We start from the raw sequence: 487,587 nt of genomic DNA, 5'->3' as shown, positions 1-487,587 counted from the left end.
TATTTCGAATTTATCCTATATATAGTTTGTACCCTCCCCGTTGTTTGCGTGTCTTTTACCTTTTTTGTATCCTTAGTGCTTAGCACGGAGCTGGCACGTAGTAGTTATTTAATTGATTATTGATTAACAGCAACTTTTAACCAAAAAAATAACTGGAATATTTTCTTCCTTGAATAAGGTTGAGTTGCCTTAAACTTTCCTCACCACCCTGGTCTAATGTGAAGTGCTCTTCTAGGTAACGTAGGAAATCATAAGGTAAAAATGTGTGACAACTGTAACATATTTATTAAGTACTTTTAAGGGAAAAAGGATTATTAATAAGTTAACACTAAAAATTTTGTGAATGTAATTTGGAATTTCAAGAGCTGGATTCTTATATAGCCCATATTTCTTTTAGGTGAGGAAATATAAAAAATAATATTATATATTACACATCTAAACTCATGTAGTTTCAGCAAGTTATAGTAAAATAATAATTTACATGTTATAACGTAATAGAATTTTACACTATTGAAAACTTCATATTTGGAAATGTTCTGGATGTTTTCACCAAGCATTGCACATCATAAAAATATCTGTTCATAAGCAATAATTTATCAGTGAGTTACTAAACAGCTTAATCATTCTTACTAATTTCTATGACTGATAGGCCTAAAAACCCTACAAAGTATGACAGTAATTATGAAAAATTAGTGCAATCACTTAAGTGATACTGTAACTAAAAGGCACTAAAATATAAATACCTGAATCTGTAAACAAAACTGTGGTTCTTCATACAGACCAACTGTAATAGGAAAAAAAAACTGTATTTGACAAACTCCACAAAATTGCACTATAGAAGTCTTTTCAATAGTTTTCCATAATTAACCATTTTTCCATGCTGATAAATGCATATTTACTATGATTCAGTGGAATAAATATTATGTATTAATTTTTATCATATAAATAAAATCTGTAGCTGCGATAAAAAAGAAACATGTTCAAAAGGGATCCTACGATGATCACCACAAGCTTCTGACATCTCTCAGCACTTAGTCAAAATGCTTTTATCATTCCTTTGGTTTAAGAGCAGATGGAACAATATGTTGGGATTTTAGCTTTGATAATCGTAAGGCTGCCCTGTTGGTAGAAAAGATTTAGCATCATTAGTAATACTGTAGTACTAAGTGGGATAGATCAATTCTATATAGAATACTTTTCTAAGACTAAACAGAATTTATCAAAAGCTTATTTGAAAATGAAAATAAGAATTTTTAAAAAATACGTGTAGTATTAGCAATCAACTCTGACATAAGTGTCAAACAGTGTGAACAACAAATCTTATCAAAGTAAGTTGTTCTTTCAGTGTTTACTCTTGAAAACTTGGAATTATGGTAAGTGAGAGAAGACCTACAGAACACTTAGTATTAATCAGGATGGCCTTCCCAAATGAAGTCTGGAGCTACCTAAGATTGTTGTGTCTGCCTCTTCAAGACCCCATGGACTGTAGAATGACAATACTGTCCTGGGGCTTTCTTGGTAAAAATATTGGAGCAGTTTGCCATTTCCTTCTCCAATTATAGAAGGTTAGGACAGTCCAAAGAAAAGTCATAAAAAAAAAAGATATAGAAGAAAACAGCAGAGAGAACTGAAATAATACCTATCTTCAAGTATGATGTGAGTCAGAAGTCTCTGTGTATCTATACCATAGCATATGGCAGAGAGATATATATATATATATATATATACATATATATTTAACATGTTAAAAAAAACTTAAGATACCTAAGAGAGAAAAATGGATTAAAATCACTTTTCTTAATCTTCAAAGATTCATGATTCCAATAATGAGGATGCCCTTCCACAAATACTGATCACAACTAACCCCTCATGAATGTTCTCTTTGAATGTTTGTGATATAAAAAAAAAAAAAATCTGGTGTCCAATCTTTTGGAGATGAGTTTTTTGTTTTTGTTTTTTTTTTTTTGGTAAACCTTTCCAACTTAACAGGACCTGCTAAAAACCTGCAATACACTGGCACAGCTTTCAAGAATTTAAGGTTATGTCCATATTACATTGAGGCAGTAAGTTAAATCTAACAAATTCTTTTATAACTATTTTTTAAGGCAAAAAAAGGGTAATCATATTCTTAACTGACTTCTGAAGGCAACCCAAACTGACCAATTCTCTAAGTAATTTTCAAAGACAGCACCCAACACTTCTGATACAGAGTTTCCAACCTTCTCAATGAAATCTCATTTAGGGGGAAGAAAAATGAAAGAACATGTACATTTATCTTATAAGTCTTAGAAATAGTGATAGAGAATAGATAAAATTCATTTCTTCATTCTGTACTATTATAGGCATAGCTATATGCTCTAGGGGATAGAAAACAAAATTTAAAGTCACCCCCTCAACGAATTTGTACTTGAGAAGAATCAAAAAGGACAAGAAAGCAAAGTATTTAATAATTAAGCTGTTCTATCACCCTAATATTAGCAAAGTGGATAGAGTTGGCCTTTAACTCACAAAGACACAGGTTCAAGGCCCACATCTACGATCTGTATGACCCAGCAAAGTTACTTAACCTTGAAGAGGTTTAGGAAGCTTTCAAAGGTTAGAAGTAGCAGAAAAGATGCCTACATGGATGAGTAGAGGTCCTGGAATAACACAATACCCCAAGAAAGCTACAAGAGAATCAGGCCAGATTTTCACACACAAAACCCAGCCCTAATATCAAGTCTGAAGTCAGGAAGCATGCTGGAAGAAGGGATAAACAAAAAACTGTATCATAATGAACTATTATGACGCCAAGGATACTTAAGACACAAATGCAGAAAAAGTGCCTCCAAAACATGTACAAGCAATGCCTCCATGAAGCATTAAGAAATATTTAAATAGTCAAAAGGCTTAAAAAAAAAAAAAAAAAAAAAAAAAGGAACAACTGACCCATAAAACTGATAAGGAGAAAAATTAATAATCACTGGACTATCAATGCTATGACCAAAAAGAGTCTATATAGCCTATTTCCAGAAATTTTAGATTTCTTAGAACCAGAGAACACAAAGTAGAAATAGAATCCACCAGTCATGCCTAGAAGAAACCCCTAAATAAAAATTCTTAGGAACTTCATAACCAAAACCCAGAATTCTGCAAGCAGCAAGAATTCAAGTAGTAAGCCAGTCAGGAGAACCCATGATTTAGCAGCCACCACTAGGAAGAAGTGAACAATGTGAAACATAATATTCTAGAAGGTAAAGGATATGAGCTTTACAGTCAAGAATAACTTAAATTATTATAAGGGTGAAGAGGAAAAAGAAGACCTTTAATGAAATGGAGAGCATTCCTAATAAAAAAAAAAAAAAAGACCAAAATTTTGGAGAAACTTTGAAGCTCAAACACAGGAATGAAGCAAAATATATAAAGGCAAACATAAATAAACAATGACAAAAGACTAAACAAGGATTAAAAACTGCTTACATTTAAAAATGGGGAGATGATACCTGTGTCCTCTCTGTATCCCCATCATTGGAAATCAGAGATCTCCAATTAGACAAGGCTGGGGAGTGGTTATGTCTTGATGATATTAGGAACCCCCACACAGAGTTAGGTATAGAAATATATTTCACTCAATAGGGAAATCAGAAGTAAAGGGAAATTACAAGGACAGCAAATTATAAGGGGGATTAGTCTAAGCAAAACAAAAGCTAAGTATGGACAAACACATTTACAAGTTCTTTTTGAGGTGGCAAAGAACAGAAATTTGAGGGGCTGCTTATAAATTGGGAAATGGATGAACAAGGTATGATACAGAAATGTGGTAGAATACTATTGTATTGAACTCTTATCAGCATAATGGAAAACCAGGATTCCAAAGGACTAATGATGCTACCTACATTCTGATAGAGAAATGAAAAATTCAGAAAAAGACAAAATTTTTTGGACACAGATGTGGAAGTTTGCTTTGACTAATATACCTATTCATAAGTTTCATTTTTTTTTTATTCTCAATGGAGGGGAAGGGAATGAGGTAGGAGATTGAGAAGGTGAGTCTTGAATGATTAAAAAAAATTTAAGTGAGGAAAAATACTTAAGCTCACAGTTACTTCCAAATAAGTGAAAAGAAGAATAACTTTTTACTCACACTTCCACCATGTTGCTCTAGCTTTTGTAAAGCAGTAGTGATTGGCTCTTTGAATTTCTTATCCATTAGTCTCTTGGAAAGCTTAAAAAACAATGACAACATATATTCATCCACTAAACAACATATTATGAACAAGACAGCAGGTGACACGAAGATAAAAATGAAACTAAAAAACTCAATCATAACCGTATGACAACTTTCCAAATTTCACTAATATACCTCCCTTAAAAATAGGCTAATTGGGGAAAAATACCAATGAGATTTTAGAGTACCTGGGCACTCAATTTCTTTTAGAGTAATTTTAAGTCTTCTCTTGAGAATTAACTTTAATAGAAATCTGAAATACACTAGTATAATATTAAAAGGTACAGGTTAGAATCTAAAATTAAACGACCTGGCACAGCTAGCCTCAAATACAGAAAACTTGGGATCTCTGATACTGGATGTGCGGCCCTAAGGCAAATTCATTTATCTTCTCAGCGCCCCAGGCAATTGTGGTAGAGGCAAATAAAAATTTGCACTGTCAAATAGAATTTCCTAAGTGCAAATTAAGCAATCAAATTACTACTGAAATAACAAGTCCAGTCCAAAAATTAAGAAGAAAAGCTAAAAACATAGGGGCACAGCACATGAAAGGGATACAATTACAACCCAATATTTTTGATACTTACACTTGTAAGCAAATGCTTCAAATGATCATTTAGAGAAGGCCCAACAACACCACTCAGCTGTACTACAGCATTCAATCCCCTTCCAAACACTTCACCATCCGAATGGGTCTTTTGGGGGAGAAGGAAAGAGAAGAAGGATAATGATTAAATAAAATTCATCTATAACTATAGGATAATTATCAACCAAACATACAAGTTTAAAGTTATAATCTTTTACCGCAAAATCCAGAACAAGTGCAAATGCTCAACTGCATTAAAAGCATTGAATGTATTTTCCAATGAAAATATTAGTGTTATTTGAATGCAAATACAAAATTAACTTAAAAGTACTGTTACCCTCTGGTACCTCCCCTAAAGGTATCTGCCCTTCAAAAGCAGATTCTAATTCTGAGAGTACCAAGTAGATACCAAGCTCAAAGGTAAATCAAGTCTTTCTTGCATAGATTAATGACTTAAAACACAATTTAAAAAGAACCAACTATGCTAAATTATTAAAAAAATAATTCCTGCTGGGATTTTTGATTTTACACTAAGTCTTTGAAATAAAAAAAAAGAAGGGAAATAAAAAACATACCAGAGCTGCCTTCAAGACAGGAATCAGTCTAGGTAGCAAGGGCACGGTTTTCTGAGTAGCACCTTCAACCAAAAGTAATTCTTTAAAACCCTCTTTTGATACAAATGTATATGGATGTTTAGTCTCTCTTAGACCCTATTAAACACATAAAAATGTGATTTAATTTTAAGTTTGGTCATACTAAGAAAAAAATAAAAAAACATCTTAATAACAGAGATCAGAGTATGTTTATTATTATGTCTTCCTAGCCAGGAAGTACAATTTCAGTAACAACCAGTACAACTACAATTAAAACTGGGATCAAAAGGAAAAATAGGAACCAACTGCCACTCTGACCTGCTAAATAAAACACGGTGACTTCTTTGATACTTTTATTTTCATCCTAAATGTTACACTTTCTTGCAAAGTAAAAAGAATGCTAACAAATAGTTGTATACACCCATGCCAAAGGCTGTGCAACATCCCATTTTCAAGTCTTTAAGGACACCTCCACAAAATCCAAGATTAGCTGGATTTAAATTCCACTGTTTTCAAAGTTACTGCAATTTTTTTTTCTTAAGGGAAAAACCAACTAATTGATTGTTATCATGGTCCTCACTTTTCATAACAATTTTCTGAAAGATGACTTTGCATTTCTGAGTTTTAAAAAAGGCAATACCATGTAGTGGAGATAGTACTTCTTGACAGAGGACTTGACTCTGAGTCCCACCTGTTGTGACCATGGACTGAACTTTTACCTATGACAGTTTCCTCCTCCTTAAAATAGGAATAACTAATACTTAATTTACCAACTCATAGGATTGTTGTGAGGAAAGTGTTTTTGTACATATAAAGCACTATAAGATATTACAAATCACTAGAAAATACTATACTACAATCATATACTAAAACTTTTAATATCAAATATTCTGCTCTAGTTTATGTGAAAAAAGAGATCCCATAAAGTTGTTGGTGAGAGGAGAAAATACTGAAGGCTGCTACACATGTTTATGGGAAACACAAATCCCTCAGAAACTTAAAAGGAGAAACCAGTATCTTAGATCATCAGTATAATGATGAAATACTTATTATCTTTACAAACTACATAAGATAAGAAGGCATTTTTCCAGAGTCTATTTTCCTTCACAGCATGGCAAAGGATAGAGCTCATCTGGGAATCCAGAGCCCAGGCTGTGTGAACCTGGGCAAGTTCCTCAACCTTTCAGTGCTGCGGACAACTCTATAAGACTGAGAGAGTTTCTTCATTTGGTAGAGCATATTTCTCAGCAGGAATCAATCACAGATCTAATTTAAAAAAAAAATCCCCCCTCAAACTTTTCCATTTGTTTCCATTACTACAATAATAGAAATGAAAGATTTTTTTTAATTGGAAAAGAAACGCTCCTATTTTAATTTATTTATAAGACTAATAACTGTGTGCTCTTCTTTATATTATCTATTTATATTAATGTCTTGAAAGCAGAAACCCTAATAAATTTGCTGAACAAGAAGTATTAAAATGTAAAAAGGAATTCACATTCACTTCCTATAGTTTGCAAAATGCTTTACTCAGAAATAATCCTCAAAATTAAATAGGTGGCCTATTACTTTTCTCATTTAAAAAAAAAACAGCAAAAAGGTGCGTGGAAGTGACGTGACTTCTCCAAGGTGACACAAAATTAGTGTGACAGAGATGGGACTCACATTCAGGTGTTCTGATTCTAAGTCAATCAACTCGAAAGCCCTTATTCAATCCTCTCTACATAAAAGGCACTGTACTAAACTTCGAGATATACAAAAAAAGGCAAAAACACTGACCTGATTCTAACCCTAAATGGGCTCTCAAGAAGTTCACATTCTAGTGGAGGACACAACATATAAATAATGAGGTACTTTTTACAAAGCATATGTAACAATGTATGGAGTAGAAGGGAAGTAAATAATCTGTGAAGGGAAGGCACCAGCAGCTGGGGGAGTCAGGAAAGGCCTCTTGCCTTTGTTGGGCTCGAGATGAGACTGGACTAAGGACAAAAAGCAAAGAATTCCAGGCATGGAGGACAGCCAAATGGAAAGCTGAAAAATTGGGAGAAATTTTGTTGGACAAAGAACAAGCCAGGGTAATTTTTACAGTGCCATTTGCCTTTCATAAACAGCAAATGCCTAATAGATTAAATAGATTTCCTAGCAAAGCAAACCTGTTTCTAAATTATGAGAGTAATTCTTCCTCTACAGAAGGCACTATCAGAAGACACTATAGTTCCCTTTGGTGTTTCTTATGCTACCAACTTTTTTGTGATACAAATTTTAGCTAAAATGCAATTACTGTCCCCATCCTCTCCAAAAAAGTTTACAAAAACAATGTATTTCAATATTATGAAAAATGTCGATAAAGTAGTTATGAATATTTATATTTAATTAAAAAGATGTCAGTTTCTTATAAGACACATTATGACAAAAATATTAAATGTGATTTTTAAACACATCAAGTACTTGTATGTGTCTCCTTCCATTTAAAGTTCTCATAGTATAGATACACGAAGCATTTTTCGTCTATATAAAAAATCACATATTTGGATTTTCAAACATCTAAATTTTTTAATTTAAAAATTGTTTTTCTTCATCTATAACAAATTCCGGTCTATGCAGAAAATGAGCTTCTTACAGTTTACAGAGTAGTTTATAATTAATTTTTCAGCAAAGAGTCAAAGGTAGTAAGTATTCCAACTTCATTATTTTTTATTTATATACCAAAAATATTAAATGAGCTCTAGGAAATTCTCTATTTCATTACCTAACAATTAATATGGCTTTAGAAAGTTTGATGATAACTGGAGAGAAAGCAAGTCTGATTTACCTCTGCTAAAGTAATAAGAAGAGGATCAAATGGAAGAGTTTCAGGAAGACAGTCCCATTGTAATTTGTGTTTTACTGAACCATGTACCAACCTGAGAAATAAAAGACAGTGAATTAGGCAAGTATGAAATGGTATTATCTGTAAATATTCTTAATAATACACAATAAACTTTTATCAGTCTCTATGAAGTGCAATTATTTTGTCATTTCCTAGTACAAAGCAATGCTATCACCTGATAAAGAGCTTATTAAAAACATCTTCCAGTGTAGCTTTTAGTTCTAGAAAAATTCTCCCTTAATAAAGTTCTGGTATGGATTCATGATAAAGTTATATTGATTTAATAAAGGAGGTACCACGTTGTAGTACAAAGAACACTGGATTCAAGGTAAGAGATTTGAATAACTTTAGGCAGGTAATTTAAACTCATCTGTAAAAGGAAGGGGTTGAACCTGGTGACCTTTAAGGTCTATCCAAGCTCTAAATCTGTAATCCTATGAAGTCTTTTTAAATACAACTAAATTTGATTCCTTCAGGGGATGTTAAGACATGCCGTTGTGGAACTCCAGTCAGTTATTAACTGGAAGGGCCTTAATGTATGCCTTAACCTTAATATATGGTTTTATCATTAATATTTAAATCATTGTTACAACTACAATAGCAAAGCAGCAACATATGCTAAACATTTTATGTTAAGGTTACCAAAAAAAAAAAAAAGTTAATTTGAATAAAATCTTAAGGTTTAAAAAAAATGTTTCCAATAAAACCAACTTTCTTAGGTATTGGGAAAGGTTTACAGAGGGCCTTAATATTAAGAGCCTTTTACATGAAGGCCCAGACCACAGGAGAAGAAAATTTATTGATCGTGAACGAGGACAACAGGACCTAGATGCTGAACTTGAGGAAGAGCATCTACATGAACTGAACTTCTGCCCAGCTACAAGGGCAATAGCTGTGCTAACGTAGTATAATAGTGGCAATAAAAAAATTAGCCAACTACTGCAAAAGGTGATTTATTACTCCCTCAAAAAAATGTTATGACTGAGTAACTTTTAGGGAGGGGTGATGCAGTAGTTAGGAAAGATGTGACCACAAAATTTCTAGCGTTGAGAAGCTGGAATCAGGCTGCATTAGAACTAGGAAATGATCCCCAGAGTTTATGGAATCAATACATAATCCCGTTAGGTTTTTCTACATCTACAATGAGCAACGACAGGGACAAGTACCAGGGCCAGCAACAGCCAGGGATGGCATCTAACATGTCCCTCTCCTGGGTCTTCTCAGCTCTAGAATAAACAACACCAGTTCTTTCCACTGAACCTCCCATATGGCTCTTGGATGCCCTTCTCTGCAAACTTTCCAGCTAATAATTACACTAATAATAATTGACATGTACATGGTGCCTTTCAAGTTTGCAAAGAACTTTTTCATATAATACTAATAACAATGCTGTGATGTGGGTACCACAGACATTCCCATTTACAAATGAAGAAGCTGAGGATCAGAGAAGGTTAGGTGTCTTGTCCATGGTCACACAACTATGAAATACTCAAGGCAAGATTTAATCTAGCACCGTATTCACTACCCCCCTTCTTACAATGCAGTGCACAGAACTAAGTAATATTTCTATTATGGTCTGACCGGGGCAGAAGACAGTTGGATTATAGCCTCTCCAGTTCTGGAAACTAAACCTTTCTTAAGACAGACCACGACTACATTTGCTTTTCTGTTGCCATATCACAATGTCAACAGTTGTCAAAAACTTGCAATCCACTAAAATCCACAGATCACTTCTAACCATACGTCCCAAAGGTGAAATTCATCTTTTTAAATTCAAGTATAAGACACTACCTTTACTCCTGGCTAAACTTCATTTTATTAGATATAGCTCAAAGTCTAGCACATCCTGTTCCTTTTTTGGATTCTGAATATGTCACCTAGCAAGCATAAGATCTGCAAACTGGATAAAAATGAAACAAAGGTCAAAGTCACTGGAAAAAATAGTTAAATAGTAGAGGGTAAAGCACAGGTAACTAAGATATTCCAATAGAGAACTCTTTCTAAGATGACATTAAGTCCCAAATGCAACTGATATTCTTAACATACTTAACCTGCAAAAAACCCATTTAATTTGGTTAAAATCATTTCAGGAATATGGTCTATTACACTGCTAACTGATTTTACCTGCAAGGAATACCTCCTTTGGAGTAAATGGCAGCAAAAGCAGAAGAGGCCCGTGGCTGATCACTAAACTGAAATGGAATTAAGAAAAAATATAAATTTTTTTGTGCTTATCAAGATTTTGCATATAAGCATCACATTACTGCACCTTCATAATACATAGGGAAGGCCTGACCTTTAAGGTATAAGAGACTACATATAAAGCCAGGGAAAAGAGATCAGACTTTGGATGTATAATGCTGGTTAAAAAAAATGTGCACATGTACACACCCACACACAGAATCCTTATTGGTTTTATATTTGTCAAAGAAATTTAAAATATAGTCTTCCATCACTTCAATAGTGTTATGAATTAGTGAGAAGTCTATACTTCAGGTGAACTAGATGTGATGCAGTTTAAAAACACATGCTTATAAAAACTCATCACTAAGTCACACAAGTAAATAAATGAAGTTTTCTGGTCACCCAGAGGGTGGAAAAAAGATACATTTTAATTTTCTAAACACGAGAGAGTTTCAGAGAATTCACATAAACATAATTTTTCTTTTTTATACAGTGCCAGGAACAGAGCATATCTGCTTTCTGAGAATCAGCTTAAGTATAGAGAGGCTCATCAGCTGGGGGTAGGTCACTTGATACCAAATTCTTTAGCAACACTTAAAGTAAAGAAAAATGCAAAGAACTGCTCAGTCCTTATGGCTTCCTACTATGTTTGACATTTTGGTACAGTGGAGGCACAGTGATAATAATTATAGCTTATAGAATACCTGCAAATACTTTTTGAAAATGTGAGATTCATGGTTGTGAACAAAAAATAAACACAACTGGAAAAAATTATTACTGGTCCTGACATTGTAGAAGTTATAAGCTAAATGGAAGGATGACTCACAGGTTCTCTTTGGAGGAATAAAAAAAGGAACTGGAATTGTTTTCATTATACATCAGAGGGGAAAAAAAATAAATATTTACTTCATAAGATACAAACATTTTGTATCATAACACACATAAGTCTGTCTATGAAAACAATGAAAATAATTGCAGCTTACATACCAACATCTCCTGCAGAGGAAGGCATAGAGAAATGCTTGCTAAAGACTCTCCAAATTAAATCAAGATTTATTTTGAGACCTTGTGAAAATTAAGGCAAAGCTGGAGAAAATTACACACACATGAAAATATGATTCAGAACTAGGAATAAGAAAGGTCAAAAGCCTATATATTACAGAGAAACTTCATGGCTACAGATCATAAACATTTTCTTAGAAAAGAGATTCAGGAGCTATTGGACATGAACACCAACGATATAAATGATTAAAATTATATTTTAACAAATGAGAATTATTTATTATGTGAGAGACATTTCAGAATAAGTTGCATATAGTCCAACCATCAAATTATCAGAACAAAAATCAAATCAAAATCAAACCAAAAATAAAATAAAAATAAAATTATCACCTGACTGATTTAAATAGTACCCAGCAATAAAAATGAAAAGTGAGTAAAGAAACCACTTAAATATCATTATTTCTTGAGAAATTTAACTAATATAAGCTAATTACCAAAACAAAAATACCAAAAGAACTACATTCCATTAAACAAAAAAAACAACTTACTTTAGCCAACAAACAACATAATCTTCAGGAAGCAAAGCAGAATATTGGTTTAGAGAGAAGTCTGGGAGGCTCTAGGTAATGCTTTGAGAGTAACAAAATGAGTTTAGTTTTGGATGTTGAAAACAAAATCTAAGACTATACCCAAAGGGCTATAAAATTGTGCATACTCTGACTCAGCAATACCACTTCTAGATCTGTATTCAAAAATATTTATAACAGCTGTTTTTGTGGTGGCAAAGAATTGGAAATTCTTGGGGGATGGCTGAACAAGTTGTGGTATGTAAATACAATGCAATACTACTGTGGTATAAGAATGATAAGCAGGTAGACTTCAGAAAACCCTTGAAGGACTTATATGAACTGCTGCTGAGTGAAATGAGCAGAACCAGGAGAACATGGTACACAGCAACAGCTACACTGTATGATGACTGACTTTGACAGACTTAGCTCTTCTCAGCAATGCAAGGATCTAAGACAATTCCAAGATTCATGATGGAAAATGCTATCCACATTCAGGGAAAGAACTTTGGAGTCTTAACGTAGAGCGAAGCATGCTATTTGCTTTCCCTTTCTTTAGTTGTTTTGTTTCTTCTTTCTTGTGCTTCCTCCCATTAGTTCTAACTCTTCTTTACATTATGGCCAATGTGAAAATGAAAGTTTCTGTCATCAGCACATCTGTATATGCACAATAAACACTGTATTGTCAGTCCAAGGGAGGGATAAAAAAAATTAAAATCCAAGTCATGTGCCTGCTTTCCCATATCTAATCTCATCAAAATTATAAAATATTTTGGCAAGATATAACCATGGATGCATTTTTCTGTATGACTGATTACTATGCCAGTCAAACAAAGGGGATACATATGCTTGCCACTGGCAGGGAGGCTGCTCAGCAGAATTGAAACAGGTGGTGGTAAGGTCCATCAGATGCTACCATTTGCAACTGATACTTACTTATGCTGATTTCATCAAGCTCTAAAATGCTATACAGCTACCAAAATTATACCCAAAATTTCTCAAGAAACTGGCCTTGCTCAATCATTATGTAAAGTGATAATGAAATCAATGAAGAACTAAATATGAAACTGACGTGTAAACTGCTGAACTTCTAATGACTTTAAATTTCAGTCTAAAACAAAGATTTACACCTCAAATATCTATCTTCTTGTGATGTTTAACAGCTATGAATAACGAAATACTATAATTTCAAGGAATAACCAAAGGGCAATGAAGAAGTACACATTTGCCGCATATGCAAAACATTACCCATTCATTACCAAATGAGATTTGCAAGACAGAAATGGCATTAAAAATGTCATCAGGTAGATTTGTGACCAGAAAAAAAGTGGGCTAGTTACATGGCAAGAGTAATTTGTATCCTCCCAAAACTGTGGTGATTCCAAGACTTACAGTAACAACATTACTAAGAAGTTAAAGGGAGGTAAACTTCTACTGAATATAAAGAAGAACTTTCAAATGATTAAAACTGTTCAAGCTAGGGCTTGGATGACAACTGATAACAGATGTTATAGGAAAGATTCATGCACCTGGTCAGGGACTGAAATAGATGATTTATAAAGCATATAATCAATAAACTGTTGAGATGTATTTACTTTTAGTAGTCTTAGCTCTTCCTCTTTACTACTACAGTTATTCATTGTATTTTATTTAAAATGGGGGTGGAAAAGTGAACATCATGTTAATTTTAAAATATTCTTTTTACTTACTGGGTCGATAGTTTTAGGATTAAGTTTATCACTTGGTCGAGGATGAGGTTTCTTTACAAAATCTGGAGAACTGTTGGAGGACAATGATTTGTTTTGGTGTACTACAGATCTATGTTTTATTTTGGAACCTGATGATGTTCTTTGTTCATAAGTCCCTATATGTTGAAAAAAAAAAACAACAGTAAAATAAGGTTCACCTTCTGCACCCTTCTGTATCTATACCATTAGAAAATATACCAAATTATTTGACTATCTCTTCAGGGTGATACAAAGAATGTACCGGTCACTCTGCTTCTCATCTGTAGGCTTCCATGACTCTCAGATTTCTGCATTCTTCCTTTCTTAGTAGTTGCTCCTGAAATTAAGAAAAAAAATATTTTAGACACTAAAAAAAAAAAAAATCTATAAAAAGTCGTAAGACACCAAAGTAGCAGAGCCATGAGAAATGAGAAAGGAATACATATATATTTTGCACCTATTATGTGCCAGGAACTGTGCTAAGTACTTCTACAATTCTTTCATTTGATTCTCCTTACATCCAGGGAGGCAAGGTGCTATTATTATCTATATTTTACCGTTGAAGAAACTAAGGCAAACAGAGATTAAATGGCTCCCCAGGATCAAAGTGTCTGACCAGATTTTAACTCAAGTTCTCAAGTACCCTGCCTAGGTGGCAACAATACACTTTTCTTAGGCAATTTAAAAAAGAAATTAGAATTAGAAGAGAATAATGTATGGTGCACACAGCTGAAATAATTGGCAAAACAGAAAAACTTATTTTTTGATGAAAGCCAAGCTTCATCAAAGAAACAAAGGAGACAAGCATTTGGAATGCAAATACAAAGAAGTAAAGGAAAATCTAGAAGAGAAGCAAAACCAATAACACTAACAGAAAATATGCTCTCTAAGCAAAACACAGAAGAAACAACACCTTAGACACAAGCTAATAATATGCTTCCCAGAAAAACAAGAGAACTCAAAAAACCTAAACACCAAACGTAATAATACAAATAATGCAAGAAAACTGTCCTAAATTTCTGAACACAGAAATTGAAAGAATTCATAGGTTGCCTCCAAAAAAAAAAAAATCAAGGCTACAAACTCTAGGAAAAATAGTGACTATCTTTAGCAACTTAATTCAGAAACAAATTCTGCAAGTAACCAGGAGAAAGCTCTTCAAACACTAAGGTAGGGAAATCTGAGCGAGACAAGGTTATGCTGTATCCACCATAAGACACAAGAAACAATGGAAAGGATTCCCCAAAGCAACGGAGCTCAGGATGCAGCCCGGGGTGGCTCACTCTGCCAATCTGAGCTTAGCCGTAAATGAAAAAAAGGTAGATGTTCCATAATAAAGGGGTATTTGAAACTGTCTTAGACAGAAAATCAGGCCTGAGGAGATTATTCGCTTCCGCAAACTTCAGGACCCGCACGCCTCGGAGAGGCGGCCCCGGCAGACGGCGGATCCGGATCCGCAGGGGGTCTCGCGGCACGCCAGGCCTTCTCAAAGCACAGGCCGCGGAGTCAGGAGACTGGGCGTCCTTTCTCGGGCCTCAGTTTCCCGCTCCGTAAAGCGAGGGGGTCGGCCTTCCCGCCGGCTCTGGGGCACCGCAGCTCTGCCAACACGAGCGTGCCAGGCCTCAGCGCGGGTCCGGCTGGGAGGGGGTCAGGCGACACCTGGAGACTAAGGGGAGAGGGGGAGCGGGAGCTTTTCGCCACCGTCCAGGCGCCCGGGCCCCCCAAGGCGCCATAGCAACGCCCGCCGTGGGGGACAAACAGGAAAAGCCTCGGAGTCACCTGATCTCCAGGAGCGCAGGCCTCCGCCGCAGCCGTCCTCACCACATAGCTGCTGGCCCCGAGCCCCTAAGTGCCCTCCAACAGGCCGTGATCGGCACAGACGCCCGGCCTGGGGCCCTCGGACCCGGTAACCCTCGAGGCAGCCCAGGCTGCGGCGGGTAGGGCGCAGCGGAAGAGACGACAGCTCCGAAAGCGCGTCATCTGTTTCGACGCAGCGTCGCCGAGGTGACGTCAGACGCGCTTAACGCGCCCCCTCCTCTCCCGCGGAATCGAGGGCTCGGGGGCGGGGCGTTCACAGCGCCTGCGCGCTGGGCATGCTCTGAAACCTGGTGGAATCCGCCTAGACACCTCCCCCACCCTGCCCTCCACGCGGTGGCGGGTCGCACGTGCTGCTGGAAAGCGAAAAGAAAGGCAGAAAAATGAGAAGACTCCGGGAGGTCGTTGTAATTTTGAACTAGTTAGTGGCGCCGTGGGTGCAGTATTGGCCCCGGAGTCGGAAGACCCAAGTTCAGATCCAGCCCCAGACTCGCCCCGCACAAGTCACTTGTTTCTGCCTCGATTTCCTCATCTGTAAAATGAGGATGATGATAAAAACACGTGCCTCGCAGGACTGTTGCGAGACCCAAAGGAGGCATTTGTGACGCACCATGTAAATAAGGATTAGCTGTTATCAAGAGACGTATTTTGCGGTTATGAAGCTAAACTGAAGGTCTGCCATGGATAGAGAACTGTCCTGGAAGTGAGACACTTAGCAGCACACAGGAGGTGCTTAATAAATGCTGTTTCCTTTTCTGCCCAGAAATTAGGAGGCCGTCTTTCATGTTCTGCCCCTGACACAGACGGTCGTACGGCCCTGGCAAGTCGCTTTACCTCTTCAGGGCTCCAGGTCAGAAGTATGAGATAACACCCGGGACCCCCCAAAAATCCCCGTAGTGCAGCCTGAAGCAGATTAAAATGTAACTGAAAATACTTAACGAGATAAAAATACAATTAAACGTAGATAACACTACCAGCAAGAACCTTATTATAGCTCGGTGGCCCTCAGTTTTTATTTGAATTTAACATCGCTGATCTAGGCAACTTTCTAAGAATTTACATTTCACAAAACATGCTGACCTTCCTTGTTAGAGGGAGTTTCCTCATTCAGAAAGTCTCCTATACCAGTGAATTCTCATTTTATCTAAAAATGCTAAATATACATCGTGAAAAATCCACCTAAAGGATCACTTGCAGTGTGGCATCATGTCTGTAGGACATGTAGGTGGTGACCTAGAGTCAGAAAGATCCTCTTCCTGAGTTTAAATCTGGCCTCAGATACTTAATAACTATGTGACTTTCTAGGCAAGTCATTTAACCATGTTTGCCTCAGTTCCCTCATCTGTAAAATGACTTGGAGAAGGAAATGGCAAACTGCTACAGTATCTTTGCCAAGAAAGCCCCAAATGGGGTCATGAAGGGACATGACTGAACTGGAATGGCTAAGTCAGTTTCACTTACTGGCAGGCGTCCTTCTAGGTAATTTTTACAAACATTTTTGTCTTGTTTAAAAGCCAGAAGGAAATTGTTTCTGATTTATTGCTGTGTATCTTGGGAAAACTTGGAGACTGAATTTTCCCAAGATCAGAGAAGTAAGGTGGGGATCCGGGGCTGGGGGAGTGCTTAAGGATCCCAAGCATCCATTTCATTCTTATACAGAATACCTGAAATGGGGTAATGTGGGAAAATAAAAGACTGAAAAGTAGGAGCCAGAATGAGGGGGGAGGAAGGAGGAGGCACTTTAAATGCTAGGATGAGAAGTTTGTATTTTATCCTACAGGAAACAGAGATCCATTAAAGATTGTTGAATAGTGTGATGACATGGCAGATCTAAGTTTTAAGACCATCAGCTTAGCTTGGAAATGTCTTAGCTCTACTCACATAAACTGTAGTCTGGCTCAGACCCTCATTACCTCATACCTAGGCAACTGGGGGAACCAGATAAAGGGAAACCAGACATGAATGTTTGGGCCAAGTTAGAGTTTATATGAGGAGAGCTGATCTGGTAAATGAGGAGTAGGTGGGACAAAATCCAACAACTGAGTAGCTGTAGGAATTACGGGAGAAAGAAGAACAATAGGTATTTCCAAGTTTGTCATTGTGTTCCTTAGAAGATAGTAGAGTCATTAAAAGAAATGTGGAATTTTGGAAGAGGGATGGGTTTGAGGGAAAGTATGAGTCTTGTGCCTCTAGGACAAAGAAAAAAGAGTGCTCTGCCTACTTAGTTGTAGAATGGTTCCTCCACACAGGTGGAGTGAAGATTAGTTTCTACTTTTCCATGCAGCTGACAGCAATATCTGTTTGCTGAAATGGAAAACAAGAGAACTGCCAGCTGTATTGGACTTAAGTGCAGAAAAGGAAGAAACTCTTGGTATTAGCATCCAGGAATTGGTTTGATTATTAAGATCAGTATACTCAAAATGCCTTGTACTGCTCTGTAGTTTGTGTATTGGGGTGCTGCATACTCCAAACTTTAAAATAGTTGTAGAGTACTTTTATATGGACATATTTGAGAAACTACTCAGTGTGCATAGAAACTCTACTGCACCCTATATGAGGTTTGTGACCAGTGATAGATGAACCTTTTATCTAGAGAGAACTTGATCACAAATCAAAAATACCATATTTGATTATTCCTGCTTTAATTGTTTTCTGAAAATATTATCCCTTCTAGTCAGGGCCTTCAAAAACCATGAGTTTTGTCCATTTTTAAATACTTTATTTTAGGATCAAGGATTTTATGATACCAAAAAGTAGGAGTTCATGATGAATGTTTTCAAATAGTTTATCCATATGTGGCATAAGAAAGTATCAGGTTCAAGAACATGTTTTGCATTTCTAAGTTTGGTCTAAAACCTTTCTGAATTTTGTAATTTCTTGTCAGAAATACTTGACTCTTGGTAAAAAGTAGACTGTCACATAATAAGAGAAGTATATTATTGTACATGCTAACTATGGAATGCCTGGAACCACTGGGAACCTTCTCCAGTTAATTATAGGGTTATGCAAACCCAGTTGGTGGAAAGGAAGCAAAATATATACCATATAATCCAAGTCCTCTTGATATGCCATGAAACACATATTAAACATGGCACTCATCTTACAAACTTAGGAAATAATTGAATTGAATAATTGAAAGAAATGAAGATTAGAAAAAGATGGTATTGTAAAGAATAAAACAGGCCTTTTTTTTTTTTTTTACAGTTTCTGAAAGCTCCTGTAGGTATTAGCCATTCAAAGGTAGTCTTTAAGCTAAGTCAAAAGAGAGTTTAAAAGAACAAGTCCAAATACACAAGGTAATTCAGTAGGACATACATAGTGGTATCTTTTCTGAAAATACAATAGTTATTATGGACTTCCTCTTAATGTTAAGCGTTAACTGTCATTAACATTAACAATATCGTAGATATTACAAATGTAAGTTTAATTATAATTAACATTTAAAATATAAACAATAATAATGGTGTTTTTACTCTTGCATTAATCATTAACCATTTTTTGCACATGAACTAAAATGTCATTTTTTCATTAAAGCATACCAAGCATATTTCCTTTCATTCAGAATTTGTTAAAAATGCTTACCACCATTTTGGGATTGACCTATGTAGTCCTATAAGTGAGAAACAAAAATGGTTTGATGAAATGTAGATAAACCTAGTTGGTATCTTGTATTGTAGTTGGATCCATAATGTGTGGTCTGAATAGGTCCTTCCTCCACTAGTGCTTATACAACTCTTCTATGCCATTTCATTCTGTGTAATTCTGCATTTTTCCCATAAATCCTGAATAGAAGATCTACTCTACAAGGTAGATACATTCCCCTTTATCTTTTGACATTTGAGGCAAACCAGTTCTTGCCACATGACTTGCTCATCTCTTTCTCTTCTTACACATTCTTTTTCATTACTTTTTTGTGTCACTGGTAACATGATCCAATACGTTTACGCCCACCATGCCTCTTTATTATATTTATTATTTTAAACCTGTGATTGTTACATTTCATGATTCACAGCCATGTAAACATAGGAGTTAACAATCACCTGCTGCTTTTTGAGTTTTTACTGGAACAAGTAATTTGTTATCCTTTAAAAGATTATATTTCGTATATGATGCAGCTTAATCTCAGTTCATTGACTATGACTTACCTGCCCTCCCATTCTAGAATACCCCTCGGTGCCAGAGCACTTTTATTCCATACTATTGTATGGAATATACTACCTTTGCCATGCTGGCCCCCTTGTCCAACTGGTGAACTCCTCTTGGGGCTTCCATTTTGGGGATAGGCCTAAACCAGATCAGCTACTCTTTATTTTCTTCTTTACTGTCCTTCTGCTCTACAGATTTTGCCATCATACCCCTCTCCCTTCCAGCTCCATTTTATTTGTATAGCACAGTTCTTGGCACATTGTAAGCACTTAATGAATGTTTGTTGCCTGCCTGATATGTGTGACTCTTGTCATAAATATATACACATGTACATATGAACTAATTTGAGGGAATGCTCATTTTGCTGCATGGTATAGCATGGTTAATATATATTTTTTCATCCACTTTGTCTTTTCCTTGTAGAACATTAGACCAATATGTGTAATTGTTAATGAAATGACTTTTCCATATTCCAAACTCAGTGTATAATGCAGTATAATGCAGACTAGGGAGAGGAACATTCAGGGAGAAGGAATTGTTTTGTTTAGACTTTGAGCAAGATGTTTTCTGACACATGTAGGTCAATGTGTACCCTTCCATTTGGCATCTTGCTAATGACAACAGTCAGCATGTAAAACTAAAGCGATTAAACAACAAGTAAAGAAAAATGGGAATGAAAATGTCACAAAGTCAAGCTTATACTAAAACTATATGAAGTTTTACAAATTCACTTATTTACAAGATAATAAAAAGGAATTCCTTCTCGGTAGGCTTTACAGAACTGGAACGCATTTCATTCAGTTTTTTGTTTAGTTGATGAGTATCAAGGAAGTGTGGAAGAAAAGAAATTATAAATGATTCCTGTCAGCATATGAAAAAGTACGATGACTCTTGAGTCATCGTACTTTTTCATATTCTGATAAGAATTTTTAAGTTTGAAAAAGATCATGAATTTCCAATCATCCTAATGTTTTATGTTCATAGGACAAATATAACATTTTTAGCTACTTCACATACATCATCTCATCTGATACTAAGCCCGAGAGAGGCAGGGCAGACATCATTCTAACTGTTCTTCATCAGTAAAATGGGTATGTAACTTGTAAAATATATAAGTAAATGGGAGATCCTGAACTAGACCCCAGATTGTTCTGATTCCAGGTACAGCATATTTTTCATGATACTATCCTACCTGAAACATGAATTATCCCCATTTTTTGTGTTATGTGCAAGGGTGTGCTGGGGCCAGTTGGTACTGGCTTGCAAGAGCTGATGCTAAATTTTCATTGTGAGCATTTATACCAAATCTGGGCTTGATTTATTGTTCATTTTGATTGCTAGACTTAAGAAGGGCAGCTAGGTGGCATAGTAGATAGGAAGTCAAACCTGGAGTCAAGGAAGACTTATGTTCTTGAATTCAAATGTCACCTCAGATACTTACTGTGTGACCCCGTGCAAGTCATTTAGCCCTGTTTGCCTCAGTTTCCTCAACTGTAAAATGAGTTGGAGAAGGAAATGGCAAACCATTCTGTATTTTACCGAGAAAACCTCAAATGGGGTCATGAAAAGTCAGACATTACTGAAAATGACTGAAGAACAAAAAGACTTAAGAAAAGGGTGGAAAAATGGTAACAAAGATTAAGCTTAAAAGTGTGTCATGAGCACATATACACATATACATATACCTATAGACGTACGTGTGTGTGTGTGTGTGTGTGTGTGTGTGTATGTTTGTACAGGTCAGTTAAACTTTTACTTGGTTATATGTTAAAAATCTTGAACCTCAAATTGAGTTTCACCTGTTATGCGACATAATTTCAAACTGCCATTTCTATTAGTGGTTATAAACTAAGAAAATGGAAACAACTTCTCAGTGCCTCCAGATAACTCTCTAAGACTAAACATTGCAGAAAAGTTGTAGATCTGTATTGGTCAGGAAAGTTTTCTTATTGAGAATTCCTCACATCAATAAAATCTCATAGTCAAGATCAAAAGAAAAATCCATATCATTACATCCATTATAATTATCTTCATCAGTATCATTATTATCACCGTGACCATGAGGAATTCATTTAGTTCCTAGTATTTGTCCCCATAAAACTCTACTTTTTTGTTAATTCTACTTAATTCCATGGATAAGCAATAAGCCACTGATAGCACATAAACCCCTTAAGGGTAAGTAATCTGTTATTTTTCCTTTGTGTCCTCAGTGTACCTTACATAGAGCAATTCTTTAATAATCTTTTTTAAATGTTATTAAATTCCCCTCAAAAAGAGTATAAGGAGAGGACCATTATATATAATCCATATATTCTAATTTGTTCATTAGTATCTAAATTCCCCGAGCAGAGATCAGTTCATTTTTGTCTTGGTAGCCCCAGTGCCTAGAACAAAATACAAAGTAGAAGTGTAATCAGTGTTTGTTGATTGATTGACATACAGGAAGATATAGAAATGCATTGCCCAAGGTGATAAAAGGTTTCAGAGTTAAGACTTGTATCACTAGAAAAAGCACTCACATCAGTCAGATCCCAGATGCATCAGTGTGTCTATTCTGATCATCAGTGATGATAGAGCCAATAACATGAGGAAGTAGAAATGACATGTAGCAAGATGAGGTTTAGAAAAAGAAGTCAAATCAAATGAAATACACACAGAAAAAATTTGTGTTGGAACCAATATAATTTTGAAAGCCTTGAGATCAATTTTCAAGATTCCTCAAAGAGTGAGTAGATATCAAATGACTGGGGAAAACATCACGTACAATATTAGCCCTCAAAAGACACAAAGAGGCATGAGGTATAGTCCTTTGCACACTTCTTACCTGAATATTCAAGGATATTTACAATCTAGCTCCAAACTTCATTTCTTTCCTCCAGGAAAATTGTATTACTCAATAGAATTGCAAAATCTTAAATTAGAAGAGACCTCAGAGATCATCTGGTCCATGACCAGTAAACTTATCTAATATTTTCCCCAGGTCATATGTTTCTTCTGTTCCCTTCTTGGATTGCAGTGGCTGTACTGGGAAGAGCTGTAGTGACCAGTACCCTTCCCTACCAAACATCATCCTTTCCCACCAAGAATTCCCAGTCTTAGAAGCATCTCTACTGGAGTCTACAAGGAAGAAATTGCATGGAATGATGAAACATGTTTCTTCATGGATGAAAAAAGGAAACTGGGATTTTAAGGTCTGTATGCCATTACTGTCCCTGGTATTTTACTGATCTCTTTCTCCATCATCACTTCTGTATGGAGGAGGAGCCATTAGAAATACCCTATTATGTATGTGTATATCTTGTTTCTCAAATTATACTGTAAACCCTCTGAGAGTAAGGATCCTGTTTTGTGTCTCTATACCCAGATGGCCAGTACATAATGTTGACTGATAAAGATGATGATGGTAGTGGTAAAGGTGATGATGGAATATTGTGTAAAGTTCATGTAAACATCTCAACTTAAAGCACTGAGAATTCTTTCTGAAAATATATTAATATCCATCATAAACTACTTGAATATGGAAGTGTAAACATGAACGTCATTTAATTCAGTAACATTTGTTAGCAGAATCTAGGTCACCCGAAAATTATTTCAGGGGTCTCCAACATTCTTATTCAAAATTCTACAAAGCACAATGATAAAATGTGTGAATTTGAGAGCGAAAAAAATTATTCCAGTAGGGGATAGTGTAGGAGTACTGAACTGGGTGTCAGGAAATCTGTGTTTCAGATTCTGATTTAACCTAAATTTTTGTGACTTGAGTCAAACCCCTTCATGTTTTGGGGGTCTGTATTTCCTTGTCTATAAAATGACAAGATTGTAATTGCTAAGGTCTCATGCAGCGTTCATTTATAGTATACCTCATTTGTGTTTCACTATATAAATGATAGATAGCCAAGTCTATGTACACTCTTTGACCACAGGCAGATTATCTTAGCACATACTGGCACCCTGAATCCCTGCATCAATCTCAGATAAACACAAGAAATAGGCATGTTACCTGAATATCTGATCCAGCTAACTGGCTACCTAGGAAAGTACAGAAAAACCCAACTATAGAGAAACCCAGACTACCCAAGAGATAGTGACCACTATTATAGACTGCAATGAAACTTGTTCCCCTGTGTCTCATTCTCAACTCTCTTAGAACTGCCCTTTGCTGATACAGAAGGAGTGGAGTTGGTTTCTTGATCATTGGTGATCTTTTGCTGCTGGTTGCCTTATTATATAGCTTGAAATAGAATTGTCTGCAGGTGTGTCTACAACTGTCCAACACTGTGTGGTGAGGCACTAAACCTACACTGTGCTGACTTGCTACCCTATGTCACTACCTATGTATTATATTTAATATTATGATCTTTGAGGAAAGAAACAAACACATAGGTGAACCAATATATTTGCCTTGAACTTTACCCTCCATTCTCCACATCTTCTATGTTATCAGTCAACCTCAGCATTCAAAGTTTCCTACTCCCTCCACTTCCCCTCCCTAAGGTTTTCTGTTCCAGTAAGCTTTCTTTTGTTGGTATGTGATTTCTTGTTATCCACTCAGTGGCCAGCTACTCTGCCCTACTGGTCACACTATGAACACTTGTTCTTGTACCAAACTCATTCTAGTACCAAGCATGAACCAGAGATGGAGGAAAAATTGACTTGGTTTTGACTGAAACAAGTGATTGCCTGAATGCCAAACCTCATTATTTCATTTGTATATTTCTGTATAAATTTTATTCATTTGGTCATTAACTTCATTTATTGATTAACCTCTCAGATTAAGTTTGGATTTTAGACAAATAGAGCTCTCAGACCTTAAAAATGGGTTCGTTTGGTTATTCTGGAATGTTTCACATTCTTTTTCCTATTTTGTTTAGTTCAGAAACCCCAAAGAAGCCTTCTATGAAATAACTAGGTAGCTACATTTCCTGTCACTTTTCACCTGGATGCATTATGGAAAGCCCTCCATTAAAGGGTATAAGCATACCTGGTACTGAGACTTTATGGGAAATCACACACTTAAAAATAAAGTGTTACAAATCTTATTTCAAACTTAGGGGTCAGTTAACTACTTTTGTCATTTAAATTCTGTCAAAGAAGGGTACCATACCATTCTCCCTCTCCTATATTGAGATCTTGATTATGTAGTCTTACTGAAAGTAGTTTTTATGTAGCCTTTACTGAAAGTGGAATGTCTCTTCCTAAATCCTCAAATCCTAAAACCTATTCTTTTTTTAATGTTTATTTATTTATTTTTAGTTTTTAACATTCATTTCCACAAAATTTTGAGTTCTGAATTTTCACCCTATCTCTCCCTTTCCCCTACCCTAAAATGCTGTGCATTCTGATTACTCTTTCCTCCAATCTGCCCTCCCTTCTATCACACCCCTCTCTTCCCTTATCCTCATCTTCTCTCTTTTCCTGTAGGGCAAGAAAGATTTCTATACCCTGTTATCCGTATTTCTTATTTCCCAGTTGCATGCAAAAACTATTCTCAACATTCGTTCCTAAAACTTTGAGTTCCAACTTCTCTCCCCTCCTCCTTCCCCACCCATCCCCAGTGAGAAGGCAAGTAATTCAATATAGGCCACACATGTATAGTTTTGCAAAAGACTTCCATGATAGTCATGTTGTATAAGACAACTGTATTTCCCTCCATCCTACCCTGACCCCATTTATTCTATTCTCTTTTTTGATCTTGTCCCTCCCCAAAAGTGTTTACCTCTAATTACTCCCTCCTCCCATTTGCCCTCCCTTCTATCATCCTCTACACCCCACTTATCCCCTTCTCCCCTACTTTCCTGAAGTGTAAGATAGATTTTCATATCAAATTGAGTGTACATGTTATTCCCTCCTTAAGCCAATTGTGATGAGAGTGAGCTTCACATTTTCTCTCACCTCCCCCCTTTTCCCCTCCATTGAAAAAGCTTTTTCTTGCCTCTTTTATAAGAGATAATTTTCCCCATTTCATTTCTCCCTTTCTCCTCCCAATATATTCCTCTCTCACCCTTTAATTTTATTGTTTTTGGATATCATCGCTTCCTATTCAATTCACCCTGTGCTCTCTTTCTATGTATGTGTGTGTGTGCGCGCATGTGTGTGTGTATAAACCCTCCAACTACCCAAATACTGAGAAAAGTTTTAAGAATGATAAATATTGTCTTTCCATGTAGGAATGTAAACAATTCAACTTTAGTAAGTCCCTTATGATTTCTCTTTCCTGTTTACTTTTTCATATTTCTCTTGACTCTTGTGTTTGAAAGTGAGATTTTTCTATTCAGCTCTGGTATTTTCATCAAGAATGCTTGAAAGTCCTCTGTTTTTTTGAATGACCATTTTTCCCCTGAAGTATTATACTCAGTTTTGCTGGGAAGGTGATCCTTGATTTTAGTCCTAATTCTTTTAACTTCTGGAATATCATATTCCAAGCTCTTCAATCTCTCAATGTAGAAACTGCTAGATCTTATGTTATCCTGATTGTATTTCCACCATTCTCGAATTGTTTCTTTCTAGCTGCTTGCAATATTTTCTCCTTGACCTGGGAACTCTGAAATTTGGCTATAATATTCCAAGGAGTTTCTCTTTTGGGATCTCTTTCAGGAGGTGATCAGTGGATTCTTTCAATATTTATTTTACCCTCTGGTTCTAGAATATCAGGGCAGTTTTCCTTGATAATATCATGAAAGATAACATTTAGGCTCTTTTTTTGATTATGCCTTTCAGGTCGCCCCATAATTTTTAAATTGTCTCTCCTGGATCTGTTTTCCAGGTCATTTGTTTTTCCAATGAGATATTTCACATTATCTTCTATTTTTTCATTCTTTCGCAATGTTTTGCAATTTCTTGGTTTCTCATAAAGTCATTAGCTTCCATCTGCCCCATTCTAATTTTTAAAGAACTATTTTCTTCAGAGAGCTTTTGAACCTTCTTTTCCATTTGGCTAATTCTGCTTTTTAAAGACTTCTTCTCCTCATTGGCTTTTTGGACCTCTTTTGCCAATTGAGTTAGCTTATTTTTAAAGATATTATTTTCTTCAGCATTTTTTTTTTGTCTCCTTTACCAAGCTGTTGACTCTCTTTTCATGATTTTCTTGCATTGCTCTCATTTCTCTTTTCAATTTTTCTACTGCCTCTCTTACTTGATTTTCAAAATCCTTTCTGAGCTCTTCCATGGCTTGAGACCATTGCATATTTATTTTGGAGGTTTTGGATGCAGAAGCCTTGACTTTCATGTCTTCCTCTGCTGGTAAGCATTGTTCTTTCTCATCCAAAAGGATGAAAGAAAATACCTGTTCTCCAAGAAAGTAGCCTTCTACAGTCTTATTTTTTTTTCCCCTTTTTTGGGCATTTTCCCAGCCAGTTACTTGACTTTTGAGTCCTGTTAAGATGAGGGTATACTCTGGGGACCTGTAAGTTCTCAGTTCCTCCAAGGTGGCCCTATTAAGGGAGAGGAGTTTACTCCTCTCCTGGCCTGTGCTCTGGTCTGGGAGATACCGCAAGCTTTTCTGCCCAGGATCTTTGAAGCTGTCTTTGGCATTTGTGGGTTGAGCAATCTGGCAACCGCATCTGCCACTACAGGGCAGTCTGCCCTTGAGGCCTGCTTATGCTGCACGGCCAAGGCTGGGCTGAGCTCAGCTCCAAGACCAGTGAGACAGAGCTTTTCTGCCTAGAATCGGCGAGTGGGGTTTCCTCTCCACTATCGCCTCCAGTTCCACCATGCCAGCACACTCCTCCTGACCCCAGGACCACTGCTCAGGGCTGAGATCCAGATCAACTGTGTGATTCCCCCAGGGGCTTTAGGCAGAGGGTTAAAACCTATTCTAATGAGTATTAATATATACCCAGTCCTGTCCAATCATTTCACTCCACTGAGTGAGCTTTAGAGCTCACTACATCATGGAATTTTTGAATTAACTTTTCTTACTCTTTCTAGATGTAACTGAAAAAACAAAGAAAATGAGAAAGCTCATATCCCTTGTAATGATTTCTTTTAGGATTTTTCTACCTTCTTTCACTTTTGCAGGGGCAGGAATAGAGGTTCTCTACTACCATTTCTACACCATTCTTTTGTTACAGGGTTGTCAGATTCAGATAGAAACTTGCATATTGACTTAGAGAGCCACAAATGAACATTATTTATATTATATTGCATTCTTATTTATTTTCTTAAACATTTCCCAATTACATTTAATCTGGGTTAGCCACACTGAAGAGTTTTTCAGGCCTACGCAATCACTCTAATACCTCTTCTCTATAGCCTTCCCTTAAGACTTTCTCATTTATTTACACTGTACTCTCCTTGTTGTTGCTGTACTCCTAAACTAATCTCTGACTCATTTTTCCAACCTTACTATTATTTGTGTTGGCATTTGACTCATCGTCTTTATTTCCACTCCCTCATTGACTTTATTATTCATGTTGACAACTTCTCTGTCATCCTGATCTTATGATTCTTTAAACCTCTGCAACTACAATATCCTCTACTTATCCTATTTTAACTATTCACCAGCATGAACAAACCTTAAGCTTTATCATCTTCTTTAAGATCCAGAACTTTTCAAATAGAGACTCCTATTCTTTAGAATTTCCTACTCTCTCATTCTCTTTAAAACAAAGTTAGGATGGGAGGAGGACAAAAAGAAATAAATGTAGGTGCAAGGTCATTGCCTCCAGCTGTCTATTTGAGTTTTCTGTGCTATTTTATACTAGTAATCAATCACATGGCCAATGAAATTGAGAAATTGTGCAATTCTATGAGTTTGGGAGTTCATCCCTGAAGGGCAATGCTGGCCAACCAGAGTGGTGACATAAGCTAATCATAATTTCTGATATGTTTCAAATAATACCTTCTTAGTTGCCATTGAACCCAATGAGAGAGAATAAACAGGAAACAAATTTGGAGAGGGGAAGGCATGGGGGAGAGGTGTTGTGTTCTGGTTTCCAAGTGTACCTTTAGCTTTGTAGAATTGCATCTAGCATAGACTCTGCAAAAACATGCTACTGCTATTACATTTGATCCTTTAATCCTATCTAGCTTTTATCTTCCCTTTTCACCTCATTGCTAAATTTCTTTAAAAAGTTTGTCTTCTACTCCTTTACTATGCAGTGTCTTCTCATCCCCTTGTAATCTTGCTTCTGCCCCCACCATTCTGGAAAAACCGAGCTCTCTAAAGTTGGAATTGTAGTTGGGAATTGCTTCCGTTACAGTGTTCGTAAGTCCTTTGAAGTTGTTTGCTTTTACCATGTTATTGTTATTGTATAAGTTATTTTTGTTCTGCTCGCTTCACTTTGTGTCACTTCATATAAGTGTTCCCAAGTTTCTCTGAAACTGTCCATTTCATTATTTCTTAAAACACAGTAGGTTTCCCTAATATTTATAAACCATAAACTTATTCAGTGATTCCGTAGTATTCATCCCCTTAGGTTCCTTCTTTGCTATAACAAAAAGGGAAGCTATTATGAAGATGTTTGTACATATCAATCCTTTTTTTGTTTTCTTTGATTGCTTTGAGATATAGGTCTAGTAATGGAATTGCTTAGTCAAAGATCATTCATAGTCCAAATTTCTTTCCAGAAGTTTTGGATCAATGCCAATAGTGTCCATTTCCCAACATTACTTCCAATAATTGTCGTTTTCTTTTTGGTCAGCTTCACCAATCTTATGGGTGTGAGGTAAAATCTCAGAATTGTTTTGATTTACATTTCTCTTGTTATTATTTACAATAGTTTTTAAAATGTTGCTATCTATCAATAGCTTGAATTTCCTTCTTTGAAAACTTTTTATTCATATCTCTTCTGGGCTGGGTCTGACTCAGTCTCTTCCCCTGGTAGTTCAGGCTGGCACAGAATAAGTCACTTGCATTCAATAGTTTTGTAAAAAACAGATTTATTAGGCATAATATGTATATGTGTGTGTGTGTGTGTGTGTGTGTGTGTGTGTGTGTATTCAGCAAGGAGAAACAATAAGAAAATTTTGAGTTAATTCAACTGAGTCAACTCCTTTTCCTGAGTTAACTATCATGATCTACCAACCAATGATCAGAGCAGTCCTGGAACTCCTTGTGACCACTTTGAACCCTGACTATGGGAAAGCAACCTTTTTCGTGAGTCAACTAAGTCCCGAGGAAGCCTCAAATCTTGTAAGGGAGAATTAATTTAACTCACACAGGGCAAGGAGTTAGATTATTGTTCCTACCACGATATCCTTTGATTACTTATCTCTTGAGCAATGGTTTATCTTCTAATATATTTGAATCAGTCTAACAATAGCAACAATGACAACAATTAGCATTTTTGTAGTGCTTTAAAATGCACAAAATGCTTTATAAACATCTCATTTTATCCTTATAAAAGCCTTGGGAGGTACTTGTTATTATTATTCCCACCTTACAGACAAGGAAATAAAGTATACAGCCATAAAATGACTTAATCAGGGTCACGTGGCAAGACAGTGTCTAAGCCAAAACAGAACTCAGGGTCTTCTTGACTCCAAGTTCAGCTCTCTAGCCTAGATACTTCTTGATCTTGGAAATTTGACTTTTGTTAGAGAAACTGACTGCAGAGATTGCTTTTTTTTCACTTCACTGTTACTTCTTTCATTTCAATTGCATTAATTTTGTTTTTACAAAACATTTTCAATTTCATATAATTAAAAGTACATATTTTATTGTCTGTCATCTTCTCCCTTATTTGGTTACAACCTTTTCCCATCTCTGTAATCACAATGTTTCTATCTTTGTTCTTTTAATTTTTCTTATAATGTGACCTTTTATATCTCAAACTTAGAATTCATCTTGGTATATGGTGTCTGATGTTGATCTAAATCCTTTTTTCCTGCCAGACTTCTTTCTGTTTTTTCCAACAATTCTTGTTGAGTAATGAATTCTTAATTAAGTGCCCCAGAACTTAGGGGCTTTTACTAAACTGCTATGTTTATTTCTGTTTGTTTGTATACCAAATCTGATTACTGCTTTGTAAAATAGTTTGAGATCTTATACTGCTAGACCCCCTTCCTTTTTATTTATTTTTTATTATTTTTACTTGAGATTCTTGATCTTTTGTTCCTCCAGAGGAATTTTATTATTTTTTCCTACTCTGTAATGTTTTCTCTTGGTAGTTTGATTGGTATGGTATTGGATTAGTAAATTAACTTAGGTAGTATCATCATTTTTATTGTATTGGTCCATAAGCAATTAATATTTCTCCAGTTATTCAAGTCTGCTTTTATTTCTGTCAAGAATGTTTTGTAGTTGTATTCAGATAGATTGTGTGTGCGTCTGACTGTGCTGACTTCCCTAAAGTTTATACATTTAGTAGTTATTTTGAATGAGGTTTTTCTTTCGAACAGCCAATACCTAGCATTTATATATCACTTTAAAATTTTCAAAGCACTGTACATCTTACCTCCTTTGATCCTGGAAATAGCTCTGACAGACAAATGCTATTATTATCCTCATTTTACAGATGAGGCAACTGAAATTGAGACTTAAGTGACTTGCTCAGGATCACACAAATAGTAAATGTCTTGTCAAGTTCTTCTTGACTTTAAATCCTTTCCATTTAGTTTTTTTGGAAATATACAGAAAAGCTGTTGATTTGTATGGTTTTATTTTATAGTCTACTACTTTGCTGAACTTACTGTTTAAATTTAATTGACTCTCTAGAGTTCTTTAAACAAATCATCATAACATCTGAAAAATCATCATCTGTCTATGCTTATTCTTATAATTTCTTTCCTTTTTTTCTTATTTGTTGTAAACTATTATTTCTAACACTATGCCAAATAATACTGCTGATAACTTGTCTTGTATTCTTAATGTGAATGTTTCCATAGGTTTGTTACCCATGTCTATTTTCTCCTGTTCTGTTCTTCTGAGAAATCTATAATCCTTGGGTTGTCTCTAGGCATCCTGTCTTTGATATCAGTATGTTTTGCTTGCAACATGAGCTTATTTTCTTTGAATGTTATTGTTTTCTTCTCTTTTTCTAGGTTTTCTTTTACTTATGTGAATTTGTATTCCCAATATATTGTTCTCTTTGGTGGGGCTTACCATTGTAGATTCAAGGTTTTCTATGCTGCTTATTTTTTTTTTCTGTTCAAGATATACATTTTGTTCTCATAATTCTCATTTCTCTTTTAGACCACTGAGGAACAGTGTGTTATAGTTCCACATTTTCCTGAAATCCCACAGGGTTCTCTGTCTCGTGAAATGTTAGATCAATTTCTTTTATTTTGCAGTATTTATTCATAGTTGACTGAACTCGTTTACTAGATTTGGAAGTCATATTTTCTTCTCTTGTTACTATTTTCCTGTTGATTTATCTGTTTGTGTTCATGTCCTTTGAGTTTTTCTTTTTCTTCCTGAAATTTTTGGTACTTTCAGTCTTCTCTCCTCCACCATATTTTCCTTATCACTCACTTCCTGATTCCTTCCCCTCTAATTGTTGTTTTCCTTGGGGATTGGGTCTCCAAGCATTTCAGCATGCTCCTACCTTCAGCCATCCATAGTTCATCAGGCCAGGTCTTTGCCCCTAGTGACTTTCGAGTGGTCAGCACTGGTCCTAGCTGAGTGCCATGATCTTTTCCTCAGGTTTGTCAGAGTGCTACACAGCTTCATCCACCCCCACCCCTCTCATATGGTGTTCTGCCCTCATGACCAATCGCATTCCTTCTGTTCCTTAGTTCTCTGTCCTGGCACTGGCAAGTCAGTCTGTTTTTCCCAACAGTTCAGAGCTTTGCATCTCTGGAGCTTCTGGTTTGCAGTCCGTGGCAGGCTTTTGCTCCTAAAGGACTGTGGTCAAGCTGATTGTTAGGCCCAAGCAAATGTCTGGACCTAGAGCCTGGGCCTCCACATCACTAGAAAGAGCAAGGGAGGATCAAGGTATAAGGGTCGATTTTGATGTCAGTCTGTGTTGTGTCCTTGTGTCTTCTAATACAGCCTGTGGCATGGGATAAGGGGGAGGAGTGTTGAGTAAGTTCAAGGTCAGTGAGTATCAGTTCCTGAGTTTTTGTTTTGTTTTATCTTCCTTTGGACTCTGGGTGTTCTAGACTCTGGAGAGAGCTAAAGCTGCTTTATTTTTGCTACATAATTTCTATTTTGGAGATGTTTGAGAGGTCATGGGAATCAGAGAAAATGTCCAGCCTGCCATCTTGTTGCTCACGTGACCTGGTACTTTCTCTCCTTTAGGAATTTTGTGCAGTGCCATAACTTCAAATAACACCTCTATGCAGATGATTTGTAAATTATTATCTTTAGCCCTGAATTCTTTTGTGATGTTTGTATCTTCAAGGGACATTGGACGTCTCTAACTCATTGTCCCACCAGCAGCACAAATTTTCCATGTCCAAACCTTAGCTACTGTCTTTCCCCTACACTTGCTCTTTCTGAATTCACTAGTTCTGTCTGTGATTTCCCAAGTTCTTTGGCACTACCATTCATTTACCTAGTCTCTCATATTTAAAGCCATGATGTCATTTTTGACTTCTTTCTTTTCTTTTCCCTCATTTCTCAAATCACTCTCAAGGTGTTATATATTCTCTTCAGGAAAATGACTCAAATTTCACATTTCACAATGGTGACCTTTCTTCACCTTATTTTGCTTCTACCCAAGTCCAACAGGACATTTCTGGACATTTCTATATCATATTGCTACGAGCATACCCTCCCTGACTCCAGACCTGGCTCTCTATGCACCGCACCACTTAGGTGTTCACTTGGTACATAATAAGCACTTAATAAATGATTTTTTTTTTCCTTTTCCCCTTCATTTCTTTCTATTTCCATCCTTTTCTCCCTTCCTTCCATTTAGCTCCTCTATTGTCATTTTTATTTCTGTTGACCCTCATTACTATTCATCTTGACTAATGCAGTAGCTTAGCAACTGATTTTCCCCCATTTACTCTTTCCCTTCTCCAACCTGTCTCATATTTTTGCCAAAATAATCTTCCATCTACGTGCCACTTCCCTTCTCAAAACTCTCAAATACCTTTCTATTGATTCCCAAGTAAAGTTTAGATTCCTTTGTCTAACATTAAAAGTCCTGCACAATCTACCTTTCTAGCCTTATCTCATATTTCTCTGCTCCGTGTGGTCTGTATTCCAGGCAAAAATGGACTATTCTCCGCTCCCTGGATATGGCCTAGGCTTTTCCACTTTCATTCCTTTGCTCATGCTATTCTCTATGCCAGGAATAACTTCCCTCTCCTTTATTTTCTATGGATTCCTATCTATCCTTCAAAGCCTAATTCCAGTGTTACATCTCCACGAAGAAACCTGCTTTGATATTTTTTCCTTTCCCTGTCTTCCTTACAACTTACATCCTACCTTGTATTGTACTTTGCTACTTTACTTATCATGAAATCATAGTTATTAGAGTAAGCATATTATCTACGTTATTATACTTAGGAGCTTCATCATAGCAGGAACTATGTCTAATCTAAAATTTATATATCTCCTTTTTCCCCTGAATAACTATTTGGTGAATAAACAAAAGTTGCACCTTGGATAGCAAAACTTCAGTCACATCCTTAACTCCTAACCGAAGACCACACAAATACTTTTTAAAAATTTATGTTCCAAGTTGTCTGTCTTTTACTGCTATGAAACATTCTTAAAATTGGTTTGTTTAGAATGAAGTTAAGGAGGTAGAGGGGAATAAGCAATTACCTGACCTTATAGATTTGATCAGTGAAGATAGTCGATCTGTCTAATTCTGGCCAAGAAAAAATCCCAATGACTTCCAAACAAGATAAAAAGGCAACAACAAATTATCTTGATTGACTTCACTGTCTTTACTGATCAAATTTCTTAGTTGACTGCCAAATTGGCCCTTAGTAAATTGAAAAGAAACATGTTTATTTCTAAAATATTTGTTCAGAGGCTAAAGTGGACTTAGGTTCTATGGACATATTAGTTATTAAAAACCTCATTAAAGCAAAAGGAAAGAAGAAACAATTATGAGAAGGTATGAAAACGCACACAACAAGCTTTTCTCTCGTAGGTTATTGGAAAACAAGGAAGGCCAAGAGCTGCTGAGAAATCATCACTTGTAGCCACTTGGTGGTGCTGAGTCACTGTCTTTTCAAAGCTTGGCTACCCTAGTCACCCTGGTGCTTCTTCCACTGTCACAGTCTGGAAAATTAGAAATGGAAAGAATGAAGTCTATTTACTGATGATCCTGGCAAAACAGAAATTTTTTTGAACACAGACTTGAAGACTTTTTTTAATTTGATTGCTAAGGAAATGTTTTCTTCATTGTCAAATATTTACACCAGTAAGAGCCGGAAACAAAATAAGCACAGAAACAAATGGAAAAAAAAATGTGTTTTAAGTTAAACTCAACTGGTCTTTGTTGGAACAGCTATTAGGTTCACATATTAGGTGCAAAAGAACAGCTATGTCAGAACACACCTGCCTGCTAAGACTGTTATTGACCATAAGTGATACTCATTTTTGTCCATTAATGGAAGCAAATACTACCTTAGCTGGCAAGGGGGTCATTAGAGGGCTGCTGCGCATCTGCTTATTTTGAATTTAGTATAAAGGCAGGATGGTCTTTCTCACATAGTTGCTCTGGGGCTTAGAGTTTAAATTATACCACTGTCTATCCTCTCTAAATTGATTTAGATTGAATGAATACTTTTCTAGGACCAAGAAACCATATGGTATATATATGTAATCAAGGCCTCGGGGTTTTTAGATGGGGATTCACATGTGAAATGGATAACAGTATACTACCGTTTTGGAAAAGAAGATGGCTTTACTATTTTCAGAGATTTGAGGTTAACTCACAGCAGCATCTTTAGTGAGAAGAGTGGAGAGGGTCTTAGCTAGCAATGATGGTAATAGCTCAGGCTAATGTATATAATGGCTAGCATTTACAGAGGTTTACAAAGCACCACAGATACATTATCTCATGTAATATATGATACTCACTGGTCCTGTGGCTTTGTTGATAGAGAGAAATCCTAAATGAGAGAACTTCTTCTACCAATGCGGTTTGGCACCTTCTCTGTAACTTTCAGTCTTTCAGAGTTGCCTAAAGCACTGAGACACTTGACCAGGGTCATCAAAATCAGTATGTCAGAGGCAGGACTTAAGCCCAGGTCTTCCCAGCTCTCAGCCCAACTCTCTGTCCACATGACATGCTCCCTTTCTACATTATATACCATCCTAAAAATCTGTTCTGAAATTTAAAATTTAAATTTGGGATTTAAAAACAAAACTGACTGTGTGCAAATGTTGACCAAGATATGTCATAGGTGTGAAAATGAGCTAAGTAGGTGAAGAGAAAGGTTCATAAGAAAAAAATATCTAATAATTAGAAAACCATTTCAACAGTCCAGGGTAGAGACCATGTAGGTGAGGAGAGGGATGGATGCGAGAGATGTTATGGAAGTAGAACTGACAAGGCATGGCATTGAATAAGGCTAGGGTGAGGCAAGATTTGAGGATAACTCCAAGCTAATAAACCTGGGCAACCAGAAGCCTGGTGATATCCTTGAAAAGAATAGAGGGGGTTAGGAAATGAGGTAGGTTGTAGAGGAGATATGAATTCATTTCATACAGTAAATACATGGTCTTCCATCATTAGAATATAAGTTCTTTGAAGGTAGTGACTCTCGTGAAATGTCTTCACCTATCGCATTGTTTGGTTCATAGAAGATACTTTAAAAATGCTTGTTATAGTGAAATAAATTGAACTGAATTGATTTACAATTATGCATAGCATAGTGGATAGAGTCGTGAAGCCTTGGGTTTCAGTTCTGTCTCTGACAAATGCTAGCTGAGTGATTATGGATAAATCCCTTAGCCTTTCTACACAGCTGATACTACTGCTCTCTACACTGAAGAAATTAGAAGACACTAGAAATGTCAAGCAGCAAAACCCTTTTGCATAATCAGATTAACATGTAATTGGGAAATGTTAAATGAAATCGTTACAAATACAATACTACATAGATAATGTTAATTTGTGGTTTTTTAAATCATTATGTGTCTGCAGGGATCTGTTGCTATTTGACCTTGCTATTTCCCCCAAACATCCCAAGGTTTATAAAGTGCTTTGTAAACTTCATTTTATTTGATGAGTTAGAATACTTTTTAAACAAGTGAGGAGGCAAACTAAGGAATAAAACTTAATGCAACTTCAGTTATATATTTATTAATTATTTAGGGGAAAAGAACATGAGGATAGTCATAGGTAATAACCCAAGAATTACCAATTCCTAGTCCTCCTCCCTTAAGTGATTATGTGGATGGGGGAATAGCGTGGTCACCCACGGACTCAAAGAATGGGATGTGCAGAAGGAGTAGAAGGGAGAAATTCTCCCAGTACAGAAATCTACAGTTAAACATCATGCATCCTTCTTCCTCACAGGGATGAATTAGAGTCAATAACCTTATGAAGTAAAAAAGGGGGAATTAAGAGGATATTCATTGAACTCTTTTCCCCACTACTAAATCACCAACCAGGAAGCACTTAGGAAAATGCCTTAAAGCACTATAATTTACTAAATAATGTCATAGTTTCTTAAGAAACTAACATCCCACTGAGGAGCTATTCGAACATGGGGACAATTTAGTTCATTATATTTATAAATGACACCTAAGTTGTGGGGAAGGAGTAAGCAAAATTTTAGGAAACAGAAATAAAATTCTGTTTGTCTTCATAAATTAGAGAGAAATTATCCATTAAAAACCAGATGATGTTCAATAAGGAGATATGGAAAGGAGTTATGAGGGAAGGTTCATTTGATCCTCATTTTTAAAAGCATTTACTAAGTTTATACCTTATAAGTAGAGTTTTGAGTACCGTCCTGTGGTTTGTTCCCAAAGGTTAGGTCAGAGAGGTTAGCAGGGCTTGTTAGGGGTGCCCTGGGTTCAGGACCATGTTCTCAGCCAGATGTTCAGGATGATCTGATTTTTATTGGACCTTCAGCCTGATGGTAACAATACTTCCAAGGGGGTAGGAAGAGCCATCATTCATCCTCAACAGAACAAGCACCTGCCAACATCAATGGACAGGTTTAGTATTCCATCTCCAGAGTACACTAGGGCAATATAAAGAGGTGAACCCCTAACGAGATAAGCACATGAAGATTTATTGTGGTGCCTAGTTGCTGGCCAAGTGCATTGGAAAAACTTGAGAACTTTCCCTGACTGAGGTAGAATGACACCGAGTTCAGGGTTTAGGGTCCTTCACAAACTGAACTCTAATTACTCTGCGGAGTTTATTCTGCATTTACATTGCAAACTCTTGCACTCCAAGTGATGTATTTGCAGTTGCCCAGCTAAGAGGAATAAGTAATACAGATTGACTCAGAGAGGCAGTATAGGATAGAGTGTTGAACTTGCCTAAGAACCTTGGTTAAAATCCTCCCTCTTACATTTATTTGGTGTATGACCATGAGCAAGTCACCCTCACTGAGCCTTAGTATTCTCATATGCAAAATGGAGATAATAATAGCCAAAATACCCACTCAAGAGGATTGGTGGTAAAGATCAAATAATGTGTAATATAAGTAAAGCAGAATTCACAGTGCTGTTTAAATATCTATTATTGTTGTTGGTTCAGACTTATAATGGCGTTGGTATAAGGAACACCTGGTGAGGAAATCTACCAATACAGATAAGCAACTGTTGAAACCTATTCTTGTGGTTTGACAGTACAGAGTTTCTGATTGTCAGAGGTGGGAAGCCACTTCAAAGCCAACTATCCATCCACTACACCATGTGGTGTCTCTAACAAGACTGATTTTAAAAAGGTGAAGATTGGTCCTCTGAGATAAGTCCAGGACAATATCTCAATAATTCACCCTTTAGCCACAACAGTAAAGTCAGAGACAGAAAAGTATAGACTCTAGCCATAGCTTTCTGTGCTATAGACTGTAGACAAGTCATTGACTGTAGCCATATGCCATAGCTTTCTCAACTTTTGCTCCCTCAGTTGTTCCCTAGTGAGGATGCTATTTTATGTCTCTAAAGCTAGGCCTAGTGTCCATGGAGATTTAGAAAGTTTGCCCTTCTTATGCCCTACAGGTCTTCCTCCTGCTGGTTAGGAAAATGGAAAAAAAATTATCAGTCTTTGATAATTTTTAGGCATTGACCTTGGAAATGAGGGGTTTTCCCAGATGATTTCTAAAAGCAAGTTTTGATTTTGTGTATTTGTGCTTTCATCTTCTATAATGCTAAAATATCTTGGTGAGAATAGAAGAAAAACATGGTCAAAATATAGTTAAGCATTACCAAGCATCCAGATGTTTCTCAAGAGTTAGCTATTTGGTACTGTGTCGACACATTGTCTGTATGATTGGCTAAAACTTTGGGCTTTATCTGGATATTCTAGTATGATACAGACATAGCCTAGGATTAAAAGTAAGATTTTTAAGAATGGTATGTGAAAGCATATGAGAAACATTCAAGAGAGGTATGCCTATTTTATCAAATCATCTTTGATAATAAGAATATAATAAATAGTTTAAAAATAATTGAAATACAATGATTAAAAATGAAATAAATCATTTGCATGTTTGTACTTTGATTGCCAAATAAAGAACTAGGTGGTTACTTCTTGGACCTTTATTATCAGATTCCTTTGCAAAATGACTGAAAAAAAATCAACTTCTTGAATTGTTGTAATTCTGATGAATTCCAGTTTAGATCAACGTCCTCTTCCACTCCTCCATTGGCTCTAACAAGTTTACTTTCTCCTCTTAGCTGCCAAAATAATGAATGAACATTTTGATGCTGGGACATGGGTCTGGCTGTCCCTCATGTTTGAAACACTCTCCTTCTTTAATTCTGCCTATTAACTTCCCTGGTTTCCTCTGAGCCACAACTAAAACCTTATCTTTTAGAGGAAACCTTTCTCAATGCCTATTAATTATTATACCTTCCCTCCATTAATTATTTCCTATTTATCCTATATATAGCTTGTTCATAATACTTGTATGCTTGTTGTCATTCCCCATTAAATAGTGAGCTCCTCAAGGTCAGGGACTATTTTTTACCTCCTTTTGTATCCCCTGAGCTGGTACATAATAGGCACTCAATAAATGTTTACTGATTAATATTCTTATCAGCTGTAGTGTATACTTGTTAGGTTACAGTAGTAATGTAATACAATTAAAATACTAGTTGAAATAATTCCAGTCAAGACATTTTCCAGGACAATTCCCAAGCCTAATAATTACTTCGTCCCTTTTTCTATAAATACATCCTACCTTTTATTGAACACCTCTATTCATTGAGTGTTATTGATGTTCAATTTATAATGGTACATTATTAATCAAATGATTAAAGTTAGCCATGTAAGGATATTGACTTAAAGCACATGCTTTTGCTCCTCAAATATCAATTGTTTCAAAGCACAGTGCATTGTGTCCTAGGGTAATGTCTGTCTCTGCAAGACCTTCACCTTTGTTAAATCTCTTAAATCAAAGGAAGGTGTTACATGAGTACTAATTATTAATAAGGAAAACTTGAAATTCATGAACTACTTTTAGAATAAAATAGTAATAAGCAGAGGCAATGTAGTAAAATGAAATCAGGAGATCTGAGTAGGACTCTGGAGTTGGGTTTAGGAGATCTGAGTTCAGATTCTCAAGGATACTTTCTAGGTGAGTGATGACCACATGCACACTTTTTTAAAAACCAGTTTAACACTCAGTTTCCATATTGCAAAATAGGGGTAAAAGTAACAATAATAATAGTAATAGTGATAATAATTCACAGACCTTAGAGGATATCTAGTCCAACCCCTTCAGATGAGGAAACTAAAACTCAGAAATTAAATGACTTGCTCAAAGTTACCCAGGTAAAACAAAGATGGTGTTTGTAGCCAAGTCTTCTGATTCTTTCCATGGTTTCAGAGCTACTGTGAGGAAAATGCTTACTAAGGTGCAAAACACTAGATAAATATAAGTTCTTATCGTATAGATACATACTTTCATTTATTTGTTCAACAAACATTTGTTAAACACCTACTGAATATAAAGTATTGATAGGTCTAGGGGATGGAAAGATAAAACCAGTGACTGCACCTGGCCCAGCAGGCTTCCATTGTGTTAGAGGGAGGCACATAGTACATATGCTTCTTATTACTCCCAGTAGAATGTACATTCTGTAAGGGCAAGGACTACTTATCATTTTGTCTTTGAATTCCCAGTGCCTACAACACTTTCTGCAACATAGTAGGCACTTAATAAATGCACAATTTATCTACAAAGAAATTCTCTTGCATTTGGACTTTCTATAAGATAGACTGCATGGCAGGAGTAACCAGATTTGATGAGCATACATCTCTCTCGCTTGATATTGATAATCAGAGATTCATTTAACAAAATTATCTGTAGTTGTATTTGTCATTAAATTTTAAACAATTTTAACATATTCAAAGAGGGAGGAGCTCTTTAAGAAAAACTTTAGAGCTATATTCTGGACTATGGAATGAAGTGCTTTTTCTGTAAACAACAAATAAATTTATAGTAACAAGTTTAGGACTCATGAAGTTAAGTTTATAAGAAAAGAGATCTCTACACCTTTCAGTTATTGGGTGATGGTAAATATGCAGAAAAAATCCTCCCTGTGCCTTTTTCCTAATGTATGCAGGATAAAATCAACACATGTTGTCATCCCACAGTTATAAGCATTATAAAATAGATACATCAGTGAATAGTTGATGATTAACCGTTGATAGCTTCAATGTTAAACATGATTTTTTAAAAAAATCATTTGGTATCTCTATGATATCTTGAAAATCAGCCCCTTAGTTTTTTTTTTCAAATTGTTATGCCTACTATGTAAATATCTTCTGTATGTACCTGTTCTAGCTCAGCTGCTCTTCCCAACTCTATCTTTTTTTAAAATTCATACACTTGTCTCTGTTTTAAGTCTTTATCAATATATAATTATGAGCTCTTTGTGCTTTAAGCATTTATTTTATAGTGGAAGAAATAAATAGTTGTCCTATATCTGTTCTAAATTGAATAACCTTTTGGGGAGGGCCCAGACATGAACCAAACTTAAAACTATAAGTAGTTTGCCCTAAGGATCTGTAGTGGGAATAGAAAGATCCAGGGAAAAATGATAAAGAGCATGACTCTTCCTTTTAGAGGTTTGGCTCCCCTCAGAACTGAACCTAAGTATCCCCTTACTGGGAGAGGCTGTATTCACAGGCACCCTGGGTAACACTGGTTTGTTGTTACACTAATCTATGTCATTTGTATCTTATCCTATGGGACAGGAGTTCTTAACACCCCCACGCCCCCAGTTTTGGACTCCTTTAACAATCTGGTAAAGCCTATAGACCCCTTCTTAGAATAATGTTTTTAAATGCATAAAGTAAAATACATGGCATTACAAAAGAAACCAATCACGATGAAATGCTGTTGTCAAAATATAAAAAAAGAAGTTCATGTACCCCAGATTAAAAATCCCTGCTATATTCAATTAGTGGGGGGAGAAAGGGATAATTTAAAACTGAAAATTTTATATTTATTTATATTTGAAGGGAATATAAAGCAATTTATAATTGAGGGGAAAATAAAATATTAAATAATTTTAAAACAAGTACAACAATAAAAAATTCCTGTTTTAGGCCACTGTGCTATGTTCTTGGAAAGATAAGAAAGCTCCAGACCCTGAAGGAGCTCAGCACTCTAATAGGAGATAAAACATACGCTGGAGAAAGAAATGACGAACCACTCCAGTATCTTTGCCAAAAAAAAAACCCATGGACTTCCATGGGGTCATGTAGGGTAGGCACGACTGAACAACAACAACAAAGATGAAATATAGTAGGAAAAAAAACAAAAACAACAGAAAATACACATTTGAAAAGTAAGTGCATAAAAGACATATAAATTGCTTGGAAATCAGGTTAAAGAAAGATTCACTTACGGGACTAAAATTCCTTCCTGTCCAAATACAGTGCTTTTTAATGGGGTTGAGAAAAATTGAGTGTCATATATGGTCACTTCCAGTTGGGTTCAGTTTACCTCATGATTATCTCAGCCTCCTGACTAGTGTTAGACAAGTAGTCATACAATAAAACTCCCACAAAATCTGTTCACACTATTTGAATGGGACCAGAACAGCCCTGTAACTCAGTAGCTAGAAGGGTTTAAAGAAGGTTTTAATTCATGCTTCCTTACCTTTCAGAACAGCTGAAATGGAGGTGAGAGTTCCTATTAAGATAGCAACCACAAAGCTTGACATGGTTATAAGATCAAAAAACAAAACAAAACAGAACAGAGTTAAATGAATTAAGAATAAGGCAGACAGGACCAAGGCAGTTTGATGATGCTATCCAGGTGGGATAAAAGGTTAATTCTCAAGGGAAAGTGTTTTCCTGTTGCTAAGCTGACTAGCAGTGGTGACTCAGTTGTTTATCTTTAAAAAAAAAACACACACCTATATCTTTTTTCCTTGACAGCTACAATATAATCTGTCTGGGAGTTGTTCATCATTTAAAAAAAAAAAAAACACCTCTCCCTGAAAGTGTTCAGATGCATGAGCCAAAATGATGATAACATCATGAGAGACATCATATTTTATCTGGAACATGTAAATCACCAGGGGCCCCCTCTGTGCTTTCTGGCTAGAATGATGAATGACTCTGTACGCTGGAAGAGTAACCCTAAGGAATTCACCAGCAAATCTTTGACAGGGAAAACTGCCTCCCAGGTTCTTCTACTTGGGGGAAAAGCAGCAGCTCAACAAACTTGAAAATACAGAGATTTAACCACTTATCAAAAAGTTTAGTTTAAAGATATAGCCTTCTAGGCAAACTCAGTGCTGGAGTTGAACAGTTTTTCCAGAAATATGATCAATGTAAAGTTGACCTCATTATCTGAGAGACATCAAAATTCTTTTCTTCAGGAGAACTTTTTTTTGACCTCGCAAATTAATTCACCTCTACATTTATGAAACACTTATTATGTGCAGAGTGCAATATGACTTGGCACTGCTATTACAGATTGAAAAAAAAAAAACAGTCCTTCCCCTCAAGAAGCTTACATAGGAGAGAGGGAAGGGAAAAGGGGAATGTATTGTGTACACAAATATGCAAATAAAAAGTATAATGGGGGCCCTTCCCCACTCCTTCACTTTTTATCTAATTGTTCATCTGGATTTCATTTTTGTCCCCAAAAACTAATTTTCCTTCAAGATTAAGTCAACCAAGAAATTCATACCTCTTCAGTACCCTCTATCCCCAGGGTCCCTCCCTCTCTTTGAACCTCTGATTGAGAGGATAGAAAGGTAGAAATTGGAGAGCGCCTCCGAATCCTCTATTTAAAAGGAGGTCCAGACATACCTCATCATTTCCCAACTGGCTATAGGACCTCAACATGCCAGCCTTCTCCTCCCCTATCTTCCTGCCCATTAATAGGCCTCAAGTACCTTTTGTTAATTTTCTAAGGAGGCACTGGTTCTCCACAGCTGTGATGCTTCTGGTTCTGAAAAGTGTATAATTATTCTGAGGTAAGGTTTTACTTTGGAGCTTACTCATTGGAAGTGTTTCTTTGGCCAGATGAGACTCTGGGGAGCCTCTAAGGAGCCCCCTAGCTTTGAAAACCCAGAAGTTGGTGCTTCTCTCTCTGGTAACTCTGTATGTATGGTCAGACGGTCATCTGTCTGTTGATCTGTGGTGTATGTATTGCTCATGGTCAGACAGCATCTGTTGATTATTATTTCTTTGTAATTTCTCTGAAGTTCAGGGTGCTGACTTTTTCCCCTGAACTAAGTGAATAATATATGTGCTTGATTAAAGTGATTGCTGACTCCTCAAAGTTGTCTTACCTTTTAGAAATGCAGATCTAAGAACCTGTGATAGCAGGCCCTGCTGTGTATGTTGGGGTCCTTGCTTTTACACCTACCACTCCCTAACTCTTCTCAGATTCTTTCAGGTGTTGTCTTGCCCCATTAGATTGTAAGCTTCTTGAGGACAGAGGCTGGATTTTACCTTTTCTTTGTAACCTCAGTTATTAGCACAGGGTCTGGCCCATAGTAGGCCTTAATAAATGTTTGTTGACTGATTCACTCCCAGCCCCACAGCATACTCAGTTACCATACTCTTGGTTCCAAGAAACCATGTGGAGGTTTAGGGGTGGGTCCTTTTTCCAGTCACGTATGTGTGTTCGTCCTTCCTTACCGATGAAGACCTTGCCATCAGAGAAATGATGACATGACTAGCACTTGACTTTGTGTTTTTGAGTGAGGGGGGGCTGTGCAGGTCACCACCCTCACTTCTCCTCCAGAGCCATCTGAATCCAGGGACCAGATATTCATCAGGATGAATGGAGATGACCCAGGATGAGGCAATTGGGGTTAAGTGACTTGCCCAAGGTCACACAGCTAGTGAGTGTCAAGTGTCTGAGGTGAGATTTAAACTCAGGTCCTCCTGACTCCTGCACTGGTGCTCTATCCACTGCACCACTTAGCTGCCCCATCCAGTCATGTATGATGAATTGTTAAAGAGCTTGCAGTGAGAGATATCTTAGAGACCCCCAAATGATCAAAGAGAAAGGAGTAAATATTCTGTGTGTGTGTGTTTTAAAGAGGAGGGGGAATCAGATGGCATGATCAAAGTGTGTAATGATTAAAATGTGCCTAGAAAATCCCAGAATGGTGAGTAGTGCCAATTGGACAGAAACCTGGGATTTGTATATAGAGTAAAAGAGTGGGAAATGAACCTGCTGGGGTCTCTTGGATGCAACTTTCCAGGTGACATCATGTGATTCCAGTGAGACAAACAGAAGTGTGGTTCTTCTCGGCTTTGATATCCTGGTGCTTCTCATATGAAGTGTGGACTCAACTTGACTGGCTTGCATCAGAGACCCCTGGCTGTCTTTTCCTGTTTTGTGTTTTGGGGCAGCAAGGTAGTACAGTATATAACAGGTACAGAGTACCAGACTTGGAGTCAGCAATATCTGAGTTTAATGTTGACCTCAAATAATTCTAGCTGTGCAACCCTGGGCAAGTAACTAAACCTGCTCTCTTCAGTTTTCTTATCTGTAAAATAGAGCTAATAGTAGCACCTTCCTTCCAGAGTTGTGAAGATCAAATAACAATAGTAATCGTAAAGCACTTAGCACAGTGCCTAGCGTACAGTAAGTACTGCATAAATACTTATTATTGGCTGTTTTAGGTGAGCTAGTGTCCAAAAGTAGACTGCCATCTTGTGAATTCAGGAAAGTTGGAAGGTGCTAGGCAACCTGCCAGGTGGTGGCTGTGCTGTCTCCAGGAGCAATAGGGTAAACTTCTGCATTGGAGAGATCAATCATGGGAATGAAAACTAACTCAAGCTGTGCAGTTTGATTAGATAGTGCCCAGCCCAGGGGAAATGTAAAAAACCTAATTAGCAGTATAGCAAAACTGCTTAATGTTATGATGTGGCTTAAATATTAGCCTCCCTATTGACCGTAACCAGAGTTATAAGTTGTTACTGAATCCTGTTAAATTTGTTAGTACTTAATGCGATTTTTCCAAGATTAACATTTCTTTCTGTGTAGAAATAAATTACATATCCCAAACCTTATTCATATTATATATTGAACACTTCTTTTACTCCCTCCTTTAGGGAACCTCAGCCTCTGGAGTTATAATTATTACTATAATTAACATCTTCCCTGGTGATTTAATGAACCAACGACTGTGAGATAGTCTCTGTGAGATAGACTATGGATAGACTGATCTGCCTAATTAGGGGTCAGACTTCTTCAGGACTGAACCTAGTCCAAAAACTACATGACTTTCTACAGATCAAACTGAACTATGATTTTTACATGTGTGTGTATGTGTGTGTGTGTGTGTGCATGCATGTGTGTAGCTATGTAACACCAGCCATTCTGGCCCCTATTGCCTGAAAGGCCAGGTAGGTCAGGTTTCATCTCTCCTCTTTAAGGTTGCCTGGTATACTTAAGAAGATTTGGGGGATTCTATGACTACCATCAGCCTCTGTCCTCACAATGGTTTTCCCTCAAGTACAGTGGGGGTCCCCTGCACCCCATTTGGCTACTGACAGATTAGCTTTTACAAAGAAATATTTACTTCAAAAGATAAAATCACAAATATACAAATTTCCCCCCAAGGTTTGGGAGGCATTATCCCTCTCCCTTCTTTGTGCCATCATATTCTTTGAGGAAGGGAAGGGGGTGAGATTCATAGCTTGACTTAATTCCTATATAGCACAATCCCAGTTTGAGTGTGCATGTGTGTGTATGTGTGTATGTACCTATATGGTGTATACAATCTGTGATTTCATTGATACAGGGAACTCTCAGTAAGGAAGTCCCCTATGCCTTTCCCTCTTTACCTCCTGCAAATGATTTCTTTCAATTCTAGCTATAACCCCACTTTCTTCACGGAGCTTTTTCTGGTCATCTATAGAGTTAGTGTTTTTCTTTTGAGATTGTCTCTAGGTAGGTAGGTAGGTAGGTAGGTAGATAGATAGGTAGATAGATAGATAGACAGACAGACAGACAGACAGACAGACAGACAGACAGACAGACATAAATGTAGATAGAGATACAGCTAGGTGGCGCCATAGTGTACAGAGTACTGGGCCTGGAATAAAAAAGAATCATCTTCCTGAGTTCAAATCTGACCTCAGACACTTAGGAGCTGTGAGGCCCTGGGCAAGTCACTTAACCCTGTGTTCCTCAGTTTTCTCATCTGTAAAATGAGCTGGAGAAGGAAATGGTGTACACTCCAGTATCTTTGCCAAGAAAACCCCAAATGAGATCACAAAGAGTTGGACTTAACTAAAACAACTGAATAGTAGAATAATTGAATATATACACATACATACATATAGACATATAGACATATGCTTTGCCTTTCTTTGTATCTCTGACACTTAGCACAGAGCTTGGCACATAGTCAATGTGTTATAAATTCTAGCTTTGTCTAGAATCACACTGCCAATGTGTGTAATAGGCAACACTTGAACTTGTTTTTCTGACCCCAAGTCTGACTTTCACAGGATATACAAATTAATTTTTTATCATGAGAGAGTGCTAACAGCTTGGTGAGAGAAGGGGAAGTGGACATCAGGAAAAACTTTATAGGAGATGGCACCTGAGCTGTGCTTGGAAGGAAAGAGAGGATCCTATAACATGGTAGGGAGGAAGAAATGTCTTCTCCACTGGAAAGCCCAGAGGCAGGAGGTAGTTGGACACCAGGTGGCCTCGAACAGAGGGTAGAAAAAGGGTAGGAAGGATGAAATAGTACTATAAAGATTTTAGGTGAGGATCAGATTGTGTAAGCCTTTAAATGCCAGGCCAGCCAAATAATCATCTCAGGTTTCCCTTTCTTTGATGGTGAAGCCTGTTCCCAGAAGAGAAGTTTCTGGTTTTTAGGAGGCATTTTCTGAGTTACCCAGCTGTCCTGACCTACCCTACACCTACCCCATTTTTGGTAGCATGAAACTGATTGAGAGGGGAGTGAAAGTTCAATAGGTAATAATTAGTAGAAGTTTCACTCCATTGTATTAGTGATGTGATCCTAAGAAGAGCTAAGAAAAGACACTGGCATTAAAGGTTTGAAAGTGGGACTTGACTATGAAAAAACAGCAGCAATGTACTACAGAATGAATAATTTTCTGGTATTAATGTTTATTTATTAAAGTGTCCCTCTTTGTGCTTGATAGATATCATACCTAACATTCAGGGATTTTTTCCATATTCTGACCCCAGCCTACCTTTTGAACATTGTTACTCACTACTTTTCAATATACCACTACCACTACTTCTCTTACTACTACCACCATCACTACTACTGCCCTTACTACTACTAATGGCACTTTACAAATATTATCTCCCACTGCTTCTCAATACAGTGTCTATCCTGAAACAGTCAGTGGCTGGAAAGGTGAACCTGCATATCTTCTGGATGGAGTAGGTCCATCAGTGATTGTAGTAGCTCCTCATCAGACTCAACTTCTGCTGAACTAGACCAGACAGGTTGCTCAACCACTGTGCTTTTCTCAGGGCAGGGTGCGTCTGCCTAACAGGTCAGTCTCTGTTGATTTCCAGTGCTTTCTCTTAGAATGACAGCTGTACCCCTACACTCAGGTATTCACTTGGGTGGGGTCGTGCTGGTGGGGTTTTCTGTACTCTTTTCACCTGCTAGGGAGATGTGACCTTTAGCTTGTTAACCTGTTTTTCCTCCTCAAAAGTACCTTTTCTCCATAAACCATTTTACATAGCCTTAGGGTGGTTGGTTATTTTTACCTCTCATGTTATCCAATTGTTTTCTTCATAAGTAATTAGAATAGTTATGCCTCCCAGCCTTTCTGTGGTAGGGGAAGTCTATTTTCCACCTGAAGACTTTCCTCTTTGCCTTTACATTTATGTCTCTATCTTATAACTTCTATGTTGTACCTTTCTTTTGCTGAAGTCTCATTGGGGCACCCTACCCTATACAAGTCATAGAATCCCTTTGGACCTCAGTTTTCTCATCTGTAAAATGAGGAAGGTTGGATTAGATTAGTTATAATGTTCTTTCCAGCACTGTCTATATTTTCATGATCCTATAATCATTTCCCAATTCCTTCTGTAGGTTCAGTTTGGGGGCTGAATTTTCCAAACTCTCCTTTCTTCCAGCCACAGGGAGGGCCTGTGAACTTCGCTGTCCTTTCATTGACCATGTTGTTGGAAAAAAATAAAGGAAATTTGTGGTCTTTGCCTTCCAGTAACATCATGGAGTTGATTTCACTGGGTTTGGCAGAGAGAGAGAGTTTTTGGCATCTCCACAGTGTCCAATTACTTGTGGCCCTAATTGCGGCATATCCAAAATGGAGGACACATATTACGTGGCAAAGAAAATGCAACCTGTCCCAAAACATCAAGTTCCTTTGGAAGCATAGGGCCTCTGCTATTGATGGCATAGCTCAGAGAGAGACAATTTGAGTTCAATATTTAAAAAAATAATAAAACCATCGCCTGTTCTCTCATGCCCTAGGTCATTTGTGTCACACACACGTGGCCTTCAGGGCCCCCAGAGGAACATAAAACCAGCAAGTCTGTCTTTGATCTCCCACCTTCTTTGGAATGTTTTAATCAATTAACCATGAAACTCCTCAGCTTCTCCTCTTCAACCTCATATAAAATGACTTTGGTCTGGCTGACACTTTACTATGTCTTGAGATCAAAGATTGTAGCAAATGCCAAATTCAACCAGGATAATTATGAGATCGTTTTTTGTCCAAAACTCTTAGGAATATCTTTGTCCCAAGGACAGAGAAGAGAAGAGCTTTTCAATGTAGACTGAAACAAAAAGCTTCATGAGTATTTAAGGCAGGAGCTGATCTATGCACAAAGAGATGGTTATAGCCTTATGGGAAGGCCCAGGATTAACTCAGCCTGATCAAAGTCTGCTTTAAAAGTTAATAATGTACATGACAGAAGAAAATGAAAAATGTTTCTTGGGAGAATTTTAAAACTGGTCTCCCATTTAGGAAGCCACTTTTCAAATCAGTCCAGGGCAGAATGTGAGAACAATTAGGAACATGGAAAGACGAGAGTAATCCCACAGGCCCAGCAATTAGAGCTTAATCAAATCAACTGCTATTATGTATAGCAGTCCATTGAAGGAGCCATCATTCCCGGAAATATAACTGTTTCTCCCATGTATGCAATGACATGGCTCTAGCACTGGTGAAGGATATATTCATACTTAGAATACCCCACCACCCAGTTTAGTTTGGGACTATCAGTCCTTGTGTGTGAAGGCCCAGTAAAGCTTTAATATATCCTATATTTTACATTAATAAAAATATTAGTAACTCATTAAGTTTATTGTCCCCTAAGTATTGTTCCATATTGAAAATATTTTCAAAAACTTTCTCATAAAAAGAAAGGGAGCATTAGGAAATGCTTTCCCATAACTGACTCTGTTGAAACCAGAAAAAGGTGGTTAACAGGGAAGTCAAAGAGGAAGGAAAAACAATCAGACATGTGAAGGGCAAGAAGAGTCAGGAAGCAAGAAGAATCCAGAGACCAGGGAAGGTGGGGAGCACTTAGCCATAATCACAGAGTAGGGCAAAGTGGAAACTTTTGAGATGAGATTTGGAAGGAAGAAATAAACCATTCCATGGCCTGAGAGGAGAATGAATTCCAGAGGGATGGGTAGCAAGAGAACAAGTGGAAATAGGAAAATCAAAGAGAGTATGTGGTAGGGGCCGTGACTGGAAGTATTCAGTGAAGGGGGGGAAGAGATGGTGCTTGGTTTTCACACGTGGTCTGGGATAAGACTCAATTGACCCAGGTTTTGCAAACCACAACGATGGGTTCAATTTGGAATTAAAGACGAAGCCAAGGAAAAACCTAATATCCCAGGACAGAAAGTATATATTTTAGGATTTGTCAGTTTACCATCAGAGGAAACACGTTATCTAACAGAGAATAAAAATGGCTCACAATCAATGAAAATTTTACACATGTGGTATAAAATCACTACAGAATCATGAAATCTGAGAACTGAAACCTAAACTAATCCAATTCTTGCTTGAACCAAAATCTTCTCTCTAACATTTTGGACAAATGATGAACTCATTATCCCCTTGAAGATTTTCACATTTGGAGAACCCATGAGGGCAATAACGGGAGGGATAAGTAAGGCTTTCCTCCTTGATAGTGAATTTAGAGTGTATTGACAGTATTTGTAGCACTTCCTCAATGTAGAAACAACAGAGCCCAGTGCCCAGAGTATTTTGTGATAGTGCTGAGCACCACTCTTCTCTGTCCTTTCTCTCTGGGTTGTCTCACTCACCCTGCCTGCGCTCATTTTGACAGAAGTTTCCACAGGGGATGGCTGCAACTTAATCTGAGTCTTACAGGTAGCCCTGGTGAAGAGGAACACATTCTCACAAGAACAGTAGTACCTGAGCCACCATCAATGTGCTTCCTATTTAACAAATAAGTCAAGTAACATCATTAATTGTTGATCAGAAATGTTTATTAAACACAAGGCAAAGTAAGAATAATAAAAATATAACCCTTTATTCACAAACTGGGACATACTCTTCCACCAGTGCGCTAGTGCCTGGGTGGCAGATTAGGCACAAACTTAGCATGGAGGCACATTAACAGGGGACATGTGCCCAGGGAAACTAATAACTCTGGGGTAAGTCACTGACAGGTAGAATCACTCCTGTGCTGGATCTTTTCTACCTCTCTGACAGGCCTGTTTCTGTGTATCCAACCCACTATCCTCTGGGCGGTTGAGGAGATATCAAACTTTTAGGAAGACATAGAGCCTAAACTTGAGATTTGTAAAGCATTTCCCAGCCGGGTCCCTTGGCTGGGCTTTGAAGGCTTGTCACTTCTTAAGCCAAAATACAATACAAGAAAAGGTAAAGCTAGAACCGTTCATCTCCAATTTGCTCTTCCAAGAAGTGATTTTTGGGGGGTTTTTCTTCCTTCTAATCAACACTTCAAAGCAGCAAGATGAGTGCATATATTGTTAGGTCTTCTTGAGGACTCTTCCCAGAACCACTCAAAGGTCTGATCTTGAACAATCCTGTTGCTCCAAAGCAGACTTTTTTTGTGAAATGATTTATTTCTATCTTATGGTAGGAAACCAAAATTCACATTTCTGTCAGCCAAGCCACTGAGCCACAAATAGGCAATATGCAATTGTTCCTTAGCCACCAAATATTTCTATGTATCAACATGTCCTAGCTTTCAATCATAAGGTCCAATCATATTAGTTATACATAAGTCAGATTCTGAAAAGATGACATTTTGACACTTTGATCAACTTTACTCTGTGCGAATATGTTTTATTAGTAGGAAAGGGAAGGGAATAAGCTTTAATAGAGTGCCTGCTGTGTATCAGGCACTGTGCGAAGCACTTCATAAATATTATTTCATTTGATCCTTGCAGCTGTGGGGGATAGGTGCTGTTGTTATGCCCATCTTGCAGTTGAGTAAACTGAAGCAAGCAGAAGTTAAGTGACTTGCTCAAGGTCACACAGCTACTGTGTGTCTGAGTTTGAATTTGAAATCAGATTTTCCTGACTTCAGGCCCAGCACTCTGTCAACTTCATGACCTAGCTATTTCCCTTTTCAGTATTTTTCAAACAGTCATCTTTTTTTTCTCCCTTTCAATCAATAAAATTGTCTCGGTCGGAGATTGGTACCATCTTACATTAAAATGGAAAGCTATCATGTAGCATATGGGGATAACTTTTTCTGCTGCCCAATATGCCTCTCTCAGCAGCCTCCCTAATGACATCTTCACATTGTGTTCCATGATTTTTTTCTCCAGCCTGCCCCAACTGAGGATACAGCTTAAGCTGCTTGCACCACCCACAAAAAGCTATGGCTCTGGAACTTACTGTCCCCAGAGGCAGCTCATTACTTTTTGACCCCTAAATGTTAGGAAATTTTCCTTACAATGAACTAAGATCTTCCTTTCAGCAACTTCCACATTCCTAGTTCTGCCTATATGTGGTTAATATGAACAAGTTTAATTCCTTTTACACAATGGTCCTCCAAATACCTAAGGATGGTTATTGCTGACAACCCTCACCCCACTGGATTTTCTCTTCTCTAGGATAAAATTTGCTAATTGATCTTCACATGGCTTGATTTTCAGTCTTTTTGACATTGTGATCTTGCTCTTTTGAATGCTTTCCAGCCTTTCTATGTTCTTCTTGAAGTGTGGTGTTAAGGACTAAACATGATATCTATAATGTGCTGTGATCAGGATAGAATATAGTGGCATTGTCAACTAAATCTTTCTGAATATAATGCCCCTCTCAATACGACTAAAGATTACATGAGCTTTTTTGTTGGGCATGCCACACTGCGGCTTTGCATTGAGTCAATGAAACTAGCAAAATATCCAAACATCACTACATCATGGCATTTTCTTTAATATAATGGGAATAAAAACACTTCTTAGTTATACAGTAAATATATGTTCTTAACATGTAATTTGAGAAAACTGCTCTCAAATTTCTTGTTTATGTATTTTAGTAGAGGCCCCAGTGGATCATAAAATCAGTAGAGCTGGAACGAACCTTAGTGGTCATCTGGTTTAACATTTTCATTTTACAGATGAGACAAATAAGGTCACAGGAGATGAGGTGGTATACCACAGGTTGAACAGGAAGTAGTAAGTGCCAGATATGGGTTTTTCATCCTAGTCCAGATACAGTAGAAAGAACAATGAATTTAGAGGCAAAGGCTCAGGGTTTAAATCTTACCATCGTTGCCATTTGTAAATTGTAAAACCTTTGGCAAGCTGCTCACTCTTTCCAGTCTCCCATGAACTTCTCCAAGTACTATTAATTAGGGAATAGGCTAGCTCCCCATTTCTAGCATGTAGTACCCTTTCCTCCCTAGTGTGAAAGCAAAATATGGAATCTCAGCTAAATCAAAACTATATAAGGCATATGGCTTAAGAAGAATTTAGAACTCTATTACTTGGCCTCTAAATTTATAGGCTATTAGTTGATAATGACAAAAAAGTAGCTTTTGTGTAAATTCTAGCATACACTAAAAGATATCAGAAGATACTAACATTTTATGTATATGATAAAATGAATTTAACTTGTCCTCATAAAACTACTACTGTTTAAATCTGTTTTGTAATCTTTTACTTTTATATCAAATATAACTTTGATTTATTTTTCTTTCCTATGTAATAAATGTAATAAATTCCTAAGTTTAACTTTAATACAAAACCTCACAGTATTTAGAACTTTCTGATACTTTCCATGATAAGTTTCACTAGGGTCTAATAGAGTCAGACTATTTGTGTCAAACTGAGACACATAGTTGATAGGAATCTTTTAAGCAATCATTCTCCAAAGAGTTGCTTGGATATTTTCTAATAAAAATGTTGTTTTTAATAAATTTAATTACTGAACACAGTGACTTAGGTAGTAAGGTGGCATGTCTGCAGAGTCAGTGAACCCCTATTTATGGCAACTGAATGGCACTTTGACAGTAGTATCCCTAATGATGAAGGCCTTCAGGTGGTAGAATACAGGGAATGTTTATTTTCACATATTCACTGCTGAATGTTGTGGATATGTTCCCTTACCTTGGTAGTATATTTTCTAGGGATATCCACGTTGATAATAAAGTTGACACATGCATTGCCAGAGCTAGCTCAGTGCTTGGGAAGCTCCAAAGGAAAGTATGGGAGAGAAGAGGCTGACTACCAAACTGAAGGTCTATAGAATCATTGTGTTGTCCTCATTGTTATATGCCTGGGAAACTTGGACAGTCCACCAGTGCCATGCCAGGAAACTGAATCTCTTCCATTTGAATTGTCTTAGATTCTGAAGATCACCTGGCAGGATATGATAACCAGACATTGAGGTCCTTTCTGGAACCAAACTGTCACACATTCAAATGCTACTGCAGAGATCACAACAATGATGGACTGGCCATGTTTTTTGAATGCCAAACATACACTTGCCTAAAATACTATATTATGGAGAATTCATGCAGGACAAGTATTCACATGGTAGTCAGAAGAAGCGATACAAGGATACTCTCAAGTACTTTGGAGCTGATTGTGTGACATGGGAGACACTGGAACAGGAACATCCAGCATGATGTGTTCTCATCAGAGAAAAGGCTGTGCTCTATGAGCAAAGCGGAATTGAAATAGCTCAGAAGAAGTGTGAGATGAGCAAATTTAGAGAGCCAGTCCAAATGTGCACATTGACTATTTATGCCCGACCTACAGTAGAGCATTCTGAGCTTATATTGGTCTGATTAGCCACAGTTGGATGCATTATAACTTGACTCTAACATAGTGGTGTCATTTTGATCCTTTTCAAGAATAAAGCACAACAACCAACCAATCAACTAGCTGAGTCTCACAGTATTCAAGTAGTGCCTCTGGACACACTTTGGCCATAGGATTAGACCACAGGATTCTCATTTTGCTCTCCTCCTCCAACAGGGGCCCAACATTTCCTTTCCCTTTTAGAGTATTGTCACTTTTGCTCAGACTGTATACAATGTAATTCCATTACACTAAACAAGTAGTGCATATCATTTAAATTCTTGGATAAGTTCCAAATTTAATTTATATAATTATATAATTTGTGTATAAATGTGAATATAATAAATATAACCTAATATAATAGCAAAATACAATCTCATCATATTTTGGTGGATCCTTGATTTCTTTTCTTTCTTTTTTTTTTTTTGCATACTCTACCTCCCAACTCTACACTTTGCACTGTCTGTCTCCCATGCCTGGAATGGTTTCCCTTTTTACTTCTATCTCCTAGTTTCCCTTGCTTTTTTTAAGACAACTCAAATCTTACCTTCTACCTTTTGCAAGTAGCTTTTCTATGTCTCTCTGGATGCTAATGCCTTCTATTTTCAGATTCTCTTCCATCTCATTTAAATGTTGTGTTCCACATGTGAATCAGTCAAGCATCCCATCCCAGCAGGTCAGGGACTTTTTTGTCCTTATTTCTTACCCCTAAGAACTTAGTACAATGCCTAATGCATAGTAAATGTTTAATAAATCCTTGTTGACTCACTGACCTCTAAAGCACAAGCCATTTCAGTAACATGCTGCAACCAATTTATGCTCACCATTTATCTTCCATTATCCACTGGATTATTGGTCCTTTTAATTTAGTGTTAATATAAATTATGGTGTTTTGATTCATGCAGATATTCTCAGTCTATTAAAAAAGTGGTCAATTAACATCCAGAAAGGGAAGAGGTTATCATGACAGCATGCTTTCATCAAAAACAGTTCATTTCAGGCTATTCTTATTTCCTTCCTTAATAAGGATACTAAACTGTTAGATCAGGGGAATGCTGTGGTCAACTTAAATGCGATATTAGCAAGGAATTTAATGAAGTATTTCATGATATTCTTGTGGAAAAGATGGAGATGTGTAGGTGAGACAATAGTATAATTAGATGTATTTAGTAATTCACAGGTCAATTCCAAGTTGGAAAGAGGTTTTGAATGAAATGTTCCAGGGATCTGTGCTTGACCCTGTACTAGTTCACATTTTTGTCAATGATTTTGCTTGTTATATATGATCTTATCAATTTTTGCCTTTATCATCCAATCAATTTTAAATATGTCTAATATGTTTAATTTTACTTTCATCTCATCCACTTTTCTCCACTTGGACATAGTCCTGGGTGGGGGAAGTGGCTCTAATCCTAGGTTGTGGTCTCCACCAACTAGCTTTGCTTTCTCTTGAAATCTTGGCCAAAGTGGTATGCTGTGCACCTGGAGAAAGAATTAGAACTCCTACCTTTAGACTGGAAGGCGTCTTGGTTCCCGAGTTTTTCTTTCCCTGAAGAGAATACCAAGTCTGGGCACCAGGTTGATTTTTGATTCCTTTCAGACATGTCTCTCCAATTGACTTTGCAGCTAGATTCTATATATGCTTATGCTTATATTTAAATATGACATACGCTTGTACTTTAAGAAGCCATTGATGGTCTGTTTCTTCCCTTATTATACCCCTTATAGGGGAAAAGGTGAAGACTTAAGTCAACAGCTGAATCCTTTCAGAGTTGACTGGCTAGATTTGCTCTGCTAGGTTCAGATCAGGGTCAAATTCCCTGTTTTTTGTTTTTGATCCCCCCACCCACCCCAGGCTATCCTTGCCAAGAGAAGTCCAAGATCTCAGCCAGTCTTCATTTTGACTCTTTCGTATGCAAATCATATATAAAGTCTGAAAGGAGTCCATCCTTACATCATCTTACCTCTTATCAAGTAATTTCATCAAGCAGTTCAGGAAACTTATTTAGTGAAAAGGACTCTCATCAACTCCACCGCTATTCCCTTACACGTATTCATAGTTTTTGTCTTTTTTTTGTGCATAATTTCCCATCATACATTGGGAAATGACTTGTAGGGAAATGACTTGAAGCTTCTGCCTATCACCTATAGTGAGCCTAAGGCCATTTCTTCTAGTTAGCTTTTGTATTTTTTTATCTCTTTCTGGCTAATTTCCCTTGATTTTTGACCCTGGAAAAAGTCAAGGCCATTAGTGGGAAGGATAGTGAGTGAATGTAGAGCTGAGCATTTTTCTGTATTTCTAGGTCTTCTGTGTGGGACCATGAGAATAAGTACATAAATACAGTCAGAATTCAAATCAAATTCTTTGATTTTCTGCTGTTTTGTTTCTCTGTTCCAAAAGGCAAGAGAATTGAGTTTCCAGCTCTTACCCAACCTTTTATCTGTTCACCTGCTAGCAAGATGCTGAAAATATAGTTTTATTACTGTCATTATTGGAATGACCCAACTTCAAAACATATTGTCAAGCACTTATGTGGGCATAGGACCCTTGTAGTGTAAAGGCAAAGGATTATTTGGACAGCTGTAGAAAGGCAACTCAATAAAATGTCAAATACTCTACCATACATACATGATACATTTGTAACTCAGTCTTTGGAACGCTCTGAAGGAAAGTGTGTGAGAAAAGAGGTATTAGACTGCCTATCAAACTAAAGGTCTACAGAGTCATTGTGCTGGCTTCATTGTTGTATGCTGTAAAACCTGAACATGCATGTTCGCATCCATTTGAATTATCTTAGGAAAATTCTGAAGATCACCTGGCATGGAAAGGTACCAGAAACTGAGGTACCTTCTTGAGCTGAACTGCCAAGCATTCAAAATTAACTGCAAAAGAATGCTACTCTGATGGGTTGGCTGCGTTGTTTGAATCCTAGAAGTTTGCTGAAAAGATTATTTTATGAAGAACACACACAAGGCAAGCCCTCACATGGAGGTCAGAAGAAGCAATACAAGGACACTCTCAGGGTCTCTCTGAAGAATTTTGAAATCTGTTTTGAGGCGCCAAAGATGTTAGCACAGGGCCACCCAACAGGGCATGCCTGTATCAAAGAAGGTGCTGCATTCTATGAGAAAAGCAGATTTGCAGTAGCTCAAAGGAAAAGTGAGATGACAAATTCAGAGATATTTCCAATTCAAATGTTCCTATGAATTATTTGTGCCTGACTTGTGGCAGAGCCTTCTTAGTTCATATTAGTCTAATTACTACAGTTGAACACATTGCTGTGCCTTGACCCCAACACAGAGATGTCATTTTTGTCCTCTTTGAGAATGAAGGAAAACCAACATACATATGTACATAAGTAACTGTTCAAATTCATAAAATTCTACTTAACAATGCTTTATTAAGCACATATGTACAAAGCAAAAAAAAAAAGCCATTTTTTTTTTTCCTGCAAGAAGTTGACATTATTTTAGAGGGACGTACAAAAAAATGGATGACATCTTCAGTGTCATTACAAAGAAAACTTTAATATTATGAAAACCAAGAAAACTCCATTTACTGACAATATTTTATTATTTCACATATTTGATTATTTTATGGTTGGAAATGACTCTATCCCCTACTTCTCTTTAATTGGATAATTTATGAGTTTGTATGTTTTCATTAATTTTCATGTGTAAATATAGTTTACTGTTAATTTAATATTATTTTAATTTGTAAATGTACTATCATAAATGACTATTTTAATAAATTACAAATATATTTTAATCAGTTTATAAAACTATCCAGTCATCAATTAGGAAATTATCAGAAAACATCACATTCAGATTTCCCCAGTGTCCTGGAATGCCCCAGCTCCACTGCTCTTGGCTCTATGGTTCACCTAGAGTAGTATTGGCATTACGCAGGAGGCATGCAGATCAGCTTCATTTCATAGTGCAGACATGAGGAATATGGCATGACTTCAGACCATCCAACAAAGGAAGAAAGAGAAAAAGCAATAGGCTGCATGTCCCCAAATTGGTTATTCAGTTCCTGGCTAATTGGAGTCTGCCTGCATTTTTTTTCCTTAATCATTTTATAAGAAAACAATTCTGGGCCAAAGAAAACTTACAAATTTGAGAGAAAGAGGAATTTTAGTTCCCAGTCTTTACAAACAACAAAATAAATTGAAGTCCCTAAATAAAATCTAGTGGACTTTATTGGATTGAGGATAAAGCTTCTTTTTATGAGCACAGGAATTAGCACACAGTAGGGAGTCCCTTGAGGCCCAAACTTCAAAGGGTGGTCTCCCTTTGTGCATACTTAATTTTTCAACCACAAAAACTTGCCATCACAAAAGCTGCTCACACAACCAATCATGGTCACCACTAGTTAATTGAGGTACAATTTCCCTCTAATTAGAGGTTGCCAGTAGCTCATTGAACCCCAGTCAATGTGGGCACAGTTAGTTATGCATATGATTTTACTGAGGGCTATTTCTTGGGGAATGGGTGGGGGAACAATATGGCAAGTAATGGCTCTGGGGATGAAATCATCTCATGGATGTTTGATGTAGGTGAATCTTTCTTCAGTTGTCTGTCTATCCAAAGCCCCACTTACTGGGATAGGAAGGTGGAGGGGAAGAAGAAAGCAGAGAGAATGAGAGAGGGGAGTAAGAGACAGGGTAAAAGAGACAGAAACAGAGAAGAAGAAGGAGGAGAAGGAGAAGAAAAAAAGGAGGAAGAAAAAAGAAAGGAAGAAAGGAAAGATGAAAGAAAGTGAGAAACATGCTCATTTGGCGGGAATGGGGCGGGGGGGAGTTGGAACACTTGATGTTAAAGCCAGGAAAGCTTTTAATTTTTAACGTGAGGTTGCCTGCCCTGGTGTTCTACAAAGAGACACAGCCCTGGTGGTGAAGCTTGGCCACGAAGTCCCTCCCTCTTTTCCCATTGGTTGGTACTCAAAGGTACACAACTTTCTGATCTCCCTTGTTCATATGAACCTCTGTAACATGTTCCCCCTTCCCTTGCATACATTGTATGTACATTCAAATTAAGGCTTTGCTGGAGGGGGAAGAATATTCATAAGATCATTAAGCATGTGGTCTGCCTTTTAGCTATAACTTTTGACCCACCTGGAGATGTCCTAAACCTAGAACCAGTTCTAGCTGGTTTCTGTTAATTTGGGGCTTGTGACTTTCTTAGAAAACAATACCCCATTCCCCCATTTCCTATCTGGTTCTGGGAATTCTTTTAGAAAATGCCCCTTCCCCTCTTTGCACTCTCTTGTGAAAACAATACTTCTTCCTCTGTTCCTTACAAAAGAAAGGAGGGAAGGAAGGAAGAAAGAAAAAAAGAAAGAAAAGAAGGAGGAAAAAGAAAGAGGAGTAGAAATACAAGAAGAAAAGGTGGAGAGGAGGAGGAGAGAAGAAAGAGAAAAGAAGACAGAAAGGAAAGATATCTAGATGAGGGTTGGTGGGTGATGCTAGTAAGAAAGGAAGCAGATGGTGTGGTATTCCTATTCAGTGGCCACTAAGAGGGGAATTGAGAAATGTTCCCAGGAATTTACAACTATAGGCTGTTCAGGCTTCCACCAGGCTCTCAGCCCAATCCCAAGGAGGCCTTCTCTAAGTCACATCGTCTGCTCCACTTCTACCCCCATTTCTTTCTGGGATCCTTTGCTCATGTCAAGGAAATTGTGAGGGCTTTGTTCCAGGGAGCAGATTTCAGGTCAACCATTGTAGCTCCTGGCTTCATTTCATCACAAGATACTCATGAAACCACCTCTGGGCTTTAAGCCCAGTTTCCCTTCAAGATAGCATTGCCTTTGTGGGGTCTTCTTTCACATCCAAGTCTTTTATTAGTATGTAGTGTTGATATTTCAAATTGTAATTTTGAATTTTTTTCATAATGATATTGCTACCCATACTGTACTTGGGAGCACATGATAGCTCAAACAGACGTTTGTGGGCCAAAGATGAAAAACAATGCACTCCTTGCCCTCAAGGAACTTGTAATTCACCAAGCTGGAATATGAAATAATATATATAAATAAATATAAATTGAAATTGAGTGTTATAGAACAAAGAAGAGACCAAGTACTCTAGGAAAACTTAAGGAGCAAGAGAATATTTTCAACTTGCCCTCAATAAGGAATTGGTCAACGATGGTGTCCTTTGGTTGCTTGGTTGGTTGTTGTTCTTCATCTTTGAAGAGGACCAAAATGACATCACCATTGTAAAGTGAAGTCCGACTGTGACTGATCAGACCAATGAGAGCTTGGAATGCTCTACCACAGGTTGGGCACAGATAGTCCGTATGAATATTTGGGGTGGATATCCCAAATTTGCACATCCTGCATTTACTTTGTGCTGTTTCAATTTTGCTTTGCTCAAAGAGCACAGTACCTTTTCTTATGTGGGCACTCCATGCTGAGTAGTCCTCTGTGAGTGTCTTCCATGTTGCACAGTCAAATGTAAAGTTCTTGAGAAAGACCTTGATAGTGTCCTTGGATCGTTTCTTCCGGCCACCATGTGATCACCTGCCCCATGCAAGTTTTCCATAAAATAGTCTTTTGGCAAGCATACATTTTGCACTTGAACAACATGGCCAGCTCGTTGGAGTTGCGTTCTCTGAAGCATAGTTTGAATACTTGGCAGTTCAGCTCGAACAAGGACTTCAGCATCTGGTACCTCATCCTGCCAGGTCCTCAGATTCTTCCTAAGACAGTTCAAATGGAAGTGGTTCAGTTTCCTGGCATGGCGCTGGTAGACTGTCCATGCTTCACAAGTATATAACAATGAGGTCAGCAGAACAGCTCTGTAGACCTTCAGTTTGGTCGTCAGTCTAATACTTCTTCCAGTCTGTCAATAAACATTTATAGAGCACGTTCTATTAAGGGCTGGGGCATAAACAAAAACAAAAGCAAAACAAACAAAGACAGTTTCTGCCCTCAGGAGTTTATAATCTAAATGGGGCAAGAAAACATGCAAAAGAAAAGGGTGATGGAAGGTGGTGAGCAAGAAGTTATCCATACAGAAAGATCCCTGGGCAGGAGCATGGAGGAGAAGTCAGAGAAATCCAGAGTCCTGCAGCCATGTGGGAAATGTGGAAATGGCTGTGCTGGGCCCCCTCCTTTAATGGACATTTTGGAGTTCATGCCTCTGTCTCCCAATAAGAGAGGCAGAATGACTACCAAGGCTGATTACATTTTGCAGAATCATGAGATTCCCAGGGCATGGTAGAGAATTTAGAAAGAGAAGTAAGCCCCAGAATAAGATACAAAGTCATAAAGGAAGAGTCATTATCCTTTCAGTTCAGGGAACTTTTTTGATCAAAGTTGAATTTGGTCCATGAACATAAAATTTTAAAAAATCTCATAGAACTAGTGTGACAGAGAGATACAGAAAGAGAGAGTGAGGGAAAGAAAGGAAACAGTTGAGAAAGAGGGGAGGGGAAAAGAAGGAGAGAGAGAGAGAGAGACAGAGACAGAGAGAGAGAAACAGAGACAGAGAGAGAGGAAGAGAGAGAACAAATAGTGAGAGCTGAGACAATTATATTGAAAATATGATAGCATTCATCTTACTAACTGTAATGCAGGTTATAACCAGGACTATACACATGATAAAGGAGGGTACCAGCCCTCTGGTATACATAAGATTTGGAGGACATAAATCCCTAGGCTGTTAGAATGTCAGACTTTGTGGGAACTAGGGAATACTAGTGACTAATAAACACTGCCATGAAAGTAGCTAGAGCACAAAGGTTTCTTTGATTCAAGAATAATGAAAGACTTTGCACTAGTGAAAGGGCACCTGAAAGGTCCACAGACATATAAAAGCATGAAAGAGGCTCTTTGCCTTCTCAGATCTGGTAGGTTCTTCATTCCCATAGGGACTACCCCAGTCAACATTATGGGCATATCTCCGTGGACAAAAAACGGGCTACCATGGACAGATCAGCAAAGGTCAGGACTTTCAGCATATATCTTTGATCTGGGTGGACAATTGTAGTTTTGTAAGCTAGGTAAATATAATTTTATATGCATTAGTTTTAGCAAATCAATCATTTAGATTGCTCTGAAACCTAGATTTAGAATAGCTTTCTTAACTTCCTACAATACTAACTCATCTTGAAACAGGTTAAATCTTTTTCTTCCTCCTTCCTCTCTTCCTTTCCTTCCTTCTTTCCTTCCCTCCTTCCTTCCTTCTTTTTTTCCTTTCCTCCTTCCCTTCCTTCCATGGAAAAAATGAGGCACAGAGTGATTAAATAATTTGCCCAATAGCACACAATCCAGATCCTCTGACTCCAGCCAAGGTAATGCAATATGGCTTTCAAAGGAAATTGATAAGCAAGATCTTTGAGCAACCTTACGAACAATGAAATTGGAGATATATGTTTCTCAAGTAGAGCTACTTTGGTCCCTGAAAAACTTCCCCTGTTCTAATAAGTCCGCATCTGTCTTTTCTAATTGATGGCAGTAGATGGCTAAAGATGGTAAACACATCCTTCCAGAAGTTTAGGCTGGAACGATGCAGTTGACTGTCGTTCGGGTTACTTGGCCATCACTGACCTTTGTTGTGATCAGTTAGGCCTTGACTAGGGGGCACTACTGTACAGCCATCAAATCCTGTAGTTAGAGCAATGCTTGAACATGTTGTAATCCAGTTTTTTTTTTTTTTCAGCTTACACAGCCACAATCTAAGAATTATTAACAAGATACAAAGCACTTTTTCCAAAAAGAAAGACACAGAAATATCTAGCAAAGGAGCTTCTCTGGGAATGAGCATGTCTGGTGATTCCCCTTATCCACAATCTCCTAAATTGATATTCTAAAGAAAAGAGGAAAGATGTAAATCTTTGAATCTAACCAGTCCTTCAGGCACCTGGCTCTCCTCACAATATTACTATTCAATAGCTTCAATCACCAGTCCTTACCTTCAATTACAACTTGATATTGATTTTTTTCCTGCCCATTATTTCTGCTTTAGCTACAATAGTTCTCTCCTGATGCTTGTCAACTCCATTTTAGGAGCTGTTAAATGAGAAGGAACACATCTGTGAATGACACACACAATACACTGCTTGATTAGGAAATAAATCTCTTAGCGTTTGGGGAGAAGTGAGGTGGTCTCAAGGTTCAGACAATGAATGAGGTGGCAATCTTGATTTCTATAGCTCCTTCTCCCCACAACCCTTTTACTTTTTGTCGATTAGATTTTTCCAGCCTGAATGAGGCCCATTGAGAAAGTATCTGCCAGATAAAGGTAAGTGTACAGAGACATGTGTGTCCTGTTTGAAATAGCCAACCTCACATCTAGCCCAACTTGCACACAGAAGCCAAGATTCTTTGCGAGGTGCTACCATGGAAAATGTTTTAGAAGTGCAGCAGCTGTGCTATGACCCCATCTGAGCTGAGCAAAATGTGTCCTGCAGCAACATTTCACATTGAAATTAATTGATTTCAGTCAGGACAGATTAAGTCTGATTCCATAACTCTGGCCATCTTGGATCAATATCCACTGGTTATTCATTCCAGTTATTGAGGGGAAAATTGCCTTTGGAAAACTTATCTCCAGTCAAATAAATATGGAAGTTTCATGTCATTGTGACATTTAAAAAGGTTCAAGAGACATAGTTGCTAAGTAAAGTCATTTTTATTAATAAGGCCTGCAGGTTATTAATAATTATTAATAATTAATAATGGTCAATTAGCATTTCCTTTAGATCAAAGACAATCATGACAGTGACTCAGAGTTTATATCCTTCAAAACAGTAGGTGGTCCACCAAGTAGCAATCAAATCTAATTGGTTAATGTGGACTATATTAAAATGAAGAGCTGAGACTCTCTGGGTTAGGAAAGTATCTCTCTACCAGAACACTCATAGCTTTAGGCTATCAATTCAAAGAATGTCTACCCCACCAAAGCCTGAGCAGAACCGCTTAGATCAAATTCCTTGGTCTGATCTATATTGAGGAGAGTTAATGCAATCTCATTGTCAGTAATGTCCTACAGAAACTTGAACTTAAAGTGAGGGCTTTGGAAGAAGAGGGGGGATCTGTGAATCTCCCCAAGGGGTTGGTTATCAACAGTCATTTCTCACATCATTTATCGGCTAGGTATCTACGAGGTACTTATGTGACAAACATTGTGATAGAGAATGAGAATACCTCAAAGGATTTATATTCTATTGAGAAAACAATATGTACAAAATCACTGGCTTTGGAGTCAGAAAACCGGGGTTCAGATTCTACCTCCAACATGAATGCTTCTATGAACTTGGACAAATCATTTAACTTCCTTTAAGACCTTACTGAACACATTTCTAAAATAAAATAAAATATTAAATAAATATATATTTTATAATTTTTATATTATTTTATTTTATATTTTATAAAATATCAAAAGTTGTCTTATGCCAACCTGCCAGTTCTAGATCTATAATCTTACGTTCCTAAGTGACTTTAGATTTAAATGATTGTTGTACTTGCCTTGGAAACAAAGTCTCTGGATAAAAGAAGTATTTATTTACTTTTTAGTCATTTTTCAGTTGTGTCCGACTCTTCTTGACCCCTTTTAGGTGTTTCTAGGTAAAGATACTGGAGTGGTTTTCTCTTTCCTGCTCCAACTCATGTTACAGATGAGGAAACTGAGGCAAGCAGGGTTAAGTGACTTGCTAAGGGTCACACAGCTAGTAAATGTCTGAAGTCAAATTTGAATTCAGGAAGAGGAGTCTTCCTGACTCTAGGCCTGGCAGTCTATCCACTGTACCATCTATCTTCCCCTAGAAGAAATATACCCCTAGTTTTGGGAAGTATTATATAGCTTCCAGAGTCATTGGAAATCAGTCTTTATCTTTTCCCAATCATCATATTTACCACCGGTTTATACCTACAAAACTCTGCAGGCTACTTCTCTCAAATGGAGAACAATTCATTTCAATTCAATAAGTATTTAGTCACTCAATTAATAAAATATTTAATGGGGATGTACCATAAAAAAGTCTAGTCAAAAAAAATGTGAAAAAGAATGGTGTGCTTAGCATACTTGACACTGGAAGCAGATAATTAATATCTCTCTTTTCTATGTAACAAAATTATTTTCAATAATAATTACAAAATGAGTAATAATGCCCAGAAAAGAAACACAGTGAAAATATTCTTTTGTTCTTTTATTGATGTTCTTTGTGTATGTGATCATGTCAGCAAGTTGTTTTTTTTAATATAGTATAGAAAAAGAAAACCATAATATAGTAATGCTTTTAAATTACACTGATGTGATACTCCAGGGTTGTTTTCTCCAAAAAACAAGCCTCCCTTAAACTGTGGGGAGCTGCCTATTATCAGGTCCCTGAAATTCTGTTGCCCCTACCTTCCTCCCAGTTTAAAGAGACAAACTCTATACCAGCCCCCCAGGGCAGAGGCACACTACTTCCCCATCTAATACCCTGGAGCTGCACCTGTCCTAATCTCAGCTATTCATTCTGCATCTTTCAGTCCATGATTCCTACAGTGAGAACCAGTCCTTGTCTGGAGACTCTCCACTTTCCTCTGGGCTGTCCTTCCTAATGCACTCCCTTATTGCTTGCACCTGGGGCAAACTGCCTAACTACTTCAGCCTTAATACCACCACTGGTGAAAGGTAGACATGCTCTTCTGTTCCTTTTCAAATAAGCTAAACTCAGTTTCTTTATAACATGTCACACACACATACACACACACATACACACACACAAACCAAACTCACTTCCCACTAATAATGTGCACTTCATTGTTAGTACATCCCAAGAGACTTGTGATACTGCTGACCAGATTTCACTCTCACTTCAGTCTGATTGTTAGGGCAGCAATTTGAGGTCCATCTTTTCTGGCCAGTCAGGTGTGCATGACTCATCCTCTTGGCAGTGGTCGCCTCCTCTGAGAAGAGTGCAGTTGTAGGGAATCACATTCTCCTGCCATTCAGCACCCAGAATTCCCTAACTCCTTGGACTCATGTGATTCTCACCAAGGCTTGAAACACGCATGTCTCCGAATTGCTCTTTGGTCCCCTCTGCTTAGGGAAAGAAACACAAAGCAGAGGAGGCAGTAAAGGATTTCAGATCTAGTCCTAGGAGAGTCCTTGCTCACCTAGGAAAGCACATGTTCTCCCTGCCATGTCCTAACAACTGCCATGCTTGTTCTAGGGAGTAAGCGGGGAGAAAAATCTCCTAAGTCCTTCACCTCTCCTGCATCTGACTGAAAAATCTAAGAGGGCTGTTATTAGCTGTATCCTAAGAAACAGGTTAACTCCAAAGGAGGAAGTTTTTCTTTTCATTCTCTTATTTAATCTAGCAATACTTTCTGGCTCAGCCACCAATCATCGTCATACACCCTCACAAATTGTAGGGACCAATAAAAGAATTGCTCTGTCACCCCAAAGCACAAGTCCAGGGGGACAACTAAAGTTGCTGCTTCATCTCAAAGTACAAGTTCTTCAGCAAAGGGTCAGAACACATATGGTCCACCAGAAAAGTCTAGATTGTAGACCCATCACTTCATATACTCTGTGAGATGACCCATTGCCACACAGATATCCAAGTGGGGACATGATCCCAGATTTCATTCTCTTGTATCTTCCTTCCTTCCTTCCTCTTCCTTCCTTGCTTCCTTGCTTCCTTGCTTCCTTGCTTCCTTCCTTGTTTCCTTGCTTCCTTCCTTCCTTTCTTCCTTCCTTCCTTCCTTCCTTCCTTCCTTCCTTCCTTCCTTCCTTCCTTCCTTCCTTCCTTCCTTCCTTCCTTCCTTTCTTCTGCGTCTCCCTCCTGCCCATTGTTTTTCCCTCCTAGTAGCCTATAATTCTTTGCATAGAAGCCAAGAAACTGACCTTTGCTTATAGCTGTGGCATCACAAGGAAATTGCCCAAAGAACTGCCCAAGGAAATGGGAACAAGGAAAGCAGCATACTTATTCTAAAACTGCTATATATATTTTCATGAGAGACAATATAGACTAGTCCACAGGGCCAGCAACTTGAAGGTGATAGACATTTATTGAGTGGCACATAACTTAAGCTAGGTAGTATAGTGGTGGACTTGGAGTCAGGAAGACCTGACTTCAAACCCTGTCTCAGGTACTTACTAGCTGGGTGACCATGGACAAATCACTTAACTGCTATGTGCCTCAGTTTCCTTATCTGTAAAGTGAGGGGATTGGACTCAACAACCTCTGGTCCTTTCCAGCTGTAAATTTATTATCCTATGATTCCTAATAAAAAAAGTGAAGTTGGTCTTTGATGATGTTACATTTTCTGTATCAAAATGTTCCTTCTCTTTTCTAGTGATTGATATATCTCTCTGCTACCTTCCCCCATGCCCAGACATTTGTTCAGTGTCTAGTTATTATCCACTGTTGGCTATTAACTGAGTGGGTAGCCTGGTGATAGGAAGGAAAAATAAAGAAGGATATTAAAGCAAATTTCAGAAGAACTCTTAGTTCTTCTGGCTTCCTTCATAATTCATGTCAGATCACACTTTCTGAAGGAAGCCTTTCTAACTACACCCAAATTAGCAATGTCTTCCCTTCTGAGATTGTCTTCCATTTATTCCGTACAGATCTTGTATGTACATACTTGTCCTTCCTTGCTTGATTAGACTACGAACTCCCTGAAGGCAGGAGACTGGTTTTGCCTTTCTTTGCATCTCCAGCGCTTAGCTCAGTGCTAGACACTTAATTAGATGCTTGATGACTGACGTATTTTTGAAATTTTGATTCATTAATTAGCTGTGTGACCATGGTCAATTTCTTTAACCTCTTTGGGACTCATTGATATTGTATATAAAGACGTTAGACTAGATGACTTCTTATTTTAAATAAGTGTTTTATTGTTGTCTTTTGTTTTTTACATCATCATAGCTTTCCCCAGTATCTTCCTCTCTCCCTATCATTTCATATAACAGTCATTTCATATAACAAATAGTACTTTTTAAAGAAAAAAGAAAAAGAAGGGAAAAATCTTCACAACTTGCCAATTTATTGGAAAAGTCCCAAGCCATGTGCAGTATGCAACATCAGCAGATTGAACTTTTTAAGATTTCCAAGTTCCCTTCCACATCTCATTTTATGGTTCTAGAATTTTAATCCCTCCTCAAATGTTATTCTGCAGCAACTCAAAGTTGTATTTGTGTCTGTGTGTGTTCGTCCTTTGTTGCCGAAGAAGACCATGCCATCAGAGAAATAATGACATGACTTACACTTGACTTTGTTTTGAGTGAGGGAGTGCAGGTCACCAGCCTCACTTCTCCTCCAGAGCCATCTGAATGTGGTGACCAGATATTCATCAGAATGACTGGAGATGACCCAGGATGAGGTAGTTGGGGTTAAGCGACTTGCCCAAGGTCACACAGCTAGTAAGTGTCAAGTGTCTGAGGTGAAATTTGAACTCAGGTCCTCCTGACTCCTACACTAGTGCTCTATCCTCTGCACCACCTAGCTGCCCATTTGTGTCTGAAAGGATAATTTTAAAGCCTGCAAAGCTCCCTGCCCTCCTCCATCATTCACATCTAGGAAGAGTGATCATCCCTTCTGAACCACAGAGAGAATGAATGGTTTACTACTTCTGAAAGTTTGCTGTTGGTCTAGAGCAAGAGTTGCAAACTCTGACCTCAGAGCCAGTGGTTTTATGTGGAATTAAGAATGATTCTTATGTTTGTAAATACAATAAAATTTATTTAAAAATGTAAAAAAACACCCCAACACATTCTTGACTCACTGGCCGTCCAGGAACATGTGGTCAGTCAGATTTGGTCCACTATCAGTAATTTGCTTACCCACAGAGAGAGCACTAGGAGACCTGTGTGTGACTCTGCCACCAACCAGCCTTTGTAATTATACCCTAGAGGCTCTCTAAACCTCAGTTTCCATATCTGTTAATCCAAGAGATTCATCCCTACTCAGCCTTTTATATCTAAACAAAGGACCTATGTCATAGGACTGTGGTCAGGATCAAATGACCCAATATCTATGGGAGAACTTTGAAAAGTCTATCTAAGTTTCAATTATCACATCCTCTTGGCATGGCTACCTTATCTCCTATTCAATTCAGTATTTATTAAACAGATTCTTGATATTTTGGCTGTACTCCATGTAGTATTCTAGGTCCTAGGGATAAAGAGACAAAAATGAAATTCCCTGACCTCAAGAAGTTTACATTCTACTATTAACACATATGTCTTCTTTCTAAAACTATATTTCAAGTCCCTGGTGGATAGGCTTCCTATCTGTCATACTGCTTTGTATCCTTAAGGTCTAGTGTACTTTTTACAGGTCAACTGACAGTATTTTGACATATTAACTATTAGGTGAGAAAATAAGACTGATAAGATAAGAAAGCAAATCTGTATGGTTGCCAAAGAGAAGTAGAGCTAATTTCTGTAATGGGTTCTTTTCTAATGACAATATGTATACCTAATATTCTCGACTTGAAAAGGAATTCATAAATATATAGTTGGTCAATATCAATTTAGACAATATTGTCTCAAACAAAACCTTGCTGAGACCTACGTAGTTCTTGATAAGGCATTCAGAATAGCTTGCTTGGTGATTTCATTAAGTCCATTGGGTTCAATTATTATCCCTATGCAGATGAGTCCCATAATTATTTATGCACTAGCCACTCTCCTGACTTTCAGGCTTACCGCGTCAACTTCCTCTTAGACATTTTGAACTGGAAATCCCATAGACATCTCACACTCAACATGTCTAAGACTAAGATCATTATCTCCTTCCTCAACCTCCCCCCCAAATTCCCCTTTCCCCAACTTTCCTACTATTGTTAAGGACACCACCATTCTCCAGTCACCTAGGCTCCCAATGTTGGTATTATCCTCAAATCCTCATCACTCACAGTCACCCCTCCTCCATATCCAATATCTTGTAAAGTCTTATTGTTTATCCTTTCCTAATATCTCTTGTATGTAGTTCCTGTGTCCATTCACACAGTCACTACATTGGTTCAGACTTTTATCACCTCATGTTTGAACTATTACAATAGGCTTCTGGTTGGTCCTCCTGCCTCAAGTGTCCCCCTATTTCAATCCATCCTCCACTCAGGTGATTTTCTATAGTACCCTCTTCCCCACTTAAACTCCAGTGACTCCCTATTTATTCTAGAATAAAATATGCAATGCTCTTATTGGCAATTAAAGCATTTCATAACCTGGCATTTCATTCCTTTCCAGTCTTATACTTTACTCTTCTCCATATACACCATGAACCTGGCCCTTTTGCTGCTCCTCATTCATGACATTAAGTCTCCTGACTTTTCACTGGCTGTCCCCTATACTTCCCTCCAAATCTCACTTCCTGGTTCTTTTGGCTTCCTTTAAGATTCAGCTAAATCCAGCTTTTTGCATGAAGTCTTTCCAGGTCTCTCCTAACCTCCCACCCAACAATCTTCAGTACTATTGCTTTCCCTTCTATGTACATTGTATATGCACTGTATATATCATGCATATACATAGTTGTTTGCATAGTCTCCCCCTTTAGAATATGAGCTGCTTGAGGGCAAGTACCAGGTTTTTTACTTTCTTTGCATTCCTTGTGCATAGTACAGTATTTTGCACATAATAAATAATAAATGTTTGTTGAGCAACTGGTTCACTTTATGGGATATTTCAGGTTCTTTTAAACACATTAAACATCTAGAGTCTTTAACGTTGCTGTATTTCATGAGGTCATATTACTGAAATAACAGGAAAAATATACAGATTTTGTTTTTATGTTGTATAGACTTGTCTCACTAATACATAATTAAGAAGAGTTTCTTAGATTGCCACAATACTATTAATGGGTTGAGGCATTCTATTGATGTGTGAATTCTTCTTATGATAAAGTTCTCTATAGACTGTCATTCAGATCTGAAAGTAAAGCTCCTGAGGAGTAAAAATTGTTTTTGCCTTTCTTTGTGTCCTTAGCTCTTTTTTTTTTTATTTTTTATTTTTTATTTTTTTTAATGTTTAACAATCACTGCCATACAATTGCGATTTTATCCCTCCCCACCCACCCCCCACTACCTCCCTCCCTCCCCACGACTGCATACAATTCTGTATAGATTCTACATATACTTTCCTATTGAGTATATTTTCACTATCGTCATGCTATGTAGTCAGACTAAGATAAATGAAAGAATCCGTATAACAAATCAGAACATGATACACAAACAGATACACATACACAAACATGATCTGCTACATTATGTGAGTGACTTCCATATTTCTCTCTCTGAGTGTGGAAGGCATTTTGCCTTGAGGTCCACCATTGGGATTTTTTTTTTTTTTCAGAAGTTCTTGTGTTATTACAAAAATCTAAGTCTACCAGAAAAAACTCTCACACACTGTGGTTGTTGCTGTGCATAAAGTTCTCCTGGTTCTGCTCCTTTCACTCAGCATCAGGTCATATAAGTCCTTCCAGGCCTCTCTGAAGTCTTCTTGTTCATCATTTCTTATGGCACAATAGTACTCCATTACATTCATATACCATAATTTATTCAGCCATTCCCCAATTGATGGACATCCCCCTGACTTCCAGTTTTTGGCAACTACATAGAGTGCTGCTATAAATATTTTTGTACATGTGGGACCCTTTCCCATTTTTATGATCTCTTGGGGATATAGTCCTAGTAGCGATATTGCTGGGTCAAAGGGTATGCACATTTTTGTAGCCCTTTGGGCATAGTTCCAAATTGCTCTCCAGAATGGTTGGATGCGCTCACAGCTCCACCAACAATGAATTAGTGTTCCAACTCTCCCACATCCTCTCCAGCATTTATCATTTTCTTGTTCTGTCATGTTTGCCAATCTTATAGGTGTGATGTGGTACCTCAGAGTTGTTTTGATTTGCATCTCTCTAACCAATAGTGATTTAGAGCATTTTTTCATATGATTATAGATAGCTTTAATTTCTTCCTCTGAAAATTGCCTGTTCATATCCTTTGACCATTTATCAATTGGGGAATGACTTGTATGATTATACATTTGGGTCAGTTCTCTATATATTCTAGAAATGAGGCCTTTATCCCCGAGCTTAGCTGTAAAAATTTTTTCCCAATTTACTACATCCCTCCGGATTTTGGTTGCATTGGGTTTGGTTGTGCAAAAACTTCTCAGTTTAATGTAATCAAAGTTATCCATTTTGCATTTCATAATGCATTCTATCTCTCCTTTAGTAAAAAATTCTTCCCTTCTCCATAGATCTGATAAATACACTATTCCTTGCTTCTCCAGTTTATTCATGGTATCAATCTTTATACCTAAATCATGTACCCATTTGGACTTTATTCTTGTGTACGGTGTCAGGTATGGGTCTATGCCTAATTTCCGCCACACTGTTATCCAGTTTTCCCAGCAATTTTTATCAAACAATGAGTTCTTATCCCAGAAGCTGGGGTCCTTGGGTTTATCAAACAGAAGGTTGCTATATTCCTTGCCTACTGCATCTTGAGTGCCAAGTCTATTCCACTTGTCTACCTCTCTGTTTCTTAGCCAATACCAAGTGGTTTTGATAATTGCTGCTTTATAGTACAGTTTAAGGTCTGGTAGCGCTAGGCCACCTTCCCAGTCTTTGTGTCCTTAGCTCTTAACATAAAGCATTGCACGCAGTAAGAACTTAACACATGCTGACTGATTGATTGATTGAAATAAGGTTCCTTTAAATATGGAATTTCCTCTGTGAAATTTAAATAATCCCATTTATGCATGAATTTCTGTTATACTTCTATTATATAAAGCTAGAGAGAAAGAGAAGTTGAGTGGATAGAAGGATTGCCTTGGAGTCATGAAGACTTGGATCTAAGCACTGCCTTTAAAAACGCATTAGCTGTGTGGCCTTGAACAAGATTCCTAATCTGCCTCTCACTGTCCCAGGTCACTGTCCAAGATTCATTTATAGAGGATCTACTGAGAGTCATTGGTGGAAGAAATTCCCACAGCTGGGAGTTCCCTCTCCTGGAAAAATTACAGATGAGCAACGAAACAATACAAAAGCACACCTTTATAGCTGAGATAATGTTATTAATCTCTGAAAACCTATGGAGAGAATGAACTCTAACACATACCAGAAATAATGCTCTGATTTTCAAAAAGGGCGAGGCGGCAGATTCTTCACACTATAGTACAAAATTTGACTAGCTTGATTTCAATTCATGGCAAAACTTTGTAATATATTATTTAAATGGTTAGTGTTTGAGTCCTTTAGGAAATAGTGATTGCTGAGAGTCATCATGGGTTTAGGAAGAACAGATTATTCTAGACTAAATTAAATAACATAAAATAAATTGACATTTAAGAAGAATTCCATGTATACATTATACTTGGATTTCAGAAAAACACTAGACAAAATATCTCTTGGTAGCTACTGTTTTCCTATCCTGCTTCTCCAGGGGCTATTTTATTTTTGTCTTTGCATCCTAGACACCTAGTTCCTTAGGTTTTTACTAAAGGTCTTTTAGTTGAATTGTATATAAGGTGAAGAAATTTGTGTTAGCTAAATGATTTAATTGTTAGAGTTATTCAGAAGTAGTTCAATGATTTGCCCCTAAAGCTAGTGATTAATGCATTTTAATATCAATTTGGCATAATAAGATTCAGTGCTAGATAGCATTTGAGAATTCATTTTATCCAACATCCAACATTTGATAAGGAAATTGAGGCCCAAAGAGGTAAAGTTACCTGCCCAAGGTCAAACAGGGAGTAAACTGCAGTGACAGGACTCAAACTCAAGTGCTCTCATTCCAAATGCATGGGTATGAACCCAAACTGACTGCTAGTGATCACCATTCCCCCAAATGTTCACACACTAACCATTTAAAAATTTCAGAATTTTGTCAGGAATTCAAATTGAGTTATTCAAGATTCAAAATATAGTTTGAAGATTCCACCCTCACCCTCCCACTCTTTGAAAATCATAACATCATCTGTTTCTAGCCTTATGGCATAGATAGACTTCTCAATATGCCTTAGCTGTTTCAGAGAGGTTTCTAGTGTAGAAAGGTCGGGGATCTGTCCTTGATTCTATTGCATTCAGTGTTTTAGTGTTGTTTTTCAATGACTTCCACGAAGGCATAGATGGCATATGTTTATCAGATTTGGAGACAATACAGAGGAGTATTGAACAAAAAATGGGCACATAAAATATTAATACCTAATCATAGATTTAATTGGAGGTGAGATCTAAAGGTGATAGATGTAAAGTCTCATACTAGAGTTCAAAAAAAATCAATGGCAAAAATATAGGATAAAAAGATGAGGGACTTGTGACTAGAGGACTGTTTCCATGAAATTGACCTGAGCATTAGCATGGATTATAAGCTCAACAGAACTGAATGTAGCATGGTGGCCAACATGAGTAATGTGATCTTAGGATAGAATAATTAAAGATGAATTGTGTTCGGGTGAAGGTAACAAAAATATTAGAAATTTGGAGACAGTGACACATGAGAATAAATGAAAGGGACTGTAGATGTTTGGTTTAAAGAAGAGCCTTATGGGAGACCTGATTAATAGCTGTCTTCAAGTACCTGAAAGTCTGTCCTATGGAAGGACATTTACTTGAACCCAGAAGACAGATCTAGAAAAATGGGGCAGATTTCGTTTCTTCAGAAAGCAATGCATCTTATCCATTAGGACTGTCCAAAAATGAAGTGACTGAAGTAGTGAGTTCTGAGTTGCTCGAGTGGATTCTTATTTGTCTGTTGTAGAGATTTTTTCTGGACCATTATTGTGTGGGCAGAAAAGCTGCTAAGAAATATGTCCTTAGCTGAAATGGGAGTAAAATGTTGAGTGTAAAGGCCTCTGATACTTTTTTTTAAAGTACTAAAATCTTACCTGGTACACAGTTTTACATATGTTCAACCAGTCCTTTTGATCATAGAACCAATGATAATGAAGAAGAGATAATATTCCCTTTTATTGAGCATCAAAGCTTATACTGTGAGTGAAATATGGACCCCATTAAATATAGTAGGAAAACCAGAGAAGAGATAGAGTTAATTATCAAAATCAAATTCGTTGTGAAGACAATTTTTGGTTGTCAAATTATTTCTTGTATTTGTAAGTCATGGGTAAGCAGAAGGTCTAGGTGTCTACAGACTATACCTTGGAACAATCTTTTTTTTTCACCCATTTCTAATGAGTGTATATGAAAGCCCTATGTAGGAATTGATGGTAGCTCTTTAGAAAAGTACAATAATGATAAGAAATTGAGTGAAATATTTAAATACTAAAAAATAAGTAGGTGTGTGTGTATGTGTGTGTAGATGGTCAGGAAGGAAAAGGAACAGCTATTAGGTGGGTTAGAAAGGAAAAAGATGTTTAATAACTTTCACGTGGGGTTGGGAAACTGGGGTCCAAGGCTCATACAGTGAGTTTAAAGTAACATAGCTTCTTATCAGTATGCCAATGGAATTTGGACATGGCTTACTGGGCAACACTCAGTGGCAACAGGAAGACCACAAAGTCACTGTCATTGATTTCCGAAGTTCCTTAAGGAGCTCCTATCTCTCCAAGCATTCATGATTTTTCATTTTACCAGTTTAAAACAAGATTCAAGTTAGCCACTAAAAGTAGTCCATTTCCCAAATGCCCAAAGAAAGTCTACCCTGTGGGAACAAGCCCAAATGTTTTGATGTTGTCTAGGAGGGATAAATCACCTTTTCTAAGGTACAAAACACTCCTGGAAATGTCAAGCTTAAAATGTTCCACAGATTCATGTTATTATCATTCACTAATGTGGAATTCAAGAAGTTTCTTAAGGTCCTAAATTACTTTTTAAGAACTTAATTAACATTGGATGTATGAGGCGTATTAAAAATATTCTTGTTGATTACAAGCTTAACTCACTTTACACAATAGAAATGTTCCTCAAAGTATTTTAGCTGCTTTCTTTTTTGGGGGGAGAAGGTATATCTGATTATATTTGAAATTCAATATTAGTATGGTCAATTTAGAGAGATTCTGTGAGTAAACTTCATACAGTAAAGAATACTCTACAAAATGAATAATCACCTCTTAATTTATCCGTTTGGTAAGGTCAAAGTTTTGCAGATAGTTTTCCTGAAGTGAGGTCTACTTGTCCCAAGGAGCTTGTGTCTAAGCAAATAATGCTCTGTGAACCATTTAATCAATTCCAAGTTCAACAGTGGCTGCATTTTTTGTTTATTTTGCACATTCAGCAGCAAGGAGGATAAAAATACAATCTGAAAACTACTCAGACTCCACTTTGGGTTCAAAGTCGGCATTTTTCTTAAACAAGAAATATCTGTAACAGTGAGTGAACTCCTGGTGGTATCCCAGAGGAATGCCTTTGTAGTAATACCACTTAGCATATGCCACATTTTCATTTTGATCAATAGGAAAGGTTTTACATTGTACCAAAATCACAGTCCTTTTGCCCTGTCTTGTGTTTCATCTTCACTGGTCCTTAAGGTAAACACTGTTCACATTAATATATTCAAAGGAAATAAACTGGGTCCAAGAAAAATAGCAAACATAAATGTAAAGTAAATATTGCTTTACCTTCACAAACATTTTGGTTCAATAATAAACATCACTCAACATTGCACCCAAGAGACAAGACTTCAATGACTACAAAGTAAATGAATGAACAAATAAGTAATGAAGGTACAACCAAGACTGCCTGGGAGGGTGAGGATTACCCATTGGAACCAGCCTATTCCTCTCTGTCCTAAATGGCATGCCCCAAGAGTATAAGTAAAAAGTAAAATCATTTTTAAATCATAGGTCAGACACTAAGATTTAGGGTTGGAAGGGCCTTTAGAAATAATCTAGTCTAATGGTTCCTTTTTAATGAATCTCAAACTCTATTGGGATTCCTAATAGTGGTCCAAGAGGTTCACACTAAAAACATTCTTCACTGGTACCTTAAGCAGCAACTTGCTTATGAATAGCACATTAAATTATCCTAGGCATTCACAGCACATGTTGTTGTTGTAGAAAGGAGCTTATATAATCATTAAAAGATACCCAACAACATTGGGACCACCGATTTAATCTAAATCCTTTATATTATTGTGGCCGAGAAAAGTTAAGTGACTTCCCAAGGTCACACAGGATGTGCATGTTCTTAGCTAGTATTCAAATCCAGCTAATGTAATACAGTGCTCTTTCCACTTTCCAATGTTTGCTTCTCCTGCCTAGTTCTAATTGTGAGTGGGATCGCAGAGAAACATATTTGGCTCATATTTCACCTGAAAATACCCCATGGAATAATTTCACATTAGAATGTTTACAAAAAGCACCGTCTTCGTATTTAACACTGTTTTCCTATGGCCATTCCCAGGTCTATGATGCAATGTCATGTTAAGCATGCAATAAAAAGGCACATGTTTTCTTCTACCCCTCCTCCCACCATGACAACTTTGAATAACAGCTAATTAATTAGGGAAAGGTCCCCTAAAGATCTCCGAATTTCTAAAAATGCCACCAAGCTGTTAATGAAGTAAATATCTGTTTAATTTACAAACATCAGTAGCATTACTGATATTAGTCCAGATAAGACAAAGCACGCTGCATTATACATGTACATCTAATTTTCTTGGTTTAAAAAAATGGAAAGAAACATCTGCATTTTTACAGAGTACCCTGGGATTTTAAAGAAAGAAAGAGCACAACCCACTATAAATCATTACCAATTCTACGTTGTCATTTAGCAGCAAACATGTTAACATAGGGAACAGGGTAATAAAGTAGTTTTATTATTTGGAAAAAAAAGTCACAGTTCTTGATATTACAGTTTTTAAGGGTAAAGAACTCTGAAGAAATATTAATTTGTAAAAAGGTCTATTTTCTATTGTGATTTTTCTTTACACCATCTTATTTGGGAAATGTATATGTTGAACTGGGAATCCTCCCTTCTCTACAACTGCCGTCTAACACGATGAAATTTTCCTCTCATACTTTATAGGTTCTTGGTAAGTGTCCTGAATATTGACAACAGTTATAACCAAAGGTCAAATGGTCACTTTTGGTTTTAGGTTCTTTTAGTGACACCAGAGGGCAGATACTAAGAAAAACAACCAGACCAAAATATTTACCCCAACACAACAGGCTATGTTAGTCCTATTGCAAAAATAAAAATAATAATAATAAATCCTGATTTTAATTCTTAAAAAATCCAAAATACAAAAATATCAGGACAAATATAAATTAATATATATTAAACCATTGAAAAACAGTAAAAGGGATGGCCTAAAAAATGTTAAGTACAAAGTACTTTGATACAATAAATATTTCTCAGTGAAACTGAATACTGTATAGGGCTGTTTAAACTCATAGAAACAAAAAAATCATATTACTAATTTATCCATCAATAATCTATTGGTTCTGTGTCCCCTTTAACATTTATATTACAAAAAATTAATACTGGAAAAAGGTAGATGAACACTTTTGTGTGCTTCTTTTGCTAACATGCTTGACATGAAGAATATATTTTGAGAATATTTTAAGAGATCTCATTCCTCTCATGTTTTAAACCAAATCCTTTTTTTCCATTACTGGAACCCATCTCTTCAGGATATTTTCCAATTATACCCCAGATATTCTTCTCATCTGTACACTCTGGATTCCTATTCACCCAACTTGCATCCTCATTCATATGTGTGTGCGTGTATTTTTTGTGTGTGTATGTATGTGTGTGTGTGTGTGTGCACTTGGTATGCTCTAATGGAACAGTGATATGTGCTGATATGAATGAGTGCACCTATAATAGGCCTTCTGTTCAGGTCAATCTTTCATCAATGCTCTGTAGGATGAATGTCCCTTGGGTACTGCATCCATTTGTCTTCAGCATGTTATAAAGAAGAATCCGCGTGAAAAGCACTCATGCTTCTTTCTTTCACTGCTGTAACGCTCTTTGTATTGTCTTTCTTCAAGCTCCTCTGGCCTAGGAGAAGTCTTAGTTCAAGCACTTCAATCTTTTGCAAATGCAGAAAAAAGTCTTTATTCTCATAATAAAAATAAGTCTGTTCTGTATTTTACAATATATTTCAAATATTTCCACTATGAAGCATTAATTAGTCCGACATGGTCAATAAGTATACAACATTTTCAAAGACAAAGGTGCTGGGGACATGTTTAGGAGGGGCACCTCGTACAGCCACATTTCACCACTTTCTCAACCTCATCCACAAAGGACGACCCATCAGTGCATTCGAAAGAGTATTTCCGTCTCTTGCTCCTCAGAGGTCCACAGCACTGGCCATTTGAGCAGCTGCCTTTACATTCTAGTCGTGATACCTTTTTGGTTGTTTGGCAGGCAGCATAGCCCTGCTGCTTCTGATAGTAATCTCGGATGCGTTCCCCTCGACAAGAGACTTCTAGGAAAGAACGAAAAACAGCAGTAGGTCATGTGCACTGTAAGAAGAGGATCCCAAATTCAATCCAGGAGATGCCATTTTAAAAGGTGAATGCTATTTTTAGTACTGGGATCCAGTAGGTATGTCTTATTAGCTGGTGCCACAGCTCTATGTTGTTTAAAAAAAAACAAACACCCCCAAAACAAAAAAAAAAGTTCTTTGTGTTCTCTTATTCTCAGCAAAGCAAATGTTATATATACGGACTATAAATACAGTATTATTGCAGTGACAAGAAAATTGAATTCTTAAATCTCTTCCTTTATTACAAAAATACACATCTTTAGTTTTTTACATAGCTAACAGCTGGATTTGTTTACCAGAGGGAACTGTTTCAGAGCATACAATTTAATTTATTAGACTTGGAGTTTAATATTATTCAATCTGTTACTTAATACAAGTTACATTCCACTAACTTCATAAATTATCCAAGTATAAACCAGCTCAAAAGGAGACATCTGCTAAAAGCTTCCATGGGCACGTTCCTTAAATCTGGTCACACTGATACACAAAACATAATAAATAAATGCCAGCTGCAGTGGAAAAGGAGGGCAAGTTTTGATAGACAAAGGAAAAGGGAGAAAGGTGAGTCTAAAAAGAGTCAGGCCATTTTCATCCATCTCACCTGCATAATTTGCTGTGATAAATCAGTTGGACCTAAAAGGTCAAAAGCAGAGTTTGTGACAAAACTAGAAGCAAGGGTATAAGATCTGGCTTCTCAGCTGAAGAAAGTAGAGAAACAATAAATACTGAAAGGTACAGAAGGTAAATGCGATAGTTGAGCAGAATAAAAAAAATGCTTCTGCGTAAAGAAAAAAACTAAATGTTTTTGCAGCAGAACAAATGGCAGGAGAATAATTCCATATCTCTACTTAATGTTGGTTCAGGGGCTTGAAGTCTTTCTCACCCAGGACCTTTACCAAGTCATTTGAAAGGAAAAAAATAGTAAAAGTCCCTGTTGGTGGTGAAAAATTGGTGTCTTGGTTCTTTTTTCTTCCATTTTGAAAAAAAAGAAATACTCTCATTCCTTGAGGCTCCATCACAGCCCTGACTGATATGAACAAAGCAGCTTTATTTACCTCTGTCACAGCTTTCCCCAGTGTATCCACTGTTGCATTCACAATAGGCCTGTCTGAGCCCCGAAAGTCGGCATTTTCCATGTTTACATCTAATGGACTGGCAGGGGTTAAACAGCTCTTCCTCCTCATCACATAAGACACCTCCATGGCCTTCCAGACACTTGCAGCTGTAGGAAAATGCATTGATTGGCAAGCAGGTTCCATGCAAGCATCTAGAGGGGAAGAAAAAGAAACCTAAGAGAATGGAAATACATTAAAGAGGATACGTGGGGGAGAGGGATATGCATTTTGATGAACGAATGGCTATGAGTGATATAACAGGAACAGCTTGAGAGTTCCCTGTTTGACTCTGTAGTTCCCTGCTCCCCCTAACATTCAATACAAGTTACCATTAGGACATACTTATTTCCAAGACAGGGATCATTGGTCCGCTGGTCACACAGTGGTCCCATCCATCCTTCTTCACAATCACAGGTGAAACCTGATTGGCTTGATGCTTGGCACGTCCCATGGGCACACACCTTTTTATGGCATGGCTCACAACCAGGCAGAATGCCTGTCTGCATAGGCACCTTCCTGAAGTCTTGAAGTTCACTGTTGATGTACAAGTGGCGAATGCACCCATGAAAACTAGTGCCATTCTGTCCTGGGGCTTGGCGCAGAGCTGCAACGTTGTTTTTTCCAGGCATTCCTTGGGGAAAAGCACACCACCATTAGAGGGCAGTTCCCTTTCCTGGACCACAACCATGCTAAGATCTTATGAATGAATGTAGACCCAACTTGTATTCTACTACCTGTGGAGAAGTAGCTATCAGGCTGATCATTTGGGCTCATGTCAATGGGCCCCTGTGATTTTTAGACTCTGATCTGTCAAAGGCAATACTGCATGGGATATGGTCGGAGCTCAGTGGAATGGTTAACTTTGGAAAGAAAGAACTAACCACTGTGGAAGAGTGTGTGTTCATTCATCTCCTTTTCAGTCACTAATTGAGAGGGAGTCTTCCAACTCCAAGACATTAATAACTAAAAATGGGATTACTTGGCAAACAATTTACAACCACAGAAGAAAATATAAAGAATGTATGTGTGTTTGTGTATACATACCACAAGTGACAGTCATCTAGTAATCCCTATATTGGCAGAATGAAACAATTTTTCCAAAAGTCTAAGCCAGGCTTTGGGGGAAAAAATATCCCTAGATGGGTTGCTGATGCAGCAGTCAACCAGTTCACCTCAGGGTCAAGAGAAAGTCTGGATGAATCTGTGCAAGCACATTCCTTTCTCTTCCCTTATACACACATCTCTCTCTCTAGCTAAAGAAGGACTACATAATCTACTCAGGGTGCCTTGTATTCTGATCTAAGTAGTGTAAATTGCCAGCATAGAGCAAAAGAGTGGGTTTTTAGGTTCTGAATTCTGGCAGATCTCATTTCATTCCAATGAATCTGAGAGATACAGCTTTTATCAGTAACACTCCTAATAGAGTTCCCTAATTTTGAAGTCCTCTCAGGCCCATAAAACTCCATTAGCAGTCTATTAAACTGTGTATGATCAGTGATCCACAATACTGCTCTGAGGGCCATACCCCAAGAAGATCAAAGAAAGAAGGAAAGGATGTACACGCACAGAAGTATTTCTAGCAGCTCTTTCCGTGGTGGCAAAAAATTGGAAACTGAGGGGATAGCTTTCAATTGGGGAATGATTGAACAAGTTGTGGTATATGGATGTGATGGAATACTGTTGTTTTCTAAGAAATGATGAAGGAGATGGCTTCACAAAAATCTGAGATTTATATGAACTAAGACAAATGGCAGTAAGCAGAACCAGGAGAATAATCTACACAGTAACAGCAATATTGTACAGATAGCCTACTACAAAACAGTACACCATGCAACCACATTTCCTAAGGTCTTATGATGAAATGTACTATTCTTCACCTTGAGACTGAGAACTCATGGACTCAGAGTGCAGATTGTAACATGTTTTTTTCTTTTTAAAAAAGTTAGAATAGGCTAATGTAGAATGCATTTTACATGACTGCATATTTGTAGTAGATTTTGTTTTTCTTGAATCCTCATTGGTTGGGGTCGGGGAGAGGGAGGGAAAAATTAGGAACTGAAAAAAGAATAAAAACCTCTGTGTTTTAAAAAATAAAACTTCATTTATTTACAGACAATTTGAAAAAAAATGATCAAAAGCTATTCAGTCATGATTATTTCAAAGTGAATTTTCTATTTAAGGTTATACCTCCTGTGTTACTGTTCATCTCTTCACTCTCCCCTCCCAAAGCAGTTCAAAAGACTTGACAAAACAGTTTTTAATGAAAACTTAACAAAATCAAGATCAAGGGAAAGTACGTAATAATCATCTCATAATTAAGTGATGCAAAGCATTTTCTTTATGGCAACCCTGATGAGAAGGGAATGCAGGTATGATTAGCCTCATTTTGCAAATGAGGAAACTGAGGTTCCGAGTGGATGGTTAACTTTGTTCTAGGGCACAAGGCTAAGAAGGGACTGCAATTTGAAACTAGATTTATTGACACCAGGAACAGAGATCCTTATATTATGCCATGCTGTAACTGAATCAGGAGAGCCCTGATTCATCCCTTGTGCTAAGCCCATAAAGACAGCTTGGTGAGACAACTCTCCCACTCCTACTTGGTGTGAAATCTGCTATGAGGGTTAAAGTTTTTAAAGTAAGCCAAGGCAAATTTCCTTTTGAAATTTATCCTGACAAAATATGAACATTCTTTCTGAGGCCTCTCAGCTAGGACCACAGAACCTACAGTTGTTTTTACTTTTTCATACATTATAACCAGATTGCTTAGTTCCTCCTGCTCATAAAAATGACCTTTTTTTTTTCTCTCCTAAAATTCAACAACAGCTTTTGCCATGTCTATCTAGGCCATAGATGTGAATTAGAGGTGGGGAGAAAGCAAGATTTACAGAATGACTCTTCTTTTGTTGTTGGTACACCCTGCCTGTTGGTGCTCATGGTCACCAAACTAGTAGTAAGTGTCTAAGGCAGGAATTGAACCAAGGTCTTTCTGACTCTAAGTCCAAGGTTCTATCTACTGAACCATCTAGCTGCCTAGGACCAAGAGAGGAATGGATTGGATTTGTGAAAGTACAGTGCTTTTAATGATCCTAAATCTTTTCCTGAAACAAAACTCTACTTTTGGACACTCAATCTGTTGGTGCCATGTGACTATAACTCATGGAATACCTCAATTTTTAAACAATGGAAATTGAGGTTTACTCAAAAGTGAGTAGTCACCATGTTCCTTTGTTAGCACATTGATTCTCTACTCTTGCTACATGTCTTCCCTTACCTAGAACACCTTTTGATGTTTACTGTCTCCATTTATAGGTCAGGGACTAATGGGGGCAAATGAGCAACTAGTGTAACCAAAGGTTAGTAAAAGAGTTCCAATATAGTTCTGTAGCTGTATGTTTATCCAAGCTTGGCAATTTTTCCCCAAACTGCAAGGTGCATGTGTGCTTAAATAAGAGGCTTATTTTTTAAATAACACAAATCCACTACCAATTTATGATACTGAATATTTCTTGGATAAGCAATGCAGACAGACAATGGGATGGACCCAAAATGGACTGAAGAGGAGCAGGTTTTATAACTTCTGGAAAATCGCCTAACTGCTTCCTGCTACAAAAGCCTCTATTTTTAATACCAGTATTTTCCCAGTAATACTATATGGCTGTGAATCATAGAACATCTCTATTTCAGAGATATGTAAATCTCAAAATGAATGCAAGGCAATGGAAAAATGTATGCAACAGCAAGGTGATACTAAGAAGCTTGCAACATACTGATCCGACTATCAAAAGCTAATATTTACTTAACATTTATAAAATTATCTCATGTGAAGGTCACAAAAAACTTTGAGATAGCTGCTGTTATTTTCATGCCCAATTTACAGATGAGGAAGCTGAGGCTCCAAAAGTTTAACCAACATGCCTAGGGTCACATGGCTTGGAATATCTGATAGTTCTGAGGGCAGCACTCAACCCACTAGACCGCCTGACTAGAATGTGACCAATGATGACTTGGCAAGGACATCACAAATGGCGTACTAGAATCAGAGGTTGTCTGATCTCACAGTGGAAGGAAAGCAGATGAAAAGCCCCCATGTGACACTGATGCTAATATGTCTTGGACAAATGCTGCAGAAGGACAATGATCGGGGTCTAAAGCTAAATAGGAGGAAGAGGAGATTGGGCTGGATTGAAGTAGGGAAATCATGCTGCACAGCAGATATCAGTAAGCTTCCTCATTGAAAGATTAAATAAGACAGGGGATGCACTCTAGTGCATTCAGTGAATACTTTACAATAGATTTACAGAGAGATATCGACAAAATTCAGAATTTCATAGTTTCAAGGGACCTCAGCAATCATCTAGTCCTACCCCAAAAAGAAGCCCAACTGCAGTACTCTTGAGAAATGCTCATCCAGTCTTTGTGTGGAGCCCTTTTATGGAGGAGTGGGGTCTCATAGGATGAGAACAGATGATTCACCATCTTCACTCAAGGAGAATGTACTAACATTTATTAGACTATAGGCATCTTGTAGTAATGAAACAATCTCCAGTATCAAACTCTTTTCCTGAAGTTTGGGGCTAAGACATACACCCCGATATTTACATGGTTTTTGATGGGGTTTTTTTGGCAGTGTATGAGGTATGACCATAAAGAAATGAAACTCTGAAATCACATATGAGAATCTGCCCAATTGCTGCCTATTTACTCTTTGTGTAATTATTTTATTTGCATTTGTTTGTGTCCATTGTTGTAAGACACAACAGGCTAGTTTTTCAAAAAAGCATATAAGCAACCATTTCCAAAAGGACCAGCATAACTCATATTTTAGAAATAATCAGTTTCATAGAATTTAGAAAGAGACTATGAATGTGTATTGATTGGGATAAAAGGAGAAGCTTTTATTGGTACTTGAAATGAGAACTCCTGTCTGCTTTTTTTTCCAAATCCTCTGAAATGTCTTTCAACCTCATCACCCAACTGAGACTGCTGACTCCAAAGTTATTGATGATATCTTAATTGCCAAAACTTATGTCCCCTTTTAAACCTTTTCCTTCTTGAACTTTTTGCAACCTTTGATAGAGTTTAACATGTCCACTAACTGTCTCTCTGTCTATATTTCTATCTATTGCTATCTCCCAAGGCTCTGTCCTGGATCCTCTTTCCTTCTTTTTCTACTGTACCTTAATTGGATCTCATCAACTCTCATGGGACCAATTATCACTCTTATGAAGATGATTCCTAGATCTATTTATGTAACTTTAACCTTGCTCCATATGTCCAGGCTTACATTACCAAACTCCTCTTGGATGTGTTGGACTGGATGTCCCATGGGCATCTGAAATTCAGCATATCCAAAGTAGAAATTATCTCTTCTCTTAAATTCTTTCCTTTTCTGAACTTCTCTATGATTGTTGTGGTTCCCCAGTCATTCAGACTCACAATCTCAGTGTTATTCTTAACTCCTCACAGTCATCCCATATATCAAATTTTGTCAAATCTTATTGTTTCTCTTTTCACAGTATCTTTCATATATGCTCCTTTTTTTCAACTCACAGAACTGGTCCCCCTGGTTTAAGCCTTCATCACCTCACTTGTAGACTCCCCTAATAGGTGTCAAGTTAATTTCCTTGCCTCAAAATTTCCCCCATTTGTATCTGACTTTCTCTAAGCTACCAAAGAAATCTTTCTAAAGGACAGGTGTAACTAATTAACTCCAGTATTTCCCTGCCACTTCCAGAATAAAATATTTTGTCTTGTTTGGCTTTTAAAACCCTGCACAATTTTGCCCCCTTATAGCATTCTAGTCTTCTTGTACCATACTGCTCCCTTCTTACACCCTGCAGTGACATTGGCCTCCTTGCTTCGCCTCACACATTACCCCTTATTTCCTAGTACCACGAATTTTCCTTAGCTGCCTCCCCCCACCTCCATGCCTAAAATGTTCTCTCTCTTTACTTCTGCCTCCTGACTTCCCTGGATTCCATCAAGACTTAGCTCTCCGCACACCCCTACAAAAGGCCTTTCCCAGTTCATTCTCCCCAGCCCCCTGCTAGGGTCTTTCTTCCAAAATTACCTTCAATTTATGCTGCCTATTGTATGTACAGTTTTTACATGTTTTCCCCAATGGAAGGTGAGCTCAATTAGGCCAGGGAATATATTTTGATTTTCCTTCTTTAACATTTAGTACAGGGCATGGACCATAGTAAGCATTTTAAAGTGTTTGTTAACTGACTGCCCTTAGTAGGCACCATTGTCATATTTGGCATTAGTATCCAATGCCAGAACACACTACTCAGTTTCAATAAATTAACAAGCATTTATTAAGCAATACAATATTCCAGTCACTATATTAGACACATCAGAGGTGCTCTGATTGTAACTTATAAAAGTGAAGTGGTTTTTCTTTCACCATTGAGCACTGGGAACATAATGGGTTTATAAAGTGCTTTCACAATCAGTCAGTGTATGAAAGAAGAATAAGCAAATGCTGTGGTTGTCAATGCTATCAAAACCAAGTAAAAGTGCTATGTTTATAATATAATGCTAATCTTCATGTACAGGCTAGATTATCACATCTCTCAAGGATAAAAAACATCTCCTGTCTATAAAAATTTTTTTCTTCATTTATAATTTAGTTCAGAGTAGTAATATTTGAAAATTCTAATTATGAATCACAAGGAAAAAAGATGCCCAGTATAAACATACTCAAGGTCAGAAGAGGCCTATTTCACACTAAGGAGAATTAATAACCAAATTTTAGACTTAAAAGATCCAATTCCCTTATTTTACAGCTTAGGAAGATAGAACTTGGAAGTGCTCATGGTCGTAAGACTTGTCAGTTGGGGCCCCAGTCTAAATCCTTGTCTTAGCTCCCAGAGCAGTCCTCCTATTTCCATTAATTATCTATTTCACTGGCTTGTCTTTCTCTTTATTCATCAGTCAGTACCAATCCACGACTCTGTAAGAATCTTGCTTAACATTATTTTAATAGGAGTGGCTCTGCTTGGGTTTGGACAGTTCCTTACCTCCTACATAAAGTGGGGAGTCGAAGCTCAGAGTGGATTGCTTTGATAAGTTGGTAATGGTTTTGGGGCTTCCACCATCTATGGATAGTGACAGACTCTGACCCATTGCAATCAGTTCCACTATGTGAAAGTTTCCATCATTAATTGTCTCCACACTGCAATATAAAAAAACAGCATTTGTTTTAGGTAGTTGATTTTGATTTTGAACTTCTTTGATTATTTTTGTTTTTAAAATGTAAAAGGATTTTATAATAAGACTCCAATAAACAGTCTCTTTCAAAGAGAAAAACAACTAGTTAATAAAGACATCTCTGACATATAATAAATTAGCATTCTACTTCTCAATATGGATAAATTCATGTTTTCTTCCCACTGGAAAAGAGTAGAAATGAGTAAGTTTTATCATAGTTTTGCTGGATTTTCTTAAACCTATAAAAGAATAAATTACGTGTTTGCTTTTAAAGATTTTGCTGGAATCTCACTTAGTAAATTACTGTTTCATTTGTACTAAATAGTATTCTCTAGATAGTGGCTAATATAAAAAGGGAAGAATTTGTTTGATAAATGTCCACTTTTGATATATGCAAAGGAATCTCTGAACTACCATTTCTCAAACGTTTTCCACTGATAATTCTTTCATAGGACTGTTACTTAAGACTTTTGTTTTCAGAATATTTTCCAAATGATGATGAGAATGATGAAAATAGCCTTTTAAAGTTTATAAAGTGCTTTCCTCACAACAATTCTATGAGCTAAGAAGTACAAATCCATGACTGCAAAGGGAACATTATTCAATGGAGAAAGTAAAGCAAACATAGGCTAAAATACCTAAATATAAAATATTCTAATTATAATATTCTTACCCACTGTAATGATCATTATTTATGATTCTGCTTCAGAAAAGCAGTAAGATAAGGTAAGTTTCTTTTTTGTTCTAAGTTCAAGTAGTGAAATTATTCAAGAATACATTCATCTTTGATAACAGAAAATGAGAGTGTACAAAGAGCATGAACTAATAGGATTTTAGAATAAAGAGAACAAATAGTTTCTCTTTGTAAAACAGAAATATAATTAAATGTTAAAAGTAGTGTGGTATAGTGAAAAGAATAATGACTTTGAAATCATAGGGCCTGAATTCAGATTCTACCTCATTTGCTACTATTTGGGTTACCTTGGAAAAAATCACTAAACTTATATATTGCTTAGTTTCTTATCTATAAAATGAGGGGGCTCAACTAAATAGTCTCCTAGTTTTCTTCCAGCTCTTAATCCTAGGTTCTAATAATAATAGATAAGAATTTGGAAGAAATGTATGAAGGAAAAAAAAGCTGGATACTACTGTCTAGAAGGAGTTGACTCTCATTGTATCTCCACTGTTATCAAAACAGCACTCAGCCTAAAAGAGAAGACTGACAAGTCTGCAAACTACTTATAACTTTGGTGAAATAGTTTATTCACCATCCATATTTGTGTTACTGTTCTAAAATATCACTTTTTTTTACATGCAACCTATTTTTTGTGAAGCTCATAGCTTGTCAATTCACAATAGAAATTTATCTTGTTATTGGCTCAAAAAGTAGAAAATGTGAGACACAAAATAAGAAATGTATTTCTGAAAAAAAAATTGCTTCAGTAAGGTTTTTAGGATCTCCCAAAGACTGATTTCTCATTTGGTAAATGGTTGTTGCAGAGACAAAAAATAATAATCCTTAAAGTTTAGAAAAACAAAGACAAATGGTGCTAAAATTTCAATAGGGTTCTTAATCCTTGGTATCATCCGGTGTTTGTGACACTTAGTTGTTTTTTAATTGGGGAGCAAGTAGTGTATGATTTGAGAAGCATATGTACTCATCTGTAAACTTCTGCACACTCAAGAAGACAGCTAAGTTAGTTAGTTAGGCAATTCAACCTCCCTTCTTGCACAGATTCCTTTATACTCTTTCTTGCTTGATGACAATTAAAAAATAATTACTGGAATTACTCATGGATGTTTTACTTTTACAAATGTAATTACTGCAACACTTAACACTACTTAAAACACAGTAGGGGAAAATATAACAGACAGGGTTGAGGACTGTTTTCTAAATTAAATTGTAATAGTAGTCATTAGCGGCCCCAAGCAATACTGAGCAGACAAATATTAATGTAAAGTGTTATTGTTAGGTGAATTAAACATTTTAAATCTTTAATATTTTAAATTTAATCAATCTTAATTTTCATTAATAATTAATTTTTTACTATTAAATAGTATTCTTTGGATATTTATTATTATTATAATTCACATTTCTTAGTTTATTAAAGTCTTATGAGGTAAGCGATGCCTTATTGTCATCCCTTTATATAAAATGAAGCAAGTGAGGCTTAGAGGGAAGAAGAAATCTGCCTCATCAATAAAAAATAATTTATTAGGCACTTTATATGCCTGGTGTACAAGGTCCCTGCCCGCAAGGAACTTACACTATAATGGAGGAGACACCATGTACTTAACTAGGTTCATACAAAATATATGTAGAGTAGAAGAAAGGTAATCTCTGAAGGGAAAATGCTAGTAGCTGAAGGGACTGAGAAAAGCTTCCTACAGAAATGATTTGAGCTGAGATGCAGAAGAAACCAGGGAAACAGTGTTAGAGGTAAGGAGGGACAACATTGCTGGCATGGGGAACAGTCTGTGCAAGACCACTGAGAAGTGGTCCTGTGTAAGTATTGCAAACAGGCCAATGGAGTTGATTGGCTGCTGAACCAGAACTGAGAATACATACAGAAATAACAAATGGATGAAAGCTTTCTCTCTCTTTCAGGTGAGAGAGAAGAGATTCTGTAACCCTCCAGGTAAGAAAGCCCTTTCCTGATCACCTGTGAATGAATGCCACTTTTTATTTCTTCTGTTTCTGTTATATTTCTTATTTTTTATCTTAGGTTAATAAGTATTAAAGATGGAGTGGACAAGTCAGTGATCTTAGGAGTTTCAAAAGGTCCAATGACAAGACTCATAGCGGAGTCTGCTAGCAGTCCAAGTAGCTGAATTCTGGGCAGAACCCAACCCTAAGGAGTGACCTGCTTGATTCAGTCCAGTAGGGAATTGATCAGGCTACCAAGACACCTTGTTGTGAAAGCAAGGAAGTGACTCATCTATTGGTGCTTCTCTAGAAGAGAACTGGATGGGAAGAATATATATATTTTTTGCAACCACTTTCAGAGAACCCACTGTACCTGGGCAGTAAGGTGGTAGAGGTGGTCATGCTCTTGATTTGGCAGGTTTGTGTATGTTAGGTCTTCCTATATTGTCTCAGTAAATATCCCTTTGTTAAAAACTGATTAAGTGAGGTTAACTGATAATTGAGGAGATGTCAATTGGTTATCAATAATATTGAAGATAACTGGTCAAACTGATTTTGGGGAGACATTAATTGGTGATTGATATTGGAGGGGCAGCTAGGTGCCACAGTGGATAGATTGCCAGGGCTTAAGTCAGGAAGACCTATCTTTGTGAGTTCAAATCTGGCCTCATACACTTACTAGCTGTGTGACTCTGGGCAAGTCACTTAACTTTGCCTTAACTTTCTCATCTGTAAAATGATCTGGAAAAGAAAATGTCAAACCACTCCAGTATCTTTTCCAAGAAAATCCCAAAATAGTGTCATGAAGAGTTGGATATGACTGAAATGACTAAACAACAAACAACAATTGAAGAGACTTCTGAAAAATAGCATTAAAAAACTTCACAATACCCTCAGGGTTACCCTTAGAGTTCTGAGTGATAGGAGAAGTAGTCTTGCTCTATAGATTTACTTGCTGGTTTATATGTGGGAAAGTTACTCTGGAGCCTGTATGTACCACACAGAGTTAGCTCCTGAACTTAATGGTGCTGATTACATGGTTGGGACTCAACACTGGTGGGTTAAGTGATTTATTGTCTGTGTTTAATGCTTACTCAATAATGATAATGGAGAATGGTCACTTCTTGGAGTAAAGTTTCATACAGAAAAGATCCGTGAATACTGTGCAGTGTATTCCAAAAAGGATATTATAAAACTGGCTATGGGAAACTACCATGTCACCTCATAGCTCTTTGTAACAGGCTACTATAGCAAATACTAGGGAGACAGTAGAGGATGATGGAAATAATATTGGTCAGAGAGCCTGGAAATCCTAGCTCTACTGCTAGTTTCAGAAACTGGGAAACATTGCCTGTACCTATTTTCTGTCTATAAAGTGAGGATGACACCTGACTTACCTCCCTCAAAAGTTGTTGTGAGAATCAAAGAAAACAATGTATATAAAAGTATTTTGAAAAGTAACAGTTGCTATTATAATCACTACTAAAGCTATTCAGTATTCCTTTTAAAAAATCAATCATTCAGTAAGTATTTATTTAAAACGCACAGCAGTGAGGTTCTAATAAAAATAACCTGTCACTAACCAAGACATTGTCTGAAACCTACATATACCCACATGGAGTACTGCCTTAATTTGTAAACTGGTGTTGATTTTCTTCTTGTAGGAGAGAGCAAACCCCAGAATAATTGCAAAGTTGTCAAAGCTAAGTTGAATGAATCTGCAGATCTTTCACACAGAAAACCTTTAAAGTTCAAGTCTACATATTTTAGAATTTCATGAAAAGCACTGCCCCACAAGTGTGCTAGACTGGAAGATGGGAGGCCTTGGTTTAAGGCCACATGATATCACTAAACTACTGTGTGACCTTGAGCTAGTCACTCTCCCACTCTGCGTCTCAGTGGCCCCATCCAGAACACAAAGGGCTTGGATTAGGGGATCGTTTAAGTTCTATTCCTTAATAAAGTCTCAAGAGTCCATAAAAAATGAGAAGATAAAAAAATTTTAAAGACATTTTTTGGGCAATGCTACAAAGAACTTCTCAGGGTTTAAATAAAAGAAAAGGGGGAGGGTAATTAAGAATATGTGTCTGACCTGGGCTACTTGACAAATAGTGAAATATCTGCAGTGAAATATATTGTTCTCCTTTATATTTTAAGACAATGCCATGACTAATGTGGGTGGCTGTAGCTTAAAAGAACAAGTCAGAACCAAGATTCCTTTCCATGCTGGGCATTTTGCAGGGGTTTCTTTCTTTCTTCCTTTTTTTTTTTTTTTAAACAAAAACATGAGAGGCACTGGACAGTGTCCATCAGTCATTTGCATATGCAGCCTTGAAAATGAAAACTGTTAATTAAGAGTGTTACTGCTACTCAGTGAAGGATGGCCTGGGGTAAATCAGCAAGGTGGCCCCCTATCCCATCTTTATATACCCACCAGCAATACAATGAAATCCTTTCAGATCATGATAGGAATTGACAGGTCTTCTTTTATTACTCCCTTGGGAATGATATGTTTGATGACTCACAAGAGTCTTGAGTGAACGAAGCATTTTGTGCTGAGCCTTTATGCTGAAAGCATAAATTGCGTTTATAACCATTATTATGTAATTTAACTTTACTGCACCTATCTATTACCTGAAACTTTATGTCTTCTATTTCTGGGCTATGTAATGGATGTATGAAAGCAAAGCAATTACTAAGCTATGCCTTGAGGGTTTGTTATTAGAAGAAGAGGGTTTTTGTTGTTAAAAAAAATCAAGTCTTAAAAAAAAGAGAGAACAAGATCTTAACTTGAAAATATCTGGGTTTCTTTTTCTGCTGCACTTATGCCAGGATCCATTATAATAAGGAAATCTTATATTTATTTTAATTGGAAATCTGAAGACTTACAAATAGTTTAAGAAATAGAAGGAGTTTATTAGGCTTGGCTTTATGAGAAATCAGGATTTTCTATTTAATTTTAAAAAATATGAGAGAACAGTCTAATTTGAAAAGGTTTTGCTGTGGGAATCAGAAAAAAATTAAGTTGGACATGCCACTTTTCCTTTCTAGACTTAGTTTTGCTCATCTTTGTTCAAACACTTAAGTGGATCTGCAGTCTCCACTATCTCTCCAGTGATGCGGGCATGCCTCTCACATGCCTGCCTACCCTGTGTGACTTTTGTTCACATTCTCCCAAAAGTTCCCTTCAAAGAGTTGACTCAATGGGCTGCAGCCTGTTCTGCTTTCTTCCCATATCATAAGGCTATCAATAGAGCACATCATTTCCCTTCCACATCTCCATTGCCTATATGTTAAAGGGCTAGGAAGCCAAATGAAATTGTAGATGTGTTTAGCTATGTGCCTTTCAGAAATAAATTTTTTTAAAAAATAAATTAAATATTAACTTTCTCTTTTAAGATCAGGTTTTTAATAGCATATCAATAAAAGATTATACATCCCAGAAAGAAATAAATAAAAAGTTAAAATAGGACTGTTGGATTTGAAGAGGTACAATGTCACACCTAAAGGACAATTTATACCATTTAAGTTATTGGTACTTCAGTGTGATGGGGCAGGGCCTGAGGATAAATAGAATCTTTTCTGAACTGTGTACCAGTAACTCACAAAGTTAAAGCATATCTTCAGAGCTAGCTCCTAAGAATCTTCAGAACTCAGTTAATTCCTATGACTTTGATCTTCAGACATCATATAACACTTTGTTTTCCACTTCTCTAGTTAATTAAAAAGTGCATTATTGTATTTCTGTTAATATCCTACTAGACTGAGACCTCCATGAAAACAGGGGTAATGTCTTTAATAAATTTTGTATCTATCCCAGGATTTATTTCAAGGCTCTGCATACTGTAGACACTTGATAAATATATTCGGTCTCTATCTAGAGCTCATTCCAGATACTAAGAAATGAAAATATTTTACAAGGACTACTGCTCATTTCCAGGTGATAAAAAAATTTGTGTTCTTTACCAACTAGTCAATAAATATTCATTAAGTGGCTATGAGCTAGGCACTGTGCAGTGGTAGGGTTACAAGTGCAAAAAAAATTTAAAAAAGGACAATTGTAAGTTCCTCAAAGGAACTTACAATCTAATGACTTCTCTTCAGAAATTTAATTGAGCTCAGAACTCTTATCTATTTTACTCTTGAAATGATAGGATGTCATGTCAAGGACTATCCCTAGTTATGTGGATGGACTATCTTCTGCTGTCTTGTTGAAAAAAATGATTAAATGCATATACCAACCAAGTGCCCCCTCCCCCGCAACTGATTAAAGAATAACACTAAAGAATACTGATATCTTAGGTTGGGGATTCTTAACCTGGGACTTGTGGACTTGTTTTTATTTTGTAAATAATTTGATAACTATTTCAGTATAACTGATTTTCTTTGTAATTCGTTTGTATTTCATCTCATAACATTTAAAAGATTTTGAGAAAGGGGTTGGTTCATAGGCTTCACCAGACTGCCAGATGGGTCCATATACAAAAAAAGGTTAAGAACTCCTGCCCTGGGTTCTCTCCCATGAATATGAGTGACTTAGACAGCTAACTTAATTCAGTTTAGTAAATATTCATTAAAACACGTATGTATATGCTTTAAGAAGTGAGGCCAAATCAGGTGAGAGGATGAAGAGAACTTTGTAAAACAAAGGCAAAATTTACTTTTGACATCTTACCACTTACCATCTTTTCTTCCTAGGGTGTTTGCCTACAGCTTGCTCTGCCAGGTCTAGAATGTATAGTATTCTTAAAGGCCTGGTTCTTAGCTAGAGATCAATTGATTTCAACTAATGTGTTATTGAGAATTGTACTACCTATTCAAAGGATATGAGTTTTGCTAGGGAATTCTTGAAAACAGAAAATAAAAGGCTTTGTGACCCAAAGGAATTTGTCTCTAATGGTGGGATTTTAGGTATAAGGAGAAAATTTATGGAAACAAAAGTTGTGGGTCTAAGGTTATGCCAAGTGACTTTTAAATTATACCATATACCGTAAAGGAGCATCATGGGAGGGCGTGTAATTTTGAGTGAGGAAAATCTGGGCTCCAGTTCCACCTCAGACGCTAACTAGTTGTGCAAACCTGGACAAGTTACTTAATCTCTGTGCCTTAGTTTCTTCATCTGTAAAATGAGAGGGTATTGAACTAGGTGGCCTCTAAAGTCCTCTAAATCTTTAGGCCTATGATCTTTATTGACTGAACTATATAAATAGCCACCAATGCTATCAAGAGCAAGAGACTGGTATAGAATAAAAAAGCTAAACAAATGATTATTTTTATGTAGAAGTACATTTTAATGCACATATGATGTACTATCTTACTGACTTCATCAACATCTGTTATGTTACTTTTCCAATATTTAATTGTGTATTATGTGGGGACACTGTTGTTCAGTCATTTACTCACGTCTGACTCCTTATGACCCAATGGATCATAGCACAGTCAGGCCTTTCTGTCCTCAACTATCTTTTGAAATCTGTCTAAATTCATGTTCATTGTTTGCATAATATGATCTATCATATTATCTGTTGACCCCTTTTCCTTTTGCCTTCAATCTTTCCCAACTCAGGATTTTTTTCAGTGAGTCCTATCTTTTCATTATATGGCCAAAATATTTAAACTTCAGCTTCAGTATTTGACCTTCCAGTGAATAGCCTGAATTAATTTCTTTAATTATTGGCTGATTTGATCTTGCCCTCCGGGGGACTCTAAAAATCTTCTCCAGCATGATATTAGGATCGGTTTTTTAAATGTATTTCAGCTGGTAATCATAAAATGTAAGTAAAATTGAATGTATTATTGCACAAAACTTACTATTGATAGTGAGTTTCTCTAAATGCACATATTTAAAGACCCCAAAATAAATGCTCCAAACCTATATAGTTTTAGAAAAATTCAAAGGTCTAACCATCCAAAGTAGAAAAACAAAGTGGACAGAACTGTACATTGTCTAGATTATGACATAACAAATAGTTTGCAGGACTAGTCCATTAATGTTTGAATCTTGGACAAGTTACAAAAATGCCTAAACTAAGCATAATGGAAAATATTAGGTAAAATTACACATGGGAAACTGTAGCATATTTAATGATTTCAAATTGCTTGCTGCTGCTAAAATTAATCTCTTTAATACAAGTATTCTCCTGGTAATACTACACTGTTATAAATCACAAAATATCATGAAGTCAGAAGAGTTAAAAGGGCAAAGTGGCCATAAGAAGGATGGACCATGTTACCCAAACATAATAGGTAGTATGAAAACCCACCACATTTTTGAGACTACACAACCAAAAAACAAGGTAGGCCAGTCATTTATCAATCATGAGGGGCAATAGATGGACAATCCAAATGGGACACTGGGATTACCATTGTACTAAAAGAGCAAGACGAATGCCCCTGGAATTTAGAATAGGTTCTTCTTTGGAGAATTTATGGGAAAATGTAGACAAAATGAAAAAATGGCTGCATTGAGACCTACCTTAGCAGAAAAAAGCCCGTATTACTAAGAAGATCATAGGCTCACTGATATATAATAGTTGGGAGTTATTGGTTTATTAAAACATTAATTCTTGAAGAATTGATATTCTTCTATCTTCTAAGAATGCACAGTACACATATACATTTATGTGTGTAGTCTTTTTTTCCTTTAAAATTCTGAAAAAGTGATATCTGTTGGGTTTACTAGGCAAAGTACCTCTCTGAATGGAAGGGACCATGCCTCATGCTTTATCTCTCTCTCCTCTAAAGCTATTCCACAGTCATTAAGACTATCTCTGAATGGCATGGAGGGGTTGTAGTCTATATTTGTGGAATGGAACAGCCATTTCAAGATCATGGAGCTATCTATGCACCAAAGCAGATACTTCATGATCATGGTACCTCCTTTCCCAGAGCTCATAGCACAATATATTGCACTATGGCAAAGAAATGAAATAAAAACAGGAACTTCCTAATAAATTTTAATATATATGTGTGTGTGTGTATATGTATATATATATATATATATATATATATATATATATATATATATATATATATATATATATATATATACATCTATATCTATCTATCTATATGTAGAGAGTTCACAATATCGCAAGATAAAGCTTATATTTTCCAGGTAGCAAAAATAAACATAGGGCTATATTATCATTTACCTCTGAAAACTGTCTGCTACTTCAGAGTAAATCTCTTTTGCAAAATATATCTGAATTAAAAAAACAACTGATGTCATAAGTCAGGTGATAGTCAACTAGGTTTAGGAGTCTGGATCACTGTATTCAGATACTTTCAGGAAGGCCAGATGCTGCTCCTATGGCAGAACACTCATAACTGAATGAATATTATTTTAATCAATATTGCAATTTCATTGGAGCATGCTGAAGAATCAGAGTATTAAAGTCAAAAATATATATGTGAAAATTCTTAATAAAATTGGGTCAAAAACTTGAAGTCCTTAGCTATAGAATCAAGTTCAACCTGATTAGAATATGCTAGAACTACCCTAGACACAAAGACTGACTGGTTGTTTGGATGTCTTTAACTTGAAGCACCTCCACCCCATCTTTGAGGCTATATGTCATTGATTTGAATACAAATGAATCTTTGACTTGTTTTCTTTCCATGTTACAGAAATTCTACTCTTGATTTGAGACTTTAATGTAAAATGTGTAATTACAGGTGACAGAATTACTGGAAGTTCTTTAGAATGATAGAATAACTTTCAGATTCTTCCCTTTCAAGTGAGGATCCTTAACTGGTAAAAGAGAATCCATACCAATCAATAATTCTCCTAGCAATATGCCTGATATTTAATACATATGTATTTCTAATACATTTATCTGGACTTATAGACAATTTGAAGCGACTTCATTTCATTTATCTCAACAATGCTTCATATAAATTTTTTAAATTTAACTTCTTTAGGTATGGGGGTATTCTCATTTATCATTGCTTGTTTGTTATTTGAATTAAAGAATAGCTAGAGTAACAAAATGATGACTTTGGTAGGGTTGGTTTGCAATGAATACAAAAGGTGGGTAATGCTATAGTCTTATTTGTTCACTGATACATTAAAAAAAAAGCCAGCCCACATAGATGAAATAACAGATGTACAAGTGGTAGAAAGTCTTAGTCTGCCCCAAAATGGCAGTGTGCATGTAAAATGCATGTTAAAGGAGTTCTCAATTAAATTTCATATCCTGACATAATCATCTGTTATCTATAAGCCAAGTCTGGAAATAGTCTGGGGCTTATTTCAATATGGATCCATATTTAGATATGGCTTGTTTGTTGTCTGAAGGGCAGCCTGACTAAGATCAGTGAAATTTATGCCCTGGTTGATCATAAGTTGATGAACTTAATTTTTCTCATCTAGAGAACCCTCAAAAAACAAATTTTTAGACAGTTACAATCTGGCTGGTGTGCCTACAGCAAAATCATGAATCCTTGACATATTGAAGCAATAGGCACTATCAAACTTTGTTTTTAATATGCTGTCATTAGCAATGGTGATCATATTTTCCCAGTCTTCTGCTGTTCTTTGGATAAGAAAAGATGTGTTAATCTAAAATAGATTAAGGGATTTATATACATTAGATAATATGATTTGACAGTACTACCTTGAAAACTGGAATATTAGAAGCAATATCTCTCTTTTTGGAGGTACATTAACTCTTTGCGTATGTTATTTATATTCAATTTAGCATCTGCTTGAATCTTACTCACTGGGTACAAATGACAACCATTTGCCATTGAGACGATATGAGATACTAGTCAAGTCTCTGAAATACAGCCTTAGAGAAACACAAGGCATGAATGTTATTAATTTGAGTATCTGGACTTAATTCCTTTAGATCAAATGAGATTGCTTTATTTGGAAACTGATTTAGAGAAATTAAGTAACTTGCACAAAACAATTAGCAGAACTGGTGTTTTAGTTATGTGGGAACTCAAATAAGTTATCCTAACTCCTCATCTTATTCAAAGAACCCAAATTCATATTTAATTTTAAAACTATATCTAGTAGAATATAGGACATATATTCCACTAATATTATAACTCCTACACGTTGAATTTCCCGTATCAAACTTCCACATTCAACTACTAGCTTCAGTTGTGTTATTATATAACATTAAGCAAGAATTTTAATCAAATTATTCCTTTCTCACCCATTAGAGATGACTACACGGGAAGCTAAATATTTTAATAAACATTTTTTCATCTCCACTACTACTGTTTTATGGGCCTTCACCTGTAAATGGCAGATGCCGGATAAGATCCTGTGTCGTAGCTGGCCCGCACACGCCCACGATACAGCTCCACTGCTATATGATCTTTGTCACCTTTATACAGAAGAATTCCACTGTCCTCATCTGTGGCAATCTAATGAGAAAGTAATCACTGAATTATAAGGAAAGAAAGTAGTCATACTATAACAATGTTTCATTCCAAACACAGTGGGAAGACTATGTCAATTCAAAGTCTGTTTTCTTCAAGTAATGGGGAAATATGAATGCATGCCATAACTACCAACTGTAATAGGAAAATAAATTTTAGCCTCTGTGGTATAGTGAAGTGAGGAAATAGTAAGCAAGTAGATAAAGTGGTAATGGGAGAGGCATGAGTTCTATTAGTCAAACAATGATAAAAATTTTCCAGGCTAACTAGTTCATGTTTTTTTTTTTAAATGAATGTTTGCTTTTGGATGCTTTTGGACCTTTGTAACCCTAGATAAATTACTTAACTTTCCTAGGCCTCAGTTTCCTCATCTGTGGTCTTGCGTCAAATTACTCCTGAGGGTCTTCCTAGCTATAGCTATGATCCTATATTTTATATTTCATTTTCAATCTATAACAGCTATTATTACAAAATGACGAGATCGGTTTTAATAAATTACCCTTATATAAAATGAATCTCATTACTTTAGAATCACATCATGTAAGTGACAACTTAAAAAAAATATCTTTGTTCTTTCATTCTCTTTGGGTCTTAGAAAGGACACTGAAGCCACTTTTGGGTGTGAGCCCTGTGGCCTTATGAGTTTTTCCATTGTGAGCCAACCTAAGAAATGTTGGGCAATGGCAGAAAAGTTATGGACTATTCACCGTAACTGGATCCACTGACTCCATCCTTGGGTTCATTGTAGTCCACTGTCAACAACTATTCCTTCTTTCACCATCTCAAAAGCTATGTACTCACTCTCTCTCTCTGTGTCTCTGTGTCTCTCTGTCTCTCTCTCTGTCTCTCTCTGTTTCTCTCTCTCTCTGTCTCTCTCTGTCTGTCTCTCTCTCTCACACACACACACACACACACACACACACACACACACACACAGACAACCAGGGTATATGTGAAGAACATAGCCAATATCTCCCACATAGCCAAGCTATACTGCATTACAAGGATAGTCCAAAGTGGGTATTTCTTTTTCTTTCTCTCAATCTAGAATGACACATAAGGAAATATTATGATCCACATTTATATGTTTAAAATTGATAAAGGTCAAATAATATTGTTGACAAGTTGGTGTGACCATGAAACATAAAATAAAAAAAATGTTTCTCATTTTCTGGTATCTTCAGAAGTTTATCAGTGACAACTATTTGTTGAATGAATAAATGAACAAATGAATTTGAACACTGCTTACTACTTTTCTTCACATGAAAAGAACTGGGATCATTATTGCAAATTACTCTTTTTTGAAATATAAAAGTGGCAACAAATGGGGTGGAATTATACACATTTTTTAATGAAAATTACTCTATGGCTAGCAGAATACTTGCAACCTCTTAGCGTTCAATTTCCCTGATGCAATATTTTTTATTAAGTAACTGCTAATGTGCTATGTGCTGTGGTGGGCCTGAATAGAATGACTGCAAATATTTACTGGGCACCTTCTACGTGCAAAGCAATCTGCTAATGCTGGAAGAAACTGAAGCTGGAGAAGAGACATGGGCTCTACCCTCAACAAGCTTATCGTTTAGTACAAATGATTATGTGCAGATTATTGTTCCAGGGACTATCCATATGACAATAATGAAAGTGATTTTCACTTTCTACGGATAGTGACAGAACATGTGAGTGATATGGTCTGTAAAATGAGAAGTAAATACAAAGTGATTTGCAAAGTGACAGAGCATTAACAGGTTGGTTGGGGTTCTTAACCGTCTTTGTCATGGACCCTTTTACAATCTGGTAAAGCATATAGACCTGTTCTTAGAAATATGCTTTTAAATGCATAAAATAAAATACATAGTATTATACAGAAAAACAATTGTATTAAAATAAGGATGTAAATTGAATTAGTGAGGTCTGGAATGGCTTCAAGTAGTATGTGACACTTCAGCTGAGACTTTGGAAAGGTCCAGGAATTCTGAGAAATAGAGGTCAAGAGGGAGTGTAAGGGACCCTCCAGGTTGGAAGAACCTTTGAGTTTTTTATTTTGATAATATTATAATATATAATAGATAATATTATTACATGTTGTATAATATATGTAGTTATATACAATATGGTAATATTATATATAAAATATATTTATATATAATGAATATATAATATATAACATATATGTAAGTATATAATAATAGTCAAAAGTTTGAAATTATATGACTTCTTCATATATGACTAAGTCTATAATAATAAAACCAAGAAAATTTCCAAGAAAACAGAACTAAAAAAAAAAATCACCTTTTTCCTTCTGCATTTTATCATTGTCAGTTAGTTAATAGAATTACATAATTTCTGTTTAATTTTAAATACATATGTTTTGGGAAGGAAAATTATTGAAGCTTTTTCCACCTGAATCTTGTCTTAACTTTCTCCCATTTCTTCAAGGTTCTGTAGAGCCAAGCACTCCTCGTTGGCACTTTCTATCATCTTCTTTCTTTTTCAGAAAAGTATAATCTAGAACTATTTCCAATGTCTGCCTTTCCAAACAGAAAACAAAACAGAACAAAACAAAAGAAGCTTTGACTTGAGATCAGGCATCTTACCTGTAGAGTGATGTTTGTCTGAGGTTGAACCTTGGCTGAAGGTATTTGAAGATAAGATTCCTTGTTGACAAAATTGACACTGACCAACTTTTCACACTTTTCACCCTGGTAGCCAGACAAACACTGACATATCGGCTCATTTATCTTTATGATGCACTGGGCTCCGTTTTGACACTCAAAGTTATCACAAGGGCTGGTGCGTGGTAGAACCATTGGTGGAGAAAACTCACAAAATAAGCCACTACATTTCAAACAAAGAAAATGTTATTTTACTTCCTTGCTCATCTGGAATGAATGAAAAAGAGATTAAATTAAAAAACTCATTTCCATCTTTTTCTTACCTGTAACCTTCGGGGCAGATGCAAGTATAGCCATTCACTGCATCTGTACAATGGGCTCCATTCTTACACTTGTTATCCTGGCAGTCATCGTAGTCGATATCACAGTGCTCACCTACATATCCAGGGGTGCAATCACATCTGTTTTGATAAACAAATAAGTGGAATGAATCTTTATTGAGCTCAAACCAATTAATGTAAAAATGAGATGGCACCGTCTTTAATTAATTGATTACAGTAGTCTTGAAAAGAGACCCTCCCTAATCCCACCTCCAAAGACTTACCTGCAAAAAAATCATACTTCCTCTGGAATAGAATGTAAACTCTTTGAGGAAAGGGCCTATTTAATTTTTTTTCTCTTTTATCTCCAGTCCCTCCCAATACCTGGAATGCTGGGAGTGCTTCGTAAATGTTTGTTGATTTGCCTTATTGCTTATTTACCGTCTTGGATTCCACACAGCTTAAATTTATGTAGCGCTTTCCTCATAACTAAAGTCAATAACACAAAGTATTGTTCCTGTTGAGTTGTTTCAGTCATGTCTGACTTTCTATGATTCAATTTGCGGTTTTCTTGGAGCAGATACTGGAGTGGTTTGCCATTTCCTTCTTCAGCTCATTTTACAGATGAGAAAACTGGGGCAATTACGGTAAATGAATTGCCCAGGGTCACCTGGCTAGTAAGTGTCTGAGACTAGATTTAAACTCAGGTCCTCCCGACTCCAGGGCTGCGACTCTATCCACTGAACCACCTAGTTACCTAACAGCACAAGAAATATTATCCATATTTTATAGAAAAGGAAACTGACACTTAGAAAATCAAGGAAATCTGCTCAAGGGATATATAATAAGTAACGAAGGCAGGGTTCAAAGTGAGATCTTCTAAATCCCAATCTATCAGTCTTCCTAAGCAGGGACAGTCTTACTTTTCTATTTGTATCCCCAGCATTTAATATAGTACTTTGCACAGAGTAAGCACTTAATAAATGCTTTATTCATTCATTCCTTTCTCCTAATATATCATGCTGGCTCTCCTACTTACTAATGCCAGTGTGATATTGACTTAGCTAATGACAATAAGTATCAACAATTTAAGCAAAATGACCCATCAAAAGTATCATGATTTATCTTTTTTTACTTTTATTTGATTTTTTTCTTATGTTAGAAGCATGTTTTTTTCAGGCTTTGCTGCTTTTCCTTGAGTTCTGTATATATATGGTTGTTATAAATTAAATTCCTAATTTCCAATATTAGATATATATTTTTAAAATTTGCTTACTATGTTTTATTTCCCTGGATAGGCTGGAGATACTTGTAAATGCTGTAAAGTTAAGATTGGACTTAAATATATTAACTTTGAAAGAAATTAATTTATAATTCACTCCATGTTTAAATGTTGATGAAGATGATGCTCTGGGTTAGCCAGTCCCTCTGGGGTCATTCTAGTCCATTAATCTATAATTAGGATTATTATTATCTGTCATTCTAGTACCTAGTAGTTTGTACTCCAAATGAGGCTTTGACATATCACACACTTGTGGAATACATCTTAATGATTATCATGATTCCTGTTTTAAATTCATACCCCTTTCAATGCTTCAGCGTCCTTGCCTACTTTCAAATGAGGCAGCCTGGTACAGTTCAGAGAATGCTGGCTTTGGAGTCTATTTTCAAGTCTCAGCCCTGCTACTTAACTTCTTGTGTACCCTAGAACAAGTTACTTATCTGCTTTATCTTAAAATGAGAAGTTATACTAGATGGTATTTAAAGGCTCTTCTCACTCCAAATTTATCATCCTATCAGTGAATTAGACTATTATCTTAATCACAAAGCTTCAACTCAGAATTCAAATTTTAGATTAAGAAAATACCTGAAAGATGATGGAGTAATGGCAGAGACTTGCCTGATCTCTTCCAGCTTCCCCTCCAAACATTAAAATAATACCTCAAAGTAAATTCTGGAGTAGCAGAACCAATAAAGGAACTATGGAAAACAATTTCCCAGCCCAAGACCACTTAAAAGTTTGGCAAGAAAGTCTGTCTCACTCAGGTGAGACTGGAGTGAAGTCTAGAAAAGAAAGCTCCCAGTTAAGCCAGTAGCAGGCCTTGGGAGAGGTGTCAGCCCACAAACAGTTAGGGGATTTAGACAACTGGTCAAAAGAAGATTATAAGGGACCATTTACTGGAACTGGATGCAAGACTCTGTTACATTTCTTATAGTCAGTTTCTGGTTGCAATCCCAGGGTAAGAAGGAGCATGAGCACATCAGAGTCTGCAGCTGGCCATAGGGGATTGGGGCCCTGGTCACATTTCCCAGGTGAAGAAGAATGCTTATGTTCTCTCATAGACAAGAGCACAGGCTAGGATAACAGTAACCACACCTCTCCTTAGATCATGCCATCTTGTAAGGACTGAAAACTTACAGATTCCCAGAACTGATTCTGAAAACAGCAAAACAAAAAACCTGAACAGAACCTAACTTTAACATAAAATTAACAGTCAATGAGCTGGAAAAAATGAACAAAAACAAGCAACAGCAACAAAATGGACCATAGAAAGTTACTATGGTGACAGGGAAGGTCAAAACATAAACTCAGAAGACAAGTCAAAACAGCTACATCCAAAATCTCAAAGAAAAATGTGAATTGGTCTCAGGTCATGAAAGAATTCCTGGAAGAGCTCAAAAAGGATTTTTAAAAACCAAATAAGAAATGGGAGGGAAGATGAGGAAAAGAAATGAGAGTGATGGAAGATAACTGTGAAAGCTTGGTATAGGATGCACAGATAAAACACTGAAGAAAATAACACCTTAAAAAGAGGTACAAAAATCCAGTGACGAGAAGGACTCATTAAACAAAAGAATAGGCCAAATGGAAAAGGAAGTACAAAATCTCACTGAAGAAAAGCATTCCTTAAAAATTAGAATTGGGCAAGTGGAGCCTAATTACTCAATGAGACATCAAGAAACAATGAAAATCAAAAGAATGAAAATATAGAAGAAAATATGAAATATCTTATTGAAAAAACAACTGACCTAGAAAACAGATAGAGCAGAAATAACTTAAGAATATTGGACTGCCTGAAAAACATGATAAAAAAATGAGCCAACCTGGATATCATATTTCATGAAAGTATCAAGGAAAACTGCACCAGAAGGTAAAATAGAAACTGAAACAATCCACCAATCACCTCCTAAAAAATATCCAAAAAGCAAAACTCCCTGGAATATTAATAGCCAAATTACAGAGCCCCCAAGTCAAAGAGAAAATATTGTAAGGAGCAAGAAATAAAGAATTCAAATATCATGGAGTCCAGCTCAGGATAACACAAGATTTAGCAGCTTCTACATTAAAGGATCAGAATGCTTGGAATATGATATTCTGGAGGGCAAAGGAGCTAGGATTACAGCCATGAATAATCTACCAGCAAAACTGAATATAATCCTTCAGGGAAAAATGCATATTTAATGAGATAGAAGACTTTCAAGCATTCCTGTGAAAGAGACCAGAATTGAATAGAAATACAAAGACTTAAGAGAAGCACAAAAAGGTGAACAGAAAAGAGAAATTATAAGGGATTCAATAAGGTTAAATTGTTTATATTCCTACATAAGAAGATGATCCTTTTAACTTCTAAGAATTTTCTCATTATTATGGCAGTTAGAAGGAGTATATACACAGACAGAGGCCATGGATAGGAGGTCATTATAAGGGGATGATATCTAAAAAAGAGAAAATTCCCCAATCAACAAATGGTCAAATGATATCAACAGGAAGTTTTCAGACAAAGAAACTAAAGTTATCTATAGTCATATAAAAATGTTCTAAATCACTATTGATTAGAGAAATGTAAATTAAAACAACTCTAAGTACCACTTCACAACTGTTATATTAGTTAATAAGACAATAATGGAAAATGACAAATGTTGGAGGGCATGTGGGAAAATTTGGAAACTAAAGCAAAATTGGTAGAATTGTGAACTGATCCAACCATTCTAGAGAGCAACTCAGAATTCTGTTTAGAGGGCTATAAAACTGTGCATACCTTTTGATCTAGTGATACCATCACTAGGTCTGTATGCCAAAGAGATTTTTAAAAAAGGAAAAGGTCCTATGTGTACAAAAAATCTATAGCAACTCTTTTTTTAATGTTTTTTTTTAAATTAATTTATTTGTTTTCAGTTTTCAACAATCACTTCCATATGTTTTAAATTTTCTCCCCCTTTCCTCCCCAAAATGGCATCCAACCTTATATGGGTTCTACACATATATTCTTATTAAACATATTTTCATGTTAGTCACGATATAGCAACTCTTTTTGCAATGGCAAAGAATTGGCAATTGAAATGATGCTCACTGATTTGGGAATGGCTGAACAAGTTGTGGTATATGAATGTGTGCAATGCAGTTATACTACAAGGAATGATAGGCAGGATGCTTTCACAAAACATGGTAAGACTTACATGAACTGATGCAAGGTAAAGTGAGAAGAACCAGGAGAACCCTGTACATAGCAGCAGTAATAATGTATAATGAACTATTGTTAATGGCAGCTATTTTCAGCAATACAATGATAACCAGATAATTTTGAAGGACTTAGGATGAAATACGCTATCCAATTCCAGAGAAAGAACTGATTGAGACTGATTGCATGTTGAAGTACACTTTTTTAAAGCTTCATTTTTCTTGGTTTTTGTTTTTTGAGGGGGGTCTGTATTTTCCTTCAAAACATGATGAACATGCAAGAAATATGTTTTGTATGATAGCACATGTGTAATCTATATCAAATTGCTTGCCTTCTCAGTGAAGGGGGAGAGGAGAAAAGGAAGGAAGGAGGGACTTGGGAACTCAAAGCAAAAAAATGTTAAAGGTTGTTTTTTACATGTAACTGAAAAAAATTTAATTAAAAAAAGTAAATAGTTGAAAGTCAATGAATACAAACAATGATGGGGCATGTAATTGAAAGCAGTCAGATGTAAAGCAACTGACTTTCAGCTTTGAATACCATAAAAAGCAAATCATTTGGCTAAGAGTGATGGCATTATGGCAAGTTTTTGTCTCTTTATGAGTATGTGTGTGTGTGTGTGTGTGTGTGTGCGTGCGCACGTGTGAATCATCACAAAACCTAAGTAAACAATTTGATTGAAGTAAGATGGTCACTTAAGTGCCACTATCCATTCTCAACCAGATGGGCAGGCATGAGTCAGAGATCTTCTATCAGTGTTAATGGGAGAAGTGTAGCTGAAGCCGCTAAGCATTAAGATGAAGAAAAACTTTGAATTATTTATCTGGAAAAAAAAATTCAAAGAGATACGAGAACCACATGTACAGTGCAGAAGCTAAGAGCTGATTTTGTATTCTCTTCTATATAATTTTTTTCAAAGTCCATTATAACTTGAAATCATTTTGAGAGGACCAATATCTCTGAAAACCTTTTACTCACTAAAATGGATTTTACAACACAATGTATAAATTTAAATAAAAGACTCCTAATGCTAGGAATGTCAAAATATATATATATATATCATATGCTCTCAAGTCACTTCTGTGACAAAGAATGATGGCTAAGAAAAGAAAACCCAAAATATAAACATCACGATTAAGAAACTAAAAAGCTGACTAAGTGAGATGCATGCTTCAAAGTACTGTGGATGGCACTCTGGTATAAACATATCAAAGAGCAATATAAAAGATTTATGAGACAGATAATAAAGCAAGAAGGGTAAAAATCAGCTGTATTGGTATAGTGCAGTTAAAGATGAACTACAGCTACAGCTCAGAACTACAGAACATAAAACCTGAGGCTTAGGGTTCCTCTGATGGAACTCTCTCCATATGAGGATGAGCAAAGGGAGCCTCAGGAAGGTGAACCAACTTACCCAAGGTCATACATCTAGTTAGCTAGCTAATAGCTCATTAGGCAGCTGATAGAACAATAGTCATAGATTACCAGAGCTGGGAGTGAATTTGGAGGCCATTGAGTTCAATCAACTTCCTCAATTTATAGCTGAGAAAATTGAGGCTGAGAGAAAGGGAAGTGATATGCCCCAATTCAAACAGAGTAAGTGTCAGAGATGAGAATCAAATCCGCCTCCCCACCCCTAGTTCATTGCTTTTTCCACCACACCATGCTGCATTAAAACGAGAGTCAGCATCCTAATTAACAGAGACAGTAGAAACAGGAACTGGGATCTAAGGGTGGGTCAAACATGTGTCAGAAAGACTATCTTTAGCAACTTCAGATCTGTTTTGTTGTAGTCCTTTGACTTCTATTTCCTTTATCTCTTCCCAAAGAACATATGTCTCTGACATATGCAAGGAGGCTAGCGAAAGCCAACACTTCGCCTTATTAACTTGTTTTTAGCCAAACTAGCTACAGAAATAAAACCAGTGTTCCCACATTACCGATAGAAATAGCAGGTTTTTCCAAATCTGTTAATTCATGGCTTAGTAATAACTACTTTGTAACTTATGCATCTTAATTGATGGTAATAAGGGAGTTATTTAATTGTGGATTAGTCTTTCAGAAGATGAACTCCTTTATTTTCGAATGATTTCCAATGAGTCTTACTAATAACCTATCTTGTAATTACAGCTTAAAAAGCACTGCAGTAATCCTGCTCTAATGTTAATTGCAGTGAAGTCTGTAGAAGAAGCAACCTGTGTTTGAAGACCACCTGCTTCCAGGGCTTACTCTTCTGATAAATGATTATATTCTTTATATGTATGACACAATCTGAGGCCAGACTTTAATTATCACCTGTGGTATACAGCTATGGAGTTCACAAAGGCTCTAGGGGAAAAAATGATCCCCTGAGGAAGGAATTTCATGAAAATGTAGTGCAAATTTTTTTTAAATTCAGAAATAAAACCATTAATAAGCTTGTTTACTCTTAAGCAGAGATGTCATCTGAACCCCAAAGATAAATCAAAATACATAATGAAGCACACCCTAAATTATTTTGTCACAACAAAAAAAAACTAAAAACATCTGCAGAAATGTCATGCACCAGAAAAGAATCCATATGTTTTCTAAAATGACTAAACTGGTACTTACAATGTGTTTCAGACACAAACTTGATGGACCCAAAACTTTATTTACTAAAGGCAATATAGTCTAGGGGAAAAGCATTGTCTTTGAAATTAGAGGATCTACCATTTACTAGCTGTGTGACTCTGGGGAAAGCCTCCATTCCCTCATCTGGTGTATTAAGAAGTTGGAAAAGTTCAAGGGTTCTTTACCTCTTTACCTTTTTTTTTTCTTAAATAAGTGCTTAATAAATACTTACTGACTTGACTTTTTTGTGTCATGAACATCTTTGCAAGTCTAGTGAAACTGATGGACCCCTTCTCAGGGTAATATTTTTAAGTGAATAAAATAAAATATGTAGGATTGAAAGGAAATCAATTCCATTGAAATGAAATGGTCACAATATTAAAAGGGGTGCTTCAGTTGAGGTCTGATTCATGGACACAAGGCTGCGAATAAAGCCCCTTTTCTAGATGACATCTCTGGTGTCTTCTAACTCTAACATTCTTTAATTCCTTATTCCTATGAAAGAGAGAGAGAGCAGCTTTTCCCTCCCCTGAAATACCTTCCTTTCCAATTATTCACCAACCAAATGCTACATTTTTTTGCAAAGCCCAACTCAAGTATTATATTCCCCATAACGTCTTTCATGATAACCCTTACCCAACCATCCTATAACATTTATAAGGTATACCCCATAAGCTAGAAAAGTGTGTGAAAAACTCTGAAGTGGTTTATCAATATAAGGAAATGTGATATGTACTCACTGCCTTTTTTTTTTTTTAATTTTACATCATTGTGCAGTAGATACAGAATGGAATCAGGAGACAGGTTAGAATCCCATCTTTGGCCCTTATCAGCAGCGTTAACTTAGCAAGTCATAAAATGTCTCAGAGGCTCAGTTTTTTAATCTAGAAAATGCAAATATCCATACACATATTTTATCTGAGAGGGATCTTATGAAGAAAGTACTTTCTGAAGATCTCTATAGTTATGAACCATTATTTTTTTCTAGGTGGTTCACGTGTGACATATCATGCTTCACTAAGGAGAGTGTAAGCTACTTGAAGAGAGGCTGTGTTATTTTCTTTGTATTTCCAGATCATTTAGTATGCAGTAAGAGCTACTCAAAAGACATTAGGGACTGGTGGAAAAATCAGTCAATTGTGGGTCATAAGAGCTAGTTCTAGATGTGCCAATCATTCAGTTAGATTTAGTTCCACAAACACTGAAGTCTCTATTGTGTTCAGGACACTGTGCTAGGAGAAGGGAATACAAAAGATAAACATGTCACATACCCTGTTCTCAGGCATCTTAAAGTCCCCTGGGAGTTGTAGGGAGGGGATAGATGCAAAAATAAGCATGATAAAGGAGAAGGTGATAGCAACACAAAGGAGATAGGGTCTAAGTATTATTCTATGAGAAATGTAAGATGATGGAAATTATTTGCACCTAAATGGGGAGAAAAATCAAGGGAAAACTACATGAAGGAGATAGTACTTGAATTGAGTCTTGAAACAAGGGGAAAACATCAATAAATGGAGCTCAGAGGAGGGGAGTTCATTCAGGTATGGGGACAGTATGAACAAAGGCATTGAATGGTAAAGTAAGGACAGGAATAGAGGGTAATCCAATTTAACTGGAGTTGGAGTTTGATTTTAGAAGCCCTTAAATGTTGGGATACTGGTAGGCAACATGCAGCCACTGAAAGCTTTTGAGTGAGCGGTATATTAGAAAGACTATTCATGGGACATTTTGAAGGATGATTTAGAGAAGGAATGGAATGGAAGGAGAAATACCAGTTAGTGCTATGTGTCTTAGACAAGGCACTTAATTTTCCCGGGTCTCAGTTTCTTCAAATTTAAAGAGACTGGACTAAATGGTCTCTATGGAGACTTTATAACCGTTCCCCCCCACCCCATAATATGCAACGTCCAAAAGGCCTTCACAGAGATTGCTGCTATCGGAACTCTTCTTTTATTACTGTTCTGCTTCAGTGCTAAGAAATAGTTGTGTTGTCCAATGTCGCGTATGCTATTAAGAATGCCTTTGAGACCGGTGAGCAAAGGTCTTATTTATTATCAGTGAAAGGGGCTGAAGAGACTCCTTTAAGGAAGAAAATCTGTAGAGGCTACAAGATCGTCTAGAAGTGAAATATGAAAATGTTTCCACGTACTTGTATCCCTTTGGTGTCAGGATGCATTTTGAGTCATGCTGGCAGGGGTTAAGGTCCTGGGCACAAAAATCGAGTTTCTCCTCACACAACTCACCTGCAAACAGCAAATAGCATTAGTTCAGTGGGGAAGTTGCTATGAAAAGGAAATGAAGCTTCAATAGCTTCCCTCTGGCAGCAAAATAATTCAAGTTGGCCAAAAGGTGACCTTTTTATAACTAACTCAGATGGAATTAGAAGGACATCTGTTATTTTCTGTCTTTTAAACTTTTTTTTTCACTAGAAAAGAGTGACTCAGAATTACATCACACTTTCATAGGTCTCCTCAGGTGACGAGATAAATTACTGGCTAAGAGCATTCTGACAATATAATAGTTTCAGAATCATGTCAAAAATTCTAAACAGTGATGTTTCCAACTCACTCATCCAAATCAACAGCAATTGAATGTGCAAAATGAGGGGCAAATTAGATAAAAGTCATGCATTATCATATAGGTTCCAAGAAACTCATGAACAAACATACAATTTAATAAATGCAAGCATTTGATATCATTTGGTAGCTCAGATATGCACATTCACCTGGACTATTTCTATTTACTGCCACATTTATGCATCTCTTAGAAAGATCCCTAAAGTATAAGTAATAACATGAGTTTATTTTCTTGATCTAAGACTACTTAGCACAATTCTGACTTTTTGTAATATCATTTTCATGGAAAGTGGGACTTTTCAGTGTCTTCTATACTGGAAAGGTACAAACAACCTTAGTATCATCTTGTTCTGCCTCATTTCTTGACCATGTGTGGACTTCAGAGCATGCACAAGTATTCTGTGATTGTTTCTTGGTCCACTTACCATATGGTGAGGAAAGGTTTTTTCAGGTGATCAACAGAGATATCACCTCTATAGCACTTCACAAACCATAAAATGCTAGCTATTATTAGGTCTAAATTAATTTTTGATTTTTTAATGTAATGAATGAACCCCAAAATGGCTTACTCAGGTAAACCATTGGTAATTTCCAAAGAGTGACATGGGCTTTCATTTGCTACAAGAACTGGGGACTGAACATCATTAATTACATCAATAATTAACTATACTCAGTGCTTTAAATGGAATTTCTTTGTAAGAAATGTATACTTAAAAAATAAACGTGTTAGTGGGGAGATATAGTTCCACTGGTTCTCTATTATGCATCAGATCAAGTCTGAACAGTTTAGAATGGCATTCAATGCTCATCCCAATTTACTGAGAATCAGCATGGCAAAAGGGATCAAGCCCTGGCCTCAAAGCCTCGATGGTCTAGGTTCAAGTCCCAATTCTCATACACCTTGTCTGTCTCACCCTGGACAAGTCATCTATCTTGGTGACCTAAGCAACTCTTGAAGACTATCTAAGGTGCCAGTGATGGAAACAGCTTCCTTACCTGGGAATTTCCTACCAATGACACACAGGTACAATCCCTATCCTCTACTTTTGCAGTATTTATGTCACATTACTTCTCACTATATGCTTCATGTTACAGTGAAACTGAACTAGCCACTACTCCTATAGAAATGTCATGCTTTCTTGTCTCTGTACATTTAAAAATATACCACCTAGGATATTCTCCCCCTCCCCTAATTTATTTTTCATGATTTGACTCAACTGGCATCTTTTCCATAAATCTTCCATGACCTCATTTTGCATATTGTTTATACTTTTACCTTCTTTATTTCATAATGGTTCATTGCATCTTATTCTTTTGCTATTCAATTAAGAGAACGTCTTGTTGATTTATGTATTCCCCTCACCCAATCCCTGGAACATTGCTGTGTAGAAAGTAGATATTTTATGCTGTTTGTCCTTTGTTCTCAAAGAGCATCAAGACGTCAAGAAGGTGATGCCATGACTTGCAAATTAATTCGATTTAAATGAGGGAGGGCTGTGCAAAGTCACCAGCCTCACTTTCTCCTCCAGATCCATGTGGGTTCAGTAGCCAGATATGAATCTGGCAGACAGATAAACTGCAGCAGCAGTTTAGCTTGATGCAATTTCTCACAATGGACTCACTTTAGAGCATGCATAGGTCTTCTGCAAATGTTTCCTGTCCACTTATCACATGGTGAAGAAAGACTTTTTGACTGGTTTCTGAGTCAGTATTGAGCATGCACATAAAAAGCCCCAGTGACAAACTTGTCCTTCTTGTTGTCCAGCTGTGTTCCAATAAGCAGGAAATAACTACTGTAAAGCCTCCAGGTAGGGAAAGCACCACTGGCCTATTCATCTCATCCAAGTTCAGATAAAGTCATCAACACAGCCTACCTTAACTATTCCTTCCTGACTTAGGTGAAAGAGTACTGGAGACAGAATAGACTAAGCTGTAACCTAGTAAACTTCAAAAGGCCAGGAGAAGATCTGGAAACCAAAGCTTGTGGATCTTCTGCATGCATGTTCATGTTGGTTTGGAAGCCAACAGAAAGAAGCTTTTGCAACCACCTCGTAAGGGGATTGGAAACAGGCACAGAAAGCCCAGGTTTGCCACAAAGTTCATCGGTGGAATTACTTTGTTTTGAGCATGCTGTCCACTCACAGGGCCTGGGCTCTCATTGACCTTCCTTCTTTCTGTTTTAAATTGTATTAGAAAAAAAATTCTGAAAGGATACTTTAGAAGTCAGTTCTTAAGATCTCTTTTGTTAAAGCATTCTCTATCTAAGGAAATCTATAGAAGTTACACATTGATGGGAAGTAATTTTTCTTACTAACGGAAGTTATCATTGTATGTGAATATCAGTTTTCTTGCAGTTAAGGAAGTCAAAGCACTAATAAAAAAAAAGAGATGCTTCACTCCTTTTCTCTAGAGTGAAATGGGCAGGAAAATCTATGATTGAGGATGGGCCTATATAAACTCTTCAGATCTCTACTAGTTTAAATCTGTGATCTAATGAAGTAGATTTCATAGTACAGGCAAGGAAATGCAGCCATGTGGTGTGCTTATTCGCTTTCCCTATTTCTATAAAATAGAATGAAGGGCATGAAAGCTGAGATAAGAAAGCAGCAGGGAGGAAACACACTAGTTTCCAGAGGAAAGGGCTGTGAAAATAGAGAATGCTGGGCAGTGACTCAGCAAAAAAGCCTCTGGTAGTCTAGTAAGCTCATAATACATCAATATTAATACGCCATGTAGATATTTAATATTAATTGTAGATTTTATTGACATCTTACATAAACATACATATAGAAGTTAAAATAGTTATAAATGTATACCTCCATATATGTATGCATGTAGATACATGTGAGCATATGTGTATACATCTATATACACATATATATCAGCTAACAGTTGAGACAAAAGCTAATCTTTTAAAAAAATCTGGTCTAAAGTATCTTAATTAATTCTTTGGCCTCCATCTGAAATGTTGGTATGAACCTGTGATTTGATCATACAGGGGTTATTTAATATATGCTGATTACCTTTAGCACATTTATTGCCACTAAATTTTCTAACTTTGTTATTGATGAAATAACAAACTTACATTAAACATTTTTTATATACTTGGCATTGTACTAGGTACTGAGATACATGTTGAAAATTAGGCAGTCCTTGCTCCCCATTCGGCCATTTCCGTCTCTAGCTCATTTTACAGATGAGGAAAACTGAGGAGAACAGGGTGAAGTGATTTGCCCAGGGTCACAAAGCTAGTATCTTAGGCTAGATTTGAACTCAAGAAGATGAGTCTTTCTGATGCCAGACCTGGTGCTCTATGCACTATGGCGCCACCTAGATGCCTGTAACAAAATATATACAAATTAACTTTTGGGGGAGTGAGGGTGGGGAGGGCACAAGTAACTTTGGATATCCATACAGACTTCCATTGTAAATAACACTTTGGGGGAGCGTTCTTTTCCCCCAAATCAGCTTCTGCTTTTTAATTTCCCTAATACTGCTGATCATATCATAATCTCTCACTTTAATGAGACATCATCCTTAGGGTTTACCAGGATGCATAGTTCCTGACCTTGTGGCTTCTAGATTAATCTTCCATAGGATCTCAGACACTGAGAAAGAGGGGGTAAGTGATTTGCTCAGGGTCACATGGCTAGTAAGTAAGTGCCTGATACAGGATCTGAACTCACTTAAAGGCTAGAACACTATTAGCTGCCCCACCAGCTACTCTCACTCTCTCTCTCTCTTCTCTCTCTCTCTCTCTCTCTCTCTCTCTCTCTCTCTCTCTCTCTCTCTCTCTCTCTCTCTCTCTCTCTCTCTCTCTCTATCTCTCTATCTCTCTCTCTCTCTGTCTCTGCCTCTCACCTGAAGGAGATTTTAGAGGTCAGGTTCAACCCCCTCGTTTTACAGATAAGGAAACTGAAACAAACAAGTGAAATGTCTTGCCTGAGGTCACACAGGCAGCAAGTACTAGAATCATTTGGTTTTTGGATTGACTGAATGGTGCTAATACTCCAGTGAAAATTGTTCAGTGACTCCCCACTGAATAAAATCTAATGCTTTCCGTCTGGCCTTCAAGACTCACCACAATATAGCTGCAATTCATTTTTTTTACCTTTTCATCTTTCATATTCCAAGGCTTCCATAGAAATACTCTACATTCAAGTCAAACTGCACCACTGTTCCATGATCTTGCTCTAAACTCGCTCCTTCCTGTTCAGATATTTCCTCTGCTGGCAATGGCCTACCATGGTCTGTCAAATCCTAACCATCATTCAATCCCCTTTCAAATCCCATATCCTTCACAAGCCTTCCCTGATTTCTCCAAATGAATTTGCCTAAGTTTTTTCTTTTTACCTCTCTTTTCTGAGCCCCACAGACTTTGTTTTTACCCCTGCTATGAGGTTTTTCACATCTTATTTTTTTTCAAGCTTTAGTTATGTGTTTCCTTGTCATTCATTTTTGTATAACACATCATAGGGCCTCAGTAAACTTTAGCTAAGCTTAATTATGGAAATCAAAGTGACCTTAATTGGATTTTATAAAAAGGGACTGACCAGAGACCCAACACACAAAGATGCCTTTCTCTGATGTGATAATGATAATATGTAGGTGATACAGACATCCAACAGTACTACTCTATTCTGTCATGGTAATTACTTTATCAATTATGTTTCAAATAGATCTTTCCATTTGAAAGGTAAAGTCCCAAGTGAATTTTTTGCAACCTTTTTTTTAAAAAAGTTTTAAGTCCTATATTAAAAAAAATGGAATCTCTAATAGAACAGCCTTCTCTGGAATCTGGCATCTAAATCAAAAACAAAAGTATAGCTTTTAGCTCTCAACACTCTTTGGTTGATACCTTAGGAACTTAATTCCTGCCCACCCCAACCCTATTGGTTTCTATCTCCTACCCAATAAATTGCCCAATTTAAATAATGACATGAAGGACTTTATGACTCACTGACTGATGACTTTCCTACCTGAATTGCTACTTAATAAATGTTTGCTACGTTGAATTGTCTTCACTTTTACTTCACCTTTTAAGGCATTTATTCTATTTCCTTGACTTCTGATTTGTCTGAATTTGTTGATAAGAATTTTATTATTTTTATTTTTTGAAGGGAAAAGGTTAGAGTGAACTTATGTAGCTTTTAAAGAAAAATTCTGATTATACATGGGTCAAATAAAATCATAGCTTTCAGTTTGTTATGTTTCATTTTTCAGTTATTAACAACCTCAACCACATGTCATCTGTAAATTTCATATTATATATACATATATATGTATATACACATATACATATACTTACACATATGTGTATATGTAATACATACATACCATTTACTCTCTTAAAAAACTCAAACTACCTCATACCCAACACATTGGTAAAAATTAATAAAAATTAAAATTTATATTCTGGTTGTGCTTTGTAGAAACTACTATACTTCTTTCTATATTTTTGGTAGAATTGTAAATGGATAGGATCTTTTTGGGAAGCAAATTGGAAGTACCATATGAGAATCATAAAAATAATCATCCTACTCTTGGGAAGATATCTAAAGAAGCTTATTAAAAATAGGATATTCAAATATATAGAAGAATTATTTGTAAGTGGAAAAAAGAAAAAAAAACACAAATAATATCTCCAACAAATACAAAATGGCCAAATTGCTAATACACATCAATATAATTAAATACTGCAGTGCAACTAGGAATGACAAACATTAGAAATATAAAGGAATGTAGAAACAATTGAAATATACACAGATGGTTATACAAAGGGAAAATACTGTAGCACATGTGATATAGAGTAAGAGTAACATAAAATATTGTTATCGGCATGTTAAAGGTGAGTCACTTTAAAAATTTAAACAGTTGAAAATGTTAATTTAATGAGCTTTATTATTGTTTAAAGACAAGTTCATAATAGTATTTTAATAATATAATTAGTAAGTTCATGATATATAAATTTGAGTTACATTGTTCTAATTTTCAATTTTATTTCTCTTAGCATACTAAGTCTTTAGATTAGACCCAAATCAGATCATTCTCCAGCAATCCTCCATCTCCCACAAGGCATCCTGTTTTCTTTCCTAGTTTCTTAAATACATTTGAACTTCGGAGAGCTCACAAGATTTCTGCCTAAAGCAATTTAGTTTAAGACTAAAGTAGTGCAACACTGGGGAGTTCAGAGACTAATCTCAAACAATAGTTCTTCAAAGAGCACTACATTGAGATGTTTTCAAGCACTGGCCTGAGACTGTACCTCAGTGAGGTTCTAAAGATTCCTCTTCTCACCCTTCTAAAGCATCTGCAGTCTGAAAGGAAAGTAGCTTGTCGTCAATTTATTCCCCTCTCTCCCTACCCCCAAGGCCTCTTACCACCTAATACCGAGGTAGCCCCTTTACTTATATCAACTGAATTAGTAAGGTAGTTCCTTAATCAATAGGGAGCTGAGTTTTTGACTATGGAAATCTCTTTCAAACCATTTATCATGTTTAGGCCCAGTCAAAAAGAATATTGAAAGCAAGTCACACCAATTGACTGCTTTGTAATGCATCCCATATAACTTCAACAGTAACAGTAAGAGACACCCTGGAGGTGAGGGCTACTGAAAGCTGTATTCCAAGATAAAGGCTGACACTATGATTTCAGACACGGGCTCATCAAGTAAAGATGAAATTAGGGTCATTGTATGGAAGGTGGATGCTGTGGATTTCATTCATTGATTATTCAGAAATCCCTCTATGGGTCAAAGGAAAGAATGGAATTTCAGGAAGACCTTCATTCCTGTCATTCCCTTGCCCTCCTCTATCCCTGCCTACCCCATCATGAGTTAATGAGTGATCCAGGAAATGAAGCACACCGGGTATATCATACCGGAAATATGGTAGAAAAAATGTTCAGAACAAATCTAAATATTTTAAGTGGTAGAATTTTTCTGCACCAGAGGTATACTTAGTTTTTGTTATAAAATTTGTCTTGATTGGACCAACAAATTCAGTGGAAAGAAAACGTGACTTCAGGAAAATCAAATTATATATTGGTTCTCCCACTTAGTGGCAGGCAATCTTGGCCTCTTGGGCAAATGACTTTGGCCCTCTGAGCTTCACTTTCCTCATTTGTAAAATGGGGAATAACGGTATAATGTGTTGCTCAGGACTGGTATAAATACATGTATCTGTAACATATTGTATATATGTATATTACATATAATAAAAATGAAAGTGAAAGCACTTTGAAAATTGTAAAGTAGTAGATTAATCAGTTAAAATTGTTATTTTTAGCAATAAATAGTCATTCTCTATAGTCAGGTTAGATTGTCATGCAGAGAATAATAATAGCCAGCATTCATATAGCACTTAACTGTTTGCAATACACTTTGCATACATTATCTCATTTGATCTTCACAATAATCCTGGATCATAGGTGCTGTTATTTTCTCCATTTTATAGATGAAGAAACTAAGGCAAGAAAAGTTAAGTGACTTGCCCAGGGTCATACAGCTTGTGTCTGAGGCAGGAGGATTCAAACTCAGATATTCTTGACTCCAAGTCCATCATTCTATCCACCTTGCCCTCAACTGCCTCCAAAAACAGTTTATATTTAACAAAATACTTTGAAAATATCACCACCTCCCCAATATGATATAGCTTGCAGATTCTAGCTTCAGTGCCCTCTGAAGTGGCAGAGTTGTGGCAAAAGGGACTATATTTAAAGATATTTAGAAATTAATAGTATAAGTGTTATATTTTCCACAGTTATATCAGAGAATTGTCATAGAGAGTCTGAGCAAATATGCAGCCATAATGAAGAGTTAATATTGGTGCATCTAGATGGTGCAGTCTATAGAGCACTGAGCTTGGAATCAAGAAAATTCATCTTTATGAATTCAAATCAGACCTCACATGCTAGCAGTGTTACCCTAGGAAAGTCACTTAAACCTGCTTGCCTCAGTTTCCTCATCTGCAAAATGAAGTGGAGAAGGAAATGATAAGTCACTTCAGAATCTTTGCCAAGAAAACTTCAAATGGGGTCACAAAATGTCATATTCAACTAACACAACTCAACAACAACATTTAAGAGCTAATCGTCAAAAGGAAATAATATATCTGTCCTCTGTTGGTCTCAGTTTATTGATCTGCAAAATGATGGTGTTGGGATGATATTTGGTGTCTATCCTAGTGCTAACATTCTTGTTTGTCCTTCATTGCAAAGAGGATCAATGACATCACAAGATGCATGAATTGGATTTAAGTGAGGCAGAGTTGCATAAAGTCATCAGCCTCACTCTCCCGGAGTAATCAAAGTCCAGTGGCAAGAGCAAAGTCAAGACACTGGTGATGGCCTGGGATGCAGTGCATGAACTTGGTGACTTTGATATCTGAAGAAACTCTAAGAGCTGCTGCATGATTCTGCTACCTTCATGGCTTTTGGAACAAATTGTTCTTCACTCATTCTGCAGGGGGATGTCTTCATCCACTGATAAGTTTTGAGGCTTAACATTTGATCTCAAACAGTCTGTGATTTCGTTGATTTCTCAAACATCTATTATGCAAAAGCTTGGTAAAACATAACTCACTATATAAATACTGGTTATAATTTCTTAATGGGAAGCTGCAAATTACAGTATCCCTGCAGTAATCCCTATGAGCTGTCCATAACTACATAGGTGTCATCTTAACCTGAAATAAGGTGATGCTGGTTTGTTGGAGTTGGAGGCGGAGGACCCAAATTCAGATCTCAGCTCTGCTACTTGCTACCCGTGTGACCATGGGACAACTTTAACTTTGAGCCTATTTACTCATCTTTAAAATGAAGATGGAGGATATCACCTCTAAGGTTCCTTCGAATTCCAAATCTATGCTCATATGCTCTGTAATTGCTGAAATAATTCAGAAATATGAAATGAAAGGAAAGAACAAAAGGAACTCTTCATCTATTGTAAAGTCAAAGCAACTTTAAAAGATTTTATAATTTTAATAAACGCAATGACAAACCACTGGCCTACAGAGAGGTGATGGACTCCAAATCCTCAATGAAACATATAATTCTGGATATCACCAATGTGAGAATTTGCTGTGGTTGACAAAACATTTTTCTTTTTTTTTGTTCAATTCAGAGGGCAGGGGGAATGGCAGGTGTGGGAGAGGAAATAAATGCTTGTTAATTGAAAAAAAAATAAAGTGACATCAATGTAGTAAATCACAATTAAATATCAGGAGACACTGCAGCAAAATGTAAGCTCCTTGAGGACAGGGAATGTTTGCACCATTTTTTTTGGTCTTCATATCCCAAAATAATACCTGAATGCCTGGTACACAGCAATGGCTTAATAAATGCCTACTGAATTAGATAGAAATTTAAAAATAACTAATGCTTGAAGATGCTCTCAGAAAAACTTAGAAAGACTTACATGAGCTGATGCAAAGTGAAATGTACTGTGTCCAAAGCAATAGCAACATTGTAAGATGATCCGCTGTGAAGGATTTAGCTATTCTTGGCAATACAATGATCCAAGACAACTCTGAAGGACTTATGATGAAAAATCCTATCCATCCTCAGAGAAAGAACTGATGTTGTCTAAATACAGATTGAAACATACTTTTTAAACTTCATTTTCTTGAGTTTTTTTGGGGGAATCAATGTTTTCTTTCACAACATGACTAATCTGGAAATGTTTTGCATGACTACACATGTATAACTCTGTATCGAATTGCTTGCCTTCTCAATGATGGAGGTGGGAAGGAAGGAAGAAAATCTGGAATTCAAAGCTTTAAAAATACATGTTAAAATTGATTTTTACATGTAATTGGGGAAAACCAAAATAGAAGATTTAAAAAAATAGCCCAAATTAATACAATTAAAAATAATTAATGCTTGAAGAAAGCAAGAAAAGACAAAACTTGATTTCCATTGGTTTCAGTCTCCTTTTCAAAATGAATCAAGAAAATCTGTAATTATTTGAATATGAGGACTGAAGGTATATATTAAAGTAAAGCCTTTTTGCTGATAAATTATTTGCTCTGTGCTTTAAAAGATTATTGATGGAAAATTCTCTGAATATCATTACAGGTGGAAAGACTTACATTTTACCCAGAGGTGACATTTTCATTATTTTGCATTTAAACTTAGGTCAAATAGCAATGTCATATACTAGGTTTATGTATGTAGTTATTGAATACTATGCCATTTTCTCACAAAGAATTTAAGTGCTTTCTTTGGGGAGACCCAAAGACAAAATGAAGAGCAGTTCCTGTCTCTAAGGCACTTACATTCTATGGACATGGGACTTTTTGGGGTGGGGAAGGGGTTTATGCAGGGGTGGAGGGTGGGGGCGGTGGAATAAAGGTAACCAATTAGGCGCCATAAAGAAAATGATCATTAATTTATAGACATGTGTGATTCTCAAGGCTTTCAAAAGAATGTGTCTGATCACATGATTAATAACAGTTTATGGCAGGTCAACAATTAAGAAGTACATTTCAATATTTGGTCATCTTAGATGCATAGGTTTGAGGGATGAAAGATACATCTATTTAATGTGTCATTTATTATTTAAGAATAATTAAAGGACACTAACAAGATGCCAGCAGAATTAAACACAGATTCATTATAGATATGAAAAGGAAAGCAATCATGTTGGAAAACGTGATTAAAGCACAATATAATGATTAATATGAATAAACAATAGCCATGTGAATTTTTGAAAAGTAAAAAAAGATGTTCAGGAAGTCAACAAAATGATAGATGAACAAAAATAATCAACTGGAAGGTATTGATATATAACATTTAATAAACTTTTCATAAAACCTTGCTAAAATATATTATTGAATTTTAAACAGAAAGTCTACTTAGTCTGATAGGGAAAATGTAAATGTGGATTAAGGTATTATCCTTCTGTTCACATTACATTAGAGCAATATCACTATTCATTTCAATTCAACTAATATTTATTAGGTGCCTAAAAGTATATTAAGTTCATCCTAAAATGAACCAGGTAGAAAAAGATCATTATTAGGCTCTGGCTCAAATAAATATATATGAACAGACATCCAAATGAATCTTTGCTAACAATTTAACAGAATTATCATTTTCAAAAAACCTTTACTGTTATTTTTAGAATTATCCTCTAATTGCCTTTATTGATATATTTTAGAATTTTTCAGCAAATAAATTCAAATGCAGCATGGCGAGGAGGAAGCAACACTGGATTAGAAGGCTAGACATCTCAGATTTTCCTTCTGGATTTTTGGAGTAAATGGCTGTGTGATTTTGGGAATCTCCAAAATATAAAAAAATGATGAAGTTGACCTATATCATCTCTATAATCTCCCCCAGCTTTAAAAATTCCATGATTTTAAATCAGATTCCAACATTGTCATGTGATACATAACAGTTATTGGAAATCTAGAATGACAAAACGACTTTTAAAATATATTTATGTTGTACTGCCAACTCTCATTTTTTTCTCTTCTGCTCCTTTCCTAATATGTAACTTGTAATCCCCTTCTCTCTTCAAACTAACTTTGAAAGGTTTCTTCAATTACATAAAAATTACATAAAAAGGTTGTGTTTATTATGCTATTAACTATCTGTATTAAGCTATTTTACCTCTTCTGGACTCTATTTCCTTATCTGCTAAATTGTGGGTGGGGGAAGAGAGTGTGTGAGATTATTTTTTTTCTAAGTTCCTTTTCAGCTGTACACTCTATAAAGGACTTAGTAAGTAACAGAGAATTAGGACTGGGTTTAATTTTGCTTTCATTACTGATTCATTTTGAAAAAAACCCAACAAATCAAATAAATAACCCTCTACTTTACAGCTTCCTCCACCCTTGTTCTACAGAGATGAAAGCTTGTCTCATAAATATTTTTGTTTATGCCTCATCTCCTTCAAGATAATACCAGCTTAACTCATTTCACTGGGCTCTGCTGGTAATAATTGAGTATTTTGGGGGATATTTCTGATCCACTGTACTCTAATTCTGACGGTTAGATGCCTCTTTTTCTCCCCCTTCCTGGGCTTCTACCTGGGTTCCTGGATCTTAAGTCACTTCCCTGGTTCCTTGGGTCTTGTGGGACTAAAGACCTTCTTTGTTCTCACCAGTCCTCTCAGGGAACATTTCCTTAATGCCCATCCTTCAACTTAGATGTTGTCAAACTTCCTAAAAAATAAATATTTGCTTGCTTGGGTTTTTCCAGGTCTGTTCTTCAAGGAAAGTTTAGAGGCTTTTTTGGAGGCTTGGAGCAAGAGATGCTGGGAAGGCTCCCTAAAACTTCTCTTTCACCATCTGTTAAATGTGAGAGTTGGATCATTTGGTTTCTGTGGTCCCTTCTGTCTTTAAACCTATGATTCTATGACTCCATATCTTCAGGAGGTCTATATACTCCTAAGAAACTGTTAAGAATTAAAATGATGATCATGATCACTCTCATTATTATATCAAAATTTAAATAACATTATACAGGACAAAAGAATTTCATCATTTTAACCTATTAGAAAATCCTAACTGGTTTTACTTATAAAGTAACATTTTAAAATCAGTCATGGGCATTTATTAATGTATTTCCCCTCCCAAAGTAACTTCAACAACATGTATAGACATATTCTCTTCCTAGAGGATCTTTAGCAGAAGATTGTCAAATGCTCACTAGAAGATGATTTAAAAATGTTCCCAACTATCATTATGTTTATTGTACATATAAGCCAAATGGGACAGGATAACATGGCTGAGTTTCAGCTATTTTTCCAAAGGAATCTTTTTAGATTCAAGATATGTCTATAAAAGACAGATAAATCCTCTAGGAGGCTGAGCCTCCAGTGAAGGGTGGAGTTGAATGGAGCACTATATTTCCTAAATCTCTTCTTATGCCAGAGGATGCTTTCTCCCTATATACTTAAAACATGCATCAGTAAAGCAAAACAAAACAAACAACCCCTCCCCATACACTAGTTTTAGGGGTACTCTGGGAGAGAAGGAAATGGAGCAGTAAGAAAGGGAAACAATGAAACACAATATTCTTTGTTTAGCTACAACGGCGATTATCCTTCTTAAGTCACTGCTGCTTGACACTGGGCAAGTCTCTCAATCCCTCTCTCATCTGTCAAAGAAGAAGGTTGAACTAGTAAATCTCTGGAGCTTCTTTCAGCTCTAACAATCTTTGGGTCCACGGACACCATTTTTCCTATTCAAAAATGCCTGAGGCATAGCTTAGTTTCTTTTTCAAACAGAAAGGAAAATTCATATTGATAACTAAAGGGAAGTTACTTAATATGACAGTGTGAACCAGAATGCCCTCACTGAACTTTATTATATGTGACATTTTAAAATACAATTTCAAGAGAGGCATGAAAGTTTGGTTGGTTTCCAGAATCCCCAGGGTACAATATAGATTTTGGAGACTTGAGCACATTGCTCTTCCAGTGTTTTTATCCTTAGCTACCCCTTAAGTCCAGAAGAAAACAATATACCAAAATTAATTAGAATGTGCTATTGCCTTACTGTGTATATTGACATGGAAAGAGGTTATGTAGCAATTTGGGAACTGAGGATAAAATTTATTTGCTTAGTAGTCAAGGACAGTCCTTGTTCTACTACTTCATGTAAGAGACTACTTAATAAATGCTTTTGATGATAGTAACACAAACCAATTCTAACTACTAGATGACAAAAACAAAACAAAACAAAAAACAAGAAATCTTTTCATCCACAAAGGGGCTGGAGTCTATTTTAGGAAAACAACTGAAATAGGAGAGGCTTACAGGTGAGATCTGTGCCTTAAAATCATGACCTGGGGAACGGGATGAGCAATTGCTATTATATAACATTAGTCAGAGAATAGAATCTTAAATTTTATTTCCACATATTTCTTCATACATAGAAAGGGCAAGGTGGGCTCAGAAATTGAGGAAGTGCATGCTTAGAGACTGGGTAGGGAAAACACTGACATATTACATGAAGCGATTCCTCATTCCTCCCAGTTTTTAGTGCCTTCTTCTTTCTGAACTTATTTCACATTACTTTACATCAACTGTATACTTACTGATTTGTATCTTCATATCTCCTGATTATTTACTAACTTGTCTAGGTTGTTTCCTGCTAGGAAAATATAGGCTCCTTGAAGGTTAAAAGAAATCCTTTTGTCTTTGTATCCCAGAGCCTAGAATAACTCCTTGCACATAGTAGGTCATTACAATGTTTGTTTAATTGAGGTTTAAGAAATTTTTAAATAAAGGAAATCTAAGAATCCCCAAAACAACATTTTCCCAATTTCTGTTGGCCTAGATTATTCATGTCTCTTATCCTATCTGTTCAAAGCTAAATAAAAAGTCATTAGAATTTAGGTACACTCCAAGATAAGACTCTGGAAATTCACTATAAGTAGTGAATTATTAGTAATAGTTAATGAAGTCACTTGGACCTGCGAATAAGCTAATTTTGGGGTTTTATGTGTTCCCTTTTTTCAGAATGGAATTTTAGATGATATTTAATAATAACTCACATTTTCACAATATTTTATAACTTTTACAAAGAGCTTTCATTTTCTCATAAAAACTTTCTGAGGTAGGTAATATATGGGGTTTTGTCCCCATTTTACAGATGAGGAAACTGACACTTTAAAAGGGAAGTGACACATTTATGGTGACTTAGCTAAACAGTGATAGAACCATGATTTAAAAAGTCTCTTGATTCCAAGTTCAGTGCTATTTTTATTATGCCATGCAGCCTACATCAGTTTAATAAATCGATGTTGCTTTAATTTGTACCTAGTGCTCTGAAATGCATCCTATTACTCTGAAATAATTAATTCACTGTCAAGATATAAGTAATAAATTCCCCAGAAATAATTTATTCCCTAGCAGGACAAAACTCATTATCATTAAAACCCCTTAAACCTAACTTAAGCACAATCCTTTGATCCACTCCATTATAAGTGAATTTTTGGTGGTGGCCTTCTGTGGATTAAATAAGATGATGCTCAATTTCCCCTTAATTTTAACAGTGTATAAATCTTCCTCCCTGAGAGTTTGTGGGATGAAAGAATTATAAACACTCATAAAATATTACTATAGTCTAGCTCGTGACACTTATGTCCCATAATAGGGAAGTAAATTTACTCATTATTCAGACTATCAAGAACATAGAAAAAAGGAACTGATAAAGATTATTCTGAAAGTTGTAATTAAAAATAAAATTATATTGTCAAATATTGCTCTCTCTATTGTTTTCTTTTAAAAATGTTTAGATGAATCCATGATTTCTGTGGATTCTAAATATGTACATTGCAAACCACTTATGATTGTCTATCCTGTCCTTGTCTTGTAAGTTCACCATAACAGGGCAATCTAACATGCAGGGGACTTGCTTTATTTTGTCTTTATATTTACAAATGGCAGTGGAACATAAGGGCTGTCTTGGGTTTATCCCCTGCACTTCCACACAGGAAAAGAGATGTGGGGTTGGCAGAGAACTCAGAAGCGATGTAGCCCAAAACTTCCATTTTACAGATGATGAAACTAAGACCCAAGGAGATTAAATGACTTTCCCAAAGTCATTCAAGTTGCATCACAGACAGTATTTGAATCTACATCATTTGATTCTATGGATAGTCTTCTTTCTACTATGCCATCCTGTTGCCCCAGCCCATCTTTGTCATTCTATACATTTATTTTTGATGATATCTTCTATTTATTTATTCCTCCGTGATGATTTTACTCTGCTATCTCATTTTGGTACAGAAGAGATCCTAGGTCCTAAAAGCCTGTGTTGTTAGAGGGCAAGTTCTCATACTTCTCACCAAGTTGGAAAAATTTGTGTCACTGGCTCAGCAGCTGTCTCTCATCTGAAGACCAGCCTAATTAAGATATAAAAGGCTTATCATCAGAAGTGTGACAACCAGGGATGATTTCTTAGAGTCACAGTAATTCCTGATATTATCTTCTGATAAGTGAAGGATTTGTGGAAAGACACACAAATGAAGAATCACAGCAAGAGAAATTTATGGCTGGAAAAGACCCTAGCAATGACCTAGGCTGACCTGCTCATTTTATGGGAAAGAAAATGACAGGAAATTAGGACTTTTGCCCTAATGACTTGTCCACTGAAGAAAACAGACAACATGGTACGATGAAAATGCTGGATGTGGAGTCAGAGAATCTGAATTAGAATGCTGACTTTCTACTCACTCACTACCTGGGGGACTAGGGACAAGTGACTTAGCCTCTCCACACTTCAGGTCATCTGTGAAATGAAAGGGTTGGGTAGATCAATAGTGCTGAACTCAAACAGAAACAGCAGCCACTAAACCATATATAAGAATCCTTGCAGGTTTCATATTGATTTAGAAAACTATAAATTAACATGATCTGTGTTTTATTGTCTTTTTATTTATTTTGCTAATATTTTCCAATTTCATTTTAATCTGGTTCAGGTGGTAGTCAGGAGTGTTGTGGGCCCCATGCAGCCTATGGGCTGTATGTTTATCACCTTTGGGCTAACAGACTGTGATATTCCTTCCAGTTACAGAACTATGATCCTTTGGTCATAGATTTGAAGTAACTAATTTATTATCAAACTCTAAGGAACAAAAACCAATTACATGTTATATATAAAATATACCTTTAAAATAGCATAGCTTTTGTTTGCTGGATGAATTTAAAGTCTGTCTAATAATTCTTCAGTGACATAAGGCTTATTCCTACTGCTTTGGTGTAGAAATCTTTCATTTCAGGGATTCTTAACATTTATTGGTGTTTCATAGAAGCTCATGGTTCCTTTGTCAGAATAACATTTTTAAATGCTTAAAGATACATAGCATTATGAAAAAAACAATTATATTGAAATTTGTTGTTCAGTTGTTTTTCAGTTTGTGACTCCATTTGGGGTTTTCTTGGCAAAGATACTGTAGTGGTTTGCTATTTCCTTCTCTGACTCATTTTTACAGAGGAGGAAATTGAGGTAAACAAGGTTAAGTGACTTGCCCAGGGTCACACAGCTAGTAAGTGCTGAGGCCAGATCTGAATGCAGAATGATGTGTCTTTCTGACTGTAGGCCATTACTCTATCCACTGCCCCACCAGTCATTAAATATAGTTGTTAAAATATTTTTAACAAGTATCTCAAGCCCCAAGAAGCTCTGCTCTATTTCTTTAAACAAAATTTCATGAGATAGTTACATAAATATTAATCCTTGCAGTAGCTTTTAGTCCTAGAAAGATACTTTTTTTATTTTAACATTTTTTAATATGTAGAAATGAAAATTAAGTAAGGTATGTAGCAGGTCCCAAAAGTCCTAGGGCAGTTTAAGCATAAGCTCTAAAAAGCTTAAAGCATGTTTTGAAAAAAGTTACAAAAATTTAGTTATCCTATAGGATGTCCCAAACACCTTAGTGCAGATTGAGATTTGAGATGTTTAGATCAATAATGGTAAGGGAAAGGATGGCACCAAGTACTCTAAACCATTTTAATTGTGGCAGTTGCTCTGATAACTTATATAAAGAATGAAAAAAAAATGTTACTAAGAACAACCAAGATGATGATGTCATACTAGCAAAAAGCTCTGATATCACATCATAACAGTGGCAAAGCTGTTCGGTCGTTTTTCAGTCCTTGTCCAACTCACTGTGACCTTGTTTGGGGTTTTCTTGGCAGAGATACGGGAGTGCCTTGCCATTTCCTTCTTCAGCTCATTTTATAGATGAGAAAACTAAGGAATGGGGTAAAATGACTAGTCCAGGGTCACATACTTTGTATGTGTGTGAGGCATAATTTGAACTCGGGATGATGAGTCTTTCTGACACCAAGCACGGTGTTCTATCACCACCTCACCTAGCAATCACACCTGGCAATCACCTGGCAACACACACAATTAACTAAATGTTTAGAATTGAGTTTACTAACTTTGAAAATATTTTCAAAATAGTTTTTTTCATCTTAAAATGACATTGTGCTGGTTTTTCTCCAATTCTGTCACAACTCCACTGGCCACTGAAAGCAGCAAAGAGAATGGACTTTTTAGAGATTATTTTGACTCCTCTGTCATTATGTCAAGAATGCATGAGGGTTGGAAGTTCCCCAAAGAACAGATCTCAAAGTCTTAGAAACAGCCTAAAGAGGTTAAGTGACTTGACCATCATCACACAGCTGCAAAAGGTCAAAGGCTCAGGTTGAACACCAAGTCTCCTTAACATGAGGTACTTAATTCAGTATGCCAAACTGCCACTCTAAATAAAATGGAATAAAACTCCAGTTACCAAGTTCTAAGATGAAAGACAAAAAAAGTGAAGGATGAGGGAAAGTTTTTTCTGTACATTATTATACTAAATTTTAATTTCCTTTTTGCCCCCTGTGAATGCACCATGATTGGTATTTGGATTTTATGAATTATTTGGATATGGAGATTGTTTAACATCAAAGGACAAGAAATATGATTCACACTTCACTCACATTTGTTGGGAAAGTAGCATGGTATAGATTTATAGTTCTAATACATGAGTTTTGCCTCTTACTAGCCATGTGACCTTGGGTCATTCCTTAACCTTTCTGAGTCAGTTTCCACATTTGCAGAATGGCCATAATGTTACTAGTACTTCTTGCGTCACAGCAGTGTAGTGAGAATCAAAGGGAAGATGTATTTTTTAAAACATTAAAGTGCTATGGAAACATAAGCCACAATTTCTGTTGTTGCACCTTGTTTATGAAAGCTGAACACTCAGAATTCCTTAGGAGCCTTACAGTTTGTCAAGGGATCCATAATTTGCCGCATGGTGCAGCTAATAAGAGTATTTTCTTCTAAGCTGCCCTAATCTAATTTCCTCTAATCACAGAACTCCTTTTGCAAAGTGGAATTCTGACACTAATATAGAACTATTTTATATATGGTAAAGAAACAAAGATTCTTTACCCACTTAAAAAGCATTGTTTTTTCCCCAAGTTTAAGTCAATTTTAAAATTATTCCAAAGAAAAGATAGCGTTGGATCTTTAATGAGAAAATTCAGTTAGTAAGGCAACCAGGGGAAAGAAACTAGATCTTCCAAAAGCATGAAGACTGAACTATTTCAGTGATTTAAAATAGCAAATCCCTGCTCTATGTTTTTAGAAGAGGAAGGAGGAAAGGTTTGATTCCATTTAGGGAACTCAACAGCACTCTCAACGAGCCCAAGTTCTTCCCCATGATTGAAGCCCATCTTTCTAATATCCACATGCTCCTGCTGATGTTAAATGGCTGTGGATTATAAAACACAAAGAGCTCAGAAGGATCGAACTAGTGGGTTACACAAAGGACAATGGAAAGGCGGATAGCAGGCACACACACAGTAACGTGGCCCTCAGTGATTTGTATGTGATGTGACAGGAAAGACATCTTCAGTGACCTTAGTGGCTGGTCAGGTAGTGAGAGTGAAATATAACAGATGAACCATTCCAGTGGTAAAATACTGAAAGGACAAGAGGAAGGGCTACAGATTTTCTATTGAGAATTTCTAGGACATAAAAAAAAAAATTTCACATGACAAGAAGCTTTGGGTAGGTGTGAAAATCACAGATCCATTAAAGTGCAAATAACTATTCATATACTATCTAATTTGATCCTTACAAAAACCCAATGAAGTAAGTATTATGATTATCCCAGATTTATAGATGAAAAAATGGAGGCTTAAAAGGTCATATAATTAATAAATAAATATAGCTGGCAGCATTTGAATCCAGGCCTTATCTGATCCCAAGTGCGTTGCTCTTTCTACCGTAGCATGTTGGCTCTCATCATATACTAAGATAAAATAAAATGCATTAATAGCTTTTGTATGTGCTAAAAGAATGAATATTTGTTCAAACAAGATGTAACTGTTGCATTAACTTCCTAGGAATTAGACAAAGAACCTAAATCTACATCTTTATAGATAATACAGATGTTTTCAATTATCTTCATTCAAATAAATAATACAAGTTGGCAGCTAAACCACTGCCAAAACAATAGAGAGCAACCTTAGTTTTCATTATAAGAATAAAAGTAAAACCTTCTAAATACTCTATTTCTTTATTCATTCCACAATCCTACTTTATATGTCTAAGATCATTTGTTTACCTTGATAAGTATGTGCTGAAGTCTAAATGGAGTTTTAACCCTTTGTTTCTTTCAGACTTAACTCTTTTGATTTCAGCTTGAACATGGATATAGTACTTAAAAACAGGACAACTAGGTGGCACCATGGGTAGAGTGCTGGGCCTAAAGTCAGGAAGACTTACCTTTCTAAGTTCAAATCACGCCTCAGACACCTACTAGCTGTGTGGGCTTGGACAAGCCACTTAAACCTGCTTGCCTCAGTTTCCTCACATGTAAAGTGAGCTAGAGAAGTAAATGGCAAGTCAGTCCAGTATCTTTGACTAGAAAACCCCAAACTGGGATACAGAGTCAGACACAACTGAAGAAAAATGTCTGAACAGCAGCAAAACCTAAAAATAGCCTGTGAACTAGTGAGAAAATGAAGATCTAATCATTTAATAATTACAGAGCAGCATACATTAGGATCTATGTTGCAAGATTAAATTCTCAGCTCTAGTCAAAATTCTGCATTTTTTTAACATGAATACCTCCCCCTTCTCCCTTCCTTTTTAATTATGCTTATTATTGTGATGACTGTCTATACTAATTTTTTTGGGGGGGAGGAGGGTCTATTACTTAATACCATGTAGTATATACCATTTTCATGTCACCACAAACCTGTAGGGTGAGTTTTGCAACATTTATTTTATGGAATATACCAAGCAGTATTGTATCTATAAAACTTGTTCCCCAATTTGCATGCACTTGAAATAGATCTGTGATTTCATCGGTGTTGGGAATTCTCAGGGGAGGAAACTTCTACCAATTCAAGGAATCACTGCCTCAACTTAAGGGTTGTAAAGACCAGTAAGAGCTTAAGTGACTTGCCCATAATCACATGGTCAGTAAGCATCAGAGTTGTGACTTGAACCCGGGTCTCCTTAACTTTGAAGTCAGTTATTCATTACATCATTCTGCCTCTGTTTCCCCAATTTATAACAAAATTATTAGACATTTTTAAAGTAGCAGGGTTTACTCTACCCCTATTAACATAACCATAATTTCAGAATGTTTGCCATATTGGAACAGGTTTCTTGTTGGTATTTTGCAATAATTTTAAATGTGGATAGGTATTTCTAATTATATATACATACATATATACAAACACAAACATATATATCCCCACAAGACAAAAAGGATATAAATGTCTGATATGACATCTTGATTTTGGGTTTTTAGATCACTTCTTTTATGATGCTCAAACAATAGAATCCATGCATTTTTTTAAGGGAAAGAAAAGCAAGACAAGGAAAAATAGGCTGAAAACACAACTAACCTTTTTCCACCTCATTCAGATTAGCAGCTGCAGCAACAAAGACAGAAGAGACAAGAGACCTTTTTACATTCTAATACAACAGCACAGCACAGTAAGCCAATGCACAACGATAGCAGCAGAGATGCCAGGTTGACATAGCAAAATAAAGCAAGTTTAATTTTTAAAAGCCTATAGCAGGGCAAAAACAAACAAACAAACAAGCAACCCCCCACACAAACACAGAGAAACAAAGTTAAAAAGTATGTGTTATACTGGCAGTGAAAGATATCAACCACTAGCTCAGGACGGCCAAGACTGAACAGCTGATGGTATCGTGCAAAAGAAATGACTGATTGATTTGGAAGATGTACTGTTACTGGCAAATGTTTAATTAAGCACTATAATTTTCTTTTAAAAAATTGAATGTAAGGTAATACAGATAAAGATTAAAGCATACGTAATATAATATAGCTACAAATTTTGTTTTAGTGTTTTGTGATTTCTGATTTACATCTCTTCTTACATCTTTTTATTGCTAAATTCTATGGCAGTGTTGGATCACATGATGTTTGTGGCATCCTTGTACATGGCACTGAGATTCTAGTGTTAATTAGGAAGCATAATCTTGAGACTGTAGATCCAGCATTCTGTCTGTTAGAAAATATGGAAAACCACATTTTTTCAATTCAACACCTAATTTAATACCAGCTGTTAGGAAAAGGTGTCAGTTTTCAAAACATCATGGTGGGGTGGGGGGGGTGAAATGTGGGGGTGCACACCCCACATTTCATTTTTTTCTTGTTTCTAGCTCATCTTGTCTAAGGAATGCTTTGACAGTTTACCTCCAAGAGATGTCTTGGTTGTTGGGAATTAATTTGAGATTGATTCCAACAATCTTATCAAGTTAGAATTAAATCCAAAAGTATCTGATTTAAGTATCATTTTGACAGTTTCAAGATCATATCCTCCCTGGTAACTGATTCTGTCCCTGAGAATAGAGATTTTAACTCTGGATTGTAAAGAATCATTATTTTCAATGCACTATATAATTATGAGAACAGTTAATGGCTCAGACTGGATGGATAGAAAGATAGGGAACAGCTCTGATGGGGAGAGTGAAAAAATTATTACATACATATGTAAAATTATCTAATCTACATTCATCCATCTATCTATATCTGTCTATCTGCCTGCCTGCCTGTCTGTCTATCTGTGTGTGTGTGTCTATCTGTCTGTCTGTCTGTCTATCTATCTATCTATCTATCTCTTTATGACTCATTCTGTCACTTCCTGGGAAGGGAAAGAAAAACATTTTGTTCTATAAAAAATCCATTACTATACAATGTGTTGTTTTAGCCACATGAAGCTTTTGGAAATAATAATTTGAACCTAAAGATTAATGAAAATCATCCTTACTAGTATTTCATTTTGTTGTGAATATGTCCACTGTTTTCTTTTATGTAGTAATGGTTTCCCTGTCAGTTGGCTTTTCATTCTCTGTTATTTAAAAATTTTGTCTTACTAATTATATTAAGATCTTCCCTTGCACTCTTAAAATACCTAAGTAATTGCTTTTGCAATATGAATCTACAAGATTTTCCAAGCTGTTTTATTTGCTCCTCCTTAATGGAGTTCACTTATCTCTCGCTGTAAGGCTTTGAGGTACATTGGAAAAAAAATGCGAAACCTTCAAAGAAAAAGCAATTTGTGACTTGAGTGATTTTTAAACAAAGGCAACATTATTTTATTCCCTGAACAAAACAGTGTTTCTGTTCCCAGGTCTTATGCTCGTTAATCAGCATTCCAAAGTTAAATTTAAAACAATACAGCCACATTAAAAAAAAACCTCCCTAACTGCAGGCTTGGATGAAGCAGGATATGGAAACCCTCGGGCCCAATTTATACTTTCCTATAATTAAATGTGCATCTATGTGCCACTGATTTCAGTCTTTGCAGATGGCTGTTTGATATTTTGTAAATGAGCTCATTTCACATATGGACAAGAACACCATAGACGTTTCAACTCATATTCAGAAAACTTCCATACATGTTGCAACTCATATTCAGAAGCTTGTTTGCTCTGTAGTGGCTAACTACCTGGGGAAGGGCAAGGCAGACCCAGTCTAAATCAAAAAGGGTAAAAAGAAATCGTCTTTGTACGTATTCTGAGTACTTCTAAAGAGTTGTCATTTTGTTTATTTTTTATTTCTTTGAAAAAAAATCTGATACTTGTAATCTACCAAATATTACTCAGTGTGCTAATACTAATTGAAACTGAGTTTAGAATAACTTTAAGAGTTCTTATATGTATGTGCTGAACTATGTAGATATATGAAATAGTCAATGGCAAATGTGAATGGCAAATGGACAGGTTTCCATATTTTGTTTCCCTTATGTTTTTGGAGAAACCTATGCTGTTATTTGTTCAGAAAATGATTTGGCAGTGTTCTGTATATTTAAGAAACAGGTTGGAAACAGTTACTGTCAGTAAAAGCCAGGTGACTGATAATGTTTCCTAGCAGAAACTAGAGGAATTGGTAAACAGTTCCCACTGTGTCATCAAGAATCCTTAAAGCAGTTCTGAATACAACAGATGGTAAGAGGAGCTGACAGGAGTCTGTCAGGAAGATAGCTTGGAGAATATAGGTGTACACATAGGAAAAAGTCTCAAAATAAAGGAATTAGTGATGAAAAACCAGCAAGAAATGACTGCTAAAGACAAAAAAAAGTTAGGTTTAAAAAAAGAATAGAATCCAACTCCCTATACAATATCTTATGTAAGTTACCATACAAATGGAAACTTGAAAATCGAAGTGTGCCAAGTCATTATTTCTGCTTGTTCAGGAAAGACATGCACACACACACACACACACACACACACACACACACACACACATACACACACACACAAGATTTCTAACAGCCCTAGTTGCAAGGCATATATTAACATGCTTCCAATTTGTACAATTACAGAAATGAATCTTGATTTCTTGAGGTTGTCATTTTGCTAACCAAAATATTTAATCATATATTAATTGTTATTCAAGTAAATATTCTTGAAAAATTCCCGTGTAATGGGGAATCATGTATATAATAAAGTCCATTGTAACCTATTATTCCAAATTTTTTCTTTAAAAATTATGTGCAACCTTAGCCTTTGCTTATAAATACCAACATCTCTACATATTGGATTAGTTATTAAGGAATAAGGTTATTAAAATTTAATGCTCATTTTGGGGAAAGGAGATGACTGTTCATGTTAATTACCAAGAAAGTAATTTATAAGTCAACGAGGATGGTTAATGCTACCATGACAGGGTACATCATAAACCTGATGTTTACTTTATGGCAAACTAGTTTTTTTTTCCAGGACAAAAGTATGGACATGTCCAATAAAACTGCGTTAAGACAAAGATGTTGAGCAGTATGGAGAGTCCTAGGTAAACTAATACTTCCTGTTCTATTTTGGTGGCATTTTCCCCTTCTTATTGGGACCATCAGAGAATACTTTATGAAGCTATTGTGGTAGCAAACACTTAAATGAAGAAACATGTATAGACATGTGTAAGCTCTTTCAGTGTCACTATGTTTTGACTGGGTAAACAAAACTTCCCATTGTTGTATGTATATGAGTGACCTGGTCTGCACTGGGGGACTGCTTTGTCTGCTAATACCATTCATCTGTGGGAATCAAAGCTCTGAATAGTGCATACAGGCACACTGGCACATGTCTATGCTCGTGGTCCCTTTCTTATTCAGTTCGCCAGGTCTTTTTGTGCTTGGCCTCACACCAGCCATAAGGCATTTCTTTATTTGCATTATTTTGGACTTCTGAGAATAACTCCACAGTAGATTTTACTCAACACATCCTGTCTAGTCTCACTGAAGCTTTAAACAGACACCCTGCTTTGTAACTGCAGTATTGTTAGTGAGTGCGAGGACATCCTACCTGTGTACTCAGGTGGGCAAAGGCATGTGTAGTTGTTAATTCCATCAACACAGGTGGAATTATTTTCACAGTCATTGTCTTCACAGTCATCAACATTCACTTCGCAATTTACTCCTTCAAATCCATCGGCACAAGTACACCTGCAAGCCAGAAAGGAGGGAAGAACAAACATTTTCCTTTATATTTCTGAATGTTCTGAGTTCACGTACTGAAAATTACAGATTCACCAATTACAGAGCCTTTAAATGTGTAGAAATTGAGTTTTAAATGACTTTAAATGACATGTTGCAAGTACCAATTTAAAATAATGCCCTGAAAACCACAAACTAAAAAGCCTCTTTGGAAAAGGAAAAATCATGCTTGTTTTTATGATGGCAAATGGTTCTATGTCCTTGAAAGTCAAAAGTCTGGGTATATTTGCAAGTCAGAAACACAAGCAAAGTGTATTCTAATGTTCCAGATGTTTTCAAATACTTAGTTGGGCTCCTGTGACATAATTTGTGATTCTGTTGTAAGGTTGCTCATGACCGATAAACAGCTGGTTTGGATTTTAAGAAGAAATCTATTACCCTTTCCTTTGATGCCCTTTACCTGGGGATGGGGGAGACAGAAAAAGTTTGTTTTTCGTGGGCTGACAAACTATGTCTATGAACCTTCAAGTCCTAATTAAAATTCAACTTTGATGTGGTATAAAATGTTTACAATTTAATCCTGATTAAGTAGCCAAATAATCTTTGGGTACAGTCTAGATGGAAAATATAGGGATAATTTCTTAATGAATTGCAGGAATGAAGAATGTTTCTTTTAAGAGTGGCATTTCTAACAAGCTTGAGCAGTAGATTAGCATTCTTATGTGAAATTATTAGAGTCCTTTAATAAAGAACTGTATTTCATAATTCATGAAGTACATCTGGAGTAATTGTACTGTATGATTAAATAACTCCAGATTAAAAATGCTCACAGCATGTTTATCTACTGGCATAGTAGCTTGGAAATGAATCATTAATTTTCTGTTTCAGTGGGATTTACATCTTATCATTTACATGCTGTCTGTTAAAGCAATACACAAAACAACAGCTGAATATGAGACTTTCAGCAGGGGGCTAGCCAGCTATTAATTAGCATAATGGAACCAATACTATGCCATCCCCCGATCTGCCTTGACTAATCATAATGTGTTGTTATTTTGTAATTCTCATTTTAAAAAGCACACTGAGATTTCTGAGGACACTGTAGCTTCTTAACATTTCAATGCCATGAAGAAGGGCCAAAGTGACAGTATCCTTATCAAAAAATTCTCAAGGTTCTCTCCCTGTTAATATCTGGGAGTGTGAAGGTAAAAACAATTTTTTATTAGGTTTTCCTCTTGCAGTGTTTCAGTTTCAAAAGGTTGTTTACACATGATACCAGCTTACCAGAATCCATCCTTTTCTCCTTCTTTCAAGTGACAAGTTCCACCGTGTTTGCATGGGTTACTGATGCAGGAGTGGATTGGAACATCACAATCCTGGCCCTGAAAACCAAGAAATGAAAGAAAGCAAAAGATGATCATCAACAAAGCAGTACTTACAGTACACAGAATCACGAGGGAAAAATGTTTTCTGTTACCTCCCAACCCGTCTTTGTCTCTATCTCTGTCCCACACACACTTATATATGATGCTCGCTCTCTCTCGCTCTCTCTCTCTCTCTCTTTCTTTCTTACACACACACACACACACAAACACACACTTCATTTAGATTGTTTTTATTCCTGAGGCTTTCCTCCACTTACCTTGAAGCCATATGGGCAAGTGCATCGATAAAAGTCGACAGGATCGTTGTTACAGGTGCCATCATTTTTACAAGGATTCGATAAGCATGGACTACATTTAGCAAGTATGTTAACATCCACAGGACCTAAAAATAATTTGGCATCATCAGAACCTATATTACCTAGACCTTCTTTTATTGCTACAAATTTCCACCATTCTTTAAAGAGTGAGTGAATTATTTTCATTGTATATTTTAGTGAAGTCTCAAGATATATTGAAAGTCTTTCTTTATGCTATAAGCTGGGAAACTATTTTATCATTATTAAACTTTGTTGATAAGATGATTCGTTTCATAGTATCACAGAAACATTTACCGTTTGGGGGATTACATTCTATCAAATAAAACAGTCACAAACAAGTAATAATGCTTTCTATTTTCATAGAACTTTTAAAAATAGTGCTCTTGAATCTATGAGTTATTTTTATTATAGATTGATAGATTTAGATCTGGAAGAGACCTTGGAAATCCTCTAATCCTACCCTATCATTTTACAGGGCAGGAAACCAAGGCATAGAGAAATGAAATAATTTGCCCAAGGTCACATAAGTAGCAAGTAGTAGAATTGGGATCCAATCGACGTTCTCTGACACTAGATTCAGTGCACCATTTTGCTGCACTCTACTTTTAGTAATTCTGTGCCACATAAAGAGTTAAAGTGATTACCCAAGTTCATAAAATTAGCTAGTGATGAAATAAGGACAAGAACTCTAGTTTCCTGGTTTCCAGTTAATCCTTTCTCCCCCAGAAAGAGGTACCTCTGATAAAGAAATACTTAAAAAGGTGTTCTTTCCTGCTATTTTCATTACTTGTGAAGTAGGGGCCTGGGAGTAAAGGATTGAGGGAAGAAAACAACAAAGGAAATAACTATTCTGCTGGGTAGCTTCCTTATGGGAACAACTGTAGGGAGTTTTGATGTCAAAGTAAGACTCAGTGTTGTTAGTTTAGTTGGTTGATGCCTGGTGCTAATGGGGCCAAGGTCACAGGTTCAATCCCCTTAAGAGCCCATTTGCTTTTGTGGCTGTGTTCCATGACCACAGACTGCACCCTTAACCCTGGCCAGCTGTCTTGGAAATATATGCCATTGGTCCCAAGGGAGGCCTGGGTAAGGGGCTGAAGGACAGGATGGAGATTGGATGAATAAGTGCAAATTCATCACCCCCACTGGGAAAACAACTTGTAAAACATGCTAATTGTGAGAGCAGATAAGCAGAATCATCTTTGCTTAGGAAACACAGACAGTGTCATTGTCTAATGTGAGGGTAGTAAAGGGCAAAACTGTGAAACTGTTACCTGTTTTACTTTCTGCCTTCCTTCCTTCAAACAGGTGATAAGCAGGCTTATCCAAAGGGCTTTGGATACTTAAGTTCTTAGAAGTGAAACATACAAGTAATGATGAGGTTTTGTACTTACTTTTCTAAGAAAAGCTTCATTGCAAATCAAAGATGTTTTTATTTGATCTTGTAGGAAGCACTTCTAAATGTATTAAGGATATATGTTTTATTTCCTTTTTAGGAGAATATATATGTATATATGTGTATATACACATATATGTATATAAATAAATCATATATATACCCATACACTTCAATATAAAGAGTACCCACCCCAATGAGATTTCTCATATATATGTATATATACACACATACATATAATATGATATGCATATACACATACAAGAAATATTCATATCTATTTAACTAAATTGTTAATATATTTAAATTTATAATATAACATATTTATGCATGAATATATTAATTTAATTATATGTCTGTGTATGTGTGAAATCTCACTGGGTTGGGTACTCTCTCCATGAAGTAAATGGCCACCTCTCTGTGCATTCATACATGGCCTCTGTGTGTTCTTGTGTTCAGAAACATTATCACTTGGTGGCCTGATCCTTGAATGCAGAACCTCTCCAAAGTCAGCTAGGCTTCTTCTTGGAACACAGAAAGGCAGCCACTTACTTGATCCCTACTTGAAGCCTTTTCAGGTTAGTAGCACCTACCAGAACTTGAACACGACTGGCATTGCCTTCAAGGACCTTCTCAGGTCCCCTCTGAGGCTAGATTGGGCTCTGAAATAGGACTTTATGGTAAGAGGCACTAATACATCATGCAAAAATATAAAAGTATTGGCTAAGTGTAGAGGTATCTTATAGCTTCCTCTCCCTGGCAGCACATACTATAGTTAAAAAAAGTTCTACTGGTGTATGAAACTGTATTGCTTGTCACAGAATAATGGACCGTTAATGCTACTACTACTACTCTCTCTTAGAAGTCAGCAACTAGGTGGCACTGTGGATAGAGTGCTGGACCTGAAGTCAGGAAGATTCATCTTCATGAGTTCAAATCTGGCTTCAGACACTTACTTGCTATGTGACCCTGGGCAAATCACTTAACCCTGTCTATCTCAGTTCCTTGTCCATAAAATGAGCTGGAGGAGAAAATGGCAAGCTACCCCAGTATCTTTGTCAAGAAAGCACCAAATGGGGTCATGACTGAAACAACTAAGAATTCATTTTGGGAACTATAGCTAAAAGAGTAGTATGATAACAAGGAAAGCATGCCTATATTAGTTTAATAGCATTGGTATTTGCTATCCCTTTACTGATATAAATCTACCTTTCTATCCTTATCTCATACTGCTCTCCTCTATGTGCATTAGGCCCCATTCAAGATGGAATATTTGATACCCCTTTAAAAGTACCAGGATTTTACATCCTCTGTTCCTTTGCTACACCTGTTCCCTTTATCTGGTTCTTTACCCTATCTCTATATCCTTATCCACAGCCTATCTGATTCTATATCCCTGTCTCTTCCCCTCTATCTTTTGAAATCCTACCCATTCCTCAATGTCCAGTTCAAATGTCACTTTCTTAATGAGGTCTTCCATGATTCTGTATGGCTTCTGCCTTAAGGAATGATGTTTCCATCTTCAGACCACACTGTATCATTCTTATGTTTTCATGTTGGTTTCTTCCACATTATAATTACTGGGTAGCATTGCATAGTTGTGTATATATTGTATCTTTCCTTGCTAGATTATAAATTCCATGAGGGCAAGGGATATGTGTCAGTTATCTGTGTATCTCATCCTATACATACCATAATGCTTTGTACTTAATAGACCCTCGACAATCCCCAAGAGATCATAAAAATGGGAAAGGGTCCCACATGTACAAAAATATTTATAGCAGCACTCTATGTAGTTGCCAAAAACTGGAAGTCAAGGGGATGTCCATCAATTGGGGAATGGCTGAATAAATTATGGTATATGAATGTAATGGAGTACTATTGTGCCATAAGAAATGATGAACAAGAAGACTTCAGAGAGGCCTGGAAGGACTTATATGACCTGATGCTGAGTGAAAGGAGCAGAACCAGGAGAACTTTATGCACAGCAACAACCACAGTGTGTGAGAGTTTTTTCTGGTAGACTTAGATTTTTGTAATAACACAAGAACTTCTGAAAAAAAAAAATCCCAATGGTGGACCTCAAGGCAAAATGCCTTCCACACTCAGAGAGAGAAATATGGAAGTCACTCACATAATGTAGCAGATCATGTTTGTGTATGTGTATCTGTTTGTGTATCATGTTCTGATTTGTTATACGGATTCTTTCATTTATCTTAGTCTGACTACATAGCATGACTATAGTGAAAATATACTCAATAGGAAAGTATATGTAGAATCTATACAGAATTGTATGCAGTCGTGGGGAGGGAGGGAGGTAGTGGGGGGGTGGGTGGGGAGGGATAAAATCGCAATTGTATGGCAGTGATTGTTAAACATTAAAAAAATAAAAAATAAAAAAAAAAGGACAAAAAAAAATAGACCCTCGATAAATGACAAAGAAAGATCCATACATACTTTTTGTTGTTGTTTTTGAGATTGTTTCTCCTTATTTTGACAGGGCTGGAAGTATATTAGATAGTCATAAGCTGATCTTAACAATACCCAATGATTGGTAACCAGATCAATTTTTCTGACTTTGACTACTTCACCCCTCTCTAAGCAGCCTGGTAACCTTACGATCCCTGAGGGTTTGCCATATTAGTGTCTGTCATGGTATGAACAAACCATGAGCCTTAGCCCTACTGTTTCTCAGAACCTTAAATTAAGCATTTCATTAAATGCTTAGACTTTTAAGACATTTCTTAGACTTGCTAGTAGCAGGGAATATAGATTTGTGCAACCTTTTCTAGTGGTTAGGAAGATAAAAAGGGGGAAGTAGGAAAAGAGGTAGAAATAGGTGATTAAGGAAGCTTCTGTATAGCTCAACATATATTGAGCAATGCTTAGGAAGTTTGTGCGCTTTAACTCCATGCTGTTTGGAATTCTACAGCCAGGTGGTCATTCTCACCATCATTATGACTTACAGGCTATTTGTATTCACACTTTCAGAAGGCTTATGTGTATGAAAACACTTGGTCTATGGATAGAAACTCAGTTATAATTGAAAATCTGAATCAGTTTTTCTCTGCATAGAAGTAACATATGTTTAGTGGTCTCTTTGCCCTGACAAATGTCAGGAAACCATCTAGTGATACTTTTAGTAAGGCACAATCCAACAAGTTGTAGGAAGGAATTTAGTTCTATCCTCCTAAATACACACACACACACACACACACACACACACATATATTACACACATCCTTATTTTCCTTCTAAGTACCTGGAAATAACTGGTAGGACTAGGGACAGTGGAACAGAGAAAAATGGATGCCTGTCCTGCCTTGTCTGTTACTAGTCCCTTTTCTGCACATTATTTTCCTATCATACTTAATTACTCCTTGTTTCCCATTCTCCTATCATTATATCTTATGTTTATATACTTGTCCAACATCAATATTGGAATGGGCCCTCTCCCTAATCTCTGTCTATTAAAATTCCCCTTTTCTTTCTCTGACGGCACTTCCTTTCCAAAGCCATCCTGGACTTTACTCATGAAAATGATTCTTCCCCCTCCAGATTTCTCGGGTCATTTTGGCTGAAGCTCTTTGTACTTTTTTGCATAATTATTTGTATTTCTTGTTATTTATGCCCAGTTATTTATGGACTTATCTTTCTTCTCCAAACCCCCATTAGATATTTAACAATTCCTTGACAGAAGGCCTTTATTGCATCTTTCTTATTAGCCCTAGCACCTAGTCCATTGTTTCTCACATAATAAACATTTAATAAACATCATTTTAATATGGGCAACAAGTCCTATCACTCCTTAATTCAAACTGCATGGTGAAATGAACTCAAAAGAAGAAAGAAGGATTTGGTGGTTAGTATTATTACCACTTATCCCCATTCCTTACTGTATAACAAGGGAAACTAATGTGTTTCATGCATCATATTATGGCTAAGAGACTGCCACCATTCATTGAGACAATCCTCAAAGAAATCTAAGTTCTTTTTCAATAATCTACATTAAATACTCAGCAATCCCAAGGAGAATTAAAGCTCTCACTGAGTCAAAATATATAACTACTCAATTCATTGCTGTAATATATTTCTAAGTAGCCAGGCTTTTGAAGACAATGTTAGAAATGCAAATATGAAACTGTCTTAGGTCAGGATCATTTAATTTGACTAGGGAAGAGAACAGTCCTGACTTGGAACAGAAGTATAGGGTGAAGCCATTAAAAATATATAATGGAGAAACATTCTTTAGAAGGAAGGGAATCAGCAAATTCTAGGAATGTGAGGACGTTTATGTTATTTTCTTCAGGATTTTTTGAAACAATTGGCTTTCTCTTTCTGTGCCTTCAAGTAATAAAATTATTTTGATCTGCAGGGACAAAAAAATTACACGAATGACAGTAAAACAGCATCTGATCAGGCCAACAGTAAACAGAACTGGGTACAATGAGCCTTTTGTTAAGCATGTACACAGTGAATGATCTTTATGATTTTAAGTTCCACCAGTTCTGATTTGGGTGTGCAGACTATAAGAAATAACTATTTGTGGTCAACTTCATCTTCCCCACCCTCACTGCTATGGAAAGCATTCAGATTTCTCTTACTGATATATTTTTATACAATTTACCTTCCTTCCTACTTAATAGAGTGCAACAAATTTAAGACACATTAAAACAGCAGTGTACCATAGACCAGCATATCCATATGGTAACATACACAGAAAAGAAAGGAAAACTCCACTGGAAGACATAGATTGTTTCCATTGCTCTTGAAATGAAAGCACCCAGTCTATACAAACTGCTCTGATTTAATAGCTTTAAGAAAGCCTGACAGCATAAGTTCTCTCATTGTCCACAGACAGGGATGGGTTTGGCTTAATAATTCAAAGGGCACAAAGTTTTGATGAACAATTTGTCTTTGCCATTTCTTTTTATCTTTAATGGAAGTCCTGTCAGGCCTTAAAAACCATTATGGCTTATATGCTGGCTTGCTTATTTGACTCAAATGACTAGCTATGCACCTGATACCAATATTGCCATCCACAGAGAATAGGATCTCATTTTGATTTATTACCAAAAGCTCCAGCCAAATTTTTCTAACTGTAACCTGGAGTCTGTCCTCACTCAAGCATCCCTCAGAAACATGAATCAAATAATAAAATATTTTATCACTGTCCTTGTATAGAAGTCAGAGCTGTATCAAAGACAACTCAGGAAATACTCTGAAAGAATTTTATGTTAAGACATAATTACTTAAAAGGAGGTTTCCACTTGAAAGCAATGACTTTAAGCTCCACATGTTTGTGAAACCACTTTTGATGATAAGCCTATCAGGAACTTTGACATCACAATTAAGTTTCAGTCAAAACACAATAAATTTCCTTTATATAAAGTCACGATGGAAAGACTAGGGATTTTTACAAGACTGTACTTTTTTCAATAAAAAAAAATCTGTTCTAGATTTTACATGTGATTTTGCACTCTCTCTAAATACATATATACGTACAGGTATACACACACACACACACACACACACACACACACACACACACACACACACACACACACAATTGAAAGTTGACCAGGCTTTACAGAGATGTTGCTCTTGGCTACTAATAATGGATATGCCTAAATATCTTCATTAGTTACGTCTTCTAAACTAACTCTCTTGGCATAAATCCTGATTGTCTCATAGTTTGATTTGTGTACCAAAGATGATAAGCCTCAAATGTTAGAATTTTTGGCTAAGAAACCAAACATTTGCCAGCTTATTGTTTCTAAGTTGGACTAAATAGCTTGGGAGGTTAAAGAATCTCTAATGAGTTTTTAATTATTTCTAATTTAAGCCAACTGATTTAACTACAGTTGAATTTTCACTATAAAATTCAAACTTAATAAGAGAAAGCATAAATATTCCAGTCTATTGCAAAATAATTGAGAATTAAAGTTACTGTCATTGTTAGTCAAGACTGTGGTATCATAAATTTAATCCCAAGTGATTTAGAATTTTTAACACAAATTCCAGGAATCAGAGACCTTTCAATGACTAAATCTCAAACACTAGATTCACCATTTTTGGCTAAAGGCTGACTCTTTAATAATTTTGCAAAATACTAATAGTTAAATCAAAAGGAGAAAGACCACATGCTATTACGTAAAGAGTGCTGAACTGATTGTGCTGCAGCACCAGGACTGTCATAAACTAGCTCTATGACCTTGGGCCAGTTACTGGATATTTCTGGGCCTTGTCTCCCATTTTTAAAATAAGATGGTTAAGTTCTATGTTCTCCAAGTTCTCTTTCCCCTCTAACAGCCTATGAATCTATTATGATGCTGTAAGCTAACTTTTTTTCATGACTCAACAAAGTATTTAGAGTCCTATTGTCACTGGAGCCATCAAGGCCTGGATTAGAAGGAAGAACGTTTTATGCTGGCACAGGATCTTGGCTTTGGATCCCCCACTGTCATGATGAGCCCTTTCTTCTTCTGACCTACTTCCATTATGTATATTCTCTGCACATAGCCTCAAGACTTTCATAGAAAGTTCTGGAAGATATTATTTGTTTTAGTATGTCATACTCTTCATTTCAAACTTTGTTATTCACTATATGCTTATGTTTTGCTAATCCACTGTCAATGAGTGGACTGTACGTAGAACAACGGTGCACATTCTATTTTTTTCCCATTAATTTCCTTATGAGAATCTTTTCTATGGTTGAGACCTGTAGCCTAAGCTCTTCATAGGTTGCCTGATTACATAAATTTTTTTTATATTTTTGTTGTTTTGGACACTGACAAAGGAGCTGTTGCAAAGCTCAACCATGATCTGCACAGGAAATCGCTAATGAAATTTCTAATAATGAATTACATTTTTACAAAATTGAATTTACCTAATCCCTAACTTCAAAATTCCACTAAAAACAAAAAGAAATAAAACAAATACTCCTCTGCAAAGACATGAAAAGTATCAGTTGATCAAAGGAATAACAAACTTTTTATTTAGCAGAACAGATGTCTAAAATTTGACTTAAATATAGCAGTTTGTCTTCAAATATATTTTTTTCACTGTAAGTGTACATGAAAAATGATATCAGCAGAAATTCTACATTTGTCTACTAAAATTTTAGAATTACAAAAATCTCAGGGGTAGAAGAGATTTCAGAGGGCATCTAGTTCAACCTCTAAGCACCTATCTTCTTTCTGATATAGAAAAGAGGTCAATCAACCTCTGATGGGAGATCTTCACTGATGAAACCCATCACTAATTCAAGCAGTTTATTCCACTTTTGAACAACTGTAATTATTAAGAAGCTTTTTTATTTTTAAAGAATAGGTAAAGATGATTCTTCTACAACTTCTACCCATTGCTCCAAATTCTATGTGGGTGAAGGAGAAAAAGTGTGCCAGATGATATCCCTTCAAAAAGCTGAAGACAATTATCATACCTTCCCCAACTCCCTCCCAAATAATCCCTTTTCCAGGCTAAACATTCCCACTTATTTGAAATGATCTGGAAGTGGCCAAAACATATAAACAGGCAGTTTTCAGAAGAAGAAATGAAAACTATGAAGAGTTACAAAAAAATGCTCTAAATCACTATTGATTAGAGAAATACAAATTAAAATAATTCTTGATTTACTATCTCACACTTTAAATTGGCTTCAGTGTGGTGTTTAGAATTTAATGCAGCGGTTGGAGAAAGGTGAAATACAGTGTAACTATTACCAACATGGTACTGGATACTATTCTTTTCCTAATCCCCCCGGGTGCTAGTGACTTCCCCCGTAGAATGTTAAGCCATGGAATCTTACTTATTTTTCTGCTGAACTTTGAAAAAAATTGTCTTCTCTCCAAATCTAGGATGCACATCAGTCTATGTTTATGGAATGTTCATTTCTTCCCAAGTCTATCATTTTTAATTCAGCAACCAGTTCCTTTTTATTAATCATTGTGAGGTCCAGAACAACAGTTTTTCTCATTCCTTTTAAAAATGAAATTAACATTTATGCAAATTGAAAATATGTCAGCTGTTCAACTTTTTGCTGAAAAAGAGCTTCTGCAGAAGTCCAAATAATGGAAGCCCTAATCACTTTGGACACTGCAAACCCAAGCCAGGTTTGTATACAGCCTCTCAAACTTATTTTTCTTTCTTTCTGGCCAGGTAACTTGTTGCTGACTCCTACCATCACATCACTTCTGTTTCTCTTTCCATGGATTCTTATCCAAGTGCTCGTCACTGTTTTTCCCTGCTTTGCTTTCCTGCATTTCTTTGCATAAATAAATCTTTCAAATATACAGTACCACTCCACTGCCTGATTTATCTACTGTGTTCCATCTGAATAAGGTATATATTTTTTAAAAAACTATATTCCATAGTCATGAATTGCATCCCACCATGTCTCAATGATATTCAGGATGTTTAATTTATTTCCTTTTATTAAGATCTCTTGTTTTTGACCTATATTTTGTTCATTTTAATATGGGTATCTATGGCCATGTGATCTTTTTTTTTATATCATCTCCTGTGAACTCTCAGGCTTGTCTAATAATTGCCTTCTTGCTGTATTGTTACACTCTATTGTTTCAGGGTTTCTCGTTTCATCAGTCAACAGTCAGTTTAATGCCAGAATCTGTACTAAGTGCTGGGGATACATAGAAGGGCAGAAAGAGTCCCTGCCCTCAAGGAGCTCCCATTCGAATACATCTGCTTGGCAAACATTTGTGGGCAGTATCTTCTTTCCATTTTAAGTTTAAAGGCTTCATTATTACATTCAACATTTCTAAACATATGTTCTTTTACAAGCCCTCTTTATGTAGACGCCACCCCTGGCAGTGATTTAGTCCTTCTTTGATCTTTAGCTGGGGTCTAGAAATCCAGATCCTATTCTTAGACACCATCTTCTAAACCAGAGCATTCATTTGATCCTCACAACAACCCTATGAAATAAATATCTGCTATTATTTTCAACTCTATATTACAGATGAAACTGGGGTTGAGAGAGTTTAAATGGCTTGCCTAGGTCACATAGCTAGTGAGGATGTGAGGTAATATTCACATTGAGTTCTTTCTGACTGCAATATAAATCCAGTGCACTGGCAGCCAAGCCAAACATGAAGACAGAGATCAACTAAAAAGCACTGGGGAGAGGGGGAAGGAGATGAGGGTGGAAGGAAAAGAAGATGAGGAGGAGGGAGGGGGAGAGGGAGAAACGGAGAGAGAGACAGAAAGAGTCAGAGACAGAGACAGACAGAGAGAGAGAAAAGGAACTAATGGAAAAAATAATTTGTCTAAATAGTTTATAAGTAAATGATTCTTCAAAATGTCTGAAGTGGATAAAAGTTTCTTTTCAAAGTAGCTTAAATGCTGTTTTTAGCAACCTTGTTTAGATTATTCATTTGCTTGAACAACCTTTCCTCACAGGTGCTACAAAACTTAACTTGGGCCCTATTCCTGTTGGAATAATCTAAAATTTTAGGTCAATGGAGCTTGAATTAGGAGATTTCACTGTACTTAATTGCAAGTTTTTGAAAAATACTAAGAAAATGACCTATAAAGGAGTTCCTAAGGGCATAATAATTTCCCTTGTCTCACATGCAGAGGAAGTTATTAGTTGGAGACATTTCCTCATCTGTAAAATGAGGAGGCTGGACTAGGTGACCTCTGAAGTTCCATGGAGCTCTGGATCCTAAGATTTTCAGATGATCTTTAAGGATCTTTGCAGCTCTAATATTCTATAACTCTAAAGAAGGCACTAAGGGATTAAAATCTGGTTAGAAAAAAAAGCCCCATCAAAATAGGTTATTTTTTTTTTTTTAGTATCAATGTGGCTTCACATTTTATCAAAAGAAGATATTAAATTGATCTGCTGTGTAGATTTGTTGGCTGATTGCTACCTACTATTTGTTATCATTCAAGACAAATGAAGGCAGCTGGGTGAGTGTAGTGGATAGAGTACTGCTGGTCTTGGAGACAGGAAGACTCATCTTCCTGAGTTCAAATCTGGCTCCTGACATTTACTAGCTGTATGACTCTGGACAAGTCACTTAACTGTTTGCCTCAGCTTCCTCTTCTGTAAAATGAGGTAGAGAAGGAAATGGCAAACTACTCTAACGTCTCTGCCAAGTAAACCCCAAATGGAGTCACAGAGTTGGACACAACTGAAAAAATGACTGAAGATCAAGACAAATGAAAATCAATGATTTGCTAGTGTATAAGATTACCAGAATCAAATTTAAACTGATTTGTCTTGGGATATTATTCTTCTTCCTTTTAAAGTGGGCACTGTTCTTCAGGCATTTAAGGCCCTGTACGATCTGGTCCCAATCCACTTTTCCCATCTTTACTCTCCTACAGAAGCCCTGCCCTCAAGTCCTAATTATTCTTCACTCATGTCTCAGATATTTTCTGTTTTTCTCTCTGTGCATTTTCTTACAATATTTCACCCACTGGAAATGTCTTTCTCCTCTTCCTGTTTTCTCCTACAACACTCGGCTTAAACACTACCAGACATTTCAAACTGGATGGGCTGTAGCTATTTCAAACATACCATATCCAAAAGACAATTCATTATTTCTCCCTCTAACTCCACCCCCTTTGGAACATCCCTATTTCTGTCAAAAGCATAATCATCCTTCTGGTCACCCAACTTCACAATCTCAGTATCAATCTCAACTTTTCATTCTCACTCAGTCCATATAAATAATCACTTGCTAAACCTCAACATTCCTATTACCACAACATCTCTTTCTCTTCCATGGGTGTTTTCTCCACTTACAACTACCAATCTGTTTTAAGCTCATCACCTTTGGCCTGAGTAACTGCAATAACTTCCTATTTACTCTCTCTGCCTCAAATCTCTTTCCAAGCCAATCTGCCTTCCACATAGCTGACAAAGTGATTTTCCAAAACTATAGATAAGACGCCCCTGCTCAATAAATCCTACTTTCTCCCTATTATCTCCATGGCCAAAGAGAAACTCCATTCACAGCTTGGATCTTCTTAACTCTTCAAAGCTTCTCACATATTATTTCTTTTCATGCACTCAGTAATTCAGAGGTACCAATCTATTTGCTGCTCCTCACACAGAACAATATGCCTCCTGTCTCCTTAACCTTTGTCCTGGCTGACTCCCCTGCCTGAGCTGTTTTCCCTTCTCACCTTTGCTTCTTAGAATTCCTGGTGTCTCTCAAAACTCAGAAGTCTAACCAACTAACAAATATTTATTAAGTCCCTACTGTGTGCCAGGCACTGTGCCAATCACTTGTTACAAGTCTTTTCTGATCCCCTCTTTCAAAATACCTTGTATTCATTTTGTTTATACTCTGTATACCTGTATACAGAGTGTCTCAAAAACTGTGAAAGGTTGAAGTTGCACTAAGATTTTGGGGACACTGTAGAGATACATTTTATTTCACTCATTAGAATGTGAGTTCCTTGAGGACGGGGACTATTTTACCTTTGTCTCTGTGTTCCTCATACTTACCTAGCATATAGTCATTGATAAATAAATCTTTGCTGGCTTATTGATTGATTGACTGAAGGTCTGTAGCAATAACTGCTTTTCATTTAGCATTAATCATTTAATGTTAAAGAATCTAGTCATTCATTTTGTACTGCTATCTTGAACTCACTTTCAATTTTTATCACTATTTACCTTTATTTATATCTTGTTTACAAAGCACAGAGGAGTGTAAAGGGCATACTACTTTGTACTGGAGAACTTAATTTCATATTCTAGCTTCCCTACTTACTACCTGTGTACCCTTGAGGCAGTCTCTAAGCATCGATTTCATTAACTGTAAAATGAAGAACTTCAGTCAGATGATTTCCAAGGTTCCTTCCAGTTCCAAATTCTATTTTTTTCATAAGATTCATAGAATTTTAGGGCTACAAGGCCCTTTAAGGCCATGTAACAAAACTCCTTCCCTTTAAAGAAGAGTAAAGAAAAATCTAGAGAGATAAATTTATGTATTGAAGGTCAAGTAACCAATTAGCAGCAGGGCTGACCCTCCAACTCAGGCCTCTAGAATCTATGTCCTGAGGTCTTCGTATTCTCCCATCTACTACTTGCAAGCTCCTGGAGGCCAGGGATTGTGCTTTATATCTCGTCCTATTCCCTACAGTGACCAGTCTACTGCTTTTGACAACAAGGTTTTCCATTAATATTTAATGATTGCCTTTTTCTAGTGTCCAGGAGTTATCATGCACATCAGAAGTTTTCTTTCAAACAATTATTGACTCTTCTGTAACACAGAAAAAATAAGTACTGACAAGTACCCAGAATTCACAAAAACATATACCAGAGGGAGAGAAGAGGCTGAAAATGGAAAGTATGGGTTACATTAGGGAAGTCAGAAGGTTCAATTTCAACACATAAGAGTATCCATTTATTACCTTACCTGGTATCAGAAAATGACAGGGCCCTGGAATCTCTAGAAACAGGGCATAAATAGTGGAAGGGTGAAAGTAGAATAGTAAGAGTTTATTAGAGGTCACATGAAAGAAGAAATTATTTTTGGTCAGGGAAATGTTTTATGTTAAAAAAAGAAACCAGAATAGTTTTGTAGGTTCCCTTCCCCTTCCTCAATTTTAAAAGCTGGCTTAGTACTTGCCAAAGAATAATGGGATCTTTTCTTTAATTAAAATGAATCATATTTGAATAACTTAGTTTTTTCTTACAAAATAAGATCCCAGGAGACAGTTGCTATGGTTATTGAAAAGGCCAGACTTTGGGACCAGTTAAGCATGGAAGAAATTATTATCCGCAATGTATCAGCCTGCCAGGTTATACAAATTTTATCACAGAATCCTTATATCTTGTTGTGTAATAATCTTTTCTAAATTTCTGTATAATCAGCAATCAATAAAAGTATACCTTGGCATGTAAATTTTTTGGATGGTGTCGTGAGTAGTAGTTTGTCTGCCATTTCCCCAGGGCCTGCACATCGAGCAATTCCAGGTTCTTTGTACTCTGATTTGACCCAGTCTGATAACCACTGCATATTACAGTCACAGTAGAGAGGGTTTGCACCAATGGCTCTGAGAAAGACCACAGAAACAACAAGAACAAGACAAAATAAGTTGGCCTTGGTTTTTTCATTACAATAAGTCAATCAAAGTGATAACTTAGAACATCTCCATGGTTTAAGACATTCAACACTCAATAATAGCTTACATTTCTATGAACACAATAATAACATTTCTATAAGACTAATATTTGCAAAGTACTTTGTGGAGGTAGTAGAAGCACTATTATTGATATTTCCTAGGTGGTAAAGCTAATTAAATTCTATAACAAAAAGATAGAAATTACTGAGATATTAACTTCTAAGAGGCTAAGTAACTTGCCCACCATTAAGTGTCAGAGTGAGATATTCTTGTAAATCTCAACTCCAACTCTAGCCTTCTAACTTGGAAGAAAATTAAATATTCATATATATTTCTTATAGGCACAAATAATAGACTAGTGAGTTCATTACTAGAAGGAACTCCCATGTTAGGGAATGCTTTCCATCAATGCAGGTTGGTTCCTTCTCTACAAATTAAGAGTCTTAAAAGAGTTTCCAAGAGCACTGTTAGGTGAAATTTTCCTTTTAATCAGACAAGATGATGGTTTTTTTCTATAGATTTCAAGCGAGAATTTGAATTCAGGTCTTCCTAGCTCCAAAGTTAACTCTCTATCTGCCATGCCACACTACCTTGTGCAGGTAGTAAATACTTGAATTCTTTGCATATGATGTTTAGAGACTTAGTCTTAATATGCATTTGGATCTTTTTGACTAATGTGGCTGACATTAAACAATATAAAAGAGAGGCAGCTAGGCATTAGTGAAAAATGGAATTGTTACACAAGAAATATTAGTAATAATTCAGGATTATTCATTGATTATCTGACTGGGATCAAATCGTTTCACTATTCTGGAACACGATTTATCTCTACAGAATAAGGAAAACCAGACTTGAGAGTCTCTCCTGTCCCTCCTAACTTTATTCAATGATTCTCAAAAGCCAGGTTATAATTAGGTGTAAAAATATATTAAGCAAATACTAATTTCTAGGTATCTCTGTGGTTATAGTTCAGACCAATGGGTTAATAAGAGAACCAAGAAAATAAGAAATCTGAATCTGCTTACTTCTCATGACATGGAAATGAATGACTTTCAGAACTTATTTAACTAAAATTTTTTTCTGTCTTTCAGTTTTGTAGACACCTAGAAAAATTACACATCAAGACTTTCAACTAGCTCAGAAAAAGATGTATAGTTGCTTTATAATTCAATAAACTTATAATTTTCATAGATATCTCTATAGAAAATCTAAAGTTTTGGGATTACTATAAGGCATATCTCATATAAGCCAGCTTTAACCTCAAGAATTAAAAATATGTTAGGTAACCTAAGTGTGAGTTGTTGAGCTCTCAAAGTGGTGGCCAAGGCTGCACTGAATCTTAGTTAGAAGGGAGAACAGACTAGTTCAGTTCATATCTGAACAAAAATTTCCTTTACAACATACCCAAGAGGTAGAACTTAGTACTTTCTGAGGCAGCCTCTTCTTCTTTTGGAGAACTTTAACTATTGAGCAGTTTTTCCTTATATCAAGCTTGAATTTTTTTTCCTTTTTGCAATTTCTACTATATACTCCTACCTCTATTTGTTGATTTGAAGCCAAATGAGTCTAATGTCATTCCCGATGTGAGAGCTCTTTAAATACTTGAAGATAATATCCTGTTTCCCCTAATATCTTCTCTCCTTCAGATTAAACATATACAGTTCCTTCAACCACTCCTCATATGGTCTAATCTGAACCCCCATTATTATGATGGTTGATCTCTTCTGGACACCCTCTAGTTTATCAATGTCTTTCCTAAATGTGGAACCCAGAACTGAACACAACCCTTCAGATGTAGGATGATGTGCAAAGCCTTTCTTATTGCTTATTCATTTTTCACATAGCTGCCACTAAACAAACAAACAACCTTCCGACTGTGCCTTCTGCATAGCCTGTGGGCTCCTATTGAATTTTTAGCTTCCCATTTGGAAACTGAGACCACAGGGAGGTTGATTCTGGTATTCAGAGGATTTGTGCTGTATCATAATGAAACATGGTAAATCAAAATAGGAATATTTTAAACAACCTTTTTCTTCATATTTGGAGCAATATTCTTAGGTTTATGGAAGAGAAAAAAAGTTCATTTTTACTTAATATGAGGTAATGTATACATAATTTTCTCATGCATTTTAATTTGTAGTGATCTGCTTAATCCTGATAGTTTCTCTTACATGATTAATTAATCAACCTTGGGTTCACTTGTGATTGGCAGACTGAAAAATGTATTTTATTCTTAAATAGCCAGACATCTTTTCAAGTCATTTGACAGCTTTACATTTTTTGAGAACGCTCAATGTACTGGGTTTTAGGCAGACAAGTTATGTTTATTTCAAATACAAATGAGAGACTTTAATGAACTTAAATAGACATTAACACTCACAGATGTGATAAGGAGGAAAGATCACTGAAAGCTCCTTCAGGTACAACAGAAATGTCATTTCCATGTAAAGACCTAAAGATAAGAAATAGCCAAATGAAGTTTTCTGTGCTTTTTTGGAAAAGTAGCTTATGGCATCATTAAAACAAATTTATTTTGTGTATGATGCCTAATCCAACAAAATGAATCTATAACTGACCGAAGCAGAATTTCTTATACTATGGCATGCTAATACATTAATTTCCCCCCTACCCCCTCCAGAGGTAAATTAACCTTGTTTTTCTAACCCCTAATTAATCAAGAAAGGAATGAATAAGACAGATTACTAGGGGTATTATTATTATTAAAATGGGCTGTTTGTATGACATTTTATTAAATGAAAGATTCTTACAGTAAACGAAGAGTCTTCAACCCATCAAAGGTGCGAGCAGGTATACATCGGAGACGGTTGTAACTAAGAATTCTGAAAATATATATGTTAGGGTTTTTTTTCATGGTAACAAAATAAAGTGAAACAGAAAATAACCAAATGCAGTTCATGTATCCAGTTAGGAAAATAGATATTTTCCAGGTTTCTAAACCAAATAAGATTTTGATATTTTCTCCTACTACTTGTCTACTAGACATCAATTTTATTCAGCATGATTTGTACATTTTTGATACTCAGTGTTACAAGTTTAAACTTACAAGGTCAGTAGCTGTGTCATGTTGCTGAAGCTCTGATTAGAAAGTGTGCTGATTCGGTTGTTACTTAGATCTCTACAAAAAAATGCAGAAACTTAGTCATTTGGAACAAGGCAAAAATCTGAAAATGTTAGAAATAGTTGGAAAAAATATTGTTTCTGTTAGTAGGAATAGTCACATTAGTACTCCAGACTATCTGAAAATTAAAAAAAATGCCTAAATTGGATAAACGAAAGTATATTCAATTTAACAAAGGGGTCATTTGCACTGATTTATTTATTACCTTAAAACATAATTGTAAGGCATATGGTATCTAAATTTATAATCATGTCCAAAATAAAGACATTGATATAAATTTTGATTTTTCTTATGTCCTCCCAATGAAACTTGCATCTAAGGGAGAGTAGTATCTAACACACACACACACACACACACACACACATACACACACACAAACACAATTCTAGGTTCTAACTGAAATATGAAATCTAGATGTTCTTTATATTTGTTGGCCTTGATATTATTCTTCTAAAAGCAAATAAGTCTCTGACATGTACCATAGGGCTCAAAGGAAGAAGTCGTTGAACTTATCTAGTGCAGCTCCTTATTTTTAAAGATGAAGAAGCCAAACCTCAAAAAAGTGAATAGATTTGCTTAAGGTCATGAGATTAAATGCCAGACTCATAACTTGAGCCTAGATCTTATGTCAAATTTGATAGGACAGATAGACTCCATCTAATCAATTCATATTATTTTCTATATGTTCCACAAACTATTCATCTTTGAAAATCTTCAATTTTCTCTTACTCAATCATAATTATATTTTCCCCCATTCAAACAAATCTGCTTATATTTCTTCAAAATGTTATTTTCAATAACAGAATTATTGGTTCTCAGATTCAAAAGATACCTCAGATAGGATCTAATTCCACCAAAAGTCAAACAGGAATCCCTTATATAACATCCATTACCAAAGCTCGTTTAGCTTCTCTGTGAAGAACTCTTGGAATGGGGGGTCTGCTCTCCATATCCTTTAGCAGCCTAGCTTATATGTAAAGAATTCCTGGAATGGAGAAGTCTTCTCTCCCTCCCATGGGAGCCCATTCTCATTTTGGAGGACTCTAATTGTTAGGAAGTTTTCCCTGAATAAAACTGACATCTGTCTTTGCAACTTCTATTTTGTCTTCGTTCTGCCTTTTAGGACCAAGTCTGAAAAGTCCAATTCTTCTTTCACATAGGAACGCTTAAGTTATTTAAGGATGACTCTCAACTGGTGCAACCTGGTAAATGATTTCAACACATCGACTGATCCACAATAATTTCACCAAATTCGTCCTGAAGAGTGAATTTTTATTTAGCTATGAAACATATTTCCTGTTACCTAGCCATCTGGCATGTACTTTCATATAAACATGCTGACCCATCATAAATCTCTCAAATCCTTGCAGAATTCTATAGAAGTAAATTAAAATGAAAAACTGTTACCAGATTGGTGCGTTAACATTTATCATGCTAATTACTCTAAAGTTATGGAGATCATAATGGTGAAAATATATTTGCTCTTTAAATATTATACATGTAATTAGCTGAATTTTTATGTTTAGATACTTCATTTTAAAGTATAAATAATAAAAGATACAAATACCAAATAGGGTAAAATATTTATGTGGCTTTATTTAATAATATGACCTAAAAGATTATATTGTCTAGTATTAAACTAGAGAGAATGTATGTCAGCAGGACATTACCACAACAGGAGAATATTTTTGGAACTCACGATATAATTGTGATAAGTTTATTTGAAGACTAGACTTTAAAGAAGAATTTGTAACACTGAGTTCCTTTAACTTATATGACAGAAATGTCTTAAAAGTTAAAATCTAATAAATCACATCAATAATAGACTCAGCAGACACAATCAGCCTTGCCGAGGGAGTGTTACTTGTGGCGTGACTGTGGAAAAGTCAATTAGCTTTTGTGAGTATTGATTTCATCATCTGTAAAATATCGGCAGTAATGTGTGCAGTGGGGGCAATGATACTCATAAAATTGCTGTGAATATTATAGGAGCTATTCTATGCAAAAATGTTTTATAACTGAAAATATTATATCACAGGCTCATAGCTTTAGAGGTGAAAAGGATCTTTGAGGGCATTTAGTTACACCCCTCAAACTTAGGCTTAGAGAATTGAAATAACTTGCCTAAAGTCATTTAGATAGTATGGGACAGAGACAGGATTTTAACCTTTTTCTGTGGCTCCAAAGTCAATGTTCTTTTTACCGATTTCCTAATGGTCATTATTTTTCATTATGAAAGGTCTTTTTCTTCTTCAATGTATGACATGAGATCAAGAATAAAGTTTCTTTACGTTCTTGGTTTTACTTTTTAAATGAGAGTTCACAAAATAGACTCAATTCTTTACCAGTGGAAGTTTCACATTTTCATTAACATTTATATGATTCTGTGTTTAGCCAGACATCACTGTTTGTGTTTCCCCAAGAACTGAAGGAGAAACCCTGCTCTAGGACTCTATCATATTCTGATATATATTACGTTTCAAGATGTAGCTTATGATCCAGAACTTAAATGAGAGAAGCTGGAGGCATCTGTCTGTGAAGAAATGATATAATCTGAAAGGTTCACGACATTTTCTACAATTTCCTCCCTGTCTCACTTCCACCCACCACCCCACCCCATTTCATTCAATGGGACAGAAAGTCTAAAGAAGAAAAATATTGGGAAAAAGGTACTCACATAAGTGTTAAGTGTTTGTAGTTAGAAAGTTCCTTGGGAACCAGGGTAAACTGGTTCCCATCCAAATACCTAAATACAAAGAAAAATACATTATTCATGTTAAAATAACAGCAGTGTCAAAATATACTAGCTTAATGATATTTCATTCTTAATTGAGGCCAGGGATTACACAATTTAACATCATGACAATATGCGCTTCAGTGGGAATCCATTACTTAAGGGTGAACAAAAGATTACATCTGTTGATCAGGTTGATTTTGAGAGAGAGAGAGAGAGAGATAGAGAGAGAGAGAGAGAGAGAGAGAGAGAGAGAGAGAGTGTGTGTGTGTGTGTGTGTGTGTGTGTGTGTGTGTGTGTGTGTGTGTGTGAAACTTAGGTCAAATTCATCCAGCTGTGGACAGATTAGTTGGTTCATTTCCCCATGGTTAACATAATAGAGTCAAGTACCTATGTGTTTACATGACAGTAAGATAGTCCCAGTGAATTTAGGCAACCAAATGTTTTGCTCATCATTCCTATTGCCTGTGATCACATAGTCTGATTCCAAGGGCACAGTAAGTATTAATAGAAGCTTACCAATGAAGAAGAGATTTATTATACTATTCTTGTGTGCATATACACTGATAATCTCAGGGACCGAGACACTGTGACTTATATCAGAGAAGATCTCATTTAGAGATGGCTAGATGTAAATAGAAAGCTTCTAAGATTCCTGTCATCCCTCATCTTAAAGATAAGAAAATGAGCTTTTAGAGTGTGAGTGGCTTGTCCAATGTCATAGAGAGAGTAAATAGTACATCTAGGATTCTGGCTCTAAACCAGTGCTCTTTCAACTCTTCCACAGCTCAGATAGATTTAGCTTTACTTTAATGTAATAAGGCTTCATTTTGTTCAGAATGTAAAATTTTACAGATACCTGCTTAATTATTAGTTATTTTAATAGGAGATGGCAAATGTAACCTGAAACTTGTCAAATATACAAAGCCTTCACATGGGAAAAAATAGTCACAAAAGGAGTACATTTGTAATGAGCCATGTCCTATTAGAGTCAAACAAAATCAAAAGAAATATTGATGGAATTTTAGCCTAATCTTCATCCAGGCAGTCCCAATGCCAATGAAATAACTAGTTTAGAAAAAAATGAAGAAAAGATAAAATTCCTGTACAAAGAAATTCATTTCTACATTTTGGTCCAAAGGCCACATCTTCTCCCACAATCTGTTCTTTCTTGGAATATGGAAACTGAATGATACAGATATCTTTGAACAACACACACCATCTGGCTGTGAATGTGTCTACAAACAGTTTTGGCATGCTGGACATGTCACAACTCCTACTTCTCTGTTGTGGAAAAGCTGCAGAGTGAAAGCTGAGGCTGGTATTTTTTTTTAAATATATGGAGGAGTAACTGTGCAAAGATTCTCAAGATAAAAATTTGATCCCAGGACTTAAAAAGTGAAAACTGTTATAAAAACATATAAGATGTTGAAACCTCTAATAGATATTTGTATAGAAATGAGACATCAGTCATGATTTCTCCTTAGCCCCACTCATATTTTCTGCTCTCTGCCCATTATTTCTCTGGCATTTTTTTCCCTTTTCTTTCTTCTGTTCTTTCCCCATCCCTTCATGGGTTAAAGCCACTAGAGGGAGACAGGACCACATGTACTTGAGAAAGAGAGAAGTATTTTGAGTCCAATAAAGAAACTTACTGGAATGTAAGAAATTCAGTATGTGGTATTAGTATTTAGATGTTAAATAACGTTAAGGGGAAATTGTATGATCACAATTAAAAATAACAGAAACCATTTCCCAAACTTGTTCAAAAATATCTATTTATATTTGTGCCAAATTATGTAACAATTTAATATTATTTATACTTATATGCCACTCACTTAAAGAAGCCTGTCCGTGGGGTTTGATTCTGCTATAGGAATAAGTTGCCTGCGTATAAAAACTCATATCAACATAAATGACTCCATATTTCCATTACATGTGCAAAATATTCTAATAGGAAATCATGTTTATTTTGTGCAGAAACATTATTAGTGTATATGACAATCAAAAGAAGTACATGGTGAATAGATATAAATCATCTATGATTTCCCATATATACATTCAATAAATATTTGCTGAATGAATGAATGAGTTAACGTGTCTAAAGCTGATGCCTATACCCTTCTGAGGAAGTCAAGTAAAAGGACAGGGACCATCTGTTACAGAGGGATGGTGCAGTGAGGGGCCCACTGAAGCCCTAGTTATAATAGGTCATTCTTTATAGACATTCAATTCTGTCACTTAAGCGCTAAAGTTCAGGAAGATACATTTGAGAAGAAAGGCATGTGCATTGTAGCTATCAAATGGCTACTTGGGAGGGTAGGAAGATATTTTAAAACATAAATATTTAGGCAATTATTCATTGTTGCAATTGGTAAAAAGGAAAGATGTAGGGAAAACTTTAAAGAAATGGAAATGAAAGACAGTTAAGGGATTTCCACAAACTATTTTATGATTAGGCAAAATTCATTGCAGTGCAGAGAGTGTAGTGCTCTAGAGTCAGAAAACCTGGTTCCGAAGCCCACTTTTGATGATTCCTGCCTGTGTGACCTTGGAAAATGACTTCAGTTTCTTGGACCTCTGTTTCTTAATCTCTAAAATGAGGGGTTTGGACTTTCCCTCTTCGTATCTATGATGCCAGAAAACTAGAAAGGATAGGTCAAATGCAAATCTGTAGAATTATAAATGAAACAAAATGGAATCCAATAATTAAGTGACTCTCTTGGATCACTATATTTTATCTTAAGTGACTTAAGTCAAACATGGTTTTATGAATGAAAAAAATAGGAGCTATAAGTGGAAAGGCTGTTCTTATAGAATGGGATGACAACTTTGAGAGCTGGAAGGAACTTGAAGGATTATCTTTAGTCTGACTCCCTCATTTTCTTTTATTTTTCGCTTGCCTTATGTTTTCACTGGGAGTTTTTGAGAAAACTTCCTCTACCAATGGAGATTTGCAACTATGTTGAAACTGATCATCTTACAGGGAATATGGGAAGTAGGGTCACACAAACAATGAATGTCAGAGATAAGACTTGAACCCTGGCTGTTTGGATTCTGAGGCTAGCTCTCTAGCTACTACGTGAAGCTTACTCTTTCATCATATTTTATTTTGCAGTTAGTTTCCTGGTACCTTTTGCTTTTCTTATAATATTAATTTATTTCCTAATACACACCACTTTTCCTCTATCCAGCGAGTTGTCTTCCCTTGTAACAAGGATTAAAAGACAAAACAGTTCAGCAAAACCCACCACATACTGACCACATATGACAACATGTGGAACTTCCCACATGTATTGTCCTTCACCTCTTCAAAGAAAGAAGACAGAGGAAGCTGGGATCATTCACAGCCTATTTCCAAGCTCGATCATTATGATTACACAATATTTGATTCAGTTTTCTTGTTCTTTCCATTTCCATTTTTGTACTTATTGTGTGTACACTGTGTATACTTAAATTCCTCCATTTTACAGAGAAGAAAACAGAGAAACAGATAACGAAAGAGACTTGCTTTATATCCTTGCTAAAACAGAAGCCAGAACTGACTAGAGTGTAGTCTTGAAGGGGTTGGGTATGGACAGAGGGTACAGAGGTATTATCTATTCTTTTTCAGGAAAGCACTATCTTCCTCAATAAAGCCTGACTCCATTAGCTTTCTTGCTTACCATTATGAACCCACATTGAACTCCTTCAGTCCATGAACCAGATCTTTTTCAGATAAACCACTGTCCAGCCATGCCTCCTCTGTCTTGTTCTTGCAAAGCTGATTTTGTGAATTAAACGTGATACTACATTAATGCTGACTAAATTTGATTTGATTTGATTTTTGACCCAATATGCTGAACTGTCAAGATCTTTTTGAATTCTGACTCTGTCATTCAGTGTGTTAGCTACTGCTCCTAGCCTTGAATCACCTGCAAATGTGATAGGCATGCCACTTGTGCTTTCATCTAAATCCCTGATAAAAGTTTTAAACAGCACAGAGCCAACTGCAGATCACAGGAGCAATCCCCTGGAGCCCTTCCAACTGACACCAATTGATTAAGGACTCTTGGTTTAGCACTTCAACAGGTTCTGAATTTACCCAACAGTACTCTTAGTCAGTTCACATCTCTTCATCTTTTCCACAAGACTGGCATGAGAGACTTATCAAATGCTTTGCTAACATCTTGGAAAACCATCTACACAGCATTTCCCCAATTTACTCAACTGACACAATTACTTCTGTTTCTACCTCCATTCTGGTTCCAAGATATTCATCCTTACTTGAATACCGGGGTGGCAGTGGATAGGAAACCTTTGATTTTATTGGTGTAAGGAAATCTCAGTGAGGAAAATCCCTTTACCAAGGCACATTTGGAACTGCTCTGCAAAATACAGACCCAGAGAGTGGGCTATGAGCACACACAAACATACATACATACACACACACACACACACACACACACACACACATACACAAAATCATGTTCTGGTCATCTATCTTATACCACTCAATGAAACCTATGTTCTCAGATTGGCCTCTTTTTATTAGGATCTCTATTTCTCTCCCTCATATTTAAATATCACATGTCTTAGGTCTAAAACTCTAAGGGTTCTTGTAAGCTACTTAGGTTGACACCTTCATTTTAAAGACGAGGAAACTGAAGCCTAGAACGGTGAAATAATGGGCCCAAAGCAGGCAGCTAGGTAGTCTAGTGGATAAAGTTAGACCTGGAGTCAAGGACTTATCTTCCCAAGATCAAATTTGGCCTCTGACAATTACTATCTATGTGACCCAGAAAGTCACTTAACCATTGTTTGCCTTAATCCACTGGAGAAGAAATGGCAAGCTACTCCAGTATCTTTGCTAAGAAAACCCCAAATGGGGTCATAAGGAGTTGGACACAACTGAACAACCATTAAACAAGTTAGTAATGCTAGTTCCTTCTCTCTTGTTTATCTCTAAATCACTCTGCATATAACTTGCGAGGACGTTGTCTGCACGTTGTCTCTCCCATTATATTGAGAAAACAATATTCTTGAGAATAGAGGCTGTCTTTTGCCTTTTTTTTTTTTGTATCCCAGCACTTAGCACAGTGCCTACTCTAAGAGCTGCTTAAAAAAATTCCTGTTGACTAACTGAACTTTAAGGTCTAGGATTTAAATCTATGTCCTCTAACTCTAAATAAATTCCTCTGGTTAATCATATTTTGTGCAGCTCGTTGTAGGAATTTGAGGCCATGTGCTCTATTACTGGGTCCTGTTGTTTTGTGGGCTCCTTTATACAGCTAGCCTTCTTTCTACACTATTGCTACTTCACACCATGTAGCTTTGTCGCTGTAATTAGGAAGTTTCCTTCTTCCCTCTTTCTTTTCAGTTTAAGGACCTTCTGATAACATTTTTAAGTCCTTAGGCAAATGCATTCTTACCATCCCTATCCAGGAAACTTCCCTTCCAAATTCCATTCTCAGACACAATTTTCCTAACCAGCTGCTCATTTCCCATTTTAAATACAATGCATAGAACATCTGAACAGGAATAATCTTGGAAATCATCCTCTTTATTTTTTTACAATTGAGGAAAGAAGCTAAGTTACTTTATTATTGTCACAGAATTAGTATATGGTACAACTAAGACTTAAAACTTGTCACCTTACTAAACTTGTATTTCCATTATAGGGCAGTTAGGTGGTGCCATAGTGCACAAAGCACCAAGCCTGGAGTCAGGAAGACTCATCTTTCTGTGTTCAAATCTGGCCTCAGACACTTAGTAGTTGTGAGACTCTAGATAAGTCATTTAATGCTGTTTGCCTCAGTTTCCTCATCTGTAAAATGAGCTGAAGAAGGAAATGGAAGACCATTCCAGTATCTGCCAAGAAAACTCTAAATGGGGACATGAAGAGTCAGACTCTGAAACTGAAAAACTGAATATTAACAATTTTCCATTATACCATGTCATGTACAGTAATACATACTGACTATTCTAATACAAAGATGACATGAGGTTGACAGTGTGGGTTTTTTTCTGTCCCTATGTTCATTCACTATATCTCCAGGTAGAACCAAGAAATTTCATTTGATTTGTACATGAACCCTCTTTGGTTGTATTCAACTCAAAGTGCTACAAAAACCTGAGAGAAAATATGACCTTGGAAATTAAGGAAAAGAAACTTACTCTCTTATTTACAGTAAGAAAGGGGTTTACTTACAGTTCAGTGACATCTTTTGGGATTCCTTTTGGCAAGGCTTTCAGGCCCTTGTTACTGCATCGGACCACAGTATCAAGACAAGTACATTCTGCTGGGCAGCGGGACAGTGGAGAACAACTGTTGTCATCATTTCCTGATTTGTCAGAGGAAACACAAATATGACCAGTTTTATATCTTCAAAAATGACTGCAGCCAGCGGGGACTTAATCTGCTTAATTCTATTTAACAAACACTACTGTTTTACACCGCAGGATCTCTTAAGGCAGAGAACATTTACGCTATCACTGAACACTAATGTTATTTATATACATTACATTTCAAAAGACACCAGTAATTTTACATAATCCTTTCCTTATTGCCTTTTAAAGCAGAATTCCAAACAGACCAAAAATGTCCATGGCACCTTCTAATGTGATATCTTTGTTTAGCTACTTATAAGAATTAAACATGGATTTATAGAAAACTATACAAACTAAAGTAAAATCAGGAAAGGAGACAGCACAACTAGGTTCCAATTAGTGAAGATAAATGAATCCCCTGAAATGGCTGCAAATATTCAAATTTAAACTATTCCAAATTAAAATTATGTAAAATATGGAAGTTATTTCTAGCCCAATGAAATTTCAGTGTGAATTCAAACAATCCAACCATTTCATGGGATTCATTATTCACATTAATCCAGACCTGAATGTAACATATCATCAACTATTTTCTGTATTTGTTTTACCCTACGCTGACTTAAAAAAAAAAAAAAGATGAAAGAATCAACAACTTGTGTTTAATTTGTCAAAAATGACAATATTACTACTACTGATAATCTTCCACTTATGCTACATTTTATAGCCTGTAACATATTGTCACATATGTTATATCTCATTTTGTCTTCATCACAACTGAGTAAGGTGAGTAGGACAAGTTTATTTACCTTTATTTTGCAAGCGACACAATAATGTTAAGAGTTTAATTAGCTTTTCTAAGGTCACATAGTGATAGAACTGAGATCAGAACCATGGATTTCTGAGTCTTACTTAGCTCTTAGAATCATTGTTATTATTTATACTGTTAATTTTTGATATATAAATACAACATATTATGAGATTAATCATCATTTTTATTTTTAAAAAGCCCTTTGATGGAGAAGCTGCAGTAACAGTTATAGTGGCTCACATGAAGATTTACAAAGTGGTTTCTTCACAGTAGCCTTATGAAGTAGGTAATTCAATTATCATTATCGTTCCTACATTACAAATGTAAGCTGACTTGCTGAAGGTGCCACAAACGGATAACTCAAAGAATAATTTCAAAGCATTGGGACAATAAAGCAATTTTGAAGCTACACTAGTTATGTAGATATCACCATTGTAAAATAGTAGAATCTGAGAGCTGGAAGGGAGTTGAGGCATCCTATCTCATTTTCACATAAAGAAACCTAAAGTTTAGAAGATGAGATGTCCTGGATGTACTGCCATCTTGATGAAATTAACCATATTCATGGGATTGTGGACCCATTGAAATTTACAAACATAACAGTAGAAACTGAGGCCTAGAAACCTGTTTATGCTGACAGGTATAGTGGCAGAAAGCTGGGGCCAGGTCTTAGATCTGAATCTGTATTTTTAAGAATTCTAGGACACACAGCAGTATAAATAAATATTAGAAAACTGTCTTTTAAATATTCAGAAACAAAATTACATATAAAAGTACAATTCATAGAATTTTAAAAGCACCAACAATTCTGGGTATATACTTAGCTGCTTAGGTATGTGATTTTGTTATAGGAAGGAAATATTTCCTCAGTCAAATATATTGGATAATTTTGTAAGCATAAAAACAAAGAAACCAGCTGTGTGAAAGTTTTATTGACCAAATATGTGATACGGAGTCATGTATATAGGAGACTCTTAAAAATACTATATGAATTAATTCCTTTCAATTAACATTTCTAATCACCTGTCATATTCAGCACACTGTAGTAAGGACTAGGCTTTAGAGAAATAGTTCAGATAAGACATTGTTTCTGCTCTCACAGAGTTTCAGTTTAGTACAGGAGAGAACATATGAGCAAATAATTATGATATAAAACCGCACATAAGTGAATACACAAGAGCATAGAATGAATGAATAAAAATATATGAATGAACATCTGTATTTCTTACCATCATCACAAGTAAAATCCTGAATTGCAACATCCTGGATTGGAATCTCTTTTAGGAAGTAAGGTTTCTGACATCGAGGATTTCCTGTTACAATGCGTCTCTTCCTAAGCCAATCTCCCAACCAAGCCAAGTAGCAGTTACAGTTAAAAGGATTGGCCAAGAGGTTTCTAAGAACCATACATAAACAAGGTAAAGTTTAGTTAGGACAACTTTATTTTTTCACAAAGCACAGTACATTAATATAAAGAGCGAAGGGAAGCCTTTCCTGGAGCCTACTAGTTCAGCTACTGTGAAGGGAAGATTGTAGAAAGCAGGGAAGAGAGAGTTGGGGGATAAATCTTTTGAATTGCTTTTCTCTATTTCAATATTCTTCCTATCTCTCATTTATACACAGGTATATACCACATACTAGATGTATTTTCCCTGGCTCAAACATTCCATTTATACTTGGGGGAGAAAAAAATCCCAGAAGAAAATCCTTCAAGTGATTTTACACAAAAAATAAAGTTGAAGGCAGCAATTTTGGATTTATGCAGTGTATCTTGATATATCTCATTTAGAAGTAATTTAAACTTGTCTGAGATCTGACTTGCTGTCAAACTATCCTGCACTGATAATGCGGTAATTCAATATAAAGATGAAGGCTGATTACTTTATATTATTGGGTTTAACCTGACAACAGCTATTTCATTAATTTGTCATCCCAAGATTTCCATCTCTTATTTGCTCCAGAGAATAGGTTTCCCATCTAAAGTGACAGCTGAGTTGATTACATGCCAGTTATAAAAATGAATTTACTTCTACAAATCCCAATACTTTTGGCATCTCACCACTTGAACACAAACCTATTGACAATTCCATTATTTATAAACATGCCATCTTTAATATGCACAAATTAGTCACTAGGTGTAAAATGTCACATTTTATGTGGAAAGAGGATTAAGTGCTTTACTGATGGATGCTTCCCTCAGAAATAATTTTGTTAGTGACGAGCTACGTGAAACAAGTCTTTTTCTTTTCTATCCTCTCTAGTAACCTTTATTTCCTACCCATTAAATTATAAAATACATATTTAGATGCAAACCACTGCTTAGAAATTAATCATTTCTAACACTACTGCTATGCACTATACAAGGTATGAATTAAGTTGTAGGCACACTATACACAAATATTCTCTAAGCATCAGTAGCACATTCATCCCCAATTCTTTTTTTCTGAGATTATGGAAAAATTTTTCTTCACCAACGTAGGAAATGTTTCACTAATGATTTGCTTTCAAGCCTGCTAAGAGATAGTTTAGAACCCTAGATTGTGGAGCTGGGAGGGACCTTTACGGGTATCTAGTCCCACCTTTTCGTTTTAAGAGTGAGGTACCTGACGGTCAGGGAAGAGGAGTAACAGTTTCTAGGTTATACAGTTGGTCAGTATCAGAGCTGGGATTAAGACCCAGATCTTCTAACCCTAAATCCAACATGGTTTCCACTGCCCCCCACTAGATTCTATTTTTAGTATAGTAACTCTACACTGAAAATTACTATTATAACCCACTTTACCAACCTTATTTACATTGCAAATAATCAAATCAATGTAAGATTATTAGGGTAGGTAATATACTAATAACTTTACTATTTCACTGATAACATGTTATAAGATGTAGAAATGGTTAGACTAAATTGTCCATCTACATTGTCATATTTCTACTTGATTAAAAGAAATGATGTATATTCTTGCAATCAATGTAGTTTTAGAATTAAAATAATCAAAATTCATCAGTTTGCCACTTGCTAAGAAAATGCATGAACTCTTGAGCAGCAGTGGTAACTTGCACACTTAATTTTTAGTAATTCTTTTGTTATTATCTTTATTTGTTATTATTTTTGTTATTATCTATGCCTAATGAGGATGTCATATTGCAACTGAGATGTTTTGAAAATATGTAACTAAATCGTTAATTGGCTAATTCAATCAATAAATAAGTTACCATCAATACTCACAATGTGGATAAGGAATGAAGTGTATCAAACGCTCCTGGAGCAATTGTTGTGATTTGATTGTCATACAAAGAAAGCAAACGTACAGAACTGAGTCCTATGAAACTATCGTTTCCTACACAGGTTATGCGATTACTTCTCAACATTCTGAAAAAGAAACAAGATGTTGTTACAGAATTGTATCTAGCAGAAATCTAGAACAAGCCCATCCTATAGCATTTCATTATTATTTTCTGTATAATTTATTAATAAGAAGTATATTTATAAACCACAAGCATAGCGCTTATTACTGAAACACTGCAAAAAATAGTATTATGCCTGAGTTTAATATAGTCATAACCACACTCTTATTTCTAGTGCTACTGTCATAAAAAGAATTATACTTGATTATAAGAATTTCATTATTAGGATTCCAATGTTTATTACCATATATTATTGTTACTATGCTACTGCAATCATGATTTCTTATAATGAGCTTTTTATAACATTGCAACCAAAGTGATTCTGCCCATAAAGCAGCTAAGTTGTTAATCTCTTGACTGAGAAATCCTTTTAGAGGTAAAATTCTGTCTGATTGTGATATTCTTCATATATTCGTGCATCATTTAAAAAACCAATTTTCCTGTTCATCCCACTAAATAAATGATATAATATACTAAAATATGAAAACAAGTACATGATTGCACTTCTCCAAGATGCATTTAAAAACATTCCTATATACAGAGCATGCATCTCAATTATTGAAAGGACGTGGTATCCTAACTTCATGGGTACTGATAGAAAATATTATATCATTATATAATACATAAGAGATATGTGCTTTTCTCAGCGCAAGTCCTATGTATTTTAATAAGTAAGTCCTGGGAGGATGCCTGAGGCACCTGGAATTTGAATGATTTGTCTAGAGCCACATAGTCAGAGGTGGTATTTGAAACTCTTCTTCCAGATTCAAAGCTTAGGGATTTATTCACTCTGCCATTTTGACTGTATTATTAAAAGCAAGTGATAGGGTATAGTGCATAGTTTGGCTGTCTCTCCTTTCTCAAAAAAGTGGGGGAGACATAGATTAAAAATTTATTTTAAAAAAATGCCTCATCATTTATCTTCAATCTTCAGATCGAGAATCAAAGTATTTCAGGGTTGGAAAGGATTTCAGAAGCCATCTAGCTGAAACTACCAGAGAAGGAATTCTGTTGTTCAAGTTTCTTTTTTATTTTGGTCATATACAACTATTCCTGACTCCATTTGGGATTTTCTTGCTCATTTTACAGATGAGGGAACTGAAGCAAACAGGATAAAGTGACTTGCTTAGGGCCACACAGCTAGTAAGTGTCTAAGGCTGGATTTGAACTCAGGTCTTCCTGACTACAGGCAAGTGCTCAATCCACTGCACCACCCACAGTTTAACAGTGTTTTTATTCAGCTGCAGAAAAATATAGTTGCTTGGCTCTAGCAACCATAAATGTTGAAAGGCAGAACAAGAATGAACCAGGGTCTTGAAAGGATTATGGCCTGGGTTCTAGCATGATCTGGTTATTTCCTCTCTCTTGAACATTTTGAAATCAGAATTATAGCATTCTAGATACAGGGTTGCAAGGGTCAATTCCAAAGCTGATTTTCATAAGTGATTTATACACCCTCATTCAATTACTAGGCCTAGGAGAAGCAACAGATGTCTGAGACAATAAGAATTATAATGGGAAAGATGGGGAAAAGTTTGAGATAGCAAATGGCTTCATCATCTTGTAGTTACATGGATAATTACAAAGGAAGAGGTGGGAGGATCATGGAAGAAATCCCAATAAGCAAGAATGTTTTCTACAGTGTAGAAAAAAAATACAAACATATATATGTACATATATGTGTGTGTATATATATATATATATCCACCTTACAAATAGGTTGTATTCTAAAAGTTCATTTGCAATTAATAATCAAGGCTAGCATTTATAGGATACTTTAAATTTTGCAAAGTACTTTACAGAAATTATTTCATTTTGGGTTTACAACAACTGTCAGAGGTAGGTACAATAATTACCTCTAATTTGCAGATGAAGAAACTGAGGCAGAAAGAGGTGGTTACTTGCCACTAAGTGACAATTCAGATCTGAACTCAGACTTCTTGACTCCAGGTCCAGCGCACTATCCACTGCACCACCTAGGCCTTCTAGTTTGCCTTTGCTTGATGCTTAGAAAGAGCTTTCCCTGTATTCATTGCTCTACATGGTGGTTAGATTCTGGTCCAGTCTCTGGAAGCATAATGTACCTGAGGCACACTGGCACATCATCGTATAATTTAAGATGTGTGCAAGGCTCCTTAAGGGAGAAAGTTCTTTAGCTCAGTCCCAGCATATACATGGGTTAGTGAGAAAGATGACTCCTCAAAGAAGTAAGCATACAGATTGTGCTCATTCTTCATTGCTGAAGAAAACCATGCCATCAAAGAAATGATGACATGACTTGCACTTGACTTTGTTTTCAGTGAGGGAGGGCTGTGCAAGGTCACCAGCCTCACTTCTCCACCAGAGCCATCTGAATCTAGCGAACTGATATTTCTCAGGATGACTGGAGATGACTCAGGATGCACTGGGAGACCTTAGGTCAAGGTCTATGCAGTTGCTCATTTAGGATGAGGTAGCAGCCATTCATTGAATAGGCCTGTTTAAGAAGTAGCTGGGGCAGGACCCCTCTAATGAGGCAAAGAAAAGAAAGACCTCAGGCTGGGAGGGAAACAGCAACAGTTTCTACTGATAATCACTCTGAAGTCAGAGGGTCCAGAAGAGAGCCTTTAGGCATGGGGCAGGGGTGGTGTCTGAGCTTCACAGTGTAGTAAGCTCAAGGTTCAGGGAAAGGAAGGGAAGAGAAAGGATGGGAAGGGAAGGGAAAGGAAAAAGAAGGGAAAGGAGACTAGCCACTAAAACCCAAGTCAACCGGGCATTTTTTGACCATCCAAATTTACCCTCCTTTGGACAGGAGAAGGAAGGGGAGGAGAAGACAGACAGGAAAGGAGGAGCTGAGTCTATTCACAGGGTTGTGTTTGTCCTTTGTTCCCCAAGAAGACCATGCCATCAGAGAAATGATGACATGACTTGCACTTGCCTAAAGGGGCCAAGGTCTCCCAGTGCATCCTGAGTCATCTCCAGTCATCCTGATGAATATTTGGTCACTGTATTCAGATGGTTCTGGAGGAGAAGTGAGGCTGGTGACCTACATAGCCCTCCCTCACTCAAAACAAAGTCAAGTGCAAGTCATGTCATCATTTCTCTGATGGCATGGTCTTTGGCAACAAAGGACAAACACAAGCATACAGATATTACAGAAATGGATGATCATGTCTCTGGTAAGATTAACTGGAATAATTTGGAAGATTTTCCCCAGTCAACATAGGTATGAAAGTTTAGGCTAGTCTTATTTATGAAGCATCCATCATCATCATCACAACTACTTGCCCTTGCTTAAAGTAGACAAGAACCAGAAACTTGGGAATTTCATGATATTTAAAACAAAAAGCAAAGACACAGGTGAACCAGTTTTAGGCTGGATGCCTCAAGCCTTAGGATGATCTGTGTTCTCTTTGACACCATTTTCTTTCTCCAGATATTATGTGGACTAGAGTTTCATTTTGATTTAATACACTGTCTCAGTCCTTAAGTTGGGTGGGGGAATCTTCAAAAAACTATGCAGGTTGGAAAGGAGAGAGGGAATTGAGAAAGGAGCAGCTATCTAGTTCTAGTTTCCATGCCTCATGGACAGGTACCACCTATGGAAAATGAATTGTACTTAGCATTGAACAGGAGGAGAGCAGTGGCATAGACTGCATTTGGGAAACTGAAGCTCCTAATACCAACAAAACCAAGGGTCTGGTTAAAAAAATGCAGATCAAAGCTACTAGCCTTGATAAATGGTCTTCCATGATTTCTGTGGCTGAAAAATGAATCTTAAAGTTAACTTTAGGATAAGCCTTTCTGAATTTAGCCATATTGATCCCTATCCTGCCAGGAAACAGACTGTCAATTCACTTCCTGGCCATCTCTACACCATAACACCCATCTATATTTCACTTCTTTCCATCTTCCTTTTTAGGTGTTGTTTCTACATGTAGATTCCTTTAAGTCAGGGACTATCTTTCCTGGTTATATTTGCATACCCAGTACTATTTAATCATAGTATCTAGAATATTCTAAGTACTTAATAAGAGGTCTGTTTTTTAAAGAGACATATAATTCATCAGCAGACATATATTTAAAACCTTTTGCATTTGGTATGACTACAGTAAGTTGCAATCCACTGGCATAGATGTTAATGATGCACTATTATCTCCACACAATCATGTAACATAGCAATTCAGCAAGGAAATGTTTTATTTTCCTATTAAATTATAAGCTCATTGAAAACAGGTATCACATTAATTTCCATCTTTTACTCTCTGGTACCTAACATGTTGCTTTGCTAGATATCACATGATTAATAAATTCTTGTTGAACTGCACATGTTTTTTGTATCTCTTCCAGCAAGGGGTTATGCACATAGTAGGTGTGTAACAAATGACTGCTGAATGAATAAGTTTGTCCATTTTAAATCACTTCCAAGCATGAGAAAAACAATTATTCACAAAAAGTTACAATGAAAACAAGGATGCTTACAGAGTTTTCAAGCTTTCTAATCCCTTGAACATCTTATGACGAACATTTTCCAATCGGTTACTAGTGAGAAGAATTTCATTTACACCAGAGGCTCCTTCAAATGCTCCTTCTTCAATATCTGTGATTTTATTGTTGCTGAAGTTTCTAAATGAAAATCAATGTGAGAAAGAGAAACAGTTGGGGATTTCTTCATGATTATTAATAGACATCAAAAATAACATATTGAAGAAGAATTGTATACTATATTTATCTATATCTCTATTTCTTAATCTCTCTCTCTCTCTCTCTCTCTCTCTCTCTCTCTCTCTCTCTCTCTCTCTCTCTCTCTCATCTATCTACCTATATTTTCCTTTCAGGGAAGAAATGTGACAAAAGATTTTATAATTTCCCTGTCACACCCTCCAAACTCTGAATAAATTGCCAAAGTCTGGGCCTCCAAGAGCTACTGTTATCCTACATGAGAAAAGACAAGAGGAAAAATGGCAATTACAAAAATATCAAAAAATCTTGATAATACTTTGTTTCCAAGTGTATATGAGGTATGTAAGACAGTCCTTGTTCAAAGACAAGGCCCATATTAGATACCTTTATAATCTCCACAGGAAAATTGGTAAATGATCAGGAAATCTTTGATGAATAAAAAATATTCAGGGTGAGAAATAACAGCTGACAGTCATATAGCTTTTTAAGGTTTGCAAATTTTATATATATATGTATATATATAAAATGTATGTGTAAATGTATATATGTGTATATATGTATATATACATATACACATACATACATACACATATACATCTATATGTGTGTATAAATTATATATTTCTATGTAATATATTCCTCTGTTAATATATTTTATGTATGTGTATATGTACATGTATGTATATATATATATATATATATATATATATATATATATATATATATATATATATATATATATATATATATATACAAGCACATGAAAAATTAAACTTAAGAACCTCAGAAGCTAGTTATCCTTCATTTCCCTCCTGGCTCCTGTTCTGACTCTCCAATACTTGCCCCCATGCCTCAGTTGCCTTTTCACTCCAAAGGGTCCCTCTATCTTTCTGATCCCTTTCTTCATTGGTGACTTCTTCCTAGAACGTCCATTCCAAGGAAGGCCTCAGGCCAGCCATCCTCCATTCCTCAGTTGGCTCAGCATCTAGCTCTGGACTTTGCCCCCAGGTGGTACCTTCTCACCCTCCTCCCTCCGCTTTTCAGTTCCCTTTTCTGTGTTATATTCCTCCTTTAGAATATAAACTCTTCGAGGGCAGGGATTGACTCAATTTGTATGGCTTAGCATAGAATTCAAACCTATACTTCTCTGGATTCTAAACTCAATACTCTTTTCATTATACTATGTTGTCTCTCTTAATCCCTCTTCCTGCGACCTTTATTTTCCCTATAGTCCTTCAGGAACTTGTCTTTCTGTTTTCCCTTATTTCAGACTGGACAAAGAATTAAGCCCTTCCTTATCTCCTTGAAAGGTACTTCTCACTTATTAATCTCTATGAGAGAGATGCCCATATCTATTGCTTTCTCTTCAACTCTACTTGCTTTTGTCCCCACCACTCTACTGAGATCGTCCTCACAAAGATCTATCTCCCTTTTTGTCTGCTCACACAGCCATAATTCCAGTTCAGACTCCCATCACAACTTTCCTGAACTACAGCCATGGTCTTCCATATGGTCTTTCTTCTTTAAGTTTCTCCCCATTCCAAGTCTTTTTCTTCTCACTTGTCAAACTGATTTTTCTAAATTATGGGTCATGTCCTATGCAAAGTACTGTTTCAGTGATCTCTAGTTACTTTCTATTCCTTATAGGACCAAACAAACTTCTCTGCTTGGCAGAGAAACTCTAGATTTTCTTTGTTTCTTTAATGCTTAACATAGTTCCTGGTACACAGTAAGCAATTAATAAATCTTTGCTAATTGACTATTACAATAACTCTTTAGCAGGTCTTCTTGAATCCTCTCTCCAATCTATCCTATGATTTTTTTCTCTCCCCTCCTATTCTCTCTTGGTAATCTCATCATTTCCCATGATAGCAATTCAGCAAGGAAATGTTTTATTTTCCTACTAAATTATGACCTCATTGATGCCACCTCTAAGATGACTTTTAAATCTCTGTATCTTGTCTTAGCACTATAAGCCTGAGTACAATACGTCTAAAAGTGAATTCATCATATTCTGTCTTAGCCCTGCCAAATCTTCAGACTTCTGTTTCTACTACCATCCCACCAATTGTTTAAGCTCAAAACCTCAGCATCATCTTCCATACTTTTTCTCCTGGCACACATACAATTCTTTGCCAATTTCTCCCAGTATAATGTAAGCCCTTCAGGGGAAGGGGGTATTTCCTTTTTGTCTTTACATTTCCAATGCTAGAAACTTAGATACTTTGTGTATAGTAGGTGCTTAACAACAATTTATTGAATTGAATTAGTAAATGTTTATTGAATCCACACTACTGCCACAACAAATTTCTGTCCACACAGATATGTCTGTGTCAAACCTTTGGTAAAAAAAATTTCAATGTTTAGCTTTTTCCTATTAAAAAGCATATGTCTTTATCTGATATCCAAGTTTCTACGTAATTTAGCATCACTTTGTCATTCACAATTCCCTCATGTCACTTTCATTTGTATACTCTGCTCCAATCATACTAGAGAGCATTACTGGTCCTGAAACATACCATGAATTCTTCTGCCCCCACAGGTTTGCTCATCTTCTTCCCTATATTCTCTTCTCTTTTTTCCTACTAATACTTATCCATCCAATTTAAATGATACTTCTACTAGCCTACTTCGATGTCCCAAGTCAAAAATAAAATTCATATTTCATATAAATATCAAGTACCCTATACTAAACATCATTGGATAGTATAACTATCTGTGATTAGGTCTTAACATATTATTATGATGTAATCTTCATAAGGATGATCTTTTCTAAACTTGGCACCTTTTCTACTCTTTCAGAGAGTGATTTAAACAGTAGGCCCTTGGCACCTTTTTGGTTGAGTATGAATAAATGAGTGAATTCATTCATTCATTCAACACCTCCTCTATAATGCCTTTCTTCCAACTCCCTACTCCATTTTCCCAAGTGAAAGAGAATAGAGATGTCTCTTAATTTCATTAATTCACAATAATTAACAACATAATTAAATCATGAAACAAACAATTGTGTTATATTAAAAACTTAAGATCTCTTTAACTTAGAATTAATGTATAGTTATGACACGAGAAATACATTAATATTTAATGTATTTCCAAGAAAAGAATATGTTCATTTTTTTCCCCATCTAATGAATATATCAGTTCTTCACTAAGCATTTAGGCTAAGGCTAAGGCGATTTTTTTTTTAATCTGGAAACCGCTGAGTTGGTAAACTTATTTTACAATATGAATTGTGGACATGAAGCGACATAGATGAACTAAAAAGTCAGATTTCTAATCATTTGGTTTTGATTATTTTCTGATGAAAGTTTAATGAAGTAAAAATGTCAAATGCTTTTCTTGAATTTGCTAAAAGAGGCATTAACAGTATGGTTTGGGGAATAGTAAAGGATGTTACAAAACATTACTAGGAGCATTTCTGATAAGCATAGATCGTGACATTCTTGCTGTGTCTTCCTAACCAACCAGTTGTCTAAGTCTAAAAGAAGATGCCCCAAAATGCCATGATAAGTCTTGCTTTTGCTTGTGTCTAGACTTAGAAACAAGAGCAGTCAGCTCTGACCTCCATTCATTAAGCTAACCCATGCAAGAGCTAGCTCATAGGGGATGGATTATCTGCTGGGCTGGTACTTTTCACATTTCATAATTTTCAAAGATGCTGAGGGGAAATGCACACATGTGGAAAGAAGATGAAGAAAATACGCTTACATTTTACGTAGCTGAGGGAGCTTCTTAAAGATTCCTGTAGCTTCCAATACTGTGAATTCATTGTTATTGAGACGGCTAGAAAAAAACAAACAAACAAACAAAACGTTAAAAAGTCAAGAGAACTCCTATCTATCATTACTGATTAGCAAGGGATTTACAGCCAGAGAACCTGAATTCAAATACCACCTCTGCCTCTTATTACCTGTATGACTGGGCAAATCTCTTCACCTACATGGGTCCCAATTTCCTCATGTTTAACACAGTTAACAAGTACCTGTGTACAAAGTGTCATGCTTGGAACCATGAGAGAGTCAAAGAAATATAAGTTCTTGCCTTCAAAGATTATAGTCTTGTTTGAAAGATAAAGCTTACATATAAAGAGATAATACAAGGCAACAGATGATAAAATACCCAATAAGTGGCATAGATGACAAGTGGTAGAGGAGTCTAGGAATAGGACAAGACACTGTCTTTTTAGAAGATCAACACTAAATATCAGTATGCAATATGATGTAAATTTTTTAAAAATAGTAGAAATAATAAATTAAAAATCCATAAAAGACAGCAGAATTTAATTTAAAAAGTGAGTTGCCCTGTTCCCAGTTTTCTTAGCTATATATATATATTGTACTTATATATAAAGACCAGTTTTTTGTCTGCCCTGAAATATCCCACTGTTTGGATATTCCTGTGGTCTAGTGAAAACTGCCATTTAGAGTTCAGTGTTTCCTATTCACACAATGCCTTTTATCTCTTGAACTCAAAGCAAGAGTTAGTTAAAAAAAAATCATATTAGCCTCCCCTAATTAAACTCTCATAATTAATAGAAATTTCCAAATAGTGTCTCCCATTAGCACTGTGAGTGCTAACTGCACAATGAGCTGAAAACTGATTTCTTGAGTTCTCCCCAGGGGCAGAGAGATGAACTGAGATACTCTCTAAAATACTAATTTACATAGAACAATGATTATAACAAAGTGTATCAATTTGAAGAAATTTTAATTATTGAGAATGCAACAAGAACATTGTAATTTCCTTTGAATTAATTCCTTCATCTGGAGTCAGAAGATGCTGGTTCATGGTTTGGCTCTGACAATTGCTAGCTGTGTAACCTGGGCAAGGCATTTCAACATTCTTGGTCTCGGTTTCCCATAAAGGGAGAGAGTTGGACTGTGAGTATCTTTAGAGTGATTTCTAGCTTTAAATATGGTTTTATGATTTCATTCATCTCCTACCTTTTGATATTCCCAACATATGGAAAAATGCATATGAAAAGTCCATTGTAAATGATATAGCTCTATGAAAATATAGAGAGACATTATTTGGGGGCCGGTGTATATGATAAGATGAACTCACAGTTCTGCAGTGTACTGAGGAATGTGTTCTGGAATCTTGTTGAGTTTTTGATTGGAGCAATCTACTGTAGTTCCTTCACAGCGACACTTTTCGGGGCAAGCCAAATCTGCAAAGCAGTCTCCACTTAATTTTGATCGATAATCTTCTGTGCCTATTGAGGAGTCAAACCAAGACAAAGAGACTGAGCATAAAGTTTAGGATACTTATTTTTTTTGAAGGAAGGAAAAAAAATAAAGACATCTCCAATTCAACAGCAAGTGTATAGCTTGGGCAATATTTGGTCAGTACTGTGATACGGCACAGACACAAGGGTGTCAGGAGAGGGTTAATGCAAGGGCTTGAAATTCACTAGGGGGAAAAATGTGACCAGATTCACATGATAGGATAACATTAATAAGTTGAGCTTTTCACAGCTGTAGTTCCTGCTGATCCTGTTATGAGCCAATCTAGCCTGCTTCGCAGCTAATCACACAATTATTGCTCTTTATTCTCCCAGAGTTTATTATTCCTCTGAGTAAAGATTTTAACTGACATCAGTGTATCTTTGTATGTCATCTTTTGTTTAGGGCTTTTTAATGCCCCCTTCTATGTTGACTGGACTTTATTCAGTCTTCAAGATTCATTTATGACTCCCTACCTTTCACATAATCTCAAAAATACACCAAGCCCTCTTTTTAAAAAATTTTGTTTTAAAAATGTATATTCCTGATTTAAGCCTCAGCAGCTTGTCATGCTGTAGAAAGCTGCGTGACGTTCCATGGTGCTTGACAGAACCATGTTTTACTCATACCTCACAACCACATGGTTAGATCAAGCACAACAGAAAATCTCGCCACATAATCATTACGGCATCCACTAGGCCAAGGATCAGACCAAGAGGAAAGACAAAGGAATTAGGGGGAAAGCAACAGACACTGGCAGTGGGATACCATGAAGAGGAAGGTCATGCATTCTCCTTGCAGACTGTTTACCGCCAGAGTTGTGTTATTATTGTTTCTTTATGGGAAGGATAAGGAAAGGGCTACACTGAAAAGTCCTCTCGCCATTTTTCACAATCTACAGAATGGAAGCAACACCTTTGCCTTTTTCAGAATACATCCAGGAAGAAATTGAGGGTTTGTTCCAGGGAGAACAGAGAGAAGCTCAAGACACCTTTGGCTTTTCAAACAAAGGTGTAAAGACTAAAACTAATAGTAGGAGGTGCATCAGGATTGGGAAAGGCCACCATGATTTAGTTCAGATACTGCACTTTTTACTTACAGCCAAAATGGTGAACTCCTGCAAAAGTAAAGATAACCAAAAAGGAAAGAGTAATCCTATTTGCAATCAAGACATGCAACTTAACTTTCTTCCCCCCTCTCATTTATATGGGAACAATGTGTTATGCACTATAGGGTATCTCAGATGGAATAATTATTATCTTTTCTGGGGGATGACAGCTTTACCTAAAATGAGACCACACATTCTATGGTCTTTTAATTTATCACTCCTATACTGGCAGTGAAGGAGAGTGTTCTGAAATCAGAACTGAAACCACAGAATCATGAATTCTGGCACCTCTTCTGAGTACTGGCAACTAACATATGTTGACTGTCCCCATTAAAAAGTTAAGCTCCTTGAGGGTTGGAACAATTCTCATTTGTATCTTTGTATCCTGAACACCTGGCACAGTACCTGGCACCTCCGAGGTAGCTATTAAATGCTCACATAATTTTTTAAATGGAGAATGGCATAACATGTACATTATATATTTATTTTCTAGTATACCTTTTTATTTTGAAATTTGATTGGTCTGTAAGTTTTCAGAATGGAAAGTCCCTCTGCTGATACAAATAAGCCATTCTGTAATTTACAATCGCAGGGAAAGGTCAGAGCGCTAACTGAATGAGGAATTTGTCCAGCATTACATGAACAAAGAACTTAGACCCGTGCTTCCCAGCGTCCAAGGTTGGGCTTCTATTAACTCCGCTGTGCTGTCTCTTCTTGAACTTTTTACAAAATAAATTTGTCAGTGTAAAATCTTAAATGACATAGGGTTGCTATAGCAAGTGAATATTTAAACAATTTTTTTAAAGAGTCCGATAGACATCCATGGACTATAACCAGTGCTTTTCAATTAAACTTTCAGACTTGGCCTAACAGGTGATTATTTTCTAATTTCCAAATATGATTCACTGGAATGACACATGTGCTGCTTAGACACTGCAGGAGAGAATAACTATTTTATCAGTTTTATGAATAAATAGAGCTGAATGATATGTTTCAGTGATAGACTAGTCCTTAGTTTCTAAACATAGCCACAAAAGACTGTTATGAACATAGTTTAAATGGTAGATTTCTCAGATATATGATGTGTGCATTCAGTCTATTGACAGTGATGGTTCTAATGATGATAATCAAGGTTCAATGTGTAAGAAATAGCTTAAATATAATGGGGACCTGATATATCTTTATGGAATCTATCTCTGATGAATCAGGTCTCCTAATGGTTCAAATGAGTAGAGGTGGGACTATATCTAAGTCATGATCTTTGACATTTCCTTTGAACACTTTTTATGTTTCAGTTATTGGCAGGAAAAGAGTACATACACATAAACCATAGTTCAAATTTTAAGTGAACACTTTGAATTTCTTCTCTCCCCCAAATGAAAAGGCACCATACTTTGTTTTATTTCCTCTGTTATCAAAGAATGACAAAAGTAAGTAAAACTAAGCAATCTGAACAACTTGGTACTGATTAGACAGACAGTGAAGAAATATTACCATCTGAGGATGCAAGTCATAGTGACTATTTTATAGGCTTTCCAATGACAAGAATACAGCTGTTCTTATTAATCTCAAGTGGTCAGCTACTTGGAGTAAGCACGAGATATCCAAACACCTTCCAATTTATTTTCTTCTTAAAATAATGAGTTTTTACAACTGCCAAAGATGGCGAATCATGTGCCTCTTCCATTGCAAATTTTCCCATATTCAGTCAATATATGAATGTGAGAACACAGAAAAATCCTATGATGATTTCAGATATACCATATGCAATAGAATGAAAATGAATGTCTTAAATGCACCAAGTTCTAAGTAAAAACTGTAATCAACCAATTCTTATTTATTTAAACTAAAGAGCAAGCATGTACCTACTGTACTTAAAAGTACAATTATTGCTTTCATAGCCAACATTGTGGCAATTCCTTATACTAATAACTGACAAAAAATACTTGATAGTTGGAGGATACATCTAATTGATGTACATTGCCAGTCAATGAAATATATATGTATGTACATTGCTTTATTTTTTTAAAAGCAAAATAACAAACCAAGAACACATTACACACATTTTTGCAGGCAAGGAAAAAAGAAGAAACACATTTCAAAGAGCTAGGATCAAAATCAGCATTTGCCTCAATGATATTAAAAAAAATCTGAAGTAGTAAAGATTTATTGTTTATCCTTTTAAACCTACTTATCCATCTGCTTAAGTTATCCATAGCATATGGGATCCGTGTGAACTTCTGATGCCTTTATGAAAGACACCAACATTCTTTTCATGGAATTCTATTGTGGTCCCAGAAATGCAGGGATTGTGAGGTCATAGGTGAACAAGTAGCAGTTGCAGACAGTCAGCAGGAAACTACTGTTTCTGCATGTGAAGGCAAAGAGGGGGAAAATGACCCTTAAAAAACCAAAACCTTCAATGTTTGAAACTGACCAAATAGAGCTAGCTCTTTGACCGTGGCAAGATCTGTCTTTAAAATGAGCTCAGGAAGCTATATTTTAAAAACAGAGCAAAAGATAAGATATAAAAGGTAAGCAGTAAAAGTTTTCTAAATAGAAAGCAGCAGGTTCTATCTAGTGTGAGTAGTTTTAGACAAATGTGCCAATATGTGAGTGAGGAAAAAAAAAAGAGTGAGACTTTATTTTAGATCAGAAGCTTGCATGCAAAGGCCACATCTTGAGGAAAGAACTACTAGTCATCTACATAGGAGAAGTCAACCTATCTAAAAGACACTCCATTTTCAAATACATGCATTGAAATCTAATAAGTTTTGAGAAAACTTTGTGTTTCAGGGTGAGAAAAGAGTGTCTGCAGTTAGTCTCACTACAGAGCAAAACCTACCTGGAATGAAATACTGTTCTTTAGCTAAATAAAAAAAAGAGAAAAAATAGAAGAGCCACCTGAATGTCAGCAAGCAAAGATATGAAATATATTAGATCAAGAGTGGACTGAAGTTTCTACAGATAATTAAGTGAAAATCTATATTTGCAGCAGGAGCTATAATATAACAATGGAGAATGAGCTGTAAATGTATCTTGGATCATGGACAGTAAATCATTATCTTTTAGTTTTAGCATTAATTAATTGCTAAAAATAAACTGTACCTGTAACAACTGTATATCATTCTATCAAAGATTTCAAGCAATTACTTACAATATTTTATAGTAGAAAAGACAACTTGTAATTTCAGCATGAAATTAACTCATAATTTATATTAATATATTAACCTAATTTAGCAAAATGGTTTACAATAATTTGAATATTGCTAATCCTTCTAAAGATGGTGTCTTTCAAAAATATATTAAGCCTGATGCCCCTGATCAAATTAAGAGAGGACCAATATGAGAGGGTGATATCAAGTGGTATAAAGTATCAGAGATCATCTCCTCCACTTAAGTAGTCTGAACTTGGGCAAGTAGTTTTTACCATTCTTCAGTTCATTTTTGGGAGAAATGAAATTATGGTCAAATATAGTGAAGTTGTTCAATAGAGAACTCAGTAGGAGATAGCAATATTTACAGAAATTTCTGAGATGGCTGTAAGATCCTAGTGAAGTTAAGGGTATGGCACAATATGTCACTCAGTTGCTTTTCAATGTATCAGACAGTCTCTTTCTTCTGCTGGTAGTTGGGTATTACCCAAACTTCCTCTAGCAACATCCCATGAACAAAGTCTAATGTCCTCCTTATGGTCCTTTTGTTTAGTGGCACAAGATAAAGAAATAAATTCTTCAGTGTTAACAATCCCAACCACGTACAACAATTACTTCTGTAACCACTGCTTTGGGGCAACACAAAGAAAATAACAATTGAACTAAGCAAATTACCTGAACACCGGAATTTCTTGCTTTTGATCTGTCCAATCCTTTTGTTTGCCAGCCGTCGGGGGCTGGTGCATCGGGCACCACTGGTCTCAATAGGGTTTGTATGAAGATAATCCGCTAACCACTTCAGATGGCAGTCACAAATAAATGGGTTCTGAGCCAAATGCCTTTCAGAAACATACACATACACACACATACAAACAATTTTACACATTATTTCAAACTGGCTCAACTATTTCTAAAGACAGAGCAGACTACTGGAATGAAAAAATGCAAAAGACTCGAGACCACCAAATGAAATCCAAATTATACATACAACGTCTGAATAGCACGCAGGGGTGAGAAGGTGCCCTTGGCGATGGTCTGCAGTTTGTTGTCATACAAGGAGAGAAGGTTCAGGTTGTGGAGATCTTGAAAAGCATCTACTCGGAGACAGTTTATCTTGTTAGCGTTCAGTAGTCTGATTGATCAAAGATAGTAACAGAATTAATTAATTAAATCCATTTGCAAATCATTCAGCTTCTTTGAACTGTCTGTTCTCTGAAACCTTACCCCCAATAATGGTTTCTTTTGAGTACAATCATGAAATTTTAATTTGAAATATTTAGGAACTATATGATGCCACTAGGCTCTATCAGTGAACAGAACAATTGTTCAGTCTTATTGCCCCGCAAATCACATTGGAACCATTATCTGTTACAATTTGCATGACTTTGTTCATATTTTTTCTAAATGGTGAACTGCCTCCTTTCCCTCTCTCCCATTCACTCCCCATTACTCTATAATGATTCAAAATCCTAGTTGTCTTTAAACCTTACTCAGGTTTCATTTCTTCTAATTCTTTAGTTTTCTTCTACCATGTCAAGTCATCCTGATCTCTCTCTCAATTTAATTTTAGTATTAAGTACTAATTGCAAGACATGTGCTAAGCTCTGGACATATAAAATAAAAAAAAGGATAAAGTTCCTGGCCTCAAGAAGCTTATATTCCATGGAGAAGTAGATATAATTATATATATATATATGAAAAAATATATATACATACATATATATGTGTGTGTATATATATACATACATACATATATATACATATATATACATACATACATATATACACATATATACATACATACATATATATATGTATATATATGTATATATATGTATATATATACATATATATATATATATGTATGTAGTTGCTGTTGTTGTGTTTGTCCTTCATTGCTGAAGAAGACCATGCCATCAGAGAAAACTTGACATGACTTTGAGTGAGGGAGGGCTATGCAAGGTCACCAGCTTCACTTCTCCTCCAGAGTTATCTGAATCCCATGACCACATATTCATCAGGATGATTGGAGATGACCCAGGATGAGACAATGGGGTTAAGTGACTTGCCCAAGGTCACACAGATAGTGAGTGTCAAGTGTCTGAGGTGAGATTTGAACTCAGGTCCTCCTGACTCCTGCACTGCTGCTCTATCCACTGCACCACCTAGCTGCCCCAGGTGCCTAATAAATGCTCCTTGATTGATGAACAAGAGAGAACATGGCTTGGGCATCAACAACAGCATCAGTAATTAGCTACTGATCAACTTGGGCAAAGTCAAGATTTATTAAGTTCTTGTTCCCAGCAAGTCCAGCAGATGAATATATCAAGGTCTAGAGAGCTTAATTAATTAATTGCTTAACTTAGTTGAATAATTAAATGCCTTCCTCACCCCCACCCCCAAGCACACATGAGTAGTATATGGCAGATACTTAACCTCTGCTCCTGTAAGTTCAAGTTTAGGGTTCTTTTGACTATATTAATCAGTCTCCCAAATAGAAATATTACTTATAAAATTGTTTCTTAAGATATAAATTATTACTGAAAAATAAAAAAAACACTTTAAAGATTTTTATATTTAATAATCTTAAGGTGGTAACAATGGAGAAGTGCTATGTTTGCGTGTTTTACATATTAAAAGTATCAGAGGAAGGTGGATCTCTATTAAAGACCTCTAGAAAGATGTGGATAAGAATTGTAGATGAGTAGAGAGGGAATGGTTATGCCTTGAACCAGTGAAGGAAGTACTCGAAGCAATGATACCACAGATTCAACTAAGTATATAACCTCAGAGGAGGAAAAATGTCCACTTTAGAATGCACAGGTAGATCATATTTAGAGACATGAAAACTGAAGTATGTCACACAATGATGACAAGACTGGAAATCAAATGAATAATAATTAAGTCAAGGGCTTGAACTTTTTGGGCCATGAGCCCCTTTGGCAGCATGGTGAAGTCAATGAACCTCTTCTTGGAATAATGTTTTTGAATGCATACAACAAATACACAGAATTTCAATGAAAACCAATTATTTTAAAATATAATTCATATTTTACTTCAAAATATCAGAATAACAAAGTTCCCTGAGGGTAAGAATTCCTGGAATAAATGAACTGGAGATATTTACATATAATTCATATGTGAAATAGGAAGGGTAAGACTGGTATCTTCAAATACTTGAAAGGTTGCCATATGGAAGAGGGATTAGATTCATTCTAGCTATTTAAGGGGACAGAGATAAGAGAAAAAGGTAAAAATTATAGCAAGACATATTTTGGCTCAGCATAAGCATTTTCTAATAATAATAACTCTTGAAAATAAATTTGGAGGCCTTGTACAGTAGGAGCTCCCTCTAACTATAAATTTTCAAATAGGCTTGTTGCTTGTTATGAATGCTGGAGAAAAGATTTATCTACTAGGTGGGTTGTTGACTACATGTCCAGCTTTAAGGTCTGATGTTTCCAGATACTTTCATTCATGTCCATGTTTATTAAAGTACCTAGTGTCCAATCTTAGCTTTACAAAGTTTGAATAATGAATGCTTCTCATCAAATGAGTAGATTTTTTTTCTATTGCAACCTGGTGATTTCTAGATAACCTTCCTTATGGCACCACTGTTTCTTTTACGACCATCATTTATTCTGTTGTCATTGTTGGTGGACAGCATTATTTCAGCACTGCCACTCCTGCTGATTTTTTTAACAAAGGTTGATAAACATGCCATCATATTTCTCCCCTTTCCAGCCACTGTTAAATCAAAACAGAGATGTTTCAGAAGACCAAGAGCAAGGATTACACAAGTGTAAAGTGGTCGAACAGCTGGAAATCATAAATTTGTAACAGTGTGCTGAGAAAAGTTTTAAAGTTAAATGAAATTGTTGTTTCTCTAAACAAATGATTTTAAACAATGCTATCTTTTACCATTATTTTAAACTTTTTGTTAAAACACATACATATTAGCCCAATTTTACTAAAGAATAAATGGAAACATACATTTTCAGACTGACAAAATATGCTGATTAAATTTAAAACACTAAAAATAAAAAAAAATATCAAATACTCACAGAAGCTGTAAAGAAAACAGTCCTTCAAATAGGCTTTTTGGAAGTTCTGCAATTTTATTTCCATAAAGGACTCTATTAAAAAAAGTTAATGATTAGGAAAATCAGAAAGTGAGAAATATAACTGTTGTGTACATCATATTGGAATCTGTGCTATCATAACACATTAAGACATATTACAATACTATGAAAACCTGATTTCCAGGTCTGGCTTTCTTACTCATAAACAAGTCAAATAACCTCTCTTTATCAGAGTTTTCTCATTTGTAAAATAGGGATGATAATACTTTTTTTTTCTCACAGGGCTGTTGTGGATATAAGATACTATGTTTGAAAATGGATTGAAAAGTATGCTAAATGAGAATGTTTAGGAGCATGTCTACTAGCAAACATTTCAAAAATCAACATGCTTGAAGACAATCTACAAATTTTGCAGTGATCTAACCACTATTTATCAATGCTATCCATTTACAGGCTAAAGCAGGGATGAGTCTATTTTCTATAAATGTGCCTAGTTTTCTCAAAACCATTTCTATAAGAGCCTCCAAAAGTGACCCAAAAGGAGAAATGGAACAGAATAGACATATTTTGAGAATGTGCTGACTTTCCTTGGGTAGGATGCCTGATTTCTTTTAAATATAAGAACACCAGGGCTTGGGAGACTCAGATGTTCTTTATTCTCCTTCTGTCTCAAAAATTTCCCTTTCAGGTCAAAGTACAAAGTCTTTTAATTGGTTTTCAGAGGTCCTTAACCCTTCCCCTGACCCATAATTTGTCCTCACTTTACCTATTGTGCTCTATGTAAACTCGCCTACTGCTCATCATGTACTCTCTACTCTAATCAGGCAAGGTCATCTCACTGATCCCATGGATAGATTTTATGTTTTGTCAAAATGCCACCTGAGCTAACATAAGAGAGACTTATTATTACCAGAGTGTGCCCATCAGATGATGACTCTTCCACTACAATCATGAAACCATCACAAATGCCACAGAAGGATTATAATTCAAAAGATTAAAGTTTTGACAGTCAGGAAGTCATAGACATGGTAGTGAAATAAGAGTATGTATCTTTACATACAAATATACATATACCATATTGCCTGTTTATAAGTGACATCTATGTTACTTCAAGTTTGTTTTAAACATATCTGAACAGATGTATACACATACATATGCATATATGTATATGTATATGCCACTTATAGAGAGACGATTTGGAATAGAGATTTGGCCTCAGGGACAGGTATAACTGGATTCCAGTCTTGCTTCTGATATTTACTGTGTAATACGGGACAAGTCACTTTATTTTCCACTGTTCAGAAAACTCTCTGAGACAAAAAAATTGCAGAGAAGGTGCCAACCTGAATTGATAGAGTAAGTTTCTACTCTGGATGTGCCTTATAATCAGTGAAATTCTAGGCCATGTTCCTGTCCCTATGATCATTTACAGTAAAATGATTTGATATCTCTGTGTTGTTTTTTAATTAAGCTGAATTTTATATATAAAAATGGGCCAGGCTTAGAGTCAAGAAGACCTGTGTTCAAATTTGGTCTCAGACACTTACTAGCTGTGTGACTCTAGGCAAGTCCCTTGACCTTGTTTGCTTCAGTTTCCTCATCTAAAATGAGCTAAAGAAGAAAATGGCAAATCACTCCAGTATCTTTGCCAAGAAAATGCCAAAACAGGGCATTATGAGTCACACATGACTGAAAAATGACTATATAAAACAAATAAAAATCCATCATAAAACTTACAGTATCCTCTTACCTGACAGAATACATAATGACAAGACTAAATAATCTCCTCCCACCTCATCCCCAAGAAGATTTATGTCAGGCCATTCAACTTTTGTACTGTAAAAATGCCAGAGTCTATAATAGCAAAAGAAAGTACTCACATTGGAGGAGGAGAATGAAATCTTTGGTGCTGAGGTGAGTATAGTAGACTTCACTATAATAACTCCTACATTAGAAAAATTACTGGCAATAAATATATTATACTGTGGTCTCTCAATTCCTTTCCTGTGGCCCAACCATCTGGGGCTAATTGTCTTCCTATATACTTTCCATTCCTATAGACTGGTTCTTGGATATATTTGACTGCTAGATTCATTCTCCAAGCTTTTCCAGCTGGGTGGGTCCTGCTAGAGGCTGAACTTTACTATCACAACTTTTGGCATTCCAACATCACCTCCACAAAACATTGGCATTGAAGTGTGTGTGTGTGTGTGTGTGTGTGTGTGTGTGTGTGTGTGTGTGTGTGTGTGTGTGTGTGTGTGTGTGTGTAGAATGACCTAGAGGACAATGGAAAATGAATGTGTAAGTAGTCTTTAGGTTATTAGCAACGATGACAATCAGGGAAGAAATGGAGGGAGGTAAGGCTCTAAAATGGCATGGATATCCATAAGGAAATATATGATCAGTTTAAGAAAGGTAAATATTAAAGATTCAAAAGAAACTGTGAAATTGTAGTCTGCCCCCAAGTTTTTACTCACAGAAATTCCCACCATTCTGTATTGTGTTGGCAGTAACAGAACATAATGAGTACATTAATTCATTGGAGCACAAGTCAACTCAATAAAAATTTAAGCAAAATAATAGGAGAAAGACAAATCTGACAGTGTTAGAGATGTAAATATGGAAGATGGGCTGGTAAGATCATTAAATGCTCTGCACAATTTCCCAAAGGATGAAGCCCCACCTGAACTGACATAATGTGTTGTGTGAATCCTGAGTTGGACACCCTGTGTGTCTGTGGGAGTCAAGACAGGTATCAGTCGGTTCTTACTAGGCTGAGAAATTGCTTGCGTAGCTGGAATCTTTGTAGATAAGTAGACCTTGTCTTCATGGTCTAGCAGTTTCCAAGTGAAAAGAATGTGGCTTTTGTCATTACTTTACTCTTCCCCTTAAGAAGAAGTTTTGTCCTTTCTGCACCTTTTCCCCTCCCATACCATATCCCTTTAAGTAGACACTTGTGTTTTTTCCTTCTGTCATAAATATGCAAATTTCTTTGTGGATGGTGAACTCTTTGGGCTGCACGTGCATGCTCATTTTTCTAGTTTTCATGTAAGTTTCATGAAATGGTGATTGCCTACTAACATGTTAAACTCTAATATTAAATTGAACTAACAAAGGGAATTACATTTCCACAAGATCAAAGTGATCAATTAAACCAAACCTCAAAGAACCTTCCAGAAAATCAGAATAAGATTTTAAAATATGAAATTTGCTACATACCTCAAGTATTATAGTTATGTTCATGTTAAATACTGATATTAACATTTACTAGGAAGGGATAAAGACATTTTGGAAATTTGGTAAATATTTTTCAAGTTTTTAAGAAATTATTTCAATCCAAATGGAAGATTAGAAGATAAAATGAATCACTAAACCCTTAAAGTGGCACAAATGAAGCTTCCAATGGTGGCTCAGATCATCACAACTGGGCTATTTAGAGTTCACAGGTGGCTTCTCTCCAAGGAATTCAGAATACTAAAAAAAAAATCTATCCTGCCTGCAACTATGAACTATTTGATTCTGCCATGTTTCCCTTATGCAACATACTTATTTTTAATAACATGCAAACTTTCCTCCTCCACTTCCCACTTGACCTTGCTCTCCACCCCACATACACACTAAATTTTGAGTTGGAAATATGACATTTTCCTTTTCCAAATTCTTTTCCTCCCTGAACTGCCACTGTCAACAGCAATGAGGCAAACAGTAAATTAGAAGTGACTACTCCATGCTTTCCCAAGACCAGATCATCAGGTCAGCTTGGTTTAGTATTCCTGAATATGCATGTGAACACCTGAAAATAATTATTTCCCTCTTTGCTCTAGAAATGAAAATAACTTTCCCCACATGCCACAAAAATCTCTACTGTGAGAACATTAGTCTGAAGTAAATTATTCTGTTGGCAATTGATGGTGTTCATTAGGGCCCTGAGGCATGAGGGTAAGTTACCACCTATTATTAATACCCTTTGAAATTCTAATTAGTTCTACAGTCCTATTTCCATAATCTTTTTCCTTTTTCAAATATATTTTTATTGACATTTGTTTTTACATCACCTAAATTACTATTTGTATCTCTTCTTCTCCTCTGCTCTCAGAGAATCATCACTAAAATAATTTCATTATATTCTTTAATGTTTAAGTTAAATTAGGAAATTACACATCTAATTTTATTTTCAAACTTCAAAGTTTAGGTTTTTAAAAATATTTCTAGATTTTCTTAAGGCTCATTTTTCCCCCCCGTGGAATTTGGAGGGTCCTTCAAGAAGAAAAGGAATGATTTGTTATTCCTAAATGAGCTTTGGAAACTTCAGCATTTATCATCAAAATGTTCCTTTGTTACTCAAAAGCTGCCACTTTGGATTTTGTCTTTGAGAGATGAGAACGACCTCTTTCAGAAATGCCTTAAAGTTATGAAGAAAGTGATAAAGCCCTTTGGCAATAGATGACTCCATTACTTTTCACCACTCCACCTCCACTTTTATTAAAGAGGTTTTACCTCAAAAAGATGTCTTTCTTTGATAGTCTTTATTAAGTTCATCCCTATTAGGGCACTTTCTATGGAGGATGCTTCTTTCCCCTATTGTACAAGTAAAATTTCTTGGGAGAAAACAGAAATGGGATGAGATATTCTTGAACTCCCATTTAAGATACTGGACCTTATTTTTTTTCTTTTGAGATATTCTAATATAAAATTTTATCACTGAACAAAAGGCATAAGAATATACATAGATTAAATCAGCATTAAGTCAGCCCTTCATGTTATTAAATATTTGATATAAGCATACTTACAGTGAGTTCAGTGATCGCAAGCCATGGAAAGCATCTGGTGCAATTTCTGAGATCTGGTTATTGCTCAGGTCACTAAAATGAGAAATCAGTTTATGTTATATTAATTCAACCTGATTTTCTAAAAGGTAACAAATAATACAGATAGCATGAATATAAAACCAAAAATATCCCCATAAAATAGTTATTTGACACCTACAGATGAAAATTGAAGCTTGTTCTATAAAATACTATTCTGGGTAAAAAAGGTCATATGACTTTACAAAAATTAAAATCAGTTGTATGAAGCTTGTGTTCAAAAATATTTATGGATAGATTGTACTCAAAGATTCAGTTTCCGAAAAGAAAGAACATCAGAAATTTTCACTTCAAAAGTTCATGTTAATGAAAAATCATTCATTAATCCTGGATTAATGAAAATCTAAGTTAAGTGAAACAATGCTACTATTAATGAATCAGGAATTGCAAAAGAGCTAGCTAGCAATCTCATGTTAGTGAATAAGGAAGCTGCTAAACTCTCTTAAATATCCACACTTAGATGGGTTCCTCTATACAAATATGAACTATTTAAAAAAAATACACATAAATTGCATAAAATTCCAGAGTATTTTCTTACTCACATTCTTCGAAGCTTTTTATATGGTGAAAAAGCTCCAGGAGGGATGACCTTGATTGAATTTTGTTCCAAACGTCTATGATGAAAAAGAAAAAGAAAATAATGTTAAAGTGGGACAAGAGAGTTTTAAATACGTATAATTCATGTTCAGATTCCTAAGAAGAAGCCAAATTTATGATCACTATAAATGCATTCATACTCCTTTCCCAAAAAACCTTTGGGCAACTTAGTATCTAACTGTATTTATGCAACAGTTTTGAGGGTGGGGTAATCAGATAAGACAGCAGGAAGAAACTAACTCTTGAAGGTATGTGGGATGGTAATAGGTACAGGGTGGGGATGGGATAGAAATAATAGAGATAATCTCTGTCCCTTTTCATATAGAAAAGGTAACCTTAGAGGCAGCTAGGTGGAACAGTTAGTAGAGTGCTGACCCTGGAGTCAGGAGAACCTGAGTTCAAATCCGACTTTAGACACTTGACACATTAGTTGTGTGACCTTGGGCAAGTCACTTAACCACAAATTGTCTTCACTTCCCCCTTCAAAAAAAGGAAAAAAAAGCTGGCCTTAGAATTCATTATTTAATTCTACATTCAACTTTTGTTTTTATCCTTCTGAAATTGGAAAATAAAACAATTGTATACATGTACATTTTTATGTAAAGGCTTCTAAAAATCTGAAAACCATTCTCCCTAATTTTGTAATTGTTGTTTTGATCCTGACCCCTTCTATGTCATATCACTTTTAAATGATTCCTCTGTGAATTGGCTTATATAAGATGTGTCATCAGCTAAGGCCACCAAAACAAAAGTGAAACAAAAGTGGCCAAAAAAGATGAGGAGATATCATTTTGTCTATTGTCCAGCTGTCCCACCTAAAATGTTTATCCTGGAGATATGCAGAAGGCAGGAAAACAATCGGTTTTTTTATTATTGGGACTGAAATATCTGTAGTAAAGATTTGCCTTCTGTCTAACTTGCAACATAAATTCTGTGGCTTCCGTCCATTTCCCTTCCTTTTCTAAGCAAGTGGATCAAAGAATCATCAGTTAAGAGATGGGAGATTGGCCATCTAGTCAAACCACTTTATTTCACAGATAAAGAAACTGAGATCCAGGGAGGTAAATGCCATGTCTAGGATAACTTGAAAGTGGCAAAAGCAATATTGAAACTGATGTCCCTTTGTTTCTAGACAGGGCTCCTTCAGTATACTATACCAAGCTGCCTCTTCATAAGAGCTTGATATCTCCGACTATGTATCTTAATAGCATAGAGTTTCTCTGCTTCTTCCACAAATTTGTAATAATCAGCCCTCTCTAGTCTTCACCTGGTTAATTTTTTTTCTTCTTAGTTGTTGTTTTTTCCAGGTTTTCCTTGACTACTTTAGCCCATACTGAAAAGCCTGCCTCTAAGTTCTTACTATACTTAGAGTCAAAATTATACAATTTTATACTTAACTATTATCTATTTCATATATTAATTCTTGGTTGTTAGAATAGATATTATACTTAAGGACTCAATAAACATTTGTTTATTTTGATTGGCTTGATATTTTAAAGTTCAAATGCATGATCAGACAGAGTACTTATATATACTATTAATTTAATTCAATCAAATATTTATTAAGCACCTCTAATTTGCAAGACACTGCATTAGGATTGGAAATGAAAAACAAAATAAACTTAACATCCCATGACATCCATGATTCTACTTTCTACTAGAGGATATGATATGTACAAGATCTGTGAACATCAGATCATTTGAGGACAGAGGAAGCACTACAAAGTAGAGTGACTAGGAAAGACTTGGTATAGAATATGTCATCTAAGCTGAGTCTTGAAGGAAGCTAAATATTCTAAGAGGCAGAGGTAAGGGAAAAGCCTATTCCAGCCATGAGGTAAGGCAAAGTCCTATTCTAGGCATGAAGGACAAAATCTTCAAAACACATGGAGGTGGCAGGTGGAATGCCAAGGTCAAGAAACAGTAGGGAGACCAATAAGGAGATTATTTCAGCCATTCAGGTGAGAGCTGATGAGAGCTTGAACCAGAATGATGGAGAGAAAGGCACAGATGTGACAGATGTAAAGTAGACCACAGCACTGTCAACCTGGTGTTTTTAGGTAGCCTAATGACTAAAATGGGTTGTCTCACAGTGTTGCCAAATCCTGTTGGCTCTACTCCAGTAGATTCTCTCACTTCGATCTCATTCTCTCCATTCCTATAACCATAACCCTAGTTTAGGTGTTAATTCCCTCTTACATGGAAAATATTCCATGTTACAATAGTAAAAAATGTCTAGCTGGTTTACAAGTAGGCAGTCTTTCTCCTTTCTAATACATTCTTCACCTAGCTACCAAAATCATCTTAATGTATAGGACTAACCATGTCACTTCCATGCTTATGAAGCTACAACATCTAATTAAATACACATATTAGCTTGGTATATAAGTCATTCACAACCTAGCTTGAATATACTTTTCCAGCCTTATTCATGCTACTTTCCACACATTTTAAATTCAAGACAAAATAGAAAACTGTTTCCTGATCTCGTCCTACACTCTTCGATCCACCATTTGCCCTTATGTACACAGACCACCATGCCTAGAACACATATTCTCCTTATATTTGCCTATTGAAATTCCTTTCTCAGTAAGGTCTAATTCATGTGCTATGAAAATCTATGAAGCTTTTCTTGCTTCTGTCACATGAATATGATTTCTTCCTTCTTAAATTTTTCTAATCCTACACTGTCAGCATCTTTCATTTACTCCACTATATTCTTATTTTCATCATGTGCACATGTCATATGCTCCTCATTGAAACATAAGCTTCTTGAAGGCAGGGATTGTTTAGCTTTCATGCATAGAACTATCCTATCCATATGGCAGAAACTTAGTGAGTGTTGCTTGATATCTGATTAGTTGATCCACCTAAGGAAATGAATGAAGCTACCAACTCAACCCTAATGCCACTGATCTCTTAGTAACATGTAACAGAAAAGGTCAAAATCTGCTTCTAAGAAAATTTGGATGACTCTCTTCAAAACCTTTCCAAGCAAATAGTAATTTAAAACAGCACCAATACTTATTACCAATGGAACACAAAGAAAACTGATTCAATGAGCATTACCTAAAAAGTCCACCAGAAGTTATCTGCAGCACACAAAAAACCTGAATGAGTCAGAAGACAATTCGAAGAGGCAGAATATAATAACCAGGACAGAGTGATTAGTTATTGTGCCTCAAAGTGATGAATTTGGAGAACACTGGTAACACTTGCAGTCCTTCAACAGAGTAGAAACGCCAGTTTTGGACCCAGTTGACAATAATGATTTGCTAAAATAGCTACTAGATGAAAACCTGGAGTGACTCCACTCCAGTATTCAGCTATGGGTTCAGTTTATGGTACTTGCCCTGTGCACAAAAATTCCTAGTACAGCTCTGATGACATCCATTTTCTTTTACCACTACATTCAAATGAAAACAATAATAACAAAATTTTAAAAATCTTAAAAGGTACCAAGTTAAACAGATATTCCAGGAATTTTCTAGGCAAAAGAATCACCATGTGATTGCCATAGTTATCATGAGAGTGATATTTGGGAAGTTTATGGTTGTTTGCAGACTTCTTCAGGTGGGTAATTATGATATTCAGTATAATAGTGCTGGACAAAAGGAATTCTCTATTCAGGATATTTGTTTTGTTTCTGCTGAATTCTTCTCCATGAGAAACAGGTTGTAAAATGTTAATTCCATGAACTATTGGAAAATTTCCCATGACTATGAAGGTACCTAAGTATTCTGAAATTATCCTTGGAGACAAGAAATTTGACTTAATAATGTGAAAATCTGGACTTATGCACCTGGATTATTTATGTATGTCTTATAAAACAGCAAAAAAAAAAAAAAAAGACTTCTAAAGCTCTAATTACGTACAGTACCGAGATTTGGATCATTTTACAGTTTCATATTTTGCTAGTATAAATGGAATTCATTGGGGGCATATGGTTTTTAGCTTGGTGCATTCATGCAATCATTTTTAAAGGTTATTTTCATCTTTTTAGTTCATTATAAAAAATTAAATAGAACAACAATGGCCAGACTGTAGTTGGAATGGTTTCTTGTCACAGAGCTTTAAAAGCTAAAGGATTCAGTCGTCCTATAGCACTGACAACTTACATTAATCTTTTGAATACACCACTTTTTGAAAACATTGATTTGCTAGATCTCTTTTTTCCTTCCTTTGTAGTACAATGAGATTACAACGACCTCTGTTATATTTTTCATTCATGTTGATATAACATTAAAATGAGGGTAGGCCACAAGTCACAAATATCTTCAAGCAAGTTAACTTTCACTACTTTTGCCCTAAATCTGGTCAAATGACGAGAGTGAAGAAGAGACAGTCCAATTCCTCAGGGTGCCGTAGAACTTTGAAAGGAAATATAGCCGTCTTGGCCATGAGAGAGTAAGGCCAGAATACATGTAACAGATCTTTTGTTCAAAGGCATGCCTATTTTCAAAGAAGAAGAAATATGTGATCAATGACAAATACTAAGCAAAATATTTTGAAGAGTATTAAGAGAATTAATTTCTTCCTTGTAGCGCATAGTTCATAGACAAATGTACACTTCTGGGATCAACTTTTAAGGCCCTCTGTATAAAGGGTTTACTAACAGTAGAATAATATAAATATCTATTTGATTAACTAATACCAGTGTAAACATCTCATTTTATAAGATAGACTACCAGAAAATGGAGATGGTAATGGTGAATCAATTTATATAAATACAGAAGAAAAACCGTTGGGTATTCCACTCTGTTCACAAAGGAAGCAAAGCAAATTCATGTTTTCCAGCCCTGTTATCCTCTAATCTTCTGCCTTATCTGCCTAGAATCTGCTGAATTTCAGAGTGCAAATTTGTATCCACCCTTCCGTGAAGAATCTAATTAAATACATGCCAGGGTCACTAAAACCGATAGAGTAATGTCTAAAATAAATTTGCATGCTTCTGACAAAATCCACCATAATTAAAAGCATTGGGTGAGCTATTCCTTCATGGAAGATTCAATATTTTGAGTTTTAAGATGAACGTGAATTTAGTCAGCTGAATAGAGGGAGGAAAAGGAAAGGTCTCATAAGCCATCCTTTGCAAGGCAATCTGATGTGACAATGATCAGTGGATTTTGTTTCCTGACATTCAGGTTTCGAAAAACATTTCATCACAATGTATCTATACAAATAATAAAGAAATGGCTTCAGTTTCTTCTTAAAATGACTAACAAAATTTTAGATTTAAACTATATAAGATATGATCATGGAGACAGTTTAGTAAATAAATCATCAAAGAATCCATCATTTCAAGTCTCATCAAGGAAAGAAACTTTTCTTCTGTTCTCTCTCTCTCTCTCTCTCTCTCCCCTTTGTATCCCTCCACAACTGATTTTTTATTGTACTTGTTATTAACTTCAGCCTTTTTGCTTTAAATAATAAAGTAAAATTAATACATGTCAGTTTACATGTTGTCTCTCAAAGATATCTGCCACCAAGGAAACTCTGCAGTTATTACTGGAAATGGATTATTCTTTCCTCTTCTATTCAAGTGACCAGTGGTGTTCTTACATATCTATACAGTTTTATTAAGACACATCATTACTGTGTGTAGCTCTAAATTCCAGAGCCTACTACATTAAAATTCTCCCTTTGAACATATGACTCTTCTTCTCTAGTGAGAAAGGCATTGTGATATATGATCTATTCCCCAGTAGTTATCTGTGATAACTTACATCTTTTAAGTTTACAATTTTAGGACATAATTTGGTAACTAAAGATGCTGACTAGCATTTGCCAAATTTCCAAGACATTAGACAATTCTCATTCATTTTAAATGACTTTCAGTTCACTAGCTTTCGATTCTTATGAATGATAGTCAATATCTTTCTAATTAAATTGAACTGACACACTGCATAAAATAACTTCCACATGCCAGATCTGAAGTAGTTAAATTAAAATATATTTAAACATTCTGCATGCTACATTTCTGTTTATATGTAATGTGATAAAGAAGTAAATCTCAGAATAAGAATCAATTGAAACTCTAAATTAGAAACTAAACATTATGCAGCAGGCAGTATTTTCACACACATTTTCAATTTATTTTATTCAAGACTGAATGATGGAGATTATACAGGTATACTTCCACATGTATACTGTCAAGATGGAGTTCAATTTAAATGACTTGTATTGTTAGAAATGTGCTATTTGCTTATTTTAGTGATTGTTCTGGAAGCTCTGAAGAGTTTTCACAACACAGACAAAAAAGTGTGAGCTCTGTGATGTGTGTGTAACACACTGCACAGATGCTGATTATGCATGGCAATAAAGCTCACAGTTCTCTGCATTTTCCCCATCTGCCTTTAAAGTCAATGGCAAAAACAGCTGTCAGAGAGCAGAAAATAGATTTCTGTGGGGGGATTCTCTCCAGCTTCTGAATCTCTGGAACGTCTATGTGTAGCCAACACATTTCTCATCATAGGTAACATCTGCCAGTCCTTTGAAAGGGAAGGAGCTGCAGTGTTCCTTTTGCTTCAGGGAATCTCCAGGCTATTACACAAGTATCTCTGAAGTACTTACTCTTAAGGAATGTTGCTTCTAATTTTAACGACAAAAGAACTCAACTGAAGTCTGTGATATCATCTGTACATAACACAACCAACTGTATTTGAAAGTACAATACTTTTGAGATTTAAAGGCCTCAGCTGATTTTGGACATCATTAACACCCCTGACAATTTAGTGAATATTTGCACCCTGAATTGCTACTACAACATTGTTTACATTTTCTAAAATTACATACGTGCTAATTCTTTTTTAATTAAGTACTTTTGCTGAGATGACTGGTTCTTTTTTTAAAAAAGAACTTGTTCTTGTTTTTTTAACCCTAAAAAACAACTGAATATACTTAACCAAAGTTAAATTAATTTCAGTTTCCCAAAGCCTAATGATCAGTATGCATTAGAACTTCAAGAACATAATTGTGTATATTTGTGGGTGTTCTTCTCCCAGGAAATGGAGCGTTTTTCAAGATCAGCCCTTCCTCGAAGAGGCCAGAGCTCAAGGTTTGAACTCAAAAGCATCTGGCCTCGAATCCTGACTCTGCCAGAACACTCACTACCTGTATGATTTGGGACAAGTCACTTAATTTTTCTGGGTCACAGTTTTCTTAACTGTGAAATAAATGGCTGAATCAAATGACCTTTATGGTCCCTTTCAGTGTAAATTTATGATCTTTTAAATTTTCTTTGCATACACATATACTAATATGGTCATAAATATTCACATACATCTACACATAAACCCTACATTCATAATTTTAACCATCAGTACTGAAAGCCTTAGAGATCATCTAGTTCAACTCATTTATTAGGTAAAGAAATATAGGCCCAAGAAGATGAAATAAAATGTCCAACATCGCTCAATTAGTGGAAAAAATATAACTTACACATGCTGACTCTGCATTGACATACTCTTTTCTAAATTATTAATAACATACAAAATGCATAGAACAGTTTTAAAAAAGGAAAGAATTTGATTAAAGTCTGATATCATCTGTAAAAATCACCAAAGAACATATTATTACACATTTTTTACTATGTTTGTAAAGGACTATTCAATTAAATAATTCATTTCTTAAAAAACCCACTAAATTAGGTAGATCTTTTTGACCAATTGCTTGATTGAATTGACTGAATCAATAGAATCTAATGCCTCTTTGAATCCTCTTCTCTTTTGTCTATTAAGAAAGTTCCCCATTCTATCCCATCTCTAACCACATATGGTACTTTCTTTATGCTATTCATGTACTTATTCAGCATCTTCATGTTTTATGGTATTGCTATTTCTATATGCCATGAATCTTTACTGGACTGCAAGTCTAGTTATGAGCTTAACAAAGTTGGGGTCATTTCTTAAAAGAATTTTTCTTTTCTCAAATCATAGATATTTTGTAATGCTCTGTTGAATGAAGAAATAGATGAATGCAAAGCATTCAAAAACTGCTTGCTAAACACAGAATGATAGATATAGACAGATCTTCACTTAATTGCTACAGTTATTCTTCTTGGTTTTCCATGGAAGACATTTTTCTAGACTGATTTATAAGAGGAGCTCCTTAATAATTTAAACATTTGCCCTCTTCCATTTTCCAAAAACAAAGGTACTTCTTCTATTTTAAGGGCTAAAGTATTACCAATATTTTCTTCCATATTCTAGTTACTTTTATCAATCACATTTAGTAACATATTGAACAAGTTAAATATTGCATTTATTTGAAATGTATTCTCCTCCTCCGGTGGAATATAAACTCCCTGAGGTCAGGGAATGTGCTTCTTGTTACTATTACTCAGTCATGTCCAACTCTTTGTGATCCCATTTGCGGTTTTTTTGGCAAAGATACTGGAGTGATTTGCCATTTCCTTCTGTAGCTCCTTTTACAGATGAGGAAACTGAGGCAAACAGGGTTAAGTGACTTACCCAGGGTCACATAGCTAGTAAGTTTCTACATTCAAATTTGAACTCAGGTCTTCTTGACTCTAGGCTCTCTCCACTGCACCATCTTGCTGCCCAATGTGCCTTTTAAAAATCTTTCTATCTTTAGCATCTAGCACAGTATTTTGTGTATAACAGTACTTGATAAATGCTTATTAGCTTAATAACTACCTATATTTACATAGTGTTTTATAGCTTACAAAACCTGCTCTTTTCAACAGTTTTATGAGGTTGCTAGTTCAAGCATGGGTTGTTTCCATAAGAGTTCCTTTCAACTTTGAGGTTTTCTGAAGCAACCTTAGCTCTATTTTACAGATTAGGTAAATCAGGCTAAATGAACTGCTCAAGGTTACGTATCTACCAAGAATTAAGTGATGGGATTAAATCCAGGTCTCTTAACTCTTAAGTACTCTAAGTGTGATTTCTATTACGTCACCCTGATAAAAACTCTAATTCCAAATTTTGAATTTCAGTTTATTCTCATTATTGTTCTACTTCCCAGTAATGAACACTTTCCTCTTTCCTTTATGGCTGTATTTCTATAATTGGGTCCTAGAAACTGTCTCTCCTCCTATCTCTTGGAATGATCCCAAAATTATGACATATGCTTTTAAAAATAAAGCTTTGGCTTATTTTAAACAACAGTAACAAAATTGTTACATTCATTCAATATTCAACATATTTATAATCTTTTAAGTCAATAGGACTTTAACAGATTGTGAGATTCACAAAGGCAGGGGTGATGTCTTAATATATTTATATTTTCCCCTAGACCGAGCTTAGAATTTAATAGAAAAAGGCACTTAAGTGGTCATTGAATAAATGAATGAATGAATGATTTTAGGCATTGTGTGGAATATAAATAAGATCTGATTCTGACTTTCATGAAGCTTAAAATTGAGTTTTCAGATATTTATTGAAAGGATGAATGTGTCCATATAGATTCCTCTACAAGAATTTTGGAAAGGTTATTTTTAATTATGTCCTTGTCTATACTTCTATCTTAATTTGTTTTTCACATTCTTTGTTTAGACAAGTACAATCAATACTCTTTTGCTTGTTAATAAGATTATCCAAGATACTGGGATTTAGAACTACAAGGAAACTTAGAGGTCATCTAGTTCATAGATGTCAAACTAGCCATCCACAGCTCAAGCAAAACTTCCAGTGTTACCAGAACCATATAAAAATGCAATTGTTGTTAGCTATTTATTCTGTCGTTTCAGTTGTGTCCAACTTTTGTCACCCCATTTGGAGTTTTCTTGGCAAAGGTATTAGAATGGTTTGCTATTTCCTTCTCCAGCTCATTTTTACTGATGAGGAAGCTGAGACTAACAGAGTTAAATGACTTGCTCAAGGAGACACAACTAGTAAGTGTTTGAGGCAAAATCTGAACTCAGAAAGATAAGTCTTCCTGATGCCAGGTCTGTCACCACCAACATGCTCCCTAAATTAATTAGGAAATGTTTACAAAAATAAAAAAAAAATAAGAATAGAATAAAACATAGACAATATTAATTTATGGTTTTTCCAAGTCAATATGTGGCTGCAGGAATCATTAGTCACCATTGATATAGTCCGACAGCCCCATTTTGCAAGGATATGACCTGCCTCGATTGAATTGCATCAATAGCCTGCTCTACATTTCAGCCTGGATGTTCTACAGGAAATTCAAACCCTGTTTCCAAAACTGAACTTATTATTACCCCCAAAACTACCCCTCCTAATGATTCTTAATTCTGTGAACAGTCCACCATTCGTTCAATCACCTTGTTTTGCAACCTAGGAATGTTCTCCATTTATTTAATATCACTTGAATCTATACCCTCATATTAATTCAGTTACTAAATCTTGTGGATTCTACCTTCACAAAAGCCTTTGCAAATTTCCTCTTTCATACTCCCATGGCTACCACCTTATTGCAGATCCTAATCACCTTTCATGAACTTTTTATCCATGTCATCCCTGGTAATAGCTTTATATGTGAATGCTCTGCCAATGACATGAAACAATGGAGATGATGACATAACAGGATTTTGCAACTGACTAAAAATGAGAGATTAGAGGAAAGAATCAAAGATAAGCTCTTTGAAAAGGAGAAATGGTGGAAAGTTGATGGCATATTAGGATCAAGAAGTCAAAGAGCATTTTCTAATTCCTTCCTAAATGTCAGATACTAAGGACTGGGGATCCGCTCTCAAGTTGTTGAGCATCTAACAGTGGAGACAACATGTAAACAACTATGTACAAACATGATATATAGGAGATAATCACAGAGTCTTGCAGAAATTAGGTATACACTAACAACCCACACCGTACTCTGAGACAAACTCCAAATGGCTACATAACTCAGATATAAAATTCCCATCACAAATTAGAGTAGCAAGTAAGAAATACCTTTTGTGACTCTGGGTAAGGAAAGAATTGGTGACCAAATAAGGATGGCATAGAGAGGAACACAGAATGCTAAATGGATAATTTGGATTAAAACTTTCTAAAAAAGTTTTTGCAGAAACACAAACAAGGCAATGGAATTTAGAAGGGAACTAATTAACTGGAGAGAGTATTTTTGAACCAAGTTCCTTTGATAATTGTCTTATTTTTAATAAAGATAAATGATCAAAGTATATTAGCTTTTAAAAGATAGCTTTTAAAAGAAAAAAAAAAACTATGATCAGTACAATTACCAATCATATTTCCAGAGGATAGGTGATAAAGCCTGGTGCTTATCTCCCGAAAAAATAGTGCTGGATTCAAGATGCAGAATAAGAAATATATCTGCAGATATGGCCAGTATGTCTATTTATTTTGTTTGATTATGAACATTTGTTACAAAGATTTAGTTTTTTTCTAGTCGAGGGGATCAGGAAAGAGGGGCTAGGGATAGGATAGTTCTTACCAAAAAAAGAACATATTGAAATATTTTAAAGATATATATATATATATATATATATATAATATGTGTATGCATGTATATATACACATACGCATATATATATGTGTGTGTGTGTATATATATATACCTACATACATTCATATATATTGAAGGTGGCAAAAGGAAAGGCCAGATAGAATTAGAGACCATTGTGGCAAGCTGAAATTTATCTATTAAATCTATTTAATAAGAAAATCAAAATGTACAAAATAGAGATTCATAGTTTCTTTCTTTTTTGTTTTTCCCTCCTAATAGTATTTTATTTTTTCTAATTACATGTAAATATAGTTTTCAACATTCATTTTTATAAGATTTTCAAAATTTCTTTTCTTTTTTTACTGCTCTCCTGTGCATGTGGAAAACCTTATTTTATTTGGTGTAGTAAATAAGCCTGGAAAATTAGTTATCATACTAAAGGAAATAGTCATTCGGATGCCCCTCCTTCCTCCCCACCAATACACTGTGATCTCACTTCTAACTCCATAATTTTAGGAAAACTGTACTTTTTTTATCAATGAGCTCCTGTTCTTCAAATCCAATGACCTTTTCATCAATCCTTGTCCCCTTTGACATTTCTAGGAGACTGACCCTGTCAAAATTACTTCTTAAGCTCTCTCCACTTGATTCTCAAGAGAACTTCCTATTGTGTTTTTTCCCTCACCTCTACAACTACTTTTTCTCTGTATCCTTCAATTTCTTCCCTCAGCACTCTTCTATTCACTTTCATTACCTTAGGCAATTTCCACCATGTAAAGGATTGCTTTCATTTTCACTGATACACATATGACTCTCAAATACCTGTTTGTAAACTTTGACCTTTCTTTCTCTCCTGATTACTTACTCTACCCTATTTCCTTCTTTACTTTTTTGCATTAACTTTAGTACTACTTTAGCCTATAAAGGTATGAGTTATGCTTAGGTGACCTTTCAGGACCCTGCCTGCTCTAAAATTCTATTACTTCCCCATTCTTCCCCAATATGTAATATTATTATTATTATCATAATTTATATTGCTATGGTTCAGACCTTTGATTTCACTGTGTAGGACTCCCTCAGTGAGGAAATTTTCAGCAGCAACTCATGTGTAACTTAGTCTAATACCAGAGGCACTTAAAGGTTAAATGAATTGCCTATGGATAAAGGCTAACATGAATGGATATAAGAATAAGTATTCATCATTTTCTATTTGTCAGGGCAGCTAGCTGGAATAGTGGATCAAGTGCCTGGCCTTGAGTCAGGAACATATCTTCTTAAGTTCAAATCTAGCCTCAGACAACCACTAGCTGTGCGACTCTGAGTGAGTCACTTAATCCTGTTTGCCTCAGTTCCTCATCTGTAAAATGAGCTGAAGAAGGAAATGGCAAACTACTCCAGTGTCTTTCCCAAGAAAACCACAAATGAGATTACAAAGAGCTGGACATGATTGAAACAACTCAACAATTTGTTAGGAACCTTGTGACAGACAAAAGGGATACAGATGCCAAAATTAGAGAATCCCTGACTTCATGGACCTTTCATTTTAATAGGGAGAGACAACACATACAAGAGAGTGGTAACTGTAGAAGGGAAGATCTATCTGGGAAGCCACAAGGATGGAGTCACTGGGAACTTGACTGTCACACCCTTTCCTGTAGCAATCCAATATTAATGCATTATCAAACATTTTCTTTAGACCAGCCATTTTAGATAAGTAGAAGACATCATATTTATTTGACAGATGGGTAAATTGAGGCAAAAAGAAGTTAAAAAGACTCATCTTAACTATACAGCTAGAAAATAGCAAATATGAGATTTTCATCCAGGCATTCTAACTCTGAAGCTAATATTTCCTCTACAATATTGCATTAGAGATTCCAATTTCATTCTCTCTTCATATTATACCCCATTTTTCTCCTATATTAATATAAACACTCATTCAGTCTACTTTCTTCTAGGATGCAGAGAAACTTGGCTTTTGTTTGTATGCTCTTGTAATACTCTCAAAAAAATATGAACCAACAAAACTTTTTCATCCTTGTTAGGGGGAAATGAGACGAAAACCCAACTGAAATTAGTAAGTTCCCAACGGCACCCAGTCTTAACATGAAGCAGGGTGGCTCTTTTTTTTTGTTTTAGCATAAATGGGATTGAAAATAATTTTTTAATGTTCTAGTTTGTTAGAAACGCAATAGCAGAAATTGTGTATTTTTTTAGCTTACAAATCTTTTTCCTAATGAAATCACCTTCAAATCATTCTTACATGGAATATACATTCAGTTATACACTTATGTACACATATTTAATTCAAATGTGTGTACATATTACACATACACACACAGACACACACTCACACATAGACTTTTTAAATGACCTACCTTCTTTTTTTAAAAAATGCCCTATCTTTGGAGGGAATATATTTTGTGCTCATGCTTCGTATAGCTCTATATATTAAAGAAATACAACAAATCTATTTCTTACCAGAGTATGAAAGTAAATTAATTGGAATCAGAGGATTTTTGTGTATGTGTGTATACACACGTGTATACTTAAATATGCATACATATATGCCTGTATACATATGTGTGTATATATATTCAGAGACATTTACAGTACTTGAAAAACTTGGAAGACAGTTTAAAATAACTGAGAAGAAAAATAATTGTGATTAATATCTCCTGTAAAGCATAGCTTTTACCTCAAAAGATGCTATCTTGATTTGTAGAGATTAGCACTGAAAATAATAGAACTTAACCACAGAACTCTCTTTTTCTCTTATTTAGAAAATCTTGTTAGAATTCCTTAAGAATGATTGGTTTACATTATTACATTCATATAAACCTTTCTTTTAGGCAAAAAATCTATTTATCTACATTGTGTCATATTTTTATTTATTTTGTTAAATATGACCCAATTAAATTTTAAGCTGGTTCCAGTGAATGTGCCAATTGGTCTCGAGTCCAGCACCTCTGATATAAATGATCACATCATAATCAAAGGATTAGGAATTTTTAGAATGGTGGCACATTCTCAAGTTCTCTGATTAGAAATAACAAATTTACGAAAAAAAGGCTAAATGACTAAACTTTTAAAATGTCTGCTTAATTATGCCTATTTTCTATTAGATTCCATAATCCACTAAGTTGAATGCATTCTTTCAGAAGTTTTCATTAAATGTGCTTAAATTTAAATGCCAAAGGCAAATTGAGATTGAAGTCTGAAAATTCACTGAAAATGTCTTTCATACCAAGATAAATTTAAACAAAATAAAAAAAATATATTATTTGGTTTCCATAGCTGTGGTAGCTAGCATCTTGTTTGAATATTTAGGATGGAATTGAAATTTGCTATATAAAAATTCACTGTGAAATAACAAATAAATGGAATATATTTCAAGAATGCAAACACTGTGGTGTAAATTCAAAGCCCATTAACTCTTCTGGGAAAATGGCATCTTTACTAACGGCTAAGACACTTTTCAGTGTGTTCTTGATAAATAGAAAAATGATGCCTTATTCTGGAAGTAGGCATAATTATTCAGAATACTCAGTGAAGAATGGGTATCTTCAAAAGTAAAGATTATTAAATCTGACTTGCATATGGCCATCACTATATTTCATTCCTAAAGATAAACGAATGGAGATCACGCAGGTCAGAATAGGAAAAGGAAAAAACAGTAATGTTAGATCTAGGAAGAAATGGTCCTGTAAAAAAAAAAGAAAAGAACTTCAAAGAAACAGAGGGACAGTTAACGTAACCTGTAGAGGCAGATGGTGCCATATGTAGAGCAGTGGGCTTGAAATCTGAAAGGTTCATCTTCCTGAGTTCAAATCTAGCCTCTCTGATACTAGGTTTTGTGACCCTGGACAAGTCACTTAACTGTTTGCCCCAGTTTCCTCAATCTGCAAAAAATAAACTGGAGAAGGAAATGGCAAATCATTCAAATATCTTTGCCAAGAAAACTACGAATGGGTTCATGAAGAGTTGGACTCAACTGAATCAACTCACTAACTACAACACAAGTATAGTAAGGGACTCTGTATTTATCATAAAATGTCTACAAAGATACACTGGTTAAGTAGGTCCATGATAGCCAAAATTTTTCCATGCAAATCAGATATTACTACCTAGGTGATTGGCCCCTTGTTGGGAAAAAAAGAAAGAAAAGAACAAGGAAATAGAGTAGATACTAAAGGAATCTAAATTATGCAATTTATGGAAGTCTGAACTGATAATTCTCAAAGTTAATGATGGTCTTCTAAAGCATTAAGTGGTATTGCAAAGAGAGTTGAATATCCTCATTCACTGTGAACTCAATAAGAAAAAACAGGAATCAGAAGTACAATACCAAACCAAGGGTGACACACTATATTTTGTATCATTTTATGCTATTAAATTCTACCATTATATAAAGCCCATAAACCACCAAAAAAGAGAACTGCACTGCAGATCAAAGAATATGGAAGTATTTTTAGTATAAAATACTATAAAACTGTCATTTTTACTTCATATATCTGTTTCTATGGCTATTCTCCCTTTCTCAAAGCCTCCGAGGAAGAAGTTTCCCAGTTTTCCAAAGTGAACCTTTTTTTTTTTTTTTTTGCTCTTACTACATGCTGAGAAACCTTGCCCTTGCTCATATTTTCTCCCTCTTAAGTATGGTCAATTTTTCTGTATTTCAACTGTCTCCTAATTTTCATTAAAATATAGTTATAATAAAGGTAATAATAATCAATATTTTCTAATGCTTTGCTTTACAAAGTATTTTATGTCATTTTTAACAGCACCATGATATAAATATTATAACATTATCCTAATTTTATAGATAAGGAAACTGAGGGTTAGTATGATTAAATGACTTATAATTTTCACATAAATATTGAAGAGTTGGAATTTGAACTCAGGTATCTTCTGATTCAGGTCTTTTCCTTTTTCCACTATGCCATATCATTCTCTATGTTTAAAGAATAGGTTTTGTTGACCCTTTAGTTACTGTCTCATTTCTGATAACATCTTTCATTGAAAAAATTATCAAAAGTTTGTCAGACTACCAGTTCTCTTGTTTATTCCTTTAATATTTTTCAATCTATATTCTATATTTAGCATCCTATAGAAATTTTACTTTCAAATATCAATCTAAGTAACTACTAGTCAATCTTCTCCCTTCTCCTCCTCCCTCCTCCTCCTCCTCCTCCTTCTTCTTCTTCTTCTTCTTCTTCTTCTTCTTCTTCTTCTTCTTCCTCTTCCTCTTCCTCTTCTTCTTCTCCTTCTTCTTCTCCTTTTCCTCCTCCTCCTCCTGCTCCTACCACTCTCCTACTTGTTGTTCAGTATTTTTAATCATGGCCAACTCTGCATAACCACATTTGGAGTTTTCTTGGCAGAGATAATGGAGTGATTTGCTATTTCCTTCTCTAGCTCATTTTACAGATGAGTAAACTAAAGCAAATAGGGCTAAGTGACTTGCCCAGGATCACACAGTTAGTATGTGTCTGAGGACATTCAGAATTGAACTCAGAATGATTTCTAACTTCAGGCCTGACACTCCATCACCTATCACTCTATCACCTGGATGTCCATTCTCTTCTTCCTCCTCCTCCTATCATATTATCATCATCTTCTTCCCATCTGTCCCAGGCTAGAAGTGAAGAGGCAAGTAATGGACCTGATCCTAATATCCCAATACTGTTTGGGAAAGAAATTTTAACTTGCTCCCTTTTTCTGACCTTGGCACTTTTGGCTGCCCCTTCCTAATGCCTCAGCCAAAGTAGCTTGGTGGTTCTCTCCATCATTCTTGTGCTAATACTAGTGAGGACATATGATTGGAATGATCACTACTGTAGCTCAGAGCTCAGAACCTAAGGCATCCACCAGCTCCCCGGTGGAACAGACTATAAGCATGTGCCATCACACCTGGCTTTCCCTTAATGTCTTAGCAGTATGTGGCATTATCAACTAGTAATATTGAAAGCTTTTTCCTCCTTGGCTTCTATGAATAGCATACTTTCAATAATTTTTGATTAATCCTTTCTTTGATTCCCCCTTTTTCCTCAACCACTAACCTCACATTTCCTACATGGTTCAGTCCTTATTCAGCACCTAATCTTCCTCCCCTACATTCACTCTCTTGGAGTTCCTTTCATGCTTTTAACTCTCACATGTAGTCTAATGACTTCTATATCTAGATGTCCTATCTTGATCACTCACTCCAGCTTGAGTTTCTGTTATTACCTTTAAAGTCTTTTCTAACAGACATCTACTGTTGCTTAAGTCTTATGTCTCTATGGTTCTTTGTATAAATCTCAATTTATATGGCTAAATAGGTTCTTTCTCCATCCTTACTTCTGCATTTCTATAAATTCTCTATCTCTCAGATACAAAGCTCATGAGTTATCCTCTTTCATTATTTTCCTTCACCTTTCATATTTGATTATTCACCAAGCCTGTTTAATTTGTATCTCAAAACGTCTTCCAGAAGTCTCACTTCCATACTCACTGCCATGGTCAACTCATCATCATGTCACATTGGCCTATTTTATCAACTCTAAATTATTGTTTCTGTTTCTGGTCTCTTCAATCCATCATCCACATTCATGCCTTATTATTCTTTCTAAAAGACCAATTTTATCATGGTATCCTCATGCCTAAGGATAATGGTTCTTTACTAGTTGTTATATTAAAGCTAAAACACTCAACCTAAATTTAAAGTGCTCACAATTGTTTCGGTTTCCCAGCCTCATTTTTCACTCTTATAAAAAATGAACACTTTGTTCCCTTTATGATCCTTTACGTATCCATCAAGCAACATGTTCATTTCTATTGATGTCTTTGGCTCATTCTGTTTTCCTACTTGGAATGTTCTTGCTACCAAAATTGACCTTACTCCTATTTCAAAATCTGATTCATGCCCTATTTCTATGCCCTTTTAGTTTTATTATACAAAATGATTACACACCATTATATTTTATAAAGGCAACATTACCATGAAGCACTTTATTATGTCACTTACGTAATCCTAAAATGTGTCTAATACCACTTGGTTCATTGATTGTTTCATATGGGCAGATCATATTTTCTTAACTAGAATCTGTTATTTAAATTAATTTTAACTTGATCAATTTTAGTAATATTTGTAGAAAATTTTCATTGGTTTCATGATGTGATGTCTTGAGCAGTAAGGATGTTTTGAGTTTTAAAAATTAATTTAGTAAAAAATAATCAATTTGCAAACAAAAACTTGAAATTGGTTGTTTCATGTTGAAGGCAATCTTGCTTAGTGAAATTTTTATTTTTTATAAGTTTTGCATGTGGTATTGTGAAGATGATGACTGCTTCAGCTTTTGGAAATTTTAAGCATAAAAGTATTTTCAGACAATTATTCACTCTTCTCTAGCTCTTTGCTTTATATCATTGTAACATCAAAGTTTTCTTGAGTGATCTTGTTGATTTCAAAATGTGCCTATGCAAAGGTGACAAAAGATGGGAATAATCAATTCTGAAGGGGTTGTAGGAATGCAGGCAAACTAATGCATTACTGGTTGAGCAGTGAATCAGTACCATCATTATGAAAAGCAGTTTGAAATTATGTAAATAAATTGACCAAAATGTACAGACTCTTTAAACTAGTGATTCCATCACTAGGCTTAAATCCCAAGGAAACTTGATAGGAAGAAGGTCTGCACAGACCCAAAGAATTTATTGCAGCACTTTCTCTGACAACAAAGATTTGGAAACAAAGATCCCCATTAATGGGGGAATAGCTGAATAAACTATGATACATACATGTAATTGAATATTACTATATTGTAAGAAATGAAAATATGACAGATATAGAAAAGTATAAAAAGATATATATGAGGTGACATAAAATTAAGAAGAGTCAAGAAAGCAGTATACACAATGAATACAACCATGTAAATGGAAAAAAAAAACACATGCAAAAAAAAATCAAAAGTGAATATTGCAAAATTATAAAGAAGAAGTATAGCTCAAAAGAAGAGATATGAGAAGACATCACAATCCCACCCTTTTACAGAGGTGGGAAATCCACACTATACTTATTTTTACTGTACCTACTTTCAGATTTTTTCAATGTACTAATCAGTTACACTGATTTTTTTTCCCCTTTCTATTTTTTTGTCTTTAAAAATGATAGTCATTATATAGGATGGCTCTCTGAGGGAAGGAAGATAGATACTAGGGGAAGTCATGGTAATTTTAAAAAGTACATAAGAAACTAATTTAAAAATAAAATCCACCTATATGGATATAACATATCCAACTTGGATGGCACTGAGTTGTGAAAATGCACAACTCTTACAGAATAACAAAGCCACATTGTAAAATTTTGAGTCAGAAAATGATGGAAAATCAATAAACTTCATTTGTCTCTTGTTTAGTTCTCTCCATGTAGCTCCTCCTATGCTAGGCATGTATCCCTTTTTAGATTGATGTAAAGTATTATCCTCCTTTTCTAAAGCTGTGGACTGATACCTTCCTCCAGAGAAGACAGGTAATTATTTTCTCTAAAGAAACATCTTCTTCTAGTTTTTTTCTGGGCCACAGTAAACAAAGATCCTCTTCATATCAACAGCATATCAGTGAGAATCTAGAAGCAAGATTTGCCTTGGGTGATCCTTTGGTTTCCTTTTTGGTAATGCCTCAGATTTTCCACAAATAGTCAGGAAGGACATGTACTGGAAAGTTGATGAAAAAAGTGAAATAATAATAGAAAAGATCAAATGACATACATTTCAGTGATGGTTTCCGGTAGATTGGTAGGTATCTCAGTAAGACCTTTTCCACGACAGTCCACAATATTGTTACTACAGGTACATGCAGCTGGACAATGCAACACACTGCAAGAGGGAGCCATAAATGACTGGTGACCTGAAAAAGAAATTGACAGTAATTGTTTTACTGTCTAGTGCTGTAAAGTTCTTGGAGAAATAGGTTTAATTCAAATAATGATAGCATCTAGGAAAATAAAACTCCCCCTCACCTCCTAAATACTTCACCCCATTATACTGTTATTGAAAGTGCTGGGACAGTGTCTCATTCAAACTTTCTATTCCCTATCCTCACTTGCTTCCTGCCCCCGCCTCCCCCGCCCCCCCAGGACTTAGTACAATGCTTGGTGCATAGTATTTGCTTTGAAATCTTTATTATATTGCATTAGATTGCACTGAAGCTATGTACATATTATAATACATTATTATTTGCATCAATTAGTAAATAAGATTAATCGCAATAAATAATAAATTCAAATTCACAACTAAAGTTCCAGGTAAAAGAACAATGGGTTTCAAAAGCAACAGTGATATTTATATAAATTACATTTTTAGTTCCTATCCTAAATATGCTTTCTCTCAAGTAGGTATAGTTTCTGTGGTTAATTCTTACTGTCTTCCCTTAAAAAATTATGGGAATAAAAAAAGATACAGTAATGAACATAACAGTGTGTGTGCACGTGCATGTATGTGTGTGTATGTGTGCATGTGTGTATGTATGTGTTTAAGAGCATGGCAATATGGGTAGAAAAATCTTAATGATTGCTTTATAAGCATGAATATAAAAAGTTGTACTACAAAATTGCATCATACTGCTCAGAATATAGCATAAACAGGTAACTAGCTGGAGCTACAAATTTCATCACTCAAAATTTGAAAATACAGAGATTTAGTCCAATGTTATTAGCCATCTAGTTCAAATCTTGTCCTGTGCTGGAAGAGAACACAATAGTATCTATAGTTACAAAGCACTATTATTTCCTCCTCTCCTCATAATATCTACATCTATATATAGAAATATATATATATGAAGATATAGGATAACATCTTATTTAACTGATATGATACAATTTACATTAGTAATAGAATCACAGGTAATTCTTTTATACCCATTTGTTCTTATTGTGTAATAAAGTTTCCCAAATAGAGGAAAAAAACAGAATTGATTATTGAAGCACATCAGAAACAGTCATCATGGTTACCTATGATGAAAATGGCCACTGCATTGATGAAGCACTGGGTAGTAACTGTGGGGCATTTACTATTTCCAATCATTTAAAACAATCTATACATTTTTATACAAAATACATACAAATATATGTATTCTAAGTGTTTTTTAAAAAGAGAGAGATAGAGAACTTGCCTTCTTCCTCATCTAGAAAAAAAGGAAGGAAAAAAGTAGAAAGAGAGAAAATGTGGTTAGTAACAAACGGTTAGTCATTTCATTATTTAATTACAATAAACATTCAGGTGAATTAAAACATACCCAAGCATTGTTGGAAGGTTTTCTTTGAGGTTATGCAAAGTACTTGAAAATGCATGCACTTGAAGAAAAAATAAGCAACATTGTGGTATAGTGGAAGGTCAGTGGACTGAGGTAGGAAGACCTGAAACCCCAATTTAAACCTGCCTCAGACACTAGCTGAGTAACCCTGAATAAAGTCAGCCTCTTTGTACTCCAGTTATTTCAACTGTAAAATGAGGAAATTAAACTTGAGGGCCCTAAACTCCTTTCCAACTTAGAATCTATGAAAAGAGAAAAATGAACCAGGTCACACTTTTCCTCCTACAAAATCAGTCCTTTGATATATCAAGTAACATTGAGAGTGATATGAATTTTTAAAGTATTTTAAAATATCTTTAGACATATCTTAGACTGATAAAAAAGATATAAACATATATATCTTTTCTTTCATATATATCTGTGTATACATATTTGAACCTTATATTGAACCATAGATTGAATTATATGTATAATACGTATACATTTAAAACTTTTGTTATTGTCTTGTCATTTGTTTCAAGTGAAATATTCCCTCCTGACTGAGGCTGTTTGTGTTTAAGGGAAATGAAAAATAGTTTTGCTCTTTAAAACTGTGTTTGAATTTCTATACACCTTTCATTTTATGGCAGGGTTCTTGGATTAGCCAACACTTTCATTATATAATACCCATTACCCAAGCATCAGGTCTTACTTAAACAGAAAAATGACTTCGTCTCAGCAGCAGAATGTAAACACAACTCTAATCCAGGAATTATCTCACTCTCCTCCCCTCTTCCCGTTCTGGACACTGGTTCAATTTTGAAATATAAATATCAATGTGAATCATTTGCATGTTTGTACTGGTAAAACATAAATCTTTTTAGAGCTCATTAATATCATCGAAGAAAATGCTTCTAAAAATCAGAGATGGATTAGTGCACAAATGCACGTTAGTGATATCCATTACATTTTTAAAAAGGATTCATTAGGGAGAGATTTTGTTTGTAAACCCACATACAAATAGCAAAATAATTTTCCTCCCTTACCACTGCAGACAAATTCACGTTTCTGAACTTCAGCTACATTATGGCCCTTCAGGTGGGATGGACCCATACACTGAGTGTAGAGGCCAACCCGAGGTCTTTGACGGAGCCAATCAGAGAGCCAGGCCAGGTGGCAATCACAGTAGAGGTTGTTGGAATGAAGTCGACTAAATGAAAGGAAACAAGTCAATATGTTTAAATTATAAAGAAAACAAAAGATTACTGTTTCAATGACATCGAAGATTTATTAATAATAAGCTTTTAATGAAAATCAATTTTTCAAAATTTCAATCTGAGACCTTGCCTGGTTGGCATTATTTATTAACATGCTAGTGTATAAAAACAAGCAAGTCAAAATCTAATTAGTTTAATTTATAAAAGGTTTACTAACACAAGATTAATTTTCTATAGCTTCCTCTCTTTTCCTTCATTTTGGACTAAAGAAATATACAAGAACTTGAAAACAGCTCTGGAATTCTTTAGCTTGGACCTTTTAAAAAGAGGTGAGGAGACAAAAGTCTAAAATAAATTGTTCTACAATGGTAACATACTGACAGTGAGGGGAAAAAAAGGTTAATAAAAGATTTGGCTTCCAATTAGAAATATCAGTGAGTCTTGTCATTATTAGTCTCTATAGAAACCGCTTGCAAAATCCTTTTAGCTGGTCACATGCATTTTCTGCTGAACAAGACAGAATAATAATTCAATATGAAACACTTCTTTCACGTCCCTTTTCTGATTTCCTTCCTTTTTGTTTAATCATAGAAAAGGGGATTAGCTGCTCTTGGCTCTTGGGAACCATACTCAAAGCAGTGCCTGAAATTCAAAGACACAAATGGCAGCCAGTGACGGAATTAAGTAAGTTGCTTCTCTGTTGGCAGAGTTACACAAGAGCATGGCTCCTTTCCAAGTGGCAAAAAGCACTCCACCATTAATAAAATATAAGACAAATGTATTCATTAAATTAGGTAGATTACTTCAAACTGGCTTTTATGTTTTCCCAAACTAAAGAAAAAGACATACCAAGCTATAAATCAAGGTCTTGTTTCCAGAATTGTCCATGACACAGCAATGTCATACTAGAACTTTTTTTGCTGACGTATTCCATCCTAACTGAATAATAGTAATGCATTTTAAAACATGGAATTCAGTCCAGAAAGTTAATTCAACCATAAAATGGTATTTTAAAATGACATCAATTCTATAGAATGATAAACCAAATTCAAATCTCACTGGAACTTAGGAAGATTAGCACATAAGGTATAACACAGAACCAAATTAGTGATACTGAGATAGCCTTTGTACCTTTTCCCTTTGAGTTCTCAGTGACCCATTTTTGAAACCCAAAAGTTCATTCTCCATGTTGGGAAATCTCTTTTGGAATCATTCTTGCAGCAAACCAAACAAATTGCAATGATTCAAATATGCACAAATTAATTTTAAATGAGTACATAATATAAAAAATTCATAAGCTAATAGGCTCCAATGGTTCTCTAGATACACTATAAAAATCACAAAAAATCTTTATAATAGATCTTTTAAAGTCAGGATTACTATGTTTATTCACCATGAAATCAGCTGTCCCAGTTAGAATCCCTGAATGACAGAACCCAAAGAGATCTTAGAAGTAATAATGACTGACATTTATGTATATATGTATATGTACACATTCATTCACACATATATACATACATACATATACATGCACACATACATATGCACACACACAGTTCTTTATGATTTGTACAGAATTTTACAATGATCTTAGTTAATTCTCACATCATCCTTTCAAGAAAGGTGCTACGGATAAAGGGTGCTCCATTTTTCGGATTAGGAATCAGGTTAAGAGATTAAGTGGGTAAATGATTTGTCCCTGGTTATACCACTAGGCAATATTTGAACTCCAGTCTCTCCAAACCACAAAACCATGACTCTTTTGACTACACCTTGTTTCCCTTATATTCTATGACTCATTGAATCAAATCTTTTCATATTATAGATGAGGATACTGAGACTTAAAGATGTTAAATGGTTAGCAAGTGTCTGACCTTGCTTTTAAATCTAGCTTGCTTGCCTGCAACTGCAGTATTCTTTTTATTCAACTGTATTAGACCAAATAAGGGAAACAATACATTCATTCCATAAAAAATACAGTCTATATTATCTAGATGAATTGGTCAGTGACTACTAGACCTGGTAGCTTCTCACAGAACAGTCCAGATGAATTATATTAGCTTATTTTCAAAGTTCTGTATATAAAGATGAAGGATCACACCTCTGGGAGATAATAATAACATCCACTATTAGAAAAGCTGTTTGCAAATTTAAAAAATAATCTCATTCAAGACACTAAAATTGATATTAATAAATCAAAAAGGAAACTAATTCAATATATGATACATTTGTGCAAACCTTTTAAGTATATACATTCTTTCTTTCTCTCTAAATGTATTCTGATAAGAAATAAAATATCCCTTTGGGAGATATATAATTACATTTGACAAAAAAGAAACAAAAAGCTTCTGGCAATACTTTCATGCAACTATTTTTTTTTTGAATTACTGATTTTTTTTTAGTTTGAGATAATTTTGAGACATCTATGATAATAAATTTAGTATTGGAAAAAATTTTAGAAGTAATCTAGTCCACCTTCTGAAATTTACAGATGAAGCAGCTGAAGGCTGGAAAATTCAACAGCATGTAAAGGTCACACTGTGAGTAGCAAGGCCAGAATTCAAATCAGGATCCTCTGATTCCACATACTGTACACTTTGGACTGCACCAAGTAACATTCATTAGCATCAAAGAATCAGTGCCTCATTTTAGGGTACTTTTTTCATTGAAAGGTAACAAAGACCAACCATGTCTTTGGAAAGTATCTTTCAATTAGCCTGGAAGGCATTTTAATGTCTATGCTATAACTTAATTTCTAAGGAGGTTTAAAAAATATACATATAAATGTATACAAATGTGTGTGAGTATGTGTGTATGTATGTGCCAAAACAACCTTACTTCTAATAGCACTGGAGAGGTAGGATTTTAATATTATGTCACAAAGAATCTTGGAGGGTTAGCTTAGGTTTGATTAGGTCTACTTGCATGACGGTAACAAAATCATAAAGATTTCTCGTTCATCATTTATGATGACCAATCAAAAAGACTTCCATTTCTTAATGAAATGTGACCGATGTAAGAATGTAAAGTAAACCATCTCTCGGCATTCTCAAAACCAATATTTTAAGATACAACTTTCAAATTGAGAGACATAACTTAGGTCTTACCTTATTACCTTTTCTTCCATTAAACACACACACACACACACACACACACACACACACACACACACACACTCCTTTATATTAGTACATTAACACCAAAATTAGACTCTTTAATAGATCAAACTGGCATGCAGTTTTTTTAGTGACTACTTACAAAGTCCTAAGTTTTGGCATATGGTTGAAACTTGCCACTGATAATCTAGTAATGTTGTTATTGTTGAGGGTGCTGGAAAACATGAAGAAATAATTAGATAATTTCAGAAATAAAGATATATATATATATATATATATATATAAAATATTAATATATTTCCAGTTCTAGAAAAAACACCTTAAAGAAATACATATTTGATGGCCAATTTTCCTGAAAAGTTGCAGGCTGTCTTTTGCGATAGGCAAGTTGATCATTTTTGAAAACATATTATCAATTTATATTTTGAACTATTAAATACATATTTCAATTAAACCTACACACAGGTATGATTATGGTGCATATGAAGCCACAAGTATCTAGATGTGTGATGATGTCCGCTTTACTGAGTTTCATTGTGGGTGGCAAAGATGATGAAGACAATGGTAAATGTTGTAGGGACTGTGAAAGGACAAGAATGCTAGTATATTGTGTGTGGAGATGAGCATTAGTTGATCCTTTCTGGAAAACAATTTGGAATTATATCAGAAAGGTCAATAAAATGTATAAAACCTTTAACTCAGCAATATCATTGCAAGGTTTATATCCTAAGCAGATCAAAAAGGGGAAAAGGTTATATATAGATATAAAGGAATATATATATGCATATGTACATGCACACATATTTATATATACATGTATATAAAGATGATATATGTACATGTATATGTGTACATGTATCATATATATGAATCAACTTACGTATACACATGTATGTATATATTAATGCATACATACAGTTCATATACAAAGACATATGTATATACACATACACAGAAATATGTGGTTCATTTTGTGCAATTACAAAAAAAAAAGAAAGGACAGTTAGTATCCATGGATGGATTGGGGAATGGTTGAATGGTTTGTGGTATATGAATGCAATGAAATATATATTTTTTTTACCATAAGAAATGACAAATAGGAAGACTTCAGAGAAACTTGGCAAGACTTACATGAAATGCTACAGAGACAAGAAAGCAGAATCAGGAAAATAGTTCACATAATGACTACAACATTGTAAAGAAAATCAACCATGAAAGACTTCTAGACTTTCATCAATAAGAGACCAATCAAGAATTTAAAGGAACACTTGTAAAGTGTGTCTCCTGCCTCTTGGTCAGAGTTGAATATAGATGTGAAATAAGGAATGCATTGTCAGTCCTGGCCAATTTTGATTAATTTGTTTTGCTTAAGTGCACATTTATTTTATTTAATTTTTTTTTTACAAAGGAAGGTGCTACTACGATGGAATGGGAGTTAGAGTTAGAGTCACTAGGGAGTGACGGTAAGATTCTTTTAAAGACCATAAATAATTTTTTCAAAGTTATATGTGGGGTAATGTAAATAACAAAATTAAAAATGAGCAAAAAACATCAAGTAGGGTATAATTTACAATTTCTTTTCAAAGGACTAATTGTTTTCTGTCCGAGTAAAGGTGTCTGAGTGTGTTTAAAGCTACTGGTATCTAGGTGCAAATTATAACATGCTTGATTTTAAACATAACACTTCCCCACAATGTGAAATTTCAGTCAATAATCATTTACTGGCTACTATAGTTCAGTCATATGGCTTTAAACTTACAATGTTAACAATTCATGGCAATGGGCATGCAAAAAGGGCTGTTTCTAAAGATCTGGCTTGCTTCGTTGCTGAGGAAATAGGCCCACTATTCAATTTTGGCTTCTAACATCAATGTTGATGGTAAAATGCTTGAGTTATATGAGATGAAATGAAATTATATTCTTTCAAACCTTTGCTAATTGCATTGGCACTTACTAATCTAGCTTGTTCTCTCTAGAGATGGGGCTGCGCCTACTGCTAGTATTGATGGAGATGGTGGTGGCATAGTGACAGTGCTGATGGTCAGCAAAGTTTGGGGGATCCCAAATATAAGAAGGGTGGGCGATCAGAGTAATTGTGCAAGTAGAACAAAGGGCACTTGTTGCTCTAATAATGCACTTTCTGGCCCTACGTTACTATTTCTCTCATATATGCTATGTATTCTCATACGTATAGATTCACCGTATATTCATTTCTCATTCGACTCTCTGCTCCACCAATAAACCTGACTACTAATTTATAAATGGCCAGTGTCTCTATTAGCTTAGGAGCTCTCTAAAGAGTGTGTAGTTATTTTTTATATTTGTCTTTCTCATGTTTAGTATAGTGACTTGTAGAGGAGCAAATACTTTTTAAAAACTGACTTGGATTGAACAAATGTATGTTACCTATTTTCCATGTAGAACCTCAAAATAAAGATCTTTCTCTCCCCGTGCAGACTGATAACTTCTTGACAGCTTAAAGTCTTTAAGAGTTACCTGAGTCCCTAGGAGGTGAAGGTGCTACCTAACCAAGGTTCACATTGTTTGTTTTCTGACTCTGAGGCCAAGTTTTTAGAAACTAAGTCACTTTGCTTCTCCTTAAAGGGTCTGTTAGAGAAGTTTCCATGTCAAATTAAAAGGAACTCAGTTGATTAAATAACTTCTTTTTTCCACAATGAAAATCTGAGATAATCTAACACAACGAACATTTTCAGAGTAGCTAATATATCAAAACATGACTTTGGGAATGAAATTGGTGAATAATTAGTACAAATTAGACTGTTAATTTGGATGAGTTGTGACTGTTCTCTTATCATTACGAGTAAATTCAAGTATTTCATAAATGTTTTCTGATGATGAAAGCTGCCTGATATATAATAGAATAGAATACAATTCATAATCTGTATCTGCCTAACAAAGCTGCCTAAGCTGAAGACACTCCTTAAATTTTCTGCTTTAAAGAAGCAAAACAAAATATGTTGTCTTTGAGGTTATGATTAGTGTTTGTATATCATAAAATTGTTTGTGCTGATAATTGATAATTATGCATAATCAATGAAAGCAATAATTATGAATAATACAACTCACATTTATGCAGGCATTTAGTGCTTTCAAATCCCTCTCCTTATAAAAACCTGCATGTTAGGAATTATTATTATCCCTGTTTCACAGATGAGGAGAGGGAGGTTCAAAAAAGTTAGATAACATGACAGTTCATATATCTAATCTGCATATATCTAGTCTCATGTTAAATTCACAAAGTTATATATTTGAAAAAGCGTGCTAACTCTGTCCTCCAGATGCCCAGGGAAATATCCACTATAGAAGAGAACTTAGGCATTCATATTCTAAATTGAAAAACAAGGTAACATTGTTGATATTTAATTTTCTTTTCACATCAGTTAAAGTTTGTTTGACTATTTAGAGCATACCCTAACAATGCTTTCAATGTTTAGATTAAGGTAATAAGTACTCCTCTCCATGAAAACCTTAAATAAGAAGAAAAATTGTAGCAGGACACAGATAATTTTTGCTTTGACAGCAATGTTATTCTTGGGAAGGCAATATCTGTATCAGTGCATATAGTCTATGGTGACCATGTCTTCTATTTTTTTTTTCAGATAAGAATGGACAATCTGGCAAACTGTTCCTGTGTTTTCTTCGATGTGAAGATACCTTACAAGGGTACTGATCACACAGTCTCATTAAAGGTACCTCTTTTTCCCCCCTGAAATCACCACTATCCTACTAAGTCTGTGATCTTTAGCCATCTAAAGCATGCTTGAATAAGAAATGTGAATGACTTCTAGAGATTATATAGAGGGCAGTTATAAGAAAGAATTCATAAGGGAAATACTTGGGATTATTAAGTTGGGGTTTTTGTGTTGAATTCTCAAAAGTTTGCTATCAATATAGCTCTGATTCACCAGATGCTCTCGTGTATACATTTTACTTTCTAAGACAGTCTAAACATTTTTAATACCTTGCTTTCCAATCTCTTCATAATGATATCTCTGAGGTGGAGGTCATTTACAAGAAAAAGGCAGGCATAACTTTATTGTATGAAGGTGTTTTTATACATCTCTATAACGTTTCTTTCCCAATCATGGTGCCCCAAGACATTAGTATATAGTGAAGTATTCAGTGGGAAATTACAGTTTCTCTCTTGAGAAATTGCTACACTTTTAATAATCTGTATCTGCATCAATGCATGGCCCACTTAGACCAGCCATCATCAATGGCTTATGTTTAAAACAGTCATACCCTTTTCCTTATTGTTTTATGCTTTGCCAAAATAAATTTCAAAATTGAAAAGTATACTGAAGTAGAAAAAAGGTTAAAACACTACTTTGAGGAACTTGCTGATGACACATTTTCTAGAGTTATGAGGGGAAGGGGGAAAAATAACACCTATCTTTGGCAATTCCTGTGTGAATGTCCATGAATATCAATTCTCCAAAGCACACAGAAACTCAGAGTCCTCCTTCCATATGAATTTCATTGAACACGTTTTGACTTCAGATATCTATTATAAATACTTTTTATTCTTTTAATTATTCCAATTCCTATTTCATAAAATCATAAGATCATACAAGCAGTTGAAAGAACCTAAGAGGCCATCTGGTATAAGCTTTTCATTTTCCAAGTGAGGAAACTGAGTCCCATGGAGGTTAAATGATTTGCAAAAGGTAGTAAGTGGCAAATGTAGGGTTCTAACTCAAGTCTTCTGTCTCCAGAGCCATTCCTGCTTTTTGCATCATACCATTCCATTGAATAATATCAGTTTTTTGTCTTTTATTATAGATAAAATGATATCAACCAGAATTTTAATGAATCACAAAATAAAATGAATATAAAATGAATAAAAAAGTCCTAATTAAAGACTTTTTTCTTATATATATTGTGCATTTGTTATTATCATTAATTAAAATTCAAGTCTATATTAAAGTTTAAGGAAAAGGGGGATGCTTAGCTACATAGTATAATTCACAAAGTTACCCATAATTTCAAGAATCAAAAACATTCCTCATTATGGTTCACTTAAATACTATATGTATAAAAATACTGAAGATACAAAATACCCCTGGATTTGAGGTACAGACTGTAGACTCTCCAGCATATTGTTGACTTGCAGTAAGAAATCAACACAAGGTTGTTACTAAATTTGGGAGAATTTTATGGAGCCAAATGCAAGAAGAGGATATCACAATAATTGTGATTTCACAGAATGCAGAACTTAGAATTCTTTACTTATTGGTGAACAATTATATATAGATGTGAAACATTTGGAGGAATTAAATAGACAAGAGTTACATATGAGAAGGTGTAGGTGGCTTGGAATATGTGCTATTAGAAGGGGTCCTCAAATTAAAGATATCACAGATTGACCCAAGCATTATATAGAGATGCATGTGTGAATGCATATGTGTGATATTATCAATATGTTGAAAGTTCATTTTGTTAGCCAAACTTGTTCTCTTTGATTCATTCCATTTATCAGCTATCTTTCCCAGAACATATACTGAACATCTTATGTTATATTTTATACTAGTTTTTCTAGGTAGAATCGCTATTTAGATCATCCGCTACCATGCCAAACAAAACATACTAAGAAAATGCACTTCCAGTTGCTGGCTTTTCAAAATTATCTTTCCAAATTTTAAGAAATCTAGACATATTCAATAAAAATTACAATAATTAGGGGCAAAGAGTTATTTGACATTGCATATGCATTTATATTTAGCATCTAAGAATATATACATATAGCATGTAAACATATGTGATACATACATGTATATATGTTTAAAGGATTTAATTTAGCTAGTTCATTAGCATGTTTGCATGAAAATTAGCTTGAGGCAATTTTGATTCCCTTTTAGGGGTCTCGTTGCAAATCTGGGGGGTGAGGAGGGGGCTACATTTAATGTATACATAGACATACACACACTTATTTTCAGGTCAGGGACAAAGTCTGATTAGTTGTCTGCCTTTTTGACACAATGCAACTACTATGGGATCATGGTTGAACTTCAAGTGTTCTGGCTTTGAGTGTCACTGGGGATACTATTGTTTTTAATATTGTTGTCAAACAATTTTACTGTAAACTTTAATTCAGAGAGTATACCAGAATAGCCATGTAGTCCATAAAATTTAAATCATGATTACTGTGGATCTGTTTCTTGGAGGTAAAGTGGCAGTGCTCCTCCGGATTTTAAAAACAAGTTTCCAAAAACATAGCGGAAGTATACACAACAACTTAAGTGACTAAGGAATATTAAATGCCAATCATTAACAATTTCCTTACCTCCAATTAACACATTCTTACACATAGATTTTTTTAAAGCTCTATTACCACTTGATAATTTAACTGACTCCATTAGTTTACTTAAGGAGTTGAAATCAAATAATACGGGGAGGAGGGAGTACAAAATATACTTCGAATAATGCACTGACACTGAGCAGAAACCCACTGTTGCTGAATAAAGTCTCCTGGATCATTTTATTTGATTGACCACATTCTGTTCACTGAACTCAATTTGTAAACTAGGCAGGAGGATTTTCTGAATTCTGGATAAATTCCAATGAAAAGACTGAAAATTCAAAGCCTCTCTTTGATTTTCTGACTATTTTGTTTGGGTTGAAGATGATTTAAAACTCAGGGGGAAGCTTTGCTGGGAGAGAGCAAAATTCTTTTGCATTTTGCATTTTACATTCTTGAATGTAAAAAATAATCAGGATTGTAAGGTTGGCGGGATAAAACATTCCTGGAATGTATTAGAGGCTTAGTAATTATATTTTAATAATTATATTTTCATTTTCACTGAAGTTATGATTTTGAGGTGAAGGGTTGCAAGTGTACATTATCTTTTTACCTTTATTTCTTTGCTAGGTTATTTCAAAAGAATAAATAAAAATAAAGATTGCAATAGAAGATCAATTCTTGTGTGTGTGTGTGTGTTTCCCACTTCAAAACCAGTTATATAGTCTCCAAAAACAAATTGACTGTGTAGCTCAGAAAATAATTTGATCTAAACAATTATCTCTTTCAAAATACTATTTTATATTACCTTGCTGAAAAATGGCAATTTTCTTAGAAGAAAAAAAGTTATGATGTGGCACAATAATATGCAATATCACCAACATAATATATAAACAATGGAACAGCTTGCTATAAAATTGGTATCATTTGTAATTTTTTCCCATTTTGGGTTAATTGCATTCATCTCAATATTTACCAATTCTGGCTACTTATGCAATAATTCAGTAAATGATCTATCTTGCTATAGGAAGGAATACTTCCATAGCAGACTATGCATGTATATTTGTACATTTTTTTTCAAATATACAAGCAACTACATGCATATACTATCCATACTAATATTTAGGGATTTTTTATAGTGGGTCACTGATTTATTTGAGGTTTCTCTTCACTAGGCCATTTTGACACAAGAATTTCTGTTAGAAGATAAGCTCTTATATTAGAACTCCCTAGATAGAAATCTTCTCTTAAGAGTAAGAGATACAAGCCGTACTTACAGCACTTCCAGGTCCCGTAGAGCCCTAAATGCCCCATCTTCAATACAGCTGATCTGGTTGTAATCCAGTTGCCTGTTAAACAGATTAGGAGGATGTATATAAAAAGGAAGGAACACTGGCAGTGTTATGCCTAAGAAAGTCTCCTCAAGGATCCATGAATCTAGGCTTCACTAACTGAAATGCTTTCCCCAATAAACTCATCTGCTTAAGAATGTCACACGCCATTCTGGCCTTGATGTCGCCACTGAAATCTCTTTTTGTTCTGAACTGTCTGTGCAAACAGCAGCCTTGGGAAAGCTCCAGTAAATAATAACTCCACCTTATATTAAATGCCATAGGAATGCAATTTCATTACATCAAGAAAAGCTATCCATTAAAAGCTCTCAGCGTCATCTTGCTGAAACAATTTCATTAAGGTAAAGGACTGTAAATCACTTAATGTCACATGCATCCCCTCAGTGACCTAACAGAATCCATTTATCAGAGAAGCCCAGCTGCATGTTAATTTCACTATCCTTGGCAAGAAAGAGCAAGAATACTTTGAGTTTTCTTTTTAAAAAGCTATTTCCTTCTAGAACTCCAAATCCAGAAACAGAAGCATCATTCATATGTACCTTCCCTCCCCCAATTTTAGGAAGCATGGACTTATTTATTCTCTATTAAACTTGATTCTTCAACCAATTTCAATCCTTCAAATTATCTGCATTGCAAACATAGCTACTTTTGAGTTCTGTAACATAAAAGTCTACAATATAGATATCCAGAGTACACCATACTAATCTTCAAGTGATTAAATTTTGAAAAATAATTTCCTCCATTGGATGATATTACTTCATTTATTAACTCACATTTCATGTGTAGTATGTTCTACATGAGGATGGCTAAAATACATTCTATTTCCATACATTTTGGCACAGTAAAAACTTAAATATAGCACTTTAGTCAAAAAAGCACATATTTCAAAGTTACTGCTTCCCCCCCATTGAAAAGAGACCCAAAATGTTTGTCCTGAATACAAAATTAAAGAGTAATCCAAACCCAGGAATTTTGGTGTCCTTTTCCCATTTTTTTTCTTTTTGATTAACATGATTTCCTTGTAAATAACTAGGAATACATTTTGTTGAAATGAACAGCCAAGTACAGAACCAACATGATCTTCACTGTGAATGATCACTTTTAAGACGGGGTAGCCTAAGGAGTTTTTGCTTAAAGCAGATGACTAGGTGCGTGAGGTTATTATCATCCCAGGAAAGCAAGTTTTTCAGTGCTTCACTTGAAAGAGTAACAAAATGTTACTGAAATAGTAAAAAAAAAAAAAAAAGCAAAAAAAAAGCATCCATTTCAAATACCTAGAAGAGTAAATAACACCATACAGAACTATGAACATGACCATAATACAAGTACACTTGCCCTTCACGTTTCTAATTCTGTATTAGCCACAGGGACTAATGCGCATTTTTTAGAGCTATTCTTGAAGCATTGTTAAGTATGTGATGGCATTCCTCATTAAAACATTACATACTGGTACAATAATTTAAACTAGTGACTCCTCAGAATGCTTCTTTACATTTCTTGATGTAATTATACATTATATATGTGTGTATGTATGCATATGCACAACTATAATACATACACACATATAGGAAGTAGACATGGTTTATATACATATATATTTATATATACCTACACATCTATAGTGGTGTCAGACTCAAATAATGACAAGGGCCACTAAATTGTACATAAAGAGCCCTGTGGGATACATTTTGACTTAGTTTAAAATATAATATTATCTATGTTTTATTGTATTTTTACTTTTGTTATTATTTCCCAATTACATTTTAATCTGTTTTGTCCTACTCTTTGGAGTGGACCACTAGCAGCCTGTGGACCAGAGGTTTGACACCTCTGCACATATATATACATATATTATTATGCATATAAACAGATACACACATGCATGCCCATATATACATATATCTACATGTACAGAGTCATACATAACTTGTATATATGCATAAATATGTACATATGTGCATATGTGCACACATGTTCATACACATGTACATATCACATGATATCACGACACATCTCATTTTGAAAGGTATTTGGTGTGACAGGCATCACCTTCACATGATGTAAACAGTGAAATCTATGTCATCCAATCTAAGATCAGGAATGCTACTCGGAAGGCAGTTTTTTATTGTTCAGTAGCAAAAGGGTACCCAAAATGAGATCAAAGACTTTTCACAATATAGAATACCAGCACTGATCCTTATGAGGAATTCATAAAGAATAGTTTTATTTTCTAAGGCACCTTTTAAAAGCAACTTGATGCTATTTTGAAGCCACAACATTAAAAGAGAAAGTTTGTATCCCTGCGTTCTCTTGTTTTTTCTAGATTAATCTCATTTAACAATTAAGTTAATAGCCTTTTTTTTACAGTGCTAAAATATATCCATAGCTCCATTCTCTAACCCCTAGTACAATTTATCAAAGCCATTTAAATTAGTACAATGGCATGAAATGTTACCCTTGACACAGTACAAAAGAGAAATTGTTTCCAGACAAATTGGCAAAAATCTTTTAATGCCATCAAATTTGCCTAATGTAGTCAGCCTGCAGGTTAACCTGTAAAAGGGTGAGTCTTGTGTTTGCCCATATCTTATTATCCTTAGCTGTCAATGTATAAATCAGGGCTGACGCAGCTTCTTTTAAATCATCCAGACTATAGGGTGAGGGAAAGCTTAGCATGAGGGAAAGTACGGAAGCAAATCTCGCCCTACAAGAAATAACTGGAAGGCAGATGACTTCTTTTCAGTGGACACAAGTTGAGGCCAGCCAGGAAAAACAATGACAACAACAAAACTTTGTCGTTGTTCTCTTTAACAGCGTCTATGTCTGCACAACACATGTCCCTTTAGGCTACAGCTAGTAATCAAAATATTTCCACAGGTTTAATCGCCAGGGTATTATGGCCTTTTGGGGACACTGTGAATGCAGTGCAGCCTTACTTGCCCATTCCTCTGAGAATGATGCTCCTTTAAAACCATTTTGCAAATATCAAAACAAACACTATCTTCATAAGTCATATAAGTAAGTGTGAGGATCCGACATCCAGCTCAATGACAGTATCCCTGATAAGATCCTATATATCTGCATGTCTATGACACAAATATCCCCCATAAGTGTCCCCTTCTCCCTTTTGGTGGTATTGCGATGTGGCTGTGACTGACCCAGAAATCATCCTCCCATAACCACCAGCACCTTCAAACAGCCAGTGTCTTCCTGATCACCAACTCCCAACATAAAAAAAGGATATAAAAGGAGTCATGAATACTTGTGGATTGATTGAATACACGAGTGTGAATGAATTCCTTTGCATTTAAGCCTGTTGCCTCTTAAATGTGGTGCATCATAGGATCAGACATCAAAGGATTATAGATTTAAAGTAGTGAGGGACTTTAGGGGGGCAGCTAGTGTAATACCTCCTTTTATAGATGAGTAAAATGGGACTCAAAGAGCTCCAGTGATTCCACATTGATAGTCAATGGACAAAGACTGAACATAGAATAATAATAATTGCGCAGAGCTTTAAGGTTCGTAAGTCTCTAGTCAAATGTTATTTATTATCCTCATAACAATGCTTTGGGGTTAATGTTATCATTCCCATTTTGTCCATGAGGAGACTGAGGCAGAGATTAAAAGACTTGTGTCTGAGATTGAATTTGAATTCAGATCTTCCTGACTTCAGGGCAAACCCTCTATCTACTATGCCTCCTAGCTGTAGAGTGCTAGCAGATAGTGATGCTTAGCATTTTATGCTCAACCTTTAGAGCCATTAAAAAAAACTTCTCTATTTCTAGGTTGCCCCATACACAGCATGAGGAAATCGTTGAGAGTAATTTATCTAAGCATGTAGGACATTTTTGATCATGATAAGAAGAATAGAAAGACTTCTCCTTAAGGTAGGTAGAGGAAATTATATATATATATATATATATATATATATATATATATATATATATGTAAGTAGGTGGAAAGACGGGGAGTGGGAGTAGCAGTGTCCATAAAAAATGCCTTACCAAAATGTCAATACTAAAAAGTCCAACTGATTTAATGGTTTCACAGTGATAAAACGAGGGTAGTGCTGAGGAATTCATACTAGGCATTCTGCCACCTGCAGTAAATTCAGCTGAGTACTTGGAGGTAGGAGAGAAGTATAGTATGGGTAGTTCTAAGCACAGACATTTCCTAAATGACATTTACTAAAAGAATTATGAAGCATGAAAAGTGACCAGGAGGTCCATGGATTAAAGCAACAGGGATCTGGACAAGACAGAGTGAATTTAATTATTAACCAGCAAACTTTTGAGTGAGATTTACAATTTCCTTCTCTTCTCATGTCCACATTTTCCCTCTTTCTTTAGTGAAATTGTGTTGTCTTAATACCTGGAGATTGTTAAAACTAAGAGAGATCTTTTTCTGAAGAGGGTAGTTTAAACTGAGTCCTACTTACAGATCTGATGGATTCTACATCTATTATATGCTCCAGGGACTCAACTTTAAATGAAATATTGTTTTTAATAAATAATAAAGCATTTCTGATTTGATAGGTCCTCATAGAGACTGCACTCTACTGGAAAATTCTTTAATGGTTCAGGTTTAGCTCTGCCCTAAAATGATCACACGAGTCACCCAGTGATGGACTGTGCAACTACAATCCAGGGATCAGTCTAGTTAAGTATGGAGGTTCATCACCAGGTAGGTAGCAGGATCATGAATTTAGGGGCTTAAATAATATGCCTTTCAAAGTTACCCCATACACAGTAAAGAAGCTGGGATTACTGTCTTGAGGAATTTACATCATTAGCAAAATCACAGATCTTTAAAATTTCTTCTAGCAAGCCCAGTACATTCTTATTATTCACTGATACAGATTTTCCAATGCTTTAGTGCTTTTCACAATTTTAAGAATACTGAAATACTAAAAAAGAAGGAACACTAAATTAGATTCAAGAAAACTGATCACCTCTAAACGAAGAATACTCTCTTAACAAGAATGTTTTCTAATGACTTGAAGAGAAGTGGTAAGAGTGACCAGATGAATTTTACCACTTCATCCCATCAATGCTGAGTTAGGACTAGTCACTTTTCAATCAATTTCAACTTATTTCCTGGTAATGGTGGGATAAAAATTTTAGACTCTTCATAAATATTTTTCAATATTTGGCCCTTCACCAATTTTTATTCAACAAAAAGAATTTATGGAGCACATATACCATGTGCAAGACTTTGCTTCTGCTAACAATGCAATAAAGAAGGTGACAACCACCAAAGGAACCGAAGGACAAAGCAGACTGCGATAATTATCTTCCATGGATGTTGGAGATGAGAATGATTAAGAGTGGCCTAAAGGGTCAAAAGGAATATGACCTGAGGATTAAAAGTTTAAATAGCTGCAGAATATTGGACCATTCCAGTTACCACTCTAGTTCTTAAGTTTTTCATACTTCAAATGAGATGTTTAGATTAGGGTTTCTTAACCTGGGGACTACAGATTTCAATGAGTCAATAAACTTGAATAGGAAAAAAATGCATCTTTATTGCAATAAATGAGATAACATGTAAAGATTTTGCAAACCTTAAAACACCATAGAAATACTACTTATAATGATTATTAGCAATTTTAACAATATAATTAGTTTCATTTGAAATTGTATGTATTTTATTTTATGCATTTAAAAATATTCTGAGAAGGGATCCATAGGTCTTACCTGACTGCCAAAGGGGACAGGACACCCAAAATGTTAAAAAATCTTGGTTTACACTATGTATTCTAAGATTTGTTTATGAACACAAGGGCATATGCAGTTATACCCATATATTATTTACCTTTTCTACCACTACTTTTTTATAAAACTTTGCCTAAGGATATGACATATCAAGTTTGCCTTTGTAGAATGCAAAGTATTTCCCCCCTAACCACGCTTCAATGTTGGTACTATAAATATTATCATTCTCATTTTACAAATTAATAAGACTTTACTCTTAGGTGTGGAAGAGAGGCATGGTTAGTCCTGAATCTTTGTAGATGACATCATTTCCCTTCCCATAATGATGTTTTGATGAGTCTGATAACCTTCTTTTGACTCAGATCTCCAGACCAGGTAGCAGAGGGAAACTGGGAGGAAGCCACTGGGTCTTATGGGGTGACAGCCTTGGGATTGGGCAGGGGAAGGGAACTGTCCTAAAAGTGGGTCTCTTATACTGGAGAAAAAAATAGAACACTTCTCTCCATCCTCCCCATGTCACTGCCTGGGTTATAATCTCTACTCATTCTGAATTATTTCGGGTTTTGAAGGAAAACTGATTTGGAGGGTGTAGAAGGTAGTCTAACAGTAATGAGTAAAAGCCTGTTCCCTGCAGCTTCTGGGAACAGAGAAGCATGTATTCTGTAAGCAAAGAAAGAATCTGGCATTTGGAGTCACAGAGTTCAGAACCTGGGTGCCAGTTCTGTGACTTACAATCTCTGTGACCTTAAACAAATAACTTAACCTTTCTGGTGTCAGTTTCCTTATTTGTAAAATGAGAGAGTTGGACTATTCCAACTTTAAAGGCTTAGTGCCTTTCTACACTTTTATTTATAATTAAATTTATTTATGTTCAGTTTTCAACATTTATTTCCACAAAATTTTGAATTTCAAATTTTTTCCCTATATCTCCCCTCCCCTCACCCCAGGACAGCATATATTTTGATGACCCCTTTCTGTAATTTGCCCCCATTCTATGACACTCTCTTTTCCCCTTCTCTACTAATTTTCTGTAGGGTAAGATGGATTTCTATACCCCATTACCTATATATCTTATTTCCTAGTTGCATGTAAAAACAATTCTTAACATTCATTTTTAAAGCTTTGTGTCCACATTCTCTCCCTTCCCCCTCCTTACCCACCCTCACTGAGAAGACAAGCAATTCAATAGAGACAAGCAATTGAACTTCTATAACAATCTATAACAGTCATGTTGTGAAAGACTAACTATATTTCCTTCTATCCTGTCCTGCCCTCCACTGATTCTATTCTCTCCTTTGACCTGTCCCTCCACAAAAGGGTTTGCTTCTGATTACCCTTTCTCTCAATCTGTCCCCCCTCTATTATCCCCCTTCTCTTACCTCCTTCCACCCTGTTTTACTCTAGGGTGAGGCAGACTTCCATACTCAATTTAGTGTGTATGTTATTCCCTCCTGAAGCCAAATTCAATGACAGTAAGGCTCACTTATTTCTTCTCACCTTCTTCCTCTTCCCCTTCATTGTAAAAGCTCTTTCTTGACTCTTTTATGTGAGATGATTTATCAAATTCTACCTCTCTCTTTCTCCCAGTACATTCCTTTGAACACTTAATTTCATTTTTAGATATCCCTTCATAATTAGATCATATACATAGATGTAAATATATACACACATGTATGTGTATGTATACATACATACATACGTGTGTGTGTATATATATGTGTGTATATATATATACCTGTATTCCTTCCAATTACCCTAATATTAATAATGGTCTTGTGAGTTACAAATATCATCTTTCCATGTAGGAATATAAACAGTTCAACTTTAATGTCTCTTATGGTTTCTCCTTTCTGTTTACCTTTTCATGCTTCTCTTGAGTTTTGTATTTGAAAGTCAAATTTTCTATTCAGCTCTGGTCTTTTCAACAAAAATGTTTCATGGAAATTTCATTTTTCCCCTGAAGTATTATGCTCAGTTTTGCTGGGTAGGTGATTCTTGGTTTTAATTCTATCTCCTTTGACCTCTGGAATATCATATTCCAAGCCCTCTGATCCCTTAGTGTAGAAGCTGCTAAATCTCATGTTATCCTGATTGTGTTTCCACAATATTTAAATTGTTTCCCTCTGGCTGCTTTTCTCCTTGACCTGGGAACACTGGGATTTGGCTATAATATTCCTAGTTTTCCTTTTGAGGTCTCTTTCAGGAGGTGATTAATGAATTCTTTCCATTTCTATTTTACCCTCTGGTCCTAGAATATTGGGGCAGTTTTCCTTGATAATTTCTTGAAAGATGATATCCAGGCTCTTTTTTTTTTAAATCATGCTTTTCAAGCAGTCCAATATTTTTAAAATTATCTCTCCTACATCTACTTTCCAGGTAAGTTTTTTTTTCCAATGAGATTTTTCACATTGTCTTCTATTTTTTTTTCATTCCCTTGCTTTTGTTTTATAATTTCCTGATTTCTCATACAATTATTAGCTTCCATTTGCTCCACTCTAATTTTAAGGATTTGCTTTCTTTAGTAAGCTTTTGGACCCTCTTTTCCATTTGGACCATTCTACTTTTTAAGGCATTCTTTCCTCAATGACTTTTTGGACCTCTTTTGCCATTTGTATTAGTCTTATTTTAAAGGTGCTATTTTCTTCAGCCTTTTTTGGGGTCTCCTTTAGCAAGCTGTTGACTTGTTTCACATGATTTTCTTGTATCACTCATTTCTCTTCCCAATTTTTCCTCTACTTTTCTTTCTTGCTTTAAAAAAAATCATTTTTGAACTCTTCTGTGGCCTGAACCGAATTCATAATTTTCTTGAAGGCTTTAGATGCAGGAACTTTGACTTTTTTTTCTTCTGGTTTTATGTTTTGATCTTTCTTTTCACCAAGGACGTAAGAAAGTGCCTTTTTACTAAGAAAGTAAGATTCTATAATCTGAGCATTTGCTCATTTTTCCCAGCCAATTACTTGACTTTTGAGCTCTGTTAAGTGGAGAGCTCCAGAAACAGCCACTGCTATGGCAGTGACTGCTGCTGCCCTGGGGCTAGAGTTGGGGCAGGACCAGGGTCCCCTCCCACCCAGGTGAGATACCTTTCCCACTGACCTTTGAAGTTGTCTTTGGCTTTTGTGAGTTGAGAAGTTTGGAAACCACCACAGCTGCCAGTGATTCAGTTCCCTAAGACCTGCTCCAGTTCTATCTGTGCCAGTGTGGCCCATGCAGGACTGTACTCCATGTCCTGCCTGGTGTGATAGACTTTTCCTATCAAACTTCCAGATTGGCTTGGGCCAGAAATTTGCTTCAGTCTGTCATCTTATGGCTTCTGATGTTCTAGAATTTGTTTGGAGTCATTTTTTACAGGTTTTTGAGGGTTTGGGGGGAACATTCAAGCAGGTCCCTGCTTCTACTTTGACATCTTGGCTCTGCAACTTTTCTACATTTTCTACATAGAAGTTGAAACAGAGAAAAAGAAAAGACAGAATCCTAAAAAGAATCCTAGAGAGGGTCTGTAAGTTTACTTGCAACAAGAATCTGTCATTTCCAGGTCCAATTAGGCAATTATTAGGAGTTCCCTGTATTTTCTCAATAAGTCACCAAGGAGGCACACTTAAGGAGGTGAACATGTTTTATTGCCACTAAACAAAGTGGCAGTAAAGAAAAGCCCACATCCTGTAATTTTGCCAATTTGATTGAACTTATCAAAATGAATAAAGCATTTTCCCAATCAACATCCATTATAGTCTTGTTACAGCTAAATATTTGTGGTCACAGCAAATAAAATCAGGATTCTTTGGGGGCATATTGGTTCACATCCTCAATGCTGGATAACTCTCTGATGACTTAGGGGACCTCTATCCATTATACTCTTCAATGCCCTATACCCTCAAAATGTCCATGATTCACAATTTTTAAATATTCTGTAAATTAATATTTTGTCCAGGAACCTTATAATTGGTGTGATTATTTACCAGGTGAATAAATAGCTATATAAAGTCAATTAGAAAGCTTTACAGAGTTTCTGTAGCATTTATGTTTGTAAGGTCCTGTCAGAATGTAGAAAAATAATTTTTAAAAAAAAAGTAAAACAAACCACTTATAATACAAAAACAATTTCTTGGAGAAGTCTAGTCAAGTCTCTGATGAGTTGCCAAAATACGTGAGGTTATCCCAAGTGGGATTTGGGATTAACTGCAAATCAAGCCCCAGCCCTCAGATGAGGAACCAAGGTATCCCTGGTGAATTTTTCTCCCTCTAGATCTTAAAAGTGTGTATTAGGTAATGTGAATAAAGGTCCAAATGGAGACCCAAAGTCAGCAGTTGATAAGTGTGAAAAGCTTTTAGAGAAAGATAAGGTAATTGTAGACTGAAGTATCATGGAGGCTTTATGGGGAAGGTCAGATTTGAGTTGGCATTTGCAGGATAAGAAAGTAGCATTAAATAGGCAGGGAGAAAGCATTAGCATTCTAAATAGGAGGTTGTGATGGTGAAAAGGAAGAACATACACTATATTGGGGGGATAGTGAGTAGATCAGTCAACTAAAGCTGAGAGTCATTACAAGAGAGTTCTTGAATGCAATGTTAGGAAGACAGTTGTGGTTCATATTGTGGAGGACCTTGACTGCAAAGCTAAGTCGGGAATTATGACTTTATTCTATGGTTAAGAGACAATCACTGTAGGTTTCCAAGCATGGGAACAGAATAATGAAAGCAGTGTTTCAGTTAGTGCAGTGGCAATATGTTACAAATATATAAGAGGCTAGGGCTGGAGGAAAACATAAATATTCTGCAATAGTTTGGTTGTAGAAGATGCAGTTTGTAACTCAGGTTTCCAATTCTTCTCATTACTTCTATTACTCCCTGCTAGATGGAATGTTACGTGGATTGTAGCAGGGAGAAAGAGCGAAGTGTGGCTATGCACAGAAATGAAGCCTATTGCCTTCCTCTGTCCTAGCCAAGTTCACCCAGAGAATGTGGCACTAAACCAGACTTTGGACTAGGAAGGACCCTAGTCTTCGAGCATAGGTGCATGGTACCATGGGACTTTTAGATATAGGGGGAGGTAGCTTGATCCTGTTCTGAGAGTTTCTTTTTAATCTCATCTCTCCCCCTGAATTTGCTTCAGGTGTCCCAAAATGACTTGGGTGGTAGAAGTCCTAAAGTTACTTTCTTTTGCCAGGCTTGGAAGGTTTAGGAAGAAAAAGTAAAACAAAAAAGCAGAGCCAGGGCTAGGAAGACCAGGGGCTATATCTCATAAGTTCATACACCATACATATAAAATTAGAAGGTACTTTAGGGGGCATCCATTCCCTCAGTTTGCAAATAGAGATAAGTGACTTCACCAGATCAACATGACTAGTTACTGAGAAGAGATCTAAACCCAGGTTCTCTCATTCTGGAGATGAAACTTTTTTCTCAATGAATCCCTCCATATTTCTTCCCTACCCCTACTCCCACACACCAAACAGATTCCTTCAAACCCACCATTCACCTTTCTTTCTCCTGATACTTTGGAGTCATTCTTTTAAAGAAGCCCCCATTCTCTGCCTCCTCTAATTTCTAAGTGATTTCAATCCTCTAACTCTGCTCAAATATGTTAACTGCTCTGTGATCACTAAAATTGGGAGGTTCAAAAATTGACAAGATTGATGCCAGAAGGAAGGAAAAGAAAGTATCCGCAATAGGCATTGTAGACAGAACTGACCAGATTAAAAAATTTAGTTAATTGAATAATCAGTGAATAAGCTCATATTTCTCAGAGGTAAATAGTACTTATTTCATGACAATAGGCTTCAAATTGTTGGTCATTAAATGTGTATAGTTTCTACATACCTGCAACTCAGAGATAACATGGGAGTTAATAAAACATATGTTGGAAATTTCACTATCCTTAAAAGGGTCTGCTAAAGGTAATTAAAGCATCTGCAAAATGCAGAAGATACTAATCAAGTAATCCAATAGTGGATTTATCATAATCCTAGACATTTTAAATAGGGACAAGAAGATGTGGTTAGATTTTTTTTTTAAAGCTCCACATTTATACTGGTGAGACTCAAAATCTTGGTAATGTTTTTATAAAACTTCCTTTGTCAAGAAAGAAAAAAAATCCTCTAACTCATACTCAGCCTGATGTAACAGATCAATAAATATAGCAATTTGGATGGGCTAGGGTAGGGCATCAAAACTTGAAAAAAATGTAAATGAAGAATAAGAGGGAGCCGGTAAGGCAATCACAGGACCAAGGATAGCTCCCCATTTGAATTATGTCTCTTTTAGAAGCTCCATGATTTCATAAGTCTTTTTTTTTTATCCCTTGAAGGATACACAAGTTCAATCCAATCCTTAAGCAAAACTTTCTGGATATTAAAACAGCCTTATGTAGCTCTGACCTTCTTGGTATAAGGAATAATACTTCTAACAAAATGTCGCTTGTGTGAGCTTAGGGAAGTCATTTTATATCTCTAGGCTTCAGCGTCTTCATAACTTTGATAACAAATGTTCAAAATCAGAACCACAGCCTCTAGATAGATTTGAGACTCATCAAAGAGTTTTATTTCACTAGGAAGTCCTTTGGGGTCATGTTATGGCTGTTGATTCAGGTACTGTGAAAGAGGCATCAGCCTCTGGAGTTTGTCTGTTTCCTCTCCTTTTATCTAATATCCCCAACCGAGTAGCCAAACGTATACTTGGACAGTAACTAAGGCTCTGTCAGAAGTATGGGGAGGCACGGATAACTATTAACATTAGATTAGACATAAGAGATTTTTACCTTTCTTACGTCATAAAAGAGCTGAGCTAATCATAAAGCTATCTGAGGATAGAACATTAGGCAATACTTATTAGAATGAACAAAAATTAATTGAAGAAACAATTATGAAACACTTCCTATATGCAAAGATCTTGCTAAATATTGGGGCTGCAAAAACAAAAAAAGACAAATCTCTCAACTCAAGAAGCTCACATTTTAGCAGGGGGAGACTGTCGCTCTAACATCCATCCAACTATCTATCTATCTATCTATCTATCTATCTATCTATCTATCTATCTATCTATCTATCTATCTATCTATCATCTATTATATACATATATATGTATGCATATATATGTATACAACATATGTTATACACATATATACACAGTTTCATTTGCAAGTCATATGGAAGGGTTGAGTGCAGAAGCAAAGCAAATGGTCTTGCATCTTCTTTAATTTAATTTTGATTTATCAAACCACACCTGTTTTTGATATTGAACTATCTGATGGTGCCAAGGACTTTGGCGATAAGCCTTTTCTTTTCTGGGACTTCAATAGCTGTGGCTCCTGAATAAGTGTGTAGCAGCTATAGATACATTTTCCAGGTCCCAACTTCAGAAGGGTTATTTCTTTCTCTAATAACCATGGGCCCTGAGCTGGAAATAGATTCTAAAGTCTAGGAGGCATTGTTTTTGGAAGGACCCTTGGAGTCTGAATCTTCCTTTGTTTCCATTGGGCTATGAGGGAAAATGTTGTAAGGGTGCTATGGTGTGATTGGCTTGACCCAATCAGAATATGCCTTCTTTACTCCTCTTTTATTTCCTTTGGTTTTATTAATTGTTGGCCTGACATTTTATTTACTTGACTGTTTAACTTTACTGATAACTTGTGTTTTCATTATCTTTATTTCCATATATGTCCCCTTCCTTCCTATCTCCAGAAAACTTTCCCTTGTGGCAAAGAATTTTTAAAAAGAAAAAAAGGAAGTTAAGTAAAAGTAATCAACATATCAAACTCACATTGTCCCATTTTTTCAAAGAAATAAGTGAGGTACATTTTCTCATCTGTGTAGGGCCCAGTTTGGTTATTGTAATTACACATTATTCAATTTTGCTTTTATTGGTTTTTCCACTCACATAGTTGTATTTATTATGTATATTGTATTATTGGTTCTGCTTATTTCATTTTGCATTTGTTCACATAAATCTTCCTAGGTTTCTTTGAATTCTTCACCTTAGTTGTTTCTTAAGGTACAGTGATAATGTATTACATTAATACAAAGCAATTTGTTTAGCCTTTGCCCAAACAAAGGGCATTTAAAGGGCTTGGTTTTTAGTTATTTGCTTCCACAAAAAGTGCTACTATGAATATTTTGATGTATATGAAATATTTCTTTTTTTTTTAACCTTCTTGGGAGTATATGCTACTTACCTAGCAGTCCACACATTTTGGAACAGTTTATTAACTTTTCCCACCCCCATAATTCCAAATTGCTTTCCTGAATGGTTAGTGCAATGAATAGTTTCACTAAAGCAGACTGATTTTTAACAATTAAAAAAGAAAAGATATAATGGATGGTACTATCCAAACAAGACAAGCAAGAAGATCTTTTTAACAACTAACCTACATCTACATGACTCTCATTCTTATAAAAATTTTATAAGAGTAATATATGAAAATATTATTGAAAAATGGCAGAAAACACATGATTATCTACAGTAAACATTCTCGCAGGCACACATTTATTTGAAATATTTAATGAATAAAAAATTGTAAATATGTAAAAGTTGGGGTGAGTGTGTTGGCACATCCCAAGATGAGAGCGTTAGCACTTCCCCAACCCTTCTAACAGCTACTTTGTCCTAAAGGGAAAAGACAGTGATAATTTTCTTCCCATGATGTACAGGTACACTTGTAATATATAGTTTTGATGATACTGTGTTTATTACTTATTGATTATGAAAAAAATAAACAAAAATTATGATTAGCTAGATGAAAATAAAGCCTACAAGGTTTTCTTCAAAACAAGTACCTCTGATATTAAATTATACACTAAAATTATATAGTCTATTAATAGTTTAACCACTGAAATACTTTTGTCTAACGATTCTCTCATTATCAGCACCAAATGAGACATAAAACAAGGAGACAAATGCTCCTGAAAATTATGTCCCATAGTCATGGAAGATATCCTGGATAAAAACCAATTGGAACAAGGATACCTGTAAGACAGTTCTCCATATGATATTATGTTGATTATGTTAAGGCTTGGATTGGATTGCTATGGAGCCTCTAGTATGAGATCCAGACTCATGCAAAAGATATTGGCTGAGTAATTCACAGAGCACAAAAAGAAGTAGATAAAAATATTATTATCTACTTTATGAAAGATGGATGGACAGAACATTTAATCAATTGATCAGTACTTATATGTGGATATGCATTACTGATGGACAATGAGTTTGGTTCAGAATTGAACAGAAGATCTGACTGAACCTATAGAGGAAATTCATTTTACCTTCAACAATTAAATATATCTTTTAATTTGGGGCAGCTAGGTGGTGCAGTGGATAGAGCACCAGTGCAAGAGTCAGGAGGACCTGAGTTCAAATCTCACCTCAGACACTTGACACTCACTAGCTGTGTGACCTTGGGCAAGTCACTTAACCCCAATTGCCTCATCCTGGGTCATCTTCAGTCATCCTGATGAATATCTGGTCCCTGGATTCAATTGCTCTGGAAGAGAAATGAGGCTGGTGACCTGCACAGCCCTCCCTCCCTCAAAACAAAGTCAAGTGCGAGTCATGTCATTATTTCTCTGATGGCATGGTCTTCTTTGTCAATGAAGGATGAACATACATGCGTATCTTTTAATTTTATTTTCAAATTAATTTTTTTCATTCTGATCTTGACCAATATTGGTAAGTATGAAGATGTCCACAATTATATATAGCTAGTCTTTAAGTATATACTAAATTCACCACGTTACAAACTACTTTATAAACATCAATATATTCCAGTGGCAATATATAATTGGTAAACATACACAATCATAATCTAAGAAATGAAAGATGTTTAATTAGTCTGCAGCATATTACTAATAATGAGCTCTGTGGAAAAGCCATCATCTAGAAATAATAGCCAGATGTTGAAGAAACATCTATAAAAGAGTAGAAGACCTTCAGTGTATTGGGTAGATGGTCTACAGATGGTTTACAGAATGGCATGTGTATTGTTGGATTTCATGCAAAGAATAACCATGTGCATGAGATTATGTCTAAACTATATTTCAAGTACTGTTTAAGAGGAGACAGCCATTATTGCTATAGTCTGAAGCATATAAGAGGAACTTAAATGCATATATCCCTCACTTCTCTGCAATGCAATGTTTACATTATTTTTAACAACTCTATGATTTTAAATAACCACAATAAATTAATTAGAACTAGTAGTGAATTTTATTATAAAGTACATAACCAGGTATCTTATCTCACTATTTATCTGCTGTAAGTTTTTATTATTATTTTTTGCATGTTTGTTTTCCTTAAGGCAAGAACTGAGAAATGAAATAAAAAATTCAAACTAGTTGAAGTGATAATTTTTATGTGTTTCATTTATGAAGCTAGAGAATAAAATCTTCATGATAAGGGCAAGCTTTGATTATTATATTTATTGAAATCCAACTAAATAAAATGAACTTGATCACATATTTTATAATATAGATTTTTTTCAATTTCTTAAATAATAACAACACAATGTAATAAATTGTGGAGGAAAGAGCAAAATCAATGAAGGGATCAAAATCAATAAAGTAGATGGGACAATAATATCAGAGAGAAGCTTGTAATAGTGAACAAACATATTTTGTCTCTATTTTCTTGTGAATAATTGCTAATATATATGTGATAAACAGAAGAAGAAGAGAAACCAAAGTAAAACACCTAACACCAGGATACTAAAAAGCTAGTGGATATAATTATTGAGTGACTAAGCATATGCTCCTCTGGAGAAGGGACCCTCCATCCTGTCTTCTCTAAAACCAATTACCAACCAACTGTCACAGACAAGTGGGAAAACCCACGTGCACAGGAAAAAGCTGTCCCACACCTCCACCTTCCCACTACCATCAACCCTACTTGTAGATCACTCCTAGAAACATAATCTATGGAAGTATATCCTGCCACAAAGCAGCCTTCATTCTGGAAATATGACCAGGTAATTGCTTCTGTGGGTGCCCTACCACCCACCTCCCCAGGAGCCTTAACTCCTGAAGATCAGAAAAGAAAGTTCTACAAACAAAGACCTAGTCACTGTCAAATGGCTCAAAAATAAAGAGAGACATGGTTTTATTAATGGAAATAACACAGAGAGGATGCATTACCATTTGATTTCCTGTTGCACTCTAAGGTCCACTGGGCCATTTCATCTGATTTATAGCTGAAACTACCTTTGAATCTTGTCTCTCTTTATTCGAATGTAAGTTCTTCAAAAGCATGAACTGTCTTGTTTTTATTTATATCCCTAGAGCTTTGCATATAATAAGCACTTAATAAATGCTCCTTTTCCCATTCATTTACAAATCCATCCATCTTAAAGAGTTAAAATGTTGAGATAAACTACAATACAATTAAACCAAGTAGAGAGAAACACAAGGTCTATATTTCATTTTAAAAAAAATCAAATTTGCAAGTAGAAGGCATGGAAGGCATGGCTAGAGAACAGAGTATCTGTGAAATACTGGGGTTTTAATGAATTATAAACTCAGCATGAACCAAAAGAGGAGCTGAAAATGCTGATGCAATCTTGAATTGTACTTGGAAATACACAGAGTTCAGGATCAGGGATGTGAATCTTGCTATTAGACTATAACTGGAGCATTGTGTTCATTTTTGTCCACCACATTTAAGGAAAGGCATTGATAAGTCAAGCAAAGTCTGAAGTAGGGCAGCCAGGACATTGAATAACTTTGAATCCAGGCCATTTGAAGATGGTTATAAATTGACTATTATTATTATTGACTATTATAAATACCCAAATTACTACAAAGGACAAATGAAGGAAGATGCTTCTCTGGAAGCAGAAACTGATAAATAGAAGCATGTACAGAATGGTTTTATACACATACACACACATATACACAAAAGTGTGTTTATGTATATGTACACTCACATACATAACATACTTGTGTTTAATGATAGCTAACTAGGGGAGGGGGTAAGTAGAGAAAAGAAGAAAAAATTAAGTTGCACAATAACTTGATTTTACATTTAAAAAGAATAGCAAGTTGTATATGATAGATTTGTAGTTTCATGTACAAACCTTTTTTTTGCTATTCTTTTATTTTATGGAAATGCTTGTTTTATTTCTTAAATTCAGAATTATATATATATCTATATGTATATATATATATGTACACATCTAGCTATATATTTAAATGGCAAAAAAGATTGAAGAAATTGGACATCATCTAAAGAAGAAAAGATTTTGGAGACAAGATATCATAGATTTCTTCAAATATTAGAAAGGCTTTCACTGAGGTGAATTATAATTGCTCTGTGTGGGCCAGAAGTCAAAATTAAAGGCAATGCATAGAAGTTGAAAATATTCAAATTTAAGATTAAGGTAAAAGAAGGGTAGTAGATTTTCTCCCCCTGTGTCTTTCATGATGTCTTTTAATATCACTGGCTCTCAGTTTCTTGATGTTCTAAACATCTTCAAAATACTTAAAAGCCCAGGTTTTTAATCTTTTAAAAAACATAACAAAGTATAACTCAAGCCCATAATGAGATAGAAGTCTGGGAACTAGGTGCTCCAGAAAACAAATCAAAGGCAGTGTGGTATGATGGACGCCCTACTGGCCCTTAAATTAGGATTCCATGATTTAGAAAAAAAGAATCTGGCTACTGAGGTCTGATGCTCATCTCAAATACTTCTTAGATAGTTGCTTAATCTCTCTGACCATCAGTTTCTTCATCTGTAAAAGGCGAATGGGCAGCTAGGTGGTACAGTGTATAGAGCACCAGTGCAGGAGTCAGGAGAACCTGAATTCAAATCTCACCTCAGACACTTGACACTCACTAGCTGTGTGACCTTGGGCAAGTCACTTAACCCCTCTTAATCCTGGGTCATCTCCAGTCCTGCACCAACCTGCACAGCCCTCCCTTACTCAAAACAAAGTCAAGGGCAAGTCAGGTCATCATTTCTCTGATGGTGTAGACTTCTTCAGCAATTAAGGATGAACACACACACAAAAGGGGAATAATCCTTTATTATCTACTTAATAAGGTTGTGGTTGGGGAAAAGTGTTTTAAAGACATTAAAATATTAGGTAAATATACTTTTATTAAACATAGTACTAGAAATAATTATTTTATTTAGCCTAGAAAAACACCTCATTTGCCTAATTGAAGAAAAAGCGGAAAATTTTCATCATTACTTAAAAATAGATTAAAAGTATCACATAACTTTATAAGCAAATAACAAAAATTATAGTCCTGATGTTATCTTCAGAGAAGATTTATAAAATTTATTTTCTACTAATTCTCCAAACTACTGTTGAAATCTAGGAATATATATATATATATATATATATATATGTATATGTATACACACATACACACATACATATATAACTTTCTAGAATCCCCTAGAGATTAAACAAAATCACTTTTATGGCATAATAAAGTCTTTAAATTTTTAAAACGATATACATTTAGAAATACTTGGTTTGTCATTGAGTTATCTTAAATCATAAAAAGTACACACTTCAGGAACTCTAAGCACTTAAAGGAAACACTTATGTAGGAGATGTTGGATTAAAGATTTATCAAGGCAAAGAAAAGACTGACATAGGTCTTTAAAAAAGCGTGGCAGAAGTTCCTTTTACCATGAAATATATAAAGAAAAATAGGGTATGAAAAATTATTCTCACAAAATGGAAACGTGCTCAGGTGGACTGTTCCTCAAGCCTATAGAATTTAAGGAAATGATTTCTGAAAGCTCTAAGCAACACAGATCTTTAAAAGAACACAGTTATCCACTCTGGTCAGAAAGAATATTTTATATTCTCCCTTTCCAATAAACATCTATTCTAACCAAACAAGTGGACATTAAACTTGGCTGGGGAAAAAGTGGGAGAAGAAAATGCAACTTTAGCAGCACCTTTTAATCGAAGTTATATTATGGGTTTTGTGACATTTTTCTAAGACTTGAGTAATCATTTGGGCAATTAGTAACAATTCAGTACTTCCTCTTCCATATGCAGCATTACTTCAAAGAGCTTGTAGAACCACACTACAAAGAATCCTCAATTAATGTCAGAATGTAGTAATTTTTCTTTGGGCAATTTTAAGATACATTACTTACAATATAGTTTCAATCTGATCTATATATAAAAAAATAGAAAACAATAAAAAATTCTTTGGGAATGTACTTACAGGTTCTTAATATCAACTGCACCACGAAAAGCCTTCCTTGGAATTGCCTGAATCTGATTTTCACTGAGATCACTAAAAACATCAAAAAGAAAAAAAAATGTAAGAATGAGCTTTAAGAAACAGATACTTTAGAATTCCATGAAATGACAATGTTGGAAATGTTAGACTGCTACAGAGAATTCTACAATGCACATTTAAACCTACAGTACTAAATAGTCAATTTAACAGTCAGAATACCTATCACTTGTAAAATATCATCACGTAGATAAAGAATAATGATCTAGTAACACAATATAGATTTTTAAAATTCTAATAAAAGAACAAAAAGAAATGTGCTACTTAAGTGGCCTCTTGAAGTATTTTCTAATTCTTGAATTCCTTAATTCAATAGACAATATAATTCCATTTTATCTGAGGCACTGTAATAAAATGATTCCTTTAAATAATATTCTAAGGAGCAAATAACTCAATTTCAAGTTATTCTAAATCTTAGATGCTTTGTGTTTTAACAATTTCATTAAGCTATCAGAGTACACACACACACACACACACACACACATTTCAGTTTAACTAATCTTGGAAGAAGGGGAAAAACAGATTAAACCTATGCAGTGTGATTAAATTTTCATAGAACTTTAAGTAATCTTGGAAATGGAACATGACAGCACAAGCTGACAGTAAACCCAAGGCCTAGCATGAAATATTAACAATGAGCTGATTTAAAGCCTTCCTTTAAAAATTCTGTTATAACTATAAACACAGAATACCTATATTTACATTTTATTCTAATTGAGATATAAATTCCATTTGAGTAAAACAAAATAGCTCTTCTAGATAGAATGAGAGATTAATAAAAATCATTCTTATCCTATGAAGTAGATCATTATTATCAAGGCACATGTTTCTACAAGAGCTCATCTAAATTTTCTCAGTCTTTATACTAAGTTATATAATTGTATAGTTGAGTAATAAACTAGAGGAAGATAGGGCAGTGAGGTGGTGCAGTGGGCAGAAAGTTGGACCTAGAGTAAAGGAGAATCATCTTCCTGAGTTCAAATCTGGCCTCAGACACTTACTAGATGTATGACCCTAGGGAAATCACTTAAACCTGTTTGTCTCAGTTTGCACATCTGTAAAATAAGCTGGAGAAAGAAACGGTAGAACACTTTAATATCTTGGCCAAGAAAACCCCAAAAGGGGGCATGATAAGTAGCATATGACTGAAACTACTCAACATTAGCAACCACAAAAATATAATTGTACAGTTAAGTAATACATTAGAGGCAGGATAGCATAATGGAGTGAGCGTTAGACTATGAGTGAGGACACCTGAGTTCAAATCATGCCTTAGTCACTTATGAGCTATATGACCCTAGGCAAGTTTCTGAACATTGGAGAGACTGTTTCCTCATGTATAAAATGGGAACAATGACACTTGATAGCCTACCTCTAGGGCTGATAGTGAGGAAAGCACTTTGCAAATCTTAAAAATGTTAAATGTGGGTTATTAAAAGAGAAATCTGATATTTCTTTTTATGTGACAATTCCACTTAACAGAAAGCTGAAATAAAATGTAGATAAATATTAATATTACTTGAAGATATACAGTCCTGCCATACCTTTCCATGTCAGTCATTACTATAAGTACTTGAAAGCAATCATGTTTCATGTCCCTAAAACTATTTAATTAATCAAATTTTTCATTAATCCAAAGTGACCAAGAAAAGAGAAGGCCCAAGGGAGACATGAAAGCTGTCTTCAAATATCTGATGGGCAGTCACATGAAAAAGTGATTAGATCGATTCTTTTTGTCTCTAAAGGACAGAACTACAATGAAAAAGTAGAAGTTGGGGAAAAGAGATTATAGTTTAATACACAAATAACTGTCAGTTCAAACTGTCCAAAATGGAAGAGGTTGCTTAGAAAGCAAGTAAGTTTTTCTACACTAGGAGATCAATACTTAAGCCCTTAGTGAACTTGGATGGGAAAATGGCACCTTTATTTTCACTAATGTCTAACTGAAATTTAGTATTTCCTTGAATTATTTAAAAATATTATTATGAGAAGTCACTTACAGCATTTGCCAGACTGTCAAAGTCTGTGAAATAAAAAATAAAAAACGCTAAGAACCTTTGACCTTAAAAGGATATGTAGAGGGAATTTCTGCATGTATTAAGAAGCTGAAGTAGATGGTCTGAAATGTTCTTTCCACCTCAAATTTTTTTATGATTCTCTGAACTTATCCTTTGGCAAATTCATGAGGCTTTTACATTGTGCAAAGAGAAATGATAAAACTCGTCCACTTGAATGGACATAGGGTAAGAAGGGGAGAAAAAAATCAAGGATGACTAGGATTGCAAATATGAGTAACTAGAAGGATAGTGTTGCCCTCAATTGAAATAGAATGAATGAATATGAATAATCTAGACTATTAAGGAAAAAAGTCAGAGAAGGGTTTAAATTCTGTTAGAAGAATCTGTAACCTTGCCAAGCTTTTCCTTCGGCATTTCAATATGGCCTCTTTGGTTTTTCCCCCTTAATACCAACTAATTTAGATTAAAAAAAAATTTAACTCAGGCCATTTTGCAAAAGGCATGTTTTTATATTCAAACTATGACATATAAACAAGTAATCAACAATTCACATATATTTACAGGATACCTGCTATATGTAAGACAATGGACAAATCACTGTGAGTAATATAAAGTGAGAGACATGGCCTCTGTCTTCAAAAAGCTTATAAGCTAGTTGGAAAAATAAAACATGTATGCAGTATATTGATTTTCAACAACTGTTTATTAAGAGTCTGGCAAGTACAAGATATTATGCTTAACCCTAAAACAAATATAGAGATAAATATTATTAATTATTCTTTTTCAAATGGAGCTTTCAGTATAGTAGATAAATAGCAATAAGACAAAATAGAACATAATACATAAAGAAGAAAAATACCATGTAGTTAAGGAGATACAAGTTGGGAAAAATATTATACCACTAGGGGAATCAAGGGTCACTTTAAGGGGAATTTGGTGCTTAAGCTGGGTTTGCATATATGGGGAAGATGTTAATAAGCAGAGAGATGTACAAGGAGGGGCTTCCAGGAATAGAGAAATTCACAAGCCAATGAACTGAGTTGGGAATGTGCTGGACATTCAGAAGGGATGGCAAGCAGTCAAGTTGACTGGGGGTATTTTGTATACACTGGAAAGTTAAGTGACATAGCATAACCTAAAGGCCAGGGTAATGAAATCTGATTTTATTGAGTAAGTAATGAAAAGTCTTGATCAGGGCCCTGCCTTGATCTTACTGGTACTTAACTAATGTTAACTTATCCAAGTGGAGAGGATGGAAGCAGGAAAACTAATTAGGAAGCTATTACAATCATTCAGCTAAGTGGTAGTGACAGTCTTTAAAGCCACAACTCATATTTATAAAACATTTTAGGATTTACAAAGAGGTTCCTTCACAACTTTGTTATTCCCTTCATCATACAGATGAGGAAATGAAGACTCAGAAGAGTATGGTTTGCCCACTACCACACACCCAGTAAGCATCCAAACTACAATTCAAAGTCTAGGTCAAGAGTGTCAAAGCCCAGGGCTTTTCCCACTGCACTAAGCTGCCTTTCTAAGGTTATTTCTAGACCTAAATGCTCTTAGACTGTTCAGTGATTCCTCTCTTTGTCTTCTGTGTTTGTCCTTCATTGCTGAAGAAGACCATGTCATCAGAGAAATAATGACATGACTTGCATTTGACTTTGTTTTGAGTGAGGGAGAGCTGTGCAGGTCACCAGCCTCACTTCTCCTCCAGAGCCATCTGAATCCAATGACCAGATATTCCTCAGGATGACTGGAGATGACCCAGGTTGAGGCAATTGGGGTTAAGTGACTTGCCCAAGGTCACACAGCAAGTGAGTGTCAAATGTCTGAGGTGAGATTTGAACTCAGGTCCTCTGGTCTCCTGCATTGATGCTCTATCCACTGCACCACCTAGCTTCCCCTTTGGAAAAGGAAATGGCAAACCACTCTGGTATTTTTGATAAGAAAACTCCAAAAAGGGGTCATGAAGAGTCAGACGCAACTGAAAAATAACAGAATGGGCCACCTACTTTTGTTTAAACTTACAGGAAAAGACAAATTGCAAGCTCTATCTGTGCAGAAATTAAAATACAACTTTCATTTGTGGATAGTTTGGATAAAACAAATAGGCTCTTCAATCATGCCGAAGACACAACTATCAGTATGATCTTGTTCTAAGGATATGTACCTATTTATCCACAGAGATACAAATATTAATCAATATGTATGTATTTAACATTTATTAGGTCCAGACAATGACTGTGTTAAGTGCTGCGAATACAAAGACAACAAATTAACCAATCCTTACCCTCAGGTAGCTTATATTTTAACTAAGCAGAAAAGTATATTCTGTATATACAGAATAAATGCAATAACCATATAGTTGTCAAGAGACTAGAGTACATCCAGAGATTTTTGGTCAAGATGGAAGAGGATCAGAGACTGTTTTACAAGAGGATAAGTTGAAATTACTGGGGATGTTGAGCTTAGAGAATAGACATGTTAAGGGAAACATGAGAGTTTCTATCTGAACGGTTGTCATACAGAAGTACTATTGGATGTAATATGTTGGTGTAGAATGGGGAGCAATAAGGAGATATTTAAGAGAAAGAAATTTCAGTTCAGTGTAAGGAAACAACTATTAAAAATTAGATCTGTCCCCAACTGGAAGATTATCTTGGGAGGCACTAAGTCCTTCTGCTCTGGAATTCTTTAAGCAGAAGATAGACTGACATTTATCAGAAATGCTATAGCCAGGATTCCCTTTTGGTTTTAGGTTAGATTACATGACTTAAAATTCTGTGATTCTATGACTGGGTGAAAGAGATAAATGAACCAACACATGCTCGTTGGCTGGTGCCCAACAATGACCCTGAAATCATTAGGATAAATGTATTGACATTTACATTTTTAATTTCATGGTTTATTTACTTAATTGATAATTGCTATATTCAACAAATATTTATTAAGTGCACAATCTGTCAAAAATTTTGTGCTAGGCACTAGAGAAACAAAGACAAAATCAAAATGGTCCCTGTCCTCAAAGAACCCACATTCTTCAAGAGGGACGATACATACAAATCAATTTGAGGAGAGCTGGAGTATGATCAAATGTCTTGTTCATGACTTGTTAGTATTTCCAAATTTTGTTTGGCTTTTGTTGAGCCTGAGAAAGCAATGCCATATATCTATGCCTACTTTTGTTTTTTCTAGGTTTATCATATTTTAAAGATCCATTCTTATGACTTAGCTACCTAACAAAAGAAATTAAATGTTGTATCAATTTAGAACTTAAGCCTTAAAGTCAGTACAATATATTAATTTACTAAACAGTGATGGACTTGGGCCATATGCTCAGCAATATACTTTATTAATTTTTAAATATGGTTTGAAGAGGGTGGGTCTATAAATGTGTGCTTTTACAATTATGAATTACATCAAGCCAATGGATCATGAATGACAACTAGAAAATAAAAATTACATCTACTATTAACCCAACCAGCATGTACTGAATATGCCTTGCCTGTATAATATTCTACTAGTCATTTTGAGATGTCACTTAAGAAAATGGCACTGATGCTCTTCTCAAGGAGCTAATACTGCACCAGAGAAAATGTGTATTAGAAATACAAAAGGATGAAAAGTCAGATTAGAATCCAAAGTAGACAAATGACTTGTCTAACTTCTTTATAAAATCAAAGTCAAGTCTCTCCTTGTTGAGTACACAGTATGACCACTGTCATAGAAATGAAAATCAGAACTAATATAGCTTTCATTTCCAATTCAGAATACTATAAGATGGGCATATGATTTTCAGGAACCAAGTTTTTTCTTTTTAGGGGGTCAGATACTGGGACTATGATGAGTCATGTCTTTTACTGATAAGACAAAACTCCTGGAGTCAAAGCATATGTTTCCATGAGACTATTTGTATTACAGAAAGAAAAAAGCCAGTTATTTGAAATGAACTAGCACAGTGATCATGTCTGACAATGTCTGCATTATGCATCTACAATTCCTACCTTCCATACCTCCTCCCTTCTCTATTAAAAGAAGGGAGATTCATTCATCTCTGTCAGTTATTTTACATGTAGTTTATCAAAAAAAAAAAAGAATTAATGAAACATATAAATATAATCACATACATATATAGGAATATAAATTTAAAGGCAGTGCCCAGGGAAATTAACTCCTGTGGTACAATGTTCCCTCCATTTTTGATAGCAACACCAACCACCAACCAACTGCCATGCATGGGCAACCAGCCTTAGTTAAAGCAGCAAGGCATCTGGAAGGAGGGAAAGGAGGAGTACTGTGCCAATGTATCATACCACAACCACTACCCGATTGCCACCACCTTTTCTCAGTCCTTGGTGTGGAGTTAGCTTGGCAACAGCAGCACTCTTCAGGTTGGGATCAGTCCCTATATAGAAACCCAATTTGGCAAGTGCCTCTGTATATACTACTGCCACAAAAGAAAGTTCTTGCCACAAAAGCATACTGGAGATCTAGTTTCAGAAATAGATATGATTTTATTAATAAAATTTACAATATAGAAAATGAAGCACCATTTACCCTGACATTTTTCTGTCTTCATTTGCAGTGCTTATCACTATGGTTGGCACATAGAAAAAGTGCTCAAATAACTTTCCCCCATTCATTAATTCATTATCATATTTGGAGGGAGGGTCAAGAGTCCCTGACAGAACAATATGATCTTCAACTACAGTATTATTTTTTGAAAGATTCCCCAAAGTGTTTATTAGAAAAAATATTCAAATGAAAAGTGACAAAGAATGAATATGTAAAATAGTCCTTTTGATTACATGATGCCCTATCTTAATGCCAACTCATATTCACAAATTGTTCATTTCCACCTTTGTGCCTTCTGACAAAATATTCTCTTTCATTGGCATGACCTCCATTATTGTGGACCTAGCTTAAGAAAAACTGCTCTGAGAAATATATTCCTTCCTTGATCCAAAATCACTGTTTCTTAATCTTTTGTCTATCTCATATGCATTCCCCCAAATTTGCTTTTTTTTTTTTTTTTTTTTTGCTATTTCTTGTTCAGGAATACTCAGTCAGAAAGGATCCTAAATATGAAAATGCTTCCGCCATAGACTGTTATGGGAGCATTTTCAAATCAATAACAACTTTAGCTGATATGTAGTTGATTCAATGTACCGTAAAGGTTCCTTGTAACTCATTTGCCTTCTGTTTAGTGATTTCTAATACTGCAGAAGCTAAATGACTAGACCATAATATCAACAACTAGTTAACTGTTTTAAGCAGCCTCTGACTTTTTAGGATACAACAATCCCTTGGGTTACTGAGACTGTTTTGGGTCAAATCCATTAGTATCTGAACTGCATAAACGCTACTATGAATTTACTTGTTCCATATTCCTGTAAACCTTCTACAATATAGAATAGTAATCTTAGGACTGATCTATGAACAATAGAAGCCGTTTCAGATTTAGCTTGAATGTGGTACAATAGAATAAAAAGAAGTGGGCATATTTTATTATATACATACAAATGATGTAATAAATACCATATCTAATACCATGCGTGCATACAATCATATATATCTTTAAGGAGACTATAATTCAAGACTTCCCTATGGAAAACTAAAAGAAGGCAATCTCATCTAATAGTTTCAAGACCTACCTATCGTCTTAGAAGTTCAAATGTAAAGATTTGTTTCCTAAAATGTTTTGCATATAGCAGAAATTTGGAAAATGAGCAAAGGTGAATAACTTCCAGTTATGTTTCTCCTACAAACAGCCTCTTCACATTTTATTTTGTCCAGAAAAACAACTTTTAAGAGTATAATCTTGTCATTGGTCCTTTCTTAGTTTCACACTTAGCTTGGTTGTTGTCCTTCATTCTTAAAGAGGAGAAAAATACTTGGCTTAAAGAGAAAGAAAGCAGTAGAACTTATTCCGAAAGCTTCTGATAGCCAGCAGCAGCTTTTAACAAAAGGAGCCAGTACTGCAATGCGGCTATTTTATTACCCACTACGTATGGTTTCCAGTTGAGTATACCATTAACCTTACAGCATAATGATATCATTTTAATTATATAAATTGAAATAGCAATGTATAATACCTATATCATGTAAGGATGGATCTGCTCTTTCTGCGTGTGTAGTATAAACTATCTTTCACTTTGAGGCAATAAATTTGTTTTAGATGGCAAACCTGCTTGTAAATTTAATTACTGGTAATTTTATTTTCCTCCATGGTTTAACCTCCCTCAGAGTCTGACCAGGAATACCATAAATCTATACTGCCATTGACTATTTCAGAAACTGCTGAGGAAAGTACTGGGTAATGGGTAATGAGTAATGTGCCCTGATTTTAAAAGGGAGAAAAAAAAGTGTAAATGTGAAGGTAGATGGAAAATTTGAAAGGTAGCCTGTAAAAGCTATTATTTCCCATTATGATATGATGTGCAGTTTGCCTTATAAATTTTCATTTATTAAATTTCTCTATAGATATGTAAATGGAGAATAAATCTTTATTGGAATAATTGCTTTTAGGGATTTGAGCTCCTAAGAGCTGCATTTAGGGACTGAAACAACTTTGAGGTTCATATATTAGTGAGATGCAAGGGTCAATTTCAAAGAAAGAATGACTTATATTATTATAGTATATACAATTATTCAGCAGAGTTACAGTATCTTAGCAGAGAAACAGAATCAGAGAACTATTTCAGGATTTCAATGCAAGACTGGGATGGAATTGTAGGAAGTGAGATATAAATGCATATAAATGGTGTTCTATTTCCTGTCCTCTCTTGGAAACTTCTTTTTAACCAAAGAGTGGGTATTTTTACAGATAAAAGGTGAAATAGGTTTATAGAAAATGGCAGATAGCATATTTTCATGTTAATTAAATCCAAAGTATATGAGGTGAAAATGATCTCAAGTTCCTCTTTGGGAATAGTATGAAATGGAAACCGGCAAAATCTTGTCATTTGCTTTACCATCAAATGGCTATATATCTCCTTACAGTAAATTAGAGATATGCAGTTGCATAACAAAATTAATGAGATTTCAATTTTCTTTTTATGCAGAAATTATGTCTTAGAAAGTGTCATGGCTAGTACTTTGTAATAAAAATAATCTATACCAAAAGAGGATGTTATAATAAGTCGAGTCCTAAAACATTCTGTATCTTTACCATTATCACCAGTTTGTGTGCAAATGAGAGTAAACCAGGCACTTTAACTGGTTAACCAAAACATTAATGTGAATCATTGTGCTTGATTTGTTAAGTTTCTATTCATTAACATAAAGTTAAGGATAAGGAATTGGCCAGTGATTTCACTAGTATTAGAGAACTCCTGATTGAGGAAGGTCCCTCTATCAATTCAAGATGGCACCTTTTCAGAAATTCATGGTCTTAGAGAATTGTTTAGATATTAGAAAGTTCTGATGTTTCCAATATGTGTAAGAGGCAGGATCTGAAACCAGGCATTCATGGTTCCCAGCCTAGCTTTGTATGCACTATGCTATACTTTGCTTCCCCTTATATGAATGAAACAACAACAAAACCCAACATGCTGTTTATACCTCCTAATGTCTACCTTCCTTAATACTTATCACAATCATTGTCATCACTAACGAAGGGTAAAATATTCAATTATATGAAAATTTCTTTTTATTTAGGAAGTTTAAATTTTAGAACTTTTAAGATCAGGAGTAACATAGAGAAATAATAACAACAAATAACTGAGTTGGAAAAGCTATTAGATTATTCCCAAATTAAAAATAAGAATGCAAGAGACACATAACTCAGTTCTGAACATTGGAGAACATTCTAAATATCACCCTGAAGCTATATTACAATAAAAAAAATAGAGAGTATACTAATGCCACAAAACTGAGTTAACATATTCACCCTATAACAACCAACAATCCCAAACATGCAATCAGGAGACACTTATGAAAATGTGTTTCCCTAGCTATGTGACTTCTGATTTTGGTTGAGGAATAAATGAATTGCAAACTGAAATATCAAGAGACAACTGTAGAGTCAGTGCTTAATACATGCTTGTTGACAGATTGACTCAAAGGGTTTATCTCTCACTTGTGCAAAGGAAAGGAGGTAGAAGACAGAATGTAGTGTATATAGAACAGCAAGCAGGCAATTTAAGTCAAATGGAGAGTACATGTAAGGGAGTAATATGAAATAATACTGGAAAAGTTATGAGGGAACCAGATTGTGGAAGGCTTTGAACAGTTGGCTGAGGAGGAGACCATATGGGTCATATTCGCTGACTTGGTCAGCATGGACCATATTATTCATTAGCCCAAGTTCCATAAGGTTCAGATAAATTCATTAGTGGAAGATGTCTAAAAGATTGGTAAGAGGAAGCAGCAGGTACAGAGCTATATCCGTAAACACTGGGTTTAATTCCAAGGACAATAGTGATGCTCTCTGCATAACATGTACCTATCTCCCTGACAAGTATCACAGAAAGAACTACTTGGATCATGGCTATAGAAAAGCAATTATGACTCATGATTATTTAGAAGTGCTTCCCTTATAATAAGTTAGGTGGTTGGCACAAATTGAATTATCTCCATTTTACAGATGATTAATCTAAGCCTCTGTTAGGTGTAGCGACTCATACACAGGGTCATACAAACTTGTAAGTTTATGAGTTGAAGTTACACCTTTGAATTAACAGATGAATTCAAGAGCTATGTGCTTTCCACAATGATATGCTACAAATTATTCTTATATCCTCTTATTTTCTAAACTCCTAAATGAAATAATAGAACCAATGGGTTCTCCCCCTCCCCCAGCACCCACTTAAACACTATGCTTCAGGATCAGTAATTATGCTCCTGGGATCTTCCTTCTAGTCAGGCTGCTCTCATAGCTTTTGAAAAGTACCTCATTTGCATGAGACACTTGTAGAAAAGATGGATCCTAAGGACCCTCTAGGCTTGAAAAAGAAAATGTTAGATATGCCAAGGTTCTATTAGCTCATCAATACAGGGAATTTTAACTATGATAGGTGTTAGGGACACATACGAAGAAGTAGAGGTCTGCATATAGTCACGAAGTTACAAAGTATCTAAGGCAGGATTTGAATACAACTTTTGTCAACTTTAAATCCAGCCCTCTATTCACTAAGTGATGTCTCTATAAAATATCAAATACCAGAATATAATAAGCAGCCCCATCCTTCCTCTGCCCCCATACTTTTAAAATGAAAGATGTTATAAGTAATAGTATAAAAGGAAGCTGGCATGCACATATTGATAAAAATAACCAGCAATTTCTATAACACAATGTGGCATAGGAGAATAAATATAAAATGGAGAGTTAGGTTAAAACCCTACTGATTAAAAACCTGGTTTTTCTAATTACACACACGATCTCATATTAGCCACAACTTCTCAGGGACACAATTTCCTAATCTATAAAATCAAGGAAGGGAACTAGGTTGTGTGAGATTCTTTCCATTTCTAATCCCAAAAACCTATGGTGATATTTTATATAATTATGTCTAAGGTCCGGTGTCTCTCTGCTAAACTCACTCTGAATATCTACTATATTGTGCTACAATCAGTAAACGTTGCTGACATTTCTTCACTATAAGATTATCTTAATATACACATTTCATATTTGGTTATGTGTCTTCTCTGACTCTTTAAATATATTGGAAGTAGCAGTGTAGGATTTGTTCTGTCTAAATGCCAGCTCTTCTCACTCTATGACCAGGAATTTTTCCAGTCAAACATGTCTAAAATGATTTTTTCCTATGCAATTCTTTCTCACAAGTCATTCTAGGCAACATGTTATAATTTATTTCCATGTGTTTTTCTGCCCCTCCCCCATGTGACTCGATTACATTTAGCGTTACTTATGGTTTTAGCCAAATCCCATCCCTGGGATTCAGAATGCTGGTGCTAATAAGATAGGCTTCTGCAGCATGACACAGGCTGAGACACTGAATATACTATGGAATTTTCCAAATGCAATCCCACCTAGTCTGCCATTCCTGCTCCATTCATTTACCATATAAAATACTTAAGATTATCTATACATATATGCAATATATAATATAATCCTACACATATATAATATATACATACATGTGTGCATTTGTGAGTTTATGTGTATATATATATATATATATGTATATATATATCAACTTGCTCATTTTTTATTTTCAACTCTATGATGTTCTTTATCTACACTGTTTTTCTAATGAAATCTCTTGGTCTGTCATGGATTTCACTAAGGGGGTTTTATAATGCTCATGGGAAACTTGGTAATTACTTTTGAAAAAAAAGTGACTCCTATGGATATTTTTCTTTTTAAAATATATACTTTTTTAAACATTCATTTAAAAAATTTTTTGAGTTTCAAGTGAATTCCCTCCCTCCTCCACCCATTGTGAAGGCAAGAAATGTGATAATTATACATGTAAAGTAATGCAAAAAATATTTCCATGTTAGACACATTGCAAAAACAAGAAAAATAAGGAAAATTTTAAAAATGGTCTGAACTGCATTCACATTCCAGCTCTTTCTTTGGAGGTAGAAAGCATTTTTCATCATAAGTCCTCTGGAATTGTCTTGGACACTGTATTGATCAGAATAGAGACTTGATAATTACTTTGAAATTAACATCAAAGGTGAAGAGCTACAGAACTTCCCAATTGATAGGCAATCTTTCTGTTCCTTGAATTCTATTCAGAATGTCTTCTGCGATGATGGCCAAAAGAAAAGGCAACTATTTTATGCCCTGCTGAGTGTTAATAATCACAGTATAATTAAATAAAGTTATCTATAGAGGAGCATCTATAACAAAGTGTGATATAATTTTAATGTATACGTAGGAGACAGTGAGTTTGAAGGAAGCTTTTATGACTATATATTATTCTGAACCAAATGCTTTTAATAACAAAATACGAATATCAGGAAATCCTATTGCCTACACATTTTGGTCAATTATGACCAATAAGATGTGATTTGCTATAGAGAATTCTTCGTGAAAACTCTGCCTGTTCCCTTCTTTCTGTTCATTAATGTATGCATAGACTACTCTCATAAATACTTTATGAAAATGAGGAAGCAGGTATAAGGGCAATTAATTGTTACTGTCTTCAAAATTGACTTTTTTTCCTGGGCGAAGCAATGTCTGTGACTTTTTCCTCATTTTTTTGGAATTTTGGTATCTCTTTAGAATCCATCCTAAAACATACCTTTAAAAACATCTTGGCTCCAGCATCCCCTTAGTTTTATATATATTTTGTCAGGTTGAATCATTCTTTTTGACTTTACTTTTTCAAGTGATGTTGACTCTTCCTCCCAAAATAGATTGTGTAGTTGAGATGCTAAAGCATAACTGTATGGTTACACTAGCATAATTAAAATACATCACCACACATCACACAAAAATCTCTTTCCCTTTAAATTTGTTTCATCTATATATGCTGCTATAACATTTTGGTTTAGTTGGCCTTTATGTCAAGCTTTATATAAGTTCCTCTTCATTTCAATTTTTATTTTTATTTTTTTACTATTTTACAAGGCAGTACTGCTAACAGTCTTCCATAATCTTTTGCCAGAATTAGCTTATATTCTCAGCTGATCTTATCCTTTATGGACATGTCTCTCTGTATGACAAGGAGATTGAGTTTGTAAGCTGCTGCAGCAGCAATTTACGGGCTCTCTCAACATCTTCACTGTGATGACTGCTTGGACAGGTTCAACTGATCTCTAAGAAGTACTCAAAGAATCAATGTCTTCACTGCTTTTTTTTATAAATGCATTAATTAATAGCTACTATTTTCATGCTGATTACACTCTCTTCTTTATTTTTTATTCTAATTTGCTCCTTTCTCTGATTCTATTTTTTAATCACAAAAATAGAATTTTAGAGTTGGAAGGAATTAAACTTTACACTGATAATCATTTATGAAATGACTACTCTTCTTTTTGCAAAAAAACAAAAAACAAAAAAATGACTATCATTGTTATATTAACTGGTACTCACCAAATCTTTTGATTCTTTTTTTTAAAGAAATTATATTCATGATATACATGCGTGAGGCTAAGTGGTCTACAAGCCTTTTACTTCTTTAATTCCTTGATCTTGATTCATTCATTCATTCAAGAAACATTTATTAAGCTATTAGAATATCAAAGACAAAATGGAAAACAAACAACCAACCCAGTCCTTCTGCTTAAGAAGCCTGTATTGTATTGGGGCTACACAACACCGTCACAGTTAAAGAAATACAAAGCATATGCAAAGTAATATGTGAAGTAAGCTAAGAATCTAAGAAGGTGAGAAAGGCATGAATGAATGAAGTTGGGAATATTAATTAGCATAGGTGAGAGAAGAATGTGTTCCAGGTATCAAGGATAATCCATGCCAAGGAACAGACTCTAAAGATGGAATATTATGTATAGAAAACATCAAATATGGCAATTTGGCTGGCATTTAAGGGAGTAATGCGCAATAAACCTAAAAAGGAAGGCTGAAGTCAGATTGTAAAGGGCTTTAAATGTCACACTGAGAAACCCATACAGGTTGTCCCAAAAGTCTGAGAGCAATTTTAAAGTTTTGACAGCTTAAAACTCCTCTAAGACTTTTTGTGTATTTTATGTCAGAGGCAATTGGGACCCACTGAAGCTTCTTGAAGTAAGAAATTCCATGCACCAGCTATGCTTCTGATATACATTTATTCCTTTCACTTATAATACAATATGACACATATAGATCTATCTATCTCTACTTTTATTGAGTTTTCTTTATATTTAAACATATTCAGCTATTAACAGCAATATGCAAAAATTGGCAATCACATCCCACCACAGGATAAGAAAAGAAATAAGCAATGAGGATGTGCTAATTTTAGGGGAGACTATCTGGAAAGAATTTCGCTTTAATAAAAAAGTGATGATTATCCACCACATATTAATTTGGGATAACAGTGATCTGGAACTAGACCACCATCATTCTGTTAAATCAAAATGCGGAACAGAGCAGTCTGTGACTCAGTGTGATAACAGCACTGGTTTGTCAGGGAACCATGAGTTCCCATCTTGTGCATGGATGTGCATGTATACTCTGTGTGTGTGTGTGTGTGTGTGTGTGTGTGTGTGTGTGTGTATGGGTTTCTGATGATGCAAGCTGCTCAACTGGAAACTCAGGGAATGAATGTTTTTATGTCTATATTATCTTGACCGAGTAAGCTTTGCGATTAAATGCCACTATTAATGCCTATCTGTACCACAGAAGTAATCAGAGTAGAAAAAAGGATAGAGCAGTAGTGAGGTAAAAATGCCTTGAAAGAGCAAATTCTTCTCGGGGTTAGCTGCCTGTTGAGAAGCTGAAGGTGCCTAGTGGTCTGCTCTCTTTCACTCATCGTATCACCCCTAAAAGAGGACTCTGACCTCAGACAACTATTTTATATATATATATAGATATAGACATATATTTAGTTTTCAACATTCATTATTATGAGATTTTGAGTTCTAAACTTTCCCTCCTCCTTCCACTTTCCCCTCCCCAAGGTGGCATGCAATGTAATATAGACTGCATATTATGATCATATTAAACATATTTCTATATTAGTCATGTTATAAAAGAAGAAGGAGAACAAAATGGAAAAACCAAGAGAGAAAAAACAAAAAAAGCAAGAAAAACAAGAAAATAGCATGCTTTGATCTGCATTCAGACTACATAGCTCTTTCTCTGCATGTGGCTAGCATCTTCCATCATGAGTCTTTTGGAACGTAGATCATTACATTGCTGAGAAGAGCTAAGTCTAACAAAGACCATCATCACACACTGTGGATATTACTATGTACAACATTCTCCTGGTTCTGCTCACTTCACTTAGCATCAACTCATGCAGGCTCAGATAACTATCATATTTTATATGATAGTTATTTGTGATGTTTACTATACACAACTTCAAAGAAACTTGTCTCAAAATTTCTAACTACAATTTTAAGACAATTTCTTTTGCCAGAATGCTATGGATAGGTTTTCCTCCCATCCACCTCTAGGTCAGGCAGAAAACTGCACTGCAGAATTTTCAACTCTTGCCATTTATTTAAAACTGTATTTAGATGTCAGAATAAAACAAACCTCAGTCTTGCTTTGAAAGTCAATGTATCGACCACAGAATCAATTCCATCTTACAATCGTTCCAAAAGAGCACTTAAATCAATTTGTTACAAAGGCTTTGCATAAAATTTTTATAAATGCAAAGCATACCTTGTTACTATATGCAAACAATTAACTAAGCAGATTAATTGCTCATACTTCAGAACCCTCAAGTGTCTCAGGGTGACATACAGTAATTATGAAATTAAAATACTTCAGTTGGGAAAAAAAATCCAGCAGAACCAAGACATATGCATTTTTTGGCATTGAGGCAGAAATCATAATAAAAAAGAATACTCTCTTACAAATTTAATTCAACTCCTACAAAATTAAATGCATCATCTTCTTGATTACATTATCTCTTTTTGCTGTTTTGGCAGAAAACAAAAGGATCAACCTCTTACCATCTGCAAAGGAAACAGCAATTAGACAGATTCAGACAGAATGTCAATGCTTTAGTTCTGCAGAAAATAGAACTTGAAACTCTTAAGATCGGGGGGAAATTAGACTTATTATTTCTCCCATAGTAGAGAAAAGTCACGTTGGTCACACCAACAGAAGAACCCGAGTGACAGCTATTGACAGCTTGTTGTCAAGCGTTTGTAATGGGAGTGCAGGTCCCTTGATGATTGGTGAGATAACAGCACAGCTGGGAAGTGTAAGGACAGTACTGACCTATAACCTTAGCTAAAGCTTTCCTATGAGGAGGTGACTTCTAGCTGTGTAAAGAGAAACCCTTCACTAGGGTTTGAAATAAAGCAATGTATTCAAATATGTATATTTTTAAAGTTTTAAAGGTTTCTGTTTGGCTCATTGCCAGTTTTGTAATGCAGATGAATTTGAATTAATTCTTCTGTAAGAAGTTATTTTGAGTTCTATTCAAGAGGCTGTCTTTTCTTTCTTTTTTCAATACAAGCTAACCATTTTCTTCTAAATGTAATTTTAAATACCACTACTCAATCATTTGATTGCAAAGGTAAAATATCAATTACACATTACTGCCTGACTATTATGATATATAAAGGGATAGAATGTTGAATCCAATCTCAGATTCACACTTTATTTAAATCCAACAAAAAAGAAAGATACACCAAAATAAACATTATGATGTCCATACTGTACCAGACAATTGACTAAAACTAGGATGTAGGAGCCATTCCTTTACAGAGATTTTTTTTTACTGGCAATATTCACACATCATTTTGGGGTCTAGTTAATTGATAGCTTTATCTTGGCAAAATGACTTGTACTTTGTAAGCACATAAGTGTTTATTAGATTTAATCTAAAACAAAACTACATGATGTTCATTTTTTAAACACATCAGTAAAAAATAGGTTATCCTTTTAATTTTTTGGAAAAGATCAGCTATATTCTGTTTACAGGTAAAGCAATATGAGTACACAACCAGCTCTAAAACCCAGCTTCTGTAATCCTATGACCAAAGTCCCTTCCACCTGGTGACTAAAAGGTTTTTTTTCTTGATATTAATTTAGAAGCTACATGGACTGAAATGGAACAAAACGTAATTTAACCTCAAATGTTTTATATTTGATGGGATCACTGCATTTCAAAAATTCAAAAAGGTGTTTCTTAAAGATCCAGAAAAATGAAAAAAACTAGTGACCTGTTGACTGGATCCATTTAGTGAAGCCTAACTAATAATTAAAGCTTTATTATTTTGGACATGCCTTTACAGTAACAAAGATTGATTAATTCTTATAACACCACACTGGAGCAGACAAGTACCCTTTGTCTGCTTGACAGATAAAGAAATTAAGGAGCAACATAGTTTGGCAATTTGTTTTCCAGGGATCAGGAAGTCAGCATCAAAATAAAGGGAGATTCAGGATGTTTTACATCCAATTTAACTTCAATTAGCTAAGGTTTATCAAAGGTGTTTTTTCTTAATCCAGAGAACTGAAACCATTCTACACAAACTAGCATCTATATCTTATTAGTATATGGTTGAACCTTTGGAAGATTATTAGTTTTTTCAACATATTTTTAAATATCTCTGAATTGGAAACAACAACAAACTTTCCCTTGAATACAAAAAAAGAGCAATAAATTCTAGTTTAACATATATCTCATAGTCAGACCATATTGTTTAATCTTGAAGGTAAATTTGAAAATGAAATTTTTGTTTTCTAGTTCTGATAACTGATGCATAAAATACTGGCAGTGTTACACAATGGAGAGAGAACTGATCTGAGAGACTGAAAGACTTGGATTACAGTAGTGCCTCTGACATGTATTGGATATATGTCATTTAATCTCTTAGTGCTCCAGGCAATTCTCCTTAATATCGTTTCATTCTCTTTCTTTTAAAAATAATTTTGGCATATTTTTACATTTATAGTGTTGTACTTCGTAGATGCTCTTTTCTGGTTGTGTTTCCATAATTTAAGATGAGTTTTTCTGTGTTCCTATATTCCATGTACTTCTCTATAGATCATGTTTATAATTCCTAACAGTACACAGGAATATAACATTATGTTCATGTACCACAATTTATTTAGTCTTTACATAATTGGGGAAGTTGTCATTCCTTTTCATTCTTCATGACTCAAGAAATGCTGTTTCTGTGTTGCCTGCACCATATGTACTCACCACTGTGACATCTTTCTCATAGATTGCTTGAGAAAGGCAGGGATCTAGTGAAGAGAACAAGCCTGAGAGACAAAACTCTGTGAAGTGAGACCTTCAAACTCTCAGATTCTATGATCTGACTGCCTAGCCCTAGAAGATCTTGAACCGCTATGCATATCCTCTCCTAGCCATTTAGAATCATTTGATTCTATCTATGAAGGGTCAGAGGAATTAACCTGGAGTTAAGAAGTTAAAGGCTGCTTATAAGTATGTTCTTTAAGCACACATGGCTATTATTCTGACAATAGTGCGCAGATGTTTTTAATCTCCAATAGAGAAAGAACAAGAGGAAACGGAATTACAGTATCATAGGAATAATGAGGTTTAGGAAGAGGAAGAACTTTTTTGATGGGGAGAGCTATTAAACACTGGAATAGGTTATCTTCAGGATAAATGATTCTTCTCTAGAGGAAATAGCTACTTTATTACATGCAGAAGTACTTGGAAGACAGGAAAATTGCCCAAGTTCTTTTTCAGTCTTTTGATTTTGTGTCTAAAAATCTCTGTAGACTGTCTTTATAAAAATGGTAAAAACTAATGTAGAAAATCTTAAAACATGATGCTTGAATAAGTACATTTATAAGATAGTCAAATAATTTTTCTTTCTCAGTATGTAAATACCAAAAATGAGTATTTCCATACACACTGCAGAATGCAAAAGGAATCTTCTCTATGAAACTGAATTTCCATTTCATATTGCATACTTTTTTAAAAAGTAGAAAAAGTAGATGGAAGATGAGAAAATTTTTTGCAGATAGTTTCTCTGATTAAAGTCTCTTTTCTCAAATATATGAGGAACGGAGCCAAATTTATAAGAATAATAGCCATTTCCTGATTAATAAATGGTCACGGGATGTGAACAGGCAATTTTCAGAGGAAGAAATCAAAGCCACCTGTAATTATATTAAAAAATGCCCTAACTCACTAATTATTAGAGAAATATAAATTGAAATAACTCTTAGGTAGCACTTCCTACCCATTTGGCTAGGAAAAGGAAAATTATAAATTCTGGCAGGGATATGGGAAAGCTACACTTATATACTGTTGGTAGTACTGTGAACTACATTGTAACATCCTTGAGGGTAGGAACTGTCTTTGACTTCTTTTTATGTTTCCAGTGCTTAGCACAGTGCCCAGCACATAGTAGACACTAAACAAACGTTTACTGAATTATTGAATAGTCCAACCATTCTACAGAGCAATTTGGAACTATGCTCCAAAAGCTATAAAATTATTCATATCCTTTGGCCCAACAATGTAACTACTATGTCTATACATGACAGAGATCAAATGAAAAGGAAAAGGCCCATATGTACAAAAATATTTATGGCAGCTCTTTTTGTGACAGTAAAGAATTAGAAACTGAGGGCATGTCCATCAAATGAGGAATGGCTGAAAAGGCATGGTATATGAATGTGATGGATGTAAGAAAAGATGAAAGGAATGATTTCATGAAAACCTTGAAGGACCTGAATGAACTGATACAGAGTGAGATCAATAGAACCAAGAGAACAGTGCAGACAGTAACAGCAATATTGTATAGATAATCGACTGTGAAAGATTTAGTAACTCTGATCAACACAATGCTCCATCACAATTCCAAAGGACTCATGACGAAAAATGCTATCCATCTCCAGATGGAGAACTGACAGACCCAGATTGAAGATTGGACCATATCTTTTTTTGGGGTGGGGGTGGGGGTGGTGGTAAAGTGAGGAGAGAGGGAAAATGATTAATGTGAAAATAAGTTTTGTGTGACATCATATGTATGCTAAATATCATAATTCTTGTCTTCTCAGCAGGTGGGGATATGGGGGAGTAAAGGAAGAAACTGTAACTGAAAATAAAGATACAATAAAATAAAATGAAAATAAATGAAAAGTACATGATAAATTCTTCACACTACTTTTAGAAATATCTTGCTTTTCTATACTTTCTTCTAATCTTCCTTCTATGCATTAAAACAATGTTTCAATGGTCCTCATTTGGGGGGAATCTCTGTTACTACTCCCTCACTCCTAACTATCACCCTAACAGAAAAAGGTAGGGAAGTACTCTTGTAAGATACATGTATAGTCAAGCAAAATGAATCCACACAGTGGCCATGTCCAAAAATGTACGTCCCTTTGTGCACTGTATCTATCACCTCTCTGTCAGGAGGCAGGTAACATAAGTCCTCTTTCTCCATGACTGGTCACCCCATTATTAAGAAATCTTACATCTTTCAAAGTTTTTTTCTTTATAATATTACTACCCTCGTATAAATTTTTCTCTTGCTACCATTCATTTCTGTGTAAGTTCATACTACTGAGGATTCTATGGTGCAATAATATTCTAGTACATTTGTTTGGCATTTTTCTCATTGTCTAAGAGGTCAACGAAGGTATTCCTTTAGATTCTAGTCATTTGCTTTTTAATCCTTTCCCTATCATTTTATTCTCCTCTTGAGGATAAGGTTATTTTGCTTGTAATTGCTCCTGCCCTGGCTTTATCCTCACTTGTAATGTCCCTGCCCATCCCCATTTGTTTCCCCTGTGGAGTCTGATATCTTTCTACAACAAATTCTGCATATATGTTCAATATTCCTTTGCCTATTTCAAATATAAAAAGTTCTAATGTTCATTTTCTCCACTTTGGTTTATACTTGTCACTCCAATTATGAGAAGTAGCGAGGTCCACCCCCTTCTTTCTTTCCTTTTTTCTATATCAGCATATTTCTTTTATCCTAACTTCTTTTCCTCCTCAAGCCTTCAGAGCAAAACCAATCTACTCTAAGGACCTCTGCTTACTAAATTCTTTCAATATCCTTTGAAAACATTAAGGTTCTGAAGAGACATTTCTTTCTTCTTCCTCTATTATAATGTTAGGAATGCATGAATATTTAACCCCTTCTAACTGCTCAAAGAAATTTAACTTATGTTTCTCTGGACTTGTATTTCAAAGTCCCTATTAAGTTTATGTCTTTTCATCAAAAAGTGCTTGATACTCTATTATATTAAAGGTTCATTTGTCTTTACTTAGGATTATACTAAACTTTTTAGGGTAAGTTATTCTTGGCTGTAAGCCCTTCTCTATCAGTATTTAGAATATTATATTCCAAGATTTTTTCTCATTTGTAGTAGAAATTGCCACATCTTGTATTTCTTTCTTTGTGAATTGAACAGGTCTGTAAGTCATAGGCCCTTTCAGACAGAATTACATAGTGACAAGTGCAGGAGCCTTGGGGAAGCATTCCAGCGTTCTTGGTGGAGATTAAAACAAACTGCTGGTTGTGATACTTAGATAAATGTATGACTTTATGTTTCAATGGTCCTCATTTGAACATTCATACGATGTTCACCAATAAGAGGACCAACCCAAGTCTGGCCCAACAGACATCTACTAGAAATTGGTTGGACAGTTCAGATTTGAGGTGAGATATCAAATATCTAACCAGTGATCACACAAACTACTTTGGAGTTTAATGAGGTTTAAGTGTAACTTCTTAGTAGATTATATGGATAAGGACTGGACATGGGATTTAATTAGTCTAGTAAGCTTCTATGGGAGGGAACTCCTTCTACCAATGCTGGCTAACATATTATACACACTTTACATTATTATAAGATTGAGTAGAGCACAGGGAAGTTAAGTGAATTACCTAAGATCACATAATTAGCATGTGTTAAGTGGCAGGACTTGAACTCAGATCTTCCCTACTCTCATACTGGCTCTTGATCCCTTTACTGTGTTGCTTCTCAACAGATTGTTTTGTTTTAAGTTTGTTTTGGTCAAATGCATGTTTTTGAGTATTTAATGTATAGGAAAAAATATTTATCCTATTCCTAAATCCTATTCTTTATTCAGCACCTTTTAAACTCCATTATCAGGAAAACACTACACAAGTCTAAATCTAAGCTTTCAACAATTTATCCTGGAGGTATAAGTGAAATAGTACAGGCAACCTGATCTCCTTTATTTGAGACATAGAACTTAACACAAACTGAGTGTGGGCCCAAAGGTAAAGTATCCCGGCGATGTTATACACAATACACAGATGCATACATACATACATACATACATAATATAGTTTGAATTGGGTAGTCGGCTTGCAAGTGGAAAACTACACAATAGTTCCAAAAATGCTTAATACCATAAAGGTCATTTCTTTAACAACATACTCTAGATAAGCTATGTAATTCTGAATGATAGAATACCACAATCTCTGAGGAAACAAAAATTACAAACAATCCAAAGGGCAATGGAAAGACAAATGAAGAGTATAAAGAGACTGCTACACATTACCAATAATGAATTCCAGGAAAAAGTGGTGTAAAAAATATCATCGAGGACATCTGGAAAAGGAACTGGGTCAGTAATGTAATAAGAATGAGATATCAAGTGTTGCACTGGTGTCCTTCAGACAGTAAGAAAAGATGCAGAGGAAGACCTACAGTTTGTTGGGTGGATCCTCTAAGGAATATTTAAAGCAAGATATGAAAAAAAAAACACACAGTATGTGAAGATTGGGAAAAACTCAAATTTCCATTTTGGAAATATATATCTACACTGATGAAGTCATACATTTATTTAAGTATCACAACCAGCAATTTGTTTCTTCTGATACCTCATTATCTTTGCTGACAATCGGAAATCAAAAATTGTAAGCCTATAATGATTTTTTTTTACAATTATAAAATTGTCAAGAGATTTATTTGTTCTAATTTCTCTTGTAAAACTTGGATGGATGCAACTACCAAGATCCATTTAATGCTCAGTCACCTGAGGTCTAATTGAGAGGTGAAGACTACATCTATTGACATCCAGATCAGCAGCCAAAATAAGGAAGCCCAACGGTCAAAGAAGGTTTTGAATCCTTCAGTCTTCTCTTGTGAAAATAGCAAGGCAGGAATATATTTTCCTCTGGTATCTGAGCTGTGCTACATTCCTCTCAATTTACAGAAATTTAAACAAGATATTTTACTTATATCTAAGTCCAAGTACAGGGATTATAAATTCTGATACTGTAGATAATTTTAAATGTTTTATAGTTTTCAGAAATCAATTTAATAAATTAAAGGCATACCATATAAATATCATTGGCGGGGGAGAAGGGTTGTGTAGGGAATTACTTGGGGGAAACTATCATATAAGGAACTGGTCTGTAACTTAGAGTCTAAGAGAGTTGCCAGGGACACTGAGAGGTTAAATAATTTCCCATAGTCACACAAATTATTGTGCCAGATTTAGGTCATAAACTTAAGTTTTCATGACAAGATTGCCTTTCAAACATTTTATTATTCATTATATAATAAAAAATATCAAAATATAAATTGAAAGGAGAACCTTTAACCTCTCTACCTCCCCCCCAACTTTTTCTCCTCTTTCTTCACTTCACAGATCTCATAACAGAAGATAAGCACACATTATTTAGCCTAGTTTCCCATAGTTCTATTTCTAATGAACTTTCTAATGAAATTAATATTCATGATGAGTTATCATTAAATACTGAAAGATTTTCAGTCTTCAAAAATTAATTATGTTTTCAGTATACTCTTTACAAAAAAGTACAGGAAATAAATTTTATAAGTCTTTCAACATAACGTATTAAAATAAAAAATTGTAAGACATTTAAAAAGAAAAGAAATCGTAGGATCATAGAATTGGAAGGCATTTTGACCCATGTAGAGTAATACTCTCATTTTATAGATGAAGAAACTGAAAACCAGAGAAGTCATGTGACTTGACCCAGGTGACCACAGAGAGTACAAAGAACATCCTTTTCCCTTCTCAGAGCCTTCTCTTCCTCTGAGATTCAGGTTAGCTACTATCTCCTCCATTAGCTTATCAAAACCAATGACATTATGGATCCTAAAAATTAAAGATGTTGTTCGTATTAATGAAAGTCATTCAGGAATACAACCAACTGTGTCCACATTGCAAATGCAATACTGAAGCTTGTAAGGCATAATTTTGTTAGCACTCTTACTATTATAATGATGCCGCTTTGTAATCTTTGCCAAACTTTCACTCAAGAGTAGATTTAAGATGTCTTGGGCTATTCTAGGGTAGGAGTGGAGAAGCCACATCAGGCCACAGATGCATGGAAGGCCTTATGCTGACTTTCATGGAATCTGTGATTGAGAACTAGGGTTGAAGAATTTGGAGTTTACATTCTCTGGGCCCGTTCCTCTATACAACTGCCAAACTAAGACTGGTAAAGAAAAGTAACTTATAGTGTATATGGAGGCCAGCCAGATGTCCAGATTTTCAATGAAATTGAGAAGAGACAACTATATTTGAAAAACAGAATGGAAACTCTCCAGAAATAAGGAAATGAAACCTTTTTAATGTTTAAGAATTGCAAACATGTAAATACACAAACCTTTGCCAAGCCAATCAGTAATCAACAGAACTGTTTGATCCTCAAATTAATTTAAAATTTATGAGAGTATTATTTCTTTGTCTGGTTCCTCTTAACTTCATTTCTCTTGAAAGCATGAGTCCTTAAAGTTCTCTCCCTGCAAATTTGCCTAGATTTCTCTAAAGAGGTAATATGTTACTGCTTGGGGGAAAAATCTATTTATCTCTGATCATGACAGAAATATAAGTCAAAACCTTTACATACTTTCTATTTTAAAAGTGGAGGGGATCCTTTGTACCCAGTATAAATTTTTCTTTCAAAGTTTTTAATCTCCAAATTTGTTTGCTTATATGCACATGTACTTTGAAAAGTACAGTCCTGAAAATGTCTCACTACATTTCAACTATGAGGAGCATGGCATCTCATCAGGAAAGATGTGATCTGTGTTAAACAAAACTCTTTTGCATTAAAAGATGTTTATTTATTATTTATCCTTCACACTTAAAAGCCAATGAAGCAAAGGGAGTCTTTCATATTACATAATCTTATATCCACAATTTTTATTTTCCATTTCTTTCTTGTCCTTAATCACCTTCTCCTTCATCTAAAACAGGATCTCAAGATAACACCAACCATTACCTTGAAAAATATATAGAAATGCAACTTTAGAGATCATTTCAGCTGCCTTTAAAATTTTGTTAAATTTCTTGGCAATACAGGAAGACAACTTAATCCTTCCTCTTAGTTCTCATGATAAATCATGTCCAGGATGAGAAACCTCTGTGTTTTGCTCAGTATACTATAATCTGCTTAAAGTTTTAAAATGACTCCCTTGAAAATTAGAATATAGTTGGATGATGTTTAGCTTTTTAAAATTAGAATTTAAAAGAAAAATTCTGTTTCCATATTTTTATCTATATATCACATTTAATTAAAGAAATTGAAAGCAACCATTACAAGGTTCTCACTGAAAATAGAATTTAGAATTCTTGAAAGATTTAATTTAACTGAGAACAAGGCAAATTTTATACTGTAAGTTGGTAATAATACAAAATATGTGAAGAGATGAGAATAGGTATGTAGGGTTTTTAATTCTTCATTTTTTAATTCTTCATATTGCCACATGTTTTGTGATATCTTAGGCAGCACATGTCTAATGAAGTCCACAATATACCACGCTATTTTATGGACATATAGCAGCCAACATCTGTAGAAAACGTTCCAGAAATTGATTTAAAGCCTGCAACATAAGCATATCCAATCCAATTTCTACATGACTATATATCTTTGTTGGAAGACTGACACATGGATTCCACATGGTTGAGTGATAACACAATCCTGCCAGACTTGGACATCTTTCTATCTCTGGAGAGATGGACTTTAATGATGAATAGGAATAACCCAATCATATGAACATCTTTATTTACAAACCTGAAAATGTAGCATTGATATCATTTCTATAATACACTTCAAGCATATCAAAATATTATACCAGGAAGACAAGCATATGATTAGATTTAGTGGCATATAAAGATAGGACAGACTGCTTTCCAAAGCAAAACTTAATAAGTTTTAACAATCAATTGAACTTCTGGCAAACCTATAGAAAATTAAATTAGATACTGGAACTTTTTCATTAGAATGACTTGGCAGGATAAAACTAATAGATATAAAGTTTTATGTAATTAAAATGGACAGGTGTGATGTTTTCTGGGTGTTTTAATAAGCTTTTATCTGCCAAAAAGTTTAAAAAATACATTATATTTAAATTCCTTCCATCATACTAAAAACCCAGAGAAGGTAAAAAAGTATAGTTATCAGAACTATTGAGTCTCTTTTATAAAGGTCAACAAAGAGTTACCATGACCAAGAAAACATTAATTTATACAATGCATTACAGGAATTTTAGCATAAATGAAGGTTTATCAATTGATTGATAGCTAACTACAATAGCTAATCTTTATAAGGTACTTTAGGTGTGTAAAAAGCTTTACAAATATGATCTCATTTTATCCTCACAACAGATAGGTGATATTATCCCTATTTCACAGATGAGGTAGAAAGAAGAAAAGTCACTTCAGGCCATTGAAGCTTGTCACACAGGCCACACAGCGACTGAGTAAATGAGATTACACTTGAACTGAGATTTTCCAGATTCCAGGCCCAATACTCTATCTGTTGTACCACCTTCCTGTACCCCTGATCAATTGGATGAGTTCTCTTGGTTACTTTTATTTCAAGACTTCAAGACATAGCTTTGTTTCTGAAGTCATTTCCCGCAGAGAGAGATTGGCACGCTATTATCTTTCTGAGATGACACAAGGAATTCCTCTGGTTGGTTCCCAAAGATAAGACTGTCCGCAAGAAAACTGGTTGCAAAATGATGGGGGGATACCGTTTTTTCTTTGGAAGACCTTGCCTTCCCCTTACGGTATATAAAAGCAAGATAAGAGAACAACATGGCTTATTTCCCTGTTCTCTCTTTCACTCTTACACTTCTGAGTTAAACAAAGATGGGAAAGAGGGAAGGTGATTTCTCCTTTTTCTCTTTGCCCCCCTCCCAAAGCCGAAATGTCAATTTGTTGGGAAAAACATAGGGTAAGGCTGGGAGTACAATTCTTGGACCTTCATTTGCTGGCCACATCATTCTGCTTTTTTGTTTCTTTTTCTGATCACAAGGCAGAAATTAGAGGTCTTGAGAAAGAACTTTATGTCAGTCTTAGAGGCTTTTGTATGGGCAGTTCCAAGTTTGTGAATTCTTGAGTTTTAATGTTTAGCCACTCTACCTTCCCAAAAGAAATTATTTCAACAGTGGAAAAAGAAAAAAAAACACTACCTGGTTAATGAAATACTGAAGCTACGAAATGGGGAAGGAGTCTGTTTGAAGATGAAAAAGAAATTTAGAGTTGGCAAGGACTGACCCCTTTAATGCCATGAGTTGCTTAGACAGTCTGATATGCATGGGAATTATTTGTTCAAAAGTTTTGAAAACATGCAACATAAGTTTTGAAAAGTGAATTTAGCTTGGAGAATGAGAGGAGTAAATCTAATGAGTCTGACAGGCTATCTAAATTCTTTATGTTTCCGTATTTGTGGGTTCCTGTGAGTCCTTCATGTTTTATATATTTTCTCTGGCAGATGAAGTAAAAGCTGACCTATGCCTGAAATTCACACTATCCATTGAAACCTATGTAGGAGACAGAATCTTCTGACCTGCATTTGGGGAAACAGATACTGTGTGTTATTCAGGAGTTTTCTCAAAAGTAAAGCTTTGGAATGAGGAGAATGAATCAAGAATAACTCTTTTTGGGTCAGGGCCCCAGGACTGGACCTAGCTTTGTAAGCCCAGAGCATTAAGAGATACTCAGTACATATTAGGTCCAATGAACTATTTTCATTGATATTACATTTTATTCAACAAATTCTACAAACACTTACTGCTCCAAAAAATCTTGAAAGGAGGTAGCAGGGATAGGGGAATAGATGAGAAAAGGTCTAGTATACAAGTTGGCACCTGAACTATGCTGGGAATAAAAGGCAGAGATGCTAAGAAATGGTGAGAGAAAATCTAGGAAAAAATAATAGGATATTGTATGTGACTCCAGTGTTGGACATTTGGAAGACATGGGAAAGAATGGTAAATAATGGAGAGGTGCGGATGGGTTGAAGTCTACATCACTAGGGAGAAGGTCTGCATTGAGGAGATCACAGATACATGGAAGTATATAAATAAGTCTAAGAGCTAAAATCAATTCCATTTTCCTTCATTCACTGGTCACTAGTTACAGGTTTACTTTTCCTACCCTGACTCCTGTGAATGTCATGAATTTCCAACATTTATTATTCACAGTGATAAGTACTAATCATTATGAAAATAATTAATATTCATGAGGGCAATGCTATTATTTTCTCAAGTACTATGATAGCTTTTCGATTTGTTAGCATTATCTTACCACATAACCTTTTCTTGGGAGGTAGGGGGCTGAGGCGAAGTATTATTCTCAAGTCCAAAAATAAATGGTTGAAAAAAATTTATTTGAAATAATTAATCAGATATTTTTAAAGCAACCAGTTATTCTACTAGACTCTAATGTGCTTTAAAAAATGTCCTTTAAACTCTTATATTAAAAGCTACAATTACAACTTTATTCTTTAATATCTATGTTATATCTAAGGGACACATACCATATTGCCATTCTGTCACTGTTGACTTTCTAATAATTACTTAGTGACCAGTTCATGGTAAATGTCCCTCTGAAGTATATCTTTCAACTATCCCCTAGTTCAGATGTTTACTTATTGCCTGATACCCGACCTGAAGGAAAAGACTTCTTAGTTTTTCTCTTGACTTTTTGCCCTTTTATAAGGCTCTAGGCTGTATGAAGCAACTGAATGCACACTGGTTTTGAAGTGAAATGACACCAGCTCAAAAAACAGCTATGCTTCTTGCCATCCACATGACCTGGATAAAATCATACAATCTCTCAGACTCAGTTACCTCATCTATAAAAGAAAGTGTTTGTATTAAGATTTACTTCAAAGTTCTTCCTACTCTAAATCTATGAGCTTATGATTCTACCTACTACCAATATATTTTTTATCCTTTTAGTCTTTAGCTTAAAAATGTCACCAAAATCCCATTAACTTCAGAATAAAATACAACCTCCTTGCCCCAACATTCAAAAAATTTATAATTGTTACTATTTTTTCTAATTAATCATCACCTCAACATCAAGATTCTTACTCCATTCGACTTCATCTGACTTATCAAAAGACCGACTCCATCTTTTCCTTCCTCTGCTCCCCAATCCGTCCTCTGACAGAGTTAGGATCTGAAACGCTAGAACACTGAGCCAGACCCAATAAGATGAATGTGATAGGAATAAATACAAAGTCTGAAGCTTGAATTTTAAAACTCCAACTTCACAATTACAGGGTATGTGGGTATTAGTGTACAGCAGGTTCAGTAGAGGTCCTTGGTGTGATAATGACCACCAAGAAAGCTACTGCGATTCCAGTCTTCATTAGGAGAGGTGGAAGATCTAAGACAAGAATGGAAATCTTACTGCTGCACTCTGCCCTGGTCAGACCATCTGTGTGTTTTTGTGTTACATTAGAAATTCCAAATTTTTGGAAAGACATTACTGTAACAGAGAATAAAACTGTTCAGAGAAGGAAACCAGAATGATCCATTTAAAGATGAATTTAAGAAACTGGATTTCACTAAGAATACGTAGGGAGGAGATACTGTCTTTAAGTACCTAAAGGTAGTGTTTTGGCAGAAGAATTAAACTGGCACTATATGCCCTTGAAGGGTAGAACTATGAATAGTGGGTAGAAGTTGCAGGGAAGCAAATTTACTTTTGTGATAGGAAAAAGTCCCTAACCATTAGTTATCTCATAATGGAACTGGCCAGCCAGGTAGAGCATTGGATAGAGCATGAGGCCTAGAGTCAGGAAGACTCATTTTCCTGAGTTCAAACTGGCATCAGACACTTATTAGTTACGTGACCCTGGACAAGTCACTTAACCCTGTTAATCTCAGTTTTCTCATTTGTAAAATAAGGTGGAAAAGGAAATGGTCACTCCATTTCTACTCTAGTATCTTTGCCAAGAAAACCCCAAATGGGGTCAGGAAGAGTCAGTCAAGACTGAAAAACTGACTGAATTGAAGAAAGTAGAACTGGCTACTGTGCGAGTCAGTAAATTCTCCTGCATTAAAAATCTCCTAAAAAATACTGGATGACCATTTGTTGGGTATGCTACAGTGGGGATTCTGGTTCTGCTCCAGCTTAGATTAGATGACCAATTAGGTACCTTCCAACTCTGGACCAATTCAGGGTGCAAATAAATTGCCACACTTCATGTGAGCTCTTCTTTCCCTGAATTCTATGGAACTTGTCTCTATCACTAATTCTCAGATTTAATTTTAGATTTAATTTAATATGCTATAATAAATTTTAAAATATTTTACATTTTTTGTCTTCTGAATTAATCTGTTAAATTCTTAAAGAAATTATTGTCATAAATCTCATATCCTCTTCAGCATTCAATATGGTGCTCTGCACAGAGTAGACACCTAACAAATACTTGAACAAATAAATGGATGAATTGGTACTTCTGTCACAAAATTTAAAGTAGAGTAACTATACAGATGACAACATATAAAAATAGCTTTGACAAATTCCAAGGCAACTTCAACATTTTAAGCCATACATTGCGAGAGTAATGAGCAATCATAATGAATAGTACAGCCAAAGGCTTTACAACCAGTGAATTATAATCATGTCAGAGCTCTAGACTATCATAGCCCTGTTTAGAACAATCAACAAATGAATAGTCTTTATTAATGTTTTTACTTCTTTCCCCAATTTAAGGATTTTAAATGAATGATAATCACATTCTTAATTCTTAGTATTCATTCACTCAGTAAGCATTTGTTAACATTTGTTAACTGCACAAGGCATTTTGCTAGAGACTAGGGATTCAACTATAAAGAATGAAAGAGTTCATTTATTCAAGAAACCAACACTCTTAAAGAATACACACATATACACACATGAATGCACAAGATATATAAAATAATTTGGATACTAACAACTATGTGGCTCATCTAACGCTTCATGAAGGAGGTGGCTTTATAGCTGAATCTTGATGTTGGCTACCCCCCCAAAAAAAAAGCAAAATTCTTAAAAACACACTACACTACACACACACACACACACACACACACACACACACACACACACACACACACACACACCCCTTTTACTCTAAAATAAGACTCCTTGATGAGGGTAGTTTCTATCATTTTGTGAACACAGGAATTAACCATCCCCTGCTTACAATCTTAATGACTGCTGATAAACATTCATTATCTAACTGATGAACTTAATTCTCAAAATATATGTGTGTATATGTGCTGTGATAAAAATCTGCGATGAACATAAACTGAGGTACAAAGCCTGAGCATGAGCATTTATTAGCAAGGCTGGCAACTGCCAATAAATGAGATTCCATAGCCCTTTAGTGGCCAGGTAAGCAATGTATTAGACAGAGCTGTCTTTTATACAGTTGGTAAAGATGTAAAGTGGGCATACAGGAGGAGATTTCCAAGATTCACGACAACAGAGTTAATCAACATTCTCTGAAAAGTCCAGTGTTGAGCAACCTTTGACTTATGACTGACCAGGCAGAACATCTTATGACTTCAAGGATTCATTTTCCCCCACCCCCACACTGAGGCAAGAGTCCAAGCTGTAGCCAAGAAAAATAGGGGAGTTATTCTCATAAAGAAGTCAAAACTTCTAATGTTAAATAGTCAAACTGTGCTTAAGTCAAGCTAATTCATAACTAAGGTTTCCAGTGATTAGATACAATTCTCAAATAACAATAAAGAATAAAATGAGGTATCAATTTTTGATTTCACATTTACCATACTTAAAGTGGTTACATCTGCACAACTTCATGCCATTATCTTTTAAAATATAGTTACTGAATGATCTCTACCAAAGTGCATAATATCAGTTAAAGATATCAATGGGCTATTTGCCATCAATTTCCTATGAAATTAACATAGGCAGGATGTAACGTACAAGGGAGAAATATGTTTTTAAAGAAAGCACATTGATCTAGAAGGCAAACCAATCATGTACTGTCATTAAAACGAGTACAGGGTATCCACACCAAAATATGAGCCACATCTCTAAAATGAGACCTCTCTGAAAGTTATGTATATCTATGTGTATAGATATAGATGTCTAATATAAATATAGATATTTAATAGCATAAAACTAACACAAACTTTTCAAGCACCCTGTATATAAAAATTAATTCCTACTATACCCTCTTTTTTAGACAGAGAATACTTAGATCCCAACACTTCAACAGGGTTTATTTTTCAATGACTAAAGAGTAAGTTAATACACATCATGAGTCCCTCGTAGGTTTCCTTTCTTCCCCTCTCCCCACTTTTCCCTATATACTCCTCAAACAGTTACTATTTTCCCATTCCAGGATTCTTTGATGCATAGAACTGTCTGTACAGCTGCACCATTCCTGGGGTCATCTCTCTGTAAGTGGGAAGCAAATCCCCAATGGAGGGACAAATTACAAACTCCTGAGATATCCTCCCACCACCTGCAGAGAATGGCTGGAGAGAGAGCTGATGAGCCTTGCAGTGAGGTGCACATTCTCTAAGAAGAGACCCAGACATACACAAGTAACAGCAGGAGGGACTTCCTTGGCAATGGAACTTGAGAGTCCTGAGGATCCTTCAGCAAGCTGACTGCTCAGTGGCAAAGCTATTGCTACTGCTTCTCCTGCTGTGGAGGACACCAGGGAGACTTAAACTTTGTCCCTGATACTAAAAGCATAATTAAAAGCCACACTAGGTTTTTCTACAGGCAGATTAAAGGGAAAAGTGGTGCCTATGTTCAAATCAGTACAGTATTTTATATAGCAACTCTAGTAACAATCCATTCAGGACAAGAGCATGAAAAAATGATCATAAGTAAAATTCTGAAAATCTAAATAAAAATGTGTTTTAATAAAGCTAACCCAATTCAAATTGCACATTTTTTTGCAAAAGTAAAAAAAAATACTTTTGGTCACCTACTTGTGAATTTATCAGTATGAGGGCAACCAATGTTGGTCAGCATTTATTCTACAAATTAAGAGTTGTTTGTGGTTCAATGATTTGCTTAGTGTCACACAATCAGTTTGTGTTAGAAGTCAAAGTGATCAACATGATTAAACTCCTACTATGTGCTAGATGTTAGGGAAAGAAAGACAAAACTACCACCCCTGCAACAACACAAACAAATGAAACCAGTCCCTATTCCCAAGGTGCTCACCTTGTCTCTGAGCTGTGAGCCTAGGTCCATTTTCCCTGTCCTCTAATTTTAAGTAATTTAGTGATTAATTCATTGTGATTTTCCAACCAGGACTGAATCAAACAAATACTAAAGTCCTACTACGTGCATTGCACTGTGACAGGAATTCAGGTACACAAAATATATGGTTTTTTGCCCTCAAGATGCTTAAATTCTACTGGTATAATTTTTTAGAAAAAGTATATACAGATAAAAAGACAGGCAATTTGAGGTGGTGGAGAGCCCTGAAAACTGGAGGGAGGGTTAGTTTGGAGAAAGCTTCATTGATGAAGATCTGTTGAAGTTTTTCTCTAGAGGGAGATAAAGATTTTGAAAGTGTAATGAGGATGAAGCATGCATTCCAGGCACTGGTAAAGTTTGCTGTGGATGAATAGAATTGTGGGATGGAGTGTCAGGAAAAAGCTATTAGTTCAATTTGTCTCAGATGTAAAGTACAAGAAGGGTAGGAAAATGAAATAAGTCTGGAAAGGTGGGATGAAAGCCAAATTGGGGATTGTGTTGAATACCAAACTAAGAAGTTTTTATTTTATTCTATGGGCTATGGGAAATCACCGGAGGTTTTTAAGGGAGCAATATAATAAAATTTATGCTGTGGGATGATTATTTTATCAGCTGTGGGAAGGGTGAATTAGAGAAAGGAGAGTTTGGAAGCCTAGAGAGCAATTAGGTGGTGATTACAATAGCTCAGGCAAGAGATGATGAGAGCAGAATTAGGGCTATAGTCTCTGGGCAGAGTGAAGCAGATGGAGGCAGGAGATACTAAGAAGGTAGAAGAGACTTGTTCCCCTGTGGATTAGCTTTCTTTCAACTCTGATGGTATACACAATGAAAGTCTCATTGGCTGGTGCCACTGGACGTTTCATTTCATTAGACAGAAATGCCTCATGTTCATTTTAAGATGCCTACATTTAAGTCACTATAAGGTCAAGGTCAAGTTGACATTTTCTAACATCTGGTGGTTTCAATCAAGCTAGTAGTTTATTTGACATTCCTAGGCAAGTAAAAATTTTTTAAAAATTGAATTGGAAGGAATTTCTGAAAATATTTTTCCTGTCAGTCTTTGAGAAACTAGACTTATTCTAATTAACACAATATAATAGTACTTTCAAGAACACTGAATCTTTTTTGGATAGTTATCCACGGGAAGATGAGGGAAAGGAAAGAAAGACTATGAAGGGAAGGAATTTTTCTGTTTTAAAATGCATATGAACTTCCTAAAACATAATCTGTTGAAGTTAAAATTATCCAAACAAGAATAGTAATACTTAAAAATTAAAAGTGCCCCCCACTACTTCTGTTTGCATGTCCTCTGCAACTAAATTAATGAATCTGTTCAAGAATCAGCGTTGAATTTTTAAATAGATGTTCTAATTGTATAATGTTTTGGCAATTCGTGAAATGTATAAGAACACTTCAGATTTTCCAAAATGCTTTTTATATCATGGTAACAAAGACTTTGAAGTCAGCAATTTATGTACTTGAAACAGAACACAGGAACAGCCTTAACTGTTAAATTAACTAACACTTTCTTTCACTCTTCTGGTGCAAAGTCAGGAAAAGTCAAAAAGTCTGAAGCAATGAATAAAAGCACTCTAGGACTCTTTCATAACATTAGAGTTGATTGAGGTCCTATTTGAGAGGTCTTACCTCATTTCCCACGCATTTTCTGACCTATTTTGTCTGCCTTTTCTCAGAAGGATTTTGCCTACTCTACTGTGGGCTAAGCAGTAAACTAATTATCTTGTTCAAATCCCTTTGTAACGCCCCTAATCCTATTAGTTATAAGAATGTCTGAATAAGGATTGCACAACCTTTTTTAAGGATGAGAGAGAGAGAGAAGAGGACAGAGAGAGAGAGAGAGAGAGAGAGAGAGAAGAGGAGAGAGAGAGAGACAGAGAGAGAGAGATAGAGAGAGAGAGAGAGAAGAAGAAGAAGAAGAAGAAGAAGAAGAAGAAGAAGAAGAAGAAGAAAGAAGAAGAAGAAAGAAGAAGAAGAAGAAGAAGAAGAAGAAGAAGAAGAAGAAGGAGGAGGGAGGAGGAGGAGGAGAGGAGGAGGAGGAGGAGGAGAGGAGGAGGAGAGGAAGAGGAGGAGGAGAGGAGGAGGAGGAGGAGGAGTGGAGGAGGAGGAGGAGGAGGAGGAGGAGGAGGAGGAGGAGGAGGAGGACAAGGGATGAGGGCAGGGAGAGAGACAGAGAGAGAGAGATAGACAGAGACAGATGGAAGAAGAGATTCAAATGCCCTGATATAGAGGCATAGTCTATTCATTTGTCTGATGCATACATCCCAAATTTCAATTCAGTTTCAGTATGCTGCAGCAAAGATACACTCATGCTAAGAAGGGAGAAAATTCTTAGCATCTCAGAAATAGATTCAGCTGTTGTTTATATGTTAGAAGTTCCTGGTAAAAATAAAGTTCTGAACTCTGTTACTCACAGTAGATTTTGCTGAATGAACCCTGGCCCAAACTAACAGCTCAACTTATTTCTCTTTATATATGAATATTTTAATGAAGAAGGTGACAATATTACAATATGTCAAAGAAGTCATATGGACTTCAGGAAATGAAGAATGTTACCACAGAGCTCTATTGGCCCTATGAGCCCTACTTTTCTTCAAAGAACCCTCCCAAGTCATATTAAAGGGTTCTCGTTCTGCTGAAGATAGGAAGGCTGTTGCCTCCCGCTGTCCAATACTGAGTGAACTTTAATCACTTTTCCTATTTTGTTCACACTGGGGAAGGAGCCAGGCTCTAGTGAAAAGCCTACAGTCACAGTGGATGTTAAAGAGCATGAAATTTATCTGACTTCCATAAAAGATGAGCTGTGCCCTTCCATTCCTCCTTTTGCTAAGCTGGCTGCTTTGTGGATAGCTATTCTCTCCTCTAAAAACAAATATTTGCTTTTAATGTGGATGGATAAAGCTGCCCAGGAGTATGCTCTCCACTTAGTTTCCCCACTCCCTATACCTGTATCTCCCCTCCCCCACTGACCTTCTTAATGACTGCAAAACTAATTTTGTGTTTGATATTTTCCCCTACTAGGAAGATTATTTGTGGTCTTGGAAAAAAATATTTAACTTTTTTACATGGACATAATTATTCTACAAAGAACTGTTCTGAAATGTAAGCAATTATGGTTTGTAAATGGCAAGCATAAAGGTTGTTTGAATTGATAGCCAAGGAAGACATTTCTAGGAATTCTATCAAATGGGAAATAATATGTGAAAAATCCCTCTTGAAATTTTTCTGGGGACTGGGAGGATATATGCCAAAAATAGTGAAATGTCCATTGTGGAAAAGTGATCAATTAGAATATGTCTTATAAAGTGAAAGTTCTTTCCTTCCTGGAATTAGATATTATGGATGTCTTTCATTCAACAAGTATTATTTAATGTTCTACTGTAGGATAACTTTCTACTAAGCACTGAAGGACAAAAAAATGAGTTGATAGTCCCTTCCTTACTGGAATTAGATATTATGGATGTCTTGATCCTAGGAAACCAACCAAAACCTCCTCAAGAGACAAACACCAGGCTTCTTTGTTGGTGGTAGGGGTCATGGTTACTCTTGTGAGGTAAAAAAAGAAGTAACTTTTATTATGTTTTAGGATCACCAGTGGGAAAGCCATGAATCTCTAATGAAATTGCTAAACATTTGTCATAAGTTTGTAGAAAAAAAATCTCAGGACCATTTCAAAATATAAACAATGGCACTATTTTTCCAATATTTGGAATTGCTGGACTGTGCAATGGATCCAGAGTGGTTCCAGTGGTGAGCCTAATTGCATTCAAACAATTGACCTGAGTTCATTCCACAGACAATAATACACTGATGTTGGAAAGGAGGGAAAAGGGAACTATTAATGGTTAGATGAAGGAGGATAAACTAAGTTCAACAGAGCATAAAGGAGGAGTAATTGATTAGGAGAGTTCAGGTATACTGTAAGATAGAAAAAATCCCAGACTCATTAGCTTAGCAGTTAGACAAACTTAAAAGTTCAAGTGCAGGGAAAATGGAATAAGATGATTTGGCTGTTCACTGGTAAATAGCAAAATTCATAATATACATGTAAGGATTGATCTGATGGCATATGTGTATTTCCTGCTTTTAGTGAGACTAAGGTTAGTGGATCTCTTGAAGCTTAGGAGTTAAGAGCTACAGTGGTTAAGCTGACTGGTGTCCACACAATGTTTGATAATAACATAGTGAGCCTGAGGGGTAAGGGGAGAGGAACACCATACTCTCTGGGTGGGGAGGGGGGGTAGAGGAAGACAAAAGAAGGCAGGTCAGAAACAGAACAGGTTGAATTCCTTTTCCAGTCAGAGGAATTAGGGCTCTAAGTCATCATTAAGTTGCCAAATTGGATAAGAAGAAACTTGTTTGTTCAGTCATTTTCAGTCATGTCTTACTCTTCTTCATGATCCCCATTTGAAGTTTTCTTGTCAATGATACTGGAATGATTTGTCATTCCTTTCTCTAGCTCCTATTACATATGAGGAAATTGAGGCAAACAGGGTTAAGTGATTTGCCCAGAGTTATGCAGCTAATAAGTATCTGAGTCTGGATTTGAACTCAGGAAGATGAAGTCTTCTTGACTATAGGCCTGACAATCTATCCACTGTGACACCTAGCTACCCTTAAGAAGAGATGCTAAGTCTTAAAATGATGATGATGATGATGATGATGATGATGATGATGATGATGATGATGGTGGTGGTGGTGGTGGTGATGATGATGAGACAACGATGAAGAAGTATCACATAAACTGTCATGGATGTTTACTAATGCTTATAGTAAAAGCTACTGAACAATAACTAGTTTTTGAAGGTGATGTATGATCAGGAGGCCATAGCATGATGTGGTAATAGAAAGAATGCAACTGAAGTAAGGGCAGCTAGGCTCAATCCTGACTCCAGTGCCAGCCAACTGTGTTACTCTGTAGACACATCACTTAATGAATTTCTGTTTCCTCATCTGTAAAATCAAAGTGTTGGGCTAGAAGACCTCAAGGGTTTCTTTCAGCTTTAAGTCTCAAGGTTTAATGATTATATACATTATGGTTGTTGTGAAGATCAAATGGATATTTGTAAAAGCACTTAGCATCATACCTGGTACATAGTAGGCATTTAAAAATGCTAGCAAGTTGAAACAGCCTGGGTAGTCTGAGTCAGCAGCATCAGTGCTGCAGATTCCTAAACCTCTTAGTACAGGATGGGAATCAAGTGGAAGTGGATGAGAGAGAAGCACAGGGCCAGCAGCAGTAACAGTAACTGCTTCTGGGGCTATCAGTGCACAGACTGAATATTTGAAAGTCATCCACTTGAACTTTCAGGAGCCAAGATGGCAGAGTGAACTGTAAGTGCTTTTACCCTCCCTTGTTGACCCTGAAAAAACCCAGATCATATTGCCCCAGGAAAATTGCTAGAATAGTGGAGGCAGCAAGGGGTGCAGCAGTTTTTTAGTTTGGGAGGTTGAGGAGATTGATGGGAAGAATCCCTGTTGATGTATCTGAAGGGGAGCAGTGTAGGACTGGAGGCATCCGAGCAAACCCCACCTCAACAGACCAATAAGAGATCCTGGGCCCTGGGGGGGGGGGGCACGGAGCCAGCAAATGTCAACACCAGGACCCCAGGTGGGCCTTAGCATAGCCAGGGGAATTGGGCAGACAAAGGTCCGCCAGATGCTGAGCCTGCCTGTGCTCTAGCACAATGCTAGGGGAGGAGGAGACCTCCAGCAGCCAGACCACCCCTCCACCACACCTCATGACTTGAGCTTCAGTGTAACTCCAGGGGAAATCAGGTAGACTTCACCTGGCCTCAACCTTGGCATATACCAGCCAGCTTAGCACCAGGTAAGCTACTGCATTATATAATTGAAAGAACCAGAGGCCACAGCACACAAAGCCAATAACCAAGCCCCTAGCTCCCAGCACAAGAAGTGTGGGTCAGAGCCCTCTGTGCCCCAGAAGCAGAGATCCACTTTAAAAACCAGGAAAAAGGCAATCACTATGAACAAGAAGCAAATTAGAAAAGCAAAGACCGTAGAATCTTATTGTGGGGGCAGGAAAGATCAAAATATGAATTCAGAAGAGTAGAGCATTGATACTATACCCACATCTGAAACCTTAAAAGGGAATATGAACTGGTCTCAAGTACAAAGAGCATTCTTAGAAGAACTCAAGAAGGATTTTACTTCCTTTATGTGTTTTTATACAATCACAACCTATACATTTAGTGGGGACATCATTCATGACTGTAAAATCTTAAGGAACAAAGGGACAAAATGTTTTTGGGGCTCACTTTTCAAATAAGATGATACAAGAGTTATCAAAATCAAATATCCTGATCTTTGTGTGAGAGAAATGTCTCTCTGGAACAAAGCTACTTGAAGATGGGAATGATTTTCTATTGGCCACATGAGAGGGGAGTGAATGAATAATCACTATAATCAGGTTTACAATTCTTACTGACAGTTTACTCCCTGGTCTGAAAAAAAATTTCCCCCATAATGTCTCTGTTGGATAATTTTTAAAAATAAGGATAAATTCAAATATTCAAATTCAAATAAATTCAAACAACTATCAATGAGCTTTCCCTTGATTTCTCTCATCTCTTGTTCAAATGAATTGAGATTTTTGAGAACTCAGAAAAAATGTGATTCGTGGCTAAATTATAAATTATACTAATGTAAATAAAGGGTTCCACTGTACTATGCTGACAAGAAATAGCATACAGCTGCATACTTTCCCCAGTGCCTTCCCAGTTTCCAAACCACCCATCCACCCTTCTCCTTACACCAAAACAAGCATAAGAAATCACCTAAAATATACAGTGTAAGAAATAGTCAAATTTTACTATATATGTTTACCATCAATCAATTTTATTTTTCTTTCAGAGAATCAAAATTAAAAACTGTTTTTTTTAAAAAATCACTCTATACCCTTAATTCTTCTTTTTCCTTAGCAATATGATTTTATTTTTACTTAAAAAAACAGTAATTGTTTTTTTTTACCCTAAAAATGTGGAAACAGAGTGCACATGTAACTTCTTGTAGGTCTACCTGAGAAAAGTCTGCTTCAAGAACTAAATTAGGGCAAGAACCACAAAGCCCCATTTAGTGCATGCTTCTTAGACAAAGTAGGTATCACAAGTGGTATCCATTTACTTCCATTTCATTATTAGAAAACTTCTGCAAAATACAGTATGTGAAAACAATCTCCATCTGTTCCAAAGCAGCATGACCCCACCAAGAAGCTTCAAAAGAAAGTAAAAGTCAGAATTTTTATCTATGCCATTAAGAGATCTGACAAGAGGTAACAAAGCTATGGCAAATGGACTTGCTCTCTAAGACAGGAGAGTGAATAAAAAGCTGTGCTTATGCACTGACCATCAACTCTGCATGCCATAACCCAATCTAATCCCCAATTGATACTGACAACTGCAATGGTGAGGGCTAAATTGGAGTCCTAAGTGGGAGGAACGATAGACTGCCACTTCAGTCTGTCAGCAATTTTCCGATTAAAAATGAATGCCACACAAATGCCCTTCTGTAGAACTGAGACTTTTATCAAAGCAAAAGAAGCACTTGCTTAATAAAAAAGCCTCCTGAAAGAGTGCCACTGAAAGTTTGAGAACAGTGACCAGGAGACGAAAGAAGTTCACTGTCTCTTGGAAAGCAGGAAAGAGATAAATACCCCAAAGCTGTACCATGCTGTGTTTTTAGTTTTGTCCACTTAGGGGCACTCAAAGGCTTAGAAACAATTTTGAGATTCCATATTTTTAAACAACCACTATCTTTGATGGGAACATACTCAAAGCATTTATCTTCAAACTATTTGCCCTGCAAAACCTTCCCTGAAGGCTATGACAATATATTATTATACCTTTTGGAGCACTGTTCTTTTTTTTTTTTCCTTTGGCACTGCCTATTTTTAACCACCTCTTGGGAATGCCTCATTATAAAAGCAGAATAAAAGCCAAACATATAACTTATAAATAAATCTGAAAGTCTTCTCTCAATATTTCTCAAGCAACTGTTTTAAGACTCATAAAATAAAATACAAAAAGACATAAATAAATAAATAAAATTAACCCACATAAATAAATAAGTGAGTAATGATTCACCTTTACATAGGGCTTTTAGGTTTACAAAATGCTATCTTTCAACAACTCTTGAGTATGCCACCTTCTTTCCTCTGATCCTGCCTCCACTCTGGTGCAAGTCCTCCTCACCTCACATCTGGACCATGCAATAGCCTGCTGGTAGGTAGGTCTACCTGACTCAAGTCTCTGCATACTCCAATGCATCCTCTATTCTGCCACCCAAGTGATTTACCTAAAGTGTTGGTTCCCCCTGGTTACTCCACTACTCAATAAACTCCAGTGACTTTCTGTCACCTCCAGAATCAAACAAAATCCTCTGGTTATGGTTCAAAGCCCTTCAAAACCTAGTTCCCTCCTATCTTTCTATTCTTCTTATACCTTTCTCCTTGTCATATACTTTTCAGTCCACTGACACCAACCTTCTGACTGTTCCACAAACAACATACTCTATCTGTTGGCCTGGGCACTTTCTCTGGAAGTCCTCCCTCCCCTATGCCTGGAATACTGTCCCTCATCTCTGCATACTGTCTTCTCTGGCTTCCATTAAGTTTCAACTAAAGTCCCACTTTCTACAGGAAATATTTCCCAACCTCTGTGTAATTCTGGTTCCTTCCCTCTCAACAATTTCTTATTTATCTTGTATGTAGCTTGTTTGAATATATTTGTTTGCTTATCTCCCTTATTGGATTGTGGGCTCGTTGAGAGCAAATTTGTATCTATCTGCATCCCCAGTGCTTAGCACATAGTAGGGGCTTAATAAATATTTACTGACTGACTCACAAAAATCCTATGAGGCTTTTACAGGTCTTATTTTCCTCACCTGGGAGGTTCTGTTTGGATCTAGTGATTTCATGAGTATAGGAAACCTCATCAGGTAGGAAACTTCTAGTATAGAAATTCAGCAACTCACCTGTCACAAAGTCTTAGAGAGTTTCTGGGGACAGTGAGAACTGAAATGGTGTGCCTCTGGCCCTATAACTAGTGTGTGTCAGAAGGAGGACTTGGACCCAGGTCTTTCCAGCTTCATTCACTGATTACCCTTCATTCACCACACCATGCTGCCTTTCCTATTATCACCACTTTGTAGATAGGAAAATGGAGGTGTTGAAAGGTTTAAATGAATTCCAAATTAGATTGCTAGCAAGTGTCACAGGCATTATGTGAATCCAGCTCATTCCAAGTCCTGTCTCTTTCTACCATATTATGCTTCCTCAGTTAAGGTTAATTTGAAGTTTGAGTAAGAAACTTTGAAAATGAATGGCAAAGTGGTTAGAGTGAAAAAAAAGAAAAAACACCCCTATACTAACAGACCCCATCCTACAAAATAACTTAATAGTCAGGAAGCTTTTTATGGCCCCAAGAAGGTAAGAAACTTGTCTATGAATCTGGTGTTGCATCCCAGGAAGCCTTCTACTCTAGAAGTCAAAGAACATGGTTTTGAAATTTAGTTCTGGTACTTACTACCTGTGTGACCTAGGATAAGTCAATCAATCTCTCTTGGACTCATTTATCTCATCTGTAAAGTGAGGAAGTTGGACTAAACAGTCTCCATAGTTTCCAGCTGTAACTGTATCACCCTCTGTACCATGGACCAACCTCTAGTCACAGAGATAGAATTCAAACCTTGGTTCTCAACTGCAGGTCTAACATTCTTTACACTAAGCCAATTCAGGGAAAAGTCTCAAGGGAAAACTGTCGATAAAATATTCAAAATAATGTTGAAAGTAAAAAAAGGAGGAAAAAAGAAACACATTCTAGAAACTCAATAGATATCAAATTTCCAATTACATTTATTTCTTCATATTCAAGTGGCACAGAGGATAGAGAGCATTGGGCATGGAGTCAGGAAGGTCTTTAGTTCAGATCCCACCTCATATGCTTTCTAAGTATGTGACCCTGAGCAAGTCATTTAATCTGTTTATCTCAGTTTCCTTGCCTAGAAAATGGGAATAATAATAGCACCTACCTCCCAGGAATGGGTGAAGATCAAGTGAGGTAATATGTGTAGAGCTCTTACCACAGTACCTGGCATAGAGTAGGTCCTTCACAAGTAATTCCTTCCTTCCTACATTCCTTCTTTTCTTCTTTCCTTCCTTCCACCCTTTCTTCTTTCCTTCCTCTCTCCCTCCTTCCCTATCTTTTCTTCCTCCTTTCCTGCTTTCCCTTCTTTCTTCTTCCCTCTCCCTTCCTTTTTTCCTCCTTTCCTTCCTTTCTCCTTTCATCTCTCCCTTCCTTCTATTTCTCCTGTCTCTTTGTGAGTCTTTGTTCATTCCTCTATTTCATTCTTATTGTCACTTTTATTTGACTTCACAGGAAAGAGTGCATTGGAGATATGGGAGAGAAATCACCTGTTTGGATTTAAATACCAAATTTTAGAAATCTTCTAGCCAACTATATCTAATATTGTATGGTGATTTTTATAGTATGAATGTTAAGACTCTGCCATTTAAAAAGAAGGGTTCATTTAAAAAGTAGAATGCAAACCCACTGCTTTCCCTTGTGGCTGATTACACTTGTTCAAAGCTTTAGAAAACCTTGGAACACTGGCCTGCAGCTGTTATTGACTAGCTTTGGATGCTTAGACCTACACACAAGTGCATCACATAGAGAGGTTAAAAGATTGCTACCATATGATTTTAACTTTTCTAAACCCACAACGTTTAATTTTTTCAAATGATATTTTGCTGCTATGGATGTACAAATCTATGTACACATAAACCTGTATTTCCCTATCACATTTAATTACAAGAAAATCACAAAAAGAAATATTTCATATATTCCAATTGTTTTTACAAGCAAAATAAGATACTTAATTTTCATGTCAAACATGGTGCCTCCTTTAGAAGTGCCCACTACTCAATTATCAAAAAGCATCCAGGTATTCCTGATTGCTGGTTTTCAAGTCTCCAAATTATAAATGAATATATTTTGTCCTCTCCTGAAGGTGAATTTTATAAACCTGCTTATTTTACTTCCTTTACACGGTGTTCTCCCTCTTATTCTCCCCCACAACCTGAGAATGTTAGCTTCTCAGTTTGGCTTTGGGTTCCAGCTCACAGTACAATGTCTACCATACAGTCCCAGCTTAATAACTGCTTACTTGAACTATGTCTTACAGTTTTAATTGTTGGACAAGTCCCTACAAAATTCTTCAGCTTTCTTCTGTCTCTGCCTTTGAAGAACATAGAGACAATTTCATTTTTGGTTTTCCATTCTTAGTGCTTAGCCCGGGGTATTTTTGCTATACTTTCCTAGCTCATCACTGCCTTGATTTTAGAGTTAATAGTTTACTTTCTATTGTCCTCTTACCTTCTTCTTCCCTTGCCCTGTGGTCCTATCATAATCATGCCAGATATTGCTGGGCAGTTGCACAATTGTGCCAAGTTGGCACTATGTAATGTTAACTTGGATATCAAAAATACACAGCTAGGGGGCTAGCTGACAATCATTCTCCCTATGATAGGCATTCTAGGGTTTTTCTTTTCAAGTCCCAGATACTCTCTCTCACCTCCCTCTAAGATATACGGGTTCTTAAACTGGGGTGCCTGAAAACTTGTTTCTTAAAAACATATGTTGATTATTTTAATATAACTTGTTGCCTTTGCAGTCCTTTCTTTGTATTTTTTTGTATGAGGGAGTTCGCCAGATGGCCAAAGAGGTCCATGACTCTCCCCTCACCACAAGAAGGTTAAGAAGATTTGTTCTAAAGAGAAGATCCTACCTTCTTCATTAGAAAACTAAGACAGGCTTGTTTGTACTCTACACCTTGGAACTCCCCTGCATCATCACCTATTCTATTCCCTGGTTCCAGTCTATGCCTAAAATAGACCAAAAATCGATGACTAATGGCTTTATGTTTTTCTTCTTTACATCTCTGCAGCTTTTCATACTATGCATGACTCCAGTCTCTGGGACAGGTTCTCCACCTTTGACTTCCCAGACCTTCATTATCTTCCCCCCTTGATCCATACCATTTTCAAGCTTCTTGATTTTATCAGAGGCTCTGTCATTCTTCTACTTGACCAGAATCACAATCTCAAATCATCTTTAGCTCCTAATTGGCCCTCATCCCAATATCTTAGAGTTGCCATGTGTTTTATCCTTCACAACAGCTCCTATATTTTGTCCCCTTTTTCCAACTCAGTGACCTGGCTGAGGCCCTTTATCACTTCTTTCCTAGACTATTGTAATAACTTCCTAATTAGTCTCCCATTTCCATTTTCTCCTTTCTCCAATTTACTCCATCACAGCAGCCAAAATAACTTTCTGAAGACACCAATTATGTCATTCCCCAGTTTACATAAAACAAATCAAACAAAGCAAACAAAACAAACCCTTTAAGTGGTTTCTATTTTCTTCTAGGATAAAATACAACCACAACCTTTCTCTAATCAGTTTTCTAAGTTAACCCTGTGTTTTTCCTTCATGAATTCTGTGTTCTGTCAGAATTGTATGACTAGCTATTCCGGATATTTGATACACTATTTTCTCCTCATTCTGCAGACCCACAAACCGTACCACAGATAAAATCCCCTCTTCCTTCATCTCTACCTCTTGGAATCCTTAACTTTCTTCAAAGCTCAGCTGAACCAGCCCCCACTTCGTGAGACAGACTATCCTCAACCCTCTAATTACTGTTGGCTGACCTAATTTACCTTGCATTATACTTATAATTGGAAATTTTGTATTTTACAGTAGAATCTAAGCTTCTTGAGGGGAAGTATGGATTCCTTTTTGTTTCCATCTGATAGCACAATGTCTTGCTTATAGTAGGTGCTTAATAAACGTTTATTGAATTGAAGAAAATATTTATGCTAACTATTGCACTCCAAGCTTTCATCATATAGATCTTAAGTTTTCACTATCTTCCTCTCATCCTCTCAACATAACACAACCAGGTTTTTCAGAAAACTCCCGAAATCCCTTATTAGCTGTTTTTATAGATGTGTGCAATGAATGTGGCTTTTTTTTCTCCTTGTTCAAGTGTTTTATATATTAGAAACACATGGTAACTACTTCTTTAAAACTACCTGCTTATAGTGTCTCTAGATAATATCTCTAGATCACTGCCATCTCTTTTTTAAGTTCAATTCAATTTTGCCTGACAGTTTGGAAACTGATTAAGGAAAAATCTATCTCTTTGGGCATACCTTTTTTGAAAACAATATACAAAGAAATAGGTATCTATAGTTCATCTCTCTTTCCATTGTTTTGGTAAATTCATCAGTTTAAAATGTATACACACATTTTGCGTACAGGTCTAGGGAATACACTAGAGATCTGTCATGCAAAGCCCAACTTAGCTAAACTTGAAGAATCTCCTACAGGTTAACTACAGGTTAAGGAATTTTTCCAGCAGTCCACCAAGGAGCTGGGATACACAGGTGGAAGCTGTTCTCACTGATGAAGTCACAGATGCTTTATTACTTCTATGAAAATGTATGTGGATTTCTTTATATTACTGAGGAGTAGATAAAAATTGTATCAGTTTGAATAAGAAAACTATAAGCCAAAAGGCATGTGATGTCAACAACTGATCTCCATCTCCCTACTCTGCATGTTCATTGGTTGGAAGACTCTCTCTCCCCTCTTCTCCATCTCCTGGCTTCCCCAGATTCCTTCAAGTTCCAGTTAAAATCCCACCTACTAAGTGCCTCTTAATGACAGTGCTTTCCTTTTGCACTACCACAATAAACCTACGATTTGTTTTGTGTATATCTTATTTTGCACATAGATGCTTATATGTTGTCTTCTCCATTAAACTGAGCTGCTTAGAGTACAGGTTATTTTTTCTTCGTATCTCCAGTGCTTAGCACAGAGTCTGGCACATAGTAGTTGCTGTAGAAATGCTTATTGATTGACTAGACCTCAAAGAATGAAAAAGAGCCTAGGCTGTGTATAAAACATATGTCTACTTCCATGTCCCTCTCCTAGATATGTTTAAAAATGTATCATTAATTTTAATTTCCAGATTGAGCCCTTATATTTGGGGTGACAGGCTGACATCTATCTTCTCCAGATAGACTAAATGATGTTAAGGGTCTTTGGCCAAAAGCAAACCACATTACTTTCACTGGATTACTCAAATTTCATTGCGCACAAATGCATAATTAAAGAGCAAAAACTTCCTAGCTTCTTAACCCAGTGAACACTGTAGAGATATGGCAGAAAAGAGATGAATAATTGTGATCGGTGAAAAGCATCTTCTCCTAGCCAGTGTGCTCGTGAAAACCTTTATCTCTGAAAAAACACATCACTGTCTTCATGAGCATAGTGTAGCAGATAGGAGGCTGGCCTTTGAGTGGGTGAGATCTAGATCCAAACTGTACCTCTGACAAAGACAATATGTCTGATCTTGAGACACCTAACCTCTAAGGCAACTCCCTAAGATTAAGTGGCATGCCAAGCTGCATTGATGAAGAAAATGTCCATGCCCTGAGGTCCCCATACTGATGAAATCATAGGGCCTGAACAAAGCAAAGCCAAAACACTTCAAAATGAACCATATTCCAAATTCCATGAGCTGGTTAAAAACCATTTTAAATTTGAACACTCTATCCAGTTTCCATACATGCAGAAAGATAAATGGATATGCTTAAGCACATATTCAAACATGGCAATTTCTTTTCAAACTAAAGATTTGACTTGTGGAGTAAAATTTGATGAGTTTGTCTTTTAAAAATATCTTTCTTAAAAATTAATATGTATTTTGCTTAAAAATCACATAAATTTGACCAACCTTCCTGCGATCCAGTTATGTAGGCATATACATTTAAAGGAGTTTAAAGAAGGAATAAAATCAAAGTTTCCTTTGGAGGCTATGTGGGCTTTGATCGCATCATCATGCTATAAACAAGCAAACCCTTACAACAGAAATCTGGTGGGAGGGGAAGACAGTAAGAAAAAAGGCGAATTTATACCGAACAGTTTGAAATCTGACTACCTCCTATAGCGGCCCAGCAGGTGGGTGACAGAAACACATTCAGATAGAATTCCATCAGTGGGATACCATGGGTCTGGGGGACTCATATCAGAGAAGTCAACCAATCTCTATTTTTGAAATCAAAGCAAGGATGTGCTAAATAATGCTATCTGGTGAAGTAAAGCACCGTTAATCAGAGAAAGAGAAAAATCAGAAAAGGTAATTACAGATCACTTAAAGCCTCTAAGATGGAATTGATATGTTGCTCGTTATTGTATTCCAAGGCACTCATCTTTGAATAACATTTTCTTTTTTCCCCCCTCAACAGAATAAAAATTAAATCTTTTGCTTTTTTTGTTGCATGCCTATGGAAAAAATGACCCTGAAACTGTCACCATCTTTTAATTATACTTATTTCTTCTCAAGTCTAAAAGAAAGGATTATCAATAAATTCTTTAAAGTAATTCAAAACTCAGAACCTGAACTATCTTCAATACCGATGACCGTAGCCTAGTCTAAGCTTTTCTCTATCTCTTCCACTTGTACTCCTTTTAATATCAATAATGAGAAGAGATGCAATGAAATGGTGAACAGTGACACTGTCTGAAACAACTCTTCTCATTTAAGGAAAAAATAGCCTTAAATGGAAAATGTTCCTAAAAAAGTGTCAACAACTTGGACTTGTAGAGGAATATAGAGAAACATGGAATATGTAGAGGAATGTGAAAAAAAGGTAAATCGTTCAGACAAATACTTTATACAACAAACTCATTCTATAATGTCCATTGCCAATTGTCATAAAATGTAAGAATCTGCATGAAGAATTTATAAAATAAAACTTAACATCTTTCCCCTAAAATTTGCTTTTCCTTCTGACATCATCGTTTAAATTTGTGGCACCGCCTTTCAACTCACCTCCCAACCTTAGTTTTATCTTTGACTGTTTTCTCTCATTATCCTCTTATATCGAATCAGTTATTAAGTTCCATCGATTTTACCTTGAAGTTTTCCTCTTCTTTCTTTTCCCACTGCTGTTTCCTTGGTAGTTATTATAACCTGCCTGGACTACTGTTAATAAGCTTACTAGCATTCCTTACCACTTTTGTTTTCTCCCCATCGTGCTCCAATCCATGTTTATTTTGAAATGTAAATGCTCTTCTTATTAAGTCTAAGTATTTTGCTTTATGCATTCAAAAACATTACTCTGAGAAAAGGTTCATAAGTTTCACTAGACAGCCGAAGGGGTCAGTGTCACACACACACACACGCGCGCGCACACACACAGAGCTGTAGAACCCCTGAACTGGTCTTATCTTGTGGATGTACCAACTCCATCCAAGGAGTTTTAGTTATCAGAATTATTAGTGCACAGTAGACTTGTGGGAAGGAAGGACTCATTAAAATTACAAAGGATTTTTGGGTGGGTAAGCCAATCTTCAACAGCTGAATGCTATCTGTTCACCATATTCACAATATGGACTCCTTAGCATTTTATGCATTTCCTGTCAAATAAAATAAAATCTGTTGCTTCACAAAATTGTACATTGAGTGCCTTTGCAGGATTTGGGGACCCTGTCACATATATGTAGGATACTCTCTACAAGAGCTATGCCTAAGTCTTATCTATATCTTGGATACTTAGCTAGATTATACTAGATGGGGGCTAATTGGCCAAATGAAGAATAGTTGACTCTTTGAGATATCAAGATCCCAAGCTAAAGATTCTTTACAAACTCAGAGCCTCCATTTCACCATCAAGTGTATTTATCTACTGCAGGATGTCTGGCAGTGCAGAGACATCTCAAAATATCACATGGGTGATTTGTGTAATTCAGCCATGTGTTTCCATGTTCAACTCTCTCTTCCCCATCAAGAATTATTTTCAGAGAACCTTATTTTTTTCTATTGATTTAGAAAACTTTATAGTAATGGTTTTACAATTGCAATCTAAAGGCATAACTTCAAACTATTTTGAACTTTGTTCTTCACACGAATTCATATTGACAACTTCACACAAAGTGGATAAAAATCATTTGAAAGCCCCTTTCATATTCTGACAGCTGAGTGTTTCATCATAATGCCCACTATGGTCTTAAGTCCTTGCATTTTCTTAGTTTGGCTATTAGCTTAAAATAAATGTTTTTTAATGGGGGAATACAGTATTCTACACTGATTTGGAGAGTACCTTATTTGGTACTTTCTAGGTGACAAGAGTCCACTACTATGGAAGAAGTAAGAGGTACGATGAGACGGTTTCATGTAGACACACCAGCTCTGATAGAATATGCTATCCAATTAAAACTGTGAAATTTTCCTGAAACTGGCATGAAGAAAATGATGGTTGTTAAGAGTAAGAGTGGAACATGCAGCATGTCTCCTAAATCTCAACAACTATGTGAACGTAATTCAAGTAGCTGCTTACTTCTAACCTATGGCTGGAAAACTGTGGCCTCGAGGCCCTCAAGTGTAGTCCTTTGACTGAATCCACTGGACCTAGAGGGTTCCCCACCCCTGATCTAAACCAACAACAAGGAAATCATCTTGTGCATAAAAATTTCCTAGTCACGCAGTCTGTGCCTCATTCTCCTCCTGCTTCCTCTCTGAATCCCCCACTACTGGGTTCATATCTCAGAAAAGCTCAGAAATGCAGGGGGCTCTGATCTCAGAGGGGCTGTGTGCTCGGGGCTACTATTCTTACTATAGTTCTGTGAGTTAAAGAGGCTTTTGTTGCCTACCCTGGGAACAGTATCATTGATGATATTGTTTCTATGGGAAAATATGCTCCAAGGTTCAAACAAATACCTCATAATTGAACTTTTAAAACGTATAATTTGGGAAGTATCCATAGTAAAATCTTCTGTGATAGACTTTATAATATATAAAGTGAAGAAAGTGAAGTGTATAACATCACATTTTTGTGCTGCTATTTTTGAAGGGACCTATGATTTCATTAGTATGGCATATGGTATTCCCAATAAGGAATATCCTTTACCAATACAGATTGCTATCTGCTCTGCCACTTATAGGTTCATGGAAGTACCCAGAGCACAGAGAGGTTAAGCAAGTCCCTCAGGGTTACATAGCTAGTATGTGTCAGAAGTGTGTCTTGAACACATGTGGCCAGTTTGAGGCCAGTTTTCTATCCATTACACAGGAGTCAAATTCAAATAGATACAAGGTCCACAAAGGATATGCAGTGACGGGAAACCACATATAGCATTATCTATATTCAGTTGCATTTTCATTTATTTTGTTAAATGTTTCCCAATTACATTTTAATCTGATTTGGTTCACATTTGGGAATATTGCCAGCCACAACCATGTGATTGACACCTTTGCATTATACCATGCTGACACGACTGTAGGATTATGTGGCTAAAAGGAATCTTGAAACATTGCCTATCTCCTCCCCTTGTCTTCAGTGAACAGTGTGTTGGACGTGGAGTAAGGAAGACCTGAGTAGAAGTCTAGCCTCAGACACTAACTACTGAGCGGTGATCCTGGGCAAGTCATATAACTGTTTGCCTCAATTTCCTCATGTAGAAAGGAAATGATAATGATAGCACTTACCTCCCAGGGCTGTGGTACAGATCAAAGGGGATAATATTTATAAAGCACACTGTATACCTTAAGTGTCAGTTATTATTACCATCATTATCCAGGCTTACACAACTAAAATCAACCTAGGTAAGATTACCAATCAGAAGATTAAAAACTTTTATAGCCTAGATATTGTCTAACATAATTTCATCCCTATCTTATTTTTCAAGGCTGCACGTTAATAATACTTCATTCACATGGTTCTTCATAGTTACAAAAAACTTTCATATCCATCAACCAAGAAGTATTCATTAATTGCTTATGATGTGTTAAGTAGTATGGAAGATGCTGAGGATACAAATACAAAAATGAAAAGGTCCCTACCCTCAAAGAGCTTCCAATCTATTTGGATATGTATACACACACACAGATATAAATGATATTCAAAAAACACATTCTGGGCAAGAGGGCATTGGCAGCTAGAGGCATCAGGTAAAGTCTTCACTTAGAGAGAGGAAGCTGAGGTGAGTTGGGAAGGAAATAACTTCTATAGGGTGGAGATGCTCATAATCAGACAATGGCAGATACTGTTAATAGCAATAAATGCTTGTATTTATAAGTAAGTATCATTGGTGAAACTTACACAAAACCTTTTTGGATTCCTTCAGAGTACTTGTGCCTCCTGAAACTATAAATTTTGCATGTGCTTATATTATGTACCCATGTTATTTCCCCCTCAGAATGTGGTCTCTGAGTTTTTTTTACTCTGCATCTCCTGGCACCAAAAAGGTACTTTGTAAATGCTTACTAATGGATTAAGGACACTAAGGACCAGAGATAGTGAATGGACCTGCTCAAGATCATATAGATACAAAAAGCAAAAAAGGAGTGGGTAGTCTATGAATGCAAAGGGCCATGGCCTGAACCCAAGTGTTCTGACCAATGTTTTTGTTTTTTCTTCTTTTTTTCTGCTATTCTAGTCCCTACAGGGAGGAGGAAGAAAAGATAAGATATGGTTGGGAAATATCTCAGAATATATAACGGTAGAAAAGAGGCAGCAAAAGATCTGCATTCAGATTCTGTCTCTGATACGTACTGATTGCATGATCCTGGGTAACTCTATGTTCCTCAGTCAATGTCTAAGACCTATCTACTAAGTCATAGATAGGTCCATAATAGAAGTTGGAAGAATTTGCCATCTGAGAAATCATAGATCTTTCCCAAATTCACCTGGTTGCAGACAGCAGAAACGAGGTGAAAAATGAGTTCAGAACATTAAAAGCTGAAGATCACATGCAGAAATGATTTAAAATTAATGTAAATTATGAATTTATGCTTCAATGGATTCATGAACTCATCAGTGTAGGTACTCCTTTCTAGGACAGATTATGAATTATGCAATAAAACCCATTCTAGGGTTTGTACAATATTTTAATTCATGGATGCCAGAGTGAAATTTTAGATCATCAGGTATTTTTGAAATTCCATGGCCTTTTTAAAAAAAGGCATACACTATTTCAAAATTATTTCTAACTACAATGGCTTCATCATGGCCAAGCAACAGTTTTAGTAACACAGTGCCATCTACTGGGAAGGTGCCATCTACTGGGAAGGTACCATCAGATTATTAAAAACAGGGATGACAATGTATTTAAGGAAAACAAAGCAACAGATGTAGATCCCTTTGATCAGTGAATAACTCCTGGCTATTGCAGGGCTATATGTGTGGAAGAAAGGGTTAAGCGGGGCTTTGTCATTTTTGCTTTTTGGGGGGAAATTTGTCTTTGGTTTGTTTTCATTTGGTATGATTAGTGACTCAGTATTCAACACTTCCCAGAGCACCTTTCTAGTGTATGTATATTTACCAGACATGAAATTTAGAGGTATAAGGAAGCTTAGGACTTATTCATGTTTTCTCATTCATTTACTCTCTGTCTTATTTCCTCCCTTCCAACAGGTCTTTCCTACCCTCAAAATGATCATTCTCTTTCCTTGAATAGCAAACTAGACCAAATAACTAGCAGAGGATCTGAAACAAATGCCCTCCTCTGGCTGGTCACTACAATTGTTTTTGGATCTAAAGTACAGTAATTGATCCTGGAAATACCACTCATAGCTTTGCTTTGCCTTGATTCATGTAATATTCAGTTGGAATTGCTGAAATAATCCTAAAGCTCTTATTGCCTTCCATTAAAGACTCTTTTAGAACTAGTATAAAATCACACAGGAATGAAACCTAATATTAATTTCTACTTGTAATGAATCTGACCATTACCTTCAATATATAACTAGGTTTATCTGAATATAGGCATAATGGAAACATTAATCCAGTTTCTAAATTTCTAATGGGAAATGTATTAATCGCTACCCTCAATAGATTAATAACAAAGTACCAATTATCTTTGAGTATATGTATCCATACGTGTCTATATCCTACTGCAAGGGGGAGTCATGGAATATTCATTATCACAATCTGGCTTCTCCCCATCACCTAGTACAGTTATAAACACACACACACACACACACACACACACACACACACACACACATCTTGGGTTTCTGTGTTTTCAGGAAAGCAAATCAACATCTAGGCAAGAAGAATACAATGGAGAAATTGAAAGTAATTTTAAAATAAATGATCTTTTACTCTGTCATTACTAGGGGTAGTTAAAATAGATATTCCTATCCATTACTGTGGATAACTCAATTCATAATCACATGTACTAATTCATATGAATATTATGAGAAATACATCATGATGATAATCATAATAATAATTAGAATTATTAGGGGAGCAAGGGACAGTGTATTTGGCAGAGAATGGAGAATGGAGAAATTGATGACCAAACAAGAGAGAGAACATTATGAAGTGCAAAATGGATGATTTTGATTACATTAAATTGAAAAGTTTTTACACCAACAAACCCAATGCAAACAATATCAGGAGGGAAGCAAAAAACTGGGAAAGAATTTTACGAGTGTCTATGATAAAAGTCTCATTTCTAAAATATATAAAGAACTGAGCCAAATGTACAAGAATACAAGTCATTCCCCAACTGATAAATGATCAAACGATATGAACAGGCAGTTTTCAGAGGAAGAAATTAAAACTATCTATATTCATATGAAAAAATGCTCTAAATCACTATTGATTAGAGAGATGCAAGTCAAAATAACTCTTAGGTACCACCTCACACCTATCAGATTGGCTAACGTAACAAAACAGGAAGATGGTAAATGTTGGAGGAGATATGGGAGTGCTGGAAAACTAATTCATTGTTGGTGGAGCTGTGAACTGATCTAACCATTCTGGAGAGCAATTTGGAACTATGCCCAAAGGGCTACAAAAATGTGCATACCCTTTGTCCCAGAAATATTGCTTCTAAGGCTGTTCTCCAAAGAGATCATAAAAATGGGAAAAGGTCCCACATGTACAAATATATTTATAGCAGTTCTTTTTGTGGTAGCCAAGAACTGGAAATTAAGGAAATGTCATTCAACTGGGGAATGGCTGAATAAGCTGTAGTACATGAATGCAATGGAATGACATTGTGCTATAAGAAATGATGAACAGGTAGAATTCAGAAAAACATGGAAAGACTTATATGAATTGATGCTGAGTGAAATGAGCAGAACCAGGAGAACATTATACACAGTAACAGTCAGATTGTATGAAGACTGTTTCTGATAGACTTGGTCCTTCGTAGCAATGCAAGAACCTAAAACATTCCCAAAGGTCTCTGGAAGCAAAATGCTATCTACATCCAGAAAAAGAACTATGGAATCAGAATGCAGAATGAAGCACACTATTTTCTCTTTTGTTATGTTTTGATTTATTTTTTCTCAAGGTTTCTCCCATTCATTTTAATTCTTTTATGTAACATGACGAATGTGAAAATGTGTTTAATAAAAATGTAAATGTAGAACCCATGTAAGATTGCATAGGAAGAGGGCAGAAAATTTAAAACTTATAGAAGCAATTGTTGAAAACTGAAAACAAATAAATTAATTAAATTAAAAAAAAAAGATTTAGCCTTCTTTAAAAAAATAAATAATATTTATATAGAAAGCTTTAGGGTTTTCAAAGCACTTTACAAATATCTCATTATAGTCATAAGAACCTGAGGATTTAGGTACTATTATTGTCTTTATTACAAAAGAGGAAATTGAGGCATATGGCAGGGTTCATGACTTGCCTAGGATCATAGAGCTGATCTGAAGTTGGAGTTTAACTGGTCTTCCTGATTCTAAGTCCAACACTGTCCAGATTGGGCCAACTTGCTGCCCTCTGAGTTTCCATTCTCATATCCAATGTTTAGATAATGATATGTATGTGTGTATGTGCATGTGTGTGTATGTATATGCATACACACACATACATACACACACACACACACACACACACACACACACACACACACACACACACATATATATATATATATATATATATATATATATATATATATATATACACACTTAGGGTCTTTAGATATCAAGTTAGTTTTTAATCCCGCTAATCAAGTTATTGTCATGCTCAAAAACCTTCAATATCTCTCCACTGCCTACGAAATAAAATTCTAAGTCCTCAGTATGATATTCAAGGTTCTGCAGTTTCCAGTGTGATTTAGATTTTGGACAAGTTACAATCTACTTGTGCTTCAATTTCTACATCTGTAAAATAGAAACAAAATATATTCCCTAAAGATGTTAACAGGACATTTCGAAGATCACAAGAAAAAAGTACTTTGAAAAGTGTAATTTGCTAATGAAAGGTATAATTATAATCTAATAGAACTATTGGTCAATAAAGGGAAAGGAAAGAATATATATAATCTTTTCTAACATAAATTCCAATGAATATAACTAATTTTGTTTAGATTTTTATCATATGCTGGCTGGAATGATTTCCTCTGAAAATAGATCCTTCATTAAATATAAATTATTACAATCATATTACTTGAATTGAAAATAGATTGAAAATGTTTGGTTGTGAATCTTCTCCATGTCCCTCTTCCCTATATACCACCCCCCATATGTGTTATGTAGTAGGGAGGAGAAAAATGAGAAATGAGAGGAGACCAACTATATAGCTTCTAATTCAAATCTCTCCTCCAATTTTTCAACATGATCTTTCAAGACAACAAACTATAGAGAAAATCACCAAATGATATATACATAGCCAGTAAATCTAAGAGTCAGTGACCAAAGTTACTGTATCCTGAGATTAAAAACAAAATAATTTCAGTAGATACTTGAATGGTTGACAGGAAGAGAAAGGAATCTGGAGAACAAGTAAAAATATACAGAACAGTAGGCAATTTAAATAGGTCATTTGGTTTAACTTTTTTTTACCTAAAAGGGGAGAAAATATCCAAATGATTCTTATGTGAACTAATAATGAAAATGACTCTTTCAACTTTGCGAAGTGCTTCATAGAGCTCACCTCACCACAACCATGTAAAGCTGGCGCTGCAGTATCCCTACACCATTTTAAAAATAAAGTCACCAAGATAAATATGATCTCATTTTATACTCCCAAGAACCCAGGCTGGTAAACAAAACGACAAAGATAGACAGCTTTCCCAGAGTCAAAAAACAGTAAGTGTTAAAAGTAGTGCTGGAACCCAAGACTTCTGGAATACAAAGCATTGCTGAATTATGACACAGTATATTCAGGAAAGCGTCTTTTTGTCTCAAAATTTTCAGTTCTTGCTTGATTTTTAAAGCTGTTTAAAAGAAGTCTTCAAGTAGACTCGAATGATACTAAAAGGCATATTACATGTGAAAGTTATCAAGAGATAATTCTTATAAAGGAAGACTTCAAATAAGTATTTATAGATAGCACCTGCTTAAATGTCAGGTATTGTGCCAAGCATTTAAAAAAGTATTATTTCATTGGCTGCACATGACAACCTAGTAATGTGGGTACTATTTTATCTGCATATTACTGTTGGGGAAACTGAGAGAAATAGAGGTAAAGTGACTTGCCTCAGGGTCACACGGATTAGTGTCTAAGGTCTAAGGTCTAAGGTCCAATCTTCCTGACTTCAGAGCTATCTACTAGGCCACCAGCTACCTCCAATACTTACACTAATTTTTAGTAATTAAATTAATTTTGCTTTAAAAGGCATAATTTTGATGTCATATCCTCAAGTATAATTTATCTTTGCAAAAGAGACAGCATGATTAACCACCACCACATCTGCAAAGTTTAGCAACTCAGTAATGTCATCTGGGGTACACAGGAAATGTTACATAGAAATTCTAATGGAATGTGATGTGGTTTTTTTTCCTCCTATCTGTTTACATTTTAATAACAAATGTCCCCTTAGAATATCAGATGAATTATGTGAAGGGAAACTGCAGCTCTGAAGCCTGCTAAAGTGACAGTTACAATGACAACAGTTTGTGGCAGAGATTTTTCTCAATGCTATGATAAGCATCTTGTCTATTCTCATTCCAAAGGGGTGATTTCCTACAAAGGGGAAAAGCAACCCACCACTAGATCTGTAAAATGAGTTTTCTGTATTATCTTAAGTCAAAGTAATCTCATTGGTGAGAAGCACTTTAAATGTCTTACCAGAGATGGTTTCTTAAGTAAAATTCTTCTTTTTCCTCCTCTGGCTCTCTCTACTTTCCTTTGCAAATAATCTTTGCTGTAGCCCTAAGGACAAACCTTTCTCCAATCCTTGGTAGCACCAAATTCCAAAAAAGCCAAATCCCTACTTCTTTGAGGCACAGTATTGCCTTAGGGAAGGGAAAGGAATAATAAGCATTTAAACAAAGAGTTTAAATCTGGCCTCAGACACTTAGTGGCTGTGTGACCCTGGGCAAGTCACTTAATCCTGTTTGCCTCAGTTTCCTTGTCTGTAAAAAAAAAAGAACAGGAGAAGAAAATGGCAAACCACTCCAGCATCTTTGCCAAGAAAACTCCAAATAGGGTCACAGAGTCAGAGACAACTGAAAAACAATTCAACAACAACACCATGTGTCATGTTCTATGCTAAATGCTTTATAAAGATTTAGTTTAATTGTTGTAACAACCCAGCACCATTGAGGCAGGTGCTGTTATTATCCTCATTTCAAAGTTGGGGAAATTGAAGAGAACAGAGGTCAAGTTACTTGCCAAGGGCTACACAGCTAAGAAAGTGTCTAAAACCAAATTTGAACTCAGAGCTACCTGACTCGAGACCTATTCCTGGAGGTGATAACACTACAGTCATTGCAAAACTCAATACTGCCATCAGCTGAATAACCCAGAAAATCATAGACTATCTGAGGTAAAATACTACCCAGAATGCTGCCAGTACTGTCCAGCATATAGGCCCATACTTCCTTGACCTTGACATCTCTTCCAGCTATCATTCTGCATTTCTTCTCTCTTTTGAGGCTAAACACCTTCAGAAATATATCTACAATCTATGCCTTCCCTTCCTTTCCTCTCATTGTCATTATAGTTCTCTACAATATGGCTCCCAACCTCATCATTCAACCACAACTATTCTCTCCAAAGTTACCAATGGCCTCTCAATTACCAAATCTAATGCTCAATCCTCTTCTTTCCTGACCTCTCTGTGAAGCCTTTGGCAATGTCCATCACTATCTTCTGCTTGATTTATTCTTCTAAGTTTTTTTTTTTTTTTAACACTTCTCTCTTGTTTCTGCTCCTACTGATCTATTTATCAGTCGTCTTTGCTGGATCTTCATCCATCCATGTCACATCCACTAACTGTAAGTGCTCCTGACCTATACATTCATTGTAGTTACATAGAAATATAAAGACATAGAATTATAGAACTTTAAAATGAAGAAACCTTAGTAATCATCTCATCCACTCCTCTCATTTTACAGATAAGAAAACTAAGACCAAAAAGAGTGAAATACTTGTCAAAAGTTACATCTCTTGGCAGAACATACCTATCCACGCGTTCCTGTCTTAACACACACTTAACACATCATTATGGATGTCCCAGTGAAATTATCCTTTGGAAAAGTTTTGTTAAGTACAAAATTTGTGGAGTTTTGTTTTGAAGTATTAATTTTATATTCTGCCCTTTGCTGTTGACTTGAGACAAAAATAGGCATATATCCATTAGGTTGGTTTTTATATTGCTAGCTATATTCATCTCTATTATCTTTAGGATTAAATATAAAATCTTCTGTTTGCATTTTTAAGCCCTTTATAACCTACCCACGTTCCAATCTTCTTACACTTGACTACTCTACATCTATACTTTGTGATCCATCAACATTGGCCTTCTTAGTGTGTCTTCCATAAAACATATGTAAGCAATGTAAAAAAAATGAAAAAAAATGGCACCATTCATCTGTAGTGGGATCATTTCTTCACAACTACATATTTTTAATGGTTTCTTTCCTTTTTAAATAGTTACTTCCAAACCTAGAGCTATTCTAGATATCCAGGTGTCACATATAGCTGGTTTCCAAAGAGCTGAGGATTAGTGAGGAATCTATCTTTATCTTTACCATATTATAATATGACCTACTTAAGCAGTGATAAATAAGGAAGGGAAATTTCTGTGATTCTCATACTTATTGTCCATTTTGACTTACCTAAACAACAAAATAGTGGCACAAAGAAATTGCTAATGCATTATGTCTCCTGGCTCTCTGAAAGCTCTCTAACCACCTAAGAATCAGGGTGTCCCACTGCTTTATGTCATACTAAGCTAGACATTACAGAAGTAATGTCTCATACTAGTGATTACCAAAAAGCAACGCTGAATTAGGGTAGTTGGGGAAATGGCAGGAGGAGTTGGGAAAGACATTATTTGGCTTGAACCAAAAAGAAATAACAAAGACCAGAAAAATTAGAAGCTTTTTCTGTCCAGTTTATTTTTTCACAATGTGAAAAATAATTACTTAACCCTAAATTCTAATGAGCAGCATTACAAGATACCATACTTAATTAACCATGTATGTCCATTAATTTTCTTCCAAAGGGACTCCTTTTTCTTTGCAAAAAGATGAAATGTTAATTTGTAAAGTGAATGAAGGGAAGGGGGGAAGAGGGGAAAAAAAGACTGAGCAGGAAAAAACTCTATGTCTTTAAAAGCCAATCTTTTCCAAAAATCAACTGCCAGTATTGATAGTATGCATACTGTTTTTTGAAATATTTTAATATTTCGTAAAACAGAATCATGTGCCCATAGAAGTGGAGGCAGCCTGGGAAACTAGTTAGTATATACTGTGGACCCAATATAACCTCTCCAAATTTATTTCTTAAATACTTCAAGGTACTTAAATTGATACAGAGGTTTATGGTTTTTATCCTAATGACCAAAGTAAGACTATTTAATGGGTGGCTTAAAAATTTGTTCAGACAGGATGGTTTTGATGATTAAAGGGAATGCTAAAACCCTGTGGATAACACATATACTTGAACTCTGAGGTAAGCTGCAAACATTGCACCTGTTCTGAATAGCTGGCATTTTTTTTATTTAGTCACATTAAAAGACATTAAGAAGCCTCTTTAAGAAACTTTAAGAAAGAGGGAGGGGAAAATACAATGGAAAAATCTGGAAACCTGTTGTCTTAATCCAGGCAAGCCCAAAGCTGCCCTTCAGCCAATTGAAAGAGATTGTATGGTGCTACTGGGCAAATGGAATACTGCCACTGTACAAGAACCCAGAATGTAATCCTTTTAAAAATGTTCCAGCATAAGAAGAAATTATATGGCAAAGTGATGTCTTTGAGGATATCAGAAAAGGGGAGTAATGGTTGAAAAAAAGTACAAGAAAAAAAAGAAGAAATACTCTCCGGAGGAAAAAATCCACATAAAAAATAATAATGAAATCATTGTTGGGTCATTCAGTTTCATCTTACTCTTTGTGACCCTGTGGACTATACTGTCCATGAAATTTTTTTTGCCAGAGATACTAGAGTGATTTGCCATTTCCTTCTCCATTGGATTAAGGCAAACAGAGGTTAAGTGCCTTGTTCAGGGTCAGACAGCTAGTGGATGTCTGAGGTCACATTTGAATTCGGGTCTTCCTGACTCCTGGTCCAGCACTCTGTTCACTGAATCAACTAGCTGCCTCCTAGGCAAATAGGGGTAAAGTGACTTGCCCAAGGTTACATAGTTAATAAGTATCTGAAGCCAGATTTGAACTCATGTTTTTCTAATTCTAGGTCCGGCATACTTTCCACTGAGCTATATTGTTACTGTTTAATCATTTCAGTCATATCTGACTCTTTGTTCAAACCCCCTTTTTGGGGGTTTTCTTGGGAAAAAATACTTGCTTGTCTCCCATTTCCTTCTCCAACTGATTTTATAGAGGAGGAAAGTGAGGCAAATAAGATTCTGTGACTTACCCAAGGTCACACAGCTAGTAAGTATCTAAGGCCAGATTTGAACTCAGGTCTTCTTGACCCCAGGCCTGGCATTCTATGCATTTTCACCTAGCTACCCCTACTGAGCCATCCAGTTGCCTCTAATGAGATAATAAGATACAGCATGTACATATGCTTTTAAGGTCTGTAAACAATTTAAACATGTTTGATCTTCACAATAACCTTTTGAGAAAGGATGGTGTTATTGATTCCATTTTGGAGATAAAAAAATTGAAGCTAGAGGGACTGGGGGAATCGACCAGAGTGACACAGCTAGCAAGAATCTGAGGCTGGACTAGAACTTAGCTGTTCCTAACTTCAAGTCATGGACTCTGTGACTAAGCCGCCTAGCAATGAATAAAGAAAAAGACTGAACAATCTGTAGGGCAAATGAAAGCAAGGATCAATATTTAGACAGAACAACAATACCTTACAATTGTTAGATCTCTAATACTGCGCCTTGTTTTAACTTCTGAAAATTGTAACAATATGTTTCAAGGAAACCAAACTTTAAAATTATGACCTGAAGATAAATGAATCAAATTTATGCATAAAACTAATAAAGTTGCTAGACAGATCAGGAAACAGAATTCAACAATGTATCTCCCATAGAAAGCATCTCTTCATTAGAAACTTATTAATATTTAAAGCAATCAGCTCCAATAAAATATATAATGTTAATTCCACAAAAATTGCAATAATGAATTCAGATCACATAATAATAAATACGATTAAATCAAAGGAGATAAACAGGGCAACTACATTATGCTTAAAATTATGAAAGATAATGAAATAATATAAATGCTAAATGTACCAAATGGGAAAGCAGAAAAATAAATAAATAAAATAAAATGAAAAAAATAACTAGAGAAATAGGATTCTAAGTGTAGTAGATTTTAAATATCTTTTCTAGGAATTTCTCAATTCTAACAAAGATATTTTTGAAAGAAAAATCATAGAGTAGAACAGAATTGGAAAACTGGATTTGATGCCCAATGGATACTTCTGAATGAGAACTTTAGAATTGCACTTATGTAAAAAACCCTTAGGACTTTACAAAATTAGATTACTCCCTAGGCTATAAAGAATTAAAATTAAATGCAGAAAGGAAGAAATATTAAACACATCCTTTATAGATCATAGATTCAATAAAACTGTAATCACGTAAAGTATGCATAGAGAAAAATATGACTAATGAATTGAATCTACAAATTTTTATTAACAAAAGTACAAAAGATTGTGATTCGCATAATTTCTCAAATGCTTCACAGGGGTGTGTGAATTATTAGTAGACACTTAACTGGCTTTCTTTCAGGCATAGGACTGTCCCAACTTTTCTTAATAAAACCATCACACACCTATATCAAAGATTTTAATACCAGTAACCCCCTACAAATTGTATGTTTATGTACTTTATTCAAAGCATTCATAGCTCTTATCATCAAAAAATCTGTAAATATTCACAATAACACACTTTTTGAGGAACAAAAAAGAGCCCAAGAGTGTAAATAATAACTTACTAATTCAATGATTATTATACAAGCTCCTTTAAAAAACATCAACATTTATCCTGACTATATACAGCCAAACTGAGCCAAAGCTGTTGGCTCAGTTCTGCACTCATGGCTCATTCACACACTGAAAATATATAAAATAGACACAGACATAGTAACTACACTAAAGTATTTAATATCCACGTGGAAAACTAGTCTCTCTAAAATATGCTAACAATATAATAATATAATGTCAAGAACTTCTGCTATAAAACATATTTTTAAGAACACTGTTAAAGTCCATTATAGTTCTGCTTAGCCCTAACTCCATGAACATCTGTCCTAAATAGAGCTAAGTATATATAAGTCCAATTTAAAGAGTTCAACAAAAGTATTTTACTAATCACTTTCATTATATATGGATTACACCTAGTTATATATTTCTACCGAAAACCACATTAAATAGTTCCTTTATCTAATGTAATCTTTGCCTAGTAACATCAAAATATCATTTGATTTCGTTAAAAAGTTCTGAATGTACAGTAAGCAATACGAAAATGAAGCTTCAATTTTAATAGTTCAATGGAAATAAGCAGTGTGAACTCAAACATTCCCACTTCACAGGATTCATTATTCAAACTAATAGGAATCTAACCATAAAAATTTCAGGGCTAACAACACACACACACACACACACACACACACACACACACACACTCTAAACAGGTCTTCAAAACTATACTTTGGTTTACTTGTAAATTTTCTTTTACATTGTATAAATCAAATACATAGACAAATGATAATTTCTGGGGTACAATTGCTCTTGTTCACACATTTAGGAATTTGATGTAGTATTTACTCTTTAGAATTAATTCCTGCAGCTGGGTCCCATTCTAGATTATAGATTTAGTAGTAGATCCCTGATTCTGCTCTTTTATTTTACAAATGAGGACACTGAGGTCTTGGAGTTGAAACAACCAAAAGTAGCAGAGACAGAAATCCAAACTATGTCCCCTGATGAAAAATAGGTGTAGTAATTAGAAAACAATTGATTTGGAGCCAGAAAGTCAAGTGTTTTGAAACCCAGTTGTACCCCTTTTACTGGTTGTGTGATGTTGGGTAAGTTGCTTCAAAACTTTCTAGACCTCAAGTTTCTCATCTATAACATAAGGGATTTGGAGTTGATCACCTCTCAGTTCTCTTCCAGTCGTCAGTCCCATGAGATCTAATTCCCATTCTCCACTCTACCCTACTGCCTTTTACATTTGAAATCTTCTGTTTCATGGTTCCTCAAAAATCACACAGAGGCAAAATCTGTTTCTTGCTCTTTTCCTAAGAGATGAACATGAGTGTATTGAAGATAGTGTTAATTTTTTTCCAATTCTATTTCTTTATTTTTAGTTTTCAACATGCATTTCACAGGATTTTGAGTTCCAAATTTTCTCCCCATCTCTCCTCTCCTCTCACCCCAAATTACCTCTTCCAATCTGCCCTCCCTTCTATCACACCACTCCCTTCCCTTATCCCCATCCTCTCTTTTCTTGTAGGGCAATATAGATTTCTATACCCCATTACCTGTAATTCTTCTTTTCCAGTTGCATGCAAAAATTATTCTCAACATTTGTTCCTAAAACTTTGAATTCCAACTTCTCTCCCCACTCATCCCCACTGAGAAGGCAGGCAATTCAATATAGGCTATATATGTGTAGTTTTGCAAAAGACTTCCATAATAGTCATGTTGTATAAAACTAACTATATTCCCCTCCATCCTGTCCTGCCCCCCATTTATTCTGTTCTGTCTTTTGACCTTGTTCCTCCCCTGAAGTGTTTACTTCTAAGTACTCCTTCCTCCAATTTGCCCTCCCTTCAGATAGTATTTATTCTAAAGCTTTAAGGTAAGATGGGGATCTCTTTGCTGACACTTGGTAAACTGGACATACAGTACCAAACAGTAAGACCAATGAAGAGCTGAAAAAAATCTCATTCACACAGCTCACACTGACCCATTAAAGTCACCCCTGTTCTGAATATTGGTATAGGCATGCAATTCACCTCCATTTATATAAATAATGTGTCATGGTCATCTTTGGCACTCTTGTCAAATCTATGGATCCCTTCTTATGAAACTATTTTAATACATAAAGTACATGAGATGTCAAAGGGAATTAATTACATTATGATACAATGATCAAAATATTTTTAAAACAAAAGTAATGGATCCCAGGTTAAGAACCTCTGGTATGGAGGAGAGACTCACTTTTCTATGTGGACCAAAATATATTTCCCAAGCTGTTGGATTTTTTCTTTAAATCAGTCACTGTCAGTGGACTTCTCTTTAATTTCAGCAAGTCAACTAATAACGACAAAGGATCATCAGTAACCCCCCCCTTCACAGTTAGTTGAAATTATGTGGAGATGTTGCACCTGCATGGGGCCCCAACTTGCAGAGGGTTCTGCAGATCAAGCCCTTCTTTCACAGCAGTTAGTCTTTGTATCAGAATCACAGCAGACTCCTTCCTAATAAAGTCCCTCTCTCTCTTTTTGTTGTTAATTAAGACAGTACAAAAAAATAAAGTTACTTATTCAGTCATGAGGACTGAATGCTCCCAGTAGGTAGTCTTCTCACGATTCAATTTCCCCAACGGGCTCAGAAGAGGAAATGAAACAGCATGACATACCCCTGATGATCTAAGCAGAAGCTGCTATTCTGTGGGGAAGCCTGCTAGGTCAATTAGTTCATCATGTTCACAGAACAGCAATCCAGAAACCAGTGCCCCAATGACAAAGGGTCCAGAAAGGGAATCGCAATGGCCTGTTGCGTGAATACTGTTTTCAGGAGAAGCTCTTACTCCAAACTGGCCTATAATTTAGCCCTGTCACATTGTAAACTACAAGAACAGCAAGGGATCGAGAAAAATCCAAAGGAACATTATTTTGTACCAAGATCAATTTATTTGTTGCAATTTTATGAGACTATATGATCTTTACTGAATGTTATATTCATTTTTTTTAAAAAACCAATTTTTCATTTAGATGCCATACAAATGGCAGTATTTCTCAGAAATGTGCACTATGTGTTTTATTGTTAGTCTTAAAAAAAAGAAACCAAATTCAAAAATATCCTCTCCTGGGTTCCATTTTAACTGCCCTTAGTAAGTGTGTGTATATGTGTGTATATATTTGTGTGTTTTTGTATGTAAATATACATTTTATATATATATATATATGATGGTTTTTACTTACAGTTAATAATACAGTGTGGAACTTGGGACAATTATGTTTTGTAAATTAATTGGGAATTTGTTTCTCTCAGGGGGGCTTTATTGATTTGGTATAAATTAAAATTTTAATCTCAAAATGAATACATGTTGTATGTATCTTATTGATATTTTCTTTCATTTTCCACATGATTCTTTAAATTAAAAACGAAAAAAAAAAAACCCTGATTTTACAAGGGTGTCCCAAAAGCTCTAGTGCAGATTAAGCTTTAATGGCATAAAACAGCACTAAGACTTTTGGGGTAATCTGTATTTATACATTGTTTAAGTATTATTATAGTTATAAATGGAAATTTGCAAGAATAGAAATGAATATGAAAATAATAATACTGACCCAAGGTCACTGTTGTTGTGTTAATAGCAGTGATAATATCCTTTTATCTAATTCTAACATTCTTATTTAACTTAAATAGCGGTTCTTTTATCCATCTGTGTAACACCCCAAGTAACATTGGATGAATGAGAGTAATAGCAGGATAGTGACTTGACCTTTGTCCTTTCCATCGGAATCCCATTGAAAGTTGAGAAGAATGAGAAAACAATAACAATGAAAGTGGCAGTCTTTGGCCAATATCATTATTCCCACTTATTTGAAGGTATTGAAGTTTCGAGACACAGTGGAATGTTGATCTAGAATTCAGAAAGCCTGAACAAACACTCTGACTTTTAAGATCTAATTTGTTATTTAGCCCACAAAAAGACAATGGCTTAAAATTTTATAAATCATCTTTTATGAGGGCGCAAGGTAAAACATCCTATGTAGACCAAGTAAACTACGCTAATAAGGTAACATTAGAAAATGAATATGGCAGTACAGGTATTAATATTAATACCCCATTCTCTTCACTATATGGAAAGAAAACAAAGTTTCTTTGGATAAATGACTCAGTCAATCCATCAGTTTTGGGAAATACAAATACAAAAGCAAGATTGTCCATGTCTTCAAAGGAACTTACATTAAAAAACAGGGAGACAATGAATAAAAGGAAACAGTGACCAGGGCCCATTTTATTATGAATAGTTACAGGGATGGTAAGTGAAAACATAGGTGAATTAATTTTATACATCTATGTCTATGATGCCTATCTATGAATAACTAGCTCTGTCTATCTATCTATCTATCATCTATCTATCTATCATCTATCTATCTATCTATCTATCTATCTATCTATCTATCTATCTATCAATCATTTCTAATAGTAATGTCAATATTGATGTGATCACAGTTCCCAGAGCAATGGAAATATGTTTCGAAGACATATATTTGCCTCACATTTTTTTCTTTGTTGTTTTTTGAGGCAAGTGGGGTTAAGTGACTAACCCAGGATAACACAGCTTGTATCTAAGGTCAGATTTGAACTCAGATCCTCCTGACTTCAGGGTCAGTGCTCCATCCACTGTGCCACCTAGTTGCCCCAAGCCTCACTTTTTTTTTTTTTAGCTTTAACCTCTCCCCCTTTTCGTTATAGATGCAAATAAAGACAAGAAAAACCTTAGATTTCATGAAAGTGATCAAATCAATTTAAATGGAGTATGGCATAAAATAATTCAGCTCATTGCATCCCTATTCTCACAGTTATGTCACAGGAAAGAAATGTAGAGAAGGAGAGACTTTTTTTTCCATGTCTAAAAAGATTTTTTTTTATAAGAGCTATAATTTAACCACAGGGATTTACCAGAACTTAGTAAAGTACATGGTACAGAGAAAGCACATAATAAATTCTGACTGACTTCACTTGAATGATAAATATGATAGTATTCAAATACAGCACAGATGGGTTCACATAGGACACAAGTAAAAGTGACAGAAAATTATGACATTGATGGTATAGGAACTCTTATGATATTATCCCTGCTAATATTTGTCTTCTATCAATAGAAGGGACAAAACCATTTTCTTAAGAAGAGCAGAGCATTGAATGCTCACAGCATGCTCCTTTCTTTAGAAATTTCTGGCAATTCATAATGCCAAGAATAGTGAACTAAAGTTTTAATTTTCCTATCAGTGGAACATGATGAGATAGGGCCCTTATTTTTACAGGATTTTTTTGTTATAATAAAATTTTATATGAGCATTTTAATAGTAAGAAACTAGGCATTTAAATAAAACCTTATTAATATGCCACAAACCATGTTGGTATTAAATAAAGATAAGAATTAATTTTAATAAAATGATTCTTTAGTAAAAATACTAAGTAAATTTTGATCAACTAATAATCCAATGTATTCACTATAAGTAAAATTTTGAATTACTTTATGATAAAAACATGACCCAAGGTAAGGGCTACTAGTTAAAGGGGTGCATAGTTATCAACATATAATAAATGAAATGAGATATAATCATAGACCTATTCCTATGCCTTCTAGAAATTTTGACCTAAAGCTTATATTTGGTGGGGGTGGGGTGGCTGAAAGACTACAAACAGAATAAAATTCAACAAACATTTACCAAGTACCCAAAAAGTGTTGGGCACTAAGGAAGCTTTTATAGTCTAAGTAAGACAAAACTCTACCCTTGATTTATAATTTAGTGGATTATAAACATTCACAAAATAAGCAAAATAAAACAAAATGTGGTCAGAACATGAGAAGTGCAAAGTGGTATGATTGTTGAGAGGATATTGCTTCTGGTTGGAGTGGGGAGGTTAAAGGGGAAGGAGTATTTGAGGTGAAGGAAAGGTGGGATTTCAAACATTTTAGAAAGGGGTATAGTGTGGTCAAGAATTCCCTCATAAGGATATGAGATCCCAATGAGATTTGAGGCAGTGCAACCTGCTGGGATAACAATGGATTTGGAGTCAGAAGACCTGCTTCAAATCTCAGCTTAATTACACAATAGTTATAGTATATTTAGCAAGTGATTTCACCACTTAGGGCATCAGTTTCTTCACCTAAAAAAACGACAGGAGTGATGATGATGATGGATGGTATCCAAGTTTTTGTCCTACTTAAAATGACATTTTTCTCCACTCAGGCCATTGTTGACCAACACCCCACCAAAACTATTAACTTTGCCTCTAGATCTATCCTGGACTCTGTTTGGTGAGCTTTTGCTTTAGGGTGTCTGGAGCCAGACCTCTCCAACATTTCTCAGCCATTTCCAAGGCTTTTAAAAGGCAAACTCAGCCCAGGCACCCCTATCCCTTTCCATATCCTCTTTTGTGTTGTCTTTCCCCATTAGTTGGTTAGATTGAAGGTAGAGGATGTCTCACTTGTATTTGTACTGCATGACCCTAGCACACAGTAATAACAGTCACAATTCTCTCTCTCTCTCTCTCTCTCTCTCTCTCTCTCTTTCCTCTTCCTCCTCCTTCTTCTTACACATATAAGAAGACCTAAGGATGTTGACCTATTGTGATCTGTCTTGCTTATAATCAAATTCAGATTTTTCATGACCATGAAAGGGCAAAAATTTGGTAGTAGACTGATATGTGTATATGTCAACATGCTAAAGCCTACATAAAATTGCATGAACAATAACAATGCTAAAGTGGTTTAATCTTGTAATGAGTGGCAATGACATATAGGAAGATGTGATAACACTCACATATATTACTATTCTAACCAAGAGTTGCTGTACCTGGTACAAATCCAGTTGAGGAGAGGGGAAGATGAGTATGAGGAAAGAGTGCAGCTTAGAGTACAGTCTGACAATAGGTGAGGTCTTTCAGGGAGAAGAGGCAGGACTTCCCCTTCCCTGCCTTCTTCCACCCTGAGGTTCAAGTTACCACCCATACAAGATTTGGGAGACAAAGTAGGTACCATAGTAATAGGATCCTGGGATTCTGTCTAGAGATAGCAGTCAGTGCAGGAAGGAAATCCACCTTCCAGGGAAGGAAGTGATTTCTCTTGGGAGGAAATGTGCCCTCCTAGATGTTCAAACCTGGAGCAAAGTCACATTTATCCTTTATTAGTTTTGGCTCTTCATAAGAGAGTAAAACATCATACACAGAAAGGTAACACTGCAGCAAAATATATTCTAGTCAAGATTTAAACTTTGTATAAAATTCAGGTTTAGATAATGTAGAATGGCTCATATATATAAACATACTTACAAAAGATAAAGAGATTCCCCTCTTTGTTTTACTAGAAATGATAGACACATTACTGGGCACATCAGTAGTACAAAAGATTTGTGGAAGAGGAACCTACACTTTCCACCAGAATGTCTCTGACTATTATTCTAAATGTTTTTTGAGAGAAAGGAAGATTCTTTTTTCCCCCCATGGGTTGGTCACAGCTGTACACTATCAAGATATATAAAGAAATGGGGATTATTCGGTCCTAGTTTACTGCCATCAGCTACTAAAATATTAGACCTCAGTACTTTATTTACCAAGTTTCCTACTGATAAAAGATAGCACTGCATAATGAGTACACAAATTCATTTTCAAGAGTAGATCTTGAAAGCTGTTTTTTAAAAAATGCCTTCTGGCTTCAATACTTGAATGTACTGTATGCTGACAGTCAGGAGGGACAATAACACAGATGTGCTTTGTTTGGCTTCTAATGGATTCAGTCCTGAGTAGCATGAAAAAAGCTGCAGCTTAAGTATTTTCCAATGGTTTGGATCTCTCTCTCTCTCTCTCTCTCTCTCTCTCTCTCTCTCTCTCTCTCTCTCTCTCTCTCTCGTTCTCTCTCTCTCGTTCTCTCTCTCTCCCTCTCCCTCCATGTGGTCCTACAGTTTGAAGAATAGTAGGATATGTGTACAGTAGCCTTTCTATTTACAAGAGAACATAGTCCTGTTGTATTTTTTTATTTTCCAGTTTGAATAGATAGGAGATTAGTCGTTTCCTAGGACATAAGTAATGCTACAGAACATCTTGTCTTTACAGTTAAAACTTCATTAGTTTGAAACACTAATCCCCCACAGCTCCCAGCAATAAGATGTAACACTTCAGCTTTCTGCTCCTTGAAAGGAAAACTTAATAAAGTTCACAGCCCAGTTCTACACAAGGAACAAAGCTCTGAATTTGAAACATTAGTAAAATACAATCTCAAATGTCACCATGAAATGTGGATAGCATTGTACATATCTGAAAAGCTGTACTATTTTCAGTCATTATTTTTCATTGCATTTTAAAGCCTAATTCTTTTTACATAGTGCCACAAAATAAACCCTTAATATTTGCTTGATTTTAACCCATGAATTCGGAACATTATCTGAAAGAGCCATGACATGCCAGCTCTCAATACTCCCCACTGGCATTATCATGAATGTTTTTATTGTCAGGCTAGGACCAAGTATCACCAAAGAAAAATCATCAAATTCAGTATAATAAAATAATACCAACAACATCATCTTTTATTAAATCATGCTGTGCAGCGGAAATTTGCATATAGATCTAAACACCATGGGAGCCCCATCTTACAGATGTGATTTATTGGATACCACTGGCTGTTCCATTCAAAAGTAGTATCCGAAATGCCTGAGATAACCGATAGAACTAATTTTAATGCACATGCCTCAAAAAAAGCCTAATCTACTTTCAGCTTGACAAGACATTAATTGTCTGTAACAAGTCTGAACTTACAAAGTACAAATATTATGATGACTTCACTGTCTAATAAAGGTATTCTTGTTGAAAGAATGGGGGCTATGCAAGGATAAGCACAGTGATACATAGGATGTAAACCTGAACTATAACGCAAAGTGAGCACAGAGCTTACATGGCTTAACAATTCAATCTACATTCCACGGGACCATGCACATGTTGTCAGCTGTAAGCAGTAGAGTCAGGTGGGAATCAAACAAGCCAGGATCAGCTTTTGTGAATCAACTGAGAGCAAGTAAACAAAATAATAAAGCCAAACAACCAAGGTCCTGAAGTTCTTTTTTTCCTCCAGATACCCCACCAAAAGCAAAGTCAGTGCTATAGCAACCTATGGAAAACATCTTGCTAACAGCAGGTGATAAAGATAATTCATGCTGGAAGATAAAAAAACTACCACACAAGGTCCACAGTTACTCATTGTTCTCAGACCTCATTCCATAGGGACAGGCTCTGTGCTAGACTGAGGATATCCAGAATTGAAGGAATTTATTGTATTTCTGAATTTGGGAGGTTGCTTTTTCCAGACCTCAGGGAAAAGTAATATTAATGAAACAAACTAAATGGCCTATTTTAAGCCTCACCTTTTGGGTTTCCGAAAAGTGATAGGAGAAATTGGAGGCCAGCCTAAAATATGGTGCCAAGAACATATTTAGAAGTATCCCTTCATTCAAAAAGGAGAAAAGGAACTCTCTGTATAAAATATTAATAGCAGCAAAGAATTGGAAATCAAAGGGATGCCCGTCAATTGGGGAATGGTTAAACAAGCTGTGGTTATGTAGATGATTGTAATGGAATATTATTGTGCTATTAAAAAATGACAAATAGGATTTCGCAAAACCTGAAAAGACTTACATGAACTGATGCATAGTGAAATGAACAGAACCAGAACACTGCACACAGTAAAAGCAATATTGTTCAATGAAGAACTGTGATAATATATGTGATAATATGACCAGCAATTCAATGAGCCAAGACAATCCCAAAGGACTAATTATGAAGCATACTATCCACCTCCAGAGAAAGAACTAATATTGATTGAATGCAGACTAAAACATGCTGTTTTTCACTTTCTTTCTTTTTTCCCTTTTATTTGAGTCTTCTTATATAAATTGAATAACATGGAAATGTTTTATAGAATTGCATAAGTATAACCTATAACTAATTACTTAATGTCTCAGAAAGGGGAGATGAAAGGGAGGGACAGAAGGATAGAATTTGGAACTCAAAACTTTAGATAAAAATGTTAAAAAAATTAGAAAAAACCACAAGTGATTCATTTAAATGCTCTAGGCATTGAGAAACCCTAGCTCATCTCCATTTCACATATAAAACATAGTTGCTAAACTATTTGTATCCTTTATGTTATTGCATCTAGGATCAAATACAAATTCCTCTGCTTGGTTCTTCACAGCCAGACACGTTACATATGACTCTACCTCACAAACTCCATGCTTCGGCCAAACTCGCCTTTCTTTTCCTCACTTACAACATTTCAACCCCTAGAATTCCCATGCTTTTTGCTTTGCTGTCTGTCATTCATGCTTGGAATGCAATTTCTAATCATCCCCCCCTCTTAGAATCTATAGCTTTCTTCAAAGCTCACCAAGTGTCCCCTTTTACGTGAGATCAGCATCTACTCCTGCTCCAAATGCACGTGCTTGCTCTGAAATGACTCTGTAAATCTTTAGGATTTAATGTTGAGGCATTAACATAAAACATTCTTAGTGATTCCTTGATCTCTTATGCTCGACCTCACATGTTACTTGTTTTGCTCTGGAATAACGGGATTACTAGCAAATTTCACTACAATTTCTACCTGCTTGCTATCAGATTTTTTGTTTACATTTAGAAAAAAATCAATGCCTTCCAAAGATACTGAAGGAAAAATGTCTGAATTCTTAGCAACTGATTACTCTTACATTCTAAAGTGCCAAGACAGTCAGGACAACAAATGGGTTGTTTTTGGTTTGTTTTGTTGTTTTTGCTAAACCTCAGTAGTACAGAGGAGGCATTGAGTCTTATGAAATAATAATTTCTGATTTGTTACTAAACAACTTATAAACCAGGATCCCAGGAAAATTATGAGTTTTTAGTAAAGATCACATTGATCTCAAGACCTTCAGATTTTTTGGCTAACAGAGCCATAACAGGCTAAATGAATGAAAATTGTAAAAAAAAAAAAAATCTCCATATCAATTTAAAATATAATATCTGAATTCTTATGTACCAAACAGTTCAGTGAATTTGCAAAAAAAACATACACGCTATATCAAACATGATTATTTTCATACAAAAAATCAGATCTAATAAAGCCTCTGGCACTTCTCCTGGTGGTCTCAGACAATGTCTATTTCCTGCCAGTTACATCTCCATTTTATACACTATGTCTGTTGTTCTAATGAATCAGGAATAGTGTGATGATACTTGAGTGATCTGGTTCATTGCGACAGATACTTCAAATAACTACCGTTATCATCACCATCAAAAGGAAAGCATATTAACTGATATGAAATCCTTTTTGTAAATTAATTTTTATGGCTTAATTGTAAAAATGGACAAATTAGGTTTTTCCAAAAAAAAGTTTTTGGGTGCCAGAAGCAAATAGATAGAAATGAATGATGGAAAAATATTATTTGCCCGGTTACTGATTCCTGGCACTTTTTTTCCATGTTACAATAGATTACATATACATACATACACACAGAGAGATATATAAATAGATAGCTATAATTAGCCTGACTGAAGAATAGATATAGAAAAAAATAATAAACATATTCAAAAGATTTTTTTAGGTTCACTTTAAATCTAGATTGAGAGCAACAAAGTTCTTCTTAATCATGAAATTAATGACATATGATAGTATTGCACCAATGTATGACTAAAATGTGAAAAAGGATTTAATATATTTTAGAAACAATAAAAGTAACTTTTGGTATGTTAAAATACTGTACAGTTTTTAATACTTTTCGAAAGCATAGTCACATTCATTTTCATACATCTATAGATGGCTCTAAAAAAATGTCAGACTTGGTACTTTTCTGAGTTAACTGTTTTAACAGTAGTACCTTAGGAGTATCAAAAATGCCCTTCTAATATCCCAATACTTGTGGGTAAAGAACTGCAGAACAGAACTCTGAACTAGCTATTTTCTTCAATGCAGATGCTGCCCTGCAGTGCCATAGTAAGTTTGTGATGTATTTTTCAAAAGGCCTTTCAACTCAACCTACCAGGTGGTTTTAGGAACGCAATCCATGTTCTGGAACCCCTCTGTCAGCAGATATCAAAGGATACGCAGCTTGCATCCTAATATTGCAACAGTATATTCTGATTTTCTCTAACATTTGTGTTTATAATATATTTTGAAACCAGGAACCTTAAAATCCAATTAAACAGCTTACTTTACCTACTTTAGCATTTTTAAAATGTCCTCCCATAGTAATATACAATTTTACTGTGTTAGTATAATCTACTTAGAATATCATACATTATATTTTAAGAGACTTGAGGATTTGTTTAGAAGATGCAGCTGTATTTTAAAATATTTTATTCAAATCTACAATTTATTTTTTTTCCTTCTGGTCAAACAAAAGTCTGTGTGGTCTGGGTTTCTCAAAGGGTATCACTTCATGCTTTAGAAACCATGAAGTTGATTTTCTTTAAATAAATCTTTTGAAAAGTTCCATCTCTTCTTATCATGAAAAAATTACCTACATTTTTATTTAAAAATTTTGATTGCCCAAGCATATGAGTTGGTCTGAGCTTAAATTTTTGTCTTGTTTTAAGTATTTGAATGTTGGGGGGTGGTGAGAATGATAAGAAGTATCAGTACAAGTATCAGTACAAGAAGTATTTAAAGAAGTAGGTCATGAATTCAGCAGATTTTGTCAACACCAAAACAACTGCAAAGAGTAGAGGGAAAGGGAATGATAAAGGTCCCAGCTGGAAAACTTGGGACTGGGGTGGAGCAGCATAGGGAGGAGATACAGAAGTGAGGGAGCTAAACTGGACCTAAACTGAACCTGGCCAAGAATTCCAGAAGAGATAAAAGAGTTAAGGATATTAATAAAAATAATTTAATATTGCTAACAAAGATAAGAGAACCCAAAGACTCAAAACTAGTCTGTTCATATAATAGCTATAGAGAGATAGAGGATGATTAAGTAGATTTTTGTTAATTGCTTAAGTTCAACAAATATTTGTTGAGTACCTACTTGGTACAGAGTAAGGGTTTTAGGTCATAGGGGAGATAAATGTGTAGATAGCATAGCTCCATTCCCATATGAAGTTTGTAGTCTAGTGGGTGGTGAAGAACGCTACCTGTGTATTAAGAAAGGCTTTTTTTTTAAGGCCACTATGTGAGGTTCATGGGTGAAAATCCATTGTTGATTGGATATCGGGGCGGGGGGAAAGGCAGGAAAGGTTTATAGAAAAAGAAAACACAAATTAGCTTTACAGGATAGATGTGTAGGAATTCAACAGAAGGAGGAGGAGAGCGATACAATGCAGAGGAAAGAATGTGAACCAAGACATAAAGACATGCTCCAGGAAGAAAAAGTAGTTTGGCTGGAGCACAGCACTGGTGGCAGCGAAGACAGTTTGGCAAAGTGGAAAGAACGATGAACTTATTGTCAGAAGAATGGAAATATCAGCTTTGGTACTGATTATCTGTGAGACCCTGGGCAAGGCATTTCCCTACTCTGGATCTCATTTTCCTCAAGTAAAATGAAGAGCTTGAACAATCCCTATGGCCCTACCAATTCTAAATCTGACATTCAATTTTAAGACATGAAGTACTTCACTTCTACAGTTTTTACTTGAAAAAAGAATCTGAGGGTAGAATTGGGCTATCAGAAAAAATAAAATAAAAGCTTTAACACTCAGGATTCCACATCACTTAACAGAAGTGTAAAGTGTGATGTCATCAGTATTACCATTGTCCTAGCAATCCCATTTTTTCCCTCCTTTCCCATTGGTGTGTTCTTCCCAGAATCTCCCTTTTGGGTAAGCACCCCAGACCAGACATCCCTCATTCTCTGGCTTTAGCCATCAGGCTCAGTTGTGTCCTGATTCCACTGCTATGGGCTCCTTCTCCCATTGGTGAATTCTTCTCAGAATCTCCATTTTAGGGAAAAGCCTCAAACCAACCATCCTTTGCTCTCTAGACTCAGCCACCATGACCCGACACCCCTGCTTTTCAGCTCCCCTTCTATGTGCCTTCTTCGTTTAGAATATAAATTCCTTGAGGTCAAGGACTACCTTTTTCCTTTTATTTGTAAGCCCAGCACTTAGCGCAGTAGCTAGAATGCTGTTAGTGCTTAATAAATGCTTGTTGACAGCAACTTCCAAAGCTGCACAACCTTTTATTCAATTCAATTTCACTTTATTTAATGCCTACTGTGTGCAAAATATGCTGAACACTAAGGGATACATAGAGACAGATGAGGCAGTCACTGTTAGAGGCATGATCTCTTACCAGAATGGGATTTACATTCTTATAATTAACTCTCAATAAATAATAACTGGCATCTATATGCCATTCTAAATTCTACAAGATGTTTTGCATATCTTAATTTATTGAATTCTCTAATTCACGTATAAATCTATATGTAGCTTTATAAAATCCCAGTCCTAGACCTAAAAGTCAAAGTTTCAAGTTCAATATTAATAATTTTCTTAGTTCACATAAAAACATGAGGGTTCTATTAATTAGCTACATTATAATATTCTATTGTGAGGAAAATGCCAATGATAGGACAAGACTCTTTAAGTACCATCTTCTGAATTAATATCAAGACATATACTATATAATCCTTAATTTATCAGAATTTAGGCTAATGTAATAAAACACATCATAACTGAGAAGGAAGATAAAGTGTCAAATGGGACCATGAAAGTGATAGGGATTGGGTTTTTAACATGCAAGGTTGGTAAGGAGGGAAAAAAGCCACAATTGGCACAATCTTGCCTTTGGCAAATCATTTCATCTGGACTATTTTACAGAAAATAAAAGTCATTAAGGATGAGAACCAGATCCAAGGAGAAAAGTCCAAGATTTCAGGGCTGTTTCAAACACCAAAGATGAGTAGTCATCACTGGGATGTTAAGAAATAGGGAATCCTCTATGGCTTTTAGGAGTATGAAGTAGGAAAATGAGGGATAGTAAGAGATGAAAATAAATATGAAAAGTCTGGGTGGAACTAGACTGTAGAAAGTCTTTAAAGCATGGCTAACATGTTTGGACTTTTTTCAATAGCTTTTTAAAAATTCAAAAAATTATTTTTAAAAAATATTCCTAATTCAGAAGTCACTAATGGATTTGTGTCAGAGGAATGTTATATTAATATTATCATCACTATGGTTATGATAACTGATATTTATATAATTCTTTAGTGTTTGAGAAACATCTTACATACATTATCACAATTGAGCCTTGCGTTGACCCCCGAGTTTAAGAAAAATTATCTCCCTTTTACAGATGAAGAATCTAAGACTCCAAAATGTAGATTTGCCCATGGCGACATAAATATTGTGTATCAGAGAATGGATGGCTGCTGTTGAGTCATTTCAGTCATGCCTCTCTATGTTTTCTTGGGGTTTTCTTGGCAAAGATACTGGAGTAGTGGGCCATTTCCTTCTTCAGCTCATTTTACAGAGGAGGAACTGAGGCAAACCAGGTTAAGTGACTTGCCCAGGGTCATACAGCTAGTAAGTGTCTAAGGTCATATTTGAATTCAAGAAGAAAAGTCTTCCTGATATCAGGCCTGGTACTCTAACCACTGTGCCACCTAACAGCCCTCAGATGCAACATTTCTAAACAATACTGAATAATGTCTGGGCAATATGAAGAATGGTGCATAAAAGAATTTATATTCTACTGGAGAGAAACAACTCATCCACAGGTAAGTATACAGAATAAATAAAAAGTGATTTCAGGAGCAGAGGAAGTCATTTCCAACAGAAAAAGGAAATGATGACTACGAATGCCTCTTGAAAAGTGCTATAAAAATAGGTGGTATTATTAAGAGAGGCACATAAAATTTGGTCCGTAGACTTGTTTTATTTATTTTTTTAATCATCAAATATCAATCTGTTTTTTTAGTTAGGATTTACTTATCTATTTTTATGGATGTAATCTAAGACATTCTATAACAATTATTTGCTAAAATATCTACAAATATGTATATCTTCTTTTTTAAAAAAATTGAACAGGATCTAAGAGATAATTGGCTAAATACAATCTTTCAATATGTATTTTTGTTATTTTAATAACATCTAAAATTATAATATTACAGCCAAAATGCTTTAAATTACTGAAGATGTCTGCCTCATTACTGTGCTTAATTTTGAAGTGAATGCTATCCCTTGGTAAGTTTTATTAGGGATCATCTATTGAGTTGATTCCAAAGGGAACTCCAACATTAAACATTTAAATCCCTATGGTGTATGTGTCATGTTCTTCTGGAACTTCTAGACAATTTAGACTGTAGACTATTTAGAATAACAAATAATCCATTGCATGGATCCTGAAAGGTAAAGTGAATATTACCAGAAAGTGGCTGTTTCTTAGTAAAGCAAAGCTTCCTAAATACATACAGATTAATAAACTATCAGAGCTGGAAGAAATTGGACAGATCATGTAGTCTGCTCCCTTCATTTTACAGATTCCATTTTACATGGAACAACAGAAAGGGGTATGACTTGACCAAATTCACATAGAGAAAAGTGGTAAAACTCAGGTCTCCTGACTCCTACTAGTTCAATAGTTTTTCTGACTGCACCATTAATCATACTTGTTAAATCATTGTGGGAAATAATTTAATACCTTGTTTTTGAGCTAAACAATTTGATTGACTCTAAGTATGATATGCTTTCTGCTATTACATCAAAGAAAATACAAGTCTATTTTAGAATGTAGTGTTATGCTACTAGATGAAAGTTTCAGGGAAGCATATCTCAGTTCAACATAAGGAAGAATTTCATTTAATATGTCCCAAATACAATGGATTACCCTCCAAGGGTCCACCACTGATCCATCATTTGACATCTTTCAAGCAAAGGATGAATGAATGTATTTGACAGATTTGTTCTTCAAGTAGGAGTTAGACTAGATGATCTCTGAAGTCAATTCTAGGATCACATAATTCTATAACTGCTTTGTTTTTGACAATTCAGTCTGATAAAGTCAGAAATTTTGGTAAAGACAAATAATAATTCATCTACTCAAAGGTACACAGGCAAGGATTAAATTTTTTCTTTGTAAACAGTATTTAATGCACACACAGGCAAGTCAAAGACATCTTTATATGAGACCACACACTAGCTCTCGAGCCTTTTCTGCTCTCCTATATGCCTCCAGTCATAGAACTAGAATAACAAATGACAGCCATACTGCAAATGCATGGCAGAAATCTCTCTATTATTTACTCCTGCTTCTGTTTTCTTTTGAGAGGAGGCACACATATGCAGAAGAGAAAGAGATCTATGAAAGTATTTTGTTCCATATATAGGGATGGAAATATGCATGTCTATAAGTGGGATCCAGTATTCTCTCTTCCTGGGAATCCCAACTATCTTAAGGTCATTTGCAGGTACTCTTTGCACATGATTTTTAAAACATGAAGAAAATGTGGTCATCTGAATGTGAGTCTTAAGCAAAAACCTAAAAAGGACCAGTGTCAGAATATATGCGTTGTTGACCTATGAGAAGCAGTCAAATAAATTCCATAATACAATCAAATTATTTCAAAGTTAAAAAAATTTGGAAATAACTCAAAATTCTCTTTCTCGCATCAATTTACTTTCAAAAGTAAAAAATGTCATGGAAGCAAACTTTCAGTGGCAGATGGACTGATTATAAATATAAATGATGCCCTTTTCCTTGCAGCATTGGAGTCCACTCACAAATACAATGATATTTCCCTTGAAATCCACAAAAGAGAAGTGGTATGAGAACCCCTCTGAAGCTATCAAATGTACTGCCTGAAAAATCCTGCACTCTCCACCCCACTTCCTATCCTCCTGTTTTGAGTCAGTTATCTGGCTGGTCTTAAGAAGAGACATCCTTATTACTTTATCCCTTGTCTTCAAGTATAGGAAAACTGCTACCTTCAATTCCCACTCATACTCACTCTGCTCCCTCCTCCACAGAGGTAGATTTTTTGGCATGAGTTCTGCCTACTCTCACCCTGTCATAAGAACAGAAAGAGGTCAAAACCTTGGTGCATCAAACTTTAAAGGATGCCAAACTCTGCTTTACCTTATCTTTAAATTAAGATGCAATAACACAAGAAGTGCAAAGCATCAGACGCAATCATTTGAGAGAGGGAGACATAAACAATATTTCCTACTGCTGAATAATGACTGTCACAATAGCTAGCATTTATCAGTGTTTTAATGTTTGAAAAGTTCTTCACACATATCCCATTTAATCCTCATAAGAAACATCAATATAGGTAGTTATTATCCCCTTTTAACAGATGAAGAAACTGAGGCTAAGAAATTAAATTGCTTGCTCAAAGTCTTACAGAAAATAAGTATTTGAGGCAAGATTTGAATTTGAGTCTTCTTGCCTCCATGTTCAGCCTGATATCCATTATACCACTTAGATGCCTCTTGACTATGCTTTCAGTATTACCATTCTAAATAAGAAATGGTGCCAACCTAGTGTGCCAGAACTAAATTACCCAAACAGTAAATTACCTCACTACACTAGAATCTATCTATCTATCTATCTATCTATCTATCTATCTATCTATCTATCTATCTATCTATCTATCCATCTATCTATATGGACATATAGATATATAGTGCTATGATTCATTATACCCCTTTACACAAAATCTTGAAAGAAGGAATAGAAAAAATATCTCTCCATGCACAACAATACCAACACTTTTAAGAATGAGAAACTTGAGACACAGTAGGATGGGTGCAGCAAGTCAGATAATAGAGGCCTGGCAGGGCCACATGGTAGCACTCTCCAGTGCCTCCTTTTTTCTGTATTCTGCGGAACTCCTGTTTCATTATTGGCAAACTCTTTTATATTCTTAGACTTTTCCAGGACTGGTTTCTCTAGCCTCCTTTCTCCTTAATTGAATCTTTGCTCTTCTTAGACAACATCAATTTCCCTTCAGTTCTTTTCAATAGAGCCTGCTCTTGTACTGGGTCACTGCCTCAAAGGAGGAGGTGTTCCTCCTCCTTTCCTAGGATTAGTTCTGAACTATGCTCCCTTTTGCATCTTATTTCTCTCCTCTAAGAATCTGCTGTATTGATTGTCTCCTCTGTCTTCAGTATTAAGATTCTCCCTCTCCAAAGGCTCCTTCCTCTCTACTCCAGTGGACAGTGTAATAAACAAACAATAGACCAAAAATTCAATATGTTTGAAAGTGAATTAATCATCTTTCTTTATAGCATCTTTTCCTGACTTCCCATTTTCATTAATGTCATTAACATTTTCAAGTCACCTAGGATTCTTATTTCAGTGTTATCTTTTTCATTCCTACCTCTTGCTTACCTCCAACTTTCAATCAGTCACTAAATCCACTTGATTTTTTTCAAGCTATTATCCATCACATTAGTATGACTTACTATAGTTTAAAAAAAGAACTTGGTAACCAACTTTCTGATTATAAATCTATTGTAATATATATGAATTTACTTGGATGTACAGTACATCCTTGTGCCTGCGAATAAAATTGTAGCTCAGTAGTATCTAACAGTTTGTACACCGCTAATCCAGCCTTTGAGAATCCAGAGTTACCTCTTTACCAGGATGATACATGATGTTAATCTTAAAATTGACTGAAGATTTTTGAAACACTATATAAAATATATTTTATTAGCTTATCTAGGGACAAGTAATTGGATATCTCAGGGTACATTATACTGGATTTAGAGTTAGGAAGACTGAGTTTGAATTCTTTCTCAGGTATTTACTAGCTATATGATCCCAGACAAACCACTTAAACTTCTCTTTGCCCTCATTTCATCACTTATAAAATAGAGATGATTACAGCACTTGCCTCACATGGTTGTTATGAAAATCAAATGAAATAACACACTGTTTAAAGTTCTAGAAAAATAAAAACTATTCCCAATGTCCCATGTTTTCTCTCTCCTGCTAGAAGTTAGACTCTTCTGTAGGGGCTAGGTATGACTGTTCTACACATTTAAAAAAAATCAATACAGCACCTAGCAGTGATGCTAAATATTTTTTAAGGATGAACTATAATGGAGCATGATGTAGACCATTTATATTCATCATTTTCTAATTACCTTCCTTATCTAGTTCCAATCTCTGCCATTATTTCACTTAGGAATTCTATTCATAGATGATCTAGAACTCACTGCTCTGTAGGAGACATTTTGTTAGTCATTAGATTATATGAACAGAATTATGAAGGTGGTATGAAGACTAAATAAATTTAATTTCTGAAAGATACATTTTTAATAAGTGCACTCTTATTGAGCAGTAAGTTTCAAGTAAGCAGCATAAATTTAGAAAAGGGCAAAAGAATGGTGACTGTGATTCTCCTACATTCTCTTACTGGCAAAGTCAGATATAGATAATGGTGAGGAGGCTTGGATTTTGTCCATTTTGTGACAGGGACAGACATTTAGAAGTATGGAATTAATTACAAGATATGATAAGAAAAACTTTTGACAAGCAAAAACTATCAATATTATTTAACTGTTTTTTTCCAACTCAACCTGGAAAACAAGGAGTTAACTGGGGTTACAAGAAAGATGTTATGGAGGTGAGGTCATAGAAGACAGGTCCTAGTTGGAGTCAGCTGAATAATTCTATTCAGAGCAATCCATTCCACTTTGAGACAGTTCTAATTGTTAACAAGTTCTTCCTTATATGAAGCTGAAATCTGCTTCCCTCCAACTTCCATTCCTGGCTCCTCGTTCTGTCCTCTGGGGCCAAGAAGAACAAGTCTAATCCCTTTCCTACATGACAGCTTTTCAAATACTTGAAGACAGTTATCATGTCACCAAAAGTCTTCCCTTCATTGTGCTAAAAAAATCTCCAGTTACAGTTTCTCACTGTTCAGCTCTATTCCTTCCTTCTTTATTTTCATCCATTTACTTATAAGCAGAAGGATTAGAAAATAAAAACCAATGGGAGGAGGATGAGGAGAAAAGAAGAAGAACAAGGAAAAGAAAAAAGAGAAAGGAAACAAAGATAAGAAAAAAGAAGGAAAAAGAAAGGATCAGTTATTTGTAAAGGAAACAGAAATGAGATTTATAAAAATCAAGCAGCTAGAAAATGTGATATAATCCTCTATGAGACAACAGAGAGCTGAACTAGTTAGCAGTAGAAAAAGGAGAACTAACAATAAGTTACAAATATAAATACTGTTAGAAAAAGAACACAAGAAATGAAACCAAAGAAAAACAAAATTACATAAGTTGAAAACAAGCTACTCTGTCCCATTTTCACTTAAGTTCTCTTGGAGGAGCTAGTTCTAAAAATAATAAATTTTCCCTGAATTATGCAACCTTAATGTCCCATCTTCCCAGCTAAATTATATTTATATATAAGAAATAAGAAGCATGATGATAAATGATGAGATTCAAATTTCAGCTCTGCCAATTACTTCTCTGTGCATTAATAGACTTCCCGTTCTGGACCTTGGTTTCTACATCTGTAAAATGAAGGGCTAGATAAAGTCTAACATCCTTTTTTCATTCTAAATCCTATGAATCTTTGTCTTTATATTTTTATCAAATTTATATTTTTACTATATTTTATTTCCTTCGTATTTTATATAACATTGCCAGATGAAAATATTCAAATCAATACATTTCATCCTAATAGGGTGACAATACCTCTACTACTCATATTTGTTAGCTAAAATGCATCCATGATAACATCAATCAGATTGTAATCTTTTCATGCCTTCTTATCTTTAAAATTCTCATTCATGTTTTCCCATATAAAAGATCTTCCAAACACAGTGTAAGTCTTCCTCTAGGTTTACTCATTTTTTGTCAATACCTGTCAATGAATAAAATAATATCCATTAAACATTTATTACATGCCAAATACTTGATATTTAAGATGACTATTTCTAATGTCACTTTCCTTTCCAATCGTATTTGCCATCAGTTTTTTTTAATGCCGCAAGTAATGACTTACAATATACAGCGGCCTATTTATATTCACCATGCTTCTTTCAGTCCTCTTTTGGGTTATGTGAATTTTTTTCATTTTTACAGTGTGGTATAATTTACAGCTATAAAGTACCAGGAAATTTATATTATGTATGGTATAATTTTCAACAACACCAAGGATAAGAAGATGTGCTTCAGTGGCAGAAAGAAGCTCAGGTCTTTCAAATATTATCTATCACTTCCTAAATGCTTTCCAATTCATTCTATGACTTTCAGTTATAGACGAAATTTGCTGTACATCACCAGTGCCTGACTAGGATATATATAATATGTATGTTTTATATATATATATATACATATATATATATACATATACATATATATATATACACACACACACATATGTATTTATGTATATATATATATAATATGTATGTTATACACACACACACATATATTTTCCACTGAAATTCTTTTAACAGCTTCTAATTCTCCAGTCTTTGCCACCATTACTCTGCTTCCCTCTGCTCCTCAGATTTCCTTCAGTGGTTGTGGTCTTCACCCTGGGACATCTCTCTACTCTTCTATCATCTTTCTATCATTTGTAAATTTCACCAGGAGCCTCCATTTTGAGGAAGGATTCAAGCAAGTCAGCCTTCATTCCTCTCTCAGCTCTGCTTCTGATTCTCAGGACTTTGCCACTAAGCTCTTACATGGACACCTCCTCCCCTCAACACCCTTTCAGCTCCCTTTTACATATTGTCTTCCTAATTGAAATCTAAGTTTCTTCAGACCAGAGATTTCCTTTCTTTTTGCTTGTATTGGTATTCCTGGCACTTAGCATAGTCAGAACACACAGTAAACATTTAGTAATTACTTGCTGACTTGTGGACTGTTATAATTTTGAACTGTTCACTAAGGAGTTGAGGTAGAGAAGGAAGGATAGTACAGCTAATAGGGAGGTGAAGGCTTGGGACAGAACCGAAGGCAGAAGAAAATGGCAGTCACAACGAACAAGATTAAGTCATAAGCAATAGGAAAAGATGGCATGAGAAAAGATTGCAATCAGAAAAAAGGAATGTCAGAGTTCGTGAACAAAGAAGTAGCACACTTGTGGGTAATGGCAAGATGAAAGGAACAGTCTACTTTTTGAAAATGAGGTGGAATAAAAGAGTACGTCAAGGAATGAAGCAAAGTGATATGCTTCAGCATAGCCTTGGGCAAACAGGCAGATGCCAATCCTATGGGTGCCTAAGTAAATGGCAGCTGCCTGAGCCAGACATCCCCCACATACTCTTAAGTGTAGCCACAGGGAAAGGCAGAAACATCCCATCAGCCTCAGCACATATTAGACACAAGCAGTAGGATACCAGCTTAGCACCTTATGGTTTCCAACTGCACCAGCCACCACCACTCCCTACCCCCTCAGAACAACATGAGACATGAGAGTCCCCTGGAGGCCTCAGGGCAACATCAGTGCAACACTAGGCAAGCCAGCCAGGACCTGCAGCCCCTGTCATAAGATGCCTGAGACAGTGTCCTTTCCACCTCAGGAGCAGAGCTCAAATTTAAAGAAAGGAAAAAGACTAAAAAAGATGAGCAAACAACAGCACAATAAAAAAGAATTTGACCATAGAAAGTTGTTATGGTGACAGGGAAGACCAAGAAACAAAGACAAAAGAGCTCAACAAATAGACAAAGCCCCAAAGAAAAACATGAAATGGTCTCAGGCTCAGAAAGAACTAATGGAAGATCTCAAAAAGGGGCTTAAAATCATAGAAGAGAAGTATAAAAAAAATTGTGAAAAGAAATGAAAGTGATTTAAAAAAAAGCAACTGCTTAAAAAGTAGAATTGGCCAAATGGAAAAAGTATAAAAGCTAAGTGAAGAAAATAACTCCTTGAAAGTTAGAATTGGGCAAGTGGAAGCTAATGACTCTATGATATATCAAGAATCAATCAAACGGGGGCAGAGCCAAGATGGCAGAGTAGAAGCATGGACCTTTCTAGCTCTCCCCCCACAGCCTATAAAATATCTGTAAAAATAGAATGGAGGGAAATACAATTAGCAATCATAACTGTATATGTGAATGGGATGAATTCTATCATAAAACAGAAGCAGATAGCACAGTGGTTCAAAAACCAGAATCCTACAATGTGTTGTTTACAAGAAACATACTTGAACCACAGAGACACACACAAATAAAGGAAAGGGGTTAAAGCAGAATCTATTATGCTTCAGGTGAAGTTTAAAAAAAAGCAGGGGTAGCAATCCTGATCTCAGACAAAGCAAAAGTAAAACCAGATCTAATTAAAAGAGATAAGGAAAAAAACTACATCTTGCTAAAAGGTACTATAGACAATGAAGTAATATCAATAGTACATAATGGGTGACACCATAAGCAAACCAAAAGAGCAAGGAAAAGTCTATATGTCATATCTATGGATAATGGAAGAATTCATCACCAAATAAGAAATATAGAGTATTATGAAATGTACAATAGATAATTTTGATTATATTAAATTACAAAAGCCTTTTGTACAAACAAAACCAATGCAACCAAGATTAGAAGAAAAGCAGAAAGCTGGAAAAGAAATCTTTTCAGCAAGCATCTCTAATAAAGGCCTCATTTCTCAAATAAATAGAGAACTGAGTCAAATATATGAGAATACAGACCATTCACCAACTGATAAATGGTCACAGGATATGAACAGGCAGTTTTTAGATGAAGAAATCTCACATTATCCGTAGACATATGAAGAAGTGCTCTAAATAATTTTTGATAGAGAAATGCAAGTTGAAACAACTCAGATACCACTTCACACCTATCATATTGGCTAATCTGACAAAAAAAGGAAAAAGATAAATTTTGGAGAGAATGTGGGAAAATTGGGACATCAATGCATTGTTGGTGGAGTTGTGAACTGATCCAACCATTCTGGAGAGCAATTAGGAACTATACCCAAAGAAATAATGAACAGGCAGTTGCAGAAAGACTTGAAAAGACTTGTACAAACTGATGTAAAGTGAAATGAGCAGAACTACAAAAATACTGTACACAGTATCAGCCAATATTGTGTGATGATCAATTATGAATGACTCAGCTCTTCTTAGCAACACAATAATCCAAGACAGGTACAATGGACTTAGGAAGGAAAATGCTATCCACATCCAGATAAAGAATGGATGGACTCTGAATATAGATTGAAGCATATTTTTTTTACTTATTCTTTTTTGTATTTTTTCCCTTTTGACTTGTTTCTTGTTTCACAACTATGACAAACATGGAAATATCTTTTACATGACAACACATGTAAAACCTATATCAAATATTTTTCTAAAGATGAAGTAGATGCCAATGTCTTCCTTAATACCATATATGTCTTCCATTCTTTTGTAATCTTTCCTTTTTGAAGAATAAGTTGGTAAATTGACCCATGAAAGACTTTAAAATTGTTACGTCCAGTATAAATTTCATAGGAACATAAATTTAGAAAAGAATTTATAATTCAAACTCCTGATTTTATAGATGATTATACTAAAGACCAGATTGGTTCATTGAATTGCTTAAGGTTACATGGATTCACAACCCAAGTGCTCGGTTTCTAAATCCAATCAGTGTTCTTTCATGTATATTCATGTATATATGTATTTGTATATTTCCATATATATGTATGTATATATATGCACATGTGTGTGTCTATATGCACATATACATCTATATAAACACTTTTTTTCCCTAGAAGTAACTAGTCTCCAGACATTTCTACAGAAAGTCCCAATTTGCATTGGAAGAGAGCTTTTTGCTGTGAGCTCCCTATGTTCCTAATATTTTATAAATTATTTAGTATTTTTAAATCTGTTTTATTCTTAGTTGTTATATTTCACTGCTGCTGTTCAATCATGCCCGAATCTTCACGATGCTATGGACCACAACACACCAACACTGTCCCTGGGGTTTCTTGACAAAGATACTGGAGTGGTTTGTCATTTACTTCTCCTGAGGAAAACAGAGGCTACTAGTAAGGGTCAGAGGCTAGATTCGAACTCAGCTCTTCCTGACTCCAGGCTCAGTACTTCATACGCTGAGCCATCTAGCTGACTATATGCTTTAACTTGGCAAAGAAAAAAAAAATTAAGTCTTTGCTAGCTGAGGTGATTTCTAGGCACATTTGGCCATTTCATTTTGGAAACAATTACATTTCTCAAATTTCTCTAAATGAAAAAAAATCACACACTAGAGTTAGTATCTTTATATTTAGTGACTTGTTTCCTGATAAGATATTAATCAGTTTCATTTGGAGGGATGTTATTTGGTGTTCTCCACTTCTAGTACCTTCTAAATTGCTTTTTGAAGAAAGTATTCCTTCCATCTGATGATGTATTCAACATCAGATTTAGGAAGGAGTCAGTGGTGTGCTCACATGTGTTTAACAAACTTCTTTCTGGAAAAAAAAAATGTATGCATGACACATTTTAAGTTTAACCTGCATTATTAAGATTTTCTTAAGTTTAGATAACCAGTGAAACAAAAAAAAAAATCAAGCCCTGGTTTGCAGCATGCGTCAATTTCAGAGCTGTAAATGCTCACCATGGCAATTTAACGACTGTCTTTCCAAAGCCTACTCAAGCTAGACACAGTTTGAGGGAGGCATGTCTCATTATCTGGTCTCTCAGATCATCAGGCATTTTTCAATAACTAAGAAATCCAACTTCCTTTTACTCATTTTCTTAACATTGCTGGAGTTGTGTATATTGTCCATTTGGTTCCACTTATTGCACTGTCTCAGTTCACATCTACTCATGTTACTGTGAATTAATCACTTTTTTCTGCACATAATATGACATTACATTGATGAACCATTGTTTTTTCAGACATTCTCCAATAATGAGTGCCCATTTCCCCACCCCAGACCTTTGCTACTACAAATGTGTAGCAGTGTGTATGTATAAAGCTTTATTTCTTTCTTGGACCTCTTTGGAACATAAGGGTTTGATTGATGGCTAGGTCAAAAGGTATGGACAGTTTAATCAATTGTATTTCAAAATTCCAAATTAACATCAAAGACAGGCCAATTTATAGTTTTATCAACAATTCCTATCTTCCCATAACCTCTTGAAATATTCCCACTTTTGCTGTCATCGCTGACAATTTGCACTCCCCAATATATTTTTTCAATTTCTTCCCCTGTGCCCTCCTTCGCATTGAAGTCACCAAATATCAATATGTGTTGATATGGTTCAGAGATTTTTGCTAAGCTCTACACAGGATTTCTCCACTTCTTCCTCTGCAACACATGTTAGTATAAAAGCTGCAATTATCCTCATTGCTGTCAGCTAGCTTTTGTTTATTGTGAGGACTGCAATGCAATATGCCCAAGTGTACCATGAAATTGTGTTTCTTTTTGCTGCCTTCAGGTGCATGATGAAATCAACTCTGCCAACTTCTTTATTTTTCTCTCTGAGGAGAAACTGTGCACAGTCCTTCCATTTAGATGCACTTTTTTTCTTCTTGTTTCATTTATCTGGATATAGGTTAGTTTTACCAATAGTATGTATCAGCTTGTTGCTCACTAGAGAGAGACTGTACTTTTTTAGTACCAATAGTAAATTAATATTTGTAGACATTTTGATTCGTTTCACTTTCTGTCTCCTGTTTCTCTACTCCAGACTATAGAAGTATAAGAAGACCATAAAAGACTGAGGGCCATTTTGTCTTTTCATCTCTTTAACAGGTCACCACAGCTGGAAAATTCATTGCTTAAATGAGGTTGAACCTCTGTTTATTCAGCTATGCTAGTCCTTGGACAGGAGACACATTCTAGTGCTGAGATCATAACATCTTACTAAATTGATGAAAACTACAGGAACTCCTATTTCAAGAGCCAAGAATCACCTCCATGGAATAAGTCATCAGAATAGGCAATCCATGGAGGAGAACACTACAATTTGAAGTGGATTTAAAAACAGTTATTGTTATTGAATTTTTAATAGGTTGTTATCAATCTAATAACACGCAGTAAAAATTCAAACAAAGGCCTTTTATATATTCCTGTAGAAAAGGAAGAAATATTGGAAATAGAGAAGAGATCTTTTGGCAGTCAACAAGCATTTATTCAACAATTCCTATATGCCAGACATTATGCTAAGTATTAGGGGCAAAAAGAAAAATGCATGGTCTCTAAAAGACCTCCCATTCTAATAGATGGGGCAACATGCAAACAGCTCTGATTATGCAAGGTCTACACAGCATAGATGGAAGGTTATACCAGAAGGAAGACATTAGCAGGGAGTCGGGGCGAGGGTGTCTGAAATAATCTCCAATAAACTGTAGGATTTTAGCTGAGTCTTAAAAGAAGTCTGGGAAGCATAACTGAGGAAAGAGAATATTGAGAATACATCAGGTATGGGGGCAGCTAACAAAAAGCACTAGATTGGGAGGCATAGAGTCATGTAGAGGAATGGCAAGAAGGCCAAAGTCACTGGATCTCATACTACCTGAAAAGGAAGGGGGGAGGGAGGGAAAGAACAAGTATTTATTAAGCCTCTACTGTATGCCAGACAGCAAGTGAAGAACTTTACAAATACTATTTCCTTTGATTATAACCACCCCATGAGGTAAGTACTATCATTATTCCTATTTGACCACTGAGAAAACTAAGGCAGAAAGGGTTTAAACAACTTATCATAAAGGTGATAAAGCCAGGAAGACACTAGAACCATACTATCCTCTGTGTCACCTACCTGACTCTAGGGAAGCACATGGAGAGGAGTAAAGTCTGTGAAGACTGGAAAGGTAGGAAAGGGCTAGGTTGTAAGGGTTTTCAATGCCAACGGAGGACTCTACACTCCATCCTCAAAGTAACAAGGAACCATTGGAGTTTACTGAGTAGGAGATGGAGGTAACATAGCCAGACTTTAGAACTAGGAAAATCACTTTGGGAACTGAGCAGAAGAGTAGTTGAAGAGGAAAAGACTTAGGGAAATGACTTGGGCACTTAAAAGTTAATTAATAAATATGTGATGATTCATTATCTGCTACTTCAATAGATAAAATGTGTTTCTTTTAGGAAAGTGCTTAATTTGGGGGAGGGAGAGGAAGGAAAAGACTCTCTTTAAATTCTTTATACTGAAAGCAACTCAGTAAAGGAAGGTGAAGATTGTGGGTTGGGAGAGGATTACCACAATGGGTACTATGTTTTCCGAAAAGTGCACAAACCTGGGAAGTTTTGTCACTAAGTGGTTGTATGGCTTTGGGTAAACTGATTGACTCTCGAGGTCTCTATTTCCTGATTCCTGAAGTAAAGGATATGGGTTAGATTGTTTTTAAGCTTCCAAAGTTATAGTGTGATCATGCTTAAGATAAGTGGTACCAGATCCAAAGAAATCCAGTAAAAGGAACAGCAGAATGGCAATCTTATTTTCAGTCAAGCTAAGTGATCCATAGCTATGGGGAGAGAGGGGAACTCGCTCACCTTCCACAGATAGGAAGCAGAAGTTGATAGGCTGTTCTTAACAGGAATTAGCAAAGATTCTTTTCAACAACAATAATGTAGCTAATGCTAGAGAAGATGAAAAATGAACAAGTTGGTGCTTATGGTGTTTACATTTAAAAAGATATGGAGTCAGCATGGTTTGCAGAAGATTATGTGAAAACGTGATTTAGATGCAAAAATAAAACATTTTATTTTAATTTCTTGTCTTTTTTCCCCCAAAGGCCTCAAATGTGTAATTTCATTAATTGTCATGTACTACTAAATCAGTTTCCTAGAAACTGGATATTGAATAAAAAGTCTGTCAAACGCTTATAGATCAACAACTTAAGGTATAAAGAATCTAAATAAGGAGACATTAGAAACAAAGTAGCAGATTCTTGGGTGTGATGACAGAGAAAGGAAGTAGAATCACTTCTTTGTACCTCAGAACATCTGGCTCTAGATCCCTGGAAGCTGCCAAATGAATTTTACATAAAAAAAATTTCTAACAGGCATGAGAACCCAGGGGAAGAGGAGGTTAGAGGCAGATACATTGGTTGAAAGATATGATATGGGATTAGAAGTACCTGGATATGATATTTTTTCACATATAAACATGATGACATTTATCATCAACAAACATTCCTCTAACACTCATTCCATACAAGGGACTGACAAGGTAATTGAGTAAAATATATTGTAGTTGGTCAAAAAGCATCTACTCTATCCTGTTGAGCTTATCTGCTAAGATACTCACATTAATGCAAACTTATGTACAATAGAAAGTCTTTAATAAGACTGGTTGATTTTGTCAAATGCTAGAGAGATACTATATATTTTTCTTGAAAATCAAGATAAAAGGACAGACACATATAATTTTTAGAGTTCAAAAAGGTTTTAAAATAAAATAATCATCTCTTATGCCTATATTTTGTTTACATATTTTGGTCCAAATAATGAGAAGATAATTCAGAAAAGAAAAAAGAAAAAAAAACAAGGAGGAACAAGATGAAACCTTATAATGATATCTAGAACTTATAATGGATTTTAAAGTTTATGAAGTGCTTTTCATATATTATTTCCTTTGATAACAAGAGTCAGGTAAGGTAGGTAGTAATATCACCCCTTTCCCCCTTTTATATTTTTACATTCAATTTAAAATTTTGAATTCCAAATTTTCTCCCTCCCTCTAGCTCCTCTCTCTCCCACCCACCGAGAAGAGAAGGGAAGCAATGTGATAGCCATTATACATGTGAAGTCATGCAAGACATATTTCCATATTAGCCATATCATCCAATTTTTTACAGATGAAGAGATTGAGGTGAATAGGTTAAGTGATTTGCCCAGGGTCACACACCTAGCAAGTGCCTGAGTCAGAATTTGAACTCAGGTTTTTACTCCAGGTTCCACATTCTATCTAGCATACCACCTAGCTTAATACTATGACATGCATGTTTGTTAAAGAATATGTTTTTCATAGCCAGGAAAAGAAACAAAATTCAGAAGTTACATAGTCATATTCACATATTCAGACAGTCATGTAGAAAGATTTGGTATTTTAAGCCTGACCCCAGAGAGCAGAATTAGGAGTAATGCAGAAGAAATTCACATAAGGAAAAGTATACTACCACTAAGAGCTGCCACTGAGAGGAACAGACTGCCTCCAGATGTAGCAGTTAGAGACGAAATAACTACTTATCCATGATTGTGTCATGACACTTAAGAGGTTCGTCTAAATGAAGGTTAATTCTGAAATTCTATGAAATGGAATTCTTTATTTTACTTTTAAAATCTTTGTATGATTCACTTAATGAAATTGAACAGATAATTTTATTGGATTATTTCTTATAATTACAGTAAATTAGGATAAAATAGTCCTTGAAAAGAAATTAGAAAATACAAATTTCCAGTGTTATTTGCTTATGCAGTGATTTGGCTAGCCACTCAAACTGGAGTATGTTACAGTAGAAGAAATCTTTTTAATTCTAACCTGATCATGTATTGTGAAGGAAGCTAGACACATAGCTCTCTGCAAAGCTATCCAAAATGGTCACATTATGAACCTTAATAGACTCCAAAAGAGTCTTACTATGACACTTTCAGAAAACATGTCCTGAGAAGTAAGAGTACAAAAATGTCCTTGTGTAACTTCTTCCAGTGATACATTTTGAAGACTATCACATGAAAGCTCTCACGTTGTGTCCTAAACAGTGTATCTGCTAGTATTTATTTTCTTGAAATCATTAAATTCTCTAGTCAGAGAATTATATAAAAATAATCATACTATAAAGAGGCTAATAGCTGAATAGTTTAATATTCTCTTTGTTTCTCTCTTTCTGCCTTGCGCTCTCTCTCTCTCTCTCTCTCTCTCTCTCTCTCTCTCTCTCTCTCTCTCTCTCTCTCTCCTCTCTCTCTCTGTATGTGTGTGTGTTTGTCTGTCTGTCTCTCTGTTAACATCCTTTCTCCCAAAATCAATCTGTCTTCAGATAAGAAGGTGAAAACTCCTCCAACACAGGCTCGCCTGAATAAGCTTGGTTCTATCACCACTTTAGAAAGTACAAAAAAGAACGAGTCAAATAGAGCTTGTTCTCTGTAAGGTTTTCACTGACAGGATTGACCTGCTTTCTTAAGAGATAATGATTAGATGAAGCAGTAAAAAAAAAGCCAATCATACTCTAAAATCCATCCTCTTCTCAGCCTTAAACACTGATGGGAGAGATACAGGGACCAGTTAACCAGTCAGAAATTTTTAATGAACTTACTTCTACCAAACAAGACAAAAATTGACATTCTAGAAGATCAAACAGAAATATCTCTCACCTAAAGCTGTCTGACCTAATCAACTACACAGAAGTTTAAAATAATTCAAATGTCAACATCCTTTTTACCAAGTCATAAATGCTTAAAACTACTTCTCTGAGAGACATGGTGGTGTTTTCCATACCTTCATTCCTTGGAATTTCATATATGTTTGACTGAAATGCTTGAATTGATCTTTGTTACTTCCATGATGAAACCACTACAATTTAGTATTCTAATTGTTTCTCTTAGATAGTGATTTCTCTGTACTTGTCTCTGACAATTTTTTCCCCTTTATTTAATTAGGGCATTGTTACTTTTAAATAATAATTTATAAAATTAACTCAAATATCTTTATTAATTTGGGAGCAATAGAATAAAAAATCTCGCCAACATTTATATTTTAATTTAGACTGCATTTTATGTTAATTTGCCTGATTATATTTGATGCTGGTATGCCCAAAATTCTTATAATTAAAAGTATTTCTTAGCTTAAATAAATTTGAATTTACAAGAAGCTGGAAAGTTATTTAATTTCCTTTTCCTTCTCCCCATTCAATTCTCTATTCTAGCAACAGATGGCAGTACCTTTTAGAATAATTCAAAGGATAGTCCTTAACACAGATATTAATTACCACTTACCTAATTGATTCTGAAAGTTATGCATCTACCTAGTTCCTGTCATTCTAGATCCCAGGCACCTAGTAGTGGGGCTTTCAAGAATTCACAGAAGTCAATTTTAAAGAATCATAACGGCATAGGTAAACTTATCTCTAAGACTGGAGGAAATCATTTGAAAAGCTGCATTAAGCTGAAAAACTGTCTTTTATTGAATAAGATCTAATTTATACTTTGGCTTCATAAATCAATTTATCTAAAACATTCCGACTTCAAATAATAGTTAAAGCAAAGTATCTGGTGGAGTCCTACTGGAAACAATATTTCCATTTTCTGAAGATCATGTTGCCATGTAGAATATCCTTTCTAGATTGGTAGCTTTGAATGAAAGCTTTACAAAAAAATCCTCAAAATTATTTTGATCCCTAAATGTACTAGTCTAGTGATTTCCAAACCTACATAAAGCATAGTATTCTATCTCAAAAGATATCCTCTTGTCTTCTAAAAGTTGGGGATGATGTATTTAAAAAACTAAAGCAATAAATTAAAGTAAATCTGGTTAGCAGTTTAAAAATCTTGCAACAACCCTTGAGAAAAATGCAGACATCTCATTCATAAAGTAGCAAAATTTTCCCTGCTAGTAGATCTGTATGAAGGAAATAAATATAAGGCTGTTCTCAAAATAGCCTTTAAAAAACACAAAGCAAAACCCAAAATGATAACAGATCCTGCAGTGATTTTGAAAAATAATGAGAAAATAGCTGGTAAAATCATTGAGTGACAATTAAAGGAAAAGACTCCTGGCTAGTTGTTGAGAAAAAAACTAGAAGGTAAACTGAAAAAAAAAAAAAAAAAAGAATGATCATTTCCTGATTCTCAAGTAACAGAACAACACTTCAAAGGAAAAATATATACTTATATTGCCTTCTCCTAATCTAACAGCTATGAAGTTTACCTGTCCAGGAAGTTTAGCTTCTTTTCCTCTTCACGGGAATGACTTAATACACAACTGATCCCTTCATCCTGAAATCTAAAATCTTTATTTTTTTAAAAAATTATTTGAACAGCTAATGAAAATGAATGTTCATACTTGCATAATCACAAATATATGGTATAGTGTGTGTACAGTTGTATTTATAAACACAGAATTTCGTTTTTGAACCCTATGTGTGGCACAAATTTCATATTCCTCTAATTCTCTAAATACGAAACTTATATTTGATAATGGATCATTTGCACAAAAGCAAACAAAAGCAATCCTTTCACAAGTCCCAGCAAAGTCCAACTTTCATTTCAAGCACTTTTCAAGGTGGGAAAATCAATGGAATACAGACTTTCTGGCATAACTATTTTCTTTCATGTAAATTGTGCAAAAAAAGAAAAATATTTAAAGGCTATTATTAAAAAAAAAACCTAAGTACTCAAACTGGACAGCAGTTACTAGAAGAAATGTTTATATAAAGTATTTACTTTTATTCAGAACTCTCTGAAAGAAGTCAACATTTCATCTTCTTTCCACATGAAATGCCATTCAAACATCTTTACATTTTCTTATGAATGTGGAACTTATTTCCAGTTACTCAAGATCAATGCATTGTAGGGCCTTTTGTGTTCTATGTAGTGAAATAAAAGCTACTAATATGAGTTTTCATTCAATTAATTTCTTTAAAAACTGTAAACATTACCGTCTTGAGGACAGCAAGTAGGTTCCTCTTATTCACAAATTTATGTCATAAAGATTTGAGTCTGCCCAGAACATTTATGGTACTTTGTCTTCTTGGAATACAATTAGAACATTTTTATTGACTGAAATTTCTTCTTATTATTAACTCACACCAGATTTCCAGAAGAATTTTGATAGTAACATAGTACTTACAAGTTATGAATTTACCCAAACTGAAAGCCCAATGGAAAACAGGTGGTCTTACTTTTGCATGTTACTGTGGGACACAAGGGAAACTCAAGGACAAAAGCAAAATTAATTGAAAATAGACACAAATTCTCTTCATCTTATTCTTCTTTATCCACAGAAAGAATCATAGTTAGGCAAGAACATTAATGCTGGTATAACTGGTTTTTCCAACTAACAGTTTCTATGAATTATATACACATATATGTACATATATGTGTGTATATTATGTGTATATACACACACACGTACATACATAATATATTTTAAGATTTTCTGTTTTGTTTGAATGTGATTTATGTTGCATGTTAACTACTATACATGTGTTTCAAATTACCAGAAACAAATAATAAATCACATATATCTGGATTCTCTTTTTAATGTCATGATTATTTATCTAAATGAACACTTTTTTCATACTCTCTTTATAAATTATTCATTTTCAAAGAATGTACTGTTTTTTGGTTAGAGAAGTAGTATCTTCTTGGTTTAACACATACTGCTTATGAACTGAAAAATCAAACTTAATTGTTGTTTTTATTGTAAAAGAACTCTTCTTGAAGTGTAAAAACCTTTTCCAAGTATACATTTCCATTGTTAACACCTCCTTAAAGTTTGAGGCTGAAACTATTGACTGAACTTAATTTTCTTTTTTCAGCATTTTTATTATTCTAGTTGAATAGACCAGGCTGCTGGGATTGATTTTCATTTCTGAAAGTACATCTCAATTATGGACAGTTATAGAGCCAGAAATAACAGTAAGGACCAACATTTCTCTTTCTCATTGGAGATACTTTTAGAAAATTAGTTTTTCAAGTAAAATTAAACAAATAGAAATTATAATGATGAAGAAAAAAGTAAGCTGACAAGAATGTTAGCATTTCAGTATGACTATTAAGAGATTAATTTGTTAAAAATTAATTTGTAAAAAATCGAACTGGAAAAAACATTTACAAGATAAAATTAGAAAGAATATTTAAATATAAACTTAAAATGTATATGATAAATACATAAGCAACTTTCAAAATGAAAATAATGCCCACTACTATAATAGTGAAATGTCCAATTTAAAATATTCAAAGGAAAGCATAACACATATTTACCTAACAAAACAGCTTAAAAGAAACTTCTGAAAATGTTTAAGAAGCCATGAGAAATTCATGCTATCATGTTAATAATCCAATTTAAGACGGTGATCATTTGCAGACCTGCTCACAAACAAAAATGACGTGGCTGACTTGGTACTGAAAAAAAAAGCTGCTCCTTCTTCCCATTTCTCACGGCTTCAGTAAATGTGCTCATTAGGTCCCGCCTTTTCTCAAGTACCCAATACCCCTGATTATTTTTCACTTGTGATTCTGTTCGGCACTGTCAGAGCTGCAACTTGTATTCAATTTCTTGTTATGGCATTTTCTTTCCTTTCTTCCTCTCCCCATCCCCCAGCCTCCTAAAAAAGGTCCATAAAGCAAGCAGGGTAGTCTTAAAAAAGCACGTTTTAATCTTCAAGTGAAATCAATATATTCTTTGTTCTGGTCTAATGATCTCACTTAGTGGGATAGTTTCATGCACTCTCACTCTACCTAAACGAAGATATTATCTTGTTTGGGTGAAGCAGGAATGAGGGAGAGAGGGAAAACCTATGCTAATCACGCTGACACTTGAAAATACTTCTTAGAAAGGAGACCCCAGCCGTTTCTTTGCAAAGTCTTTCTTCATAAACCACAGCATATTAGCATTCATTACAGAGGATGAGAGGAAAAAAGGAATTGTTATTGAGATCTGTGATTCAAAATAACTTTTATCTTTTCACACATGCTCATTTAAGGAACTATCTGAAATTACCTAAAATGCAAGACATTTCAGTCTGATGGTAAAGGCCAAAAATAATTTAAAAACATCCATCTGTCTTCTGTTGTTATAGCTTTTTTTTTGCAATGTACAGACAAAGTTCTTATCACTTTTACTTGGTAGTTATAGTTTCACAAAAGTCAGTTTCTTTATTTTTACATGCAGAAGTAACTTATTTATACATTCATTCAAATGTTTTTTAAGTACCAGAAGAATGCACAGAGCACTATAGGAGGTGTTTAAATGAATACAAAGAGTAGATAACATACTCCTTCCTGGCCTTCATGGGGCTTATGGTCCAGTCCGTTATTCATAATTGAGTTCTATGATATCTAAGGCCATCATTAGGACTTATGAGACACAGAAGACAAGATAATATGAAGAAAAATATACAAATCTATTTCTATTGTTTGAAGTCTAAGAATAATGTGAATTTCAGTCAGGCAAATTTCAGTGAGGAAAAGCAAACCAAATTAGTATACTAAACTGGAGTTTAAGCCACAGGGGTTTTCATGCTCTCTTCTCATATAATAACAAAAGGAGTTCATATTTACATGAATTTTAAAGTTTAAAGTATTTACATAACATTTTACCATTTATAAAAACATTTTCCTCATCACAATTTTGTGAAATACACAATATAACTGCTTTTATCGTCATTTTACAGATATGGAAGTTAACTGAGGCTCAGAGTAGATGTGACCTACTCTAGGAATACACTATTAGGAAGAACAAGAGCCAGGACTGAAGACTTCAGGTTTTATGAACACAGTTCAGTGTCTCCTGTATCTCACTGCCTGCTGTGTTTCTTATATAATGTACCTGTTCAGTTAATTTCAGACTAAACTCAAACACCACTTTTTGCAGGAAGTCTTGGCCAGTCAGTTCATCTAGAGGCAATGTCTACACCTTGAAAGTTTAATTCCATTTACTCTGTTATGTCCTTTGTACATGCACACATATATGTGTGTACACATACACATATACATACATAGTCTTCCCTTGTAGAATATAAGTTTTATGAGGGTAGGACTGTTTTTGTTTTTTCTTTGTATCTCCAGCACTTATGACAGTGCTGGGTACATAATAAAAACCAGACTGCTGTACTTGAAATTAAACAAATGGCAACACCAAAACCTGAGTTTGAACCCTGTCTCAGTCACTTATTAACTGCATGTCTTGTGCAAGATAATCTCTCTGGATCTAAATTCCCTCATATAGAAAATGAGGAGGATGTACTTGATAGCTTCTAAGATTTCTTCCAGTTCTAATCTATGATCCTATAATCATTGATTCATAGATCATGTACACAGCCAAATAATATTCATCTTAGAGTTAATTTTGCACCTATCTCTGATTCTCAAATTTAAGACCACATTGAAACTTATTGACTGGGCTTTGAATCAAGAGCTTTCAATTTCTACTAGTTAATATCATGTGATTTGAGGTAAGTCACAGGTTTATTTCATCTTCTATATAATGAACATGGCAACACTTGCCCTATCTGCCCTAAAGCACTGATGTGGGGTGGGAATTTAAAAAAAATATTTATTGGTAAAAATGATTTGTACTCGGTAGTAAATAGTAATAATAATAGCAAACTTTTATGCAAAAAAGTTGTAAACTTCATGAAAGTAGAAATAGCACCCAACCTTTTTTTGTATCTTCAGTGTCTAACAGGCTACCTTGTTTGCACTCAGTATTAAGTAAATGTTTATTTAATTAAATCCATAAATTTAAAACTCAACATTTTGTCACTTTTTAAGTCTATATAATGCAACAGAAAAATGTATCAATTATTTGAGTAAGCAAGGAAACCTTCTCTAAAGAAATGGTCAGTTTCTTTATACTTGTAGAGAAGCTTGGTTATTTAAAAGCTAGTTTTGACCCATATGTTTTACCTATATGAAATTTGGTAATGTTAAGTGAAGGATAAAATATCATTACATTTAACTTTTTTTGAGGGATTAGAGTTGGAGACTAAGCAGAAGAACACGGCACATATTGAAGCAAAGTTGCATTATAATTTAAATAACACATCTTTGTACTACTTATAGTCACAAATGTCAGTCAGTCGCACTTGGTGAAAATACTAATTTCTCTGTTCCACATTATATACCAGCCTTTTATAACAGCTGCAATGAAGAGTCAATGAAAAAGACTGAGTCACATAGATTTAAAAGTACTCTATAAAAGTAAAAGCAATGTAGACACTGCAGTGTTCTACCTTTAACACACATCTGTTTGAGAAGTGTTATTTTATTTTACAAGCTGAGAATGTGAGAAACAGAAAAGTTAAGTATATTATGAATTAAGTCACTGAATATGTAAATATGAGATTTAAAATACAAATAGGCTCCAAATCAAATCTATTGCTGAAATGACCATTTCATGTGGTTGCTTAAATTCAATTTCATTTACATAACCTTCAAAAAACAATTGCTAAACTGTAAACCCAAATTAAAAATAAAAGTTTATTGAATGTTGACGGATATGTACAAATAGGTATATATACAAAATGTTTATTAAATAAATATAGTCAAAGAAACATGAAAACAATCTTCAGAAGAAAATTTTAAATGATCAACAATTGTGAAAATAAGAGAAATTAAATTTAAAACAACAGAGGTTTAGCTTCCCATTGAAGAAACTGCAAAGATGCCAAAAAAAAAATCAGAAACAATTATATAGGGTACATGGGAAGTCAGGCATATTGCTGATGGAGGTATTGAGCTGGCTCCAGCATCCTTAAAAAGTTTGGAATTATGCAAGAAAAGTAACTAAACTGTTTATGCTCTTTGACTCATCGATGCCACTGCACAGCATATACCCCAAGGAGGCCACAGAGAGAGAAAAGGAGATCACAAATATATGAAAATAACACACTCCCACACACAAATAAAACTGGAAACAAGATGAGCATCCATCAGTTGGGGAATGGTTGAACAAACCAGTACATGAATGGAATGGATTATCATTTCCCTGTAAGAAACAATGAATAGACAGAATTCATAGAAACAAGGGATATTGCCAAGTGAGGTAAACAAAATGAGGACAAGAATATGCACAATTACCATAGCATTAGAAACATAAAGAACACCAAAGGAAGCCAAATACTGTGAATTTAATGATCCATCTTGGTGAAAATAAGTTGCAAAGTTATGTATCTCCTTTCTTTCCTCGAAAAAGTGGTGAAAGTATGGAATACTGCAGATGTCATAAAACATGTCTGCTTTGTCCACTGGTTTTGCTAAACTATTTTTTGTTATTTTAAAAAAAAGGCTCAATGAGGTGGGGATTGTGGTAGTGGGAAATATATCTGTAAAGAACTGTAACATAAAAACAAATGGCATCAATGAAACTTTAAAAAGAAAGAAATACTGAGTAACATCTGGCAAACTGCACATTAGTTACTCTGAAAAATCACACAGCTTTTCAGGAATAAGTTGAACCACCTTTGACGTAGAATGAAGCAACAACTTTATCTTTAAAAAAGTCTCTATTTAAAATTTAAACATGATAAAACTCAAAATGTAAATGGATATCCTATTAAAATTAACAATATGGATTTTATTGAAGTATTTATTTCCTTGGGTAACTTCATGTCAAAACTAAAAGTCCATGAAAAAAATACAACTCTAAAGAAGGGGCCACTCATTTTAAACAAGTATAAACTCTGTTATCAGTTTCATTATTAGTGATGTTTCTGAATGATTTTTCTATCATTTTAATTTCAATGTTAACAGCATTTTATTTAAAATGTGTCTGTTTATCCTCCAACTACCATTCCCAATAGAATGGGAAACTGGGTGACTTTCTATTTGCCACATTTACAACGTCATTAGTTTCCTAAGAAGGTTTCAAAGTAAGCTCAGTAAGCTGAGGTTTATAGAATCTTTAAGCACTGAACTGGGAGGTATGGAAAATGATTGGAGAGCTTTACTCAGTAGAAGGAGGGTTTCCAAGCAACCTTACACAGTCGAGCAGCCACAAGCAACTGAAACAATGGCTAACATTGGCAGAGATCCATTAAAGGAAAGTCTGCAGGAATACACTGTTGTTTTTTTCTTGGGTGGTAGTGTTGGTGGTGGTGATGGTGGTAATGGTGATGGTGATGGTGGTGGTGGTGGCATGTGTGTGTGTGTGTGTGTGTGTGTGTGTGTGTGTGTGTGTGTGTCCTAGCCACTAATTAAAGATGACTAAATAAACTGTGAGGAATAGGCTGGGGAAACCAGTAGTAGGAAAATGAGAAATGCAATTTAAATCTTCACATAACGCATATTTTTGAAGGGCATTCTTAGCTAAGAATACAGCCTTCATTTCATTCTGGGGATTTCAACATAGATTACATTTTATAAAGATCTGTCATGCAAACAAGTGATCTGGTCTTGTACTAGTTAGCAGCTTCTGGTTTGCAGTAACCTTAAAAATGAACTCTAAATCTTAAATCCATACCATTGGAAAAATGAAATGAGAACATTTAAAAGAGACCTGGGGAGAGTTCAGATATGGCCTTCCTTTAACCTCGTGCTGAATTTTTAATCAAGAACTATGGGATGATTAGATTTTCAAAGTCTCATATTCAGTTTCTTATGTGAGTTTTCAACCTGACACGCCTTATATATTTGATTATTAATAAATTCAATCAATCTTTACTACTGAGTAGAAGCCTAAAATGATTTTTTCCTTCAAAAGCATCTTCTTGAATGAAAAGGACATGCACTTTTCTTAATCAGAACACCTTGCTTCCTCATAACTAGTTGTATGAAAAACTGGAAAGCCACTTGAAAAATTCCTTACACTGTTTCTTCAGGAAATAAAGGATGCAATTATATTTGTGAATGACAATGAATGATAATTAAAATGTTAAAAAAAAAATCCTCATTCATTTCACTGGTTTAAGACATATCTGGAGTTTTGAATCATTCATATAAATTTGAGGATTCAAATTTGGTAATTCTCCTATAACCTTGTAGACTTAAAAATGCACACAAATATCTAAAGAATGTGTCATCATAGAAAAAAGTCTTATCAAAAGTCTCAATACTTTAAAACTTACATTGTAAGTTTTATACTGAAATTGCAAAGAAAAATGTCTCTTAAAAAACATCAAATTTGCATATATGTTTGAATGATTCTTTGAAATGCCTCCATCACCCCTCCCCCCAGTATTCAGGTGCTGGTGTACTTGTTAGAAAAATCAAAATCTAGACTCCTGACTGTCTTTCATTGCTCTTAATGTCAATTGTGATGAACACACATTTTGTTGAACAAACCAGAAACAATAAGTGTATACTCTTTTGAGAAGAATTCTAGGAGAAAAAAAGAAAGAAAAGAAAAGTGAATAGCAATTAACCACATCTTGCTTGTTTTGCATTAAATGAAATAAAACGAGATTTTCTGTCATGCCCTGATAAAGTGAGAAAACACTCAAAGGAACAAATTACCCCCAGTCAATTGTTCAGCAGTAAAAGCCATGTAGAGAAGCTAGATCAATTTACAGGCCAAGGCTGAATGAAGCAGTAGAGATGGAGTTAAGCAGTATGAATTAATATTTATTTAACCAGAAGAAATTCATTACACAGAAAAACATATGTAATATTGTTAATTACACAACTGTTGCCATGGTAATTTTGAAAGTTGAAATAGAATTAAAATTCTAGCCATAAACAATTCACCTTAACGGAAACTTGATATAACTTTAATCAACTTGAGACCAAAAAAGTCATTTAAAATATTCAGCATTTCAGAGCTGTAATTGGGTAAGGAAAAACAATCAGCTCGGCTAAATTCAGATAGAGCTCTTCACATCCTTAATTTTTCTTTCTGTGTGTTTCTTAGACATACGTATAAGCATCCCACATGTACAAATATTTTTTCCTATTCAAAAGCTGAAAGTGCTGATGTTTATTCTGTTATCATGTTTCAGCAGATGGTGATAATGTATAATTAGATTTGGTGGCTTAGCTCACTAAGATCACTTTCTATAGTTTCCTCCACCATTTAACCATTTAGATTGTTTGCAAACTGTATTTAATAAAGTGCAAAGATGTTTATATCACACTGTGCTCATTCATGCAAAAATACTGTTATTGTAAAAAATGAACTATACAAAGGTATACAAATGGGACTCTCTGAATATGTGTCACTAAGAGAAGTTCCTAGATTTGGAAAACAAGTCACTTATACTTGGGAATCTTTTCTGGTTTCTCTAAAATTTGTACATAGCTACTGCACAGTTGGGTGAGGTTTTGTGTGTGTGTGTGTGTGTGTGCGCGCGCACGAGCATGTGTGTGCCCTTAGCCATCCCAATCAGTCCAGAATCCAGATTAGGACTGTCAGGTTGTGTCAGGACTTTACAGTGAGTGTTCACTCGAGTGTCTTTAATCCTCTAAGGTTTACTCAAATGTCACAACCATCTGGAGGAAAAGGAGCTTCCCTGCTGAGTTCCACTGACCACAAATTACTTTCTAAAAAGAAGGACAATAGAAAGCAGTTGATAAATATTTGATTTTTTTTCCAGAAATGTTAGACAAAAAAGTACTTTTTCCCACTCTAAATTAGGGTTAAATGAACTCCTCCAAAATATAAAAACAACTAATTAGCATCCACCTTGGAAGTTTCATGACAAAAATGCAATTATCATTATAAAATGTTCAAAAGCTTGAAAAACAATTTCAGTAACACTGATAATGTATGTTTCCCATTACAGTTTGCATTGTTTTCCCTCTTCACAAAAAGCTGACCAATTCTGAATATATAATGATTTGGATTAATCTGAAGCCAAAGGAAAGTATGCTTTGCTTTATTTTTGTCTCTCTTACAACTAATCCTGCAAATGCAGTGTTGCCAGTTTTATTCTTTTAAAACATTGAAATCAATTTAAGTTTCTTACAACTTAACAAAAAAAAATCTTCCTTCGCAAAAAGTAATGAGTAGTCAAGTATCCCCAGTGCAACTCCTCAAAGAAATCTGGTTCTAGTTTTCCTCTTCTAAGGCTGTGACTATAATCCTCTTCTCTAAGGAAAGTTACTTCCTTGTCTGGCAGAGAAAACACTGAGAACCCAGCTGCACCATATCTTGTAAGTGACAATATTTTCAGCTGCACTTGGTCCTGCACAGTTCCTAAGTTCCTACCTGAAGTTCTCCCAGACTCAGAAAACTTTGCTGGTTAATACAGTCAGTGCAATCCTTAGAACATATTTATACAACACAAGGGAAATGGGATGTGGTTTATTCTAAATAAGATTTCTTTTCTTTCTGGTAAAATATTTTACATTCTCTGAATTGACTCTGGCTGAGGGTGTCCACATAATTTGTCAAGGCACAAAAGCAAAGGGGGAAAAGGCCTGAAGATAGTGTGCAGCATTTTTACATCCTCATTAAACTACAGTCTATTATGATTGGAGCTCATCATGCTTTCCATTGGTGCCTGGGTAAAATCTGATCCTCTACAGTCATTTGTGGCAAATGTAATTAAAACATATGATTCTGCAATTTGTATAATGTTTAAAAAGAAACGGATACATACTTTCCACTAGACTTATTTTTATCTTTCTTTGAAGGCCTAATAGTTTCCCTCTGCCAAGTATCAAGTAATTTAAATGCAGCCCCTCCCCCTCTTTTAAATAAACACAAACTTAAAAAAAAATCCAGGGTGTGGGGAGGGGGGGGAGAGAATCTCTCTATTCACAAAGTAAGTACCACTGTGATAGAACTTGACAGTTCATCTGACACTTCCCTGTTGTATTGCTAAAGGTCACATGACATAACCAGATTACACAAAAAGCGCATTCAGTTAATGCAATTTACTTTAATCTTATTTATAGCAATATGGGGAGGGGATAAGACTTCTTCTCCAGATGAGGCCTTTTTTGAAATAGTACAACATTTCTAAAGTTTGATATAAGGTAAGTATACTTTATTTTGAAAAATAATAAAATTTGAATGGACTAAATTCATATTTTCATAACCATAGCCATATTTTAACGGAAGTACTTTTCACCCAATTTGATGTATTTGTATGAACAAAAAACTCTGGTCATCGCTACTCATTTTCATTTCACATCAATATAAATGCCTGACCTCTTCATTTTTCATTATCTTGGTAAAAAAAACAAAAACTGAACTATTAACACACCAAAGAAATGGTAATGTCAACTAAAGTATGGATATATTTTATCTCTCTACATAAATATATATATATAAACTGTTATTCTGGGGAAGAAAGAAGTGGCTGTTATTCATCAGGGTGAGCAGGACGATCGCAGGTTGGCAAGGTGATGAGCAGTGTTATAAGATGAGCTTTAGTGATGATTTTAAGTTCAGTAAGTGGCACAGTTAAGTACTGCCATACCAGAGTGGCTCAGTAAATCAATAGACAAGTACCAAAGAAACAATGCATACACAGAGGCACCCAGAATCGACATTTTGCCAGAATCAACCAAGAAACTATTCTACAAGCAGCAGATGAAATGTCATTCTCATCCTATAAAAGAAATAGAAACATCTGCACAATTTAAAACACAAACAAAAGCCAAGAATTTGGTTGTCAGTCAAATGACACTGTCAGGTGTCAATCTTTAATAAATGGGGAGGCAATAACTAAAAGAATCAAAATACAAAATGTAGTATTATTTATGGAACTTCTGGAAGCTAGGATCACAGGCAAACTCAGCTGCCTCAGGAAGGATATTTTCCACACCTCATCAATGTTCCATTGTCTATTTCATGAGATAGGTGCTCAAGGAGACATTTATTGTTGCTGCATACTCCCTAGCGTAAGTCAAAACTAAATGTCGTAGCCAAACAATATTTACATTATCTACAAATGTACACTAACCTTCTAATCTCAACTTGCACAAAAGAACAGCCATGTTCAAAGAAAAAGGGAAAAAATAGACCCAAATGTTATAGGAAGATTCTATTTTGAAATATGCATTGAAAAGCAATAATGAATTTTAAAGGAAAATAATTTATAATCAAAGTTCATTCATCCACATGATTCAAGTTCATTGTAAATTTTTTAAAAATCGTCTAAAACCCAGCATGTTCATGTCATGATGGTTAATATACAAAGAATGATTTCATTTATATATTGAAAAGGAGAAAAAAGCTAAAGTACTTATTTCCTAACTAGAATGATTAGTAGCTTTCATTTCTCAACTCATAAAATAATTACACATGCTAAATAATAATTGTGTCACAAGACAAAAAAAATTCTCTGTGTTATGAAGGCAAAAAAGTATCTAAATTTCATCATCCTAAATAACTGTGCAATCTGGAAGCATATCATTTGCATAAGTTGACAATAAAAGCACAAATGTTATTAATTACTATGAACAACTTGAAACTTGCACATGTTCTGAAAATGTATATGTTTCAGATTAAAATGATATGATAAGAACAACCAGATTTGATCACATTGATATATTAACCAAACAGAACTCAGGAAAAAAATAAACAACTAAATGTGATTTTAAATATCACAAAGAATAATTAAGGAAATCTGGATGCATTCCCAGCTCAATTAATATTTGTTAAGTTATTACTGCTCATCCTAGTTGTAATAACAAAATCTTTGCCATAAAAGAGCTTACAATCTAATGAAAAAATTCAAAATAAATTGTGGTCAGCTCTCTATTATCCATACTAATGAAAAACAGGAAAAAAAGCAAATTATCTAATGTAGCCATTAAAAAAAAATACGACTGATAGTTTTTGAAAACACATAGAGAAAATGGGATTTGCTTTCCATGCTGACTACTTAATAAGTTATCATAGTTCCTCAGGAATAATGAAAAAATTAAATTAAAATGAGAATTATTTCAGAAAAAAATGATTTTTAAAAAACTGTGGACTATTGTTATAGTTAACACTACTGAAAAATTCCACAGTTATAAATGAGGGAACTCAGAGAAGAAAAAGAAAAACTTTAGGAAGTGCCTAATCATGATCTTCAGACATCTGCAGGATTGTCCGATGAGAAAGGAAATAGACTTATTGTACTTGGCTTCAGGGGGAATCTAGGGAAAATGAGTCGAAATTAAAGTAAGGAAGATCTTAGTCTAATTTAAGAAAGAACTCCCTAATAATGAGAGTTGCCCAGTAATTGATGGAACCGTTTCTCTAAATAGCAATTCAGCATCTAAGGATATGTTGTTATGGTACTGGTGGTGGTGATGGTAATAACATTTATAAAAAAAAATAACATTTATAAAGCACATTAACATTTGAAAAACACTTTCCTTGTATTATCTCATTTGTTCCCTCACAAAACTCTATAAGATAGATGCTATCTATAATTATCCCACATTTTACAGATGAGGAAACTGAGGTGCATAGAGGTTAATTGACTTGCTCAAGCTGACCCAGCTAATAAGTGGCTGAGCAATATTTAAACTTAGACCGCCCTGACTCTGTATCACAGGCTCTATCCACTGTGTTACCCAGTTTTAAGTAAGGTAGAGGTTTTTAAGGAATTTCTGCCCTGAGAATTCAGACTAAATGATCTCCATGTGAAATCCAACTTGAAGATTCCATACTTTGTCCTGTATATACTTAGTAACAGTGAGTGACACAAAGTCTTCACATTATTTTAAAGTATTGTAGAGGTTAGGTCTAGGGTTAGCAAGACCTGAAGGAATTGAAATCTAGCCTCAATCACTTACTAGCTGGTATGACCCTGGCCAATTCTCTTCACCCTGTTTGCCTCAGTTTCCTCATCTGTAAAGTGAGCTGGAGAAGGAGATGGCAATCCGTTCCAGTGTCCTTGCCAAGGAAACCCCAAATAGGATCATGGAGAGTCAGACACGACTAACTGACTAAACACAACAGCAAAAAAGAAAATGAATAGAGAAGAGGGAAGAAACTATTCTACAGAACAGATTATTTCTCTATTGGGCTTGCTGGTCTAACAAGTCAATGTGTGTAAAGTGCTTAACAAAGCTTAAAAACGTTATGTAAGCATCAACTACTAGTAGTAGCAGAATTTTAAAAAATACTCAAATTTGATGGGGTTAATTTTAGCATGGCACCAAAAACCAGTCATCTGCCACGTAAAGCACAAACTATGCTAAACTTTCGTCTTTGTGGGCTGGTGAGAACATTCTCCACATCATGCAAAGAGTGTATAAAAAGAAATGCTCTTAAAGTTGGGGAAGAAAAAAGGCAGGAAAACTGGGTTAGATTTAAAGAAGAAACTGGACCATAGGTCTTTCATCCTATGAACCCAGTTCATCTGAGAAATGGAATAAGTCAAGGAAGAGAGCAAGTATATCAAACGTTTCTTTGTGTTTCCCCACAGTATTTTGTTGATTCTGTATCTCTCCCTCTGTCCCAAAACATACACAGGAGAGGAGAAAGGGATATAACTCAATGAAGTAAAATCTCACTACATTTATATGTACAAGAAGAGAGAGAAAGAGAGAACATTCATTCCATCCATTTACCAATATCTAAGCAACTATGATATGCTGTCTAAAATATTTATTATACATAATATGTAATAAAATGTAACATACAATAATATATAATGATAATACAATAATATGCATGTGTTGGGACTGGAAGCTCAATTCCATGTGGACAGTCTCGGGCAGGTAAAAGTGGGACTTCTAAATCTTAGAGTCTTACGAGGCCCTCCATGAACAGCGGGGGTTCGAGAAGGTCAGACTGAGCTAGCTCGGCTAGCTCGGGTATTTCCGCCTCTCCCCCGGAGATACCTGATGGGTGGAGTCTCCCTGCCCTCGAGGTCGTCCCGGATTGGAGCACACCTAGTTACCTAACAGCATGGTATTGAGATGCAAACTGTGTGGCTGAAGATTAAGTAGGAATGAGGAAGCCAGGAAGCTCTCTCTTAGCACGTGTGGAGCCAAAGAGAAAAGTAGGGCTCCGCTTCTTTTCTTTCCTCTCTCCCCTCCCCCTCTCTCCCCGCTTGTACTTCTACTTCCAATCCCTTAAGCTTAGCCTCCTTAGGAAATCTCCCCCTCTTCCTCCTAAGGAAGACCTTCCCCCTGCACTTGTAACCGATTCCCTGGAATAAAGCTCAACCCCTGTTCGACTCTGGAACGTCCTTTCTCTCATATGTGCATCCGGCGTGGCCAGCCGAAGACCTGGGACAGGTAAGAAAGACTCGGGTAGCCCAATACAGGCCTCTAGGCTTGGCATGCATGCATATAAGTTGTTACCGTCAAAGATCTTTATAATCTAGTAGGATCTGATGAGCCTGAATTTGGAATTGGAAAAGACTTTAGAGGTCACTTAGTCCAGTTCCTTATTTTATAGAAGAGGAAACTGAGGTCCAGAGAGGTTAAAGTCTTATCCAAGGTCACCAAGGTAGCTAGGAATAGAGAAAGAAGTTAAGCTTAGGCTATTTTCCTCCACACCCAGCTGAGCAATTACACCATGTAGTTACACTGTGCTGACCAATAATAATTATTGAAATAATATTAAGTATCATTCAAATAAATATAAAGCAATAAAATTAAGAGCCATGATAAAAAAAATCTGATTCCCATATTTTATTATTACATGCATTGTTGGAAAGTGGCTTTGTGTGATCTTATTAATAATAATTAATATTAGCATATGTCTTCAGAGTTTTAATATATTTTATGATATTATTTCATTTGAGTTCACAACAATCCTACTGAGTAAGCAGTGCAAATATGATTATTCACGTTTAATAAATGAGGAGACCATTTCACAGAAATTAAGCTAATTTTACAACTTTATATAGCTACTCATATTTAGAAATGGGATTAAAACACAGTTCTTCATTCAAGCAATCAGCAAATATTTATCAAACACTTACTATGAACCAGAAACTGGGCTAAGTGCTTGATACAAAGGAAAAGAAAAAAAAAGTCTGTGACCGTAAGGAATTTTCATTTCAATCACTGAGACATTCTTTCTCTTAGTTTAACGCTTTTCAGTCTATGCTACTGCTTCCCTAGATGCTGGAAGGTACCTTAGATGTAAACTAGTCCTTACAGAATTGTTCTGAAAATTAAAAAGGATAGATCTATGAAAGCCTTCTACAAAGAATTCAATTCAATGAACATTTATTAAGGGCCTATTGTGCACAAATGTGTATTGGGCATTGTTGATATATATTTAAATATTACACAGAACAAAAAATAGGCCTTACTGTGGGAAAAACGGAGATATCATGTATGTGCACAGGGAAATAAATACAATACCACACCAGGAAGGTAAGTGTCAAGGGTGGGGAAACGAAGGGATCTCCTTTTACAAGAGAAGGCACCAGAATGAGTCTCAAGGGAAGATTAAGATTCTAAGAGGTCTCAAAAGAGAGAAGAGCAAAAAGGACAGCCTAGATAAAGGAAATGAAATGACAGTTGGAAAACAAGTTTGTGAGAAAAACACCAATGGTCCCACTTTCAGGCGGTGGGAGGTAAGAGGGAGGGGACATTTCTTATCAGAAAGCCTCTGCTGTGCTTGGCATAACTTCTATCAACATATGGACTCAAATCCCAAAGATAAGGCATTTAAAATGTTCAACCAGAAATATCTCCTCGGGATGAATATCATATTTTCAGGTAGCTGGCCTTATTATCTATGTAATCATGAATTATATATCCTTTCTCCACAACAATCTTTGTGACCTCAAGACCATACTACCAACTACTTTGTTCACTCTCTTTGCGTTCAAACCCCATTTGTTTTCAGTAAGTTTCAATTTCTGCTGGAAGATGTGATTCCATATAAACAACACAGAAAAATTAAGGTTGGCTCTGCCTCTTTTTTTTGTTTGTTTTTTTCCCCCAACTTTTTCTTTACAGTGTGACTCAATGTGTTAGATCTAAACTACAGTGTCTTTCATTCAATATTGCATTCTCTTCATCCCAAAGCTGGGACACATTTACAATTGGGTAACATTAATTGGAAATGTGTTCTTTCAAAGCAAAGAGGGAGATACTTTCAAAACGAGAAACTCCTAAGGCTTGATGCTCCCAAGGATGACTGGTAGAACCTAGGGTAAGTTTCAGAAGATGGATGGGAAATTGTACCAACAGGTTGAATGAGAAATTGTTCAAGAAATAACCACTGGATTCCTTCATGCTTTCCAGATTCATACCACTATCCATTATACCACCATGCCTTTAGTGCTCTGAAGATGTTTTTACTTAAGCGAACAAACACTAAAATATCTGCTATATCACATGTATATATGTGTATATGTGTGTGTTATATATAATTTTTTAAAATATGTTTTAATTTACAACATTCAGTTCCACAAGCTTTTGAGTTGCAAATTTCCTCCCCCTTCCCTCCCCCCTTCCCAAGATGGCATGCAATTTGATATAGGTTCTACGTATACATGCACATTAAACATATTTTCACATCAGTCAGGTTCCTAAGAAGAATTATAAACAATGGAATGAACCAAGAGAAAGAAGAAACAAAACAAAATTAAAAAGAGAGAGCAAATAGTACACTTTGATCTGCATTCACATATTACTCTTAATAAGGAAAAAAAAATCATGCTTCTCAAGTAGCAAGTATTAAGATCCTGTTTACTGTACAAAACATGCCCACAAACTAGGGGCAAGGTCTTCTATAAGAGCTACAGTCCCCTTGACTGTAGGGGACTGTGCACCATGATTGGTGCTAACAAAAGTTCATAAAAATGAAAAAAAAGTATATCAGTTCCTTTATATAAGTGAATCTTTCCCAACTGGAAAGCCAGTCTTTTTTAAGTTACAAGATACTAAGTGGCTGCAAATTATGGAATATCATGATCACTAAGAATGAAAATTGTTGGCAACCCAAAGATCAATAAGGAGCTTTATGGGAGATATAAAGAGATTACAGCTTTTTACCAGTGATAATTTGTGAGAAAGGAGTTATATAAAAGACATTATCTAAAACAGATACAATCTAAAAAGATCAGCTGGTATATGCTAGAGTGAGGACTGGACAGCCAAGGCATTATAATGCAATGGAATGAGCACTGGATTTTGAGAACTGAGTTCAAATCCTGATTCTGCTCCTTACCTTTGACCTTCAGCAAGTCACTAAATTTCTCTACACTTCAGTTCCTCATTTTAAAATTAAGGACTCAAGACAAAATGCCATTCACACCTAGAGAAAAAACTATGGAATTGGAACTCAGAATGAAGCAGGTTTTTTCTCATTGTTTCTCCCATTCGTTTTAATTCTTCTTTGCAACATGACTAATGTGAAAATGTATTTAATAAGAATGTATGTGTAGAGCCCATATAAGATTGCATACGGTCTTGGGGAGGGAAAAGAAAGGAAGTGGGACAAAATTTAAGATTTATGGAAGTGATTGTTGAAACCTGAAAACAAATAAATTCATTTAAAAAAATAGATTGGAAAAAATAAGAAGATTGTATTATAAGGTCTCTAAGGTACTTTCTAGCTCTAAACATATGATTTTGTGTCTTCACTTGATATAGTAATTTCTACAAAATGTTACAAAAAATTGAGAGGAGCATCTCCAGTATGCTGAGAAAGCCTATCATAGACTACTTATTAGAGAACATTGACAGGAACTTCATGAAATGAAGATGGATCGGGAGAGAAGACACTATTTTTTGCCTTCTTTTGCATTTCCAGCAGCTCAGCACAGGGCCTATCACACAGGAGGCTCTTTATAAATGTTTACTGACTAAGTCAGTAAAGAGAGAACCCACAGATGAGATCATATATCTACTGAAGTACATTCTACTCTCAATTAAGCGATAATTGTATGGATCACTGGTATGAATTACCAAATCAATCCACTTGTATCTGTGGATTGGTCTTCATTCCCTCAGCACTTTTAGGCACCACAGGGTGTAATGCAAGATTAACAGAAATGGTCTGATCTTGAATGAACTATGAAGTTGGTTCAAGAGAAAAGATTATATAAAAAGCAACAGAAAAAAAAAGGATAGGAGTGACACATGTTATCATGATAAAAGCAGTCAATTTAGAATTGGCCTAGATTCAAATTCTGACTCAATCACTTAGGATGTGTGTAGGGAAGTCACTTAATTTCTCTGGGCCTCACTTTCCTACCAATAAAATGAAAGGTTAGGGGAGTGATGGCTTAGATGATTTCTTCCAACTTAAAACCTATAAATTTACGAACTAGAGTATTGCAACATCACTGGAATTATAAAAAAAAAAAAAAGAGAGTTTCAAAAAGTAGGCAGGGAGTCAAGAGGGAACAATAAATGGCCACAGTGAGGAAAGCGCTTTGCAGACCTTAATGTTCTACGTAACTGTGAATTACTAGAAATAACACCATCACCACTGTCTAAGCCACAAAACGGAAAGAGTATTTTGACTGAAGCCGCTGGTTCTGGCTAGAGGATGGGAGCTAGTGACACTTGAGAAAGTAATCTCAAGAGACTATATGGAGAAGTAAATTGAGGGAGCAATCAATGAAAAGCATGTTATCATGGGAAAGAGCATCTGATCTGGAGCCAAAAGTTCTAGGTTGGAGAACCAGCTCTGTAATTCTGCTACCCATCTGTCCTTGAGCAAGGTTCTTTTATCTATAGAATTTAAGGGATGGTCGAGATAATATCTACAGTCTCTTCCAGAAGGGGATGGGTATACATAATTGTGAAGAATTAGGCAACAAAAGAAGAATTTTTTTTGAAATATTCCAGGGCTGAAACCTACTTTTCAAATAGGGGTAATACATGTAAAAGATTATCAGTAACAATAATGATTTTAATAAGTTAAGAATAAGGTCTTAGGGCTAGAGACCTCATTATTTTGACTTCTATGATGTGAAGGTGTTTAAGTGTAGAGTACTTTAGATTCCCAATATAATATACAGGAAATTTATCAAGTTTACATCTGTTGGCAAAATTACTCTATGATGCTATATTTTGAAATCCTAAGTAAAACTGAAAAAATGAGAAAGCTTTACAGATTATGGTATAACCAAAAAAACCAAAAACAAAACAGATTAGGAAGGTCTGTGTTCGTCTTATCTTCTCCATCTACTACATACAACCACAATCAAGTCACACAACCTCTCTGAGTTTCAAGTTCCTGTGTTTAAAATAGTAGTACCTTCACTTCCTACCTCAATGGCTTATTTTAAAGGGAACACTGTGTGAAGCACTAAACAATTGTGAACTATCCTCACAATTAGTAGTAGGAGCAAAAAAATATAGTAATGATAAACATAAATAAAAGAACCCAAATTAATTTGGCCACGAATGATGAGATATTGGGTTTTCATAATGAAGTTCCCAGGTACTAATTGCATTATAACACAATTTATTAATACATAGTTCTGGATACACTGTAAGTAGAAAATAAGGTACTATAAAATAAAATAACCATCTGAAGTACAAATTGGATATCACAAAACTTTAAGATGATTTTCAGGCTTGTCCACTAAAACCAGTATTTTAGAGGGAGTCCAGTATACTGGCTTTAATTTGTTATCTCAGTGACTAAGCTATTGTCAAATTTTCTTTTACTTAAAATTTCTTAAGATCCTTTGCCTTATCTTTTCATTTGTCATTACCTTCTTTATATTTCTCTAAAATTTTTTTCAAATTAGGAAAGCTGATAATACAAATCTGTATCATTATCCAAAAAGGCTGAAACATGAGGAGAGAAAGTTAATGTATTTTGATGGCAATGAAGATAAAAATAAAAGGGGAAATATAATTTCTTTGAAGAGCTATTAATCCTGAATGATGATATAATTCTCACACTTTCAAGATTCATGTCCTAACTAGACCGTGTTAAAAAAAATCGAGCAAAGTCCTATTACCAGCAGCTCAGCAAATGTCAGTTTGTCCTGACATTGACAGCTCTTTCTGGAGTACTTTGACAGCACATGAATTCTTCTTGGGTTTTGACTTCTGGGAAGAAGGACAGACACCACAAAATGAAAGAGGCAAGCCAAAAGATACATTACTTGGTACTAAAATTAGTAAATATTACCCACAATAGAATATAACCTGCATGTTCATAAATCATTAAAATATAATTGGACGAATTTTTTTGACTGGCTTGGGCCTGTTTTTTTTTTTTTAAAGAAAATCTGAAAATGTCAAATAGCCAATGTATACACATAATTTAAATGACTTCCAGAGTTCAGCCTCTTCAAATGCTAGGGTTACTGAGTAAATGCTAAGTTTCCAGTAGAAACTACACTTTGTTTTTTAAAACTCATTCGATTTTACAACTGCAGGATTTCTGTCATGATGTAAGGCCTGTTACCTATTGTTGAACAGTAGTAGAAAGAAACAATATGCCTCCCTTAAATGTAATTACTACTCCTGTCAAATGAAGGCAATCAGGGGTGTTCCGCTAGATTAAACTCCCAGACTGGATAAAAAGGTTCATTTTATCCACTCACTACTCTGTTGCTGCTGATTCACGTCAAAGTAATGAATGTCAAATACCAAGAAGAATTTTTCTCTCATACTGTTTGAAAACAATTCCATTAAAACTCACTTGAAAATGTTTACGCAGCATTAAAAAATTATAATAAAAGGTAACAAAAGGTGGTAAAGCCTAAGCAGCTTTAGGTTGAACTCAAATGCCAATGTGAAAGACGTAAGTTATTTGGAGCCCAAATCTTAGTTAATGAAATAATCTAATTCTCTCATGCACAATAGAGGACCTGTGTTGCCCTGGTCACAGTAAAAAGAGGAAACTCATTTTTTCTATTATTCTTTCCACCACTGTACATATTTAGCTCTAGAAGGATCCTGTTAGGAAAATATTGATACCTGTCTTTAACTCTTTCATTCATTTATACATACATACATGTAACCAATAACTATTTATTGGGCACCTACTATGAAGAAGCACTGTTGTGGATATAAAGTTACCCTCCTCTCTCTCAAGTAGCTTACAGTGTAGTCGGCATACACACCCAAATAAACCAAACAAAATACAGAATAGGAGAAGTCCAAACAAAACATTTCAAGATTTTTGAGTAAAGAGAGCTTGCCGTCAGGATCAGAAGTCAGGGAAGGCTTCCCAGAAGAGGTGACAATGAAGTCCTTCATTTGGCAGTGAAAACTCTTTACGGCCTGGCCTCTGCTTATCTTTGTCTCCTTACATTTCAGTCTCTTCTGTGAATTCTGTGATCCAGCCATATGACTCTATGTGCTATTTCTTGCCTATGACCCTCCATGTTCTGTCTCTGTATCCTGTAATAGATGTCACCCATTTCTAGAATTCTGTGTTCTCACCTCTACCTCTTAAAATCTCTGACTTCCTTCATGACTTAGCTCAAATGCCATTTTCTTCAGGAAGCTTTTCCTAGTCCCCTTAGCTATGAAGAACTTCCCCTCGCAGTTTACCTTCCAAGTATTCTGTACATTTTTTGCATATATCTCCTCCTGTACATGTTGGTATGCACACTAGAATGTAAACATCCCAAGGACAAGAGCCATTTGGGGTTTTCTCTATCTACCCGGTGCCTAGCACATACTTAATAAATATTTTTGAATAACTGATAACACAACTATGTGCACAATTTGAAGCTCTTGAGAAATCTACTTAGCAACTCTTTGAATCAGTTAAATATGTGCACAGGCCTGAACATAAGAAGTAAAAGAGAACAAAATACTAAAAAAGGCAACTCTTCTTTCTGTTCCCAGGCCCACCATGACTCTCATTTGACATTCTAGTAATGTGAGAAAGCATGGTCAATTTCCTGCAGAATGATATGGGTGGTGAGGAAATGAAGCCATTAGATATAAATAACTTGTTTCAGAGTTCTGGTCTTGACATTAAAGATAAAAGTAGGGTGGCAGGTAACAGCAAAGTCAAATATAGTGGTGTGTGGTATTTTGTTTTTTCTTTGCTGTTCTAGTTCAAGATAGGACATTGATGAATATTTAAAACAGGGATGAAGCCAAGGGGAAGGGATAGATTCAAATCATATGTGCTGAATAGTTGGGCTCTCTAAATGTCTCTTTCCTCCAGCAAGGATTATCCATTGTTCCCCATTAAATTGTGCTTCTGATAGCTGTATTTTTGCCTTTTTGTCTATGATTAATCCCCTTCCTGATCTGGTACAACATACCCAATAACTGTGCCCAGTAAATAAGTTCATGAGAACCAAAATCTCCATCTCTTACTGATGTTATTTAATATAACTTTCTTTTTCATTATAATTGCATCTGGGCTAAAATCTTAATCAGCATTTCCATCTAAGATAATTGGAAATCTCAATATAGCAACCACAGACAGGAAGGAGGAGATATAGACTATGTGAGGCTCAAAATGGAAAAGATAAAAGGAGAACCTACCTGACTTCCTCCAGCTCCCTCAGTAAAAAAAACACCAATGATTATAAGAAGTTCAATGGAGAAACTGAGATGCTGGGATTAGCTATATAGAAATTCATACCCATCAAGAGTAGCTTCCTAACTCTCCATAGCCACCTCTTCTTCCATATCCTCAGATCATGGGAAAAGACCTAACCAATCCTCTGGTTCAAATCCCAAGGAGAATATATGGGGCAGCTAGGCAGCACAGTCATTAGCAGCGCTGGACTTGGAATCCAGAAGGCCGGAGTTGAAACTAGGTCTGTGACCTGGACAAGTCATTTATACTCTGTACCTGAGTTTCCTCCCATAGACACAGATAGGCATAATAATAGTGCCTACCTCCCAGGGTTGTTTTTGAGCATCAAATGAGATATGTGAAAATGGTTTGCAAATCTTAAGTGTTACACAACTATAGTGTTAGCTATTGTTATTAGATGGGGAAATGAATCTTATTAGATAATGATAATAACTCTCCAGCAGTGAAAACAGGATTGCCTTTTGGTCCTTATGGGGTAGATTAATTGATTGCAAAATCCTTTTGCATCCTAGAGCAGGGTCAAAGCTGAAAGTAGCATCAAGGTCAGAGGCAAGCAGAACTGGCAATCAGTATGGAGTCAGAGAAAATTTATCATTGGACCACAGGGCGAGGGTGTAGAACACTTCACTAAGAACCAGTGGGAGAAGGAGTCTAGTTTCCATTCTGCAAGTGACTGTGTGATGTCAGGCAAGTCAGCTAACTTCTCTAGAATTCTATTTTCTCATCTGTAAAAGTGAAGAGTTAGACCAGACTGGAAGTTTGTAAGTTTTCTTCTAGCTTTATAATCCTGTGTTTTCACGATCCAGAAACTAAAGCAGCATTTTTAGTAAATAAGAGCATTCAGGCTTCCAAGATAAGAAGGAGCAATAGGAAAAAAAAAAGAGTTAATGATCTCCCCAACTCTGTGCTACAATATTATCTACTAGTCAGAAAAGGAGGAGCCTTGAATCTGAAAATGGGAACTTCCCTTGAAGCAATTCCAAGGTATAGGTAACTCTCCATTTGCAAGCATTCCAGGAGCTAGAATGCTGTATTCCCTGGCCTTCCACACATCAATTGTATAATGATAATTGTTGTTAATGATGAAAACCCAGGGAAGCTGAAATATCCTAAAGTGCCTTCTGATTAATGGAAGGAAGATTAAATTATTCTGAGCACAGTTTAACTGCTAAGTGTAGCCTACTGTAGGCATTCTGGATCTTTTAAAACTGACACTCAACATTTAGTATATATGGACACTCACTAAGTATGTGATTAACCAGAACCTCTCCTCCTCCATTCCCTGATCATGTTAGATAACTGAATGTTTAATTCCAGGAATGATATTTGTGACAGTGTGCTCTCATGAGAAGAAAATGTACCGATAAGAGGAGCACCGTTATGACTCTACTTCCTCCATTAAAAAAAAAAAGGTATCATTATGTCCTAGAGAAAGTTTGACATCCACTCTCCTGAAAGATGTTGAGCCAATTGGCTTGTGTGTTCAATTTTCCTGAAATATGCTTGTTTATGTATGTCAGGAAAGAATGTGAATCTCACCTGACATTAGGCTTCTTGCCCATTTCTGTTCTTTACTATGATATTATTTGAGTGGACCATGTAAAGCACATTACAAGTATCCTGTGCATTTCTGCCCAAACTTGATCCTAAGGAACATGATGCCTCAGTACAGGCATGCCAAAATCATCTAAATCGACTTGTGATTTAGACCCTACCTATTTCCTTTTCATTTTGCTAAAATACCTTTTTGTACTATTTTTTTAAATTCATAAAGGCCATGGATACTTTTGTCGAGTAAACATTTTAGTTTTAGCTTAGACACCTACTCTTTTGGCAATTCTTTAATTTTCAAACATAAAGAAACATCCAGACGAACAGCTTGTCAAACTGTGACAATTTGAATGAGTGCAATTTTTAAAAAGGAGGAAAACTGACAATGAATCCTTCAAATATAAAGAAAAAAAATTGATTCTGAGCAATAAACTTGAAAAATTACCTAATGATTTATGCAGAATGAGAATGTCCCTCCAAAAATGTTACATTTGGCAAGTTTCCCACTTCTTTGGAAATTTACAACCAATTTATCAAGCACATTTTCAAGTCATTTCTACCGGCTTAGGGCTTCATTCTAATGAAATAATCTGCATACTTAGCAACACATCTTAGAAAGCAGATGGTACCCCCCACCCGAACTTTTGGTTACCTGAGAGGAACAATAAAGAACAGTGAGAAACTGGCAGAAGGAGGAAGGAAGGCATTTTCTATCTGTGAAGATCTACTATATCTTATCACCTCCCTAGGCATACTGAATGTATAACCTTACATATAGGTTGGAATTTTAATCCTTGTTTTGTTTATTTATAAATAGTTGCTGCCATAAAGCATACCCAAGTGGTAGAAAAACTATTGAATAGGAGTTGAGCCCTGGGTTCTACTCTTGGCTCTGTCATTAATTACTTATCTGACTATGGGTACGTTAATTAATATATTTTCTCATTTGTCAAATTCTAACGAAAATGGTAATGAAAAGACACACTCAATTCAATTTGCAACATATTAAATAATTAATATGTGTAAAGGACTGTGCTAGGTACTGGGGGAAGAAGACAGATATGGCACATATCCTACTATCAAGTACACATATACTCAAACGTATACACAAAAATTAAAAACAAAAATGACAACAATAACATTGTGATATAGGAGGGAATGAGTTAAGTGCAAAGAAGAGGCATTGGTAAAGTACTATTAGAAACTGGAAAAAGAGGTAACTTTTAGTTGAGAATCAAGGAAGAAGCTGAATGGGAGAGGAGAACATAAACCCAATACTGCAAGATGGTGGCCAGAGATACAGTATCTTTCAGAGGCATCCAGGCTTCCATGAACACCTAAAGATGGAAACAATGTAAAATGATGTAAAACAGGCAGAAGGGGAGATTGCTAATAATGCATTAGGGATGCCAAAGGGCAGAATGAAATGGAAGGACAAGTGAGGATATGGACACGGTATTAATAGTGCTGTGATGGATAGGGATTAAGGTACAGAGAGAAGCAGAGGGGACTAAGGACTAGATGGGAGGGGAATGAGCTGATCAAGGTTTACATCTGAGGGATCCTATAGTGACTGAGCACAGCTTTGGTATTGGAATGGTTGGATCTCCTTATTTATATTGTAACTCTAAACAAGGGGGGAGCTGGGAATGGAGACTGGGGGTAGAGGTGACAGGAAATTCTGTCTGGGCTCCTGGGTGATTGAATACCTGGTGTTTAGGCTCCCTAGGCCCACTTGGAACAGAAGCACTATAGTCTCAATTCAGCATAGGAGTGGATACAGTATATTCCAAAGACAACCTTGTATGTACATGGAGAAAATACTTAGTTTCCATTCTCTGAGCCCTGGAAACTTAGACCATCAACCTGGGGTCTAAAAACTTATATTTTTAAACATTTTGACAATCATAGTTCAATACAATGGGCTTCCTTTGTAACCCGATATATTTTGTTACATACGTTTAAAAACATTATTGTAAAAAGAGGTCCATAGGTTTGACCAAAATGCCGAAGGAGTCAATGACATACCAAAAAAATGGTTAAGAATACTTGTTCTAACACCTTTGAGCCCTTGAAATTCAGGGTCTGTTGACTCTGCTCAGGGTTACAGATGGATGTAAGTCCCCTTCATTAAGGTACTCTGCCTTGGGACCCCATAGTTCTAGACCTTATGGGTGATTGATGATAATGCTGTGGTGACTGAATGCTGGAGAACAGGACTGAATTTGTGGTTGTGTAGTCTCAGTGGGCCTAACGGCCTCATCACAATCACAAGACTTTTCTCCAGAGGAATATAGTACCAGCCGCCACATTCCAGTTAGTAACCTGGCTGTTTTAGACAAGACATTAATGTTAATTATGGTTTATTGCAGATACTGATGAATTTCATCAAAATGCCAGATGTGCTTCTTTGCCAAATCTAAATCTATCAAATGGAAAGTTATATATTTACTAACACCATCCAGAAGGTGTTTGGTCTGGTGTATGATATGATACCACCGGGACATTGTAACATTGTATCCACACTCAGTACTCGATTCACCTTGAAACTGAAGTGCTCGTAAAGGGGAACACTGGATTCATTGGCAGATCAAGTCAACTGGAGAATGTGGACTCAATCAAACTCCTCAGGATTCAGAGTCAGAGAGACCTTCGAGATCACTTAAACCAGTAGTGCCAAAGTCAAATAAAAATAAGGGATCCTTGTGGGTGGGATATTGACTTACTTGTAAAGTAAATATTATTTGTGTTTTATTGTATTTGTATTTATTCCATTAAATTACATTTTAATGTAGTTTGGGCCACAATGGGCAGTGTTGTATGTTTGACATTTCTCTCTTCATTCAAGCCCCTCATTTTTCTAAAGGTCACATGGGTAAGCGGTGAGCTAGGACTCAAAGTCAAGTCTTCTGACTCAGAATCTAGACCTCTTTCCATTACCTTTGGGCTGATCTTCCCTTTTCCATAGCACTGTAGATTTGCATCTTGCTTAGTTAGTGATGACTAGGGGATGGGAGAAAGGGAGGAGGTTGTTAGTCCACCAAATTTAATGCTCTGCTATAGTTAAGAAATGAAAATAAGACTGAATTGGCATGTCAGTAGGAATACTAACACTTTGTTTCTCTTTAATAATACCCTATTTCCTTCTTGGAAAGGTGATAAAACAATTTCATGAAGTAATATCTTTGAACCTATATCCTAGAATGAATTCTGCAGTGAGAAAAAGCCTTCCTTCCCAAACATTTAATTAGTAGTGAATCAAGATGAAAAGTTTAGCATGCATGTTGTAAGAATGGAAATTGGGTTCTGTGACATAGCATTAGTGACCACTTCTAATTTATCTCAAACACCAACTAGCTTTTGTCCACATTTTCTATGAATGAAAATAAATATTTATTAGTTGTAATGGTATGGCCACAATAAGGAGGAAAAGGAAAAGGAATGGAATAATTACCCCTAATATGTGCCAGGCACTGTGCCAAGCATTTTACAAATATTATTTCATCTAATCCTTGAGACAACTCTTCAAGATAGATGCTATTATTATCCCCATTGTACAGCTGAAGAAACTGAAGCAAACAGAGAGAGGTTCAATGACTTGCCCAGGGTTGCACAGCTGTGAAGTATCTGAAGCTTGATTTGAACACAGATCTTCCTAACTTCAGATCCAGCACTCTATACACTATGTCACCCAGCTTCACAAAATTAAAACAATCTATTCTGAGATATTTTCTAGCAGATACACTCCTATCTACCCCCAAAATTTCTCAACTTGCTTTCATAGAAGAAAGTTGAATATAAATGAACTACTGAATTCTGATAATGTATAGATTAAATGAATTTGAGGGCCATTTTGACCCTGAATTTGTTGGGAAAACAAAACCAATCAAAAACACTACCTTCCAAGTTTAAATTTTACCATATGCCAACCTTTGGGAAACTAAGTGGCTCGATAGATAGAGTTCTGGGTCTGGAGTCAGGAAAACCTAAGTTCAAATCTGGACTCAGAGACTTACTAGTTATTAGAACTTGGACAAATCACTTCACCTTGTCTGACTCAGTTTCCTCATCTGTAAAATTAGCTGTAGAGGGAAATGGCAAATCACTTCAATATCTTTACCCAGAACACTCCAAAATGGGGTCACAAAGAGTCAGATATGACTGAAACAACTGAAAAACAAAAATAACATGTCAAGCTTTAAGTTTATGAGGTTGCCTTGGAAGCAATATTTTTGTAACTGCATAATACAGTACTGTTGGCTAAGTCTACTATGGCTAGTACTATATTTTCATTATAAATCGGAGGTTATTCCAATATCCTCCTTGAGAAACCACTTTCATGGCTCTTTCCATAATATTAATTTCTGAATATTTTAACCACTAATCTACATAGTGAAGATATATCAATACATATTAGCTATCTAGGTGTCATAGTGAATAAAGAATTATACAGGGAGTTGAGTTGTAAAAGACCTTTGTCTGAATCCTGCTTCTGACACTTACTGGCTATGTGACTCTGGGCCAATCCGAACCTCAGTTTCCTCAGCTGTAAATTAAGGATGATAATAATATCTACCCTCACAGTGTCAATATATATATATATATGTATGTATGTATGTTTATGTGTATACACACACACACATACACACATATATATATACACATACATACATATGTATGTAGCTGCTGCTGCTCAGTCGTTTTGGTTGTGTCCAACTCTTCGTGACTCCATTTGGGATTTTCTTGACAAAGACACTGCAGTGATTTGCATCTGCTTTTCCAGCTCATTTTACAGATGAGGAACTGACACAAACAGGATCAAGTGACTAGCGAGGGGTGAAATAACTAGTATGTGTCTTAGACAGGATTTGAACTCAGGAAGATGAATCTTCTTGATTCCAAACCTAGTGCTATATCCACTGAACCACCTAGCTGCCCCAATATTCGAGATAGTACTTTATTCAACCTTAAGTATTATGTACATATGTCTGAGTAATCCATCTTATGCACCACGCCTTTAATCACTTTTTTCTATAAGTTAAAAATAGTTTAAAATACAATCTCTCCATCATACTTTTGTTATACTGTTATCACATTAGTAATAATAGTAGAAGTAATACGAATAAGAGCTAACATTTATATAACCCTTTAAGCTCTTTACTTATTATGTCATTTGATCTTCAGAGCAACTGATGCTTTAGAGAAAAGGGACTTCTACATAGAACAAGGTATGTCTGCTAACACATTCTGCTACAAGCCTATGCTAAACACACTGACCTGACATTTCCACATCTAAGGAGAGTGGACTTGGATTAGCTATAGAAAGAAGATCAAGAACTGTCTTCAGGAAATGTAATTTGATAGACAAAGCAAGCTGGGACTATTCCAAAATCAATCTACTCTCAGTAGGGAGTAAAAAGGTGTAAAACATGCGGACAAAATTGGTAGAAGTTATCACATAACAACTTAAAAGAAAAGGTGTTTAAGATTTGGGGGTCCATTCTGGTAGAGCCAGATTGAATTGCCCGATTGAATTATACATTCAAGTTAACTCCACTAAAAGAAATAAAATAAAATAAAACAGAAACAAAACTCCCCCAAAAGATTGATGACATCCAAAGTATATTTCCTCACTTTTCAACTAAGATCATAAAACTCAAAAGGCATCTCAAACAATTCATTTCAGCAAATATTTATTACCAATGCATATCAGAAAGGATTCTTTTAATGAAAGTTCTAGCGGCATAATTAAAAGCCTCATTAGCATATTTAATTGTGAATGATTGTGCCTAAGGGAATTTCTTTACCCCAATACATATTCTTTTCACTCTCATACCTGAAGAGTATTTAATAACTACATAAATGTTACAGTTTTAATCTGTAAATCAAATTTGTTTGAAAATTCATTGAAAGATATAGTGTTTAAAAAGTCTGAATTCAAAATTGCACTTTCAAGGAAAGCTACTCTTAGCTCCTCAATTGCTGCTCCTCTGAGGCGAGCCTTTCAAGGCAGTACACACAATTCCAAAGACTCTTCTGTTATTTGAAATTACCTATCCTATGCCCCAGTCCCTCAGAGACCTAGTAAGTTAATGGATTCATTTAAGCTTAAGTACTCATGGCTTTCTTTCCTCCTCCTCCTCCTCCCTCCCCACTTCTCTACAGGATCCTTCCCCTCCCCTGCTTTCTACCATAACACATACTTATTAAAGCCTTCTATTTCTTACTCCAAAGGAGCATATTATGTCAGATTATTAGATGCTATATTATTGGGGAAGATGTTTTTGGACAGGAAGTCCATTTCTCTAATAGGTATCTTGTAAGATAAAAGTCTTATTACATTTTTAAGCTTTAAGTTTTAATTTAAAATTTAAATTTTTTTTATTAGTAGTATCATGTATTACTATGGTACAAACTATTACTAAAATAGAAAAATTCAGACACTTTTGAAATTGATGACTTATTACATGAATTTAAAGGAACAATGATTACAGAAATGTTTCTGTCTTCATGTGTACAAAAATGTCACTAGTATATTCATTAATTAGGATCATATCTGTGGTTCTTTCATGAAGGATAATAGTTGCATAGGTTAATTGAGACGCATGTTTTGAATATAAATGTAAGTATGTGAAAATATTTACTGAAGCAGCTGAAAAGGCAATTCCTACAAAATTAAAATATACTTGTGGAATTTTAAACAGATCATCATTGTTTTGACAATGCTTACAAAGTCTTCCTTCTCCCATCCATCATCCACACAGCTGCCAAATGAATATCCCTCAGATAGGAGTCTGACCACATCATTCCCCTAAGGAAAAATCTTTAAGGACTGGCTTCCTTTCACCTCTAAGATGAAGGAGAAGCGTAAGATCTAGGCTCTAGAGTTGGATGGGACCTCTGAGGGATCTAATCCAACCACAAATTATACAAAATAAGGAAACTGCCCCAGGAAAGTTGTCACACAGGTTCTAAGCAAGGAATACAAGATGCTCTTTCTACTTCATCACTGTGTCAGCTGGGCATTTAAAACTCTTTTTTAACCAGTTTCTAAACCACCTTGCAGAGCCTTGTTAGCTGACATTTATATAATGTTTTAAAGATTTGTGAAGTATTCCTTCCCATACTCTAGAAGAGTTACTGTTTCTCCAACCTGCTGCCCCACTTCCCATCTCTCTGCTTTTGCACATGCTAGTCCAAACCTTGATGGACAGCCTTCTCACTTTTACCTTCGATAATTCCTACTTCCCTTCAAGGTACATATCAGGTACTCCCACCTATCTGAAGCCTTTCCCTGAAGCCTTCTTCCCCCTACCCCAAACCTGGATCTTCCCACCTTCTTCTGCCTAGATATTAATGTAATTTTCCTCTACAAATTAGAGATATAAAAGAAGTCAAGCTGCAGGAAATCAGAAGCCTAGATATAAGACCGGGGGGAAAGGGCATAATTCATCTGAAAAGCTTTATTGTAATAACTGTGTTTATACTATCTCTGTTCCTTCATTATGTATCATCTTCCTAAAGGAAAAACAAATATCTCCAAAGTCAAGGAAGTACCAAACGAGAGTAAGAAATTACAGGTTCTCTGTTTGTATTTAAGAAATATAAATAATGGTGTATTACATAAGCATTATATGTAAATACTTCATGCTTTCTGAATGCTTCAAAGCTATTAATTAGGTTTCTCTGTCAAACAGGCTATGAATCAGGCCATCCATCAGTATATCAGTCATCTTACTATGTTAAACCCACCTCCCAACCCCCACCAAGAAATAAAAGTGAATGACTTAGCCAAGCAGAAAATTATGGCGTAATACAGGGTGGGAATGGAATTCAGAGAAAGGCTCTCCCTACCACCAAATATTTTACCTATAACATGATCACTTATTGAATAAGAGTTTACCTCTAGATTTGTTTGTGATATATCGGTCTACTGAAAATTTCAGTGGCATCAGAAACTTCTGACAAACCTCAGTTCAGTTTCTGTGCAGTCTTGTTATGTGACAGACCAACAAGCTACATTTACTGCTGAGGCTGTGCTAAGTAGTGATTTACCCTATATACAATCTGAAAGGAAAAATTAACTATATTCAGTTCAAGAAGCATTTGTTAAGTTCCTAAAATATGCATGGCACTGTGTTTCATGCAAAGAAATTTATGATCCACTGAGACCACCTACACAAATCCAATTCAACATAAATCAGAAAGCACCTACAAGGTGTCAGAAACCATATCAAGTGCTGGAAATACAAAATCCAAAATCAAACAGCCCTGCCTTCAAAGAGCTTACGTTCTCTTGGCTTATATATTGTGAGCCTCTTTTCTGATTTTTCTGAACTTTTTCGTCTGATATAAGCAAATTTCAAATTCAACACAGAAAATAGCCTTAAACAATGAAGCTACATCCAAGGGGAAATGGTTGAATGAGGCTGAATGCCTTTAAAAGAGTAAAGAAGTTTAATAGTGAAAGGACAGAGATTTAAAATGTAAGAAAAGGACAAAATGAAAGAACTGAATTATTGCAAAACTACTGACGCAGGGAAGAAAAAGGTTTATTCTGATCATTCAGTGTCTGGGGCAGATCATCAACCTCATAGTTGATGATCTTTGTCTCATAACAAAGAGCAGGAGAGCTTTGGTATTCCTAGCTTATCTCTTTCACAGAAACTGACCATTTTTCATTTAACGATGCCCAGAGTCTATCATAATTGTCACAACTTAGATGTGGTAAAACTTTACTTTAAACTTTGTTCCCAAATGTTCCGTCTTGGCAATAAAGCTGAAACTGACTAAAAAATTGGGCAGGTTAAAACTAAAACCCACAGCTTTTTGGAAGAAGTACTTCTGGTAGAAATGGGTTCGAGAAATAGAGAAGCCAGTCACAGAAGATTATTAATTAACTTATGATTAATTAAATGATTCTATTTTGAAATATTTTATTTTTTTCCAACCACTTTCACTTAGATAACTCACATTCAAAGACAGATTATTGGGATTCGTATTAAAGCTTCTCCATAGATTCCTCACTAAAGTTGCATTTTAGTAATGATGATAACCAGAGTACCGTATCAATAATGATGATAACAGAAGTTAGAAAGTTTAATGTCTGCTCTACTGGTGGGCTAACAGAAACACACACGTGTGCACACACACGTGCACACACACACACAGAGGCACACTACACAGATTCAAAAGACCGGGACTCTAATCCTGACTCATAATTGACACCTATTTTCTAGATGTTAACTCATGGACAAGTCACTCAGACTATGACTCAGTATTCTCGTCTATAAGACAAGGGTGATAATGACAGAGATCTGTGAGGAAAGTGATTCTGAAATGATCACTGTTACTAATTATTATTGTTATGTTAGGATCACAAAGTTAGCCTTCCACCTAACCAATCTGATGAATGTTGAAGCTACAAAATTTCAATAAATCATGTTACCTATGACTGACTGACCATAATGCCCCCTCACATGACCAGAGAATATGAACATAATGCCATAACCAAAGGGTCCCCAAATAGGAAATCATATTCTTTGAGCTACTGCTAAATAACCAAAGATCCATGAGAACCAAGGACAGTGGAGCATTAACCTCTGTCTTAAGAAATTCATGAGACATCTAGTATGGGCCTAGAGATAGGCTGTATATGTTATCTCATAACGAGCTTACTAAGTGAGAAGAGGCCAGAGGGTGATGAATCTGATGGCAACAGCAGTTCTCATATCCTAAGTTACAGTGATGTCTGAAATCTGTGTTAATGGGAAAAGAACCCATACTCAGGAAATCATGAAACTTCGAAGTCCTAGAAAGATTCAAGGCAGAATACGTGAAATTGGGATGACATAGAGGCAGCTGTGCTAGAATTCGGAGAAGCAACAACATTCAGCTAAGAAAAGTAATGATCATGATGAGGTCAGATAGGGTTATGGAAAATGATTCTAATTTCCGGGAAAATTTCACCAAGACTTTAGTAAGAAATAATAATCTATTATAATCAGCACTTCAAAAAAAAGTACAAAAACAAAGAAAGGCAAATTTATATTTGTATTACACAAATTAACAAGATAAGCATGGGAGAAATTTGTCATTTTATAGTGACACCAAAAACACTGCTTTCAGTTTTCAAACCACTTTAATGGCAGCAATTTGCCTACAAATATTTAATGACCTCTTAATTGCAAATGATTCATATCAACTATTAGAGAAGGAAAATAAAGAGAGCACTAAATAGACATCAGTGTCTTCTTAGAGATAGGTAGAGCAGTGGAGAAGAGAGCTGGGACTGGAGCCAGAAAAACGTAGGTTCAGATTTGGCCTCAGACACAGCCTGTGTGACCCTCCACAAGTTAGTCAATCTCTGTCTACCTCAGCTTCCTCTACTACAAAATGGGAGTAACAATTGCACCTACCTCTCAAGGTTGTTGCGAGGATCATATGGCACCATATTTGTTATATTCTTAGCACAGTGCTTGATACATAATAGGTAATAAATATTGGTTTCCTTCTTACAGTTTAAAAAAAGTTGCATGTCTCTTTGGCATTTCATTTTTCAGATGATTTATTATTTCTAAAGTGGGTCATGATAAAGAGTGCTGATGTGTAGTTGTGTGGGAAGAACACAACACTTTAGAACAGAAGCCATGTGTTCAAATCCCAGATGTGTCACAAACTTACTGAGGTGCTTTGGGTAAGTCATTTCACCAGAAAAGGGCTCGATATCATCACCAAATATGAGGAGTTTGGAGTCTGATCTCTAAAGGTTTCTTCAGATCTAAATCATATGATGCTCTGATTCTAGCATTTGTCCAGCCCTTCCCATAGCGCCATATTTATATTGAATTGGTGAGATTTTAGTGTAGAAGTGAACAAAATGAGTTTCCTGGAAAATAACTTAGTTGTTTTAAAAAAGCTCACAAAAAAACCTGAGTATCACTCTCAGTTGGCCAGATATCTGCTGGGTCCATGTTTAATGCCATAAAAACAATGAAATAATCTGGCAAATGCAGCTGTTATGTACTAACATCATTAGGACAGGACAGGAAATTATTGTGTCGTTGTGTGTCATCAGCATGTGCTTGATGATTAAAGCCATATGATGCAATCAGCCTGGAAAAAATAAATATTTTTTTTAATTTTTTTTTTATTTTTTAATGTTTAACAATCACTGCCATACAATTGAGATTTTATCCCCCCACCTACCCCCCCTACCCCCCTCCCTCCCCACGACTGCATACAATTCTGTATAGATTCTACATATACTTTCCTATTGAGTATATTTTCACTATAGTCATGCTATGTAGTCAGACTAAAATAAATGAAAGAAATCGTATAACAAATCAGAACATGATACACAAACACATACACATACACAAACATGATCTGCTACATTTTGTGAGTGACTTCCATATTTCTTTCTCTGAGTGTGGAAGGCATTTTGCCTTGAGAACCACCTTTGGGATTTTTTTTTTTTATAAGAAGTTTTTGCATTATTACAAAATTCCAAGTCTACCAGGAAAAACTCTCACACACTGTGGTCGTTGCTGTGCACAAAGTTCTCCTGGTTCTGCTCCTTTCACTCAGCATCAGGTCATATAAGTCCTTCCAGGCCTCTCTGAAGTCTTCTTGTTCATCATTTCTTATGGCACAATAGTACTCCATTACATTCATATACCATAATTTATTCAGCCATTCCCCAATTGATGGACATCCCCTTGACTTCCAGTTTTTGGCAACTACATAGAGTGCTGCTATAAGTATTTTTGTACATGTGGGACCCTTTCCCATTTTTATGATCTCTTGGGGATATAGTCCTAGTAGCGATATTGCTGGGTCAAAGGGTATGCACATTTTTGTAGCCCTTTGGGCATAGTTCCAAATTGCTCTCCAGAATGGTTGGATGCGCTCGCAGCTCCACCAATAATGAATTAGTGTTCCAACTCTCCCACATCCTCTCCAGCATTTATCATTTTCTTGTTCTGTCATGTTTGCCAATCTTATAGGTGTGATGTGGTACCTCAGAGTTGTTTTGATTTGCATCTCTCTAATCAATAGTGATTTAGAGCATTTTTTCATATGATTATAGATAGCTTTAATTTCTTCCTCTGAAAATTGCCTGTTCATATCCTTTGACCATTTATCAATTGGGGAATGACTTGTATGATTATACATTTGGGTCAGTTCTCTATATATTCTAGAAATGAGGCCTTTATCCCCGAGCTTAGCTGTAAAAATTCTTTCCCAATTTACTACATCCCTCCGGATTTTGGTTGCATTGGGTTTCGTTGTGCAAAAACTTCTCAGTTTAATGTAATCGAAGTTATCCATTTTGCATTTCATAATGCTTTCTATCTCTCCTTTAGTAAAGAATTCTTCCCTTCTCCATAGATCTGATAAATACACTATTCCTTGCTTCTCCAGTTTATTCATGGTATCAATCTTTATACCTAAATCATGTACCCATTTGGACTTTATTCTTGTGTACGGTGTCAGGTATGGGTCTATGCCTAATTTCCGCCACACTGTTATCCAGTTTTCCCAGCAATTTTTGTCAAACAATGAGTTCTTATCCCAGAAGCTGGGGTCCTTGGGTTTATCAAACAGAAGGTTGCTATATTCCTTGCCTACTGCGTCTTGAGTGACAAGTCTATTCCACTTGTCTACCTCTCTGTTTCTTAGCCAATACCAAGTGGTTTTGATAATTGCTGCTTTATAGTACAGTTTGAGGTCTGGTAGCGCTAGGCCACCTTCCCAAGCATTTCTTTTCATTAGTCCCTTTGATATTCTGGACCTTTTGTTTTTCCAAATGAATTTTGAAATTATTTTATCCAGCTCTAGAAAGTAATTGTCTGATAGTTTAATTGGTATGGCATTAAATAAGTATATTAATTTAGGTAGAATTGTCATTTTTATTATATTAGCACGGCCTACCCATGAGCAACTAATGTTTTTCCACTTACTTAAATCTGAGTTTATTTGTGCAAAAAGTGTCTTGTAATTGTGTTCATATAATCCCTGGGTTTGTTTTGGCAGGTAGACTCCTAAGTATTTTATACTGTCTACCCTAGCTTTAAATGGGATTTCTCTTCCTATCTCTTGCTGTTGGACTTTGTTGCTAATATATAGGAACGCAGAAGATTTGTGTGGGTTTATTTTGTAACCTGCAACTTTGCCAAAGTTGTTTATTAATTCAAGTAATTTTTTACTTGAATCTCTGGGATTCTCTAGGTAAATCATCATATCATCTGCAAAGAGTGATAACTTAGTTTCTTCTTTGGCTGTTCTTATTCCTTGAATATCTTTATCTTGTCTAATTGCTACAGCTAACATTTCTAGTACCATATTGAATAATAGTGGTGATAATGGACAACCTTGTTTCACCCCTGATCTTATTGGGAATGCATCTAGCTTATCCCCATTGCATATAATGCTTGCTGAAGGTTTTAGATAGATACTGCTTATTATTTTATGGAAAGTTCCCTATATTCCTACGTTCTCCAGTGTTTTTAGTAGGAATGGGTGTTGTATTTTGTCAAAAGCTTTTTCTGCATCTATTGAGATAATCATGTGGTTTTTGTTAGCTTTGTTGTTGATGTGATCGATAATGCTAATAGTTTTCCTAATATTGAACCAGCCCTGTAGTCCTGGTATGAATCCTACCTGATCATAATGTATTAATCTCATGATAAGATGCTGTATTCGTTTTGCTAAAATCCTATTTAAAATTTTTGCATCTATATTCATTAGGGAAATTGGTCTATAATTTTCTTTCTCTGTTTTGTCTCTTCCTGGTTTGGGTATCAAAACCATATTTGTATCATAGAAAGAATTTGGGAGGACTCCTTCTTCCCCAATTTTCAAAAATAGTGTATGTAGTATTGGAATTAACTGTTCTTTAAATGTTTGATAGAATTCACTTGTGAATCCATCTGGCCCTGGAGATTTTTTCCTAGGGAGGTCATTGATGGCTTGTTCAATTTCTTTTTCTGAGATGGGGTTGTTTAAGTATTCAACTTCCTCTTCTGTTAATCTGGGCAATTTGTATTTTTTAAAATATTTATCCATCTCGTTTAGATTATCGAATTTGTGGGCATAAAGTTAGGCAAAGTAGTTTCTAATTATTGTTTTAATTTCCTCCTCATTGGAGGTGAGTTCACCCCTTTCATTTTTAATATTAGTAATTTGATTTTCTTCTTTCTTTTTTTCATCAGATTGACCAAAGGTTTATCAATTTTATTAGTTTTTTTATAAAACCAACTATTGGTTTTATTTATTAATTCAATAGTTCTCTTAATTTCAATTTTATTAATCTCTCTTTTGGTTTTCAGTATTTCTAATTTGGTATTTACTTGGGGATTTTCAATTTGTTCTTTTTCTAACTTTTTCAACTGCAAGCCTAAGTCATTGATCTCCTCTTTCTCTATTTTATTTATGTAAGCATTCAAAGATATAAAACTTCCCCTAATAACTGCTTTTGCAGTATCCCATAAGTTTTGGTATGTTGTCTCACTATTGTCATTCTCTCGAATGAAATTGTTGATTGTTTCTATGATTTCTTCTTTAACCCAACCCTTCTTTAGAATTAGACTATTTAGTTTCCAATTGATTTTTGGTTTCTCTTTCCATGGCCTTTTATTACACGTAATTTTTAATGCATTATGATCTGAAACGGATGCATTGATTATCTCTACCTTTCTGCACTGAATTGTGAGATTTTTATGTCCTAGTACATGGTCAATTTTTGTAAATGTTCCATGTACCACTGAGAAAAAGGTATATTCCTTTCTATTCCCATTTAATTTTCTCCAAAGATCTATCATATCTACCTTATCCAGAGTTTTATTTACCTCCTTAACCTCTTTCTTGTTTATTTTGAGGTTGGATTTATCGAGTTCAGAGAGGGGGAGGTTGAGGTCCCCCACTAGTATAGTTTTGCTATCAATTTCTTCCTTCAACTCCCCCAACCTCTCCTCTAAGAATCTGGATGCTATACCACTTGGAGCATACATGTTTAGTAATGATATTGCTTCATTGTCTATGGTGCCTTTTAGCAGGATATAATTTCCATCCTTATCCCTTTTGATTAGGTCTATTTCTGCTTTAGCTTTGTCTGAGATTAGGATTGCTACTCCTGCCTTTCTTACATGAGCTGAAGCACAATATATTCTGCTCCATCCTTTGACCTTTATCCTATGTGTATCCCCCCATTTCAGATGTGTTTCTTGTAAGCAGCATATTGTTGGATTATGGCTTTTAATCCATTCTGCTATCCATCTCCGTTTTATGGGAGAGTTCATTCCATTCACATTCACAGTTATGATTACAATCTGTGTATTTCCCTCCAACCTCTTTCCCACCATTTGTGCTTTTAGCTCTCCTGTCTCCCTTCCCCTCCTCAATAGTATTCACTTTTCTCCCCCTCCTCCTGCAGCCTTCCCCTCCTTCTTTTAACCCCCCTCCCTTTAACTCCCCTTTACTCTTATTGCTTCTTTCCTCCCTTTTAGCCACCCTCCCCTTTCTTCCCCCCTCCCCTCCTACTACCTATAGAGCTAGTTAGGCTTATCTACTTAAGATTATTGTTCCCTCCTTTGAACAAATCAGATGAGAGTACCTCTCAAACAATGCTCATCTCCCTCCCCTCCTTCCCTCTACTATAGTTTTGTACTTCTTCCTGTGATATAATTTGCCATTTTCTGCTTCCCCCTTTTCACACCTCCTATTACAATCCCTTCTCATACTTAAATCATATTTTTGACATGACATCATTTACTTTATGCCCGTTCCCTCTACATATATCCCTTTTATCATAATAGCTGCACAGTTCTCAAGATTAACAGGTATCATCTTCCCTTATAGGGAGGTAAACAGTTTGCCCTAATTGAGTAGCAAGTTTTTGTTTTTGTTTTTTCCCCTCTGTTTACCTTTTTATGATTCTCTGGAGACCTGCATTTGAAGATCAAATTGTCTATTGAGTTCTGGTGTTTTGGTCAGGAAGCTCTGGAAATCCCTTATTTCGTTGAATGACTTTCTCCTTGCCTGAAATGTTATGCTGAACTTTGCTGGGTAGTTGATCCTTGGTTGAAGTCCCAACTCCTTTGCCTTACGGAATATTGGGTTCCAATTCTTTCGATCTTTTAATGTAGAAGCTGCAAGGTCCTGTGTGATCCTGACGGTGTGACCTTGATATTTGAATTGTTTCTTTCTGGCTGCTTGTAGTATTTTCTCCTTCACTTGATAGCTCTGGAATTTGGCAACGATATTTCTTGGGGTTTTGAGTTTGGGATCCCTTTCGGGAGGGGAACGGTGGATTCTTTCGATGACTATTTTGCCCTCTGAGTCTAGTACTTCTGGGCAGTTTTCCTTGATGATTTCCTCGAAGATATTGTCCAGACTCTTTTCTTCATCATGGGTTTCTGGCAGGCCAATAATTCTTAAATTTTCTCTCCTGGATCTATTTTCCAGGTCAGTTGTTTTTCCAATTAAATATTTTACATTTTCTTCTATCTTTTCATTCTTTAGATTTTGTTTGACTGATTCTTGTTGCTTCATTGAGTCATTAGTTTCTACTTGCCCAATTCTAATGTTCATCGTATTGTTTTCTTCAGTTAGCTTTTGCATCTCCTTTTCCATCTGACCAATTTTTCCCTTGAAGGAGCTATTTTCTCCATTTAATTTTTGTACTTCTTCTTCCATTCGACCAATTTTCCCAGTTAGGTTTTGGGTTTCCTTTTCCATCTGATCAATTTTCCCAATTAGGTTTTGGGTTTCCTTTTCCGTTTGATGAACTCTTCCTTTTAGGGAATTATTCTCTCCAGTTAATTTTTGAACTTCCTTTTCCATTTGTTCAATTTTCCTTTTCAGAGTGATGTTCTCATCAGTGAATTCTTTTTTTATAATTTTAAAAACATTGGCCAGTTTTTCTTTTATATCCTTATTCAGATGTTCCCGGTAATCTAGTTGTGCTTGCGAGAAACATAGTCCCATCTGAGGTTTCGGATGGAAGTACAGTCTCAGCTCTGACCTCTTTGGAGTTTGTGTTTTGGTCCTTATCCCCATAGAAAGATTCTATGGTTTTTTCACTTTTTGTCTGCTTTTTCCGATTCATGATGTTGGCTGAGTGTTGTAGCTTCTGGTTCTTTCAGTCAGAAGGTACAGATCTTTAAGTTGAGCTGATGTGTGTCTAGGCTAAAAGCAGGCTTTTTTTTTTTGTTTCCCAGATCAGCCCTGGGGTTAGCTTGTTAGGTGTGTGGGAGGGGTGGTCTGGTCTCAGGAGATCTCCTCAGCTGACCTGAGGCAAAGGCAAGGTCAGGGGATGGTGATCCCAGCTTCCCTATTGTCTTCCCTTTTCCCCTGGAGGGCTGGGGTACGCCTAGAAGCTAATGCATGTTCCTGCCCCTCCTGGGGCTTGTCTCCCGGCTCTGAGGCTTGCCTGGGTCTCAGTGCAAATTTTCTCTTCCCTGAGTCGTCTGTCCTTCCAGATCGCCTCCGCCACAGTAGGAAGAATCCCCCTTTGCTATTTTTCTAGCCTCTGGTGTTATGAGACTATTTGCCCCCTTCTGCTGTTCCCGCTGATCCAGGATTTATCTGGGGAAGAATTTTATGGTTCTTTCACAGTCATCAGGGGGGAGGAGAGAGCATTTACTGATCTCTCCGCCATCCTAGCTCCTGGAAGTTCCAGTAGGTGACTTACCGAAGTTTAATCTTCAGGCTGAAGGTTTCAAGGGCTGCTGCGCTGATATCTGGCGCTCAGCGGCTCTCACCGGCTTGGTTTGGCTTGTCTCCTGCTCCGCTGGTTTCGCCCACCACTCTCAGGCTTCTCAGGTCCCTTCCGCCCTGCTGCGCTGACCGTGCTGCGCTGTGCGCTGGGGGCTTACCCCCGCGGAACAGATCCTTCCCGTGGACCTTCCAGTCCAACCTGGGCTCCGAATCTGTCAAAGTCTGTCACCCACTGGATTCTACACCTCCAAAGTCTGGTCAGATTCTCCTTTCAGAGATATCCAGAGGAGTTTGTCCAGGAGCTTAGGTGAGTCGTTGCTTTCACTCCGCCATCTTGGCTCCGCCCCCCAGCATCAAAAATAAATATTTTTTAAAAAACCATGAGCTGGTTCAGAAAATGAATGGCTTGTTATTTAGCTACATTAATTGTTTTTTTAATATTTGAGAAGTAAAATTGCAAGGTAACTATCAATGAATTTTTATCACATTCAGTAATTAATATGGGTATATTCTAAATACGGAGGTTTTGATCTGTGAATTTTGTTAGTTATGTTTAATGAGCACTCACAAAGCAAAGCACTAAAAACTGAGAGTTAAAACCTGCCTCAAACTGTTTATCTGGGGCAGCAGAACACACACTAACAGTCATATTATAGCCTAGCTCTCCATCCTTTATGTATGATGCTGGTTTTTTTAAAACCAAAGTGAGATTTTATATTAACCTTTATTAAATTCCTTCTAATAATATTCCAATCCATTGTCCCAACACAGCAACTTAGATTTTTTAAAGTCAATTTATTTTTTAATGCACAGAAGATAAAAATAAAGGTAGTCACTGGGGATAGATATAAAAGATTGTGACAAAAATGTCAGTAACACTTAAGTGAAGATTGAACAGAAACTGCCAGTGGATTTCAACAACAGAAGGGACAAGAGGAAAATCAAGGAAAATTCTGCTATGCAGTTTGTTCTTAGAGATGAAGAACTTTGTCATTTAAAGCACTAAACAAATTCTAGTTATTACTGTTACTGGCACTGATATTTAATGCTGCTGTTGTTACAATTACTGCTGCCACTTCTGCTGCTACTGCTACAACTGCTACTACCACTACTGCTCCTGCTGCTGCTGCTACTACTACCACATAAGCTTCCTATCTGGAGTTCTTCAGAATCAGGCCAGATATTGGATACTGCAAAGGGGATTTTTATTCAGGTACAGGTGGGACTATTTTATCATTACCTGGCATGGTAGAGACAAAGTATTGACGCTGGATTGCAAAGACCAGATTCCCTTTCTTGACATTCTTACTAAAAAGACTTTGGGCAAATATTTAAACTTTCTTGTGTTTCCTTCTTTATCTCCAAAATGAAGGTGATGAGATTTCTTCTGGGTCTAGGTCTCTAGAAGCATACGATTTCAGGGATTCCATCCCACACGAATGCTCTATGATTATCCCATAGGGCAAGATAAATATAAAAATGTGGATGAAATCCACAATTTAAAAAAAAATTCTAGGAAGGGTAAATCACTCAACAGAAGCATTTTAAGTAGTTTTTGAAGGGAATGGCTAATAACAGAATGAACAATTTTCAGATGAACAAAATGTTATCTATTAAAGCATAGGGAACATGAGTTGACGTACTTGCTCAACTAGAATAAAGAGTCCACACTGAGGAATAACAAGCAATGATGTTGGTAAACTGACATAATCTTAAAGGTATGGGAATGAGGCAGAACTGTTAACAAAGGCCCATGAAAGCAAAATTCAGAATTTCTAATTACTGCATCATTACATATTAAGGTCAATAACAACAAACCCTGTATAATACTAATAAAACAGAGAGGCTATAATCCTAGGCCAGTCATAGAAATATTAATGCTTTCATGTCAAAAAGGAAGAAAAGGATGTATAGACATTCTAAGATCCTATGACAAATAGATTAAAAAAAGCTATAGAAAGTTACTCAGCACCTATTATATTCCAGGAACTGTATTAAGCACATAGTAAATATCATTTTATTTAACCTTCACAGCTAGTAAGTGTCTGAGGCCAGATTTGAATTCAGGTCTTCCTGCTAGCACAGTGCCATCTTGCTCCCTCTACTTCTGGAAGAAATAGATATCTCTTCACTAATAGTGATGACTGATAATAGGTATATGCCATTGGATTTTTTTAATATAACTGGATGAAAACTATGAAACAATGAATATCCAAAGGCAACATCCACATGGACTTAGTGAATTATATATAAACGAACAAAAAGAACCAAACAAACCACTGAATCATGTGGATCTGTTTGTAGAAAAAGTGGTTTATGATGACAATTAAAGACCAGCTCATCGACTGAAACTAGAAGCTACAGAAAGCTTGGCCTTAAATGACCTGGACTTAGTGAATTATGTAGATTATGAAAGAGACAGTGAAAACAGTATGACACATCAACGAAGGCTGTAAAAATTTAGCACCTATCAAAATACCCAGAAAGGCATGTCTTAGTGACTTGAATTGCATAGTCAGAAGCATGCAATTTTTCATGTTCCAACAGACAACAAATCATGATAATGTAAATACAGACCTCAAAATATCCTGTAGTACTCAGCCAGCAAACAGTATATAAACTGAAACATCATCACTGACTTATTTTCTACATAAAAACCTAAGAAGAACATTTTAAATAAATTATGCCATCTAAAATACTCATAATCTACAAGCTACATGGAATAAAAAAGTTTTCAAAACATAAAGACCTGGTCAAGAAGATGAAAACATGAAGAAACAGAATTAGGCACACATCATCCCTGCTTTCTTGTCTGCAAAAAAAGCTTTATTAAGGATGCTTTCAGTGAAACTTCAGAGGATGGGCTTGCACCCTCATACAGTTATTCACCTACAAAATATAGTCATTTTATCACCCATGCAATCATTTATAAAACAATTAATACAAAGGAATCATAGCAAAATGGTAAATTGTCCCAGAAATGTTTCTCTCTGAACTTGCTAATAGTAAAAGATGAGAAGATAGACAACAACAATGTCAATTTCGTCTAAGTCCAACCCACTATTCATTCATAGTGGGGAGTGTAAAGTAAGGGAAACTCAACCAGGGTGATGTGCAAAGTCAGACTTCAGTTGTTCTGAAATGGCTGAAACTCTGAAATACTGCTGGGCAAAAAAGCTTTTGCTAGATCATTGACTGGACAGATTTGGCCCAACCTCTGCAAAGGAAGGAGCCGCAGAAATCCAGCAACATAGAGGAACAGCTGACTATCCCTACTGAAAACTGCCATGATGATTAGCCTCACACAGACAATACTAGACCAAGTGGCACTCTTTACTCTGGTACCACAAGAAAGGTAATATTGATCTAAACAAAACAGAAATATCAATACCCAATGTGCACATGCAATACAGGAACAGCACCTAAAATAAGTAACAGTTACATAATACCAGTCTTCATTTATGCTTTTTAGCATAATACTGATGACAGTAGATAATGGAATTGTCCAAAGAAATACCTACATAATTTTTAAAAAACATTTTAATATCTTTTTGGTTTTTTCACTTCATAAATTTCTCCTATGTCCTTCCCTCTTCTCCTTCCAGTCAACCCTTACAACAAATGTAAATGCAAATAAAGAGGAAAAAAATCAACAAAACCTATGAGTATGTCAAAAAAAAGTTGACAGCATACAATGTTAAAGAAACACAGCAGCTGTAGAAAGATAAACACTTCTTCAAAAGGGAGGACTGATAGATGTTCTAAATCTATAACAGATGAGCTTATAGCTCCATGCTTTTATTCAGTTATAAAAATGGTCCTGTGTAGTAATTGGCAGAATATTAAATATAAAAGAACAATAACAAAGTAGCAAGTTGTCCCAGGGTTGTTTATATCTGAATCCTGTTGAAAAAGATAAGTAAAATATTAATAATAACATGAACAGACACTTACATGGGTTTTCAGCACCTGCATGTCATGATGAAAATGGTGCTAAACAAAGGAACAAAACCAGGTATTTTTACTGATTATTAAAAATGGAAGACTTGGAATATGTAGTATTTTCATACCACAATAATAAATAAAAATTTTAAAGCATATATTTTGAGGTAACTAATGATGAAAAAGGGTGAAGAGAATATAGGAAAAAAGCCTTTCTAAAAGTCAAGGAGAATAAAAATTTGGTCTCCCATACTTACACATTCTAACAGGAAGAAACATTGCTGGGAAAGCTCAAATGACAAACAAATGGTTTATATAACCTTAGAAAAGACAGGTATTATGAAAGCATCATAAAATCTGGATGCTATCCTGGAATATGACAATCAACAAAAATGCTGATAAATTGAACATTTTAATTTGAATTCTGAATTAATCTCTTTACCTAGGAGGAAAAACAAAGTCAAAGCCCATTTTTGAATACAATACTATTCAAGATGTTTTGTTTTAAATTAATGATCACATACAAATTACCTCAAATTTCTCTGCATGGAGGTCTTACGCGTGTTATGTACACACATATGTATACATATACACTATCTATACATATGTATGCTATATATACAAATACACTTATATGTGAATTGTTTTGTTTATATTAACATCAGGGAAGGAACTAAATTCATTCTGCTTTTTACTTGTACCCAGAGCTGTTGACTCTGGGGCCACCTGAGAAAAAGATATATTTCTTACTGTTTTGGATTGTATCAAATATAAGGAGGTGATCTCAGGGGGCAGCAAGCTGGGGAAAGAGTCCACCTCATTACCAAGAAAGTACAGTACAGTTCCTTCTTAAAATAAGGAAAACTTCCTATGATAACTCCCACTCAACTTTGCTTTTACTCAGTGACTCTGAATGACAGGTCCTTTGGTCAGGTGAATTTTAGGCATGTGAAACCAGGTGGAATTGAAAGATTCAATCTTTTTGCTTCTCTGAGGCTCATCTAAATTGCCTTTATACACTGGGGACCGGGAAATAGAAATACCAGTCCTGCCATGCATGTACAGGAACCCTCCAGGGATTCCTCTCTGGAGAATATCAAGGCTCACATGCTTTGGTCCTGGGACTGATTTGTCTCTGCAAAGAAGACTGACCAGCATCAGCCTGAGCTCTTAATTGTTTTACCATATGGTCGCCTACTTGCTCTCTTTCCTGCTCCACCTTCATTTTACTTCTTTTTTGGTTTGACTCTACTGTCTTATTTACTTCACTTCTCCTTCTTCTCCTTTCTTTGGTATAAACCATTTTACAATTTAGTATTTGAGAACAGCTTGCCATTCTATGGAAATATTTTATCCTTTTCTGGGAAATTCACAAAGTAGAACTAGTAAAGTTAATCAAGTTGTAAATATTCTCTCCTGCCATAAATTTTATTGAGTGCCTACTATGTGAAAGACTCCAGAAATGCGAAAGACATAGACCTGTCGCTTCAAGCAGCTTGTAATTGACCCAGGGAAATGTAATCAAGCTGCAATACAAAATGATATGTGATGTGAATTACAGAAGAGCATTTCACACGGGAAAGAATGCTAGTCATGCAATCAGGAGACACTAGGGGTCAAATCCTGCCTCTGATATTTGCTGATTGTGAATGGGCCTGGGAGAGTCACTGGACCACCCTGAACCTCAGTTTCCTCATTTGTAAAGTGACTGTAATATTTATATTGCCTATCTCCTACATGATTTTTTTGTTAAACTTTTCAGTGCTGTAGGAATTTGAGCTGTGTTGGAAATTTGGCATGATGGAAAGAGCAGCAAATGTGAAGTTTGAGGATCTTGTTCAGCCAATGACTCTGTTAGGAACTACTAGCTTAATCTTGAGCAGTTCCCTCCCTGAGTCTCAGTTTCCTCACTTACACAACTCGTAAGCAGCAGATTCAGTCTTCAGGTTGCAAACTTGGTAGCATGTATCTATAGGTGTATATGTACACACATATATGTATATTATGTGTTGCTGCACATATATATTCATGTGCATGTATGACTGCATAATTTGTGTACAAATGTGTATATTCCCTCCCCCCCTCCCCTGTTCCTAGTGAATCCATCAATGATTTCATTGATCTGAGACTTCATCCATGTAGAAAACAACTCTTGAGGAAAGTACTTCCACTTACGAAGACCAGTAAGTACCAGGTCTGCCAGTTGTATTCTTAGAGTTGCCTGGTACACTGTGCACTGTGAGCTTAAGTAAATTGCAAGTGAATACAAGGTAATTGGCACGGTTCTAGCATCTAGGGGGAAAGATGTCAGGAAAAGGTCTTGTGTAAGCAGTCACACTTCATCTCAGATATGATGGAAATTAGGGATACTAAGAGTCTAGGGTAAGGAAGAGGGGCATCATTACAGGGATGGGAGAGAAAAGCAGAGAAATGGGAGATGACATTTCATATGTGAGAAACAAAAAGGTGAATTTGTCAGGACCATAGAGTGTGAGGGGAGAAATTATGAGGGAAAAGAATGAGCATTTATGGAGCACTTACTGTATGCCACTGCATTACAGACTACATGGAAGGGAAGAGGGAAGAGAACAAGTATGTATTAAGTAATTTTTAAAAATAATTTCAAATAATTTATAAATATATATTATTGCATATAAATATATATTTGTAAGTGTCAATAATTTATAAATAATAATTATTAAGAACAAGTATTCATATCTATATACTGGGCCCTGTGCTAAACATTTTCCAAATATTATCTCATTAGATTCTCATGACAACCTGGGAGGTAAGTTCTATTATTATTACTCCCATTTTAAGCTGAAGAAACTAAAGCAGACATGTTTGGTGACTTGCCCAGGGTCACACAGCTTTTAAGTATCTGAGGTCAGATTTTACTTAATTTTTCCTAACTCTAGGCCAAGTACTATATCCACTGTGGCACCAGCTGCCTGAAACCATGTCAAGCATGGCTGATGTATTGGTTGGTTTTGCTTAACTTTTTTTTCCTTTCTTTGTCACAAAGAATTACTCACTGGGCAAGGTGAAAATGAGAAAGGGAGGAAGAGACACAGAAGGACCCTGCATATTTGGAAATGACTGGTGTAAATGCAGGGATTTTTTAAATAGCTAAGTATTAAACTATATATGAAATAGACATATTTACCTGAAATATATAAAAAAGTTTGACAGACTAATTAAATGCACCCAAATAGTTCCTATTTTTCACAGGGTACAACAATATGTGACACCAATCATAAAATAAGAAAAAAAAGTGACCAATAATGTTCCTAATCTCTGATCCAGGTAGTCCAATGAAAGAATCATACTTTTGTCAGCTGGTAGTCTACAGAGCCACTTTAACATTTCAATAAACACCCATGAGAAGTATCCATGTAATAATGAGGAAAGGGCATGAGGATGGTTCCATTCTTTGGAAATTGTGTAAGGAATATGAACAATCATAAGTTTCCTCGATTATTACAGGACTAGATCAATTATGAACATAACTCTACTCTCAAAAATATGTATGTAATGGGGTGAAGTGGGAGAGTGGGGATTGAATGGATGTTTTCCCTTCCCCTGCAGTGAAAAGATTTCCAGCTGTCAGGGTCTGGCTTGGCCCTAGAATAAGATTATTAACAGACACTGTGGTGATTACTGGACTATCCTAAATTATTAATTACAATTCAAGAAAGGTCATTATCTTGTGGGAAAGAATATGGATTTAAGAGAAACTGATTGGATATGGGTGGGAGGAGGAAGAGCTTAAGCCATAAAGAGTTGATGATGACTGAGGTTGTGAACCTGAACATATGGAAGGATACTGGTTCTCTCAAAGGAAGTGGACCAGTTAGGAAGAGAGATCAGTCTCAGGAGAAAGATAGTAACCTCTATTTTGGTTATTTTGTATTTCAGATGTCTACTGAGCAGCAAGATGGAAAATAACCGTACAGTGGACAGTTTATGGTGCTCAGTAGCAACATGAAAGCTAGAGACATGGGACACCTCTCTCACTGGAAAAGAAAGAATACTCAGGACAGAGTTTTGTGGTATACCCATTCCTGGAGATGGCTGGGAACCTGGATGATGAGCTAGCACAGGAGGCTTAAAAGGAGTTGTTAGACAGGAGGACCAAAAGAGAAAAATTTGAAAAGTCAAGAAGAAAGAGAATCCAGGAGGAGAGGATGGCCAACACTGTCAAATGCTACATTAGTCTAATTCAAGCTAATGTGGTAATACTTAACAGGATAATAACTTAATGTGGGATTTCCTGAATACAGAGAATATGGGATTTTTCTGACACAGAATATGCACTTAATAAATGTTTACTGATTGGGTGACTGACAATTTATTTGGACAGGCATTCCTTTCCTAAACTGAAGGAGGGATCTCAATGGTGGGAACTCCAGATTGATTTTCTTTACAAGAAGGATGATTTCACATTCATTGATGTCTTTTTGTTTTTATGTCATATTTATTTACAAATATATCCCACCTTCTACATCCAGGAAGGACTCCTTTATAATATAGATTTTTTTTTTTTTTTAAAAAGGCAGTTTGGCAAAAGCAACCAGCACATTGGCCCTCTCTGATTTAACAGCACATTCAACATTTCACAACCATAGTCCCCCATATCTTCAATGAAGGAAGAGAGGCACATTTTTTCAATTCTTTTCCAAGTCAGTGGTTAGCCATCTTAATTACAGTGTTCAGGTTTGTGTATGTTTCTTTATTCTTTCCATTTGTTTTAGTTATTATGGGTGTTGTTTTCTTGGTTCTGTTTATTTTAGTCAGTATTAGTTCATAAAACACTTTCCCATGTTTCTCCAAATTATTCACATTTATTGTTCTTTATGCTATAATAATACTCTAATACTTTCATGTGCCATAAATTGCTTAGCCATTTCCTACTGAGTATGAATCTACTATGTATACAATTTTCTGTTTCCACAAAAAGTCTTTACAGTATTTTATACCCTTTGCCCTGGCCCTGTACAAGCTGACCCTGGAATAAGTTATTCCATTTATTTTCATTTATTTCCATGTATTTTCAGAAATACAAATTCCTGTCCTTTTCTTTTAAAACAATTCTGATTACTGCAATAAGGACAATAGGATAACATATTCATGGCTCATTTCACCAATGAGGACTAGCTAGTTAAGCTGTTTCATCTGATGTGATGCAAAATCCATGTTTCCATCAAATATTCTCCTTAATTCAAGTCAGTGAATATTTCAAAAACTTGGAAGCCTAAATCTAAAACTTGAATCTTGAATACAAAGAATTTCATCAAAGTCCTGTCTTATGCTATAAAAATATTTTTCATTCATTGATTCATTCACAAAATACTGAGTACCTACTACGATTCATTTGTTCAGACACAAAACACATTTGTTTAGATACAAAAACAAAATGAAAAACTGCCCTTGCCTTTAAGGAGCTGGAATAGGGGAAGGATTAGAGGATTGCAACATTTACATGATAAATGCAATCAGCAAAATGCAAATAATCACAAACAAATTTACTAGGCACTGAAAGCAATACCAAAATTAGTAAGATAACACATAAACAATATTTCAAACTTTTAAAAAATATAAGCGACACGGAGCAGCCAATAAAGAGTTGGTATCAAATCAAGGCCGGGGTAGACTCAAGTCAAATGAGATATTTGCAAAGAGCTTAGCAGAATTGGAACACAGTGTGTGTGTTTGTCCTTCGTTGCCAAAGAAGACCATGTCAACAGAGAAACTGACATGACTTGAAATTGACTTGGTTTTGAGTGAGGGAGGGCTGTGCAGGTCACCAGCCTCACTTCTCCTCCAGAGCCATCTGAATCCAGTGACCAGATATTCATCAGGATGACTGGAGATGACCCAGGATGAGGCCGTTGGGGTTAAGTGACAGCTAGTGAGTGTCAAGTGTCTGAGGAGAGATTTGAACTCAGGTCCTCCAGACACTGGTGCTCTATCCACTGCACCACCTCGCTGCCCCCTGGAATCCAATAGGCACTTGATAAATCCTACTTCCCTTCCCTTTTTCTCTCATACTTCTAACCCATACTAGCTATCTTATGCACAGCAGATTATAGATCTCCTAAGGGCCCCCAGGCTATTCTCTAATACCATTAGTTGCATAAGAATTACCTACTTGCATTATCAGGAAGAGTTGATTTGCCAAGATCTCAGCATCCCACACTTCAGAGATTTTCTAAATTTTGTCTTTAACGCAGTGAAAATTAGCATCTATTTGCAGGAACTAATTCTAAGTACGGTAGTTTTTTTGGTACCATCTATCTAATAATGGATGATAAATAATATGTTTGGATATGATAAGTTTAATGGATGTGATAAGTTAAAATTAACAGTGATATATGAATAACTTTAGAAATGAATAATACGCATTTCTCATTTTGTCATTTACATTTTCAATTTCGGAAATTTAAGTAATATTTTACATATAAATAAATCAGAATACATACGTAAGCATATATTTTTGTTTGTTTTTCTAGAAGCTGCTAGAGTGCTGAAAAGCAAAGAAAAATGACCCATTCTTACTTTCAAGTGCTTTTCTATCTAAGAGAGAGAAAGAAGATATTTACAAGAGATTTTTTATATAAGTATATATGTGTGTGTATATATATATATATATATATATATACACTACATATACATATTTATATATGAATGTGATAGAATGACTGCATTTCAATGCACTGTGACCAATCTGAAAAAAATAGGAACAACTTAATAGAAATATTTGGATCTCCTCTAATTTAGATAGATAGTTCACTGGGCAAGAACTGTGTCTAATTCTATGTTAGTTACAGCACACAGCAAAATCCTGGCACTCAATAAATGTAAAATACTAACAACAGTCTTTTCCCTTTTAAAGTATATAATTACAAGTACCCCCTACTGAGAAGCAAGAGCAGTGACAGATCTTTTGTTTACTAAATCCACAGGCCTGAAGGCATGCAGCCCTATGCTGCAATCAGAGTTTCAGCAAGTTCCTCTGACTTTAGGTTAAAAAAAAAATCAGTGTCTCCAAATTCACAAAGAGCTTGTAGCACCAGAGAGCTCATTAAAAGAAAAAAAAAGATATAGAACCTTCTCCGAGCCCCCAAAGTAGAAGGCTGACACCAAGGCAGAATGTATTTGTTCTCAGCTGCTTAGAAAATATGGTATATAGAAGTAAAATTACTCTTAGTCAATTTACCAATTTCTCAACTTTAAAGGAACACGTGAAGTGTTAAATGAGGCCTTTCAGGCTTGAGAGAAGAAGCATTCAGTAGGCTCTGATGTCTGTGTTCAGAGTGAGCTGAACTTTGGAGAAAAACAACTCAAGGACAGCTTTAACGAAGACGTGCATCAAAATGAGCCGAGTATGGGAACAGGTCAACTTCAAATACTGCAGGAAAGCAGAAAACAGCAGCAGAAGCCCCCTTGAAGGGCATTTTGGATGGCAGAGAATTGACTGATTTTCTTCTTGTCATGCCCAGGTTTCCAGGCCTAAAATTCAGACACTGGGCATTGGATTTTGAATCCTGTATTTTCCACTGGTATTAGTGCAGTTCAAAATAGGCTCAGCTATTCTACTGCTGGTAAGATAAGAAATACAAATTCAGTTAAGACTGTTGTAGGTTCACGTTTAAACTTGGGCAATGAATTTCTTTGCAATTTTTTTTTTTTTTTGGTAAAGTATCACCATTAGCACGGAAGGGTTAATGACAGAGGCTTGGTGATGGCTTAAAAATTCACATTACCAAAGTGGATTACATTGCATCTACTGGGGGAATCAACAATGTAAGCCTACACTAAGCCATTTTTGCAGAAACAAAGCTTTCATTTTAAGCCTTTGGAAACAAGCATAAAATGGACAAAAGGAAAAATTCTTCTGATGTAAGAACAAGGCAGACACTATATGCTTTTCATACGGATTCACATTTCCAGAACCATGCTGGTGTATACATGAAAATAGACTGATTCCTCAAAGAGCTTATCATGAACTTCTGAGGGGATCCAAGAAAATGGACCCAACAGAAAGATCGATTGTTAGTTACCCACAAGTTCCTGTAAGTCACAAGGAAAGTTTTTTTAATTCCCTTTCACTTCTGCTGAAAATATAATGATTTTAAACCTTACAATATTAAAACATGGTTTCTTTTGCACTCTACTTTTGTTTTTCTTGGTATCAAACAGTGGAAGACGATGAATCGTACATTTCTCCAATACTCAGAATTTCTAATTTAAGGTACACACATATACATGTATATTTCATATATAATTTAAGGTACATATATACACGTATATATATATAGAGAGAGGTACAAACACACATACACACACATATATATTTAAATACATTTTAAATTTATTTTGAAAATATGCCACAATTAAATTTCAAACCACTTGTCATTTTTTGTTTACAAGAAGAGGTTATCACAATATTAAGACAAGATTTAGCTGGCTAATCAATCTATTTAAATGTTATGGGGAAAAATACTACATTTTTCTCTTCACTGAGGCTTCACAATAATGCTGTCCATGCCACAGAGCCAACATCTAATGAAAGGCTTTTGGTGTGTTTTAAGCAAACTTTCTTGAACAGGGTCCCACCTAACAATACAGATTCATTCTATTTACTAACTTCAGCATAAAGTTTCTCAGACGCATGTTACACTGAAGACTTCTATCGTTAAGAACACCCTAAGAATATTATGGACTTTTAAGAAAATCATGGGATAAACTTCAGCTTTTAAACTGACATCTCAAAATCTATAGGGATAGACATTGGACCGGTGATTTCATTATTACAGTAAAATCCATCTACAAATGTGAATTGGCACCTTTTGTACAAATTATAATCTGGGAGCATTTTCTATGTCACTGAAAAGTTAAAGGATTTGCCCATGGTTACACATTCAGTACATATCAGAAAAATATATAACACTATTAATTTTAACAACAACATGAACACTTGACTCATCCAAAATCTATTGAATAGCCAACTGTACCTATCTGGAATAGAGCTGAGAAACAGGAAGTAAATAAAAAAAAAATTCATGAAGTGTTGTTTAGTCGTTTTCAGTCCTGTCCAGCTCTCTGTAACCCCCTTTGGGGTTTCCTTGGCTACAGGGCTTTGCCATTTCCTTCTCCAGGTCATTTCACAGATAAGGAAACTGAGGCAATAGGATTAAATAACTTGCCCTGGATCACACAACTAGTAGATTTTTGAAACTGAATTTTAACTCAGGAAGATGAATCTTCCTGATTCCAGGTCTGGTGTTCTATCCATTGCACCATGAAGGTGCAGATTCATGGCTAACACTTCAATTAAATACAAGGCAGAATTCCAGATAATCAAACTATTAGAACCTCAATTTTCTTCATCAATAAAATGAAAATAATAGTCATGCTGCTTATCAAATAGAATTGTTATGAGAAAATAATGATCACTATTATTTTGCTCATAAAAGAATAATTTCAATCTCTACTACTGGTCCTAAAACAGATTTGTCATTTGGGAGAGAGAATGCAAGTTATCAATCACCTATATTGGCAACCTTTTAGAAAGGCCAGGTAGGTAGGTATAACTTCCTTGGCTCTTTACTCCAGAACCTTACCCTAATGTAACTTGCCCCTTGACCTTGTCTCTGGATTCCATCATTCTCACATTCTCAAATCTATTACTGTATATTGCAGTCATGTTGTTTCTTTTGTCCCTCACTTATAACCCTTTTGGACTCCACTTTTTCTTACCCTAATACTGACACTTCTCTATGACACAGACAAACTCATTTTCCTGTCCCCAGGTACTGTCTTCTGTCATCTGGTCTTGGGCCTGTTGTTACCTGAACTGAGTCATCCCAGAGAGAATAATTCCCTTACAATTCACAAATATACTCAAATTGCCACACAGGCTGAAATGAAAAATATAGGAACTTAAAGGGGTAATCTTAAGTTTCCTGGAAAATTTAGTGAAAGAACTAAATTGTACTGACTGTTTTCAAACATTTGAAGACTTGACTCGTGCAAGATGGTTTTTTTGACTTCAAAAGAAAGCAATGGACCAATGGAAAGAAAGTATAAGCAAAGCCTTCCTAACAAATATATAAAAATTGAATGACTGATAAGATAACAAATTCCTCATCACTCTGCTGGGTATGGTACTAAACTGTGTGTTAAATTAATGGTCATAATAAGAGATTGTTAGGAGCTTCAATGAGGAGAAAATCATATTCTGACCTGGAAAAGTATTTTATTGAAGTGGGAATCCTCTACAACTTAAAAAAATGCCCATTAAACCCAGAAATATCAGGTAATTTATAAGCTCCATTTATAACTTTATTAGCAATATTAATAAGTCTAACCTAACCATAAGTAAACAAACTATATGCCATTTGAAGGTACCACTTAGAAAAATGTGACTTTTAAAAAGCAAAATCTCTGGTTATTACATGAATGTGACCTATGTGCTTAGCAAGCAAAGCATTTTAACTCTTTAAAACCCTAATCATACCAACCCAGAATGCACTATAGCTATGTGGGTAAAGTAGTGCAGAACAGAAGAAAGCACAACGGACATGGAGTGAAATCCCAGGTCATTTATCTAGTTTTAAGACCTTAGGCAAGTTTTTGGGTCCCGGTTCCTTCATATAAATAAAATGGGATAGCATCCACCACCTCACGAAGTTGTTGTGAGGAAGAGTGGTATAATGGATAATGGTGGATTTGGAGTTATACAGATATAACTTCTGATACATACCAAATCAGCAAACATGAGTATGTCACTTCACAACTATGAGCCTCTCCATTAAAATGGGCACAATAATGCCTGCAGTACCTACTTCACAGGGTTGGTGTAGGTTCACATGCATCCACACCAGCTGCCTGACCCCCATGAGAGTACCATTCTTCCCTGTTCCTCTCCCTTCTTTCCATCTCTCCCTCCTTTTTTTGCTTTTCCTAATTAGAATATAAACTCCATGAGGACAAGACTTTATTGTTTTCTTATTTTTGTAACTGAAGCTCCTAGCACAGTGTCTAGTATATAATAAACTCTTTACAAACACTATCTGTCTATCCATTTATCATCTCTCTATGCATATAGAAGAGTAATCATTTTAGATATGAATTGTTGAAAAAATTTGCATAATAGCATACAAAAAATAGTTTAGACCTATACCTTACACCACAAATCATAATGAGTTCCACCTACACTGATGAACTAAATATTCTAAGTATGGTGGGTAGGAATAAGAAGTGGGTAGGATAAAAACAGTGGGTAGGAAATAACATTATTTATCTCATGTGTAATGATTAGAAATGTTTGGCTATGATTTGAGCTCCAGATAAATCTCCCTATCAACTCTGGGATGATTTTTGACAAAAATAAGAATCTGGACAGTTAAAATGATCTATAATATGGTTAGTGTATGTGTGTGCGTGTGTGTGTGCGTGTGTGTGTGTGTGTGTGTATTTGATAGAATTAATCAGAGGAGCCCTCCGATCTGTGGGATTGGGTAGTACTTCTCAAAGAGCCAGAGCTAGAACATACACATTGGTCCTTTCCAGTGGGCCACATGCTCTGAATTCTTAGGAAGGGTTCATCAAGTTGGAAAGGCTCCCTTGATTAGTGCTATTACAAGTCAATAGTTCCTAATAGCTCTTTATTTCTAATTACAAGTTGCTGGAGACAAAACAGATGGTTTTTTACTATAGCAATTACACATATACATACATATACATATAGATATATACATACATATACATATATGGCGTTTGTGTATATATGTGTGTATACATATTATACATATTTCTATATATTTAAAATTGTGCATAATAATAAGGAAAAAAGGTTGAAAAAGAAAATAAGTAGGCTAGGGGAAAAGTTTTTGTAGTAAATATTTCTGAAAAAAAGTGTGAAATTCAGAAATTGTAATTCTCATTTCCTTTTTGCTTTGAGGTCTATTTGTACTAGGTTTACAATATGATATCATTCTAAAGGAATTTTTTTAGAAACCAGATTAAATATTAATAGTTTCATCCTACTGCCAAATTTTATGGCCAGTCAAATTCTCCCAGGGAAAAGACTTATAATGGGGAGACAGACACATATATAATGAGCTACTGTAGAAAATACCAGTGGTTATCAGGGTTGGTTCATAATGAGAGACTGACATATAATCATTGCCATAATACAAGTATTGTCACAGAATCACTTGTATAACACAATTAAATGAAAAGCCCTCCCACCCAGCAGCCACATACTTTCCTGTGGCAATTCAAAACCTTTGGCGTTATTCCTTTTTTTAGGGTTACAATCCAGTTCTTCTACTCCTTGTCAATAAACCTTCTATGTGAAGGAATATTCTTAAAAGACAAAAAATCTTGCTTTAAGGGTGATGAAATAACCTTGACCAAGTAAATCCTTTAAAGATCAGAACACTTTTCATTTTCAAATATAACATTTAATTGCTACTGCTATTTTTTTATGGCAGAGACCCTAAAAAACAACAGTCTTCAAATAAGAGGCTGCTAAAATTATACACTAAAATAATATTAAATCTGGGAAATAAAATCTTAAAAAGGAGACACAAAATTACATATTTTGACAAGAAAAAATAATTGTAAGCTTTTTGCTAAATAATATGTATTGTATTTAATTATTAATCTTAATTGGATACAAGATCATGAGTTGACTTTACTTCTACAGCCTATCAAATGTAAAATTACTCCAAACATATTTGATATTTTTAAATTTAAAGAATAACTTATAATTTTAAAACAATCTGTGATTCACTAAAGGATAGACATTTCTTCTTGTAAAGAATAAAAATATATCCACAAGATGTTTTTGCATTAACTTTATAGAGTGACTTTGTACTGTGGACCAGCTTTACTGTGCCCATGTAAAAACCCTAAGTGAAATGCATTTTAACAATCAAAAACATAAATGATTAAATTATGACTCAATTATAAAAATAAATAATTAGCCTTGTAGAATATAAACTAATTTCTCACAAATTCATCTAATTGTTTTATTTTAGCAATTTACATTTTAATGTTCATGTACTAGTGCCAATTCAATAAAACATGAAAATGGCTAAGTCTGTATGTAGCGTTTACTGCCTAGAGACAATTCCAACAGTCTTATGAGTATTTTGGTATATGTAATTTATGCTTCTCTCTATGAAGTTTTAAATATCTCTTGAATGCATCTTGAATTTTACAGATTATCAGCATTGCCATAAAACACATACTGTTACTTCCAAACTGAAGCAGTAATAGTTACCATTAAAAAAATGCAGATAACTCTCCTGATCTATCTACACCTCCACTAGTAAAAAGTCTAGATATTTCAAAGATATATCTATTCAAAATGTTAATTTGTAGTTAGAGTTTAATAATTTCAATTTTAGGAGGGATAGCTCTGTGTAGTGGATATGCTGAAAGCTAGATCCAAAGTCAGGGAGATGTTTTCAAATCCTACCTTTTCCACTTACTGGCTATATGATGATGAACATACTATTATACCTTACCGAGCCTCAGATAACTCTTTTAACGCTCTTCTCCTAAGTCATAGAGTGACAGCGATCGGCCATGGTGAAGAGCTTCCACTGTGACAAATATCCCAGATCCTTGATAGACTGTAAAACTGGTCATGTTTTTAGTGTTCCAACCAGGGTACACACATGGTATGGATAATACTGACTGACTCACATTAGAATGCTTAAAGATTCTCAGTTTTCCTTACTGTAACTTGAAACTATATATTTTACACAGTTAGTAGAAACTTAATATCTGATCCTATAAGAAAGAGTTTCACTTTCTTTAAAATAACACCCTGAGAAACTATGGCTGAAAATACTAAGTTCTCAAGTTGCACAACTAAACTGTCATGGTCATAAAATGTTACTGAACTCCTGGGCTAATGTTCATCCTGAAATATGGCACATGCTTTTAAAACATGCCACCATGACGAAGCACTATTATTCCATTATACCTGAATATAACTGGGGACCTTTTATGGCAAACACATTCCTTACATGAGAAAGTATAAAATTGTCACAGAAATTAAGCTACTTAGAAATTTGAGTAATTTAATACATTGCAATGTGAATGATTACAGATGTATATTTGGCAATGTTTCAATTGAAAATATTTGTAAGATTAATAACTCACAGTAATACTGTGTTTTCAGATTTACAAACTACATCACGATCTCATTGGAGCTTCAAAATAAATCTCTGAAGTAGATTCTGTGAGCACTGATATTCAGCTCCCTTTTCCTACCCTTCTTAGGCGAGCAAATTGAGAGTCAGAGAGCTTAAGCGATTTGCCCATAGACACAAAAAATATATGGCAAGGGGCAAGGGATAAAAGTAGGAAAGGAAGGAGGCGACTTGATTATGAAGGGCTCTGATTGTCCCACAAAATGTTGTATGTTTAGAGGTAGAAGTAGCCATATGCAAGAGTTTCCCATACAGATGAAAACCATACATCCAAACAAAAAAAGACATACCCAAATGTTTGTGAATACTCAGCATATTTGAGTTACATTTTTACCCATAAACCTATGGATATATATGCCACAGGGCTGTCATATTTTCTTAATACACTTTTAAAATAAGTTTATCAACTTGTCAACTTGAAAAAATATTCCTCACAATTTAGGTGCTGAAATAGAAATAAAATCAGCAAATGATGATCTTTTAGAAATCCTTTATTTTCCCAGAAAATAACTTGACTTGCACTTTATAAACTATAAAATTTGCAGCCTACATTCTTTATCTATAAATAAAATATATCCACTTAAAAGCAGCATGGCATTGTGGCTAAAGAGTTAGTTGACCAGTCTGGAAGACCTGGATCAAATGTTTCCTTTGATCCACTCTGGCTCTGGGTCTGGACAAGTCATTCAAATCCTAAAAGATCCAAGCATCTCTCAAAGACAAGAAGTACTAAGAAAGGTACAGATCTGCTTTGGCAGAGGAATTCGTTTACCAAGAGCTCTCTGGGCCAATGAAATCAAAGGTCTGGTCCAAAAATATTATGTCCACAGACTGATTTGGTGAAACGTTTCACATGCTAGATATCTTTATAGCCTTGGGAAATTAAGGCTGTTTCCCTCAAAAAACTAAATAAATAATATTATCTATAATAAACATTTTTCCAGCAACAAGTACCAATGGTTACAATTTTTAAAATTTCCATATCTGAAAAGCATGATGGTTCCTTTATTCTAAAGATAATTTCAAAGATTAGAATATTTTTAAAAGAAATAATAAAAAATAAACATAAAATTGCAAGCTTTGAAAACTTTAGGAATCTTTCAGTTAAGCACATAAATTCAAGTTATCAAGTGCCAAACCCAAAACACTTCTCCCCACCAGATTTGCTCTTATTCCTGACATCTCAATGGTTATTGATGGATATCTATCTATTCAATGACAGGGCCTTGAAATCTCAATGTAATTTTAGGAACTAGATTAATGCAGTGAACAACCATGATTTCAGAGCACTGATGATGAAGCAAGCTACTCACCTCTTGACAGAGAGAGGTGATGGACTCAAAATGAAGAATGAAACATGGCTTTGAAAATGGACAGTGTGGAAATCTATTTGACCTGACTATTCATATTTTCCTTTTTTTAATTGTTCAGTTGTAAAGTGGAGCAGGAGGGAGAGGAAATACATGCTTGCTAACTAGAAAAATATTAAAATTAGATTTTGAAATGAAAAGTCATCTTTGTTTCCTCTCCTTTATACTATACTATATACTATACTGTCATGTCTTGTCAATTCTACCTCTACAATCTCTCTCCAGTTTCCTTACCATTCACACAGTTCAAGTCAGGTCAGCATTTAGGGATATGGGAGTAACTCCTGGTTTTTAACAGCTACAATACAAACTTTAGTAGGACCTACCAAGCTGGTAAGGTTTCCCTTAATGTTTTGTCCAGCTATGTGTACTGCCCATGGTCCAGCTTTGGGCAAAGAAGCTCTTCAGCAAACTGCTAACTTGTCAGATAATAATTTGAAGGGAGTGGGATTCAGCAATCCAAGAAAACATCAACCACGATTCATGAAATCTTGGGATCTACGTGCATCAAAGGAGAACTCAAGCCATTGAAGTGTTATATCATTGGAAGTATGTAAGTAATTATGAAATACACCATTTGGTTCCATGGCTCACTGCAACAACAGATATGGAAATAGCATTGAGGAGTTTGTAGAAGGAATTTTTATGCATGCGAAAAGGATCCTTGGACTAAAAGTTTAAACTATCCCAGTATTGGTAATTCACTCAGAACTATCTGACCCCAGGTTTTAAGAGTAAATACATGGCCCATTAGTATCCTCCACCAAAAATATCCATCACTTGCCATTGAAAACATCTGTATTGCTACCATTGAAGAAGGGCCAAATATAAACAGTTGGGACCAAGTGTTTGACCAAAGTTTTAGAGTACTAACATACAGAAAACAACAACTTTTATCTCTAAACGATTTTCCCAGAATTCTCCAAAAAACATAAATTTCTATGAAGATTTAATTAAAAGATAATGGAAAAAAGATTTTTATGTCCTCTCTAGTACCTTTAATGTCTCTAACCTAATCTTATTTTAACAGTATTATTTCATATGATGTCAGTATCATCAAAATGTATTCTCCTAACATCTCTAATTAATAGGTTTCAGTCACATAAAATACTGATGACATTTGATATCCTTAAGAAATATATAACCAGGATTTTTATTCCTTTTAAAGTTTGGTAGTTCAATTACACATCTCCTGGTTTTCTTCCCAAAAGCAAATAATACGATAACAACCCAAAACAAAACAAAATAATCCTGCAGCACCTCTTATCTGTAATCCTTTACTAAAAGCAAAGACCTTTTCCCCTTTTATAAAGTTCATGGTTGTTGTTACCTATTCTAACACAACAAATATAAAGAGGAGACTACTACAAATACAGATGAGCATCATCTCTGCAAGTTATAGACTTCAAGTGTTGTCTATCACGCTGAGAAGTTAAGTGATTTGTCCAGATCACTTGGTCTGTATCTATCACAGGCAGAACTTGAACACAGTTCTTCCCAGCTACAAGGTCAGATAGTTATCTATTAGGCCATACTGCCTTTCTTTCATACACATAATATTGTATCATTAAGAAAATGAGATGGATTAATCACATAACAATAATGTTGTGAAAATAGATGAATATTCTGAGGTATGTCCTAGTGTCCCCCAAATATTTCTCCCAAACATTAAAGGAAGCAAATGAAAATCTGTAACACATCAGGTAGCTCCTTTATGGACAACATATGAAAAATCATGAATAAGAATTACCTACGGTGAGGCTATGATCTGTACCCCTAGCATAAGCACTCAAACCAATAAGCTAATTGAATATAACATGGTCTAACAAAGCAGTTTATGTACAATGTACAAGATATATTCATATCATTTTAGTAGGAGCACAATATAATGATAATGATCCCTTAGCCAAAAGCTTCTTTGTAATAAGCAAAATGGCTGTCTTCCAAGATCAGCCATAGGGAAAAAAGTGCTCTTAATAAATCCATCAGCTGAAAATCTTGAATTAAACTTTACCCTTTTATTATTAGAATAAAACCAGCGAATTAGCATTAAATATGAGCTTTCCATGTCATGAGATGATATTGTTCAACTATAACAATTATTTTATTTCAAAACCATCATGAAAATACTTTCATTGTACTTTTCAAAGGGTACAGAAGGGTACAAGTTATAAATAATTTCTTAGAGTGAATGGTAAAAGCAATATAGTCATTCAACGATATAAATGTTGAACCAACTCACACAAATCCATTATTATAGAAAATAATCACTCTGGACATGAATTCAGAAGATCATATTTGAATACTCACTTCAACATTTACTAGCTGTATGACACTGGGTCACTTAGCCTCTATTACCCTCATTGTCATCTGTAAAATGGGGTTAATAATACTGACATTAGTTGTTTCACTTGGGAATATGAAGAAAGAGCACTATAAATTTAAAAGCTCTAACAATAATTATAATAACAATAACATAACCTCTACATCATAAGCAGCTGGATAACAAGCAGCTGAATCAGTAAGCCAATTAATTCATGGCTGCAAATGTAAATTTAAGTGGTTATATAATTATAATTTTTAAATTGTTTTAAAAATGAAGAAAGGTCAGCCATAACCTGCCCCATCCTACCAGTCCTTTTAATTTCCCATGACTCACATTCACAGACCTTACATTATAACCTTTCTCTATGCATTCAAAGCTATTCTCTGCATTTTGCTTGATCTTCTGGCTTATTCTTCCTGAAATACCTCTCCCTATCTACTGGTCAAATCCTAGCCATTTCTCAAAGCCCAACTGAAATACTACCTTTTCTATTAAGCCTTCCCTGTGATCCTATCATTTTTTAGATATATCTTTTTTTTTCGAATGTGAACTTCTAAAACATTTGTTTTGTACTTCTTTTATGGCACTGACCACACTGTATTTTTTGGTAATACAGCTATGTATATATATTCTATCCTTCGGCTGCCCCTTAGCCTTTTTAATTTTAATTTTTTTTTTTGCTTTTTTGATTCAGAACTATGGCTTCATGATTTTGTGGAAGTTAGGGAAATTTTTTAAAAATGCAGGTCAACTACTGTCTGCACCTTATAGTCTTAGACAGTGACCTGGGGAGACTACTACATTAAGTCAGTGTGTAAGTCCACAAGCACTCATCAAGCACCTCCCATGTATCAAGCATTGTGCTAAGTTCTATGGAAAACAAGACAAATGAACATGCAATAACAAGAATAACCAACCACACTCACCTGCTTTCAAGTTGCTCATAGTCTAACAGAAAGTGCCTTACCTGGGACCACAAAGTCAAAATGGGACAGAACTAGCACATTGTTCCTCATCTGATCACAGATCTACATCATAATCTCTTTGAGGACATGGACAATGTTTTATTAAGCTCAATGGACTCAACCACCCTAAGTATAATAACTATGGGGTACATTTCCTTTTCCTAAAGATGAAAACTAAAACTGATCAATAAAATTTCTTCATTAAAGACTGAAAACATGAATAAATAGTATAAAAGTGTGACCCTTGTCATATTAATCTTTTCTGTGCAAAAGTTAATATCATAAATAATATGTATATATGTGTGTATCCACTCCATCAAGACTGTCTGTAATCCAGACTGCTTTCCATTGTGAAATTTTTTAAAAAAATTATTAATCTCTCTACATATTTTACAGAGAATATGCTATCCAACATGCTGGAAATCTCCTTCTGAGATTTTATTACATTTCAGGGTGTTGATACAAACCCTGGTTTCTCAATCTATTATCCTCCATTCTTACGACTGGATGGGTCCATCTCCTTTTCCACCCATACATTTCCACCCATGATATTCCTTACTCTAATTCTTCCACATGCACCATTTTTGGGAATAGACTACAACCTTCCAGAGGCCGTGTGTCTCTCCATGGCCATTGGGATCTCCCCCAATTTTAATATTTAGAGAGAATGGTGTTTCAAGATTCATAAATACACATAACCAAAAGAATATCTGAATGAAAAATATGGGTGGGGGGCAAAAAGTAGTTTGAGATCACAGAAAACACTTCAGTTCACCTCTTCTCTATTGTTCCCATTTAATTAAGGGCCTAAGTCTACTTTCTTTGAAATAGTGCTGAAAATTTACATAACTCCACAAATAGGGAAAGTTTACTTATTATGCTGAAATGAAGTAAATGCATGACAGAATAAGATTACTGCCTCCATGCGCAAGGTCTAGAAAGAGAAGATGCAACTGGCTTCTTGACCATAAATAGTTGGATGAGTAAAAGTTTGGCTTCACTTCATACTGAGACCCACCCTTTCCCTAGCAATGACTACTATATAGCTGGAAATTCATTAGGAAAATTACTCATTAATTAAAAGCTAGATAAATATAGTACTGTTGATTCTTAAATTATTAATTGCATGCAGCTAAAATGTTTTCCATATGGAAACTAACATTATTTTTGCAAACCTTAACAAATGAAAATAATTAAAATTTGCATTTGAAACGATTAAATTTATAAAATCCCATTGATGTCCAGTTGGACATTAAAGAAAGTTTAAATTCCATTAAAGATGGAATTTTATAACATGAGAAAAGAAAAAATGTAAATAATAAGTATATCACTTCAGCCAATGGCACAAGGGGTTACTCTGATGCAAAATGCTTCCAATGTTGGTAAAATATAATTTCTATAGTTAGATGAAATATTCTATAATTCCATGCTCACTGATGCATTTATGAGATGGCTATGAATGCCAGTTTGACTGGTCAGAGTCTGAATTAGTGGAGGGGGGCGTAATTAATGAAATTCAATTTTACTATTTCCATTGAGTCAATTATCATTTTGATGCCTATTATATCTCAGGCACCATGATAAGTGCTGGGGATACAATGAAATGCAAAAGACAGTCCCTGCACTCAAGGAGCTCACAGCCTAATGAGGGGCACAACAGGAAAATAACTACATGCAAACAAAATATATATGGAGAACAAGCATTTCTGAATCATCTACTATGTGAGTCATGAACTGTTCCAAAGACTTTACGAATATCATCTCGTTTGATCCTCATAACAACCTTTGGTAGCAGGTTTCACAGCTGAGGAGGCTAAAGCAGACAAAGGTTAAATGACTTGCTTGAGATCAAGCTCAATTTGAATTTAGGTCTTCCTGACTCCAGGCCCAGTTTTCCATCCACTGTATCACCTGGCTGCTTTCTCAGGATAAACAGGAGATAATGAACAGAAGGAAAGCACTAGTCTCAAGGGGAACCATGCAAAGCTTCTTGTGGAAAGTGAGATTTTAGCTGGAACTTAAAGGAAGTCAGCCAAGCTAGGAGATGAAGAAAAGGAGGTTTAAGGAAGGATAAAAAGGTTTGGAAGAGCTGCTATGGTGAATGGGATAGTGAATTGAATAGGTCAAATAGGGAGGAGTAAAAAGGATTTCACCAGATTGCCAAAAGGGTATAAGAACCTCTCTTACAGAAGAAAATTCATGAACTTTCCATACAAATGAACAATCTGTTGTAAGCTACCTTCCTTCCCAAAGGTTTGACCATATTCTGGATCACAACCAAGCTGTCTTGGACCAACTCTGCCACCCAATGGCCAACACAAGGACATGCTTGACTTAATGATCTCACAACCTGATTTCTTCCCCTTTTCCCCAATCTACGAAATCAAATTTTGTTTCTGCTCATCTTTCTTTCACTTCTACCTCTGATCTTTATGTCTATGTAATTTTTAAGGTAAATTTGGAGTAAAGAGTGGCAGCATGCTGCAGTTGATAGAAAGATGCCCACGGAGCTAGGAAAATCTAGGTTCATTTTCTGCCTCTAACAAGCTTTGTAACTATAGGCACCTCTCAAAAAATACCTTATAGGCAAATTGCACATCTTTATTAATAGAAGTAGTTTTGATATTGGGAGTTCATGACATGGATCGAATCACAGGTTAAAAAAAAAGAAAACTCCCTCAATCTCTAAGGCATATGGTCTTAACAAGATATTCTCAGGAAAAGTAAGACAAGAAGGATAAAATAACCTGTCCATGTTTGCAAATACAAGAAACTGAAAGCAAGAATTCAAACCCAGACCTCCCTCCTGCTTACAAGTGCCATGTTCTTTACACTATATGAAAATTAAACACATTGGATTGCCTTGGGACATGACTATGATTTATTTATAACATTTTTTTTCTATGGAAAAATTCATTAGAATATTTTTGAGACTTACAAATGAGACTTTAGAATGTAACCTATTTGTAAGTTTTGAACTTCCTGAATATACAATAAATGTAATTGCTAACAAATTGCCTCCTCAAACAGAAGAACTAACTCAGCTCACTCAATTACTGCTTTAAAACAGTGGATACAAAAGTGTATTATTATGCATAAATATAAGACAGTAAAAACTTCTCAAGGCAAACATAACTTTAAAACCATACCTAAGTCTATCATTATTATTTTCTTTTTAAAATTTTTTAACATTTATTTTATTTTTAATTTATGAAACAAAACAAGCATTTCCATAACAGAGTATAATTTTTTTTAACATATTTTTGTTTCACTATGAGAATTTAAAGATCACTTTCAGATATAAAAGTGTTGATGATAACAGCTCTTTAAGGTTTGCAGTGTACTTTCCTCATAATAATCCCATAAAAGAAGTAACTTGAGTTTCTTTACGCCCATTTTAAGCATTGACATTCAGAGAAGGTAAGTGAATTTCCTACGATCACAGAGGAAATAAGTGTCAGAATTAGAATTTAAACTGAGCGCATTCTTTCTACTCTACCAAATTCAGCAAGTAGCACAGATTTCGAATTCCCGATATCTGCATTAATTTTTCCTTTAAAATTTGGTGATGATAAATGCTCACCCAAATATTCCATAGATCTCTTTATTTTCAAATAAAGAATTGGAAATCTGTTCCACCTTAAATTATAAATAATTAAATAAGTTTTTTCAAACATATATGATGTGCCTAGTGTGTGCTAGGTAATACACTATCATAGAAGAGAAACTATCAAAGGGTAATAGATTGGTACGATAGCCACAAATATATGTTTTTCAAAACATACAATGATGACTGTTTTAAAATTCGGGGGGAAGAGGATGGGAGGCAGGGAAGGGAAAGCTATAGTCGAAACTTCTGAAATCAATCAAATCAATTTTCTTGGCTCAATAATAGTTCCTGTTCAGTGAAAAGGTTAATGCCAACGATTAGAGGATTAAAAGATTTTCCAGTCTCTGACACCTTTTCATCTCAAAGTATAAGAGGAAGAAATCTTCTTTAGCTCAGTGAGATAGCCAAACTAACAGAAAAACATCTACACATTACCCTTTTTTTAATTTAAAGAATAAAACAGAACTAAAAAGTTATGGACGGTCAGTATCAATGTCTTAGTATATTATCTTAAATTCAGGCATAGACCTTGATTTTAAATAAAGTAAGCAAGATGTTCAGGAGATTAATGGTTTATTAAGTATATGTGCTTCTAATTTTTTAAATTTAAATTTGTACAAATGGTTCATATGAAGTAATCATTACCCAAATTCAACATAAAATATGTTAAGTAATACGTATTCTGCACAGCTTCAGAAAACATTTTATTGGAAAGATTAACTTGGGCTCCAAAAAAGTCTCTGTTTTTTTCAATCTATAATATAACTGCTGGAAACAAATGTTTCTTTGGAAAGTTATAGCTTTAATGTTTTTCTTTAATTTTTGAAGAATTTTATCTGGATCCCCATTACAAATGAGTAGTAGAGCATGCCGTGCCTAAACATCTGCCCCCAAACACTGTATTCTTCTTTGTTTATAATAGGACTCCAATAGATAGCTCCATAGTATCTGACAGACAGGGATCAGAAAGTAATCCAGGAAAGCTCAGCAGAGGGTCCTTATCATATGGAATTGGCTCCCCCTGTTGGGCTGAAAATGTTCACATTTCTTGACCACCAAGGTACATCTCTCTTCTTAAAAGCTTCAGTGAGGTATCAAGCAGGGGTTTCTTTACATTGTGTATGAGTATGAGTATGAGTGTGTGTGTGTGTGTGTGTGTGTGTGTGTGTGTGTGTGTGTGTGTGTGTGAGAGAGAGAGAGAGAGAGAGAGAGAGAGAGAGAGAGAGAGAGAGAGAGAGAGAGAGAGAGAGAGGTGGGGTTCTTTGGCAATCTCCTATGGATTCCTTAGGATAATGTTGAAAAATAACTGAAGAAGATACTAAGTTTCATTTGGAATAAGGGTTCTTAATCTTTTCTTTTTTTGGTCACAAACCCCTTTGGCAATCTGGTTAAGCCTGTTAGACTCCTCAGAATAATGTTTTTAAATGAATAAAATAAATAGGATTACGAGGAAAGAATTATGCAGAAATATGGCTGTCAAAACAACAAAAGAAAACAATAACATTGAAATATGACCATCAATATATTTTTAAAAGGTAATAGATCACAGGTTAAGACCTTTTGGGTTAGAGGTTGATGAAAATAAAAATGTGGAGGTTTTTTAAAAACTATCCAAGTTCATGGGCCCCTGAAATCTGATTAAGAATGTTTTGTCTACAGGAAAACAAAGATTTACAGCAGGAAGTTTAAAACTAATGGTTTTTTAAATAAAATAATAAAACTGGAATTTAAAAAATGCATATAGGTTTTCTAGTATGAATATACAATTGGCTGATTATGTCACCGCAAAACCAGAGCTATAAACACTGTGGCCAGCAATCTCTAATAGGAGAATCTGTCCTCTCTCGCATGCAAAAGTCTCAAATGACTTTTAAATAAAATCAATTTGAAAATGCTGAAGTATTCTTGCATTGACAAAATTATTTAGGGAAAAGTTCTGATAATAAATATCATTCTCTACATTGGAAGCAATAGATTTAGTTCAAATCTTTGCCATTTTTTTAGCATCTTAAGTTTCTAAACCCATATGTCTACATATCAAATTAACTATGTGTTTGCACAATTAAAAATCACTTGTGACCATAAATTATTTGAAATATCTTAGAAAAGTCTGTAAAACTATGTGGAAAGGAAGTAATATAAAAATGACATGGCTTATTATTAGCATTCTTCAATATACCATGATTTGTTGACATACTTGCTTGGGGTTACACAAAGTTTTCCTAGCTTTTGTGCCCCAAAGTGCTTTTTCCTTGATCCACATCTCACCCTTGTTTATCAAAACAGAGTTGAGCAAGATGCTGAAGATTGTCTACAGTCAGATCTTAACTCATTCTTTGCTACTTACAGGGTTTTTGCTTTCTCATACACTTTGAGATCTAAGGGCAAAATAAGTTTTTAAACAAGGGGGTAGTAAGGTGTTAGGAAGGAATGATGATTTTTAAGGTTTCTGTCACTCATCTTTTTCTCTTCATCCTAAATGAAATTGGCTGGCCCCTTCCAAAGCAACCTCCCCAACCCAAGAGGTGAGTGGTATTTTCTTTAAGCTGCACAGGCAGGGAAATAAATAAATTACCAAACAGGCCTGAAGACTACTGATGAACCTTAGTATTTTGCCAAACATTCAAAATATTCTTATTATTTACAATAGATTGTTTGTATTCTTACTTAATGTAATATCACAATAAAGTATGATTACAGCCGCTTGGTGACTCCTTTCTCCTGTGAAGATCACAGTTCTTCTACACTTTCTCTAGCAGAGGGTCTCTGAGCTACCATAGTCAATGTTCTAGTTCTTTTATTTTACGTATATCATTTTGTTAGTAAATAGATTTTATCAATAAGGTGGTGGGACAGTACAGCATGAAGAATGGCAAGCAGTCTTGGAATCAGGAAGACTTATTTTCAAATGCAGCCTGTGACATATACTGTGATACAAGATTCATGTCATTTGCCTTTTCAGCGGGCCTCAAGCAAATCTCTGAGAGGACAAGCCATACACAGAACAGTGGGTGATCTACATTTTTAAAAAAGAGTTTTTCCTCACTTTGAGATCTTTATACCAATGAAAATACAGGTCCAATCTCTTCCTGCATATGTGTGTACATAATATGCATATTTAATACTCAAAACTTAAATTCAAATAAGAGAATGATATGATAAACTGGAAATATAACCAACTTAGGAGTCAAGAAACGGGTTTTAATCCTGACTCTGCCACTAACTGATTATATCAATTTAGATAAGTTATTCCACCTTTCTTAACTCATAGTCTACTCAGTAAAATGAGGGGGTTGGCTTGAATGACCTCTGAAGTATCTGCTCGTTCTTAATCCTATGATCCAAAAATTAAAAGGAACTCTAGAAGTCATCAAAGTCAACTCTTACCTGAAGTGATATATAATAGGGAGGAAGAGAAAGAAAAATGGAGAAAAAAATAAATTTTTTTTTTGTTATTATTGTTTCTTTCTTTGTGGAGAATTGACTATGGCAAAATTTCAAAATCTTTCAATCTGTCTTTGTCATTTCCTTACCTTCCTTCTTCCACCTGTCTGATTAATATTCAGGTCCTTTATAGCTCTAAATGTTCTACAATATTTTCACTGTGTCAATTCAGTTGATATATACCTTTTCTATAGGCCATAGAAGAGCTAAAGAAGAAATTGTGCAAGGTCACCAGTTTACTTCCTGCCAAATTTTTGTCTTTGTCAAGGTCATTATGTTGTAGAAAGTACATTTTCTCCCTGCATCTACTGTTGGTCCGAGCTTCAAGGTGGTACAAATGCCCCCAAGCCACCAACCTCAGAGATCAGTCATAAGACCATGGTGTACATCTCCAGGAGGCCACTTCCCACAAAAACACTCTCAGTGGTGAGCACAGGCGAACCTTGCCAGGGTAATTACATCTCTGGCTAATGCCACACCTCAGTCCCAAACTATACCAGGAGTTGAACAGTCCTTTATACTTTTTGTATTCCCTCAGGTGACTCTGATCCATGTGCAATAATTCCTATTTGCAATTCTGTTCTTGGGGTAGACCAGTGCTTAAAAATTGCAACTGGAAGAGAAAAATGATATGCTTCTTTAGTTGCAGTAGTATTTGTGCTTTCATAGTCACTGGTTAAGGGTCTAAGGGTCATGGTATCGTAAGATCATAGGATCATAGAGCCAGAAGGAATCTAAAAGGTCATCTGGTCCAACCTCTTTATTTGAGGAAACTGAGGCTCAGGAAAGGTAAGGGACTTGTCCAAGTTTGCCCAGTACAGGAGGTTCTGAACCTCACGTTTCTGACTCTAGAGAACTCTTTCTATACTTCCACTATACCTTTCTACTTGTGCAGTCTCCTTATATATATACAGGCAGCCTCAGACTTCCAAACACCCAATGCATAAAGCAAGCAAATAAACATTAAACCACACTTAATGAGGGCTTTACCACCTACTGGCATTGGGAGATAACACTGGGAATAAATTTCTAGAGAAGACAGTTTGCCTACGTTGGCCCCGTTGTTCATTGCCAGTCAACACTTTCACTTTCTTTTTCTGGCATCAAATCAGACCAGTTAGAAAAGAGCATCAGAAGGTGGGAGAAGCATACCAAAGGGAAGATAGGAGGGTGACCAAGATGAACTCTATTATGCAACTTCATCTAAAGTTTACCTTGCATCAGAAAATGAGCGAACTGTCATTGTCTTCCTTCTTTTAAATGTAAAATCACAAGTCCTTCTCCCTAGGACCCAGAACTCAGATCAACGCTCTTAAAACTATTCTCTTAAATTTAAGAATATTCAGAAAAATCATATTTCACTTAGGCTAACCTAGAAGCCTACCTGCTAATGAACTTTTGGAACAGAACCTGTTAGAGACTGCTCATAGACCTTTGTTATCTAGAGTATTTAGAAACAGCATTGCCAATTATGGTTAACGAAGAGTTAAAATTTCTTTTGCTCGAGGTGGTCTCCCTTGTACCACTTTCCTTGCCCCCTCCAGCACCTACCAGTAGATGAAAGGGCAATAATTTACAAATGTAAATGATCATTATTTGTGAAAGACCCAGGTGACTTCCAAAAATAGTAGACATAACAAATTTCTAACAACTTTAACCTAATTCCATTACATTGGAACACTTTATTTCAGTTAACTTATCCCAGTTCCTAGATGGATCATTTTTCCTAAGGGATATTAGAAATGCTGGTTCTTGAGTCTGCCAATTAGTAAACACATACTTTAGTGCATTTAATTTTTATTTTACTTGGAATTCATTCACTAATAAATAACTTAGTTTAAGCTTCATTCACTAAGAAATAGCTTGGTCTGAAAAAATTGAAGCACACAGATTACCTCCAAATTCTAAGGAGAACAGAAGAACAGTTCAGGGATATAAAAATCGGGCAAAGGTAAGAATTCTACTTTTAAAATCCTCGTGAGGGATTTTTGCCCTGAAAATTCTGCAGTACTTACCTGATGGGTTTAAGGACTAAATAAGATCATTTGTACTTAAGACTTTTCACAAAATAAAGTGCTATATGAAGGTCAGTTATTATTGCTATTACTGTTAACTTTATAAACCAACAAGAGAATTGCCTTGGAATTGCAATGGCCCATACAAACATTTATATCCCACTTTAATTTACAGTCATGTTTATCAATTATTTCTAAAAACTTTATAGACAACAGGAAAAAAATTAAAATGTTGCAATAAGATCACTATTTGCAAGGAACAACAGACAGGGGGCATGCCACCACCCTTTCATAGGAGGAAAGAAAGAACAACTTTTGATTTCACAAAACATGTCCAAATAAAATAATACAAGTAACGTGCCCCTTTGGGCACTCCAGAGAAACTCTGCCCTACCAAATGAGAGGCATGGAAGCAGGAAAGACAATGGCACATGTTGTCAGCCAATAAACAATATTGTCTACATCCACTGGCACTAAGCATTTAATAAAAATTGGATTGTGGCTACTTCCTGAGGCTTAGCACTTTTGTAGGGTTGCATCACAGAACAGAGTATCAGAGCACTGTGGGGTTGTTTACCCTGTCTATCACTTGTCAGTCTACCCAGCTCTTTACAAATAACCCTTGTATTTAGAAACCCTCTTTGTCAGCTGGCGTAATTAGAATTTTTAAACACTGAGGTAGGCACATTTTCCAAAACTATTAAATTAAAACCACTAAAACAAAGGTGTTCAACTACAAATTGCACATTCCCAAGTTCATATGGATGTTTGTTTTACAACGCAACATTTTGTGATTATTTAAATCAAAGAAATCTCCATACCTGTGTTTCACTGTATGTCAAATTTTGTATGTAAGTAAAGTAATCAAATATACGTTCCATGGGTAATCTGACATTTCTGTGCTACTGTTTAGAAATCCTGGTAAGACACTTCTAATGATAATTTTCAGAAACATGGAAAGAAAAAAAATGAAAAGTCAAATTTGGGTGACACATCTGTAAAATTTATTGTGTGCTAAGCACTTTGTTAGTTTACCACTACACTAGATGAAAAGAGACCAGTCAGTAGAAAATGTGCTCAAACAGGTTTTCTGCCTTTGACCCAAAATTTCTCCAAGAAGGATGATACATATAGGTATTTAAATAAATGTTTAAATAAGTCTTCTGCAGAGACGTAGGGGGAAAAATAGTGTACTGCCCATGTCATCAATCAATAAATCAATATTTATTAATTGCCCTCTATATACCAGGAACTGTGCTGGGTACTGTGAAATTTACCACTTCCACTCACAGTTCAAAGTTAGCCTTGCCTTTTGGAAACTTTACTTTTTTCTCAATAAGAGAATCAAAGATCAAACCAGGGGTGAGGTACCTGTGGCCTCTAGGCCACATGTGGCCCTCTAGGTCCTTAGGTAAAACCTTTTGATTGAGACCAAGTTTTACAGAACAAATCATTTTATTAAGCAAATTTGTTCTATGAAGTTTGAATTCAAAGAGCTTCACTTGAGGAACTAGAGGGCCACATGTGGCCTCAAGGACTTGGGGCTCCCCACCCCTGGATCATACCATTAAGTGTATTCCCCTCATCACTTTTTCTATAATGCACAATTTGACTAGATTTGCAAGAAGGAAATGTATTTTTTTCAAAGACAAGTTGTCTTGAGACACTCTATAACAACCCCTCAAAATTAAATTTTTAAATGGCTCTCTAGTCAGTCTAGGCCACAAAAAGTTCAAGAAAACAGAATGCTTGTGTTGAAAGAGTAGGCAAAAACTAGAAATAAAATAGACAAGTGTGAGCCTTTTGTCACAATTAAGTAGAACCCTTCATCACATAGATAGACTTTCTCTCCAAGCTTCTCCCCTCTAGGACTAGCATCTGTCATATAAATATACATCTGAAAGAATTCTGACTGTATTCCCAGGTGTGCAGGTATTAGCAAGTATGTCAGGATATAACCCAAACCATTTGGGTAAAGATGCCTATAAAATACTAAGTACAATGTCAGTTGTATGTATCTATGTGGATTTCATAATTCAATTTAACAAAGTATTTACAAGTGTGCAGTGCACTGGAGTTCAAATAAGGAAGAAATCATTTCTGGCTTCCTGGGATTGCAGGAGATTGGAGAGGAGGGAGAAGTTAGATACAATGATTACCATAATACACAATAATATATACACACACGCAGTACAGAGGTACAGGACAAATTCCTGCATCTGGTCCAAGGAGGGGAGTGATGGGTGGTTCTTAATAATTTATTAGATTATTTCAGCAGAGCCTAAACTCTGGAATGTTCTATTAATGTTGAAAGGACTTGATGATGGCCCAGCAATAGACTATCATTATCCGACTGGCCAAAGGGTGATGTAATTCTCCACACTCAGCAACTCTCAAAAACAATCTCACAAGTAGTAGAGGTTTTAATTTGTCCTAACGTTTTATTTTTATTATTACAGGATAGTATTATTATTAGGGTACTGATGCCTATAAAATGATAGATTCTTGAAATATTTAAGAAAGGCAATCAATACGTGGATTGACGACGCACCCTTCTTTCTTGATTTCTGGTCCAAACTTTCTATCTTTCCTTCAACATTTATGACCACTGGAAAGTCAATTTGATTTACTTTGTAGACCCTAGGTCCATCTCTCCAGTTTAGGTAAAAAGTGGATTCTTTGAAACCATCTCTAGTTTAACTTTGGTTGCGTAAACTGAATTCTATACATAAGCTTCAGTTATCATGAATCTTCTTCCATGAATAATTAAAAGATTTTTCAGAACTGCTAAGGATAAAAAATTATATGTTGTCTTTGGACTACCTGACTGATGCTCTTAATTTTTCAATAAATTCTCATTTTAGCAGTAGAGACACTCCATGGAACAGATTACTTGTTTGCTTGCTTCCTTCAACTAAAAAAATTGATCAACTTGTGGCCAACATGGTGCTGAGCCCATTCAAATTTAGTTAGAATAGTTCAATAGAAGCTAGGTGGTGTGGTGGATAAAGTGCTGGACCTGGAGTCAAAAAGACTCATCTTCCTGAGTTCAACTCTGGCCTTGGACACTAGCTGTGTGGTCCTGGGCAAGCCACTTAATCTTGTTTGCCTCAGTTTCCTCATGTGTAAAAAGAGCTGAAGAAGGAAATGCCAAACCACTCTAGTGGCTTTGACAAGAAAACCCCAAATGGAGTCACAAAGAGTTGTAGGAGAATGAAACAAACAGGCAGCAACAGAGTCCTTGAACATCAGACCTACAATCTTGAGTATTTTGCATCTACCACAAAATACTTGCAAATATTTTATATCCTAGTTACAACTGATCTGCTCTTTAAAACCCTGACAATTGTAGCAATAATTACTTTGCTTGTTTTAAGGGAATTTTTACTAATGTTGCTCCCTTGTTTTGCTTGGTTATATGTATTTTAGTATGGACTGATGAATTTGTCATAAACCACAAGGTTCACACTTGAATCATTTCCAGCTGCATAGGACCTGCCAAAACTTGTGTTACATTTATAGATCCTTCTTAAAACCAAGATCACTTCCATACTACAACGAGAAAATGAAATAGGCTTTCAATTGAAAACAATGAATAAGAAAGATTATTCCATAAGAGATGTGAACATCATGTTGGCAGGAGTGGGAGGTATGAAGAGAACACAGTTAGGAAGGCAGACTGGATGATTTAGATATTCTACAAGGTGATAATGAAGTCTTTTTAATAGGATATATCAGTGAGAATTGAAGAGGGAAATGATTCAAGTTATGTTATAGAAGGGAGACTAACGGGATTTGGTAATTGACTGTGTATGAGAATTAAAAGAAAGAAAAAACTGAAATACAACCCCTAGGTTTTGGACATGGGAGACTGGGTAAGTGGTTCAGATTCACAAACCTTCAGCTGGAACAGACCTCATATGTCATGCAGACCAAGCTCCACCCAAAGCAATGATACTTTCTACAGCAGTCTTATCATGCACATCAAATCTTTACTTAAATACTTCGAGTGACAAGAATTCACTACTTCATAAGGTAGGTCATTAAGTTTTTATACTCAGACAAAATGAAGACTGGGAAAGACCTTAATTTAGAAAGGTCAAGGTCATCCACTGCATACAGGACTACAATTATTTAAAAATTTAACTAAATAAGCAATAAAACTTTGATTAATCAGACTATTCATTCAGGGAGTAAGGGTATCCTTGTTGGAAATCTTTCTAAAATGAATTAATCCATTTTCCTGACTTCAAAGAGAAAATTAAAATAGAAACATTTTTATTGGTTTCTGATGATATGAAATCTTGAGTTATGCCTGAAGGTAACCTTTTCTAAATATATAAGATATGATATTCCTTTCCAATAACTCCAACAACCGTACCTCCCTCAAAAAGTCACTACCTTGGTTCTAGATTGGCCTACAGAAAGAGGTTTTTAATTGGTCTTCATCACAAGTATCTCTCTTATAATCTCTACCATACATCATTATCAGATTAGGCTGTAAATTATTGCTCTGATCTAGTCACTTAATTATTTAAAACTTTTAATGCCTCTTCATGGCTACTAAATAAAGTTCAAATGTCTAAGCAATCCGTAATCTGATTGCAAAGGATTTTTAAATTTAAAACAAATATTTCTTAGATCCATTCTTTTCTGGGTTTAGCTCTCACAACTCTTTCAAACAAATCCTATGCTCTAGCTAAACTAGACTATTTTGTCATCATTTTTACCTTCCTACGGGTGGCTAGGTAGCACAGGAGATAGAGCACTGGACTTGGAATCGGGAAGTCTCATCTTCATAAATTCCAATTTTGCCTCAGACTAGCTGTATGACCCTGCCAAGTCACTGAACCCTGTTTGCCTCAGTGTCCTTATGCATAAAAGAAGATGGAGAATGAAATGGCAAACCACCACAGTATTTTTGCCATGAAAACCCCAAATGGGAGCACAAACAGTCATACATGACTGAAACAACTAAACAAGAAATATACCTTCCAACTTCTGTGCCTTTGGAATAGACACACTCATCCTCTAACTCTCATAAAAATCTTACCCATCTTTTAAGGCCATCAAATGCCAACACCTTTTTGAAACCTTCCATGACCATATGACACTTCATTTGTACTCATTACTTGGTACTTCTCATACCCCATTTTGTATTTCATTTCTTTGTGCTCATGCCATCTTTCCTTCTAAAATATAAAGTCCTGGGCCTGGAGTCAGGAAGACCTGTGTTTCCATGTGGTCCCAGATACTAGGTAGGTGATTCTGAGCAAGTCACTTAATCTCTATTTGACTCAGTTTCCTTAATTGTAAAAGAAATAATAACAGCACTTACAGGGTTGTTGAGAGGATCTAATAAGATAATTATTTTTTAGCCCAATGCCTATCACATATAACACATACATAATAGACATTATTACATGTTTATTCTCTTTGCCCCTAAATACTATATTTATTCACTTTTGTATTCCTCAGAATACTTAAAACTTGTCAACTGCAAATAGCAAGTGTTCAATAAGTATTTTTATATTGATTGAATGCATAGATTTTTTAATGAGACTACGGAGCAAGTACAAAAGACCAAGCTAAATGTACCACTGATCTTTGAACCTGCCTCAAGCTTTTAAAAAATTAATTCTCTAATACTAGTTTACTTAATCGATGTCTCATAAAAGTACAATGTTGAGTAACTGAAAAAGAAAACTCTTCAATTTGACACCTTGCATTAACCCAGATATTATTTTACTCAGTCTTCACAATATGTTATTTAGGAAGTCGAATCCTAACAAGTATAAGTGCCAGGGTCTCATACGAGTTAAGTAATAGAAGCCCAAGTCCAGAGCACTCAGGGTTTAGCATGTTTTTCAATGTTCTTTTCCTGAAACCCAACCCTCATTACTACCCAAATGTCAGACAAGTGTAAAACTTCAACTCTAGGGATGCAAAGGTTAAGAAGAGCTCTCTTGTAAGTGGGTCAAGGCTCTCTGGTATCAATAGCTTCCAACCCATTTCCTAAGATCTCAAGGATTATATGTTTTAAAAGTCCCCCTCCCACTTCCATTAGGCAAGTCAGATTGTCTCATGCCATCGAAGAGTACATTCCCCTTCTTTCCACATCTCTCAAAAAGCAGCATAACATCAGAGACCCCAGGAGGTTTGAGGCTACTTATTCCCTATTAAATTGACAACTGAATAAGACTGGTAAGCATGATCAAAGTTAAGTACTGACCACATATTAAGGCATAATTATTTCTAGTAGCCAGAAAAGGCCTGAAATCATTTGCTAAATCAAAAAACAATATAAAAATGCCAATTAGTGTAAGAAGATAAGTTTATTAGAGAGCACATTTAGTCTGAGATGATGTTGAAACATCCAATGGGACTGATCTTGCACATGGTTGAAAGCTCAGGATTCTAATATAGGGAATTTAAAGACAAAGGAAAGTTCTCTTTACTAGGGGAATACAAGAATAAATGACAATTCCAAAAAGTGATTTTCTGCATTTAAAACAAAAGTTGTTAAAACACTAAAATCTGTAAACAGTAAATTCATATGTGGAATCATTAGACAACTTATATAGCTGCCTATTTCACTCATTTTTACATAAAATTATGACTATCTTATTATGAAACTTAGTAAATAACTTATTTTGTCATGACAATCCATAATAGAGGTCACTAAAATTAAACTCAAGCAATACACGGTAGAAAAATGAGTTGCTAATAAATTCAGATGGTGCATATTAAATACTAAAAGCTAGAGTCAATCGGTCAGCAAACATTTATTTTATGCTAGGCACTATGATAAGTGCTGGGAATACAAGAAAAGCAAATATACAGTCCCTGCCCTCAAGGATTTCACATTCTGCTGGACAAAAGAACACAAAACTGTACATAAAAGCTATGTACAGAGCACAGGATAGGCACTAGCAATACAGTTGTGGGGAGATGGGACAGGAAAAGCCTCCTGTAGAAGGAGGTTATTTGAGCAGTCTTGAAAAAAGGCAGGGAAGGCAAGAGGGGAAGGTTAGGTAGGAAAGCAATCCAAGTATGAGGGACAGCCAGTTCAAAGGCCAGGAGATGGAGTGTAATGTGGAAGGCACAGCAAGCAGGCTGGGAGGACTGGATCCTAAGTCTACAGAAATTCTGGCAACATTGGTTCTCACCTGTAATCCCTACGAGTTAGGAAGCTGAAGCTGATGGATGCATAGGCTTAGAATTCGAAATGACAGCAAACTACACCTATTAAGTGAGAGCACACATGAAAGCTGGCACCAGTAAGTTGAGCCCCCAAGAGAGGGGAGCTCCCAGGCTGCCTAAAAAGGGGCAAACTGGCCCAAACTGGAAATGGAACAGGTCAAAACTCCCCTGCTGATCAGTAGTAGGATCCAGCTAGTGAGTGGCTGCTGCACTTCCAGCTTGGGTGGGATGAGGAGACTGAATCTCAAAAATAAATTCATTAACAAAATGTCTGGAGGGAAGCAAAGTGTAAAAAGACTAAAAAGTAGGAAAAAATTAATTGCTGAATAGAGGGATATATATGTATGTATGTACACACATGTGTATATGTATATGTATGTATGTTTGTATATGTATATACACACACATATATATAGTAGATATAGTAGGAAACCACTGGATATAATGAGTGAATTAGGGGGGAATGACACGATCAAACCTGTGCTTTAGGAAATCACTTGATCAAGTGCAGACTATTAAAATGAATCACTACTGCACCAAATATCCTTTAAACATAGGGTGCACAAGACCAGCAATGGTGACATCTGTTTCAGAAATAAACAAACTCAAACATTCAGGGGCATGTGACCCTAGTAGTAGCAACCCTCAGAATGAGCATTCAAATCTCATCTCTATGGAGATGATTCACAGGTCTATATATTCAGCTTTTCTAGTCCATCATTACTAACTACTTTTTGGATATTTCAAACTGGAACATCTATATACACCTCAGACTCAACATGTTTCAAACAGAACACATTATCTTTCCTCTAAAATCCGCCCCTTTTCCAAACTTCCCCTGGTGAGTACCACTATCCTTTCAATCATCCAGATTCACTTTCATCGTGCCATTCTTGACTTTTCATTCTCATTCATCCTACATGTACAATCAGTGGCTAAACTGTGTGTTTTTTTCCCTCTAAAATATCTTCTTTGTGTCCCTTTCTCTACCATCAAAGAGTTACAATTGCCATTCAAATTCTTATCACCTTTTACCTTGACTGGCCAATAACTGATCTTCCTGCCTAAATTCATTCCAATCTATCCTCTACGTAGTCCCCAAAGTGTCATACTCCTATGCAATAGACTCCAGTAGTACCCTATTACCTCTTTGGCAAAATAAAAAACTATCTTATTTGGTATTGCATGTTGTTTACTTCCTATCTTTCCTGTCTTCTTATACAGTACTCCCCTCTATGTAGTTTATGGTCCAGCCATACTGCGATATTTAATGCTACTCCCACCCAAAGTTCCATCTCCCATCTCCAGGTCTTTGCACTGGCTCTTCCCATGCTTGGAATACTCTCCCTTCTCTCCCCTGCCTCTTACAATCTGGCTTCCTTCAGGACTCAGCTCAAATATCGTCTTGTACAGGAGGCCTACCCTAGTTCCCTGATCCGTAAGGTTTTCCCTGCTAGGTTATCTATATGATGCATACATTTTGTTTATAGCTACTTATATGAATTTTTCTCTCCGGTTAGAAAAGGGTGTGTTGAAGGTAAAGGTAGTTTTTTTTCTTTGTATTCCAATACTTAGCACAGTGCCTGGCACAAAGTAAGCTTGTAATAAATTCTCGCTGATCTTGGTCATGTCTTTCAATTCCTACTCCTGTCTTTGTTTTGGGTGTAAAATAGCTTCCAGGCAGTGGACTCAACCATAAATATATACACTGTGCTCCAGGGTACAAGGGTACAACTCACATGACACAATCCCAAGTGGCACACAACCACACAAGACACTTCTGGAGAAGTGGGAATATAGATATAGATATAGATATAGATATAGATATAGATATAGATATAGATATAGATATAGATATAGATATAGATATGTAAAAGGCTGACAAACATTGACTCTGACTAATATAAATTCTTAAGAAAAGGTAACCGAGAAAGAAGTATTTTTTTGTTTTTGTTCTTCCAGAAATGATGAATGCAGTAATGATGTTGTTGGGTGATTAATGATGATGATTCATAATTATAAAAATAATTTCCAAAGCAGCATCAGTAATTCCATACTATATATATCTTTATTTCTCTATGCAATCTTTAAAGGAATGACTTCTGCAGTCAATGAGAGTGTCCTGCCTATCCATCCATATCAAGTAGGAACAGAAATAAACCAAGTGGTAAACTGCTACCCCCTGAGATGTTACAATTATCTCATATTTGAAAGACTTTAAAAATTCATTAATTGACTATCATAGTGGAATATGGATCCTTGTGCTTTGTTGTCAAATTAAAAACTAGTATTTTTATTGACCTAGCCACTGTCTCTATCTAGGAAATCTTAATTCCAACAATAGATTAGAATGGTATCTGTAGAAAATAAGCACACACATTTAAAACCTCATACTCTGCTTGCGATCATTGCTACCAATTTACAAGCTATAGCTGGGCTTTTGTGACAGAGTTTTCTCTGTGTGAAGTTAAATGGTTTGACTCTGGATTGAGCTGCATTCGTGCTCTATTCCAACCAACTGAGCTAAACATTTATAGCATGATACACAGAATACCAGAAATACTTCTGAAAGTAGGACTCAGTGTTTTCCATTCATCTGTATTACCAACAACATTCCCTGTAACAATGAAAATCTTCATAAAATAAAAATTTCTAAAATTATAAAGAAGTCCAGTGACTTGTTGAACCAATACTGATAAGGAAAAACACTTTCTTAAAAAGATTTGATGACTCATAGAAACAAATTCCTTTTCCTTTATTTATTTGACATTGAGAGAAGGAAGAAGAAGCTATCCTCTGAATGTACATGTATAAAATTCCAGAACACAGCACAACTCATTAACCAATTTATCATTTTAGCGAAGTGAATTCCAAGGTTCAAAACTGCTAGAGCAAAATAAAAACATTGCTTAAAAACCTAAGGATACAATTACCAATAAATGATCACTTACCCAACAATTACATTGTATTCTCACCTACTCAACAAACAGAAAACATTTTTAGCTTTAAATATGAAATATTTTTAGTCAGAGAATATCATTAGTCATCTAGCCCAGCCCACACTTTTATAGGAATTCTGTCCTGTGCATTCATAACAATTGATCTTTCAACAATTGCTTGAAAAACTCCAATGAAGGGGAAATTATCAATTGTTGACACAGTCCATCTCGTTTTGGGAATTCTCTGTCAGAATATTTTTCAATATATAAAGCTGAAATGGATCTCTACAATTTCACTGATTCTAGGGTTCCCTTCTGAATGAACACAAACAGTACGAATTGAGTCCCTCTTTCATGTAACAACCCCTCAAATGCTGAAAGCCAGCTATCCACCTTCACCCAAACCTATCTCAAGCTTCTCATTCCCCCATCAACGTTAGTAATTGGTTTAGTCCATTTGCCAAAACTGCTTTGTAAGAAGGAATTTCAATTTTTAAAGAAGAAATATTTTTATATACATGTGATGGAAAACACTGAGGTTTTAAAGATTTAAGGGCTGCTCTAGAATTTCATTTTCTGTGGAACTTTAAAAACAGGAACAATGTTTAATGTCAATGTGAGAAAAGAATTTTTTGTAACTACTTATGTGACATATATAGACTGTGCGGGTTTATATTGATTACTGTGCTATTAACAAAGACATGACCACAGAAAAACAAATGTCAGGACAGAAAGACTGACAAAGAAAGACAGCTTTAAAATATTCTCTATAGCATATCAATCAAGTAAAATGATTCTGCTGATTCTTTATGGGTTCTGCATTTTAAACCTGGTTATATAATGTATAAAATTAGGCTTCAGAGTCATTGGCTTACTCTAAAAGTCAGACCTATAAGGTCTAATAGCTAATAATGATTGACCTAATAATGATTACCTGAGTCTGAAGGAAGACAGATCTTGGGGCACAAGTCTTCTCTTTCTCTTTGTGTGTGTGTGTGTGTGTGTGTGTATACATATATGTGTATACACATACATATATATGTACACATGTATATATACACACACGTATATATGTACACACACATATATGTGTATATACACACAAACACATACATATATAAATAAACATGCATATGTGGATGTAAATATACACACATATTTAATCTAAATTTATAGGTAAATATATTTTCTATATTAAATATTTAAAATTTACACGTTATATTAAGTATATAATATGTATAACTTAATTATGTATATTTATTATATTTACATATGGCTTATATATGTATTTATGTATATATGTATGTATATGTGTGCATACATATATATACATATACAAACATTTTTAGATATCTGGGTCACATTTACTTTCTATTGGTAAATATTAAGCCAACAATTCTCACTTTTCTCCTGTAAATATGCTCTTTGCATTATACCGCTTCTGAAAGTGTAGGAACGGGACTAAAGAGTAAACAGTCGGAAAATGGAAGTTCTAAGTCTCTTGTACAAATATCTGGGTATACCATTTGCAAAAGACAGCAATCTAATGCCACTTTTTTGACTTTAAAAGAAAGCAGACCTCAAAATCAGGTTGTCAAAGACAGGTTTATTAGAAAATACACAGGATGCAAATAACGCACTAATATTCACTTGAAATCTCATAGACTACAAGAACCATCAACAATGAAAATTAAAATTGATTCTCTTTTTAAAAAAAATCTATCATACCTAATATAATATTTCAATACTTCAGGTATCAATGATTTAGTCTATGTAGAATAGTCTCTCTATCAAAAATGATCACAATAACTTCATCTTATGTGTTTTCACAGAGTAGAGAAAAAAATCATGATAGGGTGACTGGCCATATGATGTGCCTCTCCAAATTTAGCTGGAACCTCAGACAACAAACATAGGGAGACCTATGGGAGACCAACGCTTGAAGCAGTGCTAGCTTTGTTGGATCTGTTAGAGTCTGTACTTCCCTGGTATGATCTTCCAAAGCCTTGCTTCATCTCTAGGCAATGAGGAGGCCCTGAATTGTCGGACAGAACACAATGTTTAAAAAAACAAACAACTAATAGTGTACATTAAGCAAGATATATTTCATTACCCTAAGATAAAAAGGAAGAGGGTCCAAAGATTTATACTTTTTCAAAATTCCAGTATCATAAAATTATTTAGATGACATTTATTCAAAATATAGTGCCAAGGATGGAAAGCAATTTGCCAGAATATTAGTTTAGCCAACATATGACACCACAGGAACTGGGACTAGCACTGTGATTTCACTGGTATGAGAAATTCCCTGATAAGGAAACCTCCTCTTAGATTCAGATCTTCTATAATTTACAGACTTGGAGAAAAAGAGGAGAAGGGACTTTCTGAGGGTCACATCACTAGTGTGAATCAAAAGCAGGACTTGAGCCCAGATCTGGCTTTGAGGGCAAATCTTTTCCCAATTTTTTTACATTGCCTCTCTCTTGTACAATACACCACAACAAGTTTTAAATGGATAAATAAAGGAAGGAAGAAAAGAAGAAAGGAAGGAGGGAGGGAAAACCAAAGAAATTATAACACAAATTTAGAATTAAGGAGAATATGAATGAACAAACAAGTGATAGAGGTTAAGAAAGACAAATGAGACAGTTAATTTTTAGGAAATTAAAATATTTTGCCTGGGAAAAACTGTTACAATGAGAGTAAAACATAAAACAAACCGTCAAACAGGAAAAAAAATACTGTATCAAATAACTTTGATATAAATATGATACCCAGTTTACACAAGTTCTTGACAGAAAATACATAAGCCTAAGAGTCATTCTCCAAACAAAACAGGTCAGTGTTGGGGCTGTGGAAAGACAGGCACCCTAAATGCACTGTTGGTATTTAGGTAATATTATTCTACCATAAGAAATAAAAGATTTCAAAGAAACATAGGAAGATTTCTTTGAACAAATTTTGAGCAAAGACACAGAAGCAGAACAAAATATACAACTAGGAAAAAGTAAATTAAAACATCACCAAAAGGCAGTTGAGTTCAAAATAAAGTCATTGATTAAGTTGGATTAGGGGCAAATGATTAAACATGCCATCTGCCCTGTACCAAGAACCTTTGCCAAGAATTATGTATATGCTGACAAATGTCAATCCAATCAGCCAACACAAATTTACAAATACCTACTGCATGTTAGACGCTGGATATATAACAACAACCAAAAAAGGGACAGTTCCTGCCCTGTTTTTGCTTAACATTTTCTCTGTTACATAGCAAGGCTGGAGAGGGTGGGAGATATTATGAGATGCCTGTGGTATAATAATAAAACATATCAATAAAACTTAATATAAAAACACTTGCCATAATCATTTGAATTGGTTAAGCCCATTAACAAAGAAGCATAATATACTTTTTTTAAAAGGGCTATTCACTTTTAAATTGATACATAATGACTTCTTTATGGATAAAACATAAAACATGTTCTAATGTCAAGGTCATATTCAGATTCCATTCACATTATTAAAATTCAAATTCATTTCCTCCTTTTTCCTCTAACATCATGCCTTCAGTCCCCATGTGGGATCTAGACCTTATATTCAATCCTACTTCAATACAAGTACAAGCATCTCAAACAGCCCATGCTCTTCAAATAGTCAAAGCTCAAAGTTCTGAGTGGATGAGATTCTATTAATCTGATTGGTTCCTTAGGCTGCCAGTTTCCCTAAAATGTAAAAACAGTAATAGAACCCTTTGCTTTAGAGACAAGAAATGGAAAAATGAAAGTCAATGAATTAATTTTTTTCTAGTTCCCAACCAGAGAGTTAGAATAGGATTTTTTTAGTAATTTTTAGTACCTCTGTCTCACTTTTTAATTTTGTATCCACCTCAGCACTGGCCAGGATTGACTGAGACTTGATGATTCAGATAAGATGAAATATCATACTATTAGTTTGGAAGGAATAAATTCCATCTGGATCTGACTCTTAGTGCCCTGCCCCCACCAATGGTTGAGAAGCTTAAGCTCTGAAGTATGATGAATGATATGCCTTGTAATTTTTTAACCTAGCTGTTGTAGTTACAAGAGCTATTCTTGTTCATATAACTACTCTATGTCTGAATGTCAGTCGACTCTTTGTTTCAATAGTTTCCTGTATCAACTAAATTCCAAGGGATTACATGGTGGGTGAGGAATGGGGAGAAAAAAAGTCTTTCTTTTGTATGAACTGTAACTTTGCTGTCTTTCAATTCCATCAGGTTTCTGTCTGATAAAAGAAGACTCCAGGGTGGTCACTAGGAGGACCTGATTAACAACTCTTTCCTTTGTACGCTTTATTAGGTATGGAATTCATTCATTTTCCACTCACTAAAGGACCAAAAAACAAAACAAAATAAAAAAAGCTTTTCAAATTGCATTCTTGATTTTAATTTCTTTCATGCTATTTAGATGACACTTCAGACGTCCCAGTGTGAATCAATAACATGTATTGTGTGCTCACTAAGTACAAGGTGCTAAGCTGTAGGATGTTACAAAGCAACACACATACATGTGCACACACATACATATATACACACCACGAACTCCTTAGCTCTCTCATCTTGAATGATCTCCTCATTTCAGTCACACCAGCATGCTCACAACTTGTGTTTCACCATCTCAAGAAAAAGAGACACCTTCAAGATGTGGATTGTGGCAGTTTTACTTTTTGGTCACAACTTCCCATTCTTTTGACTTTCTCCTTCCCTCACTCAAAGCGAACTTGCTTTTCATCCTCACCAAATCTTCTAGTCCCCAGGTCCATTCCTATTTGTCTAATCCTTCTTCTGGTTCTTCCTGCAACTTAAAACTGACTAGCCATCCCCCTAGAAACCTAGCCATCTGTATCTCTCCAAAAAAAAATAAAACAAACAGTCGCAACATCACGGCTGCCGAGCACTGCTGAAGGAAATCACAAAATTGAACTGATTTCATTCACTATAGACTTATAGTTCAGGCTTCATTGGTATTTGAAATCCTCTACTCTAACTTAAATATACTCTCTCATAGATACTGTTTCAAACTTTTTTTTCCTTTCCCCTAAAGGATCCCAATATATTCCAACACTCCATGCCTACAGATGATAGGACAGCCTTCTTACTTCCAGACATCCCTTCAAAACTTGAAGAACAGGGCAATCTGTATTTCCTCTTCCAGGTAGAAAACCTGGAGGCATAACCTTAGAGGTGCATTCCAATTGACATTTTCTCCTCCTCTCTAGGGAAAAGGCATTGAGAATGCTCCCTCAGGGTGTCCAAATACACCAACCCCACATTTCAGTCCCAATCTTCCTGAACAGATTCAGGCTACCCAAAGGGAGATCTTTCAATTTCCCTCAATTTATCTTCAAAATTTCATAGCATCCTCATGCATTCTCTTTCCCAAATCACTTAAGTTCAGCACCTCATAAGCCAGAACCTAGTTCATGTCATACCTAGATACAAGAATTTTCTTTAAAACAAACCCATGTTTTCATCTAGTCTTTGCTGACCATCTCCAGTAAGGAGAAACCGAAGGCCACCCATCTACGTTTGAAAAGTTCTCATTTTTTAGCAAGTTTTCTTTACACGAAGACTAAATTTCTGTTTGCAATGTTGGCCCATTGTTCTGATTTTCTGACCTCTCGGACTGAGCAGAATCTGATTCCTCTACAATAATATATCCTTTCAAATGCTCAAGGAAAGATCACGATCTTCTCCAAGCTAAACATCACCATTTCTTTTAACTGATCCCTATATAGCAAAATCTACAGGCCTTTCACCATTTTACTTGTCTCCAACCCTAAGCTGGAAAGCTTCTTAATTTCCTTCTGAAAATTAAACTCAGAACTGAATATAATATTCCAGATTTGGTCAGAGCATAGGTAACAGATCACAAATAAACCCCTTCATAGTCCTTGATACTCTTTTTCCATCCCATCTTGTAATTAGAGGTATTGCTTTCCTTGCTTAGACTAATCTCTATTTCTATCCTTGATCCTATATCCTCCTGACCCTTATGGAATCATACTCCAGCAGTCATCCCCACTCTCTCATGAACCTTCAGGCATTCTTTTCCCCTTTGGCTACTTTCTATCTTCCCTATGGCATAAACTTAAGACAAATTGAACTACTATCTGTCCCCAAAAACACTCGAAATTTTTTTGCCTATATACCTTTGATCAAACAATTTTCTATGCCATCATATTCCTCCCCCTCCACCTACATCCTTTTTCTTGGCATGAACATGTTTACTTGTCTTTTAAAACTTAACTACAATTCTGCAACTCCAAGAAAATCTTCTCTGACCCCCTAAGGCTCTAAGATCAGGTTGATGTTGACCTTATCCCATTAAGAACACGCATAACTCTTTGCTTAAACTTCTCATCCCATTATACATTATATACACCATAATTATACATGTAAGTGTTATATCTACTCCCCCTTCTGAGACCTAACTTCCTAGATGATATTCAAAGAGGCCTAGATCCATAGTTTCTTTTGTTCTCATCTGCAAAAATAGACAACTATACTATATAATCTCTAAAGACCCTTGCAACTCCAAAATGTTGTTCTAGGCTTTGATTTCCTTGGTAAAGTGTTTTTAAAATTTACATGCTTTCCTAGGGTCTATTTTTCATCCTATGATGAAAACTTTGCAAGAAAATGGACTAATTCACAAAGAACCTTTGTTTTTCCCCCCCAAGCACCCACTAGTTTAAAAGAATTTAAAACTTCTCATTTGATTTTTTAGAGGGAAATAATTGTATCCTTTGAATATACAGACAATAATCAATTCATCCACTTCCTATTAACCAGTTTCCAAATGTGACTGATTATTAGAAATAAAAGAAAAAAAAACAACCCCAAAGTAAGGTCTAATATGTGTGTGTGTACACATACATATAAACATAAACACATACAAAATTGAGTTAATTTTTTCTATCTTCTTAGTCTAAAATTATTATTTACTTTTCACAATATGTAGATGGTGTTCAAAGTAATTTTTTTATTGAATTGTTGATATGTGTTTGTTCAGGATCCCAAAATAGAATACTACTATGTTACATGTAACATCTATTAATGGATACTTCCCCCAAACTTCTTTTAAATAATAATTTAAGCAGTACTTCTAAACTATTCAAATTATGCAGTCAGTAAATCAAATCCACTAAAAATTAAAGAATTTATATTTATCTCTGGTTCTATGAAATTTAATTTTTAAAAAATTTTCCCTAATATGTCAGAGTTCCCCATCCAAATGAGCTCCCCATTAACTTGCATAATTCCCAAGTTTACTGTGAATTATTATACCTCTCATTTCCAATTCAAATGCATTAGTGCTATGAAAAATATTCTTCAAATCATAGAAAAAGATGAATTATTTCAAATAAACAAGCGATTTATCAAATACTACTACATATCACTCAAGCACAAAATGAAATTTAAAGGGAGATGTTTTTCTGTATCTGAATATTGCATCAAAAGGTATACATTTTCCTTTATATCAAGGTAAAACAAGAAGCAAACATCAAACAAGTAACTCATTTATTTTTTTTAAAGTTGTGAAAATGGTTATGCCATGTGGTATGAATCTATTCCATGGCAGAACATGACCAGTAAGAAAGACTCACAGCCATCATCAAAATTCCATGTGAGTAATTTCAAATTTATTATTAGTGATAGAGAGGCAGCATGGAATCACTGCTCATTGTCACCCTGTGTGCTACTGGCGTTTCCAATAGAACGCTTGCAGTGAAGCTACAGCAGTTGAGTTTATTATCCCAATTTATCCAATCATCAAAAACAATCACTTTACCCATATGGAAAGTCATTTGGATACTCGTTTGCTCCTCAAAATGTTTCTGTCCAAACTCAATTGCATACAAGATGAAAAAGAAGTGAAGAGAGGGTAGTAAATAAACAGATTATAGCTTAAAGGGTGGCAAAGAATTTTACATAAATTATCATGCTGTATCTAACATCATAACCCTATGAGGTAGGAGTTCCTATGATCCCCATTCTACAAGTAAGGGAATTGGCTCAGAAAGGTCCAATAACTTGCTCAGAGTCACACAGCTGGTAAAACTTTAGAGACAGCATTTGAACTCAGGTCCTATTCCAAGTCTAATACTTTATGTACTACAAATGCTGCCTTGAAGTACTATCATTGGAGAAAAATAAATTCTCAATGCCCCAGCAAATGTCTAAGACTATAATTTAGAGATGAATTCCAATATATTCCAGTGGAGGGAGTTTCCACACAAGAAGTAGTCCTTATACCAGGAAAATCATGTCTTGACTCCTCTAAAAGTCATAATTTTTTTTAAAGAGATAATCTAATTGAACTTCCTTATATTACAGAAGGAAGAGAGCCCAACAGAGGTAATGGTGGCCACTCACAATCACAGTCATTGTTACTCACAATAGTTGAATTAGAATTTATTTCTTTTGAATCTTGGATCAGGGTTTTTTAAACCATATCTAGTAAAGTTAGTTTCAAATGCATTTTGAATTTTTATTTTCATGTTCTCACTTTAATTTTGGTCAGCTAAACAGTATTTCTTGCAAATCTATAGTATAGCGATTACTCTTTTAGGAACTTAAAAGTTTAAAAACTATTAACCAGAATATCTGGTCTCTACTCCCAGTGAGGTTTGGGGATAGTTAAAAACACCACTGAAGACAATTACATGCAAGCCAATATACAATTTTTAATTAAAGTTCATTTTTTACATTACCAAATATTTATTTTTTTCTTCATCCTACTTCCTCCCAACTGAAAAAAAAAAAAAGAAAACCACAAGCATATAATCAAACAAATTTCCATACTGACCAAGTCCAAAAATGTGTAAAGAAAATAGATTATTTGCGTTGAACAGATTACATGTGTTGAGACTAGTGTAAAATGGGTAAAAGATAGGGTCAATTTCTGGAGGTCCCTGAAAGGCAGAAAAAAGAGTTTGAGACAGAAGCAAATGGGAGGCCAATAGTAGCAACCCAGCCCTTCGACGAGCAGGATTTTATGAATTACAATTTACAATTACAACAGATGGCACACAATCACTCTAGCATAGTCTAACTATGCAGCAAAATGTTTACAACATATTTCTTTCATTTCTGAATAGTTTTATTCTTCTGAGGTTTCTTTGGTGAGTTAATTCAAACTAAATCTGGCAGTTTATTTTGTGGATTTAAGCTGTTATTGATAATCACAATATATGAAAACTAAATTACCCCTTATGATACAACTATATTAAATGAAACATCTTACTATCTTTCTCGATCACCACCAGATGACAAATAAATAAAGAAGATATAATTAAATCAAAATTTTTATTCATCAATCTTTCTTTTTAAAGATATGGTGGTGCTGTAACCATGGGTTAAAATGAGGATTTTATTTTATCTATGGTTTATGATTCTATTTTACATTCCTATTGCCTTTTACAATGACTAATGAAAGAACTGGCTACAGAGAAGGAAAATATCGTATGGATTTAAATCTACAAAATATAAAATGGAACAAGATTTTTTTAAGGTAGGCAAAAGTAAGTAAAAGAATTTAGGAAGGCTACAATACAGTGGCTTATTTAGCTCTGGGAAAATGCAGAGTGATTTTCATCCAACAGGTGCATTTGTAAATGTTTTAGAATTTTTCATTTTTTTCTAATATATTAAAAAGGAAATGGCATGCAGATAAAATGTGGATTAAATGGATCCTTCATTCTAATTCTAATTTATCTTTTAATAAAGTGCTTTAAACAGCAGAGCAGCTGCTTTCCTTGGTAACATCCTATATACTATTAGTCCTTTGTTATGAGAATATGCTTTTTTTAAATGAATTTTCATATATGGGCAAGAGCAGGTGAAGAAATTTGGTGGAATCTAGTCTCTGCAACAAACAAAGCGGTTATTGACTTGCTCTTTATTTTAATTTCTTAAAATCATTTTATTATTTCTTCTTAGTCGTTGATAGGTTTTATGAAATCCTATATAATAGTGATTCTCCATCCAGAAAAATGAATGTTTTCCAAAACATTCTCTATAAACGGCTATATTCTTAAAAACAGATGTTTTTAAATGATGTCATATTTTATTTCTAAAAGAAATTATACAATGAGTGCTTATGAAACAAAAATTTCATAAGAAAATCAGCTAATTACAGATGTAACACATATCTTCAACATGCATATCATTTCCTAAAATAATAATTAAACTAATTATTAACAATCCCCTCTACATAGAAGGGAGGTCTCCAATTAAGAAGTCTGTGTTAGTCTAATCTAAAAATGTAATATAAATTAACATTTTAGATAAAAGGTCAACAAGGTTAAAATGTCTTCCTAAAAAAAGTTTGTAAATGCCTTTTGTAGCTATGCTTTCAAAAAAGAAATTGCAATGAAACTTGAATATTAAAACCTCCCAGGAAACCAACAATAAAAGCCACTAAGAATTTCACAAGTTTTTTTTTCCTTAGGTGTTAATTAAATGATCATTTAACACTGCAATGTAAACAGTGCATTTTCATCCACTGACAGCATAGCCTATTATAAATCCAGGGCAATAAAAGTCTTGGTGTTAATACTCTGAACCAAGTTCCCACAACACTCTAAGATGCCTTGTCGTGTCTAAGGTTAAGCATCTAGACACAAAACAAAGATTGCGCCTGCTCGACTTCCAGTTCAATTTTCCCATCGCCCAGTGACCTAGGTAACACTTGGAGTAATAAAGAATAAATTTAATTTCTCCAGCATTTTGTGAGGATTAGGAACAATTGTTGGCCTGCAATGACTTTTTATCCTTGGATTCTTTTTCCTCCAGAGCATTCCTTCAGTTCCAAAAGAGAATTCTGATGGTTTAAGACGTAGAACAAACAGAACTTTAAATTAGTCTTTTTTCAATCAATTGGAACTGTTGGAGGGGAAGCAATCAACCTTCCTCTGGGCTTTTCTCAGCTATTCAGTTGCTTCAGGCTTTAATCTTTCACTAGTGGAAGAAACCTATCATGATAGGGCAAAGCTATCTCTCCCCATTCTCTTTCCAGACTTATTTATTTCTCTTTTCTTTAAGTTTTTTTTTTTTTAAACACTTAAATCAAGATGCCGTACTTAGGCTTACACATTCACTTGGGGGAAGATTCAAGAGCCACAGATGTTTTCTTAATAACCCTGCTCCCCATGTTTTTACACCACAGCCCAGTGACATAAACTCTGAAATGCCTTTTTACTTTTCATTACTTCCTTTTCTAGCATTGTTTCCTTTTAAACTGCTGTCCAAAAGGTTTCTCACATCACAATTTACCCCAGCTTTCAAGGTTAACTCCTCCAGGAAGAATTTAGTGAAGGAACCACCTTGACAATTAACTTGGATATAAATAGCGGAAAAAAAAGGAACTACGAAGAACCCTCACTCCAGTAGAGTCAAAACAACTATTGGACGTATTTGTGTTGGGTGCACATGTTGTTAAAAGTAATTTCCCCTCAGTCTAATTTCTCTACCAAAATTAACTGACTAAAAAGAACATGCTATAAATTCCTTGAAAGTACCATTAGGTGACACTAAATAGGCTGAAGAATAGTCCTGTTCACTCACTAACATATTGAAAAGAGTTTATCAAACTATAACCCTCACATTACAGGCAGATTTTTCTATTTGTCATTTCCTGAAGTGGTACCACTTTTTTTTTTCCATCTATTTTTCCTAAAGCTCATCCTTGAGCCTAGGATGCCTCATTCTCCCCTGCTGAACACCTAACTATTATTTAAAAGCAACTAAAATAACATCTCCTCCAGGAAGTCCTTCCCTGATTCTTCCTAGCAGGTAATGAATGACCTTTCCCCAAGGAGACTTCATACAACATTTTAATCACTCCTCTCCTATGTCCTTACCAGGTTTTATTTTAGATTGTTAGTGCCATATGCCCCTATTAATTCAATAAACTCCACAAACACAAGAATCATTTCTTACTTAGATTTGCCCTTCATACTAAGGACCCATAACACAAAGTATGCAATAGTTTGTAAATAATCTGCATATTTAAGCATGTTAACCCATTTATGTTTATTCCTCCAGATGGATTAAATGAACTTATCCTACTTTAATAGAGCACTAATTAAAAGAGGCAAAATGGTACTTACTACATAAAATGAATTTGCACATATGTAAATAACATTAACAATTTAGAATAGTTTAAAGTAACGATTGCATTCACAATAAACCAGTTTCAGGGGAGAGAGAAAGCAACAGAATTACTGAAAAATTCTTCCCATGAAGCCTACATTTTAATGCTCAAACTTTAATTTACCACAGTGGTTCTTCTAAAGTAACTCTTAGGAAAAGTGCTCAGAATATGTTCTCTCTACCATACACACGTTGCTAGGTGATTTAAAAAAATTAAGGAAGTGTACTGCTAATCTACTAAACATCCTAACTCAGATTAGTTTGTAACAAGCACGAGAAATTACTTTTCTTTTCTCCCCTTAAATTCCTATGAGTAGAAAAAAAATATCTTGCAGTATGCAGAGAGGAAAGAATAAGCAGTGAGTTAGGCTGGAATTACTATGCCTTATAGGCATTAATTCATGATAAATTTGGTATTAGCAAGTTAAAAAAGGAGCTCTGAAATGAATTAAGACATCTAGCTTTTCCAGTCTACCAAGCCAGCCACACCATAAGCCTACACCAATGCTTACTATTATTTGTTGATGATTACTGGGCAGACAAAATGCACGATGGCAAAAGTTTAAAATCTGACAGAATTAACAAAAGGTCCCAGGAAGAGCAGTGAGGCAGATGACAAGGACAGAAGAGTATAATAAGCAAGTTAACTTAGATTCATTGTTGGAGTTCCTATTACTTCCCAACTTTTTATTATGAACAAGAGACTTAAAAAAAAAGAAAAAGACCAAACAGGTTGCTTAGCACTCCAATTCTCTCTCTCTCCTATGAGTATCTCAGCTCCCAACCCCCATGCTCCATGGTTTAAAAATAAGCATAACAAAGAGTTTTCATTTTAAAAATTGTACTGATTTTACTAGTAAAAGTTGTATATGGATACCCTTAATTTTAAGATACTAGCTTTATTTCAAACTGTCATTGTACCTGAAACTTGGTTTTCCATGTAAAGACAAATTTGCAAAATGCCATTGTGAAAATGTTTATTAACCTAAATAAATCTTGAATTACTTTGCTCCTATCCCAATTAATTTTATCCCAGAATTTTTAAGGTCATAGGACTCTGCTGCTTAAAGGCAAAAAGGCCTGATGTGGCTTATTTTTACCATTTTCTAATAAAGGGGAAACGAGAGAGGGAGAAGAATGTCAATGCACATGGGGAGGCAGATCATAAACTATGTATTTTATGGGGAAAAGAATTACAAAAATTTTTTATCATTGAAGAATACACGTCTAAAATTTGTAATTCGTCTAGAGGTTTTTAATTTCATTTGTAAAAGGATATTTATTTCATGTGATTAGTTGAATTGTAGAATGATTTTAAAGCTGAAAGTGTCCTTAAAAACCACTTCCTACCAACCCCTAGCTTTTCAGATGCGGAAACAAGGAATTAAAATTACAACCAAGGTAACAAAGCCATTTAATTAGTTGCAAAGCCAGGATTAAAACTGAAGTTTCCTAACTCCAAGTCTAATACTATTTTCTCTGTAGGATACTATCTCTCTTGTAGGATAAAGTCACTTTATTTTCCCAGGTGTTTAATATAATGTAAGAGAAATGAGGAGTGGGACTGCATCTGTGGTTTAACTGTTTTGTCTTCAATGCTCATCAGCATGTTTTGTACAACTTATAGAAATTTGCCTTTGAGCAACTGTGTGTCCAGAGTCACACCGATTTAGCTGTCAGAGATGGGATTTGAACCCTGGCCTTCCAGATTCTACGGCCATCTCTCTACACACTACATCATACTCTCTCTACATATAATCCAAACACTATCTTTTAAAATTTGCATACAATTTCATTTAGTATTTAACTTTTAAATATTCTTCCAAAACTTTGAAATAGTGATTAAGCTTTAGTAATTTTGGTCACATCTCAAAAAAAGATGGGTCTTTGTCTGTCTGTCTCTGTTTCTGTTTGTCTTTCATGGCAAAAGAATACACAATGTTCTGTTTTTCACTAATTTCCTTGCTTTGAGTAAGTATAATATTTCTAAGATTTGATTGAATATTATGTAATAAATAAGAGGTAAGGCCTTCAAGTGTAGAAACCACATTTTATGATGTTTTTTTAGTCACAACACTTAACAGAATGCCCTGCAGATAGAAGGAATTCCATAAATGTTTGTTTTTCATAGTACACACACCTATTTACCATTCAGGGATGAGTACTGACATATACATGCAAGTACTGTTTAAATGGAAAGACATTAATGCACATGCATTCCTTACTGGAATTTACTCTTCCTTAAATGCTGCTCAGAAACCAAGTCGTTGAGTGGCTGTAGTATTTCTAACAGCCGAAACCTGCCAATTACTGCCCGGTTCCTAACAGCACCCCGGCAACAAGTTAGGTCCTAACCATCTACTGGAAGGAAAAAAAAAAAAAAAAACCATTCAGCAACCAAGCCTAGCACAATCTGAAATACAATCTCATTCTTTATTGGATTTCTAACCTCTAAACCATGAGTTTGAACTCTGATTTGAATAACCTTCAAAACTTGAGCTGGTTCAATAAGGTCCCACTTTTCATGGCAAAGCTGTTCCTGATAGCTTTGGGGAAGTAGGTGGTCAGATAAGAATGTATCAAACCTTTTATCTGACTACTTAAAAATAAACCACTGCTTGTAGCATATTAACATGCAAAGATAAACATTCAAGGCAGGATGGGCATTGTTAAATCTCTATTTTATTATTTTCTCTCCCATGACAGCACAGAATAATGAAGACAAAATGGAAAATAAACCCCAAACTCTTTATTAATAAACATGAAAAGAAAAGAAAAGTTGGTGTTTCCAATCACTTACATGTTACACACCTTTCTGAGTCTCACCCCTCTGGTTCTTTGTTTTCAGACATCAACAAAGCTAACCTTGAGCCAACTAACAAAATACCAGTGTTAACAGTGTAAATCATATGTTCTCTTTCTAACAATTATAAAACAGATATGACAGCCATCTGAGGAACTTTCATCCTTAGTGCATGAAAGATTTTCAGTATTCCCAGGAATGGAAATCAGCGGTAGCTATCATGGTAGCTCACTCGATGAGTAATGATGTCGATCTGGCCGGACAACGGTAACCGTAGCAACTGTAACCTGCAATTCCTGCCTAACCGTTGTTGGATTTATTGTGGCAGGGGCCAAACAGGCCAAGAGTAAAATGAAGCAGGGAACTATGGTATCTGACACATCTAGTACCACACACTTTAATCATAGCTGGCAGAAATTAATTCAAGAGGAATTTTTGCAAGGGCTCCCCATGCAGTACTCTGCTTTTATTCTATACTACAAGGATTTTAAGTAACTAAATTGACATGAGGGAACTGTTTGGGGAGTTAGAGGGTTTTTTTTTTAATATAATTAGATTAAATAATGGTATATTTTTATGTAAAAAAAAAAAACACTGTGGTTTTGTGCACCCTGTTGTATCTCTCAAAACACTTCAGTGTTTAGAAAACCCTAAGGGGGTAAAACAGGTAATTAATCTGGTAGGTTTTTTTTTCTCCTAACCATTTAATTTAGTTTTCCATTATCTAGAATGATTTCTGGGGTTTAATGTTAGTTCAATAAACTTGAACACACTGAAAGTGACAGAGATTTAAGAAATAAATCCTTCTTTACTAAAGTTTCTGTTTCTATCAAGTTATTTTTAAAAGTTTCTCAAGGAAAAAGTCACATTGTATTTTTTACACATAGATGCCATAAGATATCAAAAATACATATTGAGAAAGATTAAAAAGTACAAGTTCTTATATTGATATTTATCCTGTAGTAAATAGCAACTAAGAAGTGGTGTCTTAAGAGAAAAATTTAAAAGTTAGAAATATGTGTTTCAGTTAAGCATTCCCTAGGCTTTTTAAGATAGTTACTATTGATAATGACGTACAAATTCCAAGTAATGAATATCTAAGTACCTGCAAACTATAAACTCCTCTTGCAAATAGGAAGAAAAAACTTCCACAAAAGAGATTTGAAAAAAACTGAATAGTGAATCACTTGGATATATGTGGTACCTATGCCCCTTCTGTAGTGGTAGAGGGAAAAAGACTTACAAAGCAGGGCTTTGGAAATTTCAGTTTATGTCAGAAGGCTGGGCAAGTATAATAATGCTCAAAAAATAAACTAAAACCCACAAAACAAATCTGTGTAACCCAAAAGGCTAACCACAGCACCACCAACTGAAATTCCTCTCTAACAAGCCAGGATTTGTAGTTGAAAACTCAACCTGAAAGTGTGAATTGCTTGTCAGTAAATCAAATTTCAAGTAATCGAATTATGTGAATGAGCATCTGTTCACCCACTAAACTATGTACCTTACACATGATAGGTAGGTAAGAAGAATCTACTGAATGTACGGACTCACAGATACTAGCCATGTGTAACAATCAATGGCCAAGAAAGAGAAAAGCACACCTAACTCTCTCAGTCCACAATGGAAATGTAATCTTGGTTATAACGATCTTCAGGTTGCTTTGAAAATGATTTTTCCCACTCAGAAGAACACAATAGAAATAAGTGTGGGTGCTTTCGATGGGGTGGGATGGGAGGTAAGGGAGGGTGTGGGGTATCTAGTTGAGCTGAGAAAATTATGTACTGTCTCTTTTAAACTCCTCAACCTATCACTTTCCTTTACTTACACTTCCCATCTGTCAACAAGTGCTTGTAATTTTATTACACTGTCCTGTAGTTTATGCAGAGTTGGTATTATTTTACAGAGTTCTGTTAATGGACTGGATAAATGGTAATGCTATTTAAACTAGTCTCCTGCTCCAACAAACACAGCTGCAACTGTACTACTATTTCTGAGCAACATCTTGACCTGAACATGTAGTGCTCTCTCAACCCGTCCAAAGAGAAATTGGAGCAGACAGCAAAGGGAAAGCATAGTTGGCCGCTGGCGGCAACCAACCATGTCTAATCATAATTCATATACAGTGTACCCTCTTTTTCTTTTATATTGCAGTTAGGCTACACAATGAGCATATGGGCTTCTTCACCTGGCATCTCATTTACAGTAGGGACTCAGTCAAATGGTGAGCATTCTTCACAGAAGCTCAAAGAAAGTTTATAGAATGTGAGCTCCATTCAATTAGCTTTTTTTTTTTAATAGCTAAACTCACAATGGAAGAAGTGCAAACGGTCTCTAAAAACATATGAAATGGATTAACATTTTTAATTGATAATTCCTCAAAAGCAGAAATATTACTAAATTGGAAAACTGTTAACATTAAATTAATTAACTAAAGCATTATGCCAATTGACCGTATATAACCAAGTACTAAAGAATTTCTTAGTTGGAATTTTTGAGTTGGACAAAATTCCTCTAAATAAGCAACTTGACTAGACTAGAGAATTCACGTACAAGTCTGCTTTTTATATATTCATCTAATTATCCTTGGTCAGAATAAATGAATACTACAGGAAAAGCTCTTTATCAGCTACTGTCATTTTGCACCACACCTGAAGAAATATTCATTTGAAAATAAAAAATATCAGGAACATATTCATAAGGTTGCAGTGTCCATATCGCATAAGTTTAAATTTGAATTTCTGGAGAGGAATCTTTACCTAGCACCTTCTTTACACAGGTACTACTGGGGCTTAGTCAATCCTAAAATACTGTAAAAATATGAATTGTTATTGCCTGTTTACTTTGCTTACTTTGAATGATTATACTAAGCAGGATACCCATTGGATAAATCCTTGTTAATGATGATGATAAACCAATTCTTATTGGTCATCACCCAGAAGACCCAAGTTTGAGATACCAATTGTCTTCTTATAGAAAAGAGAAGTTCCCACTTGTCACTGTATTAATGATATGTACTACAAACCACTCAAACTGTCTAAATTTTGCAAGAGATAATTATTATTAAAGTTCAGAAACAGCTTTCTGAAATGAGAATACTGTAGTTCCTAGTAATCTAGTCTCTTAGGCGTAAAATTTCAAGTTGAAAATGGCCAAAGTATCTAAAACAATGCTTAATAAATTGATTTCATAAAATAGCAGTAATCAAGACTTTTTATCAACTGCCACTTCTTAAACTACAATAATAAAAATAGCTTACATATATATATATATGGTATGTTAATAATGGGTTACAAAAGGCTTTACATACACACCCTCATCCCTTACTCCACAAACTTTGTCTTCTCCAATATTTAGTGCAATTATATATACATACTATGAACTATTTATATGATGAATGAATGAATGAAGGGCTAACCAGTTCAAGGAGATCTATCTCTTACTGCTACCATCCAAAAAATATACCTTTGTCAATGTGGCTTCCTCTATCTGGAAATGCTCCAAAATTCCTGCCTCTTTACCATTTCAATGCTGCACTTCCTTTATGGCCCAGCTCAGGTCCTACCTTCTCAATAAAGAACTCCTGTAGACTTTCATCTTCCCTCCCCTGTACTAAACAGTTTTCAACACCAATTTTAGATCGGACTCATAAAATACTCTATGTGAAACCATATGCTAACATTGAAACCAATGCAAATTAACTAGGCTTTAAGATAAATTTCCAAAATCTCCAAAGTCTCTAAAATTCTCAGCAGTCAGTACACTTTAATCAAAACCATTTTGCCCCTCCCATTCACAAATTTTATAAATATATTCATGTATAAAAGGACTAAAATCTTACAACAAACTACATCCTCCAGACCGCCATCCTTTTTTCACAGTGCTCTCTACCAAAAGATATTGTACAAGAAAAAGTTGATTCTCAAGAGATTTTGTTTTCCTTTACTTATTTAAAATAAGTCAATTTCATTAAATAAATAGATTAAATTAGCCTGCAGAAGCATTTAGTCCTATAGAGTCCAAAAAAGCTAGCACTTTTTGACAAATATTTCACCGTCTTTCCTAAATGGTAGCAAAAAAAGTTAGAATTTGGAGCGAAGACAAGGAATTGCAGTTGGATATAACTTTTTCTCAAATTATAGGAAAGAATGAATTAAGGCATGTAACCAAACACAACAAAACAAGGAAGCAAGCAAGGTTGGGGAAGTAAAGAAATGATTAAGTCCTCCTGCTTCTGGGATAGCTGTGGTAACCCTGAAATGGTAGGGTCACTTCTGCCTAGCTCCAAAGAAATCCAAATGCTCCCTTAAGGTTATCCGAAATATTCAAACATCCCATGCATCCCCCAAAAGGTATTTTCATATTTATAAAGAATAATATTTTATTATTCATAATTATAATACCTTCAGTGAACTTACCCCACATTCTTATGCTACACATCTACGATCAGAAGAATTTCATGTTTTAAAATTTCAGAGTGATTTCTTTTTATTGTGTGGGGATTATTGTTATTTCATCCTCCACAAAAGTCCTCCTATTTCTCACTATGAGATGGAGGTAACCAAAGTTTCACTCAGCACAGTGAATGGTTTGTTAGGTCTACAATGCAAAGGTATTGATCATAAGCCTGAAAGAGACTGTGACTGTTATTTAAGGACCATCCTAGATAAACATGGAGGAACTCATCCTTCAATTGGCTGGAGGGTAATGCCATTATTTTCTAGCTACAAGAATGTTCAAAGCTTACTAATAACTCATAGAAAAGTACAATTTTGATTGGCATAGAAAACGCTCACACTGAAAAAAATAACAGATCCATTAACAACTAGGGTAATTATTTGGCAAAATTGCTACCTAGGGAAAGCTAAACAATATTTGGTTTGATATTCAAATTATGAGGTTTTCCTAAACAAACCCTTTCTTGCAGTTTATGCTTTCAACAATTTTTAAATGCTGCAAAAATTCAAATTCTCCCAAGCCATTCACACAGTTTGGCTTATTCACACAGTTTATCATGACAAAAAATTTTAATTAAGATCCATTTTCACACATATACTATACTAACATTTCACACCAACAAGGATCACTATTTGAACACAGAATGATGTCTTCAAAACAAAATTATGAACCCCCAACTACAAAAAATAGTCTCACCAATTTCCTCTTAAACTTCTATGCTCCAACAAAAATGAAATACATGAGGATAAAATTTAGCTACCTTCCAGTCAGAGATCAATTCAAAGACTTCAAGAGACAGAAGTGTAAAAGAAAGTTCGACAGCGGACACGACTATATTTATTCAATTATATTGTAACTGATATGCAAATACACCATTGTAGACTAACTTAAAAAATAACTGAAATCAACAAAGACTAGTCATATAACTTCCAAAGGAGGAAAAAAACCCAAAGCAGAACTGAAAATGCAGAAACCTATCAGTGGACAGATTCCAAGAAAGCAAAGTTAATGGCCTCAAAGTACATTTAATAAAATGCAAGGTACTACCCAAAGCAACAATAACTGTGTCTACTTACAGCCTGTATAACTTCGAAGTCCCAAGAAACAGCAACTCAGGAAACAGCTGAAGGTTATTTTTGTTTAAACGCCTTTGGAGAAAAACAGAAAACAAAAACAAAAATAAAATTTATGCTACAGATAAAATATAACAATGAAACAGTGACTTTGTATTATGATAGCTCATTCTATATTTTAAGAAAGATATGAATAATATTCAGGAGAATTCAAGCATTCCAAATTAAAAATCTGATGTACTTTTTGTTGTGTGTCTTTTAAAAATATATTTCCATTGCGTAAAACTATACTCAGTTTATATGAGGCAACCATTAGTGAGAATTAATTTTTAAATCTTATGATGGAAATCTATGGAAATCTATCTAACAATCTATGGAAATAAGCAGAGAAACAAAGGCTACCAAAAGTCAGATTCCAGTCAAGGTCTCCTTAATGTAAGAATATGCTGGGAAATATCTGACAGCTGTCTCTTCAACAAAAGAACTGTAAGCACAACATAATTTTAAGTTTCATCTGCTCTACTGACATTTCCTCCATGACTTTCTTAAGTCTAGACAACAAACAAAACAAGAAAGCAAAAGCTTTCATTTGTAGCATTTGCCAATTTAGAAGGTACAAATATTCATGTTAAAAATTTCACAATCCTCCAGCATACCTCTGCCTCAATGACTCCCCTCATCAACTGCATTTCATTTACTTCTGTAGCCATAAATAACATAAACTTTAAAAAAAAGTTCACTTTGCACGTAAAGTGCCTATCTTTTAATTAGGGAACACAGAGACGAACCGAGCATTGTCTAAGATGTCTGCTCCTCCATTCACGTTCAGGTGTCAAGAAAATTAAAAACAAATGAACAAGGGGTCAACAGTATTGAACCCCAGCAGCATCAACACAGTAGCGTCACAATCACTCAGGTCTTAAAATGATCCCAAAGGGGTCAATTTCTAAACGAGCTGTTCTTAAGTTTTGGGTGGGGATAGGGGAGGGGAAGGGAAGGGTTTCATATCACACTATACTTTGTCATGAGGAATCCTGGTACACTGAGCAATTAAGTTGGTACCCTAAGGGAGAGTTGAGAGAACTGAGCCTGGGAAGTTTCCCTTCAAAATGAGCAGCTGGTTTTGTTGAGTTCTTGGCGAGTTCAAGGTCTGACATGTTTTGAGCTTAGTATGTTATATGTCATATATGATTTTGTTTTACTTTGTGAATACTATACTTACACTACACATGCTGGGAAAGCAAATTTATATTAAACAAGATTATTTAAAATAAAGTTCTTTTAGCTGCAATAAAATAACACTTAGAATTTTATGGTACACATTTTGAGTACCATTCTCCTAAGTAATATAAATCAAATTTTTATTTCTGACTTTGATCTGCAGCTCAAATCTATAGATTTTGGTACTGATTGAAAGGTATAATGGGATTTTAAAATATCAGAAGGAATTGATCTCAAATACATTTAAATTCAGTGCCACTTAAGTCCTAATGCTGTGGAATTATATAACTACACCCAGTTCATCCACGTGTATTTGCAAAAAAATAGACAAACTTGGCCAAAATTTAGTCATTTTCCAATTCTGTGAACTTCAAATCTGCAATTTAACATTTCATTAAAGACCACTGACCTTATTCCCATGCACATACTTTTCTTAAACAAAGATCAACAATTTTTTTTTTAAAAAGTGAAGAGAAAAATGGCTAGGATGTTGAAGGATCTAGAAATCAGCATATGAAGGAATTGAAGATGTTTAGCTTGAAGAAAGGAAGTCTTTGGCAGAACATGATCATGGTCTTCAATTATTTGGAAATCTGTCTTCGAAACAGGTCTAGACATGTCCTGGATAGCTCCAGATGACAGCAACAGATCCAAAAGAAAGAAACCTAAAAATCAGCCTTGAAAGGCAATGAAATATCCATCACTGGATGTATTCAAGAAATAAATTAGATGATGATCTACCAGAATATCCTAACAGAGGTTATAGCATAAGATAGGAGACAGGAAGGCCCTTCCAACTTTTAGATTTAATGATGAAATAGAAAATAGGTATGATTTTCATTGTGCTTTAAGTTAATAACTACAAAATGCAGCCATACATAACAATGATGCTTCATGTTTTTAAGTGTTTATTGGTGATGAAAAGTTTGAAAGAAATTATAATGTAAGTGATATACTCTAGTGGAGAGAAGTTGAGTTCTAATCATTCTTCTGAAATTTGCTGCCTGTATGACCTTGTGCATGTCACTTAACCCTGCTTTGGGCCTGAATTTCCTTATTAGATATTTAAGACTTGGTAGTCTCTGAGGTCCTTTCCAGATCTAAAGCTTAACCCTACGGTTAACATAAAAATTGTAGAACAATTGACCATTCTAGATCCCTTCTCTTTTTCATACCCACCATGTTGAGGATTTGAAAATATAGCATCTGACAATTTTAAACACAAAAGATGGTCTATGTTGGAGGTTTCTCCAGCTTGGTAGGCAGCACAAACTTCTTAGAGGAATTTCCCTTCTGTTTGTCTAGCCTTCAAGAATGTTACCTCCACACCACTCTGAGGAACTGGAGGAAGACAATAGAATTTCCCCCTAATAAAGCATTAAAGAGATTCACCATTCCCCTCAAAGTATGCAAATATTCACTAATATTAAGGAGGCACTTTCAAGGAAACTCCCTAGGAATCCTTTGGATTTCTTCTTTACTGAGTAAAATTGTGTCTTAAAGAGGTATAATTCATAGAAAGATAACCCTGAAAAAGTTTCAAAGATGTATAAGTTTTCTTCATCTTTCTCCCATTTTCCCTTCTTTGATCCTGTTTCACCCCCAGCAGCTTCACTTCTCTACCTGCTGCCCACACTGCCTCGAGTGCTCTTTTCCTTCCATTATCATCCAGAAGCCCACAACTCTACATTTTACCAGCTCTCCTAGGCGTGTTCTTCCCTGGGGTTCATGATGTTCCAATATTATCTCAGCTAGCCATTAGGAAGGACTCAATCGGACAAATCTAACTAATCTGAAGTATAACTAATAGTCACCCTTTAACATTTTCAGGAGTACTTGCTTTTCCAGGAGACTTTTCAAGTCTGGATTCTTCTCCAACTGGTAAAATTTTTAGAGTGTTTAGGATGACTAAGTAAGTAATCTCAGATAACAGGAGCTATGTATATAATCCTAAGCATGAATGGATTATCCAAAGAGGGGAGCAAATCTTCATAGTGCCTTTATACATAGTTTTCTGTCTTCACGTCACATCTGAATTACCCAAAATGGAAAGCTCATTGGATCACAGAATTAAAGGTGTAAGATTCCTCAGAAGTAATCAAGTCCTTTTTTTATAGATGAGGAAACTGAGGCTGAAACAGGTTAAATGACTTGCCCTATGTCACTAGCTAATAATTATCTGAGGCAGAATCAGAGCCTATCCTAGACTGAAAGGAAATAGAAAATGTTTACATTAAAACATGTTTCTCCACAACTTAGGCAGTTTAAAATTATAATCCCATTGCATTTACTGAAGATTTGATTTTAAAAAATCTTTCACGTCTTTCCTCTAGTCAAGCACTACAGATTTCAACATTAAGATTCATTAGAAAGGAAAATCGACCTCAGAATTGATGCGAGACCATGGGTGCCATCGTAGATATATTTTCAATAGAATTTAATGACAACCATTATCCTTTTTTTCCTACCACTATATTTTGGGCCCCTTCTCTTGTCTGCTACCACTGGCTTCAATATGTTTATAGCTATAAGCACATAATATTCAGAAACAACTGAATAATTTGATACTTAATATTTAGCAACATACAGTGTAAAGTCATTGCAACACGGAGACTTCAAGCAAGTGAGAAATACGAAGTGATGAAAACATTATCTTAAGGATTAAAATATGTGTAAAAAATACAGATCCTTTATTAAGGGCAAAGATTCTGATGAGATCTTATTTTAGTATACTTCAATGCTTCTGTGAGTACATCCATTTATTTTATCCATCAGAGCAGATGGCAATCTAGTCATGGTTTTTATCCTGTTGACATCTAAACCATATTCTCCTACAAATCCTCCACAGAGGTTTCTCTCAAGATGTGGTAGACTTTTCACCATTTTTAAAAATATTTCATAAGTACCAACACATGTACCTAGTCTATTAATCTACTATCTCTTTTTGCTGTCACATAACCAGCTCTTTATTTTTCCCAAAGACATGTTTCCCTTATGTCATTTCTTGTTAACACTAGAAATATGCTGTGGCCTAATTGTGGCTACCATGTTTCTGTTGATTGCCTTTTGGAACTTTTTTCAACTTGGATTCTTCAGAGACAGCTAGGTGGTAATAAACCTGGAGTCAGGGAGATCTGAATTAAAATTCGACCTTAGACACTCACTAGCTATGTGACCCTGGGCAAATGATTTAATCTGTCAGCCTCACTTTTTTCTCATCTGCAAATTGGGGATAATGATAACAACACCTACCTCCCATGGTTGTTTTAAGGATTAGAATGAGCTCATATTTTTAAAACACTTTGCAAAACTCAAAGAGTTATATACTTGTTAGCTGTTACTGTTATTCAGTCACCAAGGCATTCCATGATTCCCAGACATAGAACATTGCTGGGAGAATGTTTTTGTTCTATTTTTGTGTGTGCATTTGTTTTTGTTGGGGAACAGTTTAGGATTATTGAAAGCATTGTGTAATTTCCCAAATGCAATCCAACACATTCTCTTGCTATTTTTTCAATTCTGGGCACAACTGTTCTTTATTTTTTATTATTTGATACTGAGTATATCAATTTGGTTGGACAAGCCATCTTGTCAAAGTCTGTACAACAAGCATATTTTTACCCAGTTTTCCTCTCTCTCTCAACTATTAATTCAATCACTTTTAAGTAATTATGTATTTCATTGAGGAGGGCCTAACATGTTCTGGAGTTTGAAGCAATTAATACAATATCATCCATGAAAAGATACATTAGATGAGCTTCCTTATTCATATAATCTCTCTGCGTTTTGAGTGTGGGGAGGACATCTTTCAGGAAAGTGTCAAACTCCCTGTTTTAATCCTCATTTGATAATAATAGATAATTAAACATAGTCATCTCTCTAGTTTTACCTATGAAATTTTATACTATCACATATATATGTTCATATATAGACACACATTACATACATATATACACAAACACACACACATGCATAAATATACATAGATATATGAGACATTTTCATTTACTTCATCAAATTTTTTATGTGACCAATGAACGCTAAAACATAACGAGGTCTTGCATTCTTGGCAGCTTTTGGTCAATCATGTCTAAAGATGCAGTCAGCAGTGGAGAATCCTTTGCAAAAGTCTGTATTCATCAAGGATACCCTCACTATGTGTGCAGGACATGCTCATAAAGATTAAAATGTAGACTTAGGGGATCAATAACTATGGCTGTTCTCTTGATTGAATTTTTGGAATAACAACTGTCTGTAATTATTCCCCCTATCCTTTTGGTATGTTCTATCCCCTAATGTTTGTAAGAAACAAAACAAAAACCCAAAACAAAACACCTCTCAATGCTTTCAAGATAATGAATATTTGAGTAGCCAATTTATAGCATGACAACAAAACTACATTATCTATAACAGTAAATACATCTCTGCTAAATCCTAGGCATGACTGAGTCAAAAGACACCCTCCACTTTAAATGAATCAGTGAAGTTTAAAATTAGACTGCCACAGAACAATGAAACAGCACAGAATGATCTAACGGCATCGGCAAGGGGAATGTACGCTAACAAATAGAAACCTACAGGAGTTCCATTTAATCAAACCAGGTGGGTCAATTATCCATTGTTCAGAGCACTCACACTCAATTATGCAGAAGGCAAGATGTATAAAGATGGAAAATGACATCCTGACATCCCAGTTCAGTAAATGGCATGGAATTATGCCCTCATGCATGGCACTGATTCATTTCCCTTCTGCCTCCTAAACACTCTAGTGCCATATCATGTACATGCCATGACTGATTCATAGCTCTGGTGATGGCTATTCATTGTGTCTGCACATGTATGCAACATGCCTTTTCCAGATCTTTCTCCAACATAAAGGAAAGAAGGAAATATTTTGCCCTAGTCCAATAGGAGAAATTAGAAAGCTCAATAATTTCTTGATCTTCATTGTGCCATCCTTGAGTATGTTACTCACTGTGAGACATCTTACTGGTCAGCCTCTGAGATGCTGCCTAACAGTCTTTTAACTCTTTCTTGCCAACTGCTCCTGCTAGTTTGACATGCATATTCAAATGGCTTCTAATACACATTTCCTTTCTGACCTTAGCTTTGTTCGAAATATAAAATTAAAAGTTACTACATTCCCATAATTCACATTTCTAACTTCCTCTTTATGAGAAAAAAATATGAAAGAAAGCTGCAAGTTTTTGTCTGTTTTATTTCCTCTTGCAGTTTTAATTACTGCTTAATTATTAATTCTTAGATTTCTTAAAATTCTGACAATGTTTAAGAAATATATCCACGAGCATTTCTGAACTGCTTTGGAAAAAGTTTCCCCTTTTACCACTGGATGGAGAAGCATAAAAAAGTGCTTTATTTTGTTCATCTTCTTTCTTGGTCCAGGCCTATGACTTTTTTGGGTGGAGAACTGCTGATACTGAAATTACTTCCATTGATGTAAGTCAGCAACTGCCATGGATAAGACCAAGGAGATAGAAGAGTCTTAGAGAGCTGCCTCAGACACTACAGACGCTGTCTGTAAGTCACAAAGCCAGTATGTCTCAGAGGCAGAACTTGAACCCAATCCTTCCTCACTCCAAGGCTGGCTTTCTGTGCTACAGTACATCATTTGTTTTCTTTCATTCTCTGTCTGGATTCATGCATTTTTTTCATATAGACTGCTTTTGTTCTGGCTTCTTCCATTGGTATTTTTACCCAAATAAAATACTAAAAAATTCCATCCTTGAAAGTATTTTCATTTTCTAATGATCAATATGATCATTACTATACTATTATGTATCATATTATACACACACATACATATTACATACCATAACTATACTATTATAATACTACTACAAAAGAAAAAAATAATGAAAATCACATGTATATATTCAGAACTAAGGGTTACATTTTACTTTTCAGCAACTCAACAGAAAATTCTGAATAACTTTCTAGAGCTACATCTCTAATGAAACAGCAAGGGGAGATACACAGTAAAGTGTATATAATTTTAGAACATATTTCACATGACAAGGAAAGTTGATTTTTCCAAGTTTTGGAAGGTAATCTCATTGACCCAATGAAATCCTACACCCAGATCCTCCTATGAACTCTTTTAGGGGATCAAATTTGAAAACTTCACCTACCTAGAATCATCATTAAGTGTGTGGGTATGTGTGTAAGTGTGTATGTGTATGTTGTAACTGCCCATAAGCCAATGTACTAATTCTGCCAGTACTCGCTAAATGTGTTACAAAGAGCGGAGACATTCATTTTGCAATTCTCCATTTAACAGGTAGGTTTTTGAATAAGCCTTATTCAAGATTGTTCTGTGTGCGTATCTTTCTCCAACACTGACTACAGCTTTTTCAGTTTAGTCTAGCAATATTTCTACCAGACTGGCAGATAAAGTTACTCAGGAAAAAATATGGAAATAATATATATCAAAACAAAAAAAAAGCAGGCAGAAAAGCTCCCCAACAGTTTTTTAAAGTTGGGAAACTAAGTCAAGAAAGTAGAATTCAAACAATAGTACTTTTCATCTAAAGATACTCCAAATTAGTGAAACGTATGATTCAACGTACAACATTTAACAATCTCTGCCTCTACACATATATTGTAACAGTGCAAACTAAACCACTCATTTCAGAGTAAGTACAAAAGGGAGCATCCAGCAAACACTGGATCCCCACAAAGGATGAGTACAAAACAGATGTGGGAAAAATAAACAGCCTTGCTGCTTTAGAATTTATAAAAAGGTCTGCAAAAAGCAAACAGGACTTCTCACCACAATTTAACTTCTAGGCCTATAAAAAGGGTCCCATGAGAAACTCTATAGATGAATAAAATACACTACTTAAAGTAACATGGAGCATATACAAGCTTTCGAGGCTCACAAGTCAGCCGGAAGAATAGGTTTTTTTTTTTTTTTAGGCTACTGCAGTACTGCTCACACGTCTACAGTGAAAATTGTTCCCATATTTCATAAATGTCAAAGTGATGATACATAGTTGATGATTTAAAGTACTTTTGCCTCATATCTTCAACACTCATACCATCTTTTGAGAGCTAACTAATTTGTTAAAGAACTCCATTTAAAAAAAAAATGGCTAGTCATTTGAAAACCCAGGTGTGCAGGTGTCCAAGTACAATCTTTTCAGAAAGAACTTTTATGTTTTTGTGTTTGCAAGGAGATTAACACTTTGAGCTTGTCCTTGCTCCAAGAAAATGAACGTGTTCTGTGAAGTGATGTAAGATTAGCTATGAGAAGAGGGATTCTCCATGTCCTTGGTGAACAAGGAATAACTGGTGTTTTTCTTCAGACCTGTTCCACAACATACTCCTCCTCTGAGCTCACTGAGCACTATGAACTACCTACAACAAAAATTCAGGAAAGTAGTTCTTTATGTTCTGTACTTTGAGCCATCAGGGATGGGGTAGTGTGTGTATTGAGTATCTTTTAAAAAAATGTTATTTTTCAAAAAGTGGATTTTTTTTGATACCCATCCTGGTTATCATGTCCACTAAAACCCATATTCAACATATTGTGTTTGATTATTTAGACTTTTAAGGTAAAAGTGCATATATGTGTCATCTTAAGAAACACTTTAGAATGCATCACCAGTTAATCAGGTTATATAACTATTTTTAGCAGATTGATGTAAAAATTGTCACGATCCTTTTTCTAAGCAAAAAAAAAAAAATCAGCATTGAAAAGGCAACACCTAGTTTAGAAAACTTTACAAATAGAAAAAAAAGCTGCTAAATCTGGAGATTTTAGAGTAGATATATGTATATCAACAGTAATATATTAATAAGTTATCTATCACAAAATGTCAGTACACATATGAAAGTTTTGCCCTTACTGCTGAACATTTTAACTATTCTTAAAGAGAACACACTGGTAGGAATATACACTCATCAAAGTCTAACATTAATGATTTTTCTATAAAGTGTATCAGTTTTCATTTATGTGATCCAATAATACACATTTCATATTTCATATTCATACAAATGAATAAAAAAATCATGATGTCAGAGGAAATGACAATCCTGAAAAAAATCTCAAAACTTTCCCATACTCTTTGCTGGGGGCATTTTCAGTTCTACTCAATGGGAAAAGGAAAACCCAATTTTCACTACTAGAAAATATCAAGGGGATGGGATCCCCTTAAAAGGGTATGAAATAAAACTTGCTATATGGAATACTATCCCATGAGGCTGTAAATGAGGAACACTGCATTTTACTAGTTCAGTGAAATACAGTGTGGCTGGAGAGAATATTTTTTGATTGATAAAGGACATAAACTGCCAAATAAAAAACTCCCTTCGTTTATACTTTTTTCACTGAAAATTGATTCAGCTAAAAAGTCATTTTCACTTCTTATCTGTTTAATACATATGCAAATACACCAAAAAAAACCATGTCCTTGCTTTTAATGTTTTAGGAAATCTTTTTCCTGATTTATTCTTATTAACAGTGTAAGTTTTCACACAATCACATAAATATATTTGATTGTTTTTTTAAACATTTTGCCTAAACGACATTAGATCTATTAATATAATCCACATTTGCCATGTACTTAAGGTTTCATTCTATCATCAAATAAGCAGTATAATATAATTATTGGTTACATGCCATCTCCTGAAAATTCTTCGATAGGACTGTGAGTATAGAATGATGTACTTGGAGTCAGAAAGACCTGAATTCAAATCCAGCCTTGGACACTTACTATCTATGTAACTCTGGGCAAGTTAGTGAATTTCTGCCTCAGTTTCTTCATCTATAAAGTAGGAATAATCATAGCACCTCCTTCCCAGTGTTGTTGTAAGGATAAAAAGGGGTAACATCAGTAAGAATCTTTATAAATCTGATGGTTTTTGTAAGTACTATTTGCTATTGGTATTATTATCATAGAGTGTTAGAACACTCAGTAATGTGGATATATGTTGTCCAGTAAAAATAGTCCTTTCTTCATAAGCACCTCTATGAATGATGAACCTGTGCCACCTGATTCTGGATACTTTATTAGACACTGAAATTAAACCTCATCTTCTATCCACCCAAAATCTTACTCAAATTCTTCGTTTGTGTTCTTTCTTCTCAATGAGAAAACACATTGGAGATTGACACTGATACCTCCTTTTGTTTGCAGATACTGTCACTTTCATAAACAATGGAAAGGAAGTACACAAATGCTAGATAACACATCTCCTCCAAAAAAAATAAAAACTAAAATATGTGCCGCTTCTCTTCTGTTTTTCTATTTTTCTCCCTGGACTAAGTTGTGACTAAGGCAACCAAAAATTATGACCAAAAAACCCCCAGCACCTTAGAATATATTTAAGAAGAATTCATTTGTAATTATTTTTGTTTCCCACATATTTGTAAAAATGAAGACAATTTGAGAATGAGTACTTTATACAAACACCTTTACTGTTTTTATTCAAATCTGCTCTACAAACATTGACAATCAAACAAGTCACTGCACTATTTAAACATATGAATGATAATTACAACATAAAGTTGGTCATAATTATAGTAACCAAAGTTTAATCTGTTGAAAATGAATGTTACAAATTAGAAAATTCACCTTAAGATTTTTAGGAAGAATACAAGATCATGAAATGATTGCAATTAACTCATTGTACTGTTTTTCAAGACTTCACTTGGAATCTTTCAAGTTTGTCTCTGAAAACCAATTTTAAAAAGCTTCTGGCTCCTAATGGAATATAAAATTGAATAGGAAAGACCATGCTCACAGGGTTTTGGGACTCTTTGTTGTGCATAGAAAACTCCCACATTAAACCCCCAAACAGTTGGCTTCAAAGGAGCTTACATAGTTGGGAGAAATGTGTGCATTCACACAACTACTAACTATTTCACATACAAAAAGAGAAATATTTGAAAAGTGTATCCACAAGTTTCCTAAGAAATGGTTTTGAATTCCAGAGTCCCAAGGAGATGAATTGGCTGTCAGATAACAATGTGCCTCCATCAGATGGACTTGGCAGTTGTAAACAAAAGGAATTTTCTCAGCTTTTCCTCACAAATATGAAATATTTGCTCTTAGCCAACAGCTGGGGTGATTTAAAGAGGTCCTGCATATATATTAGTTTTCATTCAAAATTACAAATCCTCCTCCCACCCTGAAACATCTGACTGAGTCTTAGTATAATGGAAAATTGTTCTGGGATGAAGTGAAATTCTCAGGAGGAAGAAAAAGGTTTAAAAAAATAGGACCTACTTATAACCCTAATCAAATTTCAGGTTGTAAGGAAATCAACTAATTATTTTTTAGAAAAATGCAGCTAAAAATTATTCAAATCACACAACTTCACCTTGCAAATGAAAAAGAAAAGGGTTCAATTTATGAAAAGGATTCAATTTATGCATGCTATCATATTGATTTGTATTTATTTTAAGATGTGAAATAATAAAAATAAGGTGTACAATTTTAAGCCATGAAGATTTTAGCAGCACTTTTAAACCATTCATAATCTGGAGTCTTAATTTAAACTAGTTCAGTGTCATAAGTGACTACTTAAAATAATTGAGTTCAAAATATTACTCATTACAAAGGGAGATGATTACTCATTTTAAATGAATTTCTTAAAGTTAAATTCCTACATAAAATTTTCTAAAAGAAAAGAGTGGCCTGAAAGTGACTTTGGGTGATTAGTGATGATTAATCTATAACTATATATTCTAGAAATCTTCAATCAGGGGCACAGGAGCATTCTGAAGCCTTCAAGTAGTCAGTAACCAGTGTTTATTGTGAAATGAATTAACTGTGATTTTTCTGAAAGTCAATTTCAGGTAGCAATAGTTAAATTAGTTGCAAACTATACAAGTATACTTAACAGAATTATTATAGATTCCCTTACACTAAAATTTATAATGCACTAAAAGAGGTATTTTTCTGTTTTACTAAGTTGAAGAGAAACAAAAAATATGGTCTATAAGATTACCAACACTTTTTAAATGATCAAATTATTCTTCTTCACTTTTGGGTAATGATGGGAGCATAACTTTTTTTCCTTGGGCCCACAGTGAACTTGAATGTGTATTAGTATCTTATGTAAATAACAGGCCTCACTCCTCCCACCCCAGGAACTTCTGATCTTACATGAAGCCACTCATGTTGATTCAATAAAAAAGTTTCTGTTCATGTTTCCAACTATATGAAATTACTGTTAAAGCAGAAGTATTGAAATTGTATAAAAATATTTGAAGCTCAAGTTCCCAGTTTGAGACTGGATGACATCATTTCCAAATGGAAAGAAAGCAAATATATCCTTTCATTCTAAAAATGTAATGTATAGAATACTAAAGCCAAATAACATATTAAGCTCTGAACTCTGTTTTTGGCCTTCTTATAAAATTATCTAAAATTTAGTAAACGAATACAAGAGACTTCATTTACATTTCTACTGATGTAGTTCATTTTTTCCCTTTCTTACCAAACAAGAATGTCAAAAGTTTCAGTAAGAACGTGATGATATTGTGAAATTTGACTCTATGATATTTTATTTGAAGTTTGTTTTCCCAGGGAAAAAAAAACTTTTAGGAGAAAGTAGAAATTTAAAACATATAATCCACTAAATGAGAATATAAAATGTACCAAGCTGACAAGTAGGATAATGATTAAGGATTTTTTTATTCCTATGCCATATTTTAATGAATTATGATAAGAAGAAACATTTAACCTTGCATACTAGGATAGGAGAATAATATAAAATATTGTGGACAGTAAGAGGAAAATATAAATACGTCTGATGATGGAAAATAGAACTATCAACTTCCAAGTCAATTTCTTTCTTAAGAAATTAGTCTGTATTTTGAATATTTCCTTTTATTTAGTAATACTTTTTCAAGTTCTTCTCCTATTGTCTAGTTATCTTGAAAATGGTATATTCTTCTTCCTTTAGGATAAATAGTCCAGGAATCAGAGCCTGTAGTTTTTACAAAGTGCTTAGGATCCAAATTAAGTAAAAAAGAAAGAATACCAAGTTATGTTGTCATTAATGTAAAACTGAAAGTACTTACAGTCTCTCCAGTTCCTTAAGGTCCTGAAATGCTCCTCTTTCAATAGTACTAATCTTATTCTCCATAAGCTGACTGAAATTAAAAAAAAAAAATGTAAACTTGTATTTAAATTGCACCAGGAATGATCAAACATTGTATTTTAAGCAACTAGTAGTTTACCATCTTTTCCGTTTTATTTACTTAGTTTTAAGATCTGCTATCCAGCTTAATAATGGCACCTTGGGGAGACTAAAGCAAGAAAAACACATACAATATACAAAATTAATGGCAAATACTAATGCCAGTTTCTGTTCTTCAAAACTTGCAGTTCAAATACTCAGAACTTCTTTTTAAGAATACTGCTTGCCTTAAAGAGCAATAAATCAAAGTTTTGTTTTGTGATTGTTCTATGGTAGATATATATATAATGTATATGCAAAGATATGTTTGTGTACATGTGTATATGTACATATGTATACAAATATGTGTACATATGTATGTGCAGACACATGCAAATGTATGTATATATGTATGTATTTTGTTCCCTTAACCAAAAATCAATATACAGATGCCACAATTCATAAGTCATAGCTTCATCTCAGCTTTGGATGAATATTGGTAAAAACCTATCTCTTAAACCATGAATACTGAAAATAGTTACATACTTAACAGGAGTATATAATCAAAATAATGTTAATAGCTACAGTTCTTCTGTGGGTAACAACAATTTTAAGCTACATAAATCTTAAATTACTGTTCACTCACAACCAATAAGCCCAGTGGATAAAGAAGTGTCCACCCTTCTACATTTTACCCTAAAAGTAGCAATTCAGAAAATTTTATAAATACCACCTCTGGAGCAGCTAAAATTTAAGGAGCTCTTAAGAAAGGACATTTTCTTAGACTGAGAGAATTATATTTTTAATTTAAGAGCTCACAAAGTGACTGTTTCAAGTTTAGGAATAAAGTGCACACCAGCAATTCTTCTATTGCTAAAATCTATATACTTTAGGAGACTGGATATTTTCATCTTCATAAACTCAAATCACAAATTATTTTCTTTCTCATTCATTAAGAACCAAAAATATACTGATATTGGGTAACTTAATTTATAATGGGAAATTGTGGTTCTATATTCCATAGCAATCATCCAATGTTTATAACAATATCTTGAAATTATTTTATTATTTACATGATATTAGAAAAAGGAATGATAGAAAAGAAGCATAATTCTATTAAAGTTTATGCTCGTGGCACTGAGAAGGCTTTTAAAGGCTGTCACAAAATATATCACCCAAACCAAAACTTCACAAGGCATCAAACTCACACTTACAGAACTCTGAGGTGTCTAAGGCCAGCAAAATCAGTCTTTGTGACTCTCGTGATGTTATTTCCATTCAAGTCCCTAAAAGAAATAATAGTGAGATCAAAATTCAATTTTCTTTTCCTTCAATTTTAGCTTTAAAAATAATGCAAAAAATAGCAAGAATTTTGATGTTCATTGAAGTCACTTCTCATCCTGTTTAGTTTAAGAACTAACTAGGGGGAAGAGGAAACCTGGAAAGAAGTTGGAAAGTATTTCCTAACTTTTTAATGAGAGAAGTTTGTAAAGTTAATTCATTCTGACGTGACTGTGACTCACATTAAGTATAACAGGTTTGATATCATCCAAGTGGTACTCTTTATCACAAAGTTCTAGTACTCTGAGAGATGTTGTTAGTAATTTTTGTACTTAAACCAGTTACTTTGTTACTGTTAGGCATATCCTAAGAACTTTTCTTCAAGAAGTCAAAATAGCAAAGAAGTCTTCAAACAGACCCCGTGGAGCTTTTAAAAATACATTCAAACAACTCGAAACACCTTGTGGCCAAAACTTCCCTAGGCAAGTCCAAGAAGTGCCATCAAAAGGAATGAACTTCAAAGATTTGCATTTACAAGCATTTACCTTCCAACAATCCTATGTTTGTATGAAAACTAAACTCTTCATTTGCAGCCCGAGGAACCCCACTGTGACTGTAAAGTGAAAACTCCTTGCAGAGGCAATAATGGAAATAAGATTCAGGCCCTGACATTTTTGTTCAGATTTCAGCACCATTTTTCCTTCTGGAGTTACTACCTCCTTTTCTGGAATCTTAGGTCAAAATCTAAACTTTCCCTGGTTCCAATCATTACAAGTAAAACCAGGCTTTGCTGGGGTCTGAATGTACTCCTTGATAGAAGAAAACACTAGTGCAGTGAGTCCTACTTCTGACTTCGTTATATCTGTAAAAAGTATATGCTTTTTAATAGTAGTATTTAAAAGTCTAACTGGGCAAACTTCCTTCTGAACCACTTTACAATTTCCTTCCCCCTCCCAAAAAAACCAGAGACCAGGAACTCATTGGTATTTCTTTTCTAAGTGCAGTTCCTCTTTGTTGAGTAAGACATGTTTGTACTTAAATCTTTAAACTGTTCTAAACAGCATGAAATGGCAAGTGCTAAGGAAAGAATTTTGAATCTGGTCTGTTTCCTTCTTCTCATTTGCCTGTTCCCCAAAAAGTTAGCTGTGCATTGTTTCCTTAAACTTATCAGTCTTTTGGGATTATTCCAGTAAGATTTATTTACTACTTTAACACGAAATTCACAGGGACAAATTGAATGGATCCGATATTGACAAGAAAATCAATGACAGGGACACAACTTGCCCAAAACTGAATACTGAGGAAGTCATGTGGAGGAGGAGTAGGGGATGGCTAGTACTGATGGAAGCCATTTACAAAGAAAAAGGGGGGAAGGGAGGAGGACAAAATTTGGCAACTTTCTCATGTGGATCAAAAAATAATTTGTGATTCATGAGAAAAATAGTTCCTATGTGGAAAAATGTTGCCACGTACATCGCAGGCATGTTGGCAAGTGCTTCAAAATTCTGCCCATTTCTGCATGTCATAAAAGAGATTTGGGGAAAAGATAAACAGTTGTAAATGCCAATTTCCCATCTGCTCCACAAACACAGGCCACTGAAGGGAAGTGTTGGGCAATTACTTGGATAATTCAGGTAATTCTCTCCACTACCACCCCCCCAAAGCACATAGTTTTGCCTGGGAAAAAAAGTAAAATAACTGTGACAAAAAAGAGGATGGTAGACTGTGTTGAGGGGGGCATCAACAGGAGCGGGGAGAGAAAGAGGGGGGAGCGTTGCCTAATTGCTTATTACAGATAATTGCCTCAATCCTTCACTTCACTGAACCAGGGCAGACCTATACAATGATCTTGTGGACCATTCAAAACGGTTTCTGGCTTCATTTCTTTATTACGGACTTCGAGGGTTTTGAAGGAGGGAGAAGACGGGGAGGGCACGGATGGAGAAAAACAGAACTGCCACATAAAAGAGAGAGAGCTATGTAGCGGAGTTGGGAGGGGGGCGCGGCAGGTCTCCAAGAAGCGGGCCGACTTACTTGGGCTTCCCGGAGCAGGAGAGGTCAATGGTTTGCCACCAGAGTGGCTGCTCCACATAAGTTACAATGAGGCTCAGGTTTTTCCAGTTTTAAAACTTCGTCTATGAATGAGATTTCACCCTAAACTGTTTAGCATTTTTTCAGGTCGACCCTGCATGGTAAAGCGTGCCTCGTTCTAACTAACACCCTCTTCCTGGGCATTAGGCAAAGGAGGAGGGGATGGGGTTGGGAAGGGAGTGGGGGTGGGTCCCGGGAGTGGGGGAAAAATTACTTTCTCCCCGACCCTGCGACTTTCAGCCTTTCACTGATCCGGCTCTTACTCCTCCTTCTGTCCTTTGATAAGCAGCAGACCGAGCAAGACCAGCAACCTCATTACTCCCTTATTATCCCTCCCTCCCCTTTCTAGTGTGAAACACAAAGCAGTGGGACTAATGTTTTAACTTCTTTCATGTCGCCTAACATTACGCTGCGCAAGCCCATGATGAGAATAGCAGCGAGGGGGACCTGGAACCAAACCGCGAGTGTCAACCACAACAGGGCAACTGGATGTGGTGTAAAAATGTCATGTTTCCCTTATTGAGTCCACTTCTCTCTCCAGTACTCCCCTCCCCCCCTTGCCCCCGCCCGCGGGCCAACTCCGGATTGAAAGTAGGAGGGAGAAGGTAGTGGAGGGAGGAGAGTAAAGAGAAGCAAGCCTATTACACATCCCATGAACCTCAAGACCAGCTCGATAGCACTTGGCCCTCATTCCTTTCCCAAGGCTATCCTCATGGCCTGCGAGCCCTCTTCTTTCCCCTTCCTTGGGTAGGGAATGCAAGGGTGGGCTCGGGCGGCTGCGGAGCAGGAAAAAGGAATGTCACTTAGTGGAGGGGCATGTTTTCTACTGTGCAATCCCTTCTCCTGGATCATGCCTGGGGATTCCTAAGAACTGACCTTGGGCAAATCACTTATCCTCCCCGGGCCTCAGTTTCAGCATCTGTAAACGAAGCTCCCCTCCAGTTCTACCTCTGCTATCCTGTGAACTGTCCGGTAGCAGACTCTTAGAGGGGAAGGTGTTGGTGGAAGAGGATGGAGGTTGGTTGTTCAGGAGATGGCAAGGAAGATGGGGGAGGGGGGGCGGGAGGAGGAGGGAGGGGTGAGTTACTCACAGCCTCTCGGTGTTGCGAGGGATATTCCTCGGCACGCTGCGCAGCGCCAGCCCGTGACAGTCTACGGTGCTCCCGGAGCAGGAGCATTGCGCCGGGCACGACTGCGGCGCCACCTTGCTCAGAACTACCAACACTAATCCCAGCGACAGGGACAGATTCTTAAAGCCGAAGCCACACATCTTCCTCCTGCTGTCTCGTCCTTCTCCAACAAGCCCTGGAAGATGCCACTCCACCCTCGCCCCCAGGGAACAAGCCCCCAAATCGGAGGAACAGATTCCAAGCGTCAAGCCAGACGAGAGTTTCAAAAGAAAAAATGTAATAGTAATAAAAATAATAATAAAAGCACCGCAATACACACACGCGCCTCCCACCCCCAGCTATCTCCACCCTCCTGGCAGACGCTACTTCGGGAAGTTTAGGTCTGAGAAGATCACAACACAGGGCAGCGCCCGACTTCACTTATCACCAAGGTTGGAGAGTCCAGCAATAAGTCCGAAGGTTTCACGCGTCCCTTGTCCAAGGATCAACTTGGCGGTAGATTCCTCGTTCTCCTGATAGCAAAAATGATGCAGGACCAGGCTGTGAGTGAGTGTGTGTGTGTGTGTGTGTGTGTGTGTGTGTGTGTGTGTTATCTGCACATACACACGCTCACCCCTACGAATCAGAAAGACTCTCTCTGGTTATCGATTTCTGGAGGAGTGTTTTAGAAAGACAGGAAAGGTGTGGGAAAGTGGAGAAGGAAAGGAGAGGGAGAGAGGTCAACTTAGAGGAGAGGCAAAAAAAGAAATGCCCCCTCCACTGAAACAAACTCGAGTCCTCCAAGCTACCAGCCACACGACCTGCTCTTGCCTAGAACTGCACGCTTCCTGCGAAACTGCATTGCGACCAGTAGCCGCCACAGAGCACCGCACTAGCAGCCCGGGGGTGGCGAGGCTGGGAGCCTGGGCTAACCGCAGCTCAATTCACGCACTCTTCCTCTCCCAACCTGCAGCGGCAGGAGCAACAGCAGCCGCACCGAGCAATGCGTTCTGTCTCACCAGCCGAGGAGGGCGGTTTGTAAAAGCACATGCACTTCTTGGAAGCGCTGGGCTCCTTGCAAATCAACCTCCCAAACCTCTTCCAAGATCTAATCTGGAGGCAAAGAAAATTGTCAAACGGTAATCAAACAGGAAAAACGAGTCATTTCCCAAAGATAGGCTTCTCTCTGCCACCACTCTTTGGGAGGAGGAAAGAGAAGGCCAAGTTGAGCAAGAAATCTTCAAGACTGAATGGGTGCAGGCTCTGGGGAGGGTTTACCACTAGGCAGGCAGGGGCGATTTTCAAAAGGTGGAGAGGTTCAGGTTCAGCATCCAGTCACAGTAGTCCTGGGGTCTTCAGTGGTAGTATTATCCGCAGCGGCGGAGTGTACAGCAAGCGGGGCTGAAATGAACTGAGAGGAAAAGACAGCAGCTGAATGTCAAATGTGTGTGTGTGTGACCCCTCTCGTTTCCCGGATACAGTAGCTCTGCAGCAGACACCTGATGGGAAAGGTAGACACTGAATATAGTTCAGCCAGATGAGGGGTCTCCGGCCCTCCGCGAGGACCCCCTTGCAGTAACCTGGGAAAAATAAGGTGGTTCTTCTAAAGTCCAGGAACTTTTCTCTTCGTTCGATCTTGTCCCTCCACCGCCTGATAGGAAAGATGACCCACAAAGAGCTGTCCGCAATTCCCGACGGTGCACCTGACTCTGGGGCTTCAATAAAGAGCAGCCCAAGTGGATCCAATCCCTACTGCTCTCCGGTCTGCCTTTCCCTTCTCCGGAAAGGGAGTTTAGGAAGGGGGGGAGGTAGTCCGCGGGTGGGGTAGGGAGTGAAGGAGGGGGCCCGCTCTTCGAGTTTTCCAGACCCCAGCCAACGTCTAAACAATAGGACACAACGCACACAAGGCGGCCAAGTCTCCGATTCCCCAAAGAGGCCAAGGTGGGTTTGTTGTGGCAGGAGTGGTTCTCTGTGGCAGCTTGGCGCTGCACTGTGCGTGTCTCGAGAAAGGACAACAAAAACCCTGGCCAGCCTCTGAGCCAAGCCTGCCGGGCCGCTCTGAGGATTCCGCTACCCCCTCAGCACACACGATTTGCCCGGGAAGAGCAGCAGCTTTTTCTGGCTCCCGGGAACAACCTCATCATCTTCACCATCGCCATCCTCCTCCTCCTTCTGACCACGTTTGTCTGATGCCGGGCTACAGCCTCCTCCGCCGCTGCTGCCTCTGTAGCCGCCGCCGCCACCGCCGCCGCCACAACAGCCGCCTCCGACGTCCGGGCACTTCTCAAATAAATAACACCGAGCGAGAAGTTAACCACGCTCTGTTCTTATATACCAGCGGCGGAGCCCCCACCCCCTCCGGCCACGCCCAAAACCACAGGCGCCGAGCTCACTGGCTGGGCAGCTCCGGAACCCCAAGTACCTCGCTGGGAGAGAGGTGAGAGCCCTGGGGAGAAAAGGGATGGGAGTTGGGAGGGAGGGCAGCTGAGCAAGGTCGGCGCTGGGCACCCGGGAACGCACACGGGCGCACAAACACACGTTCATTAAGTTAGGGGGAGAAAAGAGGTTCTTCCACCTCCCACCTCCCACATCCAGCTCCCCCAGCCTCAGAGAGGTGGTCCGGTGGCTCACAGTTGGTCGAGATCGCCGTTGCTTTAGTGGGGAAAAAGAGCAAGCTTTATTGAACTAAAGCGAAGAAATACACGGGGCAGTCAATAATGCAGCTTTTACCACATGTTCCTGAAGGAGATCGTTCAGTGTTGGCAAACACATATGCACACAAATCTACAGAAGCAAATCTGTGGGAGCACACACACATACACACACGTGTATGTTTTGGAGAGCTTTAAAGTTTAAGTTCAAAAGCGATGCCTCTCTCTGTGTTCCCCCCGCCCCCCATTCTTCCCTTTTACAAGGTCTTCCGCTTAACCCCTTCTCTATACTCACACACTTACCAGCACTCTCTTTGAAGGACAGCAAACGGTTTTAAAAATCATGTGATTGATGATGGGCTAGGGATTTTGTTTCCTTACAAACAAACAAACAAAACACTGTAGCCATTCACCCTTTATCCCAGGGTATAGCTCTGATTTCCCTTTAATTCCTCTTTTGAAAGAGTTTCTTTCCCACTTCTTTTCTCTGTCATGTGTCCAAGCCTGCAGTCTGGCCCAAGGACAGCAGCAGTCACCTTCATCTTTGCCTAGCCCTTTGTACCATTCTTTCTATGATCATATTCCATTCTTCCTAGTTATGCTGTATAGTTATTATTATATATTTATGTGTACATTCCCCCAACTACCTCCATCCACCTTCCAGATTGTAAATCCCAGACAAGGAAGAAGCGGGTCTTAATTAGAAAACCTTAAGGTTTCCCCCTTTGCCTAGAACAAGTTTGGTGTATGGCAGAATTTCAATAAAGGTTTGACAAATAAATGTTTGATGAATGAATGAGAGAATCTTAGCAAATGACCTTTGGTGCCACTTATTTATTTAGTGGTAAGCACTCTGGGTTTGTTTTCTCTTCAGTAAAATCAAAGGGTTGCACTAGATAATCTCTTAAAACCCTTTCAGCTCTAATCAAATCCCTTTCCCCAGTCGCCACCCCCACTGACTGGTAGAAAGTAAGCTCCTTCAGGGTAGGGACAGGTTTTCTTTTTCTATCAGTCATCCAGATGCGGAATACTTTGCTCATAGTAGGTGCTTCTTAAACATTTCTTTAAATACATTGGACATGATTCTATGAAATGAATTGACTTCTTTCACAAGAAAGGGAAATCTTACCCTACTGTCTTCAAATTACTTTATAGACTTACTTGAGGACCTCTGAAATTGATTATTTTGTTGGTTCCTTTTATAGAGATATGCTCAACCAGGATCTTCCAAAAATGTCTCACAAGGTCTCTCTCCTGTTCAAATTTACCAAATTTTAGCCTTCCATACAAGAGAGGGCTAGCTATATCTTTGCCACTCTGGGATTCTTTGACCCCTTTATGGCTATGTGCATAATAACTGGGTTAACTCCTTCTGTTCCCACTCTGTTGCTCTACATTCATAGATCAGTAGCACCATTTTTTTTGAAGAGTTCAAAACACACTATTTATTATCTCATTTGTCCCTTCAGATATGTGTTTAAGCAGATTTCAAAGTGTGGCCTTTTAATGTCCTTGAGGACTAGAAAAAATTCATCATCATACCCATTTCACACACAGGGTAACAATATTTAGTGTTGACAAGAGATGTGGAGCTCACCTAGCCAATTGTCCTCATTTTAGAGAAAAAGAAAATGATACCCAGGGACATGAAGTAACTTGTCCAGTGTCACAAAGGTAGTAAGTAACAGCTGGGATATGAACCAAGATCTGTCAGTAAATTCAATTTTCTTTCTTCTCTAATACTCATACACAGAAAAATGATCTTGCTCAAGGTTTCATAGGAAGTATGAGTAGACGCTAAGGAGTCTTCTTTCCCCTATCACCTAGAAAAATAATGTCCTCCCCCTCTAATAAAATAAATTAAATTAGTGTTTAAAATATTATTTTAACAGTTTATTTCACAACTGTGAACCCTTTCAACCACTAAAGAGAAGTAGATTCAAACAGTCACATAAAGCTACCTTTGAGACCCAATTAATGAATTTCCTCTTTCTAAATCACTCCCCCCTCCCTCATGCCCTCTTTTTGAACATATTTAAGAATAAGGTCAGTCAGTCAAAACATCCTTAATTAAGCACTTACTGTGTGCCAGGCACTATTATTCTAAGCCCTGGAAATACAAATACAAGCAAAAAACCCCAAACAGTTCCTACCCTCAAAGGCTTATTTGGGAAAAATTAGACATAAAAGGAAGCTGAAATGGAGGAAGAAGAGGTGATCCAGCAGGGTACTTAAAGATAACTAATAAAACAGACCATTCTTTTTTTTTTTTTGATTGCTCTAATTGTTCAGAAGTTCTTATACTGAATCAAAATTTTCTTACCTCAAATATTTCCCTCTCGCCCCCACCCCGTACTCCCTGTTCTGCCCTCTGAATTAACATACAATACATTTACGGACTTTGTGCACTGAATAGTCCTTTAAGTATTAGGAGATAGCCACCTGTTTCCTCCCTCCCCTTCTTATCTTTTCGCAGTTAAACTTCCTTTAATCATTGCCTATACAATATGGTTTTGAGAGGTTTCAATATACTCCTTGCTTGCCTTTGGAGTACAGTTCATCAGTGATACAGAATTTCAGTGGCAAATATGTTACTTGTTAATGCACATACTTGTTTTTTTATGACATCCACATGTCATCCATTATTGTAGTTTTTGTGGAAAGAAAGGTCACAAATAAGAATTCTGGTATTATATTTTGCTGATAATAAATAGCTGACATAATTTGTGGTCATATGCCTACAGAAGCACAGGTTTTGTTGTTTTTTAATGATGTGAAATTTCCATATGAAGAGGTGTTTGGTTGGACATGGAAGGTACCACAAGTCTGAATGGAGTTCATTAAGAAAATAACAGAACTGTAACTAATTATTGTCTGAGAGACATGGCACATGAGTTGTCTTGGGTCACCAACTTTTAAGTTAATTAAATGGAAATTTGTATGTAAGTGACCCAGTTACTTTGGCTTTTTAAAATATTATTTCATTATTTTTGTAGGGTTCCTGTGAGATGTAGAAGGTAGTGGAATCTATAGTAACATTCATTTCTAACTCCTAATTCAGTATGTTTAACTTCACCACAAAATTGAGATCTCAGTTTTTCAATTTGATTCTCTAATACCCAACATGGCTAACACAGTCTGTGGTGCCTATTGTCACCACATGAGGTCTCCATAAATCCTGACCTGGATTAGTAGACATGGAATCAGCTATAGTCTACATTAAAGACTTTTCTGTTATTCTGGGAAAGAATCCAGTCGCTACAGTAATTTAAAAAATAATACAGAACTCCCAACAACTCACACCTAAGAATGAAAAGAATAAAAAAGTTATTTTTCTTCATTTTCATTTCTTTAATGAAACTAAGGGAATTGACAGTGTGGTCTATGATTAACAGCAAAAAGCATCGATTTCTCTTTAAAACTAAACTTTTTTTCTTTTCTTTTTTTCAGGGTGGATCAGCTTCATGATACTTTTCAATTAAAACTAAAACATCCTGTGCTTATCTCTTCAAGGGTAAAAAAAAAAAACAAAACCAACCCAAAATATTATGTCTGTTATCTCATTTGCTGTCCCAGTAACCAGCAACATAAAGAATATGCAGAATCCCTTCATGCTGGGGTTAGACTTCAAAACTTCCAGTATGCCTGGGGTCAGAACAGTCCTTGGAATTCTCCAGAGGTGAGAAATCTCACTTGGGTTGGTAGAGATACAGGCTCTTCAATGCCACTTCCCCTCTCCCCCATTCTCCTCCCTGCCCTCCCACCACCACACATACTTTAATAGGCTTTGGGAAGGAAGGTGGTTATGTTGACCATTTTAGTCAGATAAATATGGAAATACCAGAAAGTCCCTAAAAATGGTTTATCTGTAGAAGATTCTCTAGAATCTTGCTAGACCAGGCTGGTAAAGCAACTGCTAAAATAAGCAAGTAGTTGAGGGTGATGGTGATGAGAAGGAGATACAGAATAGGCAAGTGATTACTACAATTTGATGCTCACATAAAACTGATTGCAAACCTTATAGCACTATATAAATTTTTCTGTTATTTTTGGACTCTCCAGGTACCTTTAGTTTCAATGGGGTTTGGATCATTCCACATGCCAGACACCCTCTAGGGGGCACCAAAATATTTTACCATGTAACTGCAAGATGGTGTAACATATTCTTGTGATAGACTGTAGGGCTGGAAGAGCATTTTATAGCTAGGAAATGGGTTAGGTGACTCAGGCATGGAATTTAGAGCTGTACGAGACATAGATCATTTATTCCAACATCCTCATTTTACAGATGGGGAAACAGTCTCAGTGAGGTGAAATAACAAGCCGGGATTTGAACCCAGGCATTCTAATTCCAAATCCAGCTCTCTTTGCACTGTACCACCAAATAAACAAGTATAAGAAATAGAAAGGACACTACTGAAGTTCATTAGTTTCCCATGAATTCCATGTGATGAACTTATAAATTAGAGCATATTGATGCTATAAATTTTCATTTTAAGACTGGGACAATACATTAGTTTATGTGTCATAAATTGTGATCAAGCCAGTTATCCCAAGTATCTACAATTGTTTTAGGGTGTGAGGAGGAAATAGTAGTCCTGTTGTATGTAGAAAATTCTGAGTGAGCATGCTCTGCACATCTCTAATATTCTGGATGCTAGAGAAAATCATCTGGCTGGCCACATTACTAACCTAGCAAAAAGTGGAAGGGAACCAGACCCTAATCATTTTTTTATCATATTTAGAAAGTTTTGGGAACTCAGACGCAGTCCTAATACTTTCCAGTGGTCAGACCTCAGACTCTATACCTGGAGCGGGAAAAACTGGGGGTCCCATGCTAATTAGGGCAAAATCTCAAACCCTAGACCAAAAGACAAAAGATGTGGAAGATAGTGCGATCTCCAAAACAACTGGTCCTTTGACGAGTGCATTGTACCAAATCAAACACAGATTCAAGTGCTCTCCATGTATGGGATACTTTGTGTGTCTCATTTCCTGACATTTCAGAGTTTAACTACTGAGTTGGTAACATGTGTAACCTAGATCTTGTTGACCTAGAACTGGGATCTAAACTAGCCACCCTCACTGTCAACTTCAGCACTTAAGGGTTTGGAGAGGGATCATTGATTCAGGATCATTAATTATTACCACAAAATCTTGGAAGCTAGAGACCTTCACAGCTAGAACCAATGATTACCATATTTATATCTGCTACTCCACTAATCACAGTAATACAGGGTCAATGTCTCCCAAACAAAAGTCTGTTTCCTTCTTATATGTCTCTGAATTCTTGTCCTCATCTGAATCAATCCTATCATTCTCCAGGCTCTTTCTGTCTTGGTCCTTCCCCTTTTCTTGTGCCCTCAGGAGCCCCACTCAATAGTTAATAAACTTCCCTTAATTCTTAATCTCTTCTTTTTACATTCTATCTTTCAGTGATTAGAAAAACTGCCCTTTATCTGTTTTTGGTAATTTCCTCACCATAGCACTACAGTCTAGTCTTCACCTTCATTTTTCTCCACCCCTCCCAGCTTACTGCAGCCTCAGACTATGTCACTGAGTTCACCAGCTTGAATATGTAAGCTTTTATTTTGTCTTACTAGGAATCAAGTTTCCACTTCTCAGCCGTGTAACACACCTTGCCAATGCTCACATCTTTAATAAGTGCTTACAATGTTCCCAGAATCTTGCTAAGACAAAGACCATCTCTGCCATCAAAGAAGGCATTCTAAAGTGGGGAACAACATACCTAGGTAAGCAGTGGCCAGAAAGGATCACTTTAGTGTAGGAAGTTATAGAGATAATGAGTAAGGTCCTAAAGGAGTGAATTGGCAAATGCTAGAGCATATTTAATCATGATTCATTGTTTCAAAATCAGAGGTATTAGGAAGGGAGGAGGGAGGTGGCAAGGTGATCAATAAGGATATTATGGAGGAGATCATATAAGATTTTCACAATCTGGATTCTACCAACATTTTCACCTTCATTTCATACTACATCCCTTTAAAAACTCAATTGTTAGCCACTTCCTCAATCCATCATCAAGTTTCTCTCCTCCATGAATTCCCTGCAAGCTTTCCCCCATGTTTGGGATCTACTCAATACCCACCTATTGCTGATCATTTAGGATTGAAGTCGACTGCCACTTTGGCAAAACCTTTCCTCATTTCCCCCAGTTGTTAGTAATTGATGTCTACTCAATTTTCTTGTATTATACTTATTTCTGCGTGCGTTGTATCTCCATAGTAAAAGGTTAAGTTCCTTAAAAGTAGCTACCATTTCTTTATTTTCTTTGTATATTCATTGCTGAACACAGTGCTTTGCACATAGCAGAGTAGTTAATAAATATTTGTTGACTTGAAAATAAACCCATCTATTTTTCTATAGCTGTGAGGTTTCAGATTGCTCTCTTACAGGGGAAAATCATCCAAAGTAAATATACACTTTCTAGTCATAATATTATATGCTGCATAAACCCAAAATGCTTTGGCTGACTCAGGATGCACTTAGCCTGAGGAAGAGTCTAGTGGAAAGTAGACAGGTGGGTTGACTAAGGACAATTTATGGCCCTCAGAACTGTGTAAACTCTTCAAGAATGCAAGAAAATGGAATCATTCTTTTAGAGGATTCTTTATAAATAATTTAAAATCCTGATTAACACTCTTGGGTGAAGAGAGGTGAAATTAAAGATATATTTGAAACTATAATCAAGAGTAAAATCAAAAGCATGAGAGCATTTTTACAAGCCAATATTTCTAATGTTTTTTAATAAGGTTCAAATTAAATACTTCTGAAGTTATGAACCTGTTTCCAGAAAAGGAAAAAAAAAAATCATGAAGGCTATTCACCAACTATGTGCCTTTGGAGAGGTCATACTCCATCTCTGAATCTCAGTTTCCTCATTTGTAAAATGAAAAAAAACTGGACTAGATGTCCTCTTAAGTTCTCTTCCCTCTCTAAACACCATGACCCCATGAAAAATCACATTGTTTTAATGAACTTAACAATATTGCTGCAGCAAAGACAAATGTCTCACTCCTGATACTTTTAGATGGGGGTGTCCCAAACTTCATTCCAACAGTGAGGTAGGCAGGACAGGTCTCATTTACATTTTATAAATGTGGAAACTGAGGGACAGAGAGACTATGAAATTTTTCCAAACAGTAGTAGAGCTAAACATAAAATATAGGCCTTCTTATTTCTACCTCAGGGTTATGGGATATCTGCTCTCTGTGGCATATCTGTCCAGTGATCAAATTAAGACAAATACAAATTATGCAAGTTGAAGAAATTTAAAGAAAAAAATTCACTGGAAAGGAAATAAAACAGACATGAAATATGAGCATCCAATAACCTGAGATGTGGAAATACCACTGAAGAGAAAATGTGGTCAAGTCCACGTAGAAGGTTATAAAAAAATAGCATACTGTGTATGCATGCAAATTCTGTGCCAAATCTATGCCAAAAACTGATACATGCCCTCCACAGGAAAAGAACTGAGAGAAGTTAAGTGGTTCCAATAGAGTGTTGGATCTAGAGTCAACAAGATCTAAGTTCAAATCCAGCCTCAGCTACTTATGAGTTTTGTGACCCTGGGCAATTCACTTAAATTCTGTATGCTTCAGTCTCCCAATCTGTAAAGTAGGGATAATAGTTGCACCTACTTCCCAAGGTTGTTGCAAGGATAAATGAGATAATATTTACAAAATGTTTTACAATCCTTAAAGAATCATATAAATGCTTATTCTTATCAATTTTCATTTTTCTTCAAACACATTTATGTGTCCCAATAACAATCTAAATTGTAGTCCAATCTTTAATGACAGATAAGGACCAGAAATAAAATCAGAGTATGGATAGGGTGAAGGTTGCCCGTTCAGTCTTTTTACTGGATGGTTGACTTGGGTCTATTCTGTTGACAACTCATAAATTCATGGTTTTGGTCACCAAATATCAACCCATGTAAGAGTGTCAATGAATCGGTCTAAGACCATCACCACAACTGGAAAATAAGCCAAAGAACTTGGCTTCTTGAGTATGGGCTTACTATAATCTCATACAAAGGACAACACCTTGTAATTTATTTTAAAGCAGAGTTTCTCAAATGTGGGAGGAGGGCAGGATATCACATTTCCCCACAGGGAAATTCTGAGGAGTGGTACAAGCATAAGAGCTATGAAACCCAAAGTAGTTGTTTTGTGGTAGAAATCAACGTCTTGCCCATTGCTATTCTTTGTCTAGCCTCTGAACTTTTATTCTTGAATTATCCAAGAGGTTTTCTGATTGCATATATCATATGACACTTTTCTGGGAAGAAGGGGAAAAAAACTGTTAACCGGATAAAGATTAACTATCACAAGTCCCTAGATGTTGGGAATCATAATTATCGGCACAGTTATCTGTGCTACCTATAATGGGGTGGGGTGGGGGGAATGTAGTGCATAGGACCCTAACTTTGGAGTAATGAGTACTGGACCTGAATCCCTTGTAAAATATTTAATAGTTGTAGGGCCACAGGCAAATCACTTAACTTCTTAGAACCTTAGTTTTCTCATTTACAAAATGGGGAAAATAATATTTGGGCCACCTACCTCATAAGGTTGGTATGAATAATGGGCTTTACGAACTCTAAACCATTGTTGTTTTTCCGACTTTTCAGTCTCATCGTTGCGTTGACTCTTCATGACCCCATTTGGGGTTTTCTTGGTGAAGATATTACAGTAGTTTGCCACCTCCTTTTCCAGGTCATTTTATAGATGAGGAAATGGTGGCAAGCAGGGTTAAGTAACTTGCCCAGGGTCACCCAGCTAGTATCAGGCTGGATTTGAACTCAGGGTTTTTGATTCCAGGTCTGGTTCTCTATCCACCGGACCAAATTATTTAACAATAGAATTAATATTAGCAGCTTTCACCCCCTTACTATCTTGTTTTCTTTTTTTGTTGTTCTTCAAAAAAGAACCATCCTACAGATAACCTTTACTTTTCTAGGCAAAATAAAGCAAAGATATTTTCCTTTCAAACAGCCTAGACATTCTGCCATGGACCCGTTACATTTTTGAGGGAAGGGTGATATGAAGCATGAGAGAGATGAGAGATGAAAAGTTTATGGGCTATGTAAATCTAGGGAGAACTGGTTATAAAGAGGAATCTCTGAATACAAACCAATGAATCCAACATCTGAATAAATATTCATGGCATTGAACCTGGAGTCACAGAAATATTCGTTTCTGCTGACTTTAATTGCCTCTTGTTTTTAGGAGATCAACCCATAAAACTGTATGTTTCTTCTTCTGACTATGTAGAACTGAACTGAGAAATGCTGCTACATAATTATCCCTCAAATGAAATGGAATGAAAAAATACATAAAATAAAATTGAATTCTAATGGCATCTTTAAAAAAGGGAAAATAACATAAAAATATAAAATAGTTGGTAATGTCACTTTAAAAGTTTAATAATTCCAAATTGCTATATTTTGTGATACAGTTATGAACTCTGGCTGTGAATTAGTTCACAGAGAACTTATTTTAAAACTTCTGTACACATTTCCCAATTTTATATATATGTATATATGTATGTATGTATATATGTACGTATGTATGTATGTATGTATGTATGTATGCATATTCCTCGAGTTCTCTGGTTGAGTCCTGTTTTCTTCTGCTTAACCAATTTCATATGCGCATACCCTATCAAAATAAGGTTGGAATCTGATGTTAGGTATTAACTCCTTTAATCTCTGACCAATAGGTTAGTGTTCCCACTGGGCACAAAGGCGACAGAAAGTCTAACAGAGTTTGACTGTGAAAGGAGGGTGTGAGAGCAGAAGGACCTAAGGAAGAAGAAGGGAGGGCCTTAGGAGGAGGGGGATTCCCAAGGAGTCCTGAGGGGTCTATAATGGAGTACCAAAGGAGGGGATTGTCAGAGTGCACAGAGGGAGGGAGAGGAAAAGCACAGGAGGAACTTGGAGGGGTGGGGAAAAGATTTGAAGCTGCCTTAGAAGAAAAGACTGAAGTCAGTATGACAGGGGTGTGTGACATGTATGGGAGGGGGAAGGTATCTGGATGTGGGAAAGATTTAAAGAGAATTTGATAAAAGACCTGAGCCAATGCAGAGGTTTAAGGGAGTATCTGATTGAGGGCTGTGCCAGAGAGAAGTTCCAAGAAGAGATATGCATATGGGGGAGGGGGAGGAGGAAAAGGAGGAAAGATGAGCTGAGTCGGCAGGATGGGGGCAGGGAACAGGAAATAAGAGACTACATATTTGAATGGAAAGCTCATTAGGCTGCAGATTTAGGAGACCTGACATCTTGTCCTTGTTCCACTATCCTAAGGATCTGCGTGACTTTGGACAAGTCACTCTATCTTTTTGGGCCCCAGCAGCCTCACTTATAAAATGAGAGCTCAACCAAATGTTTATTAAATTCCTTCTCTCTCTAAATTTTCCATGTATATGATTGCTTGAACCTCTAAATTCCACGATGCCATCCTTCTGAAGTGATCAATCAGAAATATTGTAGTCTATTCTAACAATCACTGATGACTCAATGGAATGAACATTGCCAGCTATGGAGAAAACAATAAGAACAAACAAATCCAGCTTTAAGTGTTCTAACTAATTATTCCCCAACAGTGGTCATGTGAAGTGCTGAATGGAAGGGGAAAAGTGCTGAACTGAGATGTGTTAACAGCAACAAATAAAAACAAAGTTGTGGCATATAATGTATCAAATAGATATGAAGATAGACCAGCCATTTGGGTGTTCTGTCAATTTCCTCAAAACTGAAGATGAATACACATTTAAATAAGTCAAAATATTGTTAAGGTGCTGGCCTTCAGGTCAGGTAGATCTGGGTTCCAATTCCACCTCTGACACTTATTGTAGGGCTTTGGATAAGTCACTTAAGCTCTTCTGGGTTCCCTTTCCCCATTTGTAAAATGGAGTGATGAGCCTTCTAATATCCTTTCTGTCTTTAGCTTATGATCCAATCCAGGAAGTATTTTTAAATGCCTAATATGGGAAAGGGAATGTGTAGACACTGGGATATTACAAAGATGAAAAAAAAGAACACCAAAAAGTCATTGCCCTCAAGAAACAGACATTTTACTGAGGGAGAGTAGGAGATACACTTTATAAAGGAATAGTCAGGAAGAGAAAGAATATTAGTGGGCAGGGGTTCTTAACCTGAATCTCACTGGAATGGATTTCAGGGATCAGTGAAACTGGGAAAGAATGGAGCTTTATTTTCATTTGGAAATTTAGCATTCCTTCTATTTTGAATGTAGTCCACAAATCATAATAGTATTAGCTTATATCAGACTGCCCGAGAGGCTTGGCCCTTGAGCACACACACACACTCATGGGCACACACACTGGATTAAACGCTGAAATAAGGGAATCAGGAAAAGCTTCCCATTAGAGGTGGTGCCCAGAATGATCCCCGAAAGGACCCAGAAATTCTAAGAAGGGGAAATTAGGAGGGTGTATGTTCCAGGGATGCAGTACAGTCTTTGCAAAGAAAGGAAGTGGACTTCTGATTTCAGTGAACAGCAAGTAAGCCAGTTTTACCGAAACACAAAGTACACAAAAGTGGATAATGTGAAATAAACCTTGCAAGGTAGGCCAGAGGCAGATTGTAAAAGTGAAGTTTCCTGGGTCAGAGAGTGACAGGGACAGCACTGTGAATCATGTGGTTGTGGTTTGTCCCTCATTCTTGAAGAAGACCATGCCATCAGAGAAATAATGACATGACTTGCAATTGGCTTTGATCTGAGGGAGGCAGGGGAGTGCAAGTTCACCGGTTTCATATTGTTCTCTAGAGTCATCTGGGTCCAGTGGCCAGATATGGATCAGGATGACTGGAGATGGCCCACGATTCAGTGAGAGACCTAGGCCCTTTTTAAGCTAAGGTCATTTCAAGTTCTCACTTTGAATGAAGTAATGCCCATTCAGTGAATAATTCTCTTTAAGAAGTGAAGCAAGGGATGGCCCTTTTGATTTAAAAAAAAAAAAAAAGTCAAACCCAGAGGGAAGATCTTCAGGGATGCTGGCCAAAGGAGAAACAGTTACTATTTACGTTCACTTTGAGCTGAGAGGGCCTGAAAAATAACCATTAAGTGGTGGTTGGGCAGGGATTTATTATTGTCTGATCCCTGAGATCCAGAGTGAGTTGCGTTTAAGACAATGAATTAGGAATAGCATTTTGGAAGTTGTATGGTGGATGAATTGGAAAGAGGAGATATTGAATTTGGGGAATCCAGATTAAAAAGTTGAATTTTTGAATGAAAGGAGTAGCCATATGAGTCAAGAGTATCAGTGGGAGAAATTTGGGGAATATATAAATGACAAGACTTGGAAAATGTTGGATATGGGGGATATGGGTCAAGGAATTTGAGATTACAAAACTGGGAGTCTGGAAAGATGGCAAAGTCCTAGGTAGAAACAGGGAAAAGGGAAGAAATTTAGAAAAGGGAAGATAATGACTGTCATTTTGTACATGTGTATTTGATATATCTGAAGTATATCCAATTGGTGACGTCCAACAGGCAAAGCTAGTGATGTGGGATTAGCATGCAGAGTAGACGGTGGCCTAGACACTGAGAGAAACCTACTTTCAGGTGATAATTATACCCGTGAAAGTTTATGAGATCAGCAAGAGAGAGGATATATAGAGTGAAGAGAATTCCAGTAAAGCTTTAAGGAAAACTAGCAATCAAGAAGTTCAGCATGAATCCAGGAGAGAAGGGAAGCTGAGAAATAACAGTCAGGTGGGAGGAGAACCGGGAAAACTGAAGGAGTAGTTAGTAAGCACCTATTAAATGCCTGCTATGTGCCACTAGTACTGGGGAAACAAAGAAAAAAGGAAAAAAAGAGTCCTTGCTTTGAAAAAGCTCAAAATCTAATAGGGGAGAAAGCATTCAAACAAATCTATACAAACAAACTAGAGACAAGATAAACTGGGGATCATCAACAGACAAAAGGCACTAGCATTAAGGGAAAAGTTTGTTGTAGAAGGTGGGATATTTGCTGGGAATTCAATGAGGAGAGAATTCTATGAATGGGAGAATGACCAATGAAAATGACCAGAGTTGGTAAATGAACTCTCTTGTTTATAGAACATCAGTATACCCAGTGCCACTGAATCCAAGAGTATTTGGGGGATAAGTAAGGCACATGAAGATAAAGCCATAAGAAAAGGTCAGGTTATGAAGGGTTTTGAACACCAAACAGAGGGTTTTATATTTGATCCTGGAGGTGATAGGAAGAGGTGAAGTTTCTTGAGTAAAGACCTGCACTTTAAGAAGACCCAGGCACACAGGGAGTGGTCACCAATGTCGAAAGCTAAAGAGAAGGACAAGATAGTGAAAAGACTATGGGGTTTAGTATGTAAGCAATCATTGCTAATTTAGGAGAGAACAGAATTGAGTAGAGAAATAGAAAAAAGGATTTCAAAAAGCTGAGTGGGAGAGAAGAAAATGGAAATAAGGAGTGTAGATAGCTTTTTCTAGCTTGGCTGTGTAGGGGAGAGAGATGTAAATTTATAGCATCTGCTTTTAACTTTTCTTGCTAACTAGTGACTAGACATAACTTGCTTGTCTGAGATGTGTGTGGAAGAGACTTCCACCATCCTTCTTTCACATACCTCTTCTCCCTTTTTCCATCACTATGCCAGTCCAAAGACTCCAACTTTTTGACGCACTTACCAACCTTTCCTTTTGATATGCAAAGGAGTGAGACTTAGTCTCAAGCAAGGAGGGGAGAGGGAAAGAATGAGCCCTTACTATCAGAAATGAAAACTATCCCCTTCCAAAAACCAGTCTGAGCAGAGTTGTGGGAGAAGTGTCAGCCCCAAGGACCATGTGGTCAATTAGAAAAGCCCACAGAAGGGAATGGCTCTCATTAAAGGGGTAGAAGCTTATGACATCTATAGAGGAAACTAATAGGACAGTCTCTCCCATCTTCTCCCATTCCTCCATCTAATAAGATGAACGATCCTCTCAATTGCTCTTGATAGCCTGAATCCTTTGGATGGCAATCCAAATTTTCCTATATCCATCTCCTCTATGCCCAGTGACTGAGAAGATTAATGATTTCAAGGACACTATTCCCTCCTCCTCCAGACACCCACTTCCAATCTTCAAGGAACCCATACTGCTCTGTCTCTTTTGGGATGTTGATTTGGCCACACCAGGGTCAAAGCCTGACTACCCTAGGCCTGTTTTCTTTGCTCAACCTGGTCAGAGCAATTAAATCAGTTGTGCTATCTCATTATGTATTTTTACTTTAAATATTCTTTTTCTTTTCGCTATTTCTACCACTTTACACTGATCTTCAGAACAATCTCCATTGTGGCTAACATGCAATGTGAAAGAAAAAACCAACAATTGACTGTACCCTCAAGATTTTAATCCAGGGAAAGCTGAAGACCATTTGGGGAAGGAGATAATATGCAAGCAAATGTGACATTTGGATCTTTAGAATTTGTGATATAAAATAGAAAATATACCCGCTGGCCAAGAAATAGGAAAATTGAGGCAATAAATAGATTTTATAAAATGTAGAATAACTGTCTTTTTTACAATATTTAAAAGTTCACAAAATTCTTTACATACTAACTTATATGAACTTCACAACAACCCCATGAGGTAGGTGCTATGGTTATTATTGTCCTCATTTCATGGATAAGGTAACTGAGTCTCTGCAAAAATAATATTCCTGTGATGACATAGCTATTAAATGTCAGAGGCTGGATTTGAACCT

General features: G+C 35.7%; 3 protein-coding genes and 1 long non-coding RNA gene across 5 annotated transcripts; 2 read left to right on the top strand and 2 right to left on the bottom strand.

Annotated features, from left to right (window-relative positions):
- Positions 1-262: 262 nt before the first annotated feature.
- On the bottom strand, positions 263-15,645 carry PACRGL (parkin coregulated like). The gene is made up of 9 exons (XM_072622132.1): positions 15,517-15,645; positions 14,000-14,074; positions 13,720-13,874; positions 10,383-10,450; positions 8,202-8,292; positions 5,369-5,503; positions 4,795-4,902; positions 4,124-4,204; positions 263-1,119 (listed from the first exon to the last, which is right to left on the bottom strand). Exons 2-9 carry the CDS (start codon positions 14,049-14,051, stop codon positions 1,063-1,065), a joined length of 747 nt encoding a protein of 248 aa, XP_072478233.1. The 5' UTR covers positions 14,052-14,074; positions 15,517-15,645; the 3' UTR covers positions 263-1,062.
- Positions 15,646-16,059: 414 nt separating this feature from the next.
- Positions 16,060-49,328, top strand: LOC140512786 (uncharacterized). Its single transcript, XR_011969914.1, has 3 exons — positions 16,060-16,281; positions 22,715-22,889; positions 48,534-49,328. It is a non-coding gene; the product is annotated as an uncharacterized lncRNA (long non-coding RNA).
- Positions 49,329-77,586: 28,258 nt separating this feature from the next.
- Positions 77,587-472,475, bottom strand: SLIT2 (slit guidance ligand 2). 2 transcript variants are annotated; one of them, XM_072622130.1, is made up of 37 exons: positions 470,159-472,475; positions 466,910-466,981; positions 465,598-465,669; positions 452,328-452,399; positions 249,014-249,085; positions 229,050-229,121; positions 221,656-221,727; positions 218,227-218,390; positions 215,659-215,797; positions 195,460-195,531; positions 194,843-194,914; positions 190,035-190,106; positions 186,959-187,102; positions 186,646-186,809; positions 185,661-185,684; positions 181,547-181,697; positions 180,191-180,265; positions 176,279-176,422; positions 171,639-171,782; positions 169,645-169,811; positions 167,489-167,621; positions 161,242-161,310; positions 158,490-158,561; positions 158,194-158,265; positions 157,806-157,877; positions 155,193-155,356; positions 140,866-140,990; positions 140,508-140,605; positions 139,093-139,232; positions 113,359-113,452; positions 104,161-104,298; positions 103,820-104,060; positions 101,077-101,207; positions 88,990-89,144; positions 82,307-82,595; positions 81,905-82,116; positions 77,587-80,789 (listed from the first exon to the last, which is right to left on the bottom strand). In XM_072622130.1, exons 1-37 carry the CDS (start codon positions 470,335-470,337, stop codon positions 80,548-80,550), a joined length of 4,590 nt encoding a protein of 1,529 aa, XP_072478231.1. In that variant the 5' UTR covers positions 470,338-472,475; the 3' UTR covers positions 77,587-80,547. The 2 variants fall into 2 exon arrangements, with proteins under 2 accessions (XP_072478231.1, XP_072478232.1); XM_072622131.1 differs by lacking the exon at positions 185,661-185,684.
- On the top strand, positions 471,840-479,150 carry LOC140512062 (uncharacterized). The gene is made up of 3 exons (XM_072621424.1): positions 471,840-471,984; positions 472,067-472,613; positions 476,278-479,150. The coding sequence occupies exons 1-3, from the start codon at positions 471,840-471,842 to the stop codon at positions 476,606-476,608; spliced, it is 1,023 nt and encodes a 340-aa protein (XP_072477525.1). The 3' UTR covers positions 476,609-479,150.
- Positions 479,151-487,587: the final 8,437 nt, after the last annotated feature.

This window comes from Notamacropus eugenii, chromosome 6 (genome assembly GCF_028372415.1).
Source record: "Notamacropus eugenii isolate mMacEug1 chromosome 6, mMacEug1.pri_v2, whole genome shotgun sequence".
NCBI lineage: Eukaryota > Metazoa > Chordata > Mammalia > Diprotodontia > Macropodidae > Notamacropus > Notamacropus eugenii.
The sequence above is the reverse complement of the archived record's forward strand: the minus strand, read 5'-3'. Positions and strand labels throughout refer to the sequence as shown.

Excerpts from the sequence above, each read along its gene's own strand:
- PACRGL (XM_072622132.1), bottom strand. The coding sequence starts at position 14,051 with ATGCAGAAATCTGAGAGTCATGGAAGCCTACAGATGAGAAGCAGAGTG. Across the intron at positions 10,451-13,719 it reads ATCCTAAAACTATCGACCCA|TTTAGTGATCAGCCACGGGC; the intron begins GTAAGTAAAAAG and ends ATTCCATTTCAG. Across the intron at positions 4,205-4,794 it reads TGAAGCATTTGCTTACAAGT|CTTTCCAAGAGACTAATGGA; the intron begins GTAAGTATCAAA and ends TTGTTTTTTAAG.
- SLIT2 (XM_072622130.1), bottom strand. The coding sequence starts at position 470,337 with ATGTGTGGCTTCGGCTTTAAGAATCTGTCCCTGTCGCTGGGATTAGTG. Across the intron at positions 171,783-176,278 it reads TTAGAAAGCTTGAAAACTCT|AATGTTGAGAAGTAATCGCA; the intron begins GTAAGCATCCTT and ends TTTCTTTTTCAG. Across the intron at positions 80,790-81,904 it reads TGGGGAAAGCTGTGACAGAG|AAGTCTCTTGTCGAGGGGAA; the intron begins GTAAATAAAGCT and ends GTTCTTTCCTAG.
- LOC140512062 (XM_072621424.1), top strand. The coding sequence starts at position 471,840 with ATGACCCACAAAGAGCTGTCCGCAATTCCCGACGGTGCACCTGACTCT. Across the intron at positions 471,985-472,066 it reads GAGTTTAGGAAGGGGGGGAG|GACACAACGCACACAAGGCG; the intron begins GTAGTCCGCGGG and ends TCTAAACAATAG. Across the intron at positions 472,614-476,277 it reads AGTACCTCGCTGGGAGAGAG|GGTGGATCAGCTTCATGATA; the intron begins GTGAGAGCCCTG and ends TCTTTTTTTCAG.